The sequence below is a fragment of the Chelonia mydas genome, chromosome 1 (assembly GCF_015237465.2).
Source record: "Chelonia mydas isolate rCheMyd1 chromosome 1, rCheMyd1.pri.v2, whole genome shotgun sequence".
In the NCBI taxonomy this organism is placed as follows: Eukaryota; Metazoa; Chordata; order Testudines; family Cheloniidae; genus Chelonia; species Chelonia mydas.
In genome coordinates, this window is record NC_057849.1 from 273,843,888 (window position 1) to 274,353,359 (window position 509,472).

Consider the following 509,472-nt stretch of genomic DNA (forward strand, 5'->3'; position numbering starts at 1 on the left):
ACACAATAATGCTTTATAAGATGACTAAAGGAGGGGTAGTCATTTGAATGCATGGGAATACTGAGAAAGGCTTTTCTTTGCTTGGCTCTCATTAAATCTGTTTTTGTCAGGAAATCCTAATACGCTTGTATATTTGGTATCACAAACAAGCATGGGAGGAGATGCGGGAGGGCATGGGGGGCATTGCCTCCTCAAACTGGATATATCACAGAGGCAACACGTGGGGAGAGTGCCCAGATTTTGGAGGCATGGGGGTGGGGTGGCAGTGACCTGAGGCATTCTGTGCCAGCTGGTCAGTTTGCCCACGTAAGGGCAGGGCAGGGAGCAGCTCCTCTTGGCTCATGGCACTGCCCACCTGGGGAAACTGACCAGTAGACATAGAGTGTCTGGAGTTGCTGCTCGCTACCTCTCCATCTTAGTCCCCTAGGGGGACATAGAGGAATGTTTGTGGGGTGGGAGCCAGGAGTTCTCTGCTAGCAGGTCAGTTTCCCCTTCATGGTCTGTGTAAGGGGAAGTCAGGAAAGCAGCAACCCAGGAAAGCCAGGCAGCTGAGCTGCTTCCCAAGCATCTGTGCAGTGTCCAGCCCAGGTGAGTGACAGGGTGAATTCCTCCTCCCCTCCTGCTGGGTGGGGAACGGGACTTTCTCTTCCCCTGGAGTAGCTGGGGCTGGGTCAGACCCACCTCCGGGAACCTCCCCAGCTACAGGAAGCTCTGCATCACTCCCCTGCTTCCTGCCCCATCACTCCTCAGCCTTGAGGGGAGGGGTCACTGTATGGGGAGCTGCCCCCGTGTCCGCCCAACCTCCTTGCATTCAAACCCTTCCACACACACACACACACACAGGGAAGAAGGAGGATCTGGGGAACTACAGGCCTGTCAGTCTCACCTCAGTCCCTGGAAAAATCATGGAGCAGGTCCTCAAGGAATCAATTCTGAAGCACTTAGAGGAGAGGAAAGTGATCAGGAACAGTCAGCATGGATTCACCAAAGGCAAGTCATGCCTGACTAATCTAATTGCCTTCTGTGACGAGATAACTGGCTCTGTGGATGAGGGGAAAGCAGTGGACATGTTATTCCTGGACTTCAGCAAAGCTTTTGATACTTTCTACCACAGTATTCTTGCGAGCAAGTTAAAGAAGAATGGGCTAGATGAATGGACTATAAGGTGGATAGAAAGCTGGCTAGATCATCGGGCTCCATGGGTAGTTATCAATGGCTCCATGTCTAGTTGGCAGCCGGTATCAAGCAGAGTGTCCCAAGGATCAGTTTCTGCTTTGTTCAATATCTTCACTAACGATCTGGAGGATGGCATGGATTGCACCCTTAGCAAGTTTGCAGATGACACTAAACTGGGAGGAGTGGTAGATATGCTGGAAGGTAGGGACTGGATACAGAGGGACCTAGACAAATTGCAGGATTGGGCCAAAAGAAATCTGATGACGTTCAACAAGGACAAGTGCAGAGTCCTGCACTTAGGACGGAAGAATCCCATGCACCGCTACAGACTAGGGACCGAATGGCTCGGCAGCAGTTCTTCAGAAAAGGACCTAGGGTTACAGTGAACGAGAAGCTGGATATGAATCAACAGTGTGCCCTTGTTGCCAAGAAGGCCAATGGCATTTTGGGATGTATAAGTAGGAGCATTGCCAGCAGATCGAGGGACGTGATCATTTCCCTCTGTTCGGTATTGGTGAGGCCTCATCTGCAGTACTGTATCCAGTTTTGGGCCCCACACTACAAGAAGGATGTGGAAAAATTGGAAAGAGTCCAGTGAAGGGCAACAAAAATGATTAGTGGGCTGGAGCACATGATTTATGAGAAGAGGCTGAGGGAACTGGGATTATTTAGTCTGCAGAAGAGAAGAATGAGGGGGGATTTGATAGCTGCTTTCAACTACCTGAAAGGGGGTTCTAAAGAGGATGGATATAGTGCCAAGGAGACTCAGTGGTACTAGATGGCAGAATGAGGAGTAATGGTCTCAAGTTGCAGTGGGAGAGGTTTAGGTTGGATATTAGGAAAAACTTTTTCACTAGGAGGGTGGTGAAGCACTGAAATGGGTTACCTAGGGAGGGTGGTGGAATCTCCTTCCTTAGAGGTTTTTAAGGTCAGGCTTGACAAAGCCCTGGCTGGGATGATTTAGTTGGGGATTACTCCTGCTTTGAGCAGGGGGTTGGACTAGATGACCTCCTGAGGTCCTTTCCAACCCTGATAGTCTATGATTCTATGAACCTCCAGCACTGAGCCTCCCGCAACCAGACACCTCCTCCGTCGAGCCCCACCCCTTATGCCCCCCTTGTCAAGTTCCCACCGCACTTGAATCCCCGTCTGGCCAAGCCACATCCCCTGCAACCAGAGACCCCTGCCAAACCCTACCCCCACACACCCAGATCCCCCACCAAGCCTCATTCCCCACCCTTTGCCCCTGCCCAATGTAGAAGTCAAACTATGCCTACGCATTTAAGGAGTAATATTCTATGTCTTTTTGGCTTTCATCCTCTGATACCCAGGAGGTATCTTTGTAGGCAAGTATGGTTGCTTGGTTGGATGAGGGAAGCTAAGAAATTCCACAAATGGTTGTAGCGGGGATACCTCAAGATATCTGAGAGAATATAGATCTTTTAGCAGGTCATAAAGTACCAGAAAATGATTTGGTCCTGCCAGGAGTACATTCTGCCTTGTGATGAATCAGATAGCCTGGGACTGAAAAACATTGAATTTTGACCGCTTGCTTTCTTTCCTTTTGGAGTGGGAAGTTATCATCCCTGACATCAATTTAAAGGACGTCACCATTCTTCTCTACAACCTCAATGTGATCTTGTCCTAGACGGTCTGATTTCTTAGATTAGAGATGCCCAAAGGCTTTGGCAGGGTTTTAGCCATATTTGCCAGTCTCCTTGGCACTGGCACCATTGAAGTGACTTTAAGTAGTCATTAGCACTGACTTTTTGACAAGGTTTGTGAAGGAGAGGACCATGGTTAAGATGTAGACTCTTCCCCAGATTTGGGACATGGGCAAAGATTCCTACTAACTGGTCTCTTAATTCAATTTGAAGCAGTCCAGTATTCTTAGAAAGAGCCTCCGTGACAGGCAAGGAATTTCCCATGGTATTGCTCATTATACAAGAGCCAATAAACTCAGAAACACTTTCCTTTCCTGCCAGGAATAATTTTGCTGGGCATTAAAATTTGATAAAGTTGTATTTTTTCCAAATGTGATGTATTTTGGCAATGTAAAACACAAGGTGCTCCATGACACCCCTTAATTTGATATTCCACCAGAAAACGAGGGCCCTGAGCAGAAAGACAGATTATGGCCATGTCTCCTTAATGTTGAGTGGGTGTATGCTGTTTATGCTAAGAACAGAAGGCCCCTTTCATAGAATAACCAACCCATGCTAAACATTCCATGGACAGCTTGGCTCTTGTGTCTGAAAACTTAGAGCGTGGGCAGTTTCCATCCTCCACTCCAAATCTATTTGGTTATTGTTCAGCCAAAGGACAAGTGTAATGGCTCTTTTACATGCCTTTGTCTCAAAAACAACTAAAGAGCTAAAGAACACATAGATTTCTTAAAAAAAAAGATCCGCTGTGGGGGAAAAAAACAACCACTACACTGACGCCTTGTTTCTGCTACATCCATCTGCATCAACTGAGTCTTTTATTCATGTCTAGGGTTTTCACTAGTATTTTTTTTCTTATTGTTTTAGCTACTGATCCATGTGTTTTATCTGCATTAAAAGTCATTAATCTTGCAAGTTAAAAGGAGTGGTGCTGCCATTTACCACTGTGCTGAAGACTGCACAGATCCTCTAAAGTTCTACTCTCTCTCTCTGCAAGCATTTTTCTCTGTCTCGTTTTGTTTTTTGTTTTTTTCATTTCCACAGTGAGATATCAAATCAACTAAATGAAGGAGAACTATCATATCTCGTTGCAATTACATTCAAGAGAACTCCAAATGCTCGTTTATGTGGTCTAAATGCTTAGAAAATAGAATCTATGTTCATATGCTCTCATTTGTTGCTTCACAAGAAAAATTCAGTCTGTCAGTTTTATTGCCTGTTAATAGAAAAGACAATAGAAACAAAATGGGAGAAATTATATCATCTGCTCTTGACAGATGTTTTAGCATATTTTAACAATCTGAGTTGATATTTCTTTTTGGGTTACTTTGAAATGAAATGGGTAATGAAAATAGCTGAAATCTTAATACTGAAAATCCTTATAATGGTAGATTTTTCCACAGATGATATATATGAATTCCACAGATGGCAGAGAGGATTTAAATGGCTTCACAGGAGAAGTGGGTTAAAGCAGGTTCCTTAGGAACATCAAGACCCAACAGCGTGAGAGGTCCTGATGTAGCAGTGACTCAGTGAAAAGATATCATTCTACCCAGATGGCCAGATGGGCAAGATCAAGAAATCAGGGAGGAAGATAAGGAAGAAGAATCTTCCTGGGAAGAAATGTCTATATGGATTTTTATTAACCCAGCAAATGAATGTATATGAATATATATCCTATTTTCTAGACATTTAGTACATATAAACAAGCATTTGCCATTCTGTGCAATGGATCCTATCACTTGCCCATTAGTTTTTGAGAGAGAGAGATCTGAGCTATAAAATTCACATCCAGAACTAACCCAACATTTAGATCTGAGGTTTTGGCTGAGTCTAGAGACATAAGCCAGCTGTGATAGATTCTAGGTCTTCACAACATTTGGGAGTATTTGAATCCAGGATTTAGATTCTAATTTTTAACATGAGAGGCAGAATGCAAAGAACTGGTATGTTGGCATATGTCTTTATTCTCAAAAAGACAGCTGCAAAGAATCACAAATTCATGAGTAATATACAACATAAAATACAGGGTAAAATTTTAAAGGCATCAAGTCACTTCGGTCCTTTGTAAATGGACTTGCTGCTTTTGAAAATTTTAGCCATAGTCAATAGTGTATATTCAGTCCAACAGTAGGGACAAGAGAGGCCTACATGAAAGGCTTCAGATTCTAAAACTATTCAAACACTTCTAAGCAGTTTGAAATCATAAATTTAACATTGTATAATGAAACAATTTAAAAAAACTATAGTCAGATTCTGATCTTATTTATATAGGCGTGCACCCAAACTCCACCCAACTGAGGTCAATGGGGGTACAGCAGCAGAAACCTGATGTAAATGCAATCAGAATCAGACGCCACTCTCTGTGATTTGCTTCTGCCTCTTAGAGACGAATCCAGATAACACATGGATTCCTGTATTAATGCTTTTTGATCTTAATAACTTAGCGACAAAGGGCCAGATCTTCCGGTGTATCAGATCTATGCTCATTGCATATAAAAGGGGACAAATATAGGTGGTTTTCTGTCAGTTTTCTGTCCTCCTGGTTCTAGGGAAATCAGGGGGAAAGGGGGCATTTTGATACCAGCTTCAAGTAAGACACATTTTGTTGAGATTACAGAGATGTCAAACTGTTTTTATTTCCTGTTTACACAGACCCTTACCTCCTTGCTATGGAAAAAGGATCCCCCACGGATCTGTACTAGGACCTGTACTGTTGAACATATTCATAAATGATCTTGAAAAGGGGGTGAAAAGTGAGATGGCAACATTTTCAGTCAATAAAAAACTACTCAAAATAGTTAAATCCAAAGCTGACTGCGAAGAACTACAAAAGGATCTCACAAAACTGTATGACTGGGCAACAAAATGGCAGATGAAATTCAGTGTTAATAAATGCAAAGTCATTCATATTGGAAAACATATTCACAACTATGCATACAAAATGATGGGGTCTAAATTAGCTGTTACCACTGCAGAAAGAGATCTTGGAGTCATTGTGGATAGTTCTCTGAAAATATCTGCTCAGTGTGCAGCAGCAGTAAAAAAAAGCTAACAATGTTAGGAACCATTAGGAGAGGGATAGATAATAAGACAGAAAATACCACAATGCCACTATATAAATCCATGTCATGCCCACATCTTGAATATTACATGCAGTTCTGGTCACCCCATCTCAAAAAGATATTTTAGAATTGGAAAAAGTACAGAGAAGGGCAATAATAATGACTTGGGGTATGGAACAACTTCCATATGAGGAGAGATTTAAAAGACTAGGACTGTTCACCTAGGAAAATAGACGACTGAGGGGAGATATGATAGAGGTCTATTCAATCATGAATGGGATGGAGAAACCCTAAGTGTTATGTGCAAGAACCAGGCATCACCCAAGGAAATTAATAGGCAGCAGGTTTAAAACAAACATAAGGAAGTGCTACTTCACACAACACAGTCTACTTGTGGAACTTGTTGCCAGGGGATGTTGTGAAGGCCAAAAGATTAATTGGGTTCAAACCTTATGCTCTCGGTGTCTCTAAACCTCTGATGACAGAAGCTGGGACTCGACAACAGGGGATGGCTCACACAATAATTGCCATTTCCTGTGCGTTCCCTCTGAAGCATCTGGCACTGGCTACAGTCTGAAGACAGGATACTGGGACTAGAGATGGACCATTGGTCTAACCCAGTAGGGCCATTTTTATGTTCTTATAATGCCCCCTAACCCTCATCTCCCTAATGGTCACACTGAATAGTGGCTCTAGAAGTTTACAGCTGACACCTTAAATCACAAAGGCAACTTGCCCTCCATCCTCTTTGTGATGCTCAAGTGACATAAAATGAATGGAACGAAAAATACCAATATCATCCTGGGGTGTATTAACAGGAGTACCATACGTAAGACACAGGAGATAATTGTCCCTCTCCACTCAGCACTGGTAGACCTTAGCTTCAGTACTGAGTCCAATTCTGGGCACCACACTTTAGGATAGTCCACTTCATTGAGTCCAGAGGAGAACAACAAAAATGATAAAAGGTTTAGAAAACATGATCTAAGAGGAATGGTTAAAAAAAAAACTGGACATGTTTAGCCTTGAGACAAGAAGACTGGTGTCAGGGAGGAGGGTGGGAGACCTGATAACCATCTTCAAATATGTTAAGGGCTGTTATCAAGAGGGCAGTAAACAATTGATCTCCATATCCACTAAAGGTAGGACAAGAGGTAATGGGTTTAATCTTCAGCAAAAGAGATTCAGGTTAGAAAATAAGAAATTTTTCTAGCTATAAGGGTCGTTAACCTCTGGAACAGGCTTCCAAGGGAGGTTGTAGAATTCCCCATCCCTGGAGGTTTTTAAGAACAGGTTTGACAGAAACCCTGTCATGGATGGTCTAGGTTTACTTGGTCCTGCCTCAGCAGAGGGGCTGGACTTCATAATGTCTGGTCCCTTTCAGCCCTATATTTTCTATGATTATCTGATAATCCCACTACATTTTTGGGACCTGATTCTGATTTCGCACCTGTTTTATACCAAGCGACTCTATTGACTTCAGTGGAGTGACTCCTGATTTACACAAGCCACAGTGAGAGGAGAATTAGGCTCTTAATCTCTCAACTTTCAAGGGCACATCTCCTTACACCCTTGCCCCTACTTGTAAAGGTCCATTTTCGTGTCACAGCACTATTATATACTAGCTATTACAGTGCAGCCAATGTAAGGGTTTTTACTAAACAAAATTCTGTGGAAGCTTTGCAAATCTAGGGAAGGAGCTCTCTGCCACCATCTAATGGTGAACCAAAGAAAGAGATGGAACAAGGCACACCTTATTTGCATATTAGTTAACCAAAATGTTCACACTGGGTTGACTGATAGGGTTCATTTAAGTTATCAGTGTAGTGGTAATGAAATGTTATCCTTGTTGTGTAACAAAAAGGTAACAGAACTGTACTTAATACGCCCTGAGTGAGGAGTCACCATAATCTAAAGTTCAGTCTTGCATTGCTCAGGAATGGAACTGGACACAAGGGAGAAAGGAGGAGGAAAAAGGGGCTTCTATCTTGTAGTGAGATGCAAATGCCTGTGGGCAAAGACTCTGCTCAAGGGTCCTATGTGTCATTTAATCCTCTCTACAGTGTAATGACAGAGCTGAGTGAACTCTGGTAAAGACCTGAATGCAACATCTGAGAGGCAGCAGCAAGGTGCCCCTCACCCAGCATTGTTACAACTGGGATAGGTAGAGCCTGAGCTCCCAGACTTGGCATTATGACTAGAGGTGCAGGATGCTGAGAGATGGAGTAGAAGCAACGGTGTGAGACAGTGGCACAGTGAGATACAATGCGGAGGCACTGGCACCACATAGAATCATAGAATATCAGGGTTGGAAGGGACCTCAGGAGGTCATCTAGTCCAACCCCCTGCTCAAAGCAGGACCAGTCCCCAGTTTTTGCCCCAGATCCTTAAATGGCCCCCTCAAGGATTGAACTCACAACCCTGGGTTTAGCAGGCCAATGCTCAAACCACTGAGCTATCCTCCCCGCTTTTAATCGAAATCCCTAGGGAGACGGACTTGCTCAAGAGTACTGGTACTTGACTAAAACATGAGTGTTTCACAGAAGGGGAAAGAGGAGAAATGGCATGTGAACAGGTTTGACAAACACCCTGTCAGGGATGGTCTAGGTTTATTTGGTCCTGCCTCCACAAAGGGCCTGGACATCATAATCTTTTGAGTTCCCTTCCAGCCCTACATTTTCTATGATTCTCTGATAATCCCACACACTTTTTGGACCTGATTCTGATTTTACACCTGTTTTTTACCAAGCAACTCTATTGACTTCAGTGGAGTGACTCCTTATTTACACAAACCACATTAGATGGCCACACTGGCAGGTAGGAAAACTGAGGCAAAAGACTACTGCCAGAGATACTGTGATGTGAGTGTGATGGGTTTGGTCACAGAGACTCCCTTGGGACTGTCACCCATTGTGCTGGAATTAGCTCTGAGCCAGTTTTCCCTGCCAATTTGGGACTCCAGAACCCTGCCTTGTTGAGCCAGACATGCTAGCCTGCTGCAACACAAAGCTGCAGACTTTAACCAAACACTGCTCAGCCAGTCACCTATCTCCAGCACCCAGACACCCAGCTCCCAATGGGGTCCAAACCCCAAATCAATCCATTTTACTCTGTATAAAGCTTATACAGGGTAAACTCATAAATTGTCCGCCCTCTATAAAACTGATAGAGAGAGATGCACAGCTGTTTGCTCCCCCAGATATTAATCACTTACTCTGGGTTTACTAATAAACACAAGTGATTTTATTAAGTATGAAAAGTAGGATTTAACTGTTTTCAAGTAATGACAGACAGAACAAAGTAAGTTACCAAGCAAAATAGAACAAAACACGCAAGTCTAAGCCTAATACATTAATGGCCCACACTTTGCATAGCTACAATAGGACTTCAGAATAATACTTCATATTTCTAGCTTCAGATACAAGAATGATACATTCATACAAATAGGATGAACATACTCAGTAGTTTATAAGCTTTGTAATGATCTGATGAAGTGAGCTGTAGCTCACAAAAGCCTATGCTCAAATAAATTTGTTAGTCTCTAAGGTGCCACAAGTACTCCTTTTCTTGTTTCAAGCCAGTAATTGCTGTTTAGTGTGTGACACAAAAGGTATCTTTGTGGGATAGAAGAGTCTGTTTCCCTCCAGATATTCACATCCTGGCTGACTAACTTCAGCCACATTTTAAGCTTTGAAGCTGCTCCAGCAAAGGCTTCCTGGAATGTTTCAGACAATTCAGCTTTAATTTGAGGCAGAACATTAACATCTTCAATGAACTCAAAAATAAAGCCATGTAACTCTCAGTACTCAGGGAACTAGTGTGCTTCAAAGAGCGTTTGTAGCTCCTCTGGTGCTCTGCTGGTATCGGTGATAGGAATCTGTGGTTGAAAATCCTGTCAAGAACCGGAATCTACTTAATTTGTTTCCTAAGAACGCCAATTCCAGCTGGAGACTCCAAAAGGGAAGTTCATTTTTGAGAAGCTCATTAAAGAGCATAACAACCAGAGTAAATGTCATACACATTAATCATCTTCTTAAATAGACAACTCAAATAGCAATGACTGTATTAAATCTGATTTCCTGAAAATGCAGCACAGATTATGAAAATTAACATTGCGTCTGATAGTTTTCTAAACAAGACAAGATTGTTTTCTTACAATGGACAGGGTGCCACAAGCTGCAATGGATAGTATGCTGCTCTTTTTCACATCTTCAGCGGTCCTGAATTACTCAAGTGGTAGACAGAAGGGTGTGAGAGCAAAAGACAGTTTTACAGATCCAAAGGACTGTGGAGTCATCATAATTTATTTGGGGGAATGCTGTTCTTTTAGACATTTAAATCAAGGGGTCAGCATTTCAACCACAATTCCTACAGAATTAGCCCTTGGGAAAACATCTTCACAAGCTGGGCCACGTACCTCAGTGCAATTAGCTTTTCACCGCACTGTCGGCATAATCTGACCCTAAAGCCATCTGAATTGGCCCAGGAAGGCTTGGCCGGTGAAAGTGGGAGCCTTCTGTGTGTGCAGAAGACATAGGAGTTTCTAAACCACCCTGTCCCTTGTGCTGGTATAGCAGGGAAAGCAGGTATACCATGATTTGCCTGTGCCACACCCATCCTCAGCTACGCTAGGCCTATTGGCCATTTGCAATGGGCATGAGTTAGAACAACTTAACATGGCCCATGGGGACCAACCCCTCACAGAGCTATAGTAGGGTCAGAGGAGTACAAAGATGATCTTTAAGCTACATTTGCCCTTTGCTTTTCCTCCCGAACTTGCGCTCTGTGGAGATTAGCCACATCCCTGGATCTGGTCCACTGTTTTTACCAGTAAGGAGGGAGATATTTCTGCTCTTGTATCAGCCAGCAACTATGTAGCAGGCAAAATAATGTGGGTGCAGTTTGCTAGGGACAGGCCATAATGGGGTATTCCCAGATCCTCAGCCATCTGAGGAGCGTGTTGGTGGCTGCCAGCAAGATCTATGAGCAATTACAGACCTCGTTGACGCTGATGAGTATCCTACTGCCCTTCACACTGGCTAAATGGAAGAAACCATTGAGCTCTTTTACAGAGTAAGAGAGCTGAAACAATAGAAGGCTCCACACAAATCATTGGCCAGATGTAAGGCCATGGCAGAAGGTGAGCCCTGGGAACTGATTTTCAAACACAGATGTTACCTGCACACATTAGGGTACCCCACCCTTTTTCCAGTCCGTAGGGCTCCAGGCGTAACCTGGTTAATTTAGGCACCCCCACCTTTTCCCAATTCTTTGGGCTCAATGTGTATACTACTTCTGCAGGTTTGCAGGACCTTTTACCAGTGAAAGAGCCTTACACAGTAATATACTGCATAACCTCTATTTATTAACAATTACCAAAAACAGACTGCACACGCTACACATACAATGCTTACCACTTCCCATAAGACAGTTGAACTTTTCTTGATGGCCAGTCAGAATCAGGTTCATCTGGGGAACTCCAGTTTCAAATACTGTGTCATTGGCAGAGTATTGAGGTCTGGCTGCTCTGATCTTTGGGGCTATGTCCTGGAGTTGGTTCCCAAAGAACTTCCTTTTGGACCCCCGTTTATATAGTGAAACTTGAGTCCTTTTTAGCTGTACCTTAACCAATCATTATACTAAAATTCTACTAACCAATCCTAACATAGTGTAACAAAATTCTCTAACCAATTCTGTCCCACCACCTTAATTAATTTACACCTAGCAAAATTAATTATGTAACAGACAGAAACAATTAAAGAACCAGACAGAGACCATACAGATAAACAATAGGGAAGTGGGGACCATAATGACAAAACAATAAAGAAATGAGGATTTTACAACCACAACTATTGATACCTACCAGAGGACAGGCTCAACAAAGAAAGTAACAGAACCCCGCTAACCATCACCTACAGCCCCCAACTAAAACCTCTCCAGTGCATCATCAAGGATTTACAATCTATCCTGAAGGATGATACCTCACTCTCACAGACTTTGGGAGACAGGCCAGTCCTCACTTACAGGCAGCCCCCCAACCTGAAGCGAATACTCACCAGCAACTACACAGCACACAACAAAAACACTAACCCAGGAACCAATCCCTGCAACAAACCCCATTGCCAACTCTGTCCGCATATCTGTTTAAGGGACACCATCATAGGACCTAACCACATCAGCCACACCATCAGAGGCTTGTTCACCTGCACATCTACCAATGTGATATATGCCATCATGTGCCAGCAATGCCCCTCTGCCATGTACATTGGCCAGACCGGACAGTCTCTATGCAAAAGAATAAATGGCCACAAATCAGACATTAAAACTCTTTAAAAACCAGCAGGAGAACAGTTCAATCTCCCTGAACACTCAATAACAGACTTAAAAGTGGTCATTCTTCAACAAAAAAACTTCAAAAACAGACTTCAACTAGAAACTGCAGAACTGGAATTAATTTGCAAATTGGACATCATCAAATTAGGACTGAATAAAGACTGCGAGTGGCTGGGTTACTACAAAAAGTAATATTCCTTCTACTGATATTCACCCCTTCTTGTCAACTGTTGAGAATAGGCGACTTCCACCTTGATTGAATTGTCCTCATTAACATTGACCCCCCACTTGGTAAGGCAACTCCCATCTTTTCATGTGCTGTAATATTTATACCACTTACTGTATTTTTCACTCCATACATCTGATGAAGTGGGTTTTAGCCCACGAAAGCTTATTCCCAAATAAATTTGTTAGTCTCTAAGGAGCCACAAGGACTCCTCGTTGTTTTAACTATTGATAATCATTTCTTGCCAGGCAGAATGCTATCAAACTAAGTTTTCTTTACCCATCTTAAAATCTGTTTCTTTATCTGGTGATAATGGGTGCCATTAGGATGGGATCTCCTTCTTAAAAGACTGATATTACATTGTTTTTGATAGAATGTGAGGAGGCTACGGCATTCATTGGTTGGAACTGTTTGTGTGTGACTCTGTGTGACAGAAGCAGCAAGCCGGGAGAAAGCAGCCAGAAAAGCCAGGAGAAGGAAGCTGAGAGAGTGCTTCTTTTTAAGCTGAGTGCTGGAGGGCAGGCTGGGGTTTGTGAGGAAGGAAACTGCCTTTCAGCCAGCAATGTGGAGGAAACTGTTCCTACTGTGTCCAGGGAAACATCATTCTTTGTAAATAAATAGAATTGCATAGAATAAAAATACTTGACTCATATCATCAATTTCTCCTCCTAATGGAAACAACCCCATGAATATTCTCCTCCTAATGGAAACAAAGGCCATGAATATTAGCTAGCTGCTCAGGCCAAAGGGTCTACCATATAAAAGGAACTGCTTAAAAGTTCCTTGTTTCTATATAGCAGATCAGCATAATCTGTTACTTATACTATATCATTTTAATGTTGATAGCAGGAAAAATCAGAATGATCTGATGTGGAACTTTCAGATCCAGCAGACAAAAAGACAAATAGACCCTGACTTGGCTCAGTCAGTGGGGATCTACTAAAATGCTTATCCTTCTCTGTGGGCCACATCATTATTTTGTTTTTGAATATCGATATTTTTGCCATCAAGCTTGTGCCACACCTTTTTGTTTCTGTTCTGTGACAATGATTTTGAAACAGAAAGAAACAAATGTGTATCCAAAAGACATACAAATGAATTTATATTTAGGGTTCCTAGTAACATTCGAAACTGTCAGTGCAAACCTCACCATGTTTTTTAATGTTACCAAAATGCAAACCTTATGCTTTTTTATGTTATGAAAGTGCAGACCTCATGTTTTTTAATGTTGCCAAAATGCTGAGTTAAAATTCCATTGTGGTGAGTTAAAGTGTCTTGTGTCTTTTATTTTTTTTTCCCCCTAAACACAAACTCAGTGTTATTCAATGGAATTCTCCAGGGCAGGAAATCCACTGAAAGATAGGTGGAATTTTAAAGCTTTAGAGATAAAAGTTTGTGAGTAGATGGCAGAATCAATTATACAAGGGGTAGGGAAACCAGTAACCATGCCCTGGTTGGGTATATTCTTACCTTATGAGAAGAGACTCAAAGAGCTTGGCTTGTTTAGCCTAACCAAAAGAAGGCTGAGGGGAGATATGATTGCTCTCTATAAATACATCAGAGGGATAAATACCAGGGAGGGAGAGAAGTTATTTAAGTTAAGTGCCAATATGGACACAAGAACAAATGGATATAAACTGGCCATCAACAAGTAGGATCGAAATTAGGCAAAGGTTTCTAACCATCAAAGGAGTGAAGTTCTGGAACAGCCTTCCAATGGGAGCAGTGGGGGAAAAAATCTAACTGGCTTCAAGACTGAGTCATAGGTTTGTGCAGGGGATGGTATGCTGGGACTGCCTGCAATGGCATGAGGCCCATCAGTGACTGCCATATCAAAAATCCCCAATGGCTGGCGATGGGTCTAGATGGAATTACTACAGAGAATTCTTTCCCAGGTATCTGTCTGGTGGGTCTTGCCAACATGCTCAGGGTCTAACAGATCACCATATTTGGGATTGGGACAGAATTTTACCCCCGCTCAGATTGGTTGACACCCTGGGGGCTCTTTGCTTTCCTCTGCAGCATGGTGCATGGGTTCCTTTGCAGGTTTAAACTATTGTAAATGGTGAATACTCTGTAACTTGAAGTCTTTAAATCATGATTGGAGGTGAATGCCTGGCTGCAAAGATGGTGTCGCCAGAAGGGCTTCGGCTTCCTTGACCATGGGATGCTGTTCCAGGAAGAAGGACTGCTAAGCAGAGATGGGGTCCACCTATCGAGGAAGGGGAAAAGCATATTTGGATACAGACTGGTTAACCTAGTGAGGGGCTTTAAACGAAGTTCGAAGGGGACAGGTGACCAAAGCCCACAGGTAAGTCAAGAACATGGTGACTTGGGAGAAGGTTTGGAATTTGGGGGGAGCATGGGCTGTTATAGCAGGGATAAAGGAGAGACAAGACAGAACTGGCGGGGGGAATCAAATCAGTATCTTAGATGTCTGGATACTAATGCAAGAAGTATGGGGAATAAGCAGGAAGAACTCAAAATGCTAGTAAATAAACACCTATGACATAGTTGGCATCAGAGAAACCTGGTGGGATAATGCACATGACTGGAATATTGGTATAGAAGGGTACAGCTTGCTCAGGAAAGACAGGCAGGGGAAAAAAGGGAGGAGGTGTTGCCTTATATATTAAAAATGTATACACTTGGGCTGAGGTTAAGATGGAAATAGGAGACAGACTTGTTTTTTACCCTTTTAATCCTTACCCAGATACTTTAAACAAGGGTGATGAAATGGTAGGGGTCTACTACAGACCACCTAACCAGGAAGAAGACTTGGGTGAGGCTTTTTTTAAACAACTAACAAAATCATCCAAAGCATAGGACTTGATGGTGATGGGGGACTTCAATTACTCAGATAATGTATTGGGAAAATAACACAGCAGGGCACAGATTATCCAATAAGTTCTTGGAATGTACTGGAGACCATTTTTTATTTCAGAAGGTGGAGAAAGCAACTAGGGGAGAGGCTGTTCTAGATTTGATTTTGACAAATAGGGAGGAACTGGTTGAGAATTTGAAAGTGGAAGACAGGTTGGGTGAAAGTAATCATGAAATGGTAGAGTTCATGATTCTAAGGAATGATAGGAGGGAGAACAGCAAAATAAAGACAATGGATTTCAAGAAGAAGACTTTAGCAAACTCAGGGAGTTGGTAGATAAGATTCCATGGGAAGCAAGTCTAAGGGGAAAAACAATTGAAGACAGTTGGCAGTTTTTCAAAGAGACATTATTATGGGCACAAGAGCAAACTATCCCACTGCATAGGAAAGATAGGAAGTATGACAAGAGACCATGCTGGCTTAACCAGGAGATCTTCAATGATCTAAAAATCAAAAGAGAGAGTCCTGCAAAAAGGGGAAACTAGGTCAAATTACAAAGGATGAATATAAACAACTAACACACGTATGTAGGGGCAAAATTAGAAAGGCCAAGGCACAAAATGAGATCAAACTAGCTAGAGACATAAAGGGTAACAAGAATACATTCTACAAATACATTAGAAGCAAAAGGAACACCAAGGACAGGGTAGGCCCGTTACTCAATGAGGAGGCGTTGGGGGGGGAAATAATAACAAAAAATGTGGAAATGGCAGAGGTGCTTAAGGACTTCTTTGTTTCGGTTTTCACCAAGAAGGTTGGTGGTCATTGGATGTCTAACATAGTGAATAGCAGTGAAAATGAGGTAGGATCAGAAGAGGCTAAAATAGGGGAAGAACAAGTTAAAAATTACTTAGACAAATTAGATGTCTTCAAGTCACCAGGGCCTGATGAAATGCATCCTAGAATAGTCAAGGAGCTGACTGAGGAGATATCTGAGCCATTAGCGATATCTTTGAAAAGGTATGGAAGACGGAAGAGATTCCAGAAGACTGGAAAAGGGCAAATATAGTGCCCATCTATGAAAAGGGAAATAAGGACAACCCTGGGAATTAAAGACAGTCAGCTTAACTTCTGTACCCAGAAAGACAATGGAGCAAAGAACTAAGCAATCAATTTGCAAACATCTAGAAGATAATAAGGTGATAAGTGACAGTCAGCCTGGATTTGTCAAAAACAAATGATATCAAACCAACCTGATAGCTTTCTTTGACAGGGTAATAAGCCTTGTGGATGGGGGGGAAGCAGTAGACATGGTATATATTGACATTAGTAAAGCTTTTGATATTGTCTCACATGACCTTCTCATAAACAAACCAGGGGAATGCAACCTAGATGGAGCTACTATAATGTGGGTGCAAAACTGATTGGAAAACCATCCCCAGAGAGTAGTTATCAGTGGTTCACAGTCATTCTGGAAGGGCATAACAAGTGGGGTCCCGGAGGGATCAGTTCTGGGTCTGGTTCTGTTCAATATCTTCATCAATGATTTAGATAATGGCATAGAGAGTACACTTATGAAGTTTGGAGATAATACCAAGCTGGGAGGGGTTGCAAGTGCTTTGGAGGATAGGATTAAAATTCAAAATGATCTGTAGAAACTGGAGAAATAGTCTGAAGTAAATAGGATGAAATTCAATAAGGACAAATGTGAAGTACTCCATTTAGGAAGGAACAATCAGTTGCAAACATATAAAATGGGGAATGACTGCCTGGGAAGAAGCACTGCAGAAAGGCATCTGGGGGTCATAGTGGACCACAAGTTAAATAGGAGTCAATAGTGTAACACTGTTGCAAAAAAAGTGAGCATCATTCTGGGATGTATTAGCAGGAGTGTTGTGAGCAAGACACAAGAAGTAATTCTTCCACTCTACTCCACGCTGATTAGGTCTCAACTGGAGTATTATGTCCAGTTCTGGACACCACATTTCAAGAAGGATGTGGACAAATTGGAAAGAGTCCAGAGAAGAGCAACAAAAATGATTAAAGGTCTAGAAAATATGACCTATGAGGGAAGACTGAAAAAACTGGGTTTGTTTAGTCTGGAAAAGAGAAGCCTGGGGGGAAGATGATAACAGTTTTCAAGTACATACAAGGTTGTTACAAGGAGGAGGGAGAAAAATTGTTTTTCTTAACCTCTTGAGGATAGAACAAAAAGCAATGGGCTTAAATTGCAGCAAGGAAGGTTTAAGTTGGACACTAGGAAAAACTTCCTAATGGCAGGGTGGTTAAGCACTGGAATAAATTGCCTAGGGAGGCTGTAGAATCTTCATCATTGTAGATTTTTAAGAGCAGGTTAGACAAACACCTGTCAGGAATGGTCTAGGTAAGACTTGGTCCTGCCATGAGTTCAGGGGACTGGACTAGATGGATGACCTCTTGAGGTCCCTTCCAGTCCTAGGATTCTATGATTTGAGGAGTTCAGTAATTCAGCCAGAGGTTATGGATATTTTATAAGAGTGGCTGGGTGAGGTTCTGTGGCCTGCAATGTGCAGGAGGTCAGACTAGATGATCATGATGGTCCCTTCTGACGTTAGAGTCCATGAGTCTACGAGGACATACAGTTCTTCATTCCTCATGAAAAGACAGATTAAATAATTTCTAAAGTATGTGTGATTTTTACCCTTCAATATCTCCATGGTAATTCCCATCATCATCTAGGTGTTTCTTTTTCCTTCTGCCCAGCTACAATTGTTTATTTATTTCAGTCTCTCTCCCTCTTCTTTTTACTATTTTATCTCTCTTGTTTCCTGTGCCTTTGTTCTCTCTGATTTCTCCAGGTGCTCTGAAGTTTCTTTTTTTTTTTTTAAGTTGCCTTACCCATCACTTCATTGAATCTACCATCCAGTTGCAAGTTTTCACAGTCCTGATACCTTAAAGTTCCACCTCATCCTTCAGGGGGTTTTCTGTGCAGTGAATTCCATTGCATATCATTAGGTTCCTGTACAAAAGGTACTCTTCTTGCAATACAAATGGAATGTTAAGGATCTAGGAACCTTTTGAGATTCCCTCGCCAGCTGTGACCATGACTTCAAGTAGTTTGAATTAATGTGCTGTTACATTTCTTGTTCTGGTATTACAAGTCTTCACTAAGAGACTTAAATGAAGGAGTTAATGGCTTATCTCTGACAAGTGTTTATTTGTTACCTCTGGGAGGCAACACTGGTGGCCATCTGATGGTCAAGCTCTCACTTTCTTGTCAGGTGTTTTCAGCTTGTGAGAAGTCACTTGGTTTCAGCTTGAGAAGTAAATTGCTAAATCCATTCTATGGCTTGTTGCCTACCCAGTTTTAGGGTGCAAGTCCCTTTTTTCCCCACCACTGCAACTCCTTCTGAAATGTGAACTGTGATGGAAAATAATCTGAAATAAAATAGAAAGGGGCCAGATTCAGGCTATCTAACTTTTGGGGCTGTTACTTGGAGCACCTCAGCTGATCTCAACTATTGGGACAGAATGCTGCTAGGAGAGAGGCAGTCTCCAAGGTAGTTAATACCCAAAACAAATAGGTTCCTTATAGGCTCTCATCTTTCATCAGATAACACAGATAACAGTGTCTTGAGCTCACTGTTGGAGAAGGAATTAAATTCAATTGACGAAAACTAGCCTGGAAAGCAAGAGTAAGATCTAAACACTTGTGCTGTCCACCTTGTGTGAGGCTGGGTACAACTAGGGAAGCTAACAGGAGACTTGAGACCATCTATGTTGGAGCTCAAACATTATGTTATGCTATTATTAGTTTGTACTCAATTGAACATGATGTAAGCCAAAGCCCATCTAGTTAAAGACTGGTCTTTTCCACTAAGAAAAATCTGATGTGCGAGAGAAGTATGTCTTTGACTCACTTACCTGTGGTCCTGGAAGCTACCATTGTGAAGAAAGTTGCTGCTCACTATTTCTGGTTATTGTAATTATTAATACTGTTAGTACTAATCATATATCTAATATATACGAAACAATAGCTTTAGGTACATTACAGCAGGTAGGCTTTTGATTGGTATTCCACATAATAGCCTGTCACAGTGTGATAAATGGACCAGCAGACAAGAAAAGCACAAAACATTTATTAAGTAAATGAAAGATTTTGGCTCAATTCAGAAAGCCTTGGCTTTTCACCTTGGATAAGCATATCAGGTCACAGAAGTCGTTTGTTAGTTTGTTTTAAATCACTGCCTTATCTCTACAGACTCCTTAGTACTAAGTTGCTTTCCACTTAATCAAAACCTCACTCTTAACTGGTAAATTTCCCTGTGATGGGGTGTATCTACCCTGCACTGGCCCAGCTAGGGTTAGCTGCACTTTGTGGGCTGAAGAGGCCACACCCCTTTGCCCTTGCTGGGCATGCTCTGACTGGAGACAGAATATAAAAGGGAGCAGCTCACCCCAGTCTGGGCAGACAGGGGAGGAGAGCAAATGTGTGCTACAGGCTCTTTCCAGGACGCAGTTGGAGCCTCAGGCTGCAGAAGCCAGTTGTGCTGAAGGCCCCACCAGAGGGTACAGCCGACACCCAAAGGATCACGCCTTACTGATAAAGGGCAGCTGCATCAACCCTGGCCACTTGGCCATGCTGCCCCAAACAAAAGGACAGCTGCACAGATGCTGTCCATTAGGGCACCCATCCTTGAAGACAGAGGCAGCTACACTGTCCTGGGAGACTGGGCCTCCTTTCCTTGGAGACAAAGAACAGTCTGGGGAACGCTTGCTGCTTGAGCTGAAAACCCAAACTTTTGTCTCTGGGCTCAACAGCCCTCAGTGGGATGTGTCTACCCTGGGACACACCCAGACAATTATGTGTTTTGGTGGTTTGTCTTTACGGTAGCTCCTTTATCATAGTAGAAAGGATGGACTGAAGAATTCCAATCAAACACTTGCCTTCTGTCTATGTTGGGTGGAAATCTAAACTTGCAGGTACTCATTCAGCACTTTGGTGACAAGCTTGTGGACTGCAGGCAGGAAAGATGATAGGTGTGCAGTTGAACAGGTCACCATTGTCAGCCTCGGGGCACTATACAGCGCATTTCTGATTCTTTCTCCTGAAGGCATGGGACTGGCAGAACTCTTGTATGCTTCTGGTTTTAGCTCCTTGAGATTTACCTAATTGTGGTAAGCTGTATAATCATCTCCAAGCACATTTGATCTACCTGCTTTGCAAAATATTCCTTTTGAAAATAATTGACTACTGATTATCTGATGTTATTGCAAACTTCACCACTAATCATTGTGGCGGTTCAATGACAAGACGGAACACAGCTTTTAGCAAGCAAGCAGGCTGGTCTCTGCTAACGGGCTTCCGCCTGTCAGCTTTCCACCTTCCCCTTTATTCTCTCTCTCTCCCCCCTCGCATTACATTCTCCAACAGATAAAAGGAATACACTGGCTTTGTTTAACATTCTTATTTACCAATTTCTATCTACCGCATTCCTTGCTCTCGGGCCTTGAGCCCAGTCCTGAGAGGCTTCCCACGGTTCATGTCATCTTGGCGAGATTCCAAGGTTGATGCCCTTGGATGGAGCAGTGTGTGCACTGCTCCTACACAACACTCCAGGTGTGCCCTGAATGTTGCCAAGCGCATAAACCTTTATGAATCCTACAAATCATTTTTAATCTTAACTTTATTTTCTGCGAATCCTTCTCTAGGTTTCTCTTGGCCTACAGGAAAAATAACTTTCATTGCCCTCTCTTGCTAGTATGATAGGTGTGGAGAACGGTCATTTTTGGGGTGGGTGAGATCCTTTAAACCTGTTGTTAAAACTAGGTTGTTGAGCATAAGATTTTAATTTCTGTTTTATGATTTGCCTAGAGGGGCAGGAACATTTGTCTTCCCATCCCCCTGTTCCTTTATTCTACACGAGTATACCCATATCATTTTGATTTTGTCATTTTTATGTTCCCTTTGATCTTTTATTTTCTTTGTCTCATACACATTTCTGTATATTAAGCCATTTTTCTCTTCACTGGTTTCAGGTAGAAGAAAGCGTAGTGAATATAATGTGCTAGAATATATCTTTGGAACCCCCAATGGGACTTTCAAACTACAAATAAATGTTATTTTCTACATTGTGCAAATAAATGGGCCATGGTGTAAATAATTCATTTATTTCCACCATAGAACTATTGATTTAAGCAGTAAGATGTTCCTATAGTATAGAGGGGGAAAGGTCAGTCAGTCAGTCAGTAGTAACTGACAGATCCCTTGCCCAAATGTAACTTTACAAAATATAGTTTAACTATTTCTCATCCAGTACTTTTCCTTGTCCAAGCAAAAAAAGAACTGAATTAAGTTAAAATATTTTCTCTTTGAAGTAAAGTTGGTTTGTACTAGTGACACTATAGTTAAAACTCAGAAGGGTCTATTTAAAATCCTGGTCTAAATCTTCAATGCAGAAGAGTTTCACTCAGCTCCATGAAGAACTGGGGAACAAAGTTGACTTTACACCCCCTTTGACTTGCTTATCCTCAAGCATTTTTAACCCTTGAGGTAACTGGAGCAACCTGAGGGCTGCTCTAATTTTCCCCAAATGCAATATCCCCATCCCTGGTATTATACCCCCAACTGGGGCTTGCCAGAGTAAAACAGCTTGCACACTATTCATGGTACTTTCCCCTTTATATGAATATTTTTACTAACAAATTTTTGTTCATATGATTATTTGCAAAAAGCAAAAATAGAAGCTTTGTTAGTATCATCAGAGCAAATTCACTGCTCAGTCAAATGGATGTTCACTAATACTTTTGCAGTATTCACTAGGCTTTGAGCTCAAGTATAGTCTCTGTTACAAGGAATGTGGTTTAATGTCATTTTTAAATTACTGATGTCTTGCTCCAAATAGCAGTTAATGTCAATTATTATATGCAGGCTCACTCTGTTTAAGCAAATATTCAGCTTTTCAATTAAGCATACCATACTGCAATACACCTCTATAGCTTAGACAAGCTGGAATGGTGATCATTTTTTAGCACAACATGAAATAAAAAAAATTCCTCTTACAATTTCTTTCTCCATTCAAGAAAGCACAAATGAACACCCCATCTAGGAACACCCCATCTAGGATATAGGACCTACTCCCACAGAAGGCATTAGCATAATTCATTGGCAGCAGGACTGATCCGTCATCAAAAATGTTAGGGCAAGTTGTTGACAACATTAAGAGGCATTAATTGGATAAAGAGGATTGTGGGCCAATCTTCCTTCCATTGCAGAAAATGGGTACCTGTCATTGACTTCAGTGGGAGTAGCTTTTTAAAGCACTTCATTGTACATGATAGTCCTTTTCCGATGCCTCATTTGGGGCCTGTTCCCAAATGATGGAACACAGAATGAATCAGTTCATATCCCTTTGAGGCATAGGTTAACTACCAAGCCTGTGTATTAATGTCCTGTATGATGTCATTCTGGAATGTCTTCCTCTGTTTTCGATTTTTTTTTTAATTCTTATATTATAATGCTTAACATAGTGAGACTAATTGCCAGAATTATCATCCAATTATGTGGGTGCAATTCTGCATTTGCAAGTCATTGTAAATGCAAAGAACATAATTTTACAGCTAACTATATGATATGAATATTCAGTTCTACATGCAACCCTTGTCATATTTGCCCTGACAATTAGCTGGTGGGTGCAAAACTGTAGTCACAAACTTGGTGATCAGGTTAAAGCCTTTTGAGGATTCTCTGTCCTCTGGTAATATCTACTAGTGATAACATCTCTATACGTACTTCTTCATGTCTTATGTTAGAGGGCAACTGATCCTTTCTCTTCTAAACTCTGTAAGGATTAACTTCTGCCTGAAGTTCTGAACTGCTGTATTGGGTTGCACCTAAAGTAACTGTGACCGTGAGAGCCCCTCAGTCCTCACTGACAGAGGGCCCACCATACTATAATTCATATCAGGCCTGACACAATTACTACCCCTAACACACTGTTGTCATAATCTGTATCTAAAGGGTGTCTTGTAAGATATCAGATGTTAACTGGTGACACACTGATCCTGAAAATTATTTCATGATATATGCACGACTTGTGCACAAAGAATTATGTATGGGTGCTGGAATATGTTCTTAAAATGTGTTTTGGAGGTAGTGCATGAACCCAGTCTACCCTAGACAAAGAAAATGTGGATTCATCTTTCTAACTAGCTTGATTACAAGCAGACGACAAGGAAAGTACATTTACATATAAGGTAAATAAAGCCATCAAGCTAACAAGCAGCAGCTTAGGGAGCACATTGGGGGACAGAGTTTGCATCCCAAAAATCCTCTGTGGCTCTTGAAGCAGAGACAATGGATTTTGGATAATACAATGGGAGCAAAAAAACATTTTAGTTATCCATCTCTCAGGGGCATAGGGAACCGCACCCTGTGAGCTTTTGAAAAGATGGATCCTTCTGTCCTGAAGGGCAGGAGGTTCTGATAACTTCCAGTAAGTGAGAAACTGTTTTAGGCAAAGCTATATCTTGCTAGAATTAAGTTTTAGTCACGAGAAAGAGCATTTTGTTTTGTTTGTAACCATACATCTCTTTTTCTCTTGCTTGGTATCACTTTAATCTATTTTTGTTAATAAATTTATTCTTGTTTTATTCCAAACCCATCTTAGTTCTGTACATTAATGCGAAGTGTGAGAATTCAGCTAACCTTACAGGTCGGTGTGTACACTGTTTTGCTGGAGGCAGCAAACTTAATAACTTCTGAGAGTGTCCAGTGAGAGGAACTGGACACTACAGAAAGAGTTCTCTAGGGGACTCAGGAACTGGGTTCACTGATCCCTGCAAGGCAAGGTTAAGACTGACACAATCTCGTGGAGTCTGCTGGTGAGGAAGGCAGACTGGTGCAGCAGGGAGATGACAGTCTAATCACCAGCAAAGATCTCACATGCTGAGGCAGAGGGGTAAAAAAGTGGTTCACAGTTCTGGGTGTCCTGAACAGACTGTCCTTTGGCCTAGATTACAGGCACAGATATGGGATGGAACTAGAGGGGTGTAAAAGAACAGTGGGAGACTCTCTAATTCTAAACTAGCTCAACACTGATCTGGTCCTTCAGGGCGGTTGTATGACAGCTGATTGTGGCCCTCCTCCTGGCCACAACACATTCTGACCTTGGGTCCATGAAACAAAGTGGCACAGGACCCACATACGTCAGCTCTATGACACACCCAGGGATACATTCAAACTGTGAAAAATCCGCAGCTAACCTAACATACCAGCTTTACAGCCCCTTTGTTCAATCTGCATAGAGGAGCCATGTCACTCAACAGACTCTGGCCTTCATCTTTAGATTGCAGAGAATTTTACAAAGGAGAATTTCATTTTCTCCAGTCACAGGAAGAAAAATGATGTGACTTTCCCCACGTGACATATCAGGTCAGTAGCAGAGGCAGAAATAGAACCCAGGTCTTCTGATTCCTGGTCCAGTGCCTTAGCTCATGGACAGTATTGTCTTCCTATAAATGTAATAAATTGATTGTACCTTCCTAAGGGTGACCCCATAAAATTTTCAATAAAAATGTAATTAAACACATATATTTTGTACCAAAAAAAGTCCTCTGGAAATGATATATTTCCATTATTCTTATTTCAGCTCTTTGCCTAATTGTCTCACACAATGTACTTCCATTAAAATGCACATTTACTCTGCAAAAAGTCAGAATACAATATTAAAAGTAATATATTTGACCTTTAAGTGAGCTTTTCTTTCAATTTCTGCATTTCTAATAGAATTTATAACGCATTATTGCTGTTCACTCTACTTCTACTGTAATTATTCTTCATAAAAAAGGAAAGTGATCAGGGTTATTGTGGGAAGTACACAGAAATAGATTGAAGAACAAAATTAAAAATATACTCTGGTATTTCGGAGATTTTTTTTCCTTTGCCAGTATTGTTTATGATGTATTTTATACAGTACAAGACAAAAGGCACATATGGAAAATAGATCCTCATATAAATTGCCACCGTCTATTGCGTGCATATAAAATTGAAGCTCAAGAGGAAAACAGGAAAGAAATAATTAGGGCACTATATGTGAGCTGTGGTGAGAAGTGAAAGCTCAACAATACACAGGGGATGAAAAATCAGCTGAACTGGGAAAGTGAAAGAAGAAAAGGAAGGGGGGAAAACTTCTTTCTAGCAAACTCCATAAAAACCACCTTCTCCCCTTCAATTCCACCAATAGCATTTCACAGGCCAAGTTCTCAGAGCTGTATTCAGTTTTACTTAGTCCTCACCTAGGCAAAGACTCAGTGGCTTCAGTAGGAAGCCCATCATTGAAAATGTTCTTCTTCATTCCTCTTTTGTGCAAGCAAGGGGGATGTATTGACTTGGATAGCAGCGCAAATCTCAATTTTCACCGAATCTCACTAACAGAGATACTGTTTCTAAGGTACCCAGCCACCTACACTATACAGAGCTGTAAAGATCAAAACATTTACCTTCAGATCAACATCCACAATTCAAGTTTCAAATTCACTTTCAAGTCCCTTCATGGTCAATCCCCACTGTAGCTATCATCTCTCATTCTGAATGAGCCATTAGCTACTGATGCTCACCTCCAGCTGGCCCAGGATGACACCTTCCATTGCCCACTTGTTAAAATTTCAAACAAACACATGTGTGTTTTCTTCCATCTTGTCGCTTGGGAGGAACTCCCCATAAGCATCTGGAAAGCCATCTCATTATCCGACTTCAAATTCCTCCTCAGAACTCTTCTTTGCCATGTGGCCTACAGAAAACTTGACACCAGTTTGACCAGTGGTGTGCTGAGACCACTGCCTACTATGCTGACCAAGAGAGTCTCACTGTTTCCTTGTTTGTCCCTGTCCGTATCCGTTTGTTGCTTCTTCTCTCATACTTAGACTGTAAATTCCTTTGGGCAGGGACCGTCTTTTTGTTCTGTGTTTGTACAGCGCCTAGCACAATGGGGTCCTGGTCCATGACTAAGACTGCTAGGCACAAGGGTAACAGAAGTAAATAATAATAATAACAATAATGCATTTTAGTATGGATGACATTTCTGCTGGTACCTTTCCAGTGTTCAGAATAGTGGGTTTGCACATAAAAATGCAGCCAAGTAGCCAGTCTTGAAGGTTGGTGAGTGTTTTAAGGGTGTCCCATAGAGGCAAAGCACTGTTCAAAGGAATCAGCAGGTCACTATTTTTTGTGTATAGCAATCACAGAAAAAGGATTTTTGCCAGAAGCAGACAGGATCAAGTAGCAGTTGCAGAACGCATGAAAGAGATCAACACATTATCTCCCTTAACAGACCCATCATCTTTCTGAGGCCAGCACCCCAATGACAGCCATACAGATGCCAAGGGAAAAAGTGTGACATAATTTGTCTGTGAACTGAAAATCCAAATGAGTCTCTACCTCGGGGATTTGTGGGTGCTCAGGATTGTGCCATTAAGTTGCAATTTGAAAACAGATTCAGAAAGGCTGGTTTAGTGCAGTAATAAATGCAGCTGGAGCAACTTCCCACACTGGGCCAGGAGAGTTCAGATAAGATTGACATTGGAGGGGGAGGTAAAAGTAAGAAATGCCTTTGTCCTGCCTTAAGTGAGACACGAGTGGAGTGCTAATATATCAGGTAATAGGTGCAAAATTTAAATGCACACAATTAAGTGTAAGAATAACCCAGACACATTAATTTCAGATTTTTACAGTAACAAATGTTTCTCTTCTTTTTTCTGTATTCTTTCATTTCTCTTTTGCGTACTCAGCAGCAGCCAGGTGTTGAGATCATGTACAGATATGGTATACACTCAGAAGGAAACTGCACCGTGTAACGCAGATTTAATACTTGACCCTGGGACTATGCTGACTGGCCAAAGAACTGGCCATAAGTCTAAGAAGTTCCTTTAAAATAAAGGAAACAAACTACATTTTTTCTGCATTGTCATATATCACTAGCTAACCCATGTTATAGCCACACCCGGTCTTCAACCTTACAAGGTACTCAGTGAGTCTATTAAAAAGGCAATGGACACAAAATAGCAGCATCTACATACTATGATGGGAACAATCTGCAATATTTACAGAGGATGGGATTTTCAGAAATGCCTGAGGGCCAGATCCTCAAAGATAGTTAGGCACCTAAATATGTTTGAGGATCTGGGCCTAAATGACTGAAAAGCCCATTGACTTTCAATGGGACTTGTGCGCCTAAATCACTTAGGGTATGTCTACACAGCATCTGGGAGCGAGCCTCTCAGGCCAGCTAGACAGACTTGCGCTAGCTCCAGCTGAACTAGCATCTTAAAAATAGCAGTGTGGATGTTGTGGCTTGGGCAGCAGTTCAGGACCTCAAGTCCACCCCTGGATCTGAGCTTGGATGGCTAGCCCAAGCCTCCGCCAGTGTCACAACATCCTCACTGCTCTTCTTAGCATGCTAGGTTGAACTGAGCTAGCACGAGTCTGCCTCCCATCTGCAGTGTACACATTGTTGAAAATCCCATCCTTCATAATCATTTAACGGAGGTTGCGGAGTGAGGGGCCCATAGAGTCCTCTCTCCTCCCCTCTTGACCCTCCTCTTCCCCTATTAGGTGCACGCCATTCAGCAGCAGCCTGATTCCTCCGGCCATGAGCCCCTACACACACACCCTCCAAATCTGAGTGCCCTCTCTCCTCTCTGCTCCACAGCCTATGTTGAAGATCACACACAGACAAATACTGAAATCTCTGTTATTTCCAAATTAAGATCAGAACAAAGTCTTCACAACCCCCGAAACCATGCAAAACTTGCATATTGCAGTTTCTGAGTTTAGAATGAACCCGAGAAAGGTTTATTAAGATGGCCATGCAAGCAAGCCTGGAACTTGCCTCTTTGCATGGTTTGGCCCCCAAGGCAGATGAAATTTTGACTTTTTGATTTTTAGCTCATTTCAACCCAAAATTCAAAATAAAACTACAGTAATAGGTCAGTGACTCAAAGATTAAACATTTCACACAGACACAAAAATGTCATATCAAGATACAAAACTGGCACCCAAATAAGAAATATGTATTGAATAAGCAGTATGCCTTTTCATTTCATAATATAAATGCACTTTTTAAAAAATTAGAATTAAAAAATTAGCATTAGAATTAAAAACTACAAATGTATATTATATGTCTCCTTTATAGTTCACTACAAATTAAAGCTCCCTTTGTACTACAAGCAAACAGAAGCGAATAGCAGGGGGAAAGACCACACTGAGAACTCATGATTCATCAAGGAGAAGTAGTTTCCACCACTCTGTTGGCAAATATATCATTCTTTTGTTAAAAACAGATGAATTCTTGGTTTCCTTTTTGTGCTTTTCTTCACCCTTCCATTGTGTCTGTAGGGCACAGTTTGTTTTTCCTGACAGCGTTTGAGATTTCTGAACCACTGCCGTGGTGCCAACACACACTGAGCACAATAAGTGAAGAAGAAACAATTTGGCTGTTGTTTCTGTACTTTACAAATACTAATTTGCTTCTGACACCAACATTTGAGGGGGAGGGATAGATCAGTGGTTTGAGCATTGGCCTACTAAACCCAGGGCTGTGAGTTCAACCCTTGAGGGGGCCATTTAGGGGATCTGGGGCAGAAATTGGGGATTGGTCCTGCTTTGAGCAGCAGGTTGGACTAGATGATCTCCTGAGGTCCCTTCCAACTATGATATGATTCTATGATTTTGGATTCTTGATACCATGGGCCTGATTTTCAGGAAGTAAAGCGTTCTTTATTATTATGTTTAGGCATGCAAATGTGTGCCTACTTTGACGCAGAATTACTGCAATTGTACAGTCTATTCAAGAATGTGCACATGCAGATTCCTGTCTTTGCAATATAATTACTGTAAGCACATAGGCAAATCAGAGGCACAGAAACCCTGCATAGACTGCTGTCCTTGGCCTTCTGAAAAATCAGGCTGCCATTGATAAACTTGTTAGCCATACTGAACAGAAAGTAGCCCATTCCATCCATGGAGAATCCAGAAAGAACCTAAAGGGTTTGAAGGGAAAAGATCATATTGTTTATGCATTATATTTCATTATTTTGCTTGAATAACAAAATGGTGAATAACAGAATGTGATAAACTCAATACATACTAATAAAGAATTCTAGGGTGTTTACTCTGCTAATTCCAACAGAGTAATTAAACATCAGATTGCCACAGATAAACAAACAGATTTCAAACAGCAAATTATTAATGTTTTGCCAAGTAATAATAATGTAATTGTCAAAAAGATTCCTCAGGAAAGTAGTATTATAAATCATATCTTTATGCAATTAACTATATATATTTAATTTAGATTTAATAAGATATTTACTGCAGACTAGTGTAATTCTCATAGCCCCATTTGAGTCAATGGAGCCCTTTTATACCAGCTGAAGATCTTTAATGCATTGTGGGATGATTAATACTGGGTTTTAAGCTTCATCTGAAAAAGTATGTTCTGATGTTGAGTGACAGCGGGATGGAAACAAGAAGGAAAATGTTTAAAATACCTCTGGGAACTTTCAAGGGGGAAGCTAAAAGCCAGGAATGCAGAAAAAAAGCATACATCTTACCAAAACTGAAATAACAAGTTATTCAGATTTTTCTTTGTAAAACCTCACACTATCTTCCAAAAGAAAAAAGGGGATTATTGCTAAAACTGTCTCAGATTGAAAATAAATTATGCGACATTCATGAGGTAAGATTAACTGTCCAGTGTGAAGATTATTGATGCTTAATTGTGACAAGATCACAGATGAGCATTCCAAGGCTCTGGATTACATTAAAGATAATCCAGAATTACCAAATTTAATTATTTGTGCTTTTATCTCACCAAGAAGATGCCAATTTAGTTTGGTGAGTAGCTAGTTACATTTAGAGGAGGACAATGTATATTTATTTACATTGCTATTTGTAGTTTACTATAGTTTTAACCTCTTTTTTAACGTTGTTTTGATTTCGCTGCGAAACACTAAGTCACAGTTGATATCTTTCTAGTAGAGACAGAAGATATAATGAATCTTTGCAAATAATTAAACCAGGGTAATTCTAGATTATCTTTAATTAAACCACAGTTTTGGAACACCCCTTGTGATTCCGTCAACAATTGATGGGAGATAATCTGGAGGTGGAACAATTAATCTTCTTTCCTCTTGATTGCCTCCTCTTAGGTACCTTAATTGAATCTAGCTGTTAACACTAGTCACCTGTTTCTAGGCTGTAGGATCTTTGTATTTGGGTTAACCTGATTATCTGGGGTTTGTATTTGTGCTAATGCGGGGCTTTTCCACCCTTAATCTCAAGGTGAAGAGGTCTAGCACAAGGCTCTCCACACCACTTAAGCCCTACATAGGATGCCTCAAGGGAGGATTCTGTCCAATGAGCAGTCACCTAGAATTTATTGCACATTTTATTCATGCTACAAGAAGGTTCTTCTCACGTTGACTACACATAGACCTGTACGGTGGTCATATTTTGCGCTGGCCAGGTCACAGCTCTGCATTTAAATGGATCCTGTGGCCTTAGTATCCAATGTAACTGGCATGGAGGATCTGAAACCACTATTCTAGCCTATAGACCAGCAGTTCTCAAACTGTGGGTCGGGACCCCAAAGTGGGTCACAACCCTGTTTTAATGGGGCAGCCAAGGTTGGCGTTAGACTTGCTGGGGCCCAGGGCTGAAGCCGAAGCCCGAGCCCCACCACCCGGGGCCAAAGCCAAAGCCCAAGGGCTTCAGCCCTGGGCAGCGAGGCTCAGGTCACAGGCCCCCCACCTGGGGTTGAAGCCCTAGGGCTTCGGCCTTGGCCCCACCCCCACCCAAGACACTAGAGCTTAGGTTTTGGCTTTGGTTCCCCCATGCCTGGGGCAGTGAGGCTCAGGCTTCAGTTCCCTCTCCTGGGGTCGTGTAGTAATTTTTGTTGTCAGAAGGGGGTCGTGGTGCAATGAAGTTTGAGAACCGCTACTATCAACCATAACAGCAGCTGCAGTTGTGGAAAGGGGTAGGACCTGTTATATAAAGGTCCCTTTTTAATTGTCCTAAGAAATAGAAAACTGTTTCCCCTTTCATAGAATGGCTCAAAAAAACCCTAGAGAAATAATATTCTATATTAAATTCTATGCGACTTGGATTTCAGAAACTGAGCTATCAGTACTCCAGTAAACTTTAGTTAGATTTATGTGTTTACATCACTTCAGAAAAACAGGTCCTACAGGTTTTTAGAGTCATTGCTAGAAAGCCCTGATACTTTTTTTGTAATCTACTTTTTTCCCATCCCTATTAGTCTCTATAGGATTTTTCCAGAAAGGAAAAACAATACTAAATTGGGGCTATTTCCTGTAAATTCCATAATAACTATCAACACTGACTGTAGAATGAAGAATGTACTTCATTCATTTCATGTTATTCAATACGCATATTACTACTGAAATTATTAGTAGGAATGTTGGAAGAACAATTAGATCAATGGATTCAAAGCAAGATGCAGGTTATTAGGCCAAATCTAATCACGGTCAGTAGTGAGGGAAACTCATTCTCATCTGTTTTCTGTTTTGTAGTCCATATGAAAATGGTGACCCCAGTCCCTTTCCCAGTGAACACATGTACCCAAACATTATACCTCCTACAGGTAGTCTCAGCATGGAAACCAACAACTGAATACGGTATAGGGTATGAACTACCTCTTCATGCCTATGGAGGTGAATGGATTTGTACTGTGTTATTGAAAGTAGAAGTTGGCCCATATTTATATGTGACAATTGTTTTGTTTTGTTTTTAATTACAAAACAAGTGTCTGAAATCTGAATTGTTGTGCTGGTGAAAGGCAACTGAAACCTTCTCTTTATCCATATAATATTTATAGCACATACTGTGGCCGTGCAAGCTTCCCATCTATTGGAAAAAGAACTTGCTCTTGAACTTGGTCATTGGTCTCTGTGCTGAAACATTGGCCCTCTTTATTGCAGTCAGTGGGGTTGCAAGGATGTTGACTGAGGGCAGAATTGTTGAGTATCTTGGAAATCCATAAGCAAAACATCTTTTGATTATTTTTGTGACAATCTAAACTATAAGGGAAATCAAAGCTAAGAAACCACAATTTTTAAACCTTTATTTTTGAGAATTAAATATTAAAGGATTAATGGTCTGCTAAGGATAATTGACTTCGCTTCACAGCTATTGTTAAGAACTATATTTGAATTCACTTCCCCCATGAAATTATTGTAGAAATATTTCTGAGATATCCCTGAAAAATCAGTATCCAGTTAACAGGAATGAAGAATAGAAAGAATTAAAGAAAAAAATTGAAATGTTCAAACTTACACTTATTAATTCCTGGAAAACCTCGAAAGATACTCCTAGATAAAAAGATATTCAAAGATTTTCCAAAAGAGCATGGGATTCTTTCATAAAATGATTTTCCACAAAATCTAGTCAACACAAACAATTGCAATGAGTGCAGGGTTTTCTAACTTCTACTGTACAAAGTTACATTAGTTGCCAAAATAATAGAGCTGAGATTATTATACGCACTCACTTTGCATTTGAGATAACACTGAGTGATTTAAATTTACATCTGAAATATATTGGAGCTGCCAGTTGGGATACACACAGACCAGATTGACAAATAGAGTCATTCTGCCAAATGAAGTTATTAAATTGACATTTATATTCAAATAACAGTTCAAATTCCCTTCATATCAACATTATTGATGGGGCACTGGTATTTCTATAAGCTGAACAGTTACATCTGTTCATGACATTTCAAATCATACAGTATTCACTTATCAAAGGACAAATGTACTTACTGTACCAGTAACATGTAGGAAGGGCAGAGATCCTCACTTCTCCCAGTAGCTAAGGTCTCATGTTCTCTGTGGCATAAATTCTGTTGCAAGGTTCTCAAGTCTTTCATGTAACCTGGTGTTCATTTCTATGGAAAATGGGAAATTCTGTGGCAACTTCAAGCAAAGACAAATATAGAGGCTTTTGCTAAAAATAAATTATGTTTATATTCTTGCCCAATTACGTTTTATATTTTATTAAATTATGAACAGGAGTAGTATATTCAGTACCGTACACCTTACATTCTTTATTAATTACATTCCATTTAGTCTATGCTGCCCGCAACCCAAATTTTAAATATGCCACTGATTTTTGTAATGACACCACGAAATGGCATTTCAGATAATGTGGGTACGGTAGTGTGGGGTGTTAGCCAATACTTATATGTTAGGCATAGTGAACACCAACATTAATAGGTGTTACGCACACATTATTAATATGCTATGGGCCTTGGAAAGTTCTTTTAAGTGAATGTATTATGTTCTTCCACTAATTCTGTTCACCCATCTCAAGTATCCCACAACACTCTGCGAAGCTGAAGTCAGCTTTGGCATTAGAAATAGGAAGCTTGTCAAAAACAACACATAAGTGGTGTGTCCAAGCACAGGTTGGCATGTACCTCTATGCCCAACTGGTTTAGAATATAGTATCCAAAATGGATGGTAAAAATAAGGTAAAAAACTCACTGGCAAATTTTGGTCTTGGGTGATGTACAGAACGTTTTTAGCTATGATATAAATATAGGTAGTTTGGGGGGACTATTTTGAAGCATACCTAGTGTGTGAGGTGAACATGGTGCAACATAAAAATTGCCTCCCAAAAGAAGGGGTTATGTATGTCTCCTTTTTGTATTGTACTGTTTTGTTTTTAGGCAATAAATTGGCTTAGCTTGATTTTTTTACTTTCAAACATTTTTAATGATGAATCACGAGTGTAGCCAACCCATTGGCTACACTTTTAACAACAGGGGAACTGGAGCTTGTGATCTTTGTCCACTCATGCGAGGTAGTTTGCATTTGGGGCACCTGCATAAATACTGAGTGTGGGGTTTTTTTCCCTATGCAGGTGACAGCTTTCTTTTCACATCACCTTTGTACAGAGGGTATAAGATAGATTATTCCATAGTTAATGGGTTTTGGTTCTAGTTGCACATTTCTCTAATAGATAAGTGTTTGCAAATATCTGTATTTGCAAGAGGCAGATATATTCTAACACTATTGTCTGTGTCACATTCAGCCTGTAAACTCTTTGTTATCAGTGAGATTGTCATCTACATTCAGTGCCTAGCGTGCTGACAGTACTCAGTAATAAATGATGGTCCTTTCCCTACTCTGCCATTTGGCAAGCTAAGAAATCACATTCCACTGCCCCTTCCTTAGACCAAAGTAGGAAGTAAGTGACTTGGGAACATCTATAAGTCAATTAAGGTGAAGAAAGCATTTGGATTCACACCAGGAATATTCAAACTATCCCAGACTGGTGGTTTTAACTCCCTTCTTCTTACAAATCTCATCTCACTTCAGAGGGGCATGTTCCAACTCGGAGTCAATAGGAGTTGGGTTATTGACTTCAAGAGAAGCAGGACTGGACTCTGAGTGTGTGAAAGAGGAAATAGACTCATAGACGTTAAAGCAGAAGGGACCCTCGTGATCATCTAGTCTGACCTCCTGCACAGTGCAGGCCACAGAACCTCACCCACCCACTCCTGTAATAGGCCCCCTAACCTCTGGCTGAGTTACTGAAATCATGATTTAAAGACTTTAACATTTTTTCTTTTCACCACAGGAGCGGCTGCATTTCAGTGGTGGACAAAGTGATCTCAGCATTTACATGGGGCCCAGTCCTGAATCCCTTACTCAATCACATCTTCCCTTGACTTTCCGGGGAGATTGGATGGGTCAGGAATTCAGGCTCAGGCTTTCAGTATGCGAAGTGAGAAGAGGTACCAAGGTAAGCAAGATGAGTGAATGGAATTGGTAAGCCTAGAACGATCTATACCATATTATATTCTTCATTCTGCTTAAAGTCATTAGATTCTATGACTAATGCAGTGGCAACTCTTCACACTTCACATACTGAAGGCCTGAGCCTGAATTCCTGACCCATGCACTTTCCCAGGAAATTCAATGGAAGAGGTGATTGAGTAAGGGATTGAGTATAGTCCTGCAGCTTCTTCAGTACTTTCACTAAGTCCTGTGCAAAAAAGCTTCTCTCTCTCACTCAGACTGGACTATACATTTGCTCTTGCCTGCATGCTGAGAGGCTTCAGAAAGAAAAGCACCAAAATAAGCCATGCTAAATATGGGAGGCCAGACTATGACCTAAATTACTTGACAGTGTAAATGTGTAAACTTCCCACCGCTTTTACTCCATTGTCCCAGTTACTTGTACAGCAAGTAGTTCCACCAGGAAAAGAACAGCCTCAATGGAGGTGGGATGTTCCTCCCCATCCATGCAATTGTGTAAGTCAAGGCATGGCATAGGTGGAGCCTTAGGTCTTTCCCTCCAACACACACAGCTATGATGACAGGTTGTGGGAATTGCACTGCCCCAGATTTAGGCCTGGCACAGGCTGCTTCTGTTGCAGTGCAACATCACCACCCCCACCACCCCGCCTTGCATGGGGTTTATAGATGTCTGGACCCTGGGCACTCTCAAAATATTTGGTCACTGCACCTTGGAAACTTTTGTCCAACTCCATTTCAGACTCATTAGACTGAAAAAGAAAACCAAGTTGCACATGAGATCTGTGCCCCTTTAGAACTGCATTGCACCATCCCCCAAAAGCTCTCATCCTCAACAGAGGACAAAGGCTGCCAGTCCAGGGTCAATGGTAATGGCCAGGTTTGAAAAGACAGGGAATACAAATAGGGAAAATGGCATTTGCCATATCTACTGGCTGTTTCAAATAGTAGGTAGAGCTGAACAATTTGCCTCTGTACTGTCATGTCTGCCACTCTGTTAACATGTAATGTTATTTGTCACTCTGACAGGAGTGCAACACTAACCTGCCCTAACAGGTTCTGCCTTTCACTGTGATGACATCTGATGTGGACTCTGCCCCTGAAAGCCAGTTTCTTTTCTAGGTTCATCTCTGCTTCTCTTTCTAGTGGTGGTTTGTTACTGCATTTGCTGCTTACTGAGCTCAGGTCCTAACTGTTACTCTCCTCCACTTTCAGTAGAGAATGTTCAGGGCTTTATGACTATTTATTGTATTTCTTTAGTACATACCTGCTCCTCCACCCCCCTTTTTTTCTTCCCTTCTATTCTTTTCACCCTTCCCTCATTTTTGTAGGAATTTTTCTTTATGAATATAGTATAATTACCAAAGGAACCGCAAGCTTCATTGGTCCAATCATCCTCTTTTTCTGTTCCCCCCAAATGAGAGAAAGCAAAAGAGAAATAACTCTATAGAAACAATTTTGTAACTAAAAGAACAAGATGTGTTTTTCAAAGCAGTGGGTGGCTATTTAGAGGTGCGATCCCATTAACTCAGAGCCATTGAATTAGAGTCTGAGACATAGGATCTTCTGTTGTAATCTCTTCAAATCCTCCACAATAACAAGGATTAAGCTAGGTCACTAGTTGGATAGAAGCACAACTGCCACAGTTAAAGATCGAGTTGTACCCCTGTCCCTTTTCTGGTCCCTCTCCCTTTGGGTGTTCTGCCTTTTTCTTTTACCTGTCTGAAGGTAGAATCTGGCCATTTCTTCTACTCTCAGACTAGGCTCAGGTACACTGTCCCATGTATGCCAACCACTTGCAGGTCCAGCTAGGTCAGGGGTGGGCAAACTTTTTGGCCCGAGGGCCACATCAGGGTTGCGAAATGGTATGGAGGGCCAGGTAGGGAAGACTGTGCCCCCCGAACAGCCTGGCCCCCTCCCCCTATCTGCCCCCTCCTACTCCTGCCCCCTGAATGCCCCCCTCAGAACCCCCAACTCACCCAACCCCCCCCTGCTCCTTGTTCCCTGACCGCCCCCTCCCAGGACTCCCCACTCCTAATTGCCCCCCCCCGCTCCCTGTCCCCTGACTGCCCCGACCCCTATCCACACCCCGCCCCCTAACAGGCCCCCCCCCACACTCCTTGTCCCCTGACCACCCCGTCCCGGGACCCACGTCCCTAACTGCCCCTCCCGGACCCCACCCCCTATCCAACGCCCCCTGCTCCCTGTCTCCTAATTGCCCCCCTCTGAACCTCCGCCCCATCCAACCGCCTCCTGTCCTCTGACTGCCCCCTGGGATCTCCTGCCCCTTATCCAATCCCCCCACTGCCACCCCCTTACCATGGCACTCAGAGCGGCAAAACAGGCTTATTGGAAAGCCTGGAAGGTGGGCGGGCACCAGCGGCGCTGCCCACATGGTGAGCTAAGGCTGCAGGGGAGGAGGGACAGTGGGGGAGGGGCCGGGGGCTACCCTCCTCGGCCGGGAGCTCAGGGGCCGGGCAGGACAGTCCCGTGGGCCGGACGTGGCCCGCGGTCCGTAGTTTGCCCACTTCTGAGCTAGGTATTGGGCATCTGTGGTTCCTCCTTTTGGGAATCTGTGTCCAGAGATAGTGAGCACTAATTGGAAGCAGGCTCAGCTGGAAAGGAACAGCAGGGGCCTGTATAAAGCCCAAGAGCTGAGAGCAGAAAAGGGGGCTGCAGGGAAGTAGGCTGCAGTCACTCCGGGGAAAAGGGACTATAGAGTTTGGGGCTATAGAGGGTAGTCCACAGTTACTCCCTCGGAGGGTAGAGTTGGGAGGCTGGCAAACCCAGAGAGCAGGAAGGTAGGAGAAGGCTCAGGGGGAAGGCAGCAAGACATGGGAGTGCAGACTTTGGCGGCTGATTAGAGGGCCCCTGAGCTGGAATCCAGAGTAGAGAATGAGCTATGGTTCCCCTACCAGTCACTAGGATGTGGCAGAGACCAGGCAAAGGACAATTGACTGCCTGGGCTTATTTGTGCTGGAAAGATTTTGTCCCCCTTCACACACACACCCGCACCCCAGAAGGGGGAACCTCAGGGTGACCTAGCCAGAGGCCCAAGTCACGAGGAGGAGGCTGCGGTTCCTGGAGTGAGAGAGGACAGCGGGTTGAAAGAGATGGTAGAGGCACCACAAGTGGAGGGTACAATGCCGGGCCAGAGCTAATCCCTAGAGTGACCAGAAGGAGGCGACACTAGCGGTGAGTGGAGCCTGTGATACTGAGCCACTTTATATTAGAAAAATACTTTCAAAGGCGCTCCCCTGCAAATATGGTCTGCTTAGCTCATTGTTCTACAGCTCTCTTGTGTGCCAGTCACTGGCCTGCCTGCGCTTACTCTGAATAACTGCTCACTCCAGTACAAGCCCCAGATTTCTTTGGGCCCAAGGGAACATTCATCCAACCTTAAAGTGTTTTTGTTTATGCAAAACGGTATTTGGTGTTTGTGAATCAGTGAAGGAATAGCTTAATTTCACATGCTGAAGTATTTGTAGAGCTCTCTTTAGCTTAGTTAATTTTGGTTTGGCTTTTGTTTTATATGTTTATTTTTTTAAAGCCAGGTAGTTTCTCCTGCTTCCTCATTTTATTTTTATAGTGGGAGTTTTAATAGTCTAAGTTTGGGGAAAGTTCAGTATATATATAATTATTTCAACTTTGTCTATCATTTTAACAAAAGATAAGAGCGTTGAAAGATGTAATCAACCTGTTAAATGTGGAAACATAAAGACAAGTTAACCACTAAGATAAAATGAATCCACTCTGTCAAAATCGTGAATTAGAGGCTGCTGTTAGAAGTCTCTGAAGCTGTAGTAGGAGTAAATCTTTTCCTCCAGTGTTGGAAGCCAATTAACTCTAATGAAATAACAGCATAATGATTAATAATCTTGTTAAAGTAATAGAAACTAATCAGACTTCCTAAAGAAATATATTTATCGTGCGATTCTAAATAGAATATGCTCATTCTCAAACTCCACAGAGTCTTAGAACCAGATTACATCTCAGCCAGTTGAATGCAGTCAAAAGGGAGAGTACTCGGAAAAACCCGTGAGGTGAGAAAGAGCACTTTAATAAACACAGTAAATAGAAAACATGACAAGATTTTAAATTAAGGTTAAAGCAGAAATTAAACAGGGATGACTAGATCAATAAACCTAAGTCCTCTTATATCTGTCAAAAATAAATGGAATCTAGGCAAATATAATAAAATAAACAGAGAAATGGGAAAAGTGGAAAATAAATATTTAGTTCTGTGGATTTTCTTCCAATGAAATCAAGAACCATTCCACTCTGAAGAACCCAGATATGTTGTGTATATGAGGGTGTGAGTGGCAGAGTTTCTGCCCAGTTCTCTCTAGATTCCCAGAATGGGCTGCCTGATATCCTCCAGGGAATATTCAGAAAAGGTTTCAATAAATTTCAGCCATTCAAATTGCATGTGTCAACCTTTTAAGTGGAGCAAATTCCATTTGAGAAATTGGAAACAAGGTTTATGAAATGCTCGGCATTTAAAAAGACTTCCACCAGAATACTACTCCTACTCTGGAGTCCTTAAATGGAAGGGCCTATACAAATGCAAAGGGCTTTAAGGGGAAAATAAACATGACACCACTCTTGAGATGTGTGGTATTATGCTACTATGCTGTGGTATTATGAGTTACAATTAAGTTACACAAGTTGCTTAAAGTCCCATAATGATAGATTTGGGAATGGAACCCAGGAGATATGACTTGCAGTCCTCTACTCTCACCATAAGAGCACCTTAGACTTATGTTGACAGATTTGTGCCCTTGAAAACCCTCCATCGACTTCCAAATGTATTTACTCAGTACTGCAGACTCTTAGTAGACTCCTATATTATGTGTGTTTGTGTAATGCCAACTAAAAATATCTTACTCCCAAGGAATGGGGAAGGGTAAAGAATCTAAGAACATTACAGGATTCAAGCAACAGTCAGCTACTAAGTGATTCAAATCATGTAGGGGAGGGCGATTAGAGCTAGTAACTTTCCTCTCTCTCTCCCTGTCTGTGAAGGACTTCTGGACAAAAAGTGAAATCTAACTAGTTAACATGTATAAACCAAACACAGGCTTGGCAGCTCTATGCAGTAGCTGGAATATGTTTGTCATCACTGATTTATTTTTAGTGAACAACAGATGCCGTTCACTTTTGAATGGGGCTTAGAGTGACAGACAGTGAAAGACCTATTTGAGAAATAAGACAATAGCCTCATTAATAATACTGGTTTCTTTTTACATGGTTTTTTTTTTATCCTGCAGTTGCTGCTGTTACAGAGGCTGATAATTGCTGCTGCTGCTGACACTTATAAATCGTGTATTATAAGTAATGGAAAGTGAAATCACTTAAGAAATAAAGAGAGACTAAATTCTGGTTTTAGTTACAGTTGTGTAACTCATCAGTTGACTTAAGTGGAATTTCTCTGGAATAAAACCAATGTGACTGAAATTGGAATGTGGACCTCACACTTTCCCCATCACTGTCTGGAAAGACTGTTTGAATGCATAACATGGGAGTGGGTGTAACTATGAGGGTGGCAGTTGTAGTGGATTTTTTAGGGATTCACTCCAATAATACCAGGCATCTAGTTCCCAAACAAGCTGACAAATCTATTCCTTTTATAGCATCTGAAAAAAGAGATGGAAGGATGCTCATTTCTCTTATGTAATACAATCTTACATGACATTCTCTCTCCTTATATAGTTCATTGTTCTATGTAGTGATGAATTGAATCAGGCCCTTTTACCTTGACTGGATCCAATTAATTTTTATATTTGTTAAGATTGTGTCCTGTTACCCATGGCCCTTCCTCACCCTGACTTTTATATTTTTCCATTTTCTTTCATTAGATCAGATAAACTGGTAAGCCTACATTCAAAGTGGTATTTCCCAGGCCCCTACTTTAATTTTAAAAAAGTAAGTGATTTTTCTAAATATTAGCTCAGTAAAGAAAAAATTCTGGGGCGGTTAGTGTGATGCCCTCCCCCAGGTTGCAACCTAGAACTGGGGTACCACTGAGCCCTCTGACTCACCAGCCTCGGCTCCCCCTCACACTGTGATGCTGTGATGAGTTACAATCCTTTCCGGGACTTGCACTCACACAGACACTTATACAGGCAGGGACACACCCAGCTGCAGTTACATGAAGGCTTCTCCCCAACTCCACAGCCTAGGACCCCAGAGCTGTCTTGCCCTGGTCAAAAGTCTAATCTGTATAAAACTACTACCCGGTCTGCCCCTCCCTCAGTGTGGAGAGGAATATGCACAAGCCTTTGTTAACTGAGCTGAGATTTCCCTTTGCACTTTAAACGACATACTGTTTTAGGTAAAAAAATATAAAACAGATTTACTAACTACAGAAACAAAATTTTAAGTGATTATAAGTGACAGATGTACAGATTAAAGATGATTACCTAGGAAATAAATAAAAACACAATCTAAATCCTGTGCACTAAACCAGATTTGAATCAAGCAGTGTCTCACCATTAGATAGTACAAACAGTCAACCAAGCTTCCATACACAGGCATGCTTCCTTCTTTCCCACCTGGGGCCCCTCTTCCCCAGTTCAGTCTTTGTTCCTCAGGTGTTTCCAGGTGCTCTATTGTAGGGGGAGTAGGCCCCTTGGGTATGTCACTTCCCCCTTTTATAGCTTTGTCCATCTTGCTGGAAAGATCTTTTGCTGTAACCTGAGTCAAACTGTACCCATTGTGTAGTGCCATCTCTGAGAGGTTTCCATTGTTCACAGTTCCTGGGGTAATCCTTGTGAGTGTTTGTATTCTTCTCAATGAGTCATCAACATTATTTGACCTTTTTACTGTTGTACCTGAAAGGCTGCTGAAGGATGTTCCCAACTTCACAAGATGTTTCAGTGGCATATACATAGCAAAACTTTATAACTTCATATACAATGATGGTACAGACAACTTAACAGGATATTAATGTTCAACAGATTAAAACTTTTAAAATGATACCTCAAGTCCTACTTTGTACAAAACATATCATAATTATATCACCAATAGCAAATATGGGGTGCAGAGTGTCTCTTTGAGGCATAGAGAGTCACAGTTAGTGTAATCAGTTCCAAACTCGACCTATGAAAGGACAATCCATTGATCCAATCATTCCATTTTCTTAAATTGTAATTGTTTGTGCACCATATTGTACTGAGTTTTTAACACATTTTCCAGTTCAACTACCCTAAGAGTCAAAATGTGTTTTCAGGCTAGTTTTGTTAATCTGGTCCCATATACTCAAAGAGCCATCCTTACTCACATTAATAGCACATTACTTGACAAGCAGATCTATTCTCTTCAGTAGAACTACTCATCAAGTAAGGGATTAGGTGAGATTCTGTATTGGACCTCCAGGAGTGTTTAAGGTATCATTTATTAAAGGTTTGTACAGCATCTAATACAATGAATCCCAGTCTGACTGTAGATTTTAGGCAATACTGAAATATAAATGTTAAATAATAACAACCAAATAAAGTACGTCTTTGACTACCAATGATATGATCACAAATGCCGTTATGTTTTCTTTATGAACACATTCAGGGGTGAAAGTAAAATGCAGCTCTTACCGATACGGGGCCACTCTGGACCCCCCAAAGGGGCGGGGCCTCAGGTGGAAGGGGCGGGGCTCGGGGGGTCAGCATCCCACAGACAGTCCATCTGCGCTCCCTGGTCCGCACTTCCCAGGGCTCCAGCTGTGATTTAAAGGGCCCGGGGCTCCGGCCATGGCAGCAGCGGCCAGAGTCCGAGGCCCTTTTAAGTCACATCTCTGGGGCAGTTACTTCTTTCTCCCCCGCCCCCCACCATAAGCAGCTGAGGGGCAAAAGGGGCAGCAATATTAAAGCGCTGCCCCTTTTGCGCCCCCCACCCCATTGGTGGCCTTACTGGTAGGGACGCGGCAGGGCCGCCGATCGGGGGTGCAAAAGGGCCAGCAAGTTTAAACCACTGCCGCGGCAGTGCTTTAAAGTTAGCAGTATGGGCCAGTACTGGTGGTTATCTTTTACAGGTACGGTGTACCAGCCTGTACCCCCTTACTTTCACCCCTAAACAAGTTTAAGAGGTGTTTGGTTTTATGCTTTTGCCACAATAACACAATAGCTCTAAGGCCCTCATCCTGCAAGTTGTTCTATGCAGAACCCTGCAACTCTACAGAGTTGTTCTGATGTAAACAGGGAATTTAGGCCAGCAACCATAGAGAATAACACAAAAGATCGGGGCCTACATTCTCAGCGTTTAACCTGTTTGCTCTGTAACCTCTAGACTGATGTGCTGGAAGGTACAAGCATCTTGTGCCCTTCAAAAGTTTTGCTCTATTTCCAAAACAATTCCCCCTAATGTGGAAAAAAGAAATAAATGATTTTCTCTACACATTAACTCTTTTTAAAGTATGGAGTTCATTAACATTTATTGAACAATAATCTTAAGAATTAAATGGTAGAAAATCTCAAAATTTATCTGATGTTCTACATTTTCTAAGGTCTAGCTAATAAAATGAAAATGACAACCATGCATTTAAAATGTGCAAGGTTAATGTTCCAATTTCTCTTACCCACAATAACTCACTTCAGCTGAGCTCGCAAACTGCATTTGCTCATTTTTAGAACCCACCAGTTGCTTAGATATTTCTTTGCTGGCTTTTGTATTATAATAGTGCTACCTCTTTTACAAACTTATAAAAAGTTTTTGGTGTTGGGAAGAACTTGAATCTTTTGAAGAACAAGCAGATGATTCTTTCAGAAAAGTCAAACTGTCACACAACAGATTGCAAATGTGATATTTTTAGCAGAAGAAAATCAACTCTGCAACAAGAGAGACATTGGTTATTATACCTGTGACAGAAAAGTAGCCATGAAAATCCAATCAACTTGAAATGAGAGGCAATATGAAGGCAGAAGAAATGGACATCACTGTCATGTACTGTAGAAGTACTTCTTGAACTGTGCAGGGTGACTGATGACTACTTTGAGATGTATTTTTTTCTTTTCTCAAATGTTAACATTACACATGCCAAGTGCAACATTAGCATTTTCAGAGTGTAAAGTGTACACAAAAGGTTTGTTGTAAACAGAGCCAATTGCAGCTGGGCAAAATTTTTCATAAAATTAGTTTATTCATGAAAAAGTGTCATTCGGGGTTGACTGAAACGATTTGTGAATTCATGACAAGTTAGACAAATGCTTTCAACCGAAGCAAAAAAGCTGAATAAATAATTCAATAGTGTTCAGAGCACTTGCTAGTCGTTGGGTGAGAGCGTGAGAATGACACTACAGCCTGGTAGGTAGGGCACTCTCCCCGAGGAAGGGGACCCAAGTTGCTCCCATTCTATTTAATTATTTAATAAAAAGTAGAACAACTTCAAGAGGAGATATTGGAAGAAAGCCCCATTATAGAATATGCCATAGCCCACTGGTAAGGGCACCATCCTGGGTTGGCTCGGAAGAATTAGATTTTTATTGCCAAGTGTCAGTAAACATCAATTTCACTACACACATAAATCGATGAAAAAAATATTTCCATCAGTAATATCAAAATGGACAGAAAGGCGAAGTACAATAAAATGCTTCTTGAGAATGTACAGGGTTTTTTTTTTAAGGTTATGTGTTGTTTATGTTTTAATGGTTATAAAGCTTTAACTTTTTGAATCTCAATATCTGCTCTCATTAAGTAATTATTGTCTGACCCCCTTCCCCCTTCACCTCATAATTTCCCACCACAGTGAAAATTTACAAAGCAGCCAGAGGGGGGAGGAGGGAAATGGCGGTGATGCTTGTGCCTCCCTTGTAAGCTTCAGCCCAGTGGCTAGCTTTGCTTTTGTCAAAATGCCTGAAAGTCTAAACAAATTGTTAGCCATCAAAATGAAACATTTTGTTTAAAAATCACTGAACCAGTTTCACCTCAACATTTCTTTCACTTTTCAATTGGCCAAAAGATTTCAATAAATGTCTTTTTTGTTTTTCAGAACTGCTAGCAAACCAAAAAATCCATTCTTCACCCAGCTGTGGTGCCAACTCCATCATTCTGTAACCGTTTTGAAAAATATACATATACGAAGTGTCATTATATTTTTTTCCTGTGGGTTCCTCCTCTCCCTTTACCCCCCTCATGTTTAATGACTTCATTTTGGAATCAGATACAATCCTTTTCATCCCCTCCACTCCAGCCCCACCACCAATTTCTATTTCCTTACGAAGACAAACTGCAGGTGATGGAGGATATTGCCGCGCAGTGGCAGTGGATTTGTTTCTGAAATTCCTCCATCGTCAAAGTACGAGGTGTGCCATGCTCACACCCAAACTGAGATCTTCTCAGTATCCAACAACAGAGGTGGGCAAGCTACGACTCGCGAGACCCTCCTGCCCAGCCCCTGAGCTCCTGGCCCGGGAGGCTAGCCCCAGCCGCTCCCCTGCAGCCTCAGCTCACTGCTCTGCTGGCGCAATGCTCGGGGCGGTGGGGCTGCGAGCTCTTGCTCTTGCGAGCTCTTGATCCAGTGCTCCGTGCTGCGCGGTGGCGTGGCTGGCTCCAGCCGGGCGGCTCGGCTGCCTGTCCTGGTGCTTTGGGTGGCACGGCTGTAGCGCTGCAGCCACCGGTGCTCCAGGCAGCCCGGTAGGGGGCAGGGAGCAGGGAGGGTTGGCTAGAGGGCAGGGGAGTTTAGGGGGGTGGTCAGGGTGTGGGGGTGTGGATAGGGGTCGGGGCAGTCAGAGGTCGGGGAAGAGGGGGGGTTGAATGGGGGGCATGGGTCCCAGAAGGGCAGTCAGGAAGGAGGTGGGTGGGTTGGACGGGGCGGCAGGGGGCAAGGGTTCAGGGGGCAGCCAGGGAAAGGGGTGGTTGGATGGGGTAGGGGTCCCGGGGGGGGCAGTCAGGAATGAGAGGAGGGATTGGATGGGGCGGCGGGGGGCAGTCAGGGATGGGTGGTCTGGGGGCGGTCATCGGACAGGGAGTGATGGATGGGACAGAGGTCCCAGGGGAGCCATCAGGGGACAGGGAACAGGGAGGTTGGATGGGGCCATCAGGGGGGTGTGAAGCAGGGGGGGTCAGATAGGGGGTGGCGACCAGGCCACGCCTGGCTGTTTGGGGAGGCACAGCCTACCCTAACCAGCCCTCCATACAATTCTGGAAACCTGATGTGGCCCTCAGGCCAAAAAGTTTGCCAGCCCCTGCCCAACAATATGATGCTACCATGTCAGTGGACCTACTGTGTTGCCTTATTTCAATGCACAACTCCAGGAGAAAGATGTTATCTAAACTTCCTAAATGTCAAAGATAGGGTTGAATGGCTTCCATTCCAGATCATGCAATAAAACACTGGGGGTTAGGTCTATTAATTGGAACCTTAACACACTAAATTTCAGCTTCAGCAACAGCAGCTTATTAGTACTCAGCAATCTTTTCAAGGAGAAACCATAACTGCTCACTGAGCTGCACTGAGTCTGAGGACTTCTGTCAGTTGACTAAAAGAAGCTGCTTTGCGAGAGCAAGCTATTCACCTATCTATTACAATAAACTATATAATGTAACTTGAATCAACAAAACAAAAGGAATTCACAATTAAGGCTAGATTTCCATTGTGCTCTGATCCACATTCCGTAAAACGTATGGGGCTAGGTCTTCAGCTTCACACCAGCTAAGAATTCTGACCCTTTGTATGTAAAATCACTCTAAAATTAAAATACTCACCATTCATAGCTTTCACTTCCCTGTGACAAAGTGGGAATTGTCTGTAATATTTTTATGAATGATCCGCATGGCAGTGACTTACTTGAGATGCAAAAGGATTAAAATGCTCATGGGGCAGAGCAGGAGACATGGGTTGTGTATGCCACATAACTGTATGGAGTGGTATGAATGGGTCATTAAAGGACTAGCTGATAGCAACCCATATCAGTGGAGGATCTGGAAAGACAATGGGAGCTCCAACAACTGAATAACTGACACCTATCCATAGGAATCTCCGGCAGGTGGAGCATGGAACTTAGCGTAGGTCAGCAGGAGGTGATAAAAGCTGGCTTTCAGCGAGAGACAGAGCTTTCACCTGGGACTGAGAAAGAGAGATTCCCTGGCAACTTGGCTGAGTGAAACGTGACTTGGCCAGGATGGACTATGTCTTAACCTTTGCTTCTCTATGCTAACCTAAGGCCTTCCCTGTGCTGTGTTCCAACTGACTAATAAACCCCACTCTGTTTTGAAAAGGCTGCCTGGTGTCACTGCAAATACTTGCTGAGGTGCATTGGTCCCTGAAGAGTGTAAAAATCTCTGACCAGGAGTCTGGCTCAGTTGGACTACGTGAGCGGAGCTCACAGTGTGAAACAGGGGTGCTGAATCCCAGATGTTCAGTCTTGGCGGCTTTGAGGCCATGTGGCCTAACCTTAAGGAACAGTGAGACCCCTTGGGGGATCTGGAACACTGGAGGGGCTCCAGTGGGGCCCAGCACTCCCCCCGCCCCCACCTTATTTTGTGCTTGAACACACTTCACTTCCATCAATTACAGACTTTGATTGTAGCAAAAGAAATTTTAGCACAGGTTTCTTTTTCCTTGATTACTGAGCTTTGTCCTCTCAATCATGATTATAGTCCTGTTACAATAATTAGGGCTTTTAATCAATTTTCAAACCACACTGCTCAGTAGACTGTGCAGTGCAGTTAAAGCGTGTCATGGGAGACGTTGTACTGAAAATGACTAGAAATAATGCTTTTTGCAGATGGTGGGTGTGTCTGCTGGGGAACAGCAGAAAGAGCACCTCCTTATCAGGCGTCAGCATACTTTCACTACCGCTAAATAATTCACTAAAATAATTATAACTGTGCACTTGACAAACTGAAACATAAATTAGCTCTCAACTGGGTACTGCAACACCACTAACAGAAGCTCTCCTGGCATTCAGCGAGGAAATATCTTCCAGTAAATTGCATTTTTCTGAACATATGAAAGAAATTTCCCTTGAAATTGGGCCCTGTTATTATCTGATAATGTGACCTTGTACTGTAAAAACAACACACTCACTGGATTAGTGACCAGTGCTGGCCCCACTCCAATGTTTTAGAACAGCTTTGCTGTCTCAGTGCTCTTAGTAAATACCTTGCCTGTGTAAGGCAGTAAAGCCTCATGGAAAAACTAGTACACTTGGGAACTTGAACTTCCATTTATGTAAAATAGCCCATATATATGTAGTGTGAGAATAAAGAAAATGGTCTATTGTGGTAACACCTAGGACCTGAATAAACCATTGGGGACCCTATTGTGCCTGGCACTGCACAACCATAACAAAAAGATCCCCCTTTCCCAAAGAATTTACAAGGAAATCCTGGCCCCTCTGAAGTCATCGACCTCAGTGGGGCCCAGATTTCATCCTTACGAGCTAAGCTGATGTAAAATGGAGACAGGTCACCTGGAAAAACTTGGTGGCCAATGAGGTGACCAGCTCTGTCAATTTAATGAAACAGGCCTATACGTGGAAGGGCCATTGTGAAACCTCCTGCTTGAGGTATCATCATTGTTTCTTTCAAGCTTTGTCACACCATTGTTATTGTCTCCCTGTGTCTCAGCCTTGTTACCACAGTTTTATCTGTCAGAATCTGCGCAATTGCATTCAACTTTTTCAAAGTACCACTAGACAGAATTTGCTGGCAAGAGAAAATGAGAGCAAGAAAACTGTCAGCACAGCAGGGTATTTATTTAACTATCTTAGCCATCCAGACATTTTCCAGCACATCATTTCCCCAATCTGAGGATATGCTGTAGCGACATGTAGAAGAATTAGGGCAAACTATTCCTACTGTTGAAGCTTTGCAATGAATGAGACTAAGCTAAAAAAACAAAACAAAACAAAACAAAAAAGCCTTCTGCGTTGTTAAATTTGGTATCCATCTTTGAGAATCCAACAACCTCTGAGGGCTTAGTTATATGCACAAAGGTATTATCTCCTTTGTAGCAGGTCTGTTGTACATGTTCATAATAATCACTGTTGCTTAATTTAGCAGATGGCTGGAACCCCTACAATTCCCATTGAAGAAATGAAGTATAGTTATGTTATTCCCAATGTTGATTTAAAAGCAGAAATCCAACACCACGTGATGCTGCTTATTTTGTGTAAAGCAGCCTACCATTGCCACAGCTTTCTGAATCTCTCTGATCATGGGTGTATGAGGGAATTTACATTTTCTTCCATTTGAGTTATCACTGCCTTCTTCTAGTCAGTTAAGTGGTAAAAAGAAAGGTACATACAAAAAATGTATTAACAGCGCAAGTCATTTATTCAGTACTTACACTGCGGCTCCCCTGTATTACTTACTTACAGTTCCATGCATGAGACATAAAAGCTAATTATTATACAGTACCATAAGAGTGCACAATGCTTTACAGATAATGACAAGAAACAAATCAGTACTTTCAGGACTGTCCTACTCTCTAAAATGGATGTAACAGAGGAAGTGGTGACAAGAGCCACAAACAAGGGTTCTGGGAAGACAAAGGCCACGTCTACACTTACAAGCTGACAGTGGCACAGCTGTACCGATACTGCTGTGCGGCGGTAAGAGCGCTCATGCAGCCGTGTTATTTCGACAGGAGAGAGCTCTCCCGTCGACATAATAAAACCAGCTCAATGAGCGGTGGTATGTCTCCCGCAGGCCTATCGCTGTGCACACGAGCGCTTATGCCAGCAAAACTTAAGTGGCTCAGGGGGGTGATTTTTTCACACACCCTGAGGGGCAAAAGTTTGGCTGACATAAATGCTAGTGCAGACATGGCCAAAAGAAGTGACAAGATGGATACATAAGCTTTCTCCCTTCTATCACCTAACTTCCAGTTTCCAAATAGGTAGTAGTCAACTCAGACATGGCAATTCTGGGTTTGTCCAGCACTGTCGTTTTCATCTAGCTAGAATTCCTGAACATCCAGCTATCCCCTATTACTTTTGTAATAAGGAAGCAAAGTGAAAGCAACTATGCAATCAGTTGTAAATCAGTTTCCCATATTGCCTGCCTCACTTCTGTTCTAGCTACGGGACTTCTCCCAGAGGGTGGATTTAAGAACATAAGAATGGTCATACTGGGTGAGACCTATAGTCGATCTAGCCCAGTATCCGATGGTCCGACAGTGACCAATACCAGCTGCTTCAAAGGGAATGAACAGAATAGGACAATTTTCAAATGATCCATCCCCCGTCACCCAGTCCCAGCATCTGACAGTCAGAAGCTTACAGACACCCATGGCATGGAGCTGCATTCCTGATCATCTGAGCGAATAGCCATTGATAGACCTATCCTATTATTCTTTTTTGAATCCAGTTATAGTTTTGGCCTTCATGGCATCCCCTGGCAATGGGTTCCACAAGTTAACCGTGCGTTGTGTGAAGAAGTACTTCCTTTTGTTTGTTTTAAACCAGCTGCCTATTAATTTCATTAGGTGATCCCTGGTTCTTGTGTTATGTAACTTTAAAAAAATCCACTCCTTTATTATTCAATTGAATTACAATATGTACCTGCTTCTCATGCTGAACTTCAACTTTAATAGTATGCATTGCTACATTATGATAATTTTTCTAGGTAAGCCAATTAGCATAAACTTGCATCAAAATTATTTCGACTCTCCTCACAGAAACTCATTTGGAAAGGTGGTGTTCAGCAGTGGCAGGTTTGAGGGTGTTTTTTGACCCACGGTAATGTCAATTATCTCATTATATTTTTTGCAGAATTCACACTGTGTTTTGAAAAACAAAATGTCCAGCAGATGGAAAAGCAGATGCTGAAACAAGTTGGGTCTATGATGAAGCAATTGGCTGAAAAAAACATTACTGATTATATGAAGCAAAAGGTCAGGCCTGTTAATCTGTAACCTATTCTTTCATAAGGTGATTTTGGAATATTTTTGCTGTCTCCGGCATTTTATTTCAATCATATTTAATGAAGAAACACAGTATGTTAGCTCCCTTTCCATTAAGAAAGGGATTCAGGTAAGTAGGAAGGATGATCCTGTCACTGAAACACAGTTCTAAGTGTCCAGAGATCTACTTTGATTCCTGGCATTGCCTCAGTTTTTTTAAGTGAGTGAAATCTATAGCCTGCGATATGCAGCAGGTCAGGAGAGAGGAGCATAGGCCCTGATGGCCTTAAAAATCTACGATTCTATACGTTCTTTCATTTGTCCAGGAGCACATTTGTCCAAAATTGTATGGATTTCATCCCATTTCTTGGGTTAAAAAATACAGCAAAAGAACATGCTGTGGTTTTTAATTGCTCTTCGGTGTGGGGATGAGAGAGCAGAAGTGTTGTTGAGAGAAAAAAATTACATGGGCATGTGAGGAGGGGGGAAATTGCACTTCTGAGGAAGGACATTGTGACACTTTAGTGTGTAAGTAAGTCCCTTCCAAATTCACAGCCATGAAAAATGCATCACGGACTGTGAAATCTGGTTTCCACTGGGAAATCAAGTCTTTTTTGTATTTTTAGCATATACTATACAGATTTCATAGGGGAGACCAGAAGTTCTCAAACTGTGGGTCCTGACCCAAAAGGGGACTGTGGGGGGAGAGGGGCAGTTTGCAAGATTGTTGAAGGGGGGTCGTAGTATTGCCATCCGTACTTCTGCACAGCCTTCAGAGCTGGGTGGCTGGAGAAGAGCAGCTGCTGGCAAAGTGCCTAGCTCTGAAGGCAGCAGCAGTGCAGAAGTAAGGGTGGCAATACCCTACCAGGCCATCCTTACTTCTGTGCTGCTGCCTTCAGAGCTGGGCAGCCAGAGAGTGGTGGCTGCTGGCCAAGAACCCAGCTCTGAAGGCAGTAGCGCAGAAGTAAGTGTGGTAATACACACCATGCCATCCTTACTTCTGTGCTGTTTCTGGTGGTGGTTCTGCCTTCAAAGCTGGGCTCCCAGCCAGCCAGCTGCCGCCCTCTGGCCCTCCATCTCTGAAGGCAGCGCTGCCACGAGCAGCAGAGTAGAAGTATGGGTATCAATACCATGACCCCCCCTACAATAACCTTGCAACCCGCCAATTGCCCCCTTTTGGGTCAGGACCCCCACAGTTACCACTCCATGAAATTTCAGATTTACATATTTTTTATTTTTAAAATCCTATGACCATAACATTGACCAAAATGGACTGTGTTTTTGGTAGGGCCCTATGTATAAGGCTTGCAACAGGCCGAATAAATGTCCTTTTATCATGGTCACTTTATTTTAAGCTATCTCCAAAGAGATCAAAACAACACATCTTACAGTGAAAACATGATCACAACATGCAACAGAAGAAAAACGGGCTCATTTGCCCATTGCTTCCAGGAGAGCCTGCTTAAGCAGCCGGACTTCCCTTGATGTCTACTCCTGGACTGTCAGTTGGATGCAGTTTATATACTTACTCTATTTCCTATCAGGCCTTGTCACAAGTTAGGATTGTTACAGCTGCTACAATTTTCAGTTTGCCCTGTTCTCTTCTCAGGGGATATGTCTACATGGGGATAAAAAACTCGCAGCTGGCCCAGGTCAGCTGACTCGGGCTTGTGGGGTTGGGTCTCTAGGGGTGAAAAATTACTGTATAGACATTCGGGCTCAGATGGGAGGTTAGAGGGTCTCAGACCATGGGTTCCAGCCCCAGCCCGAATATCTACAGAGCAACTTTTAGTCCCAACAGCTGCAGCCCCATGAGACCGAGTCAACTGACCCAGGCCAGCCATGCTTCCGGGCTTTTACCCCCACGCAGACGTATCCAGAGAGAACAGCTGGAATCTATGTAGGGTCAGCCTCGTCCCACAACATTGAGGCCTTGGAGTAGTTCCAGTCCACCTTGTTCATGTAACTCTGGCCTTGAGTCTTAAAGCCATGGTCAGCAAAACAGGTTCTCTTGTGTAAACACTATATCACTTCCTTCCCTCCCTGCCTGTGTGAAAGGCAATGTTATTTCCTTGTTAGGGAAAAGACTGGAATCAGAATTCTTAGCTGCTATTTCAAGCTCTGCTACTGGGCAAAATACGTTCTCTATGTACATGAAGTAGCTTCCTTGCAAGGGTGAGGAGAGTGTTACTTAAGGTTTGTAAAACAGTCTGGTGATGAGTGCTAGAGAAATACCAGGTATCATTCTCACTCCAGACTCATAAATACTCTTTTTAGAACACAGGAGATCATTGGCAATGAGCATCACCACAGTAGGCACCTTCTTCTGCTGCAGGCTTGAGATCTCACTGATGTCAGCTGGCATTACACCTCCAAGCATAGCGCCACAGGAAAGAAGAAGTGCATTTATGCTTCTCGGTACACCTGCAGAGACCCTTTTCTTTGTAGCATACGTTGTGGAATACTGCTTAGCTAGCACATTACCAAACATGACTGTGACCTTTTTTTTTATTATTTTTTTTGTTAGGAATTTTTTTTTAAAAACAGCTGTTTGATATTAATAATCTTCTTCACTAGTGTTCTTGGGTAAAGGAAAATTTCACCCATAGCTCAAAATCAAAACACACAACACCAAAAGTGTACTGTAATTAAAACAATGATGAGGCGAGTCAAGGCTAATGTACCGCTGAGATGAGGAAAACCTACAAAGGTTAGCGCTTTTAATATAAACTGTCCCACAGGTCACTATGAAAAGTACTTAAGTAAACTGATTGAATCTATTTACAAACTACAAATATCAAGAAATGATGACTGCAAAGGTCAGCAATGTTTTTTTCAAATTCTCCAAATTAGATAAATTCAAGATAAATTACAAGATCTTAGTTTATTGGCATTCATATATTACAACTAGTGAGAGATCACAAAAGCTTTGAGCAGAGTACTTAATCACTCTTTCTTTCCTGCCCAATCAGAACTAAACATTTCAGTAGATGACACATTAAAACTATTTGTGTAAACACATACAGTGTTGTACAGCATGGGAAAGAAAGGTGATCAAAGCTCTCCTATGTGGTAATTAGTACTGAGGAGGCCGTGTCCCAGCATGATGGAGAGCTAAATACATTGGGTCAGCATCAAGTACCAACTGAAAATGGTATTTCCTTTAACCCATTTGTAATTCTCAGATTGAAAAATGGCTGCCAGTAATGTTGGTTTACGGTAGAATTTAGATGCAGTAGAATGTGATGCAGAACTACTCAAAAGCCAGACACGTTTTGTTTCTTCTTAACTTCTTTGGCTATAAGGCTAATGAATTGACATAAAAACAGTTCAGTGCAAAAAAAAAAAAAAAAAAAAGTTCTTTGCCTCTAGCTGTACAGAAGCACAGGAGAAAATAGCCTTTCTACTCTCTGAGGGAATTGAGAAAATGAACTAAAAGGGAACCAGGAACCAGTCATCCTATGGGATCATATGGGATAATTGTATATATAATTTTTTCCAATGAATTTATTCTGTGAAAAAAATACCAGACTAGTAACCCTGAAAATCAAATTGAGATTAGTTGCCAAACACAACTCTGATGGAGGAACTCCAGTTGAATGGGTGGAATAATGATTTTAAAAGACTAGGCTTTGTTCCTACAACAGATTCATTGATGGTGTAATAGATTTCACCCCTTTTTTGCCTTTGTCCCAACTCATGGAGCTCTATGTTATTTATTATTACTATTATGATTTTTTTAAATTCAGCTGTAAGACATTCCTTTGTATTGAATCAATAAAAGAATGTAAGATAATTCCATAAACTCATAGTGGTAAAAGGAACTTTTCTAAACTAAGGAGAAAGAAGAAGATTCAGTGTGTTATTTTAAGATATTAACAAGTTTCACCATACACCCCACAGCAAGGATCAGTCTTCCTGGCATCCCCCTCCTCCTCTACACACAAAATACAGTAATATGCAATGTACACGTCCTAACAACCACAGAGGAACCTCCGCTATTTGTGGCAATGCAGAGCAGATTTAGAGTTTGTAAGACTGGAGGCTTTGCAGTGTAGATACAAACCAGAAAAGGGAAAGAAGAACACTTTTGTACAATGAAAGAAGGAATCTATTTTATTAGGTTAGTCACTGACATATTCTAGAGAATCTTACTGTGGTATTGCAACCACCAATGTTAAAAAAAAGGGAATTGTTGCATTTAAAATTAATTTCTCATTGCAATAAATAAAAAATTGCTCTTGTAAAAACACTGCTTCCGAGAAAATCAGAGACCAAATAAAATCTCTCTCTCCAGAAAATTATGAAAAAAAAAATTGTCTGAGTGAAAGGAAAAAGTTCTAGGCATCCAAATAATTCCTAAACATTAACAACAAAACAAAGAAATAAACAAAAGAATCTTAAAACAATCTTACTTCCTGGGATTTCTTGGCACAGAAGGCTATGACATTAGTGGTTTTTCAGATCTTTACACGTTGGTTTAAATTATTATTCAAATTCATGTTTGACTGTCTTATCCAAATTCCCATTGGTGAATATTACAAAACTGTACTACCTTCTGGCTCAAGCTACTCAACCCTCACTTCCATGAACGCAAACTTTACACACTAAAAGGTTCCAAGAGCGCTCTACGAAAGAGATGTCTCTCTCTGTACGTAGAAAGTTAGTTAATAGATAGTGTGCCAGTAGATGGCACTCAAGAAAATACTAAATTGTTCCTAGGTTCTCTAGGACCCCAGGTATTCATTGTTGTGCATTGCAAATGGCTTCCAGCATTAAACTCTTTATATGGAGCTTTTAACAAGACTTTAGAGGCAAAAGGGGAACCCATGTCTTTCCACATGAAGCCCTTAAACATAGCTATGAGCATGTGCACAAGCATGCACACACACAGAGTTAAATGAAAAACTAACAAGCCTTCCATGAAAATGCTTACTAAATCCATTATTTAAAATATGTAACATTTAAAATGTATTTACTTTTAAGGTGTTTTTAAAGGCTGCAAATGGAAATATTGAAAGTAAAACTCTCAAAATATAAATAATCCTGAACCGGCAGTCCCTATATGCTATCTAACATTTTTCTTATAGTATTCTGGAAGGTCCATCTTCCGTTTACATGGATATTTCAATCCCAAAAAATGCTTCATTAAACTTTTACTCTTAAACATGTCTGTAACCCTGAACTCAAGAACTACAGTAATAAACCAATGAGTTGATGCACCAGAAGAGGAAAATATTGAAAAAAAAAAAATCCCATGCATCTTTAAAGCTCAGTTTCATCTGACTTGGGACCACAAACACTAAATTGCCTTAATCATAAGCTTTTAGCCTTTGCATGACATCATCCCAGGGCACAGTTAAGGTTGTTTTTTGTGCTTTCACTGTGCATTTCCATCCACGTAAAGAGGTTTCAATTTCTTTTCATTGTAATATTAAGTCTGAATTTCCTGGGTCTGTAGTGCTTGGGTTTTGGATAATTACAACATCTCTGTAATGATTTTCCCTTAATTTACAGATACGTACTCTGAGGCTAGGGTATTTTTTGTTTTTGTCTGAGAATTATAATAAAGTTCTTTCACTGTGTTGGGAGAAAGTGACTCTGCAATTCCTTACCCATTCTCATGTGACTACAGCAATCAGCATGCTGTCCAGACATACACCAGGTACAGCACATGCTTGATTCCTTATGACACAGTTTTTTATCATTATATTACCACATCTCAGAGTGATTAAACATTCATCATCAGTGTGAACTAAGGCAGGCTTTCTCAAGCTGTGGGAGCAGCCAACTGGCGGGGCCTGGACAGTGTCCGAGTAAGGTCTCAGTCTTATCTAATTTTCAAGGTTGTAAGTGAAAAGAGGGAACACATTTACATTGCTGCATGGGATTCTCTTTGGATTGCCTGTGTACTAGTTCCTGGTTAAATTCTCTGTCATGCATATCACAAAGGCTGCAGTGACTGAGCAGAGGTTGCTCTAAAGTGTCTCTTCCCAGTTGCCAGGCATGGCTGTGGATCTTGTTTTGATGGCCAGAAGATGCTCTCTCTATCTTAACCCTGTGTTCTCTTTGTCCAGCAATTGTGAGAGGAGAGCGAGGAGGAGGCAATGACTAGTAGCCTGCTGCCTCAAAAGCTTGCAAGCAGGGAGAGTAAGTGCAGATTTGGGGGCTCAATGTGTGGGGCATCAAGCTGATGGGGCCTCAAGGGGGAATGATGAGGGGACAAGCTGGGAATTCAGAAGCTCAGGAGGAGGGTATGTACAGGCTAAGGGCCACAGAGATTCTGCTTCATGACTCTGAGGTTAGTCTCCAGTTTGAGTCATCTGGACAACCTATGTGCAGAGAAATAAGCTTTGCCACTTCACTGAAACCTATATAGGCAAAGTGACCATTGTCTCTAACTCGCCTGAAGGTGGGGCCTGAGCTCATTTGCTCAGATAAAAGTGAGGCATGATGGTAAAATGAACCGCTGACAACCACTGACCCGCCATCCAGTATAACGGGGCCATATTATTGAACACTTTTCAGACTAGGGAGGAAATCCTGCCCTCATCCATCTGTTGATTCATAAGACCCTGAATACTGCAGACCTGGGAAGGGACCTGGATGTGGAAAAGCTGATGCCCACTGCACTAAGGAGCCCAGCTCCGCAGGGGCTGCCTGAATGAATAGGTTTTTGGCACACGTGGTGGATTATATCCTCTGACAAAGTCTCCAATGTAGGGGAGCAGCAGTGCCTTTAGGGCCTGTTGCAGTCCTGAGGCTATAGTAGCCGCTGCGGTATTGGTGAAACCATGACGTGGAGGACAACGATGACTACCTCCTCCTTGGCACAAGGCCATATGCTCAGACTGGGACCAGGATTTGGCTGCATGTGAACAATTACACATTCACCAACTGTGCCATTTATGACCTGTTTGAATGTCTTTTTAAAAGTCAGTACAGTGTACCAGAATGCCGAGATCCAGTAGACTTTTATGCTGCTGCAATCCTATCTAATTTTGTATCAAAAAGCATAGAGTCAATATGTTATTAACTTACATTCATTAAAAATGCAGTTAATATAAGTTATATTATAGCAACAGATCGAGGCTTGAACAACATGTATTTGTTATCGAATGCTTTATTATTGAAAACAAAATTGAAATTCTCTTAGCTGGCACAAACAATTATTTCTACAAAAAGGAAAGCCTACAAATCTCGATAATTTATACAAATAACAGTTTTTCAAAAAATAAAAATTTAATTGAGTAAACTTGCCTTGTGCTCTTTTATTTTTTTAGCACTGTCTGCAATAATCCACCAAAAATCCCTGAGCAGAGACACATATTTTAAATACATTTTAAAATGATTCCAAAAGAAGAAAGTTAAGTCCTATATTGAAATGTGTTCAGGGACATTCTTGTTAAACTTCCATTAGTCCTTTTTTCTTTCTTTTCTTGTTTTTTTTTTAAACAGACAGTTATCAAAGCTACCATGAAAATATATCACCTATGAGTGTCACTTTGTTGTGCAATGAATAACCTCTAACCAAGAATGAACACATGTTAAAAGAGAGAGACAAAGAATATAGTGAAAAGTTATGATCACCAAAGTTTGATGACTGGAAATAAATAAAGCTGCAGGATACCATAGTTATATACTGAATTTTGTCAGACCCTAATATCTAAATTTATTTTTACAATTTTTCAGAAACGCAGTGAAAGGTGGAGAATAAATTCCAGACACCATTTTATTTTTACCATTGGCTTCAATGGGTGATGATGAAAAAGGTGAAATTCAACTTTTGAGCACTCGATGTTGCTTTCACAGCCATATCGTTATTTGACAAAAGGTTTGACACTGTCTTAAAAAAAATGCAGCCCTTTTGGTATCCCCATTGTGAACCTAGTCATTAAAACATAGCATTGCTAACTGGAGAGAAAAAGACAAAACACTATAACAAATTGTGACTATACCAACTTTGAAATAGTTACTTCTCAATGTCCTTTAATACAGATCTAAAACTGTAGTGTGTATGGGGAGAATGTACAATAAATGCAGTTGTCACATTTCCCTTTAAGTACACATGCTACCCACATAAAAATGCAGCAAAAGCCAAATGAAGATAGCAACAGTTGCAGACTACTGGCTTAACGAAAGGAAATGCTGCTGCAGTTGAGTAATAAATAAATAAATACCATACAGCAAACTACTCTCCCAGAAGTACACAGCAATGGAATGGTGCTCTACAGTTAAAAAAGAAAAGAAGATTTTTTATTATAAAGGGTTTTAACAGATCCTGAAGAAGCTTGCTTCAGTTAAAGGTGCGCCATCACTTAATGTTATATTTACCACTTGTGAAATGAACGTTGAAGCAGATATCAACAGGTCATTAAATGAAAAAGTAAATTTTCTTATAAATTCTAGTACTTTTTCCAACAAAAGAAAACAGTTAGCAAATGGTTTGGGAAAACGCAGACTAAAGCGTCAATAGGCTGAAGCTTAAAATAAATTATTTTACATTTTTTTATGAAGAATAAAACAATAACGAGCCCCCCCCAAAAAAACAAACCTAGAAATGTGACAGCTTTGTTGTAACTGTGCATGTAAGAAAACAAAATGGACTCCTAATATTTGGTTAGAATCCAAGTAGATAATAGTTTTAAAATTGAACACTATTGTCAAAAATACTCAGAATAATTGGCAACCATTGTTACACACTCCTGTTGGTTTACAGTGTCGTGCAGATTCTCTACGAGCTGCTAAAAGTTAGTCCCTTTAGCTAGTTGCTGCTCTGTTTTCAAAAAAATTCTGATAAGCTTCCTTTGTACCATTTCTAAGTATAAACACTTGCAAACTCATTCTGGTTGAATTCTTGCAAAAGTAATGCAGCTGAACAGCATCTAGCTGTCCAGTCCAAAACTGGACTTATCTGACAGTAACGTGAAAGGAGTAAACCACAGTGTTCTATAAGGCCAAAGAGAACTGCTTTTTAAGGATACTGACTGCACTTTTTTGATATCAGGGCAAACCATCTGTTTTCTGTGTAAATATGGACAATTCATGACATTAGTGATAGCTTCCAGATTCTTTTATACTGGTCTAATGTCACACATTGAGCTGGTCCTTGCTTGTTCCATCTGGAACAGGCAAAGCAAATCATACTCAACTGAGTGAGTATCTGAAGTAAACGACATCAAAACTCTTAACAGTCGGAAACAATACGTGCACTTGTCAGTAAACAACTGTGAATACTGTAATCTAACCGCAAGTGACAGTTTTGTTTTTAAAATGACTGTCAGTCTGAAATTGATAAGCAGGCGGTCCTAAAGAGAGATACAGCAGCATTAAGACAAACTGCAAACACATTGGATTTAGTATACATTTTAATGAGTTACAGTCTCAGCAAATACTTTAAGCTAGTATTATCTTTTTTACTCCCATGTGGCTGGGTGTATGCTATACAGTTCTCCCTTAGTGTTTTCAGGACAGTATAATTTTCAAGAACTCACATGAAAAACAGCAATATGGGATTAACTGATAACTTGTCAAGTATGCCAAATACCTCCTTTAAGTGCTATGGTTTTATTCTTTATTTTATTTTTTGTGGGGTAATACTTAAGTCCTTTGTGAAGCATCCAAAGAATCTCCCTTTATTTTTCCGGCAACAAAAGTTATGCCAAAACCCAGAATCGGTTCTCCTAGCAGCAATTAAGACCCCTGACCCTTGCAGTCAAGTCCAATGAGAGCTTTGATCAGATGACTTCCTGGAAATTTTGTTTTGGATTTGAGTCAATTTAAAGAAAAACAAGTTCCTATATTTTTCTGTCATGTTTTAGACGTCTTTAAACCTTGTTTTTCCATGATATTCCACAGTTTGCGAAGATTTGACTGTGTGATGACATCGTCTGGCTTAAATTGGAGAGCACGGAGGTAGTTTGCTTCAGCATCTCTGAGTTTACCATTGAGATGAAGAATGGCTCCAAGATTCATCAGGGCAGCCGGATACTGGAACAAGAGAAGAGAAGGAAAAATATTGAGTGTATTTTCAGGTTTTGTTTCAGACAGTCTTGATCCACTTAAACAAATTATTCCCTTATGTTTGCAGGCATTTTATGGAAGCAATTTAGCAATTTAAACAAATAGAGATAACAAGAAAAAGTTTTTGAACAGCTGCTAACTGTGTACTTTGTGCTTTAAACAGGACAGGCTCTGGTGTCTACATGCATAGACTTCTTTCCTTAATGAGAAAACACAGATCCCATAAAAGCTTTACATGTGGTAACATTGGCATACCGTAGTTTCCAAGAGAAAATTAAAGTAGTCCAACAGTGGATTGTAGAGAGGAATTTAATTTTAATTCAACCCAATGCCAATAAAGAGTTTATAATCGGTGGGAATAGCTAACACACTGGAACGCCTGCCCCTCTTAAATTTTTATTAAAAGAAAGAAAAAGTATCTTCAGATCCTAAAGACAGACATACAAATTTCAAGGATACCCATTTTAGATTCTTCTTCATACACACTCAATGTTATGCCAGGCTTTGATAAGTCTTTCTTTATGAAGTCGGATAACCTGAAAATTACCACTGGCAGAAACTTCAGTGATGCTGTATTAATGACAAAGATTATTTAGTCTGCGGAAGAGAAGAATGAGGGGGGATTTGATAGCTGCTTTCAACTACCTGAAAGGGGGTTCCAAAGAGGATGGATCTAGACTGTTCTCAGTGGTAGCAGATGACAGAACAAGGAGTAATGGTCTCAAATTGCAGTGGGGGAGGTTTAGGTTGGATATTAGGAAAAACTTTTTCACTAGGAGGGTGGTGAAGCACTGGAATGGGTTACCTAGAGAGGTGATGGAATCTCCTTCCTTAGAGGTTTTTAAGGCCCAGTTTGACAAAGTCCTGGTTGGGATGATTTAGTTGGGGATTGGTTCTGCTTTGAGCAGGGGGTTGGACTAGATGGCCTCCTGAGGTCCCTTTCAACCCTGATATTCTATGATTCTAAGATGTCAAGAATGCATAAAACAATAAATTAACAAGCCCTTTACCTTACTAAGAGGAATTTTTCATATCTCATTTTGCTGAATCATGTTCAGGTTCTTGTTTTAATTTAAAAACCTCTTACATTATGTAATTATGAAATAAAAAGTCATTTACAGTAACAGGTACTAAAATTACCTAAAACTGCTTACAACAAAGAGTATTGTGCAAGGAAGTAAAATTTCTGGTACTGAAATGAGTGGAGTTTTTAATTTGCAGAGCACCTGATCCTTTCACCCCCAAATCTACTTGAGGTATCCATGGCACTTGGGGGAACATGTCTGGCATCTCTGGGATCCTATCCTCCCCCCACAGGTACAGAGAACCACCCCAAAACTACCAGCAGCCACTCATGCGTAGGTGGGCCTGACAAGCAACCAAGGCAGGTGAGCAGCTCCCTCCAGTTTCCTCCACAGGGAACCCTACCCACCTTTTACCCCTCAGACCACTGGAGGTATCTCTGGGCACCTTGGGGAATGTGCAAGTACCAGTGGAAGCATAATCATTTTATTCACCACAATAATAGCTCTTGATTTTAAAGTAAAAACAGAAACTAGACAAAGTTCAACACAAGTTGTCCAGATCACCCACTTTTTGGATCTGCCTCAGCAACACTTGCTTCCCAAATTATGCAGATTGGAGAATAGATGGTTAAGTTTAGTCTCTGAGGTTACATCTACACATGGGTAGACAGACACCCTAGCTCTGCTTGAGCTAGTGTGCTAAAAATAGTAGTGTGGCCATGGTGGCACCAGGCAGCGGCTTGGGCTAGCTGTCTACATGTGTAACCAGAAAGGATTTATGCTATTTTTAGCACACCAGCTTGAGCAGAGCTAGTGTATCCATCTAACTTTGCTAGGAAGCACCCTCCCAGCAGCTGTGTAGATATATCCTGAGGGGCAAGTGGGTCAGGACACCACTCATCAGCACTCCCCATCAGCTTTCAAAAATGTGTAAAGTGAACTGGAAACTCCGTTTCAGCCATCTCTTGTAGTTACAGTATTTATACACATTAGATGCTTGCTAATAAGATGGATATCAGAAATAATAAGGGAGGTAAGAGTGTAGTTGTAGCTGTGTTGGTCTCAGCAGGAGAGAGACAGCTCTTTCTTCTGTCTCTTCTCTCCGTTAGAGAGACAAGGTGCATGAAGTAATAGCTTTTATTGGACCAACTTCTGCTGGTGAGAGAGACAAGCTTTTGAAGCTCTTCTTCAGCTCTGTGTGGCTCAAAAGCTTGTCTATTTCACCAACAGAAGTTGGTTCAATAAAAGCTGTTACCTTATGCACGTTGTCTCTCTAACGGAGAGAAGAGACAGAAGAAAGAGCTGCCTCTCTCCTACTTGCTACATACCAGTGTTGGTCTCCCAGAGTGCAAGCTCTCCCAGAATGCTGTGATAATGGGATGGCAATGTGATTAGGTTTTACATACCTCACACACAACTATTCAGGTTCACCAAAGTACCTGTAATTTGAATTTTTCCACCTGAAATTTAAACTCCTCCTCCCCACCAGGAGATAGGAAAAGCATTTTAAATTCGATCTAAAACAACGCTTGCACTAGGAAACTGAAATAGAAGACCACTCTCTGAAATGCATTCTATATTTGTATGTACTATGCTCTATATTTGCCTCTTCTCTTCCTTCCTGCTTACTCTCATCTGTTAAGAAAACAGTCCCACTTATATTCAAGTATGAGTCAATCTTTCAGAGCCATTAGGTTTCTGTGTGTTCAAAATTAAGCAAAACAATGTAAACATCATGATGCTAACCTAACTACTTATCGGTTTGGTTTTTCTTGCTCCAACATGACCAGTTATTTTTCCCTCCGAATCACTTGCCCAGGTCTGTATTAAATGCCAAACATAGCAGGAAATTCTGCTATTTGTGAAGCATCTCCAACTATTATAGTTTCCCTTTCCATTCATACTCAGTATGGAGAAGGGAAATAGATATTTGAGATTCCGAAGCAAACTCATTTATGTACAATATGTATCAACCTCCTCATTACTATCCCATGCTCCACCAGTCTAAAAAATCAATTATACAGAAATTAATGGAACTGTAATAAACTCTTTGTAAGTAAGTACATTTTGGATAATGACAAGAATGATGCAGCAGAACAACAGCTGAAACAGCTACATTGTGAATAGATGATTCTGTCAAACATAAGCTCTCTGTACATTTCTTAAAAAAAATTTAATTGTACTGTAATGAAAGGGACTTTGATACTGCAACTTGTTGCATGCGGGCAAATCCGTGTCTATTTGGAGTCTATTACCTTCATTTGGACACTGTGCAGATGCAAGGGTCTGCCTGCAAGGATCCAAGTACACGATCTAGCCCTAAGATCTCTTTTTAATGGCTCAAGTTTTGTTTTTAAGACGCTACCTGAGCTTCAGTGTCAAAGCAATGTGTGTCTTATAAATTGATACGTCAGAAAGTGAGCTTAGAGACAGAGCAAGTAGGCAGAGAAGCCAACAGATATGGGTCAGCAATCCAGAAACATGCTTGATTTCCACATGCTCCACCTGATAGAAAAGATACAAGAGAAACTCTTTTGGAGTATGTTATGTTCTCAATCCAAACACACTCCCCACTGTATTACATTCTAAAGCATCCATCAACAGTGTGTCTGGGAAGAAGACATTTTTTTCTTGTATTTGTTCAAGTATTGCTCTCCACTCTTTCTTTCTCCTCCACAAATTTGTAATTCAATTTATATATGTGGCAAGATATCTAGGGCTTTAAGATTAAGTTTTATTTCCATACATAGATAAAAAAATCCTTCTTATGCCACTTTCCTTTTAATTTGGCAAAATGATTGTGCTATAGCAGACTAAAAAAAGTATAATTACTGATTTTGCTTTGTTTGATCTCTCTGACGGAATTTGAAATTAATTTCCCCCTGAAATTCCAGCAAATGAGCAAATAGGTTTAGCTTATTAATATTCAGGGTAAATAAATATATTTATCAATGTAAAATGAGTATGAAGTAATTCAGAAGGGAGCTGAAAAATCATGCCAACTCCTCTAATATTGTACATGAGAAAATCTTCAGGTTTCTTAAAAGAGACCAAGTGCCGAATACCTACCCACCTCCTGGATTTATAGAGTACCAATCACCGCAGTATCGAGGCATCAGTGGTTTATTACAACACACACAGGAATTTCCAGACTAATTGATTGATTGATTATACATCAGTGTCATCACACCCTGCCAGCTGTAACTGATGGGCCGGGGACAGAGAACCAGGAATAATCGCTATAGTTTTTTCCTCGCATAGATTGTTTTTTTTTTTATTAAAGACAGCTGATGAAACTTTTCAGCACGTTAAAGGCAGTTGGCAGCTACCACTCCAATAATACAGGGCTTGTAGCACTGTATAATAAATGACACTACCTACTAATTCAGAGACTTGAAAGGAGAAACAAGCCTTCCTTCATTTCCTTTGCGAGACAGATGCTTTATATCAAAAGAGCTGACTGGCAGTTCTATCAGAGTTATTAATGGTGTCTCTTATGGTCTGTTGGGAATGATCCCCCTTACTAGTGATTTTTCTTGCGGTGTATTTTTTTTCTTAGCTCTTTGGAGACTAACAAAGTAAATAATGAATAACATAAAAATCATGTGTTTTGCTGCTCAAAGCATTGGGTATTGTTTATGCTGGTGACAATTCTTCCAAGCCTCCTCCACACTACCATAATTGGAGGTCTGTGACATAAAAAACACCACCATGAACTAAACTCTTCTCTGAAATACAGTATGGAAATCCAAAATGTTTCCAGTGAATTCCATGGACTTGCTTCATATTTACACTGATGTAACCAAGAGCAGATTTTGGCCCCGTATATATAACATTAACAATTATATGATAGATTCCCCAGATTTTTCGTCTGTTCACTCATGTTCATTCCATACAGAAATCTCTAGCTCCAAACAGAATTAGTTAGCTTGTGCAGATATAAGTTAAAAACCTTTACAGAAATATATATATGTCAAGGCTGATTCCCCACTCTGGCACTTCGAGTGCAGAAGGTGGGGGCCCGCAAGGATTCTAAAAATTAATACTGGCCACTCCACGCTTGTATTAAACTCCCAAGGTTACAGCTTTTCTCTGACCTTGGATGGGTAGATGCTGCCACCACCCAAGTGCGAAACCCCTTTGAGGACCCAGGAAGGCGCACTTGGGAATTCCTTCCTGTGGGGTACCCTCGAGCCCTTTCACACACCCCCCCGCCCCTCCGGGGAAGAGCTGAGAAAGAAAAACAAAGAAAATCAGCTGTTGCCACCAGCTAATTAAATAACATATGCACAAACCTCTTAGGACACAAAAATCCAATCCTGTTCTTAAAAAAGGTAAATTTTATTAAAACAAAAAGAAACAAAATACATCTGGAAACTCAGGTTATTGCTAGATTTAAAAAGAGCAAATACAAGGATTAAGCATCAAGAATAGTTTCTTGAGGTTCATCTTAAAGGTTACAAACAAAACAAAAGCACCTGGGGTTAGCACAGAGGAATCCACAAGTCATAAAGAAAGAAAAGAGATCAACCTAATTGCGTCTTCCTAGACATTTCCTGATCTATTTGCATATCTAGAGTTTTAAATGAGTAGTTTCTAGGTATGATACAGATGACTTTTCATACCTGGCCCATAGGTTCTTACAACATATCTGCTCTGTCCCCTCTCCCTGGGAGAACAACCACAGACAGACAAAAGGGGAGTCTTGTTTCAATTTTAAAAAGTTCTAGCCTTCCTGTTGGCTCTTTGGCCAGGTACCCACTCACTTCCTTTTACCTATGCATCACAGTGACTTTTAACAGTTTGGAGACAGGTAGTGAAAACTAGAACCCTTGTTTTGTTTCTTCAGTGGAAGCTCTGTCCAGCTTCCTCTCTTTAGCTAAGGACCCCACAGTCGGAGATGGTATAGCTTCTGAGTTTCAAATTAAATGCCTTGTTTAAACAAAATATCCTAATGTGCACTTCAGTAAATTCATGATCTGGTTCACTTCTGCACTGATTGAACCATTTAAAAAATTCACTGAGACGCTGTTGTCAGCATTCCTCCTGCTTTCCTTCCTTTGCTTCTCCCCTATTGCTCCTGCCTTTAATAAATATTGGCAGTATAATTATGTTCTTTATATTTAAAAATGACAGCAGAATTGTTTATCAAATGTTGCAATCAGCATGGCCAAGCCAAAACTGATGACATCACCTCTTTTATAGAGCAATCAAATCCACTGGCCTTCCGGGACTGATTGCAGAATGGTTCCTTAGCTTCAGCGGTGCACAGCGAGGTGTTTTATTTTTAAAGTGCATTTACGGCATCTTAAGTTGTTCTTTTAAGCCTTCCTGTCAAATATAATTTCATCCTTTGAAAAGATGCAGAGATGCTGCATGCAAATATTTTATCTTAAGCCTTCTTGGTTAGATGCTGCTGAAGTATTCAGATATTTCAGCTTCATAATTGAAAACACAGAGTAGCTTGATAAAGCCCGAGTGATAAAACAGAAAAGAAGCTGATTTAGTTGTAGAAGGGATCACTAAGTATGAAAACTAAGCATGGTGAGCTGTTTCATCATGTCAAAGACCATGTTATAATGTGCTGTCATGAATTTTTATCCTCCTACAGCGATGGCAAGGATTTTCACTTGAACTTCTGTTACTGGTGTCATTGCCATAGTGCAGTGTGCTATTTTCTAAGGCAATCAAAATGTCAACAGCTCTGTTTTTATTATTATTGCTAAAGATAACTGTGCACAACTGAATCATTTCAAATGTGGCATTTATTTTTGACAGACTCGAAAACGTTACTTCTAAAGTTAGACTGTGATCTAGAAGTTGCCCTCATGTTTCAGTGATGCTACTTTAATGCGGGGCTGGATTCTACAAACTGATCCTTCTTCCTACATGGCGTCTCACTTAAGTCAACAGGAATGCACACAGAAGGAAAGGTGCAGGCATGTGGATTTATTTGCAGGATGGCATCCTAGAGTTGCCAGATGTCCCAATATGCAAGTGATAGTCTCACTCTCAAATATAAACTCCCACTTCCCATCTGCCTTCCTATATAGGAGCGCTGCATATACAGTTCCACAACCACGGATCTATTCCTGACTCTTGCAGTGCCTCTAACCAGTATTCCACTCCAAGCTGTGCCTGAATTATACTCATCAGCCTGTACACTAATCACAAACATGAGTAGACTGTGATGGTATCAAAGCTACATACAATGGATGGTCTACAGAAAGAGAGGTACATGAAAAGGAGAGTTAGAGAAGTGAGGTGAAAGAAGAGGATGGGATGGAGAGGTGGAATGAGAAAGGGAATGACTAAAAGTAAGGGGTTAGATAAAATAGTGAGGATGTAGCAGACAGGGGGAAGTTCCTGCAGTTCTCATTTGACCAAATCTGTGTTCTAATTAGCACAACTTCCTAGACTGCATTAAATAGAAATGGGCTCAAACAGCTTAAACTTTGGGGAAGCCTGGCTCCAAACCCAAACGTCATGACTCTGGCCAATATATACAGCTGGCCAAATTCAAACAACAAGTCTGAACCCTGTGGAAATGCAAATTTGAATCCAATCTCCATTACTCAGGCTCAGCTATAATATTAAAGTAACTGTGATATTCAGGAAGACTTTAGCCTGTATTCTGCAATCTTTCATTAATGGATGAAGAGCCTCTCACAGCATAACATACTTGTCATGTTTTGTCAAACAATGTCACAAATTAATAACTTCTGGAGGTAGCAAATAAATACAAACAAAATAAACAATTTTTTTTACAAAATTCCACCCCCCTCCTCCCAAAAAGAACAGTTAGGCAGAACACATCATTTGTGCAGTTTAATCTATCCTTTAGTCTCATAAATTAGGATGACACACCAAGTTGTAAATGACAGGAGCAAAGAGAAGCATAAGCAAACAACTGGGTCACCCTAACAGCTGAAAATAAAATGCACATACTGGGACACATCTTCCGCTGGTGTAAACTGTCACAACTCCATTTACTTCATTGAAGTCAAAGGACCTGCTCCTTAATGTCTAGTTCCAGAATATGTACTGTATGAAATTTTTGTTTATATGCGTCTGATCCAAAAGTGTTTTTCAAAGTCCTTAGCTGTGTACTTCTAAATCTACATATTACAGCATTTTAAATAAAAATAAGGACAGCCTTCCGTTTCCATGTGGGGAGGGGAACTTCCAAGCACACTCCAAACTTTTTGGACACCAGCTTCATTAAGGAAACTGTAACTGTGACCTGGAGAAGAGTTCTGGCATTTGGCATGAAAATAGGAACACCAAGTAGTCTACTTTGCGTCTCAATTACCACTTCCACAGGGGACAACTTCTTAGCATAATACAATGGCTCTCCAGCCAGTGTGAGCTCTCATTCAGTCAATTTCTTTTTCACGTCAACCTTCAGAAAAATATCCAATTTGGAAAAGAGCAGAAAATCATTCAAAACTGAACACATATATTATATTTAGTTGGTGAAAGATATCTGCCACAGACATTTATATAAAGTCATAGCATACTGTATTACATATTGGCAAGTTATGAATGAACAAGTTACAACTATGAAGTGCTGTAGATCATATTGACAGCCTGAAAATCCCAAAAGGACATTTGTAATTTGGGTAGGTCTCGATATTTTCCCCTAATATCTATGGATGAATTGCTTTGGTACAACAAATTTAAAACAACCTCTCAGTAATCATTCTTTCAATCCACATGGAAATCATGATGAACATTTTTAGATAGCTTTTATTAGTAGTAATGAAATGCTGCTGAATAGGAACATACATTATGAGTATTTAATATTATGGTTATAATTTGTTTTTAAATCACTAAATAAGTTTTCCAGGTCTCACAAAGTGTTTAATTATAAACTCTTGATTTCCACCCCAAATATTTTCAGTACTGTACAGCATGCAATCATCGTATCTCATTTTCTTAGCACTTTAGAATTTCATACAAATATCTTCAGATTACTTGATTTTTGTTTATAGAAATCAAGCTGTGTTCTAATTTCTGCAATGTGATTGTTTTAATATCTAACGGATTACAGTTTAAGTACAATTTATTTAGCTTATCTAACAAGAGTAGTCCGTGTATTAATTAGAAAGCCTACATTTCAAGCAAATGAGTCTAGTGTCACTAACTGTAGTGACAAACTGTTATTGTGCAGGATCTTTCAGAACCAATATTCTGTCTCATTAAGAACATGGACTAAATGTGCACTTGCTCCACATCAACACTGTATTTCTGAACGTGGGAATGACCTTTTCCGCTTTTTATTGGGAAGAAGAAAAACAGTTTACTGTTATTCTCTGGGGGAAAACAACACCACACACTTAATTTATCAGAAATGTGAGGTGTGTTAAGGAGATATGACATAGTCTGCTTAGTCGAGCAGAACATACGTGCAAGGCTGAACAGAATGGGTATGCGTATGAATGCAATCAAAACTGGCTGGTCTCTAAGAGAACACTAATTTGGTGATAATTGATAGTTATGCATTTAGGTTCACTCTTAATATATGAATGTAAGTCCCATGAACTTAAAAAATTGCAGTTTTTACAATCTAGTACAATTTATCTAAAACCAGAAAGGATTGCTTATTCTGTGTCACTGAGAGACCCAAGACAAGTTACTGATCCTTGCAATCTAAATAAGGCAGATAAAGCCACAAATAATGACAAGATCATAAGAGAGGAATAACAGTAAGTGGAGGGAAGTGAATATTGTTCTTAAAGAAGCAGATTCATGTACACAGGCAATAGACATATTTGTGTCTATTATGCTACAATATCCTATGTCAGCATATAAAGGCTGCAGAGGTCTATAAAACAGTCAAAAGCAGGATTGAAATAAACTACTTGAATTTTTTAGATTTTTCATTGTGAATCTGCAAATGGGTCCATTCTGCAGGGGAAAAAATCACCCTTTTTAAGTCCCCCCCCCCCCCCACCCCAGTGAAAAGATGTGCCTGATTCATTGAAAATGAGTTATGTTGAAGAGTGAAAGGTAGCTTTGAAATTCTAATTTTTGCATATTTGGATCTCTAGCAGTCACCTGATCAAGATTCATAAAATGATGAAATCTGACCAGTATGAAATCACCCATTTTTCTATTGTTGTAAAAAGATTAAATACCTTGTGGTAAACAGTAACAAGAAACAGTGGTTGTTGAAAGGGAATATCTATAGTTAGTGTTGAGGAAACCATTTGGATAAAACCAACAGAGGCCCTTACTTTGACTCAATACTAAATTAAACATGTTTGCAGGTGAAATTTCAGAGGGGTTAAATAACACATCAAACTGAAATTGTGTGTGATGTCTCTTCCTGATCTTATCTCTGTTCCCCATTCGTCTTCTCATTAACATACAGACACCAATCTTGTTTTGTTTACATTTCTCGCCCCCAATTTTCACACAGACATTAAAGGGAAAAAAGCTTCCTGGTGGTGCAGTGTCCCTGCCTGACAAACATGTGTAAGGGAACTGTTGCCCCCTTACTAACAGTCAGTGGGGGTGTTTTGGTTGGTTAGCTCCCAGTACTAAAAGGGGAAGGGTCTGTGGGAAATCAGGACCCTGAAACTGAGAGTCCCCAGGAACAATGGGGAGAGGCCAATGCTCCAGGTCAGCCTGAATGACAGGGCGGGCAGGCTAATCAGGGAGTCAGGAGGCCAGGGAGGTCCCGTCCTCCGTGTGAGCTGGATTTGCCTGGGTCAGACGGAGTGGGGCCGAGCTAAGGAGAGAGTGCAGCCCAAGCTAAGCTGGGGAGCAGAGCTGGGCCAGATCCAGAGAGAGCAGACCCTGTCCTGGGAGCAGAGCTGCAGCCCCAAAGCCAGAGGCACAGCCCACAGAGAGCAGATTTGCTCTGGGAGCAGAGCTGGAGCAACCAGAGCCAGAGGGGCGAGAAAAGCAGCCCAGGAAGCAGGTCAGTGCTTGGAGCAGAGTCACAGAAGCAGCCTGCAGAGCAGACCTGTCCTGGGAGCAGAGCTGCAACAAGCAGAGCCAGAGGGGCCAGAAAAGCAGCCCAGGGAGCTGGAGGCAGAGCAGCAGCAGCAGTGCTGAGACAGAGTGAAGCTGGAGCTGGGGCTGGAGCAGTCCAGAGCTGGGTGCGGTGAGCAGCTGGGGAGACTGAGAGGGACCCTGGGCAGCGGGCCCAGCACAGGGAGACACCTCAGCCAAGAGGCTCTGCAGGCCAGGGTTGGATCGTAACCCCGACAGGGCGGGGGCGACACTGGGAAGAAGGGTCCTACCACTTAGAGCCTGAGAGCGTGTGGCCACCACCAGAGCAAGTGTCTAACCCACAGCATCCCTGCAGCACAGCCAGGGCCTGAGAAGAAGGCCTGGGACTTACAAGGAACAGACTATGAACTGCCCGGACATTCCAGAGACACTGTTTGTGATGTTCCCTGCCACAGAGCGGAGTGATGTGTTTCCTTTAACCTTTCCCATTTTTCCTTATTCTTTTTAAAATTAATTGTTGATTAAATAACTTGCATTTGCTTTAACTTGTATGTAATGGTCAATGGGTCAGAGAAGTGCCCATTGCAGAGAGAGTACCCCGGAGTGAGGACACCTTAGCCCCTGTCCTAGGTGAGCGCAGCAGGGTTGGGCGTCGAGCCCCCCAGGAATCCTGGGCCCAGCCTTGTTGGGGTTACGAGGACTCTCCCAGACAGGAGAGTGGAAGGGGAGTCCTCAAGGGCAGGGAGGCCACTGGGTAAAAGAAGTGGGAGCGAGGTCTCAGATCCTTTCGCTAGCCCACTTCACCAGGGTAGTGCAGAAGCCAGGAAAGTTCCCCACAAGAGCGGAACTATTCCCCCGCTTACACATGGGTTGATCAGAACTCTTGAATTTTCCAGTCAAGTATCAGATCAAGTTTAAAGTTCTCGTTGTGACCTTCATGCATGTCAGTGGATTAAGAATGAGCTATTTAAAGACCGACTCCCACTGCAGTACCAAGATTTCCCAAGGCTGCTGAAACCCTCCTGGGCAATGGAACTCTCAATGATTGGGGTGATGTCAGCAGAAGAAGGAGACACTGCTTTCTCATCAGTAGGCCCACAGCTGAGGAACTCCCCAATCATTCAAAAAGAAAAGAGGCTGTCCATAAACCTGAGTATCTTTAAAACAAAGTTAGAGTCCCATCATCTTTGCTGCAGCTTTCTCATAGCAACAATAATGATAAAAGGAGCAACCAATCCTCCCCACCCTCACCCGAGAGCATTTTATTAAAATGCAGGAAAGTAGAGAGGAAAAACCTGCAATTTTACATACGCCTGGAGAAGGGGGAAGTGGAGAGAGTACTCTGATCTACGTATAGACCACTCAATAGGTTTATGCAGTGATGTGTGTGCATAAGCAGACACAGACCAGTCTCGCCATTTGATAATTTTGGGTGGAATCACAACAAACTACTGAATTTCCCTGGGAAAAAGGTGTTCATGTAGCATTTTTGGTCCAGAAAATCTGAGGAAGTTCTATCAGAAAGCTTGACCTTATGAGATTTCCAACATTTAGACACTAGAGGTTTTGGTGACGATGAGCTACTTGTATATTATTTTGATTGGTTTGTCATGCTTTGGGGCGGGGGTGTGTGTATATAGTTGCTTTGAACTCCAATAACAAGCAATCAGAATCTCACAACATACTGCATTCATTTTATAGGAATGCATAACAACATAGGGAACATGACACAATCATTGGTTAAAACACAGTAACAAGCACTAGTGTATAAGAACCTAAGCAAGACCGGAAAAAAAAAACCAAGCTGGCCACGAATGAGATTTATTAATTACAGAAGGAATTTTTAGCTAAATTTTGGGCTTCCTATTTACAGTTTACTTTTGAACTAGCTCACTACTGGCAACACGACGAAGCAATTCCAACAATTCATGCTTCCACAGTTGTGCTGGAAGGAAAAGAAATGTACAGTTTATCAAGTGAAGTTAAAATGATTTCAGTACTTTAGATGTTGATCAATAACATCCAAACACAACTCCAAAACGCTAGAAAAAAATAGCTTCAGTTTGCTGTAAATTGTGCAGCATAGAGTTGCCAAGGCAATCCCAAGGCAGAGCTGGATAAAAAAACCCTCCACAATCTTGTTAATAAATGAATAAATAAATATATCTTTAAGATGATCTACAGTGCAAAGAATATTTTTGCCAACAGAGAGACACTAGTGAAGTTGTCAAGAGGAACCTAGGGCATAAATATTTGTTTTCTTATGAACTGCAAACTGTAATTCTAGAAGTGATATGTTTTTCTTTCCCTCTCTTTGCTTTGCCCCCTCTCAAGATCATCCAGTTGATTTAATCTGTACTACTAGACTGAACTGTTTTGCCTAAATTCTGTCCCACACTCATTTTCACTCATGGGGGGCAGTGGAGCAGTGGGCAGTCAGGAATATGGCACTCTGGTAGTCCTCTTAGGAATTCTGTGAAATACAGTTTTCCATGTAATACACATGAATTAATGTCTCACTTGGCAGTGTGTAACCTGCAGGTCTTTTCAGTGTAGTATTCAGCAAATAAATCAACACTGCAAGTTAAAATTATGAACTTACAGGTTAAGTGTGACTATTTGATTTTGATACTTGGTGTTTGAAGATTTATTAAGGCAGCAGTTCCCTAACTGTGGTCCCTGGACAAATGGGGGTCAGCCCACAAGGTGCTAGACACTTGCCACACACCTTTAAAAAGTTACGACTTGCCCCTGCCAGTGCTGTCTTAATTTGACAAAACTGATCTGTTATACAGTGTCGTATACATTTGTAGTACTATGTAAGTAATAAATATTAATAACCATAAGGGGTACATTTTAAAGTGTTGTGTAGAATATTAAAGCCACATACACTACTTTGAAAGTTTGTTCCTAATTGTTACTTATCACTAAATACTAGCTAATGAATATTAGCTTTGCAGAGCCTTCATATCACACTTTCTAAAACGAATATGGGCACAGGGTGCTGTCATCTATGACCAATGTTTTCTTTTTAAAATTTGCTCCTTTTTAAAAATGCAAGAGGAAAGTTGACCTTCTGCTGAAGCACTAGACTGGGAATCAAGAGATATAGGTTCAAAACCTGACTCTGACACAGACTTCCTGTATTGCATTAAGACTGGAAAGTACTTCATCTCTACCTGCCTTAGTTCACCACCTCCAAAATATTGCCCCTCTCTCCCTCATCTATTTAGAATGTAAGTTCTTTGAGGTAAGGACCATCTTGTACTATGAAAAGTGCCTATGCACGATGGGGCCTCTCAGTACTAATATAATACAAATACTAATACTATTAATCATAATAATGTGAGAATTTCCACACTTCTGAAATTTGATCAGTTTGGGGAACATGTTTAACCATATATCTAGCTAGGATGTTAAAGTATTCAATGGCAAAACCAAAACCACAACTACATTAACAAAGAGTTAAGAGTGCTTGGTGGTATGTTATCCCCTTGAAGAATGTTGAGTTGAGCAAAACTCAACTTCTGAAAACCAGGAAATGCATAGTTAAGGTTGCTCTTGTAACCTTATCTCTGCCCTTTTTCAGCAATGCCCCAATAAGCCCTGTTAAACATACTATTACTCTGCCAACCTCACAGGTGCTGAAATGTACAAGCTCTTCATCTCCTTTTATAACCCATTCTCTCTTACCTACAGTATTCCATATAACACTAAAGGACACTTTTTTTTCTTTATTGTCGTATGCACACTGTAGTCTTTCCAGACTGCACACACAAATGAAGAAGTGAACCTGTTTTTAAATACCATTCACAATTCGGGTCCCCAAAACACTTAGTGGGTGCCATGCACTACCTTGGGTAAAAACTGACCACCAGAGACCACTGCATCCTGCATCACAGTGACAGTTCTATCTCTGGCTCTGTGCAAAAAAACCTACAAAATTTTTGGAAATGGCTATTTTTTTCAGCACTTATATCTCTACAACCCCTAGCTCAAAGGACCCCAAATGTGGATAACAACCCTGCCCTGCACCCTCCTGAGGCACAGCGAATTTCAACAGAATTCAACAATGCATGCTGATTTTAGAGGACTTAGAAAGATCAAGTGGGTGGTGGGTGAAATTCTGTGTTGTGCAGGAGGTCAGACTAGATGATCATAATGGTCCCTTCTGACCTAAATATCTATGAATCAACCTTTAAACAAAACTTGTGATGCATACTTAACCATAGTGGTGTTGCCATGACACTACAATATGTACTCTGCCACTGTAGCACCTGAGCTTCCCCATCAGGTCATGTGGAAATTAAAACCCAGTAATGCTTAGTAGCCTCTCCTTGGAGCCCTTGTTAATTCCCAAAAAGCAAAATTTCATATTCTATGTGCACAAAGTGTTTTCTTCCTCTATTAAGGGTAAAAGTACAGTGCCAAATCTGTGAATCATCAAAAATCCAAAACCAGGATTTCCAAACAGAACTAAAGGACAAAAGAGCTACTGACTTTCCAAAAATCTCAACAGAAAGGTTTAAATATATAGACGGGTATAATATATATGAAGTTACAGTACACAGAGGTGGAGAAGAGTTCAACTTCTGCTCTGGTAACCCATGTCTCCTCCCTAGAAATAACAATAATTCAGATAAATGTCTGATTTCAGAGTAGTAGCCGTGTTAGTCTGTATCCGCAAAAAGAAAAGGAGTACTTGTGGCACCTTAGAGACTAACAAATTTATTTGAGCATAAGCTTTCGTGAGCTACAGCTCACTTAAACGGAGAGACACTCAATGTACCTGTATGTGAACTCACTTCAAATTTTTATTATGGGGTAGGATATTTTTTGTTTTTATCTAAAGGGATCTTTTCTTTAATATTGGGATTGTTTTAAATTAGTGTAAGGCAGTGAGCTACTACAGCAGGGCTCTGCTGCAAGCCAATAAGTCTGGTTAAATACAGTTACTTACAGTTCCAGAACTGGAGACAATTATATACCAATGTACCTAAGAATTAGCAGAACTGTCTCAGCTTAGTAATTATAGCTGCTTGCTCTCCATTTTGAGGATATGTTACAATAATATCAGAAATATCCATTTAAATGTATGCTTTGTGGTCCACTACAGCTGACAGTGGCATCATGTGTTTCAACTTCTTAAAGACAGTGGTCCAGATAGTTCCAGAGAAGGGGACTTTCTAACAGGGAAATGAGAGTTCCTCCCTCCTCATCACATCACCAGATGTACCACATCTGGCTTCAGCACCCCTCAAAAAGAAGTTAATACAGCTTGGGACTACAGCAACTTTTCACAAGTTCCATGGGATGATGTGTGTCCTCTCCTACACACCTGTCTAGCTCCAACCCATCCACTTCCCCTGTGTGGATCTTGACATACGCAGCGAGCCCCTCCATATGCAGATCTCAGCAGGCACAATACAGCCCAGTGTTAACGTGTTTTTCCTGAACGCAGCCACTTAGATATTCTATAAGAAACAGCTGTGTCAAAAGGGCCAAGTCAAAAATACTGGACAGATATAGCACGTGATAGTTGTCAGCGCAACGTTATTAGTGGCACAGATGCTCACAGTAGGAGATCTTTATTGCTCTGAACAAACCCAATCTAGCCCCTTAGCACTATGGCAATAAAGATACAGAGCTCAAGGAGAAATATCCAAGTAGATATAGCAACCTGCCTCTAGAAATCATTCCTAGAGTGGAAAATACATCAGCACTGTAGGGTAGACAGAAAATTAGGAAGTTATTTATTGCAAAATACCCTATTGGGTATGTAGAGTTGCTAAGTTTATTTAATGAGCATTAAAATCCACGTCCTTTTCCGCTCTAATTGGATGATATATTTATTGCATTGTTTCCAGAATCAGCATTGGAATACTCTATTAGGAGAAAACCTTGATGGATTTTTTTTAATTGAGTTCAAACAGATGGCTTAATTTCTGAAATGCTAATTTACTGCTGTGAGTTCTATATTTCATGGCACTTTATTTTTGATTGACACTAAGGGCTACGTGCACAAGGTGTAGACAATCCTGCTTTCTATAGGAAGTGAGGTCGGCAGCTCTGCACTCACAGCTGTATTACTACAGGACTGTGAAACACAATCAAGTGCATAGGTCTGACCGTGATGCATCTTTTCCTAAATGGGGAGTCCAACAAAATATAGCTTAACTGGCTACTGCCTCCCATCACCTCCAAAGCATGATGATCCCTCTTCTATAAAATCAGTATTAGAAATCTAGAATGTGACATCCCACTAATTAGTTTCACAGACCTGCTTTTTTAATTATTCATTAAATGAGTTATACACTTCAGTACAGACATAACCATTATACAGTTATTCTGCATCCCCATCCTGCACAATAATCTTGGGAATCTATCTATAAAGACCTGGATGATATACTATAGGAAATAAACCTGCTATCACAGAGACAGACCTAGATGACCTCACGATTTTTTTCGGTCTCTAATTTTGCTTACGCACTGGGCATATCCAGACATAGAACATAAAGACATTATATGCATTTTCATGATGTATATCCAAACTCAAAAATGGCTGATTTATAAACCTGTGGTTACTTGGGCCTCCATTCAGCAAGGTACCTGTGCTTGAAGTTTGGCATGTGCCTATCTTCTGAACTGGGGTCTTGAAAGTAAAATTCAAAATAATTACTCAACTGTGAAATTTTATGACAAATTCTGCATTCTAATCCCAAACAAGCAGTCCTTAAAGCAAAATTTCCTGGTAGCTAAGTAGCAAGAGTACCTTAGAATATGTGTAACAATGCTAATAAAAATCATGCATAGTTTTGTGCAATTAAGAACTTTTATGTACATTCATTTATTCATACAAGCAGATTTTGCATACTATGGTAGAGGTAGTATGTATTGAGAAATTTACCACCAAAATGTTTTGTTTTACATACATGCGTTTTTTGACAGAAAAATACTTTTTTATGAAGTTCTAAGGAAATCTACTCTACTGTGCCACTTACAGATAATAGGACAGCCCAAAGATTTTCATTATACGTATTACATCCTTGCTATGAGCTATATACTATCTGAAAAAATATTACACAGTAGATCAGTGATCAGAAAGATTCTCCTTCTAATTAACTAAAAATATTAAATTACTATTCTTAAAATTATTAAAATGAATTGATGATTTTCTGGTGAGCAAAGGGTTAATTAATATCAAATTGGTCAGATTATTTTATAATTCCTTGCTTCCCTCATTAAATTCCTATTAACATAATTATCCAAATTCTATAGTTTATACAACCTACACAGATTAGATACACAATGTAAGCATTCTAGCAATAATAAGGATGAGAAATATTTAATATATAGGGTAAAAGGGCAAAAACATTCATAGATGAAAAATTTTTAGGAATGCACCGCCACTATCATACTACGTTAACAAAACAAATCTCATGAAAACAAGTCTCTCTCCCTCTGCAAAGTATTTCTGTATAAACAATTTTGCTGTTTGAAAAATAACTTTCATAATTATTGTCTCATATTTTGCCTTATTTTTTTAAAAGAGTACCATTAATTAAAGGGTTTGATTTTCTTTCAACAGGGAGGCAAATCAGGAGTAACTCCAGTGAAGCCAACAATGTGACATTTGTGTAAATGAAAGAAGAATCATGTCCAAAATGGTTTGCCTGCACACACACTAAATAACACAAGTTCAGTTAAACACTTTTTTTGTATATTTTAAACTTTGTTTCAAAGTAGTTAAGGTTACTCAAGTGTGACATCCAGCCAGTGTATCCTCTTAAAATAGGAAATACTAAATTACGGGACATCTCTTAACCAAGCCTTAAAGTCCTCACAACAGGGTTCCAGTGATTGCTTTAAATAGGATCAGAATTTGAATATTTAACTGTGTTCACTGTTAACTAAACAAGAGTGTCTGCAGAAAGATTTCTTTCTAAATGGAAAGAGCTTCTGTCTGTTTTCTTTGTCTATTTTTGTTCTCTTAAATTAAAGCTGAGAATAGTCCTATTGTGGTTTGAAACCTCCCAGAGCCACAGCTCACACATGAAGATGGAACACAAGAATGTTAGGGAAAGGATCTAAGCATTCCATACTACGGAATACTGTGTTCAGTTTTAGATCCTTTGCTTTTACAGAGCTGCTAGCTGGCATGAGTATGTGCAAAGCGTCATAGGGGATGATTGTAAAATAGTCTCATGTATTTCCCAAAGGAAATTCAGTGTTTTCCACAGCTGAACTTGCTTTTCTAATTAGACAACTCATCTGGATATTCCACTTCAGTATGGCTGGTAAATATCCAGTTTTAAATATAATCTTTCCAAGAACCTGCCTTCTGGGAGGTACCTTGTCCCCAGGCAGAGATTGTTACGAGGGGGGATATTTGAATAAAGACAAGAGAGAAGCACTAATCTTCACTAGTACAAGGGCTCTTCAAAATCAAGCACATCTTCGGGATCTCCTGACAGGCAACTGTGTACAAGGTATTGATACAGTTTAAAAGTGTTTAATAGGAGTTGGAATGAACCATCACCTAAATAGCTGAAGGGAAGCAGGCTATACCCCTGGCAAATGACCCTAAGCAGGGGCCAGAGAGTGGATCAGCACTTGGGTTAAAGGCAGCCCAGTCAAGAGAACAGCAGGGGCTGGAGCCTGTGTAATTTTCCCTGCCCTCCCACCATAAGCAGGTGACAGGAGAGGAGGCATCATTGTCAGGCCTGCCCAGGAGATGATGAGAGGAATCTGCAGAAGCTCCTTTCACTGCTGAAGTGGGATGGTGTGCGGAAGTCTCACAGGCAGATGGTGTTGGTAGCAGGGAACTAGGCAGGTATGCATATGGTGCACATAATCCTGGCAGCTCAAGCAAGCAGTAGGAGTTTCAACACCATGGAACAGCTCACCTTTGTATTTTCTGGACATCCAGAAGCAAGTTTGGGGACAGACTTGGAAGTACACATCTGTGTTCATTCCACAGTTTACTGGATGCAGGACCAAAAATGGGTCACATGGTAACCACATAGTATCAATTTTGGGTAAACAAAGAAAGTGAGTAGAAGGAATGCTGAAGAATCCATTCCTGCCATGAGTGCCACAACTGACATATTGGAAGCTGGGACCAAGTTTATGAAGATTGACTTCAGCAAATAGGGACTAGTCTTCAGTGAAGATGATCAGACTGAATTGCTTAAGATTCAGTCATCTTCCACGGACTCACCTCTGCTGTAGTCATTGTTCCTACCCAGGCTAATTGAAAGGGCTTGCAAAGATTCAGGAGGAAGGCAAATAGGGAAATCTGGTGTTTGTGCAGCATAAGGAAGAATTTACAAGCTAAAGCAAATTTTGATTATATATGTTTGCCTGGGATTATCAGGCTGGACAGAGATACATGTTGGAAAGAAGATCTGACATTTACTATTCATTTTTTAAAATTTATTCTTCTTCTTGTATGCAGCGTGACAAAGTTCCTGCTCTACCTTGGTGGGTTTTGCACTTATTTGGCGGATTTGCTCGCCTTGGAGCTTCACGGCAGCCCTCAGCTTGGCTGTTTTTCTGAATTCACAGTCCAGGTTGACTCCTCCTGTGTCTGACCAGGAGTTGGGAGGATTTGGGGGGAACCCGGGCCCGCCCTCTACTCCGGGTTCCAGCCCAGGGCTCTGTGGAATGCAGCTGTCTAGAGTGCCTCCTGGAACAGCTGTGCGACAGCTACAACTCCCTGGGCTACTTCCCCATGGCCTCCTCCCAACATCTTCTTTATCCTCACCATAGGACCTTCCTCCTGGTGTCTGATAATGCTTGTACACCTCAGTCCTCCAACAGTCCGCGTTCTCACTCTCAGCTCCTAGTGCCACTTGCTTCCAGCTCCTCACACGCACACCACAAACTGAAGTGAGCTCCTTTTTAAAACCCAGGTGCCCTTATTAGCCTGCCTTAATTGATTCTAGCAGCTTCTTGATTGGCTGCAGGTGTTCTAATCAGCCTGTCTTAATTGTCTCCAGAAGGTTCCTGATTGTTCTGGAACCTTTCCCTGTTACCTGACCCAGGGAAAAGGAACCTACTTAGCCTGGGGCTAATATGTCTGCCTTCTATTACTCTCCTATAGCCATCTGGCCTGACCCTATCACAGCAGACATCAGAGCTCAATTTCCAGGTTCAGTAACCAGATAATAGCCCCTGTATCAAAAGAATTGTATACCACCCTTCAGATGTTGAGTTGGGCACTCTTCCACCACAGGAGCTATTATCTTCAATGCTGCCCCACAGTCACAGCATGGAGAGGCTAATCCAGTGCATAGTTGCAGCAATTCTGGATGAGCCAGAGAGTAGCACCTTGATCCTGATCCAGGATTGACAACCAAGCAGACAAGAAGGTAGGTGCAGTGATGCACTCCTGAATTTACTTATTCTGTTAGACTCTCTTCCCCACGATGGTTCCGCCCCTAGAAGAACAAGTTCACTGCCTTCACATGGCACCCTCAGTCAGAAGCAAAAGCAAAGCCAATGTAGATGAAATGCCAAATTGAAATTCAAGTTCTCATCATAAAAAGAGAAAGACAAGAGTGAAATTTATAATACTAGAGAACCTACTTATCCTGTCTTTATGCCATAAATTAAAAAAACATTAACAACACTGACTATAAGGAAGCATGCTTCTCCTCGGAGGGCTATGTAAAAATAACACAGTAAATGGTAGGGATTTCCAGGAATCTAGGAAGACAATCTACTTTCAACAATTAGGCAGTTCCATACCTAGTAGAGGTTTGATTTCATGATGAAGGATCTGATATTGCAATGAACTCTGCATGTATGATGTTGGTCATGAAATCCATATCACAAGCATTTGGAAAAACATGGCATACTGCACTTTTTAGAAGTGTTTACATATTGTACTGCACTAGCCATTTATATCAACCCTTCAAGTCAAGAAATGCTTTAGTTTTCCACAACATGATTAGGCTATCCAGTGGAGACTGTATTTGTTTTGCCTAAAGGTGCAGTTCTCCTTACCCACTCATTCTATGTGTGTGTCTTTGTGTATGTTGTTACAGTAAGATATTTAATCAAACCCCTTTGAAGTGGTAGAGTGGAAACAGCTGTATCTGACAATGTGCTGATGACATGGGACTTAAAGCTGTCAAGAGCTGCAGATTGCAAGCAGCACTAAGAGGGTAGTGGCTTGCAGGTCATGGCATCTTCAAGAGGAATGTATCTAAACCAATCAGCTCAAGGTAGTGGCTCAAAGTCTCAAAGATCTGGTGAGCTTTCATTTAATACTCCAGAGGCCATTCTTCAAAGTGCCCTTTCTTTTCAAGAGTGATGGCCAGATGTGGAGGAGCTTTGGGGGGATTTGTTGTCCAAGTTCAGACTTTTAAGAAATTAGGAATGCTACACTATTACGCAAATGGTGTCCCGACAAACAAATAGAAGTTAAGTTTGAATCAATATCTCATGTTCTGGAAAAGGATATCAGATTAAACAAGTTTCTAGATGATTGATTTTTCTTCAACAAAATTAGCTTGAAGCACATTTTCAAAATGCCTAACAACATATTAAAAGAATTTCCCGGTTTCGGAGCATCACAAAGGAATGGTAACTAGATATCATCTCTAAGAACAGATCTTTCTCAGTAATATTCCCATTTATATCAATTATGGGGGAACAGCTAAATGTCTAGAAATTCTCTTCCTGTATTTCCTGTTGTGCTGTGGCATTTGTTATTACCAGGCTGGGTTAACATTTTCCCAGTTAACACTCATTGAGAATAATATTGCTAGAATTAACAGTCACACATGTGTAGTGATTGAGAAGGATCTAATATGATTTACCCATGGTAAATAAAGATAAATAAGAATGTATTGTTCACGCATCAGCCTTGTGACAGAAAAGAACATAAGTAGGCTGGAGGACATGTATCTCTTTTAAAAATACAATTAAAACAAAAACAGCTTTGCATTTTTGTAGTGATTACTATATTTTACAGAAGTTTATGCTCTTCTGAAATCTGATTGGATGAAAATTGTTATAAGTGACATTAGCATATCTCTGTTGATAATAGGGCTGACACATGAATATTCTTAAGGTGGAACTAATAACAGGCAGAATGTTTTCTTCCTGCTTCAGGGCTGCACCTCATATTCTACTGCTGTTGGGCTGCATTTTCATAATTCTTGTAGTCCAAAATTTCCAATATTTTCGGAAGCAACCAGAGTAGGAAAATATAGCATTTCCAATATTTTTCAATACAATCACAGAATCATAAAATATGTAGAGTGGAAGGGACCTAAAGATGTCATATAGTCCATCCTCCCATGCTGATAGGGTACCTACACACTCCCTGATGGGTGTGTTCCCAACCTGTTCTTAAAAGCCTTCAGAGATGGGGATTCCACAATCTCACTTGGTAATCTATTCCAAAACTTAACTATCTTTATAGTTAGAATGTTTTTCCTAATATCTAACGGATAACTCTCTTCTTTGTACCAGGCCTTAAGATATTTGAAGACAGTTAACAAGTTTCTCCTTAGTCTTCTTTTCTCCAGACTAAACATGTCTTGTTTTTTAACCTTTCCTCATAGATGAGGTTTTCTAAACCTTTTATCATCTTTTTGCTCTCCTCTGGACTCCCTCCAATTCATGAATATCTTTCTTAAAGTGTGGTGCCCAAACCCGGACACAGCGCTCGAGCTGAAGACTCTCCAGGGCTGACTAGAGAGCACAGTTACCTCCCATGTCTTACAGAAACACTTTTAGCCTTTTTTTGTTGTTGTTGCAACTACACCACATTGTTGGCTTTTATTCCCTTTGTGATCCACTATAACCCCCAGATCCTGTTGAGCAGTACTACTGCCTAGACAGTTATTCCCCATTTTGTATTTCTTCATTTGAATTTTCCTTCCCAATTGAAGTACTTTGCACTTGTCCTTGCTGAATTTCATCTTGTTGATTTCAAACCAATTCTCCAATTTATCAAGGTCCTTTTGAATTCTAGTCCTGTCCTCCAAAGCACTTACAACCCCTCCCAAACTGGAAATTTTATAACCATACTCTTCACTCCATTATCCAAGTCATTAATGAAAATATTGACCAGTCCTGGACTCAGGACATATCCCAGGGAGACCTAACAGATACATCTTACAATCACAAGTTTATTCAGTGATGAAAGCTTTTACCAGGATTTTTGAAGGATTTCACTGTACATCAACCTGATCTTAAAAACACAATCCTATTACTGTATTAGTTTGTCTATTTCAGATTGAGTATTTCTCCTCTTGCCACCAAACTCTTTTTCCCCCTCACTCTGAGCATGGAGCCTTTTTACAACTACTACAGTCAAAATGAATTAGTTCAGCGGCAGAGAGCAAAGTGGCTCAAGATGAAGAACTTTATTGCAGTAGCCTCTGCTGCTTACAGCTGTGCCCTAACCTTATGGCAATGTACAAAACAGAATAGATGTGCAAGAAACAAATGCTCCAATAGAGATGAAATACTCTGTCTACAAAAACTACAGTATTAGTCAAGAGAGTAATTCTGGGTGAAAGTCACACAATGTGAGACTATCTATTCATTGCTACAGATAGCTGAAACAATTTTCACAAAACAAGAACCAGCTTGAACCTTTGCTTATCCCGCAGATTGAACAGACTATAAAGCCAGAACGGACCATTGTGATCATCTTGTCTGACCTCCTGTATAATACAGGTCATAGAGCTTCCCTGAATTAACTCCTGTACCCAGCGTCCCTTGCAGTCTTCTGCTGGGGCAGCTCACTTGTGCTTAAGTCCATGCCATCACATCTTCACTACTATTGTTACCCATGCTTGTTAGATTAAAGTTAGCATAGGTATGCTTACCCATACAATCACCCCTCAGTTTACAGTGTAGCTGGACACTAGTCTAGAGTGAATAATTAAAAGTTATGAATAAAACAGTAAGGTATGGAAAGGTCAGCAGAACTGAGATAGAAACAAAGTAAACTGATAAGAAAAAGTTTAATCTGTGTAAGAATTAGGGACCAATATCTGCCAAGTGTCATGCACCTTGTAGGTGTGTCATGCATTCCTACTTTCAGCTTTCCCCGGGGGTAATCCATCCTGAAAACCTACCCCCCTCCATCCCTTCCCCCAAGGCCTCACCCTTGCTCTGCCTCTTTTCGCCCCCACTCCATCCCCTCTGCCTCTTCTTGCCTCCACTCTGCTCCCCATCCTGCCTCTTCCCATCCCCGCTCCACCCCTCCCCCAAGCATACCCCTGCCCTCGCTCTGCCTCTTCCTGCCCCTGCTCCTCCCTCTCCCCCCAGCACCTCCCGCCTGCTGCCAAACAGCTGATTAGCGGCAGGCGAGAGGCACTGGGAGGGTAGGGGAAGAGCTGATCAGCAGGTGGCTAGTGGGTGCTGAGCACTCACTATTTATTTTCCTGTGGGTGTGCCAGCCCTGGAGCACCTATGGAGTCAGTGTCTATGTCCTGCACAGTCAGTATATCACATCACACATATTTTTATGAGAGAAAAAGACGTCCACATTATGCCATGTGGCCTAAAGGAAGGTGCACTGAGCTACCAGCTGAAAGTCCACAAATTCTAATCCTAGTCTTCTACTCACTTCTCTTAATATATCTATCTACTTCATAACCCTTATTAACCAAGGCCCCACACCTCTACCTTAGGGGAGGTATAACTATCATTCATCCATTTTCTAGCTAAGATAACAGAGATTGGACAAGGTCATGTCAGGCAGAGCTGTTAACATAAACAAGCTGTCTACAATGACAGACCCGGGCCCTCATCCACTTTGCTACACTGCCTTTCCAGGTGAAATGGGCCAAATAATCTCTTTGTGTAACCCATGCCAAGAGCGTGGGTCTTGGTTGCTCTCAAGTGGCTAGGACATATACAGAGGTTAATGCGTTTGTTACTGCATCCATACTAATGGGAATGGTCCATTAGTTGAAGTGGTAGGCATTCATGCTTTTAGATTTAGAGATCCCAGGTTCAGTTGCTTTAGATCAATGGTGGGCAACCTGCAGCCCACGGACTGCACACAGTCCGTCAGGGTAATCCGCTGGCGGGCTGCGAGACAGTTTGTTTACACTGGCCGTCCGCAGGCACAGCCGCCCGCAGCTCCTAGTGGCCGCGGGTTCACCGTTCCCGGCCAATGGGAGCTGCAGAAAGCGGCAGCCAGCATGTCCCTGTGGCCCACACCTCTTCTCACACTCCCATTGGCCAGGAACGGCGAGCCGCAGCCACTGGAAGCTGCGGATGGCCATGCCTGCGGACGGTCAGTGTAAACAAACTGTCTCGCGGCCCGTCAGCGGATTACCCACCACTGCTTTAGATGACCCAAACAGATGCCTTTACACTTGTCTGTGTAGTCTCTTACCACTAAGCATACTCTACTCCCAGGGTCAGGACTCCTGAGAGCCAGCTAGTTCACAAATAGTTGTATTGCCCTCATAGAGGATAAGACCATGTCTTCCCTGTCACTTACTCCAATAGCAGATGTGGCAATGGTCTATGCTGTGCATCTGAGGGTTGTATGTTCAAACACAGTGGCTGATCCATGTTGGAGGAAAATCTATGGAAGTTAGTGTATGGACCCTGGAATAATTGTTGAAATGACTTTATATTGCAAAAAAGTATATTTAGAGTTTAATTTGGACATTCTGTCAATACGGGTTTTATTGATATACTTTTAGTTTTTGTATTTTGGTTAATGGGAATGGTCCCTTTAAGAGCAGGGTGGAGCACAGATGGGCTTGTATGAGGAAGACAGAGCAGCGTGTTGGAGATGTGGGAACTTGTTTAATAAACCAATCTTTCCAGAGAGCAATCTTCACGCCTGAAGGTGTAATAATAGCATTTATTAGGAGGCTAAAAGCCTCAGAATATTGCTTAATAAGCTTCAGAGCCTTTTGCCTATAGGTAACCAGTATGAATCCATCTTAACTCAGTAGGAATTAAGTGTTGTCTCCCATTAATGCAAGTTTGGTGGCCCTTATATGCAATGAGTTTGGTGGGTCTTAATTCCAGCTGCCACAGCACAAATGCACCAACATACTTTGCACTGATTGTCAGACATAACAGAGAGGCCAAGAACTTCATGGACTTTGGAAAATGAGCTACCCCTATTGCCCTAGATCAGGGGTTCTCAAACTTCATTGCACCGCAATCCCCTTCTAACAACAAAAATTACTTCACGACCCAGGAGAGGGGACCGAAGCCTGAGCCCACCCAAGCCCCACTGCCCCAGGTGGTGGGCCCAAAGCCTGAACCCCACCGCTCTGGGTGGGGGGCCAAAGCTGAAGCTCAAGGGCTTCAGCCTCAGTCACGGGGCCTGCAACCTGAGCCCCGCCGCCCAGGGCTGAAGCCCTCAGGCTCTGGCTTCGGCCCTGAGCAGCGAGGCTCGGGCCTCAGCCCCGGGCCCCAGCATGTCTAAGTCAACCCTGGTGACCCCATTCAAACAGCATTACAACTCACTTTGGGGTCCCAACCCACTGTTTCAGAACCACTGCCCTAGATTACTTTCCTCTACATCAGAGCTGAGGAATGCTGGCAGGGCAGTGTTTGGAAAGCTTTCACTGTTGTTCCTCTGTGGATAAATAGTTCCTTCATCAGGACTGCATGACATTAAATCCACAAATTGTTTAAAGCTGGAGTCTTAAGGTCACGTACAAATTGTTGCACATATGCAACATAGCTCATTAAATTATTTGCATAAAGTATTATTTGCATAACCCCTTTTTCTCCTTTCACCCCTCCAGAATTATTTGGCAGTAAATGGTTGAAAATGAAGATGGTTACTCAAATTAAACTGAAAAGATTACATGCTTTTAATTTCTTTCCCTTCCTAAGTAAATGATCTGAGTTCCCGCATGCTGCCACTCCCCTTTAAAATAAACCTCCAGAAGTTACCTGAAGAGAGAATGGAAGTTATTCTGATGATGAAGCACCATATCACTGGAATAAAGCCAGTGCTCAGTGGAATACCTTTGATACGCTACCCTCAAACTGTACTGTAGTCTCCAAATTTCAGATGCCTATAGAAATAGACAGCAGATTTCTAAAAGACCTTTTGAGAGTAAAATGAGTAACTGAAAATTGAAGAATGGTGGTTGTACCAACTGTGTACCATTTGAGTTGCTTTCCAACATTTAAGATGTCCATAGTCAAAGAAAGTATTAGGACTTCTTAGAAGCATGCAGAAAATTCTTCAGTTCCCCAAATGGAAACTAACAAAGTGGGTATGAAAGAAACAAAGAATGGAATATGGAAAGCTGTCATTGCTACAGAGAGTTGGCTAAGGATTTTTGGGTATTTAAACTATACGTTTCATAATTTTAGATAATTTGGTTTATTTTATGTATTTTTACTTTTGAGTCTGAATTTTCCTCAATTGCATTTTTTGTGTGTGTGAGAATTTTGTTGATGTTGTTTTATTCTAAAGTTACTGAAATATATTTTCAATAAGAGCTCAAGGTATTTTGTCTGGGAATATGCTTTCTAGGTTTACTTCATTATATAGCCCCAAGTGTTAAACATCTTGGGTGAGATCCTGGCCACAGTGATGTCAATGGGTGTTTTATCATTGACTTCAGGATTTCACATCTTGTTTCTAAATTGGAAAGGAAATCACATAAAATCTAAAATATGGGGTAAGTAACTGACAAAAAGAAAAAGCTGTCATTACTTTTATTTTTTTATTGAGTGTGAATTAATTCGTGCAGTCCTTATTCCACATGAGTGATGCTTATCAGAACATTCTAAAGAAATAATTATCATCAAGTTTGGTGACGGTAGAAACAGGCTTTTTTTTTTTTTTTTTTTTTAAAAAGAGCTGTGGATAAACATGTGCATGTCCCCCTCCAGCCTCCTCCATCCCTCCGCTGCCCCTCCCCACCCCCACTCCTTTCTACCTTCTCTTCAAAGTAAAAAGAAGTAGTTACTTTGCCTATAGTGCATAACAGTATGAGGTTATATCTGAGATAATAGCAACTTTGGGATTGTATAAGAACAAAACTTTCATTACAGATGAAAAGGCTGAAAATTATTTAAAATTTCTTATCTAGTATCTGGAACGCTGACAAGCTTTCCAGTCTCTGATGAAAAAGTCTGGCATTAGGACAACTCCAGAAATCTAACACATTTGACTTTGCGTAAGTAAATCTAAGCCCGCCCCCACCGCTGCTCCAACTAATTTAAAACATAGTAGTAACATTCTACTTGTTTTTGGAACTTTATACCGAGAAGAATGAAAAAAAATCATAGTGATTAGTTTGACAAATGAAAAGCTTTATTTGACGTCTACTACTATCTAATTATTCATTAAAAGCATTCACAAATACAGGCTCAGAGATCTAACACTCCTATGATTAGTTTCTCCTCAAAGTACCACAGGATCCAACACATCGGAGTTCATCATTTTGAATAGCGCATGCCATAAAGGGAAAAAAAACCAAACAAACACTTACATTAGGTCTTAATCCTGCTGCCATTTCATAATACTTCTCTGCTGCTTCATTGAGACTGGCTTGTCTATTGGTGCAGGGGAAAAAAATAAAACTACACTTAGTTTTTCTTAGGTAAACATGGAAAGTGTGCAGATGGACAACTGTATTTGCTTCCACCATTTTAAAATATCCTATTACCAAATACCAATATAAATATTATTTTTATAGCTCTGAATATCAGTTCTCTATAATGAAATGCTCTTTTTAGTCTTATTCACATTTTAGTTATAATAGGATTTCAGTGTACATTGCAAAGAAATACAGTGGGCCAGATACAGTAGATCAGCTGATGCAAGTTTATGGCCCTTTGCCAGGTTACACCAGCTGAAGATCTGGTACAATATTTATAAAATTAGCCATACCTTCAAGTATTATATATGTCAAAGTTTGGGTTGTAACATAAAGCAACTCATGTCTTTATTCCCTACAGAGAACACTGTCTTAAGGAAGCTGGCATATGCACAAAACCAACCAAACAAACTGAAGGGATGCCAGGTAGGTTACATCTTCCAACACTATTAATATTTTGGTTATTACAATCCTTAAACCAAACAGAAGGACAAGTAGTATGGCTTCCTGTACCAGGAGGTAGTTAAAAAGGAGCCCATGTGTCTTATCTGTAGACTTCTCACTCTTGACAGGCGTCTGTTGGCATGTTTGCCTGTTAGGGGACTAAAGATGCATTCTTTGTTAAGTTCATATTCTTATCCTGTGGCACATTGTCTTGCAGCTTTTAGAGGATGGAAGAGATGGGGAAAAATGATAACAAAACTCAGATTTCATCATTTTTTCCAGATTTCCAGAACACTTGTAAGTATCATTTCCAGAACACTTGGATTTGCAGGTTTTACCTATGAGGTTTTTTTAAACTGTTTATTGTTCAGGGATCATAGATTGCAGATGCTAAACCTCCATTCGACTTTCCACTGGAGTTTTGAAAATTAACCACACAATGTGCTATCGGCAATTCATTCCAATCAATGCATTTTGATCAACAGTTATTGGTCTTTGGAGTAATATGGAGGAAGGAAAATCTTTTTGAAGTTTCACATACTTTTCAAGCAAGTTGAAATCATTTCCTGACAAGCAGTTTGCCACAGGAAACCCAGTTTATACCCATCAACTGTTTTAAATTACTCTGCACATTTATCAGGTCAGTGGTTGAGTGGTTAGAAGTGAGTCTAAAAATATTCGTTTAGCACACTTCTGAAACATTCCTGCTGTTTTAGTCAAAGGGTGGCACTTACAATTCCTGAGCAAAAAGCTAAATTTCACAACTTAGTAAAAGACAAGTAAAATTGAATGTGTCAGGTAGCTTTTATTTCACAGAAGGTCAGGAAATACAACAATCCTAAATGCAGCAAATTTCTGTACAATGTGCCTTGCCCAGGAGGCAAGGAAAGAATTGCTTGCATATGAACATGGAATGGATTGAAATTCATGCCCCCTCTAGCCAATTGGAAATACATTACTCTCTTTTCTTCCTCAAATATATCTTGAAACATGGACCATTAATTTTCAAGTTGAAGTCAATGTGAATTTATAGTTCCTTATTAAAAATTGGTTTTTATAAATGTATTCAATCCATACTAATCTTGTGAGGAAAATGCAAGTTCTATTATTGGGGCATTCATAAACAGTTCCTTCAGCTAAGGTAGAGTAGAGTTCTGATTCACATGCTCACTGGAAATCTAAACTAGAATTCATTATGTTAAGCCCTGGAATCGTTTCCCCTTGAGAAAAATAAAAGACATGGAGGTAGGAAATTGCAGTAACCCTATGCCACTAAGCAGCAAATGGCTCTGGATCAGTGTCAAACAATGGAAGGTTTCCACTGGAGGAAGCATAATTTAGAGAAAAATTAGATATCACAGTGATAAGAATAAAATACAAGTAAGGAAAAGGAAGCCAGGAGAAACTGGGGAACAGCTAGAGAAGAAAGACTGCTTTCAATCATTATGAACTACATCCTAGGCTTTCCATGGTGCTGACCTTGAAAGCAGACCTGACTTCTGCTGCTTGACTCCTAATGCTTAAGTACAAATATCTGCTCCCTTTCACAACTTAATTTGCTGTCTGGCATTTAGATCCTGGTCAGAAGCAGCCCTTAAACTGAGCCTCTAGACCAGTGATACTCAGGAGATGCAAGTGGCTCTTTAATGTGTCTCCTGCGGCTCTTTGCAGCACTTGATATTAAAACACTGTGCGATTTAATTAATGTAATTTGGCTCCTGAACCACTGAGGTCTGAGTAGCACTGCTCTAAACCCACGGACTCTTATCCTTATGAATGTCTCATAGACTCACAGACTCAGACTTTAACACCAGAAGGGACCATCATGATTATCTAGTCTGACCTCCTGAACATTGCAGGCCACAGAGTGTCATTTACCCACTCCTGAAATAGACTCCTAACCTCTGGCTCTGTTACTGAAGTCCTCAAATCATGATTTAAAGACTTAAGTCACAGAGCATCCACTATTTACACTAGTTCAAACCATCAAGTCACCCGCATGCCATGCTGCAGACGAGGTGAAAAACCTCCAGGGTTCCTGCCAATCTAACCTGGGGGAAATTCCTTCCTGACTCCTAATAGGGCGATCAGTTAGAGCCTGACCATTTGGGCAAAACCCACCAGACACACACCTGGGAAAGAGTTACCTGTAGTAACTCAGAGCCCTCCCCATGTAGCGTCAGTTGACCATCTGTGATATCTCACAGTTGGACTTGACTAAATATGACTCGTAAGTTCCATGGACACCCAAATAAAAGATAAACAATTCAAGGCTGATTCATTTAAATTATTAGGATGCTAATCAACCCTTAAAGTAAAAAAAAAAAAAATTAATTTGTCAATAAAGTGGTGACTACATTATACTTGTCTAGACGTGCAAATATTTCAGTGGGAAGAAGGATTGTCAACCTATGTCCACTTGGCATCTGCTGTGTTATAAAGCCCTGAATTGAAAGCTCCTGGTGTTAAGTGAGAATCTGGCATCTGCCCGGCCAAAGAAAAATGGGAACTTCTATATAAGGAAAAATAATCTAGAAAGCCAGAATTTGGCACCAAGTCTTAATTCTTAAATGAAACTTTTGGTGCCATAATAAAATCATGATCAGACAGTAAACATTTCAACCTTCATCCTATTTTTATTTATGTCACACAATCATCCTCCATTATAAACCCCTGTTTTCAGTTTCTTATAACTTTGCCAAACTTTAACTATTTGGGCTAAATTTTTCATGCTGAGCATCAGGCCTCAGGCTGAAGTTTGTTTCAGACACACAGGCCCAAAATCGGAAAGGTGCAGAAGACCTACAACTCACATTGACTCGCAAAGGCCCTGAACCTGGAATGAGCCTCAGATAGGCCCACCTGTGTCACTGAAATCAAGAAACCCTACCTATTACAGAGTTCATTGCAAGTACAGGGTCTTTGTTAGGAAATATCCAATTGGCTGTTAAATCGGTACTAGCTGTTCTCTAACTCTAAGGCCTGCAATCTAACTTGCTTTATTAATATTAAGGAATAAACAGCATTTCTCTATGATTAGTCTATTTCAGAAAAGCTAAATGATAAATTGTATTTCTGTAAATATTTGAGTTTACATTAATATATTTCAATAAAACAACATAGTAGTCAAAGAAATATACAAGATAAGCATGACAGATCAATATTTGAGTTTAGGCAATTAGAAGTAAACTGAATTTCCTAATTTTGTATTGACATGAGTGATAACATTTTCAAATCCTGCTTTCCTTGCTGACCAGAGTCATCCCACTGAAGTAGTGGGACTGTCTGAGCAAACCACGCCAAGCCAAAAGGATTTGCTCCTGTTATCAGTACAAAGAGTAACTTTGTTAATTATTTAAATACCACCTATTCCTGTTATGTAGGAAAGTTTATATTGTAAGAGGAATGAATGTGGATGTTTGTAGTTAAACATTTATTCTATTCTGAGTTAATGTTTGTGGGAAAAGGGTGCAAGAAAAGTTGCTCACTAAAATAATACACACTTTAAATGCACAAGCTACTAAAAAATTTTAAATAGTGTTTGTAGTCATGTGGGTCCCAAGGTGGTTAGAAAGACCAGGTGGTTGAAGTAATATCTTTTATTCAACCAACTTCTCTTGGTGAAAATTCAAAGTCCAATAAAAGATATTTCTTCACCCACCTTGTCTCTCTAAAACAGTGGTGGGCAACCTGTGGCCCGCCAGGGTAATCTGCTGGTGGGCTGCCAGACAGTTTGTTTACATTTGCATGGCTGCTCGCAGCTCCCGGTGGCCACGGTTCACTGTTCCTGGGCAATGGGAGCTGCAGGAAGCGGTGTGGGCTGCAGGGACGTGCTGGCCATGGCTTCCCGTAGCTCCCATTGGCCGGGAACGGTGAATCACAGCCGCTGGAAGCTATGAGTGGCCATGCAAATGTAAAACTGTCTGGTGGCCCGCCAGCGGATTACCCTGAAGGGCTGCATGCTTTATATTTTATATTTTTTATTTTTATATTTTTGGCTTTACAAAAACCGGACTTTACCTCAAAAATCATATTGCTATCATGTATTGCTGTTATAACCTTCCTGTCATTTTGAACCTCTTGTTCTACATCCAGGCCAACACAAATCCTGTTGTTTTTTAATAAAGAATTTATTTTAAATCCATTTCTTCTTCTATGTAACCACAGCTACAAAGGTCATCCCCTGCCTGGTTAACACCTCTAATCTAACATTTTCCGCCTCACAATCCTCCAGTCCATCTAACATCTAAAATAATCTCTCTCACTTGACAATCAGTCTGCACAACTCCTCTGTGCCACTCCATTGACTACCATTGCCTACTATACTGTTTAAAATTCTCAGCTTTGCTTTCAAGGAAGCATCCGCTTACCTCTCTGTTCTGGTTTGTTGTTGCATCCCACCTTGCCACCTTTAATGCTCTGTTTATAACCATTCACTTCCTTTTCTTTTCACCCATATCGCTACACCCTCTTTCCCTCTAATCCAACTGCCTGGAACCATCTCAGTTCTCTGTCATTCAAATTCATCCTGAAAACCCACCTCCTCCAAAAATCCCACAAACACTTTGGGATGGATTTGGAGCTGCTACAATAACTTATGAATATATATTCTGATAGTCTGATTGTTATTTGTTGTTTACTGTAGACAAATATTGAGTGAATTCACTAGCAGGATTGTCAGGAAATGTAGGCAGGAAGGAGGCAACAGACCAGCTAACAACCTCTCAGCAAACACCCAGGACTACTGACTTTAATGTTGCTGCCCAGACTCCTGCTGAGCCAGCCAAACCAGTTTAACCAGATTCAGAAAACAGCAGGACTTGGGACTAGACTTTGACACACTCCAGAGAAAGGGAGAGAGAAAGTGAACCCAGAGTGTTGTAGTCTGGGACCCAGTCTAAGGCCATGTCTACAATGCAATCTTTGGTCAATGCAAGTTACGTTGCCATACAACCACCAACATTTGTATATCACTTGGGTGTGTGCATATATGACTACTTGAATCAGCCCTGTGCTTACTTACTGGAAATGCTTGTCTCGATGCAAATTGTGGTGAACCATAGGTAGGTATCCCAGAGTGCCACATGCTGCCATCCGTCATAATGACTTTTGGGAAATTTTTGCAATGTTTTGTTGGATAGGCACGACTCATCCAGGAATCAAGTTCCCAGCATGCAACTTTCTCCATCCCATAATGCCAAGCACATCCCATAATTTTTACACCATTTTTAAAAAATCCCACAAACCCGTGTAGCACTTTTCAGTATCTGCCAGCTCTGACAAAAGCACAGAGCCTGCAGAACTCTGCACTATTCTCATGAACGTTGCAAACACAGGTTGCACAAAGCTCCTGTATTTCCAGACCTGCAGGCAGTACCATAACAACAAAGGACATTCGTTTCTTCAAGGACAGTTTGCTGAGGAACATAGTGAAAAACTATTCAAGGTTGTTGTTGGTGTTCATGGAGCAGCTGCAGATGTTGGAGTGCTGCTTCAGGGCATGAGAAATAAGCACTGACTGGTGAGATTGCACCGTAATGGAGATATGGGATGACAAGTAGAGGGTGCAGAACTTTTGGATGTGAAAGGCCACATTCCTGAATCTGTGTTCGGAGTTCACCCAAGCACAGGGACACCAGAATGAGAGCTGCACTGAGAGTAAAGAAGTGCGTGGTGATGGCACTCTGGAAGCCTGGAACACCAGATTGCCACCAGTCAGCGGGAAATACTTATGGAGTTGGAATATCCACAGTAGGGGCTGTTGTCATTCAAGTGTGCAGGGCTCCTGCTACCCAGGGCTTTGACTCTCGGCAATGTGACACAGTGGATGGATTTACAGCAATGGGGTTCCTGAACCGTTGTTGGGCACTAGCCCACCTTCCCACAGAGTACATCAACAAAAAAGGCTACTTTTCTATGGTGCATGACACACACATCTTTAAGAATACAGGTCTGTTCAGAAAGCTGCAAGGAGGAACATTCTTTTCCAATTGGCAGATTACACTGGCAATACAGAAATGCCAACAGCGATTCTGGGGGACCCAGCTTCCCCCTGGCTTATGAAGCTGCATGCTGGCCACCTCGACTACATCAGGGAAATAATCAACAGTGGGCACAGCAGGTGCAGAATGACTGTTAAATGTGGTTTTGATAAACTGAAGGGATGCTGGAGGTGTTTACTCACTAGATTGGATCTCTATGAGAAAAATATCCCAATAGTTGCCTGTTCTGTCCTGAATAATATCTGTGAGGCAAAGGGGGAAAAGCTGCCACCAGGATGGAGGTGGAGTGGCTGTCTGCTGACTTAGAACAGCCAGACACAAGGGTCATTACAAGACCCCAGTATGAAGCTATGCAGCTGACGAAGGCTTTAGAAGAGCACTAATGGCAATCCATAGTAATGTTCTATGCTGGCATGTTCTCTGGTCCTGGAGCTTTGGGTGTTGCTAAGAATTGTGTAGTGCTTGCTGTACATTAATACATGTGACTAAGTAATTTCCTGATGCTATGAATTATGTGGTGCTTGTTGTACATTTACAAGTACTGTTTGCTTTGAGTAACACTCAACTATTGCATTCTGCAATATGTGTTGTAAACTAATAAAGATAGTTTTATTCTCCAAAAATAGAATTTTGTTCAGTGGGAAAAAAAGTGCAGAAAAACAACATGCAAAAAACCCGCAGGCAATGTAATGCAAACTTTTAACAAATTTAGCAAACATTTCTGTCCATTTCAGTGCACAAATGTAGTCCACTGGGGCTACACATACGTCAACTGTGGTTCTCACAAGTCAGCGTATGTGAAGCTGTGGTTCTTCTTGCTGTCCTGTGGCCTGGAGTGGTAAGGGCAAGGATGCGACCCATGATAACACTTGGTATGCTGGGGGTGGGGGAATAGCAACCATGGACGAATAATGGAAGGGAGTTTTGAAACTTATCTTTCCCTTTCTGCTTATTGACACTTCATCTTTGGAACGCCTTGGCACAGCACTGCTCTCCAGTCCTGCCATGGTGAGCATGGCCTGCCAGGAATGGGGTGAGGGAAGGATTTTCTGTTGTATGTGAAACAATACAATTTTGGTCCCTATTCCATGGGTAAAAGTAGAGGGCAACGGCACCAACTACTGGCATTATTTTCCACATGAGGTGATAGTTTTAGATTATCATTTAATCTTGAGGGTAACAAAGGCACTGAGTACACAGCTGCTACTGGTGTCTCAAAGCTGCTCAGGCCTGTATGCTGCTAGTCTGTTTACTGCAATGGTGCCAGCTGAACTCATTCTGAAGCGACATGGGAAATTATCTATCACAGAGAAAGAAATAAGGCAGCGATCCCTAAAAACATTGATAAAGGATTGCAAAGTATCTCCATGAAAGTTTCATCAAATTTCATCAGGAGGATACAAGGGACATCCCTATGTTCATGAACAAACTGTCCTGCATGGCCCCTTGCCAAATCCAACATGGAATGAAAAGCAGATGCCAACTCGACTTCTGTTTGTTATACACCTACTCTTTTGTCTTGTTAGCTTGGCTGGTAGGACTGGCTAGAGTGTGATGGAGTCTCAAACAGATCCTGGCTTGTGGCATGGCTGCAGCCTCCCACCACATCTTCCTACCTCTCCTCCTCCTCGGTATCCATACTGCTGGGGTGCTGGTGGGATATCTGCCAAGTATGGCATGCAGCTTGTTGTAAAAGCAGCAGAACTGCAGGACACAATTAGATCTATTATTGGCCTCCCTGGCCTTGCACTATCCCAGGCAAAGTTCCTTTAATTTCACATGGCACTGCTGCTGATCCCTGTTATATCCCTTTGCCCTCACCCCGATGCAATATGTTCATAGTTGTCCATGTTTCTGTGGCTGGCCCATAGCTGTGCTTGCATTGCCTCTTCTTTCCACATGCTCAGGAGACCAAAATCTCCTGTCTTCTCCTGGCAGGAGCGCATCTACTGTGTGGAGCCAGCGTGGTTGGTTGGGTAGCTGCACGCAACAAGGAAGACTGCGAGGTGTGCTTGCCAAGGAAAAGGCATCAGAAAAAGGCATTTCAAAAACTTCGGGGAGGGCTTCCAGTGTCCGTGACCCCATGGCAATGGAGTCTACTATACTCACACTGCGTTGACCCCAATGTGTCAATCTTGGCTCCATGCCATTCAGGGAGGTGGTTTTACTGCTTGCTGTAATAGGGCACTTATGTCAGCCAGAGACAAATTTGAGTGTTGACACAAGGTGACTTATGTTGACCTAACTTTGTAGTGTAGACCAGGCCTAAGAGTAGGAGAATAGCATGATTTTACCCCAGGGTAGTAAAGGGCAAGGTCAAACCTGATGGGGGTACATTCAGAGATGCCATGAAGGGATCAGAAGTGCAGCTAGCCCTATAAGGGTGACAACACTAACCCACCTTGATGATATACCATTGCCCCTCAGCATCATACCTTCACTTTAAAGACAAAACCAACACTCCATTTTATAGTGAACCCCGTCATCTATATGCCTAACTTCCTAGGCTTGTGTTCTTCACTAATCTAATGTTTAGATGAATGACTCTGGGTATGCCCATTCCTAAGGAGGATTAAATGTTAGAAAGTGAGCATGCAAACAGAAGGATCCTTAAAACTATCCATGTTGGTGCAAGTATTTGGGATAATATTTAATGGATGAACAATTGTACCATTTGTCTTGATTTTCTTTACTGATCTACAAGAACTGAGTCCATCTCTTTTGAGCAATCTTTTAAAGGCATTTTGGGGCTTATTTCAAAATCTTGCTATAGGAACCTTCAGTTCAGTTTGGAAAGTAGGTCACTCAACTAAGAACTTATTCTGTCTTCTTTTACAAACCATTTTGTTTATTTTGTATTTGTGGATGTTAAAATTATAAAGAGTAAAGCAAGAGAAGTCTATTAAGATAACGGTTCTAATGACTATTCTGTGCTAATTGAATGTATTTACTCAAAACCACTTCTATTATTTTTGTACCTTATTTACAGTATATTTTCTAAAGCAAGATATAGGCTAATCCAAACCATTTTTGTTCAGTCATTGTTCTTCCTTTTAAGTACATAAGAAGCATAATCATTATACAGTTATCCTAGAAATAAAGCCCGGAGACTAATACAGTAATGCGGGCTTAATGTAATTGTTTAGGTAGAAGCTCAAAGTTGCTGAAAGTCAAGGTGCATTGGTTTTAAACGGAAGGACAAGCCCTCTAAAATTTCAGATAGCAGAACAAAATTAAATATAAGACTGCCTCTGAATCAAGGGGTTCTGATAATATCATTAATCACTCCTGTATTTCTCAAAGTCTCCATACCCTTGAGACCGATATTTAGACTTCTAATCAGCTTTCTACTCCCTAATGATATTTATATAATATTCTTTGGTATTTCCAATACTCTCACGTTACAGTCAGAGCAGTAGAGTTCCATTCTCTTATTTATGGACTATTTTTGAGACTCAAGTCTTTAAAAATAATTTAAAAGGAAATTTTCCTGAAAATACTGTACGAAAAGATGATATATTGTTCTCATATACAACCAAAGAGGATTACAAGCTTGTGAAATACAGAAATTTCCAAGGTAGTGAATAAGGAGTGTAAAATATAGAAAAGTTACAAATAGACTCTGCTAGAGTCTGCAAAACTTTCACTCCATTTTTTCTTCCTTATTAGGTATAACAAAGCTTTCAAAAGGGTATTTGGTTAAAAAAAACTTGCTGTAAGCAAATACTGCAGAGTTTGGGGTTGGGGGAAAAGAGAAATCAAGAAAACCAAATAAGAATAAGGTGGAGAACTAACCTGAGCATATGGGCTGCATTGAAGACAACATCAAACTCTGTATTGTCCAGCTCAGCTGCCTTCTTTGCCATTTCAGCTGCTTCTATCAGGCGGGATTCTTCTAGGAGAAACTGACCTGCATGGAGGATATGTATGTTAGCTCAAAGGGGAAGAAGCAAACAGTATGTTGGACAGTGACAACCTGAAAATCAGACACCATAGACTCAAAAGGAAATATGTTTTGGAAGGAGACAAAATTGTATGGAGGGTGTTTTTTGTATTGTTACCAGTACAATAGCAGAAGATGCTGTAAATTATAGCTATAGCACATCTATCTAGATGCCCTTCTTTGATTAGGTGAGATCTATATGGGTTTCCATACAGTCAATTCAATATATCTTCACCATCCTATGTTTAAGAAACAATACATTTATGATAAACCAAAAAATCTAAACTCTAAAACAGGGCTACCACTCTTTAATGCATTCTGTTGTGCATTGTGCCTGACTTTGAAGCACATACACCACAACACAAGCCAACTATACATAATCTTTCATACCAAAGTCTTCATCTTCATCTATCCAATTTCTCATTCTTCACTGTATGCAGTTCTTATAGCCATGTCAGTCCCAGGATATTAAAGAGACAAGGTGAGTGAGGTAATAACTTTTATTAGACTAATTTCTGTTGGTGAGAGAGACAAGCTTTTGAGCTTCCACAGAGTTCTTTAGGTTGCCTGAAGCTTGAAAGCTTGTCGCTTTCACCAACAGAAGTTGGTGCAATAAAAGATATTACCACACCAACCTTTTCTCTCTGATTCTTTATTCACATTACTATAATTGCTTTGAAACCAGTTACACTGATGAAAATAAAGTGTAAATGAAAGAAGAATTTTTAATACTAAATGAGTAAAAAACATCAACATGGCTATAGCCATTATATACAAATTCATTAGAGTATACAGATTCACAGTATACATTCATAGTGCACACTTTTTTAGTTGTAAAACTGCCCAACAGTTCTGAAAGTTTTGAACTAAACATAAAGTACAAGGGGAGAAAAACATAACACTCAGATATTGTTGGAAATAGAGAAAAATATTTATACATAGGCGTTTCAGTCCTGATCAAATGTTTTCATCCTGAAGACAACACTGAAAATGGGGAAGAAAAATGCTGAAACACTTTCAGTGATCTGCTCTGGAGAGAAGTTTTAGTGAACAAAAAAAAAATTCCATGCTTTACAGGCTGTTCTGTACTTCAATATGCCAAAATAAATAGTAAAACTGCAGGCAGATACTATGGGTAACAAAAAAGCTATAACAGGAGAGTCCGGACGCAGGGGGTGAAGCTTGGTAAAGTGGGGGTTTGGTTGTGGGTGGTTTGGTGCGGAGGGGGTGAGGCTCAGCAGAGAAGTCTGGGTATGAGCAGGTCTGGATGCACAGGAGCTGGGCGCACAGGTAACCTCTCCCCCCACGGTTGAGGAGTGATGGGGGCAGGAACTTGGGTCTAGAGGGTGCAGTTTCCTGCAGCCAGGGGAGATTTCTAGGGGTGGGCTTGACCTGGTCCCTGAAGGGGAAGAGGAAGTCCTGTACTCCCCAGTCTCTCCAGAGCCAGTTAGAAGCCACCGGCCGGGGTGTACCCAACCCCTCCCTCTCCATGGTTATTTGCATCTCTGCTAGCTTCTTCGGACCCCTGAAACAACGCACCCATGCTGCGAGAGAGGGGCACGTGACTGCTCTTGAGGCTTTCCTTTGCTTCCCCATCAGAAAGTCATTTTCCTGCAGGGAAGCAATGAAATCTGTGGGGGGACATAAATTCTGCATGTGCGCTATGGTGCAGAATTCCTCCAGAAGTAATTATTTATAAACCTCCAATATCGTATACCCATGTTTTACAAGCATATGCTAATAGTGCTGTACAAATAACTGAATATTCAGTTCAGGTGCAGGTCTGAAAAAATGAAAAAAAATCATTATGGGTCAACCCAAGACCAAATATTTCAAAATTTCAGTGAACTAAAACAGAAAGTTTCATTTTGTGTCTACTGAAATGTTTTTCAGAGGGTTTTTTTTTTTAGATGTTTTAAAACTTTTTAAAGATAAAATTGAAGGAAATCCTGAAACAAACCCTCTTTCTGAAATGAAAAAAGTCAAAACATTTTGTTATAGAAATGAGACCATGAACCATTTTCACATTTCCAATTTCCACCTCCCTCCCAAAACAAACAAAACAAAACAAAAACAAACAATTGGCTGAAATTGACTCAAATTAGTGAATTATTTCAGATGAGCCGAATATGCATTTTTGGCAAAGAAGCGTTTGCATGAAAAATTTCATCCCGCTTCATATGTCAAGACCACATGCGTTACTTGGTACATAATACAAATTATTCTTATGTAGGCTGCACACTAACAAATCCCAACATTAAAATCCTGAAAGATAAGAAAAGCTGTAAAAGTTGGACCAAAATTTCCCATCTCCTCAAAACCAAGCATTTAGTCTCACATAAAGACATTAGGTAAAGCTCTGAAGGAAATAAAATAAGATTGTTGGTTTGACCAATGAGAATGGCTAGAAAAGCAAAACAGAGTTAAATCACTGAAACGATTTCTTTTCGTTCTAGAAATCCATCCATCATACTCCAGATAACCTGGACATCTCAGAAGAACTGGAATTTGACTACATGTTATTCTAAGAATCAAAACAGTATTTTCTTAGTAAACTGCCCAGCTTAAGTTTGCACGAAAGTACATTTTGCAATTTAAAGGAAAAGGTAAGGTAAATTATTATAATGATGTGCAGCTGTTTCTCTCCAACTGCTATTCTTTCTAAACTAGAGATAGTACAGATGGAAAATGGTAAACTTTCTTTTTTTTTTTAGCATAAGTTTTCCCAGAATTACTAGAAGGATGACTTCTCTCCCAAACACCACGTTAACATTTCCTAGCTTCAATCTTACAAAAATGCATAGGCAAGCTAGATTTAGCTTAATATTAAAACTCAAGCACACTCAACAAAACTCTTCAGGAGGAAAATATTTCTCTCTTCCTGCCATTATCATTATTTATGATTATTTAAATAACACCCAAGTCTGCTAGGCCTGTTTGTGGACATAAACTAGGTCCCTGGAGAGTTTGCAGTCTTGTATGGACAGCATGTAGACAAAAAAGAGTTGAGAAGAAAACAACATGAGATTCTACACTTTGGATTCCTTCTTTAGATTTATAAATGCATATAATCCAAGGACAGAAAGGACACTGTAATAATCTATGCTGACCTCCAATATAACAGAGGCCATACTACTTCCCCCAAATGATTCCTTTTGAACTAGAGCATCTCTTTATAGATTCCATATTCCATTTGCTGGGTTTGCAGTATGTATGTTTCTATACATAAAACCTGATGAATGTGCTGCAATTTGTAGAAGTTGCTTTAGACGCAACTGGATTGTAATTTCCCCATGCCATTAAAAATGATATTTTACCTACGTATTGTACATACATCCTACTGTATGTTACTCAAGGGAAAGTTAAGGTGTTTACTCCAGTATTCAATCTTCTGAATCTACAAAGTAGATTTCCATTTTTATTAAGCTTTAATTATTACTGTTTATTCAGCTTAATGTGGTGGTTAATGACCAATAAACATATTCCTTCAGCTTTACAACTATAAAGGATATCTCACTGAAAACAAGAGTGTACATATCCCTTGCTGAACTGTTATTTTATCACTTATTAAAGTATTACTCAGGAAATCATGGCAGGCACCTTTCTGTTTCCTACAACAGTTTTTGCAATTAAGAGAAGTGTTTAAAATCAGGAGACTGTCCCTTTACCAAGCAGTACCAGCAGGTCTTGGAAAGCAGATGTCAAAAAGCTTGGTGCATACCCCGAACAACAAATAATTATTAAACAGGGTCAACACTAAGACATAGCAGTAACTTAAGGGCAACAACGCTTAACAAGAACACTTTAATTATAAAATAAAAAAAAATAAAAAATAAGGGGAACCAGAAGAACCCCGGAAAAATGAGTAATACTTGGTAATTAAACAAACTTGGGAAACTGCTCCAACCATTTTTACTCTGTGCCCTTTAACAGTCTTTACACATCTACTTCACAAGGTGCATTACTTTTAGATCAAGGACTTTGCAATGGATTTTAAATGTCTGCGATCTATGCTTGCATGCTTCTTAAATTTGGAAGAACCAATGTTAGGTACAGTGACTATACATTCAAACTTCCCTGTCACATTCTGGGTTGCAACAGAGACCAATGAGGGATTGTGCCACAGACTGCCCCCAACATATTCTCAGTCCCAGATTTCCCCAAAAACGTGTTCTGCAATGTCCAGCCCCCTCCTGGACAGTTGAGATATTAAGATGTGATGCCCCTGTAAAGAGTCAGCTCCCCCACCATCCCCCTCACCCGTCCTTACAGACTAGTAAGTCTTTAAAATGGATTCTTCTGAAAAGTAAAATCTGGACCAAGTTTCTCTCTCCTGCTGGACGTAGATGCCAGCTGTCTTATCCCAAACTTCTTGTTGTGAGGTTTGCCTCACCCCTTGTTAGCTTGATGGGTCTGTTTACTGTTTATACGTAAATTGAGGTAAACACACCTGTTTAACAACTCCCCCTGACATATCTGGTTTGAACACATTTTAGCTATCATTACAGCCTAAGTCCATAACTCTTAATACCCACTGAGTACATACATCATGCATGAATATTAATGATCATGAGCTATTCGTTTTCAAACGATACCTCACAAGGAATATTTGGTACAAAGATGATTACAACAGTGGGCAGAATATGAATACAGGGGTGCTTAGTGTCACATTTCCATTTTTTCCTCTCTCATCTTATTTTATAAAGGCTTTAGATGTTTGTAGTATAGAGACATTTTAAATTTGGAGAAGACATACATGTACAGTTTGCAGATGAAGTTTCAAAAATGTGTGTCAGAGACCATTGCTTTTGTAATAGCTTACACACACACACACACACACACACTTGCTTGACACCAATATCAAGAGTTGATGAAGAAGCTTCTTCACCACAGTAGCTTTGGTTTTGGTGTTCCCCATTGTGACGGAAAGTACCCCTGTATTCACACCCTACACATTATTGTAATAAACTTTGTACAAAGTATTGTAAGGTATCTAAAAACTCACTTTTCTGATCAGTACCATCCTGATAAAATATGTGCGGCAATACTGTATGTGTATAAGATTCCAGTTTATGGTGGTGGTAGTAACACATTGTTCCAAACTGAGCTTGGAAAACAGGTCTGTCTCAAACAAACGAATGTGTGCTCTGCTTAATTTGTATTTAAACAATAAACAGAGTCATTAAGCAGGAAGGGAAACTAAGGAAGCTCAAACACGTGAGGAAAAATAGCAGGGAACATCCTTCTCCTTAGACCTCCTGGTATCCATCTGGAAATGCTTTTCAAGAGAGGGACTTACATTGTAAAAAAGAGGGACAAACACTACCAGGGACCTGTTTCTCATTCTGCCCATCTATTCACTGCACCTAAAGGGACAAAGGAAACAGCCATGGGACTGGAGAAGGGGTCCTGACCTAGGAGGTTTAGTCAGTACAATTGCTGTAAGCATGTGGTGAAAAAACCTTGCTTTGAATTTAGAAACTTGTATTGTCCAAGAGAGGGCTGGGCAGCACAGGACAAACATTTCAGGGGGGGAAATCTAAGACTGGGGGTTTGTTGGGTTATCCTGCACTTGGTGAGAGCCAAGTGTGACTGGCAGGCTGCAGTTACACACAAACACTCAGGGTTTGGCTTACATGCTGGAAGGCTGTTTGTGAGCTGCCCAAGTGGGAACTCCTTCAGCAGGTGTTGTAAGGCACTCAAGGTTTCAGGACAAGGGTGGCACAGCTGCTCATTAATCTAGACTGTACCCTTGTATACAAGTACTTTAATTTTTGTATGATTGGTGGGACATGGAAAGTTAACAAAGAGTGAGAAATGATTACTCTCAGGGTGCCAATTATCTACCAGGAACTTCTAAGGTATGTTTCTTTGTGTTCATTTATATGGATTTAAAGCAAACTGGAATAGGCACAATCACTGTGCAAGGTATGTTAGTTTTTGTGGTCAATGAACTTTGTGATCATTTGAAACCAGTGGAACTATTCACAGAGTTAAAGCTAAGTCAATGTATATTTGCAGGATTGGGGCTTAAAACAGTATTCTTCATATTCTTCTTCTCTTCTCTGTTTTACATATATTCTATAGTCAAACCATATGAACCCAGAAGGAACCTAGGGGCTATAAGGGCTTCCAGGAAACTTGGCATTTTACCATATAGTAGGGGCTACTCTACACTAGAAGCACTACATTGGTGCAGCTGTACCTCTGTAGCTCATCTGGTGAAGATGCCCTACTGAGAGAGAGTTCTCCCATTGGCACAACAACTCCACCTCCGCGAGAGGAGGCATTATGCTGGCTACATCGGTGCTTATGTGGTGTAAATTATGTTGCTCGGGGGGTAGGGGGAGCGGCTTATTCACACCCCTGAGCGACATAAGCTGTACCGACTTAAGTGCTAGTGTGTACAAGCCCTAAGGAATGCCTAGGTGGGCCGTCACCACAGTGCAGCCATTTCAGTGCTGGGAGAATGTGGTCTTTTCAGAAATATCAGTATTTTTCAAACGGCTACTCTTTTCTAACCAATAGCCAATGTAAAGTGGAAGCAGCATTTTTCTGAAACAGAGGCCTGGTCTACAGTATGCGGTTATTTCAGAATTAGCTGAGTTACTTCGAAATAAAACTGCTTCGGCCACATGACCAAACCACTTTTTTCAATTTAAAGGGATCTTTACTCCGATTTCTGTACTCCACCTCAGCAAGTGGAGTAGCGCTAAAATCGAGATCGCAGTTCCGAGTTACAGGTACTGTGGATACAATTCGACATTATTGGCCTCCGGGAGCTATCCCAGAATGCTCCCTTGTGACCGCTCTGGACAACACTCTCAACTCCGATGCACTAGCCAGGTAGGCAGTAAAAGCTCCAGGAACTTTTGAATTTCCTGTTTGGTCACCACCATCACAGGCGTCCATGCAGAGTCCACCATCACAAGAGACCACGCAGTTGTGGATTTGCAGACGAGCTCCAGCATGGTCCGAACCGGAGGTACTGGATCTCATTGCATGTTGGGGAGACGAATCTGTTATGGCAGAACTACGTTCCAAAAAAAGAAACGCAAACGTGTATGTTAAAGTCTCCAGGGCCATGACGGAAAGAGGCTACTCCAGGGACGCAGAGAAGTGTCGTACAAAAATCAAGGAGCTCAGGCAAGCGTTCCAAAAAGCCAGGGAGGCAAACGGGCGCTCTGGGTCCCAGCCCCATACATGCTGCTTCTTCCGTGAGCTGCATGCAATTATGGGGGGTGACACCACCACTACCCCACCACTGTCCTTGGACACCTGCAAGGGGGGAGTAGCACAAAATGAGGAGGATGAGTTTTTGGAGGATGAGGAGGAAGAGGAGGACAGTGCACAGGCGGCAAGTGTGGAATCTGTTTCCCCCCCCAGCCAGGAACTATTCTTAACGCTGGAGCCAACAGCCTCCCCCAACTCCCAAGGCATGCTCCCGGACCATGACCCTGGAGAAGGCACTTCTGGTGAGTGAGAGCTTGATCAGAGCCATGCGGTGGGGGGTGGGGGGAAAGCCAGCCATGCTGAGCTGTTTGAGTTTCGTTTAAAGGGCTCATCCCTGCTCAGAGCCTCATCAGAGCCACATGGTGGCGGAGGGGGGGAGGGGGGGAGGGTGCTGTGTGAAGCAATCATCACAGAGAGCCCGCAGGCCCTCCTTTAAAATGCAAACCCACCAGGCATTGCTTGCTATAGGAAAGGGGGCCCGCAGTTTGAAAGCATTGAAATGAATGCAGAAGCAGCAGAACCCCACGTGCCCCAGGGCTTACCATGGCTGCCTGCAAGCTGAATTCTGTTGCCCGGCCGCATGTGATGGCTTACTCACACCAAAGTGGCAGGCACTTCAGTATAAGAGGCAAAATGAGACCTTGTACAGAAAGAACATGTGCTGTGTACTATGAATTGCCTGTTTCACTGAGAAAGAGTGTCCCCTTTGTTCTCTAAAATGTATCTTTTAAAATACTACCCTCCCTTTTTCTCCTCCTGCAGCCAACGCGGCCCCTATCTACTCCGTCCCAGAGGCTGGTCCAGATTAGAAGGCGGAAAAAACAAACTCGGGACGACACGTTTGCCAAGCTCATGCAGTCCTTTCGCACTGATAGGGTCCAGTTGAACGTGTGGAGGCAAACAATTGCGGAGTCGCGTAAAGCGTTACATAAATACGAAGAGAGGAGGGACGTGCGCGATGAGAACAGGCAGGATGCTATGGTCAGGCTCATGGGGGAGCAAACTGACATGTTCCGCTGTATAGTGGATCTAATGCGGGAAAGGCAGCAAGACCACAGACTGCCACTGCAGCCCCTGAATAACTGCCCTCCCTCCTCCCCAAGTTCCATAGCCTCCTCACCCAGACGCCCAAGAACACTGCGGGGGGGGAGGGCAGGAGAGAGGCTACGGGGTCCCACACAGTCAACCCCAGAGGATTGCACAAGCAGCAGACAGCTGGCATATCCTAAATTTTGATTTGTTTTCTGGACTTGTCCTTTCCTCCTCCGCCGCCCCACTAACCCAATACCCCCTCTCCCCGTCTAGCTTCTGATTTCTCTCAATGTTTTGTGCAACATAATAAAGAACGGTTTTTAAACAATTGTGACATATATATATATATATATATATATATATATATATATATATAGGGGGCGGGTAACTTTAAGAGAAACAAACACAACTCTCACACTGTACCCTGGCCAGTCATGAAACTAGCTTTCAAAGCTTCTCTGATGTGCTGCACTCTTCTAATCGCCCTGTTGTCTGGCTGTGCGAAACTGGCAGCCAGGTGAGTTGCCTCAACCTCCCACCCTGCCATAAATGTCTCCCCCTTACTCTCACAGATATTGTGGAGCACACAACAAGCAGCAATTACAATTGGAATATTGATTGTGGTGAGATCTAACCGAGTCAGTAAACTGCGCCAGAGTGCTTTCAAACGTCCAAACGCACATTTTACCACCATTCTGCACTTGCTCAGCCGAAAGTTGAACTGCTCCTTACTACTGTGCAGGGTGCCTGTGTACAGCTTCATGAGCCATGGCATTAAGGGGTAGGCTGGGTCCCCGAGGATAACTACAGGCATTTCAACATCCCCAACAGTAATTTTCTGGTCTGGGAAGTAAGTTCCTTCCTGCAGCTGTTCAAACAGACCAGAGTTACTGAAGATGCGAGCGTCATGCACCTTTCCCGGCCATCCCATGTTGATGTCAGTGAAACGTCCCTTGTGATCCACCAGTGCATGCAGCACCATGGAAAAGTACCCCCTGCGGTTTATGTACTGGCCGCCCCCGTATTCCGGGGCCAAGATAGGGATACGCGTTCCATTTATTGCCCCGCGGCAATTAGGGAACCCCAGCGCATTCAAGCCATCCACAATGGTCTGCATTGTTTCCCAAAGTCACTACCTTTGATAGCAGCTGGTCAATGATTGTGTTAGCTACTTGCAGCACAGCAGACCCCACAGTAGATTTGCCCACTCCAAACTGATTCCTGACTGACTGGTAGCTGTTGCAAGCTTCCACAGGGCTATGGCCACTCACTTCTGAACTGTGAGGGCTGCTCTCATTTTGGTGTCTTTGCGCTTCAGGGCAGGGGACAGCAAGTCACAAAGTTCCATGAAAGTGGCCCTACGCATACGAAAGTTTCTCAGTCACTGGGAATCATCCCATACCTGCAACACTATGCGGTCCTACCAGTCTGTGCTTGTTTGCCAGGCCCAGAATTGGCATTCCATGGCATGAACCTGGCCCAACGCCACCATGATCTCCCAATCGCCACATGCTGTGCTTCTAGGAACGTCTGTGTCCATGTCCTCATCACTATTGTAATCGCGCGGTTGTCGCTTCCTTGCCCGGTTTTGCAGGTACTGCACATACTGCTGCATAATGCACAAGGTATTTACAATGGTCAAAACTGCAGCGGAGATCTGATTGGGCTCCATGGCTATGGCGCCTGCACGGGTAATCCCGGAAAAAGGGCGCAAAAATGTAGGAGAGCAGAGTGGCAGCGGAAGAGGTGCTGTTTGGTTCACAGTAGCCGAACAAAGGCTGAAAATGGTTGTCTTCTGTGGCTTTCACGGAGGTGGGAGCCCAGGACAGACAAACATGGAGAAGCTCGGCAATAGCGGGAGAGCAGAGTTGTCGGCGGAAGCTGCGCTGCTCGGTTCACGATGGCTGAGCAGAGTTGGGTGGTGGGAAGGGTGCTACCCTCTTTCCAGAAATGCCCCCACACAGGGGGAATCCTCAGGTTGCCTACAAAACTAATTTTTCAGATGCTCCTAATTTCTTGGAACATTTTTCTTTAAAAGTGAAAATTCTGAGTTTTGCTGTGCTAGTTGTAAATTTGAGTGAATCCACTCACCTATTTCTGAGTTAGTCAATAGTAAAAAGTCAGAAAATATTCAGTTGCCTTTGGGACTGCTCAGTGTAGCTACATGCATGATCAGTCACGTGCTTCCCTTTGTGCTCATTGTTCAAGAACAGAGTACATTTTAAAATTCTTTCTAATGTGGAAAATGGGAGTGAAAAGGAAATCCATCCAAAATCCACATGAGAGCAACTGAGGTATCAGAGGATGCAGAGGGGAAAAAAGGAATATTTTTTCTCTTTTTGGAGTCTCTTTGGAGGGAAAACAAAATAGACAGCAGCAGCAGAAGTATTTCTTTGTGTAACATAATGCTTTCGTGGTAACACTTCAGAGCACACTCAGTAGTTGGACAAATTCAGCTGTGAATCTAAGTGGTAGCGTGATCCTGAAAATCCTTACTCATCTGAGCTGACCTTACTGATTTAAGGAGTTCTGCTGATTTCAGTGGGGCTACTTGTGTGTTTGAGAGTTTGCTGGATTGGGCCCTAGATTATTGCCTTTCATTACAGCAATTCCTTTAAAGACCAGCTTGATCAGCTGATCATTAATTACCTGCCAGCAACCACATTTAAAATACTGGCCCTAAGTTGGAGGTCCATGACAAATAAAACTGGCCTAAACTGCTGGCATGAAAACTTCCTTGTAAAAACAGAATAAAAGCACAAAATCAGCTGAGTGAGACACTTCCAAGTGAAGAGGTATTTATGTGTCCAACAGCAGGAGGTGGTGACATACAATACCTTAAAAACATATACATTTATAGTGAAGGCTCCAAAAGCAATCTGCTTGAATATACATAACTCTGATTGAAAAATATATTTGTAGTTTTCAGTTCCATTTGTATTAAAAATAAATATTGTCAACCTTTTATTAGGCCAATCCATTCAGTTAGAGAAAGCTTTTTTCCCCCAATATTATTTTGAGCTAATACCAAAAAATATCCCTAGATTTTAGAAACAAATCTTCAGAAATATCATGTTTCTAGTTTCCAAAATTTGTAAAATAACTAACTTCAGAACAAAATTAAAGTTCAGACAGTTACTGGGGGATTTTTCTTTTATATCTATAACTATCCTGACAAAGAAAGTAAAAGAATGTAATTGACACAAATACTAATGGGCAAAACAAACAGCCGTGTCACATGGTAACCATGGTCACATGGTAAAACAAACAGCAGTGCCTTGAAATAAGGATATCTTAATTACAAACGAAACAGATATATCAGCTCTTATTTCACTCCCTGTATGGAAATTCTTCAAAGGACATGTTACCCTTGGAAAGAAATTCTAACCAATACCTCACCCAAAATCTAATGACTTACTGGGGAATCTTCCAAAATAGCATCAATTGGGCCTCTCTGAAGGAATACAGAATTTATTTCTGTCTCCACTATTGCACCACTCAAATATGAGGGCACTGTTACATTTCTTAGATGTGACTGTGCAGAGGGGTGTAACTGCCTAGGTTAAAATAGTTATACAGCAATGTAGAAGCTCCTACTGCAGCGGCTGAAAGTATATTCTTTTCACTGCTTCTCTAAAACTCTTTGTAATAAAATGTGTATAACTATTCTCCCTTCATATTCCAAAAAGCTTAGTAACACTATTATAAGAAAGGCTAAGAGTTTGTCACAGAGGTCACGGAATCCGTTACTTCCAGAAACCTCAGTGACATTTTCCACTTCAGCCCCTGGGAGGTGAAGGGACCTTGCAGCTCTCAGCCACTGTGGGCAGTAGGGGAACCCCAGCACTCTCAACTTCTGTGGGTGGTGAACGGGACCCCAGAGCAGCAGCAGGACTCTCCTCCCTCCCCATTTTGTCACAGATATTTTTAGTAAAAGACGGACTGGTCACAGGGCTTCTGTGAATTTTTGTTTATTGCCCATGACCTGTCTAACTTTTTACTAAAAATATCCATGACAAAATCTTAGCCTTAATTATAAGCTATGTTTTGGATACTTAATGGATCTTTTTCTCATAAGTAGAATTCCATTCTCCATACTTAGTATTAGGCCTCTTAAAAGTTAACTTGAAACTATGACAATTATTTCACAAAGTCAGCCAAGCACAAGCAAAACTGCACTCCAATACTCCACAAACAAAACCCTGGGACCATCCATTTTACCTTAAACATACCCTTCCCTACAATATTATTTTCTTTAAGAACTAAGTTCTCTTAAAGTCATGACAAATATTAAAACCAGCCTGAAAAGTACAACTAAACAGCTCGTGGTGGGAGGAGTTGCAACACTCCTTGCCTAGAAACAGGGCCATAACACATTTTAAACCCAAATTCTTGCCACAAGGCCATGTGCAAACCATGTCTGTAAAAGGTATAAGGAGAACAACCTGGAACTGCCCTACAAATGTCTCCTTAATAGACATCTAATCAGACGCTGGCTGGGGAAGCAGACATTTATCTGACTGAATGAGCTTTTAACATAACTTTGCAGGCCAGCTTTTCAATCTCCTGTCAAAATCCAGATCTGCATGTGCATGTTGGCATTTGAAGTTAATGAAAGCTGTGGGGTGCTTAGACTCTCTGCAGATCAAGCCAGTTTTATTCATGTGCCTAAATATGAATGCAGTACTTAACTATATATGCACAAGTTTGAAAGTATTGACCATGGTTCTCTTGAAAACTGCCTGACCTATTGAATTGGAATCAACCAAAATAAACAGCTAGGATGACCTTCTAGGGGTGTATCCGTACTACAGAAAAACTCTGGCTATAGAGTTTTTCACATCAGGCTTATAGAGAAGGTGACACAGGGTACCTAGTCCCTGAGGACAACTAAACCGAGCTCCCCGGGACTGGAGCAGGTGAGCCCAAACCAACTAATTAAAAAGAGCTGAGCTACCAATGGGCCTATAAAGGGCTGCTAGTAGGCAGCTGGGGAAGGAAGGACTGAGAGAGGCTGAGCCCAAGGGAGGAAAAGCCACACTGGAGTGGAGCTAGTTCCTGTGCTGGGTCCCTGGAGCAAGGAGCCAGGGGCATAGGGAAGCAGATGCTCCATGAGAGGAACAGAGCTGGCTGAGGTTAGGAAGCTGCCAGGAGCTGGAATGCCAGACACCCCTGGGAGGGGTGGTCCTGAAGCCTGGGGCAAGGACAGAGTTAATATTGTTTTCTGTTTATTTGATAGCCTCTGTTTAAAGTAATAAACCTCTTTGAAAAGACTGGGCATGGCAATGCATGCTGTGTAGCCAGGGAGGAGTGTCGGCCCTGGTAACAGAAGGGCCTTGTCAAGACAAGAAGACTAGTGTGGTATCTGTGGAACTCATTGCTGGGGGATGTTGTGAAGGCCAAAACTAACTGGGTTCAAAAAAGAATTAGTAAGTTCATAGAGGATAGATCCATCAATGGCTATTAGCAACTCCATTATCTGTGTGTTCCTAAATCTCTGACCTCGAGATGCTGGGACTGGATGACAGAGAATGGATCATGCAATAAATTACCCTGTTCTGTACATTCCCTCTGAAGCATCTGGCACTAGTCACTGTCAGAAGACAGGATACTGGGGTTGACGGAACATAGGTCTGATCCAGGACAGCCATTCTTATGAATGTTGGCAAAATGACTGAATGGCTAACAGGTCATGGGGAGACGCCCTGACTTCAAGGAGGATTTGATCCACTAGCTCCTGATCCAGGAACTACTTGTATTTGTCTAAATTTATTATCAGGGTTTTCACTCCTGATAGGTTGCTGGCCACTAGTCATGACTTATGGGGCACTACTCAGTCACATATTTTCATGGATTTCCTTCTGCAGATGCCATGACTGGCTCTCACCAACTATGTCAATTTTGATAGCCTGATTGTTTATTTGAATTAAAATCAACCTTTAGGATACCAGTTTTATGACACCTCTTAATCCAAAAGGATTTCAATCCTTCAAAGAACATATATGTACAGTTACTGTTCCTGGATTACTGCCTGCCTTAAATGTAAAAGCCATTCTGTGTGGATGCATTGTGGTAACTACAATTTGGATCAGAAGTCATTTACCAATTTCTGACGGTCACTGGACTGCCAAAAATCCAACAGATCTCGTAGGTCATCTCTCAATCAGTTGCAATGGCAGTGTCTTTGTCTGGTTTGTAACCACTGAGACTTCAAGTCTCCACTGATACTGTGGAAGCAGATAGATACCAAAAATACTGTCAGAGCCATCAGTCCCAACAACTACTGATTTCAGCCTTGCTGAAACCTGATTCTTCTGGCAAATCCTCTTTGGCAGACAGAAAATGTCTTAGAATCTATCTTTGAGCTGCAAAGCTTTGAAGCAAGGTGTGTACTCCAGTTGTTTGTGGAAAAAACTAGGAGACTTTAGGTTGTTTAGGTTAAAACCAAACAACTTTAGTACCCTTAGATTGCAAAAACAAATTCTGGATCTCTGTCAAAGTCCTTGATCAGCTATATCATTCAGCTAGAGGAAAGTATGCACCCCTCCACTCTGTGTAAATATACCCCTACAACTGCCAAGAATTTTTCAGAGCACCACAGCATTGACACCAACCCCAAAGACGAATCTCTGAATTGGTACCCTACCAGAATGTATGATACATCCAGTGGTTGGGATGTGCATACATGTAGTCATCTGCCATGTCCAGAGTATATAGTCACCTTTCTCTAGAATGGACACGTTTGTTCCCAGATACACCATTTTGAACTTTTATTTCAACAGTTAGAAGTTAATACAAATAAATAATGAAAAGTTAATAAAAGGTTGATAACCAGGAAAGGCCTTACCCCTAGGTCTTTTGGGGATCAGGAAATACCTTCTTTCTTTTGCCCAATGTCATGGATTTGATGGTGCTTTCCCTCAGAACAGACTAAGTTTCCTGAAGTGTGTCATCCTGATATTTCTGGTTTCAAGAGAAACCACTCTGAACTGTCTCAGTATGGATTGGATTGGCCACTTTTTTCATACAGTAGTTGCATTTCTGGTTCTCACATACCTGACTGGGTGTTCTTGGCTGTCTGTACATTAAGTGAATCTCCCTCATCTGTCCCTGCATAAGAGGGAAAAATCAGATCCTCCAGAGATGGGAGTCACTGGCATTTTCTTCTTCTATCAGAAGTGTCTTCTTGCCCATCAGTGTCCAGATATTATTCCCCCACAGCCTCCTCAAAGGAATGGTTTTCTCCCCAGACAGTGGCAAAGACGACTATGGTAAAAATAGGATTCTACAAGGTTGTAGAATCAAGCATCAACTGTGATTGCACTAAATCTATGGCTAGTAACAGCCTCAATGACTTAACACATGTGACACTGGTGTGTCAGTTGATGTTATCTTTTCTGGTATATTCACAGAACTTAAGAGTTCCAAGAGGAATCTGTGTCAGGATCAAGCTCTGGCTAGTCTAATCCAGCATGTGTATCTTCAGTTCATTCAAAGCAACATGATGGAAGGAGAGTAGCAGTCACTGCCTTGTCGGGCCCTGGGAACAGAACATGGCTGATTGGCAACAACAGCATTAAGACTGGAACCACCAGAACTGTCAGTCATCCACTGCCAGCAGTTAAGAGCAGACGTCACAGGATATACATGGAGTCCTACCGATGGATGTTTTGAGTAGAACTTTCTGGGGGCAATGAGAGGAAAGTCCTTGTTCCAGAGGCTGCATCAACATTTCTTAGGTGGTGCAGTTCTGCAATGCGACCGGTTGACATAAGTAAATTTACACAGCTTTTTGCTCTGCCAGTTTCTAAACAGATTCACAGGCTATGTGTGACATGTGCCAAAGCAAGAAACACCAGCTCAGAATGTAGCTACCCAGATGGCATGACTCCTGATTGCTTGAGGATTTTGCCTTCAAGGCCTTCTGAGCCAGTTTAGGGCTGAACATACTAGAAGTGTCAGACATGGCCAACAGAGCTTACGCTGGATGCCCAAGATGGTGGCAATGCTCCAATCTGCTCTGCTGCTCCTTATTTCCCCTGCATCCTACTTAACATCTCTCCTATCTGCTTGCTTTACGGATTACTGTAGATTCTATCTCTGGGCTAGCTTCCCCCTCTCTCATTTGTTTTTTTCAACATGACTGTATTCCTATTGCCAATGAAATGAAAGTCAGTGAAGGATTTCTTCAAGCCTGTGGGTGCTGCAGCATCATGATTCCAGATTTCACTGTCTTAAAAACCCTATTATTGCCCCCTCTCATCACTTGCCAGTACCCCAGAGATGACCTGGCCAATTGACCACACAGCGGGAATACAGATCTCCCAACACTATATAGAGCCTAAATTCAGGGGAAGGCAGAAGAGGATTCCAATTAAAATCCACTGGTGCTGTAATGTCAGAAATACCTCCCTTTCCTGGCTTCACTTCTTCCTTAAATTGTCTTTTTACAACAACAGACTATGAAATCCAGGTTATGTTTTAGTCGATCCTTAAGAACGGACTGTGCCAGGTTTAAACTCTTAGTTTTTTGAAGTGTCCCTCATGGTCTCTTTTGGGTGGGGTACGAATAGGCGGAGTGGTGAGGGGAGTGAGGCAGTAGGGAATGCATGCACACAGAAACCTCATCTCCCTCACACCAGCAATTACTTAATTGGAATGGGAGAGGCCAGGACCCAACAAGATGTTCAAACTAACTCTGTCTTATTAATGACTATTGAGACCTTTTCATTTAGCTTCTTTTGAATAATACATGAGTTCTAATAATTCTAAATCACGTAACTATTCCCTTTTTTATATACAAATAAATTATTCTCATTAGATTAATTATACTTTAACTTAATTAGGTAATTTGCAATTGCATTTCTCTGTGAAGTTCCACTTTCACATTTTTTTTTAAGATCATAGTTCAGTTTGGTTAGTTGAGTGCAACTAAAGGTTATGGATCTTTATATGAATGTAGAACTGATGAATAGTGATCTTTGGGTACTATGCTGATTTCTGACATCTTTTGTTTCCTATCTTTCACTTTTGAACTGAAAACAACAAAATTCTAAACTGACAGGTTTCAGAGTAGCAGCCATGTTAGTCTGTATCCGCAAAAAGAAAAGGAGGACTTGTGGCACCTTAGAGACTAACAAATTTATTTGAGCATAAGCTTTCGTGAGCTGCAGCTCACTTCATCGGATGCATTCAGTGGAGAGATTTATATACACAGAGAACATGAAACAATGGGTGTTACCATATACACTGTAACGAGAGCGATGAGGTAAAGTGAGCTATTACCAGCAGTAGAGCTGAAGGGGGGGGGGGGGAATCTTTTGCAGTGATAATCAAGATGGGCCATTTCCAGCAGTTGACAAGAACGTCTAAGGAACAGCGGGTGTGGGGGGCGGGGGAGGGGGATAAACATGGGGAAATAGTTTTATTTTGTGTAATGACCCATCCACTCCCAATCTCTATTCAAACCTATGTTAATTGTATCCAGTTTGCAAATGAATTCCAATTCAGCAGTCTCTCGTTGGAGTCTGTTTCTGAAGTTTTTTTGTTGAAGAATTGCCACTTTTAGGTCTGTAATCGAGTGACCAGAGAGATTAAAGTGTTCTCCAACTGGTTTTTGAATGTTATAATTCTTGACGTCTGATTTGTGTCCATTTATTCTTTTATGCAGAGACTGTCCAGTTTGACCAATGTACATGGCAGAGGGGCATTGCTGGCACATGATGGCATATATCACATTGGTAGATGTGCAGGTGAACGAGCCTCTGATAGTGTGGCTGATGTGATTAGGCCCTATGATGGTGTCCCCTGAATAGATATGTGGACACAGTTGGCAATGGGCTTTGTTGCAAGGATAGGTTCCTGGGTTAGTGGTCACACACCACACAACAGAACCACTGTGTGCATCTTTAAGCATAAGCAGTCAAGTCCTTTTTGATGCTCGAGTCTAATACAATCCTACAACATAAAACAAGATAATTCCTGACCACTATAATAACTACTCATCCCAAAGTCCCTTTAGAAGTGATCACTTGAAAGAAGAAAAGGAGTACTTGTGGCACCTTAGAGACTAACCAATTTATTTGAGCATGAGCTTTCGTGAGCTACAGCTCACTTCATCGGATGCATAAGAAGTGAGCTGTAGCTCACGAAAGCTCATGCTCAAATAAATTGGTTAGTCTCTAAGGTGCCACAAGTACTCCTTTTCTTTTTGCGAATACAGACTAACACGGCTGTTACTCTGACACTTGAAAGAAGCAGCCTATTTCCAAACAAGCTAGGTTAATGACCATGAATGTTGAACAGTTTCAAAGTTTGGTGTTTCTGGCTGTTCCCCTGACAGTTTATCATTAAAGCTAATCATTCCAACATCCTGAATGTACAGCTGATTCTCTGCTTCCTCAACACAATGGGCTACATTTTTTGCTATTTTTCCTGAGAGATGTAGCACAGAAGGTGTGGGTCAGAGTCAGGGAGACAGAAATACAGCTTTATGCCACTTTTGCATTGCCGAGATTCTGAGCTACTGCGAAGCTGAAACAACCCCTGGCGTAGGACAGCGTACTCCTGGAGACTGCTCTGAAGCCCAGAACCCCATAGTGATGTGCACCGTGACCACCACACCCCCTCATGCCTCTGGCCTACAAACACCACTGTGCTGGGAACTTATGAAGTGGATAACATAGAGCTGCTTTACCTACAATAGGGAAAAAATTTCCCCCATACAACTGTGGCTCATTTATGGTGGTATATAGTGGCTGGAGTGGGGACCATCATCTGGCTTAGTGTTTCTAACCTTTGCAGTCTTTCAGTATTTCAGCACTCTCATGTTTTAATGTAAGGTTTCAGCGGTCTAAATGTTAGAGGGCCTCTCTAAACCAGCTAACATTGACTGACTCCTTACTTTCCATCTAACCAAATGTTTAGACATCATGGGGAGATTTCCAAATATGCAAATGAGAGTTAGGCGGCCAAATGATTTTCAATGGGTAAAAACACCTTTGTTCCTTTGAAAATCTCCCCCTACAATAAAAAAGTACACTTATTTCATACATGAATAGCAACAAGTTCCCTCCTATTTTATCACAAATGCATACCATAATATAATGAAACCAACTCCATTCCTAGCTTTATGTCAAGGTCCAACTACTAAGCCAATGATCCTCCAAAAAAAACGTACTGCAGCTTTCACTTGGAATTAATTAGTTGATGGACTCCCCTCAAAACCATGTCCTCACTCCATTATGGCACTCTCTCTTTTTCCTCTTTCTGTCATGATGCCCTTCTTGTCACATGGACATTCTCTCTTTTTCCCTCTTTTACAAGTTTTTGCTGACTCTTGAGTCATTCTCCCCTCTAGACTTGCTGGTAGCTCTAATCTGCCTACCTCACTAAGAGCTACCTTGGTTCCACCCAGTAGACATCCACTGGTTTCACCCAAAGTTCAGCTGAATGTTACAGGAGAAGCCTGGACTGGGTGGCAGCCTGAGTTTTCAACTTGGTACTGTACAAGTGAGCTGCTCCTATAGTGAGCTACAATAGAGGCACTATGACAGGGAGGGAAGGTGGATGGCTTTCAGTGAGCCACCTCCAGCTGTACCTAATGACATGGCAACATATTTTCAGAATGTGTGTAGGAGACAGGGATCTGCATCCCTTATAACTCACCCCACTCACACTGATCCACTCCCTTACTTCTCCCTGAACTAGTCTGGTACTCTCAGTTTGGGAAACACTGTTCAAAACATTGAAACACATTGTAACAAGCCAGTGATCTGGAACTGCAAAATCAAGGTACCAGTGGGTTGTCCAGCCAAATGTGCCATGGTGGCACTACCCAAGAAGCCACTGCCTAACTCATCACACATTTCTAAATGTCTTATGTGCCATTTAGGGTACTTCTCTCATTGATTCACATTCTGCACCACTAACTGTTCAGGGCCATAACTAGATGTAACAGAAAATACAAGGATAAACCTCCAACAAGATAGAACACACTGACAAATCATCCTGATACCTCCAAAAAAGACCACAAGGACAGCAATCAAAGAGGAAGACATATATGGACCCATCATGGGAGCACAAGTAATATAATATCTGCATCAAATAGTATCTGCAGTCTGTACATACATTGCTGCTCCATTAGCATACAGGCTTTTGAGTCCCCAATGACCACCCTTCCAGTTTGGCTCCTCAGTGAGGTGTGCATTTTCTAGGGATGGTGCCAACTCTTATTCTTTTTTTCCAGAGTGTCTTCATGTTTAACGTTTACATGAGTATAGATATATTTCCCTATGATTTAGCATTTGACTTATGGGATATGAAGTGCACCTGTGACAAGTTGCTAAACCAAATTCATGATTTGTAGAGACAAAACACACAGAGTAAGTGTCCACTAGAGGTTCACTGTCCCTCGACATATACTTCCAGATTCCTGACCAGGACTTTGGAACAAGCAAAAAAACAGTGAGTTTAGTGCCTGCAGGGGCAGAACTTTGACATAGGGCCATCATCTGCTCTTGGTTACTTTGATGTAAATATGGATTAATGCTATTGGAGTCAATAAGTTATTCAAGATTTATGCTGGTATCTCCAAGAGAAGAATTTGATTCATAATCAATAAAGCTCACTATGGAGATCCCATGCTTTGTAGCAGTGGACCCTCAAGTTCCTCTGCTGTCTCCAGATCCTCCGCGTGAAAACAGTCCTTCTCACACAGTTTTTGGATTATAGGGACATCAGAAATCCTATGTATTTTAACTGTGCAAGTGTAGCAGGGATACTAAATCGATGAATAAAGTGGGAAAACATGGAAAATATCACAAAGTCATGAGAAACAGAAGCCTGGAACTGCAGTGAAACATACAGAATCAAGTTGATTGTGGGGCCAGATTTTTGACAGCTGCCCTTGACTTTGCAACCACAGATTTCTGTGATCACCACATCTGAATTTGTGGGCACAAACCAGACAGGCATATACAAATTCATCTGCACGGGCACATATGAATTTGAGAGGTAGGTTAAGGACACTCTAAAAGTTTGGGCCACCATATTAACTGCTACAGTATACAATGCAACAGCTGTCTCATTATTGCAGACTAATGGAATGCATTCCAACAAGATCCAGGAATTAAACATGGGATTCAAAATACAAAATTACACACTACATTTGAACCAACCAAATATAAAATGTCACCAACCGAGATTTAGAAACCACACAGTGAAGTACACAAACAAATGAAGTTATGCCTGGTTAACTATACCTTCTATTTTTATTATTACCATTTCTGTGCACCATCCCTGTGGTTGTTTTGCTTAAACCCAGTGGAGCCAGAAGAGGAAATTAAAACAATATACAAAAATATATGTACTGTATGGCTGTGGTTCCCCATTGCGCTCCCCAACTAAGATTAAATTTATTCTCCCTCCCTATATTTTCCAACAGGGATTACATAACTCATATTTTCTGACTTTTCTATTATCAGTTTTAAACTAGAATAAGAGGCAGCTCATAACGTTAAATATTTTTGGTTCCTTGGGACCAATTACATCTGGAAATATTTTTTTGTAAATCTAGCAAAAACAATCTATCTAAAGATATAATGATACCATCACCCTCAAATTAACTGAGTGCTTTGCATCATTTAAGCACATGACTGGCTTAGTTTTAAAAAGGTATAGCCAAACCTACCAAAGCCTTTTAAAATACTTGTCTGTTTCAAGCCACAAGGAAGATAGGGGGAAGGCAGATGGACAGCCTATAACTACTTACTAGGAAACAGAATCTTAGCTGTTCTGCCCTGGTACACACACAAGACAATCTTTAATTGCCCACCCCCAGGCAGCAAGCGGAGCTCGGTCAATGTTGTTAACAATAACAAACACATCTATGAAACCTTTTTACATATAGTGATATTCACCTTCCTCCTTTCCCAACAGAGACACAGCAATTTGGAAATTTCCCTCCCAGAAGGAAAATTTTGCAAAAATCTGAAAATACCCCCCTCTCTCTCTTTGTTGTGATTAACAAATTGAAATGGATACCAAGTTCTACATGGTAGGTTAGTGTCTTTTGCTTGAACAGAGGTGTTTTGCCAGTAGCAGTTTTTAAATTTTTAATCACTCAGAGAGATTAACAGCAAACGTGGAAAATGCAAGGAAACCTATCTATCAGAAACTCACCGTAATGCATGTAACCATTGCCTTTGGTAGGATCCAGCTGAATAGCCTTCAAGAAGTACTTTTCTGCCTCACTCTTGCGGCCCTTAAAAAAAAAAAAAAAAGGAGAGAGAAAAAATGGATTATCTTAACACTGAGTCACCCTGGAGACATCCTGTACAGTCTACCACATGCTCCACACTTTCCAAATTCCAGGCACAAGAACAACACAGTTACTATTATCACCAGATTCAACCTAAGTAAATAGGAATTAAATGGCAAAAAACTTCATTAAACAGATTTAAAGTCCACACATTAATAGATTCCAAGGCCAGAAGAGCCCTCTGTGATCATCTAATTTGACCTCCTGTATAACACAGACCATAGAACCACTCTGAAAAAAAAATCTAGAGCAGGTATTTTTGAAAAAAAAAAATTCCAATCTTAATTTAAAAATTGTCATTCATGGAGACTCCACCATAACCCGTGGTAAATTGTTCCAATGGTTAACTACTCTCACTTTAAAAAATTTACTCTTTTATTTTCAGTCTGAATTTGGCAATCTGCAGCTTCCAGCCACTGGATTGGATTGTACCTTTGTCTACTAGACTGAGTAGCCCATTATCAAATATTTGTTCCCAACGTAAGTACTTATTGCCTGTAATCAAGTCACCCATCACCTACTTTTCATTAAACTGAACAGCTTGAGCTCCTTGATTCTCTCTCTCTTTAAGACATGTTTTCTGGTCCTTTAAATCATTCTTGTGGCTCTTCTCTGAGCCCTCTCTAATTTAATCAACATCCTTCTTGAATTGTGGACACCAGGACTGGACACAGTATTCCAGCAGCAGTCACAGCAGAGTAAAATAACCCCTGTACTCCGATGACAGCTTGTGCCCTTCCAGAACATAGAGTTCTGCAACACTCAAACTTCAGAAAACCAAGAAACACAAAGTTAGGGTACATACCCAGGTAATCTTCTTTTTGCCTCCCTGGAGATGGCAATAGCCACAATCAATTATCTGCATACACTACAGCTGGATTTAGTGTGAGACTTGTAGCTGTACTGAATGGTGGAAGCAGTAGGTGGGGCAGTTTGGTCGAGGTGTATTCAGAGATGGGGATTAGTTTGAGGAGCATCACAGAGCTGTGATTGTGATAGGAGAGTGTGCATCTTGAGGAGCTAGTCTGCATCATTTTATTGAAAAAAATGTGTAGTTTTTTCACTAGCAAGGCCCTGGGGGGCAGGAGGTCTTGTCACAGAAATTGTCAGTAGGGAAGTAAGATAAAAGACTTGTCTACAGGTGTACTGAAGGGTAAGGGAAAGCACAGGGTTAGATGGTATCCTGTAAGTATGAAGTGGTTGTTAAATTTCACAGGTGCAAGCAATCCAGCAGGAGAGTAGGCTATGGCTGTTTCTACACTTAAATGCTACAGCAGCACAGCTGAATGAGAACACTCCAAGGAGATGAATAGAGCCTGAAACAATAGTTCTGAAATATGTGAATGGCTCCATTCATGTCAGCAGGTGTTTTGCTCCTCTCTCCCCAGTGCTAGAAAGCCTGCGATATGCAACAAGCATACCCATTCTCAGCTCCTTCCCCAGTGTCTGCAGTGTGTTCTCAGTGCATGCTCCAGTATGCCTGTTCTCATGCACATGCAGAGGGGAGCTTCCCCAGATCCTGTGTGCATAGCAGGGGGCAGGAGGGAGAGAGAGAGAGGCTCAGACCCCTCAGAAGAACAAGGGCCCCAGATCTCAGCTCAAATGAGGGTGGCCAGACCACCACAGATGGACGACCGCAGATCGTGGTACACCCTCGGGAGGACAATGTAGGGCTGACAGGCACCTCTGCCCCTATTTTCCCTTTGTCACACACCCCTACACCTACACCCCCGCCCCTCCTGGCTCCCTAACTCCTCTCCTATCCACCCATCCCCATTTATTCTCCTCTCCATAATCCCCTCACTACACACCAAATCCCTCTCCCCATTTCTAACTACTCTTCCAGCACTAATCACCCTCCCCTTTCAGCCAGCATTTGCAGGTATCATTTTATTTTATTTTCATAAATCGTTTCAAACATTTTCTGCTATATTCAGATTAAATCCATTTCCCCAAAATAATTTAAAAAACCCACACTCCTTTGACAGCAGCAGAGTGGAGCAATGTGCCCATTTTCTATTTCAGATTTCTACCTTGAATTAGATTTGAACTCACAGTGCCCATTTGATGCTCAGAGTAATGGCTGAAACAGTCCCTCAGCTCCTTACAGATCCTGTGAATCTTAGGTGCCTCTTAACACTCTTGGGTGCTCCTTTTTGTAATGTATAATGTGTAATGCATTAAGTGTATCCCCCACACTTGCTTGCTGGAACACTTAACTGGAAAAGCAAACTCTTCTTCTAATAACGTTTTAATTTGGTTTCCCCTGGAGGGCTGGTTGGTGTAATACTCTCTGTTGGGATAACCTTTGAGCGTTTGAGACTCTGGTGTGATTATCTGAGCTCTGGTTTGATCTCTATCTGTGTGCCAAACTACATTGCCAGAATGTATCAAATTTAAGAAAAGCTGTTTGCCCCCCAAGGCTGTATCTCAGGAACATCTTGTTCAAATGATCCCAAACTTAGATCACTGACCAAGCCCTGCATCCCCTGAGACACATGAAATTTCAAGGGAATCCAAATAACCATACGGATTTTAGAGTTCTTACAAGAGTCAAGCTTTAAAACAGAAAGCCCGTCTTGACCCTAACTACAGCAGAGCTGCTGGAACATTCCAGGGTTACAAGTTTTGTGGTTGACTATTTTATGCTGCTGATCTCCAGGCACACAGATAAATGTGGTCAACGCTATCAATGTTCAGGATCTAAGGAAAAGGTGGAAATCCATTGTAATAAATATTGTAAAGGATCTTGGTAAACTGTGAGCTAATTTTCTGGACAAGTGCCAGGATAAGCATAACTCCAAAACAAAACTGTGGTATGAAAATGAAAGTTAGATACACTCATATGCTAAAAATACACACACTGATTTAATCACCTAGAACCGTGGACACAAGATTTTGTAAAATCTCCTATATTTGTGTTCTACGTTTATTTGCAGAGATACTAAAGTGCTACTCTCTTTCACACTCATATTAAAAAAAAGATTTCATGGAAAGTAAGAGCTTTGCAGGTCAATATAAAAGTGATACCAATCTTTTAAGGAAAATGTCTTCGACCTGGTAAACTACCAAAGCTATGACGAGAAAGGCAAGGGAAAGACACAGAAACAGTTGTAAGTTAACAGACCATGATTTTTATTAATAAAAATCAACAGTACCTTTTGTTGTTTAGTTCTCCAAAACCACTAAAACCAAGCACTATCATGAGCCCAGGGACAGAGGAAATCTACGGCTTATTACTCTTTCCTCATGGAGAAAATAACCAAACTGTATTGTACCAATAGTTTGGTATCCTGTCTCAGACACTAGCCAGTATCAATTATGCAATAACATGCCTATGACTGCAGTTTATTCCTAGTCCCAAGCAGAGAGTTGGTTTGTATTGTGAGACATGAGCACCTCAGAATTAAAATGACTTACTTCCACATCAGCTGCATTTAGTTAAAATAAGACTTCTTGATCTGTAATTCTCAGGATTGCCCTGAGTGCCACTTTAAAGATACATACAACATAGCCTACCCTATAATCACTTGGTATAGAAGCAGATTTTAATCAGATTGAGTATTGCATGCATTCTGTACTGCGGGCATCTATCGCATAATGTAACATTCAAACAATAACAAGAATTGCTCATAATGATCACTACACCAAATCCTCAGCCCACCCCTCCTCAACAGCCTGAGAAGAGAAAAGGGGCTTTACAGTGAATCCAGAAAGTTAACAAGTGCAGGTGAAGATGGTGGGGACAAATTCCAAAGTCAAGGTCCCCTCTCAGAAGCCTCCTCATTTATACTTCGGGGGATCCATAAAGTATCCCTCATGAAAGGGAAAAATTTGGCCCTTATTGACCAATAACATTATCCTCAGTTTCCAATCCTCATACTTGAGACCCCTTGTCAAGCCCCTGAACAGATTTTGGAAAATTAATCCTTCCCAATTACTCACAATGCAAGCGACTGCTACCTCCTAACCACTGCAATCACATGATAGATGAGGCTCTTTTACATTTAGATGCTGAAGCACCTTTCATCCCAAAATATTTTTCAAAATACATTGTACAAGTGTACAGCAATCCCTTCCTCCACCAGTGAAATGGAGCTGCCTCTGTGGGAGAAAGGCAGCAATTCTTTTTAAACAGCACGCAGCAATAGTTCAGCGCAAGAAGTGAAGAAGAATGGTGTATCCAATTGAAACTACCAGGGGAATTCAGGTAGACAGAGTAATTATTCAAGTTCAAATTGGTTCAGGATACTAAGTTAACATCCTTACTCTGGCAAAAAGGGTCATGTCACAAAGTTCAGCCTGGAGACTCCAAAATTGTAGGCACAGACTGCATGTGTCACTAATGCCAACAGAATTAACATTTACAGATCGTGCATCATTGCTCTTTTAACAGACTAATACAATTAGTCTTAGCTGACTGCATTCTGTCTTATGCATACTGAGGTTGCTATTCCTACTGAAAAAAGAACAGTTCACTGAAGGTAGTCATAAAATATGAATCTTCTGCTTATAGAACTATGTCTATAAGACCACAAGAATTTGTCAAATATAATTTACTTTCATCTATTCAGTTCACCAGAATATGTTACCACTATATTCTGTTTGTCACTTTCCAAATGTAATACTGCACCCAGCTTAAGTCATTCAGGGAAACAGAGTACATAATGGCGACAGGTGCCCATACACATAGCATCAATAAAATGATTGTTATTGAGAGGCCAAAATGCTCATTAACAAAAAGAGGAAAAAAGTCATACATTACATCACCCGAGGCATAAACTGAAGTGACAGCAAATGAACAGTGCAGAACCATTTATCCAGGTTGGCCATCATTTTAATATATCCACATTTGTCAAAAAATGATTAAGAATGTTCTCTTCCAAAGTGACACTCTGAAGGAACTGGCATCAAACTCCACCTAAAGAGTCCTCTTCCATGCCATCTGTGTACTGCTAAAATGTCAATATATCAGCACACATTTTGTAAGCTTAGTTTAGGTGTCAGATGATACAAACCCCAGTCATTTGACAGAATCAGGCTATATCACTATTAAACGTTGGCATTTATCAGACTTACATTTTCTACTAGCCACTGGAAGTACTCCTTTGCTAGCACAAGAGGATGCATATGGTGAAATAGTCAGGTTTAGAGGACAACACCTATCCTTTCCCCCACTCTATTGTAAGGATTCAGTGCTAAGTAGAACACAGGATGGAAGGGGATAGGTTCAAAATTTTAAGGGAAATACATAATTAGTTATTAAAATAGTTGAAACATTAAATTGCTGTGGACTGGCATATTGCATATTCATTTTTATGTACAATGACCCCTACAAATGAAGGAATTGAAGATCACTGGAAAGCTCTCAATTTTTAACAGCGAGGGTAAGCAGTTGTATACGTATATACACATGCCTTGGAAACCTCACAAAGTGAAAATACAGCTTTATAACTGCAGGACAGAGTCCTATATCCAAGATAAAATGGTTATTCATAAGTTTTTAATGGGAAGACTCAGTGGCTCTGAGAATTACAAATGGGATAAAACGTGCCTTTCAACTACAGGTCACCAGTTCATATGCAGTCCAACTCAGTAGCAAACAGAAGTGCGTCATATGACAGCTTCTTCTTTGCTTGTGAGAAATGAGTAGATAGTCTTAGCCCACATTCTAATGGAGAAGTGCCAGCTTCTCTCTCTCTCTCATACACACACACACACACACACACACACCATAACTGATACTAATTGGCATGTCAGTGAGGGAACAAGAATTCAATCATCATAAAAATTGTATTATCAACTGACTTCTGGAGGGGATTCAGCCAGAAATGGGGTGAAGGCACATTAGAAAGTCAGTTCAGAAAAGCTTGTACTGCTCCTATCCACACTATATTTGTCTGGGCCTTATCCAGAGGTCCCTAGTTCAGGCAAAATACCCATTCAGTTCAGTGAAACGCTTCCATGTGTAAGGGCTCCTTGCTCATGTTGCTCGAGCATAAATAGAAGATGGGAGTATGTCCACTGCTATCACTCCAGCATCCCATGTGAATTTAAAGACACCTGCCCCCCCACCAAATTCTAGGTATCCATTTTTGAATATGTTAGCTGTAGTGTTTATCCTAACTGTCATTTCTAACAGATTATGGGCCTCACTCTACAAATATTGTCAGACACAGTGCTCAACTGGGCCTTCAAATAAAAGACTTTGAAGTTACCATGACTGAGGGAGTGACTGGAGGAAAGTTAGTCATTAAAGGAAAGTACACATCTATCCAAATCAACTGGCATGTATTTCCTTGACTAGAACTCTCCCTGCCCCACTTAGAAATAACGGAAAAAGCCAGCAACAGCAATTTCTCCTCACTCTGCTGGTAGAATTTGTAAAGCTCATGTTGAGACAGCTGATGTACTTCAAGCTGCTAGAAACCTTAAAATCCTAAACAACTAATAAAACTGGGAGAGGTTAATGCAGTTAAGCAGTTCTGAATAATGTACTTTCGCAGATTTATATGCACTGCTAGCTACCAGTAAGGTGGCTCCCTCAACCTCATTCATTTAAGAAATGGGTGTCCATTAAAAACATTAAGAATCCCCTCTTTTCTCCTCAAAGATACGTATTTGCACCATGAGAGTTACATAATTGTACTACACATTATTTTGGAAGCATGCAGCATGGCAATAGTTAGGGGGATGAATTTTAACATACAAACAGTCCTAAATTCCACCCCCAAAGTTCCACCATAGTTGAAATTGTACAAGGCTTTAATAAGTGAAGAAGCAAAAGTCCCTGTTTTGCATAGCCTTATGCTGGTGAGAGTTTGGTGGCACAGTGGAAAATTAAATCTACGCATCAAGCAAAATTGACTCTCATTCCCTACGACCAGTCCTCTTGATTCCTCTTTATGAACAATCACTTTTTTTCCAAAGGACTAAACAATTAAAATAACTTTTCGAGTAGAAAAAAAGTTACAACAAAGACTAGAGAGTAGGGGAAGCCAGAGTATTTTACATATCTTCTTTTGTATTGCTGAAGGCTTCTGAATGCCTGTATGAAAGATAATGATCCCAACAACAGAAAGGGTAAGTGTGTGTGAGGCCACAGGGTCTGTGAAAGACTTTTGCTTCTGCTTTCTGGAGGGGAAAAAGAAAAAGAAACCTGTTCAATGAACCACCTTCTTTGCCTTATTAAAATGGGTGGGTGCTCTGGGGCTGGAGCACCCACAGGAAAAAAATAGTGAGTTCTCAGCACCCACTGGCGGCCTCGCTGATCAGCGTCTCCCCCTCGCTGCAATCAGCTAGCCAGTGGCAGGCAGGAGGCACTGGTGGGATGGGGGAGGGGGTAGAAAGAGGCGGGGCAGAGGGGAGACCTTGGGGGAAAGAGGTGCAGTGGAGGCAGGGCCTGGGGTGGAGTGGGGTTGAGCACTCCCGGGGAAATGACAAAATCAGTGCCTGTGCACAAGACAATTAAAAACATGAATATAATGGAACCACATAGATATTTACATGTACTATTGAGTAATTATGTGATCTAATTCAGGATCGGCAACCTTTGGCCCCGGCGGGCTGGGCCAGTTTGTTTACCTGCCGCGTCCACAGGTTTGGCCAATCACAGCTCCCACTGACTGCGGTTCACTGTTCCAGGCCAATGGGGCTGTGGGAAGTGGCAGCCAGCACATCTCTCGGCCCACGCCACTTCCCGCAGCCCCCATTGGCCTGGAGCAGCAAACTGCGGCCAATGGGAGCCGTGATTGGCCGAACCTGCGGAAGCGGCAGGTTCCTGGCAGGCCGCGTGCCAAAGGTTGCCGATCCCTGATCTAATTCTTGTAAACTTTTTACTCAGGAAGGTCTGATACTAAGCAGTCCTCTGGATAAAAACCCATATTGAGGAGGTGAAGGGGATGTAAGTACCTACCTGGACTGATTCCACTCTACCTAGCCATCCTGGGGCCAGAGAAGTTTTGTGCCCCTGCCAATTACTGGGAGGCATACCCCTGCTTGTCTCCCCTTGTGCATGTCTCCCTTCAAAGTGTTCTGTTCAATGCCATATCATCTAGTCCAGTCCCCTGCACTCATGGCAGGACTAAGTATTATCTAGACCATTCCTGAAAGGTGTTTGTCTAATCTGCTCTTAAAAATCTACAATGATGAAGATTCTACAACCTCCCTAGGCAATTTATTCCAGTGCTTAACCACCCTGACAGTTAGGAAGTTTTTCCTAATGTCCAACCTAAACCGCCCTTGCGGTTTAATTTAAGCCCATTGGTTTTTGCCCTATCCTCAGAGATTAAGGAGAACAATTTTTCTCCCTCTTCCTTGTAACAACCTTTTATGTACTTGAAAACTATTATGTCCCCTCTCAGTCTTCTCTTCTCCAGACTAAATAAATCCTGTTTTTTTCAATCCTCCCTCTTAGGTCATATTTTCTACACTTTCTATCATTTTTGTTGCCTCTTCTCTGGACTTTCTCCAGTTTGTCCACATATTTCCTGAAATGTGGTGCCCAGAACTGGACATAATTCTCCAGTTGAGGCCTAATCAGCGCGGAAGAATTACTTCTTGTGTCTTGCTTACAACACTCCTGCTAATACATTGCAGAATGATTGCTTTTTTTTGCAAAAGTGTTACACTGATGACTCATATTTAGCTTGTGATCCACTATGATCCCCAGATCCCTTCCTGCTGTACTCCTTCCAAGGCAGTCATTTCCCATTTTGTATGGGTAACTGATTGTTCCTTCCTAAGTGGAGTACTTCACATTTCTCCTTATTGAATTTCATCCTACTTTCTTCAGACAATTTCTCCAGTTTATCCAGATCATTTTGAATTTTAATCCTATCCTCCAAAGCACTTGCCACCCCTCCCAGCTTGGTATCATCCACAAACTATACTCTCTATGCCATTATCTAAATCATTGATGAAGATATTGAACAGAACCAGATCCAGAACTCATCCAAGCGGGACCCCAGTCGATATGCCCTTCCAGCTTGACTGATAACTACTCTCTGCAAATGGTTTTCCAACCACTTGTGTACCCACCTGACAGTAGCTCCATCTAGATTGTATTTCCCCAGTTTGTTTATGAGAAGGTCATGCAAGACAATATCGAAAGTGAAGATATGCCATATCTACCACTTCCCCCGCTCCACAAGGCTTGTTACATGCGAACATGTCCTCTTTTATGACATCCCACCACTTGTTCTTGGGTCTGCCTATGTTTTTTCATTCGATCTTGAAATCTGTTCAACTCTTGTAACCTACATAGTTGTCAGGACTGTGCTTTACATGATCAGATCACCTCAGTCTGCACTCCCTCTATTCTTCGTTTGTGGGTGTTACTTTGAACATCTCTCGAATATACACATTCCTCATACGGTCTTTCTTTCACCACTCATCCATCTCAACATTTGGATTTCTATGGAACAGATCATTTGCTCACGTTATATGAAATCAGTACAAATAAAAAATAGTGCCGTACATGAAAGAAAGTGCGGAATACCAATTGAACCGTTTTAGTTTTTTGCTCTTCCTTAGGGTCCAAGAGGAATTTACCAAACAGGAATAACAAACTTTTATTAAGACACAAAAGGGCTGCAAAAAAGTATTAGGCAAATTTTAAAGAAAATAATTTCTTCACACACTTGGAGATATATTTACTGTATGGAAAATATTGAGTATACACCTCTATCATTATTCTATAGACTATTATTAGATCCTGACCACATAATGAAAGCAGAATTGATGCATGTGAAATTAATTCCCATATTAGGCACTTTCCTTTCCATCCAGTCCTAAGGCACTTTTTATCATTTTTGATGAAGTAGAGTATTAATGTCTACCTGTGTTCCATGACAATAAATTCACCGTCTTCATATACCGTTTTCATTGATTTCTATAAATTCTTACTGAAGAAAATTTGGCCTATATCCTGCATTCTTCTGTGTTTACAGTCAAATTTACTGTGATGTAGACTAGTAACAGATAACTGGGGGCCTATATTGTACCATGTAACAAAATAAAGATATTTCTTTCTTTCACGAAAACAGTTAATTGTGCATTTGCCTTCCCTGTTTCCAGTCATGAGCTTTAAATTTGCATGAATGAGAAAGAGCAATTTATGGCTTCCACTATCCTATTCACAGGAGCAAGACACAATGTCATTTACCAACCGGTAATCTGAATACCTTTTAAAATTTATTTTACAATGAGAGAGCCTTTCATTTTACAATTAGTCCCACTGAATTCTGGCATACGGTCAAAAATATGTCCTAATGGAATTGAGAAGTATATTCATGGATATAGTTTTATGACATGTGGCCAACTTCAAGAAATACAACCTTGATAGATGTCAGTTATGGAAATATCTCTAGCTAGAAAATCCTGTCATTTAAGACATAGATATATCCATGTATACTGGATAAACCACACCTAAAGCAACTGGGGGATAATGGCCATAAAGCAATGCAATGTGACTTTTATATTCAGAGATATTCAGAGAGGGGCGGGGGGGAGGGGGGAGGGGATGAGAAACTGTGTAATATATGTTTGGTGTGTAAAAATTGATCCCAAAATTGGAACTCCAGGCCCAAACCACCTCTGAACTTTAGGAAACTTCAGAATTAGATCCAAACTTTCTGACTTGGACCCCTCTCTAATAATAATGGCATGGTCTCAAGCTTGGTTCAATTTGGCTAGATCACAGGTGGACCCCACAGAGGGTTTAATACAATAGAAAATTATGTTGTGTGTGTGTGTGTGTGTATATATATATATATATATATATATATATATATTGCACTCTGAAGATAAGCCACTGTTCTCAAATTTAAGACTTGTCAATAAATGCTGGAATGGTGATAATGGCACTTTATTACACAGCAGTCAAAAAGCCAACCAGTTAGTCATTTTTGGATGTCAGTCAATGATGGATTGAATGTAATTGAATATGGACATACCCAGGAATCCTATATCCATAATACTCTGCTATGATGGGAATTAAACTGGAAAATTCAACTTTTATTAAAAAATTCCTCCTATGAACAATTTTACCTTCCAAGATATTTAGCCTCCAAAAATGAAATATCTAACTGGTTCAGCCATCTAACTGAGTTGGCCCATTTAGAAACTGTGTCTTTTCATGCAAGTGAAAAATTTCTAGAGTTTGAGAGATTTAATAAACAATCCTAGAAATGTTATTCCTACTATAGTTATATTATGCTGTTTTCAGCTAATCACTATGTAAAACACCATAAACTACTCCAGAAAATTACATTCAACTTATATATAAACTTGAATGTATTTCAGCATTTCAATTTCAAAACTTTTTTTAAAGAACAGTAACTCAGGGACTAATCTTCACTATTCCTGTTTGGTACCAATATGCAAATATTACCCTTGTTTTTTTACACAGAGGAAAAAGGAGATGGGCAAAGCACAATACCTCTTTCAGCCAGAAAGAACATCATTGCCAGAGCTGCAAAACAGAACTATAGAGATCCTGGCTCTTACTCCTCTTTGCAGACCATTGGAACATGCTTGACTGATAAAATCATTAATAGTAATGGATCAAACTCAGTTGATCCATGTAGCGGGGTGGTCACCTGCTCCTGCCCTCAAGGGCTTAAAACAGCCCAGGAGAGGGCTGTGGCTGGGAGTAAGCAGTACCCAGGCTGATTGGGGGAAGCAGGCTCAGCTGTGGCCACACCCCAATCAGGGCTCAGCTGGCCCTTGTAAGAGGGCAGCAGGCTAGGAGCAGAGAGTCTCCTCTAATTGTGGAGGGAGATGGGCCTGGCTGCTGGGGAGCGTACCAGGGTACCTGAGGTGAAGCAGGGCTGGGGAAGGCCAGAGGAGCTGAAAGGCTCCAGACTGGAAAAGCCCCAGGCTGCAGGCCTGGCAGACGGCCTAAGACAGGGTACTAGGGTTGCAACAGGACAGCCCACAGTAGGCAGAGGCAGCAGGTCCAAACACCCCTTGCCTGTGATGATTGGCTTCTACACTGCAGTCCGTCCCAGTGTGTGGGGGCTCAATGGTGACTGGCAGTAGCCAAAGACTGAGGCGAGGTGGGGTGGGGATAGTGGGTAGGGGTTCCCTGGGAGGGGGAGACACAGATCTGTGGGGGGTACTGTCAGGGGGCAGCACCCCAGGGAAAGGGGCACCGTGGTCTGGGAGGGACATGGGGGCCAGCAGCAAGTGGGACACTGGCCTGCAGAAGGCGCTCCGGAGGCTGGAAGAGCTAATTCTCTGAGAGACCAGCAGGAGGCACTGCAGGGGTGAGTCCTGCCCCGTGACAATCCGTTAAGTTTTCTTTCCTTTTGTCCCATCCTCTCCGTTTCTCCCTCCCTCATACTTCCATGCTCATAACTGTTTAATTTTATTTTGTTCTGTCATTCAGGGTATGCACTAATTATTCATTAATATTGCTTATATATAATAAGGGAGGGAACTTTGGCAACAACAGATTCTTGGAGCATGTCTACATTTGCTGTGGATCGACGCTGCAACAATCGAACCACTGGGGGTTGATTTAGTGGGATTAGTGAAGACCCACTAAATCAACTGCAAATCGCTCTCCCATTGATTCTGGTATTCTACTGGAACAGGAAGCTTAAGGTAAGTCAACTGGAGCTTCTCCTGTCGACCCAGTGTGGTGTAGACACCACAATAAGTCGACCTAAGCTATGTCAACTCCAGTTACGTTATTCACTTAGCTGGAGTTGCGTAACTTAGGTCGACTTAACCCTGTAGTGTAGACCTGTCCTTAGTCAGATCCTTTGTTGCTGTTGGATACCCAATAGGCTTTTTATATCCAATTTGACTAATAGTGCGCATTGACAATTTGAACTCCAATTTTCTGACTGGTCAGTTGTGCAACACTGGTAGCAAACACTCTAGGGAAGATTTTGGCCACCTACTGGGGATATGTTTAAAATTTGAGGGATCAGGTTTAACTTTAAGTTTTACTCTAAGACAGGATAGAGGCTTATAAATAATTTTATTTCTTGGAGTTTAATTCAAGAGTCCTTAACTATTATATGTGTGTGATTTATTTAATCATATTAAACATTCTCGATTACATGGAATCACCTAGTATGATTGTTACTGAATTTACTATGGCTGAGAACTGAAATACAGAAACTTTATGAAGCAAATTATTTCCCCCCCAATATTTAAGGGTCAATTTTGAAGCTGGTAAAAATAAGAGATTAATAGCACTATGTGGAACACTATGTAAAAGGCAAATCAATACTGCATGTTTTTCCAAAGAGATTCACCAGAACATATAATTCCTAAACTACATCTTCCTAATTTTGTATTATTGGGCTGTTTCTTAAGCAAACTAACCACTATTTGCATTATTACAAACTGTAGGCATTGTGATGTGAGCAGAAATCCACTCGAGATATATAAAATTGAAACCTTCAAACTGGTTCCATCTATGACCCCGAAGTAAAGTTTCTAGAAAGAGACTAGTGCATCCAACATCATTGCCTATCCAGTATGAGCAGATGCCAACTGACAGCCTTCAGTAGGCAAAAGGTTTTAGGCTGAATGCCTACTGAACTTAGACTAATGCAAAAATGGCCTTGCTTATGTATGATGTTTCCTTAGCATGTGTGCTGACACTTTCTCCCTTTGAAAACTTTGTTCACACAATGCAAAGCAAATTACAGTACATGCTCAAGGCTGCACCTGGGCCTGTCATTTTTGACAAAGAGACTCCATTAAATTTTATAAATGGAGTTCTGCAATGCATACGGATTATGTTTTTTCTTGTGAAGAAGAAATAAATTACCTAAGTAAGGCAAAAGCTCAGGTGCTTTGGCTGTAACCCCCATGTTTTCCCAGTTGACTGATTAGGTCAGATAGGATGTTGCTTTCACCAGTATGTTTCTCAAACAATTTATCTAACTTAGCATGCAAGATCTTAAGAGAGCTTAAAAAATGCATAACATTCAGGTATTGCTGACCCAAATGGCTAAATTCGGTTTTTGAGAAATGATAAATAAAATAAAACGAAGAACTTAAACACCAGCCAACAGGCTGCTTTCTAGCTATCCTACTAGCTGAGCTACTAATCATGCTTTTTAACTGCTAAATTTAGCTGTTCTTATATAAATTCTGCAAAAATGTACCCGAGTGAGCATAATTTTTAGATATGAACACAGCATTATCTGATGTATGAGTCGCAAAATACTTGTGACTGTTGATTCTAGGTAAGAAGATCCAAATTCATTATGCTATTCCTTTGGAGAACAATATTCAAGCATTTCAAGTTTTGTCAGTTTTTCTGCATGATCTGTTTCCTCTTGGCATTTCCCATATCCCAGAAAAGGTATAAAGACGTTACAAATATTTACACAACAGAACAGCACAGGGAGTGTATAATTTTAGTGTAGGATTTTCCGAAGAGCTCAGTGTTGGCCTACCTCTTCTCCCAATTAAGCCAATGAGAGCTTTATCATCTACTTCAAAGGGAGCAGAATTGAGTGCTTTGTGCTAACACCCATCGTTTCATGTTCTCTGTGTATATAAAATCTCCCCACTATATTTTCCACTGCATGCATCCAATGAAGTGAGCTGTAGGCCACTTATGCTCAAATAAATTTGTTAGTCTCTAAGGTGCCACAAGGACTCCTGTTCTTTTTGTGGTACACAGGTTTTGTGCCGAGTGAATTTCAACTTAGAACATAACTACTGAGCGACTATAATGGCATCCAAAAAACACATGGGATTGTATCTATATATTCAGTGAATGACCACATGTTGTTAAAGATTTAACAACCAGCTATAAAAACAAATGAGGGGTCTGAGTCTTAAGCTTCTTTACACTACTCTGTCAATGTAAAGGGGCCTCAGAGTGGAAGGAAACTGTATTTAAACCCTCAAATACAAATTTCTCCCACTTTAAGGCATCTTTGCACTCTTAGAGAGAATGAAGTTGCTGTAGTACAAATGAAAATTAGACCTAGGTGTGTTGTCACATGTGAACAAATAAATAGACTTACATGAAATGTATTGAAAAGATCAATAAGTAACGTGTTTGAGGTCTACACAGCGTAACTTTAAATGTCCTGCTTTTATTACAACACAGACAATGTCTTCTGAGTTCCATGGACATAGCCTTATGGATACTCTGACAATAAGCTTTACTAAGAGTCATTTTCCCAAGGAACCCACATTTAACACTTCTATGAATGTAAGACAATTGTCTGTTTCATTAATAGTAGTTTTTTAAAAAAAAGGTTTAAGCCATATCACTTTATTGCATGCACGGACACATACGTGCACTATTTGGGTAGGCTTAGAAAAGAATTATTATTTCAGGGATGTCTAAGGCCCAATCAGAGATTAGGGCTCATTGTACTAAGCATTATAAACACTCAACATCCACGCACTCGTACACAAAAATTATTATTCCTATATCAAAGAGTTCTCAAACAAAAACACAATCTGAACTTCTTCTAAAGAAACAGTAATATCAAAATACTAGTGTCTAACACTTATTAAAATGTACAAAGGTTTGCAACAATATTCATTTTTGGGGATCTGTGTAAATAATTAGATTTTATGTTGTACTTCAACCTTAAGCTGGCATTTTCTGCTCTTTTGCAGAAACAGGTGGAAGTCTATAAATGGAATAGGTTAGCACCTTCCAAATAACCTCATACTAAGCATATATAAAACCAAGCAAATTAGCACAAGAAAAATTATAGAGCTTAGATTAGACTGTCTGCTTTCCATTGTTCATTTTATTGCTTGTAAAATGCAGGTTTAAAGTCACGCTATGCAAACAGCTCTTTGAAACAGGAGTAATATTAGCTACATGCCGATCTGAAGCTGCAAAAATCAACTTCAAATTAAATGAATATCATTCATTCACCATACAGTTATCATAATAAGTTTTACAGTACAGGATGAATTCTTATTTACCTTTTTTACAGTTGTAAAAACAGGGCAGGACAAACCACTCAAAAAGGAATGAATTCTGTTTAAAAATCTCTTTTCAGAAAGATCTGATGTCAGCTTTTAATTTCTACTGCACTTGAGATTTGAGTTTGATTCATAACACTGTATCCTACATTGTTGAAGGCAACTTTGATAATTAGAAACTTGTTCCAGTGTGTGGACCGAGAAAAGGAACAAGACATGTGGAGGTCATTGTCCCAAGCAGTCAAGAAGAGAAAGGAGGTTATTAACTTTTCACTGATAAACAGGTATATTGGATATAGAAATAAAGCAGCTTTATTTTAAGGTGTCTTATAGGACTAATTATTGAAGAAATAAAAAGTATCAGGAAATCATAAAAGAAATCATGGATTAAGAACATGCTCTCTGCATTCATATTTTATTACTTGTGTTTGATATGTTAGAGCCAAGTCCAGACAATATAAATGCATTTAGTAACTCAGCACACTACTTGGTTTATACTCCTACGTTTATAAAACTATAAATTGCTCCTACTGCAAATTGAGAAATCGCAGCCTACAGCAATTAGCAGCAATTTGGCAAGTTTTAACAGATTGGGCATAGATTATGTCCTCCGCACAATCATAACAGTTGTTCACAGGAGGCAGATGAATCCAGAAGGTTCAAGAAGCTGGTTCAATAGCCAGGATTGGCACTGGGGGAATAAATGAACCAAGTCTCACTGCTATTAGTAAGCGTTAATACTGGCAACAGACTTAAGGAGGCAGAAAAGCTGAGGTTAAAACTGGGCTATTTAAGTCAGGAAATAAAACACTATTGAATTTGTGAACTTTACAGTTTTGATTTTACAACTAGGTTTATGTTGTACAATTGCCTTTGGCCAAGATCTAGAAGCTTGGCTGAGCATTTTTTTTTTTTTCAAACTCCCTGGTCAAAGAAAGTTTTCTAGCTCAGTTATCATTTTCATTCTTCATCTCCTCCCACTCACTGCCCCATCTTTTCCTTGGAAAATAAGCTAACGGCCAAGTAGAACTTTTAATAGAAGCTCGTTTCAACATTCGTTTTACTGTCGCTCAAAAAAAAAATTGCAAAAAGTTTTACTTTAAACAAACTACGACTGGTGTGACATAAAAGGAGAGAGATCCCAAAATGTGTCTCCTTAACATTTGAGAGAATCACCCAAGGCACTATTATAACTTCATGCCTTTTTTCGGTCATCTGTGCAGTGTCCATTTCTATTCAATAGACTTAAATAGCAAAGTTCAAATTAAGAGTGAATCACAATGTGACTCTAAACCTGGCTTGGAGGGACTATCTCTAGAGATGAGAGACTATTCTTGTTTCCATCTCCATTCAACCCCAGTGGACTCTGTAGAGACTTAGATCAAGCTTGCTAGTTAGTGCCAGTCGTGAAAGAAGCCTTTGTGATGAGGATACCTCTGCTTGAAACTCCTTTCACAGACGCCATGGAACAACCATTGTGCTGTAAAACTGACCAAAGCTGAACCATCAACCTGGAGGTCAAAGGTTTCATATCACACTGCCAAATTCCTGCTCCATTCAGCTCTCCTGAAATAACTGACAGTAGAAAATCCAATAAAATGTATTCTGCTCCTTTCCCATTTATAGGTCATAAATCATTCTCAATATTGAAATGTCAGTAACCAAACTTAAATAATTAAAAACAACAACAAAGCACAACCACATATATGCATTTCACATCTACTACCCCATCATCATCTAAATAGTGTTGTCTTCTGAAGCACTATGTTAATTTCATTCTGGAAGGGTAAAAAACAAAAAAAATGCTCATTTTGTGTCTTCTGTCTTATTTTTCTGTTAATGCACATTGCTGTCATATGTACAGCAATGAATATGTACAGAGAAGACATGGCAGTAAGAAAAGTAAAGATAATTTTAGGACAATATTAATCATTTTTGATGAAAATAGACAAACATGGAAGAGTGTGTGTGTGGGAAGAGAAGGGGTTTTGCATTTCACTGTCCTATAGTTTAACACGGGTGGGCAAACTAGGACCAGCAGGCCAGATCTGGCCCATGAACCGTTTTAATCCAGGGCACAAGGTCGGGGGCTGCACCATGCGGCTCCCGGAAGCCACAGCATGGCCCTGCTCCAGCTCCTACAAGCTCCAATGGGAGCAGCAGGGGCAGTGCCTGAGGATGCGACAGCGTGCAGATCTGCCTCGCCGTGCCTCCACGTAGGAGCCTGGGAAGGGACATGGCACTGCTTCTGGGAGCTGCTTGACCCTGCACCCCCTGAGTCTCTCCCCTCGCCCCAACCCCTTGCCCCAGCCCTGATCCTCGTGCCCCCCCCCCCCCCCCCCCCGGCTCTCCAAACACCAAGATCCCAGCCCAGAGCACCCTCCTGCACCCCAAACCTCTCATCCCCAGCACCACCCCAGAGCCCACACCCCCAGCCGGAACCTGCACCCCTGCCCCAGCCCTGATCCCCCTCCCGCCCTCCAAACCCCTCAGTCCCAGCCCAGAACACCCTCTTACACCCCAAACTCCTGCACCCCAAGCCCAATTTTGTGAGCATTCACGGCCCGCCATACAATTTCTATTCCCCAATGTGGCCCTCAGGCCAAAAAGTTTCCCCACCGCCTGGTTTAACATCATGATGTGGTGTCTGATGCTCAGAGTTGTATAGTGATACTTTTCATTTCTGTAATGATATATATTCTTCCTGAGTCTGAAGGCACTGTCTGCTTCATATGTATCTTGTATTTAAATTCCTTCAAGAAATGTAAACAGTTAAACTCTAATACAAATTTATGTGGACATTTTCATCCTTTTTCCATTCTCCCTCCAAATTCTCAATTCAGAAACCCAAAATTATATAATAAAATTATTTCAGAACTAAAAGGACAAATCTAAAATTTCCCATGGCCAGTTCTCATAATTTGGAAATAATAAAGATGTTAAATAAAAAAAAGCTGTAGGATTTTTTTTCCATGGAAATCACAAGACATCCCATAACAAATCTTATATTCTATCTAATGATAAATTCAAAATATATGTAAAATTAAATACAGGAGGAGAGGTGTAGGGTGGAAAAAACAGAGATCTGAATTCTAACTGAGAAAACCCTTCCTTCCCCTTCCACATGTTCTAGTAAAATAGAACTTCTGTGTCTCATAAAAATATTTCTTCAGGAAAAAAAAGAGAATGACGAGGGGAAAGAAAAACAAACAAAAAAAACCCTCATGCAATCTTTCAAATATACTCCTCAGGTGCAAAAAATGAAGTGGTTCACAAGAAGAAGGTGAACTGGGAAATCCTATTATGTACTCCACTTGGAGTTTAATATTAAATAGATATATCCCATAAGTGTAAGTGTATGTCAGTATGTGAGAAATTTTAACTAGAATTGGGAATTAGAGTGGAAAATTATAGTTCCACAGGCTGAAACTGACAGACAGTGGGATAATGATCAGAGCTCAACTCTTATTCCATTGCAAACTGAAAGCTCCAATCTGTATTGGCTTTATTAAACCTTTTAATTGACAGCTTTTAGTAACATTTAAAAATAGATATTGAATTCACTTTAATTGTTGTTGTTACATCCTTCTGTTCTAATCTTTTCTCATTGCTATTTCATGTATTTTAAGCAAAAATAAACGGAGGGTGGAGGATATGGTTAAAGTATTTCTTCATTTCTTTCCTGTTACACTGTATACAAAAGTCCTTTGTCTGAAGACTCTGTAGAAGAGGGGCCAGAGTGAAGCTGAGACAAAGGAAGATGAGGGTGTTCAGAGGGAAGCCAAAGGATTGAGGAGCAGAACAAGGCAGAGTAACATACAGTATTGTCGTCACTGCCAAAAATGCCACCATCCTCATCAATGGATGGGGGAAATTGATGGGGCCAGCTGTGAAAGAGGGACAGTCCCAGTGGCAAGGGAGGGAGACTCTTGCCAAGGGACAATAGGTAGCTCCTCCCCCTGGGAGTCTCTGGCACCCATTGGCCAGCTGGGAGAGAGGGGTGCTGATTTGCCAGCACTCCCCAGTTCTCAGGATTTAGCCCAGTGCAGGGGCCAGGTGGAGTCTCTTTCAGCTCCATTCCTGCAAGGAAGGCATATATTTGTCAGATAGTAATGCTGATATATGGCTACAGGATATGAGGCAATGGATTGGGCAGGAATTGTGATACCATGCAGTGTGTTTGGGTGGGGAGAGCAATCAAGCTAGTTGCTGATGCTCCCTGTGTCCAGTTTTCATTGAACGGTCCCCAGAGGTAAGAGACCTGGGATTTTGGTGATGGACCTTAGGCTCAAGTGTTACGGTGAAACCACGTGGCCCTCGCAGGCAGAGGTCAGACCTTGTAGTCCTCATGTCCCCACACAGCTTCACCCTATGTCCCCCCTCACGGGGGAAGGATGCTAAGACTCAGAGAGAATTGAGTTCTGGGGTAAGCTGAGGAACTCCTACCCCATGTTATGGGTTATATGATAATGAGTCCTATAACTTCCTCACTGGAAGCAATTCAATGCCTGATACAGGAGAGTGTGGGTAGTAGTCCTCCCTTCTGTTAAAATTTAATAACATCACTTAATTCCATGCATATGTCTGTTCTCATTTTGCTGCTGTGTCGACATCAATAGGTGTGTTATTAATTCAGGTTAGCTAAACCATGATAGCTAACTCAGGTTAAAATAGCAGTGAAGACATGGCAACTCAGCTTTTAACTTGAGTTAGCAGCTGCAGTTAAAGCCTAGAGGGGAGTCTGGGGTTGAAAGTAAGATGCCAACCCAAGCTAAAAGCCAAGTTGCCATGTCTTCACTGCTATTTAACCAGAGTTAAGAACACACTGTTTGGTGGAGTGTGTGTGTGTGTGTGTGTGTGTGTGTGTGTGTGTTTCAGTGGAGACATACCCACATGACAACTAGGGAAACAAAGGAGGTATGCCAATGGAAGTAAAAGGCTGAAAGATAAAGAAGAGTATGGGAGAGAAGAAGAAGAAGATTGTGAATGGAAAATAGAGAGGAGGTGATCAGCAGAAAGAAATGAGAAGAAAATGGCAGCTGCAAAATTGGGAGGAAGTATTAGTGACTAAGAAAAGAGGGAATCCATTTTAACACTTCAGAACGTCGGGGGAACAGTTAGCTGCACGCTACTAGTGCAATGGGACATCCAAATAGAGACTGTAATTCCCTTCTCTGCTGTGACTATCTTTGGGTACATCATGAGCTCAACGGTTTTCAGATCTGAAAGTGAATTTGAGGAGGCAACATGAGCATGTTGGAAAAGTCTAGCAAAATTATGGTATGGCCAGTCCTGTACTAAGAATCTGAGAAGGCCTTTCCTTTGAAAGATGAAGCCAATAAAATCATCATGGAAAAGCTACCATTAAAAGATGGAAGTGTGCAGGCTGAGTATAAGACAAGTAATTGGGTGTTCCGGGTTACATTCGCAGCTCTGCTACTGACGTGCGGTATGACTCAGCAAGATGCTTCACCACTGAGGAATGCCTCAGTTTCCCTTGTAAAATGAAGATGTTTTAATATATCACATTATTGCATGGCCCAACTGCTGTCTGTAAATGCTTTAGGATCTTAGATGAAAGGCGGTATGCAAACAAAGATATTTTAATATTAAAATAAGGACATTCACCATCTAAATCAACTATAATAAAGTAACTTAGGGCTTTGACTTCACGGAACAGCACTGTGATACTATCTGAAACGGCACTACATTAGCTCGCACCAGGGAACTTTTAATGCACCCCAGCAGGGTTTATACAGACCAATTAATGCACAAGTTAGTACAATACAGACCAACTAATGTAGAACACGCTAGTGGATTATAAAGATCACGCTCCCGTACAATGCATTATCCCACTTTGTAGACAAATCCTTAATCTTAACGCATGTGTCTTTCAGATGGATACATTATTCCTTATTTCCTGTTATAAAGTTGTATATGGCTACTGTGAGCTATAATACAGCTGCTATGTTCCTCCTCAGAGGTGGCTGCATTTTGTTAATGGGCAAGAGGTTACAAAGATGTATAGGTTATGTTTTACAGTATATTTAGTTCCTGAGTTGGAAGATACTATTGAAATACAAAGTATTTATTAATAGCATCATAATCAATTTCCAGACAGAGAATGCCACAAGGCAGCTTATTCCTCTACCTCACTTCTTTTGAGAGCTCTAGTATTTACTCTCAGAAATGACTGATTAACTCACCGTTAGAGCCAGAAGTTTTCCGTATGTGAGATGTGCTGGGATGTGGTCAGTCTTGGATCGTAACGACTCCATATACCAGTGTTCTGCTTCAGGCAGCTTGCTCAGTCTCATGTAGGCTTCTCCTATGAAGTTAAATGATGACCAGTCAGAGGACATAGGATTTTAATAGATTTATCATTTGAAAATAAATAAAAAAAATAAAAAAAATTCTGCATTTTGACTGTCAACCTGTATATGAACAAAGACCTCTCAGACAATACATTGCTTTGAATGCCGGCAAGTTAGAAAACAAACTAACTTTATGGACACCTTAGTGATGAAGGCACGGAGTAATAGTCTTATTAAGGATGAAGGAGCACAAGCGAGATGAAAATCCAGTTGGAAAGGAATTGAAATTGGGAGTATCAATCAAAATTCCAAAAAGTAACCAAATTAACATCATATCTGCTATGCAAAAGCTATTTCTTTTCAATCAATTCACATTACACAACATGGAGTATCAGTGAAAATATAGGATGTATTTGTGTTTAACCATAAATCACAGAGCAGGTCCTCAAGGAATCCATTTTATAAGCACTTGGAGGAGAGAAAGGTGATCAGGAACAGTCAACATGGATTGATTCACCAAGGGCATGTCGTGCATGACCAACCTGATTGCCTTCTATGATGAGATAACGGGCTCTGTAGATATGGGGAAAGTGGTGGATGTGATATATCTTGACTTTCGCAAAGCTTTTGATATGGTCTCCCTCAAGTATTCTTTGCCAGCAAGTTAAAAAAGTGTGGACTGGATGAATGGACTACAGGTGGATAGAAAGCTGGCTAGATTGTTGGGCTCAACGGGAAGAGATCAATGGCTTGATGTCTAGTTGGCAGCCGGTATCAAGCGGAGTGCCTCAGGGGTCAGTCCTCCGGCTGGTTTTGTTCAACATCTTTATTAATGATCTGGATGATGGGATTAATTGCACCCTCAGCAAGTTTGCAGATGACACTAAACTGGGGGGAGAGGTAGATAGGGTCCAGAGTGACCTAGACAAATTGGAGGATTGGGCCAAAAGAAATCTGAGGTTGAACAAGGACAAGTGCAGAGTCCTACACTTTGGAAGGAAAAATGCCATGCACTGCTACAGGCTGGGGACCGACTGGCTAAGCAGCAATTCTGCAGAAAAGGACCTGGGGATTACAGTGGACGAGAAGGTGGATATGAGTCAACAGTGTGCCCTTGTTGCCAAGAAGGCCAATAGCATATTGGGCTGTATTAGTAGGAGCATTGCCAGCAGATCAAGGGAAGTAATTATTCCCCTCTATTCGGCACTGGTGGGGACACACCTGGAGTATTGTGTCCAGTTTTGATCCCCCCCATTAGAGAAGGGATGTGGACAAATTGGACAGAGTCCAGCAGAGGGCAACGAAAATGATTAGGGGGCCAGGGCACATGATTTACGAGGAGAGGCTGAGGGAACTGGGGTTATTTAGTCTGCAGAAGAGAAGAGTGAGGCGGGATTTGATAGCCTTCAACTACCTAAAGGGGGGGTCCACAGGGGATGGAGCTAGGCTGTTCTCAGTGGTGGCAGATGACAGAACAATGAGCAATGGTCTCAAGTTGCAGTGGGGGAGGTCTAGGTTGTATATTAGGAAACACTATTTCACTAGGAGGGTGGTGAAGCATTGGAATGGGTTACCTAGGGAGGTGGTGGAATCTCCATCCTAAGAGGTTTTTAAGGCCCAGCTTGACAAAGCCTTGGCTGGGATGATTTAATTGGTGTTGGTCCTGCTTTGAGCAGGGGATTGGACTAGATGACCTCCTGAGGTTTCTTCCAACCCTAATATTCTATGATAACACATCAAGATCATAGATGATGGTGTAAAAAAAAAAAAAACTGAGGTAGGTTAAGAGAAGTCCCCAAAGAAGGTTAGAATAATGAGGGAGGACACAGAAAAAACAAGACACGGCGCAGTTGGTGAAGTCTGGTGCCCTGCAATCTCTGTATAACATCACTAGTGCTTTAATCTAATTTGAACTTTGTAAGGATTATGGAAGTCAATATGTGAGAAATTATCAAAATCTGACAAACTTCTCCAAGTAAAATCCTTTGCTCTGAAAGACTCAGACAGCAAATGTACAAGGATAATGGGAGAACGATGGCAATGACAGAAATGCACTTTGGGGCACTAATCTTGACATTTTTGAAAATGCATTTAATGTAGTGTAGAAGAAACAATTTGAAGAAAAAAATCAGACAAAATCTTGCAAAACTAATCAGAAATAAGCAGGATCAAACAATTAATTAAAAATGAAGTATGGCAGTTTTCAGAATAATAATACTCTGCATTTTCATAGCACATTCTGAATGTGCTACAGACACATTCAGTGAAATCCTGGTCCCACTGAAGTCCATGGCAAAAAGACTAATGACTTCAATAGGGTCAGGATTGCAACTATTAACTAACGGACATTATTTTTCCTGTACGTGTAAACTCTGATTTATCTAAGGCCACACGCTAATTCAGCAGAATAAATGGGGTTAGACCTCAGTTCCAAGCCCATGCTCAGTCCATTAACCTCAGTTCCAAGCCCATGTTAACTCTCAGATGAATGGCATCCAATTATAATCTATTACATGCAAAACAGAATGATTACAGTTGCAAAATTAAGCAATCACAAGTTTAAAAATGCCACAATTAAGGTTGCCTCATGAACCTGAATTTGCACCTCCTTGTGCATATGCATTATGCTACAGTCTTTAATGACATAATCACATACTATCTTTTCTACTCCAAACTGTCCCTGTCCGAGACTTGTCTTTTCCCCATCCAAGTCTCATTCTTCTCACCTAGTCAGTCCCAGTCTCCATTCCTCAGTTTTCTTATCCCTGTCCCAGTCTCCTTGCTTAGCACAGCCTCGTCTTACTCATCTAGACTCTCCTGTCCTTGTGGCCCTTTCCCTCAACTCCCAGTCTCTTTGCCCAGCTTTTCGCAGTTCCCTGCCCTTCCTCCCATTCCTTGTCTCTTTCCCCACCGCATCCTACACTCCAGTTGCTCCCACTCCCTGCCCACATTCCCTATCCTCACTGGCTTCCAAACCTCATCTCCATCCTTGGGCTTCTCTTCTAGTTATAGTGTTTCCCCCCACTTCAGCTTCTTGTCCCCATCTCTTAGCCCAGGCAACCCCACTGCTTCCCCCTGCACCACAGTTCCTCTTCTGATATATCTTTCCTCCTCCCTCACTACTTTCCTGTCACATCACTAGCTCTAAGTCACAGTTTAATTGCCCAGCCAGTCCCAGGCTCCCCCGGCCCCTTTCCCCGCCTTCTCATTTTATCTCAGTTTCCTCCCCAACTACTGGCTCCAAGTCCCCACTGGTCATTTCCCTCCTCAGCGCTGAGTCCCAATCTCCTGGCTCAGCCAGTCCCACTCTCTCTCCCCACCTCAACTCCTAGTCTAGTTTCCTTCTCCCCAGACTTCTTATCCAAATCTACTCTGCCTCTCATCCGCAAGTTTGGTTCTTGTTCTCTCTGCATTCAAATTGGTTGGCTTCCTCCACAGTGCCTGGGCCCAGTAGGGCGTTATTGACAGCAGAGAAGAGATCTGCTCCCTATACTCAGTTCAGGCGCCCTGACTTATAGACCCATCATGGCCTGCAGCGGCTCAAAGCTACAATTTCAGGAAAAGTCCTGCTTGGTCCCAGGCTGTAGTATGTCCAATGTGGATTGAACCTTCAGGGAATTTAGTTGCTAAAATCTAAGAGGTCTCTATTGAGCATGTGTAAACTGTGATTTTTTTTTCCAAAGAATTATAATTTAATCCTATTTGGGCAGGTTTGCACAGGGATAGAAAAAGGCACATCCCTGGCACAAAGGCCACCCCGCTGACCCCCATAGTTTTCAAGTCACTGCTTCAAAGCATAAGGTGCTACAGCTACTCAAAGAAAAGGCCACCAAAAATTAGCATGAGCACAACAACATATTTGCTCTTGCCTCGTTCTCAGAAATGGCTAAACTCTTATCTTAAAATTCCCCACTCCTCCCCAAAAAAGATCTGAGGCAGACACCTGGCATGAAAAATTTCAGCCTGAATGGTGACAGTTAGGCAAAATTATAAGCAACTGAAAATAGGGTCTTACAATTGGAAGTGACAGACAACCTTAATGGATGGTGTTGCCAGACCCATCTATAATAGTCTCATAGATCCCACAATGCACTATGCACTGTTCAAACTTATGAAGAGACACAATCTTATCAAATATTTCTCAGGATGCATGCTAATATAAGGACCTGGAGAGATAAACAGGTGCGCTTGAAAGGCTGCCAGGACGATTAAATTCTGGAAGGTTTTAGAAATCAAGTACTTCACAGCAAAAACTATTAAATGACCTTCTTCTGGAGGGTATTGTTGACTGTGCACGCAGAAATTCAACTCTAAATTTACTGACCTAAATGTCAAACTGTCCACACAAAAAGCTCCCCTGAAGACTTTAAAATTGTTCTCCTTTGCTGGCCATATTCAAGCATTTCTACTGAAAGCTTGATTTCTGCCTGTAAAGCCCAGGTTCTAACCATCTGTAATATAGCAGCTTTTGATCATATGACTACAGCTGAAGGTCTATCAGGGTTTCCTCTATAAATCATCATTTTTGGGGGGAGGGGAAGGATTTAGAGCCCTGCTATTAAAAAATCAGGTTAAGGATGTGAACGGGTTTGTCCCAGATGGGGGGGGAAGGGGGAATATTGCAAAATTTCAGTTCAATCAATCTGGTCATTTTCTTGGTTAAAGTGAAGTAAATTAAATAAAAGCTTCTTTGGTGTGAGATGTTTTTCAACCATTCTGTTGGATGAGCTATATAGAGATTGGATTTTGTCATTTAGGATGAGATTTTATATATAACTGCACAGGCACAAAAATTTTAAAATACAATTTGTGATATTTGACAGTTACTACTGTATATTTGCACAAACTTTTGTAATGTGAATGATCTAACTTTCAGTAAATCCTTATTAGAGCACCCAGTGACATGAGATATGAAAGTAGCTGCAGAATACAAACTGGCTACTCCATTTACCTTCACACTATCAGCATTTAACACATTCATTTGTAAAGTGCTTATACCGAAAATAGAAATGGTGCTATATAACAAATTCAGTTTGATAATGTCCGGTCAAACCTATGCAGTTTAATGAATGTATATCCCACTTTGACATACTATATCACAATGGCACAGAAGGAAATCTGTCATATGTCACAATGCTTCAAAGGTACCTCTGACACCATAAGGAAAACAAGTCAATTTACAGGAATCTAGGCCCCAATTCAGCAAAAGCACTTAACCCTGTGCTTAAGTGCTTCAGCTGAATAGGAGCTATAGTGAGATACCAAAAGGAAAGCTTTTGATGGTTCAGAACAAGTACATGATCATCAAATACTTCGCAGGGTTAAACGAGTTCTCAGTAGTAACATTAATTTACAGATTCCTATCTTCAGTATTCTGTGGACTTCAAACCTGAAACTGGTGGAAGCCACATCCAACAGGACATCTAAAACAAGACACACCTCACCAATGTAAAGCTCAGCTGGTGTGGGGGAGGAGGTATAGGGGGACCCCACAATACTGGAATAATTTGTTCAACAAATTTAAAATTTGGGGAGGAATTATTCACTTAATATTCTCTTTAGATTACCCAGCTTTAAAGGCAATCCTGCACTGGGAAGGGGATGGGCTAGATGATCTCATTATTACACTGCAGCTGTAATTTACTTAGTATATTTATACATGATGCTATATTTAAAGTGTTTTGTAGATTGTTTCACCACAAACCCCTTTAATTTAATACTTTAGTACAAAGGGAAGCATAATGGATATAATGTATCCTTTAACTAGACCTACGCCAGCAAAAGCCTTGAAACTCAAAGTTAGTTTATTCTGTATTTACTACACACAACAGAGAAGAATCAATTGCAACACTTCCGTTATCTTCGCAAAAGCAGTTTGAGGTGTTTTCTTTTTATAAACACCAGAGCCCTCGGGAATCTTACAATATAGGCAGACATTTCAAAACTTCTTAGAAACAGGAAAACAACACTTAAATCATCACAGTGGAAAAGGTGTGAAATAATTCAAGACAAAAACAATGATCAATTAAAAAAACCCCAAGAAAATAAGAAGAGTGATTTAGTTATGAAAAAAAAAATTAAAAGATCAGGTGGCTACAATGAGTTATCTTCTCTAGGAGTCAAATTTACCACTTTACCCTTCAAGGGTGTAGGTTGTGATATGGTTTAGCACCCAAGAGGGGAAGAAAGGAGTTATGAATTTCCAACATGTCTCATATACTGAAAAAGAACAAAACAGGGGCCTATTTAGTGTGAACAGGGAGACAAGCAGTGTTATGCAGTTCTAGTTTAGGATCACTACCTGTCTTTACTTCTGGTTTGTTCATAAACAAGAGGGATTTGCATATCTCAAGATTATTTCTACTTCAGGCAGATATTAGAAAATTTCAAACATACCACATATAATGTTGTTATATTTTCAGCACTAAGAAAGCCTGAAATCTGAGTAACCCAAGCAAAGGCCATTTCCCTGAGGGGAACACATTAGATGTATTGATGAGCACAGAATCATAGAATATCAGGGTTGGAAGGGACCTCAGGAGGTCATCTAGTCCAATCCCCTGCTCAAAGCAGGACCAATCCCCAACTAAATCATCCCAGCCAGGGCTTTGTCAAGCCTGACCTTAAAAACATCTAAGGAAGGAGATTCCACCACCTCCCTAGGTAACGCATTCCAGTGTTTCACCACCCTCCTAGTGAAAAAGTTTTTCCTAATATCCAACCTAAACCTCCCCCACTGCAACTTGAGACCATTACTCCTTGTTCTGTCATCAGCTACCACTGAGAACAGTCTAGATCCATCCTCTTTGGAACCCCCTTTCAGGTAGTTGAAAGCAGCTATCAAATCCCCCCTCATTCTTCTCTTCCGCAGACTAAACAATCTCAGTTCCCTCAGCCTCTCCTCATAAGTCATGTGTTCCAGTCCCCTAATCATTTTTGTTGCCCTCTGCTGGACGTTTTCCGATTTTTCCACATCCTTCTTGTAGTGTGGGGCCCAAAACTGGACACAGTACTCCAGATGAGGCCTCACCAATGTCGAATAGAGGGGAACGATCACGTCCCTCGATCTGCTGGCAATGCCCCTACTACTACATAGCAGACTACTATGGAGCTGCGAATGTACCAGCATTATGCCTCTACAGCAGGAGTTCCCAAAATTGATTTGTGGCTTGTTCAGGGTAAGCCCCTGGTGTGCCGCGAGACAGTTTGTTTACCTGAGCATCCACAGGTACGGCCGCTTGCAGCCGTTCCTGGCCAATGGGAGGTGCCTGCGCCACTTTCTGCAGCTCCCATTGGCCAGGAACAGTGAACTGCAGCCACTGGGAGCTGTGAGTGGCTGTACCTGCGCACACTCAGGTAAACAAAGCATTTTGCGGCTTGCCAGGGGCTTACCTGAAAATCACTATATCACTGAAGATACAAAAAGACAAATACAGATACATATTACCTATAGTCAGGAGAGATGCATTGCAGTCTGCTTCTTAGTATTACCAGATTGTATTTTTAAATTGTTTGTAATCTGCCAAAAAAAAATCATTCATGGCAAAACCTTGGTGTACAAAATCTCAGAGTATAGAGAGTTTCAAAGCATCAAGTTGGCCACTGCACTGACAAAAATGGAATTCAAAATAGAATAAAAGGAGATATATTTTATAAAATTATATTGCACTTGGTTAATAAGCATATTTACTACATGTTTTGCATCGACTGTACTGTACCGTTACACCTTCACAGAACGTATTGCAGTGGCTTTTTCTGAGCTACTAGGGTATGCATGCAAATAATAAAGCTAAAAGCACAGTTATAGCTATGCGTAACAGTTATGTTTAATCTATAATGCAGCATGCACACTATTGTTAGTAAGCATATTCTACACACAGAGCTTCTCTGGAGCCATTGGTGCATGTGATCTTAATGTATATGAAGTATAATGTACACAGAACAAGCATATTTTATTTCTTTCTTTCACAGAACAATTTCTTTGAAGATTTCTCAGAGCACACAGTATTTTATAAGCTTTTTTGCTGGAGAGGAGTCAATTCCCCATTTATATGGATTTGGTTCTTATAGGCCACTTGTAGCCAATCAAAATGGAGACTCAGATTTTTGGTTTAATTAGAATGAAAATCAACTTTAAAAAGAAATCTTAGAACTGGATGGAGAGGGATGAAAATAAAAAGCAAATGAATTTCAATAGAGAACTGAACAGTCTTTAAAGAAGTATAGTCTGAAAACCTCCAATGAAAGAAGAAGTCATTGACAAACAATGAAGCTGAGATAGTTATTTGATTTTTAGTTTCCGACAGATGTATCACCCACAGTAACTACGGAGAGAACAAATGGAATGACTCAGCATTTGTAAATGAAAAGATAATTTGTCTCTCAGTCCTTTCATTTTATGTAGGTGTATACTAAAAAATGTTAGCCATTGTTGAAGAGGTAAACATTGACATTGTGTCAACAGTGTATATCTTTTCAACATGCAGTTGATAAAAGGACTTACCATTTGGCCCATGCCTAATTGGTATACCAGTAGCCCAGTTTAGATATCTGATTATATTTCTGTCTGAAAATGTAACGGTTATGCTCATTTTTAATCCAGACTCCTAATATGTTAAAATATTGAACTCATAGGCTCCTGGCCTTTCCAGAATACTGTTTGTGTAAAAAAAATTGAAGTGTTTTACAGGAGAATAGAGATTGATTGTCCAAAGGAGAAGAAAAATGTGAACAAAAACCCTTGGAACTTGGGAAAAAAAATTGGTCTCAAATGTAGTAGCCACAACCCCCTTAGCTATTCACTTCTGTAGTCTTTGTACTCAGTCTGAATAATTAGAATCCTAAAACAAAACAGCCAGAAGTTTCAATCCTCCAAAAGTTTCACATTCAGCTTTGCATGAGCGGATATAAACTACAGTAACCTACTTGGGGTGAGGTAGGAGAATAGGGGAGGAGAGGAGCACCATCTTTTCTTCCCACTGTAGCCAACTCCATTATTAGCACCTCTGTAATGTACAATCAAGCATTTGCATGAGGAGAAAAAAGGCCTCATGTTCAGCTTACATACATTTAAAGAAAATAAATGTTTTGTAATGTATATTAGTAACCAATTTCCAGTAAAACTTCCTTAGAAGCGTGCCCAATGTTTTGACAACTGAATCTGAGATAAGTCCAGGGCATCATGTTTTAATGGGTTATGGTGTGGGACACATATTGCACATCTCAATCATGTTTGGCTCTTAAAAAATAACTCTAGCACAGCATGAACTGTAAGACTATACCAACAAAAGTGTTCCTTGGAGCCCTAAACAATATTTAAAAGCAATTCAATAAGAAAAGCATTTACTGGTTGTAAGGGGCAAAAGGGGAAGGAGTCTTAACAATATTAACAGGCTTGTACAAATGGCCACATCCACCCAAAAGACTAATCAAATAAAGTGATAGTTATGTTATAACCATCAACACAGAAACTCCTCTGTCTGTGCTAAATCTTCATATTCGTGATGTGAACCTCTATTTCTATGCCAGATGTAAAATCTGGCTCCCCCACCTGTACTATACATGGCTTCCACTGCTGTAAGACAGCTTGGTTTCCGTCCATGTGTAATGTAGCAGAGCAACAAGGAGAAATCATTTAACTTCCTAGAGACTGAAAGAAGAAAGCTTGCCATGGATAGTAACTTTTCACCATGCACGTGTGCTCAGCATCTGCACATGATCCACATCTTTAGAGGCAAATTGGGAAGGCCGAGAACGAGACCGAGTGGTAACTTCATTTATGAACAGCCTTCCAATGGGAGCAGTGGGGCAAAAAACCTAACTCACTTCAAGACTGAGCTTGATACGTTTATGGAAGGGGTGGTATAATGAGACTGCCTACAATGACATGTAGCTGATCTGCAACTGCCAGTAACAAATATCCCCCAACGGCCGGTGATGGGACACTGGATGGGGAGGGCTTTGAGTTACGACAGAGAATTATTTCCCAGGTATCTGGCTGTTGGGTCTTGTCAAAATGCTCAAGGTCCAACTGACTGCCATATTTGGGGTCAGGAAGGAATTTTTCCCTGGATCAGACTGGCAGAGATCCTGGGGGCTTTCCCCTTACTCTGCAGCATGGGGCATGGGTCACTTACAAGTTTAAATTAGTGTTAAATGGTAGATTCTTTGTAACTTGAAAGTCTTGAAATAATGATTTGAGGACTTCAGTAACTCAGCCAGAGGCTATGGATCTATTACAGGAGTGGATGGGTGCGGTTCTGTGGCCTGTGATGAGCAGGAGGTCAGACTAGATGATCATGATGGTCCCGTCCAGCCTTAAAGTCTATAAATCAATGAAAAAGTCACAAGTTCCACCAATGTCCCTCTTTTTCTGTTCCCACTTTTCCTCATAATCTGCATTGTGTACATATACTATTCAGTACACCTAGTATTAGATGCAAGTTACAAAAGAAGCTCTCTCATCAAAAATGGTTATCAAGCTTAACAGAAATGCTCTTGAAAAATAGGCAGAGATGGATGACGTGCATTTGCCATTCAATAAGTTGAACAACATCATCCATATATTTCCCTTTATCTCTCAATATTAACATAAAGCTCCAGCAGTTCATTTCACTCTCTTTCACACCACTAAACTGGCAGAAGCATGAATTACTGTAGCAGGTGGGCCTGTGTGGTTTTAAAAGCAGTGTAATACAATCAACTGTATAATATCATATTTCCAGGAAAGCAAAAGACTTCTAGACCCAAGCCTGATCCTTAAGCAATCCTAATATTGGCATTAAAGTGTTCAAGATCCCATGAGGACCATTATATCTTTTGACCCCAGGTTTTAATTGAAACTTTAAACAAAATATATTACCTATTTAATGCAGCTAAGCTGGACTCTGGCCTTTGTAGTGCATGTTGTAATGCCAAGCAAATTAATCCCTGTAACCTTAGTACATTATTTTAAATTTATATCAAAGATGAATGCCATAGAGAAAATTTATACCAAGCCAACCCCACACAGAATATTGAATAATTATTTTAATTCCAGTTTAAAGGCTTAAATTTTGTATTTGTTTTGTGTTTTTCTTTTTAAGAAAAGAAAAATAAATAATTTTTTTTCTTGGTACACAGCCAGCAAAACACATGGTTTCCTTAGCTTGGTTGCTGCACACCTGGCAAAATAAATCACAGTGATAGAGTACCAAAATCTACACTGCGGCTTTTCATACACATGAACTTTGAACATCCGACGTAGGTCTCCTGGCCCTGCCTTTCATACCATGAGCAAAACACAAAGCCAAATGGATAACTTGATCCTCTGGGTCAAAGATTCCCTTTTAATTTAAGAGGCAAACTAGTTCCTAATTTTTAAAAAGCAAAAAGTCAAAATGGCACAATGAAGGAATGAGTCATTGGCTTGCCAGAGTAAAAAAGCCAATGGGAACAAGCACAGGAAAAGTACAGAAACACAAAACATGGAAAACAGGTGGTGCAAAGGTTTAACACTGTGGGTGAGATAATGCACTTGGAGAGCTGGAGTACAAATCCTAATACAGTAAAAACTATGAGCCTCCTGTTTATACTCCTTTGAGTATATAATGTACGTTGTATGGGGGGAATCTCTAGGAAAGCCCCATTAAATCCCTGGAATGATAGCTGGAAATGGCTATCAAATCAGATGAAACATTTTCTCAAATCATACACTTGCATTTAATGCTGTGTACTCAAGACAGCAAGTGGTTGAGGCTTAAATTTAATCACAAAGCCAATTGGAGGTGACTGGCCTCACATCCTCTATATTCTTGGATTATACGTTCAGCTATGGAGATTCTTGGTCACACACACTAGATCTGAGATAGGGAAGGGCTTCTACTGCATATACTGAGAGCATTCCAGGGTTCTCCCCTTTTCCTCTGTAGCACTGAGCAGATATCCACCATAAACTGGGTGGGCATAGCTCAGATTGTCAAATTCCTGCAGTTACAAGCAGGTGGGCTCTGGCAGACCTCGATCCTAACAGTTGCCCATTTTGTACCTAATGCAAAAGTTTATTCATAGGCAAAGCCTTGCAAGAAGCAGGCAGGCAAGCTTACCTAAAATAATTACATCCAAACAATAGCTATACAGCTAACATGTTGATTAATTTAACTTTATATACAAAAACAGACACACATCCCAGTGCCCAATTCATAAATACGATCTGCAAGGTACATTCAATGGTAGGCTGGATGTATTTAGTCTGTTGGCTCTAGCATTGCAATCTATCCAGAAATGCTAAATTTAGGGAAAGTTATATTTGCTATCTAGCCCTGTAACAGCCTAGCACTGTTTGCAACCTTGTTAGCAGGCATTGATCCTTCTGAAAAAGTGTTAAGTGAGCTCTGTTGACTCTGAGGCAGGTGACTTTTTATTAAGAGAGATGGTCTGACTGTTTAAAGGAGAGAGGCTCTAGAGCATGAGTAAAGCAATGGGTGAAATAACCCTAGGAGTAGCCAAGCCTAAGAGCGGGACTGAGCTGGTCTTTATGTCATCTTTTTGTTTTGTTTGCTCATTAATCCAAATCCCAGGAAAAGAATGAGTTTGGACATGTGGCATGAGGACTGTGCTTATAAAACGAGTTGGGAAAGGCAACACTAGCTCTTAACATATAGACAGGGGGTAGGTAAAGTACTCAGTCAAGAACCTATTTTTACCCAAATCTTGGGATTATTTTCTATTTTAAAACAGCAGTACTTATGCGGAACAGATACTTATGCGGAACAATGATTTCATAGGATCACTCCATTCAAAGAAAAAGGAGGAAAGGGTAACTCACCCATTTTATATTACAGAATCTGTTTTACCAGAAATATTTTTTACTATAATTTTGCAACTTTTGCTACTGGAAATCATATTTTGTTCAAGATTTTGAAATTATACTTTTGCACACAAAAGGGGAGTCAAACTTGTCCAGCTCTATCTAGACACTACAATCTGCCAAAGGTCTTGATAGGGCAATAATAATAAGCAGCTGTCTAATTCACAAAACAAAACTATGGCTGTTGCTGGTCGCTTGATAGGATAATCAGTGCATGCTGACAAATGAAACTGATGAATTGGTAACATAACCTAGACCATTTATCAACAAAAAATGAGTCAAAAAGTAAGACTTTTAGCCATTGATTTGATCCCATAAGATTCAGTATTCCAGAAAAGTGACAACAGTGAATAAATATGCATTGCCAAAGTGAGTGTGGTTTAGAGAAAATCAAAAACAAGTAATGCTATCACCATGGCAATACAAATATTTAATTTTGAATTACACCTTTAACCGGTTTAAGACATAGGCTTTGAAAAAGCACCAGATCAAACTGCAGTTTTAGAATAATTGTTTCATCATCCAGTACTTAAAGTATCTTGTTAAAGGGAGATAAACTACACACACAAAACGAGTAACTTGGGGAGTGAGGATCAGAATCTTGATTCAATGAGTGTGTTAAAGTCCCTTTAGCGTGAGTGCGAGTCATGTTCATTGCACAGTATACATCGAAGGGTATACTGCTTGCTATCCTGTCCAAATTAAAACTTATCTGATTCCACTGGATCATAACCTTCTCTAGGGTACCTCCAATGATTCTTCACTAGAGCTGTGCAAATAGCTGATTTTTTTTGGTTTGCTGGTCATACCAAAAACAAAAGTAGAGTTGACCCAAAATGAAAATTTTAAACATTTTTTGGAAATCAAAAAGTAAAAAATAAAAATAAAAAAAATTAAGAAAAATAAAATTCAATGGTTGTTTCAGGTCAAAATGTTTCATTTTCAAGCTTTAATCATTTTTTAAATAAAACTGAAGTAAATTCAAAACAAAGTTGCTTCAAATAGAAAAAATAAACATTTTGAAAAGGTCAAAACAAATGTTTATATTGTTTTGGATTCAGTTAGTTAGTTTTTATTTTACCAAAACAATTTGACAAATTTGCTGAATGTTTTGTTCAACATGAATCTGCATTTTCTGGTCAAATAAGTATCGGTGAAAACTAACCCCCACTAGACTCAGCACACCCACACACATTCACAAGGGATATAGTTCAAACTTACTCCCTTTCCTGGGCTTTTCCTTTATTGTTATTTTAAAGAATAACAATCCCAGCCCCTGCTGACCTCTCTCTTGAGCTTAGTTGTTCCTAGAGCTTTTTATCTGACAATTACCCTAGTTCTCTGTACTACAGAAACACACTCAAACTCTTTCGTATCTTAGATTGGATCTCACAGGACCCCAAACCCCACCATAATTCAGACATTAAGGTGAGTCAACAGAAACAGATGCATTTCTGTGCAGGGTCCTACTTAAACAGTTTTGTATCTCTATGCAAGATCTTAGGACCTGCCACCTGGTTATATCAGGTTTTAAGTCAAGTGATCTATCTAACTCAAATTTCTATCCCTTTACATTTATATTTTGAAAAATGAGAAAAAAATAATTTCACTTTTTAAGAAAATAAACCAAAACTGACAATGTAATGCACTGAGGCTGCCTTCAACATTTTGAAAGGGCAGGAATCAGCTGGACCCAGAGGGTCTATTGGATTCTCTTATTGTAGACCTCACCTTACTCAATCTTTTCTCCACCCTTTGTTTGCCCCCCTTGATATAAAGCATCCAAATTGGATTGTGAGCCCATTGAGCATGCTATTTAATAATACAATCTAAATATTCCTCAAGTAATAATCTTAGTGATTCAGTACTTAATCCATCTTGTGTTGAGATAAATGAAAAGACTCCCACTGGCTGCAATGGTAACTGAATGGGGGAAGAGAGGTGGCTTAGTGAATGAAAAATTCCACTAATCACACTAAATAGTACACATAAAGCTTCTTAGATATTAGGTAGGAGATTCTACAGGTGGGCACCACTGCAATCAATAGGATGTGTATTTAAGTGCTGTAGGAACACTCAGAAAGAAACCAAGAATATACGTGTGTAACCATCTACTGGGGTTTGTCAAGAAAATCTACTGCTGTTACTTGAACTCTGAAGTTGGAACCTACTTATGGTTAAGATCTATTGGAGAAAATTAATTTGGTTTTATTAATTAACTGAATCACTTGAGCTCCAGTTGTATGACTAAGTACTCTAGTTTCACTCTGCCTCCTTGAATATCACTGTAATATTATAATTGCTCTTACCCATCATGTTGTATAAGCTTTGTGGTGCAAACTGCCTTGGCATTTTCTGTATTGCTTCCTTGTAAACCATAAGGGCATCCTGAAACAGGAAAGAAAAACATTACTAAAGCACCATTTTCAATAGCACTTTTTCACATGTGAATTAGGTACTAGCTACCCTCCCAGAATGAAAAAAAGAAATAAATATCTTCATTACTAATACACTAGGAAGATCACATTTATAAAAGGATCAACAAGGGACGTGAAGTTCCTTAACACCAGTTTTAATGATTTCCATTCGTGCGTGTCTTGTTACAGATTCAAAATTCTGTGGACTGACAGAGTGCCCAGATTGATATCAGATTGTTACAATAAGCACCCTAATAATAAAGTATCATTGCTTAGTATCACTTAACAATAGAATCCAGATCCTATTATTGAATCTTTCCTCCATGGGAAAGAACATGGATGAGGAAAAAAAGGAGGAGCACTCAGGAGTCGGGAAATGCCAAAATTAAGGTTCCTGTGTGCTCTTGTGCATATGCATGATGTTATATACTTGAATTGCATGATCGCATACTAATGTTTCATTCAGCAGGCACACTGGAGATGCATACTGTTCAGTGTAAGTAGTAACAGTCCTTTGGAAAACATAACTGCATGACCATGTAAAGTCCATTTTAGAAGGTAAGTACCCCGGGAAGAGACCTGTCATTTATTTATCCTTTGAAAACCACGCCCATCCACAGATTTTTATAACCAACATAGTACTCTAAGTGCAGTCACAGCACAGCCATATAGTATGTTGCTGCTCTCTTATCTTTACAGATTGGTTAAAATGCAGACATAAAAATCTAACACATTAATCACTGCCATTTGATAGAGCTGAAAAAGGAAGCTGGATGTAGGGGAGTCTGAAAGAGCATGTGTGTACTTAATCGTAAGTAGCAGAGTTTATATGTTGCAGTCAGTTACATGGATCACAGCCTCATGCAACTACCACTCTGAAGTAAGTCTGGCTGGACAGGAACAGCATAACAAAACCAAAACATCCCCACCCATCCAACCAAGCTCTCAGTATATCTCCAGTAGGCAAAATACTTATCAGAGGTCTTTTCATCTGTATATATGATGGCTGCTATCTTTGCTGACTCACCAGCGGCTGAACCACTGGGGACCTCCAGAGCTCAAAGCAGATTGAGCTAAAGAGCCATGGACTCCCTATTTGGGGCTGTAACAGATTCTCATCTTTTGCTATTCAGGCACAGAGGCCATCTTTAATACACACTCCCCAGTGGCTTCAGATATACTTCAGCCATTTATGACAACAATCTCACGAAACAGAGCAAACTGCAGAAAGCAAAAAGTCCCAGATTTGATCGGTTCTCATTCTGGTTCTAACACTATTTTGCTATGCATCACTGCATAAGTCATTTAACATTTCTGCAGCTCTGCCTCCCTCTCTGTAAATTGTTGAAGAATAATACTTTCCCACACCGACCTCACAGGGGATTTGTGCAGCTTAATCAATTAATATTTGTGAAGCACTTTGACATTGTTGATGAAAGGTGCTACTGTATATAAATGATGGGTATTATTTATTATAAGGACTTTTTTGTGGGGTTGGGAGGGGTAGTGTTGATGTTTGCATGGGATGGGAAAATTGGGTCCTCACCTCATAATGTCCTTGTTCATGAAAGAGTTTTCCTAAGTTATAAAGGCAACTGGTAACAGAGCTCTTATGAGCATGAGGATCTTTCAAATTTTCATCAGGGATCTCTGAACACTTCAGGAACGTCCTCCTGGCTTCTTCAGTCTTTCCTTGATTCATCAGGATAATACCAGTATTTAAATAGGCAGCTGTTAGGGGAATAAACAAATATTACATGTTTTAGCGGGGTTCCACTATGTCATCATACCTGTTATCGTTTTAAACCAAAAGATATTCATGTTCACAGATTATAAAATCAGAAGGGACCACTGTGATCACATAGTATGACCTCCTGCACAACACAGGCCATAGAACTTCCCCTGAAGGTTGGCTGTTGTTTTCTTAGAAACATAATATTGGGCAGACGTTTTTTTTTGTTTGTTTTGTTTTTTAAGTAAAAGAAAACGTGAGCCACCTTGCCTCCAATACATAAATAAATTAATGCATTAAATCAAGGGGATACCAAACAGACTCAACAACCTGCAATTAGAGTCTACTGGTACGGTATTGGAATTAGTCACCGGCAATAAACAACAAATCTTACTAGTGGAAGATTGTCCCAATAAGGAATTCCAAAAACTTTGTATTATTGACTCACCACATGCCTTAAAGTCAGAGACTGGCTATCAGAAAACAAACATCAATGTCATATATTTTAGTCACAGTGTCCATGGCTCACCAGCCCATTCTTTTGAATGGTATGGGATTGTGCCATTGTTTTCAGTTCTGTAGCCCATTGTCTATCAGAGAGCAGATGTTGAACAACAGAGTGATTGTTTTGCAGCTCACTGAAGAGTAAAATAAATTTCTCCCTCTCATTTTAATATTGAGAACAAATTTCCTTAAATACAACTGTCCATATATGCATGACTTCTCACAGTTAATGTGGTTCGTGGAATACTACTTTATAATATATCTAGGCTTGGAACAATTAGATTTTTGTTGATAAAAAAAAGGCTATTTACTTTCTACATGGTGATATGTGTGATGTTGAAAATTTCTTTTAATGGTTATAAAGCTTTAACATTTTGAATGTCAACATCTACTGTCATTAAATAATTGCTGTCTTAGCCCCCCATTATTTCCCACAACTGTGAAAATTTAAAATAGATAAAAATTGAAGAAATGCTGAAAAATAAAACATTGATATTATCCATTGAAATTATATATATAAAAAAATTCTGCCAAGTCTAAATACAGCGCATGTTATCCTTCTCATTCTAGCTTTATAATAGTTCAAAGATGAGGGAAGAAAAGAAATGTAAAAAAAGCTACTGAATTACTTACAAGCTAATGTGGGTCTGCTACCAATTGCCAGTTTATAGTAGTGTAGTGCTTCTGAAAACCTGCTGTTTTCCTGCAGCAGTAATCCTCTGTATCAGGAAAAAAAAAAGAAGGAGATAGAAATTTACTGTAAAAGACTACCTTAAAACCAGAGCAGTGTTCTATCACCCCAGAGGAAATGAAAATATTAAAAACAAAACTAAGGTAACAAAAGGAAAATATACCGATTTGTATTTCAGAGAAGCAATAAATAAATAAAATGCTTACTCGCAAATACTAACATTATTATTATGGTTGAAAAAATAGGATTAATTCATAGGTGTCAGGAGCATTCATATACCTTTGCCTACACGCTTACTAAAATGCAGCAGTGTCAGCTTCCTAGGAAAATGGTGATTCATTTATACATTCAAGAGCATGAGAGATTTTTTAGGGCTAAATTTTTTTTAATGCAGATAGAGGTTGGTGAGCTATTTGCACTAAATCTTTCATTTTTTTCTTTTCATGACTGGAAAGGACCTGAATGTTACGAATGTGTTTGTTATTCAAAATTTGTCATCAACCAATTTATAAAAATATATTTCAGCCTATAGGTTATCTGAGCTATTTGGTTAGAATATTCATGATTGTGTGTGACTGGTCACCTAGCTCACATGCTGCTGTTTCTACCCTGCGGTTGGATGACAACCTTTAGTAACAGGAGAAAGTATATTAAAGAGACTGACGTGTGAATCCTTCAGGACTAACTTCCGTGGGAACACATACATGCGTATTAACTGAACTTTTGCTTTCAAAAAACATTCTTTTGAATTAAATACAGACAGACAGACACACACACACACTATATCTGTGAATGTTTGTGGAAAATTAAGAAAAAGTGCCATGTATATTGTTAACATGAATTCATAGCTTTATATTCAAATGAATGTTCCCCCAAAGCTTTTCAGTATCCCTGCAGATCTAAAAGGATGTTTTAAATGAATGGATGCATATGTTTAAAACTAAGATTTTTTAAAAAATATCTTATGATTAATTACTGATATTAGCGTAGCACAAAAAGGATTGTGACCTTGTTCTGCTAAGACATGTCCCCTGCTCGTACAACCATTTAACCATTATTCAACCACTAATGGAGTGGTCGTTACAGTTTAGGCTGCAAAACGGTTTGTCCATTTTAGAACACTTCTCCTGTTTCCCCTCATTTTTATGTTCTCATAACTTTTCAAAATGAACACATTAGGATGAGTCATGTTTGATCTCTATACAAAGAGGATTTCCCCCCCTTACGACAGTTTGAGCAAAATCCAGTCAGCCCCTTTTTGAGTTAAGCTAGCAGATGAGTGGGGGAAATACCTTTTTCCTATTTTTCATTTATTTTATTTTCAAGATATGACTAGAATTGAATAGAGGCTTGCAGAAAAAGTAGCTGACGTCTGTAATTTGAAACTTGGCATGACATCTTGGACACAACCCTCATTAACAGAGCGAGTCAAAATTTTCTACAATTAGATTTATGATGAAATTTTGAAATTGGATTTTAACAATTAAAATACTGGGTATTTATTTCACATTATTAGTGGTTTTTCCAATGTGCTTTATAACTGGATCTAATTTTTTTTTTACATTGATTAAAAATTTCATCAAATGACACATTATAATAAAAAAAAATTAAAAATCAATCTTTTCAAAATGTTGTTTCATTTTTTGACCAGCTCTTCTTATTAGGGCCAACTATTTTTTCTTGGTTTTGATTGCCTGACAATGGGGTACTGACTATGCATTACAGGAAGTTTCTTTAAATATATGTGTGCACAAGAGAACAGATAAATGCACAGCTAACTTATAATATACACCTTATCTGACTGACTTATAAATGAACATCCAAAAAATGCTACATTTAATATGATAGTGGAGATTTAATTCACAAGAAAACAAAAAAAGCTTAGAAAATTCAAATTAATATTTTTTTGAAATTTGCTGTATTATACAAATACATTTTAGTTAATGGTACTGCACATGTGATTAAAAGTTTAAGTACTCGCTTAAGTGCTTTGCCGATTCAGGACTATAAACAGTTCTCAGATGCTATTTACCTAGGGACAATAAGGGCATAAACAGAAAGAACTTGCACTTCCCTGCCATCTGTGAGCACAGAAACTTATTCTTGGTATTACTGAATATCTGATAAATTACACACAAACAGGCATAAACACAATCTCCTCTTTCTGGCTCCAGTTGTATTAAGAGATTAACAGTTCTCATGAAAATATGTCTCTTTTCAAGCGGAATTATGATTAATTTTTAAAGAACTTTTGCTGTTTGCTCTTTCGGGAGTAAAGAAAGGCACCAGGGCTTTGTTTTAAACAAAAAACAGACAAACAATAAAGCAACAACAAAATCCTTTTCACTGCAGCCAGAAGACACACGCACACTCATTAAAGAATAAACACCCTGACAGAAAGAGCATAAGAGTCCTCTGCATATATGCATTCCTTATGAAATGAAAGTTAAGAGAGAAAATATTAAATTCTAAATCCTAGACAAGGGGGAATAATTTTCACTGAGAAAGATTACTAAACTTGAGGAGAGCAAATGCAGTCTCTTCTTTATGGAGAGATATACTCTGTGTTTGCCTTTTATCTTTACTGTCTCTTCATCAGCACCAGCCAGCCTCACTTTTGCCCTAATGTTTTCAGGATAATCTAGTATTAAGTGGCTCAAATCACTCACAGTATCAAGGCTGCTTATTTGTAGTTCCCACATACTGTAGTTTGAGTCAATGACAGAGCAACTTTCATGTCTAGTGTTTGCTTAAAGAAACACAGTGGTTGCATATAAAAAGATATTACAAAAGTTACTTCTGTTCCATCGGGGGGGGAAAAAATGAATATGACTTGAATTCTAAAAGACTCTTGATTTCTAAATATTTATTTTTAAATACAAGGTCACTTTTTAAGTTTAGTAGCATGCCCACTGACTTCCAAGTAGATTCAGCAATGATAATATAACACATAGATAATAAATCTTCTAGAATTTTAGTTTTGTTCCCTGTTAAGCTTTGGTTATATAGCACTTGTCCTTAAAAACTTCTTATTATTATGAGATTTTTAGTTCAATGAAATAATCACTAATATAGAACACCAACATCAAGAACAAGTGTTACATGATCTCTTATGAATTCTTAAGTCATCATGCCTTTTGCATTTGTTTTTCCTATATTTTTAAATCCTTGGATTTATAAACCTCTGTGCTTGAGGAAGCTCTGTTATGAATTCTTATTGTTTTTGCATAGTGAGAAAATTACGGATTAATTGTTCAGTTTGAATATAATGAATTACTTTGGTATGATGTTTGTACCATTTGGATTAAAAACACACTTATTTGTCACTACTACTGAAGTAATTCCCTGTTTTTACTGCATGCTTTAGTACTAGCACTTCGGATTAATTATTTTATGCTACATGGTTTCAGTTTTTTCCCCTTTCTCATTCAGTACACAAACACCTTTTTGCAGCTGTTGCACTAGCTATTTAAAGTTCATATAGATACAACAAGCTGTGTGGGTGTGAGATTGAATATTGACTTCCAATAAATAATTAGACTTTTATTTCTGTTTTAGTATGAGTCTCAGTAAAATGAAAAACGGATGTATATGACCTAGAGAACCTTGATCAGCCATTAAACTATCTCTTTTCCTATGTGAAATTGGCTCTGATTGACCTCTGACACTTTATTACTTTCCTTGTGGCTTCTGAGAGCATGAGACTGAGTAGATTTATGTGCATCTAGTTCTAGATTCAATTTAAACAAAATCAAGAAAGGATTTCAAGAAAAATTCCCAAAATAAATTTTTTAGTTGAATAAAATTAAGTCACACTTTTTTGGGACTGTTTTTGAAAGATAACCAGCCTGGATCACTGCCAAAAATGAGGATAAAAATATTTAATTAAATAGATAAACAGTTAAGAGAATAATGCTTTCATGAAATTGGAAAAAGTAATTTAAACACTTGACTTGCAGGATGGCACAATTATCACTGTCTTCCTGAAATGGCACTGGTATTAGCAGAGCTTAAGAGGTAGGCTTATTTCTGTCTTCAGTACAAAAATCAGCTCTTACCTCATGCATGAACAAAATAAACAGGCATATACACAAACATTACAAATGCTCACTCTCATCCAACCTCTGTATTATTACATACAAAAAAAAGACACGTGAAAAGAACATGCAGGTTGCAAAGTCAAGCACTCCAAAGTTAGGAAATGCCAAGTTACTTACCCATTCAGAAACTGGAGTTTGAGATGTGTTGTCCATATACACATTCCACTATTGGTATGCATGTGCCCTCGCACTCAAGTCTGTAGACTTTTTGGCCAGCTGTAGCCATACAGCTAGCTTGCACCCTGATGCTCTTTGCGCTGTCTGGCAAGGGCATTTAAGGGTAGGGTGCGCCTAGTGCCATCAGTTTCCTCTCAACTACAAAATATAAAGTGAGAGGACACCGAGGTCAAGGAGATGGAGAGGGGGTTGTGAAATGTACATATGGACAACATACCTCAAAGGTAAGTAACTATTCATTCTCCTTCAAGTGGCTATCTATATGCACATTCCACTATGGGATGTCTATGAAAGAAGGGACTAGAGAACAGCATTAACAAAACCAGCATCTAAGCTGGAGGCTTCTGTAAGAGCTTGGTAAACGTATGAACAGAGCACTAGGTCACTGCCTTTACATATGTCTAGGACTGAGACATTGTTCAGGAAAGCTAATGAAGCTCTCTGGGCTCGAGTGAAATGAGCTTTCAACCCTGCAGGTGGGTCTCTTCTTGCTATGTCATAACAACATTTCACACATTCTGAAATCCATTTTGAGAAGATTCTTGAATTTGTGAAGACACGACCTTGCCTTTCAGTCCATCAACTACGCTACAAAGAGCTTTGGACAAGATCAGAATGGTTTTTCTTCTTTGCAGATAAAATACTGGAGGCTTTCTGACATTCAAAGGGTGGAGGGCCGCTTCTATCTTACACATATGAGGAAAGAACACAGATAGGTGGATTTGCTGATTTAGGTGGAATTCCATGACCACCTTGAGTAAGTACTTTGGATGAGTCCTGAGGAAGACAGGGAAGACAATCATGTGTGTTGGCGGGGAGAGGGGTCTGCCATGAAGATTTTTGTGGAGTGATGTAAAAGGGTCATGACGCCATAGGTTTGAATAGAAGCCCCATAAGCATGGGAAGTACTAGATTAAAGCCCTAAGAGGAAATGAGGCCCCTGAACAGGTGGAAAGTCTCTCATGAAATGTTTATGAATCTCAGGTCTGTAAAAGAAGACAGAGTGGCTGTCAACAGGCAGATGACACGATGAAATTGCCACCAGGTGATTCTAAGAGAACTCAGAGAGATTAGATTATTTCAGCTCTAGCAGGCACTCCTACATTACTGGTATAGGTGCTTCATGAGGGAGGAGTGACCTCAGCCAAGATCTGTGGGAGAATCTCATTCATTTCACGAGGTGTGTCTGGTGGAGTCTTTCCTGCTTTGACCAAAATATCCCTGACTGGAGAAACTTCTAGGCTAGACATCCATCCAGCAGCCAGGCTGTGAGGTGCAGAGACCTGAGGTCTGGGTGCAGCACCTTCCCTTTGAACTATGACAGCAAGTCCAGTGTCAGGGTTGGGCCTTGGACAGCCTTAGGACATCTGGGAACAAAAACTCTCTTGGCCAGGCTGGGGCTATCAATATGTTTGGTGGAGTCTTGTCTGACCTTGCAAAGTACTCTGGGAATTAGAGGAATGTGAGGGAAAGCATATAAAAGGTCCCTCATCCATGGGACAAGAAAAGCATCAGACAGGGCACCTGGGCTCGAACTTCTCCTGAGGCAAAATAAGTCACAAACAATTCTATAAGGGGGTGGCCCCATTCATTGAAAGTGATGAAGAATGTGGTCCTTGATCTCCCTTTTGTGATTCAATGAGATATGTCTGTTCAGATTGTCTGCTAGGGAGGTCTGCAGGGCAGGTATGTTGACAGCTGAGAGGGAAGTTTGATGTCAGAGTGACCAGTTCCACAATCTGACTGCTTCTTGATACAGCAAGAAGATCTTGCTCCTCTTTGATTGTTGTAGAACATGGTGGTTGTATTTTCCATCATTATTTGCATTATTTCCACCATTATTATGTGCTGATTCTTGATGTTGCTGATAAAAACCTTGCAGACTCTCCTTGAGTTCTAGGAGGCTGATGTATACGCTGGACCACCAATGATCTGTCACAATGCAGGAGGTGGTTGAGACGAAACTGATGGAGGTAGGCATTCCCTGCCCTTATATGCCCTCAGTGGAGAGCACAAGGAGCATCTGGGGACAGGCACGCCTTACGAATACTACTGGCCAAAAAGTCTCTGGTCCTGAGCACCGGGGCACATGCACACCAACAGCTGGACCATGCATATGGACAATTACTCGAAGGAGAACCTTAATTTGACCCTCTTGTGATTATGCTTTATGATACAGTTCAGTGACATGATCACACACTAATTTTTGCACAGCACTCCTGCCTCATTTAGGGCACAAGATGGATAGTGCTTGCAGAATGAATATAGAATATTTTGTTTTATCCTCATTGTTCAATATGTGGCCCAGGCCTTATTCACTGCAGATTATTAAAGCCCTACTCTGAAGGCAGTATTGTTTATTTCCTTGTGGAATTTATAAGGTGCTCATCACCATTGTATCCGAGTGCTTCATAGACATTAATGGATTTATCGTCACAATACCCCTATGAAACAGGGAAGTGCTGTTATCCATATTTTACCAATAGGGAACTAAGTGACTTTACCAAAGATCACACAGGAAGCCTGTGATAGATCAGGGAAGTGAACCAGGGTCTCCCAGATCAAGATCCTAATCACTACCTCATCATCTCTCCAGCTCCTAAAATTATTTGAGCAAAGTTGTGCAACATAGTATTTTGAGCATAACATCTCTGCTAGATGTGGGAGATGCTTGAATGTGGGAGTTGCTCCTATTATTCAGAATGCGTGCAGCTCCAGTATTCCATTACATCATTATGCGAATGAATGGACAGCTGTTATATTAAGGCACAAATCCTGTTTCTGCCTCTGCTACTATATGGCTGCTCCCTTGGCAATGGAACCAGTGCAGGATTCTGGATAGCTGTGCAGATGTTACCACCGCTCTGCATCTCAAAACTCAGGTCCACGAAAAGCTCCCTTTAGGAGGCAGATGGGCCCATGGCTCTCCAGTCTTTCCACTGTGTGGTGGGAGGGCATGGGGAATAAAAGGGGCTATGGAGCTTAATTCACCACTGGGCTGGAACGACCTCCACTGAGTACCTTCTTCCATGCAGCTGCTCCCAATAGTAGCAGGTATATGTTTTGTTTACTTCTAAGGAAGTATAAATTGACACTACTTAAGGCCCTATTTGAGTTGCAGGATGATTGTCAAATAATTGTTGCTGAGTTGCAGACAAGACATGGAAAATGAATAATGGATCTTTAATAATTGTGGTAATTTGGAAAAGCCAGAGAAGACCTATTTGTTTAAGAGCTGGTCTGCACTACATAGTTAGGTCGACGTAAAGCAACTTACATTGGTCTAATTATGTCAGTGTCTACATTACAGCCTTCCTCCCACCGATGTAAGTGCCCTACTACACCGACATAATAGCCCCACCTCTATGAAAGGCGTAAGGCTTATGTTGGTGTTGTTAGTGCGACACAGTGTCTGCGTAGACTGCATTACTTATATTGGCTATTGGCTGACTTGTCAATTGGCTGTTGGCTTCCCCCCACATTCCTGGTGAGGAACGGTAGGGGAGAAGCCCTGTGCAGCTTTCCACCCGCTCCCAGTGGGGAATGGGGAGTGGACGGGGGAGGCAGCCCACTGGGAGTCTGAGAGCTTGTGGGGTAGACCAGGCACTCAGCTCCCCATGCTGCCCCCCTTAAGTTGGTGGAAGTGCTCCTGGTGAGGATGCGCACCACCCGACCCAAGGAGGGTAGTGTGGACATAAACCACAGCAGTAATTATTGCAATGGCTGTTGACCTAATATAGGTCAATTTACCTTTTTAGTGTAGACATACCCAAAGAAAAATTTGATGGAACAATATAAACGCTCAAGTATTATGTTATGCTTGCTAATTTTTTTTTGATAACCAAACATTTTGCTGCCTATATATTACAGTTATTAATTCACAGGGCTGATGGTTTCCTGTTAAAGAACATATCAGTTATAAATTATAAATGTCTTACACACAGGAGCTATCATAACAAGAACCAATGGCTGGAAGCTGAAGCTGAACAAATTCAGACTAGAAATAAGGCACTAATTTTAAGTGTATCTGGATCCGCTGAGCTAATCTTCTAGTTGTTCCTTCTTATTATTTCAAGACTCAGGTGACTACGGATTTCTGCAATTTGAATTAATAATTGTGAAATCCTCTCTCTTCAGGTTGGTTAATATATTTAAATTGAAGTTTTTGTTACACAGTGATTAAGGTTCCAATGGGTATTTAACATTTTCCTTTAGAGTATCTCAAAGCAGTTTAAAACCATGATTAATTAAACCTCCTAACATTCCTACCTGTGAGATAGGTAGGTACGAAGGGACTTGCCAAGGAAGTACATTAGTGGCAGAGCTGGGAACAGAACTACAACAAATTTGAGAATTATTAGTTTTTCCTTCCTAAGAAATTAGCCATGTTTGTGATGAAGTATGATGCTGGGAAGCAACAGCACTCTTCAGCCATTGAGTATGACTAAGCTTCCATAGTCATGGGAAGAAGGGGACCTAGACCACTGTACAGAGCCTGGGCAGAGACATCATGTGGAAAAACTGAGATCCATGAGGCTGAGGCTAGAATCCTTCAGCTCTGCACCAATCGAAGACCACACCCTCTTTGAGGCTTATAGTGTTTTTAAAACCAGGAGAATAAGTATACTTGCCTCATGTGGAAGACTGGTATCAAGCCACTTCTTTCCTGTCCCTGACCTCAGCACACGATGCAACCCACCTCCCCTCCCCTGGTTCCTGGCCTGAGAAGAGGTCAGAAACCAGCAATAGCGGAAGTAGAAGTTGAGTCCATTATTCCTTTTACAGTGGCTACTCAAACTCCTTTGAAAACAGCCAATTCCTATATACCCACGAATTACCAAGCCTCTAAAGGATTAACACTGGGTTGACTATTTAATTTTTTATGAATTATTTAAACACTGTTTTATTGTGGAGGGGAGGTTGTTTCTTCATTTTCAGAGGGGAAACCCATTAAATATAGGAGACTTTGTCCATTCTGATTTGACTTGGTAGGGGGGAAATCAGCTTGATATTATGATTGGATACTTAGTATGCTTTATTTCATCGCAGGTATTTAAAAATATCCCCTCTGAAGAGTACAGGACCCATGCGTGAGGTTTAACAAATACAGAGATAGTTCCACTCATCATTCCCCCTCCCAACTTTTCCTTTTAGAAGTGGAAGGTGCGGGAGAGGGGGAGATAATTTCCCCAACCATCAACTAATTTCCCTTCTTAAATGTGCTCCCACACAACCACTTCCTCTGCACCATTTATAACAAATGCCTGAGGAAAGAGAGGCACCTTTGCTCTAAGTCAGTAAATTTCTAGTGGGAGGAAGAAAGTTCTTGAATTAAAGACCATATCCAGAATAAACTGCACATTAGTTCATTCATCGCTACCACTAACTAATATTCCCTCAGCAGCCGGGACAGATGACAGAAAGAAAGGCAGTTTCTCAGATGGCCAGGATACAAGTGGATCAAGCCTTTGTACACCAGTCATAACCTTGTGGGAGAAGATGCGCGGGGAGATAGCAGCTGCAGTACAAAGTATCAAGCAGATTGTGAGCCAGTGCTAGAACAGCACAATTTGCAGGCATTAGATTTGCATCCATTCTTTTTACTTCCCTAGGGAAAGAAAAACTTCATTCTTCATAACGCAAACTTGCCTTTGAGAGCATAGAAATTAAAGTACTTGAAATCTGCTGGATGAAGTAGAACAAGTTCAAGCATTCCAAGTGAATGCAGTAAGACAGACACACAAAAGACTTTTGGCCCTTTTACTAACTTCCAACCACTGTTAAGTAAAACCAAACCAAACCAATAATAATAAAAAAGGAAATGAAAGTTATTTGAATGTATTGTGACAATGCATCCCTTTCAAATCCACTTTTGATTTCTTCAGTTAATTGTCTAAATTGAATGGACAATTCAACTTTTTTTTAAATGAGGCTTATATTTGTGGGAAACTTTAATAAATTATCCAGAATGAGAGGCTACCTGATGAGAACTGTCGGAATAATTAGTAAATTTTGTCATTTCCCCCTTGGAGTTATTTAGGAGTTAAATTTTCCTTTATTCTGTACGTGCTCCTCAAGTGATAATTCATGCATGGAGATGCACTGTCAACACTAAATACAGCTATGCTGGAGCGCTTAATTAATATGTTCACAGTATCAGACTGCTTACCAAAGTACACATGTGTAGCAGACTATTTCCACAAACACACACACAAAATGACATCGCTCATGGATCTTTAAGCTGTCAACGTTAACAGAAAACTTCCCCTACTTTGCTTGACCTTGCAGTATAAAATTCAGGTTAGAAGCCTTTGTTTGTTTTGCATTGTATTGTTTGCTTTTAATTTTTGCTTTGTTTTAACCTAAAGTCGTTAACATTAAATGGTACATCACTCTTTTTTCAGCATTAGGAAATAATTTAAAATGCAAAACAGCGTGTCAACATTCTGCCACCTTCACTCAAGTTGCATAGTAGTTAATCCTTGAGTAATTCCATTAAAGTCAGTGGCACTGTTCAAGGAGCAAGCTACTCCTCCTTGTGAGCATAGTGGGCAGAATCTGATCAAGTACAAAATAAAGGCAGAGCATCTGTGAGTGAGATAAATGCACGTTTGTGGAATACTCATTACACTTTTCAGTCTAACTGTATCTGATACATTACCAAACGAGTTTGATCTCTCTTGTATACGGATTGCTATTCTAAGACACTTATTTGGAGCCTGTTTGCTTGTTAATATAAGACACTTATTTGGTGCAGCCTGATTCTTCCACCTTTACTCTTGTTCCATTGTATCTCCATTGTTTATATGTAGTTCCACTGATTTCAAATTGGACTACTCAGAGAGTTAGATTTTCACAGAGCCCACTCTGGCATACACTGAGTAAAGCCTCCTCTCTCCCCTCCACATTGTGACTTCAGCCATGTAGGGCAAATGCTACTTGTCTGATGTTCACTTGGGCAGTGCAGATAAGTGGACAAAAAGGTGGCAGACAGGGCTGGCATTAGACTCACTGGGGCACAGGGCAGAAACTAAGGAGCGGGCCTCCACCCTGCTGAAGCTGAAGCTTTTTACTCTTTTTGCCCTTTTTTACTCCTCCTAGTGCTGTGGATGGTCGTATTGATTTTTGGTGCTTTTGGGCTGACCTTTCCCTGAATAAAGAGAGCTGATATGTGAGCAGTTTATGTGCCCCAGCAGACCACATAACTTGTGCGCTGGATAGGACACACACTGAGGGAGGAATTTGGTAAATTAAGTTTAAATAGACTGTGGCTAAAGTTCCAGAGCAGGTACTGTTAAACAGTAGCTTTCATTTCAAAGACTGAAACTTGTAGCTGAATGGTTAGGTCCTTAAATATGTTCTGCTTCTCAGGGTTACTTGTGAAAATTACTGTCCCATACAGTAGAGAAAAACATATAGGTCTCATGAAAGGCCACTGGAACAGTATTATATATTGCAGCAATACAGTGTTGCTCTTCCATATAAGTGAGAGCTAATGTCTTAATGCAATGAGACTTTATATAGACAACTTCTGTGATTACTTTAAGAGACACGTTTAAATTGTGGTTTTCTACACATGAAGAGCTGGCAGGCAAAGCACTGTTCCATTCCAAATAGGTTATTAACAGGTTTGCACTCAGTGTTGAAAAAAATCTGATTTTTTTTAAAAGAGGAATTTGTCAGTGTGACAGCCTTTTCTACATTTAAACTTATTATCCCACATCCTGAATCATGAGAACTTGTGTTATCAAGAGGAAAAAACAGCCCTGAATCTAGTTTCCATGAGGATACGCTGTGAGTGTGCCAACTCTATACAATACAGGTTCAAATACAGTTCAGCATTGATTAGTAGGTTAGGTGGCTTTCAGTGCTTTTCAACTGTTGAAGTGCAGCATAGAGGGCTCCCACAGCAGTATTTTAAGACCGTCTTTTTCAAAAAATACAGCGAGTGGATAATCCTAGAATATTTCACTAAACTAACACACAGACTCACACACTTTAGATGGGCCAGAAGGGACCATTGTGATCATCTAGTCTGACAACCTACACATTGCAGGACACTGAACCTCACCCAACCACTCCTGTAGTAGGCCCATAGCCTTTGACTGAATTACTGACTTCCTCATATCATGGTTTAAAGACTTCAAATTAAACCAGCAAGTGACCTGTGCACCATGCTGCAGAGACAGGCAAAAAAATTCCAGGGTGTCTTCCAATCTGACCTCGGGGGAAATTTCTTCCTGATCCCAAATATGTGATCTGTTAGACTCTGAGCATGTCAGCAAGATCCACTAGCCAGACACCTAGGAAAGAATTCTCTGTAGAAACTCAGAGCCCTCCCTCTCTAGTGTCCCATCTTGGTCATTGGAGATATTTGCTAATAGCAGTGGCAGATTGGCCATATGCCATTGTAGGCCAACTCATACTATTACCTTCATAAACTTATCAAGCTCAATCTTAAAACCAGTTAGGTTTTTTTGCCCCTACTATTCCCTTGGAAGGCTGTTCCAGAAATTCAATCCTCTAATGGTTAGAAACCTTCATCTAATTTCGAGCCTAAACTTGTTGATGGTCAGTTTATAGCCATTTGTTCTTGTGCCAACATTGGTCCTTAAATCCTCTCTGTCCCTCTCATGTATTTATAGAGCGCAACTGTATCTCCCCATAGCCTTCATTTTGATAGACTAAATATGCCCTTACATCTTTTCTCATAAGGTAGGTTCTCCATTCCTCCGACCATCCTAATAGCCCTTCTCTGCACCTCTTCCAGTTTGAATTTGTCTTTCTTAAATGTGGGAGACCAGAATTGCACACAGTATTCTGGAGTCTCACCAATGCCTTGTAGAATGGTAATACTTCCTAGAATTGCATTAGCCTTTTTCATGGCTGTATCACAGTGGCGGCTCATAGCTATCTTGTGATCGACAATACGCCCAGGTCTTTCTCCTCCTCTGTCGTCTCCAACTGATATGTCCCCAGATTATAGCAAAAATTCTTGTTAGTCCCTAAATTCACTAATAAATTTTAACGCTTTTCTGTTACTCCAGTTTTCAAGGTCATCCATATCTTCTTGTATGATATTCTAGTCCTCCTCCATATTGGCAATACCTCCCAACTTTGTCCCATCCCATCCACAGATTTTATTAGGGCACACTCACTTTTTGTGCCAAGGTCACTAATGAAAACATTACATTAGGTTGGTTCCAAGACTGATCCCTGAGGAACTCCACTAGTAACCTCCCTTCAGTCTGACAGTTCACCTTTTAGCATGGCCAACTGCAATCTCCCCTTTAACCAGTTCCTTACTCATCTTTTGGATTCTCGTATTAATCCCCATTTTCTCTAATTTAACTGATAACTTTTAATGTGGAGCTGTCCCAAATGCTTTTCTGGAATCCAGATAGATTAGCTCTACTGCATTTCCTTTGTCTAGAAAATCAGTTATCTTCTTCAAGAAAGAGATCAATTTGGTCTAGCATGATCTATCTTTCGGAAAACCATATTGTATTTTATTCCAATTACCATTTACCTCTTTGTCCTTAACCACTCTCTCTTTCAAAATTTGTTCTAAGACCTGCTTACAACTGAGGTCAAACGAACAGTCTTTTAATTTCCTGATCTTTTTCACCCTTTCTTAAATACTGGTACCATAGTTGCAATACTCCAGTGATATGATACAGCCCCCACGTTTTGAGATTCAATAAAAATCCTTGCTATTGGGCTTGCAATATCATGTGCTAGTTCCTTTAATATTCTTGGATGGAGACTACCCAGGCCCCCCAATTTGGGCCCATTGAGCTGTTTGAGTTTGGCCTCGTTTCCTTGGATGTGGTCATTTCTATTTCCAGATCCTTGTTCCTATTAGACATCCTGCCACTTCTCATTACCCTTATTAAAAACTAAGGCAAAGTGTTTGTTTGGTTGTTGGGGCATGCCTAGATTACCGTCAATCTCTACTCCATCCTCAGAGTTTACCTGCCCCACTTCTTCTTTACTTGTCTATTTATTTATACAGCTAAAGAACCTTTTACTATTGGTTTTAATTTCGTTTGCAAGGTCCAACTCTGCTTGGCAGTTCTCACTTTTCCCCTACACTTTCTGACCTTCAAGAGGTAGCTTTCCTTACTGATACATCCCTTCTTCCATTCCTTATAGGGTTTCTACTTTCTCTCAAAAACCTGTTTGATATGTTTGTTCTACTTTGGTTTGCTATGATTTCTGCCACCCCCCGCTTGCTTGGGATGCAGGATTCAGATATTTTCAGATATTTTTCCAAGCTTCCTCCATATTCAGATCCTTGAGTCCTTCAGTCCAGTCCACTTCCCTTACTAAGTCCTGTCATTTTTTCAAAGTTTTCTTTTTTTGAAATCAAACACTGGAAGATAGGAAGATTTTGGCACACACAAATTTGAGCGGAGACTATACATGTAGAAGTAAAGAGTTATAGATGGTATGTAAAATGCTTCTGTAATAAGAATTTAGAAGAAACTAAAATTTCATTACTACTTGGGTAGAGTAGTCTTATTTCCCAACAGAAAATTTAGAAATTTGAAAACCAAAAGATGTTGGGGTAGAGAGGAATAGCAATAGCAAATATTAGGAGAAATTAAAAACCTATAGAATTCAGTTTTTAGAATGATACCTAGAAAATACACAAAACAAACTATTGTTTGTATAATAAATTGTTCTCCTAGATCTTTTAAGACATGTCTCCACTGAAGTCAATGGGAGTTTTATCATTGACTCTAATGGGGCCAGGACTTCACTGATGGTACTTTACGTAATGTTTCTGTTTCATTGGCATAAGCTTCACTGAAAAGGCTCAGCATTTAAATACTCATTACCTACTTCTACTTTACAGAGGTTTTAGAAGTCAGACTTTCTGAATATATTGAAAACCTGCTGAAATATTCAAGCTGATATCTAATTACTAGTACAAATGCCTACAGAGCACCCTAACCATGACTCAACTCTGACACAAATGAAATTACATAGACAAAACTTTCTTGTAGTCTGTAATGCAATTCTGCTTTGGGAAGTAATGAGTAGCAAATTCAAACAGAAAAAAACATGAGGTTTAAACTGTATTAATAAAACTAAGACTGGAAAGCCAGGAAGAATTAGTTTCTTCTCTTAGCTCTACCGAATATTATTCTGTCTGGGAGAAGAAACAATAGTATTTTTTCCTGTAGTACTATCTTGGTAATTCCAATGTTAAAATTAATCACAAATTCTTGGTTTATAAAAAAGGGCTAAATTCTGTGCTGATTTACACCCCAAGCAATCCATCTGAAATCAATGTGGCTGCATACAACACATAAGTCAGTAGATAATTTATCTCTAAGATTTATTGAAAAAGTTAAATATGAGGTTCTCTCAGGATGAGTATTTGGTTTGTGTTTTAGAAAGTTAACACTCCTCATTAAGTATTATATTGTAATATATTCTCTACTCATGCCAAAATACCTATGGATGAAATCCTGGTCCCACTGAAGTCTCTGGAAACACTCCCATTTACTTCAGTGGGGTCCGGATTTGACCCTATAGTCAATTTTTCACATATATTTTTCTTATAAAAACCCTCCCTAAAAACATTTGCTTCCTATGGCTGTGTAGGCACCCTTTACTAGAGGGGCCGCTGAACTTTTGGGGGAGTGTTCCAAGGGAAAACCCAGTGTGCTGCAACCTAGCCTAAGAAACTACAACTCCCACGATGCCTTGGGGAAAGGGGGAGAGACTTCCTCATGCAGGGAGAGCAGGTGATGGACTCCATTTTTGGGAAAAGGAGTGAGATTCGTGCTGTGGAACTCTGTCCATACAAGGAGCTGCTGCTAAGACGCCAGAAACTGCTGCTGAGAGCCTGAAGGGGCTTTGATCGAGCAGAGAGCCTCAGAGGCTGTTGCTGGTTTCACTGGAGCCAGGGCAGAGATTATTGCTGTGCCTAGAGCTGACTGAGGTGAACCTGCAGTGAAAGAACTGTGAGTAGCCACCAGTCTTGTTTGGGAAAGTACTTGCAAGGGAAGGGGCACAGCAGAGAGACTGAGTCTGAGGAGAGGCAGAATGATCTTCCCATCGAACCAGGACCCAGAGCTGCTGACATTTGGTGGAGCCAGCTCCAATTTCAGAGGGGTTGTGCAGCTTGTTGCCTTGGCTGGGCTGATACACGGGACCCAACAGAGTGCTGTCTCCAACTGCAGATCTTCAAGCGTGCCCATGCAAGTAATCCACAGGAGTGTTCACTGCGAGGTGGGGTGAATGGTGGCAGTGTAAATGCCAGTTACAGAAGTTTTGTTTATTACTGTATCCTATATTGGTTAATTGATTTTATTCAACTGCCCCTATGGATTTAAATTAGTATTGACATTTAATCTTAGTCTGTTATACCCTGTTTCCTAAATTGTTAAGTAAAGGAGTGTTAGCTCTAATTTAAGTATATCGGATGTATACCTATATATTTGGTATTTGAGTTATACCCATGCCGCAGGTTATTATTATTATTATTACTATTTGAAGGGGTTTATTCCTGGAGGTTCCCAAGGCACACCATTGAGTGTGTACAGGGGCCAGCCAGGTGGAGGCACCGCCAATTTTAACTTCCTTTAGGAGTAAAGGGACTGCAACAGAGGGGTGGATAGAGGATTCCCGCTTATCCAACATGACCACTGGGGTACTCAGGATTTCTTTTTAATGTCAACAACATCAGATGCCCAGGTACACAGGTGAGTGTTGCCTGCTCCCGCGTAACCCAGGGAAGAGACAGGGGTTACAGCTGTAAAAGCTGAGCGCTCACAACCTAATGTAGTCTTAGTAATATGAAGAATCATATAGTGGGGGGTAGGACAGTGAAGATATCCAACCTGTAAACTGAAATTTGGCAAGCTCAGTTCACTAATTGAAATAATTGGGGCTCTGCAACCTATGTGACTGGTAGCAGCTACTAATTTCCCCACCTTTCTCCATGCTCACTCCCATATAATTCCATAAAAGTAGTAATAAAAGAGAGTATGTTGTTATATGTTCAAAGTAAGTAGTCAGCTGTTCATTAACAGTTTAGAAATTCTTCAAGGGTTATATAACTATGCTGTTCAATCAATTGCAGACTCCATACAGCAAATGACATGCTCAGAATTAGGCAAGGCTTTGAATGAGGATGATATAATTACTATAAGCTCTAAATTAGTGAGGAACAAATTTCTCTTAAGTACGATGCCTCATGCAGTGGTATTTACCAAGACACGGGCTATAATATTCATCTAATAAAAGGTGTTTCTGCTGCTACCTGGAAATTCAGTTTACTGTTTTGTAAATTTGTGTAAGAAATACTGAAATATTACAGGCTTTAGAAATTAGAGGTTTCTTTCTGTTCTGCCCAGTGGATTGCAAAACTTCTACTGCCTATGACAATATTTTGACATAACAGTTTCAGAAGCTGCAAGTTTTTATCTTTTATGCCTCAAGAATACAGTATTTTATTAGAAAGCCGGTTTTCTAAATTTCTTGGGTTTTATCCTATAAAAGGATAATTGCCAGGTTATGCAATATGTTTTAAATGAAATAATTTTAAATAGACGCACACCATCAAGGTGTTCTACTTAATTTATTGAATCTACTCCCTCCATTCATAATCCACTGGAAATCTGAAATGGTCAGGTTGTAGTTTAACTCTATCAAAAACTACATTAAAAGAACGTTATGATTGTAAAGGGAAGTACTCAAAAGCCTTCAATTACGGAACTACAGAGTATTTCCCCTATAAAGCTCCTGCCTAATTTCATGACCAGAATGTACTCAGGGGATGAGGCTGCTGTTCAGTATTTATGCTTAACCTCATTGTTCAGTTTGTGAACCCGTGCCTCATTCATGGTCCAGCTTGACACTGAATGAAGTGGATGTCCAACAAATTAGATTATGAGACTATGTAACCAAAGATTACCATAACACACACACTAAAGGGGAGAGAATTAACATTCTCCAGTAATATTCATGCTTTATATTCTACTTTAATGCTTCCCTCTGCAATCTTAACTTTTCATTAAAGTTATTTTTATTTGGAATTGCATAGGTTTTTTTGTTTTTTGAAAAAAATAAAGACAAAAAGGGATTCCCTCGTGTGTAACTATATGCTAAACAGCAGTAGAATCTTCACTTATTGGCCTTAGTGGCCTGGCACATACACATATAGGCACTGTATGAAAGAAGGCTGCGCTCCAGATGAGCACTTCCTTCTTCTACTTGCACAGTCCTACATATTCAAACTGAAATTTCAGTTCACTTTCTTACATACACGTCAACTCAATGGAATACCAAGAAACTATCTACTTACTGGAAATCTCTATTCAACTCACATATGCATGTAGTTCACTACCAGTGTTGTGCTGGAAGAGCGTCAATTGAATAAGAAGGAGAGCACACATGCACAAATATGGGTGTAAAAATCATAATTCAATCAAAGCAAAACCAATTTTCACCCAACCACCAAAAGGTACGTCTGCAACTTCGGGACCATCATCCTTGCCAAATTTCTCCTGCTCAAATGCAGGAGGTATTTCTTAAGTGATAAGAAATTGGTCTATTTTCTTCCATTTGCTTCTCCTTAAAAATGGGTGAACTATGTTTGCTCAAACTCTTTCCCTGTATCAAAAAAAAAAAAAAATCTTGTTTTTGCTGAGAACAAATGTGCTAAGCTTCAGCCAAAAAGGCATATACTAGACAAAGGTACAAGCATCTGAAAATGACCCTTTGAGAACTCTTGTGCAACCTTTACTCCACCCACATTACATTACAGCCAGTGAAAAGAAAATCATGCTTAATTTTGGTACATAAATTGTAGCAATACAAGGACCTAACTAACCTATTTTGAAAAAGTGGAGCTAAGTTTCCATTGTATTTATCCTGGCAATTGGCAAGTTTACTTTTAGTGAATCAATGGACTAGAATTTTGTGGGAATGAGATTACTGAGCTTTGTAAATGTTTTTTTTTAAAGTACAGTTATAGTCAGAACAAAGCTTATGTACAAAAAGGACCTCCTTATTCAGATTTGCGTCTGTGTATTCTTGTTCTCACCTACCTACTTTTCTGATTTAAAAAAGTTATTACTATTTTTTTTTTTTAGTCCTGTTCATGAAATGTAGTCAATGGCATTAGCTGGATTCTGATCTACCTCAGACACAGTGAAACTGAATAGCTGACCTTCAGTATTGTAGGTGATGACTCACAAGACAATATTCAGCTTGACTTTGAGATAGCAGGATGCGTTGGCAGTTTTTAAAGAAAAAAGTATCCTTGGGTACTAAGCAAATTTGAGCTGCAAGTACGAGATACATTGAACCCCTACAAAGCCATATTTTCAGTGTCACATTACACAGTATGATCACACTTCAGTTGCTCAAGATGCTACCTAATAAGTTAGTACTATGGCGAGGCTGTTTATTATCTAAAAGGATTAATGAGTCAGAAATAACCTCTCTGCCATATTGCTGTCATTTTGCTTTTCATTTTATTTATTCTCCCACACACTTACCAACACATACAAATTGGAGTAAGGGACCTTTCTGCATGTATGTGCTGCTATCCATATCAGTCATTTAGGGACAAAAAAAATACGAAGCTACTTTGCCAAGGCAGACTCCTCAGAGTCTGACCCGATATAGTTGGTTTATACTAGACAATGTCCAGATCTTGACCTCATAGCAATATTTAAAAAAACAAAAGAAAAGAAAACCCAAACAAACAAAAGACCCCACAAATGTGGATCAATGTGTTTATATTTTAGTGGAGATCAGAAATGTGGATATGATGCTGGCATTACTGCCTTGAATATCGGAACTTTGCTCAATGGATTTCCAGTGAGCACACAGATGTGTATATTTATCTTCAGACCAGATCCACGTGTTTAGACTACATGGATCCACAGTTTCTATACTTGCTCCCTTCAAACCAGAGCAGCAACACATGAATATCTGATAATACGGATGAAAACAAAAAGTGGGCCTCTCCACCCATAGTTTAAGGAACATGATTAATTAAAAGGATTACAAAAAAGCAACAGCTAACATCATCTCCATTTCCAACAACTAAATCAACAGCCCCACTCACAGCAGGTTTCATGGATGAACCAACCCAGGAAAAGCCATGCATACTTACAAATTATAAAGCATATCAGCCATGTTGCTGCGGTAGTACAAGGCATTTCTATAGGCGCTTTCAGCTTCAGAAATCTTGCTCTGGCTCTTGAGAACATTTCCAAGGTTACCCCATGCTGCCAAGAGGAGAAAGCAGTATTCAGAAACAGTTACAATTGAATTATACGTACCATAGTATTTGAACATCAGAAAGTTCCATAGCGAGAGAAAACCCACAGAGAATCTTTGTGTGCGTGCATGTGTGCGTGTGTGTAAGAATTTTTTTCTGTTACTCTATCATTTCATCTTACTGGGAGACTTAAGTTCAATAGCAACAATCTTCATAAATTCGGTATAATTGTTACATTTGAAGAGAGACGATGTTTAAAAATAAATTATAAAAAATAAAAAAATCTTTACTAAAAGGGCTTGCTCTACTAAAGGGTAAGGGACATTTTATATGAAATCATCTTAAATAATAGCCCTCCCAGTTTATGTGTATGGCCAGGGGGCCTTCATGGTTGAAGCTTGTTGTATACCGATCTACTCTAAAGCCACAAAAAATCTCCCCAAACACAGAACTCCCTAGAATATGAAAGCTGATAAATGACACAGCAATTGAAGTGAAGATTAGGCAACTAACAAGATCAGAGGCATGCAATATGATTCAAACACACTACACAAATTGGTAAAAAGTATTTTCTAGTTGAGAGGAACATGTGGTTCTTTACCTCACAAAATTTTACACTATACAATGGGCTTTTATATCCCATCGTAAAATATTTTGAAGTAAATTGTATTTGAAGCTCTGCAGACAGTCATCTGGAAGTGTGCCCCCTTCCCCCCAACAATATTTTACTTAGCACCTCTGAAACCTAAGTAGTGCAGCTAATTCTGGTACTGTAGGCACCTTCCATAGCCAATATTGCAATACAGTTTTCACATAGCATAAATAAAGAAACTAGTAATTATTGCAGATACTTTTTTTTTAAATAAAGTACATTGATGTCAAGCTGTTGAGGTCTGCTGCAAAAGTACCCAGCCAAAGATGAAAACAGCAGCAAACACAGCATTTTCCTCTCAGCAGATTAAACTTAGCAGCAGTGTGCATAACATCACTGCTGTGAACCACTGAAGGAAGAAAATCTAAAGGCATCCATGAAAACAAAACCACAATTGCTGTCTCCCCAATTGCACATATATAGCTTTTTATACAGGTGCCAAAACAAAAATGGGTATTTCTATGAGAAGGGAGACTCTCGCCTTCATGTGTTATTTCGTTTTAGCTTAGAATTTCATTTAAAGAGCATTAACACAACAAATCTTATCTCCTAAGTAACTAGAACTGCTAAAGCTGCAAATGCACCATCAGCCTCTAACAAAACGTATGTGCTAAAATATTCCCCCTATTCTCCCTTAAGTTTTGGTTTTTACTCTATGTATATATTTCAGAAGCCTGATAGTACAATTTAGTTCCCTACAGGACATGTCTTTTTACACCTGATAAACATTATAGAAGTATAAGCCATTTGTGGCTCTGACTGGTTTATTGCTTTACTATATACCAACATTACAGATGTCAGCAGAACACAGAGAACAAGACTTGTTAATATACTGTCTCTGATGCTTGGCTCTGCATTACAGAAGTTGTAGGTCCTACATAAATGGTATCTAGATTTTCCTCCCCTAATTCTCCCATAGCAGAGTAATAGACTAACTTACCATTAGATTATGAGGCAAACAACATCCTGCCAAATAGAATGATCTTCTGCCAAACTATCCTAACAACTGTCCCTATACAGAGGGCAATAATTCATCTAATAAATGTATGCAAGTTCCACTGTTAAAGCTTCTTTGTATAAGGGCTTTAAAATTGGCTAATACTGAAACCAACATTAACTCTGCTGAAGGGGAAATAGGAGCCCAATATTGCACAGGCACTAAACAGTTCCTTTGAGTGTGCCCCATTGTACTACTTGAACAGGAGCAGAGAGCAATTTATTGCTTTTTAAGCAAGCCAATATGCATATTAAAGCATACAGATTTAGAATCCCCAGGTTTTTAACATAGGTCAAAATCTGGGTCTCTGCTTGACAATTGTTTTATTTTTATACTTAGCGCACTTTGTCTTTTTCATTATTTGCTGCTGAAGAACTATCATTACATGCTATCATCAAGTTAAAATAACATGATGGAGTGGGGCAACGGTGGGACCGAGGAAAAGTGAATCTCACAAGCAACACAAATGGGGATTGGAGGCCCAGTTTTTATTTTACTTTTGCAATGAAATACGAATATGGTATTTTTTCCTATAAATGTTTACTGCATTTTACATACAGAACTAGTTGAACATGATCTGGTGGCTCATCCTGTACATTTAAGTAACAGAGATGATGCCTTAGGACATGGGTCCTTATTCCTGGAAGTCAGACTCCCAGAGGGTTGTGAACAGGTATCAGTGAGGACCGACACATCCTATGTTAGCAAATGGTCAGGGAAGGAGGTTTAGGGCTAGTCTACAGTACCGCGCCGGGTCGATCTAAGATATGCAACTCCAGTTACGTGAATAGGGTAGCTGAAGTCAACGTACTTCGATCTACTTACCACCGTGTCTTCACAGCGGTAAGTTAACAGCTGATGCTTTCCCGTCAACTCCGCTTGCGCTTCTCATTCTGGTGGAGTACTGGAGTCAACAGGAGAGCACTTAGAGGTCGATTTATCGCATCTATACTAGATGCGATAAATCGACCCCCGCTGGATCAATCGCTGCCCGCTGATCTGGTGGGTAGTGTAGACAAACCCTTAGACTAGATGGAAGAGAGGCCATGATATGGAAAAGAGTGACAACAATTCCCTTAGAAATTTTCACTCCCTATATGTCTAAGGAACTGCAAACGCAACGGAGGTATAGCAAAGCATAACGTTCAGGTAACTAGTATAACCCACTAACAATTGTTAGGGTATTTACATGCTAAACCACATTTGTATTCACCCAACTTTTTATGCTTTGTGTCAGCACAATAGTTTTTGCGAAGTTGTAAGAAAATCAGTTAAACTATTTGAGTATGCAAGGTTGAGAAACAAAAGTTAATTAATTATACACATACATGTGATTACACACACATTTCTCTGTGGCTCCGAACATCTTTTTGGCATTCAACTTCAAACTTTGCACATGGCTAGAATTCAAAGAGGAAGAGTCATCATATTAAACATGAAGGCAATTGGATTAATGACTCTGAAGTTTTAAATTGGTAAATGAACTTTATTCTAGTAACATTTATAATTTTTTCCATGCAAAATAATAAAGGAAAATTAGGATTGCACAGTAAAACACTCAAAATTCAGGAAGTGCTGAAGTGCGTATATGTTATAATTCAGTCTTTAATTACAAAATGACATTTTGCCATAGGAGCCTTTCCTTGTTCAGTGCAGGGACTGACTGGTGTGCAGAGAATGAGGAAACTCTTTAAATATTTACTTTTTTAAACTAATTCTTCAGTGTATGGTCCCCTTCTCCATTCACTGTGGACCAACCCCTCACTGGAGCCCTGCATTGAAACAGGTAGCATCTTGTAGAAAAAATAGCATATTAACATGCTATTAAGACTATTTCATAATGCATGCACATAAAAGGGGCAGTTACAGTCATGTATCATACACATCTTCACACAGAGTATTTAAAGTTCTGCCTCACTGCATACAGATATTTTCAGATCATGTTCAACACACACTGACACACGCCAAAAGAAGTTTCAGAAATAATATTTTGAACAAGAATTTCCATTCAACTTACATCTGCATGCATTCTGAGCCAATAAACCATTGCCAGGTTGTATAAAAAGCATTTAGAAAAACAGTGCCCCCAAAGGGAATACAATTTTTAAAAATGCATATAATTTGGCCAAATCAAAACAGATTTTAAATAGACAAAATGACTATGTGTAACCTAGCAACAAAGTTCATAACAAACTTGCTTAGTGTTGACCCCAAATAGCTCATATGCTACAACTGTGCCTTTAAAAACACCAAAAGGATTTTTCAGTTCTCTTCATACATTAAACTGGAGGTATGATTTTGGTCAAATTTTCTCTTTTATTTTTTAAAATTGCTCTCAGACTGAAAAACAAACATAGGAAATTTCATTTTGAAAAGATGAAAATATATACCAAGTTAAGAACTAATCCTGAAAATTTAGGAACGTGTAACTTTGCATTTGAGTAGAAGTCCCTTCAAACTCAAGGATAAAGGGCTAACTACTCTGAGAAAGGCCTATACATGTCAATTACTCTGGTTTTCTCTGGAAAGACTATATGATGGCAAAATTTGTTTTAGCTGTAACTAATCAGCCAGAATTCAAGAAGCATATTTTACAAAATAAATCACAGAACTGGATTTTGATTTTCATTTCTTTCTTGCTTGCATAATTCAAATGCAAGTTAAATATATTCCTATGAACAAACCTTTTTTCCTTCTTCTGTATTGCCGGTTACATTTGCATTATTACTCCAGCAAAATGAGAATAACCAAGGAAGAAAATTAAAATTTCAGAGAAAAGCACTCTACAAAATAATAAATTTAGACCAGCTGATCTAGGTTCAGTTGTCTTATTAAAAAAGATTCTTAGAAAATATTCATGACAAAGGAGCTAACCAACAGTCAGAAATGAGGATTCATTCGCAAGTAAACCTGCATTAGAACAGCTGAGATAAAGGTAAAGTTGACTATTTCTTCCTGAAATCTTTTTAGAATTTATAGCTTCTTGGCACAAATCAGAATCTGTCATCAAACTACTTCTACAGAAAGGAGGAGGGGGGAAAAAAAACAAAACTTAGGATGTAAAAATGAAGAAGTTTGGTGTTGTGCTTGTGGTAATCATAGAATATCAGGTTTGGAAGGGACCTCAGGAGGTCATCTAGTCCAACCCCCTGCTCAAAGCAGGACCTATCCCCAACTAAATCACCCCAGCCAGGGCTTTGTCAAGCCTGATCTTAAAAACCTCTCAGGAAGAAGATTCCACCACCCCCCTAGGTAACCCATTCCAGTGCTTCACAACCCGCCTAGTGAAAAAGTTTTTCCTAATATCCAACCTACTCCTTGTTCTGTTATGTGGTATCACTGAGAACAGCCTAGATTCATCCTCTTTGGAACCCCCTTTCAGGTAGTTGAAGCAGCTATCAAATCCCCCCTCGTTCTTCTCTTCTGCGGACTAAATAATCCCAGTTCCCTTAGCCTCTCCTCATAAATCATGTGCTCCAGCCCACTAATCCTTTTTGTTGCCCTCCACTGGACTCCAATTTTTCCACATCCTTCTTGTAGTGTGGGGCCCAAAACTGGACACAATACTCCAGATGAAGCCTCACGAATGCCAAATAGAGGAGAATGATCATGTCCCTCGATCTGCTGGCAATGCTCCTACTTATACAGCCCAAAATGCCGTTAGCCTTCTTGGCAACAAGGGCATATTGTTGATTCATATCCAGTTTCTCGTCCACTGTAACCCCTAGGTCCTGTTCTGCAGAACTGCTGTCTAGCCGCTTGGTCCCTAGCCTGTAGCAGTGCATGGGATTCTTCCATCCTAAGTGCAGGACTCTGCACTTATCCTTGTTGAACCTCATCAGATTTCTTTTGGCCCAATCCTCTAATTTGTCTAGGTCCCTCTGTATCCTATCCCTACCCTCCAGTGTATCTACCTCTCCTCTCAGTTTAGTGTCATCTGCAAACTTGCTGAGGGTGCAATCCATGCCATCCTCCAGATCGTTAATGAAGATATCGAACAAAACTGGCCCCAGGACCAACCCTTGGGGCACTACACTTGATACCAGCTGCCAACTAGACATGGAGCCACTGATCACTACCCGTTGAGCCCGACGATCTAGCCATCTTTCTATCAACCTTATAGTCCATTCATCCAGCCCATACTTCTTGAACTTGCTGGCAAGTAATACAGCTGAGAAAATACTGCTTTTCAGAATGCATTAAACCACAGGCCATATTCTACATTTTGATAATCAGAAGGGATACAAAAATATTTGTACATTGATAATGTCTAGCACTGAGAAACTTAACATTAAAAGCAATCAACTATATGCATGTGCATAATTTACTAATATTTTATTCTGTGTTATTCTGACCTTATGGATACAGGAGTCATTCATAAAATATGTTTCAGTGCAGAAATTGATGAAGATGACAAAAACGTGACCTAGATTCCTGCTTGGATGACACTGATAAACTACTCCAAAAGTAACCAAACTAATTAAAGAACAGCAGTAGAAGTTTGTAATAGATCATCCTCTCAGCAGTCCATCAAACCAAGAACTCTGCTTCATGGGGAAAAAATTACATTGGCACAAGAACATTTCTAAACAGATGTTCCAGTTTTGTACCTTTTTGACTTGCTTTTAATTTGTAAAATTAATAGTTACTGTTTGGGGTTACATTCTCTCCCGCTCTTATTCTCTATGATCCTTCCATACCACCAGCTCTCCTTACCAGTCTTTAAGAAATGAAGTAAATACAATGCCATTGTGGACTTTGCATTTTTATAAGAAATTTCAGAGATGACAGCATATTGCACTTTGTGGGCCAAATAAAACCCACCTCAGAACAGTCATTGCGGTGGGGAGTCTTCTTTCGCAAAAGTTTGATCAACACTGGCAAATTTACACAAAAGAGTTTCACTTTTGATGAACCAGCAATTTCCAAAGACAGTTTTGTTGAAAAATTCCCAACCAGCTGTATTCATATGAGGTGTACTGCCCTTGTGGTGTATAATCCCACTTGAATGATTTAAAAAAAAAAAAAAAACTTCAAGAAGCTGTTATCTCTGTTGCTAGTGGTTACATGGCATAGGCGATTGTTGAAATAGTTTAATGCATTTTTTTTTTCTTTTCCTATACAGATACCTCTGTTTCAGGTTTTTACAATGCTGTCAAAATAGATTTTACATTTGCTTTTCTTTCCAAGACTGAACTATAAACTAGCCCTTGGTAAATTTGAGATATATACATTTTGGAGATTAAATTACTCTGCACAACATGCACTAACAAATTATCTAAGGTTGGCCAAGGTGTACTTTCTCTACCAGAGTGGACTTTTACATTTTAGGAGTTCCAAAGTTCGTGGTTTTACTGTATTCTGAACCCGTTATGTAAGAGAATAAAAGCAAAAAGGATATATTTGCAACATGATACAAAATCTATCATTTCACATCTTAAAGGATGCAACTACACCGAAAGAATCTATGCTAATGTTGATTCAGTAGGTGGCACTCTTTCAAGTCAAATCTGAACTGATGCAGAAAAATGGTATAGAAGAACATTGTAGCTGCAGGTATTATCTTTTAGATATACTGTATTTTTTCTCATGCCCTAGGCACTTGAGAATTTTAGAAACCTCATGGCAGGTTTTGTAAGAAAGCATGGCACCTTTTAACCCTGGTGCATGGAAACTGAACAAAATTCACCCTGTAGTTTCAACTGTATGTGCTCTTCTTCCTGTCCCAAAGTATTGCTGCTAAGAACTATTAAACAGTCAACCTTTCTAGCTCCAGAGGTGATCGCATTATTGCTTGGTATGGTTTGCATATTGGTTTGTTAATTAGATGCTTTGGGATGAATTGGGAAATGGGAGATTCTCTTGGGTTCAAATCTCACCCCAGCTGGTAGTGACCAAGAGTTGGCACCATTCACTGGTTTAGTCAGTGGCTTTTCTGAAATGAGTGGTCTCCATCCAGTTCTTAGTAGAATGGAGTCAACAGTTTAAAAAGCTTTCTATCATAACTGTTAGAAACAAACAGTTGTTTGTTTCAACACAGAGACATCAGTGATCAACATATAGTGCATGACTGCTGGCTGACCAATCCAGGTTAGTGTTGGGACATATTGGCAAGATAGCAGGGGGAAGCTCACACTGGCCCTGCCCATGGTATGTCTGTTCTAAAAGTACAGTTTATAGGGATGTCAACCCTGCATCTTAGATGAGTACTAAATTCATTTAGAAAATTTTAAAGCATAAAATACAAAAAAACTAAAAAAAAAAAAATTCTCCTTTGCTATTGACTTACGTGCACTGAATTACTAGAGCATGTCAGTCTAAAATTCCAGTGTATGTCACTTTTTTACCATGTATCCTTAACACCTTTTCACACTGCAAATTATAGTTGTACAGTAGTAATAAATAAGATATAAATTATAAATGTACATGCTAGTGTAACCCACACACCATCTGGGTGTGGTGTTCCGTCCCATCTAGTGGCACCTAGACCACTAAAATGAGTCTGCTCGACAGCCTTCGCTAAGAGCCAGTTGGCTTTTAGCTCATACTGTAGAGGCTCATGCACTAAGCTCAGGTGGTCCCTGGTTTAATGCTGCCCGCTGACAAATGGGGTCTGTCGGCGTTAAAAGTGGGGGTTCGTCCAGGATTTCAACTGGGAAGTCTCTGAAGCTCGGGACACACTTCCTCATTTAGGGGAAGTATGGAACCTACACACCGCCTGGATGTGGTGTTCTGTCCCATCTAGTGGCACCAAGACCATTTAGAGAGAGAGACTGAGCCTGCTCTGCAGCCTTAGCTAACAGCAGATTGGCTTTTAGCTCATGCACTAAGCTCCACAGGTCGCCGATTTGATCCTGCCCACCAACAATCGAGGCCTGTCAGTGTTACACTAGCACTTTGCAGCCTGTGGCAGTATCACCACAATGAAAAACGTGACAGGTAAGGTACAATGGTACGATTTTCACCTCCCTGAAGCAGGCAGCAGCAAATATGAAAAGTTATAAGAAGCTTTGGTTATATTTTTCCATTCATCCTCAATATTTTTCTTGACTGAATATTTCATGATATTTAAAATGAACCAAAATGTCCACTTTACTACCTCTCTGAAATTGTCTATTAAGAGGTTGGAAAAATATACTTCACCTTATATAGTCCATTAGAATACCAGCAGAAACTTATTTTGAAGGCTATAATGAAATTTAAGTTAGTAGAATAAAGCTGACAGTACAGTAGGCATCAATAAAGGTACATCAGTCTGTAGCCAGTGCAGAAAGCTTCACTTTTTTCTCAGCTGTACATTTCAATTATTCCACAATAGAGTGAACATACACTCTTGTAATGTGAGTGCAGTCTAACATAAGTAGGGCCCTTCATTTTCAGTTTTTATTTTATTTTATTTTTCCTGGGAATTTATCAGTTTATTACTACAATAAAAACAGATGAAAATCAGTGAAAAAAACTATTAATGTTTGTGGGTAAATATCAGGGTTTATTTTGGTGGATGGAAGGACAGGGTGGAAAATATTCAATAGATTAATGCTTTGATGAATGAAATTTAACGTGATTTGGTGCAGAACTAAAGCAGAACTCAAAACACAGTGCCACCTTTGAGTTTAACAATACATCTAATCCCCAAATAAAACTTTTCATTTGAATAAACAGTTTACTGTTGTAGACTTAGAACTATTTCCCTATAAATATTTACATTTAATAATTGAGCCACACCTTTGCAGCACATACAGTCATCATCATTCTTTTCTCCTGTTTTTTTTTTAGACTTCTAATACTTCCTTGTGTTCTGACACATATTCTGATATAGATTTTTGTTTTCTTCCCATTTTAGTGTGTCAAATCTTTCAACTGTTATCGGCTAACAGCGTGAAATGTGTATGTGGTGGGCATGATATCCATCAGTACATTTCAGAGCTTGTGTGAATGCCTGTTTTGTTTACTGTGTGTATCCTCTAGACTAATACATAGCCTTACTTCAACAGGCAGCTTTGCATATACACACAGACTAATGTATTCTTGTAATATCTCTCTCATGCAATGTATTGTATTTTCCTAATAAAACAAGTTATTTTTTATATATTTGAATGATACAAAAGTAGGGTGAAAAATCAGAAAAAAATATTACTACTTTTTATAAAACCTAGGATTTTTTCAGTTAAAATCGGTTTACAGATAAGGCACTAGACTGGTATTCCCAGTTTTGCTACTAATCTGTTATGTGACCTTGAGTAAGTCACTTGAACTGTCTGTACCTCTTGTTTCTCTTCACATCCTTTGTTTTTTGCTATTTTGATTAGCTGTTTTGGTTAGGGGTTGGTTCTTGCTATGTGTTTGTACAGTGCCCAGCAGAATGAGGCCTCTGGATATTACTGAAATACACACAGTGGAAATAAGTACTGATTATACACCCAAATATATACAAATTATAATTATGACCTGTAATGGGGTGGAGATGAGCAGTCTTTTTGAAATAGATGAGAGAAGGTTAAAGCAATATCAGTGACAGGCACAGATAGTACTGTAACATGAGGTCCAAAAAAGCTAGTCTAGTTATAGCTTAGTCCTTTATTTCAGCGAGATGAATCACAGCAGTGCCTGCACCTCTGCTGTTATCTGCCTAGATACCTATGTAGCCCTAACAGCTGTTGGATGAGCATCCCCCTCGCTCAGATGGGGTTGGGGTAGTGTGCATTATGAAAAGCAGTAGTAAAAGCTCACAAGTTTCTGGGGAGTCTTCCCTCTGTTGTAGCTTGTTAAAGTTCTGAGCACAAACAACTACACTAGAGGCACATCTACACTGCACACTCCTTTCGGGGCGGTGGGGTGTACGCTACATGCCCCCACAGCATGGGTATGAATAGCAATGACAGTGTAGCACTGCTTAGGTGGGCAGAGTAAAGAAAGGCCTGAACCCTATGGGTATACACTCAGGTATGTACTCTGCATGGCTCTCTACTCTCCCAAGCAGTGCCTCCTTGTCTACACTGCTCTTTTTAAGTGTGTCGTGTCCTGGGGGAAGGCAGCGGGGAAAGGCTCCAATGGTTCCCTGCTGCCAGAGCTTTTCCCCACTGCAGGGAAAGATTCCTGCACCAGGGAGCCGCCAGAGCCTTTCCCCATCACAGGGAGAGCTGCCTCCCCTGACCCCTGCGAAAGCCTTTCACTGCAGTGTGTGGCTAAACACCATAGTGTCAACACAACTATCTTTTCACTGCAGCATGTAGCTACAGATAGGCTACATGCTGCCACAGGTGCTGTGCTGTGTAGACATAGCCTAGGTCAGTGTGTCTTTAGATTGAGGCTCCCACCCTATAGGAAAAACCACAAGGGAAGGTGACTATCCTCAAGGTCCATGGAGTTCAATGTGGTGTCACATAGGTGCTGGGACCCAAGGAGGAGTTCTCTTTGCAGAAAGGAGAGAACACTGCACTAGTTACACTGTTCACATTTAGAAGGTTATATTCATAGCCATACAGGTAAGATATTTTTTTTCTTCTTTTAAATGAAAGGTTAGCTTCTTCAGAAGCTGATGGCCCTTTCCTTTCAAGGATACCTTACTACTTGATAAAGGAGAATGGATTTTTCAAGCCCTGATTTTAAGCACTCACAGTTTATTAGTTAATTATTTAGTTCCAGAGAGAAAACCACTTGTATGAACAGAAAGGTCAAAAAAGGTTCTCAACAGAAATGTATAAAGTCTTGAACTGAGTCAATCTGGAAAAGAGAGTAATTACTGTTCCACATTTAAAATAATTGTACATCACCCTTACCAATGATACCTCATAAAGGTGTTCTGAAGATTAATTAGATAATGTTTGTAAAGCACTTTGAATATGAAAATGGATACATAAGTGCTAAAGGTGATTACTTTGGGGGTTTAATATTTTTCACAAAATCTACTTCACAAATGTAACACAGAACATTTTTGTTTGTCCTAGGTATTTCTGTTTTCCACAGAATTCCAAATGCAAATAACATTTGTCAAAATGTATTGTAAAAGTATCCATAACATCAATTACTCACCAGCACATGTCGGTTACTTGCCAACAAAAACATTCCGTTTCTTACTACTTAACGTGATAAATGAATAGTTGCTGTACACTCATAACTTTTTCATGTTATATACTGATTTTTCATATAAGCAAACATCCACTAATGCTCAAATCCACTCTAATACTGGTGACTCATCATCCTCCCAGCATCCATAACTTATTTTTTCCCCACTAATTCCGCCATTTATATTGTTTGTTCAGCCCTTCATTGCTGATCTAGAAGACAACTTTGGGAATGATGACCCAGAGGAACGGAGGAATATATGCAGCAGAGAGCCATCCACTGCTGTGTCAGCATGGTTGCTGAAGCAAGTGAAGAATTCTGAAAGACTGATTTAGCCTTGTCTCCAAGGTTTGTAATCAGATGTATCGTTTTTCCATTCATTCATAGACATTTCTCACTGTGTTCACCATGAGTGCTTAATACTCCCACTTCTCTTGTTGTATCACATTAGGCTGGAAAAAAAAGTTGACTTTCTGGTGTTTCTGCAAGGCAGTTCTATCAGCCCAATCAAACTGAGTATAGGCCTTGAATGTCTTACAAAATTGGATTACTTTTAGGCCTCACCACTTTGCTCATTTCAGCTCAGACTGTGGAGCCTTTACTCATCCTAGAGTACTCACTCACTTAAGTAGTCCCACTGGTTTTAACGGAACTAATCATATGAATATATACACTATTGTGTGTTAAGGCCTCCTCACTGTAGCCTTAATCACACAATAGTGTATATATTCATATGTGTAGCCTCACATTGTTAAGAGGGTTTCCATTGGGTATCAACAAAGGAAAAACCTCCTGAACAACTGGGATACACAAAAATCTGTTCAGCTCTTCTGCATGGTCCTTTTTTCAATTAAATCCCCATCGTGAAAGACACAGACCCTCAGTACCGTACACTGTGTATTCTGAGTACTGTGAGGACAATGGCCTTGCCTCTGTCCTCTGGGGTACAGTGAGGACAATTTAAACGTCTGATTGTCTTTTAAGAAGATCTGACTTGTTTTAGTGGTATTCCCATGTTATATACAGACAATCGCTCCCAAGCCAATATTTATTTAAAAAGGCAAACCTTTTAACTGTGCAGTAGGTACTACTAGAAAATAGCTGATATATAGAGGTTTGTTCATCATTTCACATTAGAAAAAGATGTATCCTGTGAGATAACTTGGTTGGTTTCGGTCAACAGATGTCCAGTGTTTCAACTAAAAAGGAAAGAAGAACTCTGCCAAAGGAAAATGTCATAAATGATCTACCTAGACTTTTTGCCTAGAGTGAATTGTGAAAATGAAAAGAAATGACAGCTCCAGTCTAGCAGACCTGTACTCAGAGAGCTAGAAGAAAAGTGTTCCTTGTAAGAGCATCCAGTTAAACAGAAAGCTGATTAAGCTAAAGGGCTTCTTCATATTCACAGTATAGCTATAGATGTGGAAGACTGAAAATTCTGCCCCTGTATCACTCCTCATTTTGTAACTTTATAAAGAATTTAAAATAAAAATTTCGGAGACCCATTATAGACAAATACTGCAATCACATAAGTCATCCTTTCATTTATTTCCACCATGGTGGGTGGAAAAGGAGGAGTTAGTGACTTATTGAGATAGAAAGAAGGGCAAATGGAAAGTCACTTAGGGCAGTGGTTCTCAAAGCCGGTCCGCCGCTTGTTCAGGGAAAGCCCTTGGCGCACAAGACCGGGACTTTTTGCAGGTTCGGCCGAGGGCAGCTCCCACTGGCTGCGGTTTGCCGCTCCAGGCCAATGGGGGCTGCGGGAAGCAGCATGGGCCAAGGGATGTGCTGGCCGCCCTTCCCACAACCCCCATTGGCCTGGAGAGGTGAACCGCAGCCAGTGGGAGCTGTGATCGGCCAAACCTACAGACGCAGCAGGTAAACAAACCGGTCCAGCGCACCAGGGGCTTTCCCTGAACAAGCGGCGGACCGGCTTTGAAAACCTCTGACTTAGGGTATTTCTACACTTACCATTTAAAGTGCAAAAAGTCCCTTTTTTGCGCTAAAACCGCAGGAGCATCTACGCTTGTTAATGACTTTTTGCAGTGAAACTCAGAATTTTTACCGCAGAAAGAAAACCACCTTCACGAGAGGCATACAGCTATTACCGCTGTTCTTTCTATGCTGCTGTGAAAGTGAAGACACGTTCTAGCAGTGTAAACACCCTTTGGCCTCCGGAGGATATCCCACAGTTCCAAAAGCGACCACTCTGGCCAGCACCTCCGCTGCTCAGACGCACGGACATCCGCCCCTCCCCTTGTAAGCCCCAGGAAGTTTGAAGCTCCCTTTCCCTTTGTTTGTAGACATGGCGGGGAAAGCAGCCAGACAGCAGGAGGGTTTAAAAAAAAAATGCCACCGAAGAAACCAGGGCAGGGCAGGGCAGCATGGGTCACTGAGCAGGAACCCCGAATGCCTTCCACTCACCCCACCCTTCCTACAAGACCTATCGAGAGAGCTGCACTGTGTGATAGCTGCCGTACAGCACTGCTCTCATTGGCGATGGAAGTGCTGGTAGTGTAAACACTCTCTGATGCCTGAGGAATACGAACCAGCGCTTTACTTTCACTGGTTCCCTATCACCGATGAAACTTACAGTGCAAAAATTCTGTTAAGTGTAGACATACCCTTGAAGACATGGGGTCTGATTATTATTTGTGCTAATCTCCCTTTACACACTCTGGCAGTGGGTGCAAATTACTGTTATATCCATTTTACAAACCATTTGCACCATCAGAGCAGTAGAAAGGGTCCTTTGTGTACATGAGAATGAGTCCCACTTGAAGTCCAGAATGGAAAAATGCAGACATTCATTGCATACTGAGTATCAGTAAGTAAAGAAAAGCTTTCTCATAGGTAATAGAAAAAGGTACCATAATGGACACTCTTGAAATGACTAGCTTTAACATACTTGTTTAAATATATTCAGATGAAGAACAAATCAGAATGGTCTTATTTTTCCTTCCACTACTAATAATTCATCACCTCGGGTGGGGGGGGGGAGGGGGGGGGGACAGCTATATAGGATACTTAAATATGGATCTAAGTACCTAACTTTAAGCACCCATTTTGGATCTGTTAAATTGGGGGTTTATAAAGAACCATCTTTCTACCCCTTCCGAAAACCATCAACCTGCCTCTGTATTGGGGTGATTGCATTCAACAGGTGTTTAGGATTGGAATTCAAGGGGAACTAGCACCACCAAAAATGCTACAGCTACCTCTGAATGACTCTTGTATTCCACAAATAAGTGGCAGCGGCTCACAAAGCAATCTTTTTAATTCATGAGGACATGCAAAGAAACCTAAGCATTTAACTATATGTGATGATTAATGAAACATTTTTTCTTCCTCTTTACAATTCACTGATTGGAAGTGAAGTTGGTCCTTACCCAGAGGAAAAATATATATACTCTTTCCCAGCCTTATAAATTCATAAAGGATGAATATTAGGCTTTCTAGTGTCCTTTTGAAAGAGAAACAGAGATCCAACAGTGACTTAGGTTTCAAAAGTAACGACAGTATGAGAACTCAGAAGAGAACACTAACATTGGGGAATAAATTTAGCTTTTTGAAGTGAAGAGCAAGCCACTTCCCTTCCGCTTTCCAACATAATTAACATATCCAGACTGTTTTACTGAGGCTGGGCTATGTGTAGGATGCTCAACTACACTGGGTGCCTACAGCTCTCCCACAAATAACTTGCTAGTGGTCACATCCCCTCCATACCCGTCAACTATTCATGGCAGTGGCCGTGTCCACTTATAGAGCCCTGAACTATTTTCTGAAGGTAGCAATTTTATTTAACCTTCAGATAATTTGATGGTTCAGACTTACTGGGCAGAGCTTTCTCTTTTTAAAGCAGTTCTGCCCTCTGTGGTTGATGGATAGGCAAAGACTTTTCAATTGATTTCAAGAACTCTAATTTAAGTATTCTTTATAGAATCTGCTCTTTCAAACTCGCCAAATTCGCCTTAGATAAATAGATACATTTACCTCAGTAATTTCCTATACAATTCATATTATTAGAAGAGTGAAGATTGATGTAGCCATGCATGGCTGTTATTAATTCATACATTCTAAGGCCAGAAGAGACTATTATGATAATCTAATCTAACCTCCCGTATAACTCAGGCTGTAAGTTATCTTGTTAAAAATATACAGCGATTCCCCCTTAAATCTTTGCCTTAGATAAATAAGCAGGGCCGCCCAGAGGATTCAGGGGGCCTGGAGCAAAGCAATTTCAGGGGCCCCTTCCAGCGGTGTAGCCAGGTGGCGCAAACGGGGGAGCGGACATAAAAAAGGGTGCCAGCCGTTTGTACTTGGCAGCGGGTCCTTCACTCGCTCCGGCTCTTCGGACCTGAAGGACCCGCCGCCGAAATGCTGCCGAAGACCCGTACCGCCGTCGGGTGAGTAAAAATTAAAAAGGCACCAAAAAATTAAAAAGGCGCCTCTTGTGCTCAGTGGGAGAGCGGCCACTGCCCCGCTCCCCCGCCAGGCTACTGGCCCCTTCCCTGTCTCAGACCTTAGACCTTCTTGTGGGGGCCCCTGCGGGGCCCGGGGCAAATTGCCCCACTTGCCCCCCCACCCCACCCCGGGCAGCTCTGTAAATAAGTTAACTTTAGTATGGGCAGTATTTCCTATCCAGCAGTTACTGTAGGGGAGGATATATTACCAGTTGTTGGAAACATTTTGTAACACTGACCAATATGTTTTCTCCCTCCACCACCACTAACTTTATGCTCAAAATAACTGAATAATTTTTGACCAAACTTTAAAAAACAAAACCTCAGTTAGAGATAAAGCAAGGAAAAGTTCATCCTTAAAGGTAAATATTGAGAGTTATAAGCCACTGGAAAGAGTAGGCTATGATGGAAAGTGTTAGGCAACCTTAAATATAAGCTTTTCTATACTGTTCCACCTATATTTATATTTTTTATAAAGCAAAGAAACATGTCTAAAATCATGATGGCCACTGTACTTTTATGTTTTGTCCCTGTCTCCTACCTTTTGATTGTCACTCGATTTGTTTGTTTATATTGTAAGCACTCTGGTGCAAGGGGCCATGTTTATAGATCATTTAGCTCAACAGGGCTTCAATCCTGATTGGGTCTCCAGGCACTACCATAATACAAAGAATAAATATCTCTATTAATGATGAGGTAGACTTTTCTGTTTATCTAAGGCATAGTGTAAGACTGACCACTGTACATTATTAACAATACTTAGCCATTAAGTACTGTTTTTATATAATACTGAATTAAGTCTCAACTCCACTATGAGATACTGCATATAACAATAATAATATAGGTAAATATTTTTGTAATTTTAGAGGAGGAGAATTGGAAACTGAGAAGTTAACTGACTCACCCAAGGGCATAAAGGGAGGCAGTGGCAAAATGAAGATTAGCAATCAGGAGTCCCTGGCTCGCAGGACTAGGCTCAGACCACCCCTCTGTCTTAAAAGGGAAAATATACTAAACATTAAGGTATGTAAAATTACTAAGTGGTGTTATCTCTTATTCCATACATGTGTGGTAGTCAATGACCCAAAATGACACTCTGTATTAAGCCTTAATTTTAATGGGAAGCATTCCTCAGTACTCACATTCAGGGGTGGTGAGTTGTATGGGCCCATGTGCCTGGGCTCCAGCAAATTCAGGGCCCCGGGGGGCCTGGCTCCACCAATGTTCAGGGCCAGGTCTCTCCCCCAGCCCCGCCTGCCACCCCCGTACACCTCCCCCAGAGCATCCCCCAGCCCCTCCTGCCACCATGCATGCCTCCCCGGAGCATCCCTGCCTGCCCTGGGCAGCAGGCAGCTGCCCCCTGCAGCTCCCCGCTGCGACCAGCTACAAGGGAGCAGTGCCGGGGGGGCAGGCTGAGGCAGCTGCTGCACCAGAGGTGGGAAGGGGGATGCATGACAACTCCCCTTCCTTGGCAGGTGACTGCAAGGGCGGGGGGGGGGGGAAGGAGGAGGGAGCAGGGGCTTATCCTAGCTGGACCTCCTGAGCAGCAGCCTGGGGGGGCTTGGGTGAGTGTCGTGCTGGGGGGGGGGGGGACACCCTCTCCCCCGGAGCTTGCTGCTGCCAGTGGGGAGAGGACTGGGGGGAGTCCTCCTCTCTGGGCCCTGGCCTCAACTCCAGGGCAGCCTGCCTGCTGCTCTCCAGGCTCCTCAGCCCCATGCCCCACACCTCTTCCCGCACCCCAACCCTCTGTCCCAGCCCAGAGCCTGCACCCGCACCCAAACCCCCTCCCAGAGCCAGCACCCAGCACTCGAAACCCCCTCCCAGAGCCTGCAGCCCTCCCACACCCAAACTTCCTCCCAGAGCCTGCACCCCAAACCCCATCCCAGCCCTGAGCCCGCATCCAGCACCCAAACTCCCTCCCAGAGCCAGCACCCTGCATCCCCTCCTGCACCCCAATCCTCTGCCCCAGCCCCCAAACTCTGTCCCAGAGCCTGCACCCCTCCCACACCCAAACTTCCTCCCAGAGCCTGCACCCCAAACACCCCCTGCACCCAAACTCCGTCCCAGAGCCTTAGGCATGTTTGTGAGGGGGTGGGACTTGGACCCGTTCTGGGCACCACCAAAAATTACACAAACCTGCCGCTCCTGCCCACATTAGTAGTATTCAAATAATCTGTACTAGTCTTAGGCCTTGTCTACGCTTGTAGAGGCATGCAGGGTATGTGTAGCTACACACCACAGTAAAAGGCAGGCTGTGTCCATGCTGCTGTGTGTAGCTACACATGGCAGCGAAAGGCTCTCGCAGTGTGGAGGCTGCAGGGAAAGGCTTTGGCAGAGGGGAGCCACTCCCCCAGCTTCCCCTCAGCCAGGGGCTTTCCCCACTGCTGGAGCTTTTACCTCCAGTGGGAAAGACTGTGGCAGCAGGGAGCTACCTTAGCCTTTCCACTCTGCCTCACCACAACCAGAGCCTTTCCCTGCAGCAGGGAAAGTCTCCAGCAGCTCCCTGTGGTGAGGAAAGGTACATACCCAAAGGTTCGGTTTGTCTGCACTCTACTTGCCTAAGGAGCGCCTCACTGCTATTTATACCCATGCTAGGTTGACGTGCTTTGTCTGTACTCTACACGTTGCCATAAGTGTAAACATATCTTTAAAGTGCTGTCATTATTGGTGAGTATAAAGGAAATATCAGAGGAACACGACAAAACTGCTGATGCTGAGGTTGACAGAGAAGTTAACATTTTTAATAGTGAGTGACACATATGAAGAATGTTAAATGGTGCAATATTAATATGTACAAAATGGGCAAAGTATATTCCAAATGCCCATGATACAAAAGTGCCGTTTGGTTGCCAACTCAAACATACTACATTATGCTGCAATTCACTGGGAATGCAAACAGAATGTGTGGTATGCAACAAGGCTTGTTCTTCATGGAGCAACAGTGGAATGTGCAGGACCCTTAGCTATTGAAAACAAAGCCATAGAGCTGTTTCAAGAGATTCCTAGCCCACTGTTGGCAAAGTTTCAATTGTTAACAGTGGCTCTGTCTATACCAGGAGAAAGATACATTGCTGAAAACTATTGTCATCAGTGGGCCTCCTCCTTTTCCTCAATTGACTAGCAGGGAAGAGGTTTAACTGTTGTCACAATCTCAGTTTGTTCCACCCTTTCCCCTCGCAGTAAGCCTGGCTGCTTTGCAGTACCCATGACTGAGACCACATTGTTTACTACAAAGGTGCTGGAAACTGTTGTGTCCTATTTACCCTATCAGTTGTTACATTTTCAGTGCCCACTGAATGGGTAGGGACGAGGGAAGGAGCCCACTGATGACAAAAATTGTCAGCCACTGGTCATTTTCCTACACAGATAAGGCCAATCAGAACAGGCTGTCAGATCAGATGGAAACAACTTATGGTATTCACTTCTATCAAAGTGTTCACCGCCATTGGAGCCACGGCATACAAAATACTTATTACAGGCACCAGGTTTGCAGAAAGAATAGATACTCTGTCAATTCACATTGGAGCTCAAACTTTAATTTTGCTGGAATCACGTTAAGTATTTATAGGTCTCAAAATATAAACAGACATTTGTCTGTGAGGTGGTTTTTTTTTTTGTTCATAATACCTACTAAAACAATTTTTAAACAAAGACATTCTCCCACTGCATTTGTAATGGGAAACTAGAGACGAATTTAATGTTACAGATTGTGCAACACCTGGATAACCATAAAATGAAACTTGCTATTTAAAAAAATGGAGCAAGGTTCATAGGCTTTCATTGTTCAAACAGAGGGAGGCAAAAAGTAAACAAATGATGCAAAATAAACTGAATCCTAAAGTAAGATTCTATGAATTCCTTCAGGTAAAACAGAGATGTTAGTAGTAAGTTAATTAAACCACAAGTAGACTTTTAAAATATATATACAATCATGCAAGTACCATGTTTTCCTGCAAATGTAAAAACAAAAAACACAAACCATTAAATGATCATACAACAACCACTGTACTTAGCTATGCCACTGATCTGCTTTTCACTCAGATCTTGACATTCATATATATTTTATACAGCTGCTCCTTACCAGCTCAAAGCCATAGCAGGCAATCTTCTAAAATAAACCCACCACAGTTGTGAAGAAAGTTAGAAATAGGTCAGAAATGACCAAAGCTGTATACTATTTTAGCAAAGGATGGCAAATGCAAAATCCAAAAATAACTGGACTAGTTTTAAAATCTTCCTACAGGCATGAATATAATGACAAGTGATTCATCCTGCTGGAAAAAGACTATGCTGTCCAGAGAAGGAAACTTCTTTAACTCTTTCAGTTTTCTATTCTAGAAAGTTTTCTTACTACCTGTTGGAATCACAAGACAACCTCTGAAGATCAAGACTGGAAAGAGGGGGACAAAGCATAGTTAGGCTTAGACTTTCAGCGCCCAATAACTTTTCACACACCAGTTAGAGCTAACACATAGTGGCCCTGTTGCTGGCTGTGCTCCTAACTTACTGATTCCACAGAATAACATAAGAACTGATATGCCAGGCAGTGGCAGTGCATGTAAAGAGTAACACTAGTTCTAAATCAAGGATGTTCTGAAGCCCTGATTCAGGAAAGAACTGAAGCATACACTGAAGTCCCATTGAATCCAGTGGGATTTGAGCACATTGTTCCATTGACATCAATGGGATTTATTCACGTGCTTAACTTTAAGCACTAGCTTAAGTGCATTCCATATCATCAGTTTGGTCAACCAGCTCTAAGAAGTTAAGGAGTTGCATCAACAATAATTTACAGGTATAAAGCTAAAAACGGCAGCAAAATCAGTGAACATAGCCAAATAAAGAATCGATCCGCATTATGGTAAATACCCAACCCTCTTTCAATTATAGTTTTAAATTATTTATTTGCTATTTTGAGGTTATCTACTTCATCAGAAGTCATATCTGAACATCCAAATTAGTTGAGCTATTCTCTAAAGTTCAAAATGATAACATTCCACAGAGAAAAAATCTGCTGCATGAAGCCAGCTATTGGGACTATATAGTAAAACCAGGGATAACACTAAGACACTAGGAGCACAATTATTTTGTGTATAATTATAATTTTCTATTAAATTCAGAGTAATTGGTACACAGAGAGACAGTGACTGTCAACTTTCAGAACTGGCAAATACGGTCAGAATTTTTAAAACTTAGAAAGGAAAAAAAAAAGCTTCATTCAAGTGAGGGGGAACCACTGCTTAATAGTTAAATTGCTCATTAAGTTGAAGGTAGTCACAGAGAGACAGTTCTCCCCATCCCTCCCTCTAGTCGACATTTATGCAGCCATTTCAGAATCCATAAACTACAAAAATCAATCCTGTCCATTTTCCTCCCGAGTCCTGACAAACAAAAATGAGGCAAGACTCAGCTCATCTTGGAGTTATTTAAAACACTAGTTATGAAAAAGCCACTGCTTCTATCAAAACGGCAAATGAACAAACATGCTAACTGATGCAGATATGGAATCCCAAAACCACACTTCAATTCCATCAGCTAATGACTGGCAGATACCTGCTGTACACTGGGTCAAACAGAACGGCCTGTGTGTGTGATGGCTTTGAGGCAGCCTTAAAAGATTCCAATCACCTGATTCTTCTGGGGCATTTTTTTTTTTTGGGGGGGGGGGGGGGCTGGGGAGGGAAGTAGAAGAGTGGGCCAGGCCTTTAACTGCCTTTTTCATACTGTCCATGATTGACAAGAACAGTATGAAACAACGGTAAATCATGGTAAGTTTGCTGCAGCCTGGAAGAGTGGGAGCTTTCACACCCACTCTACCCCGAGATAGAATTCTACTTGCTTTGCTTGCAACCAGAACCCATGGAGAAAAGGAGTGCCAGAGAGGGTGGGAAGAGGTCACGCAGAATGTCACTCACATTCTCTTTTCTCTTTAATGGTGGGGCAAAAGGGGCAGACTGAAAGACTTTGTCTCAAAACCCCATGATGGCAGAAGAGGGAACGGCTTTAGTAACATCAGTCTGCAGCAAAAGCTCTCTTTGCAGGCCTCCGCCTATTTTGTCAGTCCTTTCAGGAATAGTCTTTTTAGTGATTCCTGTTCCCTTATTAGCCTGAGATACAAGACAGTGTTCAGGTGATCTATACAAAGGCAGAAGGGGAAAGATGGTAGAACGTCCTAGAAAAATATTTCTTTGCAAACCAAAGCTACTGGAGTTGAGGGAGAAGAGGGACAGTGATGGTCTGACTATGGGAAAGGAGATTAAGTGGTATCTTCTTTCCAGCAGCCAGGAGAGAAAGAAGGGACTCCCCTATCACTACCACCACATTTGTTTGTCTCTTTCAATTTGAATATAATATTTTGTCCTAATGGTTTTTTTAAAAAAATATCACGGGACATGCAATAATAAATTATATTTTTTGTTAGTCATTAAATAATGGGAAGAAGTTTGGATTGTTGATTTCTTTAAGTTGGCAGTCCAGCCCAGTCTTGATTGCCTGAATAGCATAAGAAATATCAAATAAATTAGAATACTCCAAGACTGGGATAGTCTAGGAATTTTCCAGTACAATGAACAGAGCTTGGGCAATATGGCATAGTTTCGGGGAGTTTTCACAAATGATGTGATTTATGACACATATGGACTAGTAAATATTCAGTACATGGCTATTTTAGGGAGATTTCCAATCAGTTCCACCATGTCTATATTACTAAATTGGTGAACTGTCTCCTAACATCTTCTAAAATATGTGAAAATGCAGTCTGCTTGTAAGGTTAGAAACCAGGTAGTCATATTGGCTTAAATCTCAGAGGATAAGTCCTGGCCTGAACAGACAAACTCATGCTCAAGATAGCGCCTAAAAAAAGCAGCGTGGGTCTTGTGGAAGCTCAGGCTAGCCACCTGAGCTCGGATCAAAGGGTTTGGGAGGGCTTGGACTCAGGCAGTTACTTTGAGCCGCTGTCCACGCTGAAACGTCCACACTGCTATTTTTGTGCTCTAGCTTGAGCAGATCTAGCATAAGTCTGCCTATCCAGGCCAGGAGGCAAGCCACCAGCTGTAGTATAGACATACTCTAAATATCTATCCCCCAGTATAAAGGTGAATAATAAAATTAGCATAGTTTGTCTTCGGGAACTGCCTAACGCACCATTTCTAGCACCAGCTCTACCAACCAAGTTTCTCACTGGAGCAGCATTTAAGAGTGGCAAGGAAAACCCCATCAGAGAAACTAGTCCAAGACTAAGGGATAGCTACTACACAATCACTGACCTTCAGGGAACCTCCATTATGGACAGAACTAACAGTGAGATATAAGAGCATCGGAAATCACCTTGTCAAATAAGGGCGTAGCCTTTTCTTTTCAAGGAAGACTAATCTTTGCTGTGTATCTTATATTGACAACCAGAACACTGGAATGTATGTGCACTGCAATGAGGATTATTTACTATCTGGCCATTCACCTACTTTATTTTTCTTCAATGTCTGTTGCATCTATGAATCAGTTTTGCAAAATAAAGTTAGAAAATGGGATGTGCTTGTCATTGACACTGTTAACACAAAGTCACTTACTGTATAACTTTATATATTTTACTCCCAGGCTACAGAAATATGAAGAAAACATTAGAAAATTAGGCCTACAAATGACAAGTAACTTAAATACTGTTTTGTAAGGCATATTATCTGTAAGTCATACTGCTTTTATTCTCTCGCCTTGACTTTCAGCTTACACTGACATCTGCATTTACCATTTATTATCATAGTAGCTAGACTGTAGCATTGCACTCTTATCTTACCCAGAGGTGGGCAAACTAAGGCCCACGGGCCATATCCGGCACGCGGGACCCTCCTGCCCGGCCCCTTCCCTGCTGTCCCCCGTCCCCCGCACCTCAGCTCACTGCTCTGCTGGTGCAATGCTCTGGGCGGTGGGGCTGCGAGCTCCTGGGGCGGGGCAGCGCAGCTGCAGAGCCCAGCCTGACCCAGTGCTCTGTGCTGCGCGGTGGTGTGGCTGGCTCCAGCTGGGTGGCTTGGCTGTCACGCCGCCAACCGCCAGTGCTCTAGGCAGCGCGGTAAGGAGGCAGGGGGGATTGGACAGAGGGCAACGGAGTTTGAGGGGGTGATCAAGGGGCGGGGGGTGTGGATAGGGGTCGGGGCAGGCGGGGACGGGGAACAGGGGGGGTTGAATGGGCACAGGGGTCCCAGGGAGGCAGTCAGGAAGGAGAGGGGGGGTTAGATGGGGCGGCGGGGGGGGCGGGGGGGGCAGTCAGGGGCAGGGGTTCCAGGGGTGGTCAGGGGACAGGGAGAATGGGTGGTTGGATGGGGCAGGAGTCCCGGGGGGGGGTGGGGGGTGCCATCAGGGGCAAGAAGCAGGGGGGGTTGGATAGGGGTTGGGGGCCGGGCCATTCCTGGCTGTTTGGGGAGGCACAGCCTCCCCTAACCGGCCCTCCATACAATTTTGGAAACCCGATGTGGCCCTCAGGCCAAAAAGTTTGCCCACCCCTGCTCTTACCCAAAGCACAGGTTGGCCAGCATCAACTACTGATTCAGCATCATGTGATGAGCTGTTGAGCAGAGTACTCTAGGACACTACTAAGTGAAAAAAGTTAAAATGCTGTTTAGTTTTTTTCATAACACACATAAAAATCAATCAATAGACCCCTTCTAAGTCCATTGGCCTGTAAAGAAAGCAGGCTTAATGTGAGGTACTTTTCTATTGCTTCATGTAGCAGGGTGGACACCCGCTCGGGCCCAGAGGGGTTTCAGATAGCCCTGGGAGAGGGCTGTTGTAGAAGGAAGGCAGCAGGACTGATTGGGGAAGGCTGTGGGCCAGAGACCCACAAGACTCTCACTCTAGCTCTGAAAGGGAGGGACCTGGCTGCAGAGACCTGAATAGAGGACCTAGTTTGGAGCAGGGCTGGGGAAAGGCCAAGGGAGCCTGGGAGCTCCGGCCTGGGAAAGCCCCAGGCTGCAGGCCTGGTAAGATCTATTAGGTACGGGGGTTGCATGGGCAGCCACTGGTAGGCAGAGGCAGCAGGTCCAAACCCAACCTTGCCTGTGATGAGTGGCTCATACTGCAGTCTGCCCCAGGGCGCGGGAGCTAACTGGTGACTGGCAGGAGCCTACGACTGAGGCGAGGTAGGGATAGTGGGTGGGGGGGTTCCCCTGGGAGGGGGAGACCCAGAACTGTGGGGTACTGCCAGGAGGCAGCACCCAGTGAAAGGGGCACTGGGGTCCTGGAAGGGACACAGGAACCAGCAGTAAGGCGAGACACCGGCCTGAAGAGGGCACTCCGGAGGCTGGAACGCTAATTCCCAAGGACAACAAGCAGGAGGCGCCACCGGTGAGTCTGCGCCCCGTGACACTTCAAATACCTGACACATGCTTTAACGCAGTATCGTTGTAGTCGTGTTGGTCCAAGATATTAGAGAGACAAGATGGGTGAAGTAATATATTGGACAAACTTCTTTAGGTCAGAGACACAAGGTTTTGAGCTTACGCAGAGCTGAAGAAGAACTGTCTGTAAGCTTGAAAGCTTCTCTCTCTCACCAACGGAAGTTGGCCTAATAAAAGATGTTACCTCACCCACCTTGTCTCTCACATAATGCCGTTAATGCATTAACACATTAAGGTATGCCTGTTTGGCTAAAACCCTGCATAGTGCTTGGAAATATGGGCTACAGTCACCTGTCGGTTTGAATAACCCAAACCCAGCTTTGTTATGTGATATCAGTGTTACCTACATCATTTGAAATTTAAAAGCAGAGCTTCCCTCAAGTTCTCTTTGATTATTTCTCATATTTCCTGTTCATGTCCAATAGCAAAGTCACTAAAGGAGGTCTATCAGGGAGAACAGATACCAGGTAATGGAAATTACTGGGCAGAGTCTGTAATGCCAATGTTTCATCTTTAATTCCAAAAAACAGAACACAGATTATTAAATAAAGTATCTTCTTACCTTGTTTTTCCCCCAATTTTCTCCATGTTAATATCAAATCTGTGATACCTAATCAAAATGATTCCTGCTTTGCCTTCTTTTTCCTGTACCAATGTGTGCATTACTGCACCTAATATACATTTCTGAAATGTATCTTCTCTAAACATAGCTGATAAACCTAGAAAGAAAAGATAGTCACAGACAGGCAGGAACAAAACATTCACCATGGTAAGTGTATTACCTTTAGCTGGGTTTACTTTTATCCCTGACCTATACAGCATCTCCTCATTCTGCCAGTCCCCATTCCTGACAACAGTCTTGAATCCATAGAAAAGAATTAATGCAGCAGTGGCATAAAAAATCAAGTTCTTCAGAAAGCGCTTTTGGGCTTTGACATAAAGGGACCTGGCACCCACTGTAATCAGCAGGCAGAAGCCCATACTAGGAATATAGAGTACACGCTCTGCTATTACAAAGCCTACATAGAAAAATAGGTTTGTGGCAGGAACAAAGGGCACTATTAACAAAGACAGAGACAGAAGTACAATGTTCTCCGTTGAAGGAAGCTGAGGTCTCTGGATTACATGTTTTTTTATGCCATTCTCTTCTTTTGAGGCAAAGCTGGACTTCAGCTCCAAACTCTTGTACTCCATGTCTGAGTGGCAGCTATGCCCATTAGTATTCTGCTTGCCATTCATTACAGTTTTCCCATTGCATTCTCTCTTATTGCTGGAACTCTTCAAGCTAGAGTAGGCAAGGAGGAGGAGTCCAGCATAGAAGGCCACAGTGTGTAGATTCCGCCAGTCACTGGCTGTTTTAAGAAGAGGCACAGCATCCATAGACCAATCAAAGCTGAGGGTGTCCGGGCACAGCAACAGCCAGAGGTTCTTGGTCGGTAAGTAAAAAAAGGTCAGAGTGCGTGTAAGAAAACTGTCTGAGTCAGCTGCTGGGTTGTCAGAGTTGGAAAAACTTGGTGGCTTGTTGCCCATCCAGTACAAGCGGACACCCAGCAGTGCAGTCCCCCAGAAAGTCAATAAACCAATGCTGAAGAAAAGGGACAAATTCTTCCTCTGAAACCAAAAATAAAGAAAGATTCATCAATAAAAATTAACATCACAGACTTTAATTCATAATGATGAGTGTTGAAACCACTTTGTAAAGTACAAAAAGAACATGACATATCAGAGTTGGGATTATTTTTAGTGTGCTTTAGTTTCCCACACATGCACCATGGGGCTCTCTGTGCCTTTTTAGCATATGAATCACAGAGATTTGAGAGTCTGCTACAGCCTGTAAACTATCAAGAGCTGGATGTTTTTAACTCAGTCAGTAGAGGCTCATACTTCTAGATCCAGAGGTGGTGAGTTCAATCCCTATTACCAGTGACCCCCCCGAGTCGTTGTGTTATACTTTGATTATCCTACCCTGGAGAAATATTCTGTGGGATTCAAGTTTATTTATTTATTTATTTATTTATTTTTACTCATTCTTTGCTCCTGTTTGTGGCTACATATTTACTGTGCTGTCCTCATTATTGATAATAATTGAATTTACAGCTTGTGAAAGGTGCTGTCCCAACAGCACTGGAAATTGGAAGTTTATCCAGTGCAAGTTTCCCCAGTGTACTTCATCTGGAAAAAGTGAAGGGAGTTTGCAAGGATACGAGAGTCTCAGATTTCATATTTGGTGTCTCAACTGAGACTGCTACAAACGGAGTCACTTTGCGATGACGTTGTTTGAAACGTGGACACCTGTGTTTTAGGAACTGAACTGAAGTCACCAACTTACGCCTAACAGCCGCTAGATGAGGCGCACAGCATTCAAATCAGTGTTGTAAAAGGTGAATGGGTTTGAATGATTCATCTCTTCCCCATTCCTGAACCCACCCGAGTATGTTATCAGCCAGATTTTGCCATATCTTTAGGTGACGCTCTACTTTATGTTGATTTTATGCTGGTGCAATTCTGTCTTCTTCAATGGAGTTACTGTGGCACAGAACCAATATAACAGACACATTACTAGTTTGACACATATCAGTTTGTGTTTAGGGCTGATGATTCAGTGGAAACTGATTTACTGAAAGGTCATTTGGAACTGTCCACTTCACTGCTTAGAAATGTGAGCTCCATGAAGTGTATGGGGTAAGAGTACTATTGCCTCAGAAAACAAGATGGAGCTCTTAGGGTATCCAACACAGATAAAATAAATGAATTTTAAAAATTAAAAATAGAACAGTGATCTATTTATAACCAGAGCTAGCTAGGCAAAAATTTTCAGACTAATCTGTACTTCAAAATTGCAGATTTGGATTGACAAATATTTTACAAATTTGTGTCAAATTTGCCAAATTGTTTCAGTCAAAAACTCCCCAAAGTAAAAGTCAAAATGTTTCATTTTGACATCTGTGAAATGAAACATTTCAATTCTGATTCAAAATTTGTTCTGAATTTTACTTTATTTCATTTTAGAAAGTAAAAACCTCAAAAAATGAAACAAAGCATTTCATTTCAGGAAAGACATAACACTGCATTCAACCCAAAATGTGATTTTACTTTTTTAGGTGACAAAAAATTCAGAAGCTTTTTCATTTTAAATCAATCCAAAACAAACTGTTTATTTATTACATTTTTGGGTTGGTCACTGAACCAAAAAAATCTGTTGTTCACACTGCTCTAATTCGGAGTCTTTGTTAAGGAACTTCTTGTTAGCTAAATAATTCCAGATGTTCTGTAGGGATTTTGATGTCATTTTCCATGACTATAATAGTGTCATTTTAATTTTGTTAGAACGTACTCTCCGTATTTAATGCTATGTATTCATACCCTTGTTGTGCCCTGGCTGTTTGGTATTCAGGATTTCACATGGTCTTACATCTTTCAAATAGTTCACTCTTGTTCTTTCTGGGGAAACGTTCCCTTGATCTCATGAACCATAGGTATTTGCAGGGCTTAGTTTGGGGCCTATTGTTTACAGTTTCTGTATATCTACAGGCTACTGGACCCCTTCTTATATGACATGGTTTTGATCATCATCATCATCATCACGTATCTGTTAATCACATGCAGATTTTTATTTCTTTTTAAAGATTTATTTAGGTTGCCTATCCAAGAATGCCTATCCAAGAATATTTCATGTAATGTAGATAAATTCACCCAGGGAGGAAATGGAGGCTTTAGCAGGGAATAAACGGATTATTTTATACCATACTAGTTCCTGTATTTGAGATCAGTTACTTCCACTTAAAAATACTGCTTCAACTCTGACGAATTCCAAAGTCTCTTTTGAGTCCATATATTTCCCTGTCCATCCTGGATATATTAGATTTTATCTATTTAATCTCTCTAGAAATCAGCAAGTTCAGCAGAGACCAAAATATAGGTCTACACTTTATGATTTATTTATTCCCAGGCTAGCCTACTGTAACAGCCTACTTTTTATCTGCCATCTAGATAACACATCAAATGAGTAGCAGAATGTTATCCTCTTCGCACTCATGTTATGCTTTTATTTAGGTGGCTGGACTGGTTATCACTAGAACTGAAAATTGAGTCTATATTTTATTAACAAAGCTTTTCAAATCCCAGCTTTGTTGCATTTATAGGGTGGTGCTTTCATTTATGCCCCTCACTTGTAATTGGGTGTTCAGCTTCTGATTTGTCCGTTCATCCACTATCATTTCCCTCTGTAAAACCGCATACTTTTCCTCCTTAGGCTCAGATATGTTGGAACTCTTTTTCTACGGACTGTGTGCACAGCCAACTCTCAATTCTTAAAGTGACCTACAAAAGAGGAAAGTAAATTGGGTTTGTGCCCTTTTTGCTCTCTTATGAAGTATAAAGGAGGACTGCAAGGCTTTGCATTTTTTTTTTTAAAAAAAAGAAGAGGCTGGGAGAGGAGGGTGTGCTGCTTATTTTTGAATTAGAAATTCCGGTCATGTCTATACTGAAGACTAAAGAACTAGCAAGATTAAGACATCCCAAGTACTAAGCTAGTGAAACTTGATTGAGGGGGAAAATGAGCTCTCTCAGATTTTTGGGACTGCTTTGTTGTATTGTTTGTTTTCTTAATACCTATTTAACTAAAACAACTGAGGGGAAATCTCCCTTAAGTCCCACAACTGACCCCCTTCAGTTAAGTCCAAATTTCTGAGACCCCCCCCCCAACAAACCAGTGAAAAGTAGGTTTGAAATTCTTTATATTTAAGATAAGAGAAGCAGAACCACCCCCACCATCTCCAAAAAAAACTTTCAGGTCTTATTCATACATCACAAAACGGCAAGAGTGCAAAAACTCTCCCTTCCTCTAAACTCTATTTTTTAAGTAACCTTTACATCTAAACTAGGGCCGTCAATTAATCGCAGTTAACTCACGCAATTTACTCAAAAAAATTAATTGCAATTAATCGCATTTATAACAATAGAATACCAATTGAAATGTATTAAATATTTTTGATGTTTTTCTTCATTTTCAATATTGATTTTAATTACAACACAGAATACAAAGTGCACAGTACTCACTTAATACTATTTTTATTACAAATATTTGCACTGTAAAAATGATAAACAAAAGAAATAGTATTTTTTCAATTCACCTCATACAAGTACTGAAGTGCAATCTCTTTATCATGAAAGTGTAACTTACAAATGCAGATTTTTTTTTTTACATAACTGCATTCAAAACCAAAACAGTGTAAAACTTTAGCGCCTGCAAGTCCACTCAGTCCTACTTCTTGTTCAGGCAATCACTCAGACAAACTAGTTTGTTTACATTTGCTGGAGATACTGCTGCCTGCTTCTTATTTACAATGTCACCTGAAAGTGAGAACAGGCATTTGCATGGAACTTTTGTAGCCGGCGTTGAAAGGTATTTGCATGCCAGATACGCTAAACATTTGTATGCCCCTTCTATGCTTTAGCCACTATTCCAGAAGACATGCTTCCATGCTGATGATACACATTAAAAAAATAATGTGTTAATTGAATATGTGACCAAACTCCTTGGGGAAGAATTGTATGTCTCCTGCTCTGTTTTACCTGCATTCTGCATATATTTAATGTGCTGGGTCATCATCCGAGACTGCTATAACATGTTCATTTTAAGAACACTTTCATAGCAGATTTGACAAAACGCAGAGAAGGTACCGATATGAGATTTCTAAAAAAACCAGCTACAGCACTCAACCCAAGGTTTAAGAATCTGAAGTGCTGTCCAAAATCTGAGAAGGACAACGGGTGGAGCATGTTTTTAGAAGTCTTAAAAAGCAACACTTCAATGCGGAAACTACAGAACTCAAACCACCAAAAAAGAATATCAACCTTTTGCTGGTGGCATCTGGCTCAGATGATGTAAATGAACATGCATCAGTCCACACTGCTTTGGATCGTTATCAGGCAGAACCCATCATCAGCATGTCCTCTGGAATGGTGGTTGAAACATGAAGGGTCATATGAATCTTTAGCGCATCTGGCATGTAAATATCTTGCAACACCAGCTACAAGAGTGCCATGTGAAGAAGAAGTTACTCACCTTGTGCAGTAACTATGGTTCTTTGAGATGTGTGTCCCTGTGGGTGCTCCACTCTAGGTGCCGGTGCGTCCCTGCGCCAGAGATTGGAGATTTCTCGCAGCAATACTCAGTCAGGGGAAGGGCGCACACAGGAGTTGTCTCGTGCGGCCATTGGCACCTCCTGTAGCGTGCTCCCCCGACCGTCCCTCCATTCCTTCTCTACCACAGAGCTCGGCTGTATGAACTCTGAAGTAGAGGGGAGGAGAGTGGGTAGTGGAGTACCCACAGGGACACATATCTCCAAGAACCATCATTACTGCACAAGGTGAGTAACTTCTTCTTTGAGTGGTGTCCCTGTGGGTGCCCAATCTAGGTGCTGGTAGAGCAGTACCCCACCAGGAGTGGAAGGGGTTCGGAGTTATGTATAAGTTTGTGATGAGAGTACTGTAAGGCCAACAACAGAGTCTGAGACAAGACCTTGGGTGATAGCATAATGCTTTGCAAAAGTGTGCTCTGATGACCAGGTTGCAGCTCTACAAATATCTATTAAGGGAACATTGTTCAAGAGTGCAATTGATGTCGCCATGGCTCACATTGAGTGGGATCTGATGTCCATGGGGGGTTCTTTGTGATGCAGGTGGTAGCAAGTTTGAATACAGGTAGAGACCCATTTGGAGAGTCTCTGGGTCAATACTGTAGAGATGAATAGTCTTGGTGACTTGCGGCATGGTTTAGTTCTGTCCAAGTAGAAGGCTACGGCCCATCTGACATCTAGCATGTGCAACGTTGCTTCTCGAGAGTCGTTATGTGGCTTGGGATAGAAGGCAGGTAAGTGTATGGTTTGGTTAATATGAAAATTTTAGCCACTTTGGGCAAGAATTTTGGGTGAGGACGTAACATAATTTTGTCTTTGGTAAATACAGTGTACGGTGGTTCAGCCATCAGTGCTGCTATTTCACTGACATGTCTGGCAGACGTGACTGCCACTAGAAATGCAACCTTCATTGACATATGAAGGAGCGAGCAGGTTACTAGAGATTTGAAAGGTGGTCTTGTGAGACATTTGAGCACAATATTGAGATCCCATGGTGGTGCAGGTTGGCATACTTCTGGGTACATGTTCTGTATACCTGCTAGAAAGCGCCGTGTAATCGGGTGAGCGAATATTGAAGCCCCTTCTATCTGTGCGTGGAGGGCTGTAATGGCAGCGAGGTGTACTTTAATAGAGCTTATAGCTAACCCCATTTCCTTCAGTTCTAGTAGGTAGTCTAGGATCATAGATAGAGGCGCCTTGGTTGCATCCAGCTGTTTTTGCTGACACCAAAGGGAGAATTTTCTCCACCTGTGGTGGTAAGTATTTCTAGTGGTGAGGCGACGGCTATTTAGTAATACCTGTTTTACTTTCTCTGAACAGGTCAATTCCCCATGTTGGAACCAGAGAGGAGTCACGCTTTGAGATGGAGTTTCGCTGGGTCTGGATGGAGCATCAGACCCTTTTTCTGGGACAGGAGGTCCGTCCAGAAAGGCAACGGCTGTGGGGCACAGACTGCTAGACATGAGAGGTATGGAAACTAAGTCTATCTGGGCCATGTGGGGACAATGAGAATCATATATGCTCTGTTGGGTCGTATCTTGCAGATGACCCGTGGGATCAGTGGTATCAGCGGGAAGGCCAATCTGGTCGATGATGCCAGTTGTAAGATTTTTAACAACTTACGATTCTCCTGCACCTCATGTAAGGCAATTTCTTGCCTGTTTGCTACTCTTTTGAAGAGTTCTTGGAACTGTTTCAGGTCATCTGGTGTCGTGGGGTAGATGGCGTCACCACTTTGTCTGGTGCAGAAGATGAATGTGGGGTAGGTGGTGAATCATCCAGGTCTGCCTGAGATAGTATCTCTTCCTCTTCTATCTCTGTCTCAGGGGGGGTCAGAGGTTTCTCTATGTGGTAATGATGGGTGTACTCTAGAACCTCTTGTTGTTGGGGAAAGGGGACCAGAATAGGGGTTCTGGTATGTGGGCCAAGGACCCCATTGTGGCCATTGCATGGGGTAAGGTGTTAATGGGTAAGGCCAGTGCTGTGCAGTGCATACTAGGGCTGTGAATGCTTGGAGGGATGAGGCATAGGCTTCACAGCATTCCATGTAGGTCTCCTCTGTGATGGGGATGAACGTTGAGAGGAGAAGCCATTGTCCTGCACGTCTCCTTCCTCGCTAGTATGCATAGAGAGTGGTGCATGAGATGAAGGATGGTATCATGCTATGTAGCTCGGGGAGTGTTTAGTGCTGAGCAGTGGTGACTGCGGTGCCAAAGAAACTGCTATGTCAGCAGGATGCAGGAGTTGCGCTGGTCCCCCCTTGGGGTTGCGGTTGACCGTTGGAGCGCCGACCGGTGCTGGATTCAGCTTGTTAGGCGGCAGCAAGTCTTAAGTCGGTGTCGGTGGCGGCAGCATTGGTCGCGGTGCCACTGCCTGTGCCATGCTCTGCACTGGGGTACTCGGTGCCGTGGAGGAGACTTGACATCTCAACTCCGGTGCCATGCGTTGGGGCTCAGCAGGGGTCCCCTGAGGGATGGTGCCGGAGGAGCCGGGTGCCTCGTAAGTGCTCACTCTGGATGAGTGGAGAACTGAGGGTAAAGACCTCACTGGGGAAGCTCTCTTTGTCTGAGACACTCTTGCTGGAGAGGTCAAGGCTCACTTCCTGACAGTTTTGGAAGTCGGAGCCTTATAAGAGCTCAGGGATCTCTGTTTATGAAACTCCCCAGAGGACGTCTCTTGCAGAGGTTGGAGGGACTTCTCCAGCAGAAGCATTTTCAAGCAGAGATCCCTGTCACATCTTGCCCTTGTTGTTAAGTTGGTGCAATGTATGCATTTCTGGGAGATATGAGTTTCTCCCAGACAGCGAATGCAGAATGTGTGGCCGTCAGAGACTGGCATCAGTTCACGGCAGGAGTCACACTTTTTAAATCCTGCGGAGCCCAGCATGACGGCAGTTATCCCACGTCTCGAGAGATAAGGGTTAACTGTAATGGTAAACTGTAGAAACTGTTCCCAAACGGGGAGTAAAGGAGAGAAAGTCTTCTTTCTTCTTCTCTCTCTTTTTTTTGGGGGGGGGAGGGGACCTCTAAGAATAACTATGTATACACTAAGAGTAACTAAACGATGTAACTAAGTATAGACTAAAAAGAAGTTCCTATGTAACTTGAAACTCCCCCCCAACCCCTAGAAAGTATCAAAGAGAGCACTGCCGTGGAGCTCTGTCTGCAGCTGAGGATGGTTGAGAAGGAACTGAGGGATGGTCGGGGGAGCGCGCGCTCCAGGAGGTGACAACAGTTGCACGAGACGACTCCTGTGCCCGCCCTTCCCCCAACCAAGTACTGCTGCGAGAAATCTCCGATCTCCGGCGCAGGGACGTACCGACACCTAGAGTGGAGCACCCACAGGGACACCACTCGAAGAAGAACGCATGTTCTCACTTTCAGGTGACATTGTAAACAAGAAGCAGACAGCATTACCTCTTGCAAATTGTAACCAACCTTGTTTGTCTGAGTGATTGGCTGAGCAAGAAGTAGGACTGAGTGGACTTGTAGGCTCTGAAGTTTTACATTGTTTTATTTTTGAATGCAGGTTTTTTTACATAATTCTACTTTTGTAAGTTCAACTTTCTTGATAAAAACATTGCACTAAAGTACTTATATGAGGTGAATTAAAAATACAATTTTTTTTTACAGTGCAGATACTTGTAAACTGAAAAATATAAAGTGAGCACTGCACACTTTGTATTCTATGTTGTAATTGAAATTAATATATTTGAAAATGTAGTAAACAAAATATTTAAAATAAATGGTATTCATGGTTATTTAACAGTGTGATTAATCATGGTTACTTTTTTTAATAGCTCGATAAATCGCTTGACAGCCCTAACCTAAACTATGCTGTGATTAGTTTTAGGATAACTATATGCTGTTAGTGCAATGTCTCCTACTAAGAGGGCCATCTCTCCCTCCAGGCACCCCCCCAACCCAGAATTGTGCAGGGACACCCCCCATATGGGGGGGAGAGAGAGCCACATGCCTCCCTCCTGCCACAACTACCACCTTTTAGCGTTGGGGAAAAACTGCAGAGGAGTCAGCCACCGACTCCAGCAGGTAGGAGCAGAAGTAGCCAAAGCAGGGACTTTTGGACACTCAGACCTCATCCTGAACCATGTGCAATTCTGGTCTCTCATGTTTAAGAAAGATTAATTCAAACTGGGACAGGTGCAGAGAAGGGCTACTAGGATGATCAGAGGAATGGAAAACGTACCTTACGAGACGAGACTCAAGGAGCTTGGCTTGTTTAGCCTAACCAAATGAAGGCTGAGGGGAAGATATGATTGCTCTCTATAAATACATCACAGGGATAAATACCAGGGAGGGAGAGGAGTTATTGGAGTTAAGCGCTGATGTTGACACAAGAACAAATGGATATAATCTGGCCACCAACAAGTTTAGGAATGAAATTAGATGAAGGTTTTTAACCATCAGAATAATGAAGTTCATGAACAGCCCTCCAAGGGGAGTGGGGGCAAAAAACCCAACTGGCTTCAAGACTGAGCTTGATGAGTTTATGGAGGGGATGGTATGATAAGATTGCGTACAATGGCATGTTGCGGTTCAAATACAAGACAGGACAAGCTTTAAGCAAGCAAGCAGGCTGGTCTGCCGACGGGCTGGTCTGCCTGTCAGCTTTTCCACCCTCTCCTTTATTTCTCTCTCTCCCCCCGCGCATTACATACTCCAACAGATAAAAGGAATACACTGGCTTTGTATAATATTCTTATTTACCAATTTCTATCTACCGCATTCCTTGCTCTCAGGCCTTGAGCCCAGTCCTGGGAGGCTTCCCATGGTTCATGTCATCTGGGCGAGATTCCAAGGTTCATGCCCTTGAGAGGAGCCGTGTGTGCACTGCTCCTACACAACACTCCGGGTGTGCTCTGAATGTTGCCAAGTGCATGAACCTTGCATGAATGCTACATCGGCATGTGGCCCATCTCAGACTGCTAGTAGCAAAAATCCCCAACGACTGGAGATGGGGCATTAAATGGGGAGGGCTCTGAGTTACCACACAGAATTCTTTCCGAGGTGTCTGGCTGATGGGTCTTGCCAACATGATCAAAGATCAACTGATCACCATATTTGGAGTCGGTATGGAATTTCCCCCTGAGTCAGATTGGCAGACACCTTGGCAGGGGGCAGGGAGGTTGCCTTCTTCTGCGGCATGAGCTCCGGATCACTTGCTGGTTTAAACTAAAGTAAATGGTGGATTCCCTTTGTAAGTTAGTCTTTAAATAATTATTTGAAGACTTCAGTAACTCAGCCAGAGTTTATCGGTCTATTAGAGGAGTGGGTGGGTGAGGTTCTGTGGCCTGCATGCGCTGGAGGTCAGACTAGATGATCATGATGATCCCTTCTAACCTTTAAAGTCTATTGAGAACTTTTTATAGTTTTGACTGGACTTTCTCTGCCCTGTGCTGATAGACTGTTTGCTCTAACCCTCTCTTCACCTCAGCTTCATTCCACACTTGCGCCTCTTACCCTCTTCTCCCCTGCCCTGTCCCCCTAACCCTTTCTTATCCCTTTCCCCCCAGTTTATCTTATTCCCTCCTACACAAATCCACAAATAAAAAAGTCACTGAACTAACATCCTGTCTACCATCACGTTGTTCACTCTATTTGTGTGTTCTACTGCCTTCCCCATCATGTCTGTCTTGTCTAGTTAGCTCTTAGTGTGTGTGTGCAGTGCCTAGTACAATGGGGCCCCATTCTTGGTTGGCCCTTAGACATTACCACAAATAAACCTGATTACTATTAGTAACACCTGTAAAGCCAATCACTATACAAAAACAAACTACTACTATTTCTACTATTTTGTCATGAATTTAGGGCACTATTTACCTCAGGACTTAGGCCCCCACAAACTGTATACATCCACTATACAGTACATTTATACTTAAGTCAAGGATTCCCAAACTTGGTTCGCAGCTTGTTCAGGGTAAGCCCCTGGCGGGCCGTGAGACACTTTGTTTACCTGAGCATCCGCAGGTACGGCCGCTTGCAGCTCCCACTGGCTGCAGTTCGCCATTCCTGGCCCGCGCTGCTTCTGGCAGCTCCCATTGGCCGGGAACAGCAAACCGCAGCCACTGGGAGCTGCAAACGGCCATGCCTGCGGACGCTCAAGTAAACAAAGCGTCTCACGGCCCACCAGGGGCTTACCCTGAACAAGCCACGAACCAATTTGGGAACCCCTGGCTTAAGTGATACCTAGGGCTTTGGGATAGGCTCTCTGCACTGAAGTATATTAGTATATTTGTTTGGTTTATTACTGTACATTAAATCTACTTGATAACATTTAAAAATAAAGAAGGTTTTTTAAATGACAGAAAAAAGGAAGTCTTTAGTACAGGGAAGTGTTTGAGAAGAGACAACAGAAGGGACAAGGGAAGGAAAGATCAATAGTATGGTAGAATTAATAATGGGAAGGTAGATAGAACTCACAGGAATTGCAGAGGTTGGATTGGGTGGAACAAGAGATGAAGTAGAGAAAGAAACACTTTACTGAAAAAGGAGAAAACTAAGTGGTTTATGTATAATAATCCAGACTAATGTAAAAAGTTAAAATTAAAAGGGGGGGGGGAGGGGATGGACATTTAAGCCAAGGAACATTCCATCCAACACTATGAATATTAAACAGTGCCATACATACAGATTGCAAACTGCTTGTGTTACAATTGTACTCTTACAACTTTAGTAACAGTGAACAAATAGTAATGTGGCTGTGTTTTAAAGGTCAGATAATCTACATTTTCTCCATCTTGCCTCATATTTTGAAGGAAAAAATAATTTTGTATAAAAGGCAAATGAAGAAATAAATTAGACTGGATTCTTGTATAACCATCATGTTACTGTTTTTCGTAGCTGTTTTGCGGGAAGAATGACAGGGCAAAATGAGACAAACTGAAGGAAGAGAAAGGAAAATTAAAATAAGGAGAAATCAGAAAACTGAAGAATAGGGATGGGGGAAAACAATTATACTTAAAAGGCATCTCATTACTGCATCAGAGACAGATGATAGTGATCAATGGCTCCATGTCTAGTTGGCAGCCGGTATCTAGCGGAGTGCCCCAAGGGTCGGTCCTGGGGCCGGTTTTGTTCAATATCTTCATTAATGATCTGGAGGATGGTGTGGATTGCACCCTCAGCAAGTTTGCGGATGACACTAAACTGGGAGGAGTGGTAGATACGCTGGAGGGTAGAAATAGGATACAGAGGGACCTAGACAAATTGGAGGACTGGGCCAAAAGAAATCCGATGAAGTTGAACAAGGACAAGTGCAGAGTCCTGCACTTAGGACGGAAGAATCCAAAGCACCGCTACAGACTAGGGACCGAATGGCTAGGCAGCAGTTCTGCAGAGAAGGACCTAGGGGTGACAGTGGATGAGAAGCTGGATATGAGTCAACAGTGTGCCCTTGTTGCCAAGAAGGCCAATGGCATTTTGGGGTGTATAAGTAGGGGCATTGCCAGCAGATCGAGGGACGTGATCGTTCCCGCTATTCGACATTGGTGAGGCCTCATCTGGAGTACTGTGTCCAGTTTTGGGCCCCACACTACAAGAAGGATGTGGAGAAATTGGAGAGAGTCCAGCGAAGGGCAACAAAAATGATTAGGGGACTGGAACACATGACTTATGAGGAGAGGCTGAGGGAACTGGGATTGTTTAGTCTACGGAAGAGAAGAATGAGGGGGGATTTGATAGCTGCTTTTAACTACCTGAAAGGTGGATCCAAAGAGGATGGATCTAGACTATTCTCAGAGATAGCAGATGACAGGACAAGGAGTAATGGTCTCAAGTTGCAGTGGGGGAGGTTTAGGTTGGATATTAGGAAAAACTTTTTCACTAGGAGGGTGGTGAAACACTGGAATGCATTACCTAGGGAGGTGGTGGAATCTCCTTCCTTAGAAGTTTTTAAGGTCAGGCTTGACAAAGCCCTGGCTGGGATGATTTAGTTGGGATTGGTCCTGCTCTGGACAGGGGGTTGGACTAGATGGCCTCCAGAGGTCCCTTCCAACTCTGTTATTCTATGATTCTTTCTGAACTCCTTTCCAGAGACTATTTTGCTGTGCTACTCCAGACCTGGATCTTCTCAGAAGTTGGCAGACTTTTTAGCAACATCACATATGTATCATACTGGTAGCTGGGGTTATCCCACAGACATCTACCATAACTGTCATTGACTTCAGTGGCACTACTGCAGATTTACAATGCTGTACTAAGTTTCAGCACTAAAAGACTTTAACCTTCCATCCCACAAATTAGAAGTGTCCACCAATTTTATCCCATTGTTCGTTCAGATGAGAAACTTTTACTTCCATGAACCATCTGACTTGGCTTCTGGGACACACTAGGGCCTTTCCTCTTCACGATAAAACAGTCAGCGCTGGTCAGAAATTTGCAATCTAAAACTTTTTGACCCAAACCAAAGTTTTATCAGCATTTTCCAAACTATTTTCTGTAGGTGATCAGGAAATTCTGTTGATGCATTTTCCCGAAAATAAATAAATAGCTTCCTCCTAGAAGTTTTTTTTGCAGAAAATGAAATTCAGGTTTTTCAACTACCTCTGCCAGACTAAGCAGTTCCACTAGCAACTCATCCTTCTCAGTCTCCACAGTGCTTGCTCCTTCTGACTGTGTATTAAGTGTAGCCCAGCAGAAGGAGATCTCTGTAATACTTGGCAGTAAAGATTTGGATTACAGTATTTCTGAGTCCTAATCCAGCCCATCTGCCATAAATTTTGACACCCTCATAAATCCTCTAACCAGTCATTTTCATCTGGGAAAAGAAAATGAACACTGATTTAGATCAGGTTTAATGTCTCCTCTGCCTGCTATCCAGAGGCATTTTTAGTGGTTTTGATTGCAGAAACCTCTTTCACTCCTTTACCAAAAACAAATACATGCTTTGTAGAAACATTCACATCTTTTCTGCCCTGACAGATATAACTCTCATCCGTGCCCTGAACATTTCCTTTTTGATTTCTGCAATCTCTTGTTATTTTGCCTTACTGACACTCATATTGCTTCCCTCCAGCTAATCCAAAGAGTGACTGTTAAAAACACCTTCCTAGCTCCTCTATCCAACCACACCACTACACTTGGAATCTCTCCAATGCCTCCCCTCTTCTCCAGCCTATCAAATTTAAATGACAAAAATCCATTCCTATGCTCTTTTGACCTTTTTTGTTAGCTTGTGATGCCCTCCCTCTTCCACTCACTAATGATATTTGACTTAAAACCCCATTTATCCCCTTCTCCACTGATTATCTCTGACACTTTTTTATGCCACTTCCTATGCATAAAATGCACTCCCTACTTTGATCTTCCTGGAAACTCTTCTGTGACATCCAAAATGAATGAGTTAATGATATTCATCTCTTTTCTTTATCTTTCTATATTTAACAAGAACAGCAAATTGGCAGAACCACCAAGAGGTGTGAGTTCCTAATTTGATCAAGTAATTGCATTATTGCAATCCACACCTCTTTTTGCCCCATCCCTTCCCACAAATCACCCATACACATTTTGTTACGTCAAAAATTTAGAATGAAGGTGCTTTAGAGCAGGAACCATGTCTTGCAATGTCTCATGTGAAATGCACATTTCTGGTTGTTGTAAAAATAATATACTTTTTCAGCTGGTATAAATCGGTATAGCTCCATTGTAGTAAATCAGCATCACACCACTGTGCCAAGTACCAGGGGGTAGCCATGTTAGTCTGTATCCACAAAAACAACAAGGAGTCCAGTGGCACCTTAAAGACTAACAGATTTATTTGGGCATAAGCTTTCGTGGGTAAAAAAACACTTCTTCAGATGCATGGAGTGAAAATTACAGATGCAGGCATTATTATACTGGCACATGAAGAGAAGGGAGTTACCTCAAAAGTGGAGAACCAGTGCTGACAAGGCCAATTCGATCAGGGTGGATGTAGTCCACTCCCAACAATAGATGAGGAGGTGTCAATTCCAGGAGAGACAAAGCTGCTTTTGTAATGAGCCAGCCATTCCCAGTCCTTATTCAGGCCCAAATTAATGGTGTTCAATTTGCAAATGAATTTTAGTTCTGCTGTTTCTCTTTGAAGTCTGTTTCTGAAGTTTTTTTGTTCAAGTATAGCTACTTTCAAATCTGTTATAGAATGTCCAGGAAGATTGAAGTGTTCTCACACTGGCTTTTGTATGTTACCATTCCCGATGTCTGATTTGTGTCCATTTATTCTTTTATGTAGGGACTGTCCGGTTTGGTCAATGTACATGGCAGAGGGGCATTGCTGGCACATGATGGCATATATAACATTAGTAGACATGCAGGTGAATGAGCCTCTGATGGTGTGGCCGATGTGGTTGGGTCCTCTGATGGTGTCACAAGAGTAGATATGGGGACAGAGTAGGCAACGAGGTTTGCTACAGGGATTGGTTCCTGGGTTAGTGTTTCTGTGGTGTGGTGTGTAGTTGCTGGTGAGTATTTGCTTCAGGTTGGGGTGCTGTCTGTAAGCGAGGACTGGCCTGCCTCCCAAGGTCTGTGAGAGTCAGGGATTGTTTTCCAGGATAGGTTATAGATTGTTGATAATGTGCTGGAGAGGTTTTAGCTGGGGGCTGTACGTGATGGCCAGTGGTTTTCTGTTATTTTCCTTGTTGGGCCTGTCCTGTAGTAGGTGATTTCTGGGTAGCCGTCTCGCTCTGTCAATCTGTTTCCTCACTTCCCCAGGTGGTACTGTAGTTTTAAGAATGCTTGATAAAGCTCTTGTAGGTGTTTTTCTCTGTCTCAGGGATTGGAGCAAATTCGGTTGTATCTCAGGCCGTGGCTGTAGACAATGGATTGTGTGATATGTCCTGGATGGAAGCTGGAGGCATGTAGGTAAGTATAGCAGTCAGTAGGTTTCCAGTATAGGGTGGTGTTTATGTGACCATCACTTATTTGCACTGTAGTGTCCAGGAAGTGGATCTCTTGTGTGGACTGGTCCAGGCTGAGGTTGATGGTGGGGTAGAAGTTGTTGAAATCCAGGTGGAATTCTTCAACGGCCCCCTTCCTGTGGGTCCATATGATGATGATGTCATCAATGTAGTGCAAGTAGAGGAGGGGCACTAGGGCACGAGAGCTGAGGAAGCATTGTTCTAAGTCAGCCATAAAAATGTTGGCATACTGTAGGGCCATGCAGATACCTATGGCAGTGTCACAGACTTGAAGGTATAAGTTGTCCTCAAATCTGAAATGGTTGTAGATGAGGACAAAATCATAAAGCTCAGCCACCAGGTTTGCCGTGGCCTCATCAGCGATATTGTTCTTGACAGCTTGTAGTCCATCCTCATGTGGAATATTGGTGTAAAGAGCTTCTACATCCCAGCCAACATGGAAAAGGACAACCCTCACTGTGTGTCATATCATGCCATCTAATATCATCACGTATTGGTGTGCTGCATCTTCAAATGGAGTCAAAAGCTACCCTCCAGGTCATCTAGGCCTACACTCCCACAAGTGCAAGTGAGGATGAAGAAGTGGAAGAATTCTACCGAGAGCTGAAAAGAGCCCTTGCGCAAAAGTCCACTTACACTGTCACGATAGGAGATTTCAATGCCGAGGTCGGGCGAGGGAAAGCTGGCAAAAAGTTCATAGGGAGATACGGCAACGGCGAAAGGAATGAAAGAGAAGAAAGGCTGGCAGTGATGGCAGAAACGAAAGAACTGTACGTGGCAAACACCTGGGACAAAAAGAAGATCGCAAGAAGGTGGATGTGGATCACGCCAAACAATAAGAGCAAGAATGAAATCAACTATATTTTAGTCAATAAAAGGTGCATCGTTCAAGACGTCTCTGTGGTGCAGCCTTTCAACATTGGTAGTAATCATCGGCTGCTTAGAGCAAAGTTGATTTTCGACGAAGCAGTGGAAAAAGCAGCGTTACAGATGGCAAACAGGAAACAGCGCCGAAAACATTCGATGAAGCAAAGCTGAAGAAAGCGATTTCTGGGTTTGACTGGAGCCAGACAGAAAAGTGTGGTGAGGATTATAGTATCTTCGCTATAAAAGCAGCTGAAATTGAAAAGCTGAAGAAAGTGAAGGGAAGAATCTTGAATGACATGAAAAGCTTGTTGGAGAAGCGGAGAAACATGAAAAAGAGATCGGATAACAACCTCGAGTACGCCATTCTGTGCAAGCTTATATGGCAAAAACTGAAGGACAATTTTGAGAACTTCCGGAAAGAAAAGCTCCTCAAAACAGCTGAATCATGCAAGAGCCTCAGGACATGCAAGCGGGAACTGATGCAGTATAGATTGAGCATAACAGCATTGAAGAACAAGGACAGAGAGACAGTAATCGACAGAGCAGGGATGGAGGAGGTCTGCAAGGACTTCTATACAGAACTGTTCAAATCAAAAATCAACGTCTCTCTCCCAACGCTCCAAGAGTCAGAAGAACGCGTCCCCCCAATAATCGTCAGTGAAGTCCGAAGTGCACTACAGCAGACGAAGAAGGGGAAAGCTCCAGGCAAAGATGGAATAACGTCAGAAATTATTTCTGCAGGAGGCGAAAAACTTTGAAAGGCCCTAGCTTTAAGATTTAGTCGATATCTTGAAGAAGGAAAAATATCATCAAGCTGGAAGGAGTCCAATACCATCCTGCTGCACAAGAAGGGCGATCGAGAAAATCTTAAGAACTACCACCCTATATGCCTGCTCTCTCACATCTACAAGCTCTTCACAAAGGTGATAACGAACAACAGCGGAGACAGCAGACAGGATTTCAAAAAAATTTCAGCACGATCGACCATATATTTACCCTTAGAAAGCATGAGGGAATACAAACTCCCACTGTGCATTGCTTTCGTCGACTATGAAAAGGCCTTCGATAGCGTAGAGTTTAACGCAATATTAAAGGTGCTTGCAGAGCAGGGCATTAACACGCAGTACATCCATTTGTTGTACATCCAGTATTCACTTCCTTCAACAGACATTACTGTCCTCGAAGCTCCCCTCCGCATCCCAATCAAGAAAGGCGTAAAGCAAGGAGATACGATTTCACTGAAACTATTTACCACCTGCCTCAAAATTGTTATGAACAAGACCAATTGGAGGAGTGGTGTCAACATAACTGGAGAACGATTATCCCATCTCAGATTCACGGACATCGTACTAATTGCCGAAAGCACCAACCACCTGCAGAGCATGCTACGAAGGCTCGACAAGAAAAGGAGTCAGGTCGGCCTGAAAATGAACCGCTGCAAAACGAAATACATGTGATCAGATGTCTTACGAAAAGCCTGAATAACGGTAACCGAAGAAGAAATCAAAGAAGTGGAACAATATATATATTTGGGCCAAGAAGTTAATATGCACCAAGACCTGAACGGAGAACTCTCGCGTAGGATTCGGGCAGGATAGTGTGCTTTTAATTCCATCAAGGACATCCTCAAGGGAAAAATCGACAAGACCACACATACAAATATGTTCAATTCAACAATGCTGCCAGCCATGCTGTATGGCAGTGAAACGTGGGCACTGACGAAGAGGGAGTCAGTAGCTGAAAGGGCAATGGAACAAGCTATGTTGAGAATTTCCCTTCTGAATCACATCCCAAATGAAATAATCAGAGAATGCAGTGGGGTGAAAGATATTGTTGTGGAAAGCAGACATAACAAGATGCGATGGGCGGGCCACACAGCACGGCTCACGGACAATAGGTGGACCGCAATCATTACTGAGTGGTACCCACAAGAACAGAAAAGACCATCCGGTCAGCCTCCAAGAAGATGGGAAGATAACATTGTTAAATGTTTCGGACGAACGTGGAGAAGAAAGGCAAGAGTGCGAGAAGAATGGCGGACATGTTGTGATGGGCGCAGTCTTAATGACAGCTGAAGACTGATCGATCCAGGTGTGAATTCTGGAGCATAAGAAAAACAGCACTTGGCTCATTATTGGACTATTGTGATGACATAAACCAGTACCTTTGGAAGTAGGAGCAAATTTCCCATTGTCATACAACCAAGAAAGTGTATCACCTGCTGGCCACATATCCAAGAGGTATTTATAGTGCTCATTGCAAGTCAGTAAAGCCTAATAATTCGCTGACATGACCTAGATGTGATCTCTGAAAGCTTTTGATTGGCCCATGTTACAATGTCACATTTCTACATATGGTGAGAGCCAAAGTAAGACTGAACTAGCTAGGGGCATCATAACAATCAGCAAGCGTCAGGAGCAAGTCTCTAGATCAGTCATTTGCAAACAAACGAGGAATTACATTCCAAAAGGTCAGAAGTCACTCCCTGCAACAGATTAAAAGTAAATCAGAAACCATGCAAATAGCAGTAGAAGGTCTCCAACACTGATGAAACCTGGGTTTCTAAATACACTATGAGGAAGTCCTACCATTCTCCCAAGTCAAAAACAAATTTTCTGAAGCACAACTAAAAGCCTACTTGTCATCCACCCCAGTCATGCCTATGGTGTAGCATAACACACCTGTAGCTAATCAGATAACTATATAAAGCATTGTAGTATAATGCTGGTGATATATGTTTGAATATTTCAAACGTACCAGATTAAAGAGAGCAGCAAATAAATGTTCAAAGCTTAAGGAAGAAAGAGAAAGGGCATTCTTTGGAAACCTTGACCAGCACTACTGTGAACCTCAGACGAGAAGAACTGGGGAAATTAACATTTTAATAACAGTATTTCATTTGTTCCCCTTTTTGTTATATCAAGTTATTTCTTATGGAATCAGCAATGCTCAAAGACTAATTTGAAAAAGAGAGGACTTGCTATGTCCTATGCTAATTTCTGTGTTTTTATTTATTCCCCATTTATTGTACTAAATTAGAAATCGAAATGAAAACCTATTAGAAAAAGAATGGAAAGAACAAATTAGACATTTCTCAGCAAACATCATTTGCCAGCTACATAAATAATGAATGCCTAACAATTGTACAAAGAATGCTGCAAAGATATACCATCGTAAAAATGCATAAAACATAAAAATGTTTAGCCACCACTGAAAATTCATAAGAAATTTGAGCAGCAAGTTAGGAAAAATAATACATTCCACACCAGGTGGTCCTGTTTACTTTTGCCATTTTACCCACGAAGTATAAATTCTGCAAGATTGCTTTCAACTTACCTCTAATATAGTTCATTTTCCTATGAGGCTAATACAGCACTAAATACTTTTAAAAACATAAAATGCATTATTAGGGTCTGATCCACAGCCCAAGTTAGTGGCAAAGCTCCTATTGACTTCAGTAATGCAGGACTAGAATGGGAAACAGTAAGTAAAGAGAATGGATAGCAAGACTTCCTCCATTTCATGGTGTTATAGTTGGCATGGGGACTCATTCTTCTTCATTAAGTTAATGTGAGGAAATCAAGCAGTTAGCAATCTCGTGCATATTGATGGCAAGCTACTTCTAAACTATTAGAAGCTGAAGTACCTAAAGATTTCAATTACTGGAACTGCAAGCGGGTACTGGAGCCCCTAACCCATTACACTAACAGCTACTTGAATGCCAGCTTTCACAGTAATCTTGTTTAACTTAAAATAAGAGGTTTAACACTTCCCACCAGGTAATGCACTGTAGTCAAATTAGTTTAGTTGTGAAACAATCCAGCCTTTATGAAGGAAATGTGAAGAAAGTAATCTTTTAGAGAAAATAAAGTTTTGGTTTTTTAATCTTCAGTTACATTATCCAAATACTTTTGAATTTAATACAGTATATAGTTTTCTTCACACCTGAAGGGGGGAAAAAAAATCTAACAGAAGGAGAAATTAAAGGTGGTACAAAAGTAATTGAATTTGGAAAAAGAAAGAGATTCCTCTCTATCCATCTCCCCTTAGCAGGCCTATTGCATTGCAAAAGTGTTTCTAGCATCAGTGAATTAAACTGCTACCTTCTGTGTGGCTTTGGTGCAACAAACCAGCCATTATGAAATACATTCCAGTCTCATTAAGGAGTTGAGCTTGGGAGCTCAGCATTTTGAAAACAAAGAGACAATTTCTTAATGAGACTTCAGTCAGTGGGAAGGCTGAGGTATGGCAGTCTCCTCTCCAAGTTATCATAATAGAAAGCTGTTTAATGAGTGTGGGATTGCTTACAGACCTTCAAAAAGACAGGACTTAGAAGAGGATATATTATATTACACAGACACTCACATCACTGAGTAAAAACATCAGAAACAAAAATCCTTTAATTGCCCTCAAAGTATTCCTGATGTGGGCTTTTTGTTTATTCATTTTTAATAAGTGCTTCTAATATAAAACAGAGATTGGTATAGACTAGCAGGTTTACATAATTCAGAAGAACAAAGCAAGTGAACTGGGTTGCCCAAGTTCAGGCACCGCAAAGTATAAACAAAGCAAATTGTGCTCTGAGGCAGGATGGTGACTGGCAAAAGGACAACGACACAACAATGGGAAGTAACATTACTCCACACACAAAATACAAAGTCCCACATGAACAAACTCCACCTTCAGAATAGTCCCCTGGCAACTTCCTGCTCTTTTTACCACATGATATTAATGGCACAGATACCATAATACACTTCCATGGGATAGGGCACTTATTTGCATCACATGTTGAAAATACAGCTCATGAGTTCTAGTTTTCTGATTTTTTGAATTTGGTTTGCTAATAATGGGTGGGAGGAGCGAGCAAGATATTGTGTCAGGGTCTGCAGTGTCACCACAACAAGTCTATCTTCACTAGCCTCTAAATTACACAGTACAGTAGAACCTCAGAGTTACAAACATCTTGGGAATGCAGGTTATTTGTAACTCTGAAACACTCGTAACTCTGAACAAAACATTGGGGTTCTTCTTTCAAAAGTTTACAACTGAACATTGACTTAATACAGCTTTGAAACTTTACTATACAGAGCAAAAAAGCTGCTTTCCCTTTTTTTAGTAGTTTATGTTTCACACGCTACTGTATTTGCTTTTTCTTTTTAGGGATGTTAATTAATCACAGTTAACTCACGCGATTAACGCAAAAACTTAATCGCGATTTTAAAAATTAATCACGATTAATCATAGTATTAATTGCACTGTTAAACAATAGACTACCAATTTCAATTTATTAAATATTTGGGATGTTCTTCTATGTTTTCATATATATTGTATTGTGTTATAATTGAAATCAAAGTGTATATTATTTTTTATAATATTTGCACTGTAAAGATAATAAACGGAAGAAATAGTATTTTTCAATTCAGCACATACATGTACTGTAGTGCAATCTTTGCCATGGAAGTACAACTTACAAATGTAGATTTTTTGTTACATAACTGCACTCAAAAAACAAAACAATGTAAAACTTCAGAGCCTACAAATCCTACTTCTTCTTCAGCCAATCGCTAAGACAAACAAAGTTGTTTACATTTACAGGAGATAATGCTGCCCTCTTATTTACAATGTCACTAGAAAGTGAGAACAGGCATTTGCATGGCACTTTTGTAGCCAGCACTGAAAGGTATTTATGTGCCAGATATGCTAAACATTTGTTTGCCCGTTCATGCTTTGGCCACCATTCCAGAGGACATGGTTCCATGCTGATGAGGCTTGTTAAAAAAATAATCTGTTAATTGAATTTGTGACTGAACTCCTTGGGGAAGAATTGTATGTTCCCTGCTCTGTTTTACCTGCATTCTGCCATATATTTCATGTTTTAGCAGTCTCTGATGATGACCCAGGACATGTTGTTCATTTTAAGAACACTTTCAATGTAGATTTCACAAAATGCAAAGGTACCAATGTGAGATTTCTAAAGATAGCTACAGCACTTGACCCAAGGTTTAAGAATCTGAAGTGCCTTCCAAAATCTGAGAGGGACGAGGTGTGGAACATGCTTTCATAAGTCTTAAAAGAGCAACACTCCGATGTAGAAACTACAGAACCCAAACCACCAAAAATGAAAATCAACCTTTTGCTGATGGCATTTGACGCAGATAATGAAAAAGAACACACATCGGTCCGCACTGCTTTGGATTGTTATCAAGCACAACTCATCATCAGCATGAACGCATATCCTCTGGAATTGTGACTGAAGCATGGAGGGACATATGAATCTTTAGCGCATATGGCACTAAATATCTTGCAATGTCAGCTACAACAGTGCCATGAGAACGCCTGTTCTCGCTTTCAGGTGACATTGTAAACAAAAATCAGGCAGCATTATCTCCTGCAAATGTAAACAAACTTGTTTGTCTGAGTGATTGGCTGAACAAGAAGTAGGACTGAGTGGACTTGCAGGCTCCGAAATTTTACACTGTTTTATTTTTGAATGCAGTTTTTTACACATAATTCTGTATTTGTGAGTTCAACTTTCATGATAAAGAGATTGCACTACAGTACTTGTATTAGGGGAACTGAAAAATACTTTTTTTTTTTTTTTTTTTTTACAGTGCAAACATTTATAATCAAAAAATAAATATAAAGTGAGCACTGTACACTTTGTATTCCATGTTGTAATTGAAATCAATACATTTGAAAACGTAGAAAACATCCAAAAATATTTAAATAAATGGTATTATATTATTAACAGTGCAATTAATTGTGCGATTAATTGTGATTAATTTTTTTAATCATGCGATTAATTGCAATTTTTTTCCCCATGGCTTGATAGCCCTATTTTTTTTTTTTTTTTTTTTTTGGTCTCTACTTCTGCCTGATTGCATACTTCTAAGTCCAAACGAGGTGTGTGATTGACCGGTCAGTTCATAACTCTGGTGTTCGTAATTCTGAGATTCTACTGTACTCCTCAACTGGTAAATTCAGATTATATCACCTTGACATTTATGGGTATGTCTACATGGGGATAGGGCCAGCTGACTCAGGCCCGCGGTGCTCAAGCTCACAGACTGAAAAATTGCTATGTAGACATTTGAGGTCAAGCTGATCCCTCAGCTTTTGGACCTTGTGAGACTGGAGGGTCCCAGAGACTGAGCTCCAGCCGAAGTGTCTACACAGGAATTTTTTTAACCCCTCAACCCAAGTCCCGTGAGTCCAAGTCAGCTAACCAGGCCAGCCACAGTCATGCCATGGGGCTATTATCCCTGTGTGGATGTACCCTGCTTTCCTACAACCAACTTGGCCTGCTAAACCCAGGGTTGTGAGTTCAATCCTTGAGGGGGCCATTTAGGGATCTGGGGCAAAAATTGGGGCCTGGTCCTGCTTTGAGCAGGGGGTTGGACTACATGACCTCCTGAGGTCCCTTCCAACCTTGATATTCTATGATTAACTGTATTAATGCACATACACGTCCCTTCTTCCTCATCTGAGTGCCTCCACCAAAATAAAGGTGACAATAGTTATGTATATTGAAATATTAATAGACTTATAGATTCCAAGGCAAGAATGGGCAATTATGATCATCTGCTCTGATTCCCTGGGTAACACAGGTGATAGTACTTCCCCAAAATAATTCCTAGAGCACATCTTTTAGAAAATTTTCCATTCTTGGTGTAAAAACGGTCAGTGATGGAGATTCCACCATAACACTCAATAAGTTCTCTCAATGGCTCATTACCCTCCCTGATAAAATGGTATACCTTATTTCCAGTCTGAATTTGTCTAAATTCAACTTTCAGCCATTGGATCATGTTATACCTTTCTCTGCTAGATTGAACAGCCTATTATTAAATATTTGTTCCCAATGTAAATAACTTAAGTTGAACACACTGAGCTCTCTGAGTCTATCATTATAAGGCATGTTTTCTAATCCTTTAAACATTCTCGTAGGTCTTCTCTAATGCCTCTCAAATTTTTCAATATCCTTCTTAAATGTGACACCAGAACTGGACAGTAGCAGCAGTCGCACCAGTGCCAAATATAGTGGTAAAATAACCTCTCTGTTCCTACTTGAGATTCCCTTCCCTGCTTATACATCCCAAGACTGCTTTTGGCTACAGCACCACATTGGGAGCTCACGTTCACCACAACCCACAAATCTTTATCAGACACACTTCTTCCCAGGATAGAGTCCCCCATCCTGTAAGTATGGCCTGCATTCTTTGCTCCCAGATGTATACATTTACATTTAGCCATATTTAAACGCATATTGTTTGCTTGCTCCCAGATTATCAAGCCATAAAGATCGCTCTGAATCAGTGACCTGTCCTCTTCATTATTCACCAGTCCTCCAAATTTTGTATCATCTATGAACTTTATCAGTGACGGTTTTATGTTTTCCTCCAGGTCATTGAAAAAATGTTTAAAATAGTGTACGGCCAAAAACCAATCCCCCCTGGAAATACAACCATTCAATAACAATCTCTCATTTACATTTAGAGACCTATCATCTAGTTTTTGATCCATTTAATGTATGCCATGTTAATTTTATATTGTTCTAGTTTTCTAATCAAAATGCCATATGGTACCAAATCGAACGCTTTACAGAAGTCTAAGTATATTACATCAGCACTATTACTTTTATCAACCAAACCTGCAATGTCATAAATAAAAGATAGCAAGTTAGTTTGACAGGATCTATTGTCCATAAACCCAGGTCGATTTGCAAGGGAATAAGCAAGAAGTCGTCGAAATGCTAGTAAATAAACACAACTATGACATAGTTAGTATCACGGAGACTTGGTGGGAGAATACTCATGACTGCAATATTGGTATAGAAGGATACAGCTTGTTCAGGAAGGATAGGCAGGGAAAAAAGGGAGGAGGTGATGCCTTATATATAAAAAATGTATACACTTGGAATGAGGTTGAGATAGAAATAAGAGACAGACTTGTTGAAAGTATCTGGGTAAGGATAAAAGGGGTAAAAAACAAGGGTAATGTCATGGTAGGGGTCTACTACAGACCACCAAACCAGAAAGAAGAGGTGGATGAGGCTTTTTTTAAACAACTAACAAAATCATCCAAAGCACAGGAATTGGTGGTGATGGGAGACTTCCAACTACCCATACATCTGTTGGGAAAATAACGCAGCGGGGCACAGATTATCTAACAAGTTCTTGGAATGTATTGGGGACAATTTTTTATTTCAGAAGGTGGAGAAAGCTTCTAGGGGAAGCAAGTCTAAGGGGAAAAACCATTGAAGAAAGTTGCCAGTTTTTCAAAGAGACATTATTATGGGCACAAAAGCAAACTATCTCACTGTGTAGGAAAGATAGGTAGTATGGCAAGAGACCATCCAGGCTTAACCAGGAGATTGTCAATGATCTAAAACTCAAAAAAAGTCCTAGAAAAAGTGGAAACTTGGTCAAATTACAAAGGATGAATATAAACAAATAACATAGGTATGTAGGGACAAAATTAGAAAAGCCAAGGCACAAAACGAGATCAAACTAGCTAGGGACATAAAAGAAAACAAGAAAACATTCTACAAATACATTAGAAGCAAGAGGAAGACCAAGGACAGAGTAGGCCCATTATTCAATGAGGGGGGAAGACAATTACAGAAAATATGGAAATGGCAGAGGTGCTTAATGACTTATTTGTTTCGGTTTTCACCAAGAAGGTTGGTGGCGATGGGACAGCTAAAATAGTGAATGCAAGTGAAAATGAGGTAGGATCAGAGTCTAAAATAGGAAAAGAACAAGTCAAAAATGACTTAGATAAGTTAAATGTCTTCAAATCACCAGGGCCTGATGAAATGTAACCTAGCATACTCAAGGAGCTGACTGAGGAGATACCTCAGCCATTAGCAATTATCTTTGAAAAGTCATGGAAGACAAGAGACATTCCAGAAGACTGGAAAAGGGCAAATATAGTGCCCAGCTATAAAAAGGGAAATAAGGACAACCCATGGAATTACAGACCAGTCAGCTTAACTTCTGTATCCGGAAAGATAATGGAGCAAATAATTAAGCAATCAATTTGTAAACACCTAGAAGATAATAAGGTAATAAATAACAGTCAGCATGGATTTGTCAAGAACAAATCGTGTCAAACCAACCTGATAGCTTTCTCTGACAGGGTAACAAGCCTTGCAGATTGGGGGGGAAGCAGTAGATGTGGTATATCTTGACTTTAGTAAGGCTTTTGATACTGTCTCACATGACCTTCTCATAAACAAATTAGGGAAATATAACCTAGATGGAGCTACTATAAGGTGAGTTCATAACTGGTTGGAAAATCGTTCCTAGAGAGTAGTTATCAATGGTTCACAATCATGCTGGAAGGGCATAACAAGTGGGGTCCCGGAGGGATCAGTTCTGGGTCTGGTTCTGTTCAATATCTTCATCAATGATTTAGATAATGGCATAGAGAGTACACTTATAAAGTTTACAGATGATACCAAGCTGGGAGGGGTTGCAAGTGCTTTGGAGGATAGGATTAAAATTCAAAATGATCTGGACAAACTGGAGAAATGGTCTAAAGTAAACAGGATGAAATTCAATAAGGACAAATGCAAAGTACTCCATTTAGGAAGGAACAATCAGTTGCACACATACAAAACAGGAAATGACTGCCTAGGAAGGAGTACTGCAGAAAGGGATCTGGGGGTCATGAGTCAACAGTGTAACACTGTTGCAAAAAAAAGAAAAAAAAGCAGATATTCTGGGATGTATTAGCAGGAGTACTGTAAGCAAGACACAAGAAGTAATTCTACCGCTCTACTCCACGCTGATTAGGCCTCGACTGGAGTATTGTGTCCAGTTCTGGGCACCACATTTCAGGAAAAATGTGGACATATTGGAGAAAATCCAGAGAAGACAAACAAAAATGAATAAAGGTCTAGAAAACATGACCTATGAGGGAAGATTGGAAAAAAACGAGTTTGTTTAGTCTGGAGAAGAAAAGACTGAGAAGGGACGATAACAGTTTTCAAGTACATAAAAGGTTGTTACAATAAGGACGGAGAAAAATTGTTTTTCTTCACCTCTGAGGATAGGACAAGAAGCAATGGGCTTAAATTGCAGCAAGGGAGGTTTAGGTTGGACATTAGGAAAAACTTCCTGTCAGAGGGGTTAAGCACTGGAATAAATTGCCTAGGAAGGTGGTGGAATCTCCATCACTGGGGATTTTTAAGAGCAGGTTGGACAAACACCTGTCAGGGATGGTCTACTCTAGATAATACTTAGTCCTGCCTTGGGTGGCCTCTCGAGGTCCCTTCCAGTTCTATGATTCTATGATTAATTGCATTACTTTCCTTTGATGTGTGATCACTAAGGCTGCGAGTCTGTCACGGAGGTCACAGAAGCCACAGATTCCGTGGCTTTTCATGACCTTTGTGACTTCTGCAGCAGCTGGTGCTGGCTCAAGGGCTGCCCGAGCCGGGCAGCCCCTGGGCCAGCAGCAGCAGTTTGGGTGTGTGTGGGGGGCTCAGGGCTAGGGGCAGGAGGTTGGGGTGTGGGGTTCCTATTGGAATGGCCCTCCAGCTCCTAGGTGGGTGGCTCTGCACCACGCGCTGCCCACAGGCCCTGCCCCTGCAGCCACCATTGGCTGCGGTTCCTGGCCAATGTGAGTTCTGGCAGCCGGCGCTTGTGCCCCTCCGGCACCTACGAGCTGCAAGGACGCAGAGCCGGGTAGGGAGCCCTGGCTGTGAATTTTTGTTTACATAGCCTTAGTGATCACTAATGATTTTTTTTGCCTCTGTCTTCACTAACAAGGACAGCTCCCAGACTGCTGAGCTGGGCATCGCAACATGGGGAGTAGATGGCCAGCCCTCTGTGGAGAAAGAGGTGGTTAGGGACTATTTAGAAAAGCTGGACGTGCACAAGTCCATGGGGCCGGACGAGTTGCATCCGAGAGTGCTAAAGGAATTGGCGGAGAGTGCTAAAGGAATTGGCGGATGTGATTGCAGAGCCATTGGCCATTATCTTTGAAAACTCGTGGCGAACAGGGGAAGTCCCGGATGACTGGAAATGTAGTGCTAAGGCTAATGTAGTGCTAATCTTTAAAAAAGGGAAGAAGGAGGATCCTGGGAACTACAGGCCAGTCAGCCTCACCTCAGTCCCCGGAAAAATCATGGAGCAGGTCCTCAAGGAATCAATCCTGAAGCACTTACACGAGAGGAAAGTGATCAGGAACAGTCAGCATGAATTCACCAAGGGAAGGTCATGCCTGACTAATCTAATCGCCTTCTATGATGAGATTACTGATTCTGTGGATGAAGGGAAAGCAGTGGATGTATTGTTTCTTGACTTTAGCAAAGCTTTTGACACAGTCTCCCACAGTATTCTTGTCAGCAAGTTAAAGAAGTATGGGCTGGATGAATGCACTATAAGGTGGGTAGAAAGTTGGCTAGATTGTCGGGCTCAACGGGTAGTGATCAATGGCTCCATGTCTAGTTGGCAGCCGGTGTCAAGTGGAGTGCCCCAGGGGTCGGTCCTGGGGCCGGTTTTGTTCAATATCTTCATAAATGATCTGGAGGATGGTGTGGATTGCACTCTCAGCAAATTTGCGGATGATACTAAACTGGGAGGAGTGGTAGATACGCTGGAGGGCAGGGATAGGATACAGAGGGACCTAGACAAATTGGAGGATTGGGCCAAAAGAAATCTGATGAGGTTCAACGAGGACAAGTGCAGAGTCCTGAACTTAGGACGGAAGAATCCCATGCACTGCTACAGACTAGGGACAGAGCCTAGGCAGCAGTTCTGCGGAAAAGGACCTAGGGGTTACAGTGGACGAGAAGCTGGATATGAGTCAGCAGTGTGCCCTTGTTGCCAAGAAGGCCAATGGCATTTTGGGATGTATAAGTAGGGGCATAGCCAGCAGATCAAGGGACGTGATCGTTCCCCTCTATTCGACATTGGTGAGGCCTCATCTGGAGTACTGTGTCCAGTTTTGGGCCCCACACTACAAGAAGGATGTGGAGAAATTGGAGAGAGTCCAGCGAAGGGCAACAAAAATGATTAGGGGTCTGGAACACATGACTTATGAGGAGAGGCTGAGGGAACTGGGATTGTTTAGTCTGCGGAAGAGAAGAATGAGGGGGGATTTGATAGCTGCTTTCAACTACCTGAGAGGTGGTTCCAGAGAGGATGGTTCTAGACTATTCTCAGTGGTAGAAGAGGACAGGACAAGGAGTAATGGTCTCAAGTTGCAGTGGGGGAGGTTTAGGTTGGATATTAGGAAAAACTTTTTCACTAGGAGGGTGGTGAAACACTGGAATGCGTTACCTAGGGAGGTGGTAGAATCTCCTTCCTTGGAAGTTTTTAAGGTCAGGCTTGACAAAGCCTTGGCTGGGATGATTTGATTGGGGATTGGTCCTGCTTTGAGCAGGGGGTTGGACTAGATGACCTCCTGAGGTCCCTTCCAACCCTGATATTCTATGATTCTATGATTTATTGTTAACTAGTAATATTTCAACATTGGACAATGGCATTTTTAAGGCTATTTCATGCCCTGAAACATGTTTTACATAAACTGTATCTCTTATTAATCCAGACTTTCTGAAAGATGTTCATGTTATTAGTGGACTAATAGACCAAACTCATTAATCTTGCAAGAAGAGACTTCTTGGAGCCAACTCTCTTAATTCCTTATAAACTTTAGCTCCCTGGTTAATATCAGGCACGCAGGGTTTCAAGAGGGACAGCACCTAACTTTGGCCCCAATCCTGCAATCTGCTCTATGGAGAAGGAGCCCCAATTAAATCACAGAACATTTGCCTACTTCCAACAAGTTGGAGGACTGGGGCCTTGCATAGCTTCTTTCCCTTTCCTTTCTGATCAACTCTCCGCTATGCTGGAAAGTAAAATTGTTATCACTGCTGCTTTTCACTCCATTTATCTTCCTTCCCCTTTATTGTGATCTGTTCACATTCCTTTCCAAATCCCTTCACAGGCTCTTTCTTTTCTACCACATAAAGTCTTCGCCTGCACGGGCTTTTCACAACACTACACCTCTGTTTTTACTCTTATATCTCAAGTCACCTCATCCTCTGTCAACACAGCCTGCCCCTTCTGCCGCACGGTTGTCCATTTTTCCCACAAGAGCCTTTGTGACTTCTTCCATGCCACTTCTTTTATCCTAAGAATGTCCTTCTCAAGCTAGTCCAAAAGGCACTACTAACTATCCTCCTCCAAATCCCTGCTAACAGTGTGACCCAGTGGAAAGGACACTGGACTGAGATGCAGGAGCCATGGCTTCTATAACAGGTCTCTCACTGACCCGCTCTGTGACTTTGGGAAAGCCACTTCCCCTTCTCGGTGCTTCTGTTTCCCCTCAAACTTAGATTTTAAGTTCTTCAAGGCAGGGAGTGTTTCTCATGTGCTTGTGCAGTACACAATGGGGCCCTGATCTCTCTTGGTGCCTAGAACACAAATAAATGAGTGAATAATAATAATGATCCCTTTTATAGTGATGTCCACAGGAGACAGTCTCCAAACACACAGCTGTTGTACATGTAGGCTTGCTTAAGTACGTTTACAACCAGCTATCCTCATCCTTCCCCATTCCCATTTCCACCTACAGTTTGATACAGCCACTTATTCCATTTTGTTTGCCTTAAATTACAACGTCACCTCTTTGGGGCAGGAACTGCGTCTTCCTTTATATCTGTACAGCATCTAGGAAAACAGAGGAATGCTTTTGTGTGGGGTCTCCAGGTATCACTTAAATATAAATAGTAAATGGTGATTATTATTCCAAAACTTTAATTTATCCCTTAACACAGCTATGCAGGAACTCTAGTTAAAGCAGGGCTGTAGCATTTCCTTGACAATTTCAACTATTAATCTTTCAAGGCATGATGGATGCTAAGGAAGCAGTCAGGTTGGAATGTTAATCATCAGTCACTTTATTTGCCAGCATCTCATTGAGCAAGATGATGGGGGAGCCTTAATAGTTCTTACTGGAGGAAAAAAGGAAAACCTGGAGAGGATGATTCATGAGAATAGCGAACACAATTTTAGCTGATAGAGAATGGTAGGTTACAGCTGTCAGCAAGGCTATAGAAAGGCCTCTCCCAGTTGTCACCCACAACTACAGTTAATCTTCAACTCATAACAGTATGCAGATTAGAAAGGAGTATAGTAGTAGACCTGGGCTAAATATTCAGGGTGTTTTTCAACTGCACTCTGAATTTGCACCCATTTTAGCATATTGTGCTTCCACCAAAACTCTTGTATTACAGAAATTTTCCACACCTGTTTTATAAATGAACAGCTCAGTGCAACAGAAATAAGACTGCAGGCTGGCAATTTGCTGATTTATTTAACTGCATCACAACAGAGTTTGAGGGAAGCAGGGACTCCCACTGACTAAAACAAGAAGTAAAAGAAGGGTGGTGCTTGATAGATTCCATGCCATAATACCCTGGGTAACCCAGTAACCCTATTGTGACTACTTTACTACTTTCAGAGTAACAGCCGTGTTAGTCTGTATTCGCAAAAAGAAAAGGAGTACTTGTGGCACCTTAGAGACTAACCAATTTATTTGAGCATAAGCTTTCGTGAGCTACAGCTCACTTCATCGGATGCATCCGATGAAGTGAGCTGTAGCTCACGAAAGCTTATGCTCAAATAAATTGGTTAGTCTCTAAGGTGCCACAAGTACTCCTTTCCTTTTTACTTTACTACTACACACAAAAATGTCAGATATAAGCCTGGAATTCTCCCTCTCTTGATATCAGTGAGAATTTCAGAGATGCTTCATTGCTATAGTGACAGGAGGTCTTGGAACTGGGAGGGAAGCTCAGAAGCAGTGGAGAGGTGGATAATATAGAAAAAGAGGAAGAGGATGACAAAAAACAGAACTACAGGAAGGGGGAGACGCCGGGACAGAAGAATAAGAATGTTGTGGTGGGATGAGAGAAAAGACAAGGTGGAATTGTTTTTATCCCTCCCTCCCCCCAGGGAAAAGAGAAATAAAAATTGAGCACTTAAAAAAATATCAGTGGTAATAAAGAAAAAGAAGAGATCAAACAGTCTAAGTAAGAGAATGAAAACCAGAAAGGCAACCTTCATGGTTTGTGAATCTATTTTTTTTTTTTCCAGCATTTTAATGTTTTCCCATGCAGACTTCTCATACTCACAGTGGCTGCCAACAATTTTAGTTTGGCTAGGACTGCCCCTCCTTTACATTAGACCCAGTAATCTCAGCCCAGTACAAACAGCTGTAGCATTTATGTGCTTAGATCCCCTTACTGCCAGCCACCTCTCTCCTTCAGCTCCCAGTGGAAAGTGCCAATTCAACAGGAAAAGAATACTAGACCACACTAGACCACAGAGGGTCTAGGCACATTGGGTCTAGGGCATACAAGCAGTGGTCAGTCCCAATACAGGAAGTGGGAGAGCCCTCTATGTATGTGGAGGTATGTGTGGAGAGCTGGGTGAGGAAAGGAAGGGGAAGACAGAACCAAGAACAGGAAGGGGTGGGGTAGGCTTGGGACAGTAATTAAAGTAAGATTTTTCAAAGAAGCAAGGGACTGAGAGTCCCCAAGCCTCTATCCGCCAGATGGTGGTGTGCCTATTCCGCTGGATTTCAGGATATTTGTTGTTCTGCCCTTCACCTTCACCTTGCGAAGAAAAATATAGCTAAGTATTCCCTAAAATGCACACAGCATCTTCTGGCAGCTGGAAACCTCCATGCTCACAGACTCTCAGGGTATCTGAAGACCCAGCCCTTGAAATCATTCTGCAACTGTGTTAACTATGCACATCCCCATATGGGTGTTGGTTCCAGCTAAAGTGGAGTATTTTCCACATAATCAGTTCTAAACAGGGTTTGTTGTTGTTGTTGTTTTTGGGGGGGTCTGTAGTTGTAGGCTCCGCAAAGACGTGACCTGGTAGCCGTGACATTGTAGTATGGTGTAACCTGAGGCCTCACAGTAGAACAAGAACCAGTCAGACATGACTTTGGGAGACCTATGGAGTGGGGGTGGGGGGGGGGGAGGAGAAATACAACAGGCTTCATATCATTGATGCCCCTCTTAACTTTGCCATTTGAAGAAGTAAGCACATCTCTCTTCACTTACCTAACTTAAGGGGGAAAATTCAGGTAACCTTTGAAACAAATATTCTTTTATTATATATGTACTTGCCAGATCATCATGAGGCAAGCATTTTTTTAGAACTTCATGTGGCTGTGGCTCATCATGTCCTAATTTAGAAAAGGAAGAAGTTATTGAAATAGTTAAAAGTCATATGAGGATTAAAATAATAATAATGATGATAAAAATAAAGGGTTGGAATGAGACTGCTAAGGTTGCCAGCAATTGGCCTGAAGGGAGATAATCTTCTCTTCCAGTCATTAAAAATTTCAGCACTCACTATTCATTGACTCACACATCAGGGAAGCCCCAACAGGAAAACGAAAATGGCCAAGAGATCTCTCTGCATCGGCATTTGTGCTCTCTGGAAGCCAGCTATTTTAGATACTTATAAAAATTAATATTACTAGATATTTATCTGCACTCTTATTCTGGTCTTTTATTTTGATTTCTAGAAAAAAAAATAAATGCCTGTCCAAAGGCTCTATGTACCTTTCATATATATTAAAAATACATACACAGAAGTAAAACACAGCAATTTCCTGAACCCAGAAGTGAGAATACAAAGGATCTCTACTGTAGCCACTGATCCAGCTCAAAATGCACCTGCAATATACCATCTCCCAAATTAATCTCTCCCCTCCTTCAGAAAAAAAACAAAAAACCTTCAGTTTATGTTGACAAGTTCTCAGTATTGCAATGAGTCAGACTGCACACACCTCACAAAACTAGTTTAAAAACCAAGAGAATTTTAAAATACATTTTAAGTCCTTTTTATTTGCCTTCTAGGTTTTGAGCTTTTAAAGTTTACATTTTCAAACCTTTCTCTATAACCCGAAGGGCTGAAAAAATATTTTTTATTTTAAATGAAAGCTGAGTTTCTCACAAACACAGGACTCCAGGAACTGGAGCTTTAATATGAACTGTAAGTATTATGAGACTTGTGATAAAATGGTGAGAATTGGGAACACTGCTGTGAACTGTGTAAGGAGGAGAGAAAAGAGAGTGAGTGAATTCAAAGTCATAGGCCCCTCACAGAAAGAATCCTTCCAGTAACTCATTCTCTATTCAGGCAAGAGGGCTCCAGGTCAAGCACAGATGCAGCAGACAAGGAGAAAAACAGCCTCTCAGATAATCAGGTCCTGATACATTTAGAATTGTCTAGGTCAAAAATGACACCTTAAACACCACCCAGAAACTTACAGGCAGACATTGCAAATCACAGAGGACTGATGTTCTGCATGCACAGCAAGAAACTCAACTTGGTGAGTGCACCACCACTTTTTGCACTAAATTTATTTTCCAAGTGGATTTAAGACATAGCCCCATGTCTAGCACATTACAGCAGCTTAAGCTCAAAGTTAAAGATATGACTCATGATGGCAAAAGCTCTGTGCACTATCATCTGTTAAAGGCCTAGAATGGTCCAAGAGTGTGGCTAAGTTGGGAAAACCTTTGGCTCCATGATGGGGAAACAAGAATTAAAAGACTGAGCTCAGGAACAGCTGAGGCTTGTTAGTTTCCCTGCAATTCAAGCTAGACTAGTTAAAACGCAGAGATCAGTTCAGTTTTTAACACTGCTGGAAGCAGTTCAGCTGCTCCACTGCCAGGTCTGAGTTTTGACAGTGTGTAAAGAGACTTGGATTGCTTCGGTTTCCCTTCCAGGACAAGGAGGAGGGCTTCTGTAGTTTCTTTTTAAAATTTCCTTCTGGGATAAGATGATGACAATGACTAAATCCCATCCATGCTTTTCCAACCATATGTTTTAAAACATCGTGACTAAAGAAAACCTGGAGTCAATGCAAATGGCGGCAGTTTGTGAAAGCTTGGATGCATCAAAGGATTAGCTCTGGAAAACAATGGTTATGCTGCTGGATGAGAGTGCCAGCAGCAACCAGGTGAGGAGGGAAATGCATCTAGTGAGAAGACATTTCGGTCAGCTTGGATGACAGTGGACTAGTGCGTGATGCCTGAGAGTTCAATGATTCTGCAAAGAATAAGGTTCTTGGTTGGTTGGGTATTTTGTATGTGGGGGTAGGAGGAGAAGGTGTTCTGAGTTTTGCTTTTTAATGCACAATTTGCTCCTGCAGCAACTTGTGAGCAGTGTCCTACTCTTAACTTGCCAGTGCTGCGAAGTGCTCATTAACAGGAACCAAGGCTGGGAAGTCTAACTTTAATACTGATGCTGCAGCTAGTATTGCTGGTATATTAAATGGTTTGCATTATGATTTGTTCTTCTGTTATCCCACAGTTGCTATTTGTGTGGCGTATGGATCAAAAGTCAGTAGTGCTAAGCACACTGTCCCACTACAGCTGTGCCATAGAACCGTGGGTCACAGACTCATTGACAGTCAGTGAGGGGAGAAAGGAGTGCCAAAATTATGGAATTTTAGAGTAAAAAAACAGATTAAGAGTTTATAAAAGTTCCAGCGTTATTTATCCCATTTTATTATTCTCTAATATCATAAATGGTGGAATTGGAGATGCTTGCATCATCAGAAACATTAGTTTGAAAAAAGCAGGGCACGCTCATTGTTTGTATATGGTTAGAAAAGAGAAGTGTTTGCACGTGGTTAGAAAAGAGAAACATTTAACAGATTCTTTATTCCTGAACTTCTAGCCAGCAAGGACTGTATTCCAAACAACAGTCTCTTTAAAAAAAGCAACACAAGTGTGTTCCAGTGCCATCTAGCTAACTCTCAAGGTAACTCGCATCACCACACAGAGATTCTGTTTTCATGAAAACATCACTGCTTTAACAAAACTGACAAGTAGTGCATACTGGAGTTTCTAAATAGTTGCCTGTGATGTATGAACAGCTCTTTGGTAATATCTTGTAAGATTCAATATCAATATAAGATTCAAAATGTATTAAGTTGCTTTTGAAATATTTGAGCTTGTCCTCTTCAGTTACATGTATGTTGAAGAGAGGAGTATCAAACATATAACCTGGAAGCCCTTTCTAGTCCGAGTGAGTTTTTGATCTGTTCTGAGCCACTCTACTGTTTAAGTATTGGCCTTTAAAGTAATACATACTGAGTGGCACTTTGTAGCTGTTCTGTTCAGTTCTTTTGTGCAGTGTAACCTATTGAAGGGAAAAGGTTGCGAGGGGAGGACAGTAGAAAAGGAGAGCAAGAAGGGGATACTGTTCCAGTTTATTTATTTTTTAAAAAAATAAAAGTAAGGATTATTGATTTCAGGAGAAAAGGAATCTGCATGAGTGTCTGAAGAAAACTTTTTTTTTTGGGGGGGGGGGGGGAGAGGGGGGAGAGCAGAAGATGCTGGGTGGTGTTCTATAAACCTCTTAAAAATCATGTTTCCCTCCTCACAGAATGAGTTTTCAGATAATAAAGTCACTTGCAGCCCAGATCAGCCCATTGTGACCAAGTTAATACTTCACAAAAATCTAACAGTCTCATTCTGAACTTACTTTAATCAATGTTCTATAGCTAAAACAAAGAAAACCTGATGTTCCAACCCTTTTCCCCTAGACAGAAGTAGATGCTAGTAAAAATGGTTTCTTTGGACTTAGCAATATACTTTTAAATCCTCTGCAACCTGTTTCAACAACATAACGACCTTGCTTTAAAAATTTCAGACTTGAAAGCTTACCATTTAAACCTCCTTACCACGTATATGTATCTTGGATACTCCGCAAATGCATGCCAAGCCATACCACTTTAACTCCCAAGAGTAACATTTCTTTAGCTATATATCTGGAACTATGAATCTCTTCTCTCTAAACAATCTACACTGTGTTATTATTTAGATTGCGGAAGCACTCAAAATGTGCCAGGTGTTTTCAAAAACAGAAGAACAAGACACTCCCTTACACAAAGAGCTTGCCAGCTGAAACGAAAGTAAATAGATGAAGGGTGAAGGAAAAGGATACAATATAAAAGTGAAGCCATCACTGAGGATAAGCACACATTGCACTAGTCACAAAGCTACTTAATAAAACAAATCTCACAACAAAGTTGAACACATTTAACTCTCCTGTCCTACTGTCCTTCCACAACCCCCTTGTCTTTCCCCACAGTAACTTCCCGCCCAGGGCAGGTGGAGGGTCCGTGACTCCATGCTGGCTCCCCACGCAGCTCTCCCCAACCTGGCTCTGGCTGGAGAGTGAGACCTTGGAGTCGCAACCCAGCCCTGGCAACAGCCATGCAGACAGCTGTGGGGAGCCATGGACCTTCCACCTGCCCCGGGCGGTAGGGACCGGGGGGCGGGGACACAGGTCAGGGGCTGCTCCTGGTGGAGGGTCCTCTGCGGCTTCCCACAGCTGTCTGCCTGGTTCGTACCATAGCCAGACTGTAGCTCCAAGGCCCTGCCTCCCCCGCCCCGCCCCCCAGGCGGAGCCAGGTCAGCTGTAGGGAGCCTGGGTCTCTCCACCTACCCTGAGCAGGGGACCTGGGGGCAGGGACATGGGCAGGGGGCTGCTTTCGGCCCCACCCTGGGCAGTGGATGGGCTCCCTGGCACTGCTCCAGCTTCTGGCTTGGCTGGTTCCTTTTGTGTAGACTTCCTTTTGGGAAGACTCTGGCACCCTTCAGTGAGAGGAGTGATGTATTAAGAGAAGGGAACACAGGTAGGGAGAGACAGAATTATACACATAGGATGAGTTGGGGAGGGGTGAGGAGCATGGGGCAAACTGTCAGCCTCAGGCAGACAGCTTGAGTGTGCAATGCAATGAGTTCTGCAGAGGAGACAGGAGAGTGCTGTTCCGGCTTGCACCACAGAATTTTGTTTATAAGCAGAGTGATTAACAGGTGATTAAGATAAGAAAGGGCTGTTAGGATGTTTCCTAAAGTTAAATGATCTCTTCTAAGCTTGGCGAACTGTAAAAGGTAAGGTTTCAGAGTAGCAGCCCTGTTAGTCAGAATCCGCAAAAAGAAAAGGAGTACTTGTGGTAAGCTAAGTAGCCTAAATGGTAGAAAGTCATTTTATATTTTTCTAAAATTGTTTCATTTGTTTAATTCAAGAGGTGGTACCAAAGTTACTAATATCTTTCTTTGAGAAGATAACTGACTTTTTAGACAAAGGAAATGCAGTAGATCTAATCTACCTGGATGTCAGTAAGGCATTTGATACAGTTCCACATGAGAAAGTATTAGTTAAATTGGAGATTAATATGAGAATGGAAAGGTGGACAAGGAACTGGCTGAAAGGGAGACTACAACAGGTCATACTGAAAGGTGAACTGTCGGGCGGGAGGAAAGTTAATAGTGGAGTTTCTCAATCTTGGGACCAAACTTATTTAACATTTTTATTACTGACCTTAGCACAAAAAGTGGGAGTGTGCTAACAAACAAAGTTGGGAGATATTGCCAATACCCAGGAGGACCAGAATACCATACAAGAAGATCTGGATGACCTTGTAAACTGGAGTAATAGAAATGGGATGACATGTAATAGTGCAAAGTGCAAGGTCATGCACTTAGGGACTAACAAGAAGAATTTTTAACATAAGAACATAAGAACAGCCCTATTGGGTCAGACCAAAGGTCCATCTAGCCCGGTATCCTGTCTTCTGACAGTGGCCAGTACCAGGTGCCCCAGAAGGGATGAACAGAACAGGTAATCATCAAGTGATCCATCCCGTTGCCCATTCCCAGGTTCTGGCAAACAAAAGCTAGGGACACCATCCCTGTCTATCCTGGCTAATAGCCATTGATGGACCTATCCTCCATTAATTTATCTAGTTCTTGGCCTTCACAACATCCTCCGGCAAAGAGTTCCACAGGTTGACTGTGTGTTGTGTGAAGAAATATTTCCTGTTTTAAACCTGCTGTCTATTAATTTCACTTGGTGACCCCTAGTTTTTGTGTTATGAGTAAATAACACTTCCTTATTTACTTTCTCCACACCAGTCATGATCATATCCGCCCTTAGTCATGTCCTTTCCAAGCTGAAAAGTCCCATCTTTGCTACAAGCTGGGGACATATCAGTTGGAAGTGACAATGGAGGAGAAAGACCTGAATGGACTGGTTGATCACAGGATGACTATGAGCCGTCAATGTGATGCAGCTGTGAAAAAGGCTAATGTAGTCCTTGGATGTATCAGGTGAGATATTTCCAGTAGAGACAGGAAAGTGTTAGTAACATTACACAAGGCAATGGTGAGACTTCATCTTGAATACTGTGTGAAATTCTGGTCTCCCATGCTTAAGAAAGATGAATTCAAACTGAACCAGGTACAGAGAATGGCTACTAGGATGGTCTGAGGGAACAGAAAACTTGTCTTATGAGAAGAGACTCAAAGAGCTTGGCTTGTTTAGTGTACAATAGAAGGCTGAGAGGAGATATGATTGCTCTGTATAAATACATCAGAGGAATAAATACCAGGGATGGAGAGGAGTTATTTAAGTTAAGCATCAACGTGGATCCCCAAAGTTTATGGAGGGGTTGGTATGACACAGGGGTGGGCAAACTTCTTGCACCAAGGGCCACATCAGGTTTTCAAAATTGTATGGAGTGCTGGTTAGGGGAGGCTGTGACTCCCCAGACAGCCAGGTGTGGCCTGATCGCCGCCCCCTATCCACCCCCCCCCCCCCGGCTTCTCTCCCCCTGATGCGCTCCCCCATCCCCCGGGACTCCCGGGACTCTTTCCCACAAGCTCAGGGTCTAACTGATGGCCATATTTGGGGTCGGGAAGGAATTTTCCCCTGGGTCAAATTGGCTGAGATTTTGGGGGTGTTCGCCTTCCTCTGTGGCATGGGATCACTTGGAGGTTTAAACTAGTGTAAATGGTGGATTCTCTTTAACGTGAAGTCTTTAAATCATGATTTGAGGACTTCAGTAACTCAGCCAGAGGTTATGGATCTATTATAGGAGTGGGTGGGTGAGGTTCTGTGGCCTGCAACATGCAGGAGGTCAGACTAGATGATCACGATGGTTCCTTCTGACTTTAGTAAGAGTATCTGAGTACGACTATCATTACAATTGTAAATCTAACCAGTGTCCCATAAGTGACTTGCCACAAGATGTCAGAACATGTTAGTATTAGAGCTCAGTGGGTCTAATATTTATTTCATTTTCTTTCTTGATATAGGAATTAGATACAATGCACCTATCAGATATTTCTAAGTTATTATCTGAAAAAATACTAGAGTTGTCAGTTGCCTAAATAGCCCCTGGAATCACAGTTAAAGTTGTGCTCTCCCGCCATCTCCCCCCCGAATCTGAAATGGTGCTCCTGTAGGCAGGCATGGAATTAGTCCACACATACACGCAGTCCCATTGGCCTGACTGGAGCTGCTCCCCCGAATATAGAAGTCAAACTACACCTATGGTTATATAGAGCCTTCAAGATAATGACAAGAAGTTTATTCTTGAAGAATGAGCCAGTGGATGGATTCCAAGGGCCATTAGAGTGATGCAGTGGGATGATGATCTTAATGGCCATATACTGAATGGAGTGGAAAGAAACTATGTGGATGTTGGAAGATAATGAGGAGAACATCACGGTCATCAGGATGGAAGATGGGGGCCTAGAGAGGGATTACAAAGTAACAGACGATCATCATAAGGCTTTCCTACTTTAAGTGTTATTTCTAAGCAAGTATTCCACAAAATACATGATAAATTACACTGCATTTTTTCTACATCCAAAAAGTTGCTGTCACGTTGGTAACGGTTGCGTCTTTAGTAATTGTTCACCTTTTATTTTCTCCCGTTATTTTATAGGTTAAATATTCTTCTGTTAATGTGCACAATTCTTTCTCCCTTTGTTTCAGCATCATATAACAAGCACTTCCCGTGAGCCCAGTGTGAAAGCCTAGAAAAGTTTAACAAACAGCTCCCAGTAATACTTTAGAGTAATCTTCTGACCTGAAATGGTCTTCATTGCAAATCACTGGTGTGTGCTAATTATGCTCATACCCCTAAAGATACCATGTGCCCACCTCTCTTCTCCAGTAGGCAAGCTCATTAGATGAGACATGTAGATTGTCCTATAGATTACAATAATTGTTTTAGTTCCTAGAAGTTCGTGTCCAATGGGCGTTCTGTTTTGTTTAACCACATGGTCCAGACGAGGTACTATCATCAAGCTGTCAATCATTTACCGACTTGCTTTCAGCACTCGTGATCCTGCTGGGAAATGGTGGGTAGTGCTTTATCAGGTGTACAACTTGTATTGAGTGCACTCGGGGGAGCCAGCAGGGGAGGTGCTGAGTAAATCAATGGAATCTAACCTTTTGCTTCAGGCACCTCATATGAATCTGGCTTTGTCCCAAGTGACCAACAGTCATGCTATTTTATAAAAACCCTTCGTTACAGAACTGTGAAGAGTTCAGTTCAGCGCCTAATGAATCACACATCTGGTGTAATGGGTAAACATTACTTGTAAGAGGCCCAAGACTGTACAGGTTGGTAACAAAGACTGTACAGCCAGGAAATGACACTATAGTTAAGAGAAATACTCTCTTGTGCCAAACTAACTTTGCAGCAGTAAACTGTCTGTACCAACTTCAGGACATGTTAATAGTGTTATTGACATAAAATGGGTATAGATGCTACCATGACATCTGGCCCTGCAGACCATGCATGAAGGCAGTGACCCCATTATCATTTAATAATTTATTTAATCTCTTCCATAAATTGTGAAATCTATATGTTAACACCACTGTTGTTTTCTCACTAAACTTTACTAATGACTCAGAGGTAGCTGCACTTTTTACAAGGATATATTTGTGGGTATGTACTATAAATCATGTATCCACTAGCCTGCAACCTTCTCCTTTACCTTGATTTCTTGACAATGCTGATTGAAGTTCAATAAATTTAACATCCATTATAAAACCAAGAGGGAGAGGTGCATCTCTTATATTTAGTTGGCAGTTGTATTAAAAAACTGCTGGACTGTGTTCTTGACGCAGATTCTTAAACATTTAAAGGTTGATATTCCATATGTTCTTTCTTTCCTTTAAAACTCACTTGGAAAACCTCCTATTCAAGGTCTAATTTAAAGGTTTTTCCAATTGCTAGAATCTTGAAAACTATACAAGGTGCACAATTCCTATTCCCCCTGAACAACTGCCCGACCATTCCTGCCAAATGCAAGATTTTATACTACATTTCCATTCACTGGCAGTCCTGCTTCTTTCCACTTCTCACACTAGAAATTGATATAGGTTGTATCCTATATCCTGTAGGTCCTGTGGCTGCAATATTGGTGCATTTCAAACACTAATAAATTTATGCTTACATGACCACTGGAAAACAATCTCTCTGGACAAATCCTCTCCCCCCATTCTACAGACAGGGAAGTATTATCCCCATTTTACAGATGGAGAACTGAGGTACAAAAAGTGACTTGCCAAGGTCACACAGGGAATCTATCTCAGGGCTAGAAGTGACCCCTGACTTCTTGAGTCCTAATCCAGTGTCCTAACCATAAAATCATCTTTCCTTCCAAGGAAGAACTATTATCCTTATTTGATAGATAGGGAGGAACTGAGGCACAGACACCTTACTCCTTCTAAATGCACAGTGACTGAGAAATTAATATACTGATAAACTTCTATTGAAGGATATATTTGAGTAACATATGATGCTAATTGGTATTCCCGAGAGTCCAAAGTAGAGAGATTGCCAGATTTTTGTGCCAAAGTTCAGACTGCCATCCAAAATACACAAATGTTCACTAACTAGTAAAATGTACATGCTACTCCCTGTTATGACTACAGCATATTTGCAATAACATGTTATATCATTTTATAAGCCTAACATATTGTGCCTCCCTAATAAAACATCTTGGAAAATAGTAAAACATTTCAATAATGATTTCCTGCAAAAAGCATCAACCCAGATTTTAAAAGTTTTTGTTGTTTTGAGTTTCAAAAAACAAAAAAAACGGAGGGTTTTTCGTCAGAAACCTAGAACTTAAAGAATTAAAATTTCCAAATCAGAGGCCATTTTTCTTCAAAGAAATTTTAAACAAATAATGTTACCAGCTTTAAGAAGCTCTATCAACAGTTTTAGAAAGCCTACAAACCTAATCTTGATCAGACTAGTGACAAGTGATTAATTGAGATAATTGGCTGAGTGGTCAAACAGCAGTTCAGACTTCCAGGACTGAAAAAACATGAAAGACTTCCTCAAGATAAACATTTAGATAGGCATGGGGAAAGATGACTAGATATACTAGTTAGGTTCATTCCTCAAAGAGGACTCTAGCACTATAAATAAAAAAGAATGATCACTTGCGGCTACTGATTAATAAATGTTTAAAATGGGTACAGTAATATTTTTAAGACTTTAGCTGCTAACTAGAGAAGAGCTGAAATAATTCGATAGCACTTTGCCCCAACTCAATTTATGTTAAAACGTAGCTAGTTTTACTTGTATAGCATTCTTCAGTGACCCAGGCACACACAAACAAAACAAGAAGATATGGTCCCAGCTCTAAAATTTTTGTAACCAAAGCAGACAAAACAAATGGGTAAGCGATGAGCTATAAAAAACCAAGATGGTCTAATGGAGATATTTAGTGCACATCTTGTTGAACCATGGTTCATTTATTTGCTCTCTTGTTCTCACCACTGTATTGACTACTAAAAGCAGTGTAGGAAACAGAATCAGTTGTGCATCATTCTTGACATTCACCCCTTAAAAGCTCCTTGCCAGACATCTGTGTAGATATTAATACAGAATCTATTAGAATGTATTTGCATATTACAGATCTAAAATGTCCAACAAAGTCAGCAGAGCACAGAGTGAATTTTTTAGACCATTAAAACATTGGTCTCTTTTTGGTTTTAGCTGAAAATAATTAGTGTACATAATGAACACTCCTGAAAACCAATTTTTGAAAGAGCCACCTGGTTCTATGATTTTGCATCAGCAAAATTCATCATGTGCAAGATTAGGGTCTAATGCTCTGGAGAAGTCTCCCATTCTTTGATATGGTCAGGGAGAGTAGTGTCTTCTAGCCCACTGCATTACTATGTTAACAACTCTTGTTCATCTGGTCCCTTACAGAGTACTGTAAGAAGGTTCAGAGAAGAAAACCTGTCTTCTCAGGAAGGTGATCCATTGTGAATCTAAGTTTTTGTGTGTGCAGGGAGGTATTCAAATGAGCTGGTACTGTGCCCCATTAAGAAGTATGTCTCACATAGAGAGGGTAAGAAAGGGGGGGAAAACTGACTGTCTGAAAATCCTATTTTAAAATCCCAACGGCAGTCTAGAGTGTACTCGGAGATTTCTGTGTGCCATTGTTCTGGAAGCATGAACATGTAAGACTATGCCCCAATCTATGGATAATTGGTGTGAAAAGGGAAGGGACTTTTAGCAATATAAAAAATAATAAAAACCCCTAGTTTATGGCATCACACAGCCAAAAGCCAGTTAAGTTGGTAATTTTACACTTTTAATTTAAGAACACCAAACTTATTTTACATTTCTTCTTAAAAAAAAAAAGATGTGCTATAGTGTGCTATAAACTAAATTTCTTCCCACACAATTTTTAGAGTTGTAAACTCTAGAAACAATTTTTCTTGGGAGTCATGCTCTGTTTATTCAAGTTACTTCTAGGGGGGATTTATTACCAATATTTTCTTATTTTAATTGAGTTTAGTGTCCCAAGACAACTGATCATACTAAAATTTGTAAGGTTATGATGTATAATACCCAAATTAGTAGTAGCAAGAACAGACCATTAAATTAATTTTTATTCATAACATAAAATGAGATTTGAACTCAAATATACGAAGAAGAAAAAAACTAGTGGCCTAACCTACTGTACTATTGTAACGGGCAGAGATTTCTTGAGCACCAATTTTGCATCATTTCCATTTTTAAGGTGCAAAACTTAAAATTTAAGTTTTTTATGTAGCTAATTTTACACAAGTTTAAGTTTTACCTACTTTTTCCTAGTTTAAGTTATTTGCATACCTGCAAATATTTTATTAAACCTTTGTTTGACTTTGGCTGAAGTTTAGCCAAAATATCCATGCTGCTGAAACTGCCATGATCACCACCTAGAGGTCTTTTTCCACACCACTCCCAGTTCATGAGTCTCATTGCTGGCTACTATGCACTACAATTTCAAAAATGCATTGGTCCCTTTCACTGCCTTCTGTTTTCACCCCTCATCCATAGTTGTGTGACCCTTATCCACCGATATGTTCCCCAAGTGGGCTCTACAATCTATTATACCACACTTCTGGCAGTTATTCAGGTACTACCTGAAAATACTGGACAGAAGAGATTGTACTTTTATTGGTTCAAGACTGGAATGTGCTTCTAGCAGACATCTGTCCAGTTAAGTCTTAAGCTGACACCATTAACATTTAAGCCTCATCTTTTTACATTAGCTTTTTCCTAAGCCATCTTAGTGATGTGGGTATCAAGTAGTTTTATTATTGCTTTGTAACTGAAAAGCACTGGGGTACGAAGACTGCTTTATCAATATACTGATCAAATGACTATCATTAGCCCTTTTACCTTTTGACTGACAAGTATGGTTTTAAGTGGTTTCATACAAACTGCAGTACATAAAAATACCTGTCAGGAGACAGATCATTAAAAATGCAACACAAATTTATTCTTTTGGAAGGACAATATTTTCCTTTTGAAGTGTGCAAGGTGTGGGGAAGGGAAGGAGGAATTCCCAGTTTTCCCAATGCAAGTTCTGCTTTCCCCATATAATTTTATGAAGACCCTTAACTGGGGGTGGGGGGAGGAAAGAGGAGATAAGGCAGGAAGAGAGTGGCAGTTCATCCTCCTGAAGGCTAGCATTTTTCCAGAGACACATAGTGAAGATGTTAAAATACGCTGAAAGATGCTCTGCATCTTACTCTAGAAACTCCAAAGTCTGGTGTCACTTAGAGATGCCTACACTTTGCCAATCAGTTGCTGCTATAACATTTAGCTAAATAATAGGCAACAATAAAAATGTGATGGATTGAGTGTGTGGTTTTTTTTTTCAAATGGTTCTTTGTACCAAAAGTTTCCATTGCTCCATGAGACAAGACACACAAAGCATTCAGTTTAATCAGCAAAGCATCTCATCGTTTATCAGACTCAGTAGGGGCACATGGCCAATTTGAAAGTCTACTTTTCATACTATATTTTCCCAATACTGAAATGTCAAAGGCTATTAAATATTTGGACAACTTTCTGGAATTTTCATTCTTACGTCGCCATTCATGTCAAAAATAGTGAACAAAAGCAGTCACATCCTATAATACTCCAGAAGATGCTCCACTTCATGTTTTGTTGTTTTAAACGAAACGTCAGGAGTTCAGGTGGAAATGGCTGTTTTAAGTTTGTACTGTAAGAGAGTATTCTTCTAATAAAGTATCAGGTGAAGAATTTCCAGTAGAGATAGAAAGTATTAATGCCAAGTAACTGACAACTGGTAAGACCTCATTTGGAATCCTGCGTATGTTTCTGGTCGCCCATTTTTAAGAAAGCAAAATGTAAACCCGGAACAGGTGCAGAGAAAGGCTACTGGGATGATCAGGGAAACACAAGAGGGGACTAAAACACATTGGGTTGTTTAGTCTAGCAAAATAAAGGTTGAAAGGAGATACGATTGCTCTCCATTCAATTCACCTCATATAAGTGCACTCAGTCCTACTTCTTGTTCAGCCAATCCCTAAGACAAACAAGTTTGTTTACATTTATGGGAGATAATGCTGTTTGTTTCTTATTTATAATGTCACCTGAAAGTGAGAACTGGTGTTCGCATGGCACTGTTGTAGCTGGTGTTGCAAGGTATTTACGTGCCAGAAATGCTAAACATTCATATCCCCTTCATATTTCAATTTGTAGGCTCTAAAGTATTTTTTTTACATAACTCCACTCGACAACAAAACAAAATCTACATTTTTAAGTTGCACTTTCACAATAAAGAGATTGCATAACAATACCTGTATGAGGTGAATTGAAAAATACTATATCTTTTGTTTATCTTTTTTACAGTGCAAATATTTGTCATAAAAATAATATAAAGTGAGCACTGTATACTTTGTATTGTATGTTGCAGCTGAAATCCATATACTGTATATGAAAATGTAGAAAAACATCCAAAATATTTATAATAAATTTAAATTGGAATTCTATTATTGTTTAACAGTGCAATTAAAACAGCAATTAATAGACTATTTTTTAATCTCACAATTAAGTGTGTTTTTTTAATCATTTGACAGCCAGACTTCAAACACAACTTCAGTCATGCAGCCAGTGGACATGGGTGTGACCAAAAACGTCAAAGATCATGCTCATCTTAATGCACACACCAACCCCTCTCTGGATGCTGAGTCACACCTACAAGCAGTGGATGTTACCAAAAGCACAATTTAGATTGATGCACTTCATCTCACTAAGGAGGTATGGGCTGCTGTTCTCAAAGACTGTTTCAAACTACTTCAGAAAGGGAGGGTTTTCATCAACAAATGCTGGCCTTATGAACACTGATGTGTTGGCCAATGTTTCAATTTCATGAAAATCTAACAGCAGAGGAATTTGAGACCATTGTTGAGTTTGACAGTCATTTGGAGACTTAGGGTGAACTCTCTGATGCTGAACTTCTGGAGATAGTAGTGGCTGTAAAACACTTACAGGCTGGTGAGTCACAAGAGGATGGTGCATTGAACCTTTCCTTACAGAACAGTTCGTGCAGTGGACATTTTCCACAGGCTATTCCAGAATTGTGGCTTTGAAAACAGTTATGGGACTGTGTGCAAAATTGAGAAGGATTTACATATGGAGGCAAACTAAAAAACAGACAACACTGGAGAAATTTTGTTCTTAAGTTTTTTTTTGTCTTTTAAACATTTTAAACAATTTGGGGGGGGGGGGGGATCTTATGCTGCTTTACTCTGTAGGATTCATGAGGAGCTCTTAGTACTGTTCACCATACAGAGACATTTCAATATAGGTGTATTATAAAAGTTTTCTTTGCTGCTTTTAAAATGCTTTTTCTTCATAGAATTGTGTGCTGCTGTAGTCTGAGACACATAGCAAGCTGAGATTTCCTAAATTTGCTCTAATCATAGTGGTACACTATGCAGTGTATCCATTACAGTGTGTCACACTGGTTTTTCTTCTTTAGTACATTGTATTCAACTGAAAGTTAAACAATTTCATAACCACTGTCCTGTACAATGTATCACTGTTCCATATTCCTATTTCTATGTATCTTCCTAAAAACAGTGCCTTCCACTTATTGGCAACTTCTGGATAATAGCAACTCTTTGAGGGGAACCAATAACTTAACAAATGGAATCTACTGTACACACTTTCAGCTCTTTGTCAGTCTTTATCAAATTAATCCCTCTGGCCCATGATCATTTTTGTTGCTCTTTTCTGGTCTCCCTACAGTTTTTCTGCAACTTTCCCAGGAGTGAATATAATATTCCTGGTCTAGTGGTACAAGAGCCATACAATAAGGATTTAGCACCTCCTTGCTCCATAACAAAATGATTCAGTATATGGAACACATATTTGTAATGGACATTTTTGCTACTATATCACATTGTAAATTCATGTCTAATTCACTGTCCACTATCATCCCTAAGGGTATTCCTCTTTCAACATTATTGCTTCCCTAAATTCTTCCCTTCCATTGAACATATGTTTTGTATTTCCCCCGATGCACTATATTTGCTGGCATTTTTCCAAGAGGAATCTCATTTTGTTACTTTCCACCTGTGTTTCTAATCCATCTAGGTCAGTAGTTCTAAAATGGTTGTATTATGGATCATAAATTAAAGAACCTCACGTGAACTACTTCCTTAACCTCTCAATCCTAGTGCCATACATACCTGCAAATAGCATTTGGTTAACATAAAAGTAGTAATATAACAGCATTAAAGAGATCAGATGAAAAGTCACTTGAGCTGCGCTAGGTAAGGTTACTTGGTGTTCTCACATTTTATATATACTATTTATTTTCTATTTCATATTGTAAATCTATATGTTCATTAACACTGAACAGCTCTTGCCAGCAGCCAAAACTGCTATATTTTTCACGTTGCTTTGCAATTTGATATGGTCTTCATTTGTTTTTGGTACCCTTTCAATTTTTGGTTTCATTTGTATACAATAGACTGCACTAAACACATGGCAAAACAAAATATGAAGCAGATATGCAAGGTGCAGAGAGGCACTGCGGGTTTTGAGTTTACTGGACAAAACCAAGAAAGCCCCTCTCTTAGAATCCTGGATTGAAATAAAAAGACAGCAGGAAGCCATCCAGATACTTCATCTTTGTCATCAGCAAACGAGTTTCAAAAGGCCCCCAAAGATGATTTTTGTCAGTATGAGAGCTGCTTTTTTTTTTTTTATTGTTATTATTCTCTGTCCCTGTTGGCATCTGCAATGCCCCCCATTTCAAAATGTTCTATGAATTCCATTAACCATTTTATTTCCTTCTTATAAATCATTAACAGAATTATTTAAAAGGCCAGACCCAGCACCACTCTTTATGGTATCCCTCTTTGTATCTGCCCCGACTGGATACAATGCCATTTATCATTGTGCTTCTTTTGTCATTTAGCCAGGTTTCAAGTGGATGGCCTGGTCTACTCTCTGTGTGAGCACGTGTGGGCCTGTGGTGCCGCTGCCTCTCCCAGGTGAACATAAACCCAACCTCTGAGCTGGAATTTAACATTTAAACCCAAAATCTTCAAATGTGTTCAAAATTAAACAAAGTAACTAACTGACTACAACTTTCCTTTCATCCCCTAATGCTGTAATTCTACCCCAACAAAAAGCAATCAGGTTCAGATGGAATTATTTGTTCTTCCTCATTTCCTGATTGTCCAAATTTGTTTACTTTATTATTCTTGTTACAGGGATATTAGTAGAGTTCAGAGAAGCAGCCACGGCTGCTACTCTGAAACCTGTCATTATGCAAGGCACTGAATTTAGCCGTATGGAGTGGAAATCAACTTCATGAAAAAACTCATACAGATACAGACAGACATCTTCCTTTCCAAATGCAAACAGACTGACATCATACTAGTAGAGTTCAGTATCTCAGATATTTTTGAATCCTTACATTTCATGCCCTTTTTTGCTGTCTTTCCAGTATTTCTTTCTCCCTTCTTAGGTTTGTAAGAGGCCTTCTCAACAGACAAACTCTTGGGCACCCACTAATTAATCCTGCTTGTCACGGCCTTATCTTTCCTTTACAAGTCTTATCTGACTGTGTATTCTTTGCTTATTCCATTTTGTGTTTCCAGTGCAGGTTTTTTCCCCTGGAACTTAACATGCCCCTCTAGCCCATTAAAATTAGTTTCCAATTACAATATTATTATTATTGAAAGTGTTGGTTAACTTCAAGAGAAAAAGTCTTCTATTGGGCAGAAAAATGTGCTTCATGGACCCTCTACTCTAGACATTCACACACATTGTTATTTCCCATCCTAGCAGCCCCAGAAAGACCCTGTATTTTCTCTTGTGACATGTCAAAACTGAATTGTCTGTCAGGAACATCTAAATAGGCTATGGTAGTTAAGTAGCTGTGATTCAGAGGTATACCTTTTGGATCCAAATCAATCATTTCAATACGAGCATCATCCAAATAATTTTCTATGCATGCTTTGGAAGACATCACAGTTTTTAAGAGAAGAAAGAAAAGTTAAAACACAAATGTTATAAATCTCATTTTATAACATACATAAATCAAACATCTTTCTCAGATCTAAATAAGGATATGCTATCTAGTAAGAGTAACAACAATGTATAGCCTGATGTATCAGTAAATGGGAAAAAGGAAGTTCTCAAGGTCTCCCAACCACTGTATTTAATGTGGAAGTTGATTAACTCAGACTAGTGAGGAAGTCACATTTCCTAGTCAAAACTTTAGAGAGTAACAGTCCAGGTTTGTTTTATTTATTTTCCTGTAACTACTACAGCTGAAAAAGTCTCCCCCTTTAAATGTAAGGAAAAAATTACCTAAAATACACTCATGTTCTCCCTTCTACTTATCCAATTACTTGAAAACTATGATCAGTAGTTTTCCGACCTTAAGAGTGGACATTGAAGAGCATGCATTTCATGTCAGAAGACAAAGACCCTTCATTGTTGCTGCAATGACAGTTTAAATATAACACTTGTTTAATCAGCCTACCCTTTTTTGCAAGTTATTTTTGCTTTCCTCCAGATATTCTTCCTTTAGTGTTCATTGATTCCTGTACTAAACACTAAGAACAGAGACCAAATAATTACTGAAGCATATTTTGTGATGCAAACTTTAGCCAAGAAGTAACAAGATGAGCCTACAAACTCTTTTCACTTACAGCCAAGTGTTGTCTCCTTAATTAAAGAAGTTTGATATTCATCTGGTCAGACTTGGATTTAAATGGAACTGAGTTCTTATATAGGAAGAGCATCATTGGTTCCAATACAGAATATTTTCCTTCACAGCAGGACAACATTTAGAAAATGGGGTCCCTCATTAGAAAAGCCTTCAGCCTGAAGGTCCACTGGAGAAGAGGAACACAGCATTTAAGCAAAAATTGCTGAAATTGTGATTAAGTCTGCTAGATGTTTACAGTACATTTGATTAGGTTTTCAAGAGTAGTCTATATTTTCCTAGTACTTCATGTAACTTGCAATTATAAATAGAAAATGTGATGCACTTCGCTTCTCCAGCCGCCAACATTACCAGCACAAAGAATAAGTGGGGAAAATATAGCTTTATATATATATATATATAAATATAAATAAATAAAATCTTTATGTATTTCTGTTTGAATGTACAGAAAATTGAGTTTCCCAGAAGCATTCAGTGAAAAGCTATGCAATCCAATGATTTCCTCGAAATCACAAAACTGTGTGGTTAAATAATAGCCTCAAGATTTATTGTAAGGCCCCATTTCTGTGGTGTTTTCCTATACATTCTCAAGTGGGCAGACTTGGAAGTAGAGGTCAACTGATGTAAAGCAAGATGGATTTTGGGTTAATCCAGCAGTGATGTGCATTTCACAGAAGCAATAATATTTTAAATTAATGTCTCTTTTGACCAAATTTGTTCATTTCAAATGGTTTGTGTATCACCATAATGTGACATTTAATGAAAATAACGTACCAAAGCCCAGAGGATGAAGTAGCATAGTACATTCCTTCTGATGGACAAATTGACTAAAAAAAATTCCCTCGTAGGGTTTGAAACGGTCTGTCTTGCCACAAGTAAAACAAACAAATACATTAAGACATGAATGTATTATCCCTTTGAGGCAGTACGTTGGTTGCTAACCACCTAGTGCCACAGAATGCAAGGTCACATATCAAATAAGAGTTTCACATGTTTCATTTTTCATTAAACTGTCAAAGCTTATAAGGACATGCACAAAGACTGCATACAATTGGGGAAGGGGGCAGGTTCAACAGCTACTGTAATCGGAGATTTACATTGCTCTTCTGATTAATATTGCAATGGTTATCCTGGATAGGTTCCCAAATTTCTGGCTTTCAAATCATATGCTCAACTTTTCAATCAGTATAAAAGGCTTCTTCATTTTTTTTAATTATTGCTGCAGTGCCCCTATCTTCCTCAGACTTTATAATACCAGTCACTGGCTAGGTTTAGTGATGTATTCCAATTCTCTTCCCCATAAGAGTTTTTCTTGATCATATGTAGACAGATTTTTTTTTTAATTTAAAAACAAAAATAAAAGTAGCAGCTTTACTACAGACAGATATATCTGAAACTAAAAGCATAAGTGACAAGGAGTCCGGTGGCACCTTAAAGACTAACAGATTTATTTGAGCATAAGCTTTCATGGGTAAAAACTTTTCTTCAGATGCATGGAGTGAAAGTTACAGATGCAGACATAAATATACTGACACATGAAGAGAAGAGAGTTACCTCACAAGTGGAGAACCAGTGTTGACAGGGCCGATTCGATCAGGGTGGATGTAGTCCACTCCCAACAATAGATGAGGATGTGTCAATTCCAGGAGAGGCAAAGCTGCTTCTGTAATGGGTCAGCTACTCCCAGTCCCTATACAAGCCCAAATTAATGGTGTTAAATTTGCAAATGAATTTTAGTTCTGCTGTTTCTCTTTGAAGTCTGTTTCTGAAGTTATTTTGTTCAAGCATAGCTACTTTCAAATCTGTTATAGAATGTCCAGGAAGATTGAAGTGTTCTCCCACTGGCTTTTATGTGTTCATAGATTTATAGATACTAAGGTCAGAAGGGACCATTATGATCATCTAGTCTGAGCTCCTGCACAACGCAGGCCACAGAATTTCACCCACCCACTCCTGTGAAAAACCTCTCACCTATGTCTGAGCTATTGAAGTCCTCAAATCGTGGTTTAAAGACTTCAAGGAGCAGCGAATCCTCCAGCAAGTGACCCGTGCCCCATGCTACAGAGGAAGGTGAAAAACCTCCAGGGCCTCTTCCAATCTGCCCTGGAGGAAAATTCCTTCCCGACCCCAAGTATGGCGATCAGCTAGACCCTGTTACCATTCCAGATATTTGCGTCTTAAAGATGCTGGCATATTGTGGGGCCATGCGGGTACCCACAGCAGTGCCACTGACTTGAAGGTATAAGTTGTCCCACAATATGCCGGCATCTTTAAGACGGCTATCCAGAAATCACCTACTACAGGACAGGCCCAACAAGAAAAATAACAGAACACCACTGGCCATCACGTACAGCCCCCAGCTAAAATCTCTCCAGCACATTATCAATGATCTATAACCTATCCTGGAAAACAATCCCTGACTCTCACAGACCTTGGGAGGCAGGCCAGTCCTCGCTTACAGACAGCACCCCAACCTGAAGCAAATACTCACCAGCAACTACACACCACACCACAGAAACACTAACCCAGGAACCAATCCCTGTAGCAAACCTCGTTGCCTACTCTGTCCCCATATCTACTCTTGTGACACCATCAGAGGACCCAACCACATCGGCCACACCATCAGAGGCTCATTCACCTGCATGTCTACTAATGTTATATATGCCATCATGTGCCAGCAATGCCCCTCTGCCATGTACATTGACCAAACCGGACAGTCCCTACGTAAAAGAATAAATGGACACAAATCAGACATCGGGAATGGTAACATACAAAAGCCAGTGTGAGAACACTTCAATCTTCCTGGACATTCTATAACAGATTTGAAAGTAGCTATACTTGAACAAAAAAACTTCAGAAACAGACTTCAAAGAGAAGCAGCAGAACTAAAATTCATTTGCAAATTGAACACCATTAATTTGGGCCTGAATAAGGACTGGGAATGGCTGGCTCATTACAAAAGCAGCTTTGTCTCTCCTGGAATTGACACCTCCTCATCTATTGTTGGGAGTGGATTACATCCACCCTGATCGAATTGGCCTTGTCAGCACTGGTTCTCCACTTTTGAGGTAACTCCCTTCTCTTCATGTGCCAGTATAATAATACCTGCATCTGTAATTTTCACTCCATGCATCTGAAGAAGTGGTTTTTTTACCCACGAAAGCTTATGCCCAAATAAATCTGTTAGTCTTTAAGGTGCCACCGGACTCCATGTTGTTTTTGTGGATACAGGCTAACATGGCTACCCCCTGATACTTGAAGCATAAGTCAAACACTCAGGAATATACCAAAGTTTTCATTAACATACATACATTACAGCTACTTCGGAATACCCTTCTCACTTCTTACTAACTTTCTTGAAGTTGGAAGCCAGGACGTAACCAAAAAAAATGAGGCATACTAATTTATCTGCTACATGGGTACATTGCTTATTTACTGGAAGCAGATCTGCAGTCACAGTATGAACCTGACATGTATTAGTGCAGAAACTACACTGACACCTGTATCTAGATACATTATGTCACTTAATAGCAGGAGTTATAATCAGTCCAGCAGAGCATAGAGAGCCATCTGGGTACTGCAGAGCCTTGGAGACTAAATTCAGAGAGTAAGGACATGCCAACCTTTCTGCTGCTATACAGCAGTCTCAGACTGCTGACGAGCACATCCTTGCAGCCATGCTGATCTTTTCACTCTTAACAGGGTGATTCTTTTGTAGAAAGAGTTATTTTAGACCAACAGTGCAGGTGTCTATATTTCTGTGCCATAAGGTGAGGGATTTAAGAGGCATGGCATGCAGGATCCTCACAGCAGCCAGCACTGAACTGACAGGACAATCAACTGATTAGGAAATTAGGAGCTTTGGAAAAGATTCCAATGTGTTGGTTAAAAGAGGATTGTGGTTGTTTGGTTTGTTTTAGGTGAAGAAATGTGGGTCAACAGTGTTGCCAGCTTGTACAATTTTATCCTAAGTCTTACAATATTGGGTGTTTTTCTTCACAATACAGCCCCTGGAGACAAGTTCAACATTACATGAGAAGTTCAACTTTTGAATAAAAGATGTGTATAGCCCTTATACGGGTGGATTATAAAGTTTAAAATCCCATTTGCTCTAAAGGCTCAAAAACCAGAAGACAAATAAAACAAAGAGCTCAACATTATTATTTTTAAAAATTGATTTTTTTTTTCAGCCAATCTCATGATTTTGGGGGGCCTGACTTATGAATTTGGAGTGCTTGGGGTTGGCAATACTAATGTCAATCAGTCTGCACTACCCTCTCTGTTTGTTTACATAGATCAGGGAACTATACCAGCTTGAAGAGCAGATGGGAACAGTTAGACCTCAATTCATAATAAGAGGAATTGTAATTTAGAAGACAAGTATAATGTACAAGTTTTATCCCTTTCTCATGACCCTTCATGTTGCACTGGTCATCTTAGATTGCAAGCTCTTTGGAAAAAGGATGTGATGTGTATGTGTGTACACATACATGCTTTGTTTGTGTGTGTTTGTGCAGCACTGAGCACAATGGATCCCAAACTTTTGGGGGTCTGCAGGTGCTGCTGTAATGTAAAACAACAACAATAACGAACTGAGTAAGTACTAAACACATCTGTGCATCATGAATGAATTAAGCAGTAAAAGACAAAATTCCTAATGCTGAGTTTCCCCTAGATTTCTAGTTATAAAAAACCAGATTAGAGAGATAAAGTAGTCCAAAGAAGCAAACACTGTACTTACGAGAAGATTGAAAGCGGCATTACTACTATTTTAAAACTCACAAGAGCTGTTCTCTGGTGGTGTTTTGCCACTTTTAATAATGCCTTTTAAGAGAAGAATCTCCAAGTCAGATGGAGCTATAATCTATATCAACATTTAAAAATACAGTCCCTGCGAACAAAATGACATTGCTCCTGATGCATGTCTCATTGTTGTGCTCTGCAATAGCACAGGAGGCCAGAGATTAACACACATACAGGGTAAAGAAGAAAAAAAAAAAGAAAAGAAAAGGAGTCTTGTTTTTTCAAGGTGGGAGAGAATTTACACAGACCTTTTCCTCTGCTTGGTTCCTTTATTACATCAATATTCCTTTCCACTTACGTCTAAGGGGGTTTGTTATTGTGGGAATCTATACTGTGGGCATCATAAGGGTTTGTTATTGTGGAAATCTATTTTCATATTTTATAGGGATGAGAAAAGCAAGATCTTTGGTGTCACTGAAGCTCTTCCTTTTGCACAATACAATCAAGCCCACAGGCTTATAGGTGGACTGCACATGTCTATACCAGCCTTACAATTTTAATCACAACAAGTACATAAGCTCTCTCTGACATTTAGGAGCACAAAGTGAACAAATTCAGTGAAAATATGTACCCTTCTGGCAAGTTTTATTTACCACCATTTTCCCAAATGCATTTTTAATTAGTTTCCTATAAGCCTGAGAACAAAAATACAGAGACTGTTTGTCTTCTCCATCTGTACTGCTTGCCTATAGAAGCACCAGGGGGTTTGTTTGTTTTAAAAGGACATAAGGTGATAAGCTGAGAAAATTCCCTCTTGACAATTGACCCAGAAAAAAGTAGTCAGCTTCAGGTCTGCAGGTATATTTCCCTTCCTCCCCTTACTCAACTCAGACTGCCGCTGGGAAAAGAAATAAAAGTGGATGTGTTAAATACTGTTATGTTCATTCAATTAATGCCTGCCACCTTAGATCATAATTCACTGGTTCAGTGCAAAGCCAACACACAGCTGTAATATTATAAAGAAAAAAAATACAACTGTCCAGATAGGTTAAATGTTTAGAATTGCCAAGCAGCAAAGAGTGTACATGTAATCATTTAACATTACAGCTGGAAAACAAAATGACCAAAAGCCAGGAAATTCAAAAATACCAAAACCCAATATTGCTGATGGCCAAACTTTTGAAAGATCCTGGATCATGCCCTCATGGTCTGAGGTTTGGACATGCTCCCCATTACCCCCCATCCTTCAAAGTTAGTTCCCACAACTCTTTATGCAATCCATCTGTAGAACATGTAATTATGTAAAAAAGGCAGAGCTGCATGCATTATAGATGGAATACCAGCCATAATTTGGACTCTGATTATGTCATAATCTTAACAATCTTAATCTTAACTAAAAATCAAACATCAACATACTGAAACTTCACTGCCTGAAGTTAGGCACTTAAATCAGTGGCCTGTGTTTCAAATGTTCTGAGCACCATAAACTCTAATTGGAGTTAATGGAAGAATTTTGCTAACTGTCACAATGCTCTGATGATAGGAATCAGCACCACAGATCATTCAACGTACTTTGGGGAAAAATAATGCCTGCCAAAATCCTTGCTGCCTTGTGGGTTAAACCTTTTGGCTAAAGGCTAGGGTTCCAATCCGAAAAAAAATCGGGCTGCACTTGAGTCTTGGAGCCCTTATGGAGTATTAGCTTCAAAGTTATACCATGATAACCCAACCTAGTATTACTCAACTGACATGCAATCTGATTTACCCTTAGTGCAAACTGATACCCCACATGGCCGGACATATGGAATTTGCAGTCCGGGAAGCGAGCCAACAACATGTGCAGAGAAATGATAAAGCTAGACTTTACAATAACGGGACAAAGTGAGATGTTCTGGACTTTGTCACAAGTCTTCCAAGCAGCAAAGAATACAGAGTTATTCATATACAGGTAGATGTCAAAATAGGGAAGGAGTGGCAATTTTAGTAGATAGAACTATAGCTGGAAGGACTGACAAAAGAATCTATCATCTGACATGTAATGATAATAGTGAAAAAAGCAAGTCCAATAGATAAAATTATTATTCAAGTTTGTGCTCCAACAACTGTAGATTCTGACGAGGATATTAAAAAAAAAAGTCTAAGAAAACACTGAGGAGGCAATAGAAATTAGTGGCGGAAAGAAAAAGAGTGGTAATTCTTATGGGAGACTGGAATGCAAAAGTAGGAAAGGAAATAATCTGTTTGGCAGTTGGCCCATTTGGCCTTGTTGAAAGAAATGACAGAAGAGAAAGATTCATATAATTCTGCAATCAACATTACCTCATTATCTGCAATACTTATTCTGAACAAAAGAGAAGCACAAGGCACACATGAGAATCACCAGGGGGAATGTATAAAAACCAAATTGATTTTTATCATGTTCAATAATAGGAATAGAAACAGTGTTTGGAAGGTTAAGGTTATGCCAAGTGAGGATTGTGGATCAGATCATTGATTGATATTGATGAGACTGAATATCAAACTGTAAAAGTTACAGAGAGATGGAACCTTGAAGTGCTGAAGAATCATAAGATACAAGTCACTACCAAGAAGAAGTGTTGTGGATCATTAATGAAAACAAAGACCAAGTGATTTGGGAACATCTGTAAGAGGCTATCGAAAAAGCTGCAGATAAATATGTACGGAAGAAGTTACTACCTAAGAAAAACCCCTGGGTAACAGATTAAATTATTGCTCTGACGGTCAAAAGAAGGAAAGTAAAGAGCACAAAGACTGACAACCGGGAAAAAAAAGGAATATCAACGATGAAATAAAATAAACAATTAATGCAGATTAACAAAGTCAGAATGGCTGAATGAGAAATGCAAGAAATTGAACTGGATAAAGATAACAAAGTGCGATGAATCAAAAGATAAGGGCTTTCAATTGCAGAAGAAACATGATCAATACAACCCTTAAGGAAAAAAATTGAGAGTATTCAACAGACCCTAAAGATGGTGAGAATATATCAAGGAACTATATGGTGATGATAGGCCTGAAAAACCTGCACTGGATACTAATCAAGCCAGCCCACCAAAAATGGACGAAGAAATCACGGCTCTGTGATGTGATAGAATACCAGCTGAATTGTTAAAAAGCATAGGGGATGAAGACTTGGAAGCCCTGTCAGAGGTAATGAAGAATATGTTTGAAACAGAAGAATTTCCAGAAGATGTTACAAACTCACTGTTTATCCAAATCCCCAAAAAGGAACAATGCTATGGACTATAAAGACAACAGAACCATCAGCCTGGTATCTCATGCCTCAGATCCTTTTGTGAGCTGTTCAAGACCAAATACCAGGAAAGACTGATAAGGAAATAAGGAAACATCAATATGGCTTCAAACACGGAAAGGGCATAATAAACGCCATTATGAACTTGAAGGTCATATCAGAAAGATCAGTTGAAATAGGGAAATCAGTATACTTGCATTTCATTGACTTTCAAAAAGCATTTGCAAGAATCTACCACTCCAAATTGCTCAACATATTAAGCACCGTAGGGATTGATGGATAAGAACTCCAAGTAATAAAACAATTATAATGTGATATGAAAATGAAAATCTAACAGAGATCAAGAGAGGATGGAGACAAGGTTGTATAATGTCACCAACTTTATTCAGAATTTATAGCAAGTGTTTCATTAAATTAATTGAAGAAACAGAAGAAAAATATTAAGATGATGAATGGGAAATGGGTGAATAACATTCGCTATTCAGAGGACAGTGCTGTTGGGCTGGTTCAGAAGAAGGTCTGATGAAGTCAGTGGAGATCATATATGAATATGGCAAAGAATATTGTCTGGAGTTACATGTGGACAGGACAAAAAATGATAGTATGCCAGGATCCTGGGAAAAACATGCAAGATTCCAGTGAACAGCTCAGCCATACAGCAAGTGAGAAATTATTGCTACTTAGGAACCTTCATTACAGAGGATGGAAGATCAGATACTGAAATCAACATCAGAATAGTAAGAGTGAAACACATATTCTGGAAGAATAAACATCTCATGAGAAGGAACATAAACCTGAAGACTAAATTCTGATTCTTAACTTAAAATCGGTCTGTGTTAAATTATGGATGTGAAACATGGACAATCCAACTATCAACAATAAAGAAACTACAAGCCTTTGAATTATGGTGTGATAGAAGAATTCTGAAAATATCCTGGATATATCACGTAATCAACTAAAAAGTATTAGAACGCAGCAAACGTTCTTTAGTCAGAGATCTTATTAAAAGAAAGGTTTGAATGGCATTGCACATTTTAAAAGTTTCAGCAGGCAATGTCCCATCTAGCACGTTTCTGGGTAAAGTTGATGGCAGAAGCACACAAGGCAGAAAAAGAAGATCATCCATCCAAGATGTGGTATTCTGGGTGGATCAGAAGGATCCACAGAAAGATCAGCAGAACACTGTACCCCATTCACTTGAGTTTTATTCAGGTCTCATTTGACCGAAGTGCCATACATATACTAGAGACCAGATTGCTTACGTATACCTGCTTTTTTGTTCTTCTGATTCTATTGCCAACTACACTGGCCTCAGGAAGACACAAACTATACCTGGCCTCTTTAGTTATCTTTAATTTACAATGGTGCAAGGGGTCCAATCCAGAGGGAGATGTGAGTATTCAGCGTTCAGGCTGGCTGGAAAATAACTTTTCACGGTTTCACAATTTGTTTTCATTTTGATGTAGAATGTCAAAGAGACCTTGTAAAAATTTTCATGAAATATGAGAGATTCTAGGGCCTGGTGTGGTTAGGACCCTAGACTAGGAATCTGTGAGACTTAGGTTCAAGTCCCTGTTTGATTCAAAATAGGCACTTGAATCTGCATCTTCTACGTTCCTAAACCGGAGCCCCAACCACTACACCAGGCTACAGAATCAGTCTCTTGTCCAGCTAGCCCATCCAGGACCAGATATATTTCCACAAAATATTTTAGTTTTGACAAAAGTGGCATTTTTCAATAGACAAATGTTTAGTCGAAATATTTTGATTGGCTCTACTCAGCACTTCTTATAAACAGGCCACTTATGTCCCTAAATACAACGTTAGGATTTTAAAGTTAGGCATTCGTGTTTGAAAATATTGCTAAAAATGGGCTTCTTTTGGATGGAGGGGATAGGCATAAAAATCCATGATTTGCTACTTAGCATGTAATACAAACAGTAGAATCATTTATGAAGAGAAGTATATGCATTTTAGGCAAAATATTAGGACAGAATCTTACACACACAGCACCGAATTTATCTCTGACACAACTCCACTTACTTAAGGGGAGTTATACCAGGGGTAACTTTAACCCATTACACTCTTAATCCCATGCTGTTTTCTTTTGTGATCCATAGCAAGAGGACTGGTCCCCTGGGTGACTTTTCTAGTTCATGAACAAATTTAGAATTTAAACCTTGACAGCAGTATGTCTGTAAAAGTTAAATATGGTTTTATGTCCCTCTAAAAGTACATAGCTACCCATCTGACCTCTCCCACTTTCATTATGAAACACCTAGTGGCCTGAGATTCCCTTCACAAACACACAAAATGTAAATAATATTTAATTAAAAACATTTTGCACAAGGAAATGCCCAGATCTGAAAATTCTAAGGCGTTTAAAAGCCCTTTTCCATTATGCAAATATAGTATTTACTTAGAGAGTAATTGCCATCTAAAATGTTCTTAAAACATGCTGAAACATAGCTGTTTAATGTTACAATAAGTTTAGTGATAAACACTTGCTACTTGAATTGTTAAATATTTTTCAAGCATCAGGTGAATACCAAAAGCTACTGAAGTCATATTACCCCATTAGTACTGCTATTCGGAGTTCTGCAATGACCAAAATATTATATGACAGCATTTTTAAAATGTTACATACACTTTATTATGAAGAAAGCCAAGTTTATTTGAATTCCTGTGACAAGTAGCCAGCCCACCAATACCCTACACGTTAAACAAGACTGAAAAAAAAAAAGCCACACTGTTCTTGATATTGGTAATTGGTATATAACCTCAGAATGAAAAATAAGAATTAACATCAACTGTACAAATCCCCTGAAAGTATATTCTCACCCCATGCTTCAAAAGAGATCCCTAGCCAATGGCAGGAGTGAGAGAACACTCCATAGCAGGGGTCAGCAACCTTTCAGAAGCGGTGTGCGGAGTCTTCATTTATTCACTCTAATTTAAGGTTTTGCGTGCCAGTAATACATTTTAACGTTTTTAGAAGGTCTCTTTCTATAAGTCTATAATATATAACTAAACTATTGTTGTGTGTAAAGTAAATAAGAATAAGTTTAAGAAGCTTCATTTAAAATTAAATTAAAATGCAGAGCCCCCCAGACCGGTGACCAGGACCCAGGCAGTGTGAGTGCCACTGAAAATCAACTCATGTGCCGCCTTTGGCACATGTGCCATAGGTTGCCTACCCCGTCTCCACAGTTTTGCATCTTAAGACACACAGTACAAAACTTCTTTAACGCCAGAGATAGGAACAACCATCATCCAGCAGCTGACCACTCTGTTAAACTGAAATTTGCTTCTACACATCCTCTGCTCAGATCAAAAATACGTCTCTCGTTATAGATTTGATTATTAGTTTACCAAAGGAGTCATTTCCTTTTTCCCCCACTTCCAAAATATTAGTTTGAACTTGCAAGTGAGAGGACAAAGCAATGCACAACTCAGCAGCAACTACAGCAAATGTACTAAGACTTTGGTATTAAAGAAAAAAACTTTATCCAAAAAAAACCTTACAATTTTGCACTGTGAGAGCTTAATCTTCTTTTAAAAATCCACACTGTGTTATTAAAAATTGGCATTGAGAGATTTGTTTCTGCCATACCTGTAACTGTGTCAACATTTGAAAGCTCCCCACATAACACAATAGGTACTGAATACGGTCTGATTTTCAAAAGCATTGAGCACCTGCAAGTCCCACTGAAATCAAAAGGGAGCTGCAGGAGATCAGCAGCTCTCAAAAGTAGGCCAATAGGTCCCAATCCTCCTGTTCTCACTCAGGGTCTGAAGAAGGGAGTCTGGGAGCTTTGGGGAACAGCAGTACCAGCCACTTGGAAGTGAAGAGGACAAAGAAGCATCTATTCACATGAGTGAGAGGAGATTGCAGGTCCCCTGCTGCTGCCACCCAAAGGAGTGGAGAGTTAGGAGCAGGGCTGCAGCATCACAAAATGCATGCAGTGTATAGAATGTATTTGTTTCAGCACGTTCAGAGTTTTGTACAGGTTTATAACTTCTGGAAAAATTAATACCCAGATGACTAGCTCTGAATACAAGGCATATCAAGGGACTAAATAAATCCCCAGTTGACAGTAGTGCTCCGAATCTTTTGTTTACTTCCGTAAACACAAAAGCCTACGTAGCACACAAAGCTTGTGTATCACAGTTTATTGACTTCCATGTGCAGTTTTTATTTAGATGAAAAGATCTGGCAAGAGGTCAGGCGATATTTTACAACTAAAAGTCATTCACTGCATGTAATGGGGATAGTTTCGAACTGATTTTCACTATGAAAAGCATGTGTTCTAAATATATAATACAGTACGTCATTATCCTGTAATGGGATCAAAGCAAGCCCAAGAGTCCACCAACATGAAATCTGCAGAAACAAGGACTGAGTCACATATTTTATTAAATCTGAGGAATTTTTTTTATTATTTCTTCAGATCAGTAAAGGCTAGATTTTAAATGATGCCAAGGCAGTGATGCAAAATGACAGAAGCCAGACAGGGGAACTTACCCTCCTCACCCCAAAAAAACCCGAAGGTTGACCTTTTTAACGACTGTGGTTTGAATCTCCTCAAAAGAGAAAAATAAACTGCAAGTTTAAATCACAGGGGGTGTTTTACTCTGAGATTGAGTCCTGAAGCTAATTTCAATGTCCTTCAAAATGCAGCTATTTTAAACAGTAAAATAAGAATGCTGACTGTAGCATACTCAACCACAAAATATGGTTCTGTTTTTCAGGTTCAAGCCTTCTGAAAAATCATTAGGTTTTATCTAATGCACAGAAAGCTCCATTTCAATTGAACATGGAGCACACCAACCACAACAAAGATTGCTCCTGACCATAAGTGTGAGTAATGTTCTATTTGGCAGTTAACCATGTCATTCATGGAGCAGTAAGTTTGCATTGTTACCTTAAATAGAATGTAAGCCTCCATTTTTAAAAAAAAAAAGGAAAGAAACACTATAGCAATGAGGGTAACAGCACAAAAGGTTATATAATGCATCCTATGATTCCATTTGTGGTTCATATCAATCTGTAGAAACCAGTAACTAATTCCATATGTGAGACAGACCTCCCAGGAGGATTTTTAATCAAACGAGAGATGGGGAAGAGAAGTTTCCTTAGTTCAATATACCAGTCCCCCGTATTAACAATATGTTGATCTAGAAAAATATTACCATACTGAAGCATTGGAATACACATGTGATGCACATTTAGATTAGTTAGTATCTGTATATATAAGGCTCTAAGTGATACATATTTTGTTATATTATTTTATGGTCCAACCGAGAACATTACTGCTTTCTCCCCCTCTTTTTAGCTACTAAAACTGCCTTGCTCCATTCGCTACCTAGAAAAGAAAAGAAAAGAAAAGAAAAGAAAAGAAAAGAAAAGAAAAGAAAAGAAAAGAAAAGAAAAAAGAAAAAAGGCAGCGTACAAGGGCTTAAATTAGCTTTATACTACTAATTGGACAGAAGACTGCATACTGCAAAGTTGATTAATGGCCCTGCTCTCAGGCTGGGGATTGCAAGTACAAAAGAATAAGACCTCTGTGCATTTGCATAGTTTATATAATTACAAGCTTCATCACAGCTCTCTCCCGTATTGGGTTTTTTTCATATTTTGAGGTGGTTTAACTTATGCAGGTCTAGCTGCTGACATGTAGAATCATTTGATACATAGGATACATGACAAATCAATCAATCTGCATTCTACTTGACTTAGAGTGAAAGGCTTAAGGTCTAAAAATGTTGGGAATGAAACAAGCCACCACCCGTCTTCCATACTTACATGAAACAAATTGACGAATTGTCCCCACTCAGTCAATTTTTTGACTGTTCTTACTTTCACAGATTCATTTACAGCTGTGGCAAAGTACACTTCCATCAAGAGATGCTGGATTTAACTGTAAACATGCTCTTAGACTGCATTTGAAGAAGAAACCAGGCAATGAGTGGTTAGTCATAATACAGCTAACCAAGTCAAACTGCGCTTCAGACAGACTTTTCAGCTAGCCAAAGGGACCTGCATGTCACATCCAGACTGGGATGCAACAACATTTGGCACAAGAAAGGGAAACACTTAGGGCCAAATTCTACCCATTACTGTGTACATGCATCTCCCATGGAAACCAATGAGATCCATTCCTGTGTGTCAGAGAGCAGAATTTAGATTTTAATAGACAGCTATAGGGGAAAAAAATTCACTGTACACTTAAACTGTAAATGTATACAAATAGATGCTAAGTAAGAGACAGTACTTTATCTGCTTTGCTGGTGGTCCTGCTTTGCAGCTACCACACCACAGCAGTGTTTTGAAGTCTTGGCGTTCCAGTAAATTCACAGGGTAATGTTGCAATGTATTTGTTATGTCAAATCAGCAGTACAGCTAGTCACACAATCACGATAACAGGAGTATGCCCAGCGTACAGGTTATAGCTGTTCTGCCATAGAGCAATGCCACTTTTACCTGGGACCAGGCTTGGAATATTTACCTGACACCAACTAGTCCAAGGACTAAAACTAATGTGAAAAACACCTGTGCTGACACCTCCCAATGCCACATTCCCTATCTATTTTAGGCACTTTTAAAGGCCCCCAATACCATAATATCTGAGCACCTGACAGCTTTTAATGCATTTATTCTCAACACTCCTGTGGGGTCAAGAGGTGCTACTATCCCCTATTTTACAGATGGGGAACTGAGGCACAGACAGACTAAGTGACTTGCCTAGGGCTACACAGGAAGCTAGTGGCAGAGCAATAATTCAACCCAGGTCTCCTAAGTCCCAGACTAACACTCTAAGCACCAGGCCTTCCTTCCACTCTATTCCTTCCACCCCATCACTGACAATATATTGGCTTAATAATATCACATACTGTGTGTATTGTTAGTCACCATTTTAGTTTAACACATTTTTAAGTTGCCCATCTCATACAACCACTTTCTTTCCATTTCCAGCTTCATTCTACATGTTTTCCCTCTAATGTGTATATAACAACGTAACTTTTCCTGAATTGTCCTCTTCAATGTCTGTTTCCTGTTTTCTTCAGCTTCCCTCCTCTTTCCTTTCATTGCATACACAGTTTCCCAAATAGCATAGCACAATGAAATTGACCCACTACTTCTATGATGTCCACTGTGTTCTGAGCAGCAACTGCGAAGAACTGACGAGATATTGGTCTGTTTTCACTATATTCTAGCCTGGGAAAGCTGTGAGCAGCAGCAGAGACACTGAAGTGGTCTGTCTGCAGCCTGAATCCCTATTTTGGCCACACTTCATTCATATGTGGATAGTTAGCTTCTCAATCACAAGAGTTAGAAACTTTAAAATAAATAACTCAATAAAAACTTGGATTGTACAGAAAGTGATGACTCTGGGATATTTTCAATCCTTGCCTAGAGAATATTGTCCAGAGCTCATAACAATGGTAAACCAAGAGGTAAAATAAATAAGTTAAAAATAAATCCATAATTCAGAGATTAGTGAGAAATCTCAAACTTTTCCCATTTTTGTTTGTCTGACTCAGTTTTGTCACAACCCATACGACAGCTTATGGTTGGACACTGTGTCCAATATATCAAAAAGAAAAGGGGTAAAATCCTGGCTCCACTGATGTCAATAGAAGCTTTGCCTTTGATGTCAGTGGGGCCAGAATTTCATGTTAACAGGTTTCAGACTAGCAGCCGTGTTAGTCTGTATTCGCAAAAAGAAAAGGAGTACTTGTGGCACCTTAGAGACTAACAAATTTATTTGAGCATAAGCTTTCGTGTGACCTGTAGCTCACGAAAGCTTATGCTCAAATAAATTTGTTAGTCTCTAAGGTGCCACAAGTACTCCTTTTCTTTACGTTAAGAACACTTATCCTGGGCTATAGTCATCCTTGATATTACTTTAGAAGATACACACAAAAATAATTTGAAACCAAAACAGCAGCAACTTTCTTGCCTTTCCCTCCCTCCCCCATCCCTCGATGCCAACATCTGGTCAGCAAACATATTACAAATCAGAACCCACAACAAGCCCCACATCCAACTGCCTCAGCTATTCCGAAATAGCCAACCAACAGGACTTTGCAGCATGTCTAGAAAATTATTTCCAGCCCTCCAGGGGAGCAGTATTTCAATCTCATCACAGGGTTAATGGTAAGGCCCAAAGTGCACTCTGAAATACAAAAAGGTTGAGAAATGGCTTCTAATACTGCTATGCAGGTCTGAGCTGTGTAATATTAGAGTGAGCACAGCACAGCAGACCTTTAGATAAAGGTGACTTGTCTGCTTTAACTTGGCTTTTAAATCTATCACTCTGTCTTCCTTTAACTTTACATTTTCTTCTCTAAATTGCAATAATTTCTCCCTTGCAGAGGGGAATTAAATTTCACTCTTCTAGGGATATGCCTACCTTTCAATGGGGGGGTGGGGGGTGGGGATGACTGTAGCTCGTGTAGAGGTACCCATGCTAGCTTTGGTCTAGCTAGCTCAGGTAATGGCAGCAGTGAAGACATGGCTGCATAGCTTCAGCATGGGCTGTACAAGCTTGCCTGGAACCCTGGGTAGTTACTCAGGCAGCTCGAGTGAGTTTGTGTGTGGGGGGGGGGGGGCGGAGGGTGAGAAAACCTGGATTTGTGCTGGAAATGGCCCAGCTTGATGATCACTTTAGATAAGCTATTACCAGCAGGAGAGTGGGGTGGGAGGAGGTATTGTTTCATGGTCTCTGTGCATATGGTGTCTTCTGCAGTTTCCACGGTGTGCGTCCGATGGGGTGGGCTGTGGCTCACGAGGGCTCATGCTCAAATAAATGAATTTGTGTGGGAGGTGGCCCACCTTGATTGTCGTGCACGTTGTGGGGAGGGTGGTCACTTTGGATGGGCTGTTGCCGGCGGGGGAGTGGGTTTGGGGGGGGGGGGGGGGGGCGGAGGGTGAGAAAACCTGGATTTGTGCTGGAGATGGCCCAACTTGATGATCACTTTAGATAAGCTATTACCAGCAGGAGAGTGGGGTGGGAGGAGGTATTGTTTCATGGTCTCTGTGCATATAATATCTTCTGCAGTTTCCACAGTATGCATCCGATGAAGTGAGCTATAGCTCATGAAAGCTCATGCTCAAATAAATTGGTTAGTCTCTAAGGTGCCACAAGTACTCCTTTTCTTTCAGGCAGCTCGGTCATGCTGAAACCAGAGCTCCACTGCTATCACCACCTGAGCTAGATAAATTAAAGCTAGCTCAGGTATATCCACACATACTGCAATCAGCCCCCTGCCATGCAATGTAGACATACCCTAACCCCCACACAGTACTCAGGAACCAGAACTAGAGGGCCCTGCTGGCCTTCAGTAGAAGTGAAGCCACTGCTCCAGAACTGGCAAGCAGAAGAGTACAGACAGGCTATCAAACAACAGCTGAAGAGACTGGCAGCTTCCAGAAGATAAAAGGCAGCTGCTACTCAAGCCCAGTATCTGTGACATGCCATTTATCTTCCATGACAATGTATTCTTATAAAATGCAAGCTATTTATAAAAAAGAAATTAAACCCCTGAAAGGTAAATAGAAAATGTCCCTAATTTAAGCCTCTCTGGAGAAACTGGGATATTAGTTGTTGAGGAGCCCACTTGGGAGTTTAGGTGGCTGAAAGGAAGTTTCTCTGGTGCTGAGGAAGCTGCTGCTCAAGCAGCACTCTGCCTGAGGAGAGGGACACAAAGCAGAGCTGCCTAAAGAAGTACATGAGAATATTAGAGAAAGAAGAGGTGCATTTTTTTTTTAAACACAGCATTCAAATGGTTTGATTTTACTTTATTTTTATTTATGTATAGACATTCCTATGGCACTCAGAATAATATCTGTGCTCCGTTGAAGCCATGGATTTCTAATCAGCACCAATGTCAAATAAGGAAGTACTTTCCACATTTTTACTGCTGGGGAAACTGAGGCATGAAGATTCGTTGGCTTAACCAAAGTCATAAGAAGTTCCAGGCAAAGGGAAAAGAAGCCAGATCTCCTGACTTCCAGTTCTGTGACCTAAAGGATGGTCTTGTTGTTTAAAGCATGGGATGGAGACTCAGGAGACCGAAAGTCCGTTTCAGGTTTTCCCACTGACGGCTCATGTGATCCTGAGCAAGTTACTTATTCTCTCCATGTTTCAGCTCCTTATTTACCTTTTCTCTTGGAGACGCAGCCAAGTTAAATTCATTCAAGATTAGAGTATCTGAGTGTTTCATAGTGATGGGATCCAGAAAAATACATAGTTAGACTTTTTTTTTCTTTAACACTTAGAAATGCATGAGAGATCTGTAGGAAAGTTTTGGTTTGGGACTTATATGGGAGAGTTTTGACATTACCTCAATATGGTTACTGCAAACTATCAATAAATAAATACATTCTATATATGAGTCCAGAAATGCCAAACAAATTGGAAATAAAATCAAACAATAGTTATCAAACTGTGCTCTCTCTGGGGAGCTTCCAAGTAGTAGTATGGACAGTTGGTTCTACTTCTTCACAATCACAGAATCACAGTAATGTATGGCTGGTAGGGACCTCAACCGGCCATCTTGTCCAGACCCCTGAGCTGAGGCAGGACCATGTACATCTAAATCATCCCTGACAGAAACTTGTCCAAATTATTAAAAATAATTAAAAACCTTCAGTGAGGAAGATTCCACAATCTCCTCTAGAAATCTATTCCAGAGCTTCTTATAGTTAGAAAGTTTTTCCTAGTATCTAACCTAAATCTCCCCTGCTACAGATCAAGCTCATTACTTCTTGTTCTACCTTCAGTGCACATGGAGAACAATTTAACTGCAATTAACATATTTGAAGATGTATTAGGTCCCTTCTAGTCTTCTTTTCTCAAGACTGAACATACCTAGTTTTTTTAAATCTTCCTTCAAAGGTCAGATTTATTATTGCACTCCTCTGAACTGTCTCCAATTTGTCCACATCTTTCCTAAAGTGTGGTGCCCAGAATTGGACACAATCCAGCTGAGACCTCACCAGTGCAAATAGAGCAGGACAACTACCTCCCGTGTCTTACATATAACACTCCTGTTAATCAACTCCAGAATGACAGTCTTTTTTTGAAACTGCATCATATTCTTGGTTCATATTCAGTTTCTGATTCACTATAACCCGCAGATCCTTTACTGCATCACCACCACCTAGCCAGTTATTCTCCATTTTGTATTTGTGCATTTGATTTTTCCTTCCTAAGTGTAATATTTTGCATTTGTCTCTACTGAATTTCATCTTACTGATTTCAGACCAATTCTCTAAATTTGTCAAGGTCATTATGAATTCTAATCATGTCCTCAAAGTGCTTGCAACCTCTTCCAGTGTGGTGTTATATGTAAATTTTATAAGCATACTCTTCACTCCATTATCCAAATCATTAATGAAAAACATTTAATAGTACTGGACCTATGACTGACCCCCTAAGGGACCACACTAGATAAGCCCTCCCAGTTTGACACTGATCCATTGATAACTACTCTTAAAGTTATCTTATGGTCTTTCAACCAGTTGGGGATGCACCTTATTGTAATTTCATCAAGGCCACATTTCCCAAGTTTGCATCTGATAATGTCATGTGCCAAAAGCCTTACTAAAAATCAAGATCTAAAACATCTTCTGCTTCCCCCTTGTCCACTAGGCCCATAACCCTGTCCAAGAAGTAATTTAGGTTGGTTTGGCATGACTTGCTCCTGACAAATCCATGCTGGCTATTCCTTATAACCCTATTATCTTCTAAGAACTTACAAATTGATTGCTTAATAAATTTGTTCCAGTACCTGTCCAGATATTGGATGTCCTTTTTGTTCCTCTTTTAAAAAAATATGTTTGCCTATCTCCAGTCATCTGGGACCTCACCAATCCGCCATGAGTTCTCAAAAATAATTGCTTACAGTTCCAAGATTGCTTCAGCTAGTTCCTTAAATACCCTGGAATGAATTTCATCAGGGCCTGCTAACTTGAATACATCTGACTTACCTAAATATTCTTTAACCTGTTCTTTCCCTCTTTTGACTTGTTCCTTCTCCCTCATTGTTAATATTAATTGTGTTAAGTATTTGGTCACAATTTACCTTTTTAAAGAAAACAAGCAAAATAGGTATTAAACAGCTAAGCCTTTTTTAGAGGTCATCAGTGATTAGCTCTCTTTCCAAGCTGAGTAGAGGACCTACATTTTCCTTTGTCTTTCTCTTGCACCTAATGTATTCAAAGAACCCTTTGTCATTGCTTTTTATGGCCCTTGCTCGGTGCTACTCATTTTGTGTCTTTGCCTTTCTGATTTTGTCCCTTCATGCTTGTGCTATACTTTGGTACTCCTCCTTAGCAATTTGTCCATGTTTCCACTTTTTTTTTTTTTTTTAGGGTTTCTTTTTGATTTTCAGGTCATTAAAGAGCTCCTGATGGAAGTTCATTGGCCTCTTACCATTCTTCCTATCCTTCCTCTGAACTGAGCTAGTTTGCAGTTTTGCAGTTGTGTATTTAATATTCTCATTGAGAAGCTGCCAGTTCTCCTGAACTCCATTATCCCTTAGATTTTCTTTCCATGGGACCTTACTAACCAACCAATTTTCTAAGTTTGTTAAGATGTGCTTTTCTAAAGTGCATTGTCCTTATTCTGCTTCTCACCTTCCTTTCCTTTCCTTGTGAAATCCATCTTTTCATGATCACTTTAACCCAAATTGCATTCCACTTTGAGATTTGAAATCAAGAAGCATTTAACTTTCCAACAGTGGTACTGCCTAATGGTTGCCGCCCAGTTCAGGATATGTGTGTGTTGTCCAGAGGCTTTTTTGAAACACAAAATACCCAAGGGTCTCCCTACAACCAGTACCGCTGCTTCATGCCTTTGCCTGGAGTTTTAGTCTAAATTAATCTGTGACTGAATTTGCTAATACCACCAAAACAGAAGCAAGTACACAGGAAGAGAGAACCAAACATCAAAGAAGTCCGGGCATCAGGGATCGCAGACGATGAAGGAAGAATAGGTTTTAGGGACTGTGACAACTTAACCATATTTACAGAAAGTCAATAGTTCTATTACTATCATCACATTGGACACCTCAAAGTCAAATCTATATTTATCTAGTTTTATAGATTTATTTCATATGATAATTCAGATGCTGACTGAGCAAGTTTGGCAATGCATCAGAGTGTTTTCTCTTAATTTGCACCTGCGTGGTAAGGACATCACAACTCTCACACTCTATAGGTACAAGAGTCGGCTCTTAAGAGCAAGGCTGTTGAAGGGGCATCCCATCCAACACACAGGATGATGAATGTGGATGGTGGTCCTGTCCCCGAACACACAGGTTTTAAGAAGGATTGGATTCAGATGTCTCATGTCTCATAATCCAGATTAATTTCCTCGTGTGCTCCTGACAAAGCCCTGTACATAGCAGCAACCCAGCCCTGGCCTTCTGCTCTCCTGAGAAGTGCCGCCATGAGCCATGTTCCCTGTGCATGTGGTGTAAATCTTCAAAAACAAAAACAACAGCCTCAGTGTTATTTGCCAAAAAAAACAACATAAATTTAACAAACAAACGAAAAATACGAAGACTTGATACTCTACGGTAGATATGAAATCCTCCACTCAGGGAAAGGAAATAAATTACACAGATACAAAGCTGAAGTGGATGGGATAGAATTGAGCAGCAAATCCCCTGCCTAAAACTGTGTTTGTTTCCATCTTGACTCCTCATGACTCTCCTAATTTTAGTTATTCCATGGAATCAAAATCAACAGCTTGCCTTCAGTCCAGGTGTGAAGACAGAATTGGGAGAAGGATTCATGAGAGGATTTTGATCATAAGAAGAGAAAAGGGTTTGTGGTTTAGTTTAGATAGGAACACCAACAAAATATATTTCAAATTTGACATATTAGGAAATATGTACACAGTAGGAATAAAAATAGAGTTTTATCCCTCATTTTCTTCTGTGGATAATGAGTGACATTTTCAAACATGACTACAGAATTATGTACCAAACATGTGAAAATTCCCACCATATAACTTTAAAATGCAAATTGCAGTTAAATACACGTACACACTTTCTTTTCACAGAAGTCACTATTTAGTATACTCATGCTATTTGTTCATTGGCTCTCAGAAGCAGACATGCCAAACCCACGGAAAAAAACACAGAAATTGGGCTTCTTGTTGGCTTGTGAGTTGCTTGTTTGCTAGTTTTTGGCTTGTAGCTTGTTGCTTCTTTTTTTTGATCAGCTCTTGGCAAGCAGGGGTAAGGTGGGGGGAGAGTGTCGGGGTACACAGCGGGCCCACCACAGTCTCAGACTGCACGCTGGAGGGATCTAGTCACAGAGTGTTGGGGTTCTTAGGGATTGACTTGTTTTGGCCTTGTTTTGAAATGGGATTAGCTTGATTTTTGGCTTATTGTGAAAGTCGGTGTGCTTATTTACCACATGAAAGTTGGCAACTGTGCTCAGAAGCGTTCTTACATTCTCAGACAAACACCCGAGTAAACAAAGTGTTTAATGTAAGTTGACACTTCACACCAGTTTAGCAGAAGACTGCTAGGTCCCACCTTCTGTCTGCCCTGTCATCATAAACTCATCAAGGCTGGGACTTGTCTCTTAAAGTGAGCTGACTGAAACTTGGAATGTCCATTCTGTGGGAAATTCAAGCATTTCAGAATTTCTTTTAGTCTTGAATTGGAGCAAAAAGTTGAAATTTCAAAATTTCCCACAAAACGAAATTTCCAAAGTAATTCATTTCAATAAAGGTGAAGGGCTTCATTTAGACTTTTATAATATCAGATGTCAAAACAAAGTGCTTTGACCTCATTGAACTAAACATTTTGATAATTTACCATCAAAAATAGTGAAACTGATATGTTCCCATGAAACGTTTCGATATTTTCAAATCTGCATTTTCCAATGGGAAATTGATTCATCAGAAAAATTTTGGTCAGTTTTTCTCTTACTCTGTACAGCGCAAAGCACAATGGAGCCCTGGTCTCAGATGGGACTTCTAGGCACTGCTCTAATGCAAACAACAGAGAAGACTTCTCAGTTTTGCTTGTTAGCCACTAGTTCCATTCTGAGAAATATTTCTTCTGGAGGAGGTTGTAATACATCTGCATGGCAGCTCCTACTAGGGGGAAAAATATGCCAGAGCCCTAAATTCAGGTCCTGTGCATTTCTGTTGAACCTGAACACTAAGTGCTCTGTCTTTACTTCAGGGAGGCTTGTAGATTTATATCAGCTGATGCACTTGCATACTCAACCACAGTAAGCTGAATTGGCAAGATACAAGGAGATAACAGCATGGGAAAAGGAGCTAAATACCAAGAGCTAGATGGTAAACAGAGTGGAAAGACTGGAAGAGATGGGAGCAAATGAATGAAATACATCTCCAGCATGAAAAGATGGGTAATACCACATGGTTTAAATGCCAGGCACTAATACCAAAAAAAAAAAAAAAAAATTACTGAATGGTTTTAATTATACTTTCAGTATAAGGCATCTGTGCTTTTTCACAGAGGGCTGGCATCCCTGCTAAGCCATACCTGAAGATAAAGTTGGTATCTGATTAATTTAGTGATTGCTGCTTTATAAAACAAATAACTAAGGCAGGCAGAGAGTTACTTACTTTATATATAGAAGGAATGATCTGGTGCATTTTCAGCCTGTGAAACACAAAGACGTCATAAACTGCTGAAACTGCTAGAACAGTCACTCCTTGCTCCTTCCACAACATGCTGCAGCCAGCACAGAGTCCTGTCCCCAAGATCCAGCCCCAAGTGCTGGCTGAGTAGCTTCTTGTAGAGCAATGTTTAACGTAACACATCAAAGAGAGCAGAAAAAAAAAGCAGGCTCCAACATCAGCCCTCCCCACAATTCCTGCCACTGCTTCAGTGTGGATGGGATGAGACGCAAACAGCAGGCCTGCGATTAAGGTCCAATATCCATCCCCAAACAAGATTCTGGAGAAGTTTGTGAAAAGCCCGGTGACTGCAGCGTGTAACAGGACATTTACAAGGTGGTAGCTCCAAGGCTCCATGCCTCCAATGGCATGGTTAATGCGAAAGGAGAGCGTGCAGAGAGGTCGGTAGGACTTGTGACTCCCGCTGTGGGTGAGGAGGGTTCCCCAAAAATCGTTGTAGAATATGTGGGTCCAGGGGGTTTCTGGCAGAAGATCCTGGTTTGTCTTGATAGCTCGGCTATTAAAAAATAAAAACAAAGAAATGAATCAAACAGTCAGAAAGACACAACTGAGAAGATACAATCATATTGCTACGGCAATGAAAACAGGTCCTTGTTTAGTTATTCTTTATGTTGTGCAAGCAAGAAAATGGCATTATGTCAATGCTATTTTACTTTGAGGTCTGAAATTTTACTAGAACACAAGAGGTGTTAAAAGTGTCTGTATCTATTGACTTTTTCTAAAATAAATTTCCATATAAATTGGCTTTTAAAACATTAGAAACAGATGTTATGCTGAAGCCATTAAATAAAACACCCTTCGATGACATTCATCTGAGTCTAACCCATGAGCAATCACTTAAGATTTGATGGGTTATAATTAAAATGTAAAAGAAATATGAAAAACTGACAAACATTGTTGAAACAACTGATCCTCGAGCAATTCAGAATTAAAACCCCAGCTGGCCTTTCATACTCAAATTTTAATTTAGATGTGAGAATGATTCTTACTGTCATGGATGAACAATAACTACAATAATGAAGTCACTAAATGTATGCATATTTTGTGCTTCTACATTGGCCCGTTCATAGTCTTTCCTGTATATATTTTGCCTGACATAGAATTCTCAGAGAATGCCGTAGGTGTGGCCAGAATACAGAGTATGTTAAGGATACAATTCCACCTTTTCTTCGAATATCTTAAATTTATAAGATTTATATTTTACATTTTAAGATGTAGTACTCTATGAATTCTATGCTGTGGCTACCTTACCATAAAAGTGAAACTTAGTTTAAGGGCTTAGTTTTATCCATTCGCAGTCTGCATGTCTACATTCAGCTCAGTAGAAACCTGTCCACCATAACATTTGCAAAACTATTTATTCTTACCAATCCTATAATCTGTATTTACAAATCACAATATGGGAGAAGGTGTTAGACCCACCCAGCTTAAATAGATGGCCAGTGTGCAAATAATAGCTTGCCCCCATATGTGAAGCAATTTTTATAAAATTCTTGTTTCAAGATGACTTGTTCTAACTATTAAACACAGAATGGACACTATTATTATTATTACTAAACATTTATATTACAGTAGCACCTAGAATCCAATCAGGTCGAAGCTCCATTGTACTAGGAGTTGTACAAATATAGTCAGTGATAGTCTCTGAGTTCAGATTTGCTAGTTATAGAAACATCTGTGTCAGGGACTACCTTCCCAACTGGGACCAAATTTATAGAACAGATAACCCCACACATTTACCAAAAACATCACATGGCACGAAGAGGCCACAGCTAATGCAATTCGTTTGCCAAATCACATTTATTTTCACCAAGAGGCTGCAATATATTGTGGAAAACATGTGCACCAGTGAACTGAAAAATCACTTCACAGTTCTTTCCAGTGACAGGACACAGTTAGAGAACACCCCAGAGCAAAGGAGCAGATGGATATGCCTTTTACTTCACTGACATGCTTCACAATTTGTAAAAACCCATTTTTAGAGTGTCCTGCTCTCTAAAGAGAAGGGATGGAATCCTAGTTCCACTGTAGTCTTATTTAATGGCCACAGTTAACAGGATGGAGAACTCTATTCTGGGAAGCAGTGACCCTGAAAAAGACTTGGGGGTCATGGTGAATAATCAACTGACCATGAGCTCCCAGTGTGATGCTGTGGCCTAAAGATCTAGTGAGGTGCTTGGAAGTATAAACAGGGGAATATCAAGAAGGAGTAGACAGGTTATAAAACCTCTATTTGGCACAGATGTGACCGCTACTGGAGTAATGTGTCCAGTTCTAGTCTACAGTTCAAGAAGGATGTTGATTAATTGGAGAGCATTCAAAGAAGAACCAAGAGAATTATTAAAGAATTGGAAAACATCCCTTAGCTGTAGCTCACGAAAGCTTATGCTCAAATAAATTGGTTAGTCTCTAAGGTGCCACAAGTACTCCTTTTCTTTATGCCTTACAATGAGAGCCTAAGGGAGCTCAATCTATTTAGCTTAACAAAGAGAAACTTAAGGGGTGACTTGATCACAGTCTGTAAGTACCAAAGAGCAGAAATTTGATAAGAGGTATCTTCAGTCTTGCAGACAAAGGTAAAACAAGATTTTTTTTGTTGGAAGTTGAAGCTAGACAAATTCAGACTGGAAATAAGGCATACATTTTTAACAGCGAGAGTAATTAATCACTGGAACAACTTATTAAGGACTGTGGTGGATTCTCCATCACAAGAAACTTTTAAATCAAGATTGGATTTTTTTCTAAAAAGATATGCTTTAGTTCAAACCAGATTTAATTCAGGGAAGTCCTATGGCCTGTGTGTCATAAAAATAAAGGGAAGGGTAAACCCCTTTGAAATCCCTCCTGGCCAGGGGAAAGCTCCTCTCACCTATAAAGGGTTAAGAAGCTAAAGGTAACCTCGCTGGCACCTGACCAAAATGACCAATGAGGAGACAAGATACTTTCAAAAGCTGGGAGGAGGGAGAGAAACAAAGGGTCTGAGTGTCTGTTGGTATGCTGCTTTTGCCGGGGATAGAACAGGAATGGAGTCTTGGAACTTTTAGTAAGTAATCTAGCTAGGTATGCGTTAGATTATGATTTCTTTAAATGGCTGAGAAAAGAATTGTGCTGAATAGAATGACTATTTCTGTCTGTGTGTCTTTTTTGTAACTTAAGGTTTTGCCTAGAGGGATTCTCTATGTTTTGAACCTAATTACCCTGTAAGGTATCTACCATCCTGATTTTACAGAGGTGATTTCTTTACTTCTATTTACTTCTATTTCTATTAAAAGTCTTCTTGTAAGAAAACGGAATGCTTTTTCATTGTTCTCAGATCCAAGGGTTTGGGTCTGTGGTCACCTATGCAAATTGGTGAGGCTTTTTAATCCAACATTTCCCAGGAAAGGGGGGGGGGTGCAAGTGTTGGGAGGATTGTTCATTGTTCTTAGGATCCAAGGGTCTGGGTCTCTAGTCACCTAGACAAATTGCTGAGGCTTTTTACCAAACCTTGTCCAGAAAGTGGGATGCAAGGTTTTGGGAAGTATTTTGGGGGGAAAGACGTGTCCAAACAGCTCTCCCCCAGTAACCAGTATTTGTTTGGTGGTGGTAGCGGCCAATCCAAGGACAAAGGGTGGAATATTTTGTACCTTGGGGAAGTTTTGACCTAAGCTGGTAAAGATAAGCTTAGGAGGTTTTTCATGTAGGTCCCCACATCTGTACCCTAGAGTTCAGAGTGGGGGAGGAACCTTGACACTGTGTTATGCAGGAGGTCAGATGATCACAAAGGTCCCATCTGGTTTTACAATCTATGACTCTGCGAAGTTGATGGACAATTCCCACTGAATTCAAAGGGGCCAGGATTCTACCCAATATGTTGAGAAAAGAGTTACTAGAACACTATGACATGAAGGTTCTTCTTCAACAACATGGAACACAGAGATAGAACAATATGTTTTTCCATACTCACTCCTTCCACATGGACACACATGCACACGCACTAGAGAGATGGGCCAAAATCAAGTCTTTAAATTTAGACAGGGACGAGGAAAGGCCTGAAATTCAGATCTGAAAGTAAATGTTGAAGCTGAAGTCCTTTCCTGCACTAGAAAGGATATAAGAGACACTTTAGCAGCAAAAATATAAAAAGTGGTCTCAAGAGTCTCATATAGGCCATCTTATTTTTTATCCCATTATTTTAAGGGACTTTGTGTAAGAGTGACATTTCTTTAATAAAAAATGCTTATATGCTAAACTGTAGCAACTCCATGCAAATACTCTAAATGCCATGTAGCTCAGCAGTTTCATTGTCTAAAGCACATTCCTCTAATGCCTTTAGACATGCTTAGTGTCTGCATGTCCTTTTGTCTCTGCACGTATGGAGGTTATGAAGAGGTCGCCATAAATCCTTTAAAGATCTGATCATGCCTCTTAAACAGTTTACATTTTTCATTTTGAGTTCTGCTTCTACCATGAATCAGGTTGCCTGTGTTTGTTTTCCCAACCCCACAAACACTTTCATTTCACTACGACTAGTAGAGGACTTCTTTTATTTTGAGGGGATAATTTTTGTTTTTAAAGCTTTTATCTGCTCCTGCTCTTTCGGAAATCTGAACAGATCCTCTGTTTGTGATTTCACAATTGGCGATAACAGATTTGAGAGCAACCCACAAAGGAACAGAAATTCACATGAGACTGGAGCAGGTTTAGGGCTAGATACTGCACAGAATTACAACTGTTTTTTGGGATAACAAAGTTCAAGGCCTCAGCTGACATATAGATTATACGGGGATGGCAGCACTGGCACAGATAAATCAGCCTCCCAGAGAGCATGGCTAAGAGTGACTGAAAGATACACTGACGTAGTATGGAATCCCCTTTAAAAGTTAAATATATTCTCCGAGGCAGAAACCCCAAAGGATAAAATGGCAGTGCATCTGCCACTGCCCTAACTCAGGCAGAATGTGTATGTGTGTGGTTTTGGCCACTTTTCTAAGAACAATGATAAACACCATTACAAAAACCATATAAGTAACTGTTTTAAATATCAGAGTCATTAAATGATGATGACCATTAATACACAGGAATAACATAACGTACAACACAGTACTTCCCCAATAGATCAGCTACATTTAATAAGGAGTGAAGTAGGGTACAAATTCGTACTTCTTGTAAAGACTTCCCTTCGTGACTAGACACATCATCCATATTCTCCTTCCCTCCAGAAGCTAACTATACCTGTCTCATATTTGCAAAGAAGCACGTGCAGTCTAAAACCACTGTCACTCAAGTATTCTTTACAGACCTAGCAACAAATCTGTCATAACTCTAACCCTTTCCAGTTTAGAGCTCTTGATCTGCAAGCCTTGATTTAATATTTTATGTACCACACTTATGTATCACATTCGGCTTAGGTATAAAATCCACCTGACATCTCTGAAGTTTCAGGAGAGCTGCAGTGCATGCACGCGAGATAGCATATTCTAGCATTATCCAGTAAATTTCATTTAAAAAAAAAAACAACACAGAACTTGCTGGTTCCATAGCATTTACTTGATGGTTTAAGTCATATCACAGTCTATCTCCTCTCTGCTCCAAAATCTACAGTACTGACAAATTCATTCCCTCTGATTATTTTTTTCTGAACAGTTTATAAGTAAAGAGGACTCTGATCATGCTCTGGAGTGTGAGGAAACACAATTAAACAAAAGTTAAGTGTCCTGCAGCGAAGAGGCAGTCTCCCATAGGCCGCTGGCTAGCATTCAGCTACCACTGTTTCATATTATGCAATCTAATAAAAAACATTCTTGGCCAACATTTTTGTCATTCATTGCACAAAAGGATGCAGGAATACAATTTTCATAAAAACATCAGAAGAACCAGGCAGTACTAAGGCATATTGCAAACGTCAACTTTTAAAAAGCAAGGAATAGGAAGTTTCACTATTGCTGTCTGAAGATAGACCATACTACACAAACATTCATAGAGTACATAATCCCCAGAGCTCATTGAGAAAGTATTCTCCAATACCACTCTCTAAAAGGAGAATGGAAAATGGGAAAGAAATGTGAATTTTAAACTAGGCTGAAGTATTAAAAAAAAAGGTACCACAAAGTGGCACTGACTTTCTGTGCTACCATGAAACAGACTTGTGGACTCTCAATCCTAGGAAAGAAAATTATCAGTTTACATCATAATAGCTTAGTAAGGTTTCAAGAGGCAATTCCTTAAACCAAGAACATGTACTTGTTCATCGGTTGATCTTGCCTGACCATTCTGGAAGTTTACCAGATTTATTTCAACTGCACAATTCAGAACAATCTGTGGCTCAAACTTAATAATCATTCAGTAAGGCAATCCAGACCCCAGTGATGGTAGGGTTAGGGTTACCTAAACCGTCTACCCATTAGAAATGAGGCACTTACAGATGATAACTTAAACCTGAACACAGCTGAAGAAAGAGTTGAAAGTCTGTGGTCTTACGCTACAGGTATAATTATTTTATGGAATGGCATTGATGATATTCTCAGAGAAAGCTGCTTCTCTTAAACTCCTATTAAAAGGTGCAAGTGATTAAAAAGTGAGGGATCATAACAGGAACTCACTAGCAAGAAGAGGCCAGCAAAAGAAAGAGGGGGGGAAATGAACAGACCTGAGTAAAGGAAGAGATAATAATCCTCACTCAGAGGCCTGAAAACACTTGTCCCCTAAATTCAAAAATGGGTAAGAAGAAAGGAGAAACACAATTCTAGAGATTTATTCTTCTTTCTAAATATTCTAATTAATTCCCATTTTAAGTCAATAGGGCACAAACAAATAAATATTATAGCATGTGCCAAAAAGGCACTCCTGGGAATTGTTACTTCAAACTCCTTGGAGATGGACAAAAACTACAGCACCTAAGATAACCACTGCAGGACTGAACTGGAAAGACATTCACTATACCACTTCCCCTATACTTACAGCTGTGCATGTATAGTCCGCATTAAATAGCTTATCGTTTTCCCCCAAATAAAAAACCCTAAAGGAGACTAACAAGCAAGTTTTTTCATTTGTTTGTTTTGCTATTCAAAAATTAATTGTTACTTGTATTAAATTAAGAAGCAAAGAAATAACTGTTAATTTTGCTCCCCTCACTGAGTAACCAATTCAAGAGCAATTTTAAGAGCAGCTCTTAACACCTTGGAAAACACTGCTGACATGTTCCCTATAATGGCTCTTGCACTCGCAATATTCTGAGTTCTGCACAGATAGAAGTAGTATTAATTGTTGGCTCTGGGAGAGACGCTGGGATAAAAGAAACTACAAAATGCCACATTAGCACTGTCTTCTCCCCCTCTCGTAACTAATAGTTTTCCTTTGGGTTATAGCCTGCAGATTGGTCCAATCTTGCTAATGGACATAAAAAAGAAATTCCAAAGGCATTCACAGCTCTGAAGAAGAACTGTAAACTCTGCTCTCTCTAAAAGGCAGCAGGTCACAGGGGAAGTTGTTTTTCAAAGCTCCAACACAACTGGCATTTTTACTTTCAGCCAGCCACAGACAAGATTTGCCGACTTGTTCAGAGAACCTACTTTCTTCAATTTTTAATGCCTGCCCATTTCAGACGTCCCAGGAGAATGGGATGTCTTACTCATAGTATCAAAATGGATTGGTTTTGAAAAAAAAATTCTTATAGTCAGCCATCAACACATCTGAAAATGGAAGTCTGATAAAGACAAAAGCTCTGATGGCAAAACAATTCCTATCTCCCCATCGAAACAAAAAAAATCTCTAGCACCAGCTATAGAATATTTATTTGCCTGTATCTGTGCACACTTAGGAGCACAAACATGACTCAAGCAAGACTGTTTCAACAAACTCCAAGAATGTGAAAGATGCAATAGTTCACACTCACAAAAATCAACAGATGTTTTTGAAATTAACAGCTATATATGTCCTAAATGTATAGGCTAGTGCTAAACTGATCCAGGTGTTATCATCAGGGTAAAAAACCAGATGTGACGTTTTAAAATGATATAACACATTAAACCATGTGTCCAGCTTTAACATTGCTAATGGTCCCCACATGTTTAAAATGAACATCAGTATTTGAAGTACAGAACATATTTTTACCAAAAGGAGAACACCTAAATACATGCAAGAGTCTGTTGTCCCACTTGGGCTCACGTCAAAAGACAGAAGTCTAGCAACATGCTGTACTGGTAAAGCTCCATTTCTTTATTCCTGAGATCCTTTTGGAATACTGTAAGTCAGACCTCTGCCACTAAAACCACTAGCAAGAGTTATTGATACTTTGCAAAGTCAGAAAATTTTTCCAAGTGCATATAATGTCTTAACAGTTTAGCCCAGCATCAACACATTAAAACTTAAGTCATTCAAATGTTTAAGTACCTAAAAGCACTAAGGATTTAGTCCTGAATGCTCAAAAGAAGTTAGGCATTGTGATACAATACCTAACCTTTAGGCACCTAGAAAATTACAGGAACAACACTGATTCACAAAGCCTGAGTTAGGCACCTAGACTCCCTATACAATGCATGGGGACTGATAGGACCCTTAGACTGAGATCCACAAAAGCCAGCACAATAAGCAGGGAGCCGCCTAACCTAGCCAATTGGAGATACTGACGTGGGGTGTATGTACTAAACCTCACCTTTCTCACAGAGATATACATGTATCTGATTAAAAGGAAAAAGCTGCAATATAGAAAAATAAAGTCAGTATCAAGCCTACTTCTTTATACTGTGCCTAGTAAACTTCTGCCAATACGATGGATCTTTTATATGAGTATAAACAGATTTACCCATGTCACACTGAAGAGGGAAATCATTTATCTTGTGTAATGTAACACAGCAAGAAAGAACTATGCACTGAATATGTTGCTGGTATATGGGCCCTGGAATAAGATATAAAAAATGATTATAGTATTGATAAGTCCTGGACCATCAGTAACAGTAGTTCCATAGCAAACCCCGTTATCTTAGTGAAGTAACTGAAAAAAAACAACATGTATCGGGCCTTTAAGGTCATTCCTACTCAGAAACAGCCACAGATCAGCAAAGCGCATAACCACAAGCTTAAATTGAGGTGGGCAAATTTTTAATCTGAAAGCTGTTACCAAAAAAATGCAGAGTCAGGTCAACTGAAACATTTTGTGAATTTGTGTCTATTTCAGCTAATTGTTTCATTCTATGAAAAAAAATCCATGTCAAAACAATTCATTTTGATATTTCTGAAATAATATATTTTAATTTTTTCAGACTAGATTTGGGTACCATTCACAAAATGGGTGGTGGTTGAGAAGGAGGTGGTGGTGATGCTGCTGCTCATCTTATACTCCATGTCTCAGGGATTATACCCTATAATTTTCTCTAACAGTCATTGGGCCAGAGCCACTGGGAAAAAGACTGTGACCCAGTGCTGAGGGAACTCACCTGAGAAGGGGAGACACCCAGGTTTCAGTCCTGTGCCAATGAATATTATTTACACAGAGTGAAACAGCTTCAATAGGAGAGGCATCCATCCCAGAAGAGCCAATAGCTTGGCACTCCTCAATTCCAGGTGAGATGTGTGTTCAAATCCCTGCTCCAGAGCAAGGATTGAAACCTGAGTGTCCCTCCTCCTATATGAGTGCCCTAACCACTGGCTGTAAAAGGGGAGAACATCACCACTTCCTCCTTTGTGAATCTAACTCTTCATTTCCTTTGCTTTTATTGAAAGTCTCCCAGCCAAAAAAAAAAAAAAAATCTTTTGGGGGAGTCAAACAAAACCTTTTGTTTGACCTGAAATACATTTTTCCAACTTTGATTCACTACTGAATATTTTTTTTTTTTTAAAAAATCAGTTTCACTTTGACCCAAACGCAAATTTTATTTTATTTTCTGGAACTGCCAGCAAACCAATAAATCAGTTTTTCCACACAGCTCTATGCGGAAGGCGTTTCCTGAACTGGGACGTACATGAATCATAGCTTTGTAAGAGTGAAGGGAGCTAGATTTAGCTTCACACATTCACAAGGACTATCAAAACATTAATACAAAGACAAGAACAAAATGCATAGAGAAAGGTTACAACTTCACAAATGTGCCATAACCCCTTGTGATGTCTAATACCACAGTATAAGGTACTGTATCCTTTCAACATTTTACAAATTCCAGAATACCCTTGAAGAGAATTATCTTTCAGAGTGACATAACATTTCCAGAATGTGAAAAAAAAAAAAAGTTGAAATTAGTGAAAATTACAGTCAAACACAATGGACTTGAGAATTTAGAAACTGTGCTTTGATTTTTTTTTATTACCGCTATGCAAGATGGCAACCAGTAGCCCATTAATTGCCAGTTCCTAAACCCCAAATAACTTTTTGAATGAAGAATTCTCTCTGCATTATTCCAAACAAGGAAGAGTGGCTTAGGAGTGACAGAAACAGTAGTGTACAACACTGGAATGCTGTTGGGCACTAGCTGGATTTCACTAAAGAAGTGTGCTGCAGTTTATTGATTTTCTTATTGACTAAAAGGCTTTGAAAGCTTTAAATAACTAAAGGTTAAAAATGTCATGGTTACAAGAAGGTTGAGATACTATATAAAATATTGTCCTCTTCAAATATGATCCTTTCAATAGCTAATTTTGAAGTGTTCAGACATTTCCTTCTCTTCCATCATACCATAAGAAAATAATCTTATGAACATAAGAATGAGCATTCTGGATCATACCAATGGTCCATCTAGCTCAGTATTCTGTCTTCCCACAGAGGCCATGCCAGATGCTTCAGAGGGAGTGAACTGAACAGGGCAATTTACTGAATGATCTACCCACTGCCATCCAGTTCCAGCTTCTAGCAGTCAGATTTTTAAGACACTCAGGATTGGGTCCCTGACCATCTTGGCTAATAGCCATTGATGGACCTATCCTACCCGAACTTGTTTAATTATTTTTTGAACCCAGTTATACTTTTGGCCCTCACAACACTCCCTGGCAACAAGTTCCACAGGTTGACTATGTGTTGTGTGACAAAGTACTTTCTTATGTTTTGTTTTAAACCTGCTGCCTATTCATTTCATTGGGAGACCCATTCACATGTAGGGGTAAATAGCATTTCATTATTCACTTTCTCCACACTATTTATGAGTTTATAGACCTCTATCGTATTCCCCCTTAGTCATTTCTTTTCCAGGTTGAACAGTCCCAGTCTTTTTAATCTCTCCTCATACGAAAACTGTTCCATACCCCTAATCATTTTTGTTGCTCTTCTCTATACTTTTTCCAACTCTAATATATCTTTTTTTTTAGATGGGGCAACCAGAACTGCATACAGTATTCAAGTTGTGGACACACCATGAATTTATATACTGGCATTATGATATTTCCTGTCTTATTATCTATCCCTTTTCTAATGGTTCTTAACATTCTGTTCGCTTTCTTGACTGCTGCTGCACATCGAGGAGATGTTTTCAGAGAACTATCCACAATGACTCCAAGATCTTTCTTGAGTGGTAACAGCCAATTTAGACCCCATCATTTAGAATGTTTAGCAAGGATTATGTTTTCCAATGTGTATTACTTTGAATTTATCAACACTGCATTTCATCTATCATTTTCCTGCCCAATCACCCACTTAAGTGAGATCCCTTTGTAAGTCTTCAGAATCTGCTTCGAACTTAACTATCTTGAGTAACTTTGTATTGTCTGCAAACTTTGCCTCCTCACTGTTCACCCCCTTTTCCAGATCATTTATGAATATGTTTAACAGCACTGGTCCGCGGGAGGAAACCACTATTTACCTCTCTCTGCTGTGAAAACTGTCCATTTATTCCTACCCTTTGTTTCCTATCTTTTAGCCATTTACTGATCCATGAGAGGACCTTCCTTCTTATCCTGTGACTGCTTACTTTGTTTAAGAGCCTTTGGTGAGGGACCTTGTCAAAGGCTTTCTAAAAGCTCAGGTACACTCTATCCTAAATTTCATTTCTGAGTCTGCTTCCATATATTGAAGAGCATCGTGCCTTAGTAGTAACCTTTGATGTGCCTCAAATATCCTCTGTTTTAGGTACCAAAACCATCTTCAAAACACACCCACACAAGACTACATGAAATCTGAAGCCCTAATTAAGGCTGCTGCATAGCATAGCCCAGCACTGCTTTAGTATCCAGAGATTGGGGGTGGAGGGGAATGAATTTTGAGTAGTGGAGAACTAAATATCTTCTGATGTTAGGTATTGACAATCCGTTCTCAGGACGTAGCAGATAAATGTAGGATAAGAAGAATGGCTCGTGTCTTAGAGAAACTCAGGGAGCAGACACAATCACTTACTGTGCACAATCTTTCTCTGAAGAAACCTCGTTGAAACAGATATTTAAATCTTAAACCAGAAAAATGTGTTGTGCTCCTCTCTCCATCAGTTCATCATGGTGTTTACCCCAAACAATACTTTATGGCTAATTCTGTTCTGCTGAGATATCAAGCTCTTGCATGATGAGCACTTAGGTTATTCTTTTGCAGCATTTTGCAGGCCAGCCAGTAGTTTGGAAATAGCTCAAGATTTTGATATAAAATTTAATGCCAGCTCCTGATACATGGCCAGAATTCATAGTTAGAACCTCCGCTGACCTTTCAAATCTATTTTAGTTGATGAAAGTGGGCCAAGCAGGCCTTATTAGATTTACTGTGCTACGGTAGAACATGACACTACACTATTTCTCTTCCCTATTTTCCCTCTTAAAAATAAAATAAAATAAAATAAATAACTTTACTACATCTAAATACAGGAACTCAGAACGGAAAATACTAAAGAAAATATGAGGCATTTCAAGGCTCCAAAATGTAATAGCTATAGCAATTAAAGCGATGCAGACAAGAAAAAATTTGACTTTATCTAGATTTATAAAATGGGCTTGAAGAAATTCCTTGTTTTACAAGCTGACTATACCTACATAAAACATCCCAGCTTGAAACAGTAAATAAATCCGAGGATTAGCTGAGACAGTTTAGGTTTGCTGTGCTATTCATGCAGCAATAATCACTCATTCACACGTTTCTGTTCTTTTGAGTATACTGTGAGAGCGGTTGGTTTTTTGAAGAGAAAGGAGTTTCTCTTATATAGATTTGTGTCAGTCACTAATTTTGAAAACCTAATTTTAGTAACCTTGTTTGTACAAAAAGTCATGCAGTTAAACAAAATACTTTGCTGCAAATAAATTCCAGAACATTTGACTATTGCAAATAACTGTTTCTAAATACTGGCCTCTGCCACTCAGTAAGAGTTTAACTTTAAAGTTAAAGCTTAAAATAGGCTGGTCCACAGACATCCCAAAGATACTAAAACCTGGATTTTATTCCAGTGAGACATACATGGGAGCGTACAGAGGTAGAAATTAGTATAGAGGAAACTTCTCAAAGCACAACAAGGACACAGAAACAGTCTACTTACCTTAGCTCAAAGAGAATAAAAAGTGCTTACTTACAGAAAATAAATTTCCTTTCCTCAAACCTTGTATTTATTTGCCCCAAAAAAACCTTCATTATCAAGGCCTGTCTACACACAAAGTTGCACTGTTCAAGTGAAGATGTTAATTTAAACCAATGTAGTAAAACCTCTGCACACACAAAGTTGCACTCTCTTACGTTAATTTAAACCTGGCTTATATTTGGTTAGCTTGCATCTGGAAGACCTGGTCTATGTACAAAAATACACCAGTTCATATTGCTCAAGTGAAATTATCATTAAGGCTATGATTTTGTCATGGAGGTCGCAGAAGTCATGGAATCTATGACTTCCAGAGACTTCCATGACTTCAGCCCTGAAGCAGCAGGCCTGGAGCTGTCAGCTGGGACCGCACAGCTCCCAGCCGTTGTGTGTGGTGGGGGGATCTCAGAGTTCTCAGCCGCCACAAGCGGCAAGGGGACTGAAGTGGCATGGGGACTCTGGAGCTCCAAGGTGGAGCCCCCACCACTTCCCAGCTGCCTGCAGGCAGCGGTGATCCCAGAACCATTGCGTGCTGGACCCGTCTCTCCCTACCCATTTTGTCATGGATATTTTTAGTAAAAGTCATGGACAGGTCACGAGCTTCTGTGAATTTTTGTTTATCGCCTGTGTGACCTTTATATTTATAGCAATATAAAGCACAGTCTTTACCCAAGAGCTTACAATCTGAATTTAAGAAAAGACTTACCTGGGTGGTTAAATAAACAAATGTAGGAGGTAGTGGTAACAATAATGAGACAACTGCCCCCCTCTCCGTAGCTGGAAAATTTTTATAGGCAACATGCAGAAAATTACTTCCCTCTTTCTCTTTTTGGTAGTTGCTCCCTTCCCCTTGAAAATATTTGCTAGGATACCAAAATGCTTTTCTTTTAAGGGCTTAAAAAGGTTTATGGGTTTTTTTTATTTTAATATTTTCAAGGGATGTTAATTATGGTGATTTTCCCATATTACTGCATCTAATGTGAGCGCTAGGCAGCCATAGTCTTCAAACATTCCAAGTCACATAATACAGAAGTCAAAAAGTGTTTAGTGAACCAGACAACCAGCTGATACCAATCTTCAAAATCACCACTGCCCAATCTTCATAATCCAAATTTCTAATTTTTCTTGTAGAGAGATACAGGGGAGTATACTGTGAGTAGCTATTTCCAGTAAGACAAGGGAGAAAAGAGGGCAAAGGAATTCTTACTGATGATTAAGGCCTCAGACCCAAAGTTAAACTGCACACAAACCATTCTGTACTTCCAATGGAATAGTCTGTGGAAACAGGGAAAACCTCAAGGAATGAAACTCAAGTATGGAAAACAAAGCCAGTTTAGTGTGATGAAATAAGGAATAAGTTTTTTTAAAAAATTAAAACTTTTCAGTTTAGCTTAGGTTTAAATTGCTCTATGAAAAAATTCTACACACCAAGTAGTATTGAAGCATTTAAAAGTAGGGTCATTCTTAACTAGTGTGTAAAAGTTAGAAAATAAATATAAAAGTAAATATTTAGCCTGTAAGTTTTCATTGGAGGGCATTCAAAAGGCTTTTATTGGATGCTGTCATAAATGAAGATTAGATTAAAAGCCATGCCATGAAAAAAGGTTATCAGACCACATAAGGCTACATTCTGATTTCAATTATGTTGGTGCAAATCCAGATTAACATTGTAATAATCCCTGATTTATATTAACGTCACAGAGATCAGAATCTGGCACTGCGAATTTATGGAAGGGATAAGCTAAAATACAACTACAGCCAAACTTTAGGGGTCAATCCTGTGACACCATGGGAGTTTGTTTTACCTGGAGCAAGTGTTCAGTCTTTCAGCAGAATTTTTAGATTTCCAAGCATAAAACAGGACAATCTGCAATTATTCCTTCATATATTTTTAGAACAGCTTTTAGGAGGTAGATGGTGAACAAAAGAAAGACAGTTTCAGTTCACCTTGAATGCTATTAGCAGAAATCGTACCTCAAATCAACCTTACTGGTAGGGTTGCCAACTTTCTAATTGCACAAAACTGAACACCCCTGCCCAGTCCCCTGCCCCTTCTTGAGGCCCCGCCCCAGCTCACACCATCCCCACTCCCTCTGTTGTTCACTCCCCCACACCCTCACTCACTTTCACTGGGCTGGGGCAGGAGGTTGGAGTACAGGAGGGGCTGAGGGCTCCGACTAGGGGTGTAGGCTCTGGGGTGGAGCCCAAAATGAGGGGTTCTGGCTGCGGGAGAGGGCTCGGGGCTGGAGCAGGGAATTGGGGTGCAGTGGGGGCATGAGGACTCCAGCTGGGAGTGCAGGCTCTGGGGTGGGGCCAGGGATGAGAGGTTTGGGGTGCAGGAGGGGGCTCTGGCCTGTGGCAGAGGGTTAGGGTATGGGAGGGGGTTCAGGGTCCCGGAGGCGCTTACCATGGCTCTCAGGAAGCAGCTGAGTGTTCCCTGCAGCGTAGCCCCGAGGCGCATGGGCGGCCAGAGAGGCTCCATGCACTCCCCTTGCACCCACAGGCGCCACCCCCGCAGCTCCCATTGGTTGCGGTTCCCAGCCATTGGGAGCTGCAGAGCCAGCACTAAGGGCCCCCACTGCACCGCCTACCGGACTTTTAACAGCCCGGTCAGCAGTGCTGACCAGAGCCACCAGGGTCCCTTTTCAACCGGGTGTTCCGGTCGAAAACCGGACGTTCTGGTCAAAAAACGAACACCTGACAACCCTATTTAATGTCCATAACACTGCAACTGCACAAAGTTGAGATGAATTAGCACTGATCTGAGACAGTAGCAGATTTCTGAAACAAGCCTATCTGATTCCATGCTGGAGCAATTGACTGGATATATATTTCTGTACTGGTTACATAACCACAGGGGTGTTCTAAATTCACCTAGTTCGGGATAGATTTGTTGTGCACAAGTTCAGTTGCCCAGGTTTGTTAGTTTGAAAGTTCTTCATGTTCATCTCTTTCATCTTTAGGCATGAGGCTTTGTTGCTGTTGCTGTGTGTTTTGGAATCAGTCTTTGCCCCACTGTAGTATAAACTTAGAGACTAGACAAATTTGGTGAATACTCCATATTATAAATTCACATGTCTACAAATGTTGCTCTTAAAGCATTATCTCTCTACTCATCTTCCTCTCCCCAAGTTTACACCTGTCCAAAACCATAGAAACAGAAATAAAGCATTAATCTTCCTGTAACATCCTACCTTAGTTTAATATGCTGTCCTAACATAAAACCTGTTGCAACATGGTTTTAAGAAGCTGAAACTCTAGCCTCCCTTTTGCCTATCCACAACTCAGAGCCAGCCTTCAGTTTGCAGTTATCACCTTCTCTCTGGTAGTAACTCGGATGCTGTACAAAAATTAACAGCTACTTCTCAGCAAATTCATTTTTTCCTAAGGAGTATCTAGCTGAAACATGAAGCTCCTTTTGCAATTCTACTAAAAGCCAGACCCGTTTGCTAACCCTTTTGCTCAGCTCCCTAGTGCTACATTAAAGTATATCCACCTTTCACAACAGCAGCACACCAAGACTACTGTATCTTTCTCTGGCAGTTGAAGTATCACAGTGCCACAAAAGGCTAAGCTATATCAAGATGCTAGTCCTCTCAACAACAGCAGCAGTAAGTCCTGCACATGAAGTGGACAAATAGGATGATACAAACAAAGCCTTATACAATTATCAAAAGCTTTAGAAATGTATTCAGTGTAAGTCTTCAAATATACAGGAGAGTAGCACGCTGGGATGTTCTGCTATACACATGGTGGATTGGGAACTTCTCTAATAATCTGCTAGTTTTATTTGGGTGTTTTCTGTATGGATATATTGGTCTAAATCAACAGGAGAAAAAACAGGCAGGAAAGAAAAGCATGCTTCCAAACTAGCCATACTGCAAACACTTGAGAGATGTTAAGGGACAATGCCAGGAATATTAGCTTTGAAAATGTTGCCCCCCCCCCATGCCCACTAGGTAACCTACAAAACTGATTTGGAGCAGGACAGGAAAAGGCCTGCAAACAGATGATGAGGTCAAAGAACTCTGGAAGACTTAAAAAGGAATATGCTCTCAAGAACAAAATAGTAGTTTGGGGTAACAGAGAAAGACACAGGGACCCACTGGAATTGTCTGAAAAATTTAGGCCTACCTAGGTTACTATCAGAGAATGGTGGTTACTATCAGAGAATGGTAATCCTTTAGGCAAGATAGACATGTGTCTATCACCCTCTCCATCCTCCCTTAAAGCAGTATACCCCCTTCCCCGGCACGTCAGACAACAGTGGCCCTGCTTAAGGTTCGGTGCAGTCGTTGATTGCAGTCAAGGATCATAGGGAAAACCACTGTCCCATGAGCTAAAAGTGAAGTGACAATGGGATATAATATCTGACCTTGACTGGAGAGATTATTTCCCCCTAGAGAGAAACAGGCATTTAATTCACATAATTAAAGTGTGAGGAGAGCAATCCCCTACTTTTGTTTAAATGGTATCAAGCTCCCCCATGAATCTTGATATTAAACTGAAGCACAAACTTATTACTTACAGAGCCAAGGAAGGCTGCACTGTGGAGGCTTCAATAGTTCTCTTCACTCTCTCCCACAGCATTACAGGCCATCAAAAGTTTAATGAAGAAAATTACACTCTGTCAGGGTGTGTAAAACAGCAGGATGTGTTTCTTCATATTAAAACCAACTTGGAGCAACAGAAGAAATAAACAGCTTTTGCACTGCAAGACTTAGTTCTCTTTCTGCAACTCACTATTAATCTCACTACATAGTTGCTTGAAATTTTACAGATTTCTCTCATAGAAAATTAGTTGTTTGCGATAATAAAAAAGCTGTATATGTTTCCATAAATTCCCCAGACTCCTAGCATATTGCAATACAGCAAAAGGTACCGAAGGGTGAATTCCATCATCTCGTAGTAACTACATAAGACTTTGATGCACAAGCCCAAGAGGATGTTATCCTCAGGAGCAATCCCACATCTCACCTACTAAAAATGTGGTATGAATGGTCATTTGCATGCCTATTAATTTGATCCACTGCTAAGAGAACAAGTTTGACAAGTGTTGAAGACATATGGGTTTACCAGCATTCGGTATGCAACCATTTTGGAGTGTTTATCAAACCAAAATCTTGGTTGTGCTAAGCAGCACCATCATTTTCCATTCAGCTATGCACTCTCTACACTGAAACAGAACATGAGATTTTCCAAATTCTAGTCTTGTAAGATAGAACCTGCAGAAGTAAATAAGACTGGGCAGCACAAGCAATCCCTGGGGCTATTATGGAGACAGGCATTGGTAGTTCTCCAGAAACCAGGAGACTAGCTCATCATTAAACCTGTTGGTTCTAAAAGTTTGAAGTCCCCATACATTAAATCTAATAATCAGAAGGGTCCAGGCATAAAAGAACGGACTTGAATTCCAACATTTCAGATCACTAGAATATGTAACTTACCATCACTCGACTGTTATGTTAATTGAAATGGAGATCTGAGGGCCTGTCTACACTTACCAGGGAATCGACATGAGGCGATGCACCGGCGGTCGATTTAGCGGGTCTAGTGAAGACCCGCTAAATTGACCGCAACCTGCTACATCAACCGCAGCTCGCTCTCCTGTCAACTCCAGTACTCAACCAGATCGAGAAAAGTAAGGGGAGCCGACGAGAGAATGTCTCCTGTCGACATCACATAGTGTGGACCCCGCGGTAAGTAGATCCAAGCTATGTCCATTTGAGTTATGCTATTCACGGAACTCAAATTGCGTAGCTTAGATTGACTTTTCCCTTCAGTGTAGACAAGGCCTTAGATACACAAGCTGGTTTTAGTTGTTATTTTAAAGCCACATGCCAACACAGATGAAAGCCTAAATTAAAAGTTTACTTCTGTGGGCTGATGTTCTAGAGGTTTATACATGAATCAAAGTCAGGTGACTTATTTCCAATAGCTATAAAAATATAAAATAAACATTGGGTCCAATGACCTCAGAGATGTGCATATTTGTGGTTGTGGCCCCAGGTAACCCTGAAATCAGCAATTCCATTAGGTCAAACTTGGTGGCACATAGCCAAGCTCCTGTGAAGAGTTAAAGATGTTAGACAAACTTTGCCTTATGCGTTTACCTGAGCTGTTTGGAGTCAGGACCACCTATCAATTACAGACGTCCCATACTTAGCAAAAAGAAGCTATTCAGCCAAATGCTAACAGAACATACCCACACTCTGCTGTGGAACATTAGCTTTTTTTAAGTGGGATGCAAAGGACCGAAAAGGGAAGCCAAGGAAAAAATTACCTTAACATGAAACACCAAGTTATCAAGAGGTGTTTTTATGTACATTTTCTCTATGACTGAGTCACGCAACATTTCTGATACTATTTAATTACAAGAATAAGATAAAGAAAGGTCTCTAAGTATGTCAAAGGGAATATATGACTAAAATGTGGAGCTGTCCAATATTACGAAAAGATGAGAGATAGCGTCAATAACTATCACAGAACAAAGAAGTACATGAGGGCATTGTGCTCTGTGATAACTGGAAATCACAAGACCTCTTGCTCATTTCCTTCTCCAAGGTGCAAAGAGCTGTGCTGGTTAATCAAAAACAATAAATGCCACAACGGACTGGGGACACTGAAATCACCAATTCCCATTCCCACAAAGGTCAATTTAAACGTCCACGAATGACTACCATATGCTACTAATCTTATGGATAGCCCACTAAAAATCAGAGAACCTATTAAGAGGCAAAACTCAGCATTTAAATCCCAGATTCAGAGCAATAAAATTGATCAAGGCCTTCTAATTAACACCAGGTTTGTTTAGAAATAGAGGAGTTCCATATTAAGAAAAATGAAGCATTAGTTTCTCCTATTACAATCTCCATTAGTAGGGCTTTCACTAAGAAATCAGACAGGTTCAGGGAGAGGAGTATTCTGTCTAATGAGGAACAATGAAAAATCTGACTCAACCAAGCTACTGATGGTAAATACAAAGATACAGTTATTGTTCTATTCTGTTGCCAATGGCAGTGCATTTTACCATGAAAGCTGTCTTGTCACATAGTATTCCTCAAAGATTACAAAGTCAATTTCAGGTGGGAAAAAAACAGAATATAAACAAATTATTATTTATTTGTATCACAGTAGTCCCAATCAGGAAGTGGCCCCCATTCTGCAAGTCACTATGCAAACACAGAATGGAAGATGGCCCCCTGCCCTGAAGACTTTACAATTTTAGAAGACAGGACAAACAAATTGACAACAAAGTAGTAACTGTCATAATCCCCAAACTACCAATTTCTAATCCCTCCTAATTTTCCTCTCAAGTAACAACCCTCCCTTGCTCCCATTCCTTGAGCTCAACTGCTATTGGACTTACTTCTACAAATATACATCAGCAGAGTGGCATACAAAGGACTAACCAAGAATGGGAATGGGATCTGGATTTTTTATTCTGTGAGGGTACAAAAATAAAATAAAGTAAAAATAAAGTGAAGCTTGCAACTACAGTAACCAGTACTATACATACTGATTTACTAGTTTTTTGGTATTGAAGGTATGAGGATAAGCTTGCAGAGCAACTGATTACAACATACCCAACTGTAGCTTCCCTTTTCATTGCATATATTTTGTCTTAACGGAATTAAGTTAAAGCCAGCAAAAACAATCCACCTCTTCCTCCAGGTATTTATTTACATGGCTTCTCTGTCTGAAGGATGTTGATGTCTCTCGGATGTGTTTATGTAATTATTCAGAACTTATTTTAGATACTGCATAATGACTTCTAAACTGAAGTTTCATGCTTATGTTTTTCAAACTCAACTGACTAACGTTTGTTTAATGGGTCTTGAAGAAAATATATTATGCACGTTAATGAGAACTTATGCAAATCACTGGCACTATCTTCTCAGAAAACATTTACTATTAATTATAAATTAAACTTTTTGGGTTTATGTTTCTATTTTTTTTTATGATTTTGGAGGGCTTAATCTTCTTACTCCTTTCAGTCCACTGGAGGAAAGGGTTGTACAGATATGAGGAAATTTGACCCTAGGTGCTCATATTTAGGCAAATTATTATTTGGCTTTTAGGATAAAAATTGATTTTTACTTTGTGTTTAGACCATTATAACGATTAGGGCAAAAAATCCATTATCTCAAATACTGGTCTTCACTGAATTCCCACCTTTCTGGGATCAGTACCCAAAGCAAAGGGGATATCTTTATGATTCACCACTTTATTTTACAATGCAAGATGTGGGGGAGGGGAGTGTTTGTTTTGATTTTATTTAATAACTAACTAGTCTCAGTTATTTGCATTAGTAAGGTTGCATTACTAGTTTACATCTATGCCAGAAACCTCATTTATAACAGTAGACAAACTACTTCAAATATAGCCACCTACATGCCAGTATACAAAGGATTCCAAATCAGAGAAATTACGATACAATGCACTAAAAATCAAGAGACTTAAAACTATGCTCTTAATGGACAAGGATTTACATGTTTCAGCTTAACACAGAAGGAGTTATAAATATAAATCCCTACATGTGGAGTTGCCAGACAAATCAAAGATGATTATATTTGTGTGTTTGAACACAATTAATTGAGAGGGTGAAGTAGTAATTACAGTATAAAGTATTTCCTAAAAAATGGGGAACTTTAAGCAGCTAGGTTATTAGGAAACTGTTTGTTCTAATTGATTCAATTATTCATTTATTACAGTTAATAAAACAGGCAAGGCTATTCTAACAGCATAACAGCAGTAGTCAGGTCCTCCCTAGTGAACCATCACCAATCTGCAGCACTAGACCCAACATTTGAATCCATACTGACCAACATTTTCAAATTAATTTCAGGGAGATTTGTGGTGGTACTTAATTTGCACATAAAGCCTATCTGAATAGACACACAATAACCACGTGGAGGTGGGCATCGCTGCCTTTCCTGGACCCCTCAGCAGGGCAGAGGCACATGGCACTCACCTCCCTGATGCATCTCTGCTGAATGTGCACAGCGGTGATGGTCTCATCTGAGAGCAGCATAGAGATTCCCAGCACCATCTTGGAGCCCATCAACATCCACCTGCCCACCCACCCACAGCAGAGTGCAAGTGAGACCACCTGAACAGCCAGTGCATGTGCATGCCTGCCGCTCCCGGGGGTGGCACAAACTGCATGGGCCATGCCTGTGCGTAACACCAACAGACCCCGGTCATTGGTGGGCGGGATCGAACCGGGGACCTCTGGAGCTTAGTGCATGAGCTGCTACAGCATGAGCTAAAAGCCAACTGGCTGTTAGCTAAGACTGTAGAGCAGACTCATTTTATCTCTCTCTCTAAATAGTCTCAGTGCCACTAGATGGGACAGAACACCACACCCAGAAGGTGTGTGGGTTACGTGTGCGCGCGCGCACACACACCCACACACCCCCAACAGACAGAGCGTGGAGCACACTGATCCCTCCACTTTCCCCTCCCAGCCCAAAGTAACAGATTCCTCAGAAAGGAATGGGAGTTTCTGGGGCCAAGCAGGAGAGGAGTATTGCTGTTGCAGGAGATAATCATAATCAGGAGTCTGGATTATTTTACTTGTAAACAGGAGTCTCCCTCACATACCAGGAGTCTTGGCCAGTCTGTTTGGACCCACATGCTTCCAGCCACATGCTTCCAGTCTCCATGAGACAGCAGCGCCCAACAGCTGGGTCGAGGCAGAATCCAGACACTGTCTCTAGTTATGGCCCCTCAGGCACTTTTCTAGGGTGCAGACTCCCTGTCTGGCACCTCTCTGTCCACTGCCCTAGGCCCTGAAACCAGTGCTGAACCTCCCAAGCCTCACCAGAAGCCTATGCACACTGTCACCAGCAACCATGCCTATAGGCAGTCTGGATTATAGTTTAATGCAGGGGTTCTCAAACTGGGGTTCGGGACCCCTCGGGGGTCACTAGGTTATTACATGGGGGTCATGAGCTGTCAGCCTCCATCCCAAACCCCACTTTGCCTCCAGAATTTATAATGGTGTTAAATATATTAAAAAGTGTTTAATTGATTGGGGGGGGGGTTGCACTCAGAGGCTTGCTATGTGAAAGGGGTCACCAGTACAAAAGTTTGAGAGCCATTGATTTAACTCTTCAGGGAATTACATGGTGTTAAAGTAAGGAACACATATGCTTTGCAAAGCAACGTCTTAAGAACACACTCTTTACTCAGAGAGCATGAGCTCTTGGGGAAAAAAAACAACAAACTGCCGAAGGCATTCCCCTTTAGTCTGGTCTCACCTTCTGCCCCTATTGCGAATCATTGGGTTTAATTCAAGGGAAGTCAGGTCATTCCTGCTTCCACTCCTTCTGCTGAATCTCCTAGTTCCAGTGGGGAAATGGCTCCCCTTGCTTAGAGAGCATGTCACTTTTAAGAGCAATTTAATAAACCTTTGTTGCTGTCCTGATGTAATTTTCCTTGCTGCCACCCCATATGGGATTACTGGTGAAGATTTGCCAAAAGAAAAGGAGGACTTGTGGCACCATCGAGACAAACAAATTTATTTGAATATAAGCCTTCATGAGCTACAGCTCACTTCATCAGATGCATTCAGTGGAAAATAAAATGGGGAGATTTATATACACAGAGAACATGAAACAATGGGTGTTACCATACACACTGTAACGAGAGCGAACAGGTAAGGTGAGCTATTACCAGCAGGAGAACCGGGGGGGGGGGGGGGGGGGGGGGGGGGGGGGGCAGAAGTCTCCAACCTCATTGTTTTAACAGGTCAGAGCTATTCAATGTTGATAATGGTAATGCTGATGGTAACAATCATAAATGCTCTTCATAAAACAAAGAGTAATTCATAATTGGACACAGACATGTTCCCTAAATTGTCACAACTATTTAATCCGATATTTATCTAGGACTGAAAGAGTGCTTCCTCCTGGAAAAGTGACTGTTAAATGGATTTTTAGGTTTATTGTCTCTTAATGCAGATCAACTGTGCTGGAGGGGGGGACCCTCTGCTTTTAAACTAACTGTTAGACCTGCAAAGTCAACCTGGGCTCTGCAAATCAAAAGCTGTACTCTTTGTGGTTCACACATCATCACCTGTAAAGATTCTGTGGGTTAACTCTAACCATAGTTATGTCTTATATGCCTGCAACACTGAACATTTTTAGGCTGAATGCCTTTATATTATGTTTCAGTTCTTTTTGCCTTTATATTATGTAATCCAACAGAACAAGAATGATCAAATATCAAGTCTCCATGAGATAGCAGCACCCAACAGCAACCATTTTGAGCTAAGCAAAAAGGAGAGCTTTGCAGCAGACAAGCAGACTCCTTGGATATTTAATTAACTAGTGACAAACAAGTTAAATTTGCACAATCCTTTCATTTCCTTTGGAAAACAGAGGAGGACAGAAGTTGGCACCAAAAAGGGCTTATAACAGAAATCCCATCCTAACCTTCAATATTATTTTTGCTGACAAGTGAATCTTAGTTTCCATCACCTCTCCCACCCTCCCCGAACCCAGTTGTTTATTACTTATTTTAAAAAGTTGGCATCTTTTCTTCAAGAATTTTTAGATGCATCTTCTGGGAGTAAACAACTAGACTCACTAACCAATTTCCTATATGCTCTGACTTCTTGAGAAAGATTCCTAAAAACCAGCTAGACACCAATATCCAGGAGAACAAATATAATTGATCTGGATTCTGTGAGGTTTTAGCCAGTGGGATACAGTGGCAAATGTGAGAGTGAAAATTCAAAAGGTAAATAGATTTCAAAAGTTTCCAGGCATCCTCAAAAACATATCCTGATCTATTACAAAGAACTGCTTTACAAGACTGATGCTTTATTGGCTGATTGCAAGGTAACTACACTGAGCTAAACCAAAAAGGATACTTATGTCTCCAGCAGGAATCTAACATTAAGTAATGTTTTTCTATTTAAATGGTCCCTTCATGCACAACAACATTCAATACTATAATTGCACACAGTGGCTTTCAGTGCTGTAATTTGTAGAATTATAGTTTCTGAGTTCTAAAATATATTACAGTTGTAACATTTCAGATATGTTTGGCTGTAAGTAGCCAAATCCTTTTGCTTTCCCCCCACCCCCTCTAACATGAGATTAATTATAAAGTACTTTCCTCATCTCCTTCTGCTTTTTCATTTTGGTTTCGGTGTTTGCCCATTTCAATCATTTATCATTTAAGACAACCTAGGATATCTTAAAAAACAAAAATATCACACACTAGAAAATCTGATCTGTTTGAAAAGTGAAATTCCAAGACAAATCTACTAAGTAGTTCGAAATATATAAAGTTTCTCACTGGAAACATCAACTCTATCCACTCTTGTTTTAGAAATTCTTACAAATGATTATTTCTTTAAAAATAAGGTTTCAGTTCACATTAGCATCAATGAATCTGTTGAATGAACTACAGTAGCTTCAATATGTTTCTGATTAAAAAAACAATACAGATATTTCTTCCAGTGTGCACCAATTCTAAATTTAGCCTACCTGGGTCCCAGAACGTCACTCTTCAGACTCTAATCAGTGAGCCTACACAGTTTTGAAAATAAGTAGGGCCAACAATGTTCCTTCCTATTTTTTTTGTCCTGTTTGAAGATATTTAGAAAATAATCAGGAGTGTAAACTTCCATTTAGTCAACAGAATGACGTCACTTCATGCCCTTCAAATAGATGAAAGGGCTTTAGTGACAGAGGAGGAAGAGGATGTGGGAGTCAGAGATCAGCTGAGAAGGAAGAGAAGTGACTGAGGTGATGAAAATCCTCTTCCTGGTAAATAAAACAGTGACTTCCCCCCCCACAACAAAGCCAAATAAATATAAGTCAAGCCATAAAATATTGCTTCATAACCATATTTGGTCTTTGTTATTATGACTAACCTGCTCTCCCTCTAAAATCTCAACTTTGTATGTGTATCTGAAGATGTATTTAATAGGACAAGACCTGACCAAATTAAGGTAGAAGAATATGCTAAAATGCGTCAAGTGACCTACACTATTGTGTGAACATACAAAAGCAAAAATTGGATCTCACTGACATCAATGTCCTAGCACCACAAACTAGTGAAGACATCCAGTGAAGTTTTGGATATAGAAATAACAAAAACAAAGTGTAAAAACAATGTACATGTAATATGCTGGATAAGTATATTGCTCCTCCTCATTCACATATAATCCACATATTAGATAAGACAGAAAATACTACAACCAGCTAAGACTCCTTTAGCTCATGTGGTAGAAGTCTATGCCAAAGGTCATAGGTTCAACTCTGCTGATAACCCATACCCCAGTTTACCTGGGAGAAAGTGCACCAGTACACTGTCTCTATATTAGGGCTTTGTACCAGGTGAACTACATTGACATTGTTCAAGTTAGGTGTCCTCTCAGGGAAGGAATAAAGTAGAAAGTTATTGGGGGAACTCAACCTTTCCAAAGTGACTGTTAGTGGTGGGCACTGATGAGAGCAAGATACCATACTACAGGGGTGGGCAAACCTTTTGGCTCAAGGGCCACATCTGGGAATAGAAATTGTATGGCAGACCATGAATGCTCAAAAAATTGGGATGGGGGTGTGGGAGGGGATGAGGGCTCAGGTTGGGGCCAGAAATGTGGAGTTCAGGGTGCGGGAGAGGGCTCCGGGCTGGGGCAGTGGAGTGGGGGTGGAGGTGAGGGCTCTGGCTGGGGGTGCGGATGAGGAGTTTGGGGTGTAGGAGGGTGCTCTGGGCTGGGACCAAGCAGTTTGGAGGGCCGGAGGGGGATCAGGGCTGGGGCGGGGTGTGGGAAGGGCTGCAGATTCCGGCTGGGCGTGCAGGCTCTGGGGCGGGGCTTGGGATGAGGGGCTTGGCGTGCAGGGAGAGGCTCAGGGCTGCAGGTTCTGGGTGGCACTTATCTCAAGCAGCTCCCGGAAGCAGTGGCATGTCCAATCTCCGGCTCTTGCGCAGACGCGTGGCCAGGAGGCTCCACACACTGCCTCGTCCACATGCACGGCCCCTGCAACTCCTTTTGGCTGCAGTTCCCAGCCAAGGGGAGCTGCAGGGGCGGCGCTTGGGGTGGGGGCAGCATGCAGAGTGAAGCCCCCTGGCAGTCCTACGCATAGGAGCTGGAGGGGGGCCATGCCAATCCAAAAGCACTCCATTGAAAGATGCTGTTCCTGCTATCCTTGTAAAAGATAACACCTGAAGGCTGGAGGAAGAAAACCTTTGCATTTGGGTTGTGGCAGGGAAAACGGGCTCAGAGGTAAACTCAGCACGTCAAGTGACAGTCGCAAGGGGGTCTCTGTGACTGAACCCGTCACACCCAGCTGGAGCACCGGATTGAGGCCATGCCACTGTTACCGGGAGCCGCATGGAGCAGCCCCTGACCCTGCTCCCTGGCTGGAGTGCTGGAGGGGGAGCAAGCGCCAGACCCTGCTCAGCAGTAGGAGTTCAAGAGCTGGATTAAAATGCTTGGAAGGCCGGATGCAGCCCGCAGTTTGCCCACCCCTGCCACAGAAGAACCACCAGTGATTGCCATATCTGATCAGTCCACTGGTTCTTCCACTGTCATCTACCAGTAATCTTATTACATTAATAAAATTGCTAAAGGATTGCTGTTTGAGCAATACTGCTGTGATTTGATGTGCACTTCTCTACCGTGACTATTTTGCTTGGAAGATATTATAGTTTGGTATTTTAATTGTAATGCCAGTAAAAAAAAAAAAAAATCAGAAAACATACTATATATCTAAAATGACATACTAATTAAAAATTAACTGGAATAATCATTATACAATGCTGAATGCATTTTCAAATATTACACATTGTACAGATAAGACAGCTTTATAAGTAGAGTAACTTTTTAATGTTCATCAGATATTGAAGTGTTTGTTTTATAGTGTTCACTCTCTAGAACTAAAGCAAGACAGGTTGAACTACTTACTGGAGATTTCTTTTTGCTTGAAGAACAGTGTGTTTTTCTGCCTTTCCCCAACCTCCTGCTTAACATCTGAAGGCTTTATAGTATGGCTAAAGGGCTATTCAGTTTTTATTTACCTCCCTATATCTGCTTTTAAGAGTAATGTACTGGTGGCTGGTTTAGTGTTTTTTACAGACTGATTTCTTGCCCGGATTATTTGGGTAATTTATGAGAAAGTAATTTTTCCTCTTGGTGATGATAGAAGTGGGCAATGCTAGCCTGATGTGATGCAGTTTCCTCACAAAGCACCACTACCAAGGTTCCTTTTTGAAGTTTTGACTTAACATGGAGTCTAGGTGCCAAAACATTTGATAAAAGTTCCAACAAATTACCAGAATTTCAAAGAGCACAGTATACTGGAAGTTGTGTATTTTTAAAACTCTGTCACACTGAGTGCTGCAGGATGCTGAGTCCTGAAAACATGGGCCCAATTGTGGGTGCTAAAAGTTTTTAAAAATCTGACCCTGAACTCTGACACTTATTTTTCTCTAGATTTACTGTCACTGATAGTTTGTTTTTTAAATATGCCAACATGAACATAACAGGTGCAAATGTGTGGGCCTGGACACCAATACACCGGCTCAATATACTTGTGATAAACACTTAGGAGATGTTAAATTGAAAAAATTAGGAAATTTGGGACCAATAATTACACTCTACCCTCTGGTTATGCACAGGAACAGAAGGAGTCTTAAGAGTATACACAATCACCAACTGTTCTGTGTACCGCAATATTTGGGCTCAGTGAACTGGGCAATGGACAAAAGCTTACAGTTTAGTGTAGACTGTTCTTCTTTGTCAGTTGGTTATACCCTTGTGGGTAAATTTCCACTATAATGGATAGGGATTTAGCCACACTCACCTACAGCACCATATAGGAGCGTTGTGGAAATTAATTAACATTTGTATAGCACTTTGAACATGTAAATATCTAGAGGAGAGATGATTAATATTGGTTGGATTCTGAGAAAGCTTGCACCATCACTGCTTGCAAATACATCTGTAGAGAGAAAAGCCATTCGCAGAAAGTCAACTCCAGGAACAGTACCACCACCTCCCCTGATTGGTGTTCTAGATCCATGTTCCTCTTGTCTGGAGATTTCAGATTGCACTACGCAGATGCCCAGCATCTTCAGGACCTCAAGTGACAGACACCTGCTGGAACAAGTAAATGAGACTTTGCATTTGTCCCTCCAGGCATGACTCAGCTATAACTGGGACACATCTCAACCTAAACACCTGAGGGCTTTTTATGCAAAGACACAGGCCTCATCCATAATCAAATCAAGGATGGTAGTAAATCTGTCGTGAGCCTTGCACTGAACAGAATTAATTAAAGCGCATCACTATCAGCCAATATCCAGCACTCTCGGAAGTGTAAACTGGTACAGTCAATGGGACAGATATTAAATGCTACAATCCTGGACTGCACTTTCTCAGTGGCCTGCACCTGCCAAGGCTCCCCAATAACCACAAGGAGAAATCAAAGGACACCAAGTCCCCAAAACTTATAGTAGCCATTCTAAACCCTCTCTGCCACAATAAGGTAGCCACTAAAAATTTGGAGATTGAAGTGTTCTCCAACTGGTTTTTGAATGTTATAATTCTTGATGTCTGATTTGTGTCTATTTATTCTTTTGCGTAGAGACTGTCCGGTTTGGCCAAAGTACATGGCAGAGGGGCACTGCTGGCACATGATGGCATATATCACATTGGTAGATGTGCAGGTGAACGAGCCTCTGATAGTGTGGCTGATGTGATTAGGCCCTATGATGGTGTCCCCTGAAAAGATATGTGGACACAGCTGGCAACGGGCTTTGTTGCAAGGATAGGTTCCTGGGTTAGTGTTTTTGTTCTGTGGTTGCTGGTGAGTATTTGCCTCAGGTTGGGGGGCTGTCTGTAAGCAAGGACTGGCCTGTCTCCCAAGAGAGTGATGGGTCGTCCTTCAGGATAGGTTGTAGATCCTTGATGATGTGTTGGAGAGGTTTTAGTTGGGGGCTGAAGGTGATGGCTAGTGGCGTTCTGTTATTTTCTTTGTTGGGCATGTCCTGTAGTAGGTGACTTCTGGGTACTCTTCTGGCTCTGTCAATCTGTTTCTTCACTTCCCCAGGTGGGTACTGTAGTTGTAAGAACACTTGATAGAGATCTTGTAAATGCGTTTGTCTCTGTCTGAGGAGTTGGAGCAAATGCGGTTGTATTGTAGAGCTTGGCTGTAGACAATGGATTGTGTGGTGTGGTCTGGATGAAAGCTGGAAGCATGTAGGTAAGTATAGCGATCAGTAGGTTTCTGATATAGGGTTATGTTTATGTGACCATCGCTTATTAGCACCGTAGTGTCCAGAAAGTGGATCTCTTGTGTGGACTTGTCCAGGCTGAGGTTGATGGTGGGATGGAAATTGTTGAAATCATGGTGGAATTCCTCAAGGGCTTCTTTTCCATGGGTCCAGATGATGAAGATGTCATCAATGTAGCGCAAATAGATTAGGGGCATTAGGGGACGAGAGCTGAGGAAGCGTTGTTCTAAGTCAGCCATAAAAATGTTGGCATACTGTGGGGCCATGCGGGTACCCATAGCAGTGCCGCTGATTTGAATACATTGTCCCCAAATGTGCAATAGTTATGGGTGAGGACAAAGTCACAAAGTTCAGCCATCAGGTTTGCCGTGACATTATCAGGGATACTGTTCCTGATGGCTTGTAGTCCATCTTTGAGTGGAATGTTGGTGTAGAGGGCTTCTACATCCACAGTGGCTAGGATGGTGTTTTCAGGAAGATCACTGATGGATTGTAGTTTCCTCAGGAAGTCAGTCATGTCTCGAAGATAGCTGGGAGTGCTGGTAGCGTAGGGCCTGAGGAGGGAGTTGACATAGCCAGATAATCCTGCTGTCAGGGAGCCAATGCCTGAGATGATGGGGCGTCCAGGATTTCCAGGTTTATGGATCTTGGGTAGCAGATAGAATGGCCCTGGTCGGGGTTCTAAGGGTGTGTCTGTGCGGATTTGCTCTTGTGCTTTTTCAGGGAGTTTCTTGAGCAAATGGTGTAGTTTCTTTTGGTAACCCTCAGTGGGATCAGAGGGTAATGGCTTGTAGAAAGTGGTGTTGGCGAGCTGCCTAGCAGCCTGTTGTTCATATTCCGACCTATTCATGATGACAACAGCACCTCCTTTGTCAGCCTTTTTGATTATGATGTCAGAGTTGTTTCTGAGGCTGTGGATGGCATTGTGTTCTGCATGGCTGAGGTTATGGGGCAAGTGATGCTACTTTTCCACAATTTCAGCCCGTGCACGTCGGCGGAAGCACTCTATGTAGAAGTCCAGTCTGTTGTTTCGACCTTCAGGAGGAGTCCACCCAGAATTCTTCTTTTTGTAATGTTGGTAGGAAGGTCTCTGTGGGTTAGTATATTGTTCAGAGGTGTGTTGGAAATATTCCTTGAGTCGGAGATGTCGAAAATAGGATTCTAGGTCACCACAGAACTGTATCATGTTTGTGGGGGTGGAGGGGCAGAAGGAGAGGCCCCGAGATAGGACAGTCTCTACGTAAAAAAATAAATAGACACAAATCGGACATCAAGAATTATAACATTCAAAAACCAGTCAGAGAACACTTCAATCTCTCTGGTCACTCGATTACAGACCTAAAAATGGCAATTCTTCAACAAAAAAACTTCAAAAACAGACTCCAACAAGAGATTGCTGAATTGGAATTAATTTGCAAACTGGACACCATTAAATTAGGCTTGAATAAAGACTGGGAGTGGATGTGTCATTACACAAAGTAAAACTATTTCCCCATGTTTATTCCCCCCCCCCCCCCCCGCACCACCACTGTTGCTCACACATTCTTGTCAACTGCTGGAAATGGCCCACCTTGATTATCACTACAAAAGGGTTTTTTTCCTCTCCTGCTGGCAATAGCTCACCTTACCTGATCACTCTCCTTACAGTGTGTATGGTAACACCCATTGTTTCATGTTCTCTGTGTATATAAACCTCCCCACTGTATTTTCCACTGAATGCATCCGATGAAGTGAGCTGTAGCTCACGAAAGCTTATACTCAAATTTGTTAGCCCCTAAGGTGCCACAAGTTCTCCTTTTCTTTTTACGGATACAGACTAATATGGCTGCTACTCTGAAACCTGTTAAAATGATTGGGGTATGGAACATCTACTGTCTGAAGAGAGATTAAAAGGACTGGGATTTTTCAACTTCAAAGAGACAACTAAGGAAGAATATGATAGAGGTCTACAAAATCTTGACTGGTGTAGACAAAGTGAATAAGGAAATGTTCTTTACTCTTTCACATAACACAAGAACTTGGGGTTACCCAATGAAATTAATAGGCAGCAGGTTTAAAACAAACAAAAGGAAGTCGTTCTTCATACAATGCAGTCAACCTGTGGAACTCTTTGCCAGGAGATGTTGTGAAGGCCATCACTATAACAGGGTTCAAAAAAGAACTCGGTAAGTTCCTGGAGGATAGATCCATGAATGGCTATTAGTCAGGATGGCAGGGATGCACCATCATCCTCTGAGTGTCCCTAGCCACTGTTTGCCAGAAGCTGAAAATGGGCAACAGGGGATGGATCACTCAATGATTATCTGTTTTGTTCATTCCCTCTGAAGCGCCTGGCATTGGCCACTGTTGGAAGACAGAACACCAAGATAGATGAACTACTGGTCTGACCCAGTATGGCTGTTCTTATGTTCATATGAGATGCAGGAAGAAAGACAAGATACATGGGATGTGCTTTAATTAGGACACGACTTTATTAACTTAACTCACTGTGAATTATCTGGCAACAACAGTGCAGGTCATGATTCCTTCCTAAATCATTCCTACCTGATGGAGGGCTGCCATAAAATACCTATCCTTCTACAGCTGGGCCCCAGTCTGTTGCTGGGACCCCGTAGTCCTCCCCTCATACGAGGGTCAAGGAACTGAGAAAAGAGGGTTTTCTCTTCACTGTACCAGACATCAGGTGACCCAATCCCATTTCCCAGCTACTTTAGAGGATGCTTTCTTCTCCAAAATCCACTTCCTACTCAAATTTATCAGGGAACCAGAACCCATAGGGAAGGAGTCCCTGCACTGGACACCTGCCATAAAGAGGCACCAGCAGTTAGCTTGGCTGCCTAAGTGTGTTAATGGGGTTCAGCATGGAAGGACAGGCTTTATTTACCCTCCCCCAGGTGTGCATCAATGCCAATGGCTTACCTGAGCCCCTCTGGCCATCTCCATGAGCTTAAATAATGCATCCCTCCACTTCCTCAGGATCTGGGAGAAGGAGTGTCTGAGGGGACCCTTAAAGGAGCTACTACTCTTTCTCCCCCACCTACGAAGCCCCCTTACACCCTATTTGAGATTGCAATCTGAAGGACATCTGAACACATTTGGGACTTCTGTGGCCACTCACCAGAAGCTCATTTCCAAGACGCTGCTCTCCATTCAGAGTTTCTTGCCCATCTGATGCTGGCTACAAAAAGAGTACCACTATTTCTGCTAGGTCACAAGTAATCAGCACTTCTGAATCTCTGGTAGGCTTCCAAATTTCATGTCAGCAACCATAGCAGCTCTCTGGAAGCACCATTGTTACCACTGCAAAGGACTGAGGGCAGGGCCAAATTTACTGGCAGGCGCTCGCCCGAGGAGCAATTTTTGTTGTTAGCGACAAAAGAGAAAACAGAATGTTTAAAGTAAAATGTTTCAGGTATTCCATATGTGGATTTATTTTTCACAAACCTCCTAGAATGTTCTGAACCTTCGTAGAATCTCATGGAACCTTCCAGACTTTCTGAACTACATTTTCCTTGAAGTCCTAGAATGTTGTCAGCCATGCCGCCGTGGGTACATGAAGGGCGGGGTGTTGCCAGTTAGTCAGTGAGATATAAGAAAGAACCAAAGTGAAGTGAGAGCTCAGCTGTGATATTGCGAACCTTGCTTAATTGGGTAATTGTGAAAATGTACTTGTGTTTTAAGACTTGAAGAACGTAAGTAGTGACTAATAAAGGACATATTTAATGAGATGACATATCTATCTAACTCCTATCTACACAACAATATAAAAGAAATGCTGTTACTTCTTTTGGAATGTTTATCACATAATGTTTGATTACTTTCTAAGACTGCGGAACATAGTATTAGGGAGAGCAAAATTTTATCTGGTTTTCCCACATAGAAAATAAATGATGCCCCCGGAGAAGACTTCAGCAGCTCCATATAAGAAGTGAAAAGCTCAATTGCAATCTAGTTTGCAGCAAGGGGCAAATTTGATGGGAAAATATCTGAAACAGGACATTGCTACTACCTAAAGCCCGGTCTATTATCCCTGTGCAGAAGAAATTGAGGAGTGAAGCGTAAATGATAGAAGTCCTATTAACTAAGGAATTAACAGATTTGCCTGAAGATAAGGAATGGAAATGTGAGGAAAATGACAGAGTGTGATAATAAAGAAGAATGTGGCTCACATGAAAAGTAGAATAATGACAAAGAAAAATCTGGTTCACATGAAAAGGAGAGAAACGATAAAGAAGAATCAGCCTAGCATGATGACAAAAACAGCAGAGAGAAAAACTGCACACCACAAATCGATACATCAGATCCTGCCTTATGGCTGGCGATCCTAAACTCTGTCAATAATGACTGTACAATTTTAAACGGACTGAGCAAAATCGAGGTTATGACATTTCCAGTAAATGAGCAGAAGTGACACTTATCAAAGTCACACTACGAAAGAGTGCTCAAGAATGGTGAGAAACTGAATCGTCATTGGCTAATTTATTCAAAATCAACTGGAAAAGTGTTGTTTTTGTTGGAAAATATTTGACAAGAATGCCAAATTGTTGCTTGTGCTTTCCAGGTACAATTACTGGCATAACTTAGCTGATGCTGTGTATATAATAATGATATTCTGCAATTTCCACAGTATGCATCCGATGAAGTGAGCTGTAGCTCACGAAAGCTCATGCTCAAATAAATTAGTTAGTCTCTAAGGTGCCACAAGTACTCCTTTTCTTTTTTCTTCAAACAACCTTAAAAAGTCACCCAGCCATTTTATGGCTTATTCCAAATGGATGGAGGTTGAGTCCAGGCTCAAGCTGAACAAATGTAAAAAAACAGTGCATTATTAATGTAGACACTCAGTACTGGAGGAACATGTTAGTGCGTCACACCTCAATTACCCTCTTCCTTGCAAATAATAATTTGGCTGTTAACTGAAAATAAGCGTAGTTTTCTCAGTTTGGCAGAGCTCCTTGGAAAATACGACAATGTCATGCATGAGCTTCTGTCCATCAAAGAAAGGTCTGGGCAAATGATGCACCATGAAAAGACCTGGAGGTTTCTGTATGACCTTAGTAAGCTGCTGGTGGACAGGAAAATACTGTTGAACAATCATACAGACCTTCACCGTATGCTGACACACGGGGAATGTTCATACATCAATGATGAAGACCTCTATGTCGAATTGGACAACAGTAGTCGCATTTTGCCACACGGGAAACATGCTCCACTCCAAGTTCTCCAATTCGTTCATGATGCATGGCTGAAGGACACTTTTCCTAAGGTGTGGATCGCTCTGAGGATTCTGCTCATGCTGTCACGAGTGGTGAGTGCAGTTTTTCAAAGCTCAGGCTCATTGAAACGTATTTGATTGACAATAACCATGAGACACTGACATTGCCTGCTATTTTATCATTTGAAAATGCCATTGGCCAGTCTTTGGATCTCTCTAACACTGTGCTTCAGTTAGTGATGGCAAAGACAAGAAAAACAACCTTTTGAGCTTAAGGACTAGGGCTAACATTCTGAGACTGTCACCTATTGTAACACTATTTAATACTGGCCTACCCAGTATTGGTGCACAGTTCAATTTCTTGATGTTAGTACATTTCAGTTATTGTTAAAATTAAGAAGTTTCTGTAAGCTTAGAGGAAACTAATTTTTGTATTTGCTTATATATGGCATGAATAAATACAGATTTACAGATCCTAGCATGCAAATGTATTATCTTATATGACAGGGATAAATCACGCACACAACTCGTGCATCTATGTTGTGAAATGCGCTACAAATGCAATAAAAAAAATAAGACATTAAAAATTTAACAAATTTAACAATAGAGAGGCCCTGAAGACTCTCCTCACCTGTGGTGCCATTTGGTCTAGGGCCAGCCCTGACTAAGACATATGGCACAAAAAGGCATCACTGAAAACAAAATGAACAGAAAGTCAGATTCCCTTTCAGATGAAAGCTTTCCTTTGAAGAGGACCAAGTGAGTTGTTGACCTATGTTGTTTGGTATGGAAAAAAGTTCAGGGAATGATTATGGTTGGCTGAGGGTAAAGGAGAGGGTACAATCCCAATTTCATGGTTCCTTTGAGCTGGCCATTTATGCACACATCATTAAAAGGGATAAAAGACACCTTAAAAGATACCTAGCGAAAATGTCAGGCACCCAAAAAGTTGGTCATCTATGCTGCATCAATCCCATGGTTCTTTTAACATAACGTAGACTTAACTTACAATATCATTTAAACCACATGTAAACAACTCTAGGTGATCACTGCATGTTGAGTTATATGCATTTTTAATTGATCAAATCATATTGGTAATACAACAGTTACAAAAGCTCAAATACTTCCGCTTTTTGCAAGAGCGCTCTCTCTCTCTACAAATAGCAAGCTTCAGACATTTTATTAAAAGAACTTTTCCTTGATTGATGCGCACTAGAGTAAAACAAGGTAACTTAGTCCTAGCTTTCCCCCTTCAGAAATCCTTTCAGCAGCTTGTACAGAATACTTAAATAAGCAGGGATCCCACCAGGTAACCAAAAGCTCAGTGAATTACAGACAGAATGAATAATGTGGGTAACTCTATTACATAACACAGGGAGGGGAAAAAACACATTAAGAGTATTTTAAATATGGTTGCAACCAAAAATAAAAACCCAGGAAAGCGACAAAACAGGAAGAATGTACCTAATTTCCTTCAATGCCTAACCACAATGATGCATATTAAGTAGAAAGGGATGTAACTTATTACTGGTTGAGAAGATGGGTATATTTTTATTTTAGAGAAAATTTGACCCATTAGGTTTTCTATGCATAAATTTACCTTCTGCTATGTTCTGCAACATTATTTTAATTATTTTTTAAAAGCACTCAACTTGTCTTAGCACAATACAGAGAAGATATGCTGTGCAGCATTAGTTTGGGTGATGTCATTGGCCAGGTCTCTGCACAATTAACCCCTACTGACCAGCTTCAGATTACAAAGTCCGCTTATTAGGGCACTTCCCTACGACTTAGGAGACCTTGGTTTGAGTTTCTTCTTTGCCAAAAAACTTCTTGTATGACCTTGAACAAGTCACTTAGCTTCCCAATTCCCCATCTGTAAAATGGGGATAAATGGTATTTCCCTACCTTACACCATTTAAAAATGTGAGGTGCTCAGATACTGTGACCATAGAAATATCTTAGCTAGCTAATTTAATCTGTACATTCAAAATGAACTAAAACAATATGGAAAGCACTGCAGCAGGAAATCACAGATCAAAACAGTGAAAGATGCTGGCATGCGTTATAAAACAGAACTCCTGTTTCATTATTTATATCTCCTCTCTTTTTTCTTACACATTTTCTTTGCTTCTTACACAAAGACAATTCAGTTTTGTCTATATATATGCATATGCAAATGATGATGTCTTGGCAACATTTTCACTTTCCACATTATATGAGGGTTACTTTTCTTTTTAAGGTCTAAGTGGAACTGCTGAAACTGCCTCCTTAACAAGGGCCAGATCCTAACATCACTGAAGCCAATGGGATTTTGACATTGACTTGAACTGGATTAAAGACCTGTCCATAGCTGACTATTACTAATAGTGTGAAAACAAATACTGATAACAAATCAGCTAGGCTTTGAACGCAATTCTCCATTCAAAGTATCAACGGCTCAATATAATTAGCCATTGCAAAATGAGTTAGGGGTTTTAGGATTGACTAGATACTATCCTGTGCAGTAATGCACCTCCTGAAGGGTGCAGAGTGCCTTCACCTCCCACCGTATTTGGTAGGAGTTGACTGGCACTCAACACTCCTGGGGTAGACACACAGTACCTTGCAGTCAGTCACTGCACCCCACAGGATCGGACCCTTCACCTACAATAGAAGAACTGCACCTACTTGATTGTGTGGTATCAACTATATTCACAAATATTATTGGTGGCTTTGAATTGCATACCACTTAGAATCAGCATTTCCAGAAGCTATGGGATCTAAATTTCCATTATACAAAAGTTTACTTAACATTTAGAGATTATTAACAACATTGATCTAATCTTGTCTCCGTGTTCCATTCCAGCCGTCTGACAAACCAAGTCTCCTTGCTTATGAAATATAACCAGGAGCCCACCTTGCCAAGCCACTAATGTTTTTAATGGCAACCTACATTAGCCGTTACACTAAATCTTGTTTAAAAACTAAGCAAGATGCTTCTGATACACTGTATTTTTTACATAGTACTCTTGACAGTCTCTGTAAAAAGGAGGCAGGTAGGGGAAAGCTAGAACTAACTTTTCAGTGTCATCAAAATTAAAATGCACTCAATGCAACACAGAGAGCATTGAGAGAGAGACCTTTACTGCCAATTTGCATTTCTAAGCAGAAGCTTGTAAATCAGAGGCTATGGGTAGCACAAAGAACAAGCTTTTTGAGTAATCCGCTAAAACTATTTCTGTAACTATTTCTGCAGGCTCCTTTTTCAAAAAAGAAAACTGTTCTCTAAGTTTATTTAATTTTTTATTTCAGGGTTTGTTCCCTGCCTCTTCAGCCACGATTTAGAACAAGCTGATAATTAACAATGTTGCAATTAATTTTTTTAATCCCATAAATAAGTAGCAAGCTTTCTTCCATCTGGTCAATACCCAGAACAGAGAGGTGAAACCCTTTTGCCAAAATACTTTAAATAAAAAATATGCATTCTGGCCTACAAGAGATACTGTATTGGTTCAGAACAGTGTAAGTCAGTAGCTCTTGTTCTGCCCTAACCTATAAAATGTCACCTTCTAGTGAATAATCCACCTGAATACAGTTTTTGATGAGGTGATACAGATTTTTTTTTTTTTTTCCTCTTCAGAGGATGTGCAGAGGGCTGGGTGGGGGAAAATGTGCCTCATTCATAGCTTTCAACAGAAACATAGGGTAGGCAAATTTCAGTGACAGCCCGTGAACAGGGGCACACAAAGGCTTTGTGGAGAGACTGCATGTCCAGGGAACTTGTAATAGTTTAACAAATGAGGGGCTGTGCCCTGCCCCACACACCAGCTCAAGCTGTTACCCTGTCACTGAGGCCTGGAGTCAAACATGCTCAATTATCTCTCTTCAATAGGGACAGCGGCTGACAAGTGAAAAGATCTGCAATACTGCATCCTGCAACCATAAAGCTATGATGATGGAGATAAAGGGCAGAAAGCTTAAAAAAAAAGCCACCAAATTCTTCCACCTTAAACTGGAGATAAAAACAGAGGAGACAGATTCTTATCCTGATAAAGAATATCTTTATCTTTACAGATTCTTATCCTGATAAAGGAAGCACAAGGGTTAAAATCTCTTTCAAGTCTTATTAACTATAAATAAGCTTGTTATGAAGCACATTTTGTGAACTATGCTAATCACTTCAGCAGTTATCACTCTCATTTGTTTCAGTTCAGCCTGCGGGTGTCTGAGGGTATTCTTTGGGCCTATTATTAGAATCCTGCCATTAGACAAGGAAGATTTCCCTTTCTCTGATGGACTACATCCCTCCCTCCACACTGCTGAACTGTCCAGCTAGAGATGACTCATCTCTTGGGCTCACAAAAATGCTTCTGAAGTAGTAACAGACCTTGGAATGGATCAGGCTCCAAATGTTAGATATTTACACATGCACACACACTTCTGGAGAAGGATGCTCTCTGCATGAGGCCTCCTGTGAAATCACTACCCTCTCCTTGCACTGAATTCACAAGCGCAACACAGTGCTCCACCCTCTCCACACACTGGGGGACAACAGAGAAATATTTCCAGCAGAAAGGGAAAAATCATACTGCTCCTGTGAAAGTCAACACTCTCCAGGTAGACGGTTAATTTTTTCCAAAAGCTAAAATATTTACAGCACAGCACTGTTTTCACTCACATGGACACAGTCTAAAGTAGTGGTGGGCAACCTGCGGTCCATGGGCCGCACGCGACTCGTCAGAGTAATCCGCTGGGCCACCAGACAGTTTGTTTACATTTGCACGGCTGCCCGCTGCTCCCAGTGGCCACAGTTTGCAGTTCCAGGCCAATGGAAGCTGCGGGAAGTGGTGGCCAGCATGTCCCTGCACTGCTTCCTGCAGCTCCCATTGGCTGGGAACGGTGAACCAGGACCACTGGGAGCAGCAGGTAGCCATGTAAATGTAAACAAACTGTCTGGCGGCCTGCCAATGGATTACCCTGATGGGCCACATGTGGCCCAGGGGCTGCAGGTTGCCCACCACTGGTCTAGAGACACAATAAAAATTGCAGAGGACTACGCACCTCGGATCTGTGGTTTAAAACAAAGTACCATTTGCAACTTTTTGAAGGGTCAGTGACACATGGAGGAGTGAAGTTCTGGAACAGCCTTCCAAGGGGAGCAGTGGGGACAAAAAAACCTAACTGGCTTCAAGACTCAGATTGATAAGGTATGGCATGAGGGGATGGTATGACGGGACTGCCTACAATGGCACGTGGCCCTTCAGCGACTACCAATAGCAAAAATCCCCAACTGCTGGAGACAGGACACTAGTTGTGGAGGGCTGTGAGTTACTACAGAGAATTCTTTCCCAGATACCTGTCTGGTGGGTCTTGCCCACATGTTCAGGGTCTAACTGATGGCCATATTTGGTGTCGGGAAGGAATTTTCCCCCACATCAGATTGGCTGAGACACCAGTGCTGACTCCGTGGGCCATCCGGCCCCGCAGCACCCACAGGAAAAAAAATAGTGGGTGCACAGCATCCACCAGCCACAGCTGTTGGGTGACACATTTAAAACAGTAGAACCAAAATTTACACTTAACTAAACTAAGTAACTGCATGATCTTATTGACGTTACCCTTCATATTTCCTCATCTCATTTTCTTCCCATGCTTTATTTCCTCCTCTCATCACGTCTAGTGTAGATGTAGATTGTCTCAAATAGCTTACAACAAATGAGACTTCCTGTGCAAATTAAGGAAGTAGCACACTTTGGGGCATTTTACATGACAGACACCACAGCATCCTATGGGGAAAACATGATTTAAGTCAGGATATATTTGAGGCACACACTTGACATTTCTTAAATAGCAAAAATGGCACTATTGCTGAAACGTTTTTAACACGGTTCTCTAAAGCAATAAAAAAAGACTCATCTTTAAAATGGATCCATTTCAAAAGTAATAAACTATCTTTTTTTCTGCATACCACCTCTGGAACTTATTATATTTACACCCAAGTTATAAAGAGATTCCTTTTCACACAGAAAGTGTCCTTTTAAATTATAATCTAGCTAAACTAGAAAAGAAGTCCTATTCTGATCTCACACCTGAGCAAATCAAAAGTAAGAGATATGAAAATGAGGTACAATATCTCAAAAACCTTGGTTAGCTATTAAAGTAATTAATATGAGAGGTCATATTGTGCTAGGTGGATGGCCCAGCAACAGGACTACTACACTCAAGACACGCATTGTGAACAATTTGCAGTATATTCTAAAACAAACACTATTTTATTACTTCCAGTGTGTTTGATTACCTGAGGCGTAGGTGGGGCATGATTCATGGATAATTTATATGCACTAAGTTATCGTCGGGGGGGAATTTCAATTCTCTTTCACTTAACTGCAACTTATTTGGCTTGTAGAACTGTGACTGAAGAACTAGACACTGAAGTTTCACAATTTTTTTCTCCCCTGTGTACTAACTAGAATGTCAGGACGCTGCTACTGAACTGAGGCCCAGGAAGTCCGAAGCAGCACCCACAGCATGACCAACAGCCTTAGTGCTAAACACCTGCAGCAGCCACACCCCAGGCCCCTGATTGGATGGACAGGCAGCACTCTCACTGGGTATCTGGACTATATAAAAACCTCAACTAGAAGAGGAACCAGGGCCTGCTGGTTGCTGCCTAGACTGCCTTGCCCTGCCACGTCACCTGACCCTATATTGTTGTCCTGCTGCCTTGTTTGACCTCACCTCCCTAACCCACTGACCCAGCCCCTTTGGATTGGATCTTCCAGCTGCTGACCCCTGTGAGAACTCTGGCCAGTGCCTTGACTGACTCTGATACCAATCGACCTTCTTGCTACAAGACCACCTGTGCACACTTGACTGCTGCTCTGGACTGTCCCTTAGCCCACCGAGCATTATATAGAGCAAAAGGAACATCAGTGTTACATGTTCACCAGAAAAATTCCAGCTGCATCATTCACTCCCAAACAGCTGCTACTTGATTAACAATTTCTCCTTACCCTTTGTATCACAGCTTAAGATGCAGTACACTTACAAGTGAAAAATAACTGGGTGTGAGGACCATAAGATATACAGCACAGGGAGATATACAGCATTTGGATAAGTATTACATTGATTTTAAAAAGTAAGACAGCTCCTGCAAGTGAAATATTGCCTCTCTAAGCCATTAGAACTCTGAGAGAGTTAAGAAAATAGTGGATAAAGGAGAATTACTGAATATAGCTTAAAAGTCCTGCAACAGAGGCTGTTAAAAAAATCTTGATACCCACAGGTAAAAAGTAAAGTCCTGTCATGGCCTGAAAGCTGGCCAACAGATAGGAAATGAAAGAATGAGCGGCCAATTCATTTTCAGCATGGAAAGAGGTTAATAGCAGGGTGCCTCAGGGAGCTGTGCTAGGACTTATGTTGTTCAATGCATTTATTAATGATCTGGTGGAGATGGAAAAATGCTGATGTCACAGAATTATTTAGGGTTTGTCAAGACTAGGGAGGATTGTGTGGGTCTCCTAAAGCATCTAAGAAAACCTACATTTAAAGGCCAATACATTTTACCTAGACAAATGAAATACATGTACATTGGAAGAGCAATTTAAACTGCTTGTACATAGTGATGTATTGTCAGTTAGTTATAACCTTTCAGTCAAAAGGTCTGGCCATTCTTGCATATGGTACCATCAAAGGACCTGACTCTGCTCTCACTTGAATTGGTCTGTAAAACTGTTGAAGTAAATGCAGTTATTCGTGTAAAAACTGAGTATGTGAAAGGAAAGTCAGTTCCAAGGTACCCACTCAATACAGTTAGGACTAAAGCAACAGATAAGATATTAGCCTAAATTAAAGGATCAGAAAATACAAAAAGTATTATAGTCCCATTTACTAAATCAATGGTACGCTTTCATCTTAATGCATTCAGCTTTGGTCACTTCATCTAAAAGGGATTATAGCACAAAGAGAAGAGGATTAGAGAAGGGCAGTGAAAATGACTAGAGAAATGGAAGTGGGAAAATGGTAGAAATCTTCTCATGGGGAGAGTTTAGAAATATTACCATTTAATACCTGAAACTCAGAAAAGGTACAAAGACGACGGCATGTGGGCTATGTAAAACGGCCATTGAAAAGTCAGATTTTGCCAAGTGTTGTGTCAGTTCACAGTTGGGGCTCTAGTCCATGACTGAGGTTCCAATATATGTAAATAAACAAATACTTAGACATCACTGGGTGGTAAGTGTTGTCACCAATGACTTAAAACAGCAAGTACTGTAAATACATGTCATCTATCTGTTCACTAAACAGCATTACATAGAAAAGGACAATTGATGCTCCACTACACCCTGGGCCTTACTCTCCCTTGCCCCCCACATCGCGAAGGGATCTACAGCAGGGGACACTGAGTACAGATGTGGTGTAAACCACTGCCAAAGTAGAACGGTAGCATTTTGTATCCACTTTGCACTGGTGTAATTAACTCCACAAAATGCAGAGCAACACAGTACCCAGCCCTGTCTCTAATTAAAACAGAATCTAAAAGGCTTGATTATTTAATTAATGACTCCAGCCACACTTTACTGAGAAAATATATAGTATAAAACAAAACTTTCTAAATGTAGTAAGAATAATGAAGAGCCTTCTTCTAACTAATCAAATAAAAATTAAACTGGGGGTGGAGGGGACGGGACTCCAACAGAAATAAAAAGGGGGTTTGAGGTGGAAGAGGGAGAAGTAAACATAATTAATGAATGGGGTTCATTCCTGGGAGGATATTGAGACAAATGGTTTAGAATGATTAAAAAGCATCTCTGATATGGATAAGAATGACAGCTGAAATGAAATTAGATTGGATACAATTACAAGGCTATCATTCCTCAAGCTTCAGCCCATCAGCCAACCACCAGATGGATAAACCTTATGATTGCACAATTAGGTGTATTACAAAGATTCCAATACCTTCCTCTGAAGTTCTCGGCATGTCGATTTTGGACACAGAAAACTGGAGTGGATTGATGTGTGGCCTTTTCAAATGGAAAAATTCTGAGTACTGATGACGTACATTGAACAGTTACAAAATTGACTATCAAATCACTAGTTAATCCAGCTGACATTAGTTACTAATTTTGTGACCAACGCTAAAAAGAAATTCCACCCATCAGGATACCAGAAGACAAAAACTTGAAAAGGAATATGTACAGGACTCCTTGCTCTACAGGGCTCTCCATCAGAGAAAGAGGAACTTATCACTATATTATAAGGCATTTGTAGAGTTAGGAAGTAAAGTACATTCAGGAAGGTATCAGTAAACCTTAGAGTGTTGAAGCGGGGGAGGAAGCTTCAAGCAGATTTGAAACTCTTGGGTTAATAAGAGGAAGGCAACACTACTACTGAAAACACCTGAAGGGACCTTAAGGTCATGACATTTTCCTGTACTATTAAAAGAAAAGGAGTACTTGTGGCACCTTAGAGACTAACAAATTTATTTGAGTATAAGCTTTTGTGAGCTACAGCTCACTTCATCAGATACATGCAGTGGAAAATACAGTGGGGAGATTGTATATACACAGAGAACATGAAACAATGGGTGTTACCATACACACTGTAACAAGAGTAACCCACCTGCTGAAGTGAATAAACAGATGGACAGAGCCAGAAGAGTACCCAGAAGTCACCTACTACAGGACAGGCCCAACAAAGAAAATAACAGAACGCCACTAGCCATCACCTTCAGCCCCCAACTAAAACCTCTCCAACGCATCATCAAGGATCTACAGTCTATCCTGAAGGACGACCCATCACTCTCACAGATCTTGGGAGACAGGCCAGTCCTTGCTTACAGCCCCCCAACCTGAAGCAAATACTCACCAGCAACCACAGAACAAAAACACTAACCCAGGAACCTATCCTTGCAACAAAGCCCATTGCCAACTGTGTCCGCATATCTATTCAGGGGACACCGTCATAGGGCCTAATCACATCAGCCACACTATCAGAGGCTCGTTCACCTGTGCATCTACCGATGTGATATATGCCATCATGTGCCAGCAATGCCCCTCTGCCATGTACTTTGGTCAAACTGGACAGTCTCTACGTAAAAGAATAAATGGACACAAATGAGACATCAAGAATTATAACATTCAAAAACCAGTTGGAGAACACTTCAATCTCTTTGGTCACTCGAGTATAGACCTAAAAGTGGCAATTCTTCAACAAAAAAACTTCAAAAACAGACTCCAATGAGAGACTGCTGAATTGGAATTAATTTGCAAACCGGATACAATTAACTTAGGCTTGAATAAAGACTGGGAGTGGATGGGTCATTACACAAAGTAAAACTATTTCCCCATGTTTATTTCACACACACAGACACACACACACACACACAGACACACACACACAGACACACCCCCACTGTTGCTCACACGTTCTTGTCAACTGCTGGAAATGGCCCACCTTGATTATCACTGCAAAAGGTTTTTTTTTTTTTCCTCCTTCTGGTAATAGCTCACCTTACCTGATCACTCTCCTTACACTGTGTATGGTAACACCCATTGTTTCATATTCTCTGCGTATATAAAATCTCCCCACTGTATTTTCCACTGCATGCATCCAATGAAGTGAGCTGTAGCTCACAAAAGCTTATGCTCAGATAAATTTGTTAGTCTCTAAGGTGCCACAAGTACTCCTTTTCTTTTTGCGGATGCAGACTAACACGGCTACTACTCTGATTCCTGTACTATAGACATTCCTGTTTGCTTTGTAACAAGGTATCTTATAACTGTAGCCACAATGTCTTTTTTGTTTAAAGCAAAATGTCTTTTTTTAAAAAAGAGATTTTTGGCTAACTATCTGACAACTTTCCTGTTTCAGAGCAGTTTCGGGCTGTGATGTGATCACAGAAAGATGAACAGCAATAGTTCACAGCATAGAGGGAGATTTAAAGCAAAATACAATACATACACACACACACTCCTAGTTTAAATTTACAGATGCATGCATACAGTTAGCAATTATCTCTGAGAACTCATGGAGGATGAGCAAGGTCCCAGAGGACTGGAGAAGGCAAATATAATAGCTATCCTTAAAAAAGAGGAACAAAGAGGACTAGGGAAATTATAGACCAGTTAGCCTAACTTTTACCTGGAAAGATACTGGAAGAACATTATTAAACAATCAATTTGTAAGCACCTATAGGATAACAGGGTTATAAGGAATAGCCAGTATGGATTCGTCAAGAACAAAACATGCCAAACCAACCTAATTACTTTCTTTGACAGGCTTACTGGCCTGGTGGATAGGCGAGAAGCAGTAAACATGACATATTTTGATTTTACTAAGCCTTTTGACACAGTCCCACATGACATTCTCAGAAGCAAACTAGGGAAATGTGGCCTAGATGAAATTCCTATATGGCAGGTGCACAACTCTGAAAGACCATCTGAAAAAGTAGTTATTAATTGTTTATTGTCAAATTGAGAGACCGTACTTAATGGGGTCCTGCTGAGATGAGTCCCGGGTCCATTTGCTTATAAAATTTGCAGATGACACCAAGCTGGGGGAGGTTACAAGCACTTTGGAGGACACGATTAGAATACAAAATGACCTTGACAAATTAGGGAATTGGTCTAAAATCAACACGATGAACTTCAATAAAGATGAGTGCAAAGTACCATAGATTGGAAGGAAAAATCAAATGCACAACTACAAATTGGAGAGTAACTGACTAGGTGGTAGTACTGTTGAAAAGGATCTTGGGGATATGGTGGATCACAAATTGAATGTGAGTCTGCAATGTGATGCAGTTGCAAAAAGGCTAATATTCTGAAGAGTATTAACTGGAGTGTCATAAGTAAGACATGAGAGGTAACTGTCCCACTCTACTTGGTGCTGGTGAAATCTCAGCTGGAGTACTGTGTCCAATTCTGGGCACCACACTTTAGAAAGAGATGTGAACAAACTGGAGAGAGTCCAGAGGAGAGCAACAAAAATGATACAGGTTTACAAAAACCTGACCTATTGGAAAGGTTAAAAAACCTGGGCATGTTTAGTCTTCAGAAAAGAGACAGAGAGGACCTGATAGTCTTCAAATGTGTTAAGGGCTGTTATAAAGAGCAGAGTGATCAGTTGTTCTCCATCTTCACTGAAGGTAGGACAAACAGTAACTGGCTTAATATCTAACCTAAATCTCCCTTGCTGCAGATTAGAAAAAACTTTCTAATTACAAGGGTAGTTAAGGTCTGGAATAGGCTTCCAAGGGAGATTGTGAAATCCCTGTCATGGAAGGTTTTTAATAATACATCGGAAAAACACCTTGCAGGGACGGCCTACATTTATTTGGTCCTGCCTTAGCACAGGGGCTCAACTTTATGAGCTCTCAAACTCCAGTCATACATTTCTATGATTTTATACTAAACCTTTTTCTATAGCTCTTGGGCTTTGCAACTTCTAAAGACTTCTGCATTATACATTTAAATAACTGATACCAAAAATACAGTCTTAAACCACTTGTAAGATAGTGTATTGCCCTTTGTTGTGAGCCTGTATTTTGCAAATCACATGAAATGGTCCTCTTCCACACAAGCATTCTCTTCTTGCAATTGATGAACAGACTAACTAATGGCCAAAGGATTTTCTTTGCCCTCCAACTGGCATCCTATTTACTTTGAGAAATACATCCCTAAATAATCAAATGACCCTGTCAAGACTCTTAACATAATAAAACAGAAATAAATTCTGAATATAGTAGAACTTCAAATATACGAACACCAGAGTTACAGACTGACCGGTCAACTGGACACCATGTGAAACCGGAAGTAACCAATCAGGCAGCAGCAGAGACAAAAAATAAAATAAAAAGGCAAATATTGTACTGTGCCTGTATTGCATCTTATAGATGGGCACATCTAGGCTGTCTCTCCCCACCCACACCTCCACGCTTTCAGCAGCCATTTACAGCAAGATGCTGGGGCTGCCAGCCCAAGGCAGCCGGAGCCAGCAAAGCAGGAGAAGGGCTGGTGTCTGCACTGCTTTCACCCCTCCCCCCAGGAGGGGGACATGCTATTTTCTCTCTCTCAAACACACACACACACACACACACCCCCGTGGGCAGGGGTACAAGCTTGCAGACTCATGCCAGCACTGAGTAGGGAGCTCAGCTGTTGCCTACACCTGTCCTGGAGTGTCAGCTGCTGGATCTGGAGCTCAAACTGCTTTGTTCAGAGTTATGAACATTTCAGTTACCTCCGTTCCCAAGGTGTCCATAACTCTGAGGTTCTACTGCAGTTATGTCTGATTTGCAAGAATAATTGGCAAGCAAGGAAGTTTCTCCTCTCAGCTGAACCTCTCTTTTAACATTGACTGATAGGCTCCAAATAATAAGGCCCATAGCTCCCAATTAAAAGGAACTGTGTGCAGTCCCCTTCACTCAAAACTTTCATTTGCAAAAGCACTTAGGTCTCACCAGGAAAGGCTGTAGAAGAAATTCCAAGGTCCTGCATGATATACTTCCTTGACCAAGACAAATTCTGTCCACCTAATAAATGGTCTATAACTCAAGTTAAGCTGATTTAGGGTATGAGTTCTTTAGGATTTGTTCACCTCATGCACACATATATAGTCTGATCTACCAGAAAATTGAAGCCCTGTTCATCTCAAACTCTGCCCCCTTTCTTTTTTCTTTTTGCCTTACTTCAGAAGACAAGAAAAAGTGACTCGTACAAAAGTGTTTCTGAAACTATGATGAAATAATAACTTGGTACCACAGAGCTTTTTCTAGAGGTCTAGGGGGAGACCACCAAAAAGAAAGTGAAGAGTTTAGAGGCTCTGATTAAAACACTCCATAAGGGATCTCTTTCATAGTCATGCACAAAGGGAAAAAGCCAAAAACTACTGAAAATATGTATTTCAAATCATTTCCCCCCTGTGTGTGTGTGTGTAACAAAGATGTAGGTATATTATATTATAAAACTGGCCAGGGGCAAATTGCTTTGCTACTATAAAGTATTTGACATGGGCCCCTGCCACAGGCAAGATTGGCTAATTGATCTATCAGTCTGTTCTAGAGTAATAATTCCACAGTAGGTAGCTAGAAATGTAGGTGAGAAACCTATCAGCAAGATTCATACTTTTAAATTGAGTCCATAGTAGATAAAGGCAACATGGCGGGGGGCAGGAAATCAAAGTCTTAAAAAGAGACAATTATATATTGATCATGGATAGGTCTTCTCCCTAGCTGCCACAAAACCTTAGTCTCTGAAGCACTGAAACCAAATGCCTGTTATTTTCCCTATATTACATTTATTAGAAATACAAATAGTGGCTATGAAACAAAAAGTCCTTCACTGTCTGTGCTTCTGATATAATAGCCCTTTATCTAATTCTCTCATTAGTGTGTTTTGAACTGACAGCTCTGATTAAAAGAATTAACACTGCACTTGGCTGAAGACACAGAGGACAATTTGTTCCTTACTAATGTGCTATCTAGATACATATATGGCCCTCATCAATGCAGTATTTGAGCTCTTTGATAAATGAAAGGGTTTAGACCGCAACAAGTCCTAACTACAAAATATGTACTAAACACTCAAACACCCAAAGTGAGGGGGGAGATTATTGCAACCAGACTTTTTCATTGGTCTGTTCAGGACCACCAGTGTGGTCTTTGGACAGGGTCCTGTTTTCAAGAGAACACAGCTGTGAACAGCACCCTAATTAGCATCAGACAGGCCCAAGCTTGAACAGAAAGACAAGGGTCAACAAACTGAAGAGGATGTCAAGCTACCAAAACCCTATGGGACAATAGGCAGGGTAACCATGCAAAGCGTTGAATCATCCCATCCATGTAGACAGCAAATAATACTAAGATCCCAAAGCCCTCCACTCCTCTCTCCCACCCCTTTCAAAAGACAAAAAAAATCAAATGGTCCTCTTGTCAGTGTAGTGCGATCACTAATTAACAGTTATTCTTTTCTGAGTACAACAAATAAATAGAGGCCAACCCTGTCTCACTGGCAGCCAGCAAAAAATAATTATATACATAAAATGCAGGATCCAATTAGCAGCACAGAGTATTAAGACTGGCAGCTATATTCACCTACAACATCCTGGCATCTCCTGCTATAAAGGAATAAAGAAGTTCCATTGTAGGGGAATTTAATAGTCAGTAATACCATCAGCCATGCTCCCTGTTCATGTTTGTTTGTTGGTGGTAGTGAGTTTTTTGGAAGTGGGGGAAGGGGTGCATAGGGGGTTTTTTGGTTGCTTTTTAAGATCCAACTCCTATAACTAACCACAAACAAGTTGCCCTACTATTTACTGTATGTAAGCCAGGCAGGAAATAACAAAGTGAAATAGGAGCAAACAGGGAGGCCTGGAGAGCAGAGAGGGAAACTGAGAAAAGGAGGAGGACATGGTTCTGAGAGAAAATCTCATTTTTTTGGCTCACTTCTTATTTTTGGTCCATTTTCTCATTTCTGAGTTCTCAGGAGCTATTGCCTGTTCACGCACATGCGTGATTTTCAGGAAACAACCTTAGTTCATCATGATATCTTCGTGAGTCTCATGGAATGCTGGCAACAAGAGGTAGATGGTCAATTTTCAACATACTGTGTAGGGATTTAACAATGAAACTCCCACTGAAGTATTGAGAGCACAGAGCCAAAATCTTAGGCAGTTCTGAAACTTTTCCCCATCTATAAATTCAACCAACACAGCTTAAAACCACAGAACAAAACAAACTGGAATCTGACTCTTAAGAAAGCTCTATCTTAAATCCTTATTCGGGCAAAATGCCCATTGAAGGAAATGGGAGCTCTGAGCATGCAATGACTATGCAAAACCTAAATAAGTACTCCAGGATTCATACTATTATAATACTAAAAATTCAAGGCAACAGATATTCAGGAATAATATAGGTCAGAAACAGTGGCTCAACATTTTATAAAAACCAAGTCTTCCATATTTCAGCCTTGTTTACAGATAAAAGTTGGAAAGGAAATAATAAACCTGCCATACAGAACAATGCAATGGAGTCTCTTCCTATGTGAAGACCAGTTTATTGAATAAACTGGTATATTTCATAAACTTCTTATACACAAGTTGAACTACATTAAAAAACTGGTTACAGGTACATGTTTGCATGCACACGGATATCTTCCTATAGGTAGTCTCTCTTAGGGCATGTCTAAACATGAACATTCCAGAAAGTTAAGGCAAATCAATGAAAGGTGTGAGGGCAATGTGCATAAGTTAAAGAGTACTAAACCATGTGTGAAAAGAAAAGGAGTACTTGTGGCACCTTAGAGACTAAGAAATTTATTTGAGCATAAGCTTTCGTGAGCTACAGCTCACTTCATCCGATGCATTCAGTGGAAAATACAGTGGGGAGATTTATATACATAGAGAACATGAAACAATGGGTGTTAATATTCACACATTAACGAGAGTGATCACTTAAGGTGAGCTATTACCAGCAGAAGAGTGGGGGGTGGAGGGGAGAACCTTTTGTAGTGTTAATCAAGATGGGCCATTTCCAGCAGTCGACAAGAACGTCTGAGGAACAGTGGGGGGTCGTGGGGGGGAATAAATATGGAGAAATAGTTTTACTTTCTGTAATGACACATTCACTCCCAGTCTCTATTCAAGCCTAAGTTAATTGTATCCAGTTTGCAAATTAATTACAATTCAGCAGTCTCTCGTTGGAGTCTGTTTTTGAAGTTTTTCTCTTGAAGAATTGCAACTTTTAGGTCTGTAATCGAGTGACCAGAGAGACTGAAGTGTTCTCCAACTGGTTTTTGAATGTTATAATTCTTGATGTCTGATTTGTGTCCATTTATTCTTTTACGTAGAGACTACAACCCCTCAGATGGAGACAAACACCTACAAGATCTCTATCAAGCATTCTTACAACTAGTGAAGAAATAGATTGACAGAGCCAGAAGAGTACCCAGAAGTCACCTACTACAGGACAGGCCCAACAAAGAAAATAACAGAACGCCACTAGCCATCACTTCAGCCCCCAACTAAAACCTCTCCAATGCATCATCAAGAATCTACAACCTATCCTGAAGGACGACCCATCACTCTCACAGATCTTGGGAGACAGGCCAGTCCTTGCTTACAGACAGACCCCCAATCTGAAGCAAATACTCACCAGCAACGACACAACAGAACCACTAACCCAGGAACCTATCCTTGTAACAAAGCCCGTTGCCAACTGTGTCCACATATCTATTTAGGCCCTATGATGGTGTCCCCTGATCACAACAGCCACATTATCAGAGGCTCTTTCACCTGCACATCTACCAATGTGATATATGCCATCATGTGCCAGCAATGCCCCTCTGCCATGTACTTTGGTCAAACTGGACAGTCTTTACGTAAAAGAATGAATGGACACAAATCAGACGTCAAGAATTATAACATTCAAAAACCAGTCGAGAACACTTCAATCTCTCTGGTCACTCGATTACAGACCTAAAAGTTGCAATTCTTCAAGAAAAAAAACTTCAAAAGAGACTCCAACAAGAGACTGCTGAATTGGAATTAATTTGCAAACTGGATACAATTAACTTAGGCTTGAATAGAGATTGGGAGTGGATGGGTCATTACAGAAAGTAAAACTATTTCCCCATGTTTATTCCCCCCCTCTACCCCCCACTGTTCCTCAGACATTCTTGTCAACTGCTGGAAATGGCCCATCTTGATTATCACTACAAAAGGTTCTCCCCCCTCCCCCCACTCTCCTGCTGGTAATAGCTCACCTTAAGTGATCACTCTCGTTACAGCGTGTATGGTAACACCCATTGGTTAATGTTCTCTATGTATATAAATCTCCCCACTGTATTTTCCACTGAATGCATCCGATGAAGTGAGCTGTAGCTCATGAAAGCTTATGCTCAAATAAATTTGTTAGTCTCTAAGGTGTCACAAGTACTCCTTTTACTTTGCGAATACAGACTAACATGGCTGCTACTCTGAAACCATGTGTGGATACTTTCATTCAGAAGTGAAGTGATCGTAGTTCACTGTAACTTAATCCTCCTTGGAAACCACTTTACTTCTGAATCAAAGCATCTACACGGGGGTTAATGAGCTTTAACTTATGAGTACTGACTTCAGACTTTTAGATGACTTGCCTTAACTTTCCTGAGTGTCCTTAGGTAGACATGCACTTAAAGGTGTAAATCTAAGTAGATTTCACTGTTAGTACAGTAGTAGTGCAATGAAGCTTTCATGCAAATGTTCAGCTCAGTCACATTCAGGCTTTAATCTATTTAGTTAACACCAGGATGTTGTTACTCAAAACAGAACAAAGTAAATATTAATTTGATTAAATTTACTCCTTAAATGTTAACAGGGTCTATTTCTCAATGAAATTAAAATTGTGTGTGAGATGTAGAACAAACTCATGCCAGTTCCCCTTTCTGCCATCTGCACAGAGGAGAAAAAAGCTTAAATGTCAGCTCGGACTTTGGATCACAGTCTCCTCTCCTGAAAGGTAAAATTTTTATTATCATGTAAAGAATTCTGCATTTTGAATGGTAACTGCAAAAATATATTTTTTTACTGATAATTATTATGCAGCATCATTTATATGCAGCATCATTAGAGAAAAAAGGGAATTTTTTGGGTCCAGTTTCTCCTTCTCCAATGCCCATCACTAAATATTTGTTATTGTTTTTTAAAGGTAAACACTTACTGAATTTCTTTGAAACTCTAAAAAAGACTATTTTCCTGTATGCTCAGACTCGAAAGCTACGCACAGTTGAGAAGGAAAACAACGAAATTTTCATTCAGTGTAACATTACCCAGGGTAAGTAAGCAAGCAGCACTTTTAGGTTAAATATTCAAGGCAAAGAGTTTAAGAAGCAGGTGTTAAACAAGAGTAGATTACACATTGTATGGATTGCTCAACTCATCAGCAACTTTGAAATTAACAGCCCCTGTTGTGTTCAAGATAAGATATCTGGATTTGAAAATAATTTGAGAAATAAAGCTGTGAATTAAAATGAAAAGGATTTTTCTTTAAGTTACCAATACTAAGAAGTTGCATGGGATAGTTACAGTGATATTGAACAAGTCAGCAGGGTATACCTCAAAACATTCAGAAAACAATATGTGTTTTAATTTGGCAGTTCATAACCACTTAAAGCCTCCCTGTCATCTTCACAGCAACACTGTACAGTAAATTCACATCAGAGACAGCAGTTTGAATTGAAAAGGGTTTATGAGTTTAAAAAACCCATCAAACTAACGACTAGTTTTTGCTAGGCTAAGAGCATTGTTTCTTTCTCCTGTAGCAGTAATAGGTAATATGACATCTTAAAAAAAAGATTATAGACTTGAACTGCATTTTTTATGTTTAACAGGCTTTCATCAGCTAAGGTGGCCACAAAGATTTTCTCCACTCATTCATATACTTGAGAAGGATTTGTTTAAAACTTGCCTGCTCAATATGCTGCAACAAGTGGCTAACATGAATTCCTTCATCTACAGCAGAGTAACCAGAACTTTGTGCTTTATTTTCCCCCCTTAAATCAGAGAAAAAAGATGCAACTTCTTTGTTATTCTGGAGATGACAAGCCAAATTTTCAAAACTGTCTACGGTTAGGATCCTAGATCCATATTTAAAGCCTGATTTTCTAAAGTTTGAGTATCTAGCACAATGGTTCTTAAACTTTTGTACTGGTGACGCCTTTCACACAGCAAGCCTCTGAGTGCGACACCCCCTTTATAAATTAAAAACACTTTTTAATATATTTAACACCATTATAAATGTGGGAGGCAAAGCAGGGTTTGGGGTGGAAGCTGACAGCTCGCAACCCCCCATGTCATAATCTTGTGACCCCCCTGAGGGTTCCCGACCCCCATTTTGAGAACCTCGATCTAGCAGCTCCCAGAGAAGTCAAAGAGAGCAGCTGTGTTCAAATCACTTTTGGAAAAAAAAATACTGACCACTTGTTTAGGACTGGGACTATCAAATGGACTTGTGTGTAAGGCACCCAACTCCCACTGACATTTAATGGGAGCTGGGTGCCTAACTCCCTTAAGCCCCTTTGAAAAACCCAGCCTACTTAAATATATTTAGAGACCTAGCTTTGGAGACCTAATTATATTAATCATGTTTATTACAGTAGTGCCTAAGGGCCAGCCAAGAATGAGGCCCCATTGTGATAAGCAGCGTACAGAGCAGGAGACGGTCCCTGGCCCCACAGAGCTTACAATCTAAATAGACAAGACAGATACAGAGGGGAGGAGGGGTAGAGCACAAGCAAAGTGAATAATGTGGTGGTAACAAACAGCATGTTAGTTCCATGAGTCTGGGCGTTATTTGGGGGTGGATTTACTTAGAAGGAGTATAAAATAAAGAGAAAGGGCAGAGGAGAAGAGAGTAAAGCAGGGCAGGAGTGGCATGAAGAGGAGACAAAAAGACAGAGGGGGGAAGGAGAGGGTTAGAGCAAATAGACAATCAGCACAAGGCAGAGACAGTCCAGTCAAAACTGTAGAAAGTTCTCTGAATGTCCCAAGGACCCTGCGTTGGCTGCTTTTGCCCCTGCTGGCTGGAAACTATTGGTTGATGCCTCTCTGCAGCTTTCTCTGAAGGCCACATGGCTGGAGGAAGAGGAGGCACTATCTGGGTCCTGAATATTTTGGCATCCTTGTGTTGCAATTGTAGGCAGGGTGTTTTCTTCACCTCCCTGACCGAGAAAAGTTTTGCTGACAAAAGTGCAAGTGTAGACATAGCCTAAATCAAAAATGACCAAAATAGCACACCTAAATGATTACAGGATTCCTGTCTTTTCCAAAGATTGCAGAATGTGGACTTATTCAATTCGTTTTCCTTCTTTGTTCCCAAACTAGACAGTTTAATTGTGACCTGGCAGATCATGACTGGCTGGAATTTGATGCTATTCCCAGTACTGAGCAATCAGGACCTAAAAGCTAGATGAATACATTATAGCCAAGCAGATTCTGAAGTGCAGGCTTCAATCTGTGTGGAGCTGGCGATGGTTTGTCTCTCTCCCCCACATTGTTCAACAGTCCATAGAGGATTCTGACAGATGCTAAAAATCACACTGTAGAGAAACCAAACCTTTAAAAAAAACAAAAAAACAGAATGTGATTGAATCAAGTTGCAATCCAGAGTGAAGACAGCCTTAGTAAGAATATCTAAAGGGAGAACGTTAGTTTAAAATTTATTTGTTAAAAAAGGAACTCTGAAGATATTTTGTAGTAAAAAAGATTCACAAAACAGGATCTCAAACTTCTGAATAAGGTATCCAAATGAATGAGAAACCCTCCCTCCAGGCAATCTGCTGACCTACCAGTCCTATTCAACAATGTGTAGTCATACTGCTTAATGCACTACTGACTACTGGACGGCACTCTGGGTATGTCTATAATGCAATTAAACACATGTGGCTGGACAATGTCAGCTGATTTGGGCTAGTGGGGCTTGGGAATGTAGGGCTGTAAAATTGAGGTGTAGCTGTCTGGGCTCCAGGTGGAGTCCAGGCTCTGTGACCCCTTGAGGTGAGAGGGTCCCAGAGCCTGGGGTCCAGCCTGAGAGTCTACACAGCAATTTTACAACCCCAAAGCATGAGCCCCTCAAGCCTGAGCCAGTTGACACGGGCCAATCACAGGTGTTTCACTGCAGTGTAGACATATCCTCTGACGCTACCGTGATCAGTGCAATATGAAAACTATATAGAATAGAAAATTTATTCTTCTAAAGCATATTGGTGCTCTACAGCAACACACAATGTATTGTCAGTGCCCACTTACTGCAGGGATAGCCTGTCTCCCAGAGACAGAGTGTCACATTTTAATAGATAAAAATACTCTGTGGGGGGGTGAGAAAACCTGGATTAGTGCTGGAGGTGACCCACCTTGATTATCATGCGCATTATAAAGAGGGGTTTCAAAGGGGGATGGGCTGTTGCCAGCAGGAGAGTGAGTTTGTATGTGTGTTGGGGGGGGGGGGGGGGGAATGGTGAGAAAACCTGGATTTGTGCTGGAAATGGCTCTACTTGATGATCACTTTAGATAAGCTGTTGCCAGCGGGGGAGTGGGGTGGGAGGAAGTTTTGTTTCATGGTCTCTGTGTGTATATAATGTCTTCTGCAGTTTCCACGATATGCTATGCATCCGATGAAGTGAGCTGTAGCTCACGAAAGCTCATGCTCAAATAAACTGGTTAGTCTCTAAGGTGCCACAAGTACTCCTTTTCTTTTTACGAATACAGACTAACACGGCTGTTACTCTGAAATCTGTTACAGAGTTATTCCTTTAACAAATTCTGAGAGTGACAGATGAGGGGGAAAGGGATTGCTAGATGGCATTTATAAACTTGTTTTGAATGTTCACTTTGTTTGCTGTGTCATTTTTTTTTTAAAGCTACCACTAGAATACATTCCGTAGAATACTTATAGTTCCAGTGAGGTACATAGGGGTCTGACCATATAACTCATCAGTGGGAGTCTGGTAGCTGAATTTACAATCACCACTTTAATAATCTATGCAATTCTTTTCTCTCTCTGCTGCCCAACAGGGTGTGAATTCGGTTACCGTAGTATTAAAATAATAAACCAACAGCACAGGACACAGCAAGGCATAGTGAATGCAGGTGCTATGTAAGCGTCAAAGCTTTGCCAATACGCCTCACTCCTGATCTACAATTACCCTTCTATTCCAGTCTTAAACCTCTATGGAGGAAAAGCTGCCAATACTGTGATAATGTGGGATGTTTCTCTGATGTGGACAAATGTCCACTAGGGAATAGGATGAATCAAATAAACTCAGTTTCACTTGTGATCCAAGCCAGAATACACATCTTTAAAATAAAATAAAAAATTAAATAAAAAGGCAGCTGTTCTCATTGTTAAAAACTGGATAGAAAGCAAGAGCATTCTTTGTCCTAATCTTTAGCACTGTTCCATAATGAAACCAGGCAGAAATGTGAGTTGAGGAAGCAGGGAGGGATTTGTTTTCCTTTTTAAATAATGCTAATAAAGTATTAGCCTGTAGGATTGTATGAGAAGCTAAATTGTGCTCCTTTTGTCTTCAAAAAGATTGCTACATTTTCAAGAGAAAAGACAAATAATTACAAAATAAAATATCAGAGATAGGCCCAGATGATAATCTTTTAGGAGCAACACTTTTTCAGATAAAAGATTCATTCCTCAGTGGATTAGCAGAAAAGGGGGAGCTACTGGTGTATGTATTAAGTTTCCTATCTTTGATTCAGAAAAGACTGGTATTTTAAAGCAAGTTTTGCACCTCATTAGCGGTCTTCTCTCCCCCTTACATATTGCATCTCATTCTTATAAATTCTGATCTGGAAAACCGCTTGCACATGTGCTTAACGTTAAGCTCCTGAGTAGCTCCATTAACCATGAAGTGTGGGCTTAAGGGCACTCATGGATAAGTGACAGGTTCAAAGACAGGAAACAAAGGGTAGGAATAAATGGCCAGTTTTCACAGTGAAGAGAGGTAAATAGTAGGGTCCCCCAAAGACCTGTGCTGGCACCAGTGCTCTTCAACATATTCATTAATGATCTGGAAAAAGGAGTAAACAGTGAGGTGGCAAAGTTTGCAGAGGGTACTAAATTATTCAAGATGGTTAAATCCAAAGCAGACTGAAAAGAGTTACAAAGGAACCTCACAAAACTTGGTGGCTGGGCAACAAAATGGCAGATGAAATTCAATGTTCATAAATGCAAAGTAATGCACATTGGAAAACATAATCCCAACTATACATATTAAATGATGGGGTCCAAATTAGCTGTTACCACTCAAGAAAGAGATCGTGGAGTCATTGTGACTAATTCTCTGAAAACATCCACTCCATGTGTAGTGGTAGTCAAAAAGAGCTAACAATGTTAGGAACCATTAGGAAAGGGATAGATAAGACGACAGAAAATATTATAATGCCACTATATAAATCCATAGTAAACCCGCACCTTGAATACTGCATGCAGCTAGTCACCCCATCTCAAAAAAGATATATTAGAACTGGGAAAGGTACAGAGAAGGACAACAAAACTGAGTAAGGGTCTGGAACAACTTCCATGTGAGCAGAGATGAAAAAGACTGTTCAGCTTGGGAAAGAGACTATTAAATGGGAATATGTTAGAGATCTATAAAATCATGAATGGAACGGAGAAAGTAACCAGGGATGTGTTATTTACCCCTTCACATAACACAAAAACCAGGAGTCACCTGATGAAATTAATAAGTAGCGGGTTTAAAAAAACACACAAAGAAGCACTTCTTCACACAACGCACAGTCAACCTGTGGAACTTGTTTCCAGAGGATGTTGTGAAGGCCAAAACAACTGACCAGGGAAGAACCATGAGACGCTTTCAACCCTACAGATTAATTTGTTTTCAACAATGTCTTTACAAGAAAGAGGACAAACTTTTGAAAAGTGAGCACTGAAATTAGCTCCCTTGTATTTCTAGGCCCCAGAAGGATATAAGGAACCATGGTTTTGCAGACCCAAAAGGACACTTCCGGCTAGCTTCTCTTCTGCATCTGGCAGCCTCTCTACTTCACCCACTGTTATGAGGCCCCTATGCATCTTCAGTGTATTAAAGTATTTTAAACCAGGAGGTTTAAGGTTTAAATGTTTAAATGATCTAAGGGATCTTTGCCCATTTGGCTCAAAGCCCATTGTTCCATTGGGTTAAGAGGGGAAAATTCAACAGAAGAGATATAGAGAGAGGGCCACAACAATAGCCTTCTTTTAGCTAGGCATTAAAGGTGGCACACATGAAGGGTTTTGCTGTTGTAAAAAATTAATTTTAAAAATTTACAATTATACTTCACTCCAAGATTAGTACAATGAACTATAAGTATTAGCAAACACCTTTGTGATAAGAGACTTCCTATGAAGTGGTAGCAAGGATAAAGTTCCACAGAACAGTAATATTCCTCGGCCCCTAGGTTATGAATTTCTATTCAGACAAAGAACAACACTACCCAGGCATATTATCACCAAAAATGCAGCTACAGCATTGCCAATTATAAGTGTTCAAACATAAATAGTCAAAAACGTGACATTTCTAGAAATATTATATATGGGGTCTTTTTTGCCATCTGGTGTTTTAGCCTTTAGAGCTCACATTTTCCAGCTTTATTCTGCAACTATAAGGGCTACAAGCTTACTTTTCTTTTCTTTTTAATAAAAAAGCTCAGATTCTCATGTAATTACATGACTCCATGAGCTGGGACTCCTGATAAAAATTGAAAGAGTTGGCAACATTACAGCTATAGTATAATGTAGCCAAGAGAACACCGACCATGGAAGTTTAATGTGAACGAGGAATTCTAAGATCACTGACTGACTGTAAATTACAGGAATGTAGGTATGAAAAAAAGATGGAAAAGAGAGAGCGGACCATTTCATTAGACATTAAAGTCCCCATTCTACAAGCTGTTCTGGATCAGGGATAGGAGCTTAACTGTGAAGAACAGCTTGCAGGATTGAGACTTAAAATGCTCAAATTGTTAGGGAAAAGGAATCTACAATCAGCGATTGATACTGTTCAATATGGATGTGACCAGCAGACTGCATGTATTCTAAAATAAAAAAATTGAAGAAAAATATTTAAAAGCAATATATTTCAAAACCATCCATGTGCGTGCAAAGATTTGTTTCTCTTAGTTAAGTTCAGTTTTCCCTAAAGGTCTAAAAAGGAAAAAAAAATATGCACAATATTTAGTTCGCATTCAAAGCAGCAAGAGATAACAAGCTGTACAGAAATCTGTATATGTTTTGTGTTCAGTGCTTCCATTCAAACGTTTCGCCAACTCACCTATGAAGATAGTCTGCACCTTTCCTCTGGCCAGAAAGTTGAAGGAACAAGACTGCCTCTAGTCATCAACAATACTACTCCTTAAAACTAAATGAATATGTGGATGCCTTCTTGGTCTCTTTAACAGTATCCGCATGCAGCATTGATGCAAGGTGCCAGGATTCATTCTCTGGGGTAATTGGTTTGAATCAGCCTCTGGTTAAAGTTTAAATAAATCTGTTGGCCTCTGCTCAGACACTATAACACAGTGTTCCACACCACAAAAACCACCAAATGTTTCTGCAAAACCTACTAGCATACAAGAGACCTACCACTCTGAATCAACTGGATGATAAATGTTAAGCCACCAGCACACAGTTGGAACAGTGGGGTTCTACATTACTGTCAAAAGAAAAGAGGCGTAATGGAAGGAAATATAGCATAGATGCAGTTAAAACTGATTTTAGTTGTTTAAGTCAACAGCATTCCCAAGCTCTCGCCTTAATAGCAAGTATTTATACTGAGGTAGCACCCAAAAGCCACAACTGAGACTGGAGTCCCATTGCACTGGGTACTGTAAAAACACGAGAGACAAACCCTGCCCTGAAGGGATTACAGTGTAATATCTTCTGGCTGTCACACCACAAGCATAGCCTGTAACTTGTTGCAAACCTCTCCGATACCACACTGCTTAAATATCATGCAGCTCCCGCATGTCTCCCACAACTAGCTGTTAAGAACATGACTTGCTGTGCATTGAATAGAATCATAGAACTGGAAGGAACCTCAAGAGGTCATCTAGTTCAGTCTCCTGCACTCATGGCAAGACTAAGTATTATCTGGACCATTCCTGAAAGGTGTTTGTCTAACCTGCTTTTAAAAATCTGCAATGATGGAGATTCCACAACCTTCCTAGGCAATTTATTCCAGTGCTTAACCACCCTGACAGTTAAGAAGTTTTTCCTAGTGTCCAACCTAAACCTCCCTTGCTGCAATTTAAGCCCATTGCTTCTTGTCCTATCCTCAGAAGTGAAGAACAACAATTTTTCTCCCTCCTCCTTGTAACAACCTTGTATGCACTTGAAAACTATTCTATCCCCTCTCAGTTTTCTCTTTTCCAGACTAAACAAACCCTACTTTTTCAATCTTCCCTCATAGGTCATGTTTTCTAGACCTTTAATCATTTTTGTTGCTCTTCTCTGGACTTTCTCCAATTTGTCCACATCCTTCCTGAAATGTGGTGCCCAGAACTGGACACAATACTCCAGCTGAGGCCTAATCAGCGTGGAGTAAGCGGAAGAATTACTTCTCATGTCTTGCTTACAACACTCCTGCTAATACACCCCAGAATGATGTTCACTTTTTTTGCAACAGTGTTACACTGTTGACTTATATTTAGCTTATGGTCCACTATGATCCTCAAATCTGCCACTGACCTTATAAATAATAAGTAGAAGACCCACCCCAAATGAAAAATTCATCAGGAACACTAATTTTTTTAAAATTATTTTACCATGTGTATTTTGCTGGTAATGCAATATTACATTTTATGGAAAACTTCAAAGGCTGAAAGGTTTGTTGTTTCCTAGGAAAACTCAAGTTTCAGTCACAACTGGACTTTTAATAGTACATTTTATTAACAGTCTACTGTAATAAATTGCTCAGGGGTACTTTTTTAAAAGAAATTCACACACATGCTGAAACAGAACTTCAGAAGCCTCGTTCAAAACTCTGAGGGGGGAAAGATACAGAGGTCTATTTTTCCAGGGTGCCCAGGCTCTGGAAGCTCTACTGGCTGCTCTTGTCCTGGAATTTCCCCCACAGGGGCCAGAATTGCTCTGTGCTATCTGACACGGCAAGAAGAGTTGCTTTGTGTTTTTAAGAGAAATTTTGGAGAGAACTCTGGCACTGAGGCCAGGTTGGTTTCACATGCAGAGACATCTTCAGAGGAGATGGAAAAATTTGTGATTGCATATGGTGCACCATTGTGTTTTTTTCCCTATTCCAGAAGAGCTGTTTGCAAAGGAGAGGTCCTGAACTGACCTGAAGCTACTTGATTTTAATTAGATTTAATTAAGGGCTATCAGAATTACAGAAGCCAAAGCCATCTAACTGAATGAGGCCAGTCACCAAGAATGGAGCCACTGTTTCCATTTTTCACCCTGTTAAACTGAGGGTTCAGACTGGAAGGACATGATTAGGAAGAAGCTAATGAGGACAAAAAATCTGATGCACAGTTTGGAGGGAGTAGTTTTTCCCAAGATGCAAGACTAGTTGGCAATGTTTCTTAACGGTTTGGACTCTCAAGATGCACATCAAAGTTAGTGCAAAGTGAATTAAAGAAAAAAAGTTACCAGTTAATTCTCCAGAGCATTCCTGTAACATCTTGACAAGCAAGTTGTATTTAGATCTGTCATCTAAAATCTACCAACGAAATCTCTACCACAGTGCCCTCTCCTACAGCTCCTGAGCCTCATCCCTTAACTCCTTTTATAGACCAAGGAGAAAAAAAGGCCTTTGCAGTTGCACCCCAAAGGCTAAAGTATTAGCCAGAGCAGGGACATTTAAGCATCTTGCATGCTACCTAGTCTACCCTAATTCTGGTCCAGAAAGCCCACACCTCTAGCCAAGCACTTGTAGCCAACAGAAACTCTTAGCCCATGTGTATACACATTAAGGTCATTAACCCTTTAGTTCCATGCCCATCCATTCCTTGAGAAGCTTTGTAGAGGCCAACAGTGGTCAGCTTCAATACCTCTGTGATAGTGTTTCTACTCATTGTCATGCCAGGCTGTAGTGGGGTGTACAAACCCCATACAAGTCAGGAAAGGGCTAGCGGGCTGCTATGGGCACAGACAGCCCCACCTCCTGACACATGAAGCAGGTGCCCTGCTTCAAGGGAGGAGCTAAAAAGAGACAGCCCAATTCACGAGTTGTCTGGCTGTGAAGGAGAAGAGATCTTGAGTTCTCAATGTGGGAGAGAAGGCTGGTAGCAGGGGCCAGGAATGAGGGAAGGCTGCTTCTTCTCAGGGCCTCCCTTAGGGAAGGGAAGAGCATGTTTTTTTGTGTTGATTTTGGACTTTGGGTATCCCAAAAGAGGTGAAACTGTTACATGATCTAGCTGGAAGACTATGTCCTCTAAGCTCAGGTGTCAGAGGCTGGGCAGAGCAACAGAAGACCAGGAAGAAATCCAAGGCAGAGCCACAGCTGCACCACACGCCACCATAAAGGAACATGCAGCCTCACATGTACTCCTTTTAAATCTGAATATGTAGTGTTAGGGAGAAGCTGAAGGTCAGCACTGCATCCCTGTCAAAACATGGAATAGATAGGCAGAGTCCTACTTTACCTCATTCAACTTGCTCTAAGAACACTTGATCAGTGTTAAACATTCAATCTTCACATGACAAGTAGTGGAGAAATGTGAACAGATCTCTCAGAAGATGTCACTAACTAGATTCCAAAAAAAAAAAATCAAATTTTAGGAAGTTTTTATTTGTTTTTAAGTAGAATCTCTCTATTATGCTCTTGCAGTAGAGAAAAATTTTAAACAGTCATTATAGGCTGCACGCTTGCAATATTATTTGCTCCCACCATACCCTTTTCCATTATAACTCATTATACATTCCTCTTATAAAAAATACTGTACACAAGCACCTCATTATAGCATGCAAATTCTTTGGTTGCCAACCTCATGAGAGAGGGTGAACTGTATTAAATAAGGCTTCTTTCCCCACCTCCTAAATGAAGAGTATTAAAATAATCCATCCAAAGAGAGACGAAGACAGGTATTAAAAACTAGAAAACCAAGCATCCAGAGTCTCTTTTTTGAACTACATCAAATTAAGATCACATTCTGCCACAAGAAGACAGCTTATAAGAAGACAGGTTTATTCGCCTGAATGCAGTAGTAAAATAAAATATAAATAGCTCAAAACTGAATATAGCTTTTGGTTGCTTTTTTATGTATGCATGCGTGTGCGCACGCTTTTTTTTTTTTTTTTTAAATTCTCCTCTTATCGTAATCATCCCAGTTATACAATTAGCCTAAGGGGGGCGGAACTGTAGTTAAACAAGCCACAAGGGTGAAACAGCTATATATTAAAGCTGCAGCGATCTCCAGAAAGACAAGTACTCCTTTTCTTTTTGCAGATACAGACTAACACAGCTGCTACTCTGAAACCAATCAATGCATACCAAGTTATCGCATGGTTTTAAAATCCTACTCACAAAAAGGAACAGGAAAAAGTCAACCAAACCAGATCCAACCCTCAAGAAGTTTGGCTTCTGCTTAAGTGATGGGTATCAGCTCTTATTATAGGTGAACCCTTTTTGCACATCCTAAATTCAATAAATGTACAGAAGGAGACAAAGCTAAAAAAATTGGATGAACCTTAGTGGAAATAAATAGTTAAGTGTAATGGTGCTGCAAATTTTACAGAGAATTTATTTACTTTACATATAACTGATAACCCTAATCTTTGAATCACCAAAACCAAAACAATGGAATTTATCCAGAAGATCACGCTTACTCCAATGCACTTCAAGGATTAACTTTGCAAAACTCACAAGTGTATTTGGGATTCTTTATTCAAAACAGAAAAAAAAAAAACAATGTTCATCTATGGCCTCCTGGCACTAAAAGGCCAACAGCTGTGGAAAGCTAATTTTATTTGAAACCCAATGGGCAATTCCTCTTGTAGTCTGTGGAAGACACATTAAATCACGTGAACTGAGCACAGTCTCATCTCATATTCAAGAGACAAATCTACTTAATATCAGTTCAATATTCAGCAACAATTAGTGTACATAGGTTTTAAACATGTTACTCTGGGACTAGTATGAAAGCTTTATGAGCAAACAAAGTTAAACCAAGAAGCTCAAAACATTAATCAGTTCAAAATATTATAAGAAGATCACATGCTGTGGGAAACTAGCAACGTTAAAACTAGCTCCCCTAGTTAATCAGCTATTTGTTTTTATACTTAGGAGCCAACGAAAGAAAATGTTGTGAAAGTACCACAGCAGGATCTTGCCATAAGAAGCTATAACAATGGACAAACAGCATTTTCTTCAAAGCCTGAGCTGGAGGAAGTCCAGAGTTCAGCTCACCAGAAGACTAATTTTCCACGCTTATCTGTAACTTAGCAGAAGATTAAAGCAGATTCTAGCCATTAGAAATAAAATACAGGGGGTTTTTTTAGTGGTGGCAATATCCTAGGAATCCTTTGCTATTTTGTGTGCTCCAATGCATAACATCAGAATTTCTGTTTGAGGAAGAAGCTGGGGGAACTACATAAGGTCAAGCAACCTGGTTTGAGGAAAACTGACTTCAGCAGGTAACTGATTCACCACCTTCTCACTGCACTGAGGTATGTTTGGGGTTTGCTAACCTAAGACTATGGCTAGACTTACAGTGGTGTGTAGAAAACATGCTGCACACACACGTACCCCCAGCATGGGTATAAACATCAATGTAGTCAATGAGGCACTGCTCTAGGCAAGTACAGTAGAGATACACCAGAATCTGAGAGTATATACGCTACACACTGAAGCTGTCTCCTACATCTACACTGCTATTTTCAATATTGTAGGTTTCAGAGTAGCAGCCGTGTAAGTCTGTATTCGCAAAAAGAAAAGGAGTACTTGTGGCACCTTAGAGATTAACAAATTTATTGTACGAGTTTTTTCATGAAGTTGATAAATTTCCACTCCGTACGTCTAAATTCAGTGCCTTGCATAATGACAATACTGTAGTGTTCCACTGCCTCCCTGCTGTAGAGGTCTTTCCCACTGCAAGGAAAGACTCTGGCAGCTAGAAGCAGCAGGGAAAGGTTCCAGCAGCTCCCCACTATCTTCCCCCGCACACATACCCCCGCAGCTGCCATCAGGGCCTTTCACTACTGCATGTAGCTACACACTGCAGTGTGGATGCAGTCTGCTTTTCACTGCTGCATAGAACTGGATGCACCCTGCATGCTACTGCCAGTATAGACAAGGCCTCACAGTTACCATTTTGATCCAATAAAATAACTTTCAAAATTTCTGTTTTTTTTTTTATTATTATTTGTTTAAGCAGGCATTGGAAGCCAAAACAAGTAGCTCCGCTGAACAATCTTTAGTTTGGTATCTTGTACTTGCATAGTTAATAGTATAAAATGTGAAGATTTGATAAAAGAACTAAAACTGAAGCAGGGGTGGCAGGTTTGTGTAATTTTTGGTGGTGCCCAGAACGGGTCCAAGTTCCGCCCCCACTCCCCCCAGACACACCTGCCTTGTAAGCGGATATATATTTTTTAAAATATTGTAAAAATGGACTGGAAATAGTAAGTATTTAACAGTTTCCCTATATTGCACAATGTGGGGGAATGAGGGCTCTGGCTGGGGGTGCAAGCTCTGGGGTGGGGCTGGGGATAAGGGGTTTGGGGAGTGGGCTAGGGCAGTGGGTTGGGGTGGGGGGATGAGGGGTTTGGTGTGGGAGGGGCTTAGGGCTGGGGCAGAGGGTTGGGGTGTGGGGGAAGTGAGGGCTCTGCTGGGGGGAGTGAGGGCTCTGGGGTGGGGCAGGGAATGAGGAGTTTGGGGTGCAGGCATGCTGCCCTGGAGTTGAGGCCAGAGAGGAGGACTCCACAGTCCCCTCCAGCCCTCTCCTTCCTGGCAGCAGCAAGCTCCAGTGGAGGGGCCCCCCTTCTCTCCCCCGGCAGCACACTCACCTGGCACCATCACTGCACAGGCTCCTCTCAGGTCCAGGAAGCCCCCTCGCCTCCACTGTGGTGGGTGCCAGGTGGAGAGGGGGCTGCCATCACATGTGGCCTCCTCCCCTGCTGCAGCCTGCTGCCCCTCAGTATTGCCTCACAGGGGATGGGGCTGCCCCATGCCCATCGTGAAGCAGGAGTGGTGGCTGTGGGCAGGCGAGGGATGGGGCACAGATCACACAGTCGGACACTCATCCAAGCCCCAGCAGCTGCTCAGGTGAGGTCCAGACTCCGCCTCCTGGAAGCCACCTCGGCGTCGCCTCCTGGTGGGTGCTGGGGGAGGGGAGGGCTGCCAATCATGTGCTTGCCTCCTCTCCTCCGCAGGTGCAGCAGCCGCCTCAGCCTGCTGCCAGAGCAGTTCTTGTGTTGTAGGCAGCAGCGGCTGGCGGCGGCAAGGGAGCACAACGCAGAGCAGCAGGGCAGCCGCCCACTTGAGGCAGGGACGCTCCAGGGCCATGGGAGGCGCACTGGGGCAGGAGGGAGCCAGGGGAGGCGTGTGGGGGCGGCTGGAAGGGCCGGAGGAGAGACCCGGCTCTGAACATTGGTGGAGCCAGGCCCCTGGACCCTGAATATTCCTGGAGCCTGGGCACCACAGGCCCATACAACTCGCCGCCCCTGAACTGAAGTACTTATGAGCTGTAAGTCACTTCTAGCAAACATTTCAGTTGCTTCTAGCTGCATCAGTTACCAGCAGTAATAGAGTGCCCAGGTGTTTGGTTTTCGACCAGAAAGTCCGGTTAAAAAGGGAACCTGACAGTGTTCAGTCAGATCTATTGGCCAGAGACCCAAAGTCCAGTTACTGTGCGTGGATATTTTTAAATATTACATTGGCAACCCTAAATAGTAACTTAAGACAATTGACAGAGAAAAGCAATCTATATTTGATTTTAGCAAATTATATATGCTAGTAGGGTTCCACGTTCTTCTGTGGAAAGACAAAAAAGCAGCCTCCATTCATTCATTATCCAGCCCATGCTGAGACCAAATCTGTAACAGAAATATATGCCAAAGAGTTCAGGCCAGGAACAGTGAGGTGCAGTACCCATACAGCTCAGTGACAGTATTTTTCCTCAGTATAGGACAGATGATAGTGTAGATTCATGAAGGGGACCTACCTCAGTTCTCTGTCACCTGTCAATACCAGCTGTTCGGCATTTGCTTTGTGTCATGACAGACCTTAAAAACTAACTTAAAAAAAAATCATGTATAGATTATCTCCATACATGGATCAGTATCTGCTTATTGATCAATTTCTTGCTTCTTTTTGCTCAAAACTGTAATAATAATGAAGATAAAGGAAACTGGGCAATATCTATGAAATGATTACCATGCAAATTAGTGTATTTCCTTAAAGTATGTAAGAAGACTGGGAATGTCTTTTAAGATTCAATTTTTGTTATTTAACAAGGATGGTAGAGATTGTAAACCATACTATACCCCTTCAAATATATACCAGATCTCCAAAGAATAAGCTGCAGAATTATGCATTAAACTGATTAAGAATACAAGAGCCAAATAACCTTCAGTCATACTATTGATACTGAAAACGAAGCTTAGTACCTGAATGGCACCTCATTTGGTCCTGTTAGCAAGTTGTACAATAAGTGGCATAAGTTATTCTACCAAACAGGATAAATAAACTTTATGCATGATTACTGATGTGTTGCCATGCAAAAGGTCTCTCTCTTCAACTCCCTAAATTACCAGAGAAGTGAAAGCAACAATTTTGATGCACTCTGTGTTGAAGATATAAAATAAATGTTACCTATGTTTATTTTCACTGTAATGTATCAATTGCTACTCAGTAGAGCATGTCTCCAGTTACATCATGTTTTTTAAAAAAAACAGTGCATAGCCTTAGGTTGTGCTCTTCCAGGATGTTTGACATTGGGAATATTTATCATTATAACTCTGGTAGAACATAAGCAACTTAAGTGATAGTTCTGAGTAGCTGCCATAGTCTATGCTTGTTCACTTTTGGAAGAGGTTTGTTCTTGCACCAAAAACTTAAAAGTGAACTAGCATAGCTCATCTAAACTGGCGAAAAGGAGGTATGCAATTTGGTCAAAAAAAAGTTTTAACCCTTTTTCTCTTTCAATATCCAGTTGGTATTTCCCTGTGCACAGATGTTAATCCAGAATATCAGATATCAGAAATTTCATTGCAATTCCTGCTATTTGTAATATCACGGTGTGCATTCTGGGATAGCTTCATTGAAGAAGGAAGTACCGAGAAGATTCCAGAGTCATGAAAAGGTTAGGTAAAACTTGCTTTGTGCTAAATGATCTCAGGCACCATTCTTAGCTCAATGTTCACTTTTAGAAATACACAAAGCAATTGGTTCCTTTGAAGTCTTTTGCTAGTATATTTTTTACACACCAGCATTGTATTTCCCATTACATTCCACACCAGAGACAAGTACTTCCTCTTTACTTCTTAAGTCAGTTCCAATGAATGACTCCATGCTGACCTGCTCAAATAAGAACATTTCTAGGTATCAAGGAATGGTCCTAAATAACTTGTGCCAACATAATATGTTGTCACAAAAAAGAGTGCAAAATGATTGTTTTGAAAGGACAGATGCTTTAAATAAAATCTTAATTCTACTCTGATATATTCTTTCCTATGACCTTGGATTGGAATGTAAAAAGCTCATGTTTACACCAAGTGTATGATGTGAACAACATTACTTTACAATGTGATTAACTTCTGAATAAAGTCACTACATAATTTACAATAAAAAGACTCAAAAGCAACATTAGAATATATTTTGCCGTAACATTTTAAAACTGGCCAAATTGTAAAAAATATATGGTAAATCTTTTTTAACTCCAGTTCTCTAAACCACATGCAAAATCCTGGTTTAAAAATAAAATCTGATCTCATGTAGCAGCTCTCTGGATTGGATACTGATTGTTTCTATTTCAAACATGAATTGCAAAGAATCAGAGATGCTTTCTGGAAAGAAGGGTGAGGAGACATTATTCAAGGGCAATGTGCATTCTAATGTCAATAAACTTCTGAAATATTTTATTTACTTTAAATCCTTTATTTTACAAGTACCTTTATGTAGTACTTGTCACATACATCTAGCATTTAAGTATATGCACTCAGTTCTCTCCCACTTTAAACAAAACAGTTTTTCAAGATGAGAAATTGCAAAACTAAATAGAAAGATTTGAGGTCACAGTCCTAAGATGCCACACAAATGTAACGGCCAACCTTCACCTTTCCCCTGGGAAACTTTTCAAACACACAGTTAAACCTATTCTTTAACTGTAATCCTGTCTACTTCATCTCTGGGAACATTTATTATAAAGAAGCTTCTATGCTGAAAGATTGGATTCTCCGAGCCACCTTTCCTGTGTTCCAATCCCGCTCTCCGTCCTCCAAGGCACTCCTGCCCAAGTGAACACTGCTCAGTCTCTTCCCACCCTAATGGCCAAGAGAGTTAGTACACCCATAGGAAACTTGCTGCCCCTCACCCTGGTTATTTTTCTTTTTAGTAGGCACATCAAAGACAGGTCTCTGGTAGGACAGTCTTTGGAAAAATGAAAAATACTAGTCTGGAGTTAGGATCCCTTTAGGATACTTTGAGAGATAGCAAGCAGAATGCTTATTCAGGCCAATTGTCAAAGAACTGCAATGTAAAAGATGTAAAACATTCATAATTTCATCTCTTTGGTATAATTACTGCACACTGCTTGTAACAGAAACAAACTGCCTGATTTGATTCACTTAATACCATGAAAAATATTCAAAGTCAGTAATTCTGTTGGCCAATACCACACACTTCAGTAGTTTCATCCTTTATATTTCAGTATCACTGCATTTTGCATTAAGTGATTAAACATTCACACTTCAGTAATCATGGGTTGGTTGGCATTTTCAGACCACTCAGAATACTGTGTGGCTACAATTTATTTTCTTTGTACAACCCATTCAGTATCTGTCAACTTAACAGAGGTCGTTTGCATTTGTTGTAGCTCAGGTACGAGCACTGGCCAAAACTTCACTTACATCAACCCTTGAATTAAAAATAACTTCACTGCTAGGTCATCACAGGACCTAACCAGATCAGCCACACCATCACCGGTTCATTCACCTGCACGTCCACCAATGTAATATACACCATCATGTGCCAGCAATGCACCTTTGCTATGTACATCGGCCAAACTGGACAGTCCCTACGTAAAAGGATAAATGAACACAAATCAGATATTAGGAATGACAATATACAAAAACCTGTAGGAGAACACTTCAACCTCGCTGGACACACAATAGCAGATTTAAAGGTAGCCATCCTACAGCAAAAAAAAACTTCAGGACCAGACTTCAAAGAGAAACTGCTGAGCTTCAGTTCATTTGCAAATTTGACACTATCAGCTCAGGATTAAACAAAGACTGTGAATGGCTAGCTGACTACAAAAGCAGTTTCTCCTCTCTTGGTGTTCACACCAACTGCTAGAAGAGGGCCTCATCCTCCCTGATTGAACTAACCTCGTTATCCCTAGCCTGAGTCTTGCTTGCATATTTATACCTGCCTCTGGAAATTTCCACTACATGCATCTGACAAAGTGGGTATTCACCCACAAAAGCTTATGCTCCAATACGTCTGTTAGTCTATAAGATACCACAGGACTCTTTGCCACTTTTACTGTCTACACTGGCACTTTACAGTGCTGAAATTTGCTGCGCTCAGGGGGGTGTTTTTCATATCCCTGAGAGAGAAAGTTGCAGCCCTGTAAATTGCCAGTGTAGACAAGCCTTTAGTGAAGCTATGAGGAAGTGTTCTTCAGAGAAGAAATTCTGTACAATCATGCAAGAAGTCCTGTTAAAACCAAATGGTTTACTTGCACAAGTAAGGGAGCAGCTCTTTCGCCATCCAGGATAATAAAGTAATTGCTGAGCATCTTGGCTAACAGCAGGTTAAAGCTTTTTAGAAAAGGTCCACAAAGTTAAGGGGGTGGGGATGAGTACACAGATGAGGTTACTGAACGTATATCTTTATTAATCCTAGATTAGGTTTTGTATGAGACAAACCTTGATCTAATTTAACTTCAGACTGGATAATCATGACAAATATAGATGAACAATGTTGTCATTTTAGTTGTCCTAGGCAAACTGAAAAGTATTATTCATTATATTTGCTTTGGGCAGTGTTTTAACACTGAAGTATTTTAAGCTTTTAATCTGCAGTTTCTTAATAGCCTAGATTTAGCTAAACTTCGTATCTCCATTTAATACCTTCTTATCACCATTTGCATCACGCTGACACTGGTGATGAAGTTTCCCTTAAGGAGGTCTGCTCTTGTATTATTAATATATTTCAAACATGCATTCAAGGTTTCCCTACGTTTTTCAAGATATATCAGCTTTACAGTCCATGTCCTTCTTATCGTTCATTTCAAGAGGAAGCTACAGTATCCTTGGCTACAACCTTCTCTCCTGTAGACTATGCAAAAAGATTTCCTATGACAAATCTTATCTGGCCATCTTTGACTTAGCCAGATGAAATATGCCATTAGAAGTTGCACAGTATTGCTTATTTCTACTAATTCAAGGTTACTTAGCCTGTTTACAGGATGAAAAGGTCACACATTGTAATAATGGGGAAAAATCTGTCAAATTTCTCAAGCTGCTAACTATAGCTCTTTACTCTATATTGATTATACGCTACTAGAGCAAAACTATTATCCTGGCTTCCTGACCAAAAAATAATACATCCTCTGGATTTGCTCTGTTCTTACATATGCTAAAATATAGCTATATGACAAGATACTTGTTATAAAGAAGCACATAGTGTTAGAACCAAAATACACAACTACTGACAAACTTTACACGAACATCAACTTAAGACAAAAAGCCCGGCAGCAATTATTAGGCAATATAATAATCAGAAGCCAACAAAGGTGATCAGTACAAATCATCTTGAAAACACAGCTCAGTATCTGGTGCCCTCACTTCGACTCCCATTATAGGGGAAAATGCCCTTTGCTCAAGCTAAAATTTCTAGCTCACTGCATCTTTCCCAGCTGACCTTCCGTACCGCTCCCCACCTCCTCCTCCACCACCACATATACAGGCAAAGAGAACATGGTAGGCGGAGCTAGTGCTCAGCTGACAGCCCCACAATATAAAACAAATGGCTGCAATGGAATTTGGCCCAATAAAACAAAGACCAGGTAAAACAGGTATAACTTCCAGGAACTACAATTCCCTACAAGGGTCAGAAAGGGTCACCAATAATTTTTTATATTATTTCTGTCTAAAACTCTATTTGTCGCCCTGGAACTAGATATTTACAGACTTTGCCAGTAAGAGTGAACAGGCATATACGGAATATATGGATCACATCCAAAACAGACAGTAGGGTAAGAGCTAGACTGGAGGGGAAAGATTGGGACTAAGGGAGAATCTTAAGGTAAGTCACAAATGGACCAATACTGGTTTCTTCCATCCTTCCCTTTTCTGTAAAGCATCCCTGTTTTTCCACTTTGATAATATGACATAGTCCTGTCAGGGAGCCATGGTGGAGAGGGAGGGGAATGGAAATAGTGATGGGCAGCCCCACCAGTTGTTTAGGGCACCAGCACACAGTCAGTCTGAAAACACGGCATGTTGTACAAGCAAACATTTTCCTTTATCAGGATTTTTTTGCCTTTCCCAAACAAGATATACTCTTACCATTTTTTTGTCCTGAGCGCTTAGCCAAAATCTGGAATCTAGTAGGTTGTTTAGGTGAGGAGGAGAAATTGATGCAGTGGGAAATTTCTTATGAAATCCTGTTAAGAATGTATAAAGTCCCAGTTCCCTGAACACAGCAGGTATTTTCTTTGCTCACAGTTCCAAGCCACTCTACGGCTAGCTCTTAACTCAAATACGTTCTCTTCAGGCTTTTCTAAAGGTCACCCTCACAATGCTAATTCTGGCTGAGTCCTTGGCTTTCTGCTACTTCTTTCTCAGATTTTCTACTGTTATTTCTGCATCTCTCATAGACCGACATATATTCCTCCAAACACTAACCAGCAAAACCCGTCTGCCTACACGTGCCTGTGTTTGGGCAGAGGCGGCTATTATTTCAGCTCTCTTGTTCAATAAAGGACTTAATTGTTTCTTACATTTATCAGTAATAAAGGGCAGCAGTAACACTCACCAGTTTCAACCAGGTTTAACCCAACTCATAACAATACTGTGTTTAGCAACCTTATTTTTAAGAGAAAATGTGCGTGGCTATTAGGGTAGCCAGGCGGAATTGTATCCTGCTGAACTCTGCTCATACACTGAGTATTATCTAGAACTATCCTTTCTCCTTCAGTCTGAAAGCAAAGAATCACAAAACAAATCAGCCAGGGAATGAATTAGCTTGTCTCTCTCGGTGGGGCAGATGCTAGAGATTTCCATGGTGCAGCCCTTGCCCACCTAGCACTCTTTTCTAAATAGATTCTCCTTCCCTTCTACAACACAGCTGGTCTGGGTGACAGGGTGAGCAAAATGGTTCTGCACATCCGTAAACCATTCAGGACTGACACATTCTCAAGAGTAAGTTGTAAAAAGGGAAATTACAGTTCTCCAGCAGGATTTTTCATTTGTTAGAACAAGAGCACCAATGTGTTTTTCTGAAAGACAACTGAAAATTTGGCTGAGCCAAACTAGTATTGTAGTTTACAGAGAATACATACAGAGTCTCTCTCCAAGTAATGCTGCCCGCACCAAAATGTGTCACCTCCTTATTACAAGAGATTAAGACAAACACTGAGCTTCACAGAACAGGCTTACTGACAAGCCTGCGCACATGTTGTGATATAGGCATCCAAAAGATCACATAAGCTATATCTAGTGACATCTGCTCCTCTGCCCACATGTTCATCTGCACTGATGCCATTTCATCATTTCACCAACTCCAACATTTCCTCCACCTTGAGCAACTAAACTCTGTGGTTCTCTCACTGCATCCACACCTGCTCTAGAACCAGCACTGAAAGTTCTTGATGACCCTTTCCCCTATATTGTGGTCACTCTTTTCAGGGGATACTGGACTGTTCATGGACATCAGAGTTAGCGATTAAGAAAACAGATGGTTTGCTATAAACACGGGTACCAGATCACACCCTATATTATGCATCAGATGCATCAGAACTGTTGGAGACTACAGAGAAATGGAATCTTGATCACTGTCACATGACTACACACTTTCATCTGATGTGCAAAAGGTAGTTTGGGGCAACAGGAATGTGGATGGCATCTACAAGAGTTGGAGAAAATAGTGAAAAATCCCTTGAGGATCTTCACTAAAGACCTGAATGTGTGCTTAAATCACAGCAAAACTGAATACCACAGAAAAGAATACATTCCTAGAAAGGAACTTCCTAATGGAGGATCTGATATTTGCAATCAGTTTAGCCAAATCAATTGCAGTGAGATTGTGAGGAACAAGATGATTCTGAGTAAGAGCAAATGAGTAATACTTGGATGCTGCAGAGCAGCATTTTGTGCTGCCTTTGAGAATGGCTTACCTCAGGATGATGAAATCTTGCATGAGAGTTTTAGGGGATTTATTAATGCTGGTGACAAGGAGTTGGATTAGGGTGACCAGACAGCAAATGTGAAAAATCAGGATGGTGGTAATAGAAGCCTATATATGAAAAAGACCCAAAAATCGGGACTGTCCCTATAAGCTCGGGACATCTGGTCACCCTAAGTTGGATAACCATCTAGAATACAGTTTCAAGAAAATGCAGACCATGCAAACAAAATTATTTTTAAAAGAACTGAGTCTACTGGTTAAGAAAAAAAATCAACTATCCAAAGACACAGGAGTTTGATAGCAAATTAAACAATGCACCAGAGAGAGTGAGGGGTAGGAAGACTATCTTAAGATACTTGCACAACAGTGTCATCATAGAACACTTCCTCTGGTTTACTGAAGCCAGTCACATGACTGGAAGAGAAAGCAGAGAAGCTGTTGACTGACCTGCAGACCATACGAGTGGATCTCAGTGGCCTTGTGGATTTGGGTTTTGATGGAGCTAATGCCCTGTGTAGATGCTTTTCTGGAGCTCAGGCACCCATTCCCAGTGAATAACCAGTTGCATTGTATGACCATTATGCAAGTCACTGTTTAAAACTTGATCAGTAAGATCTGGTAAGATCTTGAGGCTAATGATGGGTAGGATACAACAACAACAATAAAATTTAAAAAAAAAAAAAAAAGTAACTCATCTGGAAAGTCATGTCAAGAGTCCTTCGGATGACAAACAGTTACAGACTAAATGCCCTCTAAGCTGTGCGCCTGCGCAGTAAGCTATCAAGGGCCACGCAGACGAGGAGAGATGCCTCTCCCCCGCCCGGGAGCTGCTACAGACAAGGGGAGAGATGCCTTTACCCCTGTCCCAGGCAGCTGTGGAGAGAGATGGCTTGGGGGAGTCCTCTCTCCCCGCTACAGCCCCGGGGCAGCCTGCACCCCAAACCCCTCATCTCTGGCCCCACCCCAGAGCCCACACCCCTAGCCAGAGCCCTCACCCCCCCCACACCCCAACCCTCTGGTCCTGAGCCCCCTCCTGCACCCCAAACTCCTTATCCCCAGCCCCACCCCAGAGCCCACACCCTCAACCAGAGCCGTCACCCCGTACACCCCAACTCTCTGACCCAGCCTAAGCCCCCTCCCACACTCTGAACCCCTCAGCCCCAGCCCCACCACACATAACCTCCATATTGGTGCACATAACATTCTTTCCACATATGGATGTAAAAAAATTAGAGGGAACATTGAACAACAGGAAATAAATGGCTGCAACCAATGAGTGAATTGACATAAGATTATCCAAAATATAAAATGGATAAAAAATGACAATCTGGAAGCATAATAAAGGTTGGAATACACCAGGAGATGCAAATATTCTCCTTTGTGCTTTGAAAAATACAGAGTTTTTCATCTTTACTCAATATTTTGAAATAATTTTGCATTAGATGAAAAACTTCAGCACTGGATTACTGTACTCCACAACTGACTTGCTTGTGGCAAAAAGCCATACTAAAAATAGATCTTCCAAGCCTGGCCTAAAAATGATAATGATTTCAACAAACTCACAGCAAAAGCAGAGGAAACGAGAAGTGACATTGACTTTGAGTTTTCAACATTCTGTATTAAGTGACAAATTTTGAGAACTTTTGTAATAAAAGGCACTAAAAGAATTAGATAGTATTATGTGGCCAAACAAGTATGGGAAGACACATCCTTTGTAGACAGCTTATGTCTTCAACATGATTTTTTCAATCTTATTTTTCCCCCTTCTCTATTGTGGAGTGTTTAATGTGCCCTTTTTCCTGTGTGATTAAAAGTGAAGGCTAGTCAGCAATCACAGAAAAACGTAGCTCACTCATAAAAGCAAGACAAAAAAACCCACTGCAGTCACAGTTTATACATCAATACTAAATCTCTGCTGAAAGATTCCCTTTGTCTTTTAAAGGGACACTCAACTTGAAACCCAGGTTGTTGTTTTTTAAATAGAGTTAGCAGTTATTCCAGCTAATACACCCGTCTTTGATTTCCTCTGGCAATTTGTGTGGTTTTATAATCACATTTTCCCACTTTAAAAAAAATTCTGCCAACACACACACACACAAACAAGGGAAATTGACTGACTATAAGAAGAAATAGAGTAACTGACTATGCACAAAGTGATGTCAAAAAATCACAATATAAACCGGGGAAAACTAATATTTTTCTTTTGTTACAAAAATTAGAAATATTATGTATTATTATTGTGTATTTGTAAAGCACACAGCACACTGGGGTCCTGGTTCATAACTAGGGTTCCTGGGCACTACAGTAATAATAATTATTACTATTATAATTATTATTCCTGTAACAGAAGTGTGATTTTTAAGTAGTTGCTCCTTTAAGAGTTTAGAAATGGGCTGGATTAAGGCAAGTGGATAGGACACTAATGAAACTGCAAGCAGTTACATTTTTAGGGGCTACCGTGCCACATACAAGTGTGTTGTGATTCTAACACCATTCTGCTGATCACAAATTATGGTGGGGTCTACGTTTTGGCAATAGGTAAACTACAGATATACTCAGTGAATTTAGTCATTTTATGTAGACTGTGGTCACTTTATTAATTGTTGTGCTAAATTCATAATCCTAATATGTAGACTGAAGTCTTGCCTACTGATACCACTACTCTAAACATTTCCTGGAAATGTAGTAAAGGGGTTTTCATTCTTGCTTGTGCAAAAGATACTAAAACGCTAATTCCAGCCTTCTTAAATGGAGAAACCCACTGTACTTATTAGGCAATATAACGAGCATATACCCCACCAAGGTTTTGATCAGGTCTGCCAGGTGATTTGAATTCTTGAATACAGCCTGGTGGTCTTGCTGCTGGCTAGAGGACTTAACTACAAAATTTTCCTCTAAGCATCAGATGGATGAGAAATCCAGCCACTCGCACATCACCACCACAATGGAAACAAAGCAGATACAACAACTTCCACCTGGCCAGAAGGTACAAGGAAGGAGTTCTCACACTCACTAACCAAAGACATTATGGTCAATAGGGAGAAAGTGTCAACAACTGAGAATTAAGGAAGAGATTAAAATATCATACTTTAGTATTTACATTCAATCAATTCCATGCTCTTACCTTCTTTGCTGACTCCCTGTGTTTTATCTATTAGAGGGGGAACTGGTAGGGAACCCTACACTTAGGATGCTTAACACTTTCTATTACAAAATATTTTTCAGACTTTTTCTTTGAGAAGCTCTAATCTCTTCACTGTTTGCAGTAGACCTTTGATAGCCAATAAAGGGAAACCAAAGGCTACACAGGTGCCTTTTTTTTGTCCCATGAAACTGTGTTCAGCTTTTGCCGAGATATAAACTGTTTAAAAACATCACTTCACTTCTCTTGCTTGTATCTCTCAGAAAACAATTGCAAGTCTGCCTGAATGGCAACTGAACACTAACATTCTACAGCTAGGCTGAGGTCATTGCCACAGCAGCAGCTCCCTCACCCCCAAACACACGCAGTGTACTGGGCACACCTGGGAGAGCAGCTGGAGCCTCTGTAGGGGAAAGGGAAGGCAGTGGGAAGAAAGAACCAGACTGGTTCTCAGCACATGGCCTTAGTTACCTATGCACCCTCAAGGAAGAGAGAGAGACAGAGTGTGAGCTTGCTGAGCTGGGCCCACCTCTTCAAACACTTCCAGACCCAGAACATGTTCCAGCAACCAATGTAATGGCATGTGATAAACAGAAAGTAATACTAGATGATCTAATGGTCCCTTCTGACCTTCAACTCTATGGAAACTATAGAAAGAATAATTTTTACTCAGATATGGTTATTTTAGATCAACCTTATTTAGCTTTGAAAAATCTGCTTCAGTTTAACAAGTCAGTGACATGTTCTAATAGAATGCACAGGCCCAAGCATACTTGCCTTCCCTTTTTATTCACATGGCAGTTGCCTATGACATAATACCTGGACTTAGTACCTTTAGCACTGGTACTCCAAGAAAAGCTCTTCAGCATTGGTCAATGATCTCCTTCCAGAAAATGGCATTTGGGAAGTTACAGAATGACAGGATTCTTCCAAAGGTGAATAGTTTGTGACATTAGAAATACTAGCAAATACTAGAACAGAGTCTGCTCTGAACATAAATCCGAGGCATCTCCAAAGTTACTCCTGCTTTACATCTGTACAACTGAAAACAGAACCTGATTCACCAGTGTAGCTATATCAGCAGTATGACAAGCACCTTGTGTTTAAAAGTACCTGACAACTCTGCAAACTAAAACGTAGAATGGTGACTTTTCCAAGTACATAAATAATCCAGTTCTGGCTGCATTTTTTATCCTAGTCTGAACTGATGCTAATATGAAAGTGTAACTAGTCTGAAACTCCCCTTTACTTGAGATGTGCTGCTACAGTAGCATCTGCTTCCTGCTTCTTATGTAGGTTAGGATGAGATTTTGTTTTGTTTTTCTAAGGAAATGATAGTGCTGCTATTTTTAAAACCTTCCTGTGTAGCTGCTAGTTCAAAACCTGTATATCAAGTTATGGAGTTCCAGAGCGGCGCTGCCTTAATTGAATGTGGATGAATATGAATTTCAAAACAGTATTTCACACAAAGCCTAATTATCAGTATTACTCTCATATTAGTGTCATTTTAGTACATGAGCACTTACTGTATTTAAAATATCCATTGTCATACCTACCAGGGCAATGATGTTAGCTGCATATGAGCCCCTATAAAACAAGTTAATAAACTAAGTCACTTAGGAGTAGGGTGGGGGGACTTAAAAATACACCTAAGAAGATTGGTCTTGATTCTTTTTCCTTAAAATGTTACAAGAGAATTCATCCTCAGTAGAGATCTTTATTAACGTGGGTAAGTTTGCAGTGCCATTTGTGAAAAGCATCCCACACCTGTTAAATAGCTTCCAGCTTCCCGCCATCTCGCTCTCTCAGTTCCATCAATACAGACTCAGAGGAGCATGCAAGATGGACACAGACAGAGGATCAGTACAATTACGAAAATGATGTCAGAGGACCCAACAGTGACATAGCTCCATGTCACAGATAATTTCCCACGCAAACTATGCTAAAAATTCTTTTCTTCATGTGCCAAAATATTTTTATGATGTGGGATATATATATATATAGAGAGAGAGAGAGAGAGATCTCCATGGATCAGGGCCATAATTAAAGTGCCACCATCTATTCCATAAAAATGGGACTGGTCTGGGAAGTGGTGTTAAAACCATTTCCTGTGACACGGCAATGAAGACACTCCCTTTGTCTCTGCTGTCTGGCTCTCCTGCTCTTCCTCTTACGTCTAGCTATTTTAGATTTTTTTTTTTTAATTTCAGAAAGCCCATACTGATCTATTTTTATATTTTAACTATGTGAGGTGCTTAGAGGCATCAGTTGATTGATAGGCTCCTAATTAAATCATTACCCACCACCTTTGGGCATATTAGTATTTGAAGCAATAATGATGGATTTGATGGAGAGTTTTCTACCTCAGCAGACACACACTTTAAATCCCATGACTACTAAGGACACGTGCCCATTGAGAGTTTTCTTTTATGTAAGCTATAGGCCTTTATTCACACCTGCACTCTTTAACTGGAGGGAGGAGAAAGGCAGAAGGGCTGTTATCCCCTGACTTAACCGGGAATTAGTGCTGGATTAGATCTCCAGCATGGAGCACAGAGATCTTGCTCTATAAGCTCCCCTATTGTTAAAGTAATGCTTTTAAACTGTATCAGCATTGTTAATCTTAGTGGGAGTCACATGACTGACTTGCCATGATAAAAATATGTTATCAGAAATTCCACTTCGTGGGACAGAAAGGTTAATGACGAATAGTCTAAACAGGCACGGAAACATGCCAGTGCAAAGCAATAAAACTCAGAACATAGTCTCTTCTCTACATCCTACTTCCCATACTCCCCAAGAGTCACATTTAAATACAAAACAGTATAAAATGATATGGGGCAACTTAAGGAAAGAAATAAAAAGCAACACTGAATACTAAATTATACATGTTCTAAGCACCAGTGTTTGTTGGATTTCATCATGAATCAACCAGTTTGGGATGCTGGAGTTGTTCTGACTGTGTCCCCCCCACATACTTTTGGTTGGATATTATAACTCTGGTGTGTCTTTAGGTATGACCCCACCTGGACCTATTACCTATTCTAAAGGAAGCATACTTCTGCTCCATATAGTGGTCAGTGGTTACCTATCAAGTGTAAATCTCCATAAGATAAGGTTTAGGATTATGTTTTTGACTATTACCGTGAGTACATGGAGTTTTCCTTTATATCAAGGCCTTTCTTCTGTCTCTCTCTCTCACGTCTCCACAGTCCCGGCACATACCGCCCTCTCTCCATCTCCCACTAAAAAATGTTTACTTGGAACTACTAAGTTATAGTCCTAGGAATAATATTTATAATTACTCTGTAGAACCACATGACACTACTGCTGTTACCTTTGTCCATCTTTCCCTTTTCGATAAACTCATTTGTTGTGTCTCTTCCCAAATCACTTTGCATTGGGGCAAGGACCATACATTGCTGTGCTTGTGCAGCACCTGACACAGTCAGGCCCTGATACTGAGTTGGGGGTTTTCGCTTCTACTGCCATACAAATAAGCTATTAATAACTCATGTATGACAAAAATGGTGGTTAACGATATACCATTTTTTTAACTTAGTCATACTATTATTCAAATGATCATTAACAACTCTGAAAGGACCTAAGATGTTGAGAATTGTAAGACATGAATGGCCTGACTCTTTTTCAAAGGCTCTAACCACTTGAAGCTCCTGCTTATTTCTGTGGGATTCCTGTGTGCTTGGTAATTCTAGAAAATCAGGCCACTCATCTCTTAAAAGTATCAGTGTTCCTCTTTCCTCCACTCTCCGTTGAATCTTTGAAACTAATTGTGCTTGGGTTGAAGCTGCTCTCTGAAGAAAAAACTGTTACTTTTTAAAAACAAACCTTCTTCTAAACCGATTAAGTTAAAACACTGCTTTGAGCAGAAAAGTGTTTGTTCTGTTAAAATAAATATTAAAATAAAACTTACTGTTCTTTTAAATGTTCATAGCAAAGTATCAAAGAATTTGACAAATACTGAAAACCAATCATATCGAAGCTGTGTGAAGAAAGGCCTTGACATAAAGCATGATAAGGTAGGAGACATGAATGATTGAATTGGACGGTGAGATGTGGGGACAGTAGGATTTCTGCCCAGGGTGGAGGAGGGAGAAGTGAGTGGTTTAGGTGTGTGAGTAAGGCTGTTAAATATGCAACTGCTCTCCAAGATGTGCAGTCAATAGTACAGATACATTCTAGTGCACATTGGCTATTTGACCTTAGGGTTGCCAACCCTCCCGGTTTCTCCAGGAGTCTCCCAGAATCAGGCCCTATCCCCCAGAGGCTACTGAAGCCAAACCAGGAGATTTTAGGCTGCTAAAAGTCCGGCAGTGCACTGGGGCTAATGCAGGCTCCCTACGTACCCTGGCTCCGCGCCACTCCCAGAATTGGCTGGCACGTCCCTGCAGCCCCTGGGCCGGGGCGGGGGGTGGTCTCCACACGCTGTCCCGAGTGCTGACTCCGCTGCTCCCATTGGCCGGAAACTGCAGCCAATCGGAGCTGCGGCAGCAAGCAACGCGTGTGCCCACTGCCCCACCCAGGGGCCACAGGGACATGCTGGCTGCTACCGACAGCAGCATGGGGCCAGGGCAGGCAAGGAGCCTGCCTTAGTCCCGCTTCGCCGGCGACCAGGAGCCGCCCCAGGTAAGCGCCTCACGGCTGCAGCCTGCACCCCACATCCCCTTCTGCACCCCAACCCCCTATCCCAGCCCGGAGCCCTCACCCGCATCCAAACTCGCTCTCAGAGCCAGCACCCTGCATCTGCTCCTGCACCCCAACTCCCTGCCCCAGCCCTGAGCCCCCTCCTGCATCCAAACTCTCTCCCAGAGCTGCACCTCGCACCCCCTCCTGCACCCCAATCCTCTGCCCCAGGCTCAGCCCGGAGCCCCCTCCCACACTCTGGACCCCTCAGCCCAGAGCCCATTCACCCTCCCATACCAACGCCCTGCCCCCGCCCGGTGAAAGTGAGTGAGGATGGGGGACAGCGAGCGAAGGAGGGAGGCGGGGATGAGTGAGCGGGGCAGGACCTCTAAGAAGGGGCAGGGTACGGGGTGGGGCAAGGGTGTTTGGGTTTGTGGAATTAGACAGTTGGCAACCCTAGCCTTGTACCTCCTGCCTAAGCACCTGATTCTCCATGTGAGTAATTCCACTGAAGTCACATGGGTAAAGGTTTTAATGTCCAGGCTCCAAAAACAACATACCCGGTAGCTGAACCCATAGTATCGTGGGCTCATTTACATCCACAAATTCTAATTTCCCTTTGGTTTCCAGACACAAACAGCTGTTGACATTCAGCACAGTCCTTCCAAACTCCATTGGTATATGTTGTCCTATGTCTCTGGACTTTAACTATTTGCTAATATATTAGAGGGCACTGCTGCAATGGTGACTGCCCCTGGAAAGAGAAAGGAAGTAGAGCTAGGAATTAATTATGGAAAGTAGCTGAGGGCTAAAAACTGCTGTTAACTCAGAACCATGAGTGACCAGAGTGGAATCGCAGCTTTCTAAGAGATTGCACTAAGCAGGCATTAATGTAACTAACTACAGGTGGCCCAACCTGACCTCATAAGTTTCATTCTTACCATTTTAATTGCAAGATACAGTTGCTTCAGTTTTATAGCCCCTTTCCTTATTTCACCCAATCTCTCTCACTGCATACACAGGTTCAGATGGCAGGCATATCCTTTCCACAATAGAGCCTTCTACTAGAAAGCCTTGTAGTGCTTTCCCAAGTGCAATGGATCAACAAACCAGGGAAATTAGAATTAGACAACTTAGTGATCAAAATGCCCAAGTCCTGTCTATAATACAGCTTCTGACCCATTTCTACCACAAGTGGAGCTACACCAGTGGAGAATTACCACTGCAATGTTTGCTAGGGGGCTGTGTCTTCATAACGGTGATCTACACTGATAACAAATTTCAGCTAAATGAGCATGGAGGGGAGAACACAGTAAGATGTCTAGCTCAAATTGTTGTGAGAAACTAGACCACTATCTGCTCTATGCCTTGAATTTGACACGCAATCTGAATTTGGAATTTAGCAAAACTCATTGCTTCCAATTTCACACTACGTGGTTTTATGTGAATGCAGCCTCGTGTTCTGCGTTACCACTAAAAAGTACCCGGGGGGAAGGGGGGGGGAGACTGACAACCTCTTCAAGTTCATGGTTTCACCAAATCAGAAAGGATCTAGAAGAGAAGATATATGCAGCTTATAAATGTGTGTGACAAGTTTTAGGTAAATGTGTGTACGTTTTGAGTAAACCTTTAAAACGTGGACATGCTCAATTTAGTTCACTTCTCCCCCCTCCCCCGGCACCCAAGCCACAACTTTAATAGTTTTAGATCTGCTTTATTCTCCATGTGGCACCTTGCTTTAATCCTACCTTTCCAAAGGAGCTCAAATTACATACGGCCTTTTTAGCTTGTTTCATTTTTCTTCACCAGCTCATTGGCATATTATCAAGCGCTGAGAGCTTGCTCAGCTCCGTATAAGATTCAAAAAGAGTCTACCTCTTAGTTACTTACAATTTAAGGTCCAACCACCATGGGAATCTCTTTTTAAAACTGTGCTACAGATCTAAAGAAATAAATAATAGACTGAATCTGAATTGCTGGATTTTCAGATGAAATATCTTACCAATCAAAACGTAAAAACTTTGATGTTACTGGAATCTTAAACATATCCCTTTAAATAAAAAAAAGCTTACTATTTTCTAAACTACATCTTTTGGATTTTTTATTTCTATGTGGGCAATTACTGCACAGAGCAGAAAAACGCTAAAGGAAAAGGCTAGAGAGAGTCAAATATATTATGCATGTTTCCCCAACAGATTTTCCTGTTTATCATACTTCTCCTGGTTCACTACAATGAAGACAAAAATCAAAATGAAATCACTGTCTAGAAAGAAAACAGATAGTCTACCATCCTGTTCAAGGTCAGGAAGCACGCTGTTAGTCACTAGACTTTGAAGCCAACCAGCTCAGTAGAAAGCCTGCCAATATTGATTAGTCAGTTCCCAGACTTCTTCATATCGTGGCCTTGCTTCTCAATATTGAGGATCTAGGATGTGATGCTGTACCCTCCCTGCAGCAACTGTAGTGCTCACTTACATGAAAATCATATTAAGATGGCATAAACCCCTCATTCCTGATTTTGTTCATTTACTGTTCGAGAAAAGAGGCAGATGGTGCTGCGAAATCAAGAGCTGGCAGTGCTGTGCAGTGAGCTGAAAGTCTTATTTGGATATTTATAATGCCCCATGTCCTTGTGGTAGCATGACATTCAGGGCACAAGGACTGGATGAGTGGGGAATAGAGAGCAGTAAGCATGTTACCTTACTGACAATAAACCTATTTAGCTAGAAGTTGCCAAGTATAAAAGACTAGAGATGGTATGCATGTTTTATTTGAAAATGATTTTCTCTCTGTTTTTAAATGGTCTAGTTTAAAAACAAAACACATGTAAAATGCCCACTGACCAAGGATGAAAACCAAGTTTAACGAGAGCAAAAGAGACACATCCCTCCCTACCCAAAGAAAATACATGGGTTTTGCAGCATACCCAAAACAGTGTGACCAGACAGCAAATGTGAAAAATCGGGACAGGGGTTGGGAGGTAACAGGAGCCTATATAAGAAAAAGGCCCAAAAATCGGGACTGTCCCTATAAAATCAGGACATCTGGTCACCCTACCCCCAAAGGTTTAAAGATTCAGACTAGTCCAGCCCAGAGAAGGAGGAAGGAAGACCATGTGATTTCCAAAGTCATGGGGCCCTCATTGAAAGCTCTGATAGTAGTCCCCTCTTCTTTCAAACAGATGGAACTTCAATCTGAGCACTTCCTCTGATCACAGCTACAGCAGAGACACTCTGATGGTCTCTCAGGTTGGCAGGTCCCAAAACATCTAGGGGTTTCTCTCTCACACACACATACACACACACCCCTACCTTAGGCTCCATATTTAAACCCAGATATGGGAGTGCAGATCCCAGAGCAATGGTGGGAAACACCATATAGCAAGTGGGTCACCACATTTGTGCCAGCTTCAGTCTCCGGATGGATCCCTATAAAAATCACTCTGCAGTACTCCAATCTAGATGGATCACGGTTGTCTGAAACATCTTGTCAATAGCCCCCTGCCAAGTATTGATGAGGCTGGAATGAAACCATCCTAGCTATCTCTGTTTGCTAATCAAAGAGTGGCTGGGAATCTAACCAGATCCTAAAAATGATAACTTGAACAACAAATGGCAGACAATCCTTCCACATCTTCCAGATGTTTTCCCTTGCCTACAAACATAATTTCTACCTTAGCAGACTCAGGCTTTTCCAGGTATGTCCTAATTTCAAGCATAACTGATAAAGTAATCAGTTACATTGTCTCCCTTTTGCCTGATGCAGTCAAAGTAATTGTAATCAACATATTGGCAGACATTGTCAGGGATGCAGTGCGTTCTACCCATACAGAACCCCCACACACATGTACTAAATGTAAAGGCCCCTACACCACAGGTCATACCTAAGGGTTGGGGTTTTTTAAGCAAAAAAGCACACATTCTACCACTAAAAGATTAATTCCATTATCTGCCAGAAATAGTAGGCTATTATCTGTGGAATAGCCACAAGGGGATTCAGGCATTTTACTTCTATGCTACACGTACAAACTTTTGATTTATACACATAAAAGTTATTCATTCTTTTGATGCATTTGGTGAAAAAAATAACTTAAGAATGTTAAACCTTACATGAACCCGTGGTGCAGCTATTCATTATATACTTTAATGCACATGTACAAGAGCAGTCAGATAAATGAGTCCACAGCCATTTACTTTACATATTTGTTAAGCATAGCCTTATCTCCTCATTTGTTGGTTTGTCTGATAGGAACTCCTGACTGTGCCTGAAGCCATGTGGAGTACACACAGTAACCAAAGTAACCCAAAGTAATATATCCAAAACAGACAAGGTCTTTGCCAGATCCCACATTTATTGGGTTTAAAGTCAACAAAAATAAAATCGGATCATTTACAAAAAAGGGCTGTAAGATATTTAATAACTTGAGAAGCAAATAAGTGCATGAATTATTTTGCCTTTAAAAAAAATGTTTACAGAAAGTCTTAAATGGAAACATTCCTAAATTTCTCGCCAAGAATTTCCTTTCCTCTACAATTTGAACATGGCCTACTATACACTTTTCTTAAGTTATTTCCTGACAGCATGTTATTTCTGCTTACTGACAATGTTGTTATACTTAATAAGCACAATTTCCCTTAAAAAGAAGACGAGGATGACCAAGACATTGGAGCATTCTAGCCAGTTCCCAGCTAGGCATTTTCAGACACTTTTGTGTAATATGGTAGCAATGCAATACAATGACAAGAATTTTGATTGCTTATCAATGCAAAGTTCAACAAGTGGTTAATTTTGATAATTAAAGGTTTTGCAAGGAAAGCCAGACTCAAAAATACCAAGCCATATTCTCCCCAAATACAAGACACTGGTCCAATTCAAATTAGATCAACCAAAATACAAGTTTGACATTAGAGAAATCAAATTAAAACAATACTGAACATTAGAGTTCCTGTCAAGATAGCTATGAAGAAGGAAAGAGAGGGCCGATTCACCTACTAATAAAAGGAGTTAGGAGCTTCTATGGCATGGTCTCCCTCCTTCCTTCCCCATACTTCTAAGGTGATTCCTCACAATAATCGAGAATTCACATGTGGAGAGTGATGGACCTGGTAGGATGATAATTGTTACCCTCCCCAGTACTTAGCAAGCTCTCCCAAAAAGCTAACAGCAGCTTTCAAACCAAACCAAAAATCAGTTCTACCCTCACACCAGGGGCACCAGAAGGGAAGGGGAGAAGTCAGGGGGCCATGCCCCCCCTCACTTTTAGGATGTTTTCACCACTCCTACTCCCGCACCTCATGCCACAATTACCCAACATACAGTTCAGAGTTTCAGAGGCACCTACCAGCTAGGCCCCGTTTCTAATAGATTCCTCAAAATATGCATGGTTCTCAGGGGAGGTGAAGTGTTTGTGGACTACACCTACTGCCTCTTCTATGGGAGGCAACCATTCCTATATCTGTGAGGGAAGCACACAGGGGTACTTTCAAATACTCCTTTTCCTGGTCCCAGTCTTATTCTGGAAGGACACAACTGACTCGGTTACAGTGCATTCTACCACTCTTAGGCACACGTCATTGACCTCTCACAGGACAGTCGCTTCCCTCTGAACCTAGCTTCTCTTGTGTAGTCAGGAAGAGGGAAGAAACATTTCCTATGATCTACCCTGTGGGACAGGGTATTCCTGTGGTCTTTAAGCTCTTTTTTATCTGCTAGTTTCATCTTCTCCCATCCCACCCTCCATACACACTCCTTTAGGTCACAAATGCTTATCCCCTGAGAGCAGGAGTTCAACAATTCTGAGACGGGTTTCAGGAAATGCATTAAAGTTAAATTCTTAACCAAAACGCATTCTGGTTAGTCTCCTTGAGAGTACACAGAAGCAACTGGGGAACTACAATTTTCCTTAGCTGTTTTCTATTGTTAGACCTCATGATAATCGAGGCAGCCCCCACCCCAGTGTTGTTTAGGGCAGAGTGATTACACCTCGTTGCTCAAGGCCTGTGCATAGCTTCCAGTATCCAAGAAGAGTAATATCTTTTCCTGATGAAATCTGCATGATTCTTAAGATTGGTTCATGCATTTCTGAGCGAAAGACCCTTAAAAGTTAATTAAAATTCTAGAATGTCAAGGTCTCATTTCAAGAGACAGAGTTTTTCCAGATACCAGAAGAAAGATTTTTTTAGCTCTCCATGTTAAACTATACAGAATACCCATTGGCATATTACAGATGCAATTTCAATTCAATAATACGTTATTAGCATAACAACCTATGAGTGTTCCCAAAATGGAAAAGTGGCAGAAAGTGTGTTTGTCAGACACACAATTCAAACAGGATAAAGTTTTATGAGTACAGACACATCAATTAATCATTTTGCTGAAGTTGCTGGAATTGGAAGCATATATAATGGAGCACACACTGCTACTGTATGCCAAGAATACTAAGTTATAAGTGGTAACTAATTTTGCCTTCAACTAACTAAACTGGGAACACGGTCTCAGCAGGAATGCCCTCATCCTTTTATTTGTTTCAGTAGTATACTCATCTCATCCATATTGACAGTAGGATTAGAGGTGCACCCATTGGTCAACTGGAAGCTAATTTATAAAGTTGATAGTCTATTACATAGTACTTTTTAAAAAGTTACTTCCTAATGCTGGAGAGTATGTATTAAATTGAGAAAATGGACCAGGTTTCAGGTATGTGCAGATAAAAGGTAAAACCTCACATATAATGTACTGAAAGTATTCAAAATAGCAGAGACAACTGGAGATTTAAGTGGAAGGAAACGCATAGAAATGTCTTAGAATTTGTTTATCCACATATGTGTCTCAATTACATGCTCTAAATAGAATTCCTCCATTATCAAATATTAAACAAGATCTTGATAGGATAGTCGGAACTACCTCTTTCACTGTGGGAAAGAAAGATTTAATTAAGACGTAGGGCTTCCAAAGTCTATTCATTCTGAAGTGCAAAAATGCCACTATGCAAAAAGTGATAGCTTCATACTCAATAGATCAGTTCCCTGTGTGTATACAGAGTTCTATCTATTCACTTTGACTGAAGAATGATTTTCCTGCTTTTTAACTCTGCACAGCCAATACAGCTATGAGACAGAGAGAGTCTATTCCTTCTTGTGCATCACTAAATCCCAAATACCAGTCATCCTGAAGGCAGCAGGCTCACACACACGTAACCAAGTATGTAATTTGTCCTGCATGATCTTTATTACTGGTGACAATGCATACAAAAAGAAGCAAGCTTGACTTTCTGATCCTAAGTTCAGTTGCCCAAGCTGGCCACTGTGGCCCGGAAGGTAGAGAGACAGTCATCAACAATTGTGCAGATCTGATTTACCATCCAACACAGGTAACACTCACACTAGCCACCACATTAGAAAAGACTGAAAAAATCAAACTGTGATCCAGCTATACAGTTTTTGATATTAGTTCTAAATAGCCATCAAGGTTATGAGATGTTCATATTAATTACATATTGGGATCCTAGTGTTGGCTATTAATACATTATACAGCCACACAAATGTCATAGTGGAAACAAACTTCAAGAGGGAGCAACACAAACAGTGGGTATGTCTACACTTCAAGTTGGAGGGGTCAATTTCACCTTAAGGAGACATACCTGCGCGAGCTCTGACTGAGCTAGTGTGCTAAAAATATAGTGTAGCTGCAGTGGCGGGAAGGAACAGCCACCCTGAGTACAGTCCCAACCAGGACACTAGGTAAGAACTCAGGTGAGAACTTAGCCCCTCCCTCCACCCTGGCTATACTTCTATTCATTTGTTATAAGGCTATTGATTAATTGCAGTTAACTCATGCGATTAACTCAAAAAAAAATTAATCGCAATTAATCGCAGTTTTAATCGCACTGTTAAAACAATAGAATACCAACTGAAATGTATTACATATTTTGGATGTTTTTCTACATTTTCTTATAAATTACATTCTGTGTTGTAATTGGAATCAAAGTTTATATTATTTTTATTACAAGTATTTGCACTGTAAAAATGATAAAGAAATAGTATTTTTCAATTCACCTCACACAAGTACTGTAGTGCAATCTCTTCATTGTGAAACTGCAACTTACAAATGTAGACTTTGTTACATAACTGCACTGGAAAAAAAAAACAGTGTAAAACTTCAGAGCCTACAAGTCCACTCAGTCCTACTTCTTGTTCAGCCAATTGCTAAGACAAACAAATTTGTTTACATTTACAGGACATAATGCTGCCCGCTTCTTACTTACAATGTCACCAGAATGTGAGAACAGGCATTTGCATGGCACTTTTGTAGTCAGCACTGCAAGGTATTTACATGTCAGATATGCTAAACACTTGTATGCCTCTTCATGCTTTGGCTACCATTCCAGAGGACATGCTTACATGCTGATGACACTCCTTAAAGAAAAGTGTGTTAATTAAATTTGTGACTGAACTCCTTGGGGGAGAAGTGTATGTCCCCTGCTCTGTTTTATCCACATTCTGCCATATATTTCATGTTACACCAATCTCGGATGACGACCCAGCACATGTTGTTCATTTTAAGAAAATTTTCACTGCAGATTTGACAAAACGCAAAGAAGGTAACAATGTGAGATTTCTAAAAATAGCTAAAGCACTCGACCCAAGGTTTAAGAATCTGAAGTGCTGTCCAAAATCTGAGAGGACAAGGTGTGGAGCATGCTTTCAGATGTCTTAAAAGAGCAACACTCAGATGAGGAAACTACAGAACCCAAACCACCCAAAAAGAAAATCAACCTGCTGGTGGCACCTGACTCAGATAATGAAAATTAACATGTGTCAGTTCGTACTGCTTTGGATCGTTATCAAGCAAAACCTGTCATCAGCGTGGACGCATGCCCCCTGGAATGGTGGTTGAAGCATGAAGGGACACATGAATCTTTAGCGCATCTGGCATGTAAACGACGCCAGCTACAACAGTGCATTAAGAATGCCTGTTCTCACTTTCAGGTGACATTGTAAACAAGAAGTGGGCAGCATTATCTCCTGCAAATGTAAACAAACTTGTTTGTCTGGAAGATTGGTTGAACAAGAAGTAGGACTGTTTGGACGTGCAGGCTCTAAAATTTTTACATTTTTTAATGCAGTTTTGGGGGTTTTTTTTGTTTTTTTACATAATTCTGCATTTGTAATTTCAACTTTCATGATAAAGAGATTGCACTACAGTACTTGTATTAGGAGAATTGAAAAATATTTTTTTTACAGTGCAAATAATTGTGATAAATAAATATAAAGTGAGCACTGTACACTTTGCATTCCATATGGTAACTGAAATCAATATATTTGAAAATGTGGAAAACATCCAAAAAAGTTTAAATAAATGGTATTCTATTATTGTTTAACAGTGCAATCAATCATGTGATGAATCAGGATTAATTTTTTTAATCACTTGACAAGCCCTAATTTGTTAACATCATTCAAACATTTTCCTCAGGTAATATCACAACCATCTTTTACCTTCACAACAGAATGTTGAACCTTTAAGGATTTTCCCTCCCCCACCTCTCCTGTACCCATAGCAGCCCACATCACTCCTCCTAGGGCACTGAGCTGAGGGAATACTGGAGTCAGCCAGCACACATGCTCTCTTATCCAGATCTTTGCCTCCTTGGGGAGCGCAGAGGCACATTTTCTTAGAAAAGGATAACAAGTAGTTTCTGAAGCTAAACAATGCAAAACCCACTGCCACTTAGGTTTATAAAGTAGCATGGACTGGCTTTTTACCCACACTAGAGAGTAGAGGTGGAAAACAAAGGATTAAAAGCTAGTTAAAACTTGCATGTAGGAACATAGGTTAACACAGTGGCCAGCAACCGGTCGATCGCGATCGTCTGGTCGATCCTAAAGGATCTCCCAGTCGATCGTGATCTCCGGCAGCACAGTGGGGCTGCCGCTAAGACAGGCTCCCTGCCTGCCCCGGCCCCACATCGCTCCCAGAAGTGGCCAGCGCAGCCCCAGGGGTGGGAGGGGTCTCCCTCTGTGTGCTGCTCCCATCTGCCAGCACCACCCCCACAGCTCCCAGTGGCTGGGAACAGGGAGCTGTGGCCAATGGGAGCTGCGGTGCGGTGCTTGCAGAGAGGGGCAGCATGCGGAGTCACGTGCCGCCTGCCCCCCCGCCCCCCCACCATGGGCCGCAGGGGTATGTTGGCCCCTTCCGGGAGCAGCATGGGGCCAGGTTAGGCAGGGCGCCTGCCTTAGCAGCAGCCACCACGTTGCACCACCAACCGGGAGCCGCCAGAGGTAAGTGCTGCCTGGCGGGAGGCCACACCCCAAGCCCCAGCCCTGAGCCCCTTCCCGGAACCAGCACCCCAAGCCCCAGCCTTGAGTCTCCTCCCAGAGCCAGCACCCTGTATCCCCTCCTGCATCCCAACACTGTGTCCCAGCCCGGAGACCCCTCCTGCACCCAAACTCCCTCCCAGAACTTGCACCCCTCACCCTCTCATGCACCCCAACCCCATGCCCCAGGCTCAGCCCAGAGCCCCCTCCCACACTGCAAACCCCTCGGCTGCAGCCCAGAGCCCACACCCCCTCCCAAACCCCTACCCCAGCCCAGTGAAAGTGAATGAGGCGGGGCTTTGGGGAAGGGGCAGGGCCTCGAGGAAGGGCTGGGGTAGATCCTGGGTTGCCCTTAAATTCAGAAAGTGATCTTGGGCATAAAAAGGTTGGAGACCACTGGGTTAAGATAAGAACCTGCAAACTTGTACTATAAACATAAGGCAGATAGGAAGAAAGCTAAAAGAAACATTACTTGACAATGGGTGCCATGGCCATACTGTGAACTGGAAAAGAACCTCTCAGTGCAATCTCACTGTCATCTGAGAAAATGTACTTGTTGATTTTCTAGGTGGCAGACAAGAATCGCTGAGGGCTTCAGTTTTGCCATCTAGAAATGGGGTAGAATATCTATCAACCTTGCAAGGAATTCATTATGAGGCTTTCATTCCTTCATATTTATAAATTGTTACTTCTCTATCATTATATTCAAGCCTATCAGAATTAAGCTAAAATAGAAGCTGTAATCATTGGTGAGAATGAATTGTCATTTGAAAAAAGATGGTCCAAAAAAGCATAAAATCCTGGGGGGGAAGGGAGGGAGGAGTTTGGATACCGCTACATGTAACAGCAATGAACTTGAAACAAAGATCATGTTTAGATATGATTTAACTAATCTCCTATAACAAAAGCATTAGATAAGGAAGCACGGTTTTATAAGACAATAAATGAGGAAACTGAAGGCAATAGTATTGCAATATGGGAAAGTGTACACATAGTAACACACTTGAAAAGACTGCTATGTTCCTAACTGGGTTCAAGTATTCTAGAGAGAGAGGTTAAGACTATTGAAATGTAGGAAATGGACCATCATCAGTTGATGTGTTAAAACACCAACATTTTTGAACATACAAAGTTTTTTTGATATGCAAGTTTCTGTAGTATTTCCTTTTAAAGTCCCTTATTTTTTAGTTCAGCCACCACAAATTTATCAGCAATGTCATTTTCAAAAATATGCTTCAACTGTATATAAACTGTTGTAAAAGACAGCAAATGCATTTTAGTCATCACTGCAAACATTCTGCTAAGACACTTTCATCAATATTCTGTTAGAGGTGTCAAATCCTATGCATCAAATCAGGCGAGAACAACAGCTGCTTTGAACTATGAACCACATTAAAACTTCAGAAGACAGCCCTATATATGCAAGGGGGGAAAAAAAGTACACCCTGAAGTTACATCTATGCACGGAGCAGACAATCTAGTCCAATACCTCCACCTTTGAAACAGGTCTTTGCATATTTTCTGCATTTTTTCCCTTCGGCAGTATGTGTTACAAAAAGAAAAAAAAATGCAATGTATATGACTATGAAATACATGTGAAATAAGGCAAGAGTAAATCAAGTTGTGGTGATACAGCTTGTCTCAAAACGTGTGTTCTTTCACTTAAGTGTTTTACTTCTCTTCAAAAATGGTAATTCAGTCGTCCTTTATTATACAAGTATTATTGAGGCCTATAGCTGCTTTAATAATTTACGTTTCAGAAACAACAGTGTCTCTTACATAACACTCTAATACTTACCTCAGAATATCTGAGGCTTTGGGTGCAGTTTTAAATCAAACTCCAAGCAGCATTTTTCTTACTTTGCCTTCCCGTAAATTTCTATCATCATCTATGGGAATATTTTTATCCATTTATGTTTGGATGATGAAATCAACTTTGATCAACATTCACTGATAAAAATCTAATCCTTCCCAACCTAACTACACATATCCAGTCTAGCCTAGTGAGACATCAGTGTGCAACTCAAAGCTCTTGGGATGGAAAACCTTGTCAATTAAAAACAAACCGCTTAGGGCAATGAACAGCTGCTAACCACTTTCACAAGCTGAAAGAAAAATTACATTGTGCCATGAAACTTTACTGATTTCCCTCAACACCCTTCCACCCCCCACAAAGAAAAGGCCTACAGTGCAATTTCAGATTTTCTTAGAGCAATTTTCCTTGAGCAAGCCTCAATAAATTCCCTATCGACTGCAAGAGTATTTTTCTCTAACAATATTAATTGCAAGGTGGAGACTCCCTTAGTTAATACAACTCAAGATTCAGCTTTCCACACCAATACCTTCAGAAGGCACTCTGATATGTCAGAGTGGATTTTGGTTTGTGATTTTTTTAAGAGGTACCAGGTGAGATGTAGAGAACTATATTCAGGTCTCTTTGACCTCTAATTATCCAGTGGTTCACATTTTCCCATGCAAGGTATAAAGGGATCAATCCTGCTTCTAAATGAGAGCTTGATCTAGAGATGTATTAAGCACTTTCTGTGGCTCCCACTGACTTCAGTCAAAGCTGTGGGTGCTGTGTGCCTTGCAAAATTGAGCCCTAAACCTGTAGCAAAAACTCCCACTGACTTCAGGGGCTGCAGGATCTGAGCTTAAATGAGAGGCCCTTTTGACGTGTGCATTACAAGAATGCAGTCCCTCAGTATTTTCTCTAGAGAACTGTAGGTCACCTTTAAGGGTAATGGAGAAAAAGGATGTGGGTTTAAGAGGGCAGAATCAGCAGTGAGAGGTTTGGGGATAAATGTATGAATTATCTCCAGCAGATAATATGGTGGCATCATTTGATAATTGTTGTAAAAGGTTTTCTGGGTCTGCTGTAATCATTCAAATTCAACTCAAGATGATTCACAAAGGAATGACTAAATGTGTAGTGACAATCTCATTTGCAAGGTTTTCATCGAAGCACCTTTTCTCCCGATCTTACAAGTATTATAATTGCTACAGCCTCTGGTATTTCCCCATAAAAAACAAATTAAGGTTTTAATGAAATAAGCAATCTCATTCCAACATACCGAGGGACAGTTACCACTACTTAATATTCCACTGCTAATACCAACCGTGATACATGGGGCGGGGAGTGACTAGCTCCCTTGGATGGACACCCGGCCAGCCAGTTAGCTGTAAAATCCCTCTTGGTCTGTTCTCTGCTTGGGTTAAACAAGCCCACAGGTAAAAGAAAAGGAGTGAGCACATGACCAAAAGAGCCAATGGGAAGGTAGAACTTTTTAAAATGGGGGGGGGGGGGAGGGATTTTCCTTTTGTCTGTTCTCTGGGCTGCAGGGACACAGAGCAGCAATGCTATAAGCAGAAATGCTGTGTAAAGTTTGAACCAGGTATGGAAAAAGTATCTTCCATACCTAGAAGAAATCATTTGGATAGGGAATTGTTTAGACAGACGCTATCAGGTTTATTTCTTATTTTGACTTGTGGATCTCCTCTGTGCTAAACCCTGATGCTTTTGTTTGCTTGTAACCTTTAAGCTGGACACCCAAGAAAGCTATTTTGGGTGCTTAATTTTTATAATTGTTTTTTTTAAGATCTAGCAAAAAGCCTAAGATCCATATGTACTTTCTTTTTGTTTTTCATAGAATTTACCTTTTTTAAGAACAGGATTGGATTTTTGGTGTCCTCAGAGGTTTGTGCATATGCTGTTTGATTAGCTGGGGGCAACAGCTAATTTCTTTTATTTTCTCTCTCAACTCTTCCCTGGAAGGGGGCAGAGGAGGGTGAAAGGGCTTCAAGGTACCCCACAGGGAGGAATTCAAGTTCTCCTTCCTAAGTCCAAGGAGGTTTTTTTTTTTTTGCATTTGGGTGGTGGCAGCATTTACCAAGCCAAGGTCAGAGTAAAGCTGTAACCTTGGGAGTTTAATACAAGCCTGGAGTGGCAAGTATTAATTTTCAGAATCCTTGCGAGCCCACACTTTCTGCACTCGGAGTGACAGAGTGGGGATTCAGCCTTGACACCAACCATCTTCTAAAAACCAACTGAATCAAAGGAATGCTAAATAATTCTCTCTCAATGGTACAGCTTCCTTCACCTCCCCCTTCATGCCAGAATGCACAGGTATACAAATGAATGTGTGTCCAATCGTGAATAAGCTGTCTGGACAGCATGGGCAGCATGGACAATCTGATCCAGTTTATTTAATAAGCCTAGAGAGCTGTAGTGTCACTGGAAGTAAGTTTTTAATCATTATAATTTAATCTTGACTTTTGGTTCCCAAAACCTGTCAATATATGTAACAGATGATTCCTCAGACTACAGAGTGAGACACGGTCATTTTTTAAAAAGTAAGGATAGGTATATGCAGGCAGTTTTGTTTGCTGTATTATATACGCTGTATTGCACAGTTGCCTTGCAGCAATACCCTTCACTTCTGACTCATCGTAAATAAAAATGTATTCCATTTGTTCACATTTCTTCTTCCCAAACCCTTTGCATTTTGAAGATGGAAATCAAGTAGGCTGTTAATGACACATTCGGAGAGGAAAAAATATTGACATTCAAATTCTAGCCTTCTGTTATTAAAATTGGACTCAACCTGCACACAACTCCATTAGACAAAATGCACTGCAGTTGATTTACAAAAAATGAGTGCTAGCGTGAGAGTTCATTAGATTTTTTTGAATATATTATCCTGATGTCACTTCAACTGTCATACTTGTTTGTACGCAAAGGCAATACATTTACAGTCAATGGCTATCTCCTTCCTGATGGTTAAATTAAGAGCACAATGGAGGATTAATATTGTAGGAGTGTCATTTTTTTTTTTTTTTTTTTTTACATTGAGGCAGTGAACTTCATAATGGTTTTCAATTGACTGGATCTACCCAAATGAATCACATAAACATCGCAACACATTTTAGGCTTTTATATTGACATTTTAAATCATATCATGGTCCTTTTAGGAGTGGGAAATATTTTTCAAAAGCATGCAGAGAGCACTGTGGGAAAGCTTGTTATCTTAAGAAGTGATGTGCTGCTAATTCACCACTTCTGAAGAGCTTCATAATGGGGAAGAAAGACTGAAATTGCTATCATTGACATAGACCCATTTTTCTTCTCATACTCACTGCTTTCCTACAGGTACTCCGGCAGATTCTTGTATTATTTAAAATGTTCATATATGAAGTGACACCCTCATCCCTATTAGCACCTAGCTCCACTACCTTTTTTAAATTAAGTCACCAACTTCAATTTCTTCTAAGTAAATTTTGAGGTCATTTACTTCAAGTATTGTTTTAAGACACAAAAGCAACCTTATTGTGCAAATACAAACCTGCATGTTTTTCACATCTCTAACACATTATGACCCTTCCATATTTCTTCATAATTGTAACAACCACTGAAATGAATCCACTATTGTTCTACCACAAGAGTTAAAAATAGGGCCAGATCCTCAGCTAATATGTCAGCATAATTCCACTGAAGTCAATGGAGCTATGCTAATTTATACCAGTCAGAGGTCTGGTCCAAAATCAATAGAATTGATTTGTTTGTTTTTATAAAAATAAAGTTTCTTTAGATCTCAAAATTAATTCCCAACTTTTTTTTTTTAAACCAAGACTCCTTAAAGCTATCCTTATAAAAGCACGTAGGTCCCAAATACATTTGCCCCCATACATTAGAGCAGGAGTACTTTTACTTTTGTTTAAACAGTGAGTCACCATTAATGTTTGTTTGTGTACCATACAGCAAAACAGTACTGTCCTCCTCTAATTACAAGAGGGAAAGAAAGGATTTTCAAACTACAAAACAAGCTTTTATTCTGACAGGTTCCACATCAGCAACACATTTAGCCAGTTCCTGGCCTTTTCCTTTGTCACCAAAACTGAAGGCCTACTCCTGAAAAGCAGTAAGCACTCAGCTCTCTCTGGAAGTGGATTAATCCCCAAAGTTTCTCAGTGAAACAGCCTATGCTACTCTATATGGTACAAATCTTAGCCCAAGTCTTCAGTCAGAGGTGGTCTGCGTAGAAGGGTATCCAAATGCCTTCTTGTTGGCCTCATCAGGAGTTGGTGCTCCTCAGCAACTCTCAGGACATGAAGTTTTCATATTCATTGGCACAGAAACACTTATGTAAACCCCAGTGATGTCTGTCAATACCTTAGAATGTTCCTGTTTCACCAACAAGGATCAGAGTTCATAGCATTTGGTACCCAACAACTCGCATGCCTGTGAACACGCATCACATTCAATGTCAATGAAGACAGAGTTCCTTGAAGCCCAGCCAGCCTCTTTGATTTCTTCCAGTTATAAGCTCTTTACTGTGTTATGAGAAAAGGAGTACTTGTGGCACCTTAGAGACTAACCAATTTATTTAAACATATGCTTTCGTGAGCTACAGCTCACTTCATCGGATGCATAATACATCCGATGAAGTGAGCTGTAGCTCACAAAAGCATATGCTCAAATAAATTGGTTAGTCTCTAAGGTGCCACAAGTACTCCTTTTCTTTTTGCGGATACAGACTAACATGGCTGCTACTCTGAAAACTGTGTTATGAGTAACCATCAATTTTGTGATTTCAAAAAGGGGTGAAGAAAATGTTGATTGTTCTCTTCATCACATCTGCCATTTCTCAGAAATAGACTGAGGAGGAGAAACAGTGGTTAAAACATAGATGCCCTCACTTTTTCAAGGCCAACAGGTGCCCAAGAATGGGCCTGTATTTAGCTATTGTTTAGTTATCCCAGAAGCCCTGTTACAAAGTGCTCTCTTCTCACACATCAAAGTAGGAGGTGGCACCCCGGAACAACCTAACTACCAGAGTGAAACTTGTCAGCAAGTGTCATCATAGGGTAGGCAGCATCATGCCCATTTCAAAGAGCTCTCACCTCTCGATCAATTAACTGAGAGGGAAGGGGAAGGGACTAGGACATCCAATTCTGCAAGACAGCAGACCAACAGACACACACGCACGCGCACACACACACACACACACTCTAGGCCAATAGATGAGATGTGTGTAGATGCCCAAATCTGGGATTAATAGGTAAGGATGCAGACACACACCAGGACAGGAACCAATGCTGTTTTCTCCCCATTATCCCTCTTAACCACACACATAAAAGCAAAGGGGAAAGAATTAAAGTGCTACCCCTGCCACACACAACCACAATAGAGCAGATGGGAGGCAGGTAGGAGAGTGGGCATCCCCTGACTCACCCCCCCCCAAAAAAGAAGTGACTCAGTTGTTGCCGAGGAAAGAGGGTAAATTTCAAGAGGGGGTCAAGGACAGCTCCAATCTTCTCACTTCACTGTGGAAGCCAGGCCATTTTAGCTGCTGGCTTCCACATCACAGAAAAATAGAGAAACTATATGCTGTGTCTACTCAGATCTGTATAGGAGATTCTTTTCTGTTTCCCTAAGAAGAGACAGAAAGTGAGTTTTCTTCTTGCATTTCAATTCTGCCAAATCTTTAAATGAGGGTCCTTAATTTTTACATCATCCCATCAACAATGTAATAAGGTCAGCTGCATTCTGAGAAAAGGGACTGTTAGTGAAACTATGGGTCGTACATTATAGTCAGTGTTGAACTTCCCTGACAGTGAATAAGATTTTTAATGGAAAGATGTAGAATGCAGAGGAGATATTCCCCACCAGATAGTAACTGTTTTACAATAGATTAAAATTAGAATGCACTATCTGAGCATCCCTTAAGGAAAAAAAAAACTTGAAAAACAGAATAGATTAGATGCAATTTAAACACACATTTCAGTCAGTTAAGAGTTACATTTCTCTGAAACACTTCAGTTCACGTCTTGTGCCTTCTACCCACTTATTTACAGCAGACACCCAGCAGAGCTGGAAAAGAACTGGATTCTTTAATATTAACCAATAAGCAGAACTTGAGAAGAAAAGCTGGAATTCAACATACATATCTCTCCTGTGCTGCTCTCACACATCTGTACTGTGGGGACACCCACTTTGAAGCCCAGAAAAATAACAAGTTTTCTCCATCTGTGCATTCATTTGGCATGTTTGAATGCACAAGGCTGGTATTAGTGTTTAATGTATCACTTTGGTAGGCAAAAAAAAAAATTGTGGAACAGCTCCACAGAAGGCTAATCCTGCACATATGATTATTCAAGTATTAACCAAAGGACTTTGCAACTTAATCAGATCAGTTCATTGAGAGGCTGTGCACTGCGAACAATAAATTCCCTCCAAGAAATAAGGGAGAGGCTATTGAAGGTCAAGCCAGAGGGGGGAATATTTGCGCAAAATAGACTGAAGCAGACTGGCTCTAGAAAATGAAAAAAATATTGCCCTTGAAGTCAGTATGTATAGATTATCTGCTGACTAAAGACTTGTCCAAACTGGGGATTTGTTCTGATTACAGGCATCAGTGCATCCACACTGGTATGAGCTCTCAGGCAAAGCAGTCCTTAGTGCCATTACAGCTTTCACAGTAGTGAAATCACAATAATCTATGATGCTCCAGTGAGAGTGAGAGTCAGAGTGGCAAAATGATCTGTGAAATACAGTACTTGAGCCAGTAGTGAAGCATTCTAAGGCAGATATTTAATATCCCTAAATGACCTTCATTCCCACCCTTGACAGTCCCCTGGAGTGTAGGGGAATACAAAGGCTTACCAGCCCCGGTAGGTATTATGTACTTATCTTCAGATGGCTGGGATATAAGGAACTCCAACACCTGGAAGGTGCCCTGGGTCAATAGATTTAATCAATGGATCCAGGAGGAAGCAAAAGGAGATCTCTGGACACAGCAGGGTGAAGTTGGGTCAGGCTCACCATGGGATAGTCAGAGGAGGATTTAATTTCAAGGATTTCCCACCCTCTAACTAAGCTAAAAGGAGCCTCTCTCAGTGGGCTTAACAGACTGTCCAGATGAGGTATGGTATGCAAACCCCATCTCTTATTTCCACCTGATGTTCTCTCTATTGTTCTTTCTAATGGCTCTTCTTCACAGTGAGCCATCTAGACTGATTGTATTCTGTCTGGTGGGCATTCCTCAGATGTAAACACACTTGTAATTGATACAGTCAATATTCCTAACTTCAGATACAGAAATTATCCGTGCATACAAATAGGATAATCATATTCAGTAAATCATCACCTTTCCAATGATCTCACATGCCTTTTCTTGCACATAATACATCTTAGTTATGCCAGAATCACATCATAACAATAGCTCTGTGAAGAACCAGTTAACTAATGTTTTCATCTGCAAGTATAGATTAGACTCCAAATACTTGTCTGGACAGGGATATGGTGGGGCCAGTGTTATGGCCAGACCTCATGGAGAACTGCAAGCAAAAATGGGAGAATATCTTTGCTCTAAATAGCACTCTGTCCCCCTCAAGCGGTGGCTAAGCCAGCTAGAGATTGATGAGCCTGTTATAGCCTTGGCTAACAGAGATGTGTCTTTTAGCTCATGCAGTAGAAGCTCATGCATTTATTCCAGTGGCCCCAGGTTTGATACCTGATGCCAACACCCCCCTGTGGGTTGGCGTTACAAGTGGTGGCCTGTATGGGGAATTCAGGCAATTCAACTGGGAAAGTTTCTGAAGCTCAGGGATGCGCTTCTCTTCCAAGGGGAAGTATATAATCCCTCCTTGCTCGGAGTGGCATTCTGTCCCCTCTAGTGGTGGCTAAATGCCCTAGAGACTGATGAGCCTGCTCCAGATACAGAGATGTGTATTTTAGGTCATGCGGTAGAGACTCATGCATTTTTAGCTCCAGAGGTCCAAGGTTTGATCCCTGCTGCTGACACTCTTGTGTGGGTCAGCGTTACAAATGGTTACTCTGAGAAAGCAGGGGTTACATACCATACTTCCATTGTACAGCACATCAAATTAACCTAGTTTTGGTGCATACTGATGAAGATCAATCCAAACCTGAAGATTTTCTTCACAAATTTGTGGGAAGCATATAAATATTTTACCACTTCTCACCATCGATGGGAAAAACTGATGATTTAAAAATAATCTTCAAACTCTTGCTCGAGAGACAGTCCAGTTTTGCAAAGGGAAGAGGAATCTGATGATGCACTTCAGGCCCCTGAAGAAGTTGACAGGATTGAAGCAACAGATGAAATCTAAAAGGCTTCTGAAGTACGAAGGAGACCTTTACATACAAAGGTATGCTGCAAGACTAAATGGGCAGCTTGAATGAAAGCCACTGAGGCGATGCAAGTAAATTTTCAGTGTATAATTGAAAGATTAGAAGATGAAACTGTAACTAAACAATGGAGTAGCGAGGACATACATCGAGTGAAAAGCAACCAGTCTTTGATGGCTTGGATGTTTTACCTCAATCTGTTATGGTGGATAGGATCATAGTTATCATGGCTGCAGCCTCTGAAATCCTTCAATCAAAGAAAATTAACCTGTTCCAAGTCCTCTGGATATTTGAGTGCACAGTCAATGAACTCAGTGAACTCAGATCTGAAGAAAAGTATGAGGAAATTGCAAAAGCATTTCAGAGCAGGTGGGAAGCAATGGGTTTTGAAAATGCAAACTATCCAAGCCACAAGAAGAGACATGTATGATGCACGGATGATGAATTTTTACAAGATTCTGTGTTAAAAGCAAAGGATAACCATCAAAGGAAACATTTCAAGGTCTTAAACAATATGACTACCAAAACTAAAATTCGGTGTGAGGAATTTCAAGACGTATCTACTCTATTTGGTTTCCTCCATCCCAGGCAACTTCAAAATCTAACTTTGACTCTTCTAAAGGAAGAACTTGTTAAACTCATGGGTAAATACTCTTTTTTTTTTTTAGACTTTGTTCACAAAATTATGTATTTCAAGATGTATTATTTACAAAGGACACAGAAGCGTTTATTGCATCACTTGAAATCCAGAGCTATTTTCAGTGTCAAGTTCTCTCGATGTTTTACCAGAAATTGAAGCACTGTGTTGACTTTTTAAGGCATGTCAAAAACTACATGCATTCAACACTCTCACAGTTACCACTGAGTGGCCTTGCTCTCCTTGCAATTGAGAAAAACAAAACAGCAAGATTGGAGCTGGATAGCATCACAGAACAATTTGAAAAGGAAAACGTCACTGCGCTGCGATGTTGCAATAATTGGAAACACGCAAGCCAATGCCAGTTGGGGGAGATTCCACTTTTGGTTAGGCCTGTGATTATTTATTTATTTAAATTTTCATCCTTAAAAAAGTCTTAGGTGACGTGATCCTTGGGCCCATGCTGCATGTTTGCTGACCATGCAGTGACCTTTAAACCTGCTGCTGGAGAGAAACTGGAGGACTGAGGAGAGAAATTCGCAGTGCAAGTGACTAGTATGAATCTATAAGCAACATTAGAAAAAGGTTGAATAACCAATCTGAACATACAAGGCACTTTACAAATAAGGCACTGTTCATGAAGGTGTACAAGTGTTCAAAATTCACCACTATAGTGCTTTACTGGTAGCTATCTTATACTTTCTCTATTTGCAAAGCCTTTTGTGCAACTTTTTACAACAATACTCAGAGATAGTTTACCCTGGAAACTTCTTCACCACATGTATGACACTAAGCATGCCTACATTCACATACTACACACTATTTTAATAATCATTATACAAAATATGCCTTGTAAGGAGTCATTTGAAAACTAGTAACTCACTGATCATTAATATTCTTGCATGATGTATGTACTTGGTGGACAGTAAGAGTTATGACTATATACTGAAATTATAACTAAAGCGTGTATAAACCAGAATTTCAGGATGAGTTGGTAAACTGGTCTGAACTAGACAAACAAATGTGTTCCAGCCTGGGAAAAGTGATATGAAAGACAATCAGAATGTATCTACATATTGCATGAATAGACCCATAGAGCTAAGGTGTGGAGTAAACATCACACTAACATGTGGGGAAGACGACAGCACGGTGTCTACACCCAGCAGGAGAGAGAAGCTTGGGCCAAGTTTTACTTTCAAAGAATACACTGCAAAGGTTTACTGGTCTATAAAGACAGAGGCCTGAACCTCAAATGATAAGCAATTGAATCAGCTGATTGTATACAATATTACTGTATTATAAATGTGTACCAAGTGATGTCTTTTCTGAAAGGTAATGACAGGCTGGTGATTAAATATCAGTATGAACTGTACGTATTAACACTATATAAGGAATTATGGACACTCAATATTAGGCTGTACAGTCCTCCAGATAGGAGGCAATGTTACATCTATCTATGGTCTCCTATGTAAATTAACCACGGTGGAATCAAACAATGGAAGCCCTATTTACACAGAAATTATACAGGGGAATGGGAAGCCCACAGGAAGGGAAGAACAGCATGAGGTCATCCTGCTTCTTGAACTCTGGAAGATATAAGAAAGGAGAGAAGCCATCTTAGGCATCCATCACTAGAAAGACACAAGAGAACAGAACTCTTGCAAGCTGGGAACGGAACTCTTGCAAGATGGGTCCTTCAACCCAAGGACTGAAGTCTCTGGAACTGAATATAAGTGAGAAACCTGTCAAGGCAAACATCTTTCACCTAGAAGTAAGGGAAACCTGCCCCTTGTGCTTTTGTGGAAGTTTTTGACTGAAAGAAAGTTAGACATGGCTGGGAAGAAGAATGACTGGTGAGAAACCATCTTGGAACAAAACCTGTATCTTGCTAAATAAAATTTTAGACTTTTAGATGTGTTTTCACTTTCGTTTGCCTGTAACCCTTTCTAACTTCATTCCTTTTACATGGCATCACTTAATCCTATGTATATTGTCTTAATAAATTTGTTTTACTATTAACATAAACCAACTCATTCCTGTGTTTAAATGGAAGGGTGTGTTTACTGTGATGTGCGTTTGGGTCTTCAGAGAAAGAATAAGGTTTCTTTGTTCCTCTAAACTGTCCAAGAGAGGGTTGGACATGACAGAGCAGACCATTTTGGGAAGATCTGGGACTGAGAGTGTATTAGAGTCACCATGCAAGTCGTAACCAAGGCTGGTAGAAGGCACAGTGGAGCTTTCGATAGGCTGCTAGGATTACAGCTACCGAACCAGGGCTGTCTAGCACACACACACGCAGGATGTGACCTGCATGCTAGCAGGCTGATTGAGCGCAGCCCAGGTTGGGAGCTACAGCAGCAAATCACTGAGCGGCACCCAGGATTACAGCAGAAAAGGTGACAACTCATCACCAGTCTGGATTACACACTAAACTGCTCTGACAATATGCAAGAATAATAAAAATGCTTAAACAAGTAAAAAGATATCTGCTAAGGGCAATAAGAACTGGAAGAAATTATTTTACTATAATGTTCAATTACAGCATGGTAAGACTTGAAGGTTACACATTGTCTTATGCATAAAGTCCAGACACAAAGCCCACACTGTCCTTCCACTGGATTCAATCGGCTTTGGATAAGGCCCCATCCAAACATGGGACAAAAGTTTGCAAGAATTTCATTATTGTTGTTGATTTGCTTAATCAGGTCTTGAAAAAAAATTGACTTTCAAGTCACTACAAAAGTTTTTTTCTCCTGCTGATAATAGCTCATCTTAATTAATTAGCCTCTTACAGATTTTATGGCAACTTCCACCTTCTCTGTATGTGTGTGTGTGTATATATATATATATATATATCTTCTTACTATATGTTCCATTCTATGCATCCAATGAAGTGGGCTGTAGCCCACGAAAGCTTGTGCTCTAATATATTTGTTAGTCTCTAAGGTGCCACAAGTACACCTGTTCTTTTTGTAGATACAGACTAACATGGCTGCTACTCTGAAACCTGCAGCAAGTGAGACCCCCTACCCCTCAGAGTGACATCTGCAGTACTTATCCGTTCTTACAAAGGTCCCTCATTTTACATTCAACCTTTAAATACTTAACTGATCGTGAAGTTTATTTTCCTTACTAAATAAAGACATTTCAGACATCTCATAAAAAAAGAGAAAGGACTTAAGAAGTCAAGGTTGTGCAAGGAAAGCAGGAGATACAAAGGAGTAAGAGTAACTGTGAAAGCCTTTGTAAAGCTGAAGAATTTCATTTTGCTTTTTCAATGCTGCAATAGGAGGGCTATCCATAAACTAAACTCTTTTATGTACTAACTCTTACACCACATATGATCAATTCAGACAACTGAAAGTGAGTTTCCATAGCCACCTTTTTTTTGTTTGTTTGTTTTTGGCACGCAAATAATTCTCCCACTCTGCCTAAAAGACACATGGACATCACAATTGTTAAATACTTACAGAAAAGTTTTATCCAATGCCATTATCAACGGGGCGAGTCCTGTAAGCCCTTAATACCCACTGAACTCAGTCGTTTAAGGTGCTCAACACATTACAGCAGTGTTTCCCAAACTTGGGACGCCGCTTGTTCAGGGAAAGCCCCTGGCGGGCTCAGCCGGTTTGTTTACCTGCCGTGTCCGCAGGTTCGGCCAATCACGGCTCCCACTGGCCGAGGTTCGCTGTGCCCGGCCAATGGGGGCTGCGGGAAGCAGCGGCCAGTATGTCCCAATAAATCTCAACATACTGAAGAGTACGAAATTATTCTATTCAAAATTTTTGGAAGCTATTTTATACTTTCGGTCTTCTGTGTCCCCACTAAAGTGCGTGAATTCAGCGGATTGCGTCCACAATACCAAGGTTCACATCGAATGTCGGAGCGGTGCTGTCAAGATTCCTTCCCCACTCTGAACTCTAGGGTACAAATGTGGGGACCTGCATGAAAGACCCCCTAAGCTTATTCTTACCAGCTTAGGTTAAGAACTTCCTCAAGGTACAAAACTTTGCCTTGTCCTTGAACCCTATCCTGCCACCACCAAGCGTGTTAAACAAAGAACAGCGAAAGAGACCACTTGGAGACGTCTTCCCCCCAAAATATCCCCCCAAGCCCTACACCCCTTTTCCTGGGGAAGGCTTGATAAAAATCCTCACCAATTTGCATAGGTGAACACAGACCCAAACCCTTGGATCTTAAGAACAATGAAAAAACAATCAGGTTCTTAAAAGAAGAATTTTAATTAAAGAAAAAGTAAAAGAATCACCTCTGTAAAATCAGGATGGTAAATACCTTACAGGGTAATCAGATTCAAAACAGAGAGAATCCCCCTAGGCAAAACCTTAAGTTACAAAAAGACACAAAACCAGGAATATACATTCCATTCAGCACAACCTATTTTACCAGCCATTTATAAAAAAGGAAATCTAACACATTTCTAGCTAGATTGCTTACTAACTTTTTACAGGAGTTCTGAAGAGCATTCCTGATCTGTTCCTGGCAAAAGCATCACACAGACAGACAGACCCTTTATTCCCACCCCCTTAAAGTTTTAAAAGTAACTTGTCTCTTCATTGGTCATTTTGGTCAGGTGCCAGCGAGGTTATCCTAGCTTCTTAACCCCTTACAGGTGAAAGGGTTTTGCCTCTGGCCAGGAGGGATTTTATAGTTCTGTATACAGAAAGGTGGTTACCCTTCCCTTTATATTTATGACAGGTGCACTGTGGGTAGCTATCCCACAGTTCCCACAGTCCCTGCCACCCATTGGAATTGTGGGTTAAGCTCCCAGTGCATGATGGGGCAAAAACATTCTCGTGGGTGTTTCTGGGTGTGTGTCGTCAGAAAGCCACAGGAGACAATCGTTTCACTCCTTTTTGGCGTTCAGACGCCATGCTGCTTTCAGCAGACGGTGCACTGCTGCTCTCCTGCTACTATCCACCTCTCATTTCCTCTCATCTTCCTATGTAATCTCTACTATCTACTCTCTCTCTTCCTCATCGAACGCTTCTGCTGCCAACTCTGCTCGGCCATTGTGAACTGAGCAACACAGCTTCTGCCGCCAATTCTGCTCTCCCGCTATTGCCATGCTTCCAAGCTTCTCCATGTTGTCTGTCCTGGACTCCCACCTTCGTGAAAGCCACAGAAGACAACCATTTTCTGTCATCGTTCAGCTACCGTGAACCAAACAGCACAGCTTCCCCTACCACTCTGCTCTCCTACTTTTTGCACTCTTTTCCCAGGATTACCCGTGCAGGCCCCATAGCCATGGAGCCTGATCAGATCTCCGCTGCAGTTTTGACCATTGTAAATACCTCACGTATTATCCAGCAGTATGTGCAGTACATGCAAAAACTGGGCAAGGAAGCAACGACAGCGCGATTACTATACTGATGAGGACATGGACACAGATGCCACAGCATGCGGCGATTGGGAGATCATGGTGCCGTTGGGCCAGGTTCATGCCGTGGAACGCTGATTCTGGGCCCAGCAAACAAGCACAGACTGGTGGGACCGTATAGTGTTGCGGGTATGGGATGATTCCCAGTGGCTGAGAAACTTTCGTATGCATAGGCCACTTTCATGGAACTTTGTGACTTGCTGTCCCCTGCCCTGAAGCACAAAGACACCAAAATGAGAGCAGTCCTCACAGTTCAGAAGCGAGTGGCCATAGCCCTGTGGAAGCTTGCAATGCCAGACAGCTACCATTCAGTCAAGAATCAGTTTGGAGTGACTTACTGTGGGGGCTGCTGTGCTGCAAGTAGCCAGTGCAATCACTGACCAGCTGCTATCAAAGGTAGTGACTTTGGAAAACGTGCAGACCATTGTGGATGACTTGAATGCGCTGGGGTTCCCTAACTGTCGCGGGGCGATAGACGGAACGCATATCCCTATCTTGGCCCTGGAACACGGGGGCGGCCAGTAAATAAACCGCGGGGGGTACTTTTCCATGGTGCTGCACGCACTGGTGGATCACAAGGGACGTTTCACCGACGTCAATGTGGGATGGCCAGGAAAGGTGCATGACGCTCGCATCTTCAGGAATTCTGGCCTCCTTGAACAGTTGCAGGAAGGAACTTACGTCCCAGACCAGAAAATAACTGTTGGGATAATGCCTATAGCTATCCTCGGGGACCAGCCTACCCCCTAAATGCCATGGCTCATGAAGCCGTACACAGGCACCCTGCACAGTAGTAAGGAACAGTTCAACTTTCGGCTGAGCAAGTGCAGAATGGTGGTAGAATATGCGTTTGGAAGCGCGCTGGCGCAGTTTACTGACTCGGTTAGATCTCAGCACAACCAATACTCCAATTGCAACTGCTGCTTGTTGTGTGCTCCACAATATCTGTGAGAGTAAGGGGGAGACATTTATGGCGGGATGGGAGGTTGAGGCAACTCGCCTGGTGGCCAGTTTCACACAGCCAGACAACAGGGTGATTAGAAGAGTCACAATTGTTTAAAAACCGTTCTTTATTATTTGTTGCACAAAACATTGAGAGAAATCAGAAGCTAGACGAGGGGGGGGGGGGGAGAGGGTATTGGGTTGGGGGGATGGAGGAGGAGGGAAGGACAAGTCCAGAAAACAAGTCAACACTTGGGATATGCCAGCTTTCTGGGGTGCAATCCTCTGGGGTTGACTGTGTGGGTCCCCGTAGCCTCCTCACCTCCCCCCTGCCCCTCTCATGTTCTTGGGCATCTGGGTGAGGAGGCTATGGAACTTGGGGAGGAGGGAGGGCGGTTATTCAGGGGCTGCAGCAGCAGTCTGTGGTCTTGCTGCCTTTCCTACATTAGATCCACCATACAGCGGAACATGTCAGTTTGCTCCTCCATGAGCTTGACCATAGCATCCTGCCTGCTCTCATCGCACACGTCCCTCCTCTCTTCGTATTCATGTAACGCTTTACGCAACTCCGCAATTGTTTGCCTCCACACATTCAACTGGACCCTATCAGTGCGAAAGGACTGCATGAGCTCAGCAAACATGTCGTCCCGAGTTTGTTTTTTCCGCCTTCTAATATGGACCAGCCTCTGGGACAGAGTAGATAGGGGCCACGTTGAAACATTTGCACCTGCTGCAGGAGGACAAAAAGGGAGGGTAGTATTTTAAAAGATACATTTTAGAGAACAAAGGGGACACTCCTTCTCAGTGAAACAGGCAATTCATAGTACACAGCACATGTTCTTTCTTTACAAGGTCTCATTTTGCCTCTTATACTGAAGTGCCTGCCACTTTGGTGTGAATAAGCCATCACATGCGGCCAGGCAACAGAATTCAGTTTGCAGGCAGCCTGCGGGCTCTCTGGGATGATAGCTTCACACAACACCCTCCCCCACACCCACACACCCCACAGGGCTCCAATGAGGCTCTGAGCAGGGATGAGCCCTTTAAACTAAACGCGAACAGCCCAGCGCAGCTGGGTTCCCCTCACCCCCCACTGCGTGGCTCCGATCAAGCTCTCACCTCACCAGAAGTGCCTTCTTCAGGGTCATGGTCCAGGAGCATGCCTTGGGAGTTGCGGGAGGCTACTGGCCCCAGCGTTAAGAATAGTTCCTGGCTGCGGGGGGGAACAGATTCCACACTTGCCGCCTGTGCACTGTCCTCCTCCTCCTCTTCGTCCTCCAAAAACTCATCCTCCTCGCTCCGTGCTACTCCCCCCTTGCAGGTGTCCACAGACAGTGGTGGGGTAGTGGTGTCGTCACCCCCCATAATTGCACGCAGCTCACGGTAGAAGTGGCATGTATGGGGCTGGGACCCAGAGCACTCGTTTGCCTACCTGGCTTTTTGGTACCCTTCCCTGAGCTCCTTGATTTTTGTACGACACTGCTCTGTTTCCCTGGAGTAGCCTCTTTCCGTCATGACCCTGGAGACTTTAATGTACGCATTTGCGTTTCTTTTTTTGGAACGTAGTTCTGCCATAACAGATTCATCTCCCCAACACGCAATGAGATCCAGCACCTCCCGTTCGGACCATGCTGGAGTTCGTCTGCGAATCCAGGACTGCGTGGTCTCTTGAGATGGTGGACTCTGCATAGTTGCCTGTGATGGTGGACTGTGCTGCTGGTCGCCAGTGTTGATGGTGACCAAACAGAAAATTCAAAAGCTCCCAGGGCTTTTACTGCCTACCTGGCTAGTGCATCGGAGTTGAGAGTGTTGTCCAGAGCGGTCACAAGGGAGCATTCTGGGATAACTCGCGGAGGCCAATAATGTCGAATTGCATCCACAGTACCTGTAACTCGGAACCGCGATCTCGATTTTAGCGCTACTCCACTTGCCAAGGTGGAGTACAGAAATCGGAGTAAAGAGCCCTTTAAATCGAAAAAACTGGTTTGGTTGTGTGGACGGAACCAGTTTTATTTCGAGGTAACGGCTAATTCTGAAATAACCGCGTATTGTAGACCAGGCCGGTAAATCTCCAGGTTTTATTCAATCTGGTGGAAACCTGCACAGTCTTCACGCTGCTTATACCACAATGAAGAAGGGTGGAAAAAAGCAAAATTGTAAAAAATATTAAGAGGAATTTACAAGCAAGCATTTGAATTTTCAATTTTAGGTTTTATTTTAGAGAGGTGGAGGCAGAGAACATCTTTAAAGAAAAACAGTTACATCATATATTCAGCTGGACCTGCATCGGAAAAGTAATGAATCCAGGGGAGGAATTTTTGAAAGGTAGGTAATAAGTTGACTATCAATATCTAGAAAATACTGCAGGACAGCTGTTTTAATTATCAGAAATACAGCCTTCTTCACCCTTCCAACAATGCACTTTGTGTAATAAATTGATTCTGGATCAGTTCATAGTCACATGCCCAGTCTAAAATCCATAATTAAGGTCATCAATATTCACAGCTGAAGTGGAAAATACATTTTATAAATGTAAGTACTGGTTTGTCTGAAGATACTGAACTACATAAAAGAAACTTTTTATTTATAGAAAAAGGATGGTTCAAAAATCCAACAGAACCAAAAATCATAAGAACATTTAAACAAAATGTTTGTTTCCTGGACAGCAAGGCATCATTTAAAATACAAAATGTTCCACAGAAGCCTGCCCACCATTCCTGCAATGCAGAAAGATCAGCCTGCCAGTTCTACATTATTAGTTCTGCTGTTAAATAGTCTGATTCTCCCCCACGCACCCACTGAAGATACTCATTGCAGTTCACCACTAAGCACAGTTAGAGTCACAATCAAATCCAAGCCTCAGCCCCTCTACATACAAGCACTTTTTCCTCCTTCTAGCACTCATGTTTGGGAATGAAATGTAACTGTAAAGTGCAATTCAGTATCATTAAGCCATACTATACTTTCTGGAGCCCCAAATACAGGGTTGGTACTGATGATATCACATTCCCAGTGGGCCAATGAATGAATGTCACTTTATCCCTTAGCCACAAATGCCAGTACTCTGCAGTTATCTGAAACAAGACTACAGCCCTTACATTTAATTGGTCATGTTGGGGCATGAACCCTCACCCCTTCAGCATGGAACTGCTCTTGGTAAAGCTAACAGTCTCTGTGGAAATACCCAGCCATGGAATCTAGAGATAGCCCTTACCTTATTACTGACAGGGTAAGGTTATATTACCTCTGCACCTCCAGCTTACTATGGGGATTATAGTATATCTGTTGAGTCCACTAATAACATGCATTTTATACAAGCCTTGTTGTTTTCCATGGGTTGTCCCATTTTTTTAATTTTGGGTGTGTAAGAATGTCTGTGTAATGTGAAACAGAAATTGTTGGTCCTTGTATTCACCAAAGCAGCTTATTAGTTTTGTTATCACCCAGCTACTACAGGCATAAAGCAGGAAAGGCTGTTACAGTAAGAAAGATCAGATTCAAAAGAGGACTTTAAAAAAATAAATAAATAAATAAGATGGAAAATAAAGTTTAATGATGACGTACAAAGCAAAAAAATAAGTTAGGCTTGTGCCTTTTTTGTGCTTCTTTAGGATTCAAAGCGATGACATGAATTTTTGTTTTTGTCTGCTATAGGGTTCTTTTCTGCTTTTTTTACATTAAAAATTCAGCCTTGCTGGCACTAGAAGATTCAGACTAAAGAAATAGTGAAATGACTACAGTGAAGAGTCAACAGGCAAAGCTGAGTGACTAAGGGGAAGCAATTGTTAGTCAAACTGTTTAGAACTCTTTTAAAAGAAGAGAAGCCTACTTACCTTCTATGGATAAGTGAGGTCTTTAATAAAAGGTACAAACACATCCCTTCTATTATGGTGCCAGAACTCACAGTATACACCCTTCAGACTCTGAAAGGCTCCTCGAGCAATTCCAGGGAATTTAGTTTACACTAGAATCACTACAGCATTGCAGCTGTACTGACGTAGGTGCAGCGCTGCTAGTGCAGATGCCCTATGCCGACGGGAGAGGGCTCTCCTGTTGGCATAATTACTCCATCTCCCTAAGCGGCAGTAGCTATGTCAGCGGGAGAGCTTCCCCTGCCAACACAGAGCTGTCCACACCGGTACTTAGGTCAATGTAACTTACTTTGCTTGGGGGGGTTGCTTTTTCACACCCCTGAAGTTATACTGAAGTAAATGTGAGGGTGTATAAGTCCGAAGTTTGACACTCCTGATCGTTATAAAGTGTGACAAAGTTCCTCCTCTACCTTGGTGGGGCTTGCGCTTATTGGAGGATTTGCTCGCCTTGGAGCTTCAGGGCAGCCCTCAGTTTGGCCGTTTTCGTGAACCCACAGTCCAGGTCACCTCCTCCTATGTCTGACCAGGAGTTAGGAGGTTTGGGGGGAACCCGGGCCCGCCCTCTACTCTGAGATCCAGCCCAGGGCCCTGCGGAATGCAGCTATCTAGAGTGCCTCCTGGAACAGCTGTGCGACAGCTACAACTCCCTGGACTACTTCCCCATGGCCTTCTCCCAACACCTTCTTTATCCTCACTATAGGACCTTCCTCCGGCTGTCTGATAATGCTTCTACTCCTCAGTCCTCCAACAGTAAGGGTTCTCACTCTCAGCTTCTAGCACCTCTTGCTCCCAGCTCCTTACACACGCACCACAAACTGAAGTGAGCTCCTTTTTTAAACCCAGGTGCCCTGATTAGCCTGCCTTAATTGATTCTAGCAGCTTCTTGATAGGCTGATTTAAGACAGACTGGCTGCAGGTGTTCTATTGTCTCCAGAAGGTTCCTGATTGTTCTGGAACCTTCCCTGGTACCTTACCCAGGGAAAAGGGACCTACTAAACCTGGGGCTAACCTTTAAATGCTTTGTTACTTACTGCTCTTTTAAACATTACTGTAATTAGATACTATTCTGCATTAGGCAGAGTTGCATGTTTTAATTACATTTCAGTTGTTGCTCTCCTAATTAGGGTTTACATTCCAATTTCTTCCAATGTTAAGACACCTAACCATGCAGTTCTAATGAGTAGTTCTAGTACATGTGATGTTTTCCATCAAAATAATGTTTTTCCCAAGCCAACATCCCAGTTCTAGATTTCTATTACTCTGTCAGTATCCATAGCACCAGGCCATTGAAAATGAAAAACAAGTGAAGTCTTTCACTAACTTTTTATACTTTTTCTCCCCACCACAAAAAAGGCCATGATTCTGCAAATGCACACTTGCCCAACTTTACAAGTGAGTAATCGCATTGACTTCAACAGAACTATTTACAAATGTAAAGTTAAATATGTGCATAAGCATTTGAAGTTCATGATTCTGCATTTACAAGCAATTTTGGGTGGGGACTAATAAAGTGTTTGTATAATCTCTAGGACACCTGGGCCTGGCTCCTAAATGGGGCTCTGACTGTCACCATACCAGAAGGTAATAAATTTGAAGGAATACAGTCCTTGCTTAAAATGCCAATGCAAAAGTAATAGCTTATTTTTTAAGTTATTGACTTGAGACAAGGCCTAGCACCAGGACTATTTCTTAAAAGTTGGATTGGACTCTTCTTGATAATAGCTACCTTAGCTGGTATGGCAACAACATTCCAACTATGACACCGAAGTGAGCTATGAAAAGATACTACTAAAAAAGGCCATTAGCCTTTTCTACGTGGTCAAAGCACATGCTTTCATAAAATAGTTTATTATTATTGTCCTTGAGATATTCTACCGTTATATAAAACATAACTTGAATTGTTCCATCAGAGCGCTACCTTGACCTCCAGCTGTGTTTAGCAACATTGCATTGTAACAACCTACAGTAAAGTTCAAATCCTGAGGTAACTGCCTCTGCAGTTACTGTTTCATTGAATTTGTAAATTATTTCCTTCTTCAGCTTCAGGTAAGCATGCATATATTGTAACTGAGTAACTATGCTGGCTGGGGCTGTGAGTGTGACACCCACAGACAAGCCCTAGAGGGTGTGACAAACCCAAAAGATCCCTGTCTCATGAAGTAACCCTGAGATGAAGAAAAAGAGTGTTTGCTTCCTACTTTGGGGATATGTAAGCTATTTGAACCAACAGCAGCAGGAGAAACTACTCCTGCACCCTCTTTCAGTAATAAATAGATGTTATGTTGGCAAACTGAACTCATGCCAGTAATATTCCAAGGACTCCGCATGGCTGTTCAAACCCACCAATAAAGGAGACTCTGAGGTCACGTAACAATGCACAGTGGGTGCGAATCAACCGAAGTCAATGTAACTTTATCAGGGATGGATTTATCCCCAGTATTCTATGTAGGATGAAGTGCCACACACACACAAACTGCAGCAGCAGCTGCAAATGTTGCATGAGAAGTTAAGAGATATGCTACCCCAGTGGAGGAAAACCTGAGCACACAAGATTTGCTGAACTGTGCAGAAATATGGAGCTCATATTGTCAATTAATTCCCCAGGTTCTGCAACTCTAGCTTATCCCTGTCCATTCGCCATGCCCACACCAATGTGGTTATGCAGTCTGAAGGAGACTGAAGAAGTTCATGTGTCTTCCCCACTCCATCCCTGCAAGAAATGTGGGCAGAGGCTGACACCATCCTTGGGAAGGAGACAGTTTTAAAATCTCGCAGGGGCCTGGATAGCAGTTTCTGGTTGGGCCTGTAGTCTCGTCACGCATTCATCAACTGCTCATTCATCAGAGCCAACCTCCACCTCTTACTGAGGGCACCTGGGACGTGGCTCCATAGCTCATGAAGTAACTGGTCTCGTAAACCAGGGATTTCAAGTTCACACAACTTAACTGGCACTGTGAAGCCTCTAAGGAGAGAGGCAGGATGCAGCAAAGAATATCCATGTAATCTGGCAAACTAGGGGACATACCAGCCTTTAAAACGGTTTTCCTCAGGACAGAGCAAGATAGATCCTTAAAATGTATCCCAAAGTAAAGTCGTTTGAAAGGAAACTCCAGCAGCCATATCCAAGAGCCCTCAATGTTTGCCCCTCTATGAAAGTTCATCTTACAAGAGAGCAGGCTACAACTGCAGCTCTTATACATTCCACCATTTTTACCGAGTTTGTCATAAATGTCAATTGATAACATTGTTTGCACATGCAGTATTGTGCATCAGTTTGCACAGTCACACGAAGGATTGTCAGCTTGCAGGAGGACTCTGTGCTAACTGCTTGGTTACAGATTCCTTAAAAACATGGGGAATTGTGTTTATCTAAACCTCATGGGATTACGGGGGCATTAGTTCAGTGATATTTCTAGCCAAGAAACATGAAACTGGGCTCTGCAAAGCTAGCTGTACATGCGCCACATATATGACAGATTGATCTATTAAGACAAACAGCTCTGTATATTGCATTCATTTTTACCAAATTTTATGTGCCAGTGACAATTTATACAAGTTGAGGATATGCCCCAGGGTTTTTTACTTTAAAGTGCAGTAGGAAACCTATTAATTTATTATACCCCAACTGCTGTAAGCATCATGTAAAAAGCCAAACATTACAGAACTTCTAAGGATTCAGAAGTAGACACTATTTTTTAACCTGCAGCTTCTGTTTAGGTTTTTGGGTGTTATTTAAAGAAGAATCACATTACTGACTTCTTTTGAATAAGGAAAGATGACAATATTAATACTAATTCCTTGTGTGCCTTTGTGCCAAAAATAATTAAAAAAAAATATTACAAGAACAAGCACAGGCCACAAACATTTTCCCTACTTCATTATTTAGGACAAGCAAAACATGTTATGAATTGTAGTTATTTATGTTTAACATACTGTATTATATTTGCTTATGGCCAAAAGGTCTATCAGTTTCCCCACCTGGGCTGTCAGTCATTCAACAGCAACTCATCTCAGACTTCAAAATGAGTCTTATTCTTGTTTCCTTGCAGGGCCTCATTCTTGCAAACAATTAGCAATGTGCCTAACTTTAAGCACCAAAACAGTGCCACCTAATGCAGTTGGTGAAACTGTGCCCTTATTTAAGTCAGTACGTGTACTGTAGTTGACTTCAGAGGGACCAGAATTTCATCCGGTGGGAGTACTAACATGTGAGAAGTTGGACGTATGCCCAACTGCTTACAGTGCCAAGGCCTAGGCTGCCATGTTATCTCTTTCCTGCCTCACACTCAGCAACTACAGAACAGTTTCCTTAAATCTTGACCTGGATGGCATCAGTGTCTAATGAGATGGCCACCAGCGAAAATTACTACATCTTCCTTGGAATTCACTTCTTGGAAGCTACAAGGTGAGCCATCATCCTCCCCAACACAGATTTAGAATCCAACATTTCAGTAACCTAAAAGTTAAGATATTCCCCATTTGAGAACACACAGTGCCTCTGCTTAGAAGTTAGGCCGCTTACTAATCTGTATAGTACAGTTCATTTCAAGTATGTTTTTCTTTAACTACAACACTATTAAGGTCCAATTAATTCTAAATTAAACTGAATTAAAGGACAGGTTAGGCAATTATTGATACAATAGTTGAAATGCTGCCTCTGCACCAGCTGACTCATTTAAAGTCCTTCAGAGAATGCACAGCACAAAGTGAGAGTATTTGATTTCCCACATTTAGCAGTTATGAAATTTAGATCCTTTCTGCCAGAAAAATTAACAGCGAAGTAGCTGTGGTAGAACAGCTATCATTGTCAGTGATGCATTATCAATGGCGATGACAGTTTGAACTTTTAATTAAGTCAGAGATGACCAGGTTTTCAGGAATAGGATTAAGACATAGCTGTGTCCAACATCAGGTGTGCACAGACACTACAAGAATTCTGGAAAGGGGTGAGGAGAACAGTGAGAAACTTCCAAACACCACAGTACCCTTTACATGATAGCTTCTGTAGCATCCCTGTCAGAGGCTAACATAGCTCATTTTGTTGGCTGAGTAAAGTTCATGGGTTGGGTTTTTTTGCACTGTTTCAAAACTATTTTCAGACTTCAAAATGATGTCATTAGACCAATCAATCAGCCACTTTGCTTTTATCAGGTAGAGCCATCACCTAACACTCTGTATGTAAATGCTTTGGAAGTGCTTTTTCATCTGAAGAGCTGGATCCTGACACGTTTCCTGAATTTTGGAGCAATAACTAAATAAATTAAGGCTAGTAGGATACAAACAACAACTCAGTTTAACAGAACGCTGTACTGCTTACAGATTTCTACGGGCATACAAATATAGTCAGTTCAATTTCACATTCAACGTAATCGTTCTTCTGGAAGCTTCCCCCTTTGTCATACACCCTTTCTCACTAGCCCTCCCTCCCAATCACTGTACTGATTGATGTAGCTGGTACATTGGAAGTAGGGTTAAGTGGACAAAAGGCATCCACTATTATTACTGTAATCAAAGATTTATATCACTGGAAGCAGCCCAGACAGGACCAGGATTCCTCTGTGCCAGGCAGTGTACAAGCATAGTATTTGACATGGTCTCTATCCTGATGAGCTTACCCTCCAAACATGTGTTCTACCCCGATAAAAGACTGCACAACTGGTGAAATTTCAGTATCTTTTTGTGCTATAAACAATTTGATATTCCGTTACTCTTGTCTGGCAACATTTTCTGCCTTCCTTAGATGAGACCATTTCTGCCATCCTTAGCCATTCTGTGTGGGATCTTAGTCCATGAGAAGTCAGGAGGTGGCAGGTAAAGTCAACGATAAACCTAGTGAAAACAGACGAATGAGGTCTATCCCGCGCTGCTCAACTACCTCTTTCTCCTGACCACACAATACAATATGACCCAATTTAAAGTCCAAGTCTGCCATCTGTACTGAAGCCAAGTAGTCCCTTACTCCACGTATTACCATTTTCCCCTAGTTTATTTTGCATACCATCTTTAGGATTAGAAGAGTGCTCTCAGAACACTTCTTGAACAGAAATGCTCAATCTTCACTCCCACTCTGCTACTTAGTGAACAGATGTCCTTATGCCTTCTCCCCGCACTGAGAAGGTATAATGTAAGTTATACTCATAAGAGGCATTGTACCGATTACATTAGAGCTGGAGAAAATTAATCACTCAACAAGCTGATCTTAATCCCAGTTATGTCTGAAAATTCCACTATGTTATGAGTTTGGCAATGTATCAATATAAGCAAGAAGTTTTATATCCTTCAGTTCCCATATATTTACCTGTAAGTATAACATTTTTACTTGCATGCTTCTGAACCATTTTACTCATCTAGAAACTAATCCTGAGAAGTGTTGGGCTCCCTCAGTCCCTTAGACTTCAGACTTTGACCTTAACACTTGTGCTGTAGTATATGCTAGCTCACTTATGCCATTATAAATTTGCCAGTTAATACAGTATATGAAGTACTACAAACTGGAATTTCTTAATCTATTTTATCTATAATAAATTATAGTTCAATAATCCTCACCAATATCTAAAAGTTTAGTCTCCATGAGATGTACAAAACAAGTGTAGAGTCCATTTAGTAGTTTTAAATATTATATGTAATGTGAAATTTTTGGAAACTGTACATGTGCAGGGCAGTACCCTGATTGAAGCTATTGCAGCATAATCTGTCAAGGCATTTATATCAAGCTCACAGTGCTATGTGCAGATCTGTGCTACTCACCGATTCTCCTTAGACAAGTTTTCTCCCTAAAAGCTAACCCTGTGGGTACACAGAGAGCTACTGCAGTGTGAAGACCCTCAACGCATTCACATTTCTTGAGCGATGAACTGACTTTCTTACACATTTAGAGTCAGAGATTAAGGCCAGAAGGGGCCAGCAGATCATCTAGTCTGACCTCCTGTACGTCACAGACATTGCTTAATTTATAATGAAATAGGTACCGAAGCTGAGCCCACAATATAAGCACCAGCTGGGCAGCTGGAGAGTGGTAGCTGCTGGCCAGGAGCCCAGAGATGTTGGGGCTATGAATCGCCAAGCCTACAGATGCCGGGGCTCATCCCTGGCAAGCCTGGCACAAATTAAGCACTGCTCACAGGCCACCAGCACCCACACACTAAACTGAACCCATTTCCAAGTTAAGCAGTCATAATGCCAGTAAATAGCGTACACCAGATAAGAGCACTACAGGGTTGGTGTTTTCCGCATTTGTAAAATAAGGAAAAGAGGCAAAGAAGATAAAGCAACTTGCCTGAGCAGCACCACAAGCTAGTAGATTAGGCACAGACAAAGCAATCAAGAGATGTTTGTCTGTTTGGGATACTGTTCTCCTTTTACACAGGATCCTGTCCAGGAATGCTGGAAGGACCAGCTGCAGTCAGAAGAGCATACTTGGAAAGGATCTTATATGAAGAATGTGACTGAATTATTTAGATAAGATAAAGGAAGGAGCTGCCAGTCCCCTAAAGGTGAAGGGCTTCCTGCATAGTTGCTTTTACAAATACATCATACCACAGCCAATTGATTGTTTTTGGCCAGGGATGTCTACTTTTTTATTAGTATGTCTAAATTGAAGGTTATTTTCTTCATTTTAGCAAGAGCCCTGCCACTGGCCCTTTAATTTCTAGAAGACAGAAAGCAGCTTGTTGCCTTCATACATTTAAACCTTTTTTATTGTTTTTTAAACTCTAATTGTGGGGTATGAAGCTCCAGCTATTTGAGCCTATCTTTAGATAACCATGCAATGCCAGACTCCATAGTGAATGTCTGCAAACCTACTGGTTCAACTCAAGCTAAAATAATGACATTAAGAGTTGATAACAGCTGACAGCAATATGTTGCACTTATAGGAATCTACAAGAAGGTGCATATTGAAGACATATACTAAGCTGGACTACCAAAGGTGATGGTAATCTGGATAAATTGACTACCGGAATGGAAAAAATAGAAGGGAACTGCCACTAAACTCCCTTCCTCAAAACTCAAAAAGAGATTTATATTACACATTTACAGACCCTTGACCACACCAGTCTATCCACTGAACATACACATATTAAGGACTGGTTACACTAGATGTAACTTTAGCGCCCTCATGGCCAAGATAGAGTCTGCTCTGCAGACAGCTCTGGCCAAGAGAAGATGCACACAGGAATGCAGCAGGAAAAATCCCAGGGGCACCTGTTCCAAACCCCCCAGAGTGAACACCCACCCACCGGAAAAGCACAGCGGATATAAGAAAGGGAAATATGTATTTACAGAGGTATGAGAGGAGAAAAACAACAAGGGGAAATGTAGGGGAGAGCAGTAAAACAGGGTTGCATCCAAACCAAGGCTCCACAGGCCCAATGGTAGCACCGTCTGAAAGGGCAGACACCGAGCAATGTGTCTGCACACAGAGTTCAGGAGTCCTGAGCAAAGTTCCAATCTGGCAGTTGAGTCCTGGGTGTTCCTGGTCGTCTTCAGCACCAGTAAACTTTCCCCAACAAACCCCTCCGGTGCCCTCTTCTACTGTTCTCTGCAAAGCGACACAGAGCGACCGCCTCCCTCTTTATTCCCAATGCACTGGCACAGTGCTCCTCCTGGTTCCTGTCCTGGGATGTCCCCGATCGGCCAGTTCTCTCTGCTGCTTCACTTTGCGAGGGCCTGCTTGCTGTAGCCCTTCTCTCTGGAGCTCCACCACCACACCCCTGTTTCTTTCCTCCCTCTCATTGCTCCCCCTCACCCCTTTGGAAAAAAGATTTAAAGAATTCTTCAACATAGCTACCATCTCCCTGATCGGTGGATTTACTAGAGTGACAGGAGAACCCCTTCCGTTGTTGTAGCAAGTGTCTACACAGCTGTGTTGCTTTAGCATTTTAAGTGCACACATAGCCTAAAATAATCCCTGCCCCAAAAAGTTTACAGTCCAAAAAGACAAGACAGACAAAGGGTGGGAGGGGAAAGAGAAGCCAAGAGATGCAGTCATTTGTCCAAGGTCACCCAGCCAGTCAGTGGCAGAGCCAGATATAGTAGATATAGTGCGTCGAGCCCCAGCCCATTGCTCTATCCACTGAACCAACCTGCCTCTCTGGAATTTTTTTTTTTTTTTTTTTTTTTAAAGCAAAGGGTGAGTATGAAACAAAAGCATAGCTTATTCTCTTTGGTCTTTTGCCTTATTTTAACCTTACTCCTAAAAAGCTAAAATATTCTCAAAGTGAAGATTTCACTTTAATTTAAAAAATGGTAAGTGTGGGGGGTTTTAGTGTTCTGAATGATTTTGATATACAGGAGGAATAATTTACAGTGATGTGAGGTACCCCATACTGCTATGCCTTTTCATATAAAGCATACAAAATGCATTCAGGTACAAGAGTGTTACAAATAAGCTATAAATAAACGGAACTTTTATGAAAAACTAACTGTTACACATAAAAATACCATTTTGCCTGATTAAATTTTTTCAGCATTGGCTTAGCACTCGTTCTTTTTGCAAATTTCATTACATGCATCCAAGCAGTGTTTAGATTATTTTTTTGTTTGTTGTTTGTTTATTTATTTATTTGGCTACTAGAAAAAAATTGTCTTTGATCTGAATTAATGTTTATTTGCAGGGGAGGGTTTGTTTGTTTTTTTAATTTAAATACTGTAAAAGATCAGCAAGTTTAGTTAAAGAACAGTTAATTGCTTAAATGAAAAAAAAAAAAACTTTCCACAATTCCTACTGCAACTAAAGTTAACTTGCGAAACAAATACCTCCTTCCCCAAAAATATAACCTTTAAAAATTTCCTCTTGTACAAGTATATAAATACTGAGACTTAAATTAAGACTGATGTTACCATGACTCACCTGTAATTATTTAGGCCCTGATCCTGCAATTAGATCCACAGTCAGACCCCACAGGAATCTAATCGCTCTCACCGTATGACAGGATCAGGGCCTAATATAAAAATAAATGTTTATGAAGTTTATCTATGACAAGGATCTTAGATTGTAATAGAAAATTTTCCAGACTAGACCAAATCTTAGAAGTCAGATCATGTATGGGAAAATAAATTTTCAAGTGGGGTGGGGCGTTTTGGGGGGAGGGGGGAAGAGCGGGGGTGTTTGAGAGACAGCACAGAGTGGTGAACCAATCACAGGACTAGTAACCAGAAATCCAGTCCTGGCTCTCTCACTGCTTTCAGAGACTCGCCCAAGGCCACACAGCTACTGGTGAAATCCTGGCCCTATTAAAGTCAATAGCAAAATTCCCACTGACTTCAACTGGCACCAGGTTTTCACTTAGTGTCTCCATCTGTGAGACTAAAACTTCAGCAGTGTTAGGAGGTTTAATCTGTTAGGGTATGTCTACACTACAAGCACTACAGTGGCACTGCTGCAGCACTGCATGAACAGCAGTTAGGAAAACAATTTTAATTGTCAATGAGACAACCCCAATACAAATGCATTGAGAAACAATTATAACCTCACTAAGCCATTTTTACTACAATTTCAGAGTAGAATCGCACTTTTAAAGTACATATTCATTTCACAAATCCATTGCAACAGAAGGGCCAATTAGTCACAAATTTAACTTGTTGCTGCCCTTGAGTGTTGTTATGTTGTATAATGCCATGTGCCCAATTTGGTTTTATGACACCATCAAAAGGCTTCAAGTACACACAGGACAGAAGGGGAGTGTATATGGTGCAGACCAGACTGAAGGCATATGTGTGGTGCATTTTAAGAAGCAGTTTTCCTCAAGTGTTTGTGCAGCAGTGTACTATTTAGCATGCTAGTTTGTTGTTTATGAGTCAGTGGTATCACCCTCGAGGGGCCAGCCCATAGGCAGGGTAAAGGATCTTCTATTGCCACCAGTTAAGTGATAGCACTCACAAGACGAAAACAAAAAATAAATACCCCTGGAGTCCTATGGGAGGACGTGGGGTATGTCTACACAGCAAGGAAAACCCTGAACTCAAGGAGCTCTGGCTGCCAGCTATTTCATTGCAGCGGAGAGTTCCAGACTCAGGCTCTAGAACTCTGAGGTAGAAGGGTCCCAGAGCCCAGGCTCCAGTTCGGAAATCTACACAGCAATGGAACAGCCTATATCCCGAGTCAGCTGGCATGGACCAGCAGCAGGTTTTTCTTTGCTGTGTAGACATATTCCAAAAGACCAAGGCAAAAATTTTCCGAAGTAGCTAGTGATTTTATCTGCTTGACTTTCAGAGGATGAGAGTTGCCAGGTGGGGGTGGAATTAGACCTCCTTAAGTTATCAAGTTGGGCATCCAAAATCACTAGTCGGTTTTGAAAATATTGGTCCAGGTTTTAGGTCCAAACCTCTACCTCCCCCTTCCAGGACATGTGTGTTTTGTCTCATAACAATATAACAAATCCATACCTGCAGATAAGACATTTAATTTGTCAGAAATACACATACATGCATGAAAATTATGACGAACTTGACTACAAAACAAGTTAGGTATTTGATCGCAGCATAATAATTTGAACAGAGACCCAAGGGACGGGGGCAGTCTAAGTACACTTTGGCAGAATCACACCTAAAATGGTTACAATAACTGAAGTCGACACTATGCTGGAAGTTAGTGATAGGAAAAGGAAACCAGCACCATCACAATTTAATGGTTCTAAAATAAGAGACGAGATCAGAGCAGAGTTTAAAAATGGTTAGGACATTAGTCAGTGACAGGTACAGAGGAAGTATTACCTAGCTCCCAGTAAACAACTTCAACTTTGTTATCCCCTTTTCACAGATTTTGGAGGAAGAACTATGGACCTGATCCGGACTCCATTAGAAAGAGTCAATGTGAATCTTTCCATTGACTAATGAGAACTGGATCAGGCCAAGTGCTTATTTGAGAGAGAGGCAGACGGAGTGGAATTCTTTTGAAACACTGACATCCACTATGTCTAATGTATATTAAGTAGGGTTTCTGCTCCTTTTCTTTATCTATATTTCCTCACCCTACTAATGTTGGGGTTCTTGTCTCCCATAGGTTACTAGACCTTTTACCTCAAGTTTATTAGCATATAAGTCAATTAGTTACCATGGGATCCTTGTGGTCACTCATCTGTTGATGTTCCTACCTTAATATATCTAAAGCTGATAGCAACTGGAATCTTCTGGTTACTTGTCAGCAGTTTAATCTTACTTGTTTATGACCATATTCAATATCGTGATATCTTATGATCTAGGGTTCCTCCTGGCCAGCTGCTTACAAGAAGGCTTTTTTGGGTTTCTGGTTTAGTTTAGCTAAGCTATTGTCTTACAAGCCTTCACACTTTTAAGGCCTGTCTTATACCTATGCAAATACCTATAGCCTGCAAGGTATCCCAGGGCTCGGTTGAACCCTATGTGAAGGGAAGTTCCTTGTTTACTTTCATGTGTCACCCTACTTATTTTCCTGTTGCAAACACTAAGACCTGGTCTACACTTAAAACTTATGCCAAACTTGTTATCTCTCAAGATGTAATTAAAGTGACTTAAACCCCAGTATACACACCCTAGGTCAATGGAATCCTTCTGTCAACCTAGCTACCACCTCTCAAGAGAGTGGATTAATGGGGTGGATGGAAAAAACCATGCCATCGCTGTAGTGTCTACACTACAACACTATGGCTGCGCCACTGTAGCATCTGCAGTGTAGACAAACCCTACCTCTTAAAGAGATAAGATTTTGCTGATTACAATTGTCTTTTGTCCCTCACTCTCCCATCAAATCATTCCTCCATCTTAATACCACTTAATATTCAGAAAAAGAGAAGCATTGCTTAGCGCTTTTTGATGCCCACACATAGAATCCCAAACAATGGACTCTGACTTTTTGATGCCAAACTAAATAATCAGTATCATTCTGAGAAAGTTGTTGGGAAGAGCCTAAGTGCTATTTCAGAGAGTGACAAATGAGCAATGCTTCTGCGTGGAAGTAAGCACTTAAATTAGCCACTATGTGAAGATGACATCTCAGACACACGAGTACAGAATTTATAACAATGGCCGTCCTGTTTTCAGTGCTTTTGTTGCTCTCTTACCAAGTTAGTACTGTACTAGCTAGCTGAAGATTTACATTGTTAAATTCAGAAAGCAAAGGACTTTCGTAAACCTGTAGTGCTGAGTTCTGGAGGCAAAACTGTCTCCTCTCTCTTGGGCTGTGGGTCAAAAGCTCAAGCCTCCTTTTGTCTATTAGACAGGTCTATGAATAAAAAGGGGATCCCACAGACCAGACCAGTTGTGAAGTGGCAACGCTTTGTACTGCCATGCGGAAAATCCTGCTTCAATTACCTGCCAGTCTCGGCTTCCTGGACCAGCTGGGACTGAAAGCATTCCTGAGGCAATGGTCTTAGCTCCTGGGGAGGAGGAAGTGCTTTGAGTCACTCAACAATGACCCTTACAGATGAATTAAGGAGCTACATTGACTGGTTTCAAAGGGAGGTTCATTCATTCTCTGCTGGAATGGGAGACATCAAAACACAAGGTCTCATGTTTGAGGTATTATGGAGAAAAAGTTAAAGATGGGCAGCAAGGAAAACGCCTATATTTTATTGTACTCATATTATACTATACACACACACACGCTTTTAGATATTACACTGATTTTGTAATGGTGTTAAATCAACAATATGAGCCATTTGTGGAAAAGCCACTGAAGAGCAAATAAACTGAAAATATGGAGCTCAGTCAAAATAAATAGTTTCGATGCCAGAAAACACAATAAACAAATGGCAAGAACTGAGACTACAATTTAAGGGGATAACCATAAAGAAGGTGAGTGAGCATTAAGAGAAAATACTCATCATTTGCATGGCGATTTATCCTCCTGCCAATTAGCCCCATGTTACAGATGGAAAAACTATGACAGAAAGACTAAGTAATTTGCACATGGCCACAGGAAGATGTCAGAGCCAGGATTAGAATTCAGGATTTCCTCACTACTTTTCCTTCTCTCTTCATTGGAAAGTAACAGGAGACTCTGGAGTGCAGTAAGTACCAGATACAGTGAGTAGCAGTCACAATTAAAGAACAGGAGTACCCAACAGTTTTGTTGGATTTTAAGTGTAGACTTGCTCAGTGTGTAAAACCAAAAGCAGTAATAGAATATTGAGATCCTTCATATGAAAGCCAGACTTAGGTCTGCTTGTTCCATTCTTTGCCATCCCTACAGTCCTCAGTGTTGGTTTTTCCTAACAAGCTACACATTCATCAGATCAGATAGGTGTAACAGCATCTCAACCACATCAAATGTGCTGAAGCACCAACAGAAGGCACAGTGATAACATTTGTCAGCTCAACCATTTTTAGTTAAACATGCTGCAACCTGTATAGATACCACCTGATCCATTCATGAAAAACTGAAAATATGAACTCCTTTCTTTAACTCTAAAGGACCACACAAGGTCCAAACAAATGTGACTTGAGAATCTGAACTACTAGAGATAGACTGAAACCTTGCAGTACTGCATGGTTTCTTGTTGGCATAACCAACTCGTGCGCAGAATATGCTCAGATCTTTGAAGGCAGATAAGCAGAATACATGTGACCATTCATGATGCAAGTCAAGAGAGCACAAGCAGTTCAAAAGGTTGCCAAATCTCAAAGGCCAAAAATAGAGATCAACAATCAAGATGCCTTCCAAAACCATTTCAGCATGCTAGAGGCCAGGATATCCATGACCAAAGACGTAGGACAACCAATATAAAATTTGAGACTCCACATAAAGATAGATATTCTAGGTCAACAATACTGGGGGAAACTCGAAGTGAAAAATAAATAAATAAATGGATACTTTTTTATTTTTTAAAGGATAAAAATTCAGACAAGTCTGTAAAACAATATAACGGGGGAAATGCAAAGCTAACAAACTCATTGACCATGCTGCCAAAGAAGGGATTTGAGTTTTAATGGGTGTCAGCATGCTTTAAGCGAATTAAACAAGTGAAAGAACTTCCTCGGTGTTCAAAATTATTTTGCTTGCTAGCTGAAGTTTGATTGTATGTTTGTAACAATCTCTACTACAGATTACCAAGAGGACTGAACCTAGAGCTTCAGCAGCAAGCACATGTAAGCTAGAGGCATGATTCCATGAATCCATAACAAATCTTGCTCCACAAGGAACCTCAGAGACCTCAAAGAGGAATAAAAGAGAAAGGTAGGGAAGGGGAAGTGGCACTGGTAGTTCTAAATTATCACTCCTTTCTTACAGATATATCAGATGTTCAAGAAATAGAGGAGATTTCTGAGCCTTACGAATGACTTCCACTCTGGCAAGCTAACATGATGTTAATATTCCATAAAGCACTTGAATTTGGAACTCTATCATGAGCGGGATGAGCTTCCCGAAGATGAAGTAAGAACATAAGAATGGCCATACTGGGTCACTCCATCCTAGCTCAGAATCCTGCCTTCCGACAGTGACCAATGCCAGGTGCTTCAGAAGGAATGAACAGAACAGGTAATAATCAAGTGATCCAGGTAACTAGCCAATGACCCCAATACAGAGTCTTCTCAAATCCAGAAACAAGCAGTTATCCACCATGGACTAGATATTAGAGGACGACAGGATTCATGCTTTACGTAACTGTTGTACATTCATTGAGAACCTGAAAGTTTTCCTCTTATATTGTGATGTATAGGAATGCCAAACAGTAATTGACTTTCTGAGTCTGTACCATGGCATCCCTACTAAAGAGTCACAAATGTCATTCTTCTGGATGAAGAATATCTAGATTGATTAAGCAACAAAAGCTGACTCATTCAATGTGTAATGGTTGAAAAAACAAAAAGTATTACAGTGGGCGCCATCGTGTGTTAGCATTGGAAAACGGAATAATATGAGAAATGTCAATGCAATAGATTCATCAGGCTTCATGATCAGGTATTTTGTTTGCTTGGTTGCTTTTAATTATACCACTTGAAAATGGTTAGTCTCCTTAGCTGAGATTATGCAGGCATCTGTTCTGGAGTACATTCTCCTCTATCAATGCGTTAAAGGCCACAGCTTCAAATAACTGCTATCATCATGACCATTTTGAATAAGCACATTTAGCATGCCGAGCTGCAGGGAGGGAAAAAAAAAAAAAAAAAAAGACAGAGAGAGTTAGGACTTCCCCGTCTTAATCCCACTGTTGGAATCTGACAGTTTGCACCCATTTGACAATTATAACAGCAGGAACCTCAGTGCTTCCAGGAGAGTGCATTAGAGCTGAAAAATTAAGTGTAGATGACAAGACAAAGGACTCTAAAAATCATAAATGTAAATTAATAATCAAATATACATCAAGATCAACTAAGAGACAGATGGCAAGCAGTTTTCCCCAGTGTACTTATAGTTGTTCTTCCAGCACATGTATTTGGGTCACTTGCTAGATTAAATCTCATGTGGCAGGCCCAACAGTGCAATAGCGTATGGATTCAGCTTAATTTTACTTTGAGCAATAGTTTTGGATAATAAATATCTTAAATGTGTACTAAGACTTGACACAGGTTGGAGCATTAAGCCAAAACTATGGAAGAGAGCTGTTTGAAATCATTTCCCATCAGCATGGCAGTTCAATTTGTGCTTACTAAACAGAATAGAGCATAAACTAAAAAGTTGGTCTATTGTATTTTATTTGATTGAATAAACTTCCTATGCAATAAAGGTAGGAAACATACCTTCTATCATTCATATAAATGGCTGTTTTCCCCAAGCATTTAGTTCATAAAAAGGCTACCTCACAAAGAATTTCCTGTCATGTAATTCATTTTAACTTCTTGATTTATAAATCAAGATTGTAAAACTTGGGGATAGCATGCAGTCTACATTTGTCTACGATAATTACTGAAAGTAAGGGTGAACAACGGAATTCCATCTGTCTACGCAAAGGACATCTCTTTTAGAAAAACTGTAGGTATTTTCAAATGCATCAGTTTTATGAATGGTCTACAGAATTATCTAATCACTTAAGGTCAAAAGATCATACTAATACTATCCTTAAAATGAGCCTTTCTTAGTAGAAGAATACTTAGTAGAAGAGCAAAAACTTCAATGGAGGAGTTGTTATTGAGATGGTCACTGTAGATATGTACGATCTCAGGTAACAGAAGCACTAAATCTTGCACACCCCAGTTGTACACTTACAGTGACCTAGCACAAGTTACACCAAGGACTACACCATCACAACAAAGCACCCAATAGCCAGTTAAACAAAAACTGCAATTTAAAGTCAAGCACAAGTGGGCAAGCAAAAGCAATTGTGTTAGTCTAATCGCAGCAGTAGACATCTTTCCTGTCATACTGGTACATATAAGTGCAATTCTCATTACCGTGAATGAGAATTTAATGTACATGAGTGGAAATTAGCCCCCTTAATCTGGCAAGAAATTGGATTTAACACATGGCAACAAAACCACAAGGAAATCTTCAACACAGCCCAGTCACGGAAATTACATTCCCCCAATACGGCTGTATCAGTTCCAACTGATTTTTCTCAGCTAAACCCTGTGTTAACCAGCAATGTCAGCTCAATGTGGTATTACACAAAATTTAAGTATTGTACTCCCCATTCAACTTGTTCTTTCATATAATTTTCTCCCTATCTCCCAATGATCAACTGGCCAAAAAGGGAGATAATTGGGAAAAATATTTACCTTATTTCTAGATGAAGAGAGGGAGTCTTTCCACATGATCTTAGCATGCAATTTAGAAACATCAAGACCCTTTAGGAAAATTACAGCAGAGGGGAGGAAAAGAAACATGCTTTTGTAAATTCTGCATGCATCATTTGAATTTTCTGGGATTAGAGGGGACTAGAAAAACAGGTGGACTCCCTCCATTATACTGCACTTTGGTTTAGTTGCCACTACTTCAGTCAAAGTTTTCAATACCCAGTCTGAACCATAAGAAAATCAACACGCGTTCATTCTCCTTATTAATATTCCACAGACAAGTCTAGCTTTCAAGTACACTTCACATAAATTATATGGATTTATGATTAAAGGAAGGGATGTACACATTTTCTTATTCTATTTCTTAACCAAAGACTTTAAATTCATTCCATTTCAATTTAATTGGATGAATGGGGTGAGAGGGGAGAAAAATAGAAATATTGAGCCCTTTGATATAAAACAATCAAGCTTAGACTAGGTAAGTTTGTTATATCCCCATCATGCACAGTTTTCGGTATGGTGCCATGAAGCCTCTAAAATATTAAGTTTTACCATAGGGAAATTGATTTTGCTATAAGAAGTTTTTATGATGCCACTTAATCTTAGCCAACCTACATACAAAAAATACAGAAAGCAATTACAGACACCCTTTATATAGTAAGCTTGGTCATTATATATATAAAGAACAGATTCTGATATAATTTCAAAGTAGTGGAAAAGGAAATAGAAAAAGTTAAGGTAACATGATGCCCTCCTGAAACAAACATTACAGTTTCCAAGCTTAAATGCACAATCTTGATTCACTTAAAGTTAGAAGCATGATCCATCTCCCACATGGGGTGCTGTGTCCCGCAGTTCCAGCACTGACCTCCTTATCTAGTGTTACTTTTCAAGAAAGGTCTTGTAGGGCAGTGCCATTCTGCGATTACAGTTAAAAGAACATTTTAGGTCTGAGAATCCCATTTTTAAACATGGTGAGCTAGGAAAAGCTACTACTATCTTGCAACATTTGTTTTTCCTGTCCCTTTCAGTGCAGTATTGAAAATGTGCTAATTAGATGACCTACTGTACAGAACTGTCATTAACTGGAGTTCAGTGAACCCTAGTGAATTGCTATATTTTAGTTACAACTACTACAAGTGTTTAATTTATTTAAAAGCCAAAGACATAAACAAACCCGTATTTTAGAATTTAATTTAAACAGTGTGAGATTTATGTTAAGAGGATACCATGTGATTATCTTTCCCTTTCTTTCAGAGATGGCCTGCAATTAAACATTACTAATATTTTCTAATGCAGTGGTTCTCAAACTTTTGTACTGGTTACCCCTTTCACACAGCAAGCCTCTAAATGCAATCCCCCCCTTCTAAATTAAAAATACTTTTTTATATTTTTAACACCATTATAAATGCAGGAAGCAAAGCGGGGTTTGGGGTGAAGGCTGACAGCTCATGACCCCCCTGTAATAATCTCACAACCCCTTCAGGGGTCCCGACCCCCAGTTTGAGAACCCCTATTCTAATGGTATTAAAGCACAATTACGGTAGGATCAAGAGACCTTGACCGCTACATCAATAATGCTAAGTAGTATTTCAAATGACATTGCAATCTTAGCTAATTTGGACTGGCCAGTAGAAACAAAAGTTTATACCACGTCCTTAAACAACCCAGTTTTGCAATACATGCTACTTAAGTTCACATAAATATTCCAAAATTCCTACAGTTCTTAAGTTTAACAGGATGGGTTCAGATAGTGTCAGTGTGTGAAAAAAATTCCCCACTTTCGGTTGAGCTAAATCAGACCTTACATTTCAGAATAAAAGTAGATTTTTCTTCTGTGTGGTTTTTAAAAGGCATATTAAAACAAACAAGAATCACTATACAAAACTGGAGGGTTGACAAACTAGCATATTTTAACTACCTCACAGAACTTCTTCAAATACATGTAATTGACTTTAAGGATTAAAGTTTGAATGGTTACAGTCTGAAACTGTAAACTGTTCCAGGGCTAAGATGCTGGATAACAATTGAAATTTGGCATTCAGTTTCAGTATAATAGTAGGAGCCCTCAAAAAAGGGGGTTTATTCTGGAAAGTGTGGTAGACCTTAACTATGGCAGGTGCACTCTTATACTGTGTAAGAGAATGGAAGAACATTCCAAGTTCAGTAATTAATTGACTCCAGTACAGAGACTATTTCCCAAGGCAATGGACTAATCAAAGCCATAACTGATCCTTTCCCTTCCCATTAATGTGCCTGAAAGTTTGGAACAAGTTATCTAGCAATAGCTCTGCCTTAGTCATTTCCCACTCTCAATCTTGCCCCTCACACACCTTAGCTAAATAAAAGCTCCAAAAGGTTAATACCCATAGACTCTAGCTAGAAATGTTTTTGCCGATCAATGTGCATATGAAACACGAAACGCTGACCTATAAGTTATATACACATATATTCATTTTTTAAGTTCGATTAGCTCTAGGACTAGGACATACTGTGGTGGCCAGTTACTAGTAGATAGGAGGATTCAAGCAGCATTGCTTCCACATAAAGCCACTCTGCCAAATCCCAATCACCAACTCACCCTAACCCAGAGGATTAATTCACTTTCCAAAGTAGAGAGAGGCTGATGAAAAGCTGTCAAAGTAAATCTATGCTCACTTTTTGGATGGTTCAATTTCAATGTAGCATGAAACACCCCAGGATGGTTAATAAGTTTAGCCAGGCGTGCTGTTCTCCCTAATATATTTTAATTATGCATCTGTTTTAATTGTAATCAGATTAAGTGACCGGAAAAGGCACAAATTGGAATGTTCCCTAATTGCTAATGGAGCTTTTCATCAGTTTCTAAACACAAGTACATTTAGGAAAGAAATAGGTAGAGACACCAGCAAAACCGTGACATTTTCCAGCAATCGATGCAGTTTCTTTGACAACACAGTTCAGGTCTCATTAGCTGCCCAAACTAACCCGAATGCAAAAGACAACTTCAAGCCCCAGGGACTTCATCTTTGCTAATTAGCATAAAGGAATGTTGAACACACAAACTAAAGCTGCAAAATGAAAATTAAAACTAAATGCGTTTAGAAGCGCTGCTCATCAGATCTTCAGCGGGCACTGCATACACACACGCAGTATGCACTTACAATAAGTACAGTGCAAAGTTAAAGCAGAGATCTCTATTCTGCTACTATAGTCTGTGTGTGTGACAGAAAGAAAGAGAGAACTGTCAAATGTTTCGGAAATCAGATAGTCACGGAATCACTGGAGGGAAGAGATCTATTACTGGGGGCGAATCTTCCTTCCCAGCCCAGACGTTACATCGTTTAACGGGTTTTTGTTATACTAAGTAACATACACAAACACGAGAAGTGGAGATACACACACAACGTTCATGCACTCAACGCCCACCGAGCAGAGATGTTCGTTTTCCCCAAAACTTAAGCGCTTGCAAACAGTGGAGGGGGAGGGAAGGGGGGGATTGCAGAGAAAGAAGCAGTTTGTTAGGACATACAGCAGCTCGTCTTGCCCCCCACCCGCACCGCTTTTCCGTTCTCTCTTCTTGCAGCTGTTTAATTCCCCGTTTAGAATAAACAAACTTGATCTACACGAGTCCTGACAGCGGGGCAGCTTGGGCATTAGAGGGCTGGGCTCTGGCAGGCACCGAACAATGCTAGCTAGGCAAAGAAGCGGCGAGGGGTGCATTTAACGCTGAAGATGCCGCAGACTAAGGCTCTGCCTAACCCTTCCATCAACAGGTGAGCGCGTCCCCACCGCGCGCCGCCCCGGCCCCCAGTCAGGGAGCCCGGCCAGGAGCCGGGGAGGAAGGGGGGGGTTCGCGCCTGCGGAAGGCGCTCGGAGCAGAGGGGGCTCCGCCGGCGCTGAGCCCCGGGAGGAGGCGGGGGGCTGTTCTCTCAGCCGGCGGCGGCTCCTGCCCAAGTTGTTCCCAGACCCCCCGCGCTCTCCTAGGGCTCCCAGCGCGGGCTGGCTGCACGGCTCCCCCCGGCATCACCTACCTGTCATCGTAGCAGAAATCCGCCCCCAGGGTGTTGAGATACAGGACGAGCCCCAGGGCGCCGCTCACCAACTCTGCGATCATCTCTCCTCCGCCTCCTTCCCCTTACGCCGCCGCCGCCGCTCCAGCACCGGGGCAGCGGCAAAAAGCATCCACCCGCCCCCTTCCCCTCGCTCGCCTCACTTCTTCCTCCTCCCCGCCCGCCTCCGGCCACTTCTCGGCTCCGGGCTCAGCTCGGCGCGCCCCGCATCGTCCTCGTCCTCGTCCTCGTCCTCCTCCTCCACGCCCTCGGGCAGCGGCAGCAGCAGGAGCCGCGCTCCGCACCGGCGGCAGCCGGTTTATTGTTCGCCGCTCTCCGCTTCTCCCCTTAACCCATAGCAGCTCGGGGAGCGCCGGGGAGAGGGAGCCGGAGCAGCCGCTGCTCTTCCTCCGCCCGCCGCCCGGGGTGCCGGTGCCTCCAACCCGGGCGCAGCTCAGTCACTCTCCATTGGCTCCAGCCAAAGCCCCCGCTCGCTGCTCAACTGCGAGCGCCGCTGCCGAGGCTCCGCGAGCGCCCGCGTGGGGCTCACCCCGGGCTCCCAGCGCGCGTGCGCGCCCCCTCCTCCGCCCCGCCCCTCGCCCCGCCCCGCCGGCCCCGGCCCCGGCCCCGGCCCCTCCCCGTCTGCACCCCCGCCCCCCCCGTCCTTTCACCTTGGGTTGCAGGCTGAGAGCCGCTGGAAGAGCGCGGGCGCGGCTGGCAGAGCGCCCCGGCGAGAGGCTGGCACAAGCTTGCCACAACTCCTCCCCTCCCCAGCAGCATAAATAAGCTGGAAATTCAACACTAGGAAGCGAGCCTGGGCCGTTGCGGGCGGGGGGGCCCTTTAGCATTCACCTGCCTGACTCGGGTCTCTGGGGTGCCCCCAGGAGCCTGGGGTCGCGGTTGCGCGGCGCGCAGGAAAACGCTGAGCGGCAGGCGCTGCCTGCCGGTAACACTGCAGAACAGTTACGGCCCTAGGGGCAGTCGCCCCGCAGGCGGCGCGCAGGGAAGCCGGAACGCGGCGCGCACGTGTGGAGGGCGGCGGCGGGAGTGGAAATCCGACATGAGCTGTGCGGGGAGCCCGGCGGGGGGAAGCCAGGCTCTGCAACGCTCTTCGATCGTGCACGGGGCAGGGAGGCACGGCGCCAGGGAAAGGGTGCGGGTCCGCCAAGGGTTTGCTACCCCTGCCTCCGTTTTACACCGATCCCCCGTTTCAATGTGTTTCTGAACGGTTTCCATGAAGTGGCGCATCATGCCGCCCGTGAGGCGTGGGAAGCCGCACCTCCCGCCGGATGCAATACGTTGGGGAGTTTTGAACAAGTTCCTCCCCCCCCCACACACACACCCCCGACCCGTTGCTATTTCACGCAGTTCTCTCCAGCCTCGCGGTGGATTGAGTCCATTAAGACCTCTCCCGGGGCAGTGCTTGAGGTGCTCTTGTGAAGCCTGCCGCTCTGTGTCACAAACACAAAAAGGCGTGTCGGCATGACCGGGAGCAGTCGCTGCAGACGTGAGGGTGTGGTGCGGGCTGTACACATTAAAGCGTTGAGGGGGCCTTAGTGAACCCACTCCTGGGAGCTACCGGGGGTTAGCGGTCCGACTGCCGCTCCGAGTACAGCGCCTAGATCTCACATGCTCAGCTGCCAGAAAGAACCTTGCCGCCAAAAATCAGCTGGGAACCTATTTGATATACCTGCCCAGACAATCCTGGTCAGCTCTACATAGCATATCTCTGTAACAAGATGATTGAGTTCAGACCCAGCTCCTCTGGTGAGCCATCCCCCAAAAAACCGCATAAAAGACAAGGTAATGACTGTTGGGCCATAGCAGCAGAAACATCTTGTCAGCTCCATCCAGGAAGGATATATGAATGGCTGGGATTTTTCCCCCAAAGCAGCAGGGGGGAACTACTGGCTGGAAGAGAGGAGGTCCTGCAAGGAAACCCTGGGAACAACCAAGCCTGGGGACAAAGTTTAGCTGAGGTTGATCTCTAATTTCTATTTGAGTTACCACTAAAGCCACAGCCTGGATAATTCAGTGGCAGAGGGAGCATAAAAAGCCCCCTGCCTTTGAGTGGACTGCATGAGGGGCAAGCAGCAGCTGTCCCTACTCTCCTGAAGGTGCACAGTTCCCCACTGAGGCTTTATAGGCTTCACCCCATCATTAGCAGGAGTAGACTGCACTTACAAGGGTGCAAAGTCTGTGCAACTGGAATGTAGTGCAGTAGCTGTGTGGGTCCCAGGGTATTAAGAAACAAGGTGGGTGAGGTACTATCTTTTATTGAAACAATGAGGAGTCTCGTGGCACCTTAAAGACTAACAGTTTTATTTGGGCATAAGCTTTTGTGGGTTAAAAACCCACTTCTTCAGCTCCTCATTGTTTTTGTGGATACAGACTAACACGGCTACCCCTCTGATATCTTTTATTGAACCAACTTCTGTTGGTGAGAGAGACAAGCTTTGGAGCTACACCGAGCTCTTCTTCAGGTCTTGTGTAGCTCTGAAGCTTGTCTCTCTCACAGAAGTTGATCCAATAAAAGATACTACCTCACCCCCTTCTCTGTGCAACTGGAAGGCATTTTGCTTTTCCAATGCACCATTGTACCAATAAAGGACAAGGACCATTGTAAAGAGTTTTCTTAGCTGGGTGAAATGTGGTTTACACGATCACACAGCTGAACATGTATGACACCTGAAGCTTTACATGTCATGTCAGCAACAGGATTCCACACACAAGAAAATGATGTGGCCCAGCAGATGAAGTAGCCAGTGCAGTGACTTTGCTACAGGGATCCACAAGACCCTACTTGGAGACATAGGCTCTTTGCCTAACTCAGGAAATAACCCTGGGGAAGAGAAATAACAGCGTGGATAGAGAGCTAGGAGAGTTGCTTCTGTTGCTCAGTTGGTTAAATATAGTAACTGCACTGGTGTTATTAATTACATTGTGATATATTTTACCATATGATCAGGAAATGTCAGATAATTCATACTGACTCACAGTAGGCTTACTATATGACATGTGATAATCACAAGGTATCTGGCAAGGTAATTTAGGAATTCCCTTCTGACACCAAGCAGCCACTTCCAAGATAACTTTTTTTTTCAAGAAATTCACATTGTCACAGATTCTACTATCATGGGGAAGAGCAGAAGAAGGTTGTAACAACACATATTAATAACAGTAATTGTGAAGATGACTTGAGTTATTCAACCTAAAAAATACTCTATTGTATAGTTTAGTAGGTACATTTCTATTAGTTGAGCACAATTAATTTAACAGCTTTAGAACCAACATGGAAATCTTTTCTTCCAATAAAATGTAAAAGGACTCTGAGCCATTGTGTTTCAATATATTTCACCTAAACCATGCCTTGAAGATAAAGCTGGGGCACAGCATGAAGAAAAGCACATTCCTGTCGCAGTGACAGATTTGGTTATTCGGTCACTGACTTTGATACCATGGTGATGAGTGTGGTATAAAACCAAAGATAGATTTGAATAGACACTTCAGAGTCTACACACCATGCTGAGCAATGGCTTTCAGAAAATATTTGTGCCAACTCCTTTGCGATAGAGGAAGAATAGAAAGACTGAGCCCTGAAAAGCTCTAATGATTTTGCATTTAATGGAACAGTTGAAGTATTAAATGGCAATACAAATATTGTCAAAATGTGTCTATATCTGTATTTTATCAGTTGTTACAGCCACGCACAGACAAGTAGGTGTTGCAACATATGCATAATTCTGAACAGCACAGTGTAGTTTGCAATGCTATGCCTTAGTGAGCTCAAAGTGTAAAATATGGTACAAGTCAAAAGTACCACTCAGCTGTGTTATTACTGTTTAACATCAATGATAAATAGATTGTTCTAAAAAAAGTAACCAAATTAACTGGAATACTTAAATGAAGGAGTGTACTGGGAAGTTTGGAACACTGTCAGTAAATCACTTAATGTTCTTGTAATTCTCTCTCATTAAAGCTAATATTAAAAAATTATATACAGGTTAAGAAAAGAGTGTCTGTACATCTGGGCATAGTGCTTAGTTTATCCACGCATACAAAGTTTGTTTTTAAAGTCATAAGATACATATAGCGCATAATCAGCAATAACGCAAATAAATTTAAGAATACAGTTTAGATATTAGCATCCAAGTATTCGGGTACAAACATGTCTGAAATTTGAGTCTCAAATGTGCAAATAAGTAGTACATCTTCCCAACCTTCACAATTCCCCTTTCAGCCACTCCATCCATTGATAAAGAAATAGATTTGTATTTCTGGTCAGTTGTGGTCCAAATCAAATAAACCACTTATTGGTTATGTTTTGAGTAATCGTTCTAAAAATCTCTTTACATTTCACACAATGGAATTAATCATTTTGGGGATTTATAAAATATCTTTTTTCCCTCTTGATTGGCTAACTGGGCAGTGAATATACTGAAAAATTACAACACTATACAAATTAGCTAGATCAAGTAAGATGAGGGACTGCTAAACTAATTATAATCAAAATCTAGGACCAGACTGTGAACACTTCACAAGCAATTGCATTAACATCAATGGAATTACTTATGTCAGAAATAGTTTATTGAGGTGAGCAACAGGTTCACAATCTGGCCCGTAATTTACCTACAGAAGAAGATGGAGTGTGGAAGACAGTTTTAACCAAATGCCTTTCTCAAAATCACTCGGGTTCACAGATAAAGAGCTGCTTAATTTTATGGACTTTATTTGGGGAGGGGGGGAAGGGACATGTCTTAGCATGTGGCTTCCTGACATGTTGACAGGATCCCATTCCTTCTCAAGGGAATCAGCATCATTGTCTTTCTTCTTTTAATCATTCTGTAATAGTAATAATAAAATTAATATTAAGAAAAGCAAATCCATTTCACAACCATAAATCCATTTCACAACTAGTAAAATCTAGTGGAAATCTAAGAAAAAGGACAGTGTAAATTGCCATCTATATGAACAAAACATGTAATGAACTTATATTAATAACAGAAAGAGATTCAGCAAGGATTTCAATAGAGTAACTTTTATAGGAAGCATATTTCCAGGAGACACCAATTCCTACTTTAGATCAGTCAGTGGAGCTAGAGTATTGCTGCAGAATTGATACATTCATGGAGGAAGAGAGAGAAAAAACATTTTTAGCTTTAGATAATGTAATTACACGCAATCATGCAGCTTCACTCTGCCCTCTCTGGTAAGAACCAAGGATGGTAAAGGCAGATTTCTACATCTTTAGAGATAGATAGATTAGATGATCAATCTATCATCCAAAAGTGTTAGCTCCTAACAGCTATGAAGAAAAATAATTAGCTATTTTACTGAAAAATAGGGACTTAGGCTGGGATTCACAAAGGGACTTGGGTTACAATGCTGAGTGTCACAGTGCCTAACTTTTAGGCACCCAGAAAATCACAGGAACAACACTGTGATCCACAAAGCCGAGTTAGATGTTTAAATTCCCTATATAATGACTGCGGAGAGATAGGCACCTAAGAATGTGATCCACAAAAGACAGCACACTAGGTGCGCAGCTACCTAAACTGACCAATGGGAGATGCCTACCAGAGGATTGTGTGCTAAGTCCTGCCCCTCTCTCAGAGCCAGGCACCTACATCCAGGCTGCAGGGAGATACCTATCTCTGTGATCCAGGAACAGGAACCAACCACAGGACCAGTACAGCCATTGGGCCAAAGAGAGTGAGAGAATGAGAATGACTCTAGTGTTTAAGGTCCTCTCATGGAAGGTGGGAGACCCTGTGTCTTCCCCCTGCTCCAATCATTAGTTATTCACAGTGGAACAGCTTCAACATGAGAGACTGAGGAACCCCCACATCAAAATATCCCATAGCTCGGTGGTTAAAGCACTCTCCTGGGAAGTGGGAGACCTTAGTTCATATCTCTTTTTCCCTCCCCTGGCAGAGAGGGGGGAACTGAACCTGGGTCTCCCACATCCCAGGCAAATGCGCTAAGCACTGATGTAAAAGTTATAAGGTCAACACCATCACCTCCTTTTCTGACATGATTTTAAATGGGACCTGATCCAGTAGGCAGCCTCTTAGCGTACCTACTGGATTAGGCCCCACACACAATGTAGGCGGCCGAACACCTACCTTCCTCAGTTTGTGAATCTGTCTGGGGTTGAAGTGGGAGACAGGCATCCAGATGCCCAGAAGAAGGCAGGAGTGCACATGCCCAGAGGTGAAAAAATAGGCACCAAATTTTTACTTTGAAAACTTAGGTGCTACATGAGTTTGGGTATCTACAGAGTTTGGCAGGAGTTTTGTGGATTGTTATGGAGCTGAAACTGGGACTTAGGCACCTAAACCCAAGATTTATCCACCTTTGTGGATCTGAGCCCAAATTCAGGTTTCTCAGTTTGAAAATCCTAAATACTTTGTGTGTCAGCTTTTCTTTTGATTAGCTATTTATTTCACTCTAATAGCTACAACACACTACAACCTGAAGATATCTGAACACGGAGAGTTAAAGTCTGGGGAGGATATTTCCCTTTCTCAATATACTTTGTATCCTCAGAAATGTGCTATTTCTAATTATTTAGCTGTCTCGAAACTATGCTAGACAACATGTAAACCACATGATCCTCTGTACCAAGGATTCTTGACTGAAGTATTCTAAAGTTTCACCACACCTGGGAATCTATCCCTTTTGATCTAGTTATAACACGCAGAAGGAAATGCAGTTTTTAGGAAGTCCTTACAATTGAGTCACTTAAAATAACCTCTCAGCCATTGGCTTAATCTTGAAACTTACTCTTCGCTCACATGAGTAGTCTAACTAGTCAATGGAGAGAGAGTAGAGGGCAAGATCATAGCCTAAATTTGAACTAACAGCTTTAATTAGCATATTTCAATAACAGATTGTTCTGAGAATTCAGGAAGACTGTGTGGATTTAGGAGATACTCCAGGGAGGGGTAAAATTATTTAAGGCTACATCGTGGCCTGGTCTGTGTGGCCACACATAAGCATAAGGGGGACTAAGACATTCATCCTTGAAAGCTGGTGTGGCCGCCTCACATTTCTGCTGCACACAGAGAGGCACAACTAGGGGCTGCATGCTCAGTACTTCCGTTCCACATATGTGAGTGCAGAGAAGACATGGAAGGGTGGGGAGTGGTCTGGACTGCTATAGGACTGCTAATCTTCTATTGGTATGAGCAAGCAGCAGATTACTTCCCCCTGGAGGAATCATGACTCTCTGAATGCATATACTTTTGGTGTGAACACTCATACATGAGAATGTAGCATTTGGGGCCTGTCAATACTCACATGACTCTCAAGTTCACTATGATCACTATCCTCACATGGTTCATGTCTACACAGGGATATTACACCAAACTGTTTGTTCACTCTAGGTTGAGTGATTTAAGTATATCAAACTGAAGTGCGTCCATACCACTTTGCTTTGCCAGCTTAAGGAACTTTCCTTATTAATCATTGTATCCATACAGTTCTCTACTTGTTCAAAGTAACCATTTAGCATTCAGGGCAGATATACCATGGTGCAATGCTCTACTGCTCAGCTCTGTGCTCTTTCTCAAAGTGCACTCTGGGAACTACAGACATTCTGCCAAACTAATAAATTCCCATGATTCCTCTCTTGGCATCCATTACTTTTGCTCGTGCCATTTTTGACCTGCTGTCAGGAAGTATAGGGAACACACTGCTCTGATCCGTGACCATGACAGTCATCAATGCAAACAGAATGATGCACATGTCTTTTGCAGTTGCGCAGGCAGATGGATTTGGCTTGGTGGTTCCATAGGGCTTTTTATACAGTGGCAGCATGGCTAATGGAGGAAGCAGCAAGTGAACAATTAGTTCTACAAGGCATTTATCTAGAGCAGCTTTATTCAATGGAGCGCTTGCTTCTGAGCTTAGTCAACTAGCAGTGAGCGGTGGGAGAGCCATGATGTAGAACTGGGATGACCAGCAGTGGCAGCAGAACTGTAGGATGACAAAGGCCACTTTCCTGGAAATCTACACAGAGCTCATCCTGGAGCTGCAATGGCCAAACACAAGCATGAGAATTCCCTTCAGCATGGAGAAGCATGGTGCCATCACCATCCAGAAGTTCACCACCCCTGATTACTACTGGTCAGTAACTAATCAGTTTGGTATTGGTAGATTGACTGCTGGGGCTGTCGCAGAGAGGTTTGCAATGCTATGAGGAGGCAGCTGCTGTGACATCTCATAAAGCCTGACAGTGTACATAAGATTATTGACAGCTTTGCACAGATGGGATTCCTGAACTGTAGATGGACTGCTGATGGGACACATGTGCATACTATACCTGACACATCAGGTCAAAGACTTTATAAACAGGAAGAGGTCTTTCTCCTTGGTGCTACAAGACCTGGCTGATCACTGTGTAAAAGTCACCAATATTAATATAGGGTGGTTTTGAGTTATCCATGAAGCCAGGATGTTTAGAAACCCGGGCCTGTTTGTAGAATTGAGCGAGGGAATGTTTGCTACCCTGAAAACTATGGATATTCATGGAGTTATGAAGTCTTTCACTAGACAATCGGACAAGAGAAAGGAGTGGTTGCATTTTACTCTGAGCAGTTGCAGAATGTCAGTGGAGAGTGCATTTGGAAGACTGAAGGAGGGTGGTGGCAGTGCCTTTTTGATAAAACAAGATGTTTCTCATTATTATGTGCCCCATGGGATAAGTGTTTGCTGTATTTAGCAGAACACGCGTGAGAGCAATGAAGAGATCTTGGAAGATGGTGGTGGGGATGCTAATGTGCTAGCACCCTCTAGTAGAGAGGGCGGATGCTATTATAATTCCTCCATTCTCAACCTTTTGAAGCCACCCCTCTGGAGAGGTACACATATACTAGATCTAACTGGATTCCCAGGGGACCAACAGACTAAAACAGTTTTTGGATAAATAGCCTGGTTTGAAAGTGGCTCAGGGCCTACCTTCTGATCCATCAGACAGAGGACCCTCATTCTTAGGGTAGGGTTGGAAAGCCTAGGCCTAGTGAGACCTCATATAACTGAGGGCTTGTGCTAAACTGAAACTGTGATGAACTGGTAAACACAAGGAATCCACTGGCATGGAGGGGTTTGAAGGCCTGCTTCTGCCAGAATCTATGTTAGGGTTGGGGTTAATTCTGGTAAGCTTAGTACCATGCACATAGGCTCCTTTATTGTTTTTAATATGCTTGCTTTGCAATGCTTTTTACCTTAAATAAAGTAGGCTTGCATAGGAAGTGCTCTGTGGTGCCTTTTAACTGTAGCAATTACCCCTGTTAACCATCTCTGAAGAAGGAGCAAGAAGGTGTCCTTGGACAACCTGTCTGTGCTGGGAAATACACAGTGAAGGCAGGAAAATGTGCAGCCTGGAAATACCCTGGTCAGAAGGGAGAGGGATATGTGCCTCCACCAAAGAGAGGCAGCAGTTAGGGAGCTGGAAAACGGAGAGTAGGTCCCCTTGAGGGAGCACTAAGGGGAAAACAGGTGCAGTTGCGCTGAACTGTGATGTGGGGGAGGGATGTAATTCCATGTGTAAGTTCAGCTGTACCTCAGTGAAATTTTGTCAGCTGAGTTGTAGCTCGATGGATTTATTGAGTTAACATCCCTGTCACATCAAGATGCATCCAGACCAGTGAGAGGGTGTGTCACCACCTGCCTCAGAACCCTGGGTGTCTCACAATGCTTTGCTGTTGTAGCTCCCAAACTGGGATGCTCACAAAAAGCCTGCCAGCATGCAGGTCACACCCAGAGTGTGTATAGCTACAGCCTTGGCCCAACAGCTCTGACCCCAGCAACCTGTCAACAACACTCCAATCACACTCTGGCTTCCACCAGCCTTGTTACTACTTATAGGTGGCTGCAACTAGCTCCAATCTTGAATTTTCCCCAAAGCATGTGTTCTGCATGGCCCAGCCCTCTCCTGGACAGTTCAGATATTAGAGGTCCATTGCCTCTGTAAGGGGTCAATATACAACAGTTGGCTATTTTAACTGGAGTTACCAAACAGTTCAGTTTACACACAACACTGGATTAATTTTGATTTAAAAAAAAGTTTATTTAACTAAAAAGAGATAGATTTTGAGTGCAAGTACAGGGTATAAAAGTCAGAAATGGTTGTAAGAGAAATAAGGATACAATGTTTTCCAGTAGCTAAAACTTAACAAGCTAGACTTGGTTCAAACTAAAATCCTTACCACCTGTTCCCAGAAACATTGATGACCAAATTCTCAGGTCAGGATCCTCCCAAGGTCAAAGGGAGGATTCTTTTGTCTTGTTAGGTAGAAGAGAGAGAGAGAGAGAGATGCCTCGGTGTGATTTTGCCTCTCACATTCATAGTCCAATCACCCTTGGAAGTGGATTCTTCTGAGGATTACCTTTCAAAGCAAAAATTTACTCAAACAGTAAAGAAGGTGAAGTGGATCCTGGTGGTGAAGGTGATTCCATGCTCTTTCTTCTCCCCTCTGTATGCTGAAATGCAGATTTGCCTTGTCTCCTGCCATTTCTCCCTCTTGCAGTCTCAAGCAGTCTGTTTACTACTTATATGTAAATTGAGGTAAATTCACATTCCTTTGTTTAGGATAGACCTGCTTAACAACTTTTGACTAGTCAGGGGTGTGTGGGTTTGAACATGTGCGAATATCATCATACAGGGGAATTCATAACTTTACATATAATATTGCTACATACATTTCACCATGATAACATTGACCAGCAAGTTATTAGTTTTAAAATGATATCTCACAAGGCATAGTTTATACAAAGATTATTATAATGGTGCATAGGGGTGAATACAGGGGTGCTTTCAGCCACAATCCCCATGTAGACAAGGCCTCAGTCGTTCAAATGCCTGCAGAAAAGAGGACAAGAAAGAGCACAAGTACAGTCGTAGCTAGTTCACTCAAAAATGTAGTATATAATCAGAGAAGTGCATTTGTAATGTTCAGCTAACTCTATCAGCTGAGAAACAAGTGAAAAAGAATGATAAAAAAAGAATTATGAAACTAGCTACTGTAAATAATTCAGCTGATTACACAAATGTCATGCACCTAACATGGGTATAATAAAATGAAAATGTATTTCCTCTTAAACTGGCTTGGGCAAGTTAAGTCATTGTATCCCATAAATTGCTTTTTCTGCTAATAGTGTGTCCTCTTGCACAGCCCAAAGTTGTTTAGCCATATGTTCCAGGGTTGCTCTTCCATCACATTCCCTTTGGCTGTGACAGGGCCCTGAACTCACCCAACCTCTGGTCCTCAGGATCCAGGCAGTGAACACCATGGATCCAGCTCTTGGAGAGTCAGCCCTCTGAATGACTCCTGTGGAAGTCCACCCCTCGCAGGGCTATCAAGATCCAACAGAAAAAGAAACAAAAAAGAGCTAACACAAACCCGCAGCAGGCCTTCCCTTCTCTTTAGGGAGCCCCCAGCAGGCCACAGTCCTGTTCAGCACCCACAGGTAAGTCACTATTAATAGCCCCAAGGCAAGTATTCTGTATCAGGCTCAAAGGGGTCGGAGTGCAAAAACAGGCACGAATCATTCAAGTACCTCCTGCTCTCAGCTCTTCGCCACACTATCTCCAGGAGCTGAGGACTCTGCTCTCCTCCCAGGTCTGCCACTAGCTGAGCTGGGCTGTTCCCGTTTAGATTCTCCCACCAGGCGTGATACTCCTTGCTGGAGCAGAGGGGTTGGACTGACTGAGCCCAAAGCAGTTCATTAACCCTTGCCTTGCCATGTGCGGGGTTTGCGCACCCCATCACACCATGCCATGTATGAACACTCACTTACATCAGAAATATTTCAGTCAGATCATAATTTTTCTTCCATAACTTCAAAAACATTTAGCACAGACAACAATATCAGATTACTTCTATCAGCTTCACACATATTCTCTTGCCATTTACATATCTGAGCTATTGGCTTGGTGCTTTTAGTCATTCCTTCACCTCTACCATTGTCAATTAATTTGCTGCTAGACATTGTCAACAGAGCACTAGTATTACTATTTATTTGCTGAGCTCCAAATCAGTGTGCTCGTTACTGCTTGAAGTACAAGAGGAGTGGTGTAGGTAAAGGTGGTTTTCAGTCTTGTCTAAAGGGACAAGGATGATCATCTTGATGACATTCCCTTCTAGTCTGACATTGTTTCTCCAACAGCATTATCTATATAGGCTCCAGACTGCTGTATTAATCCATATGTACTGGAGAGCCTCGTCTTTTGAGCTAGCTTGAGGTGAGAGTAGACAGACTTTTTATGTATGTTTGTTGAGATGTAGAGTTGGTGGACAGTGTAAACTTCCTAATTGCAGATTGTGATACAGGTGTGAACCCCACACCAGCCCTGATAGAGTTAACAAGAGCCTGAGAGGCCGGTAGGTTACCCGCATCACCTGAGAGAGGGAGGGCCAAGGTTAACTGAGAGTGAAGCCCAGCTGGGGAACAGACTGGACCAGCACTATAAAGCCAAGAGGCTGAAAGCAGAAGGCTGGTTGGCAGGTATTTTCTGACCTCAGATGAAATCACTCTATAAACTGAAGAAAAAGGAGTAGAAGCAGAATATGATGATGGTGATGATGATGATATCAGCAAAAAAGCAAAGCTGATGAAGGAAATAAACCAAAATGTTGTAATTGTAAAATCCCTAGCCAAAGAAATGAGATTAGGTAACGTTAACCCTGTGAAAGCAGCTGAGTGGATTAAGAAAAGCAGAGGGGATATTCACAAAAAGAAAAGGAGGACTTGTGGCACCTTAGAGACTAACAAATTTATTTGAGCATAAGCTTTCGTGAGCTACAGTTCACTTCATCGGATATTGTAAGAATTAGGAGGCTGTGAGAAGATGATCTTTTAGTTGAATGTAAAAACAACTCTGATAAACTGCTAAAAACTAAAATGCTAGGGAAAGATAAAGTAAGTTGCCAGCTACCAAAGTGTTTGACTGAAATAAAGGGGGCAATATATGAAGGGGCCATTAGAGTTGACCAATGATGAATAACCAATGGCATAGGAGAAGATGATAAAGTGTTAGTACACTAGGGTTTCAGTTATTCAGAACCAAGCCATATATTACCCCTCTTCTAAGGAGTTATAGGTGCCAATGGAATGGGCATGTAGAGGGAAAAGAAGATGTGGTAAATCTTGGGGAGAGGGCATTCCTATAAAAATTGTGTAGAAGGGATAAGATCAAAGTAGTATCTGTGATGGCAATCACAGTTTGGCATATAGAGGGTGTATTGCTGCAAGGCAAGCTAAAGAGATACAAACGACAAAATTTGTTAATAACATATCTTATGTGGAAGCTGTAAGGAGACTCTCAAAGCATCAGATGGAGAGAGAAGAGACAATCAGAACAGGAAAAGGGGAACTGTAGATACACCCTCATTCTATAAAGAACACTGTGCAAGGAATAGGCGATGATATACTGGTAAAGAAAAAAGAAAGGTTTATTGCATTTATGATTGAAGTGATACATTATACATCACAAACTGGGGGAAAAAATCAGACAAAATGAAAATTATAGCAAGGGCAGTGGAAAACTACTTGTATATTAGCAACTTGTCAATGGACCATATTCATGCAATTTTGAATGAAGTTAATGGAGAAATCTGACTAGTTTGGGGATCTCAATCTTTTGTTAGAATGCTCACAGTCTGATAGCACATGGTCAAGAACTAAAAAAAAATATCCTGGAAATGAAAACTAAACCAGATGGCATCTGTATCCAGGAAACATGGTTGGTTGAAAAGCTCACTTTTAAAATTCCATGTTATATTGCCTTTAGGCAAGATTGAAAACTAGGAAGAGGAGGAGGCAAACTATATAGCAGTAGAGAATGAAGAAGTAAATCTAGAATATAATGCTGTGGAGATCCCAATTCAGAAGAGTAATATTTCTTTAAGGATTTATAATATCTATAACTCGTAGAAAACTAGAAATTTTGGAGCGACTATGAAGAGTGAAGAATGCTAAAAGACCATATATTATATGCAGTGACCTAAATTGTCATAATAAATTGTGGGGAAGTAAGACAACTGATAAAAATGGTGCATGCTTAGAAAATTTCATTGATGAAAATAATCTAGTGGTTTTAAATGATGGCACCCCAACTAGATTTAATGCAACAATGGTAGTTTTTCCTGCTTTCATCTGGGAATTATAACAGCAGATATCACAAGTAAATGCAACTGAGAAATATATAAGGAAGAAGGAAGGGGAGTGATCATTTCCTTATACTTATTACTTTTGAAGAGAAAGGTAAAGTTGAAGGTAATGGAAAATTACCCAACTGGAATTTTAAGAAAGCTGACTGGGACCTATTTCCAAGTAAATGTACTGAATTTGTGAATAATCATAGTGTGAGTGATGACATAGAGAATTTCAATGTCAATTTAATAAAGGGATTAATAGCGGCAGTTACTGTAGCCATAGTTAGGATATTGAAGTACCCCCAAAATAAAAACTCACTTTTCCATGGTGGTATGATGTTGTACTCCATATTCTTTATGAAAATATGCTTATGATATGAATATGACATAACTAAGATATGTTTTATGCAAGATTGCTCAAGTAAGATGTCATTGGAAAGGTTATGATTTACTGAATGTGATTATCCAATTTGTATGCATGTATCATTTCTGTATATAAAGTTAGGAATATGGACTAAGTAACAATTACAACTGGGTGTGTATTGGAAAGACACCCATCAGAAAACAGGCCATCAGATTTTATGGGACATTAGGAAGAAACAACAAGACTGTGAAGATACTAATCTCCCTCCTTCCTGGGAGGAGTCCTGGGATGTAGCTGTTACACTACTAGGTCAGGTGGTCTTGTCACCTGATACTAAACATTATCTTCGACTTCTTGTAACTTTCCACTAAAAGGAGAGGAGGGATCAAGTTTGGGAAACAAAAGATTCCCGCCTTATGTAAATCTTATTTAAGGATGAGGTGGAAGGCAAAGAGTACTCTCCTCCACTGCCTACCCAAGAAGAAGGACTGCTGAAAGTACCTGAAGGGACAAAGGAACTAACCTGAAGGAAAAGGCAGGGGAGAATCCAGATTGAGACAGGGATCCAGACTGTAAGAAGAAATAACTGGAACCCTGAGCTACAGAAACTCTGCATCCTGCCTAATTCAACATTTAGGGTGAGAAATTACATTCTGTAACCTGTTTCTTTAGTGAATCAAGATGAGTTTGCATATTTTGTTTTATTTGCTTAGTAATCTTCTTTGTTCTGTTTGCTATCCCTTTCACCACTTAAAACCTGCCTTTTATAGTTAATAAAATTTGTTTTGTTTATTATTAAACCCAGGTTCTGTAATTTCTAACTGGGGGGAGGAAGGGGGGCAAGAAGAGGTGCATATCTCTCCATATTGAGGAAGAGGGTGAATTTTTATGAGGTTGTGCTGTGCAGATTCTTCTATATAGCACAAGTCAATATACCTTTGGGTCTTTACTCTAAGGGAGGTGGGCACCTGAGTGCTGGGGCGAGTCCCTTTAGATGACCACAGCATTTGAACAGTTGTCCTGTTGGATTTTTTAACCCCAGAAGGGAAGAACTAAATGGTGACCCAGCTGGAGGGCCAAGTTACCAGAAAAAAAGCTATTGCAGAGTGAGGAACAAGCAGAAGAGGGCACCCAACACATCAAGAGCTACAGTCCCTGACCTAGACCCAAGAAGGCAAGTCGGTGGTGAGTGGCAACTTCCTTACACAGATATATCAATTTGTCACCCCACAGAGGGTGTAGTTCTTCACAACCTTGATTTATTATTTACTCTAAACAAATAATAATAGTAGTTTTCTATAGCCCCTTTCCTCCAAGGATCTCAAAACACTTGAAAAATATGAATTAATTAATGCTTACCACACTCCTGTGATGTAGGAAAGCACTAGACCTATTTCTCATAGTGGAAACTGAGGCACAGAGTGGTAAAGAGAATTTTCTAAATCATACATTAAGTCTGTGGCAGAGTAGAAACAGAATCTACATCTCCTGCCTGTCACTCCCAGTCATATTTTTTCATTGTAGTATCATCATTGGCATTTCCCTTTCACAAACCACAGTGGAGTTCACTCAGGGATGAATCTGTCCTAGCAGTTTCATTCTAAGATGGTCCCTACACAACTATTGGGGAACTATTAAAAACAACTAAATATCAAGGACATAACCTCTCAAAATGATGTTCCTGGGTGGGCTCGAAGCACCAACATTTTGGTTAAGCTGGGAAACTGAGTCACAAGTCCACCTAATTTAGGCTTAATCAATTTTTGTCTTATCTATACAAATTCAGAAAGAATAATTGTCACTTACAGTGTCTTGACATGTATTTATGCCAGACAAATAATAGACAAGACAGAATTGGTAAATGGGCCCTTGTTACCATGTTCTGGGGGATCAGGAAGTTCTTCTACCTTCCATGATAGTCATTGACTTCTCTGATCCCTTAGTTCTTCAATCCCCTTCTTCAGTTTCTGATCTGGTGTTTCTCCAGTTTGGGCCCATGTTCACTTATGTCTTTTATATGTATCTACATTATAGATTAATCTTTATCCAATTGGCTTTTAGCACATCAACCCTCTGGATTTTAGATAACCATACATTATGCATGCACAAGCTTCAATTACCCAACTTCAGTATTTTTCCTGTTAGTTTTGCAGTTTCTGGTCATGTTGTTTTGTGTCACCCTGCTCTGGGTCTTCCCAGAAATAGGGGTGGGGGGGCTTATTTATCATTTACTTACATCTTCAATTATGATATGTTACCTTGGTTCTATCAGCAATAGCATTTTAAGCCGTTAGCAATTCTATGTAAAAGAAGAACTGGCAAAACCCCACTTATGGCACCAAAGCCTTAGCCTAAGTGTTACCTCATCTGTACCCATTCACTAGTCATAATTACAAATTATTTAAAATATAGCTATCAGAGATCTTAATTTTACCATTGACAGGTCTTCATTTTATATTTCAAAGTTTTGTATGTCAGCATACGTTATTCTGTGCTACCCTTAATCAATTAGAAAGGGGATCGGGAGTTATAGAAATCATGATGATTCTTTAATATCAACATTTCTTATCTTTAAACATGGGTTTTTTCAGTTTTGTTTGTGAATCATTACAAAGAAACTTAATTAGATATTTTCCTGTGAATGTAATTTGAGGGATGTCTGAATTTTAGGATTTTTATATTTCGTTGCTTTTAATGGTACCCTGACACAAGAGATGGCTTCCGGCAACAGTATCAAGAAATCTGTGTGTAGTCTGGATGTCATGCAAGTGCAGGTGGAGGGACAGAGAGTATCTGTCTCTCATCATTTCATGGCAGTTGTGTTGTCCACTAGATGGAAGAGTTTTAGCAACAACTCAAATCTGTTTCTTGTCACCTCCCATTCCATCAAAATAACTGAGTTATCATGCTGTCAATCAGTCCTGTGCTTTTCAGGGGACTGAATCAGTAACATTTTCATTGTGATGCAGATTGAAAGACAGCTTAATTCCAATCCGTGTCTGTCTATTTTTAACGCATCTTTCTTTCTTGTCTACATCACCTTGAACGTGTGGCTCAGGAAGTATAATGATTCATTCCCATGGCAGCATGCTTGTAATCTTCATCTCCCAGAACAACAAAACCAGCCAAAGATCCATGTGTAATTTCAATCTGACTCCTTGGAGACCTTCTAAGGGGAAGTCTTCAGGATCTGCATCTTCTCATCCTCCTCCCTGGAATAGTCTATATCAGGGATTGGCAACCTTTGGCCCGTGGCCCGTCAGGGAAATCCGCTGGTGGGCCGGGATGGTTTGTTTACCTGCAGCGTCCACAGGTTCGGCCAATCGCAGCTCCCACTGGCCGTGGTTCACCATTCCAGGCCAATGGGGGCTGTGGGACGTGGCGGCCAGCACATCCCTTGGCTCACACCACTTCCCGCAGCCCCCACTGGCCTGGAATGGTGAACCGTGGGCAGTAGGAGCTGTGATCGGCCGAACCTGCGGACGTTGCAGGTAAACAAACTGGCCCGGCCCGCCAGCGGATTTCTCTGACGGGCTGCATGCCAAAGGTTGCTGATCCGTGGCCTGTATCACTCCTTTACCTAGGTGCAAATCCTGCCTTCCTTCGGCACAAGCATGATGTTTTCCTGGCCTTGCAGTATGGTATGGCTCTCCTGTATGAAGGAGGGAGGCTACAGTAGTCTTGTCTACATTACAAAATTTTGTTTTGTACAAACCTGGTTGCGAAGAGACAAATTAGCTGACATGATGTTGACTATGACTGACCTCTCAGCATTGACCAGGGCAAATCATGATTAGTATCATGAATTAATTCTAGAACTAGAGCATATCACTTAGAAAAACTTCCCATCTTGATTTTAAAGTTGAAGAGTTCACCACAGCACTTGGTTAAAGTGTTCCAATGCTTAATTGACATCACTATTAAAAATTTGTGCCTTATTTCCAATCTGAATTTGTTTAACTTCAACTTCTAGCCATTGAATCTTGTTATAATTTTGTCTACTAGACTGAAGAGCCAGTTATTAATTTTTGTTCCCCGTGTAGGTACTTGTCGACTGTGATGGTCAAATGTCACCCCTTAAATTTGTTAAGCTAAATAGACTGAGCTCCATGAGTCTCTCACTGTAAGCCATGTGTTCCAACCCTTTATTAATTTCTCATGGTTCTTCTCTTAATCATCTCCAATTTATTAACATCCTTCTTGAATGGTAGACAACAGAACTAGATACAGTATTTCAGGAGCAGCTGCACCAATACCAAATAGAGGTAATCTAACTTCCCTACTTTTGCTCGATTGAATCTCTCTACATCCAAGGAATTGCATTAGCCCTTTTGGCCACAGTATCACAGTAGGAGCTTGTGTTCAGCTTTCTTTCAACCATGACCCCGAAGGCTTTTTCAGAATTGCTGCTTCCCAGGATAGAGACTTCCATCCTGAAGTATGGCCTACGTTCTTTGTTCCTGGATGTATACATTTACATTTGGCTATATTAAAACACATATTGCTTGCTTGTACCGTGATTACCAAATGATCTAGATATCTCTGTATCCATGACTTGTCCTATCTATTTACTATGTCCCCAGTCTTTGTGTCATCTGCAAACTTTATCAGTGATGATTTTGTTTTCTTCCAGGGCACTGATAATGTTTAATAGCATAGGGCCAAGAATCGATTCCTGCAGAACCCCACTCGAAACACACATGCTCAATGATGAATCCTTATTTACAATTACATTTTGAGACCTGCCAGCCTACTTTAGGGAATGTTGAGACATTTTAAATGTTTTACTGCCCTATTTTGTGCAAGAAAGAGCATTACATTTGGCTATGTAAATAGATCCCAGATTATTTTAAAATAGTCAGCTTCTTTCTGCCTCAGGGAGAGAGAAAGATATAAACCAAAATTATTGGCTTTCTGAAAGATTTTATACTCAATTTTCTCTTGTTACATTCATACCATGTAACTGTGTGCATATGTGCACATGCAAGGTCCTAGTCATGCAAGGCTGCAACTAGATTCTGATCTGAGTGCCAACGCTCTGACCAAGTATTTCAGGGAGCTTCTGTGCATTCTTTCATCCCCTGTACAAGACTGAACTCTCTTTCATATACCTGCCAAAAGTTTGCTTTGAATCCACTGATCTCCATTTTGCATCACGCTGTTACTTCACAGCCACTAAACACATGCACATGTGTAGTGCTGTTTGCAATGGGTGGGTGCACATATCCATTTTGTCTTATTATATTAAATGCATTAATGCCAACGTTCTGGCCCAAGTTTCCCACCATTCCTCCCTTTCCATCTGACTCCCTCCCAGTCACACTACAGACACCTGTTCCAGGGAAGGACACATGTTCCAAGTGTCTCCAGGCAATGGATCTTTTCCCACTACTTGAGCATTTGCCTCCCCCACCCCTTCCCTTCATTCTTCACTGGTGCACATGCTGATGTTGTATTTATTTTGTCTGAGAAAGCCAGCAATTTTAAAATGCTTTCCAGTATTCCTAACGTCACTCCCCAGCACACAGAGCAGCTTATATGGGGGCTGGCCAGGAGAGCGCTTTTGGCATGAAGATGCTAATTTGGGCATGAATACCTGTATTCATACAAATAACAGCTGTTCCCCAAACATTCATGCAAACAAGAACTGGTCCCAAAAATACATGTTTAATAAAAGATAACAGCAAGGTTGGATTGAATTGTGAGTCTGATTTTTGTGAACACAGGACCAGCTCCGCAACTTGCATAATCAGCTTAGCTCCGTTGACTTATCTGGAGCTGGAACTATGTTGATTTATCTCAGCTGAGGAGCTGGCCCATTATATTTGCAAGTATTTTCATCTCCCACTATTTGCCTAGCTCTTCTTGGGAATGTTACTTTAAAATTATTTATACAAAAGAGAAATAAACAATTTTTCTACATTCTTTATTGCTATGTTATGTTTGAACTAGTATTTAGAGAAAGTTTCTCATACTTTTTTATGAAGAACATTTTCAAATACCAACCTTTAGGGGCGAAGAACATGCAAAAATAAGTTCGTTTCCCTATTAAAAAAATTACTGCTCATCAAAAGGTCATATTTATCTGACTCATACTCTCTACTGATTGGTTTTTTTACTGAAGTTTTTCAAATTGAGTGTTTTAGATGGAGTTTACAGAGTTATCTGAAGTCTCTTTGATCTTCTAATTTTGTCATCAATGGACAAATACAAAAAAAAAAAATGCCAGAAAGGATATCAGAAACACATATAAATAAATAAACTGGTGCCTTGTACACACCAGAGAACTGACTCATTGATAACTTAACATCAGGAGAGCAGAAGTGTAAGTGCCAGTGGTGTATGTCCACACTACTCACACTGTTTCAATGAAGACCTGTTGCAGTTATGTCCTGTGTCCACATGATAGCACTGTACTCCACAGCTGCACTGCTCTCTGGAGACCTATCCCAAAGTTCCTCTCTCAGCTTGCAGTAGCAATGGCTTCTGGGAGATTTTGAACAGGTTTCTGAATTTCTATGAGGAGTCCAGCAAAACTATGGCACCATTTCTTAGTCCTGTTCTCAAAATGGAAGCCAGGTGGAACATTCAGCTCCCTAAGAAAGGTTTCTGCTGGAGTTTTGTAGAAGTAGTTGTGAGATGGCTGTGGCAAGGTGATGGAGGGTGTTCTGAAAATAGTTGCAGAGCCAGACGCCATGACCAACAATTTATGATAAAACACTTATACACTCAAGTGCCCTTCAGCGAGTGGTGAGCTGCTCTTGGCTCTGCACCATAACCACAGACCGATTAGATCACGTTGTTTTTGAGATTGGGAACAAGCGGAAGTGATTACATAACTCCGAAAAGAAGAATATTTGTCTATATCCTAGGAGTGAAAGGATGAAAGGAGCATAAATACCACAAAGACTCAGTAGGGCTAGCATTGCTGTCAGTGCTAACCTTTGCAAAGAGAGAGGAAGGGTCTGGGAGGAGGAGGGGGCATGTCTGTCTGTTCTCTGCATTAGCCAATAGGACAGATTAGGTATAGAGGGCAGTGCACAATGAACTGTCCTAAGGAGCACAGCGAGACAAGATGGGTGAGGTAATATCTTTTACTGGACCAACTTCCACTTGTGAGAGAGACACGCTTTTAAGCTACACAGAGCTCTTCATCAGGTCTGGGAAAGGTACAGAGAGTGCCACAGCTAAATACAAGATTGAACAGATAGTTTAATACAGAGCCTTCTACAGCTCCTGATAGGCAGTGCTACCCTCCTTCCTCCCAATACAGTGCCACATTGTAGAATTTTGCTCAGTATATAAACAGTACAGTCTGCCCAGAAAGAGAAGCACGTCTCCTATTGTTTTCTTTAAAGGATAGGAGTTTTGAATGGGAATAACTTATTGAAAAGAATGTTTTGCAGCAAACATTCTCTCTGCCAAAGCCACAGATAAGCAGCTACAATAAAATGGCTAATTTAGTGATAACTCCAAAATGCTTGTAAAGAATATTTTAATGAATTGATGGGGTTCTAATCTGAGACAGTATTTTAAGTTCAAGACACTTCATAACAAAAAGAGACTGTGTTCCTTAACAGGTGTGGAGATGCAACTGTCTCCGTTCACATCTATAGACATTCCATTTATCTTTTCAATCTGCTTTAGAGTTTAAGCAAGGGATTAGTCTACTAATGCAAAGACTTAGGAGGCTTTAGAAAGACTGTATGTCCTCACAGTTTAGGATACATAGTGTTGCTTTTTCTCTCTGGTCCAGTGGAATTTGTGTATAGCATTCTGATTTCTTCACTTTTACTCTGTTTACCCTGTTCTTAATCAGCATTGATTTTTCTCCCTGCCCTTAAAGCAGAAAAAAAATCAATTTTCCATTATGTTTGTTAATAAGTCATAGTAGGAGTTAAATAGTACTGGGTATTGCAGGTAAAGCAGCTGAAAATTAATTGTGGAGACACAGTCCATTTAGTATGTTGAACAGACTGACTCACAAATAATATAACAAAAGACTGTGCAGTAAATCCCCTGCTGGTCATCATTGCTGGGGCAAGCAGATATTCTGGCAGCTGCACCTTGTGTCCAAGTATACCGCTTGCCAGGACAAGGTGGGCATTGTGGACTGATGTCAGGCAGTTTACTGCAGCTCTGAGACCCTCTTCCTCCCAACTACCACATGCTGCTGATCACAGTGTGGGCACCGTCTGATAAGGGGAATAGACAAATGCCGTGAGCTGCATATCCCTTTAGGTCCATAGTATGAGGACTAGCAAGGAAGTGGTTTTCCCTGTCTAGGTGTTTTCTTAAGACTGTAGTGAGACATCTTGACCTGCTGCTTGCTTTATAGGGGTGAGGAAAGAAAGTTTGTGCTCCTTCCATAAGAACATAAGAATGGCCCTACTGGGTCAGACCAAAGGTCCATCTAGCCCAGTATCTTGTCTTCCAACAGTGGCCAGTGCCAGGTGCCCCAGAGGGAATGAACAGAACAGGTAATCATCAAGTGATGGGCAGTGCATCAGCAGGTATCTTGCTCTTTCTAACTACATGCAGCGTTCTGAATGATTCATCAAGGGCCTTATCCAACTCCCTTTAAAGTCGATGGGCATCTTTCAATTGATTTTATAATGGGATTTGGTTCAGGCCCTAACATAGGATGCTGGAAATTATTGATCTGGTAGGAAAATGCAGGAATACATTGAAAAATATTTATATGTTCATTTTACTGAACTACCAAAAAATGAAAATGAGCTTGAGAAAGAGAATAGTGTACTTCAGTTTGAAAACTGTATGACACTTAAAATTCATGGGGTTTGGGATAAAAGGCTCCCTTTCCTCCTCTGATTATTATCAAAATATAGAGTATTTTGTGGTGATAACTAAAATTTCTCTCTAATACTACGAGTCACTGAGGATCACTCCTAGATAAATATCAAATGTCTTTGCATGCTTTCTAATGCCCTGATTCAGCAAAGCAGTTAAGCATTTAAGCATGTGCCTCAGTGCTTTGATGAATAAGAATAGACTTAGCACTTGGTTAAAATTCAGCACATGCTTAAGTGTTTTGGTGAGTCAGGGCCTCAGTGCCACAAGATATGTGAATGCAAGACCATAGTCAAACAGTTTTGCTGACAACATGACACAGTTTTCTACTGTGCCTATGCAAATCTAGGGTAAAAGCTCCTAACAAAATTAAGGAGCACCCGTCCACTGGATAAAAAATGTAATATTGCAAAAATGCAGCTTCAGGTCCTTGCTAGAAGCAGAAGAATATAACTGCTCCGTTAATCACACTTCCTCACATTTCAGTATGAAATATTGATCAGTGGTGTCTTCAATCTTGACAGTGCTAGTCAAGGGACTTAACAAATCTTATCTAGTCTGAACAACCTCCCTCTCTCACCCCTAGAGGTGACCTCTCCAGGTCAGGACTGAGGTACATGGCAGAGCAACACGAAGATGGTTGTACTGCTGCCGTGCCTGTTCCAGGGACAGACCTTTTTGGCCTCCTATCAATCTGGCACCTTTCCCAAGCAATACATTACATGAAAATGTCTATACAAAGGAGTGGGGATGTAGGGATAGAAGGGCAACGTTCCCTAGCAGTCACACCCTAACATGAAGGGTAAGTCTACACTGCAATCCAAGGTGTGACTGCCGCACAAGTAGACATACCCATGCTAGTTTTACCTCTGCTAGCCGGGACTAAAACTAGCAGCGAAGACGAGGAAACGTGGGTTTCAGCGCAGGCTGTAGAAGCCCGCCGTGTACCCTGGGGATGAATTCACAGTGTTAGCCTGTGCTGAAGCAGCCACACTGCTATTCTTACCGATGGGTAAAGCTAGCGGTGATCTGTCTGCCTCTGCTGCAATCACACCTTGGACCACAGTGTAGACATAGCCTATGGCTATTGGGACATTACTGCCCCTGCCACTTCGTGTAGCACAAGGCTACAGCACATGCTACAGCACGGCTCCTGCTCAGGTTTCCTGTGGTGGCTGGCCAGGATGCCTCCTAATCTTGATAAAGCCAATTATAGAGTGTGTAAGAGGTGTCTGTGTCCCTGCCTGGTTTATCCCCCTTGAAGGCAGACAGGGGATCCCCACAGCAGACCTTAGGGAGGGAATCAAGGGTCCACGGAGGAAGGTTTTTCTGCAGGTGAGGAGGTGGCAGGAGAGGCTGTCTTGGTGATAGAGGGGGATTTAGGGTGCCTTGGAGGCTGCAGTTCTGAGATAGCTGGGGTCAGTCCGTTCCCATGTTCCGTGCATGGACCAGCCAGGGCCAAGTTTATAGAAGTTCAGCCCTACTGTTCATTTATGCTATTAACAAGCTGCATACTCAAGTAGCTGAGATGTGTCTATTGATACAAGGTCTGCAAGCACTAATGAGAGACTTTGTATGGTTTGCTGATGGCTACATAATTATTCACTGGTAAACTTTGGGTTATAATAACCCTCAGAACTTGTCATTCAAGATGTCCAAGCACCTTATGACTTCTAATTATGTCTCACAACACTATTTTGGAGAAAGTAAGTGGTAGTATACCATTTTACAGCTGGACAACCGGAGAAGCAAGTAAGTTATATAGCTTCCCCAAAAGAATTCAGGAGTTCTGATTCTCAATCCTGTGATTTAACTGCTAGACAACACATAATCCTATTAAAATCTTTCTAAACTATTTTTGTTTAAATTTTTTTAAAAAATCAGATCTTGTCTGTTCTGGACTGACTTCTTCCATCACCAATATCAAATGCCCATGTGTTTCAAACAATGAACAAAATGTACTTTAAAGCTCTCAGTCAACTATGTTTTATCAGTGCATCATATCTTTAAAACTTACCCAAAAAAGAACAAAGCTCTGGTTGTTAAATTTTTATCTACAGTATGTCCCATGTGCAAGTCACTTTCATATATAATATTAGTTATTTCTCAGCAAGATCTGCACACAAGAGGGAGAGAGAATCAAGTACATTTAAAAAAATGCTGACTATATCTCATGTAACATCAGTTTGAAGCTGCTGGGGGAATATAAAAAATGGTGATTTGTAGAATTTATGTGCCATGAATTCCAGATGCTAATCATGTGATCACTTCTTTTATGTCAAATACAAGCATATGACATTTTTCCTGATTCACACAGAGATTCCACACCGTAACTTGCATTTTTTGTTTTTAAATAGAGGAAATAATTTGATGTGGCGACAGATCTTTTGTGTGATGAATCAGATTAATAATTATTACTATACTCATTAAATGAACAAATCTATTAATAAGAGATCTGCCGTGCACAACTCTATGCCATTTTGTCAGACACCGTGAGACTTTTTTATGGTAAAACAAAAAGTTTTCAGTCAGTTCCTGCTAAAGGATTTGACAAGTTAACTGATTTACTGTAGACAGAAGAAAAAGCACAGAAATGGTCTCTGCTGCATGTTTCCCAATAGACATGTTATCCCTTCTTTGAAATCATCTGTAGATTAATCTTTCACACCAGTTTGTTTGATGCAATATAGAGTGATAGAGCCATGGCTCTGTGTGTTACATTATGAAATCACTTTTTCTCCCCTCCTGCATGATCGTGAGTGTGTGTGTGTGTGTGTGTGAGAGAGAGAGAGAGAGACTGTGGTCAGATATTGCACTGAAATTAATGGAAATTGCCTCTAAGTGAGGGCTGTAGGATATGGACCACTTGGTCTTATTAATTAATAAAATAACCTACTGTGTATATTTACAAAAGAATCAACAGACAGCAGTGTGGCAGCTAGGATGGGGGGAGCAAGCTGTACTGGCAATACTGGAGATTTCCCTCCTTCTCGTCCTGATTCAGCAAAGCACTGAACTGCGTTTAATTTAAAGCCCATGAACAATCTCATCCCTGTGCAGCAAAGCATGCATTTCAGCACCAACAATTTTAATTGGACTGTCATAAATATAAAGGGAAGGGTAACCACCTTTCTGTATACAGAACTATAAAATCCCTCCTGGCCAGAGGCGAAACCCTTTCACCTGTAAGGGTTAAGAAGCTAGGATAACCTCGCTGGCACCTGACCAAAATGACCAATGAAGAGACAAGTTACTTTTAAAACTTTAAGGGGGTGGGAATAAAGAGTCTGTCTGTCTGTGTGATGCTTTTGCCAGGAACAGATCAGGAATGCTCTTCAGAACTCCTGTAAAAAGTTAGTAAGCAATGTAGCTAGAAATGTGTTAGATTTCCTTTTTTATAAATGGCTGGTAAAATAGGTTGTGCTGAATGGAATGTATATTCCTGGTTTTGTGTCTTTTTGTAACTTAAGGTTTTGCCTAGGGGGATTCTCTCTGTTTTGAATCTGATTACCCTGTAAGGTATTTACCATCCTGATTTTACAGAGGTGATTCTTTTACTTTTTCTTTAATTAAAATTCTTCTTTTAAGAACCTGATTGTTTTTTCATTGTTCTTAAGATCCAAGGGTTTGGGTCTGTGTTCACCTATGCAAATTGGTGAGGATTTTTATCAAGCCTTCCCCAGGAAAGGGGGTGTAGGGCTTGGGGGGATATTTTGGGGGGAAGACGTCTCCAAGTGGTCTCTTTCCCTGTTCTTTGTTTAACACGCTTGGTGGTGGCAGCATAGTGTTCAAGAACAAAAGGTAAAAGTTTGTACCTTGAGGAAGTTCTTAACCTAAGCTGGTAAGAATAAGCTTAGGGGGTCTTTCATGCAGGTCCCCACGTCTGTACCCTAGAGTTCAGAGTGAGGAAGGAACCTTGACAGGGACTATGCATCTACCTATAGATAGGCACAAGGTTAAGTGCTTTGCTGAATCAGGACCTGTCTTCCTTCAGGAGATAATGTTTTAATCAATTTGGAGGATTTCTAAAGAGCCTGTTTTGGACCCTGTAGTTTATTGAATATCTTGAGGCTGTTTCAATACACACATTGTTGACGTGGCAATGCTCCCACTGTCCGACATGGATCCTTGGAGCCAAACTTGGTCAAAGCCCAGGGCTCTGACTAATAGATCTGTGGATCTTGACTAAGGGTATGATCCTGCATCATGGAAGTCCATGGGAGTTTTACCATTGATTTTTGTGGGAGTAGGATCAAGGCCATAGGTCCCTATTCAGTAAAGCATATACTTAAAATTAAGTACTTGCTTAAGTCCCTTTGAATTACTGAGGCTAAAATACCTGTTTAAGTGTTTCACTGAATCAGGGTCCTAATCTATACCTGGATCAGCAGTATTGGAGGTATTTGAAAAGTATGGGAATTCCTTGCTCTTCCCTGAGGTATGTCTACACAGCAAAGAAAAACCTGCAGCTGACCAGTGCCAGCTGACTCGAGCTTGCAGGGCTTGGGCTGCGGGGCTGTTTCACTGATGTGTAGATTTCCGGGCTTGGGTTGGAGCATGGGCTCTAGGACCCTGCATAGCAATGACACAGCCCCACAGCCCAAGCCCCACAAGCCTGAACTGGTTGGCATGGGCCACCTGTGGGTTTTTCTTTGCTGTGTTGACATACCCTTAGTCTCTGGCTGCAGATATGACCTTCCCATTTTGATGTATGTCGTGAGGCTGACAATATGTTCCCTTCCCACTTCATTTAAGTAATTTTCCTTTAACACACAAGGCATTATTAATAAGTAATTATTACAGTCTTAGTCATGTTTTACATTGATCATGTGCATGGAAGCTGTTTTATTCCATTGTAGCTTTCCTTCAGACTTCGTCCCTGGCTGATTGCAATGGCCAGGGTAGGATAACAATGTCTTTGTTGAGCATGCTAACTGGAGTCCACTCAGTGTCATTTCCAAAGAACCTGCTTGCCATGGCCAATTTCATTTTCAAATATTGCAGGGGTGATTTATGGGAAAACAAAAGCCCTTGAACAAATGCCTGATACCAGTTTCCTGATTTACTGTACACGAAGGGAAAGCATTCAACAGCTCTCTTCTTGTATACATTTTATTGTGGAAACCGTATGTTCACTTCTAAATCATCTGCTTATTAATCTTTCACACCAAGTTGGCTCTAGCGATAAAGAGTGAAATCCACAGCTCTCTCTGCTACACGGTGCCAGTCAGGAAAGGGGCAGCAGCATGGGAAGTAGGGTTTAGCATTCTGCAGCTGTAGAAGAAGGAAGGTTTTTTCCCATCAGAATCAAAAGTAGCCTTCTTTACTATTGAGCCAGGAAGCCCATGAAACTTCCAGGAGCCATCGGTCACAGAGGCCACTTTCTGCTGGATCCAACCCAAAGTGCATTATTCTAATGTCAGATGTGCAGGCGTGGATCACTGTACACAATCCATTCAAGAACTTTTGCTCTGCTTGTGCACAGTTGGAGATTAGTTTGAGATTAGAAGAGATCCCTGGATCAGCATAAAACAAATACTTGACATTTTGTTTGGAAGGTTATTGTGCATGGACATGCACAGTAAGTAGTTCCTTAAAACAAGCAACAATGACTGTGACTCAGTTATACTCTACTCTCACGGTTGACAAAACCGCAAGTTTTATAAAAGCAAAGCTGTCTACTAGACACTAAAAAGGCACACAACATTAGGGATGGGTGAACTCATTCTGCTTAATTTAAGCCATACCACTTTGTGTTTGAAAGTTCCTGGCTTTATCTGGTTTCCCATTCAACTTAATAAAGCTTGTCAAAAAAGGAACAGAGATGGGCAGAGATTTTAAAGAACTCTATTAAAAAAAAAATACCATATGTATTGTATATGCAGCACCCATTTGTACCAGTCTAGTTTTGCGAGACTGGCCTTCTATCTAACATAGCACAAGCATCACTTTAGCTAGAAAGGGGATTTTTAAATAGAATCATGTGCGAGAACATGGTTTCAAGTATGAAAGCAAAGACTGGTGAACTTTGCAAGCCTAACAAAATAGACTCAGATATGCTGAACCACAATTACACTGACTATACCCAGCCCTATTAAGCATACTTAAACTCACACAAGTGCTAACAGTCAGATTTTTTGGAAAAGACAGCATGGGTAAAATTTCAAAACTAGCTAAATGATTTAAGAGCCTAAGTCCCATTTTCAAAAGAGACTTAGGCCCTTTGGAACCTTTGTCCCATTGACTTTTGATGAGTCATAGGTAACTAAGCACCTAAGTCATTTCTGAAATTTAAATTTAGACCCTAATCCATTCATTAAGATGCTTTGGGAAAATGTACCCAGTATGTTTACTGGATCAGGCCCTTAAAAAGTAACTAAAACAAACACATGTGCGTGGACTTTACACATGTGTGGTCCTATTGCCTTAATAGACATTTTATACATTACAAAGAAGGGAAAAAAAGGTCTTGTGCACATTCTTTTGTTACACGTACTTCCATCAGAAACATGGACAGCATAACAAAGCACGGGGCCTGATCTCTTGTGCAGAACTCCCTCTGAAGTCATGTGAGTTCTGTACACAAAGGGCTGGAAGAATCGGGACAACTATTTTCTAATTTTTACTGGATAAAGCTAGGATAGCTTTTATATGTTGCACCTTTATCATTCTAAGCAGTCTGCTTGCCTGTCTCCAGTGAGGACCTCTATCTGGAAGTTCAAGGGGATGCAGCATGCTAGAGAAGACCCACAGTGTGCTGTCTCCTGGAGATTTTTCTTTTGTTCTTTCTTGTTTTGTTTCCCTTAATGCTCAAATTAAAGGGGACCTGTCTGCAAATAAACAATAGGCAGGGGAGCAGTCACCGTTTCCCTCTGTCTTTGTCCTATTTTTAAAGATTTAGCTAAGGGCCAAGTGGAATTTCAGGCACTACATCCAGAGGCATGACTCTGGCTCCCCTCCCTCCCCCTATGCATAGGATGGCAGAACTGGAGCGGCACAAAATCGAATAGGAAGATGTCTCCCATCAAGGGGGGCAAGGGGTGCAGGTTGCAGTGGCTGTGCAGCAACAGTGCACCTGGGAGCTACAGGATGTGATTTGCCTCTTTTATGTTGTCTTTGAGGCAGGGTGGAACATCTCTGCACCACCCGGTGCAGTTCCATATGTAAATAGCACAAATGAGCCGGAAGCCATTGAGACTGAAAGTGTAGGACTGCTCTTTGTGCATGGAAAAACAGAAACACTTCCTTCCCAGAAGAAATAAATTTTTGAAATGAAAGAGAGGGACTCCTTTATGTACTGCAGTTCCTGTAAAATTGTTTCCTGCCTAACCATGAGTGACTTTCTCTATAAATGTTTCTTGGAGGCCAGAGACAAAGCTAAGAACCAATGCCCACAGTGGAGAGACTGGGATGGAGATGGTGCAGCATTGCGTCTAATTGTTGTAACTTTTTTCATTTCCTCACATATTGCAACCTTATTTTGGTACTCTAATGTGCCTGCTTCTAGTGTTCTTGCTTCAGTAAAAATAAAAATATAAAATAGTAATTCTTCCCACTCATTAGAGATGTTATAATCTTAGCTCCTCTTAAATACCCACATAAGGGCCTAATTTTGCACCCCTTACTTGTTTTAAGAATAGTTCTTACTCCTGTGAGTACTCCTACTGATGTCAATTACTCCCAGGAGCAAGGATTACAGATCCAGACCTTATTTTGAACTGCTGCTTTTTAATAGGAGTAGTTGAGGGATTACACAACACGGTGGATGAGGAGAGTTTGCACCCTTTGCCTTGAGGACTTGTTTCATCAAAAATAAAAAAGTGGCATTGCGGTAGTAAGATACTCTGAGCTAAAATGACTTTAAAAGCCAATTTTTCATCAGTTGCTACAGTGTCATGCTCACACTACACTAGCTCTTGTGCCCTGGTTGCTATGGCTAAATTTTACTAAGAACAGTTTAGTTAACCACCATGAAGAAAGTGCTTTGCCCAGCACCCAGCCCAAATTACTGGGCCAGGCACTCGTCCTGTGTTCTGTGGTGGGAAGTTCATCTCCTCAAGGCTGCAAAACTACTGCCCTGAGACTGATACAGCCCAAGGGCTGGAAGCCTCCCTGGAGCCTGACATTGCTACATCCAGGGGGAAGACAAGCAGATTCATGCAGCAGCCCACCTATGGTTGCTACTTCCCAGAGACTACACCAACCTGGTGGCTGGTGTAGCTTCCCCTAATCCTTACACAGCCATCCAGGACAGAAGGATTCATGAAGTAGCCCACCTAAGTCCTGTCCGACCTTCTTCTGCCTCTGATCACTGTTGCACAGGGAGTTCATGTGGAATGGGGACTCTGTAATACCACACAGGAATATACAGCCTCAGCATTGACCCCTTCTGACGAAGACTTCCTCTTGCTCAGCCTACAGGGTGACACCAGGGAGAGGATCTGCCCCAGTACGAATGACAAGAACAGAAAATTGTACAGCAACATGTCAGTTGAGATCACTGCTAAGTTTCTACATTACAGGAAGCTTTTCAACTGTCTTCCCAGTACCTCATCAACCTGACAGTCAAAAATGTAAAGACAAAGTAATAAAATCACAGAAGGTACCACCGTGTCTATTAACAAAGCAGATCAGCTGACATGTAGCAGCTGGAAGTGCTGAAGCCCTTAATAAATTGACCCTCCTGTTGAGATTTACAAGAGCTCTCAATCTGTCATCATGCCTGTTGTGTCTGTCACTTGCACCTGGTATGAACATCTTATTTAGCTATCACACATCGTGTTCATGTTGTCCAGTGCAATAGCTGAGTGGAATTAGTGTTGTGCTGATTACTTCAAAAGTGAAACTTGTTTTTATTAGTAAAAGTTGGCTTTCACTATTACTTGCATTGTTCAGACCTGGATTCTCACTGTTTCGATGCTTTGTGTGCATAATTTCCATATGCTGGTGAATCTCAGCTCACAGCAAACACTGCAGGAAGTATGATAAATTCTACCCTTTGGTTTCCAGACTCCTGTGCAGGTTTGATAAGGGGGAAGGGTTATCCTACAGTTGCTTTTTTCAGACATTATCAGGGTTTCATCTATAGGCAGAGATTCATATGTGATTCTGTACTTAAGCATTTTTTTCCACACACATCTCATTATGGCCTGTAGGCTCTATAGAATCCTTAGTTATTTCTTCACTGGACAGAAGAAAGACCAGCATATGAATTAGGAATTGCATTATTTATGCTGATGTTTGTTTTTAGGCACTTTTAACATTCCTTTGTCTAGGGCCCACTGGGGGTATGCACTGCTTGACAAACACTTTTAAAAAATATATTTCCAGAACACACCTATAATTCTCTGTACACAGATCATACAATAATATTAATGCCCCACATGTTACCAGTTTGCATATGGTACCTTACATAACACTTTTTAGATACAAATTATGACAGTGAGTTGGGGCACTGAGTGTGTGTCATGCCTGATGTGAGTTATGGTATGGTGTACCCTCTGCCAGTTGCTTCTGATGGGTCACAGAGCTCCAGGGCTCTTCATTCTCCTGATTATTTCCATTGCCTCCAGCCAGATAGGATGTAATCCAAGGTTCCCCAGACATCCCATTTGATGCCACCACTTGTATGGAGTCAGGAAGAGTTTCCAAGGCTCCCACTTTCTTGTGGCATCCTCCTATGGCTTCTTATACCATAGGGCTGCTTTTTGTTGGGGGGCAGAGTGTTCCCAAACACTGTTTAAGCTTGTGGTCTTGCTGTTTACTATTTTAAAACATTGTTCCACACGTATAATTTAAAGCTTTTCTCCCTATTGTATATGCCCACAACGATATGCGATGTTACCATGCACTGCTCACTTTGCATCCTGAGCATGTCTAATTCAGAAGATCTACACTTTCACCTATGCAAAGGAAGGGAAGACAAAGTGAAGAGGATTATGGTTCCTTTGGGAATTAATAAAATATTAGCTTCTAGATCATCATTTCTTTTTATTTGCTTCTTCTTAGATGACTCAACCCCTCAAAGAAAAAGTCTTCTGAAAAGTCTCTCAGTTACAGACTTTGTTTCTGGAGGGAAAGGAACATTTTCATTAGTCTCTCTCCAGATTTATGCAGTGCAAAGAGTTTAACAAAGCAAAATTACCAGGCTCATTGCTTGTAATTAAATTGGACAATACAAGTATCTATAGAACAGAATTAGAGGATCTAAATCAAATATAGGCTTCTGCATCCTCCTCTAAAAACCATATTTCATTCTTAATGTTCCACCCTAATAGCAGAATAATAGGGTAGAGCTATCATATTAATTCCATGAAACAAAAGCATCCTCAGCAGCCAGCAAAACTTTTCATTCCTGCTCTGTTGCCCAGTTTCCTTTTCTTGCTTATATAGTCCACTCCCAAGGGTGTGGCGGGGTGCTTCTTATTTACACTCAGGCTGTCTTTGTGTTAAGCCCCAGACTGTCCCTTAAAGGGGTAATACACCACATTCAGCTATGTCTTTATTGAGACAGGGGGACTAGAATTGAACACATCATAGCAGGGGAGGCACAGTACTCTGGAGTTCCTTTCAACTCTCTGGCACAGCAGAGAGCAGGATGCAGGGCACCTGTCTTTCAGTGCTACCAGCCAGTGGGATATGAACTCCAGGACTCTCCCTTCCTGAGTCCATTTCCAGTGCCTTCAGCCAGCAGGCAGTATTCCAAAGTTCCCTCTTCCAATGCCATGCCATAAGCTAAGTGCAAGCAGGAAATCTTTACAGGGCTCCCACTTTCCCATGTCCTGCATGCTCGCGCTCTCTCTCTCGCTCTCATCTTTATCTTTACTTATCTCTCTCTCCCTCTCTCTTCCATTCACATTCATTCATCACCTGATTTTCATTCACACTCTGTCAGACCAGTGTAAAGATGCCTAAGTGTAAATGAGAATTAAGCACTCACTGAAAGTGAGGGAGAGAATAAATGGAAGAGAGGGAGAGAGGAAAAGAGTAGGAAAGTGATTTAAGAAAAGAGTGTGGGTGGTGAAAAGGATGTAATAATGTCTGTGGGCTATAGAATAGTGTCTAAACCTTTCTCCTTTACATCATCCACATAAGTAGACCCTGAAGTTCTCCTTTCCATCTGGAACAGTGTATCTAACTGGCCATTTTTTCAGAGGATAAAACTGTAGCAGCCTAAGACTTTTCACAAATAAAGTTATTTAAATTTATTTTCCAGGACCTCTCTCTCATAACTTCCTCCAGAAAGTGTGTCTGAAACATTAAACAAACTCTTTGGAGTTCATTCTATTGGGAAACCTGCTCATTCAGGAGAAAAATATCAAAGGAGAAACATACATAAGGATACAAATTTCTGTGTAATGAAGCTCCACAGAAACATCTTGAAGAAGGATGTTTGAGCCACTGTGACTGAAGACTCTGGGGACAGGTGAAAAAGAAGGGGGAAAATTAGGTGTGGGAAGATATTATAAAACACCCCAGTGCCTACAGAAACATACATAGCCTGAGAAGCTGAATGCAATAAGTGTCGAAAAAAGAAAGATTGTGCAGCAAATCTGTGAAGCATTTGGAAATGATACATGGTGAAAAAGAAGGAGAAAAAGAGACATCCACATGAGAAAGGGTTATAGAGCTGCAAGTGTCAGATCATGGCAGGGCTGAGAATGATGACCCAGAACCACAGAAAGAGAAGATAGACATGCCAGTTATGTTATCCCTGAGCTGACTGTGCCCAGTTGTGGAAGTGTTCAGAACTGTGAAAAAGAATGTATGATCATCCTGTAAATCTCCTGAAACCAATTAGAGCAGTCTGCTCCTCTGAGTTATAACATAAACTGAAAAAGACGGGGCAATCTCTCAAAATAGTGCCGAAGAAATCTTGGGAAAGGTGAAAGAAAGTATCTTATTGTCAAATTCTCCTGAAAACATATTGAACTTCATGGATGAAGAAGATACTCGCATGTTGGAAATCCTTGGAAAAGATCATTTAACAGGGTAGAGAGACCAACTCTGAACCCCTTTTTCCTCCAGGGTCTCATGTCCTTTTTGCCATTCCCCTCTCATGTTCACCATTGTGAAATTCCATGTTATTCCTTACCTCCTGGCGAGGTCCTTAATATCGTTTTCTTCATCAACTGACTGACAAGAAAAAGATATGAAATAGATGGCATAGTTATGTGTATAAAAGTACATATGTGATATATTATTTATGTGAACTAGATTACTTTTGTTGAGGTTTCATGGTTAAATCAGTTTTCAGGGATCTTGAAAATAAGACCAGAATATTTGTAAAGCTTTTTATTGCTGCTAAATGCAAAACATTTGGGGTGAGATTATGTTTCAAAGGGGCCAGACAAAGGGGAAGCACTATTTGACCAGATTTAGCCCTAAATTGTATATTTATCACATAAAGTGATAAATATTAATGAAAATAACATGTTTCCAACCCATCACCCCGAGCACTCTGCTTTCATGTTACTTCTTCCTCCTCCCCACCCTTCATCACTTTTGACTATTTTGATTGTTAGCCTCTTGTGGCAGGGATAAGCCCTTGAATAATGGGGCCCCAATCCTGGTTGAGACTTCTAGACATTTCCAGAATGCAAATAAAATAAATAGAAATCAATGTATTAAGCATGGATTGGGGTATAATTTTGCATTTGAGAGACAGAAGGTAAGAGAAGAAAAATATAATGACCTTCTTTAAGGTATATACAAAAAGGAGTGCACAGTGACACAAAAGGGAGTGCACAGTGGTTGAACTTTTTGGACAACCCCTCACTGTGTTCCCCAGAGGTGGTAATTTTTAGACACTCCCTGCCTTTGCTGGCTGGGGTTACAGGGTTATGGAGAGGATGGATGTTTTGTTTGGAGCTCTTTTTCCGCAGCCCCTGAGTCTCTGCTCTGTGATACAGGTGCATGCGGTATCTATGTACTGACTTATAAAATGAAGAATCCTGTGTTTCTGGAGAACAGCATCCCTGTTTTGAAGCATGTTACATTTGGTGAGCCAGCAAGGAGGGGTTGTGAACTGCTGGTCCCTGAAACTGGAAAACAACACCTGCAGCTGCACTTGGGAGTGGTGCAGGGATGATACTGAACACAGGAAACAAAGACGGCTGATGCTGAGCTGGATAATCTACCCCACACTGTTCCTCAGACGTTCTTGTCAACTGCTGGAAATGGCCCACCTTGATTATCACTACAAAAGGTTCTCCCCCCCCCACCTGCCCCGCTCTCCTGCTGGTAATAGCTCACCTTAAGTGATCACTCTCGTTACAGTCTGTATGGTAACACCCATTGTTTCATGTTCTCTGCGTATATAAATCTCCCCACTGTATTTTCCACTGAATGCATCCGATGAAGTAGCTGTAGCTCACAGAAGCTTATGCTCAAATAAATTTGTTAGTCTCTAAGGTGCCACAAGTACTCCTTTTCTTTTTGCGAATACAGACTGACATGGCTGCTACTCTGAAACCTGACACAGTTAGAGGGGCACTTGTACCAACTACAGAGTAAAGATCACATTATTTGTGATCATTTGAACGTTTCAGGGGAGAACTGAAGCAGAGTTATAGGAAAGACCTGGTTAGCTCTAATTAGGTAATTAATCAGCACTTAAACAGTGAAGATGTTGCTAGTATGGAAGATTAGAGCATCTTTCTGTTGCTGGACCTAAGAGACAGGATGGGGCAGATAACCAATTCACCCTAGGGATGAAGACAGGAGAGACTACAATCCCAATGAGAGAATGACAGAGGGCAGGGGAGGGGGGGGAGGAGGGATTGGAGCTGCTTCCTCCCCACCCTCTCCAGCTGGCATTGGAGGGGGGCAATGGACATGCTGGCCAGTGCCCCACCCCCTGGGCCCAGGCATGCACCCAAGGAGTGGGGTTGGGGCATGGGGGCTTGTCCCGCCTAGTGCTCCAGTTGGGGAGCGGGGTTGGGGCATGGGGGCTTGTGGATAGACAAGCTCCTGCATCCCAATGCTGCTCCCTGGCTGGAGTGCCTGGTGGGCAGAGTGGGGTGAGCTCTCAACCCCACTCCCCAGCTGGCGTGCCAGGTGGGTGGATGGGGTAAGCCCCTGTGCCCCAACCCCACTCCCCGGCTGGAGTGCCGGGCAGGCAGGAGGAGCGGGCTGATCCTTCAACCCGACTCCCCGGCTGGACCACCAGACAAGCGGAGCGGGGCAAGCCCCTGCACCTCAACGCCTCTTCCTGGCTGGAGTTCCAGGTGGGCGGAGCGAGACCCCACTCCCTAGCTGGAGTGCTGGGTGAGTGTGTGTGGTAAGCCCCTGACCCTGCTCTCTCGCTGGAGTGCCAGATGGAGTGGGGTAAGCCCCCATGCCATGACCCTGCTCCCTGGCTGGAGCGCCAGGCGGAGCGGCATAAGTCCCCGTGCCCTGATGCTCCTCCCCAGCTGGAGTGCCGGGCATAGCGGGCTGAGCGGGGCAAGCCCCTGACCCCATTCCCCAGCTGGAGTGCCAGTTAGGCGGAGCTGGGCGAGCCCTCAACGCCGTGCCCCAACTGGAGGGCCGGGCGGGTGGGCAGGCAGAGCTGGGCAATCCACCGCGCCCTGACACTGCTCCCCGGCTGGAGCGCGGGGCGGGCGGGCAGAGTGGGGCAAGTGCTGGGGCCGGAGCAGAGTCAGGACTGCTGAGGTAGGCCTGGATGCTAAGTGGGTGGGCCGTGGCCCACCCATGGCTAAACCCCTGCTATAAAGTGACTAATTAGAATCTGAAGTAATGGAGGCAATGATTAATGCAAATTGCCCTGGAGGGAGTATGCAGAGCTATACAGAAGGAAATAGTACCATGACACTACCGAAGCTTAGAGAATTTTGAGATCCTACTATCCAGTGAAGGATGCAACTGAACTGTATCATAATCTTGCCAGAGCAGTCCAGAGTCCCAAAGAAACACCTGGAAATTTTCTGGTATGTGCCTTGGATTTGTGACAGATAGTACTGTTTGCGTCACAGCAGGGTGATTCCAATCTGAAGTTACAATCCACTCTCAATGCAGAATATGTTCCTCCATTCAATCTCCACTGGTCTACAGAGTGATAATGTTCAAAATGTGATGTCGCCTTATCTTCGACATACCTCAGTCACAGATGAAGCTTTGTTAGAGAGACTGAACATTGTAACTGGCTGAGAAACAGAAAACCAGCACAAAATACCAAGAGGGTATGAGAAAAAGCTGCAGAATTTAGTGTCCTGAAACAGGCTTCTGTTGTTGGTGAGCCAGAGACTGATGAGGTAATAGCACCAAAAAGAAGAAAATCCTTATGTGGAATGAACCTGATGAATGAGATTGGAGAACTGAAGACAAGTTAAGCAGAAATAAAAGAGCTAAAAATGGATGTCGGTCCTATCAGAGAAGTTCGGAGGGCACCCTATCATGATGGAAGAAGACTACTCCAATCCACCCCACAGAGAGCTCCTTGAAGGTGAGGCTGTCCCAAAGGCCAGAAGGATGATAAAGGTGATATTTACATCACCTTTTTTTGTGTGGGAGTGAAGAGTACTACCAGTCTAGATGTCATCTCATCAGGAGGCCCCTAGGAATGGACCAGAAGGGAAACTATACCTAGTCATTCCAAAGGGACCTCAAATGACGCACCAGCCCCAAAGGTCCCTACAGAGAGGCAGCTGCCAAACCCCCCCCACCAAGAAATTGAGAAATCCATGGGACTAGTACAACTAGACAAAAATCTTGTATAGATTTACTTGAACAGAGAAATGGAAATTCTGAGCACAATTATAATATTGAAGGGATACTGACAGGATCCTAACAAGGGCAGTCAGGACCAAGGGTCAGAGTAGCATCAAATCTGAGGCTAGGAGTAGTGTAGGAGCTTGTAGTCAGGTTCCAGGTCATGGTCAATACCAAAGGTCAGAGTCCAGGTCAGGAGGCAAAGTCAAAATCAAGCTGAGGTGAAAGCCCAGAGTTCAGGAGCAGGGATGGTCTTGGCAGCAATAGAAAATCCACACCATTGCCTGGACACTTCCTGGAATACCCCTTTGGTTTATATAGAGTGGGGAGCCAATAGGGAGCCATGAGACTGCTGCCTGTCAGACCCCCTGTGGTGGGACTTGCGATCCCTTCTAACCCTGTGAGTCTATGAGCTGTCTACATTGGATCATGGGTAGTGGACTGCAAGCTAGTTACAAGTCTACTGCCTAGCAACTGTAGAGGGCTGTGTTCTAGGCCCACTGGGCCTTACAGCTAGAAGGTAATTGTTCATTGACCCCAAAGCAGCATGCTTAACTAACGGGGGGGGGGGGGGGAAATGTGTACTTTGAATGGGGCGCATAGGAGCGGAGCTAAAAAATCCATCTTCATCACCTATACCCATCTCTTAGGAAGCAATTCTTGAAGCAAAAGCTAAAGGATCAGGGCCACCAGGAAGGAAAAGCTACAGGCCCTAAACAGGTTTCTGCTATGGCATGAGTGGGCTAAACTGTACCTTGACAAGAATGGTGTCTTTTACCGCAAAACCACTACTCATAATCAGTTGGTAGTACCTGAAAGGTGCCACAGACTAGTCTATGCAGTCATCTCAAAACATGGGTCACCTAGGTGCTGACCAAGTTATTGACTTTGCTACAGGCAGTTTCTATTGGCCCCATATAGAGGATATTGAACACTAGTTAACTCAGGTCTATTGGTGTCTGAAATGGAGGACTAAACCAACATACCAAAGTCCAGTTACATCCTATCAATACCACAGAACCGTTTGAACTAGTCTCAATTGATTTTCTTCATCTTGAGAAAAGCAGTGGGAGGTGTAAGTATATCCTGATTGTTATGGACCACTTTACCCGGTTTGCACAGGCTTAGCCCACAAGGAACGAATCTGGGAAAACTGCAACTGACATTTTAAATTATTTTGTTTTAAAATTTAAACAAATTCATCATGACCAAGGTGGTGAATGTGAAAACCGGCTGTTCCATAGGCTGCAGCAGTACTGCCAGATTGTAGAGTTGAAAACAACCTCATGTCATCCTGAGGGAAAAGGGCAAACTGAACAGTTTAATAGAACACTACTAGGAATGCTGAAAACTCTCCCTGAAGACCAGAAATCTAATTGGAAAGAGTCTTTAAACAAGCTCATATATGCTTATAACTGTACAGGTAATGAAACAACAGGATTTTCTCCATTTTATCTTTTGTATGGGAAAGCCCCTGGCTTGCCAATCGACTTTATATTTAGTTTAATGGGGAATCAGGAATTAGTGGAGAACTGTGCTTTCTACTTTTTCACATAATCACCACAGATGAGAGAAGGTTTTGATTTAGTCACTTAAAACTCCAGGAAATCAGCTGCCAGAAACAAGGGTTACTATGATCTCACAGCGCCACTCTCTCCCCAGGATATTGGGTGCCTGTCCAGAATTTGTCAGAGCATGGGGGAGAAGCAAAATTAAAAGGCTACTGAGAAAAGTAGATCCACATTGTTACCAGAAAAATGGGGGGTCATCCAGCGTACAAAGTGGTTCAAGAGAATCAGCAGGGAAGAGCAAGGGTATTACTTTGCAATCTCTTAATGCCCTGTGTGACATCAACTGGGACTGTATAGATCATTGTTGCAACCAAAGTCCTGTAGTGAAACCAAATCTTGTATAAAGGGGGGTCGAATAAGGTGTCTGAGACAAGGTTATGATTATGCTGTCTATATGTGTGTATCATTCTTGTAGTTGAAGTTATGAATATTGGCTCCATACTGTCTGTATTTCAAACTTGTGCTATGCTTCTGGGGAACGCTCCAGACAAGTTGGTGTCAGCTCTGCCTAGCCTGCTTGATGGCCCATTAAGGACCATCAGCTATACAACTGACCCATTGAGAGAAGGCAGACACGCCTTGCGACTCAGCAAGGTATGCAGGGACATGCCTATGGACAGAATTCTGAGGTTTTTCCATGCCATGTGATGGACAGCTTGTCTTTGGAAGAAAGGAAGAATGGAAGAAAGGAAGACCACATGGCAAAAGAATTTTATTAAGATGATGTTGCAGTAAAAAGAAAATGCTACGAAGTTTAAGCATAGAAGTTTCTGGTTATCAGGGAAAAAGATACAGATTCTCAAGGGGTGCGAAATTCGGTTTAGGAACGGGTGGTGTAAGGAATACATAATCTGCAATCTCTCCGATTGGGGGCAAAAGTTTAACGGGTCAAAGTACAGACATTGAGATATGGGGGTATGTTGTTCATATAATGGTTATGTTCAGGTGTGGGGTATAGTGAGTGGATACGATGATGAGGATGGATTTACCCTCATTTGGTACGATTTAATGTTCGGTGAGTTTATGGTTCCAGTTCATATGGTCCAATGGAAAAAGTCTCTCGGTCCCTTTCTCATAGTTGATGGATGATGTCGTTCTGGCTCACACCTCCTGGTAATGTCGGTGAGGTGTTCGATGTAGATGTCCCTGGACCATCGGATGATGTCCGAGACCATGAGGGGCCGCATGAGCCATGCGTAGTGTCGACCGATCCCACAGGTCCGCAGCACACACTCGTTGCAGGGGTCCCAAGCTCCTAGGGCTCCAATGATCAGGGCATCCATCTGCACCTCGTAGCCCTTCACTCTCAGGGTGTCGGCCGGGGGAGGGCGTATTTTTCCATCTTTCGAGCTCGGGCTTCGCGGAAGGCTGGGGTCCTGTTCTCAAAGGAGACCATGACGTTGACGAGGATGATCTTTTTCTGGGCCTCGTCGGTGACTACCACAACTATAAAAAGCTGCTGCAGCTCCTCCATCTTGTCTTCAATCCTGCTTCATACCTCTGGAGGAACTTTGCTACACTGAAGCTTTGAATAGAGGACTGATGACCCATCCCAGCTGTGGATGTACTCCAGAGACTTGATTTGAACCTGCAGTTTATTCTATCACTGCTGCAAGCCTGAACCAAGAACTTGCCATTACTGTATGTAATTGATTCCATTTAACCAATTCTAGGTCTCATCTATATCTTTTTCCTTTTATGAGTAAACCTTTAGATTTTAGATTCTTAAGGATTGGCAACAGCATGATTTGTGGGTAAGATCTGATTTGTATATTGACCTGGGTCTGGGGCTTGGTCCTTTGGCATTGAGAGAACCTTTTTTCTTTTACTGGAGTATTGGTTTTCATAACCATTTGTCCTCATAATGAGTGGCACTGGTGGTGATACTGGGAAACTGGAGTGTCTAAGGGAATTGCTTGTGTGACTTGTGGTTAGCCAGTGGGATAAAACCAAAGTCTTCTCTGTCTGGCTGGTTTGGTTTGCCTTGCCTTGATGTGCATAGAAACCTCAGCCTTGGGCTGTAACTGCCCTGCTTTAAGCAATTTGTCCGGAATTGGCACTCTCAGTTGGGTCCCACCAGAACCAGCATCGTTACACCCTGTGATTACTTTCCTACTGATAGTCCAACAACAATAAGAAACTCAAGAAAAGTGAAAATAGTGACACATGTTCTCCAATTTTCCAGGAACAAGACTCCTCTGACAATTCAGATGATGACATACAGATTCAATTCCTTAATCCTCAAGGTCAGAATAAAACTGTGCCTGTTAACATGGGTGAACAACATCTGGAAGGCAGCCAACCTATAATAACCAGCTCACTAAATCCGAATGCTGATGCTTATTGACTCACTATTACAAATGGCTCCCGGACTGCTGGTGATTCTAAAGAGATGCTGAGGTATCACATGGAGATGGGTCAAAGGAATCAGTGCTAGTACTGGAACTGGCAAACACTAACAGCCATCAGCCCACCAGTATGAGAAAAGAATGGAGGAAGTTCACAAATGATTATCTTGGGACCCCAAGTTACCAGCCTAGGAACCTAGAGAGCATTTTGGTTAGTCCCTCTGAGGCTGTGTCTCCAGTGTACCAGTTATTACAATATTTAGTGCCAATGAATTTAGGTCCAATGGTATATACACTAGAATTAATTGCTTAAGAGATCTTGTCATAGTTAAATGGTTAATTTGAAATATAAGTTTGTGGTGCAAAATCAAGCTGAAGACACCAAAAGTCTTGGTCCCTCGTAGGACAAAATTTATTAATGTTGGAACCAAATAAAAGCATTACAACCAAACAAGACTTATCTGTGCTGCTGGAAATGTTGGAACAATATGTAATGTTGCCAGGGAGGCATGTAAAGCATACCCCAAAGGAAGTGCAAAGTGGTTAAATATTTGGACATTTCCCCCCACACACTTTGTTACCCAGAGGTGGTAATTTTTAGACACTCCCTGCCCTTGCTGGCTGGGGTTGCTGTGGTATGGGGGTGGTGGATATTTTCTGTTGGACTCTGTTTCTGTGCAGACCCCTGAGTCTCTACTCTATGTTGTAAAGGTGTTATCAGTAGTGAGCTGGAGCCGGTTCGCACTGGTTCGCTAGAACCGGTTGTTAAATTTAGAACCCTTTTAGAACTGGTTGTTCCGCAAGGGACAACTAGTTCTAAAACGGCTTCTAAATTTAACCGGCCAAAAGTGGCGCCTTAGGCGCCGACTCCACGGGTGCTCCAGCCCTGGAGCACCCAAGGGGAAAATTTGGTGGGTGCAGAGCACCCACTGGCAGGTCTCCGCCCCACCCCCGGCCCCAGCTCACCTCCGCCTCCTCCCCTGAACTTGTCGCCCCGCTCTGCTTCTCCATCCCCCCCGGCTTCCTGCGAATCAGCTGTTCAGGCGGGAAGCTGGGGCAGGCTGAGAAGCAAGCACTCCCCACCTTGCCCCCCGGCAGGTGCCTCTGGCTCTTAGTGGTTGGGTGGGCACCCACTATGGTGGCCCACGAGATCCTCCTGCCCGGTTCTGGGGGCAGTCAGGGGACAGGGGAAGGGGGTGGATGGGGCAGGGGTCCTGGGGGGCATCAAGGAACGCGAGGGGGTTGGATGGGGCAGGAGTCCCGGAGGGCGGGGTGGGCAACGACCCCCTCATGGGGTGAGGAGGGAACCCGTTGTTAAGATTTTGGCAGCTCATCACTGGGTGGTATGTATATTTGTACTGACTGAGATAATAAAAGGATCCTGTGTTTTCAAAGGACAGAATGCATTTTGAAGTATGTTACACTTCCCCCCTCTGACAGCACAATGAAGCAGGAGTGGTCGTTTATTAAAGCAACAACATATTTAGCTCTCCCTAAACGAGCAAACTTGGCAAACATTAAGAAAAAAATGTTTTCCAAAGCCCTCACAACTCGAGTTAATTTGTTGGAAAATGTGTTCTGTAAAACATAAATAGCTCCTTATCAAAAATGATTTCAAATAGAAATTATTCAAACAATTTCCTAAGCTTACTCCAATGGGTGAATAAGTGGAAAAATTGCTTATTGTACAAAGGCTTCACTTTAAGTACCTCCCCAGGTGAAGTAATATTCTGGTTATAGGACAAAGAGTGGCAGTTTTCCTGCCACAGAAAATGCACCATTGAAAGGCATTCTTTTTTCCCTATTGTGTCAGAAGAGATTAAAATTCCAGGAGCACAAGCATTCTGAACTCTTTCAAAATTTCAGGCATAGATTTGGGTTCTGGGCTGAATCTATTTCCACTGTTGTCAGGAGATTCTTCCTTCTGAGCAGTCAACCTTGCCATAGGAGTCAAATGATGTTTTGACAGATGGTTTCTTTTAACTGAATTTTTTTTGAGGGAAAGGTACATTGATTAATTGAACTATTCCTCTTTTCCCTCCCTATTATTTGTACAATTTATTTTAGGATCCTACATTTGGCAAAACTCTTGGGAATAATGGAAACAAGTATAAAAATCAGTTTTCTGAAAAGAACTGCTACTGTACTTCAACAGTGGAACATTACCTGTAGTGTTTGGGCATCATATAGCATGGCACTCTGGATAGACTTGGTGTCCTTCTGGATCAAATTCTGCTCTGATGGGCAGCCACTCCATTGCAGGTGTGAAGGCTTTCCTGGTTGCAGAGCTGATGTGGTTCTGCCACACAAGTGGACTGTTCAGAGAGCATGCACCCTCTCTGCACAAGTACAGCCTTACTCACAAGCTATTTGCATCATGAAAGGAGTCAAAGTGTAGGAAAGGGGTGGAGTTGTGGAAAAGACCACAGATTGGGCAGAAGAGCTAGGATCAGTTTAAATCCAGATGAACTCTACTGACATCATGGCGTCACACCGCTGCGATAGATTAGAATGTGGTTCTCAGTTGTTACTCAGTTCCCATTCAGGCAAAACTTCTAAGAAGTCCAGGCTCTTAAATCTGGATCTGCAGTGTGACAAAATAGTGTTCTATATCAGACAAGTGAATGGATTTATTTTTCACTTCAATTTGCTTAAGTGTTTTTATATTATCTTTTAACAAAGAAAGTAAATTAGATGGAATTTCTAGTGTGTGCAAGTGGACGCTAGACATCATCCCGGCACATGTATGGTCCATCTCTGTTCACTATACTCAACTGAGTAAACCCAGTGATATGACCAAAGAAGACACATAAAGCCCTGTCGCAAATAGTAGGAGACAGTTTCTTTGCTTACAGTTTCAACCCCCCTTCAGCCAGAAGTCAGCCCCCAAAGCTCTCCCTCTGTAGGCTTTTTCTCAGGGGCACATTCACAATGCTTATTCTGATTGTCTCCTTGGTTCTCTGACACTTCTTTGTCTTCTCTCTGTGTCTGTCTGTCTCTCTTTCCACCCCCACATCCTCTCCCCCCCCCCCCCCCCCAGCGCTGCAATCATATCAACTCACAGTTCCATTTGTCATCAGACTCCCAGGAAACCAGTGGGACTGCACACACTTGTGTGAGGTTTGTGCAGAGGTTTTCAATTGTTTCACTTACCACATTTAATTGTGCCTTCATTTGTCTAAATGGAAGTGGGCCACCACACCCAACAGCCTCAAGGAGGTATTGTTACTGCTCAACTCCCGGTATATGTTGGATTTATCTGTATGTTCAGAATTCTTTGCGGTGCCTAGGTATAACACAGGCTGTTAATTGTGACTGGGGCAAACTTAATTGTAGTGCTGCTTCTGTTTAAATTGTTAATTCCTTAAAATTTAAACAGGGGCTTGTATTTTTTTTCAGTTTTGTAAAATGAAAATGATTTTTTTATATTTTTAGAAATAATATAATTTATTTTAATAATGAAACAGGCTTTAAAAATAGTGCTAACTAGAAGATAAAGTCATTTAAATTACAAAGAACCAAAAACCCCATCATATCCTTATCTAATGTAAACGCCACATTATAGAAATCCAGTCAGACACAGGCTTAGTCTGCCTTGTACTCCATGATACATTTCAGACTTTATATATAAACTGTAATAACAAGCAAAATGTAATCTGAAGAGATCTAATCAAGCCACCACAATCCTTTCAAACACAAGAACAAAATAATTCTGCAGCAGGCAGCATGAAGTTTTCTACATATGAAGGTTTATTAAATTGAAGGGGACAAGAATGTTTGCTAAAAGAGAGCCCAGTCTAAGTTCCTGCAATGAATAGCTAAGAACTCTGGCTCCTTGTAGATTATAACTGGCAGCTGTGAGGTGTAAAATGTTACAGTTTTCTATATGGGATTTGCATCTTCTTTTTAATCTTTACTATGTAACTACTTTTGTTTCTCTTTTCTGGCTTTGAAACTATGAAATAGTAGGGAAATACAGTATATACACACATATATATTGTGTATTGTGACAAAATTCCAAACCTCTAAATTGTGGGTCCTGCGCTTCCTGGCAGATCCAGGGGCCTCAGAAACTCACTAAGGCCCCAGTGTGACCTTCCTTTCACAGTGTAGTGGCCAGAGTTACAGCCTATTGAGTTACTTTTGTCACAGGCCAGTATGGGAGATTGAAAGGGGGAAATACCCCCCAGTCTTTGTTGCTCCATAGACACAGTTCACCCTCCTGAATGGACTGAGTCTTGCTTCCCCTCTCAAGGGGAATCTCTGTAGAGTATGGTCGGGGGGGTGGGAGGGGGAGAACCCGGGCCCGCCCTCTACTCTGGGTTCCAGCCCAGGGACCCTAATCGTAGCAGCTGTTGGTGGTTTTTCCTCCACGGCTAAATGCTGCTTTGATTCCCTGGGCCACTTCCCCCATGGTCCCCTCTTCCTAGCTTCACCCTTATCTCAGGATTCAGCAATGCGTCCTCCTCCAGCTCCTTTCACCTTGGCTTTTTTTCAAGGGAACTGGAAAGGAGAGCTTTTAAGCAGTCTGAGTGAGACCTTGATTGGTTCCACCTGTCTCCATTAGCCTAATGACCTTATTTGGTTAATTGGCATCAGGTGTCTTGATTGGCCTGGAGTAGCCTTTGTTGGCTATCCAGGGAACAGGGACCTGCTCATCCTGAGGCTGATATACCTCCTGGATCCCAATAGGACCACTCTCATATATCCTTCTGGTCTGACTCCATCACAGTATATATATATTCATCTGGGTGAACACATAGAATATATTAATATTGACTGGTTTGAGGGTATGAGGTGCATTCCTGGAAAATTTTAAATAATTATCAGAATTGTCATCATGCTGAAGAATGATTGCATCATTTCAGAAGTGAATTACCTTTCTTCTCCCTTTATGGAAAAGCCATACTGAAGTTAATAAAGAAAGATCTTTTTTTAATAGCATTGATACATTTCTCTATTAAAATCTAGAGGTTGATGTAAAAATTCTATGGAAATTATTTCTATGGAAATTATTCCAATAATTTATGTTAAAGAGTAATTTTGATAGAAACCCATTTAATTTCAGTAGTATCCCATTAAATTCAAAAGGACTTATTTTTAGAAGGCAGTATTTTACAACTGCTGGGCCAAATATTCACCTCTTGTGATAAACCCTGTGGGAGAGGGTCCTAGTGAAAGATATCTCTGTGGTCCTTGGCAACATGGCTCTGTTGTAGCTGTGCTACCTGGGATTCCCTCTGGTTGACCCTAAGACCTCCAAGGGGGTTCAGAATTAAAAACTCTTATGGCCCCAGGCTCAAAACCTTCTGAGAATCTCTGCAGGAATGAACGGGTGATAATGTGTGCTCCCCAAACCCCAGCCCACCACTCCTACTCTCCCCTCACCCATCCATCTCCACCCCTTCTCCCAGCTAGGACCCAGACCACCACCTCCTCCTAAGACCCAAGCAAGAAAGGTGGGGGACAGACCTTTCATTCTGGGAGGAAGGAAGTGTGTGTCTGGATGGTTCCGTTGTGCATGATCTAGGGGCTCTTCTGCATATGCCCCTAGCTTTAATTCTGGAGAGAAGGATCCCACCAGCTGTTTACTACAAATATTAAATGTTTATTAACAGATTCTACACTGGTACCAGCTTTACTTTCACTGAAGGGAACACTCCAGTAGAATGAAGAATGAGGTTTTTGTAATAGCAAAATAGAAGCGTTTAGGGAGGTATAGATCTGAGTGGTTGAAAGTGAACTATTCTCATCTTTGCACCCTCTTTGCTCTCTAACACAATACAAATATAAAACAGTCACTCTTTATATTTTTTTTAAAATCACACATCCAAATGATGTTTAAATATCTGTAAGGGTCTGTCTTAAATTAATAGCAGCCATAAAATTCAGAATTAAGGCTGAAATGTAGCCCTTCAGTCACCTCCTTAAGTCTTGTTATCGATGCTCAAAGGGTCATTCCCTGTTCTCAGGGGCCCTGGTTGCTGCATGAAACACAACATGATCTAAGGACAGAGTTCCAGCCTTAACTGTAAATCTCCTCATTTTTATTAGTTGAAGCCACACCTTGACTAACTGTTGAGTCTGATTTTTCTTGTTCTTATTTTAAGCTTAATTTAAAAAATAAAGACCCATTAATCTAAGTGAATGGTAGCAGAGATCACATGTAAAATGCTTTTTACTTACACAGGCTTTAGAATACTACTTAGACAATGCAATGTCTTCACAACCATTACTGCCTTCATTTAAATAAGATTGTGATCATTTAACAAACAATCCTTTTTTTTTTCAACAGACCATAATGAAAGGAATATATTGCACATTATAGACTAATAACTGGCATAATTTCAGAAACAGGCATTTTGTGTATTACATATAAGACAGAGAGAATTAGAAAAGCATCTGCAATGGCTTAACCGTTAGAAATTATTGTGTAGTCTTATTGCTTAAAAAATGGCCAAAATTATTTTATCTATTTTTGTGGTGGGGGGAGAGGCAATTCCTTCCTACCCTGAGACTTAGTCAGACTCAGTCTCAGACTTAGTCAGATCTGTGGAGTATAACCCTGAAAAGAATGGTTTATAATGGAAACAATGACACTGCCTTAATGACAGTAGAATAAGAATGATTTTCTACAGATGCATATCCATGCAGAGAGTAGGGTGAAATCCTGGCCTCATTGAAGTCAATGGTAAAGTTTCCATTGACTTCAGTGGGGCCAGGATTTCGCCCTATAGGTTTAAATAGTTAATTTATATGTTTATTGCATTATTTAGGATATCACATAGTATCTTAAATCATATTGTATGATGGAGGGCATGCACTAGTGCAATTAACAAGTGGCTTTGCACCATATTGTAGGTCTTAAGCTCATTGCTATGCCTGGTCCACACTCTTTTATTTGACAGAACAGCTACAAAATTTTTACCATGTCTGAATGCAGCTTAGTGGTTAGCAGAGGACAGGACAAGCCATGAGGTTTAATCACTGTTAGCCGACATCATGGCTTACTCTGATAGTCACTGGGTGTTATGCTGTGTTCAGTGCCATGTCAGTTCACACTATTGTTCATAACCATGTTCAGATACAGTAATATTCCATAGTGGAGACCAGGCTTTACTGTATATCTAAAAATTAGGAGTTCAATTTCCATTAAGGGACTATGTGGCTTTTGGGGTGTTGATCATCCATGATACGCTAAGATTGTTTCTTTCAGCGGTAATGGAATAATACAGGGATTAGTAAGGGGTACTGAAACAAGCAGAGAGAGTTTTCATATAGTTTAAGAAATGCCCCTTTTAAATTAATATCAAACATCTTGAACTGATTAGTTCATCAGGATCTTTTGTATCTGTATTCTTGTCTCTGAAGCACCACATTAATATGTGCTATTAATATGCTTCTACCCAAATACAGCCATTTACTACCAACAACTCATGATGTTTTGGTTTGGTTTAAATCTGTTTTATCTGAACCGTTATCCAGTCAGTCTCCGAGCTGTATCATTTTGCAAGTTGATGGAACATGGGCGATAGTGACCTCTACTGCTTGTTTCATGCTATAGGAAATAACAGTTTCAACAAAGCAAAGCTTTGCAATTACTCCATATATTATGCAGTTTATGATGGAATTATGAACAAAAGAGTATTGTTTTAGAAGTGGTAGCTAGTACTAGTTAGAGACAGTCTCTTAACCAGCTGCTTACACACACAATAATACCCTGACTTCAAGAAATAACACTGTGTATCAAAGAGTGTGTATCTCGTTTCAAAGATTTATAATGACACTCTATAATTTCAGCTAAAATTCCGTCTCCATTGTAACCCCAGATGTTTGGCTGCTTCAAATGTTTATGTAGACAAAACTTGGTATATCCTGTAGAACTACAGTATCTGCAATTTTATTTCTTTAGCAAAAATATTAAATCTATTTACCAGCACTTTTAATTCTAAATTCCATAAGCTTAAAATGTTCACAAAAAGAAAAGGAGGACTTGTGGCACCTTAGAGACTAACCAATTTATTTGAGCATGAGCTTTCGTGAGCTACAGCTCACTTCATCGGATGCATACTGTGGAAATCATAATGTCTTCTGCGATTTCCACAGTATGCATCCGATGAAGTGAGCTGTAGCTCACGAAAGCTCATGCTCAAATAAATTGGTTAGTCTCTAAGGTGCCACAAGTCCTCCTTTTCTTTTTGCGAATACAGACTAACACGGCTGTTACTCTGAAACCTGTTAAAATGTTCAAAGATTCAGATGTAGGTTGGAAAGTGGGGGGGGGGGGGGGGCGGGGGGGGGGTTGTGTGTGTGTGAGAGAGAGAGAGAGAGACAGAGTGTTTGTGTGTACCTTTAAACAAGTCCGACCAAAACATTTTAAATAAAGAAATATCAAAATCTGGTAAAATGTTAATCCACAAACCATCTATGAAAGCCCAGAGAAAATAACTTTCCAATTTTGAGATAAGACAAAACAATAGTCAATACAAATCTGGGAGGTGATATCATAATGCTCAGAAAGGTAAATAGTGTCACTCCAAATCTATGGGCCAGATTCCCAGATACATAGCTGCAATTTTCACCCTTTTGTGCCTGCAGGGACAGGGGTAGTAGAGAGCAGAAATTCATCCTGCTCAAGACAGGCACTAGTATCACTGCCACCCTCCCTGGACACATGGCTGCTTTAAATTCCAGTCAAAGATAGAAGGTGCATCAGCAGAGCTATCTGGAATAGGTGGTAGTTCTGCGCTTTTCCCAGCAGGCTCGGCCAGCTTGGCGCTATGCCATCTGTCTCTGGGTCCCCTCTTGGAGCAAGGATCAGAGCTTGGAGTATGCCAGTGTGTGCAAAAGGAACGACTAGAACTGGCCAACATTTTTCAAATGAAAATACTTTTGTCAACAAAACAATGTTTTTGGAAATTTTGTGAAAAATGTTCTGTTATTTTTTTTAAATTTCCACTAAAGAAAACTCTGGCAAACACAATTTCCACTAATGAAAACTCATTTTCCCACCCCCACCCCGCCCCAGCTTTCAGTGGCAAAAGAGGCAAACGGGGAAGAAAGGGGGGAAAGGGAAAATGCAAGTATTTTCTAAACCAAACATAGTAAAAATGTTTCAAACATTTGCAATCAGAGCTTTTCCAATCCCTTTGGAATGAAAACTTCTCAACGTGTTTGTGTTTTCGTTTGTTTTCCCCCCAGCTCTAGGAACAACACTAGATCCATACATTACATTGATTAGCACCCTCCTCCACAAAAATATTTGGGCTTCTCACTTCCAGGAAATCAATGGAAGTCAGGAGCCTAAATACCTTTGTGGATCTGGGTCTTTGCCTGGTCTCCCCCTTAAAAATTAGATTGACCTCGCTATGTTACTTAGGGCTGTGAAAAATTGTGAACCCTGAGCAATGGAGTGAGGCTGACTTAACTCCTGATGCAGATGCAGCTAAGTTGATGGAAGAATTCTTCTGTCAACCTAGCTACCGTCTCTTGGAGAGGTGGATTAACTACACTGAGGTGGGAAAATCCCTTCCATCAATGTGGGAAGCATCCACACTATGGTGCTTACAGCATCACAGCTGCGGCGCTGTAGCTATGCCACTGTAGTGTAGACATGCCTTAAGTTACTTTGTTACAGAGATGTTTTGATATCATCTACAGTGATCACACTTCCGAAGTTTCTACCACTGGAAAGCTTTCACTGGCTTGAGAGATATTTCTTATTCACAAAAGCCCCAGTTCAGCAAGGTACTTAAGTATAGGAGCAGTTCAGTTCAAGTCAATGTACTTGAAACACAAGCATTGTGCTGGACTGGGGCTGTAATAAGGATTGTTGATACCAGTGGTAAAAAGTTTTCAAACTTTGTAGGTGTGATCACTCTACCACTACTTTGAGATCACACACCTGAAATATTCAGCAGTTATAATATCAATGTGTGAGATCCTCATCCCTGCTCCAAGCCCAGGTAAAAGGGCTGGAGTGGCATAAAGGATTCCCAGGTGCAGCCGCTGTGGGAACAGCTATAAGATTGTCCTCTGAGGACCCATTTACAAATCCAGGTGTAGGGAGGTAGAGCAGGGGTGGGAGGACTCTGTTAGGGGCAGGGCTGCAAAACACAGCACTATGAAGATTCCAGGCGGTGCTGTGGCCTCAAGGCAGCCTGCTGTAAAAGAAGGTATGACTTTACTGCAGTTGAAGGTGCGATTGCATCTTAGGTAGTCTTACCTGCACTACCTTTAATCTTTCTAAAACTAGCAGTGGCGGCATGGGGCTTAGTGCAAGCTAGCAATGCGAATATATACCTTGGGTCGAAAATAGGCTTGTACAGACCATGCTGCTGCAGTGTTGCTGCTATTTTCAACCATGCTAGATAGATTAAGTTAGTGTGGGATTGTCTACGTGAGCTGCAATCATACTTCCCACTGCAGTGTAGACATACCCCCAGACAGGAACACAGGGCTGTCTAAATTATATGGAAGGCCTCTTCAGCCCCCAGAGTAGCCCAGGGTCAGAAAGGCACGCAGGAGGATTAAAGGCACAGCACAGAATCTCCATTGTGTTGTTATGAGCTGGGTTAAAACTGGTGTCCGAGCATACCCTTCACTTAAGATAGTTATAAGAAATACTTAAGGGGCCTGATGGGGGTGTCCACCCCACACAAGACTTGAAGGGCTTAAGGTGGTCAGATGGGCCAGTGAACTCCCCAGGCTACACCTGGAGAAGGAGCCAGAGAGCAGGGATTGGTTCAGTGAGGGAGGTGAGGGTTTCCCCCTGAGGTGCCACCTGGAACTGGGATACCACTGCACCCCCCTGACTCACCAGCCTTTTACACTGTACTGCTATGACAAGCTGCAAAGCCCTCCGTGCTTCAACCTGACATCCCAATGTAAGCAGTGTCAGGATGAGCTCCACCCTGACATCTGGTGGTGAGGTGTGGCAAGTTGTGGAAAAAAAAACTTCAGGGGCCGATCTCGTTTGCATAGGCACACCCACCCCGCCTAGACTGAGGCCATAGCTGCCCAAATGGTCACTTCGGCTGCTGTGGGATCCCCAGTGTCTCTGTTATTGGGGCAGGAAGAATAAATTGTTATTACCCTGATTATGGGAACTGTGCTTGGAACTGTACTTGGCCTTTTGCTATGATGGAGGGACTCACCATCAACTAAGTAGCACTCGCTAGGCAAGGGTCATGGGTTCCAAAACTGTGTGAATTGAGAGAGACTTGAGACAGGTATTAGTACCTGGTGGTGTGGGCCGGGCCCCTTTGTGAGGACCTGAAGCACCAATTGCACCTCTGTCTCTCTCCACTGTGGAATGTCAGAGCTAATTTTGGGTCTATTAAGAGTCTTGCTACAGGTACTGTGCTGCATTCACGTTGGCCTTATGGTGCACCAGCACTAAGGCCCCCACTACTATGAGCTGAAATCACTGAGAGCTGAAATCACTGAGCACTGTGTCAAGTAGTGGGGAGCCGGAAGATCTAGAGTGCAGTGGTGCTGTTTGTGAGACGGCGAGCTGTGCAGAGCGGAGCCGTTCGTGAGACGGCGAGCTGTGCAGAGCTGTTCGTGAGACGGCAAGCTGTGCAGAGCGGAGCCGTTCGTGAGACAGCGGTGTGTTCGTGAGACGGCGAGCTGAGCAGAGCTGTTCGTGAGACGGCGAGCTGTGCGGAGTGGAGCCGGTCGTGGTGGAGCGGAGCCGTCCGTGAGACAGCGGTGTGTTCGTGAGACGGCGAGCTGAGCAGAGCTGTTCGTGAGATGGCAAGCTGTGCAGAGCGGAGCCGTTTGTGAGACAGCGAGCTGAGCAGAGCTGTTTGTGAGACAGCGAGCTGTGCAGAGCAGAGCCGGTCGTGGTGGAGCGGAGCCGTTCGTGAGACAGCGGCGTGTTCGTGAGACGGCGAGCTGAGCAGAGCTGTTCGTGAGACGGCGCGCTCGGCGCTCGGGTCCCGGCATGGAGCGGGGCGGGCCCGCGCTGGAGCTGAAGCTCTGGGCGGCCCAGGAGATGGGGCTGCCCCCCGGGAAGGTGCCCCCCGACGGGGCCTTCTGCCGGATGTGCTCAGGCCAGTGTGCGGAGATCTGGAGATACGTCACCCGGCATGTGCACCACCAGAGGAATGTGAAGAAGATCCGAGGGAACTTGCTGTGGTACCAGCATCTGGAGGAGGCAGAGGGAAAGCCCAGTGGGTCGGAACCAGAGCAGGAGCGGCGCCAGCAGCTTGTCCAGGGCGTGGCCCGCCTGCGTGGGGAGCTGCAGCAGCTGGACCTGCAGATAGAGACAGCCCAGCGCGAGGTCATGGCTGACGAGGTCTCCCTGGAGGCGGCAGCTGCCGGCGCGCTCAGCTCCTCGCTTGTCCCGCTGCAGTACTTCAGGCTCCAAGCCAGCAAATCCGAGGTCAGGCACCTTCCCTCCCATCGTCAGCTCCACCTTGGCCTTTCTGCTGATGTCCTTCAGCTGCTCCAGCCGCCCCCTCAGCTGTGCTACGCTGCCCTGCAGCTGCTGGCGTTCCTTGGCCAGGCGGGCCGCATAGGCCTTGAGCAGCAGGGAGCGGCGCTGGGCGTCACGGATCTTCTTCACATTCCTCTGGTGGTGCACATGCCGGGTGACGTATCTCCAGATCTGCCCCAATAACAGAGACACTGGGGATCCCACAGCAGCCGAAGTGACCATTTGGGCAGCTATGGCCTCAGTCTAGGCGGGGTGGGTGTGCCTATGCAAATGAGATCGGCCCCTGAAGTTTTTTTTTCCACAACTTGCCACACCTCACCACCAGATGTCAGGGTGGAGCTCATCCTGACACTGCTTACACCAAGATGGAGTTTAGAGACATGTGGTCACATCACATGTCTTTGTAGAGTCATAGCAACCATTACTTGGAGTTTATCTGTAGCATCCTCAGGAAGGCTCCCCAGGTGGGAGATAAGCTTTTTTTAAGGCCTATTGTTTTCCTAATGGCCCATTACCCAGCCACTGTCTAGAATGAAAACATCTTATCTAGTGGGCATTACCCAGGTGTAACTACATGTGAAATACAGATACATAGTCAATATTCATAACTTCAGATACAAAAGTGATACATGCATACAAATTGGACAATCATATTCAGCAAATCATAACCTTTCCAATGACATCTCACATGACTTATCTTGCATAAAATACATCATAACTATGTCATAATCATATCATAATAATATCATTATGAAGAATATGGGGTGCAGTGTCACAGGGGCTGGCAGGGAGGTAGTCTGCAGTCACTCCCTGGGAGAAGAGAGGTGTGTTTGAGACTCTGGAGGGCAGTCTATAGTTACTTCCTGGAGGTAGGGAGTTAAGGCTGGCAAACCCAGAAGAGGGGGAGAGCCCAAAAGGTAGGAAACTCAGGGGAAAAGCAGCAAGGTACAGGATAGGGCAGACCTTGGCTGCTGACGTGAGCTGGAACCCAGAGTAGAGGGTGGGCCTGGGTTCCCCTACCAGCCACTGGGGAAGTGGCACAGACCAGAAGTGCAAGGAGAGCAGACTGTCTGGGACAATTCGTGCTGGAAGACTTTGATACCCCAGAAGGGGAAACCATGTTGAATGACCTGGCTGGAGGACCAAGTCACAAAGAGGAGGCAGAGGCTCCTGGATTGAGAGAGGGGCTGCAGATGGCAAAAGAGACAACATGGCAGAGTACAACCACAGGAAGAAGTGGCAGCCTGGCTACGCTAACCCAGGAGATGGTGCTGTACTAATGGTGAGTAGAGACCCCCAGTCACAGGGCCATATCTAAAACAAGGCCTAATACAGTCTGCTTAGGACCTTAACTAACACCAGGTTGTGGGCATAGGGTTTGACTGGAAATGGAGTCATGACCAGGGATGTGTGTGTAGGCAGAACAGACAGAAATGGAGAGAGACTGAGAGGCAGCCAGGCAGCCGGAAGGAGTAGCTGAAAGCATGCTGTCTGACCCTGGAAGAAACCTTGGAAGATGTTCTTGGGTCAGGAGTGTAGGCTGAAAAGAGTGTTCTTGGCAGAGCTGTAACTAGGACATTTTAGTGCCTGAGGTGAGCAAGCATATTTGCACCCCCTACTAATTTTTCCCCTTAATTTCTCCACCCCATTTTCTCTCCCCCATGTCTTTTGGTCTGGGCAGCTTCCCTACCTGCCTTGGCTATGGCCCTGGTTCTTGGTGTCATGAGTAAAAGAAACTGTTGCCTGCAACTTGGTTCCTTCTTGCATCCAGAGACATGAGACTTTGTATGTTCATTGTAAATAAACAAAATTGCATCAAAGAAATACCTGACTACCACCAATTTCTACTCCCAACTGGAACATCCCCAGGGCCCCAAGTTTTGACTAGCTGCTTATGTCAAAAAAAAGGCAACAGTATTTATACACACATCCTGGGCCTTGAGACAGAGTAATGTAGTAGGGGAGGAATTTCACATTTAGGAAAAAAATGAAATATTTCTTTGGCAAAATGGGGTGGAATGACTCCAAACCTCATAAAGTGGGTAGAGGAGAAAGGAGGTAGGGCTTTTGTTGTGTTCCTTCCTGCCCTGGGCTCACACAAACCCCCTTCATATAGACACTGCGCACTTGGGATCTCTAGTGCCTGGGTTTTGAGAAGAATGGGGGAAGGACATGTTGGACTGGAGCAGTGGCACAACTGGGAAGAAACTGTTCATGAAATGCTCCCATGGCAACAGTCACTGCAGAAAAGCAGAAGTTAAAGTGGTTCACTGCAGTATTAACTTATACTTACTTTGAACAGGGCGAGTTAGAGGTGGAGAATAGGATGCAATAATGTAATTATAACCAGCGTGACAGAACTGACAGATACGAGAGTGGTGGAGGGCAAATATGTCAGCCCTAGAATGATGACGGCTCTGTTCCCTATGAGCTGAAAAAAGGTTACCTCAGGTAAACTAGAGACATCGAGAGCAGTTAAGGGCTGCCAGTGACCTTTAAAAAAACCCCTTCTGATGTGTGAGAGAGGAGAGAGATGAGAAACAAGCTACAGCAGGGGTGGTGGCAGCAGGAAGGAAAGATTTCCCCTGGGAGGAAGGCTGTCTTCCCTCCCTGCATGGAAAGAAGCTAAGGGAGGTCTACACTACTGCTTAAGTTGATCTAACTTGTATCGCTCAGGAGAGTGAAAAAGGCCTCCCCTCTTCCCCCAGTGACACAAGTTACAGTGACCTAAGCGCTGTCTACACTGGCGCTATGTCGGCAGGAGAGCATCCACACAGCTTCCACCTCTCACAGACGTGGAGTAATTATGCCGATGGGAGAGGGCTCTTCCATTGGCATAAAGTGTCTTCACCAGACACACTACAATGGTGAAGCTGCATAGGTGCGGCTGTGACGATATAGCACTTCTACTGTAGACCTGCCCCAAGTTAACAGTTGCTTGGGGAAGAGCTGGCAACTAGGACCCTGGAATGGGTGCAAGGGAAAGAATTTCTGTTTGTGTTGGGTTTGAGGTGTGGGTGTTTTGCTTAAAAGAATGTCTTGGGCCTACCCTGAGGCCCACCACATAAATAAGGAAAAATAAAACCTGAGCGAAGAGGAAAAATCCTCCAGAGTCAGACTGATTTACTCCAGGCTCCCCACCACCCAAGGGAAAAATGCTGAGGCAAAGGAGAAACCCTGCTGTGCCAAGCTACTGAGCAAATCATGTACAATTGCTGTTACATTCCCCTTTCTGTACTTTAGCTTAACTCCTTCCTAGATTACAGGCCAAAGAGATGGATTTACTATAGTGATGGAAGAACTCCTTTCATTGCTGTAATAAATTTTTATGCTACAGCACTACAGCTGCAGCTCTCTTCTTGTGTCTGTGATCTCATAGGCTACAGAGCTGGTGGGAGGCGGGGAGGCGGGGGGGAGGAGCACCCAGGCCACGGCTAACCACTTTTGCCACCACAGCTCAGCTCGGGACAGGTGATCCAGCAGCACCAGGGACAGGAAGGGGACGGGTTCAAGCATCATTGGGGGAGGGGGGGAAGAGCCCTACCTGCCCACTGTGGCAGGAGCCAACAGAGCCAGGACAACCCCGTGGCACAGCAGCTGTGGGTATGGAGTGAGAGCAGGGGAGGGCTTGTACTGTACTCACACCCAGGGGACAGGACAAGATCCCCCCCTTCCCTTGTGCCCCCCCCCCCCACAGTTTAAAGGGTTCTGCTGTGATTTTGCACACTATTTCCCAAAGCCTGTGATTTTTAATGTGACTGCTTTGTGATATTTTTGACACAAAATGTCCTGACAAATCTGCAGCACTATTAATTACCAATACACTCTCTTCTGGATGTTGTCCCTTCTCTGGTAACTTGTAGATATCCTCTGCTCCATATCCATGCGCAGAAACTTGATTCCAAAAAATCTTTTCCTCTTCCCCCTTGCTTCTCTTTCTTTGACTTAAAAAAAAAGTTATCATATATACGCATGTTAAATCTCAGCCAGATGACAGATAGTCCGGTCTAGAATATTAATTGTCCACCACCGAGAGTTTGATGGTTCAGGTCTCTAACCTGAGAAAGTCATTCAGAGGGAGGTCAAGCAAGAGTTAAAATTCAGCCCTAACTTTGTTACCATTTTACAGCAATTTAATAGCCTACGTGAAATGAGTTGGTAGTCTCAGGTCAAATTCCCAGGAGGTGTCCTAACTGGAGTGCTTCTTGGCTCAGAGTTCAGGGAGCTCAAGGATTCAATACACATGAAAATAAGTAGAATTATGATGTACTGCCGATGAATGTTTCATGAAGTACCTGTCAAAAATAATATTGTAGAACACAATCCTCTGCAACAACATTTGAGTAGACATAAAGACAGTATGTAATGTCCATTAGGGTAATGAGATAATTGTAATTGTATTGCATGATGATGTGTGTCAATGTGATAAAATTACCACCTTGAATGTTTTCAATTAAAACCATGTCTTGCTTTACTGTCGCCCTCCATGAAATCCTGCAGTCAGTAGACCATTCAAGTCAAAGTCTTTAGGAGGGAGACTCCTTCATTTAGAATTAACGTTAAGTCCGTTTTAAAAGGACCCCCCTTTTTGAATTAAGGATGTTGCCAATGTGTTTAAACACACTTTAAATAAAACAAAACTCCTCCATCATATTCCGAAATTAGCCCATCTCAGCCCCTGTGCAGATAAGATAGGTAGGCCTTGATGGAACATTATGTCGTCTCTTGGTTCCTCCACACCACAATATAGATTCATTAACAGATAGAACTATATGATATGAACAGCACAGAGCCCCAGTTATCTTGTTGCATCCACATTTCAGATTGACTCAAATCCACTTCAGTTGGAAAGCTGGATAAGAAAGATTCATGGCAGATGGGAAGTTTAGAAAACCCAGACACCTGGAAATAAAGATAACATAGTGGTGTAAGCCACAATGGAATAAAACATTTGTTCATTTCAACCTTTGACCTCTAAAGTCAGTCAATATGAAAAGAGAGCCAGTGATTTAATGGCATCACAGTGGTTAGTGTTAGCTCCGCTATGCAGAAAAGCCATCCAAATTCAGCCTCCAAGCTCCCCCAAAACAACAGGTGTTGGGAGTCCTGGGGCATCAGTTCCCAAGGGCTATTACACAAAATTCTCGAGCAGTTTCCCTCTGGCTGATGCTCAAAGTGATCTGGATGGGTTCCTCCTCAGACAATCAGTAGTATCACCTTTCGGGTTGGCAAGGAAGCAAATAGAGGCAAATCCATAGGGATAAACCCATTTCCCCTCCCCATCCCTGCCAAATAGGATCCTTAACATGCAACGGATCCAGATGTAAAGCAGCTGAACAATAGTCTAGGACACTAGGGAACGAGAACAGGTGGTATTAGAAGCAGCAAACAATGGAGTCGATGTGCAATAGAGTTAAAATAAATAGGTAAAAGTTTTTAATATTTTTGGTTTTTTTTACCTTGTATTGATTCTAATTTCCCACTCAGCAGCTTGAAATATTTTCTTCTCTACTGACTTCCTCCTTAATCATTTACCTGTATTTTACTCTATTTTAATCGTTTACTCTGATAGCCACGAGGCTTGTTCACCTGCACATCTACCAATATGATACATGCCATCATGTGCCAGCAATGCCCCTCTGCCATGTACATTGGCCAAACCGGACAGTCTCTACGCAAAAGAATAAATGGACACAAATCAGACGTCAAGAATTATAACATTCAAAAACCATCGGAGAACACTTCAACCTCCCTGGACACTCAATTACAGACCTAAAAGTCGCAATTATTCAACAAAAAAACTTCAAAAACAGACTCCAAAGAGAAACAGCAGAACTGGAATTAATCTGCAAACTGGACACCATTAAATTAAACTTGAATAAAGAGTGGGAGTAGATGAGTCATTACACTAACTAAAAACTATTTCACCATGTTAATTTCCTCCTTACTGTTACTCACACCTTCTTGTCCACTGTTTGAAATCGGCCATCCTGATCATCACTACAAAAGTTTTTTTTCTCCTGCTGATAATAGCCCACCTTAATCGATTGGTCTCGTTAAGAGTTGGTATGGCAACCCCCATTTTTTCGTGTTCTCTCTCTCTATATATATATCTTCCTACTATATTTTCCACTGCATGCATCTGATGAAGCTGGCTTTAGCCCACGAATGCTTATGCTCAAATAAATTTGTTAGTCTCTAAGATTCCACAAGTCCTCCCTGTTCTTTCTGCTGATACAGACTAATACGGCTACCACTCTGAAAACTGATTTAAGTGTGTCCACACAGGGATTTGCACTGGTTTAATGAAATAAACATAAACAATTTTAGCTAATACCGGTGCCACTTGTGACTGTTGGCAAGGCTTAAGAAACCAGTTATGAATAACCAAATTCTGGCCCTGATCCTGCAAAATGTTGGGTGCCCGCAATTTCCATTGAAGTCAATATTAATTATAATTATTTATCTGTATAATGATAGTGCCTAGGAGACCCAGTCATGGACAAAGATTGCTAGGTACTGTACAAACACAAAACAAAAAAGACCTTTCTTGCCCCAAGGAGCTTTCAGTCTAAGTTTAAGGCAACAGTAAACGGATAGATGTAGATAATAGAAGTTGAGGGTATTTAGCACTTTGCAGAACTCAGTCATTCATGAAGAAATCCCCCCCTACAATAAACATGTAGCATCACAATATGAACGTTATTTATTTTGACAAGTGTAGCTCATTTTAAATTGCTTATAATACTTACTACCTACAAAGGTGAAATCCTGACCCTATTAAAGTAATTGATTTCAGGGGAGCCAGGATTTCACCCCTAGTACTTGGGCTGTAGCATATTTTGCTAAAGTAGTGAAGTCTTAATAACATGAGAGCTCATTAGAGCTTCCTGCTGTGATGTCTATACTTAGAAGTTCATGAAAGTGTCCACATTTTTTGGAGAGAGTTATCAAGCATTTAGATATGTGAAGTTAGAATCAGCAAAGTTCTCGCCTAGGTAGTTATTGAGTTTTATTATGTTTTCTTGTTGTTTTAAGCATGTTATTGTAGAATATGACTTTTACAATATAAACATATACAAACAATTTCAAGGCTTCAGACCTCTTGGTGGGAGGAGGGCCTTTCTAGTGAAAGTAAAAGCCATATTCTTTCCTTCTCCCCACACAAAGCCCTATGTAAGGGGCTAGGGAGATGGAAGCTCCTTCCCTGCCCCAGGGGTGGTGTTAATGCAGGTGGACCTTTGCACGCAACCACAGTCCCTCTGAAATAAATGAGTCCATGAGGATACAAGGATCCAGCCCTGCAGAGCTGATTGCAGGATCAGGGCCTAAATTTTGCTTTCTGAAACCAGCTGAGGGAGGGACAGAGCAATATGTAGGGCATGAACATAAATTCAGGGAACAATCAATTAAAAGATTGCAATAGATCCATGAGGGGGAAATGAAAAAATAGTGAAAAGGATGTTAATTTTCTAGACTGAACTTTTCATTTGTAATTAGCTATTTCCCAGTGTGAGCACAAAAGAAAGAATAGAGCCAAAAAGCCCCTTCCCATTTGTTTAATTTTCTCTCAGTAGGTTTGACACCTTCCCACCCCTCCATGCATATGCTTCTTGTTTTTAAATAAAATCAAATCACTTTTGATAGACATTATATAACTCACTGCGCTAATCTAAATCTACTTTATTTGGATCAATGAGAGTAACTTTCCACTTCCGAGTTAAAAAAACAAACCCAAAAAACTACAGAACAAGTATACGGTAAACAAGTGCTAATGTCCAAATGTATGTAAAGACTGACTGTAAAGGATTTATTATTTCATCTTTATAAAACATTCAGAAATTCCTCACAAATGAAAGCCAAATATCATGTAGACTGAAATAAATATGTATTATAACAGATACATCATGTCTCATTAAATACACGTTAATGAACCAAGTTTAGGAGAACCTCTGGAAAATTGGAACAACTTCTGCTCTGAGACTGTATATACCTTGTATATCTCATGGGCTATCTATCACATGGTTAAATCCCAGGGCTACTCATTTCTTCGGGAAACTGAATGTTAGAGAGAATCTGGTGCGTTTCCATTTTGAAGGCTCAAAAACCTTTTTTTCTTTTTTTGCTCTCTGCTGAAAGGTCAATAGAGAATAGAATGAATTGCTATGTCTTAACAGTGACAAGCAGTCAAAAATCTTCTTTTGGAAGGCAGTCAAAAGTACAATTAACAGTTCAGTTAATTTCACAAGATCAGCAGGATCTTGGTAGAAGTCTTGTTCCTAGTCTTCTGAGTTAAAAATCCAGCTTTGTCTTCTCAAACAAAGACATACTATGTTTTGGTTTTTGTTTCTAAACACAGAAGTGCAATTCAGACTGATGTATGCTGGAAAAAAAATGAACACATTTTAAAACACTCTGGCACTCTTTAAATTTCTTCCTGTTTCCCTTCCCTTCCATAACATTTCTGTCTACAAAAAAAGTCTCCTGCCATCTCCTGAGAGCTATTCTTGGGTTTTAGCTTTCCAGAAGTACCTATATCAAGTGCTAATTGGCTTAATTAACTACAAGCTTTTGTTAGAGCTATGACATTTCCTATCTAGTCAACTTGACCATTAAAAAGTGATTTGCTTTACATTATATTTGGAACAACAGATACTTAGCCTGCGAAAAGGACTAATGAAGCATGTGTTCTGTGCTCACAAATCAGGTACAGGAGGCACAGAAAGCAATAAAGAATTATTTTGCAAAAGCAATTTAACAGAGGGGTGCTTCAGTTTTAACTACTAATTTCTTGTTAAAGATGAAAATAATTGTTGACAAGGATAAAATAATGGAGAGGTACTTTTTAAAAGGTGTGTAGCTCTTTACACTTTGAAGGGAAATAGCAGTGACTGAGATAGCTTCAAAAAAGGAGTACTTGTGGCACCTTAGAGACTAACAAATTTATTTGAGCATAAGCTTTCGTGAGCTACAGCTCACTTCATCAGAATGCATTAATGATTTACCCCCTCCTTGTCATTAGATACAGCATAGTTTACATTGTAGTAGTTTCTGTCTATGAAGTCATTGCTGCAAAGAAGGGAGAGGACAATGGATGAACAAAATAATGTTTTATTTGAGACTTGTGAGAGACTTTCATGAAAATAGAAAGATAGATGTCTTCAAAGTGAACAAAATATAGGGAGGGCAGGATATGGTTCAGCTTTCTTCTCCAGACCACGGTGTATTGATTCTCTTATTAAAAAGCATGCTTGGAAACAAATTTTAGAGGGGAAATACCTATGCCTAGGGCCAGAAGCTAGGAAGAAGCAACTTCAAATGAGTTATCCATACGACCAGCTATCTTCCAGCTTCACTTTTTCCTCAGACAGTGCAGAAGAAGTCAGAAATGTTCTGCAAAGGGATTAGGAAGCTATAACAGGTCTGATCGAGTGAAGATTACTTATTCCAACCTGGACATAAAAAGTGAAGCTTTTGGAACTTAACTCACTTGGGTTTGTTTTGAATGGGATGTCAGAGCAGGAGACAATGATTATTTCTGAAATCCTTCACAAAATTAAATTAAGTGTTACATAGATTCAGATCTCTGGGCTTCCCCACAAGGAAAGTTGGACTGGCCAAGGGCTCTTAAACATTTTTATTTTTTAAATAAAAGATCCATGGCTTGTATCCCAACCAAAATCCAACTCTTACATTACTCTTAAAGTAAGGCTAAGGATAAATGTTTTTGGAACAGTGGAGGGGTGATATGTTTCTATGCCCCTCCATTCAAATCAACCAAGATCATGTACGGTAAACTGTTGAATAGGGGAGGGATTGTTTATTTATCCAGATAATTCCTCAATTTTACTGTGGGGGAGAGGGGGAGGAGGAAAGTGTATGTCAAAGAACATTGGCAGGAGCTACATTTGGATTGTGCATTTGAGATTGTTTCTAAATTAACACATTGCATTTGGCAAATATTTGTGCATTTTCTTTACTTTAGATAAAGCTTTGGAATTCTCCTATTAGCAATCACTGGAAACACCCTGTCCTTCTGTACGATGTCCTAATACTAGTGTGACGCACAGGAGTGCTGGTAAAACACTACACTTTATAATCTGACCCCAGTCACCTGCAGAGAGTCAGAGTTAGGGTGACACCCCTGGGCCGCATGGGACCGGCCCAAGCCCTCCCTGCCTCATGCCAGCATGGGGCTGGGCTGAAGTCCCCCTCCCTTCCTGCCACCCCCCCACGCGTGAGGCCACCCAAGCCACCTGCCACCCCCCCGTGACTCCCTTCTCCCTCCTGCATGTAAGGCTAGTCTGAACTCTCCCTTCTCCCCCTCGTGCACAGGGCTGGTGATTCGAGCCTCCCCGCCGCATGCCCACGCTTGGGGCTGGTGGTCCAAGCTCCCTTGCTGCATGCCCATGTGCAGGGCTGTCCAAGGCCCCTCTCTCCCCCCTGCACACGGGGCAGGCCTCTTGCGCAGGGCTGGCATTGCCACTCTCCCTCCCCCATTTTCCTCTGCACCCGCTAGGGGTCCCGCCCCACCTTTTTTGACAAACTGGGCATTTGTCCAGTCTCTTGCCAACTGATGATCAAGAAAAAAAAAGGCGGGATGGCCGGGACAGGGCCTAAAAAAGGGACTGTACTGGCTAAAACGGGACGTACGGTCACCCTTGTCAGAGTTATTGGCATAAATCAGGGTTACAAAAGGTTCTTGTAACATAACATCTACTCGCTCCAGTGGCCATTATTAAAGTGCCCTCCTTAAGACAGCAGGTGGAACGCCTATAATCAGACAGGTACATTATCTGCCATAATTTGTTTCATCCAGTACTTTAATCTTGTCTTAAAATAGGCAGAGTTCTTCAAGGCAGGGACTGTCTCATATACTGTGTTCATACAGCATTCTGTGCACAGTGTCCAGTGGGAGCTCAATAGATAATTATGGCTTGGTGTGGATGGCTCAATAGATAATTATTTTCTTTTGTATATATTTATACCTTGGAACAGTTAAACTGTTACCCAGTTATATCTACAGCATCAACAAAAACATAGCTGTAAGAAGCTGCACAAGGAATTGCTGTGATGCTGAATGATAGAAATATGACCAGTATATCATTGTTGCTACCACTGTTATACAATCACAACAAATCTTGGACAAAGAATATCGTGTAAGGGGTCAATGGAAAAATTATGATTTGCTAAGCATGTTGATCCTCTTTATATGCATGATCATCTTCGTATCTAAAAAGTTATGAATATTGATTATGTAACTGTATTTCACCCAGGGTTTCCATACTACATAGAAATAGTTCCAGACTCTCATAATGATATAGCATTAAAATGAAAATTTATGAGCTTACCAACTGGACGCATTAAATACACCTCGTAAATGTCTCTACAACTTCTAGTGAAACAACTGCTTATAAAGCAACTATACAACTGTATACCTGGCCCTGTCACTCATCCAGCTGTTAACTGGGTTCCTGCATTTATGTTTGCCACATTTAAAAGAGAAAGGCTCAGTTTAGTTAGTTTTCAATCCCCACTACAAAGACAGATCTCAAGAGAGAGCTGGAAAGCTGCTCTCTGGGGAAGAAAGATTAAAGAGCCAAGGCTGGCATTGAAGCTAGGACTCTCCTCACACTAAGTTGTCGTTTATGCTTTTAAACAAAAAGTGACTGTAATGCCAGCATATCTGATAACTGGGATTGGTGGGCAGAGCCCATGGGAACCAAAGGACTGCCTCTTCAGGTGAGAGGGAGGCCAAGCCTGACAGTGAATACACAGCACAGGTACAGGATGGCAGTGTGACAGAATGTACCCGTGTCCGCACCCTACACACTATTGTAATAATCTCTGTACAAGGCATGTCCCGTAAGCATCATCTGAAGACCCATAATTCGCTGGTCAATATTGCCCTAACAAAATATGTGTGGCAACGCCATATGTGAAGTTACACAGTTTCCCTGTATGATGTAATTAACACATGTTCCAAACTGTGGTTGACAAACAGGTCTGTCTCAAACAAAGGAACATACACTCTGTGTAATTTACATTTAAGCAGTAAACAGAGCCATCAAGCAGGAAGGGAGACAAAGGACTGGGAAACAGGTGGGAAAACCAGCAGGGAATATCCTGACATATAGACACTCTGTCTCCTGAATATCACCTGGAAATGTTTTCCAATGTGACTCAATGACAGAAAGGAGGACCAAATGCCCAAAGGGACAAACCCCCCCCCCCTTCTCTGTCTTTCGATTAACTGCACCAGAAGGGACAAAGGAAGCAGCCATTGAACAGAGAAAGGGGTCCTATCCTAAGTTCCCTGTAAGCTGCGCTACGATGTATTGCGTCCGATGAAGTGAGCTGTAGCTCACGAAAGCTTATGCTCAAATAAATTTGTTAGTCTCTAAGGTGCCAGAAGTACTCCTTGTCTTTTTGTATTTCAGATGTGTTTGCTCCTGGGATAATACCCGCAAGGTAATTTGCATCCAGTCTAGCCAGCACATTATGAAAGGACTATTCAAGTGGATGTCCCATTGAAGAACACTTAACTCTCACAATGGGACATAGAAGAAACCTGTCCCACCACGAAAGTGTCTTCCTTCAAGTGGGCAATGACTGCTCCAGTGAGTCATCAAAGCCATGTAACGGCATGTAACTTGTTCATGTGACCCTGGACTCCATCTTATGCCTGTGATTTTCCACTAACTGAGACTCAGAGCTTTGTTTGGGACAGTAAAATTCCATCCACCTGGGAGAGGGTATAAAAGACCCTGGAAACATTTCCATTTTGTCTTCATTTCCTGCTTCATTTCTTTGGACTGGATTTCTAACAAGGATGCTATAAACAAGGACTGATGACCTCCAAGCTGACTGTGTAATTTCCAGAGAGACTTTTGCAAACTAGCAGTTTATTCCATCACTGCTACAAACCTGATATAAGAACTTTGCAATGATTGTATGTAAATGATTAACCATTTTAACTCTATTTCTTTTCCTCTTAAAAATAAAATTTTAAATTGTAACTATTAAATGAGTGGCAACAGCATGATTATTGGGTAACATCTGAGTTAAATATTGACTTGGGTATGTGGCTGATCTTTTGAGAGCAGAACCCCCCTTTGGTTTGATGAAATTGGTTTTCATTAACCACTCATCATAAAGTCTAGTGTCTGGGTCGTGAAATGGGCGCTGGGATGCCTAAGGAGACTGCATTTTTGATTTTTTGTTAACCAGTGTGGTGAGACAGAAGTTTACTTTTGTTAGTGGCTTGGTATATCTTATAGAAGAATAACCACCAGTCTGGGGTGAGTCTGCCCTATTTTTCAGCAGTTTGTCCTGAATCTGGTAGTCTGAGCTATGACTACCTGAGCCATGGTGACAAAATACCTACAGTACATCTTAAAGTTCCAGAGCTGACTCCCTTTCATGGGGCTGCTGTAGAAATTTTTTAAAAAAAATCAGGAAAGATACACTGGAAGTCTAATAAAGTAACTCCAGACTTACATCCAGTTAACTGAGAATAGTGTTTATCACATCCCATATTCATACTCAGTCACAGACCAGCAGAATTTTTTATCATAGTGGTTGTGAGACTCAGCTCATTAATGTTTATGAGGTACTCAGATATTATACTGCTGAGATTTTACTGTGAATAGGATTGGGAGCAGGTCTTGCAGGGGGACATAAGGTGTGACATGCTGCTCCATGAGAGATCTCTATGGGATGATCAGGGTGGGCCAAGAAGGTGAAGGGATGGGATGGAGAAGGGGTGGGGCTCATGCTGAATTAGCCACCATTGCAAAGATCCTTCATTCCTTCCCCCTCACGTAGTGAGCGATGATCCAATTAACAGTCACAGAACAGCTGTTTTTGCTCCACATCCTGGCAGAGAGAGGTGGAGAGGCGGGGATATTTATCCCCTAGTATCACAGCAGAGTTCTGCAGAGTTCCTCAGCACCTACTATAGTTATTCTGGCTGGGTGTGGGAGAGAGGATTTTTGTCTTTGTGAACAGGAAGCTTCCTAGTTATGGACTAAATCCACCCACAGATACTAAAATCTATATTTTGTAGGGAGCTAAATGGATTCCCAAGGTCTTTAGCATGAAAGACTGGGAGATTGCCGGATGACTGGCAAGATGATGCAGTTATACTGCTGAAGAGGAAAGATTTGTAGAGCCTACGGTTGCTGTGGACCTACTGGATCTAAGGTTTCTCGAGGGTGGGGGTAGGAATTCACACCAAGGTACTGTCACATCTGTGTCGAGCACTGCAATTTAAGTGAAGACTGTAACAGTTCTTTGAACTGGGAGCAAACCCAGGATGTATTAATGGGCTCCGTGAATCTTGAGAGTGAATTTGAACAAAAAAAGGACAAAGTGCGAGTATTAGTTCAATAGTTTGCAATTAAGTTCCTTTTATAGTAAGATTTTCAAACTTGAGGTAGGACTTTAAAATGTATAATACCACACATGGTCACACACGCACACAAATGTCATAAAAAACCCCAACCCTAACTGACAGAATATAGTTCTTTGCTTGGCTGAGGTAGGAATCCCACATTTACTCTAGAACAAAAGAAACATACCATAGTTAATGCGCGGTGACCACTTCAGTGGTTTCTGCCTGATAGGCTTGATATGTTGACATTACACATTTATTTTTTATATAGATTGAAAAGCCTACTGTGCCAAAGGAGTGATTTTCTACCTTTCACCACTGACTATTACAATAAAGAAAAAACATTTGCAATCAGAAATATTATTCTTTATTTTAACTTTCTTGGAAAGTGTAGGAGGAAAGTGCTGATAGAGAGGTTTATAATAGGAAACATCACTGGTGTCCTTACTGCATCCTGTAGTGGGTTAGCAGCAGTCCCTCCCACTCTGGCTCAGTGGGAGGCCACTCTGCCTCACTACATCTCTGGGGTGCTGCCCCCTATCAGGGATTAGAGCTCAGGCCCTCAGGTAGGGCAGAGCCAACAAAAAGTCTTAAGACTCAAATCCTCGGGCAGGGTGGAGCCAACAAAGAGTCTAGGATCTCAAGCTCTAGGCAGGGCAGAGCAAATAACATATAGTCTGACATCCTGGCTCTGGCAGTGGGCAGACAAACGTAGGCCTCTTGGCCTAAGGTGGGGTGGCTGCTACCCCAGGGGTGGGACTGGCAGCAGAGGGTAGAGGGACCTGGTCCCATCCTACTCCATTGGGTCCCAGATCAGGGCCCAGCAATGGCGGAGGGTTCCGCCAATGGGTCAACGGGGATCCTACCACAACACACAGACCTGGATTCAGGCAACAACCCAACCAGACTACAGTGTCCCTGGGCTACTTCCTACTCTCCCACCATAATGTACCTGCGGCTCGGGGTCATCCCCCGTCTCTCTGGGATATATGGCAAACGGCCGTCCTGGCAACTCGTCACCTGGGTCAGTCTCCTCCAGGGGCAGGGTGTGGCACAGTGCAGGTTCAGCTTTGGGGATCTGCAGCAGCCTGGAGACATCTGCTCCCTTCTCTGGCTCAGACTCAACTGGGTTAGAGGCTCTGCCTTTTCTATTTCCTGTCCTGCCCCTTAGCTTACTGCAGGAGGGGAGAGCCTGGCCTGGCTCCAGCGGCCAGGGATCAGAGAGTGGCCCCTCCCCCTCTGGCTCAGTGGGAGGATGCTCTGCCTCACTAAACATGCACTACATAAAGATTTGAGATCAGATTGTTTTATGATTTAGTGATTTACGGATGATTTAGTTGGGGTTGGTCTTGCTTTGAGCAGGGGGTTGGACTAGATGACCTCCTGAGGTCCCTTCCAACCCTGATATTCTATGATTCTCAATGAAGTAAAATGTAAATAAGTTTGTTTTCAATCACTGCTCAGAAAAACTGCACTGTTGTTCATTTACTCCTTCTTTGTGTATTGGCTCTGCTGAGATGCCCCAGGCAAATAGGAATCCAAACAATGTAAGTCTTATTTTGTGAACTTCATCTTGTTGTTGGTCATTCTTACCCTAAACACAGGAAAAGCTACGAATATTTAGTGAGAACTATAGAGAACTCATTAAGAGGAATATGAAAATAGTTACCTGAAATAAATATTTCCATGCTTCTAAAACTCCTATCAATACAATTATTCAACTGTGGGATGCAACTGAATTAAGGAATTCAACTTTCTTTCTACCTGCATTCCCAACTGAAATAAGAAAGACCCTTGCAGCTATACAAGCACGCCTTTGGAGCAAGATAGCATTTTGCACCAAGACCTGTGTAGGGGGTAGTGCAAAGATGCCCTTCCCTGCAGGATTACCTGTGCCTCAGAAGGTACATCTCTTCCAGTTCCCCACTGCACTTTGCTCCATCCATTTGAAAGGTGCAGCTTGGTGCCTCCAGTGCACAGGGGCTGTTGCACAAGGAAGAGCAGAGAGACAGATAGTCATGACCTACTCTGAGGGCTGCCACCTGGATGGATTTTCACCATCATGGTAGGGTTTTGAACTAGTCTGCCAGTTAAAACACGTAATGTGCTGTATTTTGTTGTTGTTGTTGTTTTTTCACCCCCACATTGGAGACATTAGCGTGCCCTACAATTCACAAGCATGTAGTCTGGACTGCAGCACCACATTAGGATGAGATAAAAAAAAAACCCCACAAAATACACACATTGTGGGTAATGTTGTGTGTGTGTAAAGTGGTGCGCTAAAATATTTGAGTAATAATTAGTTATAGTCAGCAGCAAGACCTTTTTGTTGGTGGGAAGTGGCCTCTGGGTGGTTTGTCTGTGTGTCAGAGATGCCAGCCCGACCTGCTTCCAGCACCTGTGCGTGTGATTTGCCTTCTGAGAAGCAGTGTTTCCAAACCTCATGATTTTATCAAAAGTCTCATAACACTTGGTATTATTCTTAAAGACCCAGCTCCTGGAGTCAAGTGATTGGGAGACTGCTTGCACACAAAAACATAATACTTTTCTCGCCTCTCTGGGTTGTGGAGATGTTTGAAAAGAATCCAGTACCTTTTAATCCCATGATTTTTAAAGCCTAACTCATGACTTTTGACTAGCTGGACTTGGCAATGGTGGGGGTGGGGGTGGGATGAGGTCGAGGCAAGCAGTCCTTGCACACATTTCCATTGTGTGTGGCTTTTCAGGGGAACATAATGGAGTGACTGTGGGAGGTATCCTCATACAGCCTCTCTTCCGCACAGCCATGGAAGGTGTGCTCACATTCTGCCCCTTGATTTATTAAAGGAGCTATAAGGAACAATAACAGACCCAAGAGAACTTCTAGCAAAGCCTAAAATGGGTTTTCAGAATGTCCTTCCTTTAATTTTCCTGGTGCTACAACTGTGGGAAAAAGCAAAGCTATTGCATAATGATGCTTGGCTCTATAACCTTGATTGTAACACCACACCATCATCCCCAAGCTATTCCTCGCATATAAACATCAGGGTTTCATGGGACGTGGCTTCATATGAAGTTTGAAATGAGAAGGAATTTGAAAATGCAAAACAAAAGTGAAAATTTGAATTTTGAGTAAAAAAATTGATCAAAATGTTTGAAATATAATTTATTTAACCAATTCTAAAGCTGGCCAGAAAACGTTGTAAACGGTTCATGAAAAATTTTGTCAATGTTTTCTTTAGCTAAATTTAAAATTTCAGCAAAAAAATGCAATTAAATTTTAGAAAATTTTGACAGGTTTCAGAGTAGCATCCGTGTTAGTCTGTATCCGCAAAAAGAAAAGGAGGACTTGTGGCACCTTAGAGACTAACAAATTTATTTACTCCTTTTCTTTTTGAGAAAATTTTGACACATTCAATGGGAAATTTATATCATCTGGTCCCGGAGGTGGGGAGAATAGGTGGGGGTAGGAAAGGAAAAAACAAGAAAAAAAGAGCATTAGAAAAAAAAGAGCATTTCACTGCTGATGAAAGTACCCAGTAATAAGATTAGTATATATTGTCCGTGATAGAACAACCATAATCATTTTTATATAAGGACTAGCTCTATCCCACCAGTATCTAGCAAGTTGCCTCAAGCCTTTAACACCCATTTATTTGGCTTAGACTTTCCCCATTATGGACAACTATTTATAAAACACTGTGTAGAATATATTGCGTGTAAAAGTAAATACATTAACTGGAAGTGATTCTCGTTTGCATTCTATTCAATTATTGTGGTCAAAGCTTGCTTTGTTTAAAATGGTCAGCATCTTTTTTTCATCAATTAATTTGTTTTCTGCTTTAGTTAAATAGAGTATAAAAAGTTTTCTTGTTGCTATGTTTCCAAAACATCCTGTGGTATGTCTGATCCATTGTATTTTGGGCTGTTTTTCCTGTGTGTGTGCTTTTGAATGCTCACCCTCTGTATACTAAAACAATGAAGAGTACTTGTGGCACCTTACAGACTAACAAATTTATTTGGGCATAAGCTTTTGTGGGCTTTTTTGTCCCCCCACTTGGCAAGGCAACTCCCATCTTTTCATCTACTGTTATATATATCTTCCTACTGTATTTTCCACTCCAGGCATCTGATGAAGTGGGTTTTAGCCCATGAAAGCTTATGCCCAAATGAATTTGTTAGTCTCTAAGGTGCCACAAGTACTTCTCGTTGTTTTTGCTGATACTGACTAACACGGCTACCACTCCGAAACCTGTATATACTAGCTGACATCAATGTTCTTCATCTCTGTCCTTGGTTTATGGCTTACTAATTCAGTTATGGTACAAATATAAATATTAATTAAACATACATAAAAAGTATTCTGCACAAATACTACAAAAATATGTACTGCAAATATACATTTGGGGTGCTTCTGCTGTTTGTGTCTACTGTCAATATGTATTCTAGCAAGTTATCTTTATTAGAGGATATTTACAAAAGTTAATTTTGATCAAATGCTTGAATATGTGTCAAAACCAAGTTTAATATATTACATTTTGCCATCAAATTCCTCCTTTCCAATTTTCAGTTTGTATTGCATTGCATTCCGAACCTGCAAATACATATTCATTTATTTTTACTATTGTCATAAATATAAAGGGAAGGGTAAACCCCTTTAAAATCCCTTCTGGCCAGCGGAAAAATCCTCTCACCTGTAAAGGGTTAAGAAGCTAAAGGTAACCTCGCTGGCACCTGACCAAAATGACCAATGAGGAGACAAGATACTTTCAAAAGCTGGGAGGAGGGAGAGAAACAAAGGGTCTGAGTGTCTGTTGGTATGCTGCTTTTGCCGGGGATAGAACAGGAATGGAGTCTTAGAACTTTTAGTAAGTAATCTAGCTAGGTATGCGTTAGATTATGATTTCTTTAAATGGCTGAGAAAAGAATTGTGCTGAATAGAATGACTATTTCTGTCTGTGTGTCTTTTTTGTAACTTAAGGTTTTGCCTAGAGGGATTCTCTATGTTTTGAACCTAATTACCCTGTAAGGTATCTACCATCCTGATTTTACAGAGGTGATTTCTTTACTTCTATTTACTTCTATTTCTATTAAAAGTCTTCTTGTAAGAAAACTGAATGCTTTTTCATTGTTCTCAGATCCAAGGGTTTGGGTCTGTGGTCTATGCAAATTGGTGAGGATTTTTACCAAACCTTCCCAGGAAGTGGGGTGCAAGGGTTGGAAGGATTTTGGGGGGAAAAACGTGTCCAAACTACGCTTCCCAGTTAACCCAGTTAGAGTTTGGTGGTGGCAGTGGTTATTCCAAGGACAAAGGATAAAATTAATTTGTACCTTGGGGAAGTTTTAACCTAAGCTGGTAAAAGTAAGCTTTGGAGGTTTTCATGCAGGTCCCCACATCTGTACCCTAGAGTTCAGAGTGCGGGAGGAACCTTGACAACTATCATAAGCAATCCCATTGACCTTAGTAGGACAACTCACAGTAGTAAAGGCAAGCATGTGCATAAGTGTTTGCAGGACTGGGGCCCCAGTCAGTTAAATTAGTCATCCAATCAGGATTTAAAGCAATGGAAAAAATAAATATTCACTATAAACTGTTTGTGAACAATCTATACACCAAGAATTATTCCCTGAAGAAATTCGTGAAGATTTTTGAACAGCTCACACATCTGAAAAAAAAGCATGATCTCTTAAATAATTCAGAAAGAGTGAAACACACCACTAGGCAAAGAGCCAGCATCAAACTTAAGTTCAGCTAAGGTCCTCAAAATAAGGCTTAAAGTGGACATAAGTGGTGTCTGGATCCTCTACATAGTGGTGAATTTTACCCAAATTGACTAAAAAGACAACTTAAGAAAAATATTTGCCAAAATATTTTTCTGGCTCTTGTGATAGGCATGGACATGTTGGATAAAAGATAATGTTTCTGCAGAAGAAATGACATCCACTACAGAGAGCGAGTTTCTTCTACAGAGGACTGTGCTTACTCTGACATTCCTCTTTCTGTTGTAACAGGCAACTTGTTGCCTTGTGTGTATCTTGGGCATTTTCTTAGCAACAAATTGCCGAGATGCAGAAGCTGACATTTTGAGACCAGGGCCATAGAAACAGCTTTTCAGAAGCTAGATGGCAACATTACATAAAAAAATAACTTAACAAAGTATTCCTTGATAAAATGTTAAAATAACGTCACTCTCTTAAATGGTTAAATTTCCCAGAATATGGACAGGTTTTTGTTTTATATAAAATCACCTGTCATTTCTTCAGTTTGTAGGCGTGCATGGTCGACCTCTGCAAATCATGCTATTCTGTGCAGCGCTTGATTTTTGTTCATAGGCCGTGCTGCCAGAACTGAGATGATAGGGTGTATGAATAACACTGTTGGGTCATTGGAATTTTAGCACTGAAAACCTACCAGACAAGTCAGGCACATTTCCAGCATCCATATAAGGGTGACGAATTAGTGCTCTGTAAGAAGGTCCAGACTGTAGCTTTCTTATTTAATTTACATGAAAATGTTAGTCTCCCAACTTTTATGTCAGTTGTAAAATGGTACAATCTCCCCACAGCTCCATTATTCAGTATAACTGCTGGAAAAAAAAACCCCAGGGGTAAAGTTTAGTGAAGTCAAGTACATGGGAAATTAAACATTAAGAATAAAAGATTATCTTTTTAGTACAACAGGGTAGCTTCCCTGAGGAGAACTTTGAGCGCTAAGGTCAACCTCTCAGCATTTTTAAGAACACTCAGAGTTGAGAAGTACCATATCAGAATACAAATGCCGTGATAATGCAGCCCGTGTACATCTAAGGGGTTTTTCCACTAATTGGTAGGCATATTTATGACTTTACATATACATCCTACAATATCTAGGGCAGCTTTCTGAATGCATACTGTTTCTTTGTCTTTATAGTGTTCTCTAGCCCCCTCAGGGACAATAATATGGATTATCAGAGTAAGGAACAGTCACGGTTCAGTTGAAAGCCGGTCAGTACACTGTGGAATAGTAAGCACAGCAATTAGGGCCTGATCCAAAGCTCACAGTACATTTCCTAGGAGACAAAGGGCAGTCTCTTACTGACTTCCTCAGGAAAGAAGGAAAGAACAAATGGAGCACATGGAAAACGTTCTACTCCTGGCAGCTGAAAACATCTATTGCCAGATTGCAGGTGATTCTTTGGTACAATAAAATAGTTATTATGAAAAGAGGAAGAGGGCTGACAAGCCTCTTAATGTTTTGTGTGTCCCTTAACTGAGCAGCTGGAATTCAGTGTGGGTTCTGCAGATTAAAACAATTAGATCTTGCATTTAACAACGGTATTGTTTTGATTTCAAGCATTACAAAGCACAGAAAGCAGGACCTGCAGCCCGATCTACGCCTTCCGAAATGGAGAATCAGCTGTGGTCTCTGCAGCCACACCCAGATCTTTGCACAGTGACAGTCCCTCCACACACATCTCATAATCATTAATAATAAATTACTAGTGAATAAATAATACGTTGCCTTTCTGGAGTTCCTTTCCTCTGAGAATGTCAAACTGCTTTACTAGCTGGAAGACTGGTACCAGCAGGCAGGAGGGGGGCAGTCTGGCGTGGTGGTCGGCATGATATTCAGGAACCAGAAGCCAACGGGTCGGTCTAAAGACGAGATCCAAGTTTCAGAGATGAAAGTTGGAGCCAGAGTCACACAGGAAATAGGAACCAAGCCAAGGGTCATCACTAAGTTGGAAGCTAAAGAGCCAAGGCCTAGGATTTAGAGCCGGAGCAACCAGAAACCAGCGCAACAGAGTTCAGGGACTGGAACGAGGCTGAAGGCAGGAGCCAGGAAAAGGGTAGGGTCAAAGTCATGTTTGAGGCTGGGAGTCAGGTAGCAAACGGCAGGATATCTATAGCCTCAGCAAGCCAGAATCCACCTTTTCGCCCAGACAACTTCCTGTGTCTCTTTCAGGCTTACATGGTGTACCCTGCCCAATCAGGGCCTTGGAAGCTCCTCCAGTCAGGTCCCTGTGGTCAGTAACTTTAGAGAAGCGTAAGGCCTTAGGGCTCCCAATTCTCTAGTCACTACTAGAGCTGTCAGGTGGTGCTATGGAAGTGGCAGTAACCCCAAAGCCTGCAGGCCTAGATTCAGGATCTTCACATCTACAATCAGTGAGTTTTTCTCTCCACTCCTGACATAGCAGTGGTCATGATAACCCAAAGGGGATTAACCCTCTGGGGTGGATAAGTGCAGCAGAAACCAATATGAAGGAGGGAAATTCAGGAGTGCTACAGGGAAATGAGAGCAACAATGGGAATGCTTAGAAGCTTTCAGATGGGCTTTGCTGGCAGGGTTTACCCAACCGCGGTGCCCATCACCTCCCATATATATTCCGAAGAAATAATAATAAAATGCAGTATATCTCCTCAGCAAGACAAAGGAAGTTATTTGATTAGAATAGTGTTTTGTTGTTGTTTTGGCTATTGGAGCTGAATCTTTTTACCTGGCCCAGGAGAGTAGTCCTACTAAAGTCACCTAAGTAAGATAAGCAGGATTTAACCAGTGGATTATTGGTTATTATTTGTTTTACAGTTTTGCTTGCATGCCCCAGCCAGAACTGGGGCTCCCTTTTGCCAGGTACTGAACATACACATAGTAAGACAGCTCTTGTCCCAGAAAACTTTCAGTCCAGGTAGCCAGGACAAACAAAAGGTGAGTGAAAGGAAGAATTACAAACCCCATTTGACACATGAAGAACTGAGGCTCAGAGAGATTAAATGATTTGCCTAAAGTCAGACTCAGAAATCTGTGGTAGAGCTGGGAATTAAACCCAAATCACCTGAGTCCCAGTCCAGCACCTCAAACTCCCTTTCTAGAACTGGACAGTAAGGACCCTAAAATTGCTCTCAACCCCTAGTTTGGTACAAGGCAGTGAATTAAGCTATCACCCAGTCCTGGTGCTAGTTTCATACAGAAATTAAGTGCATGCTGTGAATTATAATCTCATACTTCATGAGTTAGAATGGATTTATTTTGGCTGAACCATATTTGAAAAATCTATCGTGAAGATATTTTAATGGAGAAATAACACATCACATGACTTAACCTACCATCTCACAATACTTATATTTCATTCAGTAAAATTGCTTTGTAAAAACATTAATGTTCCTAGGCTAACAAAGCACCTTTGCTGAACCTTATGTACAGTATAACCAAAGAAAAATAAATGAGCAGCCTATAAAACAGCAACATTTCAGTAAGACAGTAGAAGTAAATTAATATTTCTGATAAATTTGTGACAATTAAGTTTGATGGTTGTAAACTAAAATAATCCTTATGGAAAAAAAAATTCAAAAACCTTTTCATACTGACAACCTGAAATATCATTTTAATTTCTCAGGCATTTCACTGAAAACCTACCTCCAAGTATATAACTTTCAAGTCCCCATGGAAACAATTTTCAATAAAACAGTATTTTAAAATATTTTCCCTGGGAATCCAGTCTGAGCAGTAGTGACTTATATGGAATTTTAAAATCAATGAAAATTTATGGCTCATATTCTATGTTTATGCGTTCTGGATTGAATTCTTGGTCTGTGCATAAAGTAGGTATTTGTAACGTTTTTTTTCTCTTATTTTAACATATAAGGTCATAAATAAAGGACATGCTGCCTTCCAAGGGCTGATAGAGGTGGTGAGTAGGGGGAAAATCACACCATTTATACAAGATAGAATTCAATTCTCAGTTTGATGATGTTTGAGAAGAAATCACTTCAATAGAAGTTGGTTTTTAAAGAATTATGGTCATATCCTGCTTGCCTTATTCATGAGAATAATCAGACTGAAGTCGATGGGAATTTTGCTGTTGCCTTCAGTGGAAGCAGGCACAGCTTGTGGTGCTTAATATTTTCATTTAAGTTATTCTTAAAAACACTGAATGCCCCTAGTTATTGGTAAAAGACTGAGGAGGAAACAGAAGCAAAAGACTCTGAAGGGTTTAAAGAGACGCTACCTGTAATAAGAAAAAGACAAACAAAATACAGCCCGAAGCTTGCCACAGGGTATTTGAAAAAGATTTCAGTGGCTAAGCCACAGCTCACAGAAACAGACGGACCACTCAGCTTCAATATGGAAAAAAGGAGAAGAGTACACAACTCCCTCTTCTTTACTGAAATCATGGAGATGCTTTGACATAGACACTGTAATCCTATACTTATAGGATAGTCAAGAAGGAGATACACAGAGGATAATAACTGAATTATATTTCCCCTCCTCCACTTATCTTTCTGTCTATTCTCCTGAGTCTCTCTCCACACACACACACCTACCTCTCCACCCATTCATATTAAAGTTGTGTTTGTATAATTCTGAAAAATAAATGGGAAATGCTAATGATAAAACAAGATATGCTCAATATATGATATGTTTCTTAATGTTGTTAATTCTACACTAAGATATGTGCCCATATGTGTAATGACGATATAATTGTAATGCCTTATTATATGTAACCCAAAATATCAAGAAATAAAATGAAAAAATACCCCTTCCTTTCTTCACAAATGGAAATATTTACCTTACTACGTACAACAATACATTAATAATCACCTTGTTTTTCTTTAAAAAAAAAAAAAGCCTTAGGACCCAATCCTGCTCACATATAAATCACTTGAATGTTTTGCCCTGGACTTAAATAAGGCAGAGTCAGGCCCGTCCTACATAACCATCCATAATAAAATGCCTCTGATTAATATTCAGCTATGCTTCCAAAGCCTCCCCCTTGAGCTTTTTGCACAGTATGATGCTGTATAACGCTGAAGGTCTGGATTTTTCACTTTTCAGCTACAGATAAACCCCAATTATCTGGAAACATGAGAAAACTTATTAATCGGCGTTGAATTTTTATTTCTATTTGAATTGCAGTTTTAGGAGATAAAATTGTTTTCAGATCACTTGAAATTTAGATAACAAGGGTTTGGATAACTGAGGTTTATCTGTATTCCTGCAAACTCTCCTGCTTGACCCATATACCTGGAATGCCCATCCAAAAGCTGTTCTTTCAAATATTTCTTAACCCCCTCCTCCCCTCCCCCATACTCCCTTATAGTTTTGTCTACAAAGATGAGTATGTTCATACTGAAGCTGGTCAAAAAATTTCATTTGAAAATATTTTTTAAAAAAGAAGCTCAATAAAAGTTTGCTTAATCAAGGACCACAGTGCTGTCAGGCCTAAAGTCATCAGAAAAAAATGTGAAAGGACAGCTGTACAGAAAACAAATAATGAATTCTCTAATGATTTTCTGGCCAGAAAATAATTAGTTAACCTAAACCAGTCTGTGAATAATCTGAATAACACACACTACTAAGTATACTACTTTGGAAAAAAGGTTCTTTCTTCATTATCTTAAATAAATCAAAACTGAGGTTGTGGAGACAAGGGAGGAATTACAATTTTTTGAAAGGGAGATGAGATGGGTGAGGTAACGTCTTTTATGGGACCAACTTCTGTTGGTGAGAGACAAGCTTTCGAGGAACACCGAGCTTTTCTTCAGGTCTGGGCAAGATACTCCCAGCATCAGAGCAAAATGAAAGGTGGAACAGATTGTTTCGCGTAAGTAGTTAGCATGTATTGTAAGCTACAACTACACTGCACTGTACAATTTTTTTTAAAAAGTTTTTATATTCAGCACTTTTGGGTGCATGTGTGTATGTTTTTTCTTAATAACATGGTAACAATTTTGTTGAAATCACCACTTTCATGAAGTCATGCCTTTTTATTATAACATTAGCCAGTCAGTTCTTGGTCTACAGTCCAAGAGCTTGAAATTAACAAAATTAAGTTTATATGTCATCTCCTTAATGTCTTCTGAGGTCTGTTCCTTGAGTGATGCATTGGAGAATTGAATGGATAACAACTGACACATTCATCTGAGTAATGTGCAGCTCTTAGTGTGTTTTATACATTCTAACATCTGTGTGTCCTCTTGATGACTTCAGCCTTTTCAAGTTTAACAATTGAATATAGAATTTATAGTTGAGAAACAGCATGGGAGCTTGCACTGTCAGTTTTCATTCATGGCTCTAATAAAAGTAGAGGTAATAAACAATGTAGATTTATAACTGTACATTTTAATTATTGTTTGTGAAGATTTAAATAATCAGAAGAGGTGATCACTGCTTCTTCTGATTTGGAATTGCCTCTTTTGATGCCAGACACTACTGAGTTATTCAATAAGGAGACAACTACTCTTTTCATCCTTGATTTGTGAAAGAGTTGACGGCTTATATGTTAATGCAATTTGAGTTTCCGTCTAACAACCTGATTTGTTAACTTGGTAGATTTATCATGCCTTGATTTGTTTGATAAATTCCATGTGAAACCCAATACCTTTGCCCTGACAATACCTTTATCAACATGAAAAACATGGTTTGGGTGCAAAGACTTTGTTAAAAACTGAGAAGAGTTTGATTCCAATTAAGTTAAGAGTTTGCACTACACATGTAATTTACAAATGTGTAGTGGTTTATTCTGCAGTTATGTTTAAAAGTAGACTACTACCTTTGAACATTCTTAGAGCAGAATTGCACCATCATTGTTTAAACTGCCCACTGAAATAAATGGAGAATTCTGCTTTAGAATTGATGGCACATGCCTTATAGTTAGGAAAATGGAAGTCCCTTACTTATTATGTATTTGCTGTCCTAGTCTGTGACTAATCCTAGGGTAATGACACAAGCCTGAAAGTCTGTAATTGAATGATAAACCTATCAAGCAATCAAAAAGTGCAGTAAAGGATGAAACTATAGATTATATAGTAGTTAAGAAATAATAAATACTAAGTGGAAAATAAATTGATTTCCTGGGTTTAATAGGAAATTGGATTGTAGACCTAAAAATCTCTTCACTTTTGCAATTGGTTTCTAGATTGCTGGGCAATTTAAAAATATTGACCTCCATGCTACTTGCAGGAAGTTCATACTTTCCCATCAGGTGTTTCCAGTGAATTAGTAGATGTTTTTCAACAATTGATAAAAATGGTGACTTGCTTCATGATAGTTGGGGTGCTTTGAAATGTTTTGTCAATGGGGACATCCCTTGTGGTGTTTGTGTCTGCAGGCTCCAAATATTTTGGCCAGCAATATCTGTGGGGGGCATACCTGTGCCCTGCACATCCGTGTGCATCTCCCTTATCCCACAGGCAAGATATATAAGGTTGTGCAACCACAATTTCAGTTCCCTTGCTATTCCAGAATCTCAGCAGAGGGCTGGTCTCCGAAGAAGCAGGATGGAGGGTAGGCTGTGAGATCCACACAGACAAGACATCTCAGAACCACATGTATTGTAAGGTCAGTAACAGTTCCTGCTCCCTTGAGTATTTGTTCATGTGAAGCCACTCAAGGCAATTACAACAAGGAGTCCTTGTGGCACCTTAGAGACTAACTAACAAATTTATTTGGGAAGTGGGTTCTAGCCCACGAAAGCTTATACCCAAATAAATTTGTTAGTCTCTAAGGTGCCAAAAGGACTTCTCATTGTTTTTGCTGATACAGACTAACATGGCTACGACTCTGAATCAAGGCAATTAGCTAGCAGTTCCCTGATAGACTGGAGAGGGCCTGAGGAGTCCTAGCTAAAGAGAAATCGCAGAACTGCTTGCCTGAAGTCAGCATTAGGCCATGAGACCACGTCCAGGGCATAATGTTTTTTAAGGTGTGGACTGAGCTTCATGTATCTGCTCTGCAAATCTTCAGTAGGTGGACATTCCTCAGGCATGCCGATGGAGATGCTTGTGCTCTAGCAGAGTGGGGTCTGATGCCCAAAGAAAGGGACAAGCTTGCTAATTCTTAGTACACTTTAATGTGCTGTCTGCTCTGCTTAGATAATCTTTGAGTAGAAATAGCTTCTGCATAAGCAGGCAATTTCTTGATGCATTTCATCCTATCGTAGGTAATAAAGTTTCCTTGAGACATCTGCGGTATGTAATTTGGGTTTCCCTGGGTTTTAGTGGACTTTGAGAAAGACGATAGCGTGATTATAGGTTGGATTAGGTGGAAATCACGCACCACTGTAGAGAGGAATTTGGAATGGGGTTTCAGCCCCACTTCATCCCTATAGGAAACTGTAGAGGGAGAATCTGCCATTAGACCTTGATTCTCACTAACCCTCTTTGTTGAGATAATGGAGAACAGTCTTGAAAGAGCTGGTAGAGGGAGCAATCTTTTAGGTGTTCAAAGTCGGGGGAGGTCCCGGGCACATTGAGATCTGAGGAGGAAGGGCGTTCTTGAAATGAGGGGTAAACATGAACTGATCGAACCCCTTAGAAATGTAGTAATAGTGGAGTGTGAAAACACAGTATATACCTGTAGAAAGGGGAGGTATGCAGATATCACAGGCAAATGGACCCTGACTCTGCTGAGCCTGTTTGTTTGTGATAGAAAACATAGCCCAAATTTTGGAAATAGGAGCTTCTAAAGGGTCAAACTTTTTTATTCTCTCCCATTTAATTTTGAAGATGGATCTCATGGAGGTTTCTGCTCTGAATGGGGTGTGACGCTGCACTCCATAATGTTTTATGGAACTATGTTTATGAGTGTGAATATAATGTAACTGGAATATGCTTTATGCAAAAGGTATCATTACAAAGTTTATAATCTACTGAGTGTGTTCATCCTATTTGTATATATGTATCATTCTTGTACCTGAAGCTAGAAATATTAAGTATAACTCTGAGGTCCTATTGTAATTATGCAAAGTGTGGGCCATTGATGGTGGTTTAGAATCTTGTTGGCTCCCATTGACTAGGACAATTGGTTGTAAATGGCTCTGTTTACTTGCAAACCTTCCTGTGTTCCTGTAACCCAGCTCAGGAAGAATGGTGGAATGCATTTTAAACCTGGTGGTTTTCCATCTAGAAGGAGGGGTGG

At 41.1% G+C, this 509,472-nt stretch overlaps 1 protein-coding gene across 2 annotated transcripts; it reads right to left on the reverse strand.

Moving 5' to 3' along the window:
* Positions 1-58,820: 58,820 nt before the first annotated feature.
* TMTC2 (transmembrane O-mannosyltransferase targeting cadherins 2) lies at positions 58,821-425,376 on the reverse strand. 2 transcript variants are annotated; one of them, XM_037885700.2, is made up of 12 exons: positions 424,779-425,376; positions 286,965-287,535; positions 210,808-211,636; positions 184,355-184,469; positions 163,876-163,961; positions 162,553-162,737; positions 160,899-160,977; positions 145,635-145,756; positions 123,360-123,441; positions 100,766-100,880; positions 90,417-90,480; positions 58,821-60,931 (listed from the first exon to the last, which is right to left on the reverse strand). In XM_037885700.2, the coding sequence occupies exons 1-12, from the start codon at positions 424,859-424,861 to the stop codon at positions 60,752-60,754; spliced, it is 2,511 nt and encodes an 836-aa protein (XP_037741628.1). In that variant the 5' UTR covers positions 424,862-425,376; the 3' UTR covers positions 58,821-60,751. The 2 variants fall into 2 exon arrangements, with proteins under 2 accessions (XP_037741628.1, XP_043402969.1); XM_043547034.1 differs by lacking the exon at positions 58,821-60,931 and adding an exon at positions 73,764-73,897 and having other exon boundaries at positions 424,779-425,352.
* Between the last annotated feature and the right edge of the window lie 84,096 nt (positions 425,377-509,472).

What these genes read in the sequence shown, in the direction of transcription:
- TMTC2 (XM_037885700.2), bottom strand. Translation starts at nt 424,861, where the DNA reads ATGATCGCAGAGTTGGTGAGCGGCGCCCTGGGGCTCGTCCTGTATCTC. An exon ending in TAGCAGACCCACATTAGCTT is followed by an intron (nt 162,738 to 163,875) that starts GTAAGTAATTCA and finishes TTCCCCTAACAG; the next exon opens with CTGCCTATTTAAATACTGGT. An exon ending in AAGCTTATACAACATGATGG is followed by an intron (nt 145,757 to 160,898) that starts GTAAGAGCAATT and finishes TTAACTTCATAG; the next exon opens with GAGAAGCCTACATGAGACTG.